Here is a 576716-nt window from a genome sequence, read left to right as displayed (position 1 = left end):
GCACTGCGGCCAACAAGATTGAGAAAGTGTGCAGCACGTGGTATGAATATGGCATACTTGTTCTGTTCTAAAAGCTTCTTCTGCATTCCTTGATAATGCCCTGACATGTTGGCAACGTTGTCATAAGATTGACCTCTGCACTTTGAGAAAGCTAATTTGCAAACTTGGCACAGATAATGTAGTACTTGATTTGCCATTTCTTCACCAGTGTGGCTTTTCAAATTGAGGATATTATAAATCGTTCAACTGGTTTTCCATCTGTGGGAGACACATATCTTAGTACAATACTCAGTTGATCAATATGTGAAAGATCAGGTGTAGCGTTGACAGATAAACTGAAGTACCAAGCAGTACTTATTTCATTCACAATAGCTGAACGAACTTTGTCACTCATTAGACCAATGAGTTCATCACATATTGTCTTGGATAAGTATGATGGGTTACCTTTGCCAGCATTCCCATATTTTGAGATATGGCCTGCTAAAAATGGGTCAAACTGAGCCACAAGCTCCAACAACCCCAAGAAATTTCCATTCTGCAATGATCCAAATGTGTCATTTGATCCCTGGAAAAGCAGACCATGTTCAGCAGATGTTTGAATAACAGCTATAACACACTGCAAGACATGTTGCCAGTATTCACGCTCCCCTTTTAATTTGTTCTTCCAATTTTTGTGTCAATCCAAAGCCCTGTCTTCGATTTAAATATGTCAACACTGAATCTCTGTGAGTAGTGCTATTTTCATGTTGTTCAATTAAAACAGTATTCCAACAGTCACTAAATCCATCTGCAGCAAATCAGGATGTTGAAGGTTTATATGCAAAAAGTTTGCATATACGCAAACCCTGTTGATGGTGAATACAATAGCCATTCTCGAGTGTATTTCTTACCATTCCCTTTCATGCTGAAAAATATTTTTTGTGGACAATATCTTGTTTGTTTGCCATTGGTAAAAGTCTGACATGATTTCTCAAATGGCCCAGTGTGGTGCTGACAGTCATTTGGTTCACAATGTATCCGGTAAGCTACGTCATCAGTACTGAAATCAACCCACATACCAGGATCTTTTCTCCTATTATTTACAGCATGAGCAGGTTCAGTCTCTGACACATCCACACCTTCTAGAACAATGTCTGTTTAACCACCAGGAGTAGGATGATCAGTTACAGTCTCTGACACATCCACATGTTCTGGAATGGTGTTTGTTTCACCAATAGAAGAAGGGTCAGTCTCTGAAACACCTACAGGTTTTGGAACGATGTCTGTGCTACTGATAGAAGATGTTGCTTCTGAGGGATTCGCTTTGAAAAATGATGTCAGCTTTGGAAGATTTTGGAAAATTTCACTAGTCTTTTATTTCTTTTCTTCTGCCAGTTTACGTTTCTGTGCTCCACTTAGTTGGTTACGTTTCATCCTGCCCCTTATCTCAGTTATCTGAACTTAAAAAAAAAAACAAATTACACAACGTACACTATTTTATGTATATATATATATAAGAAAAAAATGAATCAAGTACGTATAACTCAGAAGAATATATCAATAATAAAATATATATTTATTGCAATACATGACAGGATCTGATTTCCTCGCATTATTTCAATCTATGTTAGTAGGACGCCCACCTTGTTTAGGTGGGGATAAGTAATAAAAAGAGAACAGAAAAATGGGGGAAGAGTGTGCAGTGGAGTGTAAGGAAGTCTGACAAAGATCTTCGATGCTTTTTTTGAAATGTCAAATATCAATTTTTTTTTAAAAAAAAAATCTCATCTTTTTTGGTGCCCCCTGCTTTGCTGGTGCCCTAAGCACGTGCTTAGTCTGCCTATTGGGTAATCCATCCCTGCTTGTAACCCTGATTCAGCAAAACATTTACCACTTACTGAAGTTCTGCTACTCACAATTAAATGAGTAAGCAGATGATTAAGTATTTTGGTAGGTTGGGGCACTAAACATGTGGAGCTTGGGGGTGATGTAGCTGCTCAGTACATCTGAAGATCAGGTCACTTATTTAGAGTGTAAGGATTTAGGTATCTAACTTTAGAAACCTAACCTTGAACACTTTGGCTCAAAGCCCTTTCCTCTCTGCATAGATAGTAACAATCCAGTAGCACTTCTCATAGGAGTAGGGATGGGAATAGTGTAATGAGATTCAGCTGTAGGGGGGCAGGGAATTCAAACTAATACATCTGTGAAAAATTACCTCAAATATTGGGAATGTAAAAATTGCTGGACTGGAGCAGACCTAACATCCATCTCATCCAGTGTCCTGTCTCAGACAATGGTTGGTACCAGATGCCTCAGAAGAAGGTATAAGAATCCGACATGGGCTGATGTGGGATAATCTACTTATCACAGAAGTCTCTTCTTGGCCTCTAATAGAGATTGATCTTAAGCCATGAAATCTAATGTTTCATATTTCTTCCAAGTTTTGTTGTCATATTCAAGTATTATATTTGGGGGGAGTTACTTGGAAATCAGTAATGCAAATAGAAACTTAGTGGTGATAATGGATGTGAAATGGCTCTTGGACTGTGATATAGCAGGGAAAAAGATATCATTTGGTACAGTACCTTTAAAGTCACTATATCGTATGACAGGGAATTGATAGTCCTGCTTCTAGTGATGAGACTGAAGTTAGTAGACGGAGTTCCATTCTAGGCATCTCAGTAATACCAAAAAGATGTCAAAGAGGAAGAAATTCAGCCCTAACATCATTTTTGTTTCTCTTTTATGAACAGACTGATGTGGAACAAGTAAAATAACTCAATATGTGTCACTTGGCAATTATGTTCCCCATAGATATTATTTAGCCATCGGCAAAGATTTGCAGGGTTTGAACGCTGGAGAAGAAGGTCATTCAGGGTTGTGCAAGGGCTAGAGTTAGGAATAATACAATGGAACTGAGCAAACAAAAATGTAGATAGATCTCCTGGTAAAGCAGTCTTTCCTGTTAGTCAATCAGATCATGAAGTATTCCCCTACGGGAAGGGGTAAAAGTCCCACATCTTGAGTTATTTAAAACTATTCTAGGAAAAGCACTCAAGAACATACTGTAGGACACAGCTGTAATGACAGTGGGTGGACTAGATGACCTATAGGTCTTTTCGATGTCCACATTCTAGGATTTTATGAAGTGATCTTTTCTATGAAGTTGGACTCCTGCCTCTCTCAGATACTGTAGCACTCAGTGTGATACATTGATCCCCTGCATTCAGTAGCATTCACTTCGGCACTGCCAAACGCAATGCTCTGATGAAGCCTTTTCAGAGCTGAGTCATACCTCACAATAAGCTTATTCCGTTCAGTGATGAGGTGTCTTGTCGTCTGCTTTTACCCTGAAATGGGATGTGTCACTTTGTAATTGTCCAGCTTCTGTTTCTCTCTCACAGTCCTGCTGGCATCAGTAGGAAGATGTAATGAACTGTTGGCACATACATACGCAGACACTATTGGGTGACAGCCATCTGTATACATGCAGATTCAGGAATAGAACTAGTGACCTTCAGCTCCGAGAGATAGGTCTTTTCCTGATAAGCTAAAGAATTAGCTCAATTAGCTAGCACAGTACACATAAGCAAGTTTGACGGAGGGAAAAATTTGCTGGCATAAAATAAAGTAGCTATTCCTGCACCAACTGTACACCTCTAAACTGGCATAGATAATGGGACAGAGCTTATTGGGAGTGAGGCAAAGTGTCTATACTAACGCCCATTCACAACTGATGTATGGTGTCTGTGGGACCGTAGCTAGACGAAGTTAGTTAGAGCAGCCCCTAAAATCTAACTTATACCAGTGCACTGGATCTGGCACAAATGCGCCCTGAGAAGCAGGGAGGTATCAATTACTGCCTTCCCTGCTCCAGCCCCTGTGCTGAGCAGATCATGGCACAGAAGAGAAGCCAGGCCATTGGTTTTACTTTTTATTCTCTAAATCAGTTTCTGAACCAAACCCTTAAATGCAAAGGAAGGGAGAAGATAAAATGAGAAGGAATGGAGAAGGAGACAGAGTTAACTCTAAACTAAGCTAATCTCTGTCTGGGTGAGATTTGTTGAGCATGTCTACTTTTCACACTTTTGCAAGAAGCTGTTTTTATCATTTTTTGTGTGCACAATGCCCAAGAGCACCCTTATCCAGTCAACTGGATTCTCTTGACAAAACAGCAGCATAAACAAGTCAATAGAATTCAAGTGGTTTGTCAAGCCACTGTAATGCAATAATAAATGGGGAAGGAGGGAAGAAAACCCTGCCAGGACTCAGTCCGCTCCACGGGGACAGCAGCTAATGCATAAGCTGTGTCCTCGTTCATCTGTCTGCAGGCAAGAGCAGCGATTTTCCAAGAGTCATTCAACAGCATATTGGCCACTGTCAGGATACTGGGCTAGAGGGACCTTTGATCTGACCCAGTATGGCCGTTCCTATGTTCTTAGTGCTGGCTCCAAAAATGAAGTTTGTATGGTTGTGCTTTGTGAAAGAATTCAAACCTGTCTTCTAATAGATGTAGGAATAAATCCTGGGTGAAGGGTTATTTGTTAATTCATTACTCCCACCCTGGGAAGCACAATGCAGCATGGTAGTGTGGGGAGTGGCTTCTTAGCTGCACAAAAGGCTGGGACCATGGAAGCCCAAAATAGGGAGAAGAGTTCATGTAAATGACCTCCCTCCACCAGCCTTCAACAGACTCTGGCCTTCTCTCTGTCCAGGCAGCCATTGGGGCTGCAGTAACCCACCTGGAGCAGTCTGTGACAGGAGACGGGCTGGAGATCAGTGGGCACAGTCAGTGCCCCAGTAAACAATGATTGTAAGAGGGGAAGGTTGGTGCCGCATAATATGCACCCAGAGAGCACTGAAACCTCTAAAGAGCACTCATTGCGATTACAACATGTGCCTATGGCTTTGGTATATCTCCATGGAGGTTTTCATGCTCCCTTCAGAGAATTTAGGACGTGGTTTTCTGAGGAGCTTCAACTTAGGCCCCAATTTTGCACGTGCAACTTTGGGCCCACATTTAGAACTGCAGGTGCATTTTGTAGCATTTATACCTCCAAGTAAGTAATTCACAGAGCTAGCTTGGGGGAAGGGCCTGTGCAGAGAAGGGTAGTTAGAACTTGCTTGATGTTGAACAGAATACCTGAAAAGCTTTCCCATTTCCTGGTGTCTTCTCATGATTTTTATGAATGTTGTGAGCTTAATTTTGTATTGCACCTAAAGAGCATTGTTAGGTGTGAATGGAAATAAACTATTAGCAAGTAAAAAGTTCTGGCAGGTGCAAAATTGGAAGACACTTCTGAAAACTGGACCCCAGTATTCCCAAAAACACAAATGAAATAAACCTGGAATTAGTGGAGGGAAAAGAGAGCTTTGGAAAAAATGAGTTTCCCACTGCTGCAAAGTCCAGGTCAGCTGTTTTACTTTTCAGCAGCCAGCTTGGATAAGTGCAATATTGATTCATTGTCTTGGGGCTTTTGTTTTTTGGTATTACATATTCACCATACTATCTTATCATTAATGAATTAAGGAGCTGAACAAGCAATACGGGCAAATGGACTTCAAAACCCAGGGAACTGATTCCATACAGTGTAGACTGATTTATGGCAATTATGTGATGGCGGCATTGCAGAGGCCCATTAAGACCTGCACCGGGCTGTAACTTGCACATTCCTTTGTTTCAAAGACTAGCTTAATATTAGCCATCATGGCACTGGCATGAACTCTTCCTCATGATGGAAGGCAAGATGTAAAATAATATGGGATGGATTAAAGAAAAGTTAACAGACTGTGCAATAAAAATTGTTCCGAACTTTAAGCCAGGACATTGTTTCAAATACACTTCTCTTTGGCCTTCTTTCAAGGTTACTGGGAAAGGATTATAAACAAATATCAGAGCCATTAAGGTCACTGTGCATCTCATCATCTAGCTACTTTCTATTATACGAAGAGCGGTTGACTGATTGTTCAGCTATTCTTTCCAATTTTTGTATTTTATTGCTTAATATAGATATGTGGTGTGGTTATATATATTGGAGTGATCTTTGTATTAGTAAGACAGCTGCATGTCAGTAACTAAGAAAGGAAATTCAATACCATTGGACAGGGTTTCTCACAAGAAATTTTTTGGTGGCCTTAGAGTGCGGCCACCAACTCTTGCTTGTGGTCATGCTGACAATTTTTCCTACAATACTTAACTAACTTTAGGAAAAACAAATAAATATGCACATGTCCAAATCATTGTAATTTATATATGTAGGGTTTTTTTGCAGATGCAGTAATAAAAATAAGGTAGAGTTGTCTCTACTGTTTACTGGACCTAAACAGAATAGAAACAAAATAAGGTGCTGTGCACATGTCTTTTTTGTGGTTTCTTTTGGGTTTTTGGCCTTTTTTTTAGACTTGCTGGCTAGTAAGCATGCTGCTGTGAAAACCGATATTCGTATGTATCACTCTTCACAGCAGACTTACTAGCTGGGTGGAAGGCAGTGAAAAGTGATATTAACAAACATACAAATATCGCTTTTCACAGCAGACTTATGCAGCCCTGGCAAGCCAGGGGACAAATTAAGCCATGGATGGACAGGTGGGTAGGGAGGCAGGGGTGATGAGGAGGGGGTGAGCCTGGGACTGGAGCCAAAGCCCCCCAGCTCGGGGCTAGAGCCTGAAGCCCTGTGGTTGGAACCTGGCACCCACCACCCCAGGGCTCAAGCCAGAAGCTCGAGCCCTACCACCCCTGGGAAGGTGGGGAACTCACACCAGCTGCCTGCTCCTCTGGCATTTGTGGCTCCAGAGGAGGGCAGGGACCAAATCCCGCTGGCAGCCCCAGGGGAGGAGCCACTGCGCCCACCCGGCACATCACGGCCCAGGAGGCTGTGGCCGCAAGAAAAGCCTCTGATGGCCGCATTTGAGAAACACTGCAACACATGAACTGCTACAGTGTTCCAACAGAACTGGAACCACAGTTGAACCTGAGATATAAGATCTGAAAAAGTTCACTTTCTCCCTTGTGTCATGAGCCTGACATACTTCCTGTTTGTACCTGGGATGGAAAGTGAAAGTACTGAAATACCCCAAAGACTGTTCTTGCAGTAGCCATGGCCTGGTCTTAAGGAAGAAAAACTGGAAATCTCATGCAAAATCCAGATTTGGTAAGATTTCCAAACCAAATCATTCGACTAAGCTTCCAAAGGCATATTCGGCCCTGGTATCTTCAATGCAAATAATCTTCAAGCTGTTAAAATTTACTCAGTCCTCAATTTTTCATGGCCCCAGTAACATTTACCAGGAAAAAAGCAAAATGTCAATGTATTGTATTAAATGTAAACATTACCATGAACTCTGTTTCCAGTTTTTAACTGCAGCTCAATACATCATACTAGTTGTAGAGCATGTTGAATGGGATTCTCTAGAGTTTCCTCTACTCCAGAGGTGGGCGAACTACGGCCCGTGGGACCGTCCTGCCCAGCCTTTGAGCTCCAGGCCAGGGAGGCTCGTCCCCAGCCCCTCCCATGCAGCCTCAGCTCATCTGCCGTCAGTGCTCTGGGCGGCGGGGCTGCAAGAGCCGCCAGGTGTAGTGTATTAAAACTGCTCCCCGTAGGAATGTGCTGCTTAGGGAGCACCAGGACTGGCAGCCATAAGTAGTACCCTGTAAGTAGCACATTCCTATGGGGAGCAATTTAATACACTACACCTGCCCTCCATACAGTTTCAGAACCCTGAGGTGGCCCTCGGGCCAAAAGGTTTGCCCACCCCTGCTCTACTCTAAACAGGTACTGAAACGCTTTCATTATTTAGCATGAGATATAGAAATCTGTGCCTTCCTTTCTGGACTATTAGCCCATTCCTAGGGACATATGATCCTGCCCCAAAGATGAAAGGACATGACTGAAAGGCAAAATCAAAATACTTTTTGTTATTGTCCAGAGTGAGGAGATATACCGTTGATGTACGGGAAAGGAGAAGCTGGGAGTACATATCTCTGGGGCATGAGACAGGAATGGGCTCTAGGGTACATATACCTACTGGATGGTAAGAAATGGCCTCAGGACAAATGACAATGAGGATGAGAGGGTAATGGTTTGAGGTCACACACACATCTTTGGGCATACGTCATTGGTGGGAAAAGAATGGACAGGGATACACTTCATTGGGGCTGGGAGAGGGTTTGCATTCATGACATGTGTGAGGCATATGTCACTGACTAGGAGTGATCATTACTCTCCATCCTACCTTGCATCTCTTGTCCTGCCACCTCCCCTAGATGACTTTTCTCCAGGTTCTCAGACTTTCCAGTATCCCTTAATGGCCTCCCAAGACACTTTTTGGATATATGCCCATAATTTAATGGAGTGGGAACACTGAACTTCTGAAAATACTCCAACTGGTACAAAACACTGCAACCCATCTTCTTAGCCATACAGGTCTCTGCCCGCACACCTCAATTCTCTTCTCTCTGCACTGGCTCCCCTGAAGAATACAGAGTCTAGTTCAAGGCACTGGCCATGGCTACTTCAATGAGAGCTCCTTCTGTGAGACTGCCTCTTGCTCTATGCCCACAACCTTTCACAACAGCTGAAACCAAGCAACTGTCAACAACAGGGGCAGACTTGTGAGTGCAGGAGACAGAGCTTTCACAGGAGATGGAATTAGGCTATATAGCAAGCAGGACCAGCCCTAGGCACCAGCAAAGCAAGCAAGTGCTTGGGACAGCATATTTCCAGAGGCGGCACTGCAGCCATCCCTTTTTTGGGGGCAGTTGCGCTCTCAGAGCTGCGCCACTTAGATGGGGCAAGGGTGCCGTGCCCCCGGCCGCAGCAGGAAGGGGAAGCCCCAGCCCTGGGATGCTGAGCTGCCAGGGCCCAGCCGCTACCTGGGGAGGAGAGGGCGAGTCCTGCCGGGGAGCCAGGGCTGCAGCACCTCATCTGCGCACTGGCTGCTGTGCTGCCTTGTGCCACCCCTAATATCGGAGCTTCTCCTGCGAGCCCCAGCCCCACCTGAGCTTGGGGCAGAAAATTTTTTGCTTCAGGCGGCAAAAAACCTAGAGCCGGCCCTGCTGGCATGTCATAGTTCAGGGCAACTGCACCTGTATTTCCCCCTTGTAGTCCAGCAAGGGCACTCTAGGCTCCTGACTCCTCAGCCATCACCTCTTGGGCAGAGATGCATGTCTCTCTTCCAACTCGCTAGGATTTCTCCAGGCTGAAAAGTTCCTTGCTTATACTGTGAGTTCTCCAGCATGCCAGCCTTCCTAAGCAGCACAGTTGCTCACAGTTAAGTTACCACACAGCTCATGTTAAGCAAGCACATTTATTCTTAAGGTGAAAGTGTAACAGAGAAAACATATTAAGAGAACCTACATGCATGCTAATAAGCTTACTAGAGATCATCCCAACTCCATCAAGGGCTCTGGCAGGAGAACAGTCCTTCAAACCCCCACAAGGTAGTGTTCTGTGGTCACAAGGTCTTAAAAGCTGTTAGCTCAGAACAAACACCCCCATGAACCTGAATCACTCCTGTATACAGTGTGGGTCTTTGATCTGCAGAGACCATGAATAGTTAATCAACCAGTCAGTGGTCTGCTCCTCAGGACGAAGCTTCAGAAGGTTGGGTCTTTGCATAACTGGAGATGGTAATTTGCATTTACCTCCTCCCAGGTATTTCCTAGGAACCCCACTTGGTCTGGCATATTGTTAAAAATAGTCCTTTGATACTCATAACACTTCCCGAGGTTTACACTGGCCATATCTCCCCCCTAGAGAAGTTACAGAGAACTCCACAATAGTACATAAACTAGGCAGTTTTAATACAATGGATTCCAAAGATACTTAAACTTAATTCAGTAAAGTCTGTCCAGGATACTGCCAGATCTGTTACAGAGCACACTACCCAAAAGGGTGATCACAGGCCTCTCTGCATTCAGAGCTAAAGGTGAACCTTACCCTTCACATACTCACACCAAAAAACCCAAACAACATATCAAGCTATTTCTCCTGCAGATTAATAAGGAGGAAAGAGACATACAACTCTAAAAGTTAACGGTAGCTTAGGTACAAGTGATCATGACTTGATCAAATCTATAATGTGCATACAGAATAAAGTCCAAACCAAGTAATATATATACTTGGTGCTTTAATAGGACCAATTTCACAAAACTGTAAACTATTATGAGCCATCTCAGTTGGGAGGCAGAATTTAATCAGAAAAATGGGAATGATCATTGGGAACCAGTTCAGAACACCTTACTCGATGTCCAAAAAGCCACAATCCTAAAACTGAGGAAGAAGGCTATGCTGGTTAACAAAACAACATGGTTTAGAAGGGAAGTTAAGACAGCTGTAATAAATAAATAAATAAAAATATACAATAAAGGGGAAGTTGATAGTAATGAATATAAATCAGAAGTTAAAAACTGTAGGAAACTGATAAGGACTGCCAAGATACACAAGGAAAAATCTATGGCAAGCAGAGTTAAGGACAATAAAGAGGTTTTTAAAAAATATATTAGGAACAAAAAAAGAATCTTTATAATGATATTGGTCCATTTTTAGATGGAAACGGTAGAATGATCAATAATGCAGAAAAGACAAAAGTGTTAAATAAATATTACTGTTCTAGATTTGGGGGAAAACATGATGCATTCTCAACATATCATAATGATACTCTTTCCATTCCACTTGAATCTCTGGAGGATGTTAAAAATAAGTTACTAAAGTCAGACATTTTTAAATCAGCAGGTTGAGATTATTTGCATCCACGAGTTTTAAAAGAGCTGGCTGAGGAGCTCACTGGACTATTAATGTTGATTTTCAGTAAGTATTGGAGGACGGGGGAAGTTCTAAAAGACTGGAAAAAAGCTAAAGTTCTGCCAGTTTTTTTAAATGGAAAATGGGACAAGCCTGACATCAATCTCGGGTAAGGTAATGGAACAGCTGATACAGGACTCAATTAATAATGACCTGAAGTTAGATAATGTAATTAATGCAAATCAACCTGGGTTTGTGGAAAATAAGTCCTGTCGAACTAACTTGCTATCTTTTTTTATGTAATACAAGTTTGGTTGATAAAGGTAATAGTGTCAATGTAATATACTTAGACTTCTGTAAGGCATTTTACTTGATGCCACATGACATTTTGATTAAAAAAATAGAATGATATACAATTAACATGGCGTACATTAAATACTGGCTAACTGATAGGTCTCAAAATGCAAACAGGGAATTGTGTTCAAGCATATCTGTTTCCACAGGGATTGGTTCTTGGCCCTACTCTATTTAACATCTTTATCAATGACCTGGAAGAAAACATAAAATCACTACTGATAAAGTTTGCTGATGATCCAGAAATTAGGGGAGTGGTAAATAATGAAGAGGACAGGTGATTGTTTCAGAGTGATCTAGACTGCTTGGTAAACTGGGATCAAGCAAATAATATGCATTTTACTACAACTAAATTTAAATGCATACATCTGGGAACAATAATGTAGGCCATACTTACAGGATGGTGGTCTCTATCCTGGAAAGCAGTGACTATGAAAAAAGATTTGAGGATGGTGGTGGATAATCAGCTGAACATAAACTCCCGTATGACCAAAAGAGCTAATGAAATCCTGGGATGCAGAAACAGGGGAATCTCAAGTAGGAGTAGAGAGGTTATTTGATCTCTGTATTTGGTATAGTTGTGACTGCTTCTAGAATACTGTGTCCATTTCTGGTGTCCACAATTCAAGAAGTATGTTGATAAACTGGAGAGGGTTCAGAGACGAGCCACAAGAATGATCAAAGGATTAGAAAACGTGTCTTACAGTGATAGACTCTAGGAGCTCAATCTATTTAGCTTAACAAAAAGAAGGGGTGACTTGATTACAGTCTGTAAGTACATACATGGGGAACAAATATTTAATAATAAGGTCTACAGTCTAGCAGAGAAAGGTATAACACTATCTAGTGGCTAGAAGTTGAAACTAGACTAATTCAGACTGGAAATAACATGTAAATTTTTAATAGTAAGAGTAATTAACCATTGGAACAATTTACCAACGGTCGGGAGGATTCTCCATGACGGCTAATTTTTAAATCAAAATTGGATGTTTTTCTAAAAGATACGTTCTAGGATTATTTTGGGGTAGTCCTATGGCCTGTATTATACAGGAGGTCAGACTAGACGATCACAATGGTCCCTTCTGGCCTTAGAATATATTTTATTGCTATTTCTAGTATGAAATACTTGGGAGATGCTCAAATATATTACAGTGATGGAGACTGTGTAAGTACTGAGAGAGAGAGAGAGAGAGAGAGAGAGAGAGAACAGTGATATGAGCTTCCTGGCATCAAGAATTCATTTCAAGTTTTCTTTGATTGCTGAGTAGAAGTCCAATCAAGATTCAGCACAGCACAATTTATTTGATATTTCACCAACTTAATATTGATTGCTTATTTTGTCTGACCAGTGGAACCAAAATGTTCCTATTTCTCAGCTGTACAGGGTACAACGAAAGCCTTGATCTACATTTTCATTGCTTAGGTGTCTTGATGAACTACCATGCTGAATAGTGCAAGGTTGTTGTTTTAGCCAGGCCTGTTTAGGGTAAGTGAATCATTTTAGCATATTGTTTATAGCAGAGGCTGATACAGTATATGATGTGAAGAGATCAACTGTAATATAAATGATGTTCTGTATTAGATTGCTGTTTTTTTCTTTTTTTTTTTTGATTCTGTGGTATTAGACCATTGTTGCAAAATAGATGATTCTATCTTAGGAGGGGGTTTTTCTTGAATGCCCTCCAGGATATTTGAAAAAAATTCCTTTATTTGGGGATGACTTCTGCCTAAGAATTCTATTTAGCATTAGATGGAATTTTAATGCAGCCAAACTTTTTTTTGAAAAGGATTAATGTTGATCATTATATCCCACTTGATCACTACCCCAATATCTTGGTAACAGACTAAATCTTTATCTTGCAATGTGGCTCAGTCATATTATAATTGACTGAAACTGACACTTCTATGAGCTATGACAGGCTTTCCCCTCATCTGGGTAGCACTCAGAAACGTGTATAATACTTCCCTACCTTTGAAAACATCCAAAAAATTACTTCCATTCTGACCTCTGCAAGTGAATGGCCCATACCTAAGAACAGGGAAAAACAAACCATCATCCATAGGAAATGGTTTTTGGAAATTCAGTTTTGATCCATGCACACTCAGTGCTGATCCCTAAATCCCATGGTGCTCACCTAACCTGAAAGACTATATTTACCATATGGTTTTTCATGTCCCATGGGGAACTGAGTAGTTAACATTTTGGTGGGAAATTTCCATACAAAGCAAAATTCTTCTCTCTAATCTGTAGCATGGATCCCTCCTGCACTTGGAGTAGAATATTTGTCAGGCGGATCAGAGCAAACTTTAACTAAAATCTGCCACCTACTCACCACACACAATTCCTACTGAAGTCCATGAAGAGTTGGTCCATGGGTTTATCGGAGACACATGGACCCTGCCATGCATTTTGACCTTGATCCTATAACACACTTTACATTCTCAGCTTTAAACACATGAGGATTCCTACTGAATTCAATGCAGCTCATGTGTGTAAAATTAAGCCTGAGCACATGTTTGAGTGCTTTGCTGGACTCACACCTGAGAGCTTCTGTGAGTCTCGGACTTTTATATGGAAAGTGAAAGTTCTGGGCACATATTTATATTCACCATTGTAAACCCCTTTAAACTCAAGGTTTATGAAGGACATACCCAGAACCCTTGCTCTGCAAGTGGGCACCTCTGTCCTCTTTATTTAATAGGAGCATGTTTTTCCCTGTCTCATTTGACATATTAATGAGCACATTTTACTTTCAAACGGTTTACGAAAGCTGCTGCTGCAAAAGTGGAAAGATCTTTGGAGGTACAGTTGAAAGGTTAGCAGTGTTCATTGATGTAGTAATTTTCACATTCTTTCTTGACAGATTATCTTCCCAGAGACAGTAGCAGAGGCAGTGCCTACAAGTGCAGCAGAGTATCTCCAATACACTGCTCAAGCATGGGGTGGGGTGGGAAAATAAAATAAATTACTCTGATTCTGACCTAGTAAGCCCCTAGTATCAGGGCTGGATTAATTTTCGGTGGGCCTCAGAGCCCAGACTGTGGCCCCGCCCCTGCTTGGCCTCTTTCCCTCCGCCCCCCAAGGCCCTTCCCACCACTCGCATGGGAGGTGGGTCGGGGGCAGAGAGGAACAAGCAGGAGGTGTGAGGGGGCGGAGAGGAGCAAGTAGCAGGCGGGGCCTAGGAGGGAAAAGGCCAAGTGGGGGCAGAGCCTTGAGGCGGGTGCTGGGGACCCTTCTGAGTGTGCACCATTACCATTACAGCACCATTGTAAACCCAGTACGGCCTAGTGTAGACTAGAAGATAGAGTGGTACATTTTCTGCAGGGAATGCTTCTAAGCATACAGCTTACATTGACCCTTCACCATAGGGTCATGCAACACTTTATATTGTGTTTGCTTATCCACGATCTATGCATACAGCAGATACATACTGATTACATTTCAGCTCCTGTGTTTGAGAACCATAAGGAATTGTGTGTACCTTTCGAGTCACAGGAACATGTAATTTTTATTGAGACTGGAGAAGGGGGTTATGGAAATTAAAGTGCATTTGACCTGGACAATTGCTAGTATAAGATCCCTGAGAACACACCGTGAAGATTGTTCTGCTTTGGACAGAGAGGGCCCACTAAAGGGTGGGGGGCTTTTACTCTACAAAAGTTGCCAGATCTCCTAAAACTGTTTTCTAATTCCTTCTTGTTCCAAACCTTTGATTATTTTTAGAGCATTAGAAAGAGGCAGTGACCCTAAGAGCCCTCCATATTCCCTTTCAATTCCTCCCTCCATCATAAGAATCCCTTTGCTGGAGGAAAGCTGGATAGATATACCTCTGGTGAAATTGACAATAGTTCCTTGAGATGGCAGAAGCAGCACCACTGAATGATCTGAAATACTTCTTCCCTGGACACCCAACAATGGACTGATGACAATGGGTTTGATCCTGTTGCCACTGAAATCAATGACAAAAATTCCATTGATTTCAAGTATGCCACATAAAACCCAGTAATTTCACTGTACTTCTAGCCCCTGCCAGTCTGGGATCTTCAATTAATAATAGGGTTACCATACGTCCGGGTTTTCCCAGACTTTGCCTCTTTTTTAAGACTCCGTCCTCTATCCAGACGGATTTTTCAAATAACAGGAAATGTCCAGGATTTTTGCAGAGAAGACACTGCAGCTCAGAAAGAGCCCCAATTGGTCCACTTCCCGATTAGTCCTTCCCCTGCATCCGCAGCTGATTGGTCCATTTCCCTGCAGCCACAGCTGCCAATTCTGGCCTACTCAGGCTCCAGCTTCTGGCTCTGGGCATGGGGCCCAGAGGGAGGCTCTGACTGATGGCTGTCGCTGTGTCCTGGGCTTGTGCCAGCCACCCTGCCATCGTGACAGGGAGTGACACTGCTCACCCCCTCTAATTCCCCCACCTCTCTGGCAGTGTCCTCTTTTTGGGAACCTGAACTATGGTAACCCTAAATAATAATAATAATTAATACCTAGTCTTATGTAGCACTTTTCATCCGTACCTCAAAGTGCTTTATAAAAGAGGTCAGTATAGATATCTCTCCCTCCCCACCTATATGGCAGAGCATTGCTTAAAATTAATTCTATTTAGGATCTACCCCGATTGCGCTTTGGACTCAGGGGCAGGGCCAATTCCCTTGTTCCCCTCCAAAACACTGTCTCTGATTGGCATGTTGAGATCTTTAATGGACTGTTAATTGCTCTGATTACAGCTCAAGACCAAAAAGGAATTGTTGGAACTACAAGCTCTCTAGCAGAAGAGAAAATACCAGTGGAACACATCCAGTGAATAATTCAACAGGCAGAAATGGGAAATGAGTAAGTTTTCTTTCAAGTAAAGTGAAATTTTAAAAAGAAGCAGAAGGAGTCTATGATAGCAAAGCAGATCTTCTGTTCTTGGGTTTCTGTTTTCAGAATGTAAATGCAGTCGCGCTTTGTATGACCAGAGAAATAGAACGTAGCTCAGAACCCTTTGTTTGCACACAACACTCTTCACTATGAAATACTTATTTAAAAACAAAAACAAAAAACCCTATGGGGTAACTACAGCTACTGAGTACTGAATGAAGGCTTTTTTCACACATGATGTCAGAATTTCATCTGGCATAAATCAAAGAAGCTTTGTTGACATCTATTGGGTTCAATGCAACTACACCAATTTATACCGGCTGAGAACCTGGGCTTTTTTTTCAACCCTATTTGTATCTAGAGGCTGGGCCACAAGGGGATTTTTTTGCACCAATGTATGTAGCTGAAAAAGTAGATACATAGCTCCAGTGTTTAAAAAAAAAAAGACTCGTGCAGGTATGACTATCCTGGTCTCTAAACCAAGGTAAGCTGCGCTAGTACAAGTCACTTGTTACGTAGGTGTGCATATCTACATTAGCGGTTTGCACTGATGCAGCTACATTAGTGTACTTATGCTGGTGCAAAAAATCCAATTGTAGACCAACCCTAGAGGTTCAATATCCCCTTTCTTTCCCATCCCAATTTAGTATTGCCCACCACGCTGAAGATACAAACAACTCTGTAATCTGTTCTCAATTGATTTTGGATAAAGCGGTTCAGACATATTAATCCATCAGTAGCACCAGTGCAAAATAATTCATTTTTTAAAGCTTTCTGCAAATATTTGCAAAAGAAAAGGAATCAAAGCGCTCATTTTAATGTCTCCCATCCTTTGCAAGATGAAAGCTATTAAGGATAGTCTTAGAAAGTGTCCACCGTCTGACTTCTGCTCTTAGAAATGCATCTCTTAAACCTTGAAAGAAGGAAAGGCTGTGTAAAGCATTGAAATGATGGGTGGTGTAGAAAGTAATGAATGGGAAGCAATCAGCAAGATTTGGATTCTTTATCAAAACAGATTGACTTATAAGGTAGCTTCATAAACTCCCTGTCCCCTTCTGAGGCTCCAATTATCTAAGACCATGGAACAGCTGATTGGTCAGACTGATGCAAAGCTACCATATGTGGGTGTAAGGGGTGGCCCTGGCCCTTACTTTCCCATTACAAGGGTCAGAATTCAGCCTAATAACTGCAACTGGTGTGCTCCTATTCAGATGGTTAGCAGAATTCTCTTCGAGCCTTTTGCTTGGCACCCCATTATTTTCTCTACTGCCTGAGGTGGACTGTTCAGACACTGTTCCTTTTAAATTTTGCTTCCTAATTCACAGCCAAATATAGATGTCAATGTACTTCTGAGGACCCATTGATGTGATCTCATTTTATTCCTGAAACCTTAATCCAGAATGTAGTCCTCAATCAAATGTTTAGTATTTTGTTTTCCTACCAGCAAGTAGCTCATGAAGGATGATCATTATCCACAAGTTAGTGCAGTTCTACATGCAACTTGAGTGGAATGGGAAATTCCTGCTGCATTAAAGCCCAGCGTTAGAGACGCTAAGGTGCTAACATGCAAGCTAACATGGAGAGTGGCTATACCGCTCCTAATCAGGATAAAGTTCTTTTTTTCAGCAGGGGGCTTATTATTTCAGCAAATTACAGTGTGGAATTCTTGCTTTCATGCTTCTGAATTTATATGTTGAAGAGTAGCCAAGTTCCTTAACAAAAATAAATGGACAGCTGCAGTATGGTGTGTTGCAGTAATTATTTCTGTTTAGCGGGGAAAGTTACACTGATATCTAAGCAGGAGTCTAGTAGCAATATGAAGTGTACACACACGCTGGTTAAAGGGAACAGTCCAGAGAAGGGAATGGCATACCATACATTGTATCAGGATTTTCTCCATCCACACTCCCCATCATGAGGTTGGTAATGAACATGCTGTTTGCTAGTATGGTTTTGGCCCAGTTTACCATCCATTCATAGCTATTTTTAAGAAGACTCTTTGAGCATGATTGATCTTGTAAATGTGTTTGTTGCTGATAGGGCCCATCTGTCTGACATTTAATGTGATCTGGTAAGCAATGGTAATGAAAGTGCTGGAGCCACTTCTCCAAAATTGTATTGTCACAAAGAACTGAACTCCCTTTAGGAAAGATGGAGATGATGCGAGATTCTTACACCGTTCCAGTTTCAAATACACAAGCCCAAACATTCTATTTGTTAGCTCCCTGGCACATCAAACATATACATGATCTATCAGGAATTCCCCATCATATCCCCTCTCACCCCCTACAGATTTATCAGCTGAGAAGCAGGTGTTTTTCACATCTAGGCCCTTATCCTGCAACCTGGGTCACACAAGTGGACCCTCATTAACTTCAATACATCTTCCTGTGAATTAAAAACTATTCACATGCATGTGTGTTTGCAGGACTGGGGCCCTAAATCAGATTCCCTCTTTTCATATCTTAGATGCTCTGGGTTTCGGGTATATATATATATATATATATATATTAATCAGAATGCTGATATTATGAGAGAAGAACATAAAGGAAAACTGGCAAAAAGCTGTAAGCAGATTCCAGTTCCTACCAGGCACTTGTTGAAATGTTTTTTTTTACATCACAGTGAAACACCCAAAGTTACCTTGGGCTCCACAATATTTCTCCTTTTGCAAAGTGCTATCTCCATATTTAAACAGAAACAGGAATTTATGAGTTGACAGGGCTACCAAGCCACCTGTTGATCCCTTTTACTAGAGATGGGACTGAACCAAAGCATCGGATTCTAACTTTGGGGAAGGCTGGAGCTGAACTTTGGCTGCGAATGGGTCCATCTCTACCTCTTAGTAAAATAAGGGGATGGGGAGTTGGAGGGTGAGCAGAAAATAAAATAATAAACATGAAAGAAAAGGATCTTATGAAGGATCTGCAACACCAGAGCCTTCGGGATGCAAATGAGCCTGCAAACATAGCCCATCTGCTCTGCTTCACTTCTTTCCTGACAGTTCGGTGCATCATTTCTTTGGTTAAATATTTTTCTGACCTTCCTCCAATCCTCCCTGCTCCAAAGAAACAAACTTGACCTTAGAACTGTGCAGAGAACACTTACAAGGAACCATTTCCAAAATAAGCTCTAAAAACAGTGCATTGAAATAATTAAAAAAAAAACATGACAAAATGTTAAGAGCTGAAAAATTCTCATGAGCAGTGTGAAGAGCTTTTCTGCTCTTGGGCATCTGTTCTTCCAGGTAATGCCAAAGATGGAAGGAAGAATTCAATAACAGTAGTAAATAATTCATAGTTCCAGGGGACTTCCCCTGATTCGCCAAGGTTTTTATGCACAAAATCAGCCCAGCCCCAGTGGACTCACTTTCTGTCTTAAGTTCCACTAAGTGCAGGATATCTGTTCCCTGCCCTGACGTAAAGGAAACATCAGAGCATCACATTCGCTCTTCCAGCCATAACCATGTCTGGCTTGCAATGATAAATACCTACTGTAGGCCGGGAACAGCTGAGCTATGCGTGCAAGTCTGGGGAAGGCAAGAGGCAGCATCCGTGCTTAGCGGGGTTTTTCCAAATGGAGGGGAGGAGAGACTAGCTGCTCAAGCAAAAATGGGCTAAGTTTTCAAATTCAAGAATGTAAAACCAAAACAAACAAACAAACAAAACCCCTCACAGCTGTTATTACTGATCTTTTGTGTGACTCAGAAAGTAGACTATACAGTATAAATGGAAATGTGTTACTTACAATTTGACTGATAATATGCCTTGGTTTTTGTAAGAAAAATGGCTTTTGAAGAAATACTATAGCAGGGTGGCAAGCTGTACCATATGTTCTTTTCCACAGCTGACTTTATAATGCATTTCAGTTACACTTTAAACTGTATAGCACTGATTGCATTATAGCTGCTATGTCCTTCACAGATAACCTTATGTAAATATACTTCATAATGCTGATGCTTCAGTGATGTCCCATTTCAATCAGCAGGCATCAGAAGAGCACCTGCTTCTGTAAACTTTCTCCCCTTGCTTGCCTGCACTCAGAAGATTCGGAGCAGCAAATTCTCACTTTCCTGATTAATAATGAGCATTAGTAAAGTAGGGTTTAAAGCAAACAAACAAATTCAGGCATGCTGCTGTTGTGCTTTTGTTACATTTATTAACCTAAATGGGCTGGGAGCTGGAAAGGGCCTTTTGCCCTGGCAGGGGTCAGAGTATGTTCTCCCTGCACAAGAACAATGATAGAATTAAACTTCCATGCATCTCTGTGTCTCTCTCACACATGTTCCTTAAAGATGAAGTAGATTAGGGGCTCTATACAAAGCAGTCATTACAAGCCTTGCCAGCTGAAGCGTTAACTCTTAAAGAAAAGGAGATACTTAGCTATGGCTTGTCTAATATTGCCATAGACAAACATTTGCCCGCTTAGCAACCTGCTACATCCCAACCTCTCACCATGGAAATATCAATGGTGATAAAACTTTGACATGACTAACAAGCCTATTAAAAATGAGAAGCCTGGGGATTTTTAGCTGGGAGGAAACCAAATTTAAGTATTTTCTGAGTCAGAAAAATGCCTTCTCCCTGGCATATCTTGAGCTATGAGTCTGCACATCCACAGCTTGCTACACTATACGCAGCTTGTTTTGGGGAGATATGCAGCTATGAAACTGGTTTTCCCTCTCCCCTCATGCAATGTCACTGAAGGCCTCCTAAGAGGAAGCTTTTTAAATTACAAGAGAGATGTTTGGAGGATAGGCCTGTGTGGAGCCAAGAAGCTAGGATACCTTTATTCTTTATGTGCCGCAGAGTACAGCGTCTGTGCAGGGAGAGCAGCCCTTCTGCTTGGAGACCTGCAGTAGCCTGTGCAAGGGAAATATACCCACTGAGCTCTCTCAGACAGCTAACTTTTGTTCTTTTTTGTGCTTCTTTCCCTTCATCTACAATAAGCCCCAAATATATGATTAGTCCTTGTTTATGGAACAACCCAGCATAATTCTACCCGGGGATAGAAACCGATCGGGAGTCTCCTGTTAATCTGGAAAAAGCCCTTCCTGCCATTGTAATTTGTTTATAGGGGCTTCCCCCCACCCCTTCTACTTCAGAAAAGTCACTTATCCATACTCTCAATCTATTCCCTTCCTGCAGCTTAATAGCACACAGCCTCCAAACAAAAAGTAAAAAACTAAACCATGACGCTCTCATACTTCAGTCTACCTCTTAAAACTTGGGTGAAATGTGCTTAGCTCCTTTTTAAGTCTCTCAGCTTAACTGGGTTCAGCTGTACCTGATTAGCTCAGTTGCAGAGAGGAAGGTGGTATTTTACCCTTTTACATCCACATCACTTTGTCTAAACTCCCCCCCGCACCTCCGATAGAAGGAAAAGGGCTTGGTCCCTTTTTATACATTCTGTGTTTAAATGAGAGCTCTCTTTCTTTATGCTCACATGATGTAAAGATGAGCTGCAAAGGGAACTTCCCTCCACTTGAGTTCCCTGAAAGGAAGGCTAAGGACTTATCTACATTAAGGATTCTTTGTAACCCCTCCCATAAATGTGTTGCCCTGATATAAAATGGAGCCCATCAGTGTGGTTTATCCTGGTTTGAAGCATTTACCAGGCTTTAAGCCAGGATGAGCCACACTGATGCAGGATGTGCAGTGGTGGCTACACAATGCAAAATAAATGTAGACAAGACCTAAGAAGGGCAATTGGCACATTAGTACCTAAAACCTTCCTTATTTCTTTTTCCATCATAGAACTCACAGCATCTAGCCCTCTGGAGTCACGGGCTTCTATCATAGAATATCAGGGTTGGAAGGGACCTCAGCAAGTCATCTAGTCCAACCCCCTGCTCAAAGCAGGACCAATTCCCAACTAAATCATCCCAGCCAGGGTTTTGTCAAGCCTGACCTTAAAAACTTCTAAGGAAGGAGATTCCACCACCTCCCTAGGTAACGCATTCCAGTGTTTCACCACCCTCATAGTGAAAAAGTTTTTCCTAATATCCAACCTAAACCTCCCCCACTGCAACTTGAGACCATTACTCCTCGTTCTGTCATCTGCTACCACTGAGAACAGTCTAGATCCATCCTCTTTGGAACCCCCTTTCAGATAGTTGAAAGCAGCTATCAAATCTTCCCTCATTCTTCTCTTCCGCAGACTAAACAATCCCAGTTCCCTCAGCCTCTCCTAATAAGTCATGTGTTCCAGTCCCCTAATCATTTTTGTTGCCCTCCGCTGGACATTTTCCAATTTTTCCACATCCTTCTTGTAGTGTGGGGCCCAAAACTGGACACAGTACTCCAGATGAGGCCTCACCAACATAGAATAGAGGGGAATGATCACATCCCTCGATCTGCTGGCAATGCCCCTACTTATACATCCCAAAATGCCATTGGCCTTCTTGGCAACAAGGGCACACTGTTGACTCATATCCAGCTTCTCGTTCACTGTAACCCTATGCCAAAGCGATGTCCCACGCTGTGCTAATGACCTTGTATCAGCAGGCAGAGTCCTGCTAAAGCCTGGAGCTATAGCTATCCTGCATGGGGTTAGCTACATGGTTGTTTGGTTCTTAGTCCAGTGCACATTTCTGCAAAGTTCTTTACTTTACTTTGTTACTTTTGAAGCAACGAAAATCGGACTTTCATGTCAGGGATCCTGCCTCCAGCCGCGGCCAGTACCGGATGGCTTAGAAATACCACTCTAAAGAAACCTCCAGAATGCATCTAGATATTATTGCTATCTGGTGATGGGGAAAAATCCTACCTGTTGGCACAATGTGCAGCCACCTGGAGGTTCTGAGTTAGAACCTGACCTTCATTATTCAATCTCTTGGCCTGCAGAGCCTGGAAATCCTGCAAAAGTAGTACACACCGGGATCTATTCCTTGTGGCCCTACAGTGCCTTCCCACTAACTATGCTGGTGCCAAGGAGTCATAGCACAGGGGTGAAGCCCTCCCAAAGAATAGCATCAGCACAGAGGGCCTATCAGACACAGAGCCACCACCATTGCCCACTCTGCACATCCCCTGCAGGAGCCCCTCCCTCTGGCGTGGCAGACATATTAAAATTGTTCCTGGCCGGGTCAGGGCTTGGCAGAGGATGGGAGGAATCATGACCAGGGTTTTCCTCTAGCAGAGCAATTGTCAACAGTCCTAATGAGTGCTATAGCAGCAGGGCATGCAAATTAGGGCAGCTGTTGAAACTATCCTAGCCTGCTCCGGGAGTTGCACTGACCCTGAGAAATGGTGAGCAGAGGAAGTACAAGATGCCTCTCCTCTGCTTGTCCTTGCACTAACCCTAATATTTGCACAGGGATGAAGTCCATACCTCAGTCATAGCTTCTTGTGAATGGATGGAGAACTTTGTGTCATACTGTTTCAAGCAACTCCCTCCTTGGACCCTCCCTCAGCCAATTCAGTCATAATTGTAACACCGCTGAATTTCCGGAATGCGCCTTTTTGAGTCTTCTGCAGTCAGGACAGGTTGACACATCTGTATGAACGTGTTTTGTAAGGCATCTAGTGTTCAAGACAGGCTGGGACCAACGGGAGGGCTGTGGAGAGAATCTGAGAAGACATCCCTCCCTTAAAAAATAGTTTCTGGAGTAGAACCTTTAAATCCAAAAATTCAGTTTGAATTAATTTTAGCTCAGTGTTTCTTAACCTTTTTGATACCAGGGACTAGCTTGCTGCCTTCCTAAACTGTGTCAGGGAAATCTCAGGGACTGGTGCCGGACCGTGGACCGGTCATTGAAAAATACTGTTTTAGCTGATACTTGAATCTCTGGAACCTGCTCTCTGGAAGTACAGACACGATGTGGAACAGCTCTGGCCTGGTCAACGCCCCCACAATTATTGCTGTATTAAAATTTGATATTGAAGAAGGTTGAAATCATCTGAAGTGCTGCAATGCTTTCTCCAGTCAATATCTTGCTGTGGTTTTTACTAAAGAGAATCTCGCATCACTCTGTCTGTTGGAAAACAAACTGGCAAGGCTTCTAGCTGCACTTGAAAGGCTATTTATTGACCAAGGCAGAGCATTTTAATGCTCCAACTAAGGGGCGCACCTTATCAAATCTTTTAAATAAAAAAACCAAAACATGCTCTCCCTTAAAAATTTTTATTTTCTCCTGTGTCACTTTGCTCCAGACCAGTGACTCAATTCACCACTGCCTTGCAGTTGTATGGTAATTTACAGCTGTACAAAGTGGTTGTCAACTCAGAATTCTACTTCTGTAGTACTTATATGACACCCATTATATAGTATCTGAGTCCCTCAGAATCTTTACCCATTTATCCTTATGACCCTCCCCCCCCCCCTGGAATATATTCTCATTTTATAGTTAGGGAACTGAGACACGGAGAAAAAAGACTGACCTAAGGTCACACAGAAAAGCTGTGGAAGAGCAGGGAACCAAAGCTGGTCTCCCACATCTGAGGCTAGTGCCCTAACTACTGGACTTCTCCACTCACTCAAAGCAGCAGTAACAGTTTGTGCCTGCTTTGCACATAAATGGCCACCCAGTATGCAAGGCAGTGGGAAGCCAGGCCCACCGTGTGCCAGGCAAGCCCAGCTGAATATCAGCGGAATAGCGGTCTCCTCTTCCACAGGAAGAACTGTAGCATCAAAGAGGACACAAGGAGGCCCACTGTGCTCTGAAGAAGGAAGAGTCCATTTCTGCAGATGATCAAAAACGGATTGTTGATAGCCAGAGGACGAGGAGAGTTACCAGTGTTAACAATGCTATTCTTAAATATAGCCAGCTAGGGGCCATGTCGAGGGCTGCAGCTGAACTGCACAGAGCACTGGTCAGGGCTGTGTGTCCACGAAGGTGGGTCTCCTGATTCTGGTGTAGCCTCTGTGCAGAGCCAGGCTCTCTGTGCTTACTAAGAGCAGCCTGAGGATTGTAGTCAACAGCAGCTGCAATCATCATAAAGGGCCAGAACCATAGCTGGGATCGGTATTGCACAGATGTGTCCCGGCCATGTCCCCTTTGCTGCAACCAAGCCATTTTTCCTTTCCACGCCACCAGCAGGGGGCAAGGAATTATAGATGAGCCCCTATGCTAGCTCAATGTCACTGGAGGATTGCTCTTACCTGAGGGTGATCCTCCCCGAGCTGGTTATGGTGCATTCAGGCCCAGATTCTTCTGATGGTTCATCAGTCAGAAGCTGCACCATACCAGAGAATCTGTTCTTCCTGTATTGTCCCTGAGCGAGGTCACCCTGAAAAGTTATCATTTAATCTATGCATTGATCACAGTTATTTCCCAGCATATCTGGCAAACAACTAACAAACAGGAAAATGTTGTGAAATTCAGTGCTGGAGATGATAGTGCAATACAGTGTCATAGGTCTCATTTGTAAATAGCAGCTGTAACACATAGTATCACAAAGTGCTTTATGGTAAGAGATAGGCTAAAGATTGAACAGAAGATTTAATGTGAGGTTTAAAGAATGACTCAGTGGCTTGCAGAGATCATTCCAGATATGGTCGATGGGGCAGCACAAGAGAGAGACTGACTCACAGCTATGGAGAACTGCAGGGAGGAGATTGAGAAGAGGCCAAAATTGGAGGAGATAGGGAACAAGGTGGCTATAAGGTCAGGCAGGCAGGCAGGATGGAGCAAGCCCATAGAAAGTTATGAAAGCCATAAGGACATTTTGGAAATGGACTCACAGGTAGGCAGGAAGCCACTGTAAATAGCAGAAAGAGGTGAGTGACATAGCATATAGTCAACAAGCCTCCTGAAGTTTAGAGAGCAAGAATTTAGGAAGATCAAGAAAACAAGAAAAAATTATCACAGTAATGTAATTAGCCACTCTCTTTGTTAAAAGCTCCCCCTTGTGGTTGAAGGGAAGAAAGCAGAGATGTCCCTGAAGCATGAGCAGGGCCTGATCTTGCAATGGGCTGAACACCACCTGTGAGGTGCTGAGTGCCCTTGCTCAGCACCTTGAGGGAAGTGCTCCATGTCTTGCAGAATGAGATCCTCTATTCAATACTGATACATCAGATGTGTGTGGATTAAGCAGCAGGGTGTTGTTCAGAGAGGTGGAGCAAGCTTGGTTTGATGATAATTTTATGCTCTGCTCAGTATTATATTTAAATGGAGCAACTTAAAGGTGAATATCTATCTGAGACTATTGCAAAGGGTTTGATTTGAATGACAGGGTGGAAATACTGGCTCCAGTGAAGTCAATTTCAAATCTTGTATTGACTGGGCCCAGGATAGTGTCTGCTATATTCCTATTTGTTAGGAGTGCCTGGGAACAGTCCAAAAGATATTGTAACTAATGCTCTAGTTATAATCTGGAGCTGTTTGAGAGAATAGTCTGGAATCTGGTAATGAAGAACTCTTTGCTGCCTTTAAGAAAATTAAAGCATCCCAAGTGGATGTGCCATGATTCTTCCCTACCCAGCCCTCAATAACTTCATTTCCCGCTCCTAGATAACCGCCTTGTTGAAAACAACCATTTCTGGCATCCATTGGGAATAACTGTATGAGATACTAAAAAGGTTTGTTAAAGACATCTGTGGCATAGCAGCCCCTTTCAGCTAGGGACTGAAGAAATCAATACAAAAAAAGCCGTGGCAGGTTGATTATAATGTAGAAACCGAGGCGCCACCTACTGAGGAAAAGAGAAAATTGAAAGATATGAGCTCATGGATATATGCAAATACCTTCTCAGATTGAAGCTCCTTGGGGCAGGGACTGTGACTTCTTGTCTAACTGCATGGCCAGCACCCAGCACATTGTGGAGGCTACCATAACACAAAAATAACAATAACTAGAAGCAAAATGAAATCTGATTTATTAGTATTTGTTAAGCACGGAGGATGGTTCAGTGCTTCACGAGACATGGATATGAAGATGGTTGTTGTTCCGCTCTTTGAGTTAACTGTGGCAAATTGTAATATTTTGGAAATAGCTTTAGTGTAGCAGGGGGAAGCTGTCTCAGTGAGTTAGCAAACTGCACTAAGAACACGAGACTGGAAGAAGGTAAGGCCCCAATCCCTAAACACATACTTAAGTGGTTTGCTAGATCAAGGCCTAAGGTAGGAATAACAATTTCAGCCAAGGTGAAAAGAAAGATGAACTCTAGCAATAGTCCAGAAATTATAATAGGATGTTTTACAAAGAAGGGAGATAAGGAAGAAACAAACTTCGGATCAAAATTACCTCCAAAGAGGACTTACCCAGGAAAACTTAAGTCTCCAAAGCCTTCTGTAGCCAGCAGCTGGGATATAAGTGGTAGCTGACAAAGCAAGACAACCAGATAAAGACAATCAGATTAAGATCCAGGGAGATATATAGTTCAGTGTCAACCATAAAGAAGCAATGGGTAAGATTGAAATTACTAAGGGAATGTCCCAGAAGGAAATAGGAGCTGGAGTTGTTGAAGAAGGCCAGGAATACAGCAGCCTTAAGGCACTCTCAGGAGGCAAGAAGAAAGAGTTAATGTAAAGCTTCCATTGGAAACTATAAAGGTAGCAGTTAGAGAAATAGGAGTGAATCAAAAGAGAAGATGAGAGCTCTCGGGATACTGGTCTCTTGCTTCAAGTGCTCAATAAAGAGAGATTGGAACTCATGCTAACAGCAGCTGAGCCCTTACTACACCTAGCAGTACTGAAAGCACAACTGATACCAAGTACGGTAAGGTGAGAAAAGAAAGGAACCCACAGCCACAGGAAAGCAGTGACTTCCCACTGCCTGGGAAGTATAACACCACCTTTGTAACTATGTAACTATTCAATGTGCGTTGTGAAGGGAAAAATACAAATATTTATTGCAGAATGTGAGTCTAAGCAATGAAAAGTCAGGCCTAACACTGAGAACAAGACATTTTAAGTAACTGTTTACTGTAAGGTTTCAGAGTAACAGCCGTGTTAGTCTGTATTCACAAAAAGAAAAGGAGTACTTGTGGCACCTTAGAGACTAACGAATTTATTTGAGCATAAACTTTCGTGAGCTAATGCATCCGATGAAGTGAGCTGTAGCTCACGAAAGCTTATGCTCAAATAAATTGGTTAGTCTCTAAGGTGCCCCAAGTACTCCTTTTCTTTTTGCGAATACAGACTAACACGGCTGTTACTCTGAAACCTGTCATTATGCAAGGCACTGCACTTATCCTGTCATATCCTGTGGGCCTCCTAGTGAGATTATGATCCACGATTCACTCTTGTGGATACTGTTGTACAGTAGCTGTAATGTGTAACCTTATTTGTACTTTGCCAGTAATTGATGTCCATTCTCCCCTTTTTGCAGCTAGGCACACACACATGTATCTGTATGACTACAAGGCTGAGCTACAGTTGTAAAAAATATGATATTTATATATCACCATTCATCCAATCATATCAAAGTACTTTATGTAGATGAGTATTTACATCCCAATCTCACTAATGGAAAAACTGAGGCACAGAGCTTGTAAATGATTTGCCTACAACAGGGAAGTGGTCAATCAGAAAAAGAATGTGAGACCAGAGATCTTGGTTCTCAGTCGCAAACACTCAAAGCTTGTGTTCTGTATAAAGGCTTGGGTGCGCCAGCTCTTCTGAGGTGAATGTTTATTAATATGTCAATTTCACAAAATAAAGATTTCTTACTAAATGTTTGTGCCAAGAGAAACTGCTCACTTGAATATTTCAGAAAAGCCAGTAGAAAAGGGTACAGATGCGGATGGGTCCAATCAGCAATCAGTTTTAGCAAACAGGCTGTCAGATATATTTCTCCCCACATACCCTTTGCACAGTTCTGCAGCTAGTACTCAGTTGGCAATTGTCTATATATAGCTAACACATCTTCTGGTGAATGCCCATGAAACTGCAGTGTTGGAAGAAATAGAAACCCAACTCAGAGGGGTCCGTTACACATGCCTATTAAATTCACCCCTTACAACCTTCTCCTGCCTTTTCCATGTGAATGATGCGAAACAGAGTGTTTGTCCCTCTGCTTTTCCAACATTAAGATGTCAGGGACAGCAAAGGCCCCAAAGACAGCAAAGAAAGATCTACAACACAGTTGCTGCTTCTTGCTTCTGACTAATTAAATAGCTCCTGCCTCCTTGACACAGCTCCAATGCAATGGAGCTTGACTAGTTAAACATTAGTGAGGCACTCTGGCCAGTCACTGTCACTAATATGTGGATTGTTTGATGGAAATAAGTTATAAAAATCTGTCAATGCTTTTTAATGGCTCTTTTGTGCACACTGTGTCTGGAGAATGGAGGAGAAAATGCATTCTCCCCATAGGATTGTCAGGGATAGGGAGGGAATCAATTGGTGTCCTCCATAAACCTGACTCTGATCTCACTTAACTTGGAATTAATTACTCCTGATTTAGAACATGAGTAGGTAGCATCAAAAGCAGACCCTAAATGGGCATGGGTGGGAATTTTTCATGTTATCACCCAATTGCTAAACTAAAGGAGGGGCTGACTTCTGTCCTTTCCAATCTCTAACATCAGCAGAACTCCCAACTCCTAACACTTCCCCTCACTTGAACAAGACTTCACCTCCACCACTACTCTATCGCCCTCCACCCAACAGCAAAACGGCTTCTATTCCCCAGAGGAGACCAAGAGCTTTACCCTCTTGAGCTGCCTCCCTTTAACCGCCAGCTCCCCTCCCTGCCTGGAGTCACTCTGGGCTCCATGCTAGTTCCTTTCCGATCACAGCATGACCACTCAGTGACTCGCACCTTCCCTTCCATTACTCCCCACTTGAGAGAGGAGTTAGAAATTGGCAGTGAGATAGCCTACGCCAGAGAAAGAGGTGGGTCCCCAGCAGGCAATCCAGGCAACAGCCCGAATACTTTCCTGATTCCCAGCAGCCATAACTCTGTATATAACTCAACCCTTTCCTAAATGGACATCTTTTACCCATGGTAACTTCCCCTCAGACTACAAAGGGCTACTCCATAATGCTTAGGCCAGTCCCCTAGTTATTAAATACCTAGCGATAGAGCTAATTGACTTGTTCATTGTGAATAACTTCTCCAACACACTTAGCTCCTTTTTTGTTCACAAATTAGCCACAATCAGGTCATAATTTCTACAGATTTGCTTGTTATCCTCAATTGTTTAGAGCCTAAGGTTTGTTAACAAACTGGCTGCTATTAGTATTCATGCCACACGATTGGTCACATGTTATTGTTTCTGTTCCCTGACTGGATACATTAAGCTTCATAAATGAGACAAATCCTTTTTTTTCTGTTTGCAAGTGATACATGAACATTTGTAGCTGTTTGAAAATTTCAGTGTGAATAATAAAAGACACTTTCAAAATGCCGGGAATGGAAATCCAGCGTGAATACTCCTGCATATACTTAATTGTGCTAGTGTTTGCAATGTTTTACTGTTTAATGGATTTATCTACGGTATTTATCAATCAATTATTATTGCTTTTGTTAATGAATTCAAATTTAACTAAGTAGTATCCAGAAAAAAAATCTATCAAAGCTAAAAGAAAACTTCCCTATAATATAAAAACTATTGGAAATAATTACAATTGGTTATAGCCATATGGTGTTTAGACTCTGCATAAATGGGTACTTTACAAATAACTTTGGAAGCAAGCAAGCCACTACAAAAGTGTCTTAAATATAATAATCAAATAGAAAACTGCCACCTCAGCAATTTGGTAATGCAGAGTAGGATGAAGAGAATAGTTGTTCTCCTTACCGGTAGTGGATGTACAATAAAGATGAAAAGAGGTTCAAAACACAAAATATGAAGTAGGGAGAAAAACAGAAATGTATAAGTAAAAAAAAGTCATAAGTATGAGACAGGCTTAGGTAGATATCATACATGTTTAGTTATTCAATAGTTTTGGGATTAGCAGTGTACAGTCTGGAAAGTCCTGACAGACCAGCACAAGACGAGCGCCATTCAGTAGGGGCGTAGCATCCTCAATTGCACCGCATTTGTTGTGTCCTCCCTTTACATGATAGGTTGCAGGGCAGCTACTAGCAGATCAGGCTTCTGTACGCATTTGATCTGGCTAGAGCACTTCCATCATGGAGAAAGATACAAGAGATGTGTTTTCTTTTTAAGATATTTTCATGCACTGCCAGCTCTGGCTAATACCAGCTGTCATAAATATAAAGGGAAGGGTAAACCCCTTTGAAATCCCTCCTGGCCAGGGGAAAGCTCCTCTCACCTGTAAAGGGTTAAGAAGCTAAAGGTAACCTCGCTGGCACCTGACCAAAATGACCAATGAGGAGACAAGATACTTTCAAAAGCTGGGAGGAGGGAGAGAAACAAAAGGGTCTGTCTGTCTGTCTGATACTGGTTTCTGCCGGGGATAGACCAGGAATGGAGTCTTAGAACTTTTAGTAAGTAATCTAGCTAGGTATGTGTTAGATTATGATTTCTTTAAATGGCTGAGAAAAGAATTGTGCTGAATAGAATAACTATTTCTGTCTGTGTATCTTTTTTGTAACTTAAGGTTTTGCCTAGAGGGGTTCTCTATGTTTTTGAATCTAATTACCCTGTAAGATATCTACCATCCTGATTTTACAGGGGGGATTTCTTTATTTCTATTTACTTCTATTTTTTTATTAAAAGTCTTCTTGTAAGAAAACTGAATGCTTTTTCATTGTTCTCAGATCCAAGGGTTTGGATCTGTGGTCACCTATGCAAATTGGTGAGGCTTTTTATCCAACATTTCCCAGGAAAGGGGGGGGTGCAAGTGTTGGGAGGATTGTTCATTGTTCTTAAGATCCAAGGGTCTGGGTCTGTAGTCACCTAGGCAAATTGGTGAGGCTTTTTACCAAACCTTGTCCAGGAAGTGGGGTGCAAGGTTTTGGGAAGTATTTTGGGGGGAAAGATGCGTCCAAACAGCTCTTCCCCAGTAACCAGTATTAGTTTGGTGGTGGTAGCGGCCAATCCAAGGACAACGGGTGGAAGATTTTGTACCTTGGGGAAGTTTTGACCTAAGCTGGTAAACATAAGCTTAGGAGGTTTTTCATGCAGGTCCCCACATCTGTACCCTAGAGTTCAGAGTGGGGGAGGAACCTTGACATGGTGGCATAGTGGTGGGATTAACCTGAAATCATTTTGAGATCCAGTTGAGATTTTTTTGAACTAGAAATACAGATTTTAAAAAGGAATTTTTTTTTCCTTTGGAAAGGAAGTCCAGAAAGCAGCTGAAACTGAAAGCAGCTTGTTTTTTCTCTGCTTTGTGGCCAAGCAGAGACAAAAGGGGATTATCTTTGTGAATTGCAGGTTTTCTTTGCCTGGAGGCAGGGTACTTAACTCCTGCAGGGAAATTCACAGTCTTCCAACCCAGAGTTTTTTTTTTTCTTTTCTTCCTAAAAGTAAATAGGGGGTGTGTGTTCTACCCATTTGCTTTTACTTTGGGCTGGGTAAGCAGGTTTCCAAGTAGTTGGAGGTTTTTTGCTTTAATTTGGGCCCAGAGCAGAGACAAAGGAATTGTCTTTTTCTGTAGGCTGACAATCACTATCAGAGAATAGGTATTCTATTCCAGCACAGCAAAATTTTACAGCCAAGTTTTGTTTGTTTATTTCTAAACCTCGGGTGTAAAGTTAATTAAAAACAGAGAGGTTAGAATGACAAAATCCGCAGCTCGACTACAGCTGGAATTAGCCAAATTTCAGGCTGAGGAAAAACAAAGGGAACATGAAAGACAGATAGAACTCATGCGGCTGGAGAAGGAGGTACAGGAGGCTGCCTACAAGAGGGAAATGGAAGCAAGGAAGCATGTGGAGGAGGAGAAGGAAAAAGAGAGGAAGCATGTGGAGGAGGTGGAGAGGATAAAGGCCCAGCAGAATATACCAACAAACCCTAGCAATCCTTCTCCAGGTACCACTTCCCATCCCAGAAAGTTCCCCACCTACAAGGCAGGTGATGATACTGAGGCCTTCTTAGAAAACTTCGAAAGGGCCTGCCTTGGGTACAACATCTCTAATGACCAATACATGGTAGAGCTGAGGCCGCAGCTCAGTGGACCCTTAGCTGAGGTGGCAGCTGAAATGCCTAAAGAACACATGAACAAGTATGAACTGTTTAAATCCAAGGCGAGAGTCAGAATGGGGATAACACCCGAGCAGTCTCGTCGGAGGTTCAGAGCCCTAAGGTGGAAACCAGACATGTCATTTACCCGACATGCCTACCACATTGTGAAACATTGGGATGCCTAGATATCAGGAGCAAGTGTTGAATCTCCAGTAAATTTGCCCTTCCTAATGCAAATGGAACAATTCTTAGAGGGTGTTCCTGAGGAAATAGAAAGATACATCCTAGATGGGAAACCCAAAACTGTAATCGAGGCAGGAGAGATTGGGTGGAGGTGGCAGAGAAGAAGAAAACTGGTCGCAGTTGGAGCAGAGACCAGAAGGGACCACCCCAGACCACACCCTATTACCGGGGGCTGCCCAAGGCCCCACCTACCTCCCAAAGAACCCTCCAGACCCCTTATCGTCCCACCACCCCGTTCTCCAGCAACCCACCTCGCCCCAGTGACCCGTCAGCTGGACAAAGTTTTAAATGTAACGAGCTGGGGCATGTAAAGGCCAACTGCCCCAAGAACCCCAACAGATTACAGTTCATTGCACCGGAATCACACCAGAGGTCCACAGGCCCAGATACCTCCCAGATACCCTTGGAGTGGAGGGAAACTGTGAGTGTGGGCGGGAAGAAGGTCACCGCGTGGAGGGACACCGGAGCACAAGTGTCAGCTATCCATGCTTCCTTAGTGGACCCCAATTTAATCAACCCAGAGATCCAAGTGACGATTCAGCCCTTCAAGTCCAACTCTTTCAATTTGCCTACAGCCAAGTTGCCTGTCCAGTACAAGGGCTGGTCAGGAATGTGGACTTTTGCAGTCTATGATGATTATCCCATCCCCATGCTGTTGGGGGAAGACTTGGCCAATCATGTGAAGCAGGCCAAGAGGGTGGGAATGGTCACCTGCAACCAGGCTAAACAAGCCGTGAGGCCTAGCTCTGTTCCGGAAACTTCTATCAGGACCCAGTCAGAGGTGATGGACCCGGACCCCAGGCCAATGTCTGCAACAGCAGTAGTGGATCCAGTCCCAGAGACCCAGACGGAACCAGTCCCAGAACCGGAACCAGCCGAACAACCAACACCAGACCCCGTGTCAGCACTGAATCCAGTACTTGCAACCTCAACACCAGAGGGCCCCACCGACCCTGAACTGGCAGCAGCCGATAACCCGACACAAGAGGCTCAGCCGGAGCCTGAATCCCAACATAGTGCACCAGCGGAGAGCGGTTCAGAGTCAACAGAAACAGCTCCATCCCCTATATCGCTTCCAGAGGGACCAAGCCTAGGTCCACAATCCAATGAGGGACTGATGTCTCCAGCATCAAGGGAACAGTTCCAGTCCGAACAGGAAGCAGATGAAAGCCTCCAGAGAGCTTGGACGGCGGCACGGAGCAACCCACTGCCTCTCAGCTCTTCTAATCGATCCAGGTTTGTTGTAGAAAGAGGACTTTTATACAAGGAAACTCTTTCTGGTGGACACCAGGAAGACTGGCATCCTCAGAGACAGTTGGTAGTTCCAACTAAATACCGGGCCAAGCTCTTGAGCTTAGCCCACGATCACCCTAGTGGCCATGCTGGGGTGAACAGGACCAAAGACCGTTTGGGGGGGTCATTCCACTGGGAGGGAATGGGCAAGGATGTTTCTACCTATGTCCAGTCTTGTGAGGTGTGCCAAAGAGTGGGAAAACCCCAAGACCAGGTCAAAGCCCCTCTCCAGCCACTCCCCATCATTGAAGTTCCATTTCAGCGAGTAGCTGTGGATATTCTGGGTCCTTTTCCGAAAAAGACAGCCAGAGGAAAGCAGTACATACTGACTTTCATGGATTTTGCCACCCGATGGCCGGAAGCAGTAGCTCTAAGCAACACCAGGGCTAAAAGTGTGTGCCAGGCACTAGCAGACATTTTTGCCAGGGTAGGTTGGCCCTCCGACATCCTCACAGATGCAGGGACTAATTTCCTGGCAGGAACTACAAAAAACCTTTGGGAAGCTCTTGGGGTAAATCACTTGGTTGCCACTCCTTACCACCATCAAACAAATGGCATGGAAGAAGTTTAATGGAACTTTGGAGAAGTTTAATGGAACTTTGGGGGCCATGACACGTAAATTCGTAAATGAGCACTCCAATGATTGGGACCTAGTGTTGCAGCAGTTGCTCTTTGCCTACAGAGCTGTACCACATCCCAGTTTAGGGTTTTCCCCATTTGAACTTGTATATGGCCGTGAGGTTAAGGGGCCATTGCAGTTGGTGAAGCAGCAATGGGAGGGATTTACACCTTCTCCAGGAACTAACATTCTGGACTTTGTAACCAACCTACAAAACACCCTCCGAACCTCTTTAGCCCCTGCTAGAGAAAACTTACAGGATGCTCAAAAAGAGCAAAAAGCCTGGTATGATAAACATGCCAGAGAGCGTTCCTTCAAAGTAGGAGACCAGGTCATGGTCTTAAAGGCGCTCCAGGCCCATAAAATGGAAGCATCGTGGGAAGGGCCATTCACGGTCCAGGAGCGCCTGGGAGCTGTTAATTATCTCATAGCATTCCCCACCTCCAACCGAAAGCCTAAGGTGTACCATATTAATTCTCTAAAGTCCTTTTATTCCAGAGAATTAAAGGTTTGTCAGTTTACAGCCCACGGAGGAGACGACACTGAGTGACCCGAAGGTGTCTACTACGAAGGGAAATGTGCTGGTGGTGTGGAAGAGGTGAACCTCTCCATGACCCTTGGGCGTATGCAGCGACAGCAGATCCAGGAGCTGTGCGCTAGCTACGCGCCAACGTTCTCAGCCACCCCAGGACTGACTGAACGGGCATACCACTCCATTGACACAGGTAATGCTCACCCAATTAGGGTCCACCCTTACCGGGTGTCTCCTCAAGCTAAAACTGCTATAGAACGGGAGATCCAGGATATGTTACAGATGGGTGTAATCCGCCCCTCTGAAAGTGCATGGGCATCTCCAGTGGTTCTAGTTCCCAAACCAGATGGGGAAATACGTTTTTGCGTGGACTACCATAAGCTAAATGCTGTAACTCGCCCAGACAACTATCCCATGCCACGCACAGATGAACTATTAGAGAAACTGGGACGGGCCCAGTTCATCTCTACCTTGGACTTAACCAAGGGGTACTGGCAGGTACCGCTAGATGAATCTGCCAAGGAAAGGTCAGCCTTCACCACACATCTCAGGCTGTATGAATTTAATGTACTCCCTTTCGGGCTGCAAAATGCACCTGCCACTTTCCAAAGACTTGTAGATGGTCTCCGAGCGGGATTAGGAGAATATGCAGTCGCCTACCTTGATGATGTGGCCATATTTTCGGATTCCTGGGCAGACCACCTGGAACATCTACACAAAGTCCTTGAGCGCATAAGGGAGGCAGGACTAACTGTTAAGGCTAAGAAGTGTCAAATAGGCCTAAACAGAGTGACTTACCTTGGACACCAGGTGGGTCAAGGAACTATCAGCCCCCTACAGGCCAAAGTGGATGCTATCCAAAAGTGGCCTGTCCCAAAGTCAAAGAAACAGGTTCAATCCTTCTTAGGCTTGGCCGGTTATTACAGACGATTTGTACCGCACTACAGCCAAATCGCTGCCCCACTGACAGACCTAACCAAAAAGAAACAGCCAAATGCTGTTCAGTGGACTGGAAAGTGTCAGAAGGCCTTTAACAAGCTTAAAGCGACACTCATGTCTGACCCTGTACTAAGGGCCCCAGACTTTGACAAACCGTTCCTAGTAACCACAGGTGCGTCCGAGCGTGGTGTGGGAGCAGTTTTAATGCAGAAAGGACCTGATCAAGAATTCCACCCTGTAGTGTTTCTCAGCAAAAAACTGTCTGAGAGGGAAAGCAACTGGTCAGTCACTGAAAAAGAATGTTATGCCATTGTCTACGCTCTGGAAAAGCTACGCCCATATGTTTGGGGACGGCGTTTCCACCTGCAAACCGACCATGCTGCACTGAAGTGGCTTCACACCGTCAAGGAAACTAACAAAAAACTTCTTCGGTGGAGTTTAGCTCTCCAAGATTTTGATTTTGACATCCAACACATCTCAGGAGCTTCTAACAAAGTGGCTGATGCACTTTCCCGTGAAAGTTTCCCAGAATCAACTGGTTAAAATCGTCCTTGAGATGTGGAAAATATTGTTAGTCTTTATGTACTTGGTAGTATATTTAGAGATGCATGTGTCTTATTAACTCTGTTTTTCCTAGAGCTCCAGGAAGAAATCCCAGCCAGTGTTTCACCCTAGCTGAGATTTGGGGGGCGTGTCATAAATATAAAGGGAAGGGTAAACCCCTTTGAAATCCCTCCTGGCCAGGGGAAAGCTCCTCTCACCTGTAAAGGGTTAAGAAGCTAAAGGTAACCTCGCTGGCACCTGACCAAAATGACCAATGAGGAGACAAGATACTTTCAAAAGCTGGGAGGAGGGAGAGAAACAAAAGGGTCTGTCTGTCTGTCTTATACTGGTTTCTGCCGGGGATAGACCAGGAATGGAGTCTTAGAACTTTTAGTAAGTAATCTAGCTAGGTATGTGTTAGATTATGATTTCTTTAAATGGCTGAGAAAATAATTGTGCTGAATAGAATAACTATTTCTGTCTGTGTATCTTTTTTGTAACTTAAGGTTTTGCCTAGAGGGGTTCCCTGTTTTTGAATCTAATTACCCTGTAAGATATCTACCATCCTGATTTTACAGGGAGGATTTCTTTATTTCTATTTACTTCTATTTTTTTATTAAAAGTCTTCTTGTAAGAAAACTGAATGCTTTTTCATTGTTCTCAGATCCAAGGGTTTGGGTCTGTGGTCACCTATGCAAATTGGTGAGGCTTTTTATCCAACATTTCCCAGGAAAGGGGAAGGTGCAAGTGTTGGGAGGATTGTTCATTGTTCTTAAGATCCAAGGGTCTGGGTCTGTAGTCACCTAGGCAAATTGGTGAGGCTTTTTACCAAACCTTGTCCACGAAGTGGGATGCAAGGTTTTGGGAAGTATTTTGGGGGGAAAGATGTGTCCAAACAGCTCTTCCCCAGTAACCAGTATTAGTTTGGTGGTGGTAGCGGCCAATCCAAGGACAACGGGTGGAATATTTTGTACCTTGGGGAAGTTTTGACGTAAGCTGGTAAAGATAAGCTTAGGAGGTTTTTCATGCAGGTCCCCACATCTGTACCCTAGAGTTCAGAGTGGGGGAGGAACCTTGACACCAGCTCAGGTAAAGTATGTTACACATGGTGCCACCTAGAACATTATAATATAGTTTTGGCATTCCATCACTTCTCACCGTTTGAGATTCACATTCCCACCGTTTACAAAATTTATACTATCTTTAAAGTTCAGTATGTATCAGTCTGTTAAGTGTCTCTGAATAGTTCTGGCTTTCTAATTACACAACCCAAATGTGTAACCAGTTGGTCATCTGGATGTCCATTAGTTGCAATGACTGGCTGTGGTCTGTTTGGAATCTTTCAGTCATCTTCTTCTTGTTCTGCATCCACCATCTGTGGAGTTTGCTGTATTGATTGTTCTTTCTGAAGAACAAACTGAAGATGTCAATGGTTTCTGTTGAACTCTCCACTTTTAGTCTCAATCACATAATCTGGGTGATGACAGCTGGAGTTCTCCATCCTTTTTGTCCATCGGTTTGACACAAACACGGTCACCAAGTTCTAGATCCAGCAATTCTCTAACAGAGTGACATCTGTTATAAAAGTGTCCATAAGTTCTTTTTGCCTTTTTATCTGATTGGCTATTCTCTTCATTTCTGCCCACTTTGGAGACAGATTCTTTTCCAAAGTTGGAACAGTAGTTCTGAGTTGTCTTCCCATCAGGAGTCGTGCTGGACTATGCCCATTAGTGGCTATCAGTGTTGATCTGTAGCTCAGAAGAGCAAGGAATGGACCTTCCTGCTGTAAGATTTTCTTGGCTGTCTGTACTGCTCTCTCAGCCTCTTCATTTGCTTGTGGGTAATGTGGGCTGCTAGTAATATGATCAAAATCATATTTTGTTTGGAATTACTTAAATTCTGTTGAGTGAATTGTGGCCCATTGTCCATCACTAGTTGTTCTGGAATACCAAAGTGAGAAAAAATGCTCTTCGGTTTCTTGACAACACTGCAATGTGTTATGTTGTTCAATTACGTTATTTCTGTATACCTGAAAAAACAGTCCACTATGACCAGGTAATGATATCCTCTGAATTCTCATAAATCCACAGCTAGTCTCTTCTGGTAAAAGTGTTGTTGTTAAAGGTTCTTTTTATTGTGTTGGTCTGTTAGTTTAACAATGTTAACACGCAGATATTTTATTCTTTATGTCTTTGTTGATGCGATGACTAGTTGGTCTGTTTAGGGTATTTATTTACTCTTTGATGTCCTTCATGGATGAGGTTTAGGATTTCTCCTCTCATTGCATTTGGAATTATGATGCAGTTGTCTTTAATAATGAGTCCATTTGACTCTCTTAATTGTCCATGTATCACAAAGTAGTCTCTTGTCCCTTCCTTAGTGCCCTTTAGATAATTGGGCCTGCTAATCTGTGAGCATGCATCCTTACCTCCAGGGCACCTCCTCCTGCCCAGGCATGACATAGCAGGGGACTTTGCCTCTCACACTTCTCTGGTCACCACTTTCTCAGCCATGATGACCAATCCCAGGCAGTCTCTTCCCCAGATTCTCTGACTAGGTCTTCTGTGCTCTATGGGTCAGCCCTCAGGCCAAGTCACACAATAGTTCAGTCCCCTTCTGGTGTTCAGTGCTAAACAGAAGGTCCCTTAGTCCTCCTGGGGCTTGACTTCAATTCCTCCCCTTCTTAGGGTATTGTCCTCCCAGACTTTTTCCCCGCTTGGAGTCCTAGTAACTTATGGGCTTCTATCTCATTCCCTGGCATGGGCAGCAGTTATCAAAGGCCAGGGGAGGCTAAGCCTCCCCTAACCCATGCTGTAGCCCCGCCCATGCTCTGCCCCAAGGCCCCCCACCTTCCCTGAAGCCAGCAGAGGCTCAGCTCTGGCTGGCGGCCCGGATCTGGGGCTCTGCCAGCGACCAGAGACGGCTTGGGCTGGCTGTTGGCCTGGGGCAGCGGACAGCTTGGGCCAGCCAGAGGCCCAGGGGTTGGGCTGGCCAGCAGAGCCCAGAGGTAGGGCTGGGGTTCCTCTGGCCGTGGGGGTGGGAGGCTCGGGGTTCTGGCGAGCAATGGTGGCCAGAAGGGGTGGGGCCTTGGGTGGAAGGGGTGGGGCCAGGGGGCTAGCCTCCCCAAAGGGGCATTTCATGTGGCTCCCATGTTCCCTGGTCCATGCAGACCCTAGCTAGGGCCCCACCACAGGAGTTAATTCTGTTCCTGTAGCTCTGCTTCCTGGCCACAGCCAGACCCAAACTACTGCATCTTCCTCCAGGTCCTTCCCAGGGAGAGAGATCTCTCCCTAGGCTCTTCTCTCCTGCATCTCTCCCCTCCCTGCTGAGTTCCCAGCTCTATTTAAGTAGTGCTCAGTTTGGTTCATCACAGCTAATGCTGTTTTCTAACAGAGCTCCATTACATCCAGCTGTGGTCACCAATTAATCCTTATATTGCCAGCTCAGCAGTGAGGCAAGTCATGGGCAAGGCTAAGCCCAGCTTGTCTCAAAGGACCAGCGAGCCCATGATCATGACCCTAACGTAACTTAGAAATTTTTAAAGTTGTGTGTTTGTCGAGGATGCTTGTTGTAGCTAGTTTAGTCTGACGCTGGTCTGTATGCTTCCACAGCAACCACTGGTATGCCTTTCTGTCATCTTTGAGCTCAGCAGAAGTTGAGTGTGATGCTGGACTCTGTGACAGAGTGTTTGCTACTAACAGATTTTTCCCAGGAACATATTTAGCAATTGGAATAAATCACATTAACATTATCAAAAAACCTTGGCATCTCAGCAGTGCTTGATCTAGGTATTTTCGATTGATGAAGGTTACAAGCGGTTTATGGTCTGTTATCAGTGTAAAAGAATCCAACCAGACAGAACTCTTTAAAAGTTCTCACTTACCTATATGCATGCCAGGCATTCCTTTTCAATCTATGCTTATTGTTTTTCTGCTTCTGTGAGTGTGCGAGAGCAAAACACAACTGGCTTCCTCTCGGATCCATGTTGTTGCAATAATATGTAACCCTTCTGCCTGTCAGAGCTGGCAGCAACAAGGGCCGGGTTCAGTATCTAGGGGTTCTGTTCCAATAACACAATGCAAAACTGGCTCGAGCCCCTACCCAGTGACCTGGGACAAATATATACCACCCCCCGGGTGCCTCTAAGAGGCAATACTTCCCCTCTTGCAAGAACAGAGTCTGAGTGTAGCAAAAGCTTTTTAATAACAGAGAGAAACAATGTGGCCTTATGTTGGGGAAACACCACCAACAGGATTCATAATACAAACCATGAGCAAAAACCCACCCCAACCAAATTAGGCCATATCCTTTCCCTTTGGTTCTTGAGTCCAGCAACCCAAAAGTCACCCAAAGTCTCAAAAGTTCAACAACCCCAAAGTCCAGCAACCCAAAAGTCTCTGTCTCTGTCCTTGGCGAGTCCAGAGTTCAAAAGTTCCGTTGCAGAGTTTGAACTCCCCCCAGCCTGTGTGGAAATGGGGGGGAGGGGGTAAATAGGCACCTTACATGCTCCAATGGCCGATTGCCCCACCTCTCCGTGAGTTTCTTCTGCAGCCTTCACTGCCAGCCGCTCCTCTCCAGTAGTTGTCCTGGAAACCGCTCCACCAGCTGCTCCTCCCTGGTAGCTGTCCTGCGAGCAACTCCGCCGCTGCTCCTCCCCAGTAGCTGTCCTGGGAGCCGATCACCAATATATCTTCAGGCCCCCTACCACAGTACTCAGTGATTTCAGCTCATAGTAGGGGAACCCCAGTGCTGGTACACCATTAGCCCAAAGTGAATTCAGGTCTGCAATCTGTAACCAGACTCCTAGTAGAATCAAAACTAGCTCTGCTATTACACAGCAGAGAGAGGAGGAGCTGCAGTTGGCATATAGGACCCTCAGAAGGGGCCCCTACCACAACATACAAATGCCTATCCCCAACCTCTCTCTCTTCACTGAGTTTTGGAACCCATGTCCCTTCCCTAGCAAGTGCTACTTAGCTGATGCTAAGTCCCTCCATCATACCAAAAAGCCAAGTACAGTTCCACTGTCCTTGATTCACATTATCAAGATAATAACACTTTATTCTTCCTGCCCCAATAACAGAGAAACTGGGGATCCCACAGCAGCCAAAGTGACCATCTAGGTGGGGTGGGTGTGCCTATGCAAATGAGATCAGATCCTGAAGTTCTTTTCCACAACCCACCACAACTCACCACCAGATGTCAGGGTAGAGCTCATTCTGACTGCTTACAAATATATCACCTAGCTGCTTCCATTTGCACTGACCAGTGTGTGTTTGTTTGCACCATAGTAGCCTGAGAACTAGACCTGTTGAGCTCATTTCTTTGACCTGTTGATTTGGCCCCTGTAGCCACAATGTGTTGGACTGTAACAGTTCATTCAGTGGTTTTGTCACTGAAGAAAGGTCTTTTAGGTATCGACCAAGGAAATTTACCATCCCCAGGACGCATTTCACTTCTGGTACATTTGTAGAGGTTTAGCATTCCAACGCAGCAGCTACACACAGGACTATGCTAAATCCCCAGATGGATTCATTTGCTGCACACCTCACCACCCCGCAGCTGACACGGGTGAGCTTGCACCAGCGATGGCGTTGTAGTGTGAAGCCAGGCAAGTTGTCATCAAGGCTGAGTGATGAGAAAGGAGTTTTTTACAGTGAGAGAAGCTCATTTCCATTCTGCTCGCCACAATGTGATAGCTTCTGCCATGGAGATGTTTGGTAACATAGTCCAGCATGGCCTCTTACTGATGAGTCCATGGCGAGGCACCTCCCATATAACTTTGAAAAGTGGCAGGTGTCTCCTGGATTTGTCAAGATGGTTCTTTGTGGCAATATAAAGCCTGATGTTAAGTGGTGGGATATTAGAAAGGACTGGTAGCCACTTAGTGTTTTGTGGTCTCATAGTCCCAGTTATTATTCTGATTGTTTGACTCAATTGCACATCAGTTGGCTTTGTGTGGGGTTTAACTACATAGGAGCACAGTGTTCTCCAACTGTGTATCAGAGAGTTAACTTGGGGAGCTAATGCGCAAACACTGCATAGTTTGGCATTGAGAGTACAAGCGAATTTAAGAGGCCATTTCTGCTCTTCATCTTCTGAGTTATCTTGGTGAGGGGTCCTTATAGGTACGTGTATGAGCTAGAGTTACTCCTATAGTTCTGGGACATGTGCCAGTCGTTCTCCCTTCAAGATGTTGAGTTCTTGTGAAGTGTTAGTGTGGCTGAGATGTGAGCATGACGACACTGTTTTTGACACATTGGGCTGAAGTCTCCACTTCTTGAAATAGCCATGGATGGCTACCATATCTTGGTTCAGGTTGTCTCAGTCTTTTTGAAGTCTCTTTCTGTTGAGGCTAGGCAGGTGTCATCTGCATAATTAAATGGCCTTGAGATTGTTGGAGGCAGATCATTCATAAATATGGAGTGGGTTCTGGCAGTAACTCCAAGAGAGAGTTCCTCCAAGCTTACGTAGCATCCCAAGGAGGAAAGGACAGGGAGGAGTAGGAATAGAGCTATGCTCCACTAAACCAATGTTCCACACGTGTATGGTGCTTTGAGGACCCATACACCAATAACTTATGTCAGAATTGGTGCAGGAATAGACCAACCCTCACAGCCAGAGAGCTGTAAACTTCCTTTCTTTTGCACCTTGTGGAGCTTGGCCACATAAGAGAACCTGTCCCTATATTATATACACAAAATCCTTAAGATATGTGAAGAGGTCATTTCCGGTCTCCTGTTACTACTTCATTGGAAGACAGAGGATCTAGACTACAAGAAAATGGTTACTTTCAGAGATGTTTGGGAAAAAAGACAAGTGGGCTGGGTTCTGATACATTCATGACATATATAGTAGCCATATTTTTATTAGCAGGATCCTAAAAGAGGAGCTCCCAGAGTACAGTGAACCAGTGCAACCTCCTCTCATCTGCCCCTTTCCCTCCAAGCTAAAGGTTTGATCCAGCTGCCATTGAAATCAGTTGAAAGACTCCCATCAACTGTCTTCAGTAAGAACTGAATCAGGCCCTAAGTTAAAGTGGTGAACTGCGGAAATCCCTGAGGGCCTATGAAAACTATGATAGAGCTTGAAGAAAGAAATAACTAGGACATCTTTGTGGCCTCATTTGGATGGGTGGGTAGGGAAGTGGAATTGGAGAAAGGGAACATCTCTCAATAACTTCCAAAATGGTTGGATTTCACTGAAATTAAACATGCTCAAATGCTGAAGAGTCACAGTCTTAATAATTGTTCACTTACCTGATAAAGATGGACACCTTCTCTCTCTTTCAAATTAGTATGTCTGATGTACATATTTTCTGAATATGTGGTACCAGTATGTATTTCTGTATGGAATAGTAATCATGGATTCCAGGACTGACTGATCTGCCTTAGCTGGTTCTGAAGCACCAAAATCCTCAAAGCAAAGCTGTTTCCTCTGGCTGTCTGTACATGAAGTTGATTTATGACCAGTTTTCTGTTCGAACCACTGTAATTTTATGAAATGATAGCAGTATTGATTCCAGAAAGAATTTCACTCCACTGAAACTACCAGGGCCGAGGAACTAAATGGAGCCTTGGAGTGAATAATCTAGCTTTGCACTTTATCAATTTCATCCCTTTTGCTCCCCACCTTTGCTTAACAACCTACATCTCGTCTTTTCCTCCTTCTTCTTCCTTTGTGGCTCTGATCTTTTGCTGTGGTTCACAGACAAACTACAGAGACTATTTGCTTACCTGTGAACTTTCAGCAGCAATTCAATTCATATACATGAGTTTAAGAATCAGAGCTGGGAATAGGCTGCCTGAGATCTCTGAGCTTTTTGTGCTTTTGTATCCTCTGGGGGATTGCTCTGAATCCAGATCTCGAGAAATGCTGATGCATGGAATTGATAGACTATTTCCTAGAGGATTATTAGAAGGAAAAATAATATGTCTGTTTTAGTTGATCTAAAAATGCCTATGAAAGAAAATGTTTATATATATAAGGAGTACATGATTATTCTTCTTCATGTGTGTTTCATGAAAAGAGGATCACAGCTAGCCTGGCTGTAAAGAAGAAGATAAGTACTCTTATCTGTACTAGTGTGAATTGAGAGTAACTTCACTGAAGTCAATGAAATTACAACAGTGTAAAACTGGTGTGAAATCAGAACTAGGTGCACTGAACAGACAGGCATGGCTGGGGAAGAATGGAATACAACATCATATATGTGAGCAGAAATTCAATGGGTTAGTCACATTTCTGGCTTGCTAGCCTTGACAGTGTCCTTTTAAAGAGTGATAATCATCAAAATAAATTAGATGCAAAACTTGCAGTAATATATGTTACATTTGCAAATCAGAATGAACACCTCCCTCTCCACAGGAAATGCAAAAGTTCAACTTCCAATGGCAATGTTAACTCAGCCCCATTGCACAGAGAATACATCAACTTACACCTTTAATAACTTAACCAGTTACCAAAATTATTTTATTACTGTATGGTTTTGTAGTTGATTCACCATCATGTGTGATTTTTTAATGAGCGACATTAAAAGGAAAATGGGGCCATATAGTATTGTACCACTGTAAGGTTGCACAATTGTGTTTTGTACAATTCCACAGATCCTAAACTGGATTGGTCTATAGTCACACAACAGAACTACAACTGAAGGACTATGGAATAAGTGACACCAGCAAAAATGTAACTAAAAGCCAAACAAAACATTTTCACTTAGCATAACAAAGCACTGTTTTTAATTATTTCAAAGTTCCTTATTTTAAAATCTTCTTCCAAACTCTCCAAGAGGCCATTCCTTGCTGAGGACTATGTAGCCACATTAGAAGTGTGCAGTTTTAGGACCCAGATTTTCAAAAACCAGCCTCTTTCCATGGGTACAACAATTTGGATAGGTAAATAGTACAAACAAATATAAGCACAGCCAATTGATTCCGAAAGCAAAGCCTACCATGTAGACAGCAAAGTACCCCATCGGCTTGTGCAATGAAGATTTCTGCTGGCAATTAAGTGTGGCCTCATAAAATGTAGGCATAATTACAGCAGACACAAATTGCACTCTTCACCCACCCACCCCAAAAAGGAGGAAAGTGTGACCCAGGGACCCTTTGGTGCCAGCTGGTGCATAGGGTTTTACAGGGATCATCTGGGTCAGATATCTACATAATAGTTCACAGAAGGGTGGCACGTGAGGTCCCTACTGAGCCAGTAGGCCACTGATCATCATAATCATATTATGTGTAGCTAATGTTTAAGGAGTTATGTATCTACATTGAAAATTATGCTTATAAGGTCTTGGAGTTAAGGCAAGTCGCCAGCATGTGTGTTTCATGAAAAGAGGATCACAGCCACCCTGCTGTAAAGAGCTGCAAGGATTTTGGGTGAGCAATACTCACCTAGGCATCTATCCTGTTAATTAAGTCTCAGTTCTAGAATGAGTGTTATGATTATATTTTGTGTGTAACCAACTGTTTCCAAACTTTCTACTTGCTGCTACTTGAACATCTATGTTTTGTTAAATAAACTTGTGTTTGATTTCACTATAAACAAATCTAAGTACTATGAGTTAAGTGGAGTGGTGATCTGATGAGGAACCGGTAAGCTGGGGTGTACTGTTTCTTTGGGAGCAGTGAATTGGTGAATACTGCAAGTTTCCAGTGGACCAGGGACTGCATGCTCCAGGGAGACTCTCAGAGGGCTCTAGGGCTGGAGTATACCTGTTGCTAACCTGCAGAGTGACAGTGGCCTGAGAGGCTAGAGGGGAGTGCTTATATTGCCAATGGCTGATGAGGTTGGGAAGCTGACCCATGGCAGGCACAGACAAGGCTTCTTCATGCAAAGGGCAGGTGGTCCCAAGGTGCCTTACAACCCTGGCTGCCCCCGGGAAGTGTCACAGAAAGATAGAGGTCCCTTTAAAAACCTGATTTTAAAGGTTCAACAGTTTTTCAGTTGTGTGCATTTTTGTTTGCTTGGGGGGAGGAGGAGGGGCATTAGGTCTTATGACTATTTTAATTTGAAAAAAAGTTTTGTTTGTTTTCTCCTGGTCATCTAACTCAAACGACAGAACACATTTCATTCAAACTTTCTTTACCACACAAATTGACCTTGTGGCTGAGACCAAGCATAGTGTAAAGTACTCCAGGAAGGGGAGAGATGGCACACTTCCTGTAAACTCTAGAACGAGTCTTTGGTTTCCGATGAGACACTTCCTGCTGGGGGCAGAAACAGAGAAGCCCAGGACAGGGCAATTACAGATTGTAGCTACATAGAGCAGCAGAAAATTGGTTACCTTATTCTGTCCATAGTCCCTATTCATAATAAAGGGCTCATCCTGACACCAGTCTGCTTGGCAGTAAAATGCTACAAGCATGGAAAGTTTCAACCCTAAAGGAGAATTTTAAGTAGGTAATTAACCTAATAAAACAGGAAGCAATAATGAAATTTGAGCTACAAATCTCAGCTATAGATTTTGCTACTGTGAAAGTTATAAGGGAGTATTCTGACTGTATGAATGGTTGAATGTGAATTTTTCCTAGCCTATTCAATGTTGAAGGTCATACCATTTGTCATTGCAAAGGTAATTTCCCCCTTGATTTGCATTAGGGCCTGAGGTTTGGCCTATAACTTATGGGTCAAGAAGTGTTAATGATATTCAGACATGGAAACCAAGAGCCCTGTAATACAAAGTGCTGAGTCTCTCAAATCCGATTGACTTTAATAGGAGCTGAGGGCACTCAGCACATCACAGGATGAGGCCCAAACATACATATATTTTTGTGCTACCATTGTATTAAATTTACAGTAATAAACTCAGCAGTAGCACCACATTTTAAACTAATTCTTTACACTGAATATATCGATTCCATGGATGAGTAGCTGCATTAGTGACAAGCAATGTGCTAAAATGCTGACGTGCAACTGCACTTGCCAGCACTCATCTTTCACAAACAGTGACGGGGGTGGGGAAGCGGGAAGTATTCATGGCTTCTCTTTTGCTTTTTTTGTGTCCACTAACTGCTGGGAAATTTAGGGACCCTCCCAATCGGAAAGCTGCTAGAGTCCCCTAGAACAGCTCCTTTCTCACAAGGCAGTTCCACTCTGAAGAGTGACTGTAAAAATGTGGCATGGCATTTCATGATTATTATCTCTCAATTATTATCTCTGAATCTCCCTGCAGGGACTGGAAAACTCAACATGCTTAGAGACTAGAGTCAAATAACGGCTCAAAACTTACCTGTATGGCGTTTTACCCTGGCCATGCACTCTTGTGTAGAATCTGTCATGACCAGGGCATGGGCAGTCACATCTAATGGCTAGAGCAGGAGTCAGACCTAGTGGGTGAAGCAGGAGTCAGAAACCAGAGTCAGGAGCAAGCAAGGAAGAAGAGCTGGAGCAGAACAGGAGCAAGGCAGACACAGGAATGATTGCACTTGCCCGCATCTAAAGGCCTCTCCCCCTGTCTAAGAGGAGGAGCCGCTGAGCCCAAGACTCAAGTAAAGTTGGGGGACAACAAATGATAAAACAGGGATAGAAGTGAGGGTTACAGGGTCAAAAGCATGGAGCCAGAGGGGGACACTGAGCATAGAACCCCAGACAGCACCAGCTGTTCCTCGAAGGCATCCAGGGAGCCCATGGACGCGGCCCAGAAGAACTCTGCCTGGAGACATGATTTCAAGGAGGAGCGGACATTGGCCCCAGAATCACAGAGCACCTCTCTGTCCAACATCCTCCTCCTGGTGTGTGGATGGCCACCATGACCAGCGCCAGGAGGAGGTTGACAAGGAGGTCTTGTGACTTCATGGGGCCTCGGACGGGGTGAGTGTAGATCAGGAGGTGTGGGGAAAAGTGCAGCCAGGACCTAAGGAGAGGAGGAGCTGGAGGAGGAGTTGCAACCTGGTGCACTCGATGTAAATGCGCGCCAGGGTTTCCCTCTCGCTGCAAAAGGGGCAAGTGTCAGGGGGGAGGGGTGAACTGCACCAAGCACACACCTGTGTTCACGTGAAGGCATCGCCAGTTAATATCCCCAGCAGGCTGTGGGACCAGGATGGAACACAGACTGACCCACCAGGGCAGGAGCAATTGCAACTGCAGATATACACATTGAGGAGTCAGCAACCTGCTGCTGCTGAGCTTAAACGCAGGCCTGCTGGCTCCCTTAAACAAATCAGGTGGTGCTACCACAACCCAGCTGAGCTTATTTATCTGCCTGGAGGCTGGGCTGGCTAGGCCCCAGGCTCAGCTGAAGGAGCTCACTTCTGGCACAACTGTGTTCAATGATCCAAAGCCCTAACACAGTGTAGCAGTCAGTATAGTGCAGGATGACCCCTTTGAACATGGTTGAACTAAGTGGGATTAAACCCTCATGCCACATGTTCAGCCATGGTAAGATTCCCGTGGATCTTGTGCCCTTAACTCCAGGGCACACTTTGGAAAATCTCACACTGATCATGGTATACCAGTCCTACAGAGCTCTTTAAAACCCAAGAAAAGGGGTTACTCTCCCAAACTGTAACAATCTGAATATTAATCAATGGGTGGCTGACAAAAAAATAAGTAAATTGCTATGCTTAGCTGTCTTAGCTTGAAAAGATCCTTCTCTGAACAAAGGGTCAGTAATAATACACAGAAGTTAAAACATTTATATTTTTTTTCATATGATTATTTCTTTTAATATTGAATTCCTCCAAGCTCTATCATCACATATTATAATCCTCTATAAAAGGGAAGCATGTTTGTCAGCCCAGTATCCTCATGAATAATACTTCCCTCACAAAAAGCACAGGTTTTGCTTCTTATCTGCAGACTCTGTGTGATCTACAATCAACAGCCCATTTAAGGCCCTACAGAAAAACAGTTTCTCTCTCTAGCCGTGCCAGGAACCTGAGCCATATATATATAGCTGGCCTGGGGCTTTAGAACACGTTCCCACGATTGTTCCCTGAACTTCACAGCTCTGTGGCAATCCAGAATTAGGGCCATTAGTGCTAACAATGATAGATCGTTCAGACTGCTGACCAGATTCAGCCTTAGGGTATGTCTACACTACGGAATAAGGTCGAATTTATAGAAGTCGGTTTTTTAGAAATCGGTTTTATATATTCGAGTGTGTGTGTCCCCACAGAAAATGCTCTAAGTGCATTAAGTGCATTAACTCGGCGGAGCGCTTCCACAGTACCGAGGCTAGAGTTGACTTCTGGAGCATTGCACTGTGGGTAGCTATCCCACAGTTCCCGCAGTCTCCGCTGCCCATTGGAATTCTGGGTTGAGATCCCAATGCCTGATGGGGCTAAAACATTGTCGCGGGTGGTTCTGGGTACATATCCTCAGGCCCCCGTTCCCTCCCTCCCTCCGTGAAAGCAAGGGCAGACAATCATTTCGCGCCTTTTTTCCTGAGTTACCTGTGCAGACGCCATACCACGGCAAGCATGGAGCCCGCTCAGGTAACCGTCACCCTATGTCTCCTGGGTGCTGGCAGACGCGGTACGGCATTGCTACACAGTAGCAGCAACCCCTTGCCTTGTGGCAGCAGACGGTACAGTACAACTGGTAGCCGTCATCGTCATGTCCGAGGTGCTCCTGGCCACGTCGGCTGGGAGCGCATGGGCAGACATGGGCGCAGGGACTAAATTTGGAGTGACTTGACCAGGTCATTCTCTTTAGTCCTGCAGTCAGTCCTATTGAACCGTCTTATGGTGAGCGGGCAGGCGATATGGACTGCTAGCAGTCGTACTGTACCATCTTGTGCCGAGCAGCCATGAGATGTGGATGGCATGCAGTCCTTCTGCACCCTCTGCTGCCAGCCAAAGATGTAAAAGATAGATGGAGTGGATCAAAACAAGAAATAGACCAGATTTGTTTTGTACTCATTTGCTTCCCCCCCTCCCCTGTCTAGGGGACTCATTCCTCTAGGTCACACTTCAGTCACTCACAGAGAAGGTGCAGCGAGGTAAATCTAGCCATGTATCAATCAGAGGCCAGGCTAACCCTCTTGTTCCAATAAGGACAATAACTTAGGTGCACCATTTCTTATTGGAACCCTCGGTGAAGTCCTGCCTGAAATACTCCTTGATGTAAAGCCACCCCCTTTGTTGATTTTAGCTCCCTGAAGCCAACCCTGTAAGCCGTGTCCTCAGTCGCCCCTCCCGGCGTCAGAGCAACGGCAAACAATTGGGCATCTGAGAGTGCTGTCCAGAGCAGTCACAATGGAGCACTCTGATGGGGCTAAAACATTGTCGCGGGTGGTTCTGGGTTCGTATCGTCAGGCCCCCGTTCCCTCCCTCCCTCCGTGAAAGCAAGGGCAGACAATCCTTTCGCGTCTTTTTTCCTGAGTTACCTGTGCAGACGCCATACCACGGCAAGCATGGAGCCCGCTCAGGTAACCGTCACCCTATGTCTCCTGGGTGCTGGCAGACGCGGTACGGCTTTGCTGCACAGTAGCAGCAACCCATTGCCTTCTGGCAGCAGACGGTGCAATACGACTGGTAGTCGTCCTCGTCGTGTCCGAGGTGCTCCTGGCCATGTCGGCTGGGAGCGCCTGGGCAGACATGGGCGCAGGAACTAAATTTGGAGTGACTTGACCAGGTCATTCTCTTTAGTCCTGCAGTCAGTCCTATTGAACCGTCTTATGGTGAGTGGGCAGGCGATACAGACTGCTAGCAGTCGTACTGTACCATCTTCTGCTAGGCAGGCAAGAGATGAGGATTGCTAGTAGTCGTATTGTACCATCTTCTGCCAGGCAGGCAAGAGATGAGGATGGCTAGCAGTCGTACTGTACCATCTTGTGCCGAGCAGCCATGAGATGTGGATGGCATGCAGTCCTTCTGCACCGTCTGCTGCCAGCCAAAGATGTAAAAGATAGATGGAGTGGATCAAAACAAGAAATAGACCAGATTTGTTTTGTACTCATTTGCTTCCCCCCCTCCCCTGTCTAGGGGACTCATTCCTCTAGGTCACACTGCAATCACTCACAGAGAAGGTGCAGCGAGGTAAATCTAGCCATGTATCAATCAGAGGCCAGGCTAACCTTCTTGTTCCAATAAGAACGATAACTTAGGTGCACCATTTCTTATTGGAACCCTCCATGAAGTCCTGATTGAAATACTCCTTGATGTACAGCCACCCCCTTTGTTGATTTTAGCTCCCTGAAGCCAACCCTGTAAGCTGTGTCGTCAGTTGCCCCTCCCTCCGTCAGAGCAACAGCAGACAATCGTTCCGCGCCTTTTTTCTGTGCGGACGCCATACCAAGGCAAGCATGGAGGCCGCTCAGCTCACTTTGGCAATTAGGAGCACATTAAACACCACACGCATTATCCAGCAGTATATGCAGCACCAGAACCTGGCAAAGCGATACCGGGCAAGGAGGCGATGTCAGCGTGGTCACGTGAGTGATCAGGACATGGACACAGATTTCTCTGAAAGCATGGGACCTGCCAATACATGCATCATGGTGCTAATGGGGCAGGTTCATGCTGTGGAACGCTGATTCTGGGCTCGGGAAACAAGCACAGACTGGTGGGACCGCATAGTGTTGCAGGTCTGGGACAATTCCCAGTGGCTGCGAAACTTTCACATGCGTAAGGGCACTTTCATGGAACTTTGTGACTTGCTTTCCCCTGCCCTGAGGCGCATGAATACCAAGATGAGAGCAGCCCTCACAGTTGAGAAGCGAGTGGTGATAGCCCTGTGGAAGCTTGCAACGCCAGACAGTTACCGGTCAGTTGGGAATCAATTTGGAGTGGGCAAATCTACTGTGGGGGCTGCTGTGATGCAAGTAGCCCACGCAATCAAAGATCTGCTGATATCAAGGGTAGTGACCCTGGGAAATGTGCAGGTCATAGTGGATGGCTTTGCTGCAATGGGATTCCCTAACTGTGGTGGGGCTATAGACGGAACCCATATCCCTATCTTGGCACTGGAGCACCAAGCCGGCGAGTACATAAACCGCAAGGGGTACTTTTCGATAGTGCTGCAAGCTCTGGTGGATCACAAGGGACGTTTCACCAACATCAACGTGGGATGGCCGGGAAAGGTGCATGATGCTCGCATCTTCAGGAACTCTGGTCTGTTTCAAAAGCTGCAGGAAGGGACTTTATTCCCAGACCAGAAAATAACTGTTGGGGATGTTGAAATGCCTATATGTATCCTTGGGGACCCAGCCTACCCCTTAATGCCATGGCTCATGAAGCCGTACACAGGCAGCCTGGACAGTAGTCAGGAGCTGTTCAACTACAGGCTGAGCAAGTGCAGAATGGTGGTAGAATGTGCATTTGGACGTTTAAAGGCGCGCTGGCGCAGTTTACTGACTCGCTTAGACCTCAGCGAAACCAATATTCCCACTGTTATTACTGCTTGCTGTGTGCTCCACAATATCTGTGAGAGTAAGGGGGAGACGTTTATGGCGGGGTGGAAGGTTGAGGCAAATCGCCTGGCTGCTGGTTACGCGCAGCCAGACACCAGGGCGGTTAGAAGAGCACAGGAGGGCGCGGTACGCATCAGAGAAGCTTTGAAAACCAGTTTCATGACTGGCCAGGCTACGGTGTGAAAGTTCTGTTTGTTTCTCCTTGATGAAACCCCCCGCACCTTGGTTCACCTTCCTTGGTTCTACTTCCCTGTAAGCTAACCACCCGCCCCTCCTCCCTTCAATCGCCGCTTGCAGAGGCAATAAAGTCATTGTTGCTTCACATTCATGCATTCTTTATTCATTCATCACACAAATAGGGGGACGACTACCAAGGTAGACCAGGAGGGGTGGTGGAGGAGGGAAGGAAAATGCCACACAGCACTTTAAGCACAGCACTTTAAAAGTTTACAACTTTAAAATTTATTCAGTGACAGCCTTCTTTTTTCTGGGCAATCCTCTGTGGTGGAGTGGCTGGTTGGCCGGAGACCCCCCCACCGCGTTCTTGGGCGTCTGGGTGTGGAGGCTATGGAACTTGGGGAGGAGGGCGGTTGGTTACAGAGGGGCAGCAGTGGCAGTCTGTGCTCCAGCTGCCTTTGCTGCAACTCAACCATACACTGGAGCATACTGGTTTGGTCCTGCAGCAGCCTCAGCATTGAATCCTGCCTCCTCTCATCACGCTGCCGCCACATTTGAGCTTCAGCCCTGTCTTCAGCCCGCCACTTACTCTCTTCAGCCCGCGACTTACTCTCTTCAGCCCGCCACTTACTCTCTTCAGCCCGCCACCTCTCCTCCCGGTCATTTTGTGCTTTCCTGCACTCTGACATTATTTGCCTCCACGCATTCGTCTGAGCTCTGTCAGTGTGGGAGGACAGCATGAGCTCGGAGAACATTTCATCGCGAGTGCATTTTTTTTTCTTTCTAAGTTTCACTAGCCTCTGGGAAGGAGAAGATCCTGTGATCATTGAAACACATGCAGCTGGTGGAGGAAAAAAAAGGGACAGCGGTATTTAAAAAGACACATTTTATAAAACAGTGGCTACACTCTTTCAGGGTAAACCTTGCTGTTAACATTACATACATAGCACATGTGCTTTCGTTACAAGGTCGCATTTTGCCTCCTCCCACCGCGTGACTACCCCTTCAACCTTCCCCCCTCCCTGTGGCTAACAGCGGGGAACATTTCTGTTTAGCCACAGGCAAACAGCCCAGCAGGAATGGGCTCCTCTGAGTGTCCCCTGAAGAAAAGCACTCTATTTCAACCAGGTGACCATGAATTATATCTCACTCTCCTGTGGATAACACAGAGAGATAAAGAACGGATGTTGTTTGAATGCCAGCAAATATACACTGCAATGCTTTGTTCTACAATGATTCCCGAGTACGTGTTACTGGCCTGGAGTGGTAAAGTGTCCTACCATGAAGGACGCAATAAGGCTGCCCTCCCCAGAAACCTTTTGCAAAGGCTTTAGGACTACATCTAGGAGAACCGCAAATGCCAGGGCAAAGTAATCCTTTCACATGCTTGCTTTTAAACCATGTATAGTATTTTAAAAGGTACACTCACCAGAGGTCCCTTCTCTGCCTGCTGGGTCCAGGAGGCAGCCTTGGGTGGGTTCGGGGGGTACTGGCTCCAGGTCTAGGGTGAGAAACAGTTCCTGGCTGTCGGGAAAACCGATTTCTCTGCTTGCTTGCTGTGAGCTATCTACAACCTCCTCCTCCTCCTCATCTTCTTCGTCCCCAAAACCTGCTTCCATATTGCCTCCATCTCCATTGAAGGAGTCAAACAACATGGCTGGGGTAGTGGTGGCTGAACCCCCTAAAATGGCATGCAGCTCATCATAGAAGCGGCATGTTTGGGGCTCTGACCCAGAGCGGCTGTTCGCCTCTCTGGTTTTCTGGTAGGCTTGCCTCAGCTCCTTCAGTTTCACGCGGCACTGCTTCGGGTCCCTGTTATGGCCTCTGTCCTTCATGCCCTGGGAGATTTTCACAAAGGTTTTGGCATTTCAAAAACTGGAACGGAGTTCTGATAGCACGGATTCCTCTCCCCAAACAGCGATCAGATCCCGTACCTCCCGTTCGGTCCATGCTGGAGCTCTTTTGCGATTCTGGGACTCCATCATGGTCACCTGTGCTGATGAGCTCTGCATGGTCACCTGCAGCTTGCCACGCTGGCCAAACAGGAAATGAGATTCAAAAGTTCGCGGTTCTTTTCCTGTCTACCTGGCCAGTGCATCTGAGTTGAGAGTGCTGTCCAGAGCGGTCATAATGGAGCACTCTGGGATAGCTCCCGGAGGCCAATACCATCGAATTGTGTCCACAGTACCCCAAATTCGAGCCGGCAACGTCGATTTAAGTGCTAATCCACTTGTCAGGGGTGGAGTAAGGAAATCGATTTTAAGAGCCCTTTAAGTCAAAATAAAGGGCTTCATTGTGTGGACGGGTGCAGGTTTACATCGATTTAACGCTGCTAAATTCGACCTAAAGTCCTAGTGTAGACCAGGGCTTAGTGTAACACCACTGAACTTAATGGAGTTACACCAAGGATAAATTTGGCTCATCATGCTCATCAAGAGATTGCAGGCTGTAATGCAAACAATTTCCCAATGGGAAGGGACGTGGTGTCTTTCAGTTATTACATTTGGGCTGGATTTGAACCAGTGAGTTAGATGCAAAAGACGATGTACCGTTATCAACACCACAGAGCCATTCAGTGTCCCACCTTAATCTGACCAGCACATTACGTTCCCATAGTGTCAGAGCAGCAGAGTCATTTTTGTTACTCTTCTTTGTGGACAAATGGCGAGCAGCTCTCCTAAAAATGTGTGTGTCTAAAGAAACCTTACAAAACAATGGGGAGAAGAGAAAAAAAAAGATACAAATGATGACAATTTCAGGTTAGAAATGATCATTTTAAGGAGTCAGGACCTCAAAGGCTATTGTCAGCAAAATAAGAGGAAAAAAGTATAAAATAAAAAGTATAAAATATAGAGCCGGTCAAAACAGAATTGTTTGTTTTGTTTTTAAGGAAAAAATGGCCTTTTTCCCAAAGCTAAAGCTTCTGTAAAAAGTTTTATTTCATTTGAAATTTCTATTTCTGAAAAACCAACATTTTGTACTTCCTTTCTCAATTTTTCATGGTAAATACTTACCATTTTCCCATAGTATGCACTATACATTCTTTGTGCTTCAGATGTAGGAATGGCAATCCGGCAGCTAGCCCCCAGCACATTGTTGGTGCTCATTATGGCAAGACAAATGCTATTTTTGTCCTTAATAGTGAATAGTCGAAGCAAAATAAAAGAGCAATGGCGTTTGATAAACAACCATGCCGTAATCTATTTGCCTGATGGCAAGTGAAAGTGAAGTGCCACATAGATGAAATGGTCCAATGTATATTGCCACTTGCTTATGTTATGATTCACACTGGATACACAGATACTGGGCTTCTATTCCATCGTACTGCAGCCAGATCAGGCAAATACCAGGAGGGTTTGCGTCCCCATGATTTTTTTTCTCAGATGGATTCTACAGAGTGAGGCAGTGATTGCTACCCTTACACTGGAACAAACGAGCCTATGTTCCCAGTTGGGGGAAATTACAATACATACATTACTTCGTCACAAGGGAAACAGCAAAGGGAAAATATACACAACTTTTGTGTGCAAGAAAAGAACTAGATAAAACTCCAATATTTTCTCCATTTCCAAATGCTTGTCCCTTGTAACCCATTTAAAGCTGGTCTGTGCCTACTCAAATTTTGTAACTATGTTCGCTAGGGCTGGTGCTCAATGGCATTACTTCTCAGTTCGTTGTAGCTTTTCTGTTACCAAATCCAATTTTGAGTTTGCTATCTCAGCCATATTAAGGTATGTGAAAAGCAACCATATACATATAGCACCATTTCCCTCAGCAGATCTGATGTTTTAGTGTGTTCAGAATCCTATTTGCTTACTTAAAGTGACAAATAAGTTTTTGGCATTTTACTCCTGTTTAGCCCTGCAGAGCTAACCTGGCTACAAGAGCAGGAGCTTGATTCAAGTCCCTTTTGTGCATTATCAATACAACTGTTAAGTTTCAATCACTTCCACCTGTGCACAACCACTGACAGCAACGGTATTGCAGGGATGTCACTGCAGACCTGCCCCCTCCCCAAAAATGTATAAAGTTTCGTGGCCAAGATTTACAAAAGTGACCGATGGTTTCAGATATTCAACCGGAGGCAAACCTTAAAGGCACCTAACCTCTAAAAAACTAAGCCCCTTAGAGGTGTCTAAAATGGGGCACCCCACAGCACATTTGGAAACCTCAGACAATACTTTTGGGTTCACTATGCTTACACTAAAGAAAAGGAGTGGCCACAAGTCCTCCTTTTCTTTTTGCGGATACAGACTAACAAGGCTGCTACTCTGAAACCTATGCTTGTACTGCATCTCTTCACACTGAAATCCTTTTCTTAACAGACTGCTTATGTCTGGTTTTTGAGCCTGCCTCCCCACACTTCTTCCCCACATCTTACTCAGAGAATTCAAAATTTCATGGATTCGCTTTGTTTTCTGAAAAACATGAAGGAAAAAGTCTCCGTGACTGTTGCAATGCTGATGACAGTAAAGCTTAACTAGGATGGGCTTCCCCACTGAAGCACTTAATCAACAAACCACTCTTGCCTTCAGCAGTCTGACTCCCATCTCAAAGTATCAAATGCCAACTGAGATCACATCATGAAATGTGCTAATCACTGACAAATGAGCCTGATGATGGCACAGTAGGAGCTGAACAGAAGCCTTCTCTAAATAAATGTGCTTGAGTTTCATAAGCTACTACAAGGACAATAGCTTCAAACGTTTCCTATGTTCGTCCAAAGGCATCTTTTAACACAATCCAGAGACTCCCTTCTCAAAATACCCTCAGATCAGTACCTCTGAATCTATTACAACTCAGGGCCAATTATCTGCTGGTGTAAGCAGGCACAATCCTATTGATGTATTAATACTTCGTTTATGATAGTGCCTACTATGTGCTAGATCCATCCCAAACATGCATGAAGGATGGTCTTTGCTCTGAGAGTTTTAGTCTGCAAACAGACAAGTAGACAGAGCTTAGGGGGATGGGGAACAATAACAGGCAGTTTCACTACTTCCCTGGAGTTGAGCCATTTTTTACTTACTTTTGCCATTGGTGAATTTGCCCTTTTAGCCATTGTGCCAACTTGCTCTTCTGGAAATTCAGTTGTTCTACAAAGTCATCAGCTTTTCAGGCTAGTGTCCTCTCTGAAACACTATAGAAAAGAACTCTTTTAGCAGGATTCAAATATATTTCAGTTGATTTCACCAACACAACTACCCTATTTTTCTCACAGTGTAGAGTTCACTTTAGTGAACACTACAGTGGTTGTGTATTTACCCTCCCAACTTCACTCCAGGCTGGATGATTACAGTCTCTCTCTCCTCTGGATAAATTGTCTTTAGTTGCTCAGCAACCTACACATCAGAATTAAATTAACTCTGATTACAATTACAGACAGCATAAATCTCAGGCCTGCACTGTCAGAAGAAAGCAGAGAGCATGCTGTTTTTCTGCAGGATTTTCTTCCTGAAGTGCTGCTGTGGAATAGGAGCCTCAGGGGAAATCACATCTCCCTAGGTGCAAATGAAACTCACCCTTTGTTTTCAGTAGTGAGTACAGATGCATTATGGTCTTGAATCATTTAAAGTGTGAGTGATTTGGGCACAAAAGAATGGATTTATTGTTCTAAAAATATCTCCACACACATGCAGCAAATGAAAATAGCAATCAGCTCAATCAGCTAGCCTAATAATATATGTTTATTAACACAAAATGAAACGAATCACTAGGGTTCAAGTGCCACTGGGAAAATCTGTAATTTTGCTGCTTTCCCAAAGTTACTCTAACATGACACAGAGAGAAGGTCCTAGTTGTGCTGACAGCACTGGTGTTGCACAAAAGTCCTGAATCCCACTGCACTGAAGTCGCATCATTTGTGGTTTGAGATACTTGCTTTAGGATCCTGAGGTCTCTCGGCTGATTCAACAAATTAACACAGGAATGCAATTGTTAGGCATAGTCTAACAGTTAATTAGAACAGATTGCCAACTCGGGGCCTGCTTCTGCTCCATGAAGCCACTCAGGGAGGGAGCAGGCTTTAGGGGACCCCCTGAAGAGATTAGACGTTAAGGGTGACTAGCACCACACTGGAGGTAGTCAAACCCTGAATAGGGGCTTTATTGAGCACAAACTAAGATGATTTAAATTTATCTAGTTGCTTTCATAATCTTACATGATTGTATTGGGTTTTCATTTGTCTTCCTAAGAACATATTCAGAGGGCCTATTCCGATACACTCATGTTGAGTGGTATGTTACTCTTTTGATTTCAGTGGGACTCCTTGAGCATAAAGCTCAATATGAGTAAAGACCATGGCCTTTATCTAGGATACTTTAGCTTACAAGGGCTAATGCCTTGTGGGGCCAGTTAGTTGAATTACCATTTGAGATTACTGAACTTTTTTTTTTAAGTTAAGAACAGTCATAAATATCACACATTTTCATATAACCACTGAATGGTGAGGTTGCGCCAACTGTCTTTTGTTGCTCATTGAAATTTTACTACCCTTTTTTCCTTCAACTCGACCCTCTTTTTTTCCCCTTGAGCTTTATTCCTTGATCTAGCTTGATCATCAAATAATTCGTGCTAAGTGTGAGGCTATTTCCCGGATTCACTGTTAGTGTATGGATCCTACCTCTAAAACCACTCCCAGCAAAAGATTCCAGATGGCTCAGTGATACCACTCTTCAGAGACTTTTGTTTGTTTAGGAACACACAAACAGACAAGGGATATTTGGGGTGGTTTGAATAAGCTCACTTACTGGACCCATTTTGTTCAGGGCAGGAGGTGAAACTCCACCCAGGGAACAGCATTTACTGCCAAGTAAAAACTGGGAATTGTATTTTAAAACAAGATCCTTTAAACGGCAGCTGGTTTTTCTAAGCCCCTTGTACAGCAATCAGAGCCACCGAATCCAGCTCCCAGCCCCACTGTCAGAAAAAAAAGAGGCATCATTTGCAACACCATAAATTAGCATGGGAGGAGACCAGTGTAAAGTGGTTTCTATCCTGCTAACTAACAAACAGGAGAATTCTGACATTTAATAATTAAAAGATAGAGGGGTTATATTATGGCTTGCACTAAGCACCTGCATAAATGGGTAGGAGGCGTTACCTACAACTTTAGGTCTCAGCATGCAGGAGGAAGGGGGACTATGGATTTGCTTAGTCTTTCTGGAACAAGTGGGTGGAGAGAGGCAGGCAACGGGTGGAGCTTTTGTTCCACCCTATTATTCGCTGGCGAGCACAGTCGAGTCGGCACACGAGTGGAGAAAAATAATTTTCTGTTGATATTGTCCAGCAGTAAATTATTATCCCCAGGAGCAAAGTGGGAGCAGGGAAGGTATTGTGTATAAAAATTTACTTGAATTACTGAGGACTTACATCAGCGTAACTGGTAATAGAATCTGTCTCTCTCCCTCACTCTCCTCCTAAAGATCTGATTGTACCAATCTGTAATACAAAGGTGCTCAGTGCCGCCTGTCTTTAAAGCTTATGCATGCATAGGCAACAGTGGACTTTCCAGAATATGTGGCAAAGAATTTTCCCCTGTGTCTAAGATTAGATTAAGGCCCTGTTGTGCTGAAAATTTTGAAGTTAAATAAGTGTTGCTAGATTTGCTGAACCAAGGTGGGTAGAAGGTGCTTAAAGTTGTCTGGACTTGTAAATGCTTCATTTTAAATTGCTGGTAAAAACCAACACAAAAGAGTCAAAGGAATCATGTGCTAAATCTGTTAGGTAGTTAAAGTACTGCGTGTTGGGTAACAACATGAGAGGACTCCATGCTTGTAAAACTAAACTGGCTGTTTATTAAGAGAACGATTGACTAAAAAGCTGCAACTGCAACTAGAATTCCAGTCATGCATACAGATGGACTTCCTGGTGCCTCCTCCAAAACCCTCCCTCCTGAACCTGTGCTCCTCCCTCCAAGTCCCATGCAGGTTGCTATATTAGGCTGACATTTGGTGGTGCAGTGATCTCCACAGACTCTTATAAGGTCACTGAAGTGAATGTGAAGCTGCTAGGTAATACTCTAAGAACAGCACTATGCAATAATTTTATGAATATTGGATGTGCCCTGGTCAGTGAGGTAAAGTTACTGTATAGCCAGTTTGGGTTATTAGACTATCCCATATGGATGCATTGGTCTAGATTAATAGGGCCTGTTGGCAAAACAAGCAGAAAAGGAATATAGTGGCTCTATATAAGCAACCTCCCAACAACACTTTGTTTTGGAATTGGCACCATAGCCTATGTCCAGGCTCTAGCCCAAAGTTATGCAGCTGTTCTGCAAGGCAAGGAGCCTAGAGCTATGGGGACACTAAGCAGTTAAAAGGACTCTGTAGAGAGTGGACTGGGGAGTTGTGAGTGTGCTACTGTTTCTGGAGAGAGAGACTGACATGGAAGACAGAGACACAGGTCCTGTGTAGCTTGAAGCAGATGGGGCCTCCTTAGCTTCCAGGAAGTGATAAGCTGCGGGGAAAAACAGGGAAGCATTTAGGCTACGTATTGTTTTTAGATCGGTTTCAGAGTAACAGCCGTGTTAGTCTGTATTCGCAAAAAGAAAAGGAGTACCTGTGGCACCTTAGAGACTAACCAATTTATTTGAGCATGAGCTGTCGTGAGCTACAGCTCACTTCATCGGATGCATACCGTGGAAACTGCAGCAGACTTTATATACACACAGAGATCATGAAACAATACCTCCTCCCACCCCACTGTCCTGCTGGTAATAGCTTATCTAAACTGATCATCAAGTTGGGCCATTTCCAGCACAAATCCAGATTTTCTCACCCTCCACCCCCCCACACACAAACTCACTCTCCTGCTGGTAATAGCCCATCCAAAGTGACAACTCTCTTCAAAATGTGTATGATAATCAAGGTGCGCCATTTCCTGCACAAATCCAGGTTCTCTCACCCCCTTACCCCCCTCCAAAAACCACACTCACAAACTCACTATCCTGCTAGTAATAGCTCATCCAAAGTGACCACTCTCCCTACAATGTGCATGATAATCAAGGTGGGCCATTTCCAGCACAAATCCAGGTTTTCTCACCCCCCCACCCCCATACACACACAAACTCACTCTCCTGCTGGTAATAGCTCATCCAAAGTGACCACTCTCCCTACAATGTGCATGGTAATCAAGGTGGGCCATGTCCAGCACAAATCCAGGCTTTCTCACTCTCCCCCCTTTTTTTTCCCGGGGACACACACACACACACTCACTCTCCTGCTGGCAATAGCTCATCCAAACTGACCACTCTCCAAGTTTAAATCCAAGTTTAACCAGAACGTCTGGGGGCGGGGTAGGAAAAAACAAGGGGAAATAGGCTACCTTGTATAATGACTTAGCCACTCCCAGTCTCTATTTAAGCCTAAATTAATAGTATCCAATTTGCAAATGAATTCCAATTCAGCAGTTTCTCGCTGGAGTCTGGATTTGAAGTTTTTTTGTTGTAAGATAGTGACCTTCATGTCGGTGATTGCGTGACCAGAGAGATTGAAGTGTTCTCCGACTGGTTTATGAATGTTATAATTCTTGACATCTGATTTGTGTCCATTTATTCTTTTACGTAGAGACTGTCCAGTTTGACCAATGTACATGGCAGAGGGGCATTGCTGGCACATGATGGCATATATCACATTGGTGGATGTGCAGGTGAACGAGCCTCTGATAGTGTGGCTGATGTTATTAGGCCCTGTGATGGTGTCCCCTGAATAGATATGTGGGCCCAGTTGGCAACGGGCTTTGTTGCAAGGATAAGTTCCTGGATTAGTGGTTCTGTTGTGTGGTATAGCCCGTTTGTTTCATCCCATTGCCAACTATCAGAGGCTCGTTCACCTGCACATCCACCAATGTGATATATGCCATCATGTGCCAGCAATGCCCCTCTGCCATGTACATTGGTCAAACTGGACAGTCTCTACGTAAAAGAATAAATGGACACAAATCAGATGTCAAGAATTATAACATTCATAAACCAGTCGGAGAACACTTCAATCTCTCTGGTCACGCAATCACCGACATGAAGGTCACTATCTTACAACAAAAAAACTTCAAATCCAGACTCCAGCGAGAAACTGCTGAATTGGAATTCATTTGCAAATTGGATACTATTAATTTAGGCTTAAATAGAGACTGGGAGTGGCTAAGTCATTATACAAGGTAGCCTATTTCCCCTTGTTTTTTCCTACCCCGCCCCCAGACGTTCTGGTTAAACTTGGATTTAAACTTGGAGAGTGGTCAGTTTGGATGAGCTATTGCCAGCAGGAGAGTGAGTTTGTGTGTGTGTGTGTGTGTCCCCGGGAAAAAAAAGGGGGGAGAGTGAGAAAGCCTGGATTTGTGCTGGACATGGCCCACCTTGATTACCATGCACATTGTAGGGAGAGTGGTCACTTTGGATGAGCTATTACCAGCAGGAGAGTGAGTTTGTGTGTGTATGGGGGTGGGGGGGTAAGAAAACCTGGATTTGTGCTGGAAATGGCCCACCTTGATTATCATGCACATTGTAGGGAGAGTGGTCACTTTGGATGAGCTATTACTAGCAGGATAGTGAGTTTGTGAGTGTGGTTTTTGGAGGGGGGTAAGGGGGTGAGAGAACCTGGATTTGTGCAGGAAATGGCGCACCTTGATTATCATACACATTTTGAAGAGAGTTGTCACTTTGGATGGGCTATTACCAGCAGGAGAGTGAGTTTGTGTGTGGGGGGGTGGAGGGTGAGAAAACCTGGATTTGTGCTGGAAATGGCCCAACTTGATGATCAGTTTAGATAAGCTATTACCAGCAGGACAGTGGGGTGGGAGGAGGTATTGTTTCATGATCTCTGTGTGTATATAAAGTCTGCTGCAGTTTCCATGGTATGCATCCGATGAAGTGAGCTGTAGCTCACGACAGCTCATGCGCAAATAAATTGGTTAGTCTCTAAGGTGCCACAAGTACTCCTTTTCTTTTTGTTTTTAGATCGGTTTTCTTGGAGACGATTTGGTTCTAAATAAAATAATATTTTGCTTAAAGATGGTTGTTTGGTCACCATATTAACCACTTGTTAATTGCTCCCCGAGGGAAAAGAACTGCTAATACTGATCTGTGTTAGGCATGTGGAGGTGATCATGCGTACAACAGGGAACTGCAGCCCAGGAGATTTCCTCTCCCTCCACCCTGAGGGAGGTAATGACTTGAGACCTGAGTTAGTGTGTAATCAAAGACACCAGGAAGGGCTAGAGGTGCAGTTAGATCAAGAAGTCATAAGTGCAGTTAGTCATGAGTTGACTGTCACAGTTATCGACAAAGGACTAAAAATGCCTTAAACAGGAAAGAAATTCCTGTTTTTGGAGCATCAGAAATGATGACAGTTGGACAAAGTGATCAGACAGCATAGGTACCAATCCCCTTCTAGATGTTTTAGAGAGAAAACCACAGGTGTATCTGGAAGGTTCTGGAGGCCATCAGAATGGGGGATCTCATCTAAGGGATCATCTCTGACAATTCTCTGATACATCCAGCACATAAACCAATAGGTGAGAAAGCCAGCTCTTTGCCATCAGATTGGTTGAATGCTAAGCATCTTCTAGGATTTAAGGATTGCTACTCCTACTTCTCTCTTCCTCATGGGTCACTTTATCACCATAAGGTCCTTCTTGTCCATCTGTTTGGCCTCCATCTGATTCCAAGCTTGGTTTCAAGAAGCTGAATTATTTCCATAGGCAAATTCATCACTCTCTTTTAAGCAGCCTTGCCTCAGCATACAGGAGAAACTGTGAAAGAAAACCAGAGCATGGATGATGTTTCAGACCACAGAAGTGAGCAAAAGTTCACACTGTTCATGACTGTCCAGTCAATGCCTGCAGCACATGAATGAAACTAGTGTGAAGGAAGCAAAAGTTTCCCCTTTTCCTTCTTTTTTGTGCATGTTGGTTACATTGGGAACAGTTTGTTACTGTTCCTAAACAGCAACTGTCTTGACAATATTAACAATTGAGCCAAAATCTAATAGTGCACTGACACATTTCCCTCCTAAAAGGCTTTTGGTACAAGCAAGAGGCTTTTTAACCAAAAATTTCCCCTTTGAAGGATTTACTGAAAATAAAAGAAAGCAAGCTTCAGTTTTTAATAAGGGTAATGAGGAGCTTAGGGCTAGTGGCAGGGTGGCTAATGGAAAAGAGGATATGGAAGTAGAAATTACCACATCCAAAGTGGACGTCAAACTCAAGCAGTTTAATGGGACCAAACTGGGGGGCCCAGATAATCTCCATCCAAGAATATTAAAGGAACTGACACATGAAATTGCAAGCCCAGTAGCAAGGATTTTTAATGACTCCATGCATGCAGGAGTAATACTCAATGACAGGAGAATTGCTAATATAGTACCTTTTTTAAGAAAGGGGGGAAAAAGTGATCTGGGAAACTAGAGGCCTGTTAGTTTGACCTCAATTGTATGCAAGGTCTTGGAACAAATTTTGAAAGAGAAAGTAGTTAAAGACATAGAGGTAAATGGTAATTGGGATAAAATACAGCATGGTTTTACAGAAGGTAGATCATGCCAAACCAACCAGACCTTTTTCTTTGAGAAGATAACTGATTTTTTTGACAAAGGAAATGGAGTAGATCTAATCGACCTGGATTTCAGTAAGACATTTGATACAGTTCCACATGGGGAATTATTAGTTAAACTGGAGAAGATGAGGATTAATATGAGAACTGAAAGATGGATAAGGAACCGGTTAAAGGGGAGACTACAATGGGTAATACTGAAGAGTGAACTGTCAGGCTGGAGGGAGGTTATTAGTGAAGTTCCTCAGGGATCAGTCTTGAAACCAGTCTTATTTAACATTTTCATTAATGACTTTGGCACAAAAAGTAGGAGTGTGCTAATAAAACTTTGCAGATGATGCAAAGTTTGGAGGTATTGCCAATACAGAGGAGGACTGGAATATCATACAAGAAGATCTGGAACACCTTGAAAGCTGGAGTAATAGAAATTGGATGAAATTTAATAATGCAATGTGCAATGTCATGCACATAGGGACTAACAACAAGATTTTTTTCTATAAGTTGTGGTCTTATCAGTTGGCAGTGACAGAGGAGAAGAAAGACCTGGGTTGATCATAGGATGACTAAAAGAGCTGCCAATGTGATGTGGCTGTGAAAAAGGCTAATGCAATCCTAATATGTATCAGGTGAGGTATTTCCGGTAGAGACAAGGAAGTGTCAGTACCATTATATAAGGCACTTGGGAGACCTCATCTGGAATACTTTGTGCAATTCTGGTCTTCCACATCTAAGGAAGATTAATTCAAACTGGAACAGGTGCACAGAAGAGCGCCTAGGGTGATCAGAGGAATGGAAAACCTGCCTTATGTAAGGAGACTGAAAGAGCTTGGGTTGTTTAGCCTAACCAAAAGGAGGCTGAGAGGCGATATGATTGCTCTTTATAAATACATCAGAGGGATAACTACCAGGGATGGGGAGGAGTTATTTATATTAAGCACCAGTGTTGACACAAGAACAAATGGATATAAACAGGCCATCATCAAGTTTAGGCTTGATATTTGATGAAGGTTTCTAACCATTAGAAGAATGAACTTCTGGAACAACCTTCCAAGGGGAGCAGTGGGGGGCAAAAAAAAACCTAACTGGCTTCAAGACTGAGCTTGATAAGTTTATGGAGAGGATGGTCTGATGAGACTGCCTACCATGGCATGAAGTTGATCGGCGGCTGCTAGCAGCAAATATCCCCAACAGCTGGTGATGGGACACTAGACGGGGGCTCTGAGTTACTACAGAGAATTCTTTCCCAGGTGTCTGACTTGTGGGTCTTGTCAAAATGCTCAGGGTCTAACTGATCGTCATATTTGGGAAGGAATTTTTCTTTGCGTTAGATTTGCAGAGACCCTTGGAGTTCTTTGCCTTCCTCTTCAGCATGGGGCACAAATCATTTGCAGGTTTCAACTAGAGTAAATGGTGGATTCTCTGTAACTTGAAGTCTTCAAATCATGATTTGAGGACCTCAGCCAGAGGTTATGGGTCTAGTACAGGAATGGGTGGGTGAGGTTCTGTGGTCTGCAATGTGCAGGAGGTCAGACTAGATGATCATGATGGTCCCATCTGGTCTTAAAGTCTATGAGTCTGTGAGTAAAGGAGAACCTTTCCAAAACGGATATCCAAATAGCTTTTCAATCCCAAATATTTTAATTTTCTTTTGTTTTTCTTGTTACGTGTTTAATAGATGTTTAAGAGGATTTGTACAGCATGATTGTTACAGTAAAAGCAAGCCAAAGTCCCTTTAAGCAAAGCCAATGAACTACAAATAGCTATCTAATTCTGTAAGAGTGAAAAGTAGGTTTTTTAGCATCTTAAAGGTGGCATGCAAATGATTTTTTAAAACTGACTTTTCTCTTTCTCTCTCTTTATGTAGAATGAAGGCCTGAAAGGAGTTCCTCTTCTGATTTTTTTTTTAAATCCTAAATTTCAGGAATCTCACTTCTGGTATTCTCTGGTTTTGTTGCAAGACTAACTTGTATATTGTGAGCACTCTCACTTTAAGTGAACGTATTGAATCTTTAACAAAGACTTCCTTTCTCTGTGATATTAATTAGCCATTGAAGTGTTAAACAAATTTAAAAAACCTAAACTAAAAATTAGGAGTTTTAAACACTCCAGTTACAAATGCCTTCCTTCTGTTAACTGTTCAACTTTCTCCCTCTTCGTGAAATTAAGTTCTCCAGTTATCACAGCATCTTCCAGAGCAAGCAAAACCTAAATTTCTAGTGTTAAAAACAGGGGAAAAAACATTAAAAACTTTCAAGTCTTCTTTATATATTAAAGGAAATAAATAAAAAAACAGCACAAGCCCAAATTCTTTTCCTCTTCCTGTCTCTCTTTATACTTTAACATCCAACACTTCCTCACCTCATCAGTCGTAGAATTTTTGTTATCAATCACAGCGTATGAATCTGTTCTTGCTGTCTGCAGCTATCTTCTAAGCAATCATCTTATTTTCCCTTTCTTTTCAGAAGTGTGTGTCCATGTCATGCTTTTTTTTCATGCACACAAATCCAACTTTCAGAATATGAAGGACTTTAGTTCCGTTTCAGTGTTTATTTGCTAACACAAAGGCTAGTGCCCCCATAATTTAATATTTCTCTGGAAGTAATTGGATAGAAGTCCTTTGGTTCTTTTCTTCCTGTCAGACTCCATTTGTTTAATTTGGCTGTTGTGACCTAGAGTGACAGATTCCATGCTGCTTTTTTACAGAGAGCAAAACTCTAGGATTCTTTTTATATATTGTTATAAATTTGCGTATTCTTCCCATTCACTCAGCTCACACTGATGTGTCAGATTACTGACTCCCCTAAAGAATTAATGCATTTTATTACAGCTGACCCAGAAACCTTTCAGAGGGGGAGATAGTATAGCTCCGAGAGCCAGCTGTATTTGCTGAAGCATAAAGAGGTATATGAGAGGGGTCCAAGGTATGCATTGACTCACAGCCATAGCTATTTCCTTTTATCCATGGATGTCAACACTCCTTGCTCTTCAAAATAGCCTAGTCTTGGGGCCCAATCATCTTTTCCCATGGGAATAGCGCTAGGGAATGGTTTGGGCAGTGGGGAGGGCGGGGAGGAAAATGTCATTAAGCTCCTTCGGCAGGGTTTCCCTTTGGATGGAATGGACAATGGAGTTGTCTCAGCTCTGGATCCCCCGGATCTAGAGGAAGATACACAGGAGGTCAGGTCAGTCTACATCTACATCAAGATCCTCTTCTACTTTGCTGGTTCTACAGCTCACAGCTGCCTGACAGCACAACTGCATCAAAACACAATTGCCAAGACCTTTTTAAAGGTCTTTCTGAGGACAGAGGGGTGCTACACAAACATTAATTCACCCTCAGGCTTCACAACCTTTTGTAAAAGTGCGATAGATAAATACGGCATTTTGAACTCTCCTGTAGACTGAAATATTCCTGCTCTAAAATTCTGTAGGCTGGAGTTATAAATGCCGTGGCACAACAGCACCATTACACCAGATGTTATCAGGTGAAGTCTTCCTCAAAAGGAGTTCAGTAATGCTGCACGGAAAGCACGTGAACAAGAAGCGCTGTCCCTGAGGTATATGCAGCCATACAGCTACACAAAGGGGCCTGAAATGGCCAGAGACAGTAGTAACGAAAGGAAAGACAGGCTGGTTACTCTAGAGGTGACCAGGACTGTTGCTGGTTGTTGTAACGCTCAGTCAGCAAAGGTCAAACAATCAGCAAGCCGGGTGACGTGGAAGCAACCCTTACGGACATATCAACAAGGTATTGAAATGGTAAACAAGGTCATTCCTTGTAGATAGTTATCAAAGCCATGTTAAATAGACTTGAATCTTTAAAATGTTTCCCTGCGTGGTTTGAGAATCAAGAGTGGATGCTACGTGTATTTGTCTGTGTTTACCTATTTCTTATTAGAAGTTTAACAGTGTAACCAGATTAGTTTGTAGATGCTCATTTCCTTTCATGTCTTAATGGCATTATATTATGCATGTGAATGGTTCAGCTAACCTTAAGATCAAAGATGTAAGATACTGTAGGAACTAATAATATTATTTACATTGTCTTCAGTTTATTTATCTATGCTATTATGAAATGGCTTGATGTTTGAATGGCTGATTTCCTTATGTGAATGAATGCAGCTAGTTATCCGTGTATGCATAGGAAACAGAAGATTAGCTTCAAAGCAACAATACACATTGCCTATTCTTCATCTGAGGAAGGGCCTGCTGTGACAATTGCTGTCGAGAGGCTTATGAGTTTGCTAAAAGCCTATAAGTAAAAAGTCCTGGGCCTGATCCTTTTTAATCTCAGGTCTGTTTAAACGTTGATTGGGAAGGGCTAAGCCACAAGGCGGAGGTCTCCAGGTTTACTCTAGATTTACCCAGGAATTCTCATGGAAGAATTTGAGCACACTCTGCACCTGAACTGCCTACTGGACTACAACCTTTTAAGTTGATTCCAGAAAGACTTTTACAAATCAGCAGCCTCACCATCTCTGCTGTGAAACTGACCTCAGGACCTTACACACATTTGTATGTATATTGATCTCTTAATCTTACATAACTCTTTTTTATTAATAAATCTTAGATGTAGTTAATAAGGATTGGCTGTAAGCCTGTATTTGGATGATATCTGAAATTTTAATTGACCTGGTGAGCAATGTGTCCAGTCCTTTGTGACTGGCAGAACTTTAAGTATGGTGAATAAGGTTTTCAATAATCCCTCACTATATTGGACTTGGCTGTCTAGATGGGAACCAATGGCTGGATTCCTTAAAGGGGACTATATTTGACTTCTGGTTAACCAGTGTGGCATTACAGAAGCTCTTTTGTTACTGGCTTGGTGAATCTAATTATAGAAGAAATCATCAATCTTGGGGATTATCTGCCCTAATTCTGCCCTGAGTTGGCATTCTCAGCATGGCCCATCCAGGCACCTGGTCACAGTGGTATTTAAAAGACATTACAAGGGTTATTACAAAGCCCAATTTGAGGGTTAATAATATGTCCATTATAATTTGCATCAGGATAAAACACAACATTCAGACCAGAGGAGGCCAACCTGAGCCTGAGAAGGAGCCAGAATTTACCAATGTACATTGCCAAAGAGCCACAGTAATAAGTCAGCAGCCCCACCATCAGCTCCCAGTGCCTCCCGCCCACCGGCAGCCCCGCTAATCTGCACACCCGCCCCCAGCCCTGATCAACCTTTTCCTGGCATGCAGGAGGCTGGGGGTGGGTGGGAGGAGTGAGAGCATGGCAGGCTTGGAAGGTGGGAAGGGGTGGAGTGGGAGCAAGGCCTGTGGCAGAGCCAAGGGTTGAGCAGGGAGCACCCCCAGCACATTGGAAAGTTGGCACTTGTAGCTCCAGCCCCAAAGTCGGTGCCTATACAAGGAGCCGAATATTAACTTCTGAAGAGCTGCATGTGGCTCCGGAGACCCAGGTTGGCCACCCCTGATTTAGACTGTAGGTCAGGTCAAACATTGTGTGTCAAAAAATGGCTTAATTCAGTTACCTTTATGTTATTAACATAAAGATTAAGAAATAGATGCCTCTGGGCTTTGGAAATGTGCTAGAATGGTGGCTCTGGGCACTGAAATCCTCTATATGTAATTTTAAGCACAGCACAAATCTTCCCACAATGCCATGCCAATTTGTCTCAGTCCTAACCTGGAGGCATCACTTCCTGGGGTGAGATGATAGCATAGTATTCTTGTCTATTCGGTCCTTGGCTTTTCAGTTGCCAACAAGGGTATCAAAGGTTATGGTATAATTTATTTTGTGGACATCTGTCTATTAGGACCTGAAGTGAGAGCACCAATTGGTTTGCCATAGGGTACTAAACAACCATCAGAAAAGAATGGCTTTTGATCACGTGCACCAACTAGAATCATATTTGAACCAAAGGGGTGACCAGGAGATGAAAGACTCAGTAGCTTATTATCAATCACCTGAGGAATCCAGCCTCCTAAACAGGCAAATTATCATAACCTTTTTTTTAAAAAAAAAAAAAAAAGCTACTATGCAGGTGTGCAATCTACTACCTACATGGCACAGAGTAAGTCTGCACTGCAATCAGGCGATGTGATTGCTGCTCGTGTAGACATACCTGATTGATCTAACTAGATCAAAGCTAGCTCAAGTAACAATAGCAGTGAAGCCATGGCGACTGCTCAAGTGCGTACTGCTGTATTAATTTAGATGGAATAAATGGGTCAAAGATATTAACATAACGCAATCACTGCTCAACATTAAACAGTGTTAAACAGGGTCTGGGGTTTGGTATACAGAGACCTCTGTCTGCTTAGTACCATGGCAAACACACCACTAAAAATCTTGTAACCCTTTTATTAAAAATAAAGAAAAGAAAGAAAAACAGTTAAAACATTTGAAATGTAAAGTATTAAGTAAGGTTTTCATTTTAACAACATTTTTTGGTCCCTTTTCCTTTAGCTGGAGAAAGTTTTAGAAGGAAAACCCTCCTTATTTGACACTCTCTTAAATGGTATCGAAGGTGGTAATAACCGTCTTTTGGGTAAAAGAGAAGACAGTTGAAATGAGCTGGAGCTATTGTTCCTAAAGTACAATCCTGTTCCATCTCAGCTGGTGCTTAGGGTTCAGCTGGAGCTTGTAGCGGTGGTGATGTCAAATGGAGCCCCCTCTCTGGCCTGGTCCTGTCAGGCCACCCCTTAGAATTAGGACAAAGAAGGTCCGGGGTCCAGGAGACAGTGGGATTGGCAGTCATGATGGTGAAGTTTGCTTCAGTAGCCTCCCTCTGTTCTTTCATTTCTACCCTACAGTCTCTTTCTTTGAGGACTCAAAAAGGGAGTAATGGGTGGAATAGCCTAATTATTTGTCCACTAGTTAGGCCTAATATCCAGTACAAACCAAATTTTGGTTAATTAATTTCCTGTTCCACATCTTCTGTTTTTACCAAGTATGGTTTCAACACAGTCCTTGAGTTATATCGGTAGGCCTTTTTGTTTAGACAAATGCAGCCTGTCTCCTTTTCATATCTTTTTCCATCAACACTTGTTATTATAGGTCATTGTGACATTTTATGAACTTCCACATACTTCTTACAGTTCAACTCACAATTAGAAATTTGTGAATTTGTAGGCCCAGATATTATGACAGTAGCCAGAGCCCTGGGTGGGTGGAGCTATAGCCCATGCATCTGCCCTGGCTGCCATGGGTTAACAGATTCCAAATAGCAAGGGTAAGATTGTGTATCATTTATATTCTAGGGGAAGTTGAACAGACTCATTGGGGTTGCCTGGCACTTATGCAAAAGTGGGATTTTCTGACTGAACTCCACTTTTCAATCTATTGCAAGATGTGTGCTATGGTTCAGGCTCATAGTCAGACACACTGGTGGCTCATGACTGCTAGTGTAGACTAAGTGCTCCAAAATAAATGTTTACTATTTTGTATTCCTGTTAGCACTGTTGAGCGAACACGGTGAGCAGAGCAAGCTGGGTTCTACTCCAGTTCACCATTCTTTAACTGAGTTCTTAATCAAGTTTCACTTGGAAAGCCAAATTCTGCCCTCAATCATATCACTGCAGCCCATTTGAAGACAATGGGAGTGCATTAGTGCAACAGAGAGAATTTGCCCTGCAGCATCTTTATTATTGGTGATGATGCACAAGCCGGGAAGGGAGAGGAGTTTGAACGTCAGATTTCAGGTTGAGTTTGCATGACTGGCAATAAGAAAAAACATCTTTTTGTGTGTAGATTGAGCACGTTTGCTCTGGAAGCCATCGAGAGGAAAGAAACATGATGTGGTTTGCACACTTTTCTAAGACGAATGGCACTTTGAAGGGTTATGGATGTCTGGATAATGTTGATCTTGCATATGAGTAATACAGAAAGATATGCTTTTTAGGAGATTACAAAACAGCCACTGTAAAATTTCTACAAATGCCTAATCATGCAGTGAAGTAGGCCGTTGAGGAAGATGTATTTCGGATGTTTTTCCTACACATGCACGTGAGTGTGCACATACAAAACACAGACAGTACACACACACACACACACACACACACACATGGTGCACACAATGCATGTGCGTGCACACAGACAGTGCGTTTAGATGGAAGGCACATTAAACAGTCTGGTTTCAAGGCTCGTGAATAGGTTAATCTGACATTGTAATTACATGTGCTTGAAAGATTATTTAATAATTATACTTGAAGCTACCAAGTGTTTCTATGATGAATTACCATGTAACTTACAGTTTTAGTTGAGAAAGAGATGGGGGAAGGTTAACAGGGGTCTAGTTTAGAAGACAAAAAGCACCAGATAATTATGCTGTGATTATACAGTAGCTGTCCTATAGTTACAACATACAGTTGCCATGAATTTGCAGCCTTGTTGCAATGTGGTTATTTATGCACTCTAAAACACAATTGTACCAAATTATTTCCACATCACGGCTTGGAATTTCCTGTTCATCTGAATTAGTTGTTTTCCATATTTGGTTGGGGGTGTGTGTGTGCACGCGTGCGTGCGCGGGGGGTGAGGAAGAAAGGGAGTGTGCCAACACGTGTCCAGAGTTTGAGCTAGTGAACACCTGCAGGTCCCCAGGGAAATCAACAGGTGTTCATCACCTGTGAAAATTCTCTCACTCTTGTTTAGGTGCCTTAGTATTTCTATGCCTACCCTTAGGTTCCCAAGTTTAAAATGATGGCCTTAGATTTCAGTTAAATAGCTATACCGAACTATTTTGAAATAAATACCCATTTTCAGAAATGAAAGCAGTCAATTCCTGAATAATGCAAATATAATGCAATGTAAAAGGCCATTGTTTGCCTGTAACAGGTAAATTATCTTTTATTCAATTAAAGAGAATCTGGGATGCGGGGGCTGGTGATTGACGTTGAGAAGTATATTTTTACATGTCAACAGCTTTGCAGCATACTTTAAAAAGAAATTTAATTTAATCCTTACAGAGCTAAATTCTGCCCTCGGCTTCACCCTGCTGTACCGCTGAAGTCTAGGATGTTGCAAAGGAGTGACTGAGGGCAGAATTTGGTTCCCCAGAGACTTCTTGCAACCTCATGGACTGGTTGACAAGGATCAACTGTACTATCAGTTTAATATTTGATATGTGCTCTATTAGAAGACTGTATCCTGCCCCTGTGTGGTTAACTCAATGATTTAGTAGGTCTTTACCATCTCTATCTTTTCTATATACTAATATTCAAGTGAGGACAGAAATCAAACTGATATAGAAAGAGCATGCTTACACACAGGCTGGGATTTTCAAAGAGGCCTAATGGAGTTAGGCACACAGTTCCCATTGAAATACAATGGCAGATGGGTTCCTGTCTTACTTAAGTATGTTTGAAAATAGCAACCATATTTAATGTCTTGCACATAAGAATCCTGCCAGTAAACGCTGAGAAACTGTGCAACTAAAAATGCATATTATTAAGAATAGTATTAGTCCACAATAGTGTGACTGTAAACAAACGTTGCTGAGTGCCACACTGTGCTGCAGAATAGCACCCTGTAACTCCATGTTCATCATTTGTATATGATTGTGATATTTCATACAAAGCAAGCCATGTAAAATAGCATAAAAAGGCCATAATCTGCTGAAGCACATTGTTCTGTCCAAATATGCTTATCGTTAGTGTGTATAAAGTTATGAGATTGTTGTATGGTTGTTACTGAAATATACTGTAAATTTGCTTTTGACATGCAAAGGCCCCCCACCGAAAAGGGTGCGCCACAACTATCAATCAGCAGGGCAGTTGTAATCAAGGGATTTATAATTCAATGACAGTTGCCCAAGTCCACACAATGAGGCTTTACTTGATCATTGTGACTCAGCAAAGCTCACTGGTTCATGTCTAGGCAACTGTCTCCCTGGCACATGGATTGCGGGTATAAAATAAGGAACAATTGCGACATGTCTTTGCCTTTCTCCTCCCACCTACGTTGGAACCAACTGGAAAACCAAGATGAGGAAGGTCATCTGAGAAGACTGGTCCAGGCTTAAGGGGAAGCCTGTGTGTTAAGAACTGTAACGTCTGTTGGGGTGAGAAAATTGCTGATCTAAATACTTCCTGGTGTAATACGATTTTAAGATTTAGATTGTGCATTTTTATTTTATTTTCATAGAATCATAGAATCATAGAATATCAGGGTTGGAAGGGACCTCAGGAGGTCATCTAGTCCAACCCCCTGCTCAAAAGCAGGACCAATCCCCAATTAAATCATCTCAGCCACGGCTTTGTCTAGCCTGACCTTAAAAACTTCTAAGGAAGGAGATTCCACCACCTCCCTAGGCAACGCATTCCAGTGTTTCACCACCCTCCTAGTGAAAAAGTTTTTCCTAATATCCAACCTAAACCTCCCCCACTGCAACTTGAGACCATTACTCCTTGTCCTGTCCTCTTCTACCACTGAGAATAGTCTAGAACCATCCTCTCTGGAACCACCTCTCAGGTAGTTGAAAGCAGCTATCAAATCCCCCCTCATTCTTCTCTTCTGCAGACTAAACAATCCCAGTTCCCTCAGCCTCTCCTCATAACTCATGTGTTCCAGACCCCTAATCATTTTTGTTGCCCTTCGCTGGACTCTTTCCAATTTATCCACATCCTTCTTGTAGTGTGGGGCCCAAAACTGGACACAGTACTCCAGATGAGGCCTCACCAATGTCGAATAGGGGGACGATCACGTCCCTCGATCTGCTCGCTATGCCCCTACTTATACATCCCAAAATGCCATTGGCCTTTTTGGCAGCAAGGGCACACTGCTGACTCATATCCAGCTTCTCATCCACTGTCACCCCTAGGTCCCTTTCCGCAGAACTGCTGCCTAGCCATTCGGTCCCTAGTCTGTAGCTGTGCATTGGGTTCTTCCGTCCTAAGTGCAGGACCCTGCACTTATCCTTATTGAACCTCATCAGATTTCTTTTGGCCCAATCCTCCAATTTGTCTAGGTCCCTCTGTATCCTATCCCTGCCCTCCAGCGTATCTACCACTCCTCCCAGTTTAGTATCATCCGCAAATTTGCTGAGAGTGCAATCCACACCATCCTCCAGATCATTTATGAAGATATTGAACAAACCGGCCCCAGGACTGACCCCTGGGGCACTCCACTTGACACCGGCTGCCAACTAGACATGGAGCCATTGAGCACTACCCATTGAGCCCGACAATCTAGCCAACTTTCTACCCACCTTATAGTGCATTCATCTAGCCTATACTTCTTTAACTTGCTGACAAGAATTTTCTTTGGGAACTTTCTCTAATCTTTTATACTTACCATGTATAATCACTTAAAATCTTTTTGTAGTTAATAAATCTGTTTTATATTTTACCTAAAACAGTGTGTTTTGCTTGAAGTGCTTGAGAAACCTCAGGTCAGGTACAAAAGCTGATGCATGTCCTCTCCACATTAAGGGAGGGGCAGACTGAGTAATAAACTTAACACTGGTCAGGCTTCTGACCAGGGCAAGATGGTACAGCCCTGGGGTGTAAGGTTGAGGAGCTGGGAGGAATTGGCTGGAGCCTCTCTATTGTTAGTTCATGAGTGGCTGGGAGAAGCATTTATGTAACTCAGTTGGGTGTGTCCCTGCCTGTGGATGTTTGTGTAAGTACAGGACCTGACAAAGGTTTGCAGCTTGTCACGGCACCACAGTGTGCGAGGGAGCCCAGGTTGGTGGGACAGAGGGCTCATCGGTACCCCAGTTCTAGGTTGCACCCTGGAGACCCTATCACACTGAGTAACAGTGTCAGGCAATCACATTACATGATAACTAAAGTCTATGATATAAAATGTCTTCTTCCTCAGAGAATGCATTTATCTTAGCCATAATGCACAAGCAAAACAGCTTGGGGATTCAGGGCTTGATCCAATACCCACTGAAGTCAATGAGAGTCGGTCCATTGAACTGCAATGGACTCAGGAGTAGACACTAAAAGAAGGATCCTACACCATTTATATCAATAGAATTTTTACCACTGACTTCAGTGTGTGCAGGATTGGGAAATAACTTGAAAAATAATTTAGCCCAGGTCACAGGCTTAGTGGTGGTGTATACACTCCAGGCAGGAAGCCTGAGTCTGACTCTGGCTCTGCTGTGGCGCCCTGTACTGGCAGAAATAATGCACTATGACCCTGGTGTAAGGATGGATGGAGGACTGTCTAGCTTTGCTCAACAACAAGCCTACTAGACCATTAAGGAATGATATTGGCAGGCTCCAAAAGCTGTCATCTCCAGTCCTGCTCACTATGTTATCCTTCGTGTGTGTGTGTGTGGTTGTGTGTGGGGATGGGTGGGTGGGTTGTGTTGAAGTCAGAATCTGGATGACTGCCTTCTCAGCACTCAGACAAGGAGGGGAAGGATAGCCTCATTCACAGAAAATAAAATATGGGGCCAGCCTGATCCCTGCTGCAACTCCAGGAATGTCAGCAGAGTTACACCAGGGACGACTTTCATCCTTAATGTCTAAATAGGGGAGAGGGGGATGCTGAGTGAAATCTCTGCAGCACTTAACTTTCCAAGTAAACATCTAATTAGAAAAACACTTGATTTTCAATAATAAATGAGCAAAAGATCAGGAGACAAAAGTCTAACTGGCAATGTACATCTATACCAAAGACTTTATGATGAGGGCATTTTTTGGCCTGCCGTCCTATTTAAGACCTTGGATTAAGTGGAAAGGCCTTGTATGCCACTATTAAGGGTAGGGCACGACTTCCTTCACAGTAGCGCTAACAATTTGGAGGCACCCATCGGCATAGCTACCCTCATCAATTCTGCATCTTCCTGAAAATGTACTTTTAAGCACCTTAATTGCATTTCAGAGATAACCCTGCAGGCAAAGTGACAGGAAGAGAAACCATATAGAGCAGTTTGGCGGTCAGGCTCTTTGTTTTAAATCAATCAAACATCTGCGGCTAATGCAGCTTTGGGCTGCTCCTCAGGAAGCATTAGCCCTATTAGTCTGGGCTGGCAGGAACACAAAATAATATATTTATGGACAGAGCACATGTGCATTATTCCAGAGAGCAAATAAGGAGGAGGAGAAGCAACTTTGGTCAGCACTTCTACTTTATTGGGAGGTCAGCTCCAACATTCAAAGAGCAGGTACAATAGGATCATCATGATTACCCTTGTCTGCAACCTGATGCATCACCCTCCTGGAAGATATTTCTTTCTCTACACCTGTTATCCCTAATCTGCGCTACATGAAAGAGAGAAAGGTAGCCACAAAAAACACCATGCTTTTTATTTTCTTAAGTAAAATGAAGTTAAACTGTCTACAGCCTGACACTTTGTCACTCATCACTGTTACCATTGTGAATGTGAGCTCAGAATAAACATAGCAGGGCGTGTCTCTGTGTTTGGGGGAAGAGTAGGGGCAAGGATTTCTGTAGTCACTGTCTGATGCAAGCAGAGCAATGTTGATTTAGACTGGTAAATATTGCACAGTAATTGTTCTAATTTGCTGAAAGAATGAACCAAGGAACATCTGATTAAAAATGGTGGAGTGCTAATGTACTGAAGTAAATGCTTCCCTTTCACTACTGAGAATCCAAAGAACAAGATCAGCTGCTCGTCAAACAATATTTCATATTTAATCTGGAAAGCCTTCAGTTTGTCAATCCCATTTTCCTCACCGCTTGGCTTTATACCTGTGCTAAGAGGCATATTGCAGATTCAAAGAGGAATTAAGAAATAGATCATGAAGTTGGTTAATTTGCACATGCACAATATGAACAAATGAGGGACACAAAAGATAGACTGCAGCTTGTCAGCATATCATTAATATATCCAAATTCAGGGCAATAGGTTCTGGTTACAAGGAACTGGAGGGGCAGATGGGGAGGGGGGAAGGAGCAGGAGGAATCTCTCAGCCTGCCATGGCTCAAATGTGGGACAAAAAAAATTATGAATTCAAGAAACTGAAAAAGCTGTGGCATTCCTCCTGGTATGGTAAACAACTCTTTCTGTAATGTCAGTTTTATTATTCATTATTTTTAATTCCAAAACAAAAAATATAGGAAGATGGAGGTAAGGTTGAGAGTATATATTAGTAATTTAGGGTAAAATACACTATAGGGGTGTTATTATCCTAAAACCAACCATTATAAACCAAGGAAATGCAGAATGAAGGTTAAACATAAAAAAATCTAAGAAGAATGAAAATCTACAGTTAGAGCACCCAAACAACCTTAACTCAGCCCTGTAGTGACACCTGCCACAATTATACGATTAAGGCATTGTGATTAATCTTGTGGTCCCAGATTAGATTAGTCTGGTTTTTAAAAAACAAATTAGATTATTTTCCTTTACCGACTTACCATGGTGTCACTACAGGGAAGAGATAAGGCTGCTTGGAAGTGCTAACTGTGGATTTCCATACAATTTTAAAGTTTAACCTTAACTCTGGATTTGCTGAATTTAAAATGCTTGGTTTTGAGATAATTGCAACATCTGAGTAATTACTGGCATCTGCTCTCCATCTTAATTTTTTTATTTGAAAAGTATTTTGTTTTTTTTCCCTCCCATTAAAAAACAAACAACAACAGTAAACAAGAAACTCAAAGAGACTGCTATCATATGATGTTTCTAATGATTTAAAGACAGGAATTATAAACTGAACATAATCACTTATTAAATATTAACTTTTATGGCCATATTCATCTGTACATTCTGGCTGCTGTATGCCACTTTGGAGCAGCACGAATCAGCCAGAGCTATGCTATGAAGTATACACCCCAGCTTCCCCCGCCTCTAATCCTGCAAATTCCCTCTGCCTCTTGTGCCTCCCTCCATTCCTGCCTCCTTAATCCCCCTCGTTCCTGCATCACACATTCATTCCACTGTGCCCGTGTGCACACACATATACCAGTTTCCCCCTCCTTCTTGCACCCCACAGTCCTCTGCGCACACCCGTCAGGTTTGCCGTCCCTCCACATACACATTCTTATTCCCCTCCTCATATCCTCTCTGTTGAGTTGAACAAGTACAATGGGTAGCTCTTGAAAAGACATTTTTATGATTAATGGTCATTTTTTGCCATTGTTTTCCACAATTGAAAGTCTGTCTGTCAGCAGAAGCTGGTGCATAAAAATCTCCTTCAGAGAAACTCACAAATAATTATACTTTTTCAAAATGGCTGCCATCTCCCATTGTTCTCAATGGTATTGAGGCTACAGCTGCCCTCAGTTACTGTGCTTTGTCTCAAAATGGCCACCACCCCCCTTTTTATTTTTTCCAGAAAGAGTTGGAGATTGGTGCCCTTCTCAAAATGGTCACCTAGCTGAGGGCAAATTCTTTCCTCAGCCCTACTGACGATAATGGGAGATGGCATTTGTTTTGAAACAGGGCAGTTTCATGTGGAATTTCTCTGTAGTACAACCTTATTTGTCAGCCCCTGTGGAAGAAGACACTTTCAGTCATGATGACTAAGTGGGGGAAAATGACCTATAATCCTAAAAAAATAAAAATAAAAAGACTTCAAATGTAGCCTAATCACAAGATTTCAGTGAGTTTAAACCATAAGGGAAGCTTGAAGCATCTGCGTTATTCCTTTATTAAAATAGTTTGGGAGAAAGAAATGTCTGACAATAGTTGCTAAATTTATTAAAGGACCCATTTTTAAATGCATTTTACTTCATAGTCGTTAACCAATTCGTTTGTGAAATTCTCAGAAAATTCATTCTGTACTCAAAGAGTAAGTGCTGTTATTTAGAGAAGAATACATTACATACGTAAGTGCTTGAACACTGCTACACTTCCATCAGGTAAATAAATAAAAATGAAGGGGACATCACATAGGTGTAGAACCAAGGTGACTTTAGGACCAAAATGAGGGACATTCAGGACAGTGGGACAGACAAGCAAGGGAGATTGTTCTCCACAGTGCATTCTAAATTTGTTTAATGGCCACTTGGGATGGCAGGAAGATGAAGCAAAGAGTGTGGGGTGGAAGGTGGGGATGGGGCACAGAGCTAAAAGGGTTTCTATTTTTAAAACTCATGCACATAATAGACTGAATTCTCACAGCTTTCAGCAAAGAATATTACTTATGAGTAACATTAGATGGCTCATTATATGGTAATCATCATGTATAAGAATGGGGAAAAAAATTCTTACTTTTTGACCTGTGCTCTGTAGAACTATTTTCTGGGCCTCTCATTAGCCATGAAAAATGATCTAGAAACATGGACATCAATCCCTTTTGGATCTCAAAGAGCTTGTGTGATCCAGGGAGGCAGATGCTATGAAAGTGGAATTATAAAGTTGTTCAACAGAACTGAGAGTCATATTTCAATAGTGTTCTACTGTGAACATACCTTTCAATCACTTGAGGCCAAGATATGGGACACAAAAATGTGACCAATGTCCAAAATGAAGGACACAAGAAAAATAATTGTGCAAGCAACATAAAATTATATGGATTTAGTTCTTTACTTTAAATATCATTGTCTTTAGCCACAGTGTCACGATTCCACATTCATGAGGCACTTGATTTACAATAAAAATAAGTGGGATGCCAGAAAAGGTGTATGGAATGTAGATAAATTTGAGACTATTGAAGAATTTCCCACATAGGGTCTGATTCAAATCCCACTGGGTGTCTTTCCTTTGATTCAATAAGTTTGGATCAGGCCAATTATGAGGGACAGCTGGAAGCATGATCATGGGCTGATGGGGAGCCCTGAGCAGAAAAGGACTGAGGTTCTTATCCAAAGCTCACTGAAGCTGATGGAAGTTTTTCCACTGACTTCAGTGCTCTTTGGATCAGGCCTTTATGATACCAGCATGATTTCCTCCTCCTCCCTCTTACCTAGGATGTCAGGTGTCCAGTTTTTGACCAAAAAGTCTGATCGAAATGGGGACCTGGCGGTGTCCGGTCAGGTCTACTGCCTGGACACCTGAAGTCTGGGTACTGCAGGCATGGGAAGCGGGAAGGCACCAAGTCATCACCCACGCAAGCCCCTTCTCAGCTGGGGTTGCCGCCTACCTGCACTGGGCAGCTCCCAGCTCTGGCTCTGACGTTGAGTCCCTCCCAACCCACTCAGGGCAGGGGGAAGAGGAGCAAATGGGGTGGGGCCTCAGGAGGAAGGGGCAGGGCAGGGGTGGGACCTGGGGAAAGGGGTGGGGCAGGGTCTCAGGGGGAAGAGGCGGGGCAGGAGAGGTTCTGGCACTCCTGCTGGAGTGTCCAGTTTTTATATATTACAAAGTTGGCAACCCTACTCTTACCCCCCCAATACCTTTAATTTTTCTCTACACTTCTAATGAAATAGGGCCAGCTCTGTGTGCAGCAGAGACACATCTAGGTACAGAATGCAGACTTTCTGTCCCATATAACGGGATAATTGGAGGTCTGGAAGGAGGAAGGTGGTTAGGAGAAGCCACGGTTCAATTATTTTGGAAACGTGATGAAACAAAATGAAGATGGAATTTTAAGTGGAAATAAAAGCCCCTGGTAACTATGGAGCCAAAGCTGAGTCAGCTTAATGAGGTAGGGATCTTTGTTTGTAGGTTTCAAGTTCACCTCACTACAGAAAAGCACCCTGTATAACTCGCAGCCTGCCTGGGGCAGAATACAAATGACAGTAAAGAGGCCACATGTCTCACAGCCTCCTACAGCAGTCAAACTACAGGGAAGAGAACTAACCCTTGTTGCCCAGGACATCGTTATGGTGGGTAATGACAGGGCATTTCATGAATGGGCAAGATTAATCCTATTCAAAAACTGAGCCGGGTTTGCTATTAGTGAGTATAACCACTTTCTGGGGGCAGAGGGTTAAAGTGGGGAGTCACGGGAGCTTTTCTTCTTGTTCCATAGATGTTGTTGCAATAAAGCATACAGTAGAATAGATGTAGCCAGTAATCCAGCAAGGCTTTCTCTGCATAACTTCCACCCCCACAACTCCAGGCAGGTATTGCAAGGGTGAGTGATCTCTCCTTACTGCAGTGTTTCCAACCTTGTCTGTGTAGCATGTACAGGCTAGCAGGATGGAGCTCCATTAATGTGACCTTTCTTTTCAGGATTTGTTTATATTACCATCAGGTTTAAATTCACAAAGCCTGCTGGAGGTCTTAGCTTGATCCTTCACTGCCCCGATGAATCAGCTACACAGAGTGCTGTGCAGCACTGAATGCTGTAGAAGCTATGTTTGTGGAATAGTGTGACACATACCAGATCATCTCTCAGCTATAACTAGGACTTCTCAGACTGTACTAGCTACACACCATGGGTGGGATTTTCAAATGAGTCTCTGGGAGTTAGGCACCCAATTCCCAATAAATGTCAATGGAAGTGGGTGCCCCATTCCGTTATGTTCTTTTGCTAATCCTGACCCAGGGCTCCATCCTGATGCCATCCCTATTTCCCCCGACCTTGAGCATACTATTTTAAAACAGATGAAGTTCTGAAACTGGGAAAGCTTTAAGGGGTGTGTGAGAGAATTTCTAGAAGCAAAAAGATTGAAAATAAAATGACGTTGTGGTGCCTGGTTTTTATGACAGACGCACATACAGACCTGCAACAGAAAGGGGCAGGCAGAGATTGTGACAAAGGGAATTTTGCTCCTGTGAACCCCAAACTTGGCTCATTATCCCTGGTTTGCATTTACCCAGTCAACTTTCCTATTCATTAGAATGTCCTTATGCCGATTTATAAAGCAGGCATTTGCTTTATACTTTACTTTATAATTTACTTTGCAAACAGGCACCATATAACCTTGCACAACCTAGCACTCCTTACTCTCCTGATCACCAGATACGGTCAACTGATAGAGCTGCATTTTCACCTCTAAAATATGTCACTTTGGGTGGTCACTCGTTGAGCTTTGTGAAACTCATTGTCTATCCACCGAATGAATGTCCCTAACTTTTCCTTTTTTTAAACATAAAAATTAAGTCACATTTATTTTCTATGGCTTTCAACAGATTTTCACTAATTATTAATGGTGTGGAATGGATTACCATTGAATGTGAATGTTATTGTAAAGCATGTTGGCATGATAAGGTTCTCTAAACAGTCCAGCCATGCTTGTTTGTTTCTTGGTGTTCTTGTAAGATAAGAAAGACAATAAACAATGAGAAGCCAATAATCCTCCTCTTTTTTTTTTCCTAACCATTAATTTGATTCATAGCACTTTGTTTGCAGTGCATGAGTAATGAGTTATTTCATCTTCACCCTAGATCTGTGCAGGAGTGGTAGATACATATCATCCAATGTATATGAGATAGAAATTTAACCCTTTGCCACTGCAGCACTGCTTCTGTGGAATATGTTGTTATAATCAGTGCATCATACACTGGTTTAACACAGTGATAAAGAGTTAAAGTAATTTTCAATAATATACCTTTGATTAGGGAAATATATTTCCCTGCCAGAAATGCAGCGATACATGGGTTCTCATCATCTAAACCAGTGGTACCCAAACTTTTCCTCACGTGCCCCCCCCCCCCTTACCAGTAATGGAATGTGTCCATGCACCCTCGGGCCAGAAGCAGAGTTGCAGCTGGGCTGGGGGCTGCAGCCAGGAGCAGAGCCGTGCCTGGGGAAGGGACTGAGAGCAGGGCCTGTGAGCAGGGGCCAAGCCACAGCTGGGAGTGGGGGCCAGGAGCATAGCTGGGGCTGCAGCTGCGTTCAGGGGCTGGGGCTGGGGGCAGGGCCAGAGGCAGGGCTGGGGACAGGGTGGGGCTGGGTGGCACTCCCTTCCCTCCCCCATTCTGTGGGGTCTGGCCTGGGTCCCACTGCATCTCCCCGCAGACATTCCTCCCTGACCCCCTAGGGGGTTGCGCCCTACAGTTTGGGGACCACTGATCTAAACCAACAGCTATGAGCAGCACAGTTCTCTCTCTAAAGGTTATTCCATTATATACATTTGCATAATCCGAGCATGGCATTAAAAGGGTAAAAAAGACAAGGAAAGGCTTGATTCCCTCTGCAGAGCAAAGATATTGAGCATTATTAATTTTAATACTTCCTCTTTGAAGGCATGGAAATTTTTGTTTGTTCATATTTAACCATACTTTGTATTCCCACTGACCAGACTGGGACATAAATGTCCAGACTAGATCAGACCAATGGCCCATCTAGTCCAGAGTCCAGTCTCTGACAATGTCCAGTACAAGAGCAGAAGTATAGCTTTGAACCATTTGGAATTGAGTAGCATAGGTTACCAAAACCTGCGAAAGCCTTTCCCAGCTGATGGGAAAAGTTCTATTTCCAGCTGAAGTAACAGCCCCTCCTCCACATCTGCAATCCACCACTTTCCTCATGCTCTCCTGAGTCACCAAAGACTGAGAATATGTGGGGTGAATAATAATGGCAGTAAAACAGTGACAGTCTTGAGATTCTCCATACTCCTGCATGCTTTTACTGATTCACAGGACAATGCTCAGCTGAGCCTGGGATGACAGAGGAATAGAAGGCAGAGGATGGAAAAAAAACTGCATCCCCATCAATTATCTGTTTTATGCACCATTTTCTCCTTCAGCCTGTTGGCGAAGAAGAATATTTGAACCCTGGTATTAAATGGGAAAGGACAGCTAATTTTAATTGACTGAAACTTCCTTAAAAGCCCAGAGTCTCACTACGCAATGTAAAATGCTCTAACTATATAAAAAAAAAAGACAGGAAATTATATTGGCAGTTTTTCTTGCCTTTAATTGGACAGTTTTTAGGCTGCCAAGCAACAAAATCAAAGTGGAATCCAGTTATGAGAGAGATTTTCCCTGAAATAGAAAATTATCCAAACCTCTCTCTTTTCCTTCCACTGCCCATAGCACCATGAGCTGATAAGCAGCTATATATAATAGCCCCAACTTCTTTCCACCAGGAAGAGAGTCTAGACATTTTAATTTGGTGAAACAATTCACAGGAAGAAAAAGTCAGCTTCTCTCAAAATTTAGGCTAGGAAAACACAGAAGGATGCTTATGGGAAATGAGCTGGCAGCCTCATTTCAATTCCTACTATATCAGTGTACATGTCACAAGTCACCAAGGGGGTGTATGTAGCTATGTATCTTGTTATGATTTTGTTTTCTACATAAAGCATCTTTAAATTTCTAGGAGTCTGCTGTCTACTGGAGGCAGCCACCATTTTGTTTCCAGTTAAAATGCAGATTTTTCCAGAGAAGAGGCACCGTACCCTCATTGGGATTTTACTTTTGTTCATTCTTGTTTTTTCCTCTACAATAAATCTTTAATAGAGCTTGTTGGAAATTTTCTGATAGAAAAATGCCAATTTGTTGAACCCCACATTCTGTCAGAAGGAAGTCAGTTTCGATGAAACTTTAGATGGAAGCCCAGCAGGAAGCACACCCACCTGGCTCTGCTACAGTTCACCAGCTGTGCTGCCAAGGAACCAGGGCTATCAGACCTTCAAGGCTTCACAGGTTGCCTGCCTCAATGGCAGGCTGCCAGAACGCCTCAGGCTCGTGGTTCTCTGATGAGACGGGCAGTCCAGGGAATAAGCCAAAAAAAATCCCTTTCTATTCTCCTAAAACAAAATTTTTTCAGTCTTTCGCTCTTGTGAAAATTTTCAATTTTTTAAAAACTTTTGTCCAGATGGGGATTGAAAATTTCTTTCAAAAATTTGAAATTTTTCACTGGAGGGAAAAACTGGTTTCCAGTCAGCTCTAATCATTGGGCTGAAAGTAGGAGTATACAGTTGTTCTATGTGTATAGAAAACATAACACTGACATAATTGCCATCTTTGTTGAAAGTTTTAGTGGTAAGGTCAAGGACTGAGTAGACATGGAAGCTGAATCACTCTCTTATTCCAAAATAGGTGGTCTGTCCAGAGCAGAGTTAAGCTGCAATGGTGAGGAAGCCCACCCTGCTACTGTCCATATCATACCTGTCAATACTTGAAGAACTTGGGTCTCCTGGGCTGGTGATCCACAAAGTCCCAAGACCTCCTCATCAACCTCCTCCTGGTACTGGCCAAGGTGCTCATCCATCAGTCCAGGAGGAGGAAGCTGTATGAAGCGGGGAAAGCGGATGTTCTCTGGGGTTGATGGGGCCTTTTCCCATTCCCTGGTCTGTTCACGCATCTGGGCAAAGTTCCTCTGGGTGTTGTCCGCTGATGGCTTGAACGCCTTCTTGGAGCTGTGGACATAGTCGAGGATTGTGTGTTTAGTGTCCACTTCTAGTTTCTTTGTTTTGACCAGTGACCTGCACCCCCACCACTCTTTGATCATTACTTCCCCCCTCCTCCCAGTATTTAGTTGATGTGGGGATTTTGGTGCCTTCCTACACCTGTGAGGATGTGTGCTTTGGAGAGCTCTGACCACCCATCTCAGGATTTAAATAGGCTGACAACTTCATGAACACTAAATGTACTTAATAAAAACTGTAAAAGAAACAGATGAGCTATTGGCTCCATTGCCTTGACATATCATTGAAATGACACAAAGGCTATGATTATTGGGCAGGCTGTTTGTTATTCTGTTTGTTATTTTATTTTGCTTTCCTGGGTATTTTTTGGTAGATATTTTTTCTCTGCAGTCGTCTCTCTCAGTAGATGTGGATATAAAAAGAAATACATCTGGGTGGTACTTAACATTTAAATGCGGGTTATACTAATGGCAGGAGCACCTCGCCAAGTTGCATATAGCTGAATTACAAATACAATTGTGGAGTTTTCGGAACCGTGAGATTGCCCTGCTGTGACCCAGGCAGCGGCCTGTGTGGGTGTCACCATTCTCCCCCCTGGCCTCTCCCTGGCATTCAGCAATATCCTAAAAGGGTGCTAGGATATGTATATGTATAATTTGTGCTGCTGGTAACATTGCATCCTCATCCGCAGTACTTGCTAGCCCACAAACCTCACCAGTTCACACTAGGCTTGTCCTGTGCGGATCAGTGAGATTCTGCTGTGAATTTGTTTGACAAAATATCCCTGGGTAATGTGGGTCTGTTGCGGGGCTGGGAAGAAGGTTTATTTGCTGGGTGGTTTGGGTTTTTTTTTGCATACTCACCAATCACAACATTCTACAATGGCTCCTCCACCAGGAGTATGGATTAAGGCTTGCAGCCTGCCCGTGAGTAGTGCATAATATAGTGCAGAAGGCTGTTATGAGCACGAGCCGAGGCTACCAGGGGATGCCAGTGAAGTTATACCTTACGCAGTCCTCTGCAGCTCCTCCTTTACTCTCAGACCTCGGTGTGCACGGTAAAAACAGGCTGGGGTGTGGGTGAAGAGTAGGTGTGCCAGGAAACATGGGTTTTAGTTTTCAGAGTAGCAGCCGTGTTAGTCTGTATTCGCAAAAAGAAAAGGAGGACTTGTGGCACCTTAGAGACTAACCAATTTATTTGAGCATGAGCTTTTGTGAGCGACAGCATCCAATGAAGTGAGCTGTAGCTCACGAAAGCTTATGCTCAGATAAATTGGTTAGTCTCTAAGGTGCCACAAGTACTGCTTTTCTTTATGGGTTTTAGTGTGATCCATATAATACTAATAAGGCAATTAGTGATGTGCCTTTGGTCTCATTCCTGCTCTTAGGCACACAGTAATACTCTCATTGATGCAGAATCAGCTTCCCCTCTGCTTCCTGTATCACTCATTGCCTTTTTTACTTGTGCTTCTACACACAAGTCAGCGTAAATGAGAATCTGGGCCACAAAGACCACTTTACTCCACTCTGATAGCATAAAGGGGCCTTCAAGAGGGAATAAGTGATATTTACTCCCAATGTAAGCTCTCTTTATTCAGCAAGAGTGGTGCAAAGTGGCCTGAGTGTAATTGGGAATCCTGCACCTGCATGGTATAGGGCTGGTCCTGCACTCTACAACCCCCTAAGAAGTTCTACTGCATGTATTGGTGTTAAGGTAAGATCAGCTTTATGTTTTATTGCAATTCATTTGTTAAAAGGGCAAATACATAATGTAAGTGGAAAAAACACTGGAATCCAGAGGATCAACAAACTAAACCTTGAGAAGCAGCCTGTCACTGGGACAGACAGATCCCTGGACTCAGAGCACCAGCTCAGTCACCCAGCGCTCTTGAAGGTGGGAAAAGGTATTTTTTTAGACTGTCTGCTACCCAGAAAGGGAGCAACTAGTTGAGAGGAACACAACGATGTGACGCACAGCCATTAACAGCGGCAGGTGCTACTGGATGGGCAGCCAGCACCAGCAAAGGTCTCCTCTTGTCTGAAGAGGCTTGTGGCAGCAGCGTTATTGTTCCGTTACCAGTGAGGCTGTTGCTATGGACATTTGGGTAGTACAACCAATCTATGAAGGATGAGGGCCAAAAAAAGAAGGAAGGACAAAAGAAAACCTGAAGATAACTCTGTTTTGAAATCCTGCCAAGAAGCTCTTGCTTTAAAAAAAAAATGCTTTAATAACTTGCTTGCTTTCTTCCCCCCACCCCCCTTCATCATTCCATTTAGCTTGAGTTTATACTGCAGCACTTTCATTAGAACATCCCAGAGACTTGCATCCTGACAGAATGACTTGCAGCTTTTTGTAGAATTGGCAAGCAGCCTCACTGCTGGTATATAGGAGTGATATTAACTCTCTACCTCTGTTCCTTTCTCCTTTTTTCTCTTTCAGTGTCTCGCCCTTTCTCTGCCTAATAAATAATTCTGCTAATTTATTTGGGTGGGAGTGATTGGAGACAATAAGGAGGAAATAAAATTAATGGCATTTACGTTAACTGCTGTGTGACTCAGGCTGACTGGACCAGAGCTCCATATTGACAGCATGAAGTCACAGAGAGCTACATCAGTTTGATGTCACCAGATAAAATCATTTGCACATGATTTCTAGAAAGCTAATTACTAAGCTATTTTTAACCATTTAGAAATGGGAAGAAAAGCTTTGTGATTTATATGTTACATAGCAGATATGGCAGAACCTTGAAAACTCCCAAGTTCTGGCACTTTTCAAAATTTTAATATTTTCTAGCAGTAGGTTAGAGTGCAGTCTAGTGGGGTTGTCTGGGGATCAGGTCTCCTGGATTCCATTCCTGGCTCTGACATTGACTTGCTGTGTGACCTTGTTCAAGAAGCTTAGAGGAAAATTTGAAAAAAAAAGTTGAGGCCGAGTCTCCCTTTTTCAGGTACAATTTGAACCTGCACTTTTGCACCTTCAAAATGAAAATCCAAATACCAGCAGGTCTATCTGATTTACACTTGCAATTTAAGTGCTGCTGCAAAAAGCTAAGGTGTGATGTCCACCCACAAAGCAGAGGCCACCCTTTTGACTTCAGCCCTTAAATGTTCTAGCCCAGATCAACAAAGGTGTGATCTGAGTGGACCAGAGCCAAAATACTTGTCTGGCTCTGGGCCTCAGTTTCTACATCAGTAAAATGGATAATATAATTTATCTAACTCACAGGGGTGTTGTGAAGTTTCATTAATTTAAGGCCTGATTAAGGCAATCCAGGACCCCAGCCACACCATGGCATGGAATCCCCTCCCATAGCTCTGCACCCATTCTCCCCACACACACCTTGTGGGTATACTCCCCACTGGGAGTGACAGTGTCATGGGCGACTCCTCTCCTTCCAGAAAGGGATAACAACAAGAGGCCCTCTTGTCCCCAACAGGAGCAGCAGCAAAGGTTCCCCCTAAGTGACATCAGGGTTCCCCCACTTCTTCCTGTGAAGAGGCAGGGGTGGTAGATGGGGGGCTCCAAGTACTTAGCTCAGCAAGCAGAGCGTGATGAGTTGGCTGTGTCTGTTGTATTCTCCTGCCACACCCAGCATCCTCTGCTGGGCTGGTGTTGGTGGGACTCTCCAGGGCAGGGTGAGGTGCTAACAACTCAATAAGTTGAGCATGGGGTGAGGTCACAGATCTTAGTGAAACGGGTTGGTGGGGCAGGGTACACAGTGTTCATAGGGAGCTATTATTGCTAATGTAAATTAGAGCAAACATCATAGGGGGAGCTCTAGTTTATTCCAGGGGACACATTGGTCAACTGTTGGCCCAAGGATAATAGGGATGGTGGAGGAAAAAAGATGGTATACACTAACTCTTCTCCATTCCCCACTCCCCCATAGCTGCACAGAACTCAGCTCAGGCACACCTGAGGATTTAGCCTGCTCTGCACGCTGCTTTCTCACTGCCACCAGGACTTGTAAACAGCATTTTTCAATGATGGCTGTCTGCATGTCATCTCACATGGCCCGCCAAATCACTGTAAAACTAGAATCATGGGGAAAGGGGAGAGTATTTTTTTAGTCTCCATCCTTAGAAATGCACCAGAACAAATGTGACATTCTACAGTGGAGGGCTGTGATCAGGGCACTGATTCCACATGTGAGTTCATAGAAAACAACGGGCTGTGTTCTTGGGTCTGCTCCCGCGTCACTGAAGTCAATGGTAGTCTTATCGTTGACTTCACTCACAGTGGGATTAGGCCCCTCTTGATTGCATCTGGAACCTTTTCTCTCTTTCTGCTCACCAGGCTCAAAAGTACCTGGGCCCATTTCTCCACTCCATACCAGCTCTCCCTCTCCTCCAAAATAGAGTTGTCTCACTTCTTCTACCTCTTTCTCTCATTTCTTTCCTCACGTCCTCTCTGACTGTACTCCTGGGCCTCACTGACATTGCTAACCATGCTTCTTCCTGACACTGACATATTCCAGTCCTGCACTGATACTGCTGATTTCCCCACTGCAAGGGGGAAGATGCACTCAGTGTGCTTATTACAGGGCAGGTGGCCAGTGCTCACGTCATTTCACTGTGTCATCTTGGACGATGGCTCATCATGAGCTTTTCAAAAGCTTCACCTGATTCCACAGAGTTTGATCTGGTTGGAAATTTCCCTAGGCACATTCTTCCGGCCCTACTTGGTAGATTATCCTGTAAATTATAATTACAGAGACTCATAGCTACTCCCCTGCAAGAGTCTAATAAGGAATACACACCATTAAGAAATGGAACAAATTACCTAAATGAGACAGACAAAAGAAACTCTGTAGTAGATGGTTTACTATTATTAATAAATCATTATGCTTCTCTTCTCTCTCTTTCCATCAGTATGATTTTAAGGAGGCTAGTGCATGTGGCAGTCATGGAGCTGGAGAAAAACGGCCTTTATACCAGGGAGGCTTTAAAATGAAGGAACAATCTATATTTTAATAAACCACTGCAGTACTTCAATGTGTTTCAAATAAATCTTCTTTCCAAACGGCATTTCCACACTCTGATGCGTCTAGTGTTAATGAACAGAGCAGTAAAGCTGGACACTTCCAGTAACCAGCATCACAAAACCTGCTGCATTCACAGAATGTCATTTGGATTCTTTGATGCAGCTGGGCACAACTGTGCTTTGCAGCCATCTCTGAACATGGCTGGACTAGCCTCTTCCTCCACTGGCTGTCTGCAGCTGCTTGTCTGCATATTAAAGATTCCCCATACTTTTCATTGCAAAAACTCTGAAATGGAAACAAAAATCTAGACCGAAGATTGACTGAGGCAGGCAGGGAGCAGGAGGCAGTGCTAACAAGTGAGTCTAGCAAGAGAAACAAATTGCACATCGGAAAGCCAAACACCACTGACATGACTGATTTTTTTTTTTTTTGGTCTTCAAAGTGTTTGACATTCTACCATGGTGAAACTAAACATTAACAGTGGTAACATTTCTAAGTATCCTCTACCCCTTACGGATTCCACCGATGTTCATTATTTACTGTAATAGCAGGAATTGAAATACAGTTATTTGTTACTTTTCAATACACTGTCAACAATCCAAACAAAAGAATCACTTGCTGTTGACTAGGAGTTAGAGCTAAAGAAGGAGGCCAAGTACATAATGAGAGCGCAGAGCTCAATCATTGGCAGGTAGGAGGAGATGGAGAAGCTTAGCGAAAGGGGGTTTCCCTTGTTGGCCAAGCTAGGGAGTGCTGGCTACCCTGACAACCACAAAAAGCCGATGGATACGCTATTATAGGTGATGACTAGAACAGGAGAAATAATTACAGTAATACAGTCCAAAAAAGTTGCTTGCTTCTTGTCTAACATTGTACGACCCAAAATCAATAAACTGCAATTTTTTTAAAAAAACATGTTATTTTAAAATAACTCCTACAGTTTTAAGGCAGTAGATTACTGGGAAATATATTTAAAATAGGATTGTAAAATATTTCTTGTACATATAAAATAGCAATCTGAACCAATATTTTTTTTGTTTTAGCAAAGGGATGGGCAAGAAATATAAACTATTACAACAGGCAATAATACAGAAAAATATCAAAAGCATGTGCACCAGATCTCTGGGACCACAAAGGTGTGCATCAGATTATGTTAATCTTTCACTGTACATATTGAGAAACCAAGATTATACATTTAAAAAATCCACGTGCCAAATTCAACCTGGTAACTATTGATGCCAGTGAAGTTGAAACCTCAAAGAAAAGTGTCCAGATTTTCCGCTGAGTCCAGTTTCCCCAGGGAGCCACGTATGACTCCCTGATTCCTGATGAGTTTATATCATACCAGCCAAGTTTAGAGCAGTCTGTGGGCTGCTTTCAGCTCTTCCAGCTAGTAAAATTCCCTAATGGAATGTGTCATCAACTGTGAATAGTTGAAGCACAGTACACATCAGCAATTCTGCCTCCCCACCTTTTTACCTGCTGTTCTAAGAGTGCTGGTGTGGGGAGGAAGAGCATATACCAACGATGCCAGCTCTTCACCTACTAGGAACTCATCTGCACTGGGGTCAATGCCCAACTGGACAGATACAGGTAGTTTCCGCTTCCTTTTTCACCACTCAAATTGCAAGCAGTGCTTATTGTCATATTAATCGTTATTTATTGAAAATGGTTCACATTCTTTTTTTCCTCCAGAATGCACAGTAGAAGGTTAGAGAAAATAAGAGGACTTTTCTTCTTGGAATCTTAACCCAGCATAGGTTTCCTGAGAAATCACCAAGTAAAATAATAGAATGGAATTTTAAGAGTTTTGGAAGACTTTGTGACTATTACAGACACCTATACTTAAGATAGCAAGTTAGTCCAAATGGATGACAAAAAAATTCCATTTTTTAGGGCTGATGCTGCTCTCTCAGAAGGCAAGGAGGGTACAGGAAGAATGTATTGGTCAAAGTCCAAAAATATATAGATTTTGTTTTTGATTGTTCATTACCTCTTTCAGCAGTTAGCCATTGCCCACATCAGACTACTCATGTCGCTGGATCCTGGGTTGCCTAGGATGTGGCAAATCCTACGGTCTACAGGAATACGATACTACATTCCACTTTGCTCCACTTCAAAGTACATGAATGAAAACTCACCTATGTTGTTCTGGATATTTTAGATTTATTGTTTCTGACTATGCACCTCCAGGGACAGATTAATTATTTCCCTGGACAATTTTTTCACATAAAAAAAAATAAGGGAAGAGAGGGGTGACAGAGTGCTGGGAGTGAGCCAGCACTCTGATCACTCAAACTAATTGGCTGGGGGGATGAAATGTATTTTAGCTAAGCAGGATAGCAAGTTGGGTGAGCTAACAGATTAATTAGCCCATCAGCTGAAGACTGATTTAAAAAAAAGACAGAGGAAGGAAATGGCGGGGGGAGGGCTAGGACTAGCTGAGTCCAGAGTCAGAGATCTCTTCACCTCCTGGGAAAATGACTGAGAAGATAGAAGGGGCACTAAATAGCATTGCTGCATGGGACTGTAAAGGTGTTGGTGGAGGGAACATAAACAAACAGTACAGTGTGGGCACCTAGTCAGTGCTGACTGAGCATATTTCTGTTGTGCAAGAAGGCAGGAGCAGACCATGCCCTGCTACAATAGGTTAAAACAGATTAGTTTGTTTTTATCAAGCTACCGTGGTGGTGGTGGGGGGGAATATGTAACCTAGCAAAGCTGATGCTTCTTGTAAGTTGAATTTAAATAAGAAACAAGATAAATGTCCCTGCTATTAGCAAGGCTACAGCTCAGCATCAAACTTTTTAAAAATAATCTCTTCTTTTTAATATCCTGTTGAGACAAACAGCCTTTGTGCTATGCAGACCTGCTGAACAGCAGAGAATACATAGCTGCTAGTCTACATGGCATGTCTATGAAGGCTCAAAGAAAGTGGCAAAAGGAGTTGCCAGTTTTCAGAACCAACCACTTCCCCAAGGAAAAACTGCCAGTGAAAGCAGACCCATCTGTAGTAAAGCAGCGCTACTCACTTCATGACCCAGTCCCAAAAGGGGAAGTGAAGCATATGGAATAAACCACTCAGCATTCAGCACTAATACAGAACATCACAGCAATCCACATCAGAAACCCACTATTTGCTGTGGAGAGCCTCCAGTAGAAGGTGATTATTCTCCAGCAGGACTGAAGTGTATGGGAAAGACTTGGCATATGGCCAGATAGCTTATGAGGGTCACCTAATATTACTCCAGACCCATGGGGCCAAATTCATCTCTGGCTATACTATGCTAATGCTAATCAATTTGACCTATGCTTTATACACAGTCTGTCTGCTGGATATTCAGTGGGCATTGCCCCTAGCACTAGCCAATGTGCTAAGACCTGGACTGGAACATGTTAAAATAAAATATCTAGAATGGAAGATGATATATACGCTGAAGTGGTGCAAGGACCCCAAAGCTATTTGAAAAGCAGCACATTAGATACTGGTGCAAGGAGGGTGGACTATATTACATACTCCAGAATTGTTCATGCTTGATCTTGGACAGTGACAATTATTTTATTGAGAGAAGGAGTGTTGGCCAAGATACCAGGCTTCTACTCCTTTCTTTATGAAAAGAGCCAGGGGATCTTTAGCTTCCACCTGGACACCAGCCAAAGACAAGCAGAAGAGAGCTCATTCTAACATTGTATCTAATGCAATAGTGTTATTAATCTCGGGATAGTGGTCTATGTACCACCATGTAATTGCTGAAGAACAGTAAGTAATGAGAGAGGGAAGTTCTCTTGCTTGTAGTGTCACCAGGGATGAGTAAATTATTCTCTTTGTGCATAGGGAGGTTAGCCTTGATAGCTCAGGTAAACTTCCCCTAAGTCCATGGCTTAGGACAGGGGTTCTCAACATTTCTCTTTCTGAGGCCTCCACAACATGCTATAAAAACTCCACGGTCCTCCTGTGCCACAACAACTGTTTTTCTGCATATAAAAGCCAGGGCTGGCATTGGGGGGTAAAGCAAACATGGCAACCGCCAGGGCCCCATGCCACAGGGGGCCCTGCGAAGCTAATTTGCTCAGGCTTCAGATTCAGCCCCAGGTGGCAAGGCTTAGAACCTTGGGCTTCAGCCCCAAGCAGTGGGCCTTCGGCTTTCTACCCTGGGCCCCAGCAAGTCTAATGCTGGCCCTGTATGGCGGACCCCCGAAACCTGCTCGCAGCCCCGCAGTGGGCCCTGGATCCTGGTTGAGAACTACTGGCCTACGAGGTGAGCCTGAAGCATGGTCAGCTTTCCTTTTATGATAAACTTTAAGAGGACTACAGCAATGTGTCAAGCTGGGAGAGGTTTTGATTGGTGGTGATTAAGTGTTATCTCAGTGCTCTATAAAGTGCATATTACTGTGGTATCAGAGTGCCTGGGTGATGACTGGAGGATAACTGGAATAGTGACTTGTTCTAGTAGGTCATTGTCATAAATATAAAGGGAAGGGTAAACCCCTTTGAAATCCCTCCTGGCCAGGGGAAAGCTCCTCTCACCTGTAAAGGGTTAAGAAGCTAAAGGTAACCTCGCTGGCACCTGACCAAAATGACCAATGAGGAGACAAGATACTTTCAAAAGCTGGGAGGAGGGAGAGAAACAAAGGGTCTGGGTCTGTCTGTATGTATCTGTATGCTGGGTCTTTGCCGGGGATAGACCAGGAATGGAGTCTTAGAACTTTTAGTAAGTAATCTAGCTAGGTATGTGTTAGATTATGATTTCTTTAAATGGCTGAGAAAAGAACTGTGCTGAATAGAATAACTATTTCTGTCTGTGTATCTTTTTTGTAACTTAAGGTTTTGCCTAGAGGGGTTCTCTATGTTTTTGAATCTAATTACCCTGTAAGATATCTACCATCCTGATTTTACAGGGGGGATTTCTTCATTTCTATTTACTTCTATTTTTATTAAAAGTCTTCTTGTAAGAAAACTGAATGCTTTTTCATTGTTCTCAGATCCAAGGGTTTGGGTCTGTGGTCACCTGTGCAAATTGGTGAGGCTTTTTATCCAACATTTCCCAGGAAAGGGGGGGTGCAAGTGTTGGGAGGATTGTTCATTGTTCTTAAGATCCAAGGGTCTGGGTCTGTAGTCACCTAGGCAAATTGGTGAGGCTTTTTACCAAACCTTGTCCAGGAAGTGGGGTGCAAGGTTTTGGGAAGTATTTTGGGGGGAAGGACGCGTCCAAACAGCTCTTCCCCAGTAACCAGTATTAGTTTGGTGGTGGTAGCGGCCAGTCCAAGGACAACGGGTGGAATATTTTGTACCTTGTGGAAGTTTTGACCTAAGCTGGTAAAGATAAGCTTAGGAGGTTTTTCATGCAGGTCCCCACATCTGTACCCTAGAGTTCAGAGTGGGGGAGGAACCTTGACAGTCATCGAATGGTGCAAAAGAATGAGACCATTTGAAATCACCTAAGCAATACGTCAATCTGGATTTAATAGCCATACAGCCTTTCTGGCTATGGCTCACTTGTCAAGAATGATGTTACCAATTACTTAAGGGATAGATATTTAGGAAGCAAAAACACTATTAATTGGCAGGCTATAAAGAATATGGCCACAAACAATACAACAAATTCCTTTTTGGGTGACAGAGGAATTTCAAAGTACTGAGTCACTAATCCAAGAAGCTAACAACTGACCCGTCTGCTGTGCTGATAATAAATAGACTGAAAGTGTACAATATCTTTGCACTATAGAGCAATAGGGTCTGTACAGTACATAAATTTGGAAACAAATTTCTTTAAAAATGTTCCTTCCATGGGACTGGAGTATTACATTAAAATAATATATTTAGAGTGTCTTGTCCTAAAATCCCCAAATACTTCACCAACTATAAATATACAGCACCACTCAAAAGCACCTACAAAACAGGCAGCAGAGTCAAAGAATAGGAGCCGAATACTTCAGTGGTACAGCAAGGATTAGAACACAGACTTGTGTAGGGATAGACAAATTACTTAACCTTTCTGGCCCAGATCATAGATCCTAAACTAAATTAAAGAAGTGCATATGCAGGTATTGCTACCAAAAGCACATGCATGCTAATCAGGGTACAGGAATGATACCATGTTACTTATCTGACCATACACAAGAGATCAGCATATTTTGACCAATGATACTGACATAAATGAATCGGAGGATATTGGTTGGAAATAATGCATAGAGTTAAAAAAGGCAAGCAAAAATATAATTGAATAGTTTCTTAATAATGACTAAATCTGAGGAAGTCCAGAGGCTCATTTATATTCTGCTGAATGAAAAAAATCAACATAAATCATTTGCTACAGGTTATTCACTCACTTCCACCTATTAGTGGCATAGCATTTTTACATAGATTTGAAATGCTGACAGAATCTGCAGGCAGAAATATTGAAGGCAAAATATTTGACCATTTGCAAAGTGGCTGGGAGTGGATCAGAGGTTTTGTTTCAAAAGACAACATCCTGTCTGTCATGTAATCAGTTTCATGTGTTCTGTGGTTTTAGTCTCAGGGACAAAACTAAAATCTTAAGGCATCCTCTCCAAGGGACACAGTTTTCTCAGCTCCTGCCAAACAGAAAGATAACAACTAACCCTCCATGCCATTTGTAGTTTACAACTTTTCACACACAAAGGCAAAGAGGATACATAAAGACATTCTAAGAAGGAGATTGCTATTCACACCCTTTGAAATGTGTTGTAATTCATGTGACTAGAGGAAGTAAATGGCTTAACATTTAACATTGCCACTGGCAGAAATGGGAGAAGTTTCCCTTGACAGTCATGAGATGCCTATAACCTGATGTCTAGTCAGTGTGATACGTGCCACTTGGCAGCAAACAGCTAAATTTGTGAGGCTGCAGCACAACACACATTTAACTATTAGTCTTCTGAATAAGTCACTGCTGCAATTCCCCCCCATGAATGAAACTGTCTGAAAAACCCATGGGAGGTTTTTGACACTCAGGACTAAGGCACAGTAAATAGATAAAATCACTCTGGCTCTTCTCCTCAAATTCAGACTGAACCTAAACTGAGCTTTCAGGGGTGGTTGTTAGTTTGTTTTTTGTTAAAAGTTAACTTTTTTTTATTATTAATTTTGTGCGTTTGCTAGGTTTCTGGTTTCATTTCCCAGCAGTAATGAAATACACAGCAACCAAGCTAGAGCAGTCGCAACAAATGGTTTCTTAGATACATATTTTTTATAACTTAATCTGAAGGGATTTCAGTTTCTAACCATTTGAACATGAGGCAGCCTGAAAGGAAATAGGAATCCTGAGTGTAGAAATGGGCAGGCATATTCCATAGTATCCTGGACTGATGTTCAAAGGTGCTAAGCATCTACATCTCCCATTGATAGTGATCAAAGAACCAGGGGACACAAGGGGTTGAAACTGTGGAGGATGAAGAGCTAGTGTGTTCTACCTAAAAACCAACTAATATAACTGGTTGAAAGTTTTCAGCTGAAATATTTCATCAGCAATTTTTCCACAGGAAGATGTCAATTTTTTAAATGGCAAAATTCAAGACAAAAGATTTCATTTAAATCAAAAATCAAAATATTTTGTTTCATCACTTCCAAATTAAAAAATGTTCAGAACTTTTTGTTCTGCAAAAATATTTGCTATGGTAACTCTGCTACCAGGTATTGTGAGCAGCAAGGAAAGGGATTCAGCATACAAACACAGTGACCCAGTCGGAAAGTTGTTTGAAAAATAAAATGTCAGAACTGCAGGAAATTCCAATATTGCAGTGTTTGTTTTAAGCCCTAAAGTGGGAATAAAAGTCATAATGATGTAAATCCTGAGCCTTGAAGCCCTAGAGAGCAGGGAGCTTGGGACTGACACCTGGTTAATGAAGAGCAGCCAAGAACTACTTGCGGGATTCCTAAATAACATTGACTTGAGGCCCCACCCAGAAATCTGGGAAACTATATATACTCCCTTGAGGGGCAATGTTTCCCCACCTGCAAGCACTGAGTCCAGGGGGTTTAAAACAAAGAACTTTTAGGGAAAGAGGAGGGGGGGTAACAGAATGAACTTGGGAAAGCCACCAATTAATACACTAACGATGTCTACCCACCCACCCACATTATCTTAACAGCCTGAGACCTCCTAATGCATTCTAGCCACTTCCCTCCTCCCCAGCTTCCTACTTACCGTTTGTTGTCTAGGGCTGGTAGAGTTCAAGGATTCTGCCAGGTCATTCTCCAACTCCTAAAGGAAGTTATGCCAAGGGCTCTATCACCTGCCCCAGCGGAAGTGATTTCAGCTTTAATTGCTGGGTAGGGAGGTCCACACCAGACTCCCTTAGGTAGGCTGCTGCCTAAATGCTATCACCTGCCTCAGTGCAGCTCCATCTACTGCCACCTCAAAGCCTCCTTAGATCAGTTCCATCCACCAGCTCCAAGCTGCCTTAGCTCAGCTCATTGCCTTCTACCCATGGACTATCTTGAAGTCATCCTGCGCTAAGTCTTCAGAAGAGTGGAGTCATGGTATCTAGGACCTTCAACACAATCCTTTCTACCACCAGAGAAACATTCCAAACTAAAGATATGAGCCTCTCTCACTGTTTTTAATTGTCCAGGCTTTTTTACCCAACTGCACCTGACTGCAATCACAGGCAGGGTAACCCGTCATGCTGGGCACATTTGGGGTCGACCTCTTGTCCCTTTATTTCCCAGCAGGGTCAATATTTTATTGCCCGCAAACTCAAAACTTAACTGGATTTTAACGAAAATGCCCCAAACTGTCACCTAACAAAAATGCAAATGAGGCCTGACCCTGTTATTGCTATTGTGCTCAATCTTACTATGTGGCTGGAGTTGTCCTGATTCCAACAGATGCTAACAAAGCGCTCTCTCCCCGATAAAGCCCCTGCCCATCCTGAGTTCTCAAGCAGCTCTGCACTACTCTTCTCTCTCTGTTCACCAACAGGTGTCAATAGTGAGCTCCGTGTTCTCTCGGGTGTCAGGCCAGGGGGTTAACATCATTAGGACTTTTCTTCCGATTTGGAGGATTAAAAACAGATGCTGAAATATTGGAATTTTCCATAGGAAAATTGGGGTCACTGTGTTTGTATGTTGAATCCCTTTCCCCCATCTATGCCTGTCTTTGTCTTTTTAGATTGTACACTCTTTGGAGCAGGAACTTCATATTCCCTTGTTTTTGGAAAACACATAATACAGACCAAGTAATACTGCATCTTTTTATTAATAGTGTTATAATAGTGTACAGCCGTCCAACCAAGATCACGGCCCTATTATGCTAGGCACTGTACAAATGCAGAGTAAGAGACAGTCCCCCTGCCCCAAGTTGATTACAATCTAAATAGACAGGACAGACAAAAGATGAGGGAAAAGTAGTATTATCTCAATTTTACAGAGACCTTTGTGCATGTCTTCCATATATTCTGCACTCATTTCACATGTGGAAGTTCTGTTGATGTCAGTGAGGGTTACACATGCTGATTCAACACACAATATATAATACAGATCCCCAAGGCAGATCTGAAAAGGGAGAATTTTGTCCAGTATGTGTACATGGTCATTAGCAGTCTTGATTCCAGATTCCACTGGACTAGTTTAATGAAGTCCCCACATTTCTTAAAACAGACTGACTGAATAATTTTACTAGTGACCACTGCGTACTACACTAATCATAACTGCTTCACTGTTACCTTGTGTTCCCCTCAGCTGTTTGCTGTATGCACCTGTTGTCTCCTGTCTCATATTTAAGATTGCAAGCTATTTGGGACAGGAACCATCTTCTCACTACATGTGAATACAGGCCCAGATCCTCAAAGGTATTTAGGCACCTAACTCCCATTGAAATGCCGCTTTTTCATATTGTTCTGTGGAATGAATAACTGTATTCAGCATTGCAGTGATGCCTTGTCATATGATCAGGCTGCTTCCTCCTTGTCATGCATCATCATTAAGGCCAAGATTTTGTCACTGATATTTTTAGTAAAAGTCACGCACAGGTCATGGGCAATAAAGAAAAAATCATGGAAAATATTAAAAATATCCATGACAAAATGGGAAGCTGCTGGGCAGCTGTGGGGCCCCCCACCACTCCTGGGGGCTTGGAGCTCCAGGGTTCCTCTCCATCCATGGCTTGGAGCTGCAGGGGTCCCCTGCCACCTGCAAGAGCCAGGGCGTGGAGATCCCTCTGCCACCTCTGGGGCACAGGGGCTGCGGGGGTCCCCCGCTGCCTGCAACAGCCAGCAGCTGCAGAGTACCCCTGCTGCCAAAGGTGGCTCGGAGCTTGGGGACCCCAGCACTGCCTCAGGCTCCGGGGGCACCCCGCAGCTCCCGGCCACTGCAGGAGGTGGCAGGACCCTGTAGCTCCCAGCTGCCGAAGTCACAGAGGTCTTTGGAAGTCACAGAATCTGTGACTTCCAAAGACCGCCATGACAAAATCGTAGCTTTAATGATAATTATTTACTGATGCAGAGTCATGACACAAGGACATGCTGTTACTACAACATGATGCTATGTCACAACTTCAAGGCTTAAATAAATGTGGGATTCTTTAATTTTCCTGTAGACTAAGCTTGCAAAGCTACAAGACTTTCCCTTGAATCCCAGGAGGGTGGCACTAGCAACCTTTTAAGGTAATGCAGTCAAATGATCTAATGAAAAGAGTTCACAATTGAAATATCATAAGAACGGCCATACTGGGTCAGACCAAAGATCCATCCAGCCCAGCATCCTGTCCTCCAACAGTGGCCAATGCCAGGTGCCCCCAGAGGGAACAAACAGAACAGGCAACCATCAAGTGACCCATCCCATGTCACCCACTCGCAGCCTCCCACCCCCAGAGGCCAGGGACACCATCCATGTCCATCCTGGTCAATAGCCACTGATTGGCCCATCCTCCACGAACTTATCCAGTCCTACCACAAACCTGCCATAGTCCTGGCCTTCACAACATCCTCCAGCAAGGAGCTCCACACGTTGACTGCGTGCCATGCAAAAAAATACCTCCTCTTCCTTGTTCCAAACCTGCTGCCCACTAACCTCACTCGGTGACCCCTAGCTCCTGTGCCATGAGAAGGAGCAAACACCACCTTCCCACCCTCTTCCTCCACATCAGTCACGATCCTATAGACCTCCATCACATCCCCCCCAGCCGTCTCCTCTCCAAGCTGAAAAGTCCCAGTCCCTTCAATCTTCCCTCACATGGCAGCTGCCCCATACCCCCAATCACCTCTGCTGCCCCCCTCTGAACCTCCTCCAACTCCTCCAATACATCTTCCCCGAGATAGGGTGACCACATCTGCACGCATTATCCAAGATGTGGGTGTACCATGGATTCACATAAAGGCAATATGATATTCTCTACCCTATTATCCACCCCCTTCCCAATGATTCCCAACATTCCATCCACCCTCCTGACTGCTGCTGCACACTGAGTGGATGTCTTCAGCGAACCATCCACAATGACTCCAAGATCTCTTTCTTGATCCTTATCTAGATAATTATTTATCTATCTTTCCAGGTGATTTAAGACTAGAACAAGGGAGGGAATGAGCTCCACATAGAGAACACCTGGTAAAACACTGAGCAAGTTCCAAATAGGTAGGAAAATATCACCCAAAAAATGAATATATTAAGGGAATGAAGAAAGAGGAAACTGTGTCATTTCAGTCAACAGAGATAATAAAACTAAATAGATGAGACTTAAATCCTCCCGAATCTCTCAAATGCCTTTTAGTTCCTCGTATATGTTACTCAAAATTATTCAATGAATTTTCTGTATAATTTTTATTTTAAACTCTGTGAAGTGAGTGTGTCCTATTCTTTTTGCTTGACTGTCAGTCTGGAAAATATCAGCATTCTAAGGATTAATAAAAATGTGCATTTCTGCCTATCTCTGGACAAATACCTGTGTGGGTTCATTCCAAATACTGTAAAATATGACCTTTAATTTCACCGCAGTGTTGCCTTTCTCTTGAGGGGTAAAGGTACCAGCAATGCTCAGTATATACTGTAACTTTTCCATGGAATAAAAGGCAGCTAGGACTGCCAGGTGCAAAGTAATGTGATCTTTTAAAATATCATTTTATATGTCAATGGGTTATTAAAAATTGGCATTTTTTCTAAAATTCAGTCTATACTTTACACCAGTCAAGCACCTTCAGAGCATCACCATGGGTAAGTATTAATAACTCAGTGCTTTTCCTTATCATGTACTTTTGACAGGTTTCCATACCCCTGCCACAATATTGCACCAATTAGAACACCATATTAGATTGTGTGACCTCCTCCTTTTGTCCTGTTCCTGTTTTATCTAATGAGCCAACTGTATGACTTAGGAAGACTCTTCTATCCTTTCCAGGGCTTGAGGTTTCACTTTTGGCTATGTGTATGTTTATGGCACCATTTGGCCATTTTGGAATTTTTTTGAAAAAAAAATCTATTTAATTTATCCCTACTGGGATCAGTAAAAACAAACAAACAAATAAATAAAGATCGTATGCCTTTTCCTTATTTTTCAGATGAAAATATGCTTTATACGCTACCATCTTAAATCTAATAAACTGAACTAAATAATTGCAGAAAACCACGAGTACAATTCTAACTAAACAATTGTACAAAGTCTTAGTGACACTGGAACAAATGAGATGTGTATGTGTTATCTATTATGCATTTTCCTCATTTTTCAAGAAAAATGTTCTTTTGTGCAGTTAGTTCAATTCTAAATAAATTAAATGCATGCAAATAGGCTTTGTAACAGAGGAATACAGAGGAAGAGTTAATGCAGATATATTTAATGAATTTTTCCTTCTCTTTCATGGGAAAATATTCTTTTATGCAATTAGTATAATTCTAAATAATTTAAATTAATTTAATGCCCAAAGTCTGCAAAGCATCAGTGATAGATAAAATATACCTAGAGTAACTTACATATGGGCAGGTTGTCTAAGAACGTTGTTTTTTTTTAAAGTATAATTAAGGAAATAAAAGGCAGAGAGAAGAGGAAAAGCAGCTAAACCTACCAAGTGTCATGGTTTAAAGAAACCCTAGTCCTGGGAACTTGGGAAAAACTTTGCCTCATTTGCTGAACCAGTCAGAAGAGATTATTTAATCCTGTGATCTTTTATAGAACTATACATCATAGACTATTAGAATATACCACATTTTCCTGAGCCAGTGGGAAGGTTTTCTTTAGCTCTATAGCCTTTTATGGAATTATACATCACAGCCTACTAAAATGCAAATTAAAGATAAAATACCAATCAAAAGGAGCTTGTTTTATTGGTCTTTTTTTTTTTTATAGAACCTATGTAAATTTATCAATTAGCCTTATTTGTTCTTTAATTCTGGACCAGGAATAAAATTTCCTCTTTCTACATAATCCTTTTTGCATCTGTGTTTAAAAACCGTTAGAGAATCCCTGCTCGTATTATGTGTTTAACCTTTATTCTATTTCTCTCTATTTCATTTACTCAAAGCAATGTTTTTCTTCATAACCTATTATATTTATTAGAAATTAGTGCCTATCAGCTTAAGGTGTATAAGACAACTGTAAATTTTAGCAAAGTTTTGTTTAAATGAATTACTACCTACACAAATTCTTATGTGGTTTTATAAGTTATTTCAGCAAAGGCAAAAATAAGACTTATGATATCCCACCACATAGATGCAAAGCTTATTATGCACCATCATGGATTACTACAGTAGACGCAGATCCACTGCAAAACACATGCGCCCACACACACACAAATGTGCACACACAGCCTAACAAAGAAAAACTAACTGCGTAAAAGTTGCTAATATACCTATGTGCAAGACAAAATTCGGGCCTAGTTTCAACTATTCTATGTAAAAGAGTTTAACACATATTGCTTTTCTTTCTACAAGCTATACCCATTTTTCTAAGCTTAACAGTAATTTTTCAGAACTTAAGGTTCTGGAAATTGTTCTAAAATCAAAAGGATTCACCCATCCCTCATTAAAATAATGTAATATTTAATTCTTTAGGGAGAATGAACTTTCCAGTTGTGAAACTGACCCAAATGATGCAGCATTGCCTCATTTGAGATGTGGAAGGTAGCCTGAGGCTAGGAGCGCCCGCGTTCTAATTTTGTCACTGACTCCACTCAGTAGAAGAGGGCAAGTCAGCCTCTTTGGGCTTCATCATCTTCATTTCTGAAGTGAGGTCAATGATAGTTGCTTGTTTACCTACCTCACAACTGTGAGGCAGTGCTTAGTTAATGTTAGTGCATTGGCTTGTAGAAAGAAAGTGCTATATTATTAAACACTTAGATGGGTGTATGCACTTAGATTGCTTTTAGTGCTATTGTGCTCAGTCTTACTGTGTGGATGGAGTAGTCCTGATTCCTGTTTCTACAATACGAAATGACTTTTCTTTTAAATGGTTCCCCCTTCTCCCCACTGTGAAACTGCAGAACACCTGATATTGTACAATGGCCAAAATGTTCACACTTGGGAGTCTAAAGCTAGCCCCCCCTAAATAAGCAGCCTGATGTTGACAGATGTTGAGCACACGCAAGTCCCATTGACTTTGACAGGAACTGTGTGTGTTCAGCCACTCCTAATAGCAGGCTATTTATTTAGGGGCTTACGTATGGGTTTAGGGGGCTTGCTGTAGTGCTTTTCCTTTTAGCTCTTTCCTCCTACTTGCGCAGCCTGTCATTCCTTCTCTGTAGCTGTGTGTCCACTAGGGAAAATTAAGGTAACATGCAGAGTGCAAACTATAAAGATTCTGTTCTTTGAAGGCACAGAATTCTTTATTACTTGAGATAGTACAAACAGCTGTAATGCAAAGCAGAGAGCGACTCAGGGGTCTGTATGAAACAGGGCTCCAATGAAAATGTCTCAAACACAGTTTAACATGACTGAACAAATGGATTCAATAGCATTGTGATGGGGCGTACTAGCCCCACTGGTGAACTAAGGGTTAAAGAACAGCTCTGGGCCCAGGACCTCCGTCCCAGCCACACCAGCTGGGCATGCTCATATTGGCGGCTGGGATAAAAAGGGAATGGCTCAGCTTAGTCTATGTGGGGAGTAGTTGTGTGCTGCAAACTCTTGCAGAGAAGCTGCTGTCACTCCCTGTGGTCCACATCAGGCCCTGCTGCCACAGGCCCTTCACCCCACAGAGGCTGGGAACGAAGGCCCTCTCGAGGGTGTGATCAGAGAGAACTCTGAGAGAATCCTGAAACAGACCTGAGGCACTGATGGAGACACTGAAGCTGAGGTAGGAAGTGGCCCAGGGAACAGGTGTAAGAGTGCTCGCCCCTAGGCCACGTATTTGAACTATTAGTCACAGGATCCTGGATTGGCACCCAGTGGAGCAGGGAGGGCCTGGGTTCACCTATCCCTGGCCCCTTAATCTCGCCACTTCAAACCCCTGACAAGCCTACCCCCCCCAAAATCCAGTGAGCCACATGGTCTAAGCTTTCCTGCTCCTTTACTGTACATAGTGTCTAACACAGAGAAAATCCACAAAGTGTCATTTCTTTCCTGTAACCACATATTCCTAGTACTTGGAATCATTTTATATTTAGGCAATAAATGTTTAGAATTCTTTAAAGCATAAACTTATAGTGCACGCCTGTGTTGCGGAGCGGAGAAACATTCAGGGACCTGTATGGAACAGGGCTCAAGCTAAAATGTCTTCCCCTCTACTACAACAGCCCCAGCCAGCAGTGGTAGGTAGAGTTTAGAAATCACAATCTCTGGGGAACACAGAGAGAAGGTGGTCCAAAAAGTTCAACCACTGTGAAAACTTTAGTTATCAATGTAAGATCATAGCACTCCCTTTTGTATATGCTTTGCGCTCACTGAATAATATACAAAGCTGTGCTGATCTAGTGATTGCCCATGACATTTACCTCTTCTTTGTGGAGTGTAGCACAGAATGAGAAGCATGTGTAAGAGTCTGAATGAAGGTTAAACTACACACTTTCTCTTCTGCCTGTTCCTGTGGCCCTATCTATGTGTGGGGAAACGTTTAAAGAATTGCTAACTCTGGTTCAATTCCATCAGTGTTAACAATGTTGGAAGCCCTAATGTATGCCATCAGTTGCCCTCACCATGGGAATCCCTCAACTGGCTCTCCCTCCTTGACCATATCAAGTTCAATCTTCTCGCCCTCACCTTCAAGGCACTTCACAATGCTGTCCCTCCCTACTTGTCTGATTTTGGTTGAGATTCAGAACTCTCAGCCCCAAGGAAGAAGGGACTAAGGCAGTTTTTAGCTAGCTTTGCACCTACTTGATCTTTGGATGTTCCACAGTATGCAGTGTAATTTAGATAGCTCTGGAGGGATTGTCCACGGCCGCAGTGTGGCCTGGAATCTGTGCAGTGCTGCATACAGGTTCCCCCACTCCTGACAGACCTTCTATACCCAATACAACCCCTATGCTTGCCTTCCCTGGAGGGGTGTGAGACTTTTAGTGCCCCTATACGAAGCTACTGTGTATGTATGTAAATCAGGTTCAGTAACACCTGTTCCAAAAGACAGGCAGGGTTGGTATGAGGGAGTAGCAAGCAATTGCTTGGGGCCACAGACGGCCTGGTGGGGCTTGGGGTTTGGCTTCAGCCTCACATGGCAGGGCTCGGGCTTCAGCTTCAAAAACACTGGAAAAATCTAATGCTTGAATAGCTAAGGGAGGCAGAGTGGGGGCCTACTCCTTAGTTTCTGCCCTGGAACCCAGTGAGTCTAACGCCATCCCTGAAGACAGGTTCAGTAAGACAGAGTCAGGTTCCTCCCCCACTCTGGGGCAAGGAGTCAAAAATGCAACATTAACCAAAAGATCAAATATGATACTTTTTCTAAGCCAGCACCTAATGCACTGGGGATTCTATCACAAATCAACTGCAGGCACAAGTGATAGGTATTTAAGTGCTAACTACTTGCTGTTGCTTGCATATCAAGTAGCTAATGTCTAAATAGTCTCGTCTGTGCCCACAATCAAATTATGGGAACAAAATTAGAAACCAGACTGGTGACTCTTTAAAAAAGTGGTCCTTAGTGATTAATTATATAGTAGTTATTTTTACCTATATCTCCATTTTCTATCAGTCTGGCTTTGGTCTGACACAATATAGGCGGGCTCATTTTTCTACTCCAGCCCCTCTTTTCCCATGTCTAGACTTTCTGCTTGAGCTCCATTCCTCTGCTAAAAGAAGAAATTAAAATAAATAAAACAAAGGTACAATATAATGTATTTGTGAACTTTATAGTATAAGACCGTGATCTCATTTCCCATCCCCACTTCCCTATATTTAAAAAAGTCAGTTCGAGTACATGAAACCCCAGCTTCGTCTTCCTCCTTGCTTTCTTTGTTGCCCAGCCCTGTTATTTTACCTATCAATATATTGTGCATGGAAAAAGGAATTGCAGTGCAGAGGTTTTATACAAGTACCATACAGAAGCTGCAATCAGAAACAGTAGCAATGTTTTAGAGGTTCTCCCTCTGGTGGACAGAGAAAGGAACTGAACTGAGAAGAAATTGAAAGCCTACAGGTCTAACTCACCACTTGGGGTTTTGATATGGTTTCATAGGTGCTGGAACTACGGGAACTAGGGGTGCTGCCACACCCCCTGGCTTGAAGCGGTTTCCATCATACACAGGGTTTACAGCTTGGTTCAATGGTTCTCAGCTCCCGCTCTATATAAACTGTTCCAGCGCCCCTGCATGGTTTACCATTTAAGGTACACATATTGTAGAATTACTGGACGGGAATGCACAGTCCCAATATTTGAGCTGGTTTGTATAATAGTGGGAAGCTTTTTAACTATTTAGCCTGCTTATTAAAGATTTGGTTTGATGGAAGTTAAGAATCATTCAGCTGGATGCATTTTCATTACTGTACCAGGATATTGCTTAAAAAAAGTCTTCTTGTAAAGCTCTGTGGCATTTAAACCAATTCCACAATAAGATCCTTTGAAAAGATATTATTACACTTATTCTAATAAATAAATAATCACCCCAAATACTGCAGTGTGAGTATTTGAAGTGTAGCTTTTGTCTAATTACTGTAAAATACTGTTGTTTTTTAAAAAGGAGTTAAATGGTTGATTTGCTGTTATAATTGAATAATAAAACATATTCTTGTGACCAATTGGAGAATGTCTACTTACAATTTATTAATTTTGATTGATTTTATGAACTTTATCTTTAACCCTCAGTGTGAATTGAATCAGCCATTTTGATTGCTATAGGCCTGGTCTGACATAAGTAACTTGCCTCATTTCTTAGTGGGCATGATTAGGAAAGAGAATGGAAGATTAAGTTGTCATAATAAGCTGTATGCTGGAGTTAGGATGGCTAGCTAAGATCAGCAGGAACATCCTGGAATTAGTACACAAGCTTAAATGAAAGGTAGAGATCAGATTATGCATGAACAGAGCATGCAGTACAGGGATTGGTTCCTATAAAGTAACCAAACCAATCCCGAACATGTGATGCAGTGTATAGTAAATGCAATATCATGTGTAAATATATATAAAGGAAGAGGTTTTCTGTGTAACTTTGGATGTGTGGTATGCCCTATAACCACTTGTTACACTTGAGCCTTATCAACTCAGTGTAGCTTTGCTGTATGCCAAATAAAGATAACCGAGTGACAATATCTAGAGTCAAACTGAGTACTTCAGAAACTGAGTGGAAAGAGGTATCAGAGGGAATCCCAAAAATTGCTTTTGAGTGGAGGAAGTACTTCTTCACACAATCGAGTCAACCTGTGGAACACATTGCCTGGGGAAGTTGTGAAGGCCAAAAGTGAGAGTTCAAAAAAGAATTAGCCCTGGTCTACACTAGGACTTGAGGTCGAATTTAGCAGCGTTAAATCGATGTAAACCTGCACCCGTCCACACGATGAAGCCCTTTATTTCGACTTAAAGGGCTCTTAAAATCGATTTCTGTACTCCACCCCTGTCAAGTGGATTAGCGCTTAAATCGGCCTTGCCGGGTCGAATTTGGGGTACTGTGGACACAATTCGACGGTATTGGCCTCCGGGAGCTATCCCAGAGTGCTCCATTGTGACCGCTCTGGACAGCACTCTCAACTCAAATGCACTGGCCAGGTAGACAGGAAAAGAACTGCGAACTTTTGAATCTCATTTCCTGTTTGGCCAGCGTGGCAAGCTGCAGGTGACCATGCAGAGCTCATCAGCAGAGGTGACCATGATGAAGTCCCAGAATTGCAAAAGAGCTCCAGCATGGACTGAACGGGAGGTACGGGATCTGATCGCGGTATGGGGAGAGGAATCCGTGCTATCAGAACTCCGTTCCAGTTTTTGAAATGCCAAAACCTTTGTCAAAATCTCCCAGGGCATGAAGGACAGACGCCATAACAGGGATCCGAAGCAGTGCCGCCTGAAACTTAAGAAGCTGAGGCAAGCCTACCAGAAAACCAGAGGGGCGAACGGCCGCTCCGGGTCAGAGCCCCAAACATGCCGCTTCTATGATGAGCTGCATGCCATTTTAGGGGGTTCAGCCACCATTACCCCAGCCGTGTTGTTTGACTCCTTCAATGGAGATGGAGGCAACACGGAAGCAGGTTTTGGGAACGAAGAAAATGATGATGATGATTAGGAGGTTGTAGATAGCTCACAGCAAGCAAGCGGAGAAACCGGTTTTCCCGACAGCCAGGAGCTGTTTCTCACCCTGGACCTGGAGCCAGTACCCCCCAAACCCACCAAAGGCTGCCTCCTGGACCCGGCAGGCGGAGAAGGGACCTCCGGTGAGTGTACCTTTTAAAATACTATGCATGGTTTAAAAGCAAGCATGTGAAAGGATTAATTTGCCCTGGCATTCGCGGCTCTCCTGGATGTACTCCCAAAGCCTTTGCAAAAGGTTTCTGGGGAGGGCAGCCTTATTGCGTCCTTCATGGTAGGACACTTTACCACTCCAGGCCAGTAACACGTACTCGGGAATTATTGTAGAACAAAGCATTGCAGTGTATGTTTGCTGACGTTCAAACAACATCCGTTCTTTATCTCTCTGTGTTATCCTTAGGAGAGTGAGATATCATTCATGGTCTCCTGGTTGAAATAGGGTGCTTTTCTTCAGGGGACATTCAGAGGAGCCCATTCCTGCTGAGCTGTTTGCCTGCAGCTGAACAGAAATGTTCCCCGCTGTTAGCCACGGGGAAGGGGGCAGGTTGAGGGGGTAGCCACACGATGGGGGGAGGCAAAATGCGACCTTGTAACGAAAGCACATGTGCTATGTATGTAATTTTAACAGCAAGGTTTACCCTGAAAGACTGTAGCCACTGTTTTATAAAATGTGTCTTTTTAAATACTGCTGTCCCTTTTTTTTCTCCACCAGCTGCATGTGTTTCAATGATCACAGGATCTTCTCCTTCCCAGAGGCTAGTGAAGATTAGAAAGAAAAAAAACGCACTCATGATGAAATGTTCTCTGAGCTCATGCTGTCCTCCCACACTGACATAGCACAGACGACTGCATGGATGCAGACAATGTCAGAGTGCAGGAAAGCACAAAATGACCGGGAGGAGAGGTGGCGGGCTGAAGAGAGTAAGTGGCGGGCTGAAGACAGGGCTGAAGCTGAAAGGTGGCGGCAGCGTGATGAGAGGAGGCAGGATTCAATGCTGAGGCTGCTGGAGGATCAAACCAGTATGCTCCAGTGTATGTTGAGCTTCAGCAAAGGCAGCTGGAGCACAGACTGCCACTGCTGCCCCTCTGTAACCGACCGCCCTCCTCCCCAAGTTCCACAGCCTCCACACCCAGACGCCCAAGAATGCAGTGGGGGGGCCACCGGCCAACCAGCCACTCCGCCACAGAGGATTGCCCCAAAAAAAGAAGGCTGGCATTCAATAAATTTTAAAGTTGTAAACTTTTAAAGTGCTGTGTGGCATTTTCCTTCCCTCCTCCACCACCCCTCCTGGGCTACCTTGGTAGTCGTCCCCCTATTTGTGTGATGAATGAATAAAGAATGCATGAATGTGAAGCAACAATGACTTTATTGCCCCTGCAAGCAATGATTAAAGGGAGGAGGGGAGGGTGGTTAGCTTGCAGGGAAGTAGAGTGAACCAGGGGGCGGGGGGGTTTCATCAAGGAGAAACAAAGAGAACTTTCACACCGTAGCCTGGACAGTCATGAAACTGGTTTTCAAAGCTTCTCTGATGCGTACCGCGCCCTCCTGTGCTCTTCTAACCGCCTTGGTGTCTGGCTGCGTGTAACCAGCAGCCAGGCGATTTGCCTCAACCTCCCACCTTGCCATAAACGTCTCCCCCTTACTCTCACAGATATTGTGGAGCACATAGCAAGCAGTAATAACAGTGGGAATATTGGTTTTGCTGATGTCTAAGCGAGTCAGTAAACTGCGCCAGTGTGCTTTTAAACATCCAAATGCACATTCTACCACCATTCTGCACTTGCTCAGCCTGTAGTTGAACAGCTCCTGACTACTGTCCAGGCTGCCTGTTTACGGCTTCATGAGCCATGGCATTAAGGGGTAGGCTGGATCCCCAAGGATAACTATAGGCATTTCAACATCCCCAACAGTTATTTTCTGGTCTGGGAATAAAGTCCCTTCCTGCAGCTTTTGAAACAGACCAGAGTTCCTGAAGATGCGAGCGTCATGTACCTTTCCCGGCCATCCCACGTTGATGTTGGTGAAACGTCCCTTGTGATCCACCAGAGCTTGCAGCACTATGGAAAAGTACCCCTTGCGGTTTATGTACTCGCCGGCTTGGTGCTCCGGTGCCAAGATAGGGATATGGGTTCCGTCTATGGCCCCACCACAGTTAGGCAATCCCATTGCAGCAAAACCATCCACTATGACCTGCACATTTCCCAGGGTCACTACCCTTGATATCAGCAGATCTTTGATTGCGTGGGCTACTTGCATCACAGCAGCCCCCACAGTAGATTTGCCCACTCCAAATTGATTCCCAACTGACCAGTAGCTGTCTGGCATTGCAAGCTTCCACAGGGCTATCGCCACTCGCTTCTCAACTGTGAGGGCTGCTCTCATCTTGGTATTCATGCGCTTCAGGGCAGGGGAAAGCAAGTCACAAAGTTCCATGAAAGTGCCCTTACGCATGCGAAAGTTTCGCAGCCACTGGGAATCGTCCCAGACCTGCAACACTATGCAGTCCCACCAGTCTGTGCTTGTTTCCCGAGCCCAGAATCGGCATTCCACAGCATGAACCTGCCCCATTAGCACCATGGTGCATGCATTGGCAGGGTCCATGCTTTCAGAGAAATCTGTGTCCATGTTCTGATCACTCACGTGACCGCGCTGATGTTGCCTCCTCGCCCGGTATCGCTCTGCCAGGTTCTGGTGCTGCATATACTGCTGGATAATGCGTGTGGTGTTTAATGTGCTCCTAATTGCCAAAGTGAGCTGAGCGGCCTCCATGCTTGCCTTGGTATGGCGTCCGCACAGAAAAAAGGTGCGGAACGATTGTCTGCCGTTGCTCTGACGGAGGGAGGGGCGACTGACGACATGGCTTACAGGGTTGGCTTCAGGGAGCTAAAATCAACAAAGGGGGTGGCTTTACATCAAGGAATATTTCAATCAGGACTTCACGGAGGGTTCCAATAAGAAATGGTGCACCTAAGTTATCGTTCTTATTGGAACAAGAAGGTTAGCCTGGCCTCTGATTGATACATGGCTAGATTTACCTCGCTGCACCTTCTCTGTGAGTGACTGCAGTGTGACCTAGAGGAATGAGTCCCCTAGACGGGGGAGGGGGGAAAGCAAATGAATACAAAACAAATCTGGTCTATTTCTTGTTTTGATCCACTCCATCTATCTTTTACATCTTTGGCTGGCAGCAGACGGTGCAGAAGGACTGCAAGCCATCCACATCTCATGGCTGCCCGGCAGAAGATGATGCAATAGGACTGCTAGCAATCCATATCACCAGCCTGCTCACCATAAGACGGTTCAATAGGACTGACTGCAGGACTAAAGAGAATGATCTGGTCAAGTCACTCCAAATTTAGTCCCTGCGCCCATGTCTGGCCAGGAGCACCTTGGACATGACAATGACGGCTACCAGTCATACTGTACCATCTGCTGCCACAAGGCAAGGGGTGGATGCTGCTGTGTAGCAATGCAGTACTACGTCTGCCAGCACCCAGGAGACATAGGGTGATGGTTACCTGAGCAGGCTCCATGCTTGCCATGGTATGGTGTCTGCACAGGTAACTCAGGAAAAAAGGCGCGAAACGATTGTCTGCCCTTGCTTTCTTGGAGGAAGGGAGGGAACGGGGGCCTGATGATATGTACCCAGAACCACCCGCGGCAATGTTTTAGCCCCATCAGGCATTGGGATCTCAACCCAGAATTCCAATGGGCAGCGGAGACTGCGGGAACTGTGGGATAGCTACCCACAGTGCAACACTCCGGAAGTCGACACTTGCCTCAGTACTGTGGAAGCACTCCGCTGAGTTAATGCACTTAGAGCATTTTCTGTGGGGACACACACACTCGAATATATAAAACCGATTTCTAAAAAAACGGCTTCTATAAATTCGACGTAATTCCATAGTGTAGACATACCCTTAGATAAGTTCTTGAAGGATAGGGTCATCAATGGCATTTAGCCAAAATGGTCCTGGATGCAACCCCATGCTGTCCATGTGCCTAAACCTGTCAGTGCCAGAAGCTAAGACTGGATGTCAGGGGATGGATCACTCGAAAATTGCCTGTTCTGTTCATTCCCTCTGAAGAATCTGGCACTGGCTGCTGTCAGAAGACAGGATACTGGGCAACATGGACCATTGATCTGACCCAGCACAGCCATTCTTGTTTTCTTATGAGCACTTCTGTAGGGGTTGCTTGCTGCTTGGCTCAGTAGGTTTAGCCCTGGTCTACACTATGAGTTTAGGTCGAATTTAGCAGCATTTGATCGATTTAACCCTGCTCCTGTCCACATGACGAAACCATTTTTGTCGACTTAAAAGGCTCTTAAAATCAATTTCAGTACTCCTCCCCGACGAGAGGAATAGCGCTGAAATCAACATCGCCGGGTCAAATTTGGGGTAGTGTGGACACAATTTGATGGTATTGTCCTTTGGGAGCTATCCCAGAGTGCTCCATTATGACTGCTCTGGACAGCACTTTCAACTCAGATGCACTAGCCAGGTACACAGGAAAAGCCCCAGGAACTTTTGAATTTCATTTCCTGTTTGGCCAGCGTGGCGAGCTCATCAGCACAGGTGACCATGCAGTCCCAGAATCACAAAAGAGCTCCAGCATGGACCGAACAGGAGGTACTAGATCTGATCACTGTATGGGGAGATGAATCCATGCTATCAGAACTCCGTTCCAAAAGACGAAATGCCAAAATATTTGCAAAAATCTCCAAGGGCATGATGGACAGAGGCTACAACAGGGACGCTCAGCAGTGCTGCGTGAAAATTAAGGAGCTCAGGCAAGCCTACCAAAGAGGCAAACAGCCGCTCCGGGTCAGAGCCCCAGACATGCCGCTTTTATGATGAGCTGCATGCAGTTCTGGGGAGGCCCCTACCACTACCTCACCCCTGTCCATGGACACCTGCAAGGAGGGAGTCTCATGCAAGAGGGATGAGGCTTTTGGGGATGATGAGGAGGAGGATAGCGCACAGCAGGCAAGCGGAGAAACCGTTCTCCCCGACAGCCAGGAACTGTTTATCACCCTGGAGCCAATACCCTCCCAACCCTCCCAAGGCAGGCTCCCAGACCATGAAGCCGGAGAAGGCACCTCTAGTGAGTGTACCTTTGTAAATATAATGCATGGTTTAAAAGCAAGCGTGTTTAATGATTAATTTGCCCTGAAGATTTGGGATGCATTCGTGGCCAGTACAGCTACTGGAAAAGTCTGTTAATATGTCTGGGGATGGAGTGGAAATCCTCTAGGGACATCTCCATGAAGCTCTCATGGATGTACTCCCAAAGCCTTTGCAAAAGGTTTCTGGGGACGGTAGCCTTATTCTGTCCTCCAAGGTAGGACACTTTACCATGCCAGGCCAGTAGCATGTAGTCTGGTGAACGAGAAGCTGGATATGAGTCAGCAGTGTGCCCTTGTTGCCAAGAAGGCCAATGGCATTTTGGGATGTATAAGTAGGGGCATAGCGAGCAGATCAAGGGACGTGATCGTTCCCCTCTATTCGACATTGGTGAGGCCTCATCTGGAGTACTGTGTCCAGTTTTGGGCCCCACACTTCAAGAAGGATGTGGATAAATTGGAGAGAGTCCAGTGAAGGGCAACAAAAATGATTAGGGGACTGGAACACATGAGTTATGAGGAGAGGCTGAGGGAGCTGGGATTGTTTAGCCTGCAGAAGAGAAGAATGAGGGGGGATTTGATAGCTGCTTTCAACTACCTGAAAGGGGGTTCCAAAGAGGATGGCTCTAGACTGTTCTCAATGGTAGCAGATGACAGAACGAGGAGTAATGGTCTCAAGTTGCAGTGGGGAAGGTTTAGATTGGATATTAGGAAAAACTTTTTCACTAAGAGGGTGGTGAAACACTGGAATGCGTTACCTAGGGAGGTGGTAGAATCTCCTTCCTTAGAGGTTTTTAAGGTCAGGCTTGACAAAGCCCTGGCTGGGATGATTTAACTGGGAATTGGTCCTGCTTTGAGCAGGGGGTTGGACTAGATGACCTTCTGGGGTCCCTTCCAACCCTGATATTCTATGATTCTATGATCATTGCATAACAAAGCATGGCAGCATATGGTCCCGGTGTTTGCTGGCATTCAAGCAACATCCGTTCTTTATCTTTCTGTTATCCTCAGGAGAGTGATGATCCCAGAGAACTGGCGGCGGGGGGGGAGCGGGGGGGGGGGAAGGGTTAGTTTGGTTTGTGCTGCACATTAACCCAAAAACCACAGCCCCTCTTTTTAAATGGCCAACCCAAAGGGCTTTGCTTGGTATGGGAAAAGAGGGTGCTGCTGTTTGAAACCATTCCCCCATGTTATGAAGGTTGAAGAAGCCTAAAGACTGTGGCTTACCATGGTTGCCTGCAAGCCGAATTCTGTTGCCCGGCCCTGCGTGTGTGATCGGCAGGCCCTCAATATAAGAGGCAAAATGCGACCTTGTACCGAAAGCACATGTGCTATGTAATGTTAACAGCTTAGTTCACTGTGAAAGAGTCTACCCATTGTTCTCTAAAATGTGTCTTTTTAAATACTACTCTCCTTTTTTTCCTCCCATAGCTGCAAATATATCAACACTCCCCCTATCATCTCCATCCCAGAGGCTAGCGCAGATAAGAAGGTGAAAAAAACACACTCACAATAAAATGTTCTCTGAGCTCATGCAGTCCTCCCGCACTGAAAGAGCTCAGCAGAATGCGTGGAGGCAAACAATGGCAGAGTCCAGGAAAGCAGAAAATGAATGCGAGGACAGGAGGGACGAGCGAGATGAGAGGTGGTGGGAGCAAGATGAGAGGTGGCAGCAGCGTGATGAGAGGAGGCAGGATGCAATGCTGAGGCTACTGGGGAATCAAACTGATGTGCTCCGGCGTCTGGTGGAGCTGCAGGAAAGGCAGCAGGAGCACAGACTGCCACTGCGGCCCCTGTGTAACTGCCTGCCCTCCTCCTCCCCAAGTTCCAAAGCCTCCTCACCCAGATGCCCAAGAACGCAGGGGAGCAAAGGGGCTCCGGGCACCCAACCACTCCGCCCCAGAGGACTGCCCAGCCAACAGAAGGCTGGCATTTAATAAGTTTTGAAGTGCAGTGTGGCCTTGTCCTTCCCTCCTCCACCACCCCATCCAGTGCTTCCCTCCTCTCACACCTCTCCCGGGCTACCTTGGCAGTTATCCCCCTATTTGTGTGATGAATTAATAAAGAATGCATGATTCTGAAACAACAATGACTTGATTGCCTCTCCAAGTGGTGATCAAAGGGGGGAAAGTGGTTGGCTTACAGAGCACTAGAGTGAACCAAGGGGGCAGGTTTTCATCAAGGAGAAACAAACAGAACTGTCACACCGTCGCCTGCCCAGTCATGAAACTGGTTTTCAAAGCTTCTCTGATGTGCAGCGTGCCCTGCTGTACTCTTCTAATCGCCCTGGTGTCTGGCTGCACGTAATCAGCGGCCAGGCAATTTGCCTCAACCTCCCACCCCACCATAAATGTCTCCCCCTTACTCTCACAAATATTATGGAGCACACAGCAAGCAGCAATTACAATTGGAATATTGGTTTTGCTGAGGTCTAACCAAGTCAGTAAACTGCGCCAGTGTGCTTTTAAACATCCAAATGCACATTCTACCACCATTCTGCACTTGCTCAGCCTGTAGTTGAACAGCTCCTGACTACTGTCCAGGCTGCCTGTGTACGGCTTCATGAGCCATGGTATTAAGGAGTAGGCTGGGTCCCCCAGGATAACTATAGGCATTTCAACATCCCCAACAGTTATTTTCTGGTCTGGGAAGTAAGTTCCTTCCTGCAGCTGTTCAAACAGACCAGAGTTCCTGAAGATGTGAGCGTCATGTACTTTTCTCGGCCATCCCACGTTGATGTTGGTGAAACATCCCTTGTGATCCACCAGTGCTTGCAGCACCATGGAAAAGTACCCCTTGCGGTTTATGTACTGGCTGCCAAGGTGGTCCGGTCCCAAGATAGGGATATGTGTTCCGTCTATCACCCCATCCAAAGGCAATCCCATTGCAGCAAAGCCATCCACTATGACCTGCACATTTCCCAGAGTCACTACCCTTGATAGCAGCAGCTCAGTGATTGCGTTGGCTGCTTGGATCACAGCAGCCCCCACAATAGATTTGCCCACTCCAAATTGATTCCTGACTGACCGGTAGCTGTCTGGTGTTGTAAGCATCCAGAGGGCTATTGCCAGTCGCTTGTGAACTGTGAGGGCTGCTCTCATCTTGGTATTCTTGCGCTTCAGGGCAGGAGAAAGCAAGTCACAAAGTTCCATGAAAGTGCCCTTACGGATGCAAAAGTTTCACAGCCACTAGGAATCACCCCAGACCTGCAACCCGCATAGTCCCACCAGTCTGTGCTTGTTTCCCAGGCCCAGAATTGGCGTTCCATGGCATGAGCCTGCCCCATTGCCACCAGGATGTCCAACTTGCAGGGGCCCGTGCTTTGAGAGAAGTCTGTGTCCATGTCCTCGTCACTCTCGTCACCATGTTGCTATTGCCTCCTCACCTACTTGTGCAGGTTCTGGTTCTGCACATACTGCAGGATAATGCGTGAGGTGTTTACAATGCTCATAACTGCCGTGGTGATCTGAGCGGGCTCCACGCTTGCTGTGGTATGGCGTCTGCAGGACAGCAGGAGAGCAGAGTTGCAGCAGAAAGAGTGGCTGACAACGGATGCCATGAGAATAGATATTTATAGAGAATGACAAGAGGACCTGCGAGGTGGATTCATGAGAGCAGGAGAGCAGAGTTGCAGCGGAAGCGGTGGAGGATGACGGTTAGCACCGTGCACATTTGCCGAGGAAGAACACACGTACCTGGGAGCCCATGACAGACAACATGGAGAAATTCACTATTGAGACAAGAGCAGCAGAGCAGAGTTGCAGCGGAAGTGGTGTATGACGACGGTTAGCAGTCCTACTGCACCGTCTGCTGCCAGCAACACCCAGGACACAACAGCAGTGGTGTCAGTGAGCTGAGCTGAGCTGAGCAGGCTGCACGCTTGCTGTAGTACGGTGTTTGCACAGAAAAAAGGTGCAAAACGATTGTTTGCTGTTGCTTTCACGGAGGGAGGGGCGATTGACAACATGTACCCAAAACCACTGGCGACAATGTTTTTGCCCCATCAGGCATTGGGAGCTTAACCCAGAATTCCAATGGGCGGCGGAGACTGCGGGAACAGTAGGATAGCTACCCACAGTGCACCGCACCATAAGTCGATGCTAGCCACGGTAGTAAGGACGCACTCCGCCGACTTAATGCGCTTAGGGTGGACATACGCAATCGACTGTATAAAATTGATTTCTAAAAATTGACTTCTATAAAATCGACCTAATTCCGTAGTGTAGACATACCCCTAGAAGCACACAGGATCCGGGGTTTGGATCCAAACACAGCAGCCGGGTGAGTATCTAGCAGGGGGAGTTTGAACAGCTCCGTGACAATACTAAAATTCAAAGAAGAGATTTTAAGGCAAAAGTGAGTGGTATTCTGTTCAGAGTAGGTTTGTCATATCAGGATGTGTGCGCCTGTATATTGTGACCTGCTTAATATCAGTTTTAGTTTTCCAACAGCAGCAACTGATGTACATGCTAAATGAAATCAACAAAGCAAAGGAATATTTTAAAGTTGAAAGCACGTTGATTTTAGAAAAGCATCTACATATCATGCCTCTACAAAGAAAGTTAGATCTTCACCGTTCTCCATGGGCAACTCCAGTTGTTCACACATGAGTTACATACATTGAAGGAGAGGGGTGCAGAAATATAACCCTTTATTGCAACACTGATTTTAGAAGTTTGTTTGGGGAATCTATCTACCAGGCATTGCGGTTATGGTAACATAGCCCTTACCTCACAGTTCTCACCCTCTCCCCACTTTCAATAAAAGCTAAAAGTCTGGTTACTCCATTGTACAGTAACTAGAGTTCTTTGAGATGTGTGATCACTATATGTATTCCACTCAAGGTGAGCATGAGCTCTATGTGCCTGAGACTGGAAGAATTTTCATTAGCCATGCCCATTGGTCCATGTATGACCCATTTTGCTTTTCATGTTCCAAACTGGGGCACAAAGACTGACCACATCTCCAGGTCCTGCTCTGCCATGAATAACCATAGGGTAGAGATCTAAAGCAGATGGGAAGGAGGGTGCATAATGGACTGCAGATAGGGTGGCGAGCCAAATAAAATGATCTGGTTGGCTGGATGTGGTCCCGGGCCACCAGTTGCCTTTTTTTTTTTTTAATCCAGTGGACTGGCTTCTATGCAAGTGCACTGAGTACACATTGGTTAATCCAGGCTCGGCTATCCACCCATAATTTTCAAAGTAGACTGTTAAAATGGAGTTAATTTGTGCGAAGCCAATCTGAATATTAAGTACTGGGGGGAGAGAGGTTGCGTTAACAGTGGTGAGCCCAAAGTACGTTGCAGCATGAAAAAGTTTGGGAATCGTTGGACTAAACTGAGGTCCCATAGTGGGGTAGGTTTCAGCACCGGAGGTAAGGTTCTGACAAGTCCCTTCAGAAACCTTATTATAGTTCAGAGGTGGGAAATCTACGGCCCGTGGGCCACATCCTGCCCGGCCTTTGAGCTCCCGGCCAGGGAGGTTCACCCCCAGCCAGTCCCACACAGCCTCTGCTCACCGTGCCGTCAGCGCTCTTGGCGGCAGAGCTGCGAGAGCTACTAGGTGTAATGTATTAAATTGCTCCCCATAGGAATGTGCTACTTACGGAGCACCAGGCTGGCAGCTGCAAGTAGTACACCATAAGTACTACTTATGTACGGGGAACAATTTAATACACTACACCCGTGTAGCAAAGCCTGTGCCTCTCCAAACAGCCTGGCCTCTGCCCCCTCCCACTTCCCTCTCTCTGACTGCCCCCTCAGACCCATCCAACCCCCCTTGCTCCTTGTCCCAACTGTCCCCTCCCAGGACCCCACCCTCTATCCAACCTCCCGTGTCCCCTGACTGCCCCGACCCCTATCCCCACTGCAATCCTGTGACAGGCTCCCCGGGACTCCCACGCCTATCCAACTGCCCCCTGCTCCCTGTCCCCTGACTGCCCCCCGGGACTCCCTACCACTTATCCAACTCCCCTGCTCCCCACCCCTTTACCATGCCGCTCAGAGCACCAGGACTGGCAGCTGTAAGTAGTACACTGTAAGTAGCTCCCTATGGGGAGCAATTTAATACACTACATTGGCCCTCCATACAGTTTTGAAACCCCGATATGCCCCTCAGGCCAAAAAGTTTGCCCACCCCGTTATAGTTGGATGGGTGAAGACTGAATGGTTGTTCCCTGGAGGATGAAAGGTAGTAATAGCTGCCAAATGCACTTGCAAGGAGCTAAGAGACAACTGTGATATTTTCAGAGAGAGGAGGTAGTCCAGAATTGTAGGGACCTCATAAGCCTTTGGGGAGTAGCCAACAATGCTGAAACTATAAAGAGAACATAATTATTTCTAGGTTCATTGTCCATCCAAATACCAAGCTACTAGACAGAAATACGTAGGGTTGGGATGGAGGATTGTGTTTCTGTCCTGATTCAATACATCTGGTAAGAGCTGAAGGTGGATGCACAGACATGAGGCCATCTGGAGAATACTGGTGAACCAGAACTGTCTTTGCTATATGGGAGCATGAGGATCACTGACACTTTGACTTGTTCAGTATTCCTCAGGACTTGTAGTAAGAGATCGACAGGTAAGAATGCTACAATAGCATTCCTACTAATGCATCCCCTCTGGAGTTGTGGCCCCCCTTTACTTGGTAGTAGCAGATCAAGTATTTCGTGTTCTCTTGAAATGCAAAGAGGTCCCAGAACAGGAATACCTATTGTTGAAATGTACCATAGAATCATGTAGTTCCCAGTCATGGTGTCTGGAGAAGTGTTTTCTGAGGCTGTCTGCTAACGTGTTGTGTACCACTGGAAAGTAAACAGGGTGATGGTGGAGGATGCACCAATTCCAGAAATTGGCAGCCTCTGTGCAAAGAAGGATGGATCTTGCCCCTCCCTGTTTGTTGATATACTAAACTGCTGTCACGTTGTCCAACATGACTTGAACATGCAGGGTCTGGATAAACGGCAGGAACCATTTGCAGGCTTCATGGACTGCACACAGTTCAAGTAGGTAACTTGGATTCCTGCTAGGTTCTACATGTTTGACCAGACGGGGTCCCCAACCTAGCAGAGAGGTGTCTGTAATCAATCTTTTCATGGATGGGCAAAGTGATGAAGGGAACCCTTATACACACTGTTTTCACATTTCCCCACCAGATTAGTGAAGTCAGAACTCTGGGGGAGTGAGACCAGCTTGTAAAGACTTTGCTTGCTTGGCACATAGACTGTCCACAACTAAGCATGTAGACATTGCATATGAAGTCTTGCAAAGGGCATCACATAAGTACGAGGCCTAGGTGGATGAGACAGGATCACACTGCCATCTGAGGGCTCAGTCAAAGCTGAGTGATTAGACCATTCATACCTTGGAATCTGTTCCAAACTAAGTATGTTTTGGCCATGATCGAATCCAAGGTCATGCCAATAAAGTCTATAAACTGTGTGAGAGCTAAACTGGACTTTTTCTGAGCTCACTTAGAGTCCTAATGATTGTAGTAGTTGGAATAAGGATAGGGTTGCACTTTTTGATTTTTTAATGAGCTGCCAGTCATCAAGATAGGGGAACACTGTTGTACCCTGACAGTGAAGGTGTATTGCAACCAGTGTTCCCTCTAATTTTTCCCACCCATGTGCGGAATGAATTTTATGTGCATCAATACGGAGGTGATGTGTGACACATCACCTTCATATAGTGCACATAACAAAAATGCATATGGTGGGGTTGGCGCCGAGGGGATCGGAGGGGGGGAGGGGGCTCAGGGCTAGGGCAGAGGGTTGGTTGCAGGGGTGTGAGGGCTCCGGCTGGGGGTGCGGCCTCTGGGATCAGGGCTGGGGCAGGGGAGTAGGTGCAAGGGGGAGGGCTCTGGCTGGGGTTGTGGGCTCTGGGGTGGGGCTAGGGATGAAGGGCTCAGGGCTGGGGCAGAGGGTTGGGTGCAGGGAGTGAGGGTGCAGGCTCTGGGGTGGGGCCAGGGATGAGGGGTTTAGGGTGCAGGAGGGTGCTCTGGGACTACAGCGGGGAGAGAGGACTCCTCGTGCTCTCTCCCCACAGCAGCACCTGGGCTTGGGGGCAGAGGTGCCTCTGCCCATCACAGGAGCTCTGGGCCTGGAGCTACAAGATAGGCACCCCATCCCTGTCCCCCTCTGGGCTGGGGGAGGGTTGCCCCGGCCACACCTGGGTCCGGGCTGGACCACCCTGGCTGCGCCTGGGTCCAGGTCGCTCCGGGGTCGGGCTGGGCCATGCCGCCCCAGCCACACCTGGAGCCGACCCGGGCCACACTGCCCAGGCCATACCTGGGTCTGGGTTGCTCTGGGGTTGAGCCGGGTCACACCTGGGGCCAGGTCACACCAGTCAGACCACCCCGGCTGGTCCAGACAGCAGGCTGAGTTGGGGCCAGGAGAGGGGTGCCCTGGTCGCGGCAGGTTGGGTGCTGGACTAGGTGGGGGCTGGGGGAGGGGCGCCTCTCCTCCAGGCGGGTTCCCTGAGCACCTGCATGACACTAAATAGGCTCCTGCGTGGCCACACAGCTGACAGGGAACTTGGATTGCAACTACTGATAAAACCTTTGCAAACCCTCTGTCAAGGCTCCTTCCCCACTCTGAACTCTAGGGTACAGATGTGGGGACTTGCATGAAAAACCCCCTAAGCTTATTTTTACCAGCTTAGGTTAAAACTTCCCCAAGGTACAAACTATTTTACCTTTTGTCCCTTTTATTGCTGCCACCACCAAGCGTCTAACAAATATAACAGGGAAAGAGCCCACTTGGAAACATCTTCCTCCCCCAAAATCCCCCCAAGCCCTCCACCCCCTTTCCTGGGGAAGGCTTGATAAAAATCCTCACCAATTTGCATAGGTGAACACAGACCCAAACCCTTGGATCTTAAGAACAATAAAAAAGCAATCCGGTTCTTAAAAGAAGAATTTTAATTAAAGAAAAAGTAAAAGAATCACAGGAGGGATTTAAAGGTGTTTACCCTTCCCTTTATATTTCTGACACCCTCTCAGTGCTGTCAAGAGGCCAAATGGGAGCACTCTGTATTTGTAATGGTCTAGGACAGTGGTTTTCGACCTATGGTCCATGAACCCCAGGGAACCACACACTATGTGTAAGGGGTCCATGAAAGGTGACTATGAAAAATAAAGTTTCGGATCCCAGAAAAGGCATTCCATTTTTCTGATCAATCAAAAGTATGGGAATACCCCCACCTACAGGTCAAAACCTAGAAGTGTTGTCATTATAGAAGCCCACAGTTTAGCGCCCTTTCTCACGCTGCATCAAATGCCGTGCTGAGCACATGTAGCATTTATAGTTGAATTCTGTTCAGTCAGTTTTCAGTCTAAGACTTTTATGGCAGGGGTCTGCTGACCACAGGTTGAATTTCCAAAGAGGTTTGTACCTCATTTGAAATTTTTTTAGGGGTCCGCAAATGAAAAAAGGTTGAAAACTACTGGTCCAGGCCTAAAGTTAACTGGAAGAACCTCCTATGTGCAGGGTGGAGATCTATATGGAAATTAGCATTCTTTAAATCTAGACTTGTAAACCTTTGTTATCAAGGGAATTATAGAAGGCAGGGTGATCTTTCTGAACCTCAGATGGCAGAGGAGGATGTTCATCTGTCGGAGATCTAGCATGGGCTCCAGCCTTCTTTCTTCTTTGGAATGAGGAAATATCTTGAGTAAAGACCTCTTCCCCTGTGCTGAGGTGGAGTGGGGAGTCTACTTCCTGACTGGGCATCCTCTTGTGAGAGGGATCCCTGAAAAGGGATGGGGAAAGGGGTTTTGGAGTAGGAGGAGGAACAGAACGCTTGCACAACTGGTGGTGATATCCATAATCCATCTGTCCATTTTATGGTGCCATGATGAGGGAAAGTGAGCTAAGCAGCTACCCAAGGGGTCGGGGAATCCAGTCTAGGTAGATTTGGAAGGAGGACTAGTTTGTAGCTCTCGAAGGTCCCATCAAAAGGATTTCTTGACAGGAGGCTGGGGGCGGGGGGCATTCTGCTTCCTGTGCTGCATTCTTTGGTGTTTTCTAGGAGGCTCATAAGACCCCTGATGGTAAGAGCATTGAGGAGCTGACCATTGCCTGTAAGACTGAAACGTAGAGTATTTTCTCCATGGTGCTAGGGCACAGACACTTGAAAGTGGAGTGTTGCTCTTGAGTCTTTGAGGGTATATAATTATTCATCTATTTTCTAACTGAATACGTTATTTTCCTCAAAAGGCAAATATTCCACAGCTGATTGGACGTCCTTGGGCTATCTGGAGGATTGAAGCCACGTCTCATGGGCTTCAATCCTCCAGATGTTGCCAATGAGTGGGAAGTTCTCTCTTACAAAGAGCTGTAGACATTTGGCCTCCTTATCCATGGGTGTAGATATGGGTTGGTGTTGCTTGTTCTTTTTGGTGATTGCCCTGCACTGCTACTGAGTTGGGAGTAGGGTGTGAGAATAAGTATTGCACCTTTTTAGACAGTACAAAATATTTTTTCTTCATTCTTTTCGCAATGGGAGCGCGGTGGCTGGAGTGTGCCAGACCATCTTGGCTGGTTTTAAGATACCTCATGGATTGGCAACATCACTTTACTAGGACACACGTTCTGGAGCATATCCAGTAATTTATCAGGGCCAGGGGTATCCTACACTTCTTCTAGGGGGATCTGGAGTGTATCTGCAATTCTTCTTGGAAGACTCTAGAATTGTCTATAGTCCTTAGGTGGTGACAGTGATGCTGGCATGACTACCTCATCTGGTAAGGCTGTTGATAAGCTGGTCTAGACTAGTGGTGCTGCCTGGTCAGGCTGTTTCTCTTCCTCAGAGTGTTCCTCTGTGGGTTCAGCTTCTTCCCCACATGGGGATACATGACTTGATTCCCATTTCTGTCTGTCTGGATTCAGGATGTCTCATGTATGGATCCCAGAGACCCCAGTAAGGTCATTGAGAGGATCAGAGGGGAGATGGGGTAGTCCCCATAGAGAAGGGTACCACTGGTCCTGAGCTGCATAGTTTCTCCTGTGGGAGTGGGAAGGTGCCCAAAAGATCTCAGAGCTTCTGTTGGGGATGATTTCCACCTTGATAAGGCTGGTGAAGTTCTCTCACTGAGCCTGGATTCATCAGAGTATGAGGCCTCTGTGTTGATAGACAGGCCATTGGCATAGGAAGTGGTCTTACACTGCCTCAGTTGGTAGACGGTACCAGTGAATGTCACACCGATGGTGTGGGGATCTCTCTGGCTAGGACCGGATTTGATACTATTGGTGATTCTGGGTCGGCATAGATAATAAGATCCTCCAGGATAATGTATTGACCCCCTGTTGCTGGTAGACAAACAGGGCTTCAGTCCCTTGGTGGCACTGGAAGTGCCAGCTTTGGAAGGACAGTGGTTCTCAGTACTGAGGACTCCTCCATGAGAGTCAATATCGACTTTTGTGGGTGCAGGAGGCATGCACTTGCTTCTCTCCCTTGTTGGTGCTGAGGGTGCAGTCCCACTCCTTTGGTGGATAATGGTCATGAGGCACTTTTGGATCTCAGAGCTGAGGAACTGGTACCATTCTCCCAATCAACTGCTGATTCACCTGTACTGGGGCATGGAGCCTCACCTGACTTAGAGTGAGTTGGAGAAGAAGTTTTCTTCTTAGATGAGGATTTAAGATTTCTCGTGTTTGTTCTTGTGACAGTGTTTACTCTTACCTTCCTCATGTCTGTTTGCTACAGTCCTTAACTCTGCTGCTACAGTCCCAGAGCTGGAGACAAAACTGTGCTCGAAAGGGCACTGCCTATCTGGGGGGTGCGGGTGGGGCCTGAGGGGCTGGGGTTGGAATGTGGTCTCATTGAATGATCCATCAGGAATCATTTAAGAAAAAGACTTGCAGATAGTATGTTAGGAGGGGATGTGAGTTTCCCCGAGGCAATACAGATAAGCGTCATGGTCGTCAATGACTGGGAAAGCCTAGGGGCAGACCATGCAGGTCTTGAATCCTGGGGGCTCTAGCATACTAGGAACCCTGTAAAGAGGGTAGGGGAGTCTGGGGTACCTCCAGATCCCTTGGTTCTAAAATTAACACTAATCTACAGCGGTGTGCACAAGTGGGGGGGGGCCAAGCAGGGGGGGGCCAAGCAGGGGCACAGAATTCCTCCAGCTCCATGGCCACAGCAGGGAGAGCGAGTGAGCTCCTCTGGCCCTGGGGCTGGGGCTGCGGTGGGGGCACAGTACATGCCCCTCCAAAAGTGGTCAAATTTAAATTCCTGCACACGTCCCTGCTAACCTATCAAACAAACATATCTAAGACCAGGTGAAACTACTTATAACTATTTACACTAGACAACAAAACTAAAGACGAAGAGGTTCCATCTCAGACCATGGGCAGTAGAAAGAAACTGGAGAGGTAGTTCTCTCACACTGCCCCTTATGCCTTCAGTTCAGAGCATGAGAAGAAGGGTGCAGGTGTGGACCAACAGATATTGCTTGCAAAAATCATCTGATCCTCAGGCATATGGACTGCATGCGCCTATTGAATGGAATACAGATAGGGACTATTACTTTGCTAGCATTCTTCTATAAGTAACAGTATAAAACATGTATGGAATGTTCTTAGTGTACACAAGCATACATAACATGCATAGATGTTAGTGCTTCAATCTTTTATATCTGATGCTTTCTGTTGTTTGTTACCATCACTTATGTGAAAGACAAACTACATTTTGGGCTAAAATATGTTTTTGCTATTGGTCTTTGGTTTAGTAACATTTTCATTAATTTTATTTATTTATTTAAGAAATTTCACTGAAAAGATGTCAGAGCACTGAAATGAAACTAATTCAGGCCAGGTCAGTACTATGAGGATAACCCTGAACTTGTCCGATCCGATCTAGTTCAGCACTCTTAGAATTAGTGGTGTTGGAGGGAATATGTAGAACAGGCTCTTTGTCCAAGGAAGGAAAAAAGCATCTTCCAAATTCAGGCGACCTAGTCCTCCTTTTGAGCGGAATAAGGGACATTTCCTGTGGCTGGATGGGGCAAATAGGTCCATCCTGTGGAAGTCCCCACTTCTGGATTATCCCATAAAGGATTTGAGAGTCCACGTTCCATTCAGAGTCCTGGGAGAAGAATATGATAAATAAGCATAATTGGCTGTGACATTCTGGACTCCAGGAAGGTAAACGGCTGAGATCTAAATCTAACGGGCTATCCGCCAGTTTCATAACTTTAGAGCTTGTGTGTGCAGAGAGGGGTATCTTGCTCTTCCCTGCTTGTTGTGTTATAGAACATGCAAGCCACATTGTCCATTATAATTCTGATGGATTTGCCGTTGATGAGTAGGAGGAACTGAAGGCAGGCGTTCCTGACTCCCTTGAGTTCCAACAAGTTGATGGCGACTATTACCTGGGGTTTTCAGAACCCCAAACAGGGGCAACTTAACTATTTCATTCCAGGTGGTGTTAGGAATAAATCAATAGGAACACAGCAATTCCATCTGATAAGATATATGCAAGTAAGCATGCTCTATCTAAAACTGCAGTTTATTAGATTTAAGCACACACAAACATAAACAATAGGTTTAGAACATCCCAGATATTTACTTAACCTCTGGAATGGTACTGCGTAATTAACATGTCTCAAGATGGCTTCAGAGGACTGCTCCCAAGTATACTATACTAGCTAATCTTTGATAACTAAGTTCTACAAAACTCATAGGCCATAATGACCCCTCCTGGATCACCCCTTTTTAAACTTTCAATAAACTTTTAATATCAGAGGCATCTAGACTCAAGGTTTTCCAACCACCAAGGTTTTTAGTCTCAATTGTTTACTCGTTTGTCCCCTCCTCCCATTCTGATTAGGAGAAACTGTCAGCTAGATATGACCTTCTGAAAGCCTATGTCCAAATTAACCCTTAACTATGTGATGTTCTATTTCATTACTTCACGGTGGCTGAATGCACATAGTATGGTTGCAATTAACTTGATCACATTCTAGGAGACACAGACCCCTCAATTCCAGGGCAAAAGAGATCAGTTTCTTGAGCTGACTATATGCCCTGAGTTGTGAGCGTGTTGAGGTGTGCTCCCCACCCTAACAGTGATGCATCCATTGTCAAAGCTAGTTTTGGAGCTGGGTGGATGAAAGGGATGCCAACACAGACACTGCATTGATCTTTCCCCAGGGAATTCTTCATCTGGAGGGGAACCGTAACCTGTTTGTCCATGCTGTCTTTGGTAGAGAAATAGCTCCTCCTGAACCAGCCCTGAAAGAAGCTGAAGTGTAATCTTGCATGCTCAGTCACAAAGGTGCAAACTGCCATATGACCCAAGAGCTACAAACAGTTCCTTACTGTAGTATGGGGGCTTCCTTGAAATTGTTCTGACCAGATTCAACAAAGTTATGAATCTGCCTGTGGGAAGGAAGGCCCTGGCTGCCAACAAATCCAAACATGCCCTATGAATTGTATTCTCTGTACAGGGGCTAACTTTGACTTCAGTACATTTAGCTAAAGACCCAATTCCTAAAAAAGAGGGAGAGCGTTGTCTCGGTGGAAGTTAATGTGGCTTTGTAAGATCTGCCCTTGAGTAGCCAGTTGTTGAGATACAGGAAGACTAAAATTGCTTCTTGATGAAGGTAAGCAGCCACTACTGCTAAAACGTTCCAGAACACCCTTGCGGCTGAAGAAAGGTCAAAGGGAAGTACTCAGTATTGAAAGTGATCCTGGCCCATGGTGAAGCACAGGTATCTCCTGTGCATGGGATGTATTGCTATACGGAAATTGATTTTTGGCCCTAGATGCCTATATCCTGCCTCTAGAAAAGGGATTACAGCTGCCAAAGTCACCATCTGGAACTTTTGAGACTTTCCAAATTTGTTCAGCTGTCTTAAATCTAAAATCAGTCTCCACCCTACATCCTTCTTCAGCATGAGAAAATACTTTGAGTAACATCCTTTCCCCCCTGTGAGAGGATGGAACCAGTTCTATTGCTCCTAAATAAACAACTGAATGTACTTCTTGACTCAGTATAGTCTCACAAGAGGGCCAGGGAATGGGGAGAGGGATGTGAAGTGGATGGTGTAGTCTGATGTTATAACCTCCAAGACCCATTTGTCTGTTGTAATATGCCTTAAGGCCTGCAGGAAATGGGACAGGTGGTCTCCAAAAATTTGCAGCTTGCAAACTTAGAGGTGAGGGAGGAGTTGGGCTTTCGACCAACCTGTCAAAACAGCAATTTTGACAATGATTGGGTACTACTAGCTAAAGGAGGGTGGGAAGAGAAAGTTACTCACTTTGCAGTAACTGAAGTTCTTCGAGTTGTGTGTCCCTGTCGGTGCTCCACTCTAGGTATCGGTGCGTTCCGGCGCCGTTGATCAGAGATTTTCGGTAGCCGTGCCTGGTCGGGACGCACGTGCTCAGTTGGTATCTCCCGTCTTGTTGGAATCTTCCTGAGCACGTGCGTCCCGCACCCTCCTCAGTTCCTTCTCTACCGTGGAGAAATCATACTAGCACTCCAAAGTAGAGGGGAGCAGGGCGGGGAGTGGAGCACCCACAGGGACACACATCTTGAAGAACTTCAGTTACTGCAAGGTGAGTAACTTTCTCTTCTTCTTCGAGTGCTGTCCCTGTGGGTGCTCCACTCTAGGTGAATGTGTAGCAATACTCACTATGGTTGGTGGGACTTTGGAGATGCGGCAGTGAGTACTGTATGGCCTACTATGGTGTCTGCCATGGTATCTTGCGTGATAGCATAGTGTGTTCAGCTGACCATGTAGCCACTCTATATGTCAGGAATGGGTCGTTATGTAAGAAGGCAATGGATGTCAACATAGCTTGAGTGGAATGAATTCTAATGCCTTCGGGCAGTTGAATATTGTGAGTGCGGTAACAGGAGCTGATGCACTCAGAGATCCACTTGGACAGACGTCGTTTAGAGATAGCTGTACCTTTCGATCTTTTGGTAATGGAGACAAAGAGTCGTGGGGACTTACAAAATGGCTTAGTCCTGTCTAAATAAAAGGCGATTGCTCGCCTGACGTCAAGAGTATGCAGGGTTACCTCGTGCAGGGTCTTGTGAGATTTGGGATAGAAAGTAGGTAAGTATATTGGTTGGTTAAGGTGGAAGGTGGATATGACCTTAGGGAGAAATTTAGGATGTGGTCTCAGAGTGACTTGTCTTTGGAGAAGATTGTGTAGGGAGGATAGGCCATCAGTGTGCTTATTTCTCCTACTCTCCTTGCTGATGTTATTGCTACTAGGAAAGCTACCTTCATTGACATATGAAGAAGCGATGAGGTAGCCAAGGGCTCAAATGGAGGTTTCATGAGACCATGAAGAACGAGGTTAAGATTCCATGTAGCTGCCGTTGGGTAAATTTCAGGGTAGAGATTTTGCAGGCCATGAGAAATCTTTTTATGGTGGGGTAGGTAAAGAGTGAGTAACCTTCTAACAAGTCATGGAAGGTAGTAAGTGCCGGGTGTACTTTGATGGAGTTGAGCAAGAGTCCATCCTGTTTTAATTGCAGAAGGTAGTCCAGGACGTTAGGGAGGGTCACCATATTGGGTGTTAAGTGATTACGTGAGCACCAGAGGGCGAAATGCTTTCACTTCTGAAGGTAAGTTTTATGAGTGGAGTCTTTTCTACTATGCAGGAGGACGTATTGGACTTGCTTTGAACAGGCTAGTTCATGGGTTTGGAACCATGAAGGAACCAGGCTGTCAGGTAGAGCTTTTGGAGCTGGAGGTGAAGGACCAGTCCATTGTCCTGGGAAAGGAGATCTGGCCTGCTGGGGAGAGCTTGTGGATGACGGGAGGACAGGCGCAGCAGGTAAGGATACCGTGTCTGTCTCAGCCAAGCCGGGGCAATAAGTATGACCCGGGCCTTGTTGTCTATGATCTTCCAAAGAACCCTGTGTAGCAGAGGGATTGGTCGGAAGGCGTACAGGAGAGTGGTGTTCCACGGAATGAGGAATGCGTCTCCTAGGGATTCAGTCCTGAGTCCTGCTCTGGAGCAAAACAGGCGACGTTTTCGATTCTGGGTTGTGGCAAAGAGGTCTATTGACGGGGTGCCCCAGAGGGAGAAGAGCTGAAGTATTGCAGGGTGCAGTTCCCATTCATGTTCTGTCGAGAAGTGCGTCAGCAGTAGTGTTGTGGCAGCCTGGTAGGTAGGAAGGCATGATTTGTATGTGATGTTGTATGCACCAATTCCATAGCGGGATGGCTTCCATGCATAGGGAATGTGATCGGGCTCCCCCTTGTCTGTTGATGTAGAACATAACAGACAACATAGCATGTAAGACCCGAATAGATTTGTTCTTTATGAGGGGAGAAAGTGAAGGCAAGCTCGTCTCACTGCTCGGAGCTCTAAGAGATTTATGTGTAGGCGCGTCTCTGATGCGGACCACTGACCTTGTGCCCTGTGTCCCCCTAGATGCGCTCCCCAGCCGATTAGGGAAGTGTCCGTGGTGAGCATGAGCATTGGGGATCGTTGCTGGAAGGGTATGCCCGTGCAGAGGTTTTCTGGTCTCGTCCACCATTGTAGGGAAGCTAGAATATTGGGAGGAGGAGTTAGCAGCATCCCTAAGGTGTGTCTGTTGGGGTTGAAGTTGGAGTTGAGCCAGCCCTGAAGACATCTCATGTGTAGCCTGGCGTGCTGGACCATGAAGATGGTGGCTGCCATGTGACCAAGGAGCTGTAGACGGATACTTGCTTGTGTCCTGGGACGAATAGAGAGCATGCGTATAAGCTGTGTGATAGCAAAGAATCTGTGATTTGGGAACAAGGCTCTGCTTTGGATTGAGTCCAGATGAGCTCCAATGAACTCCATCTGTTGTGTAGGTGTCAGGGTGGATTTTGGGAAGTTTATCTGGAGGCCTAGGCCGTGAAAGAGGGAGATGGCGAAATGGGTAGCTTGAAGTGTCTCGCCATAGGAGTTGCCCTTGATGGGGCACTTGTCCAGGTAGGGGAAAAGTGTGACCCCATGTCTGTGGAAGTGAGCCATGACCACAGCTAGAGTCTTGGAAAAGACTCTTGGCGCTGTGGAGAGTCCGAAAGGAAGAACTCTGTATTAAAAATGGTTGTGACCGATTGTGAATCGTAGGAAGTGTCTGTAAGCTGGCTGAATTGATATATGAAAACAAGCATCCTGTAGGTCTAGGGCTGTGAAACAGTTCCCTTGATCCAGTGCACGAATTATTGTGCCCAGTGTGACCATCTTGAATTTTTGTATCCTCACGAATTTGTTCAGTCGGTGTAGGTCTAGTATAGGCCTCCATCCCCCGGTCTTTTTCTGGGTCAGAAAGTAACGGGAGAAGAACCCTTTCCCTCAATGTTGTGCTGGCACAAGTTCCACTGCGCCTAGTTGTAGAAGGTGCGCCACTTCTCCGTGAAGTAAGTAAGTGTTCGTGAGAGGGGTCCCTGAAGAGGGATGAGGAATGGGGAAAGGTAGGATATAAATGGGATAGAGTAACCAAACTGAACTATTTAGAGGACCCAGTGGTCCTGAATAATCCACTGCCAGGCATGTTGGAAACTCTGGAGGCAGTGGCCAAATGGCAAGTCAGTGGTGGAATCAAGGGGTGGTCATGCAGACCCTTGTCCAATGTTTCAAAATTGTTTATTCCCCGATGGGTGGGAGGTGGTTGCTTGAGCTTGATTTTGTCTGCGCTTAGGGGGTCTAGCGCGATTACTAGTTATGTCGTATAGTTTGGGTTGAGGCCGATAATACTGTTGTGTGCGTGGTCTTTGGTAGGGTTGGTATCGTTGTCTCCTGGGAAGAGATGGGTGAATGCCCAGAATGTGCAGTGTCGCTCTAGAATTTTTCATGGTGTGAAGGAGTTCATCGGTTTTTGTGGATGTTTATCAAAGTTTATCAAAGGGGAGGCCCTTCACTTTGATCTGCAGATCTTTAGGGATGCCATATGCACAGAGCCATGAAGATCTGCGCATAACCACAGCAGTTGCAGTAGCACGGGCTGCTGCGTCCGCCGTGTCTAGAGATTCTTATAGGGCCGTTGTGGAAATCAGTTGGCCCTCAATCAGGATTGATTTGAAGTCTGCTCTCCTATCCTCTGGAATGTAGGAGGCAAATTCAAAAAGTTTATTGTAATTATTGAAGTCCTAGCTGGCGAGGAGGGCAGAATAGTTCGCAATTCTGAATTGTACAGTGGAGGATGAATAAACCTTGCGACCCAAGAAGTCAAGGCGTTTAAGGTCCTTGTCTTGCGGGGTGGGCCGATATTGTGGCTGTTTCATCCTTTGTGTGACTGCATCCATTACAAGAGAGTTCGGTTGTGGATGAGAAAATAGGATGTCAGCATCCTTAGCAGGAACATAGTATTTACGTTCGGCCTTTTTGCAAGTTGGTAATAAAGAAGCTGGAGTTTGCCAGAGAGCGTCAGCTGATTCCAGTAGTGCTTCGTTTATGGGGCGCGCGATCTTTGAGGGCGCAGATGGTTGAAGGATTCTGAGGAGTCTGTGTGGTGTCTCCTGAACCTCTTCTAAGGGGATGTCTTGACTAAGTGTCACCTTCCTAAAAACTTCTTGAAATTGTTTACAGTCGTCCACGTTCTGTGGAGGCGGAGAGAAAGAGGGCTCCATCTGGAGCTGATGGAGAGTCTGGGGTCAGTGAGGCAGGATATGGTGCGTAGCTCACGTTCTCAGGAGGGGGTTCAGGTACTCTAGAAGTGGACGGAGCTGGAGATTGAGGCACAGGAGGCAGTGGTTTGGTAGAAGAGGTCTGAGGATGAGTGGTAGGAGGATGTGGCCAAGGGCACCACTGAGGCCAAGGCATAGGGTAGGAGAACCCAGTGCCACCCACGGGGGGAGGTGAAGTAGGGAAACTGAGGCTGGTGGCTGTGAGCCGTGACCTGATGTGGAAGAGGTTCTGGTGGAGGAGGAGAGGCAGGTGGGGAGAATTCTGCCTGCTGCTGTATATCGAGTTTGCTGTCAGTAAAGGTAGCCAGTTCAGGTTGGGAGAGCGGCTGTTCAAAAAAGTGAGCCCTGTGTATCCAGGAGCGGGGAGTTAGGCTCAGGTGGCACTGAGAGGTCACATGGAGTGAGAAACTGTTGCTCCTGCTCCCTGGGCTGTGCTGAGCCTGCTCTGTGCTCTAGTGTGTTATCAAGTGAAAGTGTCAGCGGTGCCGCGGAGAGCTTGGAGGTGCTTGGAGCGCTTGCAGGGGGTCTGCTGCTGGTGCCGGGGTGGGAAGCAGGCTTGGTGACGACGTTGTTCTCGGCACCGGGGTAGAGAACGCTGTTGGCACCGTGTCTATTTTCGGTGCCGAGGGGACTAGTGGTGCGGAAACCTTCCCAGCACGGGAGGTCAGGTCCCTGCTTCTGTGCGAGCCGCGGCTCAGGCGTTAGAAAAGACTGAGGCGCCTGCCTTTGGCACTGTCAGCACAGAGGGTAAGGATCTCGCGGGAGCCCCTTTACCCTTGTTAAAGTCTCTCCTTTGAGACTGTTGTGCTTCTTGCCTCTGCTCCAGAGAGGGTGAAGCCACGCTCCCAACTGGTTCGGATCTGGCTGGGGCGTGTGTGGGACTAGGTTTAACTTTCCCCGGCTCCGAAAGTGGCTGCAGAAATTTTTCTATTAGAAGCATTTTAAGCTGCAGGTCCCTGTCGCGCCGAGCTCTTGACTTGAGGCTCGTAAAGTGGAGGCACTTTACAGGGACGTGAGTTTCCCCAAGGCACTTCACACAACGTGAGTGCCCATCCGGCCGTAGCATGGAGTCTTGACAGGAAACTAAATAACTAAAATTAACTAAAGGAAAGGAAACAACTGGGATGTAACTAACTATTTCTATGTTCTTTGTTACTGTTTCCTACAGAGACTAGGGAAGAAAAGTAGCACTGCCCCGAGTCCCATCTTCAGCTGAGGACAGCCGAGAAGGAACTGAGGAGGGTGCGGGACGCACGTGCTCAGGAAGATTCCAACAAGATGGGAGATCCCAGCTGAGCACGTGCATCCCGACCAGGCACTGCTACCGAAAATCTCTGATCAATGGCACTGCGATGCACCGACACCTAGAGTGGAGCACCCACAGGGACAGCACTCAAAGAAGTTCTTTTTCTCTGGAATCTGTATTTTTCTAATGGGTTTGGTGATTCTGTGAAACCCGGAGAAGTGAGCTGGGTCCAATTTCTGGGTAGTTTGAGACCTGCTAACTCTCCTCTTGTTTGTAGGGGCATATATACCCAGAGACCTCAGTATGGCCATGGAATATTTCAGTGTGGGCAGGGACTTGACTGTAGCTCCCAAGAAGAGCTTCTAACCATCAAACAGGAGGTCCTCAACAGTATTCTGAACCTCTTTTGGGAATCCCAACAACTGGAGCCATGACACCCTGTGCATGACAACTGCTGTGGAGATGGATCTAGCAGCAGTGTCCATGGCATGCAAGGATGCTTGGAGAGAGGTTCTGGCTAATAACTGAACCTCCTTATTGATGGCCTGGAAGTGTTTGCTGTGCTCTTGTGGAAGATGTTCAATAAAGGATGCAAACTTTTAATTCATATAGTCATACTTGGCCATGATCGCCTGATAGTTTGCAATCTGAAATTGGAGGGTTGCAGATGAGTAGGCCTTCTGCCCCAAAAGGTCTAACCTTTTCTGGTCCTTGTCATAAGGAGAAGATCTGGAGTAATGCCATCTACCCTGTTTGTTTATGGCATCCACCACCAAGGAAGTGGAGGAGGGGGAAAAAATTCTGAGGCCCTTGGAGGAACATAATATTCTTATCAGCCTGTTTACAAGTTGGCAGTATAATGGCAGGAATTTGCTGCACAGTGTTTGCTGGATCCAGGAGAGCTTCATTAATGAGTAGCGCAACCCAGGTGAGTGTTGCTGACAGCAAGATGTCCAGGACCTTGTGATGTGAGTCTTTAACCTCCTCAAGAGACTTCTGGCAGGACTCCACCACCCTCCTCACAAGATCCTGGAATTGATGAAAATAATTGGCCATTGATGTGGTGGAGGCATGACTGCCTTGTATGGAGACAAAGATGAATTAGGGGTTTGAAGGGTAGGCTCCTGTTCCTCAAAGCCCTCCTCATGTTGGAGAAGATTGTGTAACCCTAGTTTCCTGGTGCAGCTGAGCCATTGGTCTGCCAATTTTTTCCTATATACCTCACAAGGATCCCAGTGTGGCTATTGAGGAGGGCCTATATAGAAGAGGGGTGGTACCCAGGACTGATCCCACCATCCCTGATGTGGTTGAGGGTCTTTGTCAAAGTACGGGTTCCTGTAATGATGCAAAGGAAACCGTGCACGGATAAGGAGGAGATGTTTGAATGTCTCCCTCAATGTACTACATTGGGGAGCCCCAACAGAAAACGGTGGAGAATCCCATGGTACCGGGAAGCACTGGTAATCAGGAGACTAGGGTGTCAGTACCAAGAATCCTTTGGCACCCAATAAGCAGTGGGGCCTCTGGCTCATCTAACACTGACGAGTCCCTGAACTAATGGAATTCCTGCAGTACTGAGTGGGTCGATACCAATGAGGCAGTTGACTTAGGCTGGACCATTGGTTTGGAGCACACAGGCACCATGACCAAACATGGGTGCTTCGATTTTGATGGAGCTGAGTGGGAAGATACTACTGCTAAGTGCTGATCTGGAGGTGGATGGTACTGGGGCTCTGCCGTGGCCGTGTTTCTCCTAAGTGGTCTGGGATCTCCCTCTTCCATTGGTACCAGAGGAAGTGTCTTTTGCCTCCATGGTACCAAGCTGAGAGGTCGAGGCCTACATCATCACAGACCTAGCAGAAGATTGGGACTTCTTGGGAGGTGGCTCTTTGTGGTGGGAGATCAAGCTCCTCTTCTTCCGAAACTTCCCTGAGTCCTCTGATATTTTCCCTTTCTTAGATGAGATCTAAGCTGAAGTCAGATGTACAGCAGGGTCTCCTGACTCAGAAGCAGGTTGAAGCAAGCGTTCAGTAGCAGCAGTTTAGTCTTCAGATTCTTCCAAATTCTAGATTTTAGAGCCAGACAAAAGCTACACTTTTGGGAAACAGAGTACTGTCCCAAGCAACGGATACACTTCAGAGTGAACATCGCTGATTGGAGTAGCCTTCAGACAAGAGAGGCAGAGTTTGAAACCTGGCAAGCCAGGCACACCCAGCCAGGCCAAATAAGCTCCCCAGAAAAAATGGGGGAGAAAAAAGGGAGTAAGGAAAAACTGAAACCTCTCCCAACTAACACTAAACTAACTAAACAACAATTACAAAACACAGAGGCATGCATGAGGTGGACATGCTAGAGCACTGTCTCAGTCAGAGGCAGCAGAGAAGGACCTAAGGGAGGTTTGCCCGCGCAGCTCTATGTACTCTTGGAGTATGGCATGGGGGTTGTACATAGAGCATAGGCCAAATGGACACTAATGGAAAATCTCTGATCAAAGGCTCGAGAGGCACATGCGCACTTGAAGTGGAGCATCCATAGGGCCCCTAGTTGAAGAATTATTAGTGCCTCCTCAGAATACCGATCCACTCCATCCAGTGTCCCATCTCCAGTTGTGGCCAATCTCTGATGCTTTAGTGAGAGATAAAAAAAAGGCAGGTGTGTGTAAATTCCTTCCTGACCCCTACTGAAGCCCCACAGCATGAGATTTTAGGAACATAAATCTTGAACCAGAAGGGACCCTCAAGGCTATTGTGCCTAGCCCCCACATCAGTGCCGGCAATCCTATCATACAATCCCATATATTCATCAAGTTCTCTCTTAAAACTAATTAGTTGTTTACCCCCAAAATACTAATCTGATACAAGTCTTTTTAGTTTGTGAAACCTGACATGCACGAGACAAGAGTGGGCATGCCAAATTTTCACACTGCTTTGTATATAGAACTAATATCGCAACTGGTAGTTTTTATATTGTGTAGTTTTTCCCCATCCACGTTCCAATGGTTAATTACCCTCACTGTCAAAAATTTACACCTTATTTCCATTCTGAATTTATCTAGCTTCACCTTCCAGCCATTGGATTATGTTATACCTTTCTCTGCTAGATTTAGACTGAAGCCTAAACTGCCAGATTAAATAGAGCCTATTTGTTCCACATGTAGATACTTATAGACTGTAATGAAGTTACCCCTTAACTTTCTCTTTAAGCTAAATAGACTGAGCTGTTTGAATCTATCACTATAAGACATGTTTTCCAATCCTTTAATCATTCCTGTGGCTCTTCTCTCCAATTTATTAACATCCTTCTTGAATTGTGGGCACCAGAACTGGACACAATATTGCAGCAGCAGTCGCACCAGTGCCAAATAGAGGTAAAATAACCTCTATTCCTGCTTGAGATTCTATTTGTGCATCCCTGCCTCAGCCAAGTCTGAACCAGTTCTTGAAGCTAACAATGTTTTTTTCTGTTCCCATTTGCTTCTCTCTCATCTCTAGTTCCTGTTATGCCTTATTTCTATATTCTCCTTCCCTTTATTTCTCTCTGCTCTTCTCACCCATCCATCCAGTTCCTTGCTTGTGAAACTGTAGTAAAGCCTCACCCACTTTTTATTTATAGCCACTATCCCAAAAAGTAGTAGCAGAGCACTACTCTAGTCTGTTCTGACCTCACTATACCCACTAATATCTTGGGTCGTGGATAACTCTCTCCACTTAGCTTTACAGAAGTTGTAGTGTGAGCCCAGTTTCACCTACAGCAGTGATTCTTAAACCTTCATAGCATGGGCCATTGAACATCAATCCATTCATAGATCAAAAGTGGTCCACAGGATAGAAACTTTGTGGCAATTTATGTGCAGGACTACATGAAAAATATTAGTATAGACTAAAGAAAAACTGAAAATAAACTCACTAATGTAGCTCATGTGGCTCCAGAGGTTAGTAAAAATGTCTGTCACGACTATATATTATGGTGCAGTCTCATTCAATAGCCACTGTTGAAGCTGCGTACATACAAAGACTTTAATTAATTGGTATTTGGGTCAGAAGCTTATGTATAGTTCTCTCTACTTCCCTGTGGAAAATCAGTTTAGTTCTTGGTCCTGTAATCTTGCTCCATGGCTAGTCTATTCTTTCTCCAACTGACTGAGAAGTGATTCTGACTCCAAAAGAAGGACTGGTCACAACTTTTGAACGAATCCAGGGGGGAAAGATGTGAATCTGAGATAGCACAGATTACCATCCAACACATTGTAATTCATACATGTTTAATAAAGGTACTCATACTAAAAGACGACTGTTCTATAAATCTAATTTGATAAGTGAATACGCCATTGTAGGGTCTAATCTCTTTTAGTACACTCAGGAAAAATGTATTTAACAGCTAACTATGAAGCTAAACAACACTAGCCTCTCACTTCTGGAGGTTCAAATTTTGATTGGTACAAGTGAAATAGACTTTTTGTACATTTATTTGCCCATACTGTAAATCCAGACAAGTTTCATACTCTTCAATTTAACTTGTACTTGAAAAGTCAGTTACACTTTTTTGGCAGGAGACAGCAGTGAGTGCTTCAGTCTGGGAGACCATCACATGACATTTCAGTTTATGTACCTTAGTTATAACCATTCACTCTAACCTTGTAAAACAGAGTTTATAATACAAATGTTGGCATAGTTCTAACTACAGTGGAACAAGGAGTTTTAATCTAATTTAATCTATTTGGATCCATTTCTATGCTCAGTACATACCAAGTCACATACTTATGTTCCATTTCATGATCAGAAACAAGCTGCTGCTTTACTGTAATTTTTGTAAGTTGTCCATACTATGCAGTGTTATAGAAAAATAAATTACTTCTCCAAAATATCACACTTGGGGTTCAAGATTAAGTAGATGTGCTTCAATAAGCAAGAAAAATGAAGTAGATCATGCAAACAAAACATTAGTAAGTTACTGTAATAAAATATATCATGTCAATCTTTGAAGGTAGAAAGTGTTCTGGAGATTGTCTCTAAATCTTAGTTTTATCAGATTAATACTTTGGATTACTTTTGTTACTATATAACCTGGCATCTATAAGCAGTCTGTGTTAATTTTGATGCTATTACAGGAGAAAAGTCTGTGTTTGTCCCTGTGGTGCCTGTGCTACTTTAAAGCACTTATAAAAATAGCATAATCACAGCACAGTACAGTATCCACACACAGCATACTTAAAGATACTGCAAAACATCTACTCAAGATATTGAAGCAAAGTCTATTTTTGAAGGAGGTGAGCTTCACACTTTGTAAGGGGACTATAGAGTAACTCATTACAAGTGTTTTAGCTCCTAATCATCCAAAATATGAGCTATTCATAATCTAAACAGCCTTTCTTTAAGGTTCATATTACAGTACTTTAATAGATTATGTTGTACTGTCTCAATGTGTGATAAGTTATTATCAGAATAGGAGGACTTGTGGCACCTTAGAGACTAACCAATTTATTTGAGCATAAGCTTTTGTGAGCTACAGCTCACTTCATCGGATGCATACTGTGGAAAGTGTAGAAGATCTTTTTATACACACAAAGCATGAAAAAATACCTCCCTCCACCCCACTCTCCTGCTGGTAATAGCTTATCTAAAGTGACCACTCTCCTTACAATGTGTATGATAATCAAGGTGGGCCATTTCCAGCACAAATCCAGAGTTTAACAAGAACCTCTGGGGGGGGGAGAAGGGGGTTGGAAAATAAGGGGAAATAGGTTACCTTGCATAATGACTTAGCCATTTCCACACAACCTATCCTGAAGGATGACCCAACACTCTCACAAATCTTGGGACACAGGCCAGTCCCTGCCTACAGACAGCCCCCCAACCTGAAGCAAATACTCACCAGCAACCACATACCACACAACAGAACCACTAACCCAGGAACCTATCCTTGCAACAAAGCCCGTTGCCAACTGGGCCCACATATCTATTCAGTGGACACCATCACAGGGCCTAACAACATCAGCCACACTATCAGAGGCTCGTTCACCTGCACATCCACCAATGTGATATATGCCATCATGTGCCAGCAATGCCCCTCTGCCATGTACATTGGTCAAACTGGACAGTCTCTACGTAAAAGAATAAATGGACACAAATCAGATGTCAAGAATTATAACATTCATAAACCAGTCGGAGAACACTTCAGTCTCTCTGGTCACACGATTACAGACATGAAAGTTGCAATATTACAACAGAACAACTTCAAATCCAGACTCCAGTGAGAAACTGCTGATTTGGAATTCATTTGCAAATTGGATACAATTAACTTAGGCTTGAATAGAGACTGGGAGTTAATTGTATCCAATTTGCAAATGAATTCCAATTCAGCAGTCTGTCGCTGGAGTCTGGATTTGAAGTTTTTCTGTTGTAATATTGCAACTTTCATGTCTGTAATCGCGTGACCAGAGAGACTGAAGTGTTCTCCGACTGGTTTATGAATGTTATAATTCTTGACATCTGATTTGTGTCCATTTATTCTTTTACGTAGAGACTGTCCAGTTTGACATGTACATGGCAGAGGGGCATTGCTGGCACATGATGGCATATATCACATTGATGGATGTGCAGGTGAACGAGCCTCTGATAGTGTGGCTGATGTTATTAGGCCCTGTGATGGTGTCCCCTGAATAGATATGTGGGCCCAGTTGGCAACGGGCTTTGTTGCAAGGATAGGTTCCTGGGTTAGTGGTTCTGTTGTGTGGTATGTGGTTGCTGGTGAGTATTTGCGTCAGGTTGGGGGGCTGTCTGTAGGCAAGGACTGGCCTGTGTCCCAAGATTTGTGAGAGTGTTGGGTCATCCTTCAGGATAGGTTGTGTGGGAATGGCTAAGTCATTATGCAAGGTAACCTATTTCCCCTTGTTTTCCACACACACACACCCCCACACTCCTTCCTCAGACGTTCTTGTTAAATCCTGGATTTGTGCTGGAAATGGCCCACCTTGATTATCATACACATTGTAAGGAGAGTGGTCACTTTAGATAAGCTATTACCAGCAGGAGAGTGGGGTGGGGGAAGATATGTTTTCATGCTTTGTGTGTATAAAAAGATCTTCTACACTTTCCACAGTATTCATCCGATGAAGTGAGCTGTAGCTCACGAAAGCTTATGCTCAAATAAATTGGTTAGTCTCTAAGGTGCCACAAGTACTCCTTTTCTTTTTGCAAATACAGACTAACACGGCTGTTACTCTGAAACATATCATCAGAATATGATTACATTCAAAACTGCAGTATTAACCTTCAGGAGGAGGAGGAGAGCTAACATTTCCTTTCATTTAACAAACAACACACACAAACAAAAACTTTTTCTTTGTATGCATAGCCAAAGTTCTGGAACCTTTCAGTTACCTGTTAACCTATACTCAAGTCTCCAGTTCAGCACAAAGTAATGCTAAGAAGTTTGAGACGTGTAAAAAATTAACACATCCTATACATTTCCTCTTTACACATTTTTGGATGGCTTAGCTCAATTTCTGTAATTAACCTCTGGAAATCAAAAGTAGTCACACAAGTATCTTTAGAAAAGCAACTGCCAATAGAAATATTCTTAGCAGAAAACACACACAAGCATTTAATGCAATTTTTTTTTAATAGTGCAAAACTTACATAAACAGTGATTTTTACTAGCACAGTGAGTTGGAAAAACAAGAGCTATTTAGAGAAATTTTCATGTTTGGCATAGAACTTTTCTCCCTTTCCTTACATCCTTAGATGTGACGAACTGGAGCTCCCTACATTAATGCTATCTGAAAGTATTAACAATGTAAAAAGAAAAGGAGTACTTGTGGCACCTTAGAGACTAACCAATTTATTTGAGCATAAGCTTTTGTGAGCTACAGCTCACTTCATCGGATGCATACTGTGGAAACTGCAGAAGACATTATATACACAGAGACCATGAAACAATACCTCCTCCCATCCCACTCTCCTGCTGGTAATAGCTTATCTAAAGTGATCACTCTCCTTACAATGTGTATGATAATCAAGTTGGGCCATTTCCAGCATAAATCCAAGTTTAACCAGAACGTCGGGGGGGGGGTAGGAAAAAACAAGGGGAAACAGGCTACCTTGCATAATGATTTAGCCACTCCCAGTCTCTATTTAAGCCTAAATTAATAGTATTCAATTTGAAAATGAATTCCAATTCAGCAGTTTCTCACTGGAGTCTGGATTTGAAGTTTTTTTGTTGTAAGATAGTGACCTTCATGTCGGTGATTGCGTGACCAGAGAGATTGAAGTGTTCTCCGACTGGTTTATGAATGTTATAATTCTTGACATCTGATTTGTGTCCATTTATTCTTTTACGTAGAGACTGTCCAGTTTGACCAATGTACATGGCAGAGGGGCATTGCTGGCACATGATGGCATATATCACATTGGTGGATGTGCAGGTGAACGAGCCTCTGATAGTGTGGCTGATGTTATTAGGCCCTGTGATGGTGTCCCCTAAATAGATATGTGGGCCCAGTTGGCAACGGGCTTTGTTGCAAGGATAGGTTCCTGGGTTAGTGGTTCTGTTGTGTGGTATGTGGTTGCTGGTGAGTATTTGCTTCAGGTTGGGGGGTTGTCTGTAGGCAAGGACTGGCCTGTGTCCCAAGATTTGTGAGTGTTGGGTCATCCTTCAGGATAGGTTGTAGATCCTTGATAATGCGTTGGAGGGGTTTTAGTTGGGGGCTGAAGGTGACGGCTAGTGGCGTTCTGTTATTTTCTTTGTTAGGCCTGTCCTGTAGTAGGTGACTTCTGGGAACTCTTCTGGCTCTATCAATGTTTCTTCACTTCTGCAGGTGGGTATTGTAGTTGTAAGAATGCTTGATAGAGATCTTGTAGGTATTTGTCTCTGTCTGAGGGGTTGGAGCAAATGCAGTTGTATCGCAGAGCTTGGCTGTAGACGATGGATCGTGTGGTGTGGTCAGGGTGAAAGCTGGAGGCATGTAGGTAGGAATAGCGGTCAGTAGGTTTCCGGTATAGGGTGGTGTTTATGTGACCATTGTTTATTAGCACTGTAGTGTCCAGGAAGTGGATCTCTTGTGTGGACTGGACCAGGCTGAGGTTGATGGTGGGATGGAAATTATTGAAATCATGGTGGAATTCCTCAAGGGCTTCTTTTCCATGGGTCCAGATGATGAAGATGTCATCAATATAGCGCAAGTAGAGTAGGAGCGTTAGGGGACGAGAGCTGAGGAAGCATTGTTCTAATTCAGCCATAAAAATGTTGGCATACTGTGGGGCCATGCGGGTACCCATAGCAGTGCCACTGATCTGAAGGTATACATTGTCCCCAAATGTAAAATAGTTATGGGTAAGGACAAAGTCACAAAGTTCAGCCACCAGGTTAGCCGTGACATTATCGGGGATAGTGTTCTTGACGGCTTATAGTCCATCTTTGTGTGGAATGTTGGTGTAGAGGGCTTCTACATCCATAGTGGCCAGGATGGTGTTATCAGGAAGATCACCGATGGATTGTAGTTTCCTCAGGAAGTCAGTGGTGTCTCGAAGGTAGCTGAGAGTGCTGGTAGCGTAGGGCCTGAGGAGGGAGTCTACATAGCCAGACAATCCTGCTGTCAGGAAATAGCCCACCTTGATTATCATACACATTGTAAGGAGAGTGATCACTTTAGATAAGCTATTACCAGCAGGAGAGTGGGATGGGAGGAGGTATTGTTTCATGGTCTCTGTGTATATAATGTCTTCTGCAGTTTCCACAGTATGCATCCGATGAAGTGAGCTGTAGCTCACGAAAGCTTATGCTCAAATAAATTGGTTAGTCTCTAAGGTGCCCTAAGTACTCCTTTTCTTTTTGCGAATACAGACTAACACGGCTGTTACTCTGAAACCTATTAACAATGTGTTCCACCTTTTACTGGTTAGAAAAGAGACACCATACATTTTGGTGTCACTTTCTGTATGTAATTCAAAATGTTCAGCTGAGTTCAGTTTATCAATGCAAATTAGACTGATAATTATGGAAAAAAACTATTCACCAACAAGGCATTCATTAACCAATCAGTCATGCTGCCAATTTATGACCTATGTACAAAAATGTATGTGATGTTCTGTATCTCCATTTTGAACATCGAATTTTAGAAAATATTGTTCTGTTTTATATAAATCTGGATTTGGTAATTAAAGATGCAATTTAATTTACTAATTCATTGCAATTAAATAATTTAGATGTATAATAAGTACCACCAGTCAAGGCAATCACAAGGACTGCTTGATGTTTTCATAGCACCATGTAAGTAAAATAAGAAGAAAGACTGTGCTCTACTGGAATACAATCTATGAGAAAATTTGTTACATGTAATCATAATATGGAAAGCAAAGATATCCAGAAATTCTTTTTAAACCTTTAGAAGGTGATAACATTAAATATTTTATATAAAGGAGCAAGATACTTTCAGTAGTTATTCCAACAATCAAATGGAAACGTAAACTTGCTTTTTTTAAAAAATAAAACCACCACATAATTTGGCTTTAAAGTGTCAAAGTACTTTGTTCAATGTATTTTACTAAGCACCTGAAAACTAATGTCAAACTACACTTTTGTAAAGATCCAGAGAATAGATTTGCTCCAATTGTGAAATACTGAATTGGTCAAACACTTAAGAAGGAATTCCCAAAACAAGCTACTCTTTATTTCATTGATACTATTTATTCCAGTAATATCCATTCCTATAAGGATGCCACTAAGATCCAATATTCTGTTGCATTTCCAATTAGACTAGTTTCAGTATTCTAAAAATTTGTATTTGTGAGAAAATGGCAGGCTTAATATCAAAAGCAAAAGATCAGGATTAATCTCATTAGTCAGACAGTTATTTCCTGGCATTAATCAAAATGGGCAATTCTAAAACCAATAGATTTGGGCTGGCAACAGACCTTACGATAATTGTATCAACATAAAAATAGGTTGTGCAACTAGCAGGCAACTTCTGTATTTTAAGTCATTAAATTCAAACATATTTTATCTGTAATGGAAGCATGAGTGTCAGCAACACCATTGTCTCTTAAAACTGAAGCTTCCTAGGAGATTAGACACATGGAAGAATGTCTTGTGAAGTATATAATAGAATCCAATAGGCAAAAAAGTACTGTAAGCTTCAATGCACCTTATTTCCAATGACAAGCTGTGCTAATTATTTTGGCCCTGACACTCTCCAGACACCTGCTTCATAATCTGTCATCATGCCAAAATAAAACGTTAAAATATTGTACATAAAGTCTTGGGATCGAAAGAGAAGAAATATATTAATTTCACATTCTTACTATGAATGCATTGGCCTACCAAGTATGAATGTTTATAAAGTGACCAAGTCATATCTTTATACAGTATATTATTTATATAGTGGCTTAGTATAGACATTCTTATGGTAGATTTAGAATGCAACATAATTTAAAGTGTTCAAAATTTTGCAAATTTCAATCAATTCAATTTTTCCCCAGTTTAAAAACTATTAGTTATTTCTATTTTCACTATATCAGACAGGCAAACAACATCTCTAAATATTTAAAGACAAGTCTTAAAGTAAACTGTACAAGGTTTCCATTTAAAATATACCCTACTCAAAAGGCACTAAGTAGTTTAAGTGTGCAGGTGACTTCTTGGAAGAAACTGTGTGCAAACAGAGCCTGCTCCACTAGCTCTGCATTCTTTAAATTTTTGTAATGTTCTACAAAGTATTGCTAGTAAACTGTATGTATGATCAGACTTTATAAAGAGCTGAATTCAGTCAGTCCACAGAATCACATATCTCTTTTACTTTCTGATTGAAGTCTTCAGGTTGATCAGCATACACATAATGACCAGCACCAAGGATAGCCTGGGAGGAGGAAGTAGAAAAAAGAGAAGTCAGAATAACAAGAACATCAACAAATCCTGAAACACTAGGACATAGGAAAAACATACATTAGGAAAAATAAAAATAAATACATATCCAAACCTTCACACATAATCATGTGTCTGTTATTACATAGTGAGAAGGACATACTCTCCCCCATGTCTGGTCATACTGCAAGTTCCTTTGGTCACCCTGAACAAAAACACCATGCCAGGATTTCCAAACAGGCTTTTACACCTAAATCAGAAACCTGATTTTTAAAAGGACTGCGATCAATGAGAGCTGGTAGGTGCTCATTACTTTGGAAAATTTCTAACACTTACTTAAGACATCTAAATGTGGATGTAGAAGCTTATAAAACTTTAGGTTCCTTTATTTTAAATCTTGGCGCCAGCTCCTGTACATTACATTACAAGTGCTAATATTAAAACCAGACAAATCTAACAAGTGTTAGAATGTGCATTAGATGAGAACATTGATTAAAAAACTGACAACTGTGACAGACCCAGACCAGTGGGGTACAGGAGTCTGGTCGAAGGCAAATATACTGGCCATTGGATAAACAGTTTTCTGTTCCTTGAGTGACCAGAGCACGGGCTGCCCTAGAGCAATCAGGAACCTGCTAGAACCAATTAAGACAGGCAAGCTAATTAAGACACCTGGAGCCAATTAAGAACTTTCTAGAATCAATTATGGCAGGCAGGCTAATCTGGACACCTGGTTTAAAAAGGACCTCCCATCAGTTAGTAGGGGGGGGTGCACAAGGAGTGAGAATGTTTGCTGCTGGAGGACTGAAGAGTTCAAGCGTGATCAGGCTTCAGGAGGAAGATCCTGCAGTGAGGATAAAGAAGGTACTGGGAGAAGGCCATGGGGAAGTAGCCCAGGTAGTTGTAGCTGGGACTCAGCTGATACAGGGAACATTGTAGACAGCTCTATCCACAAGGCCCTGGGCTGGAACCTGGGATAGAGGGTGGGCCCGGGTTCTCCCCCATCCCCGCCAACTCCTGATTGGACACAGGAGGAGTTGACCTGGTCTGTGAGAAACACCAGAAGGGAAGGTCTAAATTGGAAAGGGATCTGGCCTGGCCCCGACCCACTAGGTGGGACAGTTCTCTGTTCCCCCATGTGGCCAGTGATGAGGTTAGCTGAGTGGATGGCAGGTTTGAGCCACTAGCAAAAGTGGCCAAACTGAGGGCTGCAGTGAATCTCTGAGGCAAACAAATCCGCCAATAAGCACAGGACCCACCAAGGCAGAGGAAGAACTTTCTCACACAGCCTATTGCACTCAATCCATATTGATTCAGCTGTGAGACTGGCTTCCAGCATGAGGAGGTAACAAGCAACTGCAAAGGAGGTGCAAACTTTCTTCCTATTTCACCCTCAGTTTATTCTTTCTATTGAGGAACCATTATTACATAGGAATAAACAAAAGGAAAAAAGAGAGTAAAACTACTGTTTATTCAATAACTTGCTTTAATGCCAAAAACGTTTAAGTGGAAGTGAGCCTCTGCAAACCAACTTGAAATTGTGCTTTACATGTTAAGCTTTCTACCAAAATGCAGCTCCAACTCTCCCAAAAAAATCTGGACAATGGTTCTTTGGCTCCTTCCCATCTAAACACAGAATGTCTGAATGTTTTTCATCTCATATGAAATGTATGCTCTGGGAAAGACTGAAAGAGCACGACCATAGATGATTAAGAACTGACTGAGGGCTTTAATTGCTGAGGATTTTCTAGACTGTGGCAGCAGCTTGTTTGTCATTTCAACTCTCTAAATTAACTTCTATGATAATCAGGGAAAAAAGTAAAGTCAGATGCTGAAAATCACATCTGCTGGCACCCTCCTGAATAGAGAATTTTACTAAAAAGATATAACTAAGGGCCACTGCAACTACACCTGATACTTCTGTAATTTAGTTCTCTCCATGCCCAGACTGGTAAAGCAGGCCATTTTACAGTACTCTATGGGAAAGGCACCTGAACAATTTGTACTTAATTTTATACCGAGGCATTATCCCCTTTTGAGCTCGCCTTCCCTGAAATTACAATTCACTTGCACTTCGGAGGGACAATTACTGTTTTGGATTACTAACTCTCTAGGAATTGAGAAAAGTTATCTTAAGAGAAGAGAAATACTAGGAAGCTAAGAAACAGTCACAAAATAAAATGTAATTAGAAATAACAAGATCTAGTTAGATATTAGAATAAACATTGCTGGGGAGACACTTTACTACCTAAAGGGAGACATTGGAAGAAGCCTCTCTGTCACCCTAAAGGATGCCTTTCAGTGTCCCCATTTTTCTTTCCGTGTTGCATTTGCCTTTTATAACCCACATCTTGGCTGACAAAATGTTAAGCTGAATTAGAATAGGACATTAAATTAGCCCTCCTGTCCCTCAGACCAGATTGGTTATACCTGTTTGCATGACTCACGCATGTCCTACCCTTCTACTCCCCACTCCCTAACAGTAACTTCTGTTATAGGAAGTCTGCTTGTTAAGCCATAACAGATCACTTTTGATAAATATATTTTTATTCGCAAACATGTCACTACTTCAGGAAGAGCAGAAGTGCTCTTTAGAAGGATCTGACTTTCCCTAATCCTCCTATACTGTATTGGGCGGTATTTATGAGTGAATTATAGAATCAGGAAATTAAGAGAAAAATCTCATCTTGTCCACACTCCCTTCTTTGTATACCTACTTCTGATACACGTGCATAGTCATTACAATCTTTTGTTCAACTTCATGACCTACAATATATTATGTCTAGAACATGTTTGGGCAAGTTACTGGTCAGTCACATCCGGAAGACCACACAACAGTAATACGATATCCAGCATATTCTAAGATCTGACCAACTCATAAAAGTAACTCGTACATCCATATTCAACAGTCACAGCTGTCTAGTATGATTCTGAATATCAATGATAATAGTAAATTTCATTTAGTTCATTAGAAAAGTGGCCTCTCTGTGTGTGTAAATATTAATCTAGGATGTAAGCACACACATCTGAAAGAGTAGCTCTCCTCACATATATAAGTAAAGCCACATTGGCTGGAATGATAAAATTCAATATTTCTGCAATGATTCAGATGAGGGCACTTCCAAAACTTCAGAAGAAAACAGTTACCACTTATAAAAAACGTTCGCACTACACAAAATTATTGGAACAATTTATCACACTGAAGATTCCTTGATTAAGTAGTATGTAAATTTAGACTGTAGGTATTTTTTCTTTACAAAACACATTTCATTAGAACACTGTAGAGTTCATGCTTTTTAGAGAGGAAAAATGACCCTATGGTTAAGTACCTGGATTGGAAATTAGGAAGAAATGTGGCTCAGTTCTGAATGCCACAACCAAACTTCCTTTTGACTTGAGCCCAAGTTCCCCCACATGAAAAAAATGGAGATGAAGAGTTATTGACCTTTCTGTAACTGTCTGTGTTGCACATATCCATTCAAATGTAGGTGTGTGCGCGCCCCAAGCACAGTTACTGGAAATTTTTCCCTTAGTGGTATCCGTTGGGTTGGCTCTAACACCCTCTGGTATCCGGTGCTCAAAGTGCTGGTAATAAGGGGCCCTGCCCTCCTTCAGTTTTTTCTTGCCAACTGCCTCTTAAGAGGGGAGTGAGGGTGGGTTTTGGAATGGACATGTGCAACAGATCTTGAAAAACAAGTTAGTTACAGGAAGGTTAGGAACAGTTTTTTCATCTTTGAGTGCTTTCACATGTCCGTTCCAATGTAGGTGACACACAAACAGTTGTCCTGTAGGGGGGTTTGGAAATCAAGGGCAGGCTGACTGTAACACAGCCCAGCCAAAACTGGCATTGCCTCAAGCCTGTTGTGTAATGACACAGTACATTGTGAAGGTATGAACCGATGACCAGGTTGCCGCCTTGCAGATGTCCTGAATTGGAATGTGCTAAAAAAAGCAGCAGAAGAGGCTTGCAAACTTGTAGAGTGAGCTATTAAGTTAGCTGGGGGCGAAATGTTCGTGAGGGTGTAACATGCCTTGATACACAAAGTGATCCACGATAAGATTTGCTGTGCAGAAATGGGGAGACCTTTCATCCTTTCTGCTATTGCTATGAACAGCTGAATGTATCTGCAGAATGGTTTGGTACTTTGTATTGTAGAAGGCCAGAGCACACACAACATCTAATGAGTGGAGGTGCTGTTCCTCCCTGCTCTCATGTGGTTTAGGGTAAAACACTGGCAGGAAAACTGTTTGACTCCAATGAAACTGTGATACAACTTTCAGAACGAACGATGGGTGCTGTCGCAGATGGGTTGTGTCCTTAAAAAAGACTGTATGGGGGCTCTGAAGTGAGAGCTCATTTTTAGGAAACCTATCTGACTGAAGCAATGGCCACCAGGAAGGCTACTTTCCAAAAGAGGCATAACAGCGAGAATGTTGCCAGTGGTTCCAATGGGGGTCCCATGAGTTTTGACAGGACTTGGTTTAGGTCCCACGGGGGGTGGGATATCTAACTTGGAGGAATACCATCTCCAGGCCTTTGAGGAACCAGACTACTATGTCATGTGAAAAGATAGAACAGTTGTCGATCTTGGGATGGAAGGCAGAGATGGCCGCTAGATGAAACTTTACTGAGGAAAAGGCTAGCCCTTGCTGTCTTAGCGACAGCAGGTAGTCTAGAATGAGATGCAGAGAAAACTGCAGAGGCAGTTGTGAACACTAGCTGGAGAACCTCTTCCATTTGGACAGGTAGATAGCTCTGGTGGAAGGCTTTCTACCGCTCATTAGGACCTTGCGGACTTGCTCCGAGCAAACTTGCTCTTCTGGATTCAGCCATGGAGCTTCCAGTCATCCAGGTGCAGCGACATGAGGGTTTGAGTGCAACAGTCGACCATGATCCTGGGATATTATGCCTGTGTGCGACAGGGGTTGCAGGGTTGTCTCCATGGACATACCTAGTAGGATAAATAACCAGTGCTGCCAGGGCCATGAGGATAACCCACGCTCCGTCCCACTTGATCTTCATCAGAAACTAGTGGATCAACTGGATAGGAGGGACAGCACAGTACAGGTGCCTTGTCATGGTAACAGGAATGCATCTCTGAGAGACCCCAGGTTGTGGCCCCTCAGGAAACAGAACTGATGGCATTACCTGTTGGATCAGGTGGCAAACAGGTCTATAAGGGGAGTCCCCCGCCATCAGAAGATGTCCCTTACAATGTCTGGATGGAGAAACCATTCATGGTGAGAGGAGAGAGACTAGCTGAGGTGATCTGCTAGCTGGTTCTGAGTCCCAGGAAGATAGGATGCTTCTAGAGTGATGTCGTGATCGATGCAGAGTACCCACAGGCAGAATGCTTCCTGGTACAGGGGGGAAGAACATGCATCACTCTATCTGTTTATGTAGATCATAGCCATTGTATTGTCCGTGAGCACTGAAAGAGATTTGCCTGTCAAGTTAGGTAGAAATGCCTGGCATGCTAGACATACTGCCCTGAATTCCCTGACATTGATCTGCAAGGAGAGCTCTTCTTGGGCCCAAAGGCTTTGGGTTCTGATGGGTCTTAAGTGGGCTGCCCAATGGAGGGCTGATGTGTCACATTCTAGGGACATGGATGGGTGAGGTCTTGAGAAGGGTATCCTTGCGCATACCATGGGGCTGTCCAGTCACCATTGTCCAGTCACAAGATGAGGCTGGGACCGTGAGAACTGAGTCCAGGTGATGGCGAGAGAGGGAGTAGACCAGGGCTAGCCAGGCTTGCAGGGGTCTGAGTTTTAGCCTTACATGTTGCATTACATATGTACACGATGCCATGTGGCCCAGGAGACTCAAGCACTTTTGTGCAATCATGATTGGATGGCTTCGGAAAGATCGTATCAGGAATGCAATGGTGAGGAATCGGTCGTTTGGAAGCAGAGCCCTCGCTTGCACTGAGTCGAGTTTTGCCCCTATGTACTTGATCTTTTGGACTGGGATCAGGAAAGTTCAGCAGAAGGCCTAATACACAGGAAGTTAATTGAAGGAGATGGATGTCGGGCTCTACTTGAGTTCTGGACCAGCCCTTGATCAGCCAGTCGTCCAGGTATGGAAATACGTAGACTCTCTTTTTCCTTAGGAAGGCCACTACTACTGCCAGACATTTTGTGAAAACTTGCAGGGTGGCCAAAAGGGAGCACCATGAACTGGAAGGGACTTTGGTTCACTACAAATATTAAGAAATGTCTGAACAGAGAAGATCGAAATGTGAAGTAAGCATCCTTTAGATCGAGGGTGAAATACTAATTCCTGGGATCCAATGAAGAGATGAAGGAGACCATGTGGAACTTCAGGTTCTTTAGAAATCAGTGGAGACTGGGCAGGTCTAAAATGGGTCTGAAACACCCCCCATGGTTTCAGAATTAGGAAATAGTGGGAATAGAACCCCTTTCCTCTCAGGTGATGGGTTGCAGAGGATTGCAAGGGAGAATAGGAATCAAGAGGACTCGCAGCCAGAGGGAACAGGGGATAGACTGGAGAATCGCACTATCACCAGGAAAAAAGCAGGTCTACATGATTGGGGACTCCTTACTGAGAAAAATAGACAGGCCTGTAACCAGAGCTGATCCAGAGAACAGAAGGATGTGCTGTCTGCCGGGTGCTAAGATACGGGATGTGGACCTGAGGCTGAAGAGGATCTTAACGGGAGCAGGAAAGAATCCACTGATAGTCCTTCATGTGGGAACAAATGATACGGCTAGATTCTCACTGAAACGTATGAAGGGAGACTATGCCAGGCTGGGGAAGACGCTTAAGGAAATCGAGGCTCAGGTGATCTTCAGTGGGATTCTGCCTGTTCCTAGAGAATGGCAACAAAGGTGTGACAAGATTATGATGATCAGCAGATGGCTCAGGCAGTGGTGCTATAAGGAGGGCTTTGGGATGTATGGCCACTGGGAGGCATTCATGGACAGAGGACTATTCTCTCGGGATAGACTTCACCTGAGCAGGGAGGGAAATAGACTTCTAGGATTGAGGCTGGCACAACTCATTGAGAGAGCTTTAAACTAGGAATTTGGGAGATGTCCAGGTAATCTCTATGCCAGATTTTAACACAGAGGGAAGAAAATGAAGAAAGGATACAGTCGTGGGTAGGAGAACGGACATAAGGAGGAAGGGCAGTGTGGATACCAGTCTAATAGGTCATACTGGCTGTAGAATGTCTCTGCCTAATCGGGTAAAGAATATGAGCGAGGCCAAACAGCAAAAATTAAGATGTTTGTACACCAATGCGAGGAGCCTAGGTAACAAAATGGAGGAACTAAGTTACTGGTGCAGGAAGTGAAACCAGATATTATAGGGATAACAGAAACATGGCGGAATAGTAGTCATGACTGGAGTACAGGTATTGAAGGGTATGTGCTGTTTAGAAAAGACAGAAATAAAGGCAAAGGTGGTAGAGTAGCATTGTATATCAATGATGAGGTAGACTGTAAAGAAATAAGAAGTGATGGAATGGATAAGAGTCTGTCTGGGCAAAAATCACATCAGGGAAGAACGCTACTAGAGCCTCCCCTGGGATAGTGCTTGGGGTGTGCTATAGACCACCAGGATCCAATTTGGATATGGATAGAGCCCTCTTTAATGTGTTCAATGAACTAAATACTAATTGGAATTGTGTGATCATGGAAAACTAAACTTCCCAGATATAGACTGGAGGACAAGTGCTAGTAATAATAATAGGGCTCAGATTTTCCTGGATGTGAAAGCTGATGGATTCCTTCACCAAGTAGTTGCTGAATCAACAAGAGGGGATGCCATTTTAGATTTGCTTTTGGTGAGTAGTGAAGAACTCATAGAAGAAATGGTTGTAGGGGACAACCTTGGTTCGAGCGATCATGAGCTAATTCAGTTCAAACTAAATGGAAGGATAAACAAAAACAGATCTGTGACTAGGGTTTTTATTTCAAAAGAGCTAACTTTAAAAAATTAAGGAAATTAGTTAAGGAAGTGGATTGGACTGAGGAACTTGCGGATCTAAAGGCGGAGGAGGCCTGGAATTACTTCAAAGTTGCAGAAACTATCGGAAGCCTGCATCTCAAGAAAGGGAAAAAAAAATTCATAGGCAGGAGTTGTGGACCAAGCTGGATGAGCAAGCATCTCAGAGAGGTGATTAAGAAAAAGCAAAAAGCAGACAGGGAGTGGAAGATGGGAGGGATCAGCAAGGAAAGCTACCTTATTGAGGTCAGAACATGTAGGGATAAAGTAAGAAAGGCCAAAAGCCATGTAGAGTTGGACCTTGCAAAGGGAATTAAAACCAATAGTAAAAGGTTCTATAGCCATATAAAGAAGAAGAAAACAAAGAAAGAAGGGGGACCGCTAAGCACTGAGCATGGAGTGGAGGTTAAGGATAATCTAGGCATGGCCCAATATCTAAACAAATACTTTGCCTCAGTCTTTAATAAGGCTAAAGAGGATCTTGGGGATAATGGTAGCATGACAAATGGGAATGAGGATATGGAGGTAGATATTACCACATCCGAGGTAGAAGCGAAACTCGAAGAGCTTAATGGGACTAAATCAGGGGGCCCAGATAATCTTCATCCAAGAATATTAAAGGAACTGGCACATGAAATTGCAAGCTCATTAGCAAGAATGTTTAATGAATCTGTAAACTCAGGGGCTGTACCGTATGACTGGAGAATTGCTAACGTTGTTCCTATCTTTAAGAAAAGAGGGGAAAAAAGTCATCCGGGTAACTACAGGCCTGTTAGTTTGACATCTGTAGTATGTAAGGTCTTGGACAAAGTTTTGAAGGAGAAAGTAGTTAAGGACATTGAGGTCAATGGTAATTGGGACAAAATACAAAATGGTTTTACAAAAGGTAGATCATGCCAAAACAACCTGATCGCCTTCTTTGAGAAGGTAACAGATTTTTTTAGACAAAGGAAACACAGTGGATCTAATTTACCTTTATTTCAGTAAGGCATTTGATATGGTTCCGCATGGGAAATTATTAGTTAAATTAGAAAAGATGGGGATCAATATGAAAATTGAAAGGTGGATAAGGAACTGGTTAAAAGGGAGACCACAAAGGGTTATAATGAAAGATGAACTGTCAGGCAGGAGGGAGGTTACTAGTGGAGTTCCTCAGGGATCGGTTTTGGGACCAATCTTATTTAATCTTTTATTATTGACCTTGGCACAAAAAGTGGGAGTGTGCTAATAAAGTTTGCGGATGACACAAAGCTGGGAGGTATTGCCAATACAGAGAAGGACCAGTATATCATACAGGAAGATCTGGATGACCTTGTAAACTGGAGTAATCTTAACAGGATGAAATTTAATAGTGAAGAGTGCAAGGTCATGCATTTAGCGATTAATAATAAGAATTTGTGTTATAAGCTGTGGACTCATCTAGGAGTAACAGAGGAGGAGAAGGACCTCTGAGTATTGGTAGACCACAGGATGAGTATGAGCCACCAATGTGATATGGCCGTGAAAAAACCTAATGCAGTCTTGGGATGCATCAGGCGAAGTATTTCCAGTAGAGATAAGGAGGTGTTAGTACTGTTATACAAGGCACTAGTGAGACCTCATCTGGAATATTGTGTGCGGTTCTAGTCTCCCATGTTTAAGGAGGATGAATTCAAACTGGAACAGGTACAGAGAAGGGCTACTAGGAAATGGAAAACCTGTCTTATGAAAGGAGACTCAAAGAGCTTGGCTTGTTTAGCCTAACCAAAAGAAGGCTGAGGAAAGATATGATTGCTCTCTATAAATATATCAGAGGGATAAATACCAGGGAGAGAGACTAATTATTTAAGCTTAGTACCAATGTGGACACGAGAACAAATGGATATAAACTGGCCATTGGGAAGTTTAGATTTGAAATTAGATGAAGGTTTCTAACCATCAGAGGAGTGAAGTCCTGGAACAGCCTTCCAAGGGGAGCAGTGGGGGCAAAAGACGTATCTGGCTTCAAGACTAAGCTTGATAAGTTTACGGAGGGGATGGTATGATGGGATAGCCTAATTTTGGCAATTAACTGATCTTTGACTATTAGTGGTAAATATGCCCAATGGCCTGTGATGGGATGTTAGATGGGGTGGGATCCAAGTTACTACAGAGAATTCTTTCCTGGGTGTCTGGCTGGTGAGTCTTGCACACATGCTCAGGGTTTAGCTGATCGCCATATTTGGGGTTGGGAAGGAATTTTACTCCAGGGCAGATTGCAGAGGAAGGTGAAAAAACCCCAGGGCCTCTGCCAGTGTGGGGCATGGGTCACTTGCTGGAGGATTCTCTGCACCTTGAAGTCTTTAATCCATGATTTGAGGACTTCAATAGCTCAGACATAGGTTAGGGAGTTATTACAGAAGTGGGTGGGTGAGATTCTGTGCCCTGCGTTGTGCAGGAGGTCAGACTAGACTATCATAATGGTCCCTTCTGACCTTAAAGTCTATGACTCTAACGTGTTCCACAGCTCCCACCCAAAGGAGGGACTGGACTTCTCGTTCCAACAGGAGCTCATGAGAAGGGTCCCTAAAGAGAGACAGAGGACCGGTGAGAAGGTGGGGTGGACAAGAATTGGATGGTGTAACCCAGTTTTATGGTGTATCCCAGGCTGTCTGAAGTTATCTGGGTCCAGGCATCCAAGAAATGGGAAAGGTGGTTGGATATGGTTGGGGGTAGAGGGGGTAACCTGGATCCTGTGTAGAAGGTATTGTGATGTCAACCTCAATCGTCTTATCAAAAAGAATGCTTTGATGACCCGGGGTGCCTGGGAGCCAACTGAACAGGGTCTGTCGAGGATGACTGCGGATGGGGCCTTCACCTAAACCCTCTGTTCCTTCTCTTCTGTTGGCCCTGACAGGTTGTTTGAGGGAAGTAACAGCTTGGCTGCTGTGGCCTGTGGTCCTTGCACCTGCTGGTACATAGTCCTGGGGATTTCAAGGTCATCTGGGAGTCCTTGAGGCCATGCAGTCTAGCATCCATCTGCTCTGAGCAGAGCGACAATCCTCCAAATGGGAAGTCCTGGATGTACCTCCTGAAGGAGGCCTGAGGATTGCAACCAGGAGCTCCTATGCATCGTCACCACAGTCACTCTCCATCTGGCCATGGAGTCAGCGGCATCCAGGGCTGCTTGCAGGGAACCTTGAGCTACAGTTTTCCCTTCCCCAATTACGGAGGAAAATGCCTGTCTGGGGGAGAAGATCCTTGAATTTAATCAAGGATTCCCACATGTTGAAGCTGTAGTGCCCCAGCAGGGCCTGCTGGTTTGCTATACAAAGTTGCAGGCCCTCTGATGGGTAAGCCTTACACTCAGAGGTCTAGCTTTTTAGGGTCCTTTGCCTTTGGCACAGAGCTCTGCTGTCCCTGGTGGTCTTGCTCATTGGGTGCCACAACCACCAATGATCCCGGGAGGGATGGGGGTGGAGAAGAGGAACTCACACCCCTTGGCCAGAACAAAGTATTTACGCTCTGAGCATTTTGCCATCAGTGGAAGGGAGGCAGGAGTTTGCCACAGGGCTTTAATAGGGTCCATGATGGCATCGTGTAGCAGCAGAGACACTCTGGATGGGCCTGCTTGTGACAGACTATCCAGGAGGCCGTGTGTAACCTCCTTAACTACCTCTGTTTGGACCCCTAGGCTTGAGACTACCTGTTTAGTAGGTCCTGATACCCCTTATGGCCATCTGGAGGTGGAGAGATCCCAGGTGCCACTGCGGCCTCACCTGGAGTGGAGGAGGAGGCGGCGGCGGCGGCTAAAGCTTGTTGGGGAGCCTCAATTGCTGCTTCTGCTGTTTGCAGGAGCTTGCAGGGCTTCTTCTTAGGGTTTGGTGCAGTGTTTGGTACCGGAGTATCTTTGCACAGTATCAGGATGCTCTAGCCTCCGAGATGACCGAATAAGAGCGTCTTGACAGGGTAGCTTGAGGTGGGTGAAACCCCCAATGATTCCAAAAAGGCCACTGCATGGTAGTGGGGCCCCCTGGGTATGGTGGCCATGCACCCGGAGGCCCCTATGAACTCAGTGCCATGATGGAGTTGGAATGGCCTGGGGAGCAGAAGGGTTGGCTGCTTTGGCGGGGCAGTACACTTCCGCCTCTGAGTCTGCTGAGGACTAAGAGGTGCGCTGCAGAGGCCAAGGCAGCGCCATGCCCCTGGGTGTCGGAGAAGGCTGCTCAAGGGCCCTTGAGGCTCTCAGCAAGGGTTCCCCCTTGGACATCTGACACAGTTCTGGTTGAGGTGCTGGTGTCAATTCCCTGCTGCTTGGGGTCACTGATGGAGCAGAGTCTTGACCCTCCAGGGAGCCTAGTACTGGCAGGGTTAGAAGATCCCTTTCAGCTGCAAAGGCTTTGGGGTCGACGGGACTGTAAAATACCCAGTACTGTGGTCCTGAGTGGGTGACGTAGGACGCTCTGATACCGGGACTGTGGGCACCTGGCAGTGTGGCACCAGGGATGAAGAGAGGCCCAGTACAGGTCTCTCCCTCTCCCGGTCTCCTCTGTCCTTTTGCACCAGAGACCGGCTCTTCTCCTGGCACCGGTGAAGATGATTGGTGCTGGGTGACTTGTGTTGATGGAGGAACACGCTGCACTGAGGCAGAGGTGCTCGGTGCTGACTCTGAGCGCAGCTCTGAATCTGTTCTTAAGCTGTCTCCATAAGGAGGACCTTTGAAAGAGCAGTCCTTCTCGGTCCGGGGCTTGAACTCTTTACAAATTTGGCAACTGTCCTTCCTATGAGCTACCCCATAACACTTGAGACAGCTTGAGTGCGGGTTGCTCAAAGGCACAGACCTCCTGCATGACGCACAAGGCTTAAACCCCAGTGACCGAGGCACGCCTCGGCACTGGGACAAAGGACAACTCTGTTATTTAAGAGCAGAGACGTCCAATCTATGTAAAAACTAACTACTAAAAAGTGAGAATTATTTACACTAAAAGGTTAGGAAAACCACTATAAGGAGATTGTCTAAGCAATGAGAGGTTTCAGCAACCATCACAGGTGGTAAGAAGGAAATGAAACAGGGCAGGGCCCCTTATACTGGCGATATGAGTGCACCACACCAGAGGGCGCTAGAGCCGACCCAACAGATACCAGTAAGGGAAACATTTCTGGCAACTGTGCTCTGGACATGCACATACCTACATTGGAATGAACATGTGTAAGCACTCAAAGAGGAATATTTATTTTCTCCCACCCTTTTTCTGTTATAGAAATCAAATCAGATATCCTATCCAGAGTTTTAAACTGTAAGACTACCATTCCAGGGCTGGCACTAAATAGGGCAAAGAATGGACACAATTTACACAAACCCATAAAAAGGAAAAAACAAGGGCTAGAAAAATTCACTTACTACTGTCTTTACGTATGAATTTGGTCGCAGAGACTGGATGGTACTACCAGAATTGCCATCTATACAAGAACGTGCTCCGTAAATCACAGTGATAGGAATATCTTGATGCATGTGAGCGATCCGCTGTAACATTGGCCTTTTTGCCCATCCATAAGGAACAGTCATGTTCTTGAAAGCAGTTTCACCACTTAAAATGTCAAATGAAATAAGTGCAAAGTAACACACATTAGAAACAATAAACTCAACTATACATACAAAATTATGGAGTCTAAATTAGCTGTTACCACTGAAGAAAGATCTCAAGTCATCATAGAGTTCTCTGAAAGTCATCTGCTCAATGTGAAGTAGCAGTGAAAAAACTTAACAGAATGTTAGCAACAATCAGGAAAGGGATATATAATAGATCATAAAATATCCTTAATTATATAAATATATAAATAAATATATAAATCTGTGGCACACCCACACTTGGAATACTGCATGCAGTTCTGGTAGTCTTACCTGAAAAAAGATAATAGAATCGGAAAAGGTACAAGACAAGGGCAACAAAATGATTAGGACATGGAACAGCTTCCATACGAGGAGAAATTAAAGAGTGGGACTGTTCCACTTTAAAGAGAAATGACTGGAGGAGGGAAGAGATATGATAGAGATCTATAAAATCATGAGTGGTGTGGAGAAAGTGAATAGGGAAGTGTTATTTACCCCTTTACATAACACAACAACCAGGGGTCTCCAAATGAAATTAATAGGCAGCAGGTTTAAAACAAACATAAGGAAGTCCTTCACTCATGCACACTGAACCTGTCCAACTCATTGCTAGGGGATGTTGTGAAGGCCAAAAGTATAACCAGTGTTGTTGCCAACTTAGCTACTTTGTCACTAGATTTAGTGACTCTTTGGTTTCCCTAGCGAGAAAATAAGTTTCAAAGTGACCGGTGACAAATCTAGTGACTTTCACTGCCAATTACAGTGACATTCAGAGAAAGAAGTCACCAATATGTATAGTCACAAAATCATTCACAAGCAGCTCAGTGTTAATAAAATCCATTCCATGCTCTTATTTTTTATTTTTCTTACAGATTTAAAATTTTTATTAAAGCTAATATTAAAATTATGTAATACATAATAAGACTGTCTGTGCATCTGCGTAGAATGCTTATATTAACCGAAGTACAAATGTTGGTTTAAAAGTAACACAATATATGTAAAAAGAAAAGGAGTACTTGTGGCACCTTAGAGACTAACCAATTTATTAGAGCATAAGCTTTCGTGAGCTACAGCTCACTTCATCAGATGCATATCGTGGAAACTGCAGCAGACTTTATATATACACAGAGAATATGAACCAATACCTCCTATACCAATAATAGCTATTACCAGCAGGACAGTGGGGTGGGAGGAGGTATTGGTTCATATTCTCTGTGTATATATAAAGTCTGCTGCAGTTTCCACGATATGCATCTGATGAAGTGAGCTGTAGCTCACGAAAGCTTATGCTCTAATAAATTGGTTAGTCTCTAAGGTGCCACAAGTACTCCTTTTCTTTTTGCGAATACAGACTAACACGGCTGTTACTCTGAAACCAAACAATATATGTAGTACATAATCAGCAATAACCCAAATAAGATTAATAAATTTTAATTACTACATTCTGTTGCACACCAAGTCAATGTCATTATGTCTCAATTGAGCATGTCCTTGGAAGGAATTGCATTCCAGGGAGTTTGTGGAGGCTAATTAAATACTTTGCTAAGCCAGGCACACTTTGAAGAGAGCAGCATATTAGTCAGGACTTGTTTTTACCCAAATGTGTTCTTTCTCGCTGCTCCGTAGTAGACAGCACATCCCAGGTCAGCTGGGATTGATTAATTTCAGCTAAGCCTCCCTTTCTTGCCAGCCTGGATTTGAGCTGACAGGTTAGTGAAAGGGAGAGCCCAGAGCCAGGGGGAAGAGGGCATTCACCTGACCTGAACTCGATGCTGCAGGGAGCCAAGAGGGTAGATTTAATCCCAATCCCACTGCTTCCAGGGTCTGATATTTTGAAAACAGCTGGGCTGCTAACCCCAGGCCAAGTCAGGGAAGGAGTAAAGGGGAACTGAAATCAAGCTAGCTCCTCCTATGATCCTGTGGTAAGGCCTTCATCCCTTGAAGCACGGTCCCCCCGCCCCATTAGGGCACATGGCTCTGTCTCATCCCACCACACCTTCCATCCGTGCGGCTCGCCTTGCCGGCTAACCTGCCTCCCCCGCCCTGCTCGCTTCATTAGTGATCTTCCCCTGCATCACAGATTACACTACCTACTACAGAACAGCGAGAAAGAACACCTTTGGATAAAAACAAGCCTTGGCTAATGTGCTGCTCTCTCCAAAATGTGCCTGGCTTTAGCAAAATATTTAATTATCCTCCATAAACTTCTTTTCCTCGCCTGCAGATTAGTGATCTCAGCCCAAGCAGCCCTGGAATGCGATTCCTTCCGAGGACATGCTCAATTAAAACATAATGACATTGACTTTAGTAATGTCAGAATGTAGTAAGAAGAACATGGAATAGATTTTATTAACACTATTGAGCTGCTTGTGAATGATTTTGTGAATGTACTTGCCTGGGTGAGTGTGTATACACACACACACAATCAGTTCTCTAGAAATTTTATTTTGTGACATTTTTGACTCTTGATTGCTTAAACAGCTACATCTAGCGACTTTTCGGGGTCTGTCTGGTGACTTCCTGCTATGTGAAGTTGGCAATACAAGATTCTGGGTTCAAAAAGAATTAGGTAAGTTCATGGAGAACAGGTCCATGAATAGCTATTAGCCAAGATGGTCACAGATGCAACCCCATCTCTGGATGTCCCTAAACTGCTAGAAGGTGGGCCTATACGACAGGAGATGGTTCAAAATTGCCCTGTTCTGTTCATTATCCCTGAAGTATCTGATGCTGGTCACTGTTGGAAGATGGGATACTAGGCTAGATAGACCATTGGTATGACCCAGTGGGGCATTCTTATAAGAACATCCTTTTGATTGAAACTTAGCTCCCAAGTGCTCATCCAAAGTTTAAAAGAAAAAAAAAAGGCAACAAAATCAAACTTGGTAGACCTAAAATTAGGATTGCAAATAGATAAATGAACAAGCAAAGTTCAATAATGTTTTGCTTTTAAAATTAACACATTAAATGCTAGTAGCCTAACAACCCTACAATAAAAAGCCAGTGCGCATGCATTACTGGGAGCGCTGAGGGAGGAGGAGAAGGGTGGCTGTTGAATTAGGAAACAGATTAATTTCAAAAATATTTTGGCAAATTTATGCTCACCTGGGTGACTGTACATTGCAGTGGTAGATGTATTCAGTAACAGTGTTATCATCAAACATAGAGGAATATTTTCGCTTGAAGTCTGGTCTTAAACGCTGTACAAGGCTTAACCCTGTAAAAAAAAATAGAAGTTTAAAAAATAATCATCAGGAGCTGGTAGTGACCCCCTTTATTTAGGTTGACTAACATTTTCCCATTATAAAAAGGTCCTGAGGTTGTGGCTGAGATAACTTTGGACAAGTCACTATCTCCCCTTCCATCATTTGCGTTCCTTAGAAAAATTCTGGCACCATGCATGATATCAAAACAAATGGACACAAACATTCCAAAAAGAATGGGCACCAAACTGCATCAGAGCAGCAGCCGCATCCCCCCAACCCCCACAGGGGTCAAGATAGAGGAACTGGGCTGCGCCAGGCTCCACTAAGCCTATTCTCCAGAACCAGCACATGGCTCCAACAAACCATTCCCCACCCTGAGGACTCTACATGGGATACGAGCATCCCAACTCCTTGAAGGGAGGATGTGCTGGAGGAGATAGCCAGGCCAGGTTCCTTCCTGCAACTCCTGGACCTTGCATATGGCCTCAGTGGCTCATAACCTCCTCTTGGAGGAACAGCCTTCTCCTGTTGCCAGCTAATTTATTTAGTCCCACAGCTCAAGAGGTAGATGTCTGGGCTGGAGGTTTGCTGGCTGACCCCTATGGATGATGTGGGAACCACAGTAATTGAATTTAAGGGTTTTTTTAAAACTTTTTTCTTAAAAAAACATTCTCTAGGAAATGACATACAAAAACTACATTATAAGAACAACATTATTTTGGGTGCAAAACCAAGCACTTGAGAATTAGGAAATGTCAGAATTAAAGTTGTCCATGCAATCCTCATTTTGTCCTTTTGTACACATTCATTAAGATATTGTTCTTAGCTTTCTTTTCATTTTCAACTGGTTGACTTTGCAACCTTAAAAGGACGTTATTTTAACATATTTTGTGTATGTAATCATACAGCTCAGCATTGGCCTAACTCTACTCTCAATGAATTCAACAACAGTTTTACCATTGGCTTGAATGATAGCAGAGTTAGGGCACTGCTGAGTTCTTTTGAAAATCCTACCCATAATCCATTATTAAATGCCTTATCCAGTATCTGGGGCATGAATGAGGGATTGCTGGCTGAAGGTCAACCCAGATAAGACAGAATTGGTGCTAGTAAAAGGGGGTAGCAAACTGAAGACATGTCAAAGACTATAGTTCCATCTTTAATTGAAGATGTGACCTCACCATTTATGACTTGGGTTTATAATCTGGAGGTAAGGGTTAATCCTTAAATGCTGGTAAACAGTCACAGCAACTGCAGTGATCATAATGCTGCTTCCCCTACCTGTTTCAGGCCAAAAGGTTATGACCATTTATGTAGAACTTGTCACCGTGATCCATGTTGTTATAACCTTGAGATCAGACTATTGCAATATACTTTATGTAGGGTTACACTTTAAATCAGTTCAGAAACTGAATCTAATACAATAGGTTGCAGCTCACTTATTAAATGGAGGTTTTAGTCATGAGCATGACACCAATGCTCAGTTATTTGTACTGGCTGTACGTAGTATTCTACATAGAGTTTAAAGTGCTGTTTTAGATTTACAACCCCAAAACTGGCTTTGGACCTTGTATTTGAGAGACTGCTTATTTCTGTGTACCATCCTGCTTCAAATGAAGTGCCTGCACTTCAATAAAGTGGAGACTACCAGCAGGGCATTTTCCGTGGGTAGCCCAATTTTGGAATGTACTTTCCACTTGGTCATAAGTCCAAGTTTATTGATCTTAAGTCCACATTCCAGGAAAAAGAGATTTGGCAATGTAGGGTGAGAGAAGGAAGCTGCGATATATTGGTGTGTGCTGAGATCAGTGGTTGGAGTGTGAGGGTCATCTCCCTTTTCAGTTTTAAGAAGATGGCTGCATTTGCTTTTGTTGATCAAACTGGTTTGTATTTTTAATGTTTATCAAGACAACTTGAACCTTTGGATAGTTTTTTTGTGCATGTTGTCTAAATAATTTAAAAAATAAATACTCCACATTAAATCAAGTAACTGAGTTTCTATCTTATAAATGGATTTAACATTCTCACCCCCTCACCAGAAAGAATCTCACCCCCTCATCAGAAAGTCAGAATGTACAGTTAATCCACTATATAATAGGAAGAAAGGAAACCCATTCCTTATGCAAAAAAATTGAACAGATGTTCATGAAGATTTACAACAGAAGCTAGGATTGTTGGGGTTTTTTACGTCTAAGACAGACAAACTGGTTGCATTTTAGAGAATTTTCTTTGGCACAGCAATCTATTTTTAAATTAGAATTTCTGCTTTCCCCAAAAAGAGTGGAATACTGTTAAGAATAACTAAACTGAATTTTTAAGTTAGAGGCATCATTTGTTAGCTTTATTTCTGGGCAACTACTTGCTAATCGAATAGTCCTATTTAGTAAATTAGAAAAGCTTCTACTTCAAAGAATAATCTTGTTTGCAAAGTAACAAATTAATATGTCCAAAAGGCTAATTACCTTAGTCAAGCTTTTAAAACATACAAAAGCCTCTTTCTGGTTTGCATATTAAATTATATATATATATATATATATATATATATATATATATATATATATATTTTTTTAAAGAATACAGGTAGTTCAAATGTAAACAAAGGCTAGAAATTCCACTTTTTTTTTTTAAACTCATGATAGACGGTTGATGTAGCTCCAGATGCTTTATGAAATAAATGATGGGCCAAAAACTATTTATAAGAAGGAAATTAGCAATTATAAGAAGACAACCTCTTAATGAAATATTTGCTTTGTATTCATATTTAAAATAAATAGAAATAGTACTTTAACAAATATTAATTAGCACTCACCAAAGGGTCCTGCTAACCTAAGCCCAGCTAATGGATTAAATGGACTCAGCATAGCTCCTAGTGCTTTAATCCAGATTGGAATTGGTCGTTCTTGTTCAGCATTGTCAGGCCTCTCTGGAAAACCCCATGGCTCCACTAAAATGAGGTGCTTCACCCTGTTGGCAAAAAAGTTTTGTGAGGTTTAGTGTGTATAAAATGGTTTGAAGTCTCTCAATTTATTGTGGAACAAGAAAGATTAAAACTAGCTATCGGCAGATTAAATAATCTACATTATTCACCATCACGGTCATATCCTATGATCTAATTTCTGATCCCTCATTAGCATAAGAAAGTAAAATCGAAGAGAAGATTCAACACAAAACCAGCTGCTAGGCACTGTATTCTGTGAGTTAGAAAGATGAGATTTGTGTCCTTGTAAATCAGGTAGTGGGTATAGCAGAAGGGGTAATCACTAGCAGCCAGCATGGAATAACAAGAACAAATCATGCCAAACCAGCTTGATTTCCTTCTGTGACACGCTATCTGGCTTGGTAGATGGGGTAAATGCAGTGGACATAATATATCTGGACTTCAGCAAGGCTTTTGACACAGTCCCACATGACATTCTGGTAAATACGCTGGAGAAATGCATGCTTAGCAGAACTACCATTAAGTAGATACACAACTGGTTTAAACAATCACAAAGAGTAACTGTTAATGAAATGTCAGACTGGAGGTCTCAAGTGGGGTTCCAAAGGGATCTGTGCTGGGTCTGGTGTTCTTTAACAAACTTTATTAACAACCTGAAAGTAGGAACAGAGAGCATATTGATCAAATTTGCAGATGACACAAAACTGGCGGCGGGGGGGAGGGGTTGCCAACACTTTGGAGGACAGAGCTAAAATTCAGCGGGATCTTGATAAACTGGAGAAATGGGTTAAAGACAACAAAATGAAATTCAACAAAGACAAATGTAAGCTGCTACACATGGCGAAGAAAAACCAAAATGTACAAATACAGAACAGGGGATAAGTAGCTTGGCAGCAGCACTACTGAAAAGGATCTGGGAGTTGTGGTGGATCACAGCCTAAACATGAGTCAGCAGTGCAATGCTTTTGCAAAAAAAGCAAATGCAATTTTAGGTTGCATTAACAAAGGTATAGCATGCAAGTCATACAAGGTGACAGTACTACTCTATTCAGCGCTGGTTAGGCCGTTGCTAGAGTACTGTGTCCAATTTTGGTCACCAATGTATAGAAAGAAGTAAAGAAACTGGAAAGGATTCAGACATGAGCGACAAAGATGATCTAAGTGATGGAATGCATGTAAACAAAGGCTGAAGGAACTAGGTATGTTTAGTTTGGAAAAGAGGAGACTAAGGAGGGACATGATAGTGGTCTTCAAATATTTGAAAGGCTGCCATAAAAAATTTCTCTTGCCAGAGAAGAGGTAATGGGTTCAAACTACAGAATAGCAGATTTGGATTAAATTTCAGGAAAAGCTTCCTAACTGTACGATTTGAAACAGATTGTCTAGGGAGGCTGTGAAGCTCTTTCACTGCAAGCTTTCAAAGGGAGGCTGGATAGCCATTTGTCTTGGATGGTTTAGCCACAACAAATCCTGCACTTTGGCATTCACTTCTAACCCTATGACTCTGTGGTGTTTAAGTGGTTTGATAACACAATATCTTGCCTATTTTTAAATAAGTCACTTGACAAACTCAGGAGAGACCAGAGATGTTAGAGAATAACCACAAAAAAGCTCCACTCCGAACATTAATTTAAGGAATACTTCAGAAACACTCCCCCCGGCCCCCAAACATTAACAAATGCTACTGAAATTATTCCAAAGCTGCAGGGTTTTTGTTTTTTTGTTTTTTTTTTGGGAAGTACAGGTTTCCGCAGCACTAGACATACATTAGAGCAGTGGCTCTCAATCTTTCTATTTTACCCCTTTCAGAAGTCTGATTTTTGTGTATTCTCAAGTTTCATCTCACTTAAACTACTTGCTTACAAAATCAGAAATAAAAATACAAAAGTGTCACTGCACACTATTACTGAAAAATTGTTACTTTCTTATTTTTACCATATAATTATAAAATAAATCAAACTGAATATAAATATTGTACTTACATTTCAGTGTATAGTTTATAGAACAGTATAAACAATTAATTATCTGTATGAAATCTTAATTTGTACCGACTTTGCTAGTGCTTTTTATGTAGCCTGCTGTAAAACTAGGCAAATATCTAGATGAGCTGAAGTACCCTCTGGAAGACCTCTGCATACCCCCAGGGGTATGTGTATCATTGGTTGAGAATGACTGCATTAGACTGTGGGCTCTGTCTTCCTAGATGCATTCCTACTAAGATTCCCCCTTATAAGAGATTCACGCATTGGAAGGGGTAAAACAACATACTGTATTTTCATTTAAATACACAGATTTAACAAGTAATTATTTTTAGTTTAAACCAAGCAAACATTTATCTCCTACTGGCTAAGAATCTCTGATTTCTAATAAGTTGGAGAGAGCCATCCTTATACCTTAATGTTAACTTACCAGGGTGGGGAGAGGGAAAAATACTAAAACAGAAATGTAGGTTACTTTTCAAAGGGCACACAGTATTCAAATATAAAACTTGTTTGACTGTAATGTCACAGTCTGATTAAAAACAGAAAAAAAGAGACACACGATACCCTTATTTATACAAGGATTGGGGAACAGGAGACAGTAATGGACTCCTAAAATTAGAAAAATCACCTAGAGGTCATTAATTTGTTGGTTCATCCTGCCTACTATGGGAGTTATGTTATTAATGTTTTTATTATGCAAATAAATCTGCAGCTTGTGATGTCTGAACAATTTGTAAATGTATACTTTAAAAGTTATATTAATGCAGATTATTAATAGTACAATATTTAACTAACTATACATGCTTCAGGATGGCAGTTTTGCTTTTAGATTCTCATGAAGTAACTGATTTTTCTGTTCAGGTTCAGAGTACTGCAAGAGGACGTTTACCAAAAATGATTGATGGTTAGAACGTAAACAAAGAATTTCTGCTCATACTGTATTCATATTTTTCTACACAGAACAAAAACAATTTGCATTTTGGGTCTAAACTAGATGATAGTGTCTCTTTAAATCAAGTCTTGACCCAATTTTCACAACTAAACCTAATTCAGAAAGAACTTGGTTTTATATACTGCTGCATGTCAAATGAATACAGATGTGTAGTACTAACATTAGTAAGAGACAGCAAAGATTTCCTTTTTCCCTTTATTTTCACATACCTTGATGGGTATTTCAGTGAGTAAGCCGCAGCCAGGAATCCACCCAGATTATGGCCAAGTAAAATCATTCTGTCCAGCCCTACCTCCTGTCTCCATTCTTCTACAGCTTCTATAAACTGATTTTCTGCTCCTTCTGCATCAGTGTCAAACTGTGGTCTACTACTACGCCCAAATCCCAAGAGGTCAAATGCATAAACAGTCCTATTTTCGCAAAGGTCTTCAAAATTGAGAGCCCAAAGTCCAACACCTCCTCCAAACCCATGGAGGAGAACAAGTGGAGTTTTATATGAGAGGTCCTGAGAGAATGTTAGCGTCCATATTTTATTTCCATTGGATATGAAGACATATTGTTTACTGTACGTGCTTGTGATACCTGAAGGGAAAAAAAACATAGTTCAGATACTTTTTATTTTTTAGTCATATCTAGCAGTCTGTTCAGTGGAAGCTCAGGGCAGGAATATCAGGTATCTTTCAGAGCAGGGTCAAAGGTCCTAAACAAGGGAACACTGAGAATCTATATTACAGTCATGTTTGCTTCATTGCAATGCATTAAAAATAGCAATAATTGTTTCTGAAGAAAAATTACATGAGATCTGAGTATATTCCATATGTGTAAAAAAAAATACTTACACTTCAGTATTTTCTCTTCAGCTTCTTTAAGATGTGGCAGTGACGTGGGGCACCATGCAGGAAGCCAACTAGATAGCCACCCTGACCTACAGTAGCAGTAAACACAAAATAAACAGATTTATAAATAAATTGTAATATATATAAACAAGCTACCTACATTCTGCATTAGCTGCAGCTTTAGAGATCTTCAAGTATTGCCTCAAATAGAGCACACAAGTACCCCAGACCATTCTGTACAAGGACCACAATGAGCATGAGATGGAGTTTCAGCCTTTACTTTCTCCTGCCTTATTAGTTTGTGTCATAAGCTTAAGCAGTAACACAACAGGGAAAGTCTGACGAGTGTGCTCGGTGAAGCTGCAGATAGCACAGATCAGATACACACAGAGCAGGTGATTATAGCAGAAAGACAGTCAATCAGGATTCAGCATCTGACAATCTGTATCCATTGCCATTCAATAATATTTAGTTACCTTTACAACAGTCACTCTGAATTATGACCTTTCTGTGTAAAAAAGTGATTTGCTTTAACCATCAGAATTTAGGAGCTGTGTTTCAATTTCTCAATAAACACATTTAAAAACAAATAGTACTTTATCCTCTCAGGTGCTCAGCTCAATCAGTGAACTGAAAGCACTCAGCATCTTGCAGGAGCAGGCTCTTAAGAACATTAAAAAAAGTGTTAAACAAAAGTAAAACATGCATCCAACATCCCAAGTTTCATATTGTGGAAGTTCTGAAAAGCAGCATAGGCAATGGCATAAGTTTCTAGATTCAGGAAGACTGCACTGCATTGCTTTAACTACAATCTTTGTTTGGAAGAGTCTCTTTACACCCATAAAAGTTAGAAACTTCCAGGGTTTCAATTAATTAATTTAACTGATTTTAAAGTAAGTTCAAAGTCTGCAGAAAGTGATGGCACCCTCCTGGGAAAATTTCCAAACTTCCTATGGCAAGTGGACTTTTCAAATTCTACATCTTAAGCTAAGTCAGCTCATTAGGCATTGGCATCCAAACACACAGGCACCAACTTTCCAATGTGCTGAAGGATGCTCAACCCCTGACTCTGCCCCAGGCCCTGCCCCCACTCCACACCCTTCCCCCCAGACTCCACTCCCACCCCCTTCCCACAGCGTATCGCACCCTCGCTCCTCCCCCTGCCCCAGCCTCCTGCACGCTGTGAAACAGCTGATCACGGTGGGCGGGAGGCACTGATCTGCGGGGTCCACTGGTGGGCGGGAGGCTCTGGAGGGTAGGGGTGGAGTTGATATAGGGGCTGCGGCTCAGCATCCATTATTTTTTTCCCCATGGGTGCTCCAGCCCTGGAGCACCCATGGAATTTGTGCCTATGTCCAAACATGTCTGCCATACATTCTCATGTTGATTTTTTAAAATACTAACAGTTGAGGAAGACACTCACAACATAAGACAGCTAAATTAGAATGTCAAATCAAACTAAAGGTTACACATTTTCAAGAACCTTTTTCTCTTAGAATCTCAGTTAAAACTCTTCTGCATTTAAGGGGGTTTTTTTACATCCTTTTCCCCCCTTTATGTTTCCACTTTTTTGTTTGCCCAGCCTCTTGGCATTTGTGAAAGAAACTAAAGCAATTAAATATTTGCTTCTACCAGTGCTAAAGATTGCAGAACACTGCACCCAAGGATCACCTTAATGCTATATAAGGGACCAGTCCAATTCCCTTTAAAGGCGTCAATGGAAAGATTCTCATTTTAAGTCACGGGAGTTGCATCTGACCCCATGGTTCTCTTTCAAAGGCCACTGAAGTCAATGGAAGTCTTTACACGGATTTTAATGGGATCTGAATCAAGCCCCACAAGTATTTGAATACAGTTTGTTTCCAAGCTGATGGACAAGACTAGCTATCTAAAATTTAGATTTTTATAAAAAAGTAAATTTGGCATCAACACAAAGCAATTTGGCCAACTATCAACCATCAACTTGTACCATGAAATTTAAAACAGTTTAATGAAAATTATCAATTGATATAATCAACTTAGTTTTAATTAATTACGGTCTTAAAAACTGATTATAACAATACCTTGGTATCAGCTGGGCCACCATATTAAGTCATATGTCTCTTCCAGTGATATTCTAAGCTGAAGAATATTACCACATGATCCTGAGATCAGCAGTTTAACACCCACTCGCTTCTCTTCCCATCCCCTCAGCCCAATACTGTATAAATTCCTAAGACATATCTTGATTAAAAAAAACCCTTAAAATTTCTTTAAGGGGAAAAACATTCTTAGCAATAAAGAAATTTCTCTACTGTTAAAGACAGCTGTAACAAACATGTCAAAATGGTAGCAGTGCAGGTCTGTTGATCATCCGCAGTGTTGTCCAGGTCCACAGTTCCCACTGCTTGAGAGTCGCAGTCACCTCTTACAGGAACCTGCAGCACATGTCCTTCCCCCTCCTCAGCCAGCACAGACTGAGCTGGGCTGCCTCCTTTTATCTGTCCCTTCCACCTGAAACATGCACAGCAGGGGCAAAAGGGTGTGGTCTCCTGTCCCATCCGATGGATTTCAGTGTTAGTTCCCTGATTGGTCAGGCCCCGGTGCCCAGTGCTGTGTTAGTACACCCATCACACTGTTATTTGTATCTGTTCTTTGGGATAAGCAAACTTCAGTATTCTGAAGACAAGTATTTAGTTTCCTCTATCTATGATAAATCTGTCATATTTAAATGACTAAAAGTAGCTTTATTTTTGTATTGCCTATTTTAATTTCTGTTAAATAAATTTGAACCCTATAACAGGTGGATGAATTATTAAAGGAAATTCAAGGTTTAGAGTTCTCAGAACTAAGCGAGTATATATCTTTGTATTTATCTGAATTAAAGGTTTTTCATATTTTTCATTCCAGATTCTTAGTTTCGTGCCTTTTTTAAAAAAAAAGACAAGATTTTTGAAGAGCGAATAAGTCTTTGATATGACAAACAGAGCAGTAAAAGGTGATCCAGATCAGGCAGGAAAATGGCCAGGGTACCTCTATCATCTACATAAAAAGGTTACACACTGCTGGGGTTGAGAAGCAATGCACACAAGGCCTTTGACATGTGGAGTATGTAATCCTGACTGTGATAGGCAGATGGCAACAGTTAGCATGTATTAAAAGGATACAGTCAATTTGAAATCTAGTCAAAGCTTAAAGTAGTTTCAGGTCCTACACTTTCCACAGAATCTTCCTGTCAATTTATATAGTTTTACAATCATATTTTCTTTTCTTTTTTTAAAAAGTGGTTTCATTCCTCAGTTGCTGTGTGGAGTTACCAAACAAAAAAAATCAACTAATATTGACTATACAAAGAGAAACAGACACTCACTATACAAAATGTTATCAAATACACTAAGTAAACAAAAAGGAAAAATAGAGAAAATAACCTCTCTAATCTTTGTCGAACTCATTTTTGATTACCCTTGTAACACCAATAGGCAAAAAATTTCAATGAAGTATTTTTTTTTGAAGTAGACAATGTCCTTTTAATGACATATTTGACTTGATACAACACTGATATGGTTCCATGTAGGACAGAAACTACAGTTCACACAATCTCCAAGCAAGTGCAGGTTTACCAGCAACCACCTTAAAATAACCTGAAGAAGTCCCTAAGGGCTTGAAAGGCATGGGAGCTTTCAAACCTATGTTCAGAGCACGAGTCAGAGGAAACTTAACTAGGTTGCCGCAAAGTGCATGGGGACCCCATTAACCACAGCACAAGTAGGCCTCATTCAAGAGAGTACAAACTTGAACCCAGAGGAAGCTCAAACAGCTCCCTTATCTAGCTCATCTCTAAGAAAAGTTAATTGCCAATCCAATCCTTGGTTTAATGTCTTCCATGACATCAAAGCCAAAAAGTTCTTCATACCATCTAATAAACCACAGAGGTGGAACCACCTAAGAATGGAGCAGTGGGGAAAAAAATCACTATCTGAGAAACCCTCCCAAATTAGGTGGAATTAGGTGCAAATTAGGTACAATATTTATGCTGTAAGATAAAGGTGAGCTTCGTAGTTTGAACCACTTGAAACAGGAAATACCATCCTTAGGTTAGGGAAAAGAGGATTTTACAACAGCTACAAATTTGGAATATCAAGGGACAGGATAATCTCGCACTACCAAGGTTCCTTTAGCTATTTCCGTGGGTATTTTCTTATTTTTACTATCAAGAGTAGATGCATATGGGGAGGTCAGCAGGAATATGTAGTCTTGTCAAAGTCACATGTTTGAGAGTGTTTATACTCCCAATGCAAAGGGTCCCAGAATTAGCTATGTAACAGCAGTCCCACTTTGCATTCTGTATGTTCAGTGATGCTTGTTGGAAGAGAATCTGAAACATAAACTAGCTGAGCTCCAACACACCTTTCTGAAGTACACTATGGCTGAGCTGGCCATACAGGTCAAGATATCCACAATATGGATCATTTGTACAGCAATTAGATTTGATGCTTTCCAATGAAGTACCGTCCCTACCTCTTCTGTCATTACTCAACAGCCTGGGTGACTGTTTATATACATAGAATTATAGAAATGTAGAAATGGAAGGGACCTTGTCAGGTCAAGTCCAGTCCCCTGTGCTGAGGCAGGGCCAAGTAAACCTAGACCTCTCCGAGTTTGTCCAACCTATTCTTAAAAACTGGAAAAGGATTTCACAACCTCCCTTGTTAGTCTCTAAGATGCCACAAGTACTCCTTTTCTTTTTACAACCTCCCTTGGAATCCTATTTCAGAGCTTAACCATCCTTATAATTAGAAAGCTTTTCCTAATATTTAACTTAAGTCTCCCTTGCTGCAGATTAAGTCCGTTACTTCTTGTCCTACCTTCAGTGGAGATGGAGAACAATTGATCCTCATCTTCTTCATAACAGCCCTTAACATATCTCAACACGTACTAGGTCCCCCACCCAATCTTGTTTTCCGAAACACGGCCAGTTTTTTTAACCTTTTCTCACACATCAGGCTTTTTTAAACCTTTTATCACGTTTGTTGCTCTCCCCAGACCTCTCCAATTTGTCACATCTCTCCTAAAGTGTGGTGTCAGGACTGAACGCAGCATTCCAGCTGAGGCTCGCCAGTGCTGAGTAAGTGGGACAATTACCTCCTGTGTCTTTCATTCAACACTCCTGTTTATATTAGCTTTTTTATAACTGCATCAAATTGTTGACTCAAATTCAATTTGTGATCAGCTATGACCCCCACATCCTTTTCAGCAGTACTACCTCCAAGCCAGTTATCCCCAATTTTTGTTTGTGCATTTGACTTTTCCTTCCTAGGTGTAGTACTTTGCACTTTATTGAATTTCATCTTGTTGATTTCAGACAAATTCTCCAATTTATCAAGGTCATTTTGAATTCTAATTCTGTCCTCCAAAGTGCTTGGAACCCCTCCCAGCTTTGTGTCATCTACAAATTTTAGAAGCATACTCTCCACTACCTTATCAAGTCATTAATAAAAATATTGACTAGTACCGGGCCCAGGACTGACTCCTGTGGGACCCCAGAATCTCCCAGTTGGATTCCGAACCACTGATTTACTCTTTCAGTATAGTCTTCTAACCAGTTTTCCACCTAATTTATAGTAATTTCATCTACATTACATTTCCCTAGTTTGCTTATGAGACTATTATTAAGGGCTGTAACAAAAGTCTCACTAAAAATCAAGAGACATCTCCTGATTCCTCCCATCCACTAGGCCAGAAACCCTTCCAAAGGTTGGTCTGGCATGATTTGTTTTTGACAAATTCATGCGGGCTATTCTTTATAACTCTATTGTCCTCTAGGTGATTACAAACTGATTGTTTAATAATTTGTTCCAGTATCTTTCCAGGTATCAAAGTTAGGCTGACCAATCTATAATTTCCTTGTTTCCTCCTTTTCCCCTTTTTAAAGATGGGAATTATGTTTGCCCTTCTCTAGTCCTCTGTGACCTCATCCATTCCCCATGAGTTTTCACAGAAAATTGCTAACGGTTCCAACATTGCTTTAGCTAGTTCCTTAAGTATCCTAGGATGAACTTCATCAGGCCCTGCTCTCTTAAACATATTTAATTAATCTAAATATTCTGTAGCAGCTTAATAGTGGTAGCATTGTTTTATTTGGATCCCTAACAGGATCTACCATCAGGAGGAGTAGTATGTGAGTATATCATACCATTCTAGCCTTCTTCTGGGAATATGTAAGGCCTTACATGTCACATGGTTCCAGAAACAGATACAGCAACCTTAATAAGTGTCTTTGTTTATTGGGATTCAGGAGTGGGGCTCTAAATGTATCCCTTCATGAAATTAGCTTCCACCAGTCACCAATCAAGAGAGGCTAGTACTTCTGAGGTTATAGTGAAGAAGACATAGTTCTGTGACTGAGAGGACCAGTGAGAAAGGAAAAGACTGTAGAAGACTTATTTGGAAGAGTACCCAGGAACTATATTTAGGCAGTCCACCTTGGAGGCTGGAACCTGAAAGCACTGCTATGCTGAAAGCTGAGACTACAAATACTAGATATAAATAAAACTTTCTTTTGTTACTCTCTGGCCTGAAGGAATGTCTTCTCGAATAGATCAAATCAAAACGGACTCAAATATACTAATGTCTGAGAAAAAGTTAGGGTTCCTAGCTGGGAAGCAGGCTGCTGTCCTTAGCTTCTCTCCTGAAGACCCAAGAATACAGACATTTTAGAAAGTAGTGTGATTAAGATGACATTATGCTAACAATACCATATATCTGAACAGCCTAGCAAGCACCTCTGCGGAAACAAAGGACAAAAACTGAGCTGCAGCCAGCATACCCTTTTACAGGGTACCTACCATCACAACTCTACTTCTAGTTTGACTGATCATATCCACTTGTCTGGGATGGCATGAGACAGTTATTCACAATGTCTGGAAAGGCTGTCAAGCACAGCTTTAACAGAGAAAATAACTATATTGAGGACAAAAGTGAAAATTAGTATTGCATGGATTTATTAATGCAGCTGTTACAACAAGGTTTATAAATATTACTAAAAATCAACATTTGAGCATAATATACACAGATGTTATAAAAATTTAGAAGAGAAAAACAAGCTAAAAGCATAAAGCAACATACTTATGTTTGCATCCTTGTCCTGATTTCAATTATTGTACTAATTTTAAAATGTTCTGCTCATTTCATTGTTCTTGTATTTATTGAAAAATTAAAAACAAACCATGCTATAGATCTAGGCAACACAATAGAATCATTAACTTTTCTATGATGTCCCAGATTACAATATTCTAATCTGTTTACAGCAAACCCAGATTTAGCCGCAGAATGACCTCAAAAATGTGAGAAGCAAAATTTATATGTTTTTAATTGCCAGTATTACCACAACTGGGTTAGTGGTATGGGGGGTATTCATATACATGTAGTTAGTTAATTCAGGAGTTTCTTTCCAGGTCACTTGTAAATCTCATATATGGTTGGCTTCAATCAACATGGAGAATCTAGTGCTTTACTGCATATAAGATTATGATACTTATTGCTCTGGACAATCGTAGCTGGGGAGGTCTATCAAAGAACCAAGAAAAAGTGGTTTATAAGGGAATATGATAAATAACCTTCTCAACCTAGTTATTGTGATTATTCGCCACATTTCTAAAGTAGTAGAAATTTTGTTTTGTTTCTTTTGAAGGTCAGTCTCAATTATTCATGCAGTGTACCAAACCTTAAATTGGTTAGTGCTACTTTGTAGGAAAATGTACAGAATATCTGAGTGTCAGATAAATGCCAACGGACAATAAAGCCTGTTAAAACTCATCAACCCTTCTCAGCCTTAAGGTCAGGTCAGAATACTGACACTTACACAACTCTAACTTTGTATTTGAAAAGAGTATACAATTAAATTGATAACCTGACTATTGCACTGAATTTCCTGTTTAAATCCAAATGTTTTTTGGTTTTACAACTTAAACAATAACCTTTCCCCTCACCAGACTTCCAATTTGTGCTGGATGTCTACAGAGTAGCTGCACTACTGGATTATCATGGAAAGGGTAAAGAACCTATTGTAGTTTGCTGCCTAAACACTGAGATGAACAGAGGTGGTTGTTTTCAGACCTAATGAATTAATGAGATGGCCTCTGTGGATTTCAGTTGGATTGCACTAGTACAAAACTGAGACACATTAACAGTGGAGCAGATACAGAAGTACAAACCAATATCAAAAGGGAACTACAGATGCCTTCCTCTGCTGCCTTCTGCAGGCAGTGTGTTTAAAAAAAAACAACCCCTCTCTTTTGCTAGCAAGAGAATTCAGAATTGTAGGTACTTTGCAATTTAGATATGAAAAATACTATAAGGCTCAATCCAGCAAGGTTCTGAGCACAATGGCTACAATCCAGAAAAAACATTTAAACGTTTGACTTAACTGAGACTACTCTGTGTTTACATGCTTTACTCCATCAGGGCCAGAGTGCTCATCACTTTCCTGGATCAAGTCCTAAAGAGCTACATAAATAATAACAAACAAACTTGAGAAAAGGAAAAGCAAATGGGAGAGCTGGGCAACTACTGTCCTAGAGAAGTCAGGTTAAAAAATTACATTAAAAAAATCTTTAAATTAAAACACTATTATATCATTTTGAACTGGAGTGGAAAGCAACTACCTGAAAAGGGAGTGGATTTTAGTCAATATATATGACTACTTTCTAACCTGCATAGAGTCGTGAAAACAATGAAGATTAAGCAAGGACAATTTCACAGAGGAAGCATCAATAGCCATCAAGAGGCTGATACATGAGTTAAAGATAAGTGATGAGATACACCACTTTTTTGAACTTTGGGGAGGAATGGCCAATAAGTTACTCTGTTCCACTGAATTTACACATGTTCAGTTTTGAGCATTTTCTTCAGCATCACTGAGTTCATGTGCCTTCATGCTATAAAAGCAAAGAAAACTTACTACAGCAATAAAGCATCCACTTTTCTGTTCCAGGGAGCTTTTTCAAATTAAAAAAGGCTCTTAAGGGCAATTCTACTCTGAAAAATGACGTGGCATCGTGTAATCCCACGTTTGTGTCTAAACTACTCCATATCAAAATTTATTCCATTTACAAGATGTTTATTCTGTCAACTCTTTAAACTCAACCTAGGATCTGAGACTCAGGCTGTGGGGGTTTTTTTTAACCTTATGCATCACAACCAGTAATAGAGTTTGCAGTACAAATTCTACTTCAGTTACTAAATTTTGAGTTCCTTTTAAGGTTGTGACCTTAGGACAAACGGAGAGAAACTGTCAAGGATGACACAAGCAGTTAGTATGGAATAAGAGGGCAGACAGCAACCACAGGTTTACACCAGGCTAATTTAGAGAAAAGTTCTTATTAGCATCTCATTTCCCACTTTGATAGTTTAGTTATTTGAGACAACCTGAAAACTGAACATAGCTTACATGGGCGCTCACAGCAAGATGTTACCATACCAACCTATTTGCTAGCCACCTATTAAAAAGGACACCATCAATTTAAAAAAAACAAAGAAACAGAAACCCACACACACACAACAACAAAGCACACTTCTCTGAACATTTTTATTGACTACTATTACTACTACTACTATAATTGAAATGTGTCACAGAGTATTTCTCTTTTCAGTTTATTTACTTTGTGCATTGACAGTATTTTGTATCTTCAAGTTTCACTGTTTGTCTTATTAAAACATTTAGTCACTTTCCCTTGACTATATGGATCTTTCATACAGCGTCAGAGGAGAAAAATACTTTTAAAAGAATATGAGCACATGATTGTAAAACTACAAGAAATTGGAAAGAAGACATGGACAGGTACAGTACCAGAAAGTACTTTAAATTTTTTTTTTAAAAAATCAAGTTAAATGATTTTAAGTTGTTAACTCCTTGAATCAAATCTAATACCATTTTGCTATTTGGTTACATAGTACTGAAAGACCAAATTGGGACAGGCCTTTAAAATACAATAGACTCAAAATGAAGCACAATCCTAAAAAACAGGATGGAGTTTTAACAGACGAGAGTTTAATTTCACTAATATGTCTGGGTTCTGTTTCTTCCTCCTACACACAAGATTTTCAATAAGCCAGCAGAGCTAATAGACTAATCAGAACACTGGACCTCAAAACAGGAGACATTTTAAAGCAAAGTAAATTTACATATTATTTGGGATAGTATTTCAGGCAAAGCTGAAATCTTGCTGTGAAAGGGAAAAAAGCTTGTGGGGGTGCAGAGGGTTTTCATGTAGGAAAATGCAGGAAATAATTACAGAGGACCAAGATGAATGCATGATGAAACCATCTCCTTTTACATTTGGAGTGAGAAACCTGTATGTATAATGTAGTTAAATTGTGAGACTCATTTTTACAATAAGTGAGATGAAGAGGTTTGAAATATACTACATTTGGATCTAAAATGAGTGACTTACATTGTCAGATTTGAAAGTTGACCGATTTCATAAGTAACATATTTAATAATAAATAAAAAAAGAGTTTGTTTGTAATATGTAAGGAACATGCCCTGCATGAAAACTGGTGACAAGGAACTGCAGACAAATTCACAATAGGTTGAAAGAGTTGCCAAATTAAACAGGCTAGTCTTCAAAGTTAGACAAGTCAAGAAAATCGTTTTTTATGTGAGGAAAGTAAATGGGTCCACAAGGGTCCATTTGCACTATACTGTGAATCTTTTCCATTTTGAATTTCATCTACAAGACTGATTCCAAGAAGGCTGAAGGAAACAAGTCAGCTATTCAGAAACACCACATCTACAGATCTCTAACCTGGTCCGTTAGGAAGAGGGCTCCTGAGTTGGAATAGAGCAGGGTGTCCCAGTGTAAGACCAGTCCTCAGTCTGATGGGGACTGGCTGAAATGATTACAAATGTCTAGCGGCAGAATCCATTCCCATGCTTGCAGAGCTTTCCAACACAAGAGGCATAACCTGATTCCTCCCTCATTGTTTCTATAAACATGGCAGTTCAACTTCGTTTGAATCAAAGCGACCTTTTGGGATATCAGCTCTCTAAAGATGAGGAGTACATTTAAGATCACATGAGTCCAGATGCTTTATGAGTAGTAGTTATTTCTGAAGAGACCAAGCTGTGTGAGTGAAGAGTTTCTTCATGTGGATTGGAAGTTAGATGTAGTGACCACAGATGCAATTTGCATGGGAGATTCCAAGGACAGGAGATAAGCTCCAGAAGTGGCACATGAATGTTAATAGAATGGAATACAGCTCATGTTCTACCCACCATCACTACCCTCAGAGATTACAAATCTTCAAGAGCGTGGGGCCTTGGAGAATATACTAGAAAGCCTAAAACACAAAGTGAGAACCCTGGTGGATGGTATCCCTTGCAAATACCAGTTTGGCATTTTCCATAAGATCCAACAGTTTTATGGAGCTGCTTCATGGTTAACTTTGAAGCCAATTTTTCCCTCTTCCAACTGGATTATCACCCTATTTATAAAGCTCTTTAGAAGAATTTCAAGCCAAAATGTTCTGTGACTACTTGAGTGTTACTGAATTATCCAACTGTTTTGCAACATTTAAAATACTGCGTATGATTTTGAAAACTACAGCACAATATTTCTAGGAAGTGTCCTGTACATCATACCTCCTGATTTCAACAAGAGGCTCTTGGTAGCTTATTACAGAATATTGCTACATTAGGTCAGAGGTAAAAACGCCTTCCTTGTATATTTATTGTATCTTGAACTTGGTATTTAGAACAGTCAGCACCTACTTTATCAATGTTAAATTATTTAGAAACATTGCATTTTGCCACTTGAAGTTTCCTGTACATATAAACAGCATGTTACATTGGCCCCTGACTTCCCAAATACTAACAAGAGATTGTAAACAAGGTAAGTCATACACAATTAATCTCTTCTGATTAGTATAGTGATATTCTAGTACACCATGACATTAGGAATAGTTGGAACAAGCTGCAAATTCAGGCAGGAGAGAAGATCAACATTACACTGGTATTCAGCATTACACTGGTACTCAAATTTGGTACAGCTCCCCTACCTGAAATGCAGCAGATGGGTACTAGCTCACTCCTCGTACTATCATGTTCCTATCCCTCTTCTCTTCTGTATCCCAGCAATTCCTCACATCCTTTTCTGCCCCTTGTGTATTTTTTGTTTTCTAATTTTTGTTTCATTTTGATGCCTCCTTTTGCCATTTCCCCTCCCCACATTCCAGGGTGTTGAGAGGGCATTCACTGATGCAGTGGGGTCAAGCATTATGTGCTCTTGCAGCTGAGATGAGTACTACAAGGGCAAAGTTTAAATGATCAGACTGCTGCCTGAGCCTGCATCCCAGTACACCCACGCTGCTTGCACAACTGGCTGTACAGTACTACAGGCTGCCACAAGAGAACAGGAGGTCACTAAGCACATTTGCAGTTGTGAGAGGCATATCTGTAGGGCCTTACCAAATTCATGGTCCATTTTGGTAAATTTCATGATTTTTAAAATCCTGTGACCATAAATTTCATGATTTCAGCTATTTTAAATCTCAAATTTCACGGTGGTGTAATTGTAGGGGGAGCTGAGGGGGAGGGGTGTTGCAAGATTATTGTTACGGGGGTTGAGGTACTGCCACCCTTACTTCTGCTCTGCTGCTGGCAGCAGTGCTGCAGCTGGAGAGCAGTGGCTGCTAGTCAGGAGCCCAACTCCAAAGACAGAGCCCCGCCAGCAGCAGTGCAGGAGTAAGGGTGGCATGGTATGGTATTGCCACCCATACTTTTGTGGTGGTGCTGGCGGGGCACTGCCTTCAGAGCTGGGCACCCGGCTAACAGCTGCTGCCCTGCAGCCACCCAGCTATGAAGGCAGTGCAGAAGTAAGGGTGGCAATACTGCAACCCTCCTCAAATAACATTGCGACCCCCCCCCACAACTCCCTTTTGGATTAGAACCCCCAATTTGAGAAACACTGGTCTACCCCGTGAAATCTGTACAGTATAGGATAAAAGTACACAAAACACCAGATTTCACAGACCGTGACATGTTTTTCATGGCTGTGAATTTGGTAGGGCCCTACATAGGTGGGATCATTCAGCTTTTCCTGACCACCACCACCACTCTCCTCTGCCTGTGCTCCAAATCCCCAGACAAGCTTGGTATCCCTTTTCTCCCTACCCCCAAAGCTTGTGAAACACTGCCCTATTGCCTCACATTTCATCTAAAAGACATGTCAAACTACTACAAAGACAGGAGGATAATTAATGCTAACAGGTCAGGAAACCAGTCCTTTCGTGCTCTGATTTCATCAACTCTGGAGGAGCAGAAACATTCAAAGTTCAAGATCAGACACTTCCCCTTTAAAAAAAAATAATTTACAAAGCAGTCACAGCACCAGCAGTAAAGAAATAAAGACTTTGTGTTTTCTTCCCATTCTTGTCTAATAAAACATTTTACACTTGTATTTGATACTGAAATTCAAACAAACCTAACCAAGAACATTAACAAAAATGTTATACTAGCAAATAAGAGAAAGTACTTATTATATAGGACTGAACTTTACCCTTCCTTCACTTCTGTAGCCTCTTGCTCTCCAGATTTTCCTACCACTAACCACCTGCTTCTCCTGCCCCCACACTGTCAATCACTCAGGACTTTGTATTTAAATCCCTCCTCTTTTCCCTCTAACTTTAGCCCAGTGTGACCTCATCCCTTTACACAGCTTCAGTGACTCAGACATCTACCTCTCTTCCCCTGACTTCTCTCCTGTTATCAAAATCTCTCATCTGGAGCTCTCACTGCCTGCTCAACCTCAACCTGGCAAAAACTGAGCTATCTACCTTTCCTCCCCCTCTTCTCCCTTGCTGTCAATACCAATGACACCCCAAAAAGCTATGCTAAAGGAAGGTCAAATTTGCAAAGTCAAGTGCTCAAAAGTTAAGACATGCCAAAAATAAGATTACAAATGTAACCATAGTGAATAATCAGAAGAGACTACAGATTTTTTTTTTTTTTTAAATGGGAAGGTTCTTCATTTGTGTTTTCAGTTTTCCACCCTTTAGTTCTCCCACCAAAGGCCCTGTATTGTGGTGACCCTCTTGGGCTCACAGTACCTAGATCGGGGTCAGCAACCTTTCAGAAGTGGTGTGCCGAGTCTTCATTTATTCACTCTAATTTAAGGTTTTTAGAAGGTCTCTTTCTAGAAGTCTGTAATATATAACTAAACTATTGTTGTATGTAAAGTAAATAAGGTTTTTAAAATGTTTAAGAAACTTCATTTAAAATTAAATTAAAATGCATAGCCCCCCGGACCTGTGGCCAGTACCCAGGCAGCGTGAGTGCCACTGAAAATCAGCTCGCGTGCAGCCTTCGGCACACATGCCATAGGTTGCCTACCCGTGGCCAAGATGCTGTTCCTCCCAGTGCAACAGGGAGTTGGACCAGTCTGCAAGAGTGAATATACTGCATCACGAAAAGGACCTAAGGCACAATTCCTCCTAGTGCAGCTCCTTACTGCATAAATGACCCTACTGAGCACAGAATGAATTGTGAATTTAGTACTAGTGAAAGGTTTGTGCTAGGCCGATAGCCCTGAGGACAGAAGTCTTCATTTTATCTACAGTATGGGCAGCAGTAGTAGATTTCCGAACACTACTTCCCAGATATCTATTACCCCTGTTACTCAAGATTTTAAATATGATTCAAGAGTTAACAGATGACTATCATCTTCCTCGCCCCACCCTGACACTTTATTGAGAGGGAAGGGACTAGAGCCCAGATGATTGACTGGCCAAGCAAGCTGGTGGAGGATTTCTGCCCCAACTCAGCAGGGACTCAGCCAACTAGCCACGGAGAACAGGATCCTCCACCTGAGGTAATGGGTAGGACTTTAAAAGTGTGCAATCCCTGTAATCTCACCCTGAATTTATAGCCCTGTGCATGCACGTACCATGCTGGCACGGAGCACTGAGTGGGGTATGTTTGATTATTAAAGACATATTCGACTTGGATTTTTTTTTTTTTTTACTTGAAAATTTTTTGAAAGTATGTCAATATTTTCTTTTTACCATTGCACTCACTAGAGAATTACTGAAGGGTGGGGAAAGAAGGGCAGTCTACTCTTTATGCCTTCTGCAACCTTGTGGGGGAGCCTGGAGGCTGCCCTTCTGTCCACTAAGCCCATGTTTGGGCTTGAGAAGGGAGGGAGGAGAAAACCTCTAGCTCGGCAGTGTCTACCTTGCAGTACTTGAGGGAGACTTAAGAATAAAATATTTGATTACAAATTCAAAGTGTGCCATGCCCTGCAATTTTTAAACTGGGTGTTCAAATTAAACTCATCGCTACAAGGAGGAGGAATGAAGTACTGCCTCCCACTGTTTCACCTACAGCCCAAGGAGGAGCTGTGATGTGAGCCCAGAATGATCTTAGCAGCTGCTGTCCCTTCCCTCCGGTAACTGTTGAGCAATTCAGCTGCTTTGTTGACTGTTTCTCTTCAAGCCTGAAGGAGAGCAGGATACAAGAAGTTTGACTGGCTCTGCCTGAGCCTAGAGGAACGATGGCTCAGTTCCCCTTCACCACATTGCCATTAAGGGCAGCTCAGGAGAGGGGAAAAGAGAAACCAAGAATGAACTACTCCTTATGGATCCCAGGTTCTCTGCCTCAACCCCTGCATAGGCTAAAGCAGCCGAGGGAGTCCCCCCAAAAAAGGAGAATCTCTATAAGGTGACCAAATGTCCCAATTTTATAGGGACAGTCCCAATTTTGGGGTCTTTTTCTTATATAAGCTCCTATTATCCCCCACCTCGTCCCGCTTTTTCACGCTTGCTGTCTGGTCACCCTAAATCTCTAGCACTGGCCTAAGTGGTACAAGGAGAGCAGAACAGAGAGAATCCATCTCCAATACTGACTGCAGCAAATAATCTGTTCACCCCTCAGACTGAGAAGGCTGGATATCACTGTTCTAGTCCCTATTGCCGTTAAACATTCCTCCCAGGGAAGTTTCTAGATGGGAGGCCTCCATCTGCAGGGATGGGAAATACACTAGCAGCAGGCCAGGGGTGAGGAGACAGCCTCCTAACTGTGTCTCCATTGTGGCTCCACCCAGAAGAGAGGGGAGAAAAGACACCTTCCCAATGAAAGCCACAGTGCTCCCCTTCCCAAATCTATGCAGGGGCAGGGAAACTGCATAAATACACTTTCTAGAGTGGCTAAAATAAAACTTGCTCTTGAGCTTTGAGGACAGTACATGAATGTGATGCAAGTGCATGAGACCAGAGAGTGAAAGCGATGATAGACATAGAAAGGCATCTGCCTATACACAAACTCCTATCAATGCAAAAAGCCAACCTGGAAAAGGGGTGGCAAATTTCCTTTAGTCTGTGTGTAACACTGGGCACTGGGGTAAAAGTGTACATCCCAGTGCACCTGTTTTTGCCCATGTTCCCTTTAAAACTGGAAGCCTCTGCTAGTCATGTGACTTACAAGAAACTACATAAGTCTTGTAGACTTTTAGGGAGAGGAGCAGACAGGAGAGACCCTGGGTCATGGAGGAACATAGAGCGCTTTACTATCAGGTAGAAGGCCTGAGAGGAAGACCATTCAATCCTTGAGGGGGCCATTTAGGGAATCTGGGTCAAAAATTGGGGATTGGTCCTGCTTTGAGCAGGGGGATGGACTAGATGACCTCCTGAGGTCCCTTCCAACTCTGATATTCTGTGTGATATCCAAACTGTCTACCTTTTAAGGGAGCAAGAGTTGGCTGGGAGGGAGGAAGTCCCAGCTGATGATGAGAGACAAGGACTAAGACAAGATCCTGCGGGCAGTGACACTGTTTTGAGTGGATTTGTTTTGAATCTTCATTTCTAAGTTAAAGAAAAACTGAGCAAAAGAATGATAACTGTGCAGATATTTGGAGCATGATTTCATTACCCTACCTGCTTATGCTTTGTTTTAAATTTTAAGGTGCGACAGCCAGACAAATCTGCAGTTGACAGTGTCTCTTTAAAGAGCAAGTAAATGATTATGAATGTTATGCAGTATAGTACCCTGAGTGTCTTACTGGAAGTGCTTCATGAGTTCAAACCTACTGAATTCATCACTGCAGATTTTAAAACTACATTCACTCTGAGACTGTAAAAAGTCTAACATCTCTAACAACATGCCTCACAAGTAAAAACCCAAACTAAGAAAAGTCTCAAAGGATAATGGAAAAACAGTTATGAATATTGGAATTGCAATGATTCCTGCAACATAGTTCTATATATTATTCCAAAGCACTCTTAGTTTTAACTAGTTGCTGCAAGCCATACCATCTAAATTCACCAAAAAAATCCACCCAAAGTTATTTTTAAAGAAAGTTACCACTTATCTTAAAGACAACAGTTTTAATCCTTGAAACTTTTCCCCACATTTATGCAAACTGAGCAGTAATTAGTGATTTTATACGGAACGCTGACAAACTATTTCTAGATACTTTATTCCACATTGAAGATCCAAATATATTTAGTTTTATCTTCAGATTAGACTGTGTATTACATCTGTATGATGTTGCATGTTTTGATTAATATATTTTATAGTGATTTTACTATGCTATCACCACTATGCTCCCACAGAACACTCACGTTGCCAGATTTCAACTAGTTGAACTTGCTGCGTAACTAGGTGAATTACTATCTGATGTATTTGTTTTTAAAAAGATTAAATTTCAGATTTTTCCTTTATATACACCCAGTATGTCACCTGTCATTGAGATATGTATCCAATCTGCAATTTTAATAGCATGTAGGTATTTCTCTACCAAACCAAACAATTTTAAATCTGAAAGTAATTGTATGAATTAGTGAAATACACTAATTTAAATTTTCTCTAGCTGTAACCAGGCTTGTTCACCTTGAAAGGATGACCATGCTTTAAGACTAGCCAATATTAAGAAGCAGTAATGCAAATACTCTGTGCTAACTGTTCAAAGCACTAGCATTTCACCACTGCCAATGCACTTTTTGATGTGCAAAGAGGAGACTTAAACTTTCGTTTTCAAAAGTGACTAGTGATTTTGGGTGCGCAATCTGAAAGACCTTAAAAGGGCTTGATTTTCAGAGGGTGGATGCTGAGCACTTTCTAAAAATCACACCCCTTTTAAAATATGTCATGTTGGACACCCATAATCAGTAAACCCTTATGAAAATGTAGACCATTTTTTCCTACCCCAAGGACTTTATATTCTAAGAACAAAATTCTGAAAAGTGCTGTGTGAAGGTAAGAAGTTGGGAGCACGCAGCACTACCCAAGAAGCACTTAACTCCCCAAAGGATCAAGTTAGGCAACTAATGCAGTTTAGAGCCAATGCACTGAATGAGTCTGAGAATATGAAGCAGAGATATTTTAAGACTCACTTGGTAAATCATCAACAGGAGGCTTTATAGACTGTGTATTTTAAGAAGAATGTTGTAGGGTGTTATAGCTGTGTTGGTCCTAGGGAATCGGAGAGACAAGGTGGGTGAGGTAATATCTTTTATTCAGTCAAAACCTCTCCAGCAGAAGTTAGTCCACCAAAAGATTACCTCGCCTTCCTTGTCTCTCTCTAAAGGAGAGGGAGGTTTGTTTGGCACACAAACTACAGTGGAGGGGAAGATAGTTTCAAACACAAGGTGCAGCATTGTAGAAAATGTGAAGACAACGATTAAGTCATTCTGAATGGGCTGCTTGGGAAGAGAAGGAATAGTAGCAGAAACGTGGGTCAGGCCAATTTGCACAGCGGTTTAAAGGGGACTTGTGTTTCTCAGTTGATGCTGAAGGGAAGTGGAAGTCAATGGAGAGATGGAGCGACACAGACAAAAGAGGAAAATTACTGTTTGGCAACAGCAGTTTGTACGGGGTGGAGGAGACGAGAGATGTGAGTAGATCCCGGGGGGGCGGGTTGCTGTAGCTGAAGCAACTAAGACATCAGTGGTTTTGCAGTAAGAACATGGAGGAAGTGAGACAGAAAAAAACCTGCAGCACCTGGGATGTGAGGGTCCGCTGCTGAGCGGTGTGCGGGGGGCCGGGAGGGGGAATCTGGGGGTTCGCAGGTGTACATAGGCCGGAGGAGGTCCCCCCCAACTGCTGCCCCCGCCTGTGGCGCCGTCTCCCCGCCCGCCGGCCCGCGCTCACCCTTCGCTCGAGGCCTCCAAGTGCCCGTCCTCGGCCATGGCGGGAGCTCGGCGGCCGCGAGCTGGTGCCGGGGAGGCGGCAGCGAGTGACAACGCCAGGGCGACACCGCCAGCCATCACGGGACCCGCCCGCCGCGTCACCCCAGCCGGCCCGGCCCACCACAGAGCGTGCGGCTAGAGCGTCTCGGGGACCCGCCTCTCCTTAGGCCGGGCCGGCCAGGGCAATGGGCTGCGCACGGCTGCGCGGGAGGTCGCGCGCGCTGTCAGCCGAAGGCCCCGCGAGCGCCCTCCAGTGCTCGGTTCTGCCCTGGGGAGCTCTTTGTGGGGGCCGGAAGGGGCCAATTCTTGGAGGGGGAGGGGAGGGCGCGTTCTAAGGGAGGGTTCGCTGTAGTCTCATTTTTTGTGTCATGCGCAAACAGGGCCCCCAGCAACGCTTTCTTCCCTGCCTGGGGCCTGAGCCAGGTCATTGAATTCAGTGCACAGGGCACGTTTGAGAAAGATTCCTGGAGGGTTGTGGTTTTTTTTTTTTTTTAATGTCACATCCAAATGGTCTGATGACCTATTTTCAGGACAAAAGAAGACAGGCGCCCTGTTGATGCTGTCAACAAATTCTATTAATCCGTGTCAGAAGTAGAGTGCTCAAATGTCCTAAGTGGCAGCATGCTTAAACACATCCTAAAAGGAAATTAAGAGCGGCCATGCTGGGTCAGACCAGTGGTCCCTCTAATCTAGTATCCTGTCTTCTGACCAGCGCCAGATGCTTCAGAGGGAATGAACACAAGAATGCGAGTGATCCATCCCTTGTCATCCATTCCTAGTTTCTGGCAGTCAGCAGTAGAGTGGCTCTCAATCTTTGCAGACTACACTGCTGTACCCTTTTCAGGGGTCTGATTTGTCTTGCATACTCCAAGTACCTCACTTAAGCTACTTGCTTACAAAATCAGACATAAAATACAGAAGTGTCATAGCACGCTACTACTGAAAATCAGACATAAAATACAGAAGTGTCATAGCATGCTACTACTGAAAATTGATTCCTTTCTCATTTTTACCATGTAATTATAAATTAGAATATAAATATTATACCTACATTTCAGTGTATGGTAGATAAAGCAATATAAACAAGTCATATGAAATTTTAGTTTGTACTGACTTACCTAGTGCTTTTTATGTAGCCTATTTTTAAATTAGGCAGATGAGTTGATGTACCCCCTGGAAGACCTCTGCATATCCCCCGGGAGTATGTGTGCCCCTATTTGAAAACCACTGCTTTAGCAATAACTGGTTCTATGCTAGCAGATTAATTTTTGATAATCTAGCAGCCTCTAATACAGAAACAGGCAAAGGAAATCTCATTGAGGAGTACTACTAAATCTTCTGCCAACCCTGTGGATGTTATAGCATTTTTCTGGTTTGGTTTTGTTAAGAACCACCATCCCTATTCTTCTGCTTCCATTTAGGACCATTAGAAGAAAATGGATGAGGATTAGTGCCTCATTAAATTAGGGGGGAAATGTCTAAAATGATATTCAGGAAAAAGTATTTAAAAGGATTGGTTGCACAAAATGCTGTGGCAATAGTTATGCCTACATACACACTACACAATGCGTGTGTATAAATATGACACACACTCACATGCACCACAGATGTGCAAATATAAAATATGCATATTTATTTAGATTTAAATAATAAAAATATGTCTATTATAAGGCTCTAGGCAGCCTAACATAACTGATTAGAACTAGCAGCATTAAAATAATTTAAACTGAAATTATGCCAACCAGCCACCTGTAGGAATGCTCCCTTCCACCACCTTCATCTTTCTGGGAAGCATACTCTCAGCCCTCTCCATAAACCCTACCAAACAGATGTCTTTTGCAGGCAGCATGCCTAGATGGTCTCCAAATCTGGGGTACTTTTGACCAATATGGAGGACCAAGAGTGCAGTGCAGAAAATGGAGCAGCCTGCATGGAATGAAGGGTTAAATGCTGACTGGGTGCCTATAAACCAGCCACCAGTTTCTAGTACTTAGAAGATGAGTAGGAAGTGAGCAGGTAGAAGGATTGCAACATAAAAGGCCCCAGGAATTGTGGGATGGCATTGGAGGTCTAGCTAGGACAATCTAAACAAAACTCAGCTACACATACTTAAGTTGCATCTTTATTGCAAAAAGGTCAGGTAGGAGCATGCCTTAAAGTGAGACATACCTTAACCCATACTTCCAGTCATGCATGCAAACACAGAATCGACACTTATATAAGCATCTGTTTAAGGATTTTGTGCATGGATGATCGGGATTTGGGGCTAAAAAAGCCACACACACAAAAGCACAGAGTTCAGCCTGCAGTGTAGATATACCCACAGAAAACACCCTGTAAGCACCAACCTCTATTATAATGAGTGGGATCCAGCTCAAATACCTCTGCTTATCACAGCTGTGGTGGTATACCACAAGAGTGAGGGAATCTCTCAGGAGGATAGGTCACAAGCCATTTAGGGATTTATAGGTCAGAGCATACACCCTTAAGTGTTTACCCATATGCTCAGCTCAGTAAGAAAGCTGCTGCTTTTAGCACCAGCTTGTTTCCAAATGGTTTTCATATGTAGCCACATGTAGAACATGTTGCAGCAGTAGCAACAGTCTAATTTTGAGACAGCAAAGGCATGAGTAACACAGTGAAAATTATATCTTAAAAAGAAGGGTTATGGCATCCTAGCCAGACACAGATGGTAAAAACCCAGCTGGGTTACTGTTTGAATATGATCAGCACCAACAGGGGGTCTAGAATTACCATTAAACTGTGGTGGATGTATCCCATCAATATGCATACATATATGTATATAATATTTTCACTTGGCTATTAGTTATATTACTCAAATAACAAAGAGGCAAAAGCTTATGGAACAGGAAATATCTGTGAAAAGCTAATGAGCCCCCTTGCACACACATAGCCCAAAGGTGATTCCAGGGGAGGCAGCAGCACCAGACTGAGGAATTGATTCCCTCACAAGAAAAAGCATTCTCCAGCATGTTTACTAGAGGCCAGAGAGGCAACAGCAACCTAGCAGCTTTGAATTAGATTTTTGGGCTGGTTTTGGTTTTTAAAGTAAACCCTGACAATTATTACATGTGTAATTGGAGCAGTATTGAACTCTGACCATAATAATGATTAACTAGCATTTATATTGTGCTTTGCATTTGCAAAGTGCCACACAAGCATTCATTTAATCCAACATATGTATATTAAGTTTCACCTCCCTCATGTGGAGGGGAGTAATTAGGGGGAGGGAGAGGCTTATATTAGGCATTACACACCCATAAAAGCAGAACGACAGTCTTAATGTTAAACCTAATTATTATTAAACTTATATAAACATTATAACTGAAGTCAGGCAGCATGATTCAGTGTGTGGGAAGCAGGGTTCAGAAGTCTTAGCTTCTATTTTCAGCTAATATGGTATGGGGCAGTACTTTACTTGTGTCAAGGTTCCACCCCCACTCTGAACTCTAGGGTACAGATGTGGGGACCTGCATGAAAAACCTCCTAAGCTTATCTTTACCAGCTTAGGTCAAAACTTCCCCAAGGTACAAAATATTCCACCCGTTGTCCTTGGACTGGCCGCTACCACCACCAAACTAATACTGGTTACTGGGGAAGAGCTGTTTGGACGCGTCCTTCCCCCCAAAGTACTTCCCAAAACCTTGCACCCCACTTCCTGGACAAGGTTTGGTAAAAAGCCTCACCAATTTGCATAGGTGACCACAGACCCAGACCCTTGGATCTTAAGAACAATGAACAATCCTCCCAACACTTGCACCCCCCCTTTCCTGGGAAATGTTGGATAAAAAGCCTCACCAATTTGCATAGGTGACCACAGACCCAAACCCTTGGATCTGAGAACAATGAAAAAGCATTCAGTTTTTTACAAGAAGACTTTTAATCAAAAATAGAAGTAAATAGAAATAAAGAAATCCCCCCTGTAAAATCAGGATGGTAGATATCTTACAGGGTAATTAGATTCAAAAAACATAGAGAACGCCTCTAGGCAAAACCTTAAGTTACAAAAAAGATACACAGACAGAAATAGTTATTCTATTCAGCACAATTCTTTTCTCAGCCATTTAAAGAAATCATAATCTAACACATACCTAGCTAGATTACTTACTAAAAGTTCTAAGACTCCATTCCTGGTCTATCCCCGGCAAAGACCCAGCATACAGATACATACAGACAGACCCAGACCCTTTGTTTCTCTCCCTCCTCCCAGCTTTTGAAAGTATCTTGTCTCCTCATTGGTCATTTTGGTCAGGTGCCAGCGAGGTTACCTTTAGCTTCTTAACCCTTTACAGGTGAGAGGAGCTTTCCCCTGGCCAGGAGGGATTTCAAAGGGGTTTACCCTTCCCTTTATATTTATGACAACTTGGTATTGGTAACAGGTAATATCTGACCAGGTTATAATAAAGCACTCTGAAATTATTGGATGAAAGCAGCTATACAGCACAACTGTATAGTATGTACTTGGTAACAAATGCAGTAGTCAAGGTCACAGAATAGTTTCGGTCTAGGTTTTAATTGGGGTACCTTACAATGGCAAACTAGTACTTTTCTTTTGAGGATACCTGCTTGTGCTATGGAAACTTTTATTTAAATAAAAAATTAAGTATCTAGACTTTACAATTCTGAAGATATGTGAACAGAGTATAAATGGATATAGTGAACTCTGCCTGCATCTGCAGACAACCTGAAATGATAGCTCTGTGTGCTGTGAGTTGTTCCTCATCATTCAAATGGTAAATTAAGTCTAAAGCCTAGTTACGATGATTTAGGTCCTGATCTTGCAACACGTGTAATCTCATTGACTTCAATAAGCCCCCTGCATGCACACAGAGGAACTTCAGTGGAATGACTCATGCTTAAAGTCTAACATGTGTGTAAGTGTTTGCTGGTTTGGAGCCTTTGTTAACATTAACCATTTCATTGCTCTCTAGATAGCCCCCTTGCTATAGTGTCTGAGTGCCTTCCATGTGTTAGTCTCTCCCAAGATCTAGGAGAAATAGCTTGATTACGTTATTAGTTAGGCTTGGCAGAATTCAGTTTTTATTTTTTATAATTTTGACTGATATTTGTTTATTTTGGGGCATTTTTATTTTAAATTTCCATAGTTGCAGGAAATTATGGTGTGGGGGAGTTGAGACAGTGGGGGAGGGAATCAGGCAACTATTTAATTATTTAATGACAGTAGATGTTAAGATTCAAAATGTTGAAGCTTTATAACCATTAACAAATTTTCAACATCACATGTCAAAATACACAAAGTAAATATTCTTAAATCAAGCTCTAAAGTTCTCAAGAAGCATTTATTACTTTGCTTAGCTGTGAATTTTGATGCTCAATGGAAATATTTTTGTCAGTTTGCATGGGTGCAGTGAAATCCATGTTGATTGACTTTTACTGATAAAAATCTAATCCTTACAAACCTACTTATAGTTTTGGTTGTTTATCTGCTTGTTTGTATCTTTATGGATTGTTGAGTGGATGTGACCCTAACAGCATCCGAATGTAAGAGGGCAAGGGGCTCACTGGTATCTGGTAGTAACTTTCAGCTGGTCTGACCAGTTCAGCGTACCCAGTTCATTGATGTCATAAACTGTATCTGATATGTGTCATGAAAGGTATCATTGGAAAACTAATAACACACTGATGATTAATATTCTTGTGTCATGTATGTGCAGTAAACACCCAAGGGAACATAAAAATATGAAAGAAATGTGGAACTAAAATGTGCTTACCAGATAAGTCTGGGGAGCAGGTAAACAGGTTTCTCTCAGACAAAGGACAAGGCCATGCCTCCAGCCAGGTGTCATCAGAATCCATTAGCAATCACATGTCAAGAGGCCATTCATTTGCATTGAAGGGACAGGAACAAACCAATTTGCATTTTAGCAAACACCATTGGGGAAGAAACCAGCATGGAACTGCCTTCACCACCATACTCCATGTCTCCTTCCTCACAACTTGAATGAACTTTATTTTGGGGGGTAACCTTCAGAAGAATCCATTTCAAAGGTTCACTGGACTATAAATGAGAGGGGCAAAGAACCCCAAGTTAACTTTCTCCTAGAAAGACAAGAAGGAATCAACATCCTGTGCTTCTGTGGAAGGTCCTGACTGAGAGGCAGTCAGCCATGCTGGACAAAGTACGATTGCTAAGAGAAACCATTTTAAACAAAGACTGTACCTTCTATTGTTTCATCTGTCACTTAAAAAGGAGGAATTTAACTGCTGCTTCAGTTAGCCTGAATGGAAGGTGCTATCATGTCCACCAGTTTCATTGAGATCTGTGATGACCCATAGATCAAATACACACCCTCATGGAGGTGCCCAACCTCTAGCATAACATTGTGTATATATTTGTTTAAAATACACATTATGGGGCTCTTATCTGACGTCTTATCTTTCCTTTCTGATTGGATGCCTACATTATGCTGTGAATGGGGAAAGCTGCTCCACCTGAAGAGGTGGCAGCAACCCTAAGAAGTTCTATAACTAAAACAAATATCTAGACATACATGGGCAGTTGAAGATTCAACAAGTAAGAATTAGTTGACATACTATCTCAGTAGAGGGATTAGATATTGCCTAGTTCCTGCACTCTGGACAGAAGCATTACTCAGTCTTAACAAGGTTGGGGCTCAGCCAGCTAGTCCTCATTAACTCCTCCTCTCTTCCACACAGTGAATAAGTCGTTCAAGTGCACTAACTTGATCCAATGAATCAAATATAGAACTGGGTGGCATGTATGTCCTGTGGCACGTAATAGTTCAGTCTCCTTAGCATTCTAATACTTTGGTCTCATTTCAGTTGTCGGGTTTAATATGCAGGTGCTGGGTGGTGTTGGTGACCTATGATTACATGAAAGCAGACTCAATGCTTTAGTGGTCCCTTTTGGCCTTAAAATCTATGATTTTAACACAATCCACACTTCTTCACACAGGATATGTCTACACTACGAAATTAGGTCGATTTTGTAGAAGTTGATTTTTAGAAATCGATTTTATACAGTCGATTGCATATGTCCACACTAAGTGCATTAAGTCGGCGGAGTGCATCCACACTACTGTGGCTAGCATCGACTTACGGAGCGGTGCACTGTGGGTAGCTATCCCACAGTTCCCGCAGTCTCCGCCGCACACTGGAATTCTGGGTTAAGCTCCCAATACCTGATGGGGCAAAAACATTATCGCGGGTGGTTTTGGGTACATGTCGTCAGTCACCCCTACCTCCGTGAAAGCAACGTCAGACAATTGTTTCGGTCCTTTTTTCCATGCAGATGTCATACCACGGCAAGCATGGAGCCCGCTCAGCTCAGCTCACCGTCACCACTACTGTTGTGTCCTGGGTGCTGCTGTCAGCAGACGGTGCAGTAGGACTGCTAACCATTGTCATACACCGCTTCCGCTGCAACTCTGCTCTCCTGCTCCCAAGCGATGAGCTCGGGGGATCTGTGCTGGTCCTCCTGGGTGCTGTACGACTGCTCACCATCATCATTCACCGCTTCCGCTGCAACTCTGCTCTCCTGCAGACGCCATACCACGGCAAGCATGGAGCCCACTCAGCTCACCATCACCGCTGCTGTTGTGAGCATTGTAAACACCTCGCGCATTATCCTGGAGTATATGCAAAACCGGGCTAAGAGACGCCAGCACGAGAAGGATTTTGAAGAGGACATGGACACAGACGTTCCTGAAAGAACGGGCTGTGGCAATTGGGACATCATGGTGGCAGTGAGGCTGGTTGATACAGTGGAACGCCGATTCTGGGCCCGGCAAACAAGCACAGACTGGTGGGACCACATAGTGTTTCAGGTATAGGATGATTCCCAGTGGCTACCAAACTTTTGCATGCATAAGGCCCCTTTCCTGGAACTCTGTGAGTTGCTTTCCCCCACCCTGAAGCACAGGAATACCAAGATGACAGCTGCCCTGACAGTTGAGAAGTAAGTGGCGATAGCCCTGTGGAAGCTTGCAACGCCTGACTGCTACCGGTCAGTCAGGAATCAATTTGGAGTGTGCAAGTCTACTGTAGGGGCTGCTGTGATCCAAGTAGCCAATGCAATTATTGACATTCTGTTATCAAGGGTAGTGCCTCTGCGAAATGTGCAGGTCATAGTGGATGGCTTTGCTGCAATGGGTTTCCCTAACTGTGGTGGAGCGATAGGCAGAACACATATCCCCATCTTGGCACTGGACCACCTTGCCAATCAGTACATAAACCGCAAGGGGTACTTCTCAATGGTGCTGCAAGCACTGGTGGATCACAAGGGACGTTTCACCAACATCAACGTGGGATGGCTGGGAAAGGTGTATGACGCTTGCATATTTAGAAACTCCGGGCTGTTCGAGCAGCTGCAAGAAGGGACTTACTTCCCAGACCAGAAAATAACTGTTAGGGATGTTGAAATGCCAATAGTTGTCCTTGAGGACCCAGCCTACCCCTTGCTCCCATGGCTCATGGAGCCTAACACAGGCACCCTGGACAGTAGTAAGGAGCAGTTCAACTATAGGCTGAGCAAATGCAGAATGGTGGTAGAATGTGCCTTTGGATGTTTAAAAGCTCGCTGCTTGCTGTGTGCTCCATAATATCTGTGAGAGTAAGGGGGAGATGTTTATGGCAGGGTGGGAGGTTGAGGCAAATAGCCTGGCATCCGATTTTGAGCAGCCAGACACCAGGGTGATTAGAAGAGCACAGCAAGGCGCGCTGCGCATCAGAGAAGCTTTGAAAACCAGTTTCATGACTGGCCAGGCTTCGGTGTGACAGTTGTGTGTGTTTCTCCTTGATGTAAATCCACCCCCTTTGTTGATTTTAAGTCCCTGTAAGCCAACCACTCTCCCCCCTTCAAAGTAAAGTCACTATTGTTTTCAAACCATGCATTCTTTCTTTACTAATTAAAAAAAAATGAGATAGCGGACAAGGTAGCCTGGGTGGGGTGGGCGAGGAGGGAAGAACAAGGCCACATTGTTTATTGTAGCCACACTACAAAAATCAAACTGTTTGAATGACAGCCTTTTGTTGTTTGGAGTGGAGTGGCTGGGTGCCCAGAGGGGGGCTCCCCTGCATTTTTGGGCGTCTGCGTGAGGAGACTATGGAACATGGGGAGGAGGGTAGGCGGTTATACAGTGGATGCAGCGGGGGTCTGTGCTCTTGTTGGCTTTCCTGCAACTCCAACAAACACTTCATCATGTCCATTTGCTCCTCCAACAGATGCTTCATCATTTCTGTTTGCTCCCCCATTAGCCTCAGCATCGCGTCCTGCCTCCGCTCTTCACGCTCACTTAATTATTTCCTGGCCTCTGCCACTGAATGCCTCCATGCATTAAGCTGTGCCCTATCAGTGCGGGAGGACTGCATGAACCGAAATTCTCGGAAAACATGTCATTGCGAGTGCGTTTTTTTTCCGCCTTCTAATCTGCGATAACCTCAGGGACGGAGATGATAGGGGGAGCGTAGAAACATTTGCACCTGGGGGGAGATAAAAAGGGAGAGTAAAATTGGGTTGGCTTCTTACGCCTTCATAACATGTGGGAATGTTTTCAAATTGCAGCACCCCCCCAGAGCAAGCAATGGGTTGGGTTTCACATTTAAAAGGAGGGGCTGCAGTATTCGGGTAGATGTTCAGCCCACACCTACCCCCACCGCACCGCATGGCTATTCTCTGGGATGATCCCTTTTAGCCAAGCAGAAACAGCCGAGCATGAATGGGGTCCTTTTACTGTTCCCTTACAAAAATTCCCCTATTTCAACCAGGTGATCATGAACACTATTGCTTTTAAACCCCCTACTGTAGTTACAAATGTGCACTCACCAGAGGTGCCTTCTCTGGCTTCAGGGTCAGGGAGCCAGCCTTGGGAGGGTATTGGATCCAGGGTGATGAAAAGGTCCTAGCTGCCGGGGAGAACGGATTCACTGCTTGCTTGCTGCACATTCTCCTCCTCTTCATCCTCCTCCTCTTCCTCATCCACAAAATCCTCCTCCATGTGGCTTGAGACTCTCCCCTTGCAGGTGTCCACGGACAGAGGTGGGATAGTAGTAGGGTCCCCCCCTAGAATGGCATGCAGCTGTTCAGCATGAACATGAAGCGGCATGTATGGGGCTCTGACCCGGAGCGACCGTTTGCCTCCTTTGTCTTTTGGTAGGCTTGCCTGAGCTCCTTAACTTTCACGTGGCACTGCTGTGTGTCCCTGGTGTAGCCTCTGTCCAACATGCCCTGTGAGATTGTGGCAAATATATTTGCATTTCTTCTTTTGGATCGGAGTTCTGCCTGCACAGATTCTTCTCCCCATACAGCAATCAGATCCAGTGTCGCCCTTTCGGTCCATGCTGGAACTCGTTTGCAATTCTGGAATTGCATGGTCACCTGTGCTGCTGAGCTCGCCATGCTGACCAAACAGGAAATGAAATTCAAAAGTTCCTGGGGCTCTTCCTGTGTACCTGGCTAGTGCATCGGAGTGGAAAGTGCTGTCCAGAGCGGTCACAATGGAACAGTCTGGGATAGCTCCTGGAGGCCAATACCGTCTATTTGCATCTTGACTGCCCCAAATTTGAGCCAGCAAGGTCGATTTTAGCGCTACTCCCCTCGTCAGGGAGGAGTACAGAAGTCAATTTTAAGAGCCTTTTCAGTCAACGGAACAGGGTTGGTTGTGTGGATGCGGTCATTTTTAAATCAACCTGAAGCGGCTAAATTCGACCTAACTCTGTAGTGTAGACCAGGCCTAAGGGCACGATACAACACCATTGATGTGGATGGTAGGTTTGTCACTGATGGTAGTGGGAGCAGGAGCAGGCATAGGCACAAATTCTCCAAAGGTATTTAGGTGCCTCACTACCACTGGTTTTAGTTAGAAGCTGTCAAGGTTCCTTCCCCACTCTGAACTCTAGGGTACAGATGTGGGGACCTACATGCAAACCTCCTAAGCTTACTTTTACCAGCTTAGGTTAAAACTTCCCCAAGGTACAAACTATTTTACCTTTTGCCCTTGGACTTTATCACCGCCACCACCAAACGTCTAACTGGTATATTACTGGGAAAGAGTCCCTTTGGAATAGTCTTTCCCCCCAAAATCCTCCCAACCCTTATACCGCCTTTCCTGGGGAAGGTTTGATAAAAATCCTCACCAATTTGCATAGGTGAACACAGACCCAAAACCTTGGATCTTAAGAGCAATGAAAAAGCAATCAGATTCTTAAAAGAAGAATTTTAATAGAAAAAAAAGTAAAAAGAATCACCTCTGTAAAATCAGGATGGTAAATACCTTACAGGGTAATTAGATTCAAAACATAGAGAATCCCTCTAGGCAAAACCTTGTTACAAAAAGACACAAAAACAGAAATCTACATTCCATTCAGCACAGCTTATTTTCTCAGTCATTTAAAGGAATCAGAATCTAATGCATATCTAGCTAGATTACTTACTAAGTTCTAAGACTCCATTCCTGTTCCATCCCTGGCAAAAGCATCACCCAGACAGAGAGAGAGAGGATTTGTTTCTCCCTCCCCACAGCTTTTGAAAGTATCTTGTCTCCTCATTGGTCATTTTGGTCAGGTGCCAGCGAGGTTATCCTAGCTTCTTAACCCTTTACAGGTGAAAGGGTTTTTCCTCTGGCCAGGAGGGATTTTAAAGGTGTTTACATTTCCCTTTATATTTATGACAGAAGCCTAAAAGCTTTTGAAGATCTGGACCTAAACCAAGGCTCAGGGAAGTCAGAAGGAGGCTTTCCATTGGTTTTGGATCAAGCCCTTACCACCTCATGGCCTCATTCATATTGGGTAAAATTCATTCCACTCACATGAAACTCAAGTTCTCAGTGTAACCATATATGTATATAAAAAAACCCCATAAGAATGAACATACAGTACTCCTGAGGGAATTGTGTGCCATTGGACACGCACAGAATTCATGTCTGCTGCAGATTTTTTTGCTTCCCTGAAGAAAAATGAATTCTGACAGGGAAGCAAAAGGAAGCTGCAAGAGTGGTCACATGCCCCTCCCAGGCAGGGCGGGCACGTCAGTTTGGGCATCTGGAGCAGATAGGGGAGACGTAAATCATCACCGGAGGGGTGGGGTGGGGCATAGCGTGTGAGTGAGTGAGAGAGACTCTGGCCCTCTCACTTGATATCACAGTGCACCCTGCCTTGAGGGGCAGGGCTTTGGAGCGTTTCTAAGGAGGTAGGCATGGAGAAAGCTCTGTTTCCTCAGGCAGAGCAGAATGTAGCAGCCTGCCTGCTTAGTGAATTGTTCACATTGTTCTTAATGAGTATAAAACATGTGTAAAAGTTTTAAGGCTCCTTTACATTGTCAGAGTGATGTAAAGCAGTCTTATTGTAAATGACAGTATGGCCTTATAAATGCTTATGGTGCTTAAGTGATTAAAACTGGTCTAAATTTTTGGACTGGAAAATTTTCCTATCAAAATGTGCTCCATGAACTGTTTGCTACTGATCTTTCTGGAGACGGTTAGTAACCAATATAAATTGTGAGTTTGATTCCCCAGCCCTCACTTGCTCTTCAGTTGTCTATGATGTAGTACTGAGCATATGGCTATATTTGTTGACTAATAACTAGAAATAAAGGGTCAAATTTAGCTACATTACTGTTAGACAAAGGGGATTTGTGGATTTCCTCCAGTGCTTCCCCACTCCCATTCTACATGCAGCTCAGCAGTTCACCTGAATCCCTGCCTGTGTTATTTCTTCCTCCAAAAGGGTGTCAGTCATCTGCTGCAGGCAGATTTTTTTGAACCCACTTACACTGTTGGCCTTCACAGTATCCCTGACAATGAGTTCCACAGGTTCACTGTGCACTGTGTGAAGAAATACTTCCTTTTGTTTGTTTTAAACCTGCTGCCTATTAATTTCATTGAGTAACGCCTGGTTCTTGTGTTAGGCAAGTGTTATTTACCCCTTTACATATTCATTTTCTCCACATTGTTCATGATTTTATAGACCTCTAACATATTTCCCTTCTCCTTAGTCATCTCTTTTCTAAGATGAACAGGCTCAGTCTTTTTAATCTCTCCTTGTATGGAAGCTGTTCCATACTCCTTTGTTGCCCTTCTCTGTACTTCTTCCAATTCTAAGAAATGTTTTTTGTAGGGTGACCAGATGTCCCGATTTTATAGGGACAGTCCCGATTTTTGGGTCTTTTTTTTATATCGGCTCCTATTACCCCCCAACCACGTCTCGAATTTTCACACTTGCTGTCTGGTCACCCTAGTTTTTTGAGATGTGGGGGGGACCAGAACTACACACAGTATTCAAGGTGTGGGCATCACATGCATTTATATAGTCACATTATGATATTTTCTGTCTCATTATCTATCCCTTTCCTAATGGTTCCTAACTTTGTTAGCTTTTTTGACTGAATTTCATCTGCCTTTTTGTTGCTCAGTCATCCAGTTTAGTGAGATCCCTTTGTAACTCTTCACAGTCTGATTTGGACTTGAGTAATATTTTATCATCTGTAAACTTTGTCCTCTTACTGTTTGTCCTCTTTTCCAGATCATTTATGAAAATGTTAAACAACACAGGTCCCAGTACAGATCCTTGGGGGACCCCATAGGTGCTGGAACTAGGGGTGCTGAGGGTGCTATGATTCCTCCTGGCTTGAAGTGGTTTCCATTATATACAGGGTTTACAGTTTGGAATAAAAGCTCTTCAAACTCAGTTTGAAACATTTTTGTATAAATTATGCTCTGTTTCAAATAAGATTTTAGAATAACACTACAGCTGTAGAAGACAAAGTCAATGAACTTGATGACAAGACTAAAGATTTTGCTGTACAGATAGTACTAATGTTCTAAGTGGACCACTTAGCAGTATGAAAGATAAATTAGAATTTATGGAAAATGTAATTAAATCTACAAATATGTGGTCTTTAGTATTTCTGAATTGATGGCTATTGAAGATCTATCAGTTAAAATTTCAATTTTTCTTTTATTCTTTGCAGCTTATCTTCCTTTGGTCACACACAGCACATAATAGACCCTTGAAAAAAATCCTTTATTTTGAAAAATAATTCTACACTAACTAGAACTACTATAGTCATTTTTTGCAATAGTAACAAAAATAAGATAATGAGAAAGAAAGTCTGGAAAGCAAAATGTTCATGTGCTGTGTGGTAGAAAATAAAATTTCTGTTTTTTCTTTGATAACTCTAAAATATAAATGATAATTGGTACAGAAAGTTTTATAACTTTTATATAAATACTAGCTAAAAGTTGCCCATTATTTTATCTACACTTAACCATTTTGATGTGCTCATTTCTGTGAGATTTTCCTCAAGATTTGATATAGTTTTTAAAAAGTCTACTCTAGAAGAATAAAATAAAGGAACCTTTACCAAACCATCTCCTTTCACCAGTAAAATTTATCACAATCAGTGACAATTACAGTTTGGGGAATTCTGGATGTAAGTCAGTATGAATGGCCAGACTATAATATACTATCTTTTTGGGTCCAATCCTGCGACATAGAGTCCCACCCAAGAGGTACAGAGTATCCTCAACTTCATTGAACTCAGAGAGAAAGCACAGAACCTTCTAGGAGGTACTCACCTTTTTGCAGAATTAGGCACTTCATGCTTTGTTGCCCATTAAAGGCCATTAGATGTTGCCCATTAGAGGCCAATTTACAGAGAGGATAAGGAATCTATTAGGATTTAAATGGTAAAGGCTTTCATATTTTTTTTGTATAGGTGGAAAATAAGAGATCTAGTCACAGCTCACCACTGGGGGTTATTTATATAATAATTATCTTTCGATTGCAGTATATGTGTTTGTTACAATATTTCAACTCCTGGTATAGCCCTCTACTATACACCCCTTGTCCTTAAGAGTAGAAGGGTATGTTATATCTACACTGCAATTAGACACCTATAGTTGGCCCATGCCAGCTGACTCAAGCTCGTGGGGCTCAGCCAAAGAGGCTGTTTGATTGTGGTGTAGATGTTTGACTCAGGCTGCTGCCCACGCTTTGGCACCCTCCCACCTTGCAGAGTCCTAGAGCCCCGGCTCCAGCCTGAGTCTGAACATCTACACCACAATTAAACAGCTCCTTAGCCTGATCCAGGGGGTTTTAATTGCAGTGTAGACATGCCCAAAGAGGCCATTTGCTTTTCCCTTCTAAGAAACTCTCTGCCCCACCACAGGACCACTGGGTTAAAGGCACACCTCAAGTTGTCAATCTATAGACTACATAGTGCCTCCATCTAGTGGTCAGGTGAATACATGCTTATATATAACCCCTCTGATACCTAGGACATTAACAATATATTTAATAGGAATCAAGAACCAAAAAGTTGTAGGAAAACCCCTCCCAACATTTAAGAGAAAGGGTTTTGGTTACATAAAAAGAAGAGGGGATAAGTAGGAACCATGGGTAAAAGGAAAGGTCAGGGAAATCAAGGGGAAGAGAGATACCAAAGTGTTAACTCCACAACAATAATCAAACACCCCTCCTCAAATAATCACATCTTTTGCAATAATTAAATACAATCTGAATTCTACAAACAGAATATAAAAGAAAAGAGGGTCCAATCGTAAAGTCTACCCACAGATCTCAGCTGGTCAGTATGTACATACTGTCACTTGTGTTAGAGCTCTTTAGGATTGATTAAAGAAAAGTAAACTTGCCGTTGTTTTTATGTCAGAGCCCTGACCATCATTTGGGTGCTGACACTATCCTTCAACTCTCTGTAATCCTTCGCCTGTCTTTACACTGAAATTAATTGAGTCTCTTAGACAAGATCTTGAATGACCTCTGGGTATTTCCTAAGAGTAAGTGAAAATACTCACCTGGTATATCTACACTGGAGCTGAAGGTGTAAATTCCAGCTTGAGTAGATGTACCTGTCTGATGGAGCTACCATGCTAAAAATAGAATGTAGCTGCAGCTGCATGATGGGCTAGCCATTCCAAGTATGTACCCATCCAAGTACATGTCCTCAAAGTCAAAGTGGAATTTACACCTCCAGCCCAAAGTGTAGACACACCCAGTATAGGTACAGTAACATACTGTGAGACAGATTGCTCTCTGGACTGGAGGGCAGGTCTCTGTGTTGCTCAAATACTAATCCTCCCTTGACTTTCTGTGCTAGGGAGGCCTAGTAGGTGAGGCTGGCCTTCTATCTGTTCCTTCTGGATAGTAATCTGAGAGCTGCTTCCCTCCTCTTCGCTTTGTCCACACCTAGGCAGGTTGGCCTCCTCTCTTTCTGCTGGTTCTATATTGTGGCTGGTGATTGCTTGAGTGGAGGGACGGGCTTTTCTTTGTCCAATGCCTGCTATAGCCAAGCTGTTTTGGCAATAGCTGACTGAGTGGTGAAACTGGGTGCTGTGAATGAGCTGGGCTCCTTTCACTAGCAGATAAAAGGGATTTACCTCTCTTCTACCGTGTAGAGAGCAACCGAACAACTTCACCTGTCTCTACTTCTGAAAGTAAACTCCCCTATTTCCCCCACAAACAATGTTTGGGCTGGATGCACATAACTGGGAGTCCCAGCCACATGCAGACATTGTTGGGTGCAGTTGGTTGACCAGGAGTGTCAGTCACTCTTCTCTCTCAGCAACTTCCCCTCTTCTCTGGCCAAACACCCCCTGTCAGGGTCTCATGCACAACGAATGGGTAGCCACTTTCCATTTCCCAGCCTCTGTCTCTGTGCTGCAGTCTGTCTGTGGAAGCTGCTTCTTGCAAACCCCTATAATATAAAGGAAAATACAACTGCTAGCATGTGAAAATTGGGCTACATATCACTGGAAAAGTAATTTCCTCTACAGTTGTAATAAAATTCAGATTTGACCTAATGGTCTCTATGCTGTGATAATGAATGTAGATTATATCCCCTGCTCTTCTACAGGCTTGCTGTATGACTTTGGGGAAGTCACTACACCTATTTGTGCCTCAGTTTCCTCATCAGTAGAATGAAGATAGTAATAGTGTTTACCTTCTTTTGTAAATATACAGATAAAAAGTACTTATATAAGACTCAGCACACTGGTGTCCACTTAGAGACTGGGACCAGAACAAGTTTTGATAAGCTAAACCTTTCCTCTCACAGCAGGACCTGTAGATCAATGGCTCTTGTAATGTTTATCACCTTGTAGCAACAGGGGAGAACCAAATCCTCTTTGTAAAACTATTTAACTGTGTCTCTCATGTTTGAGATGTCTTAAACATTATTGTTGTTATCCTTAGCTACTGGCAACAATTCCTGCTTGTATGAAGTGACTCTTGCCAATTCAGCCTTTATATTAAATTTTCTTTAAATCCACCTTTTACTAGGACTCAAGGAAAAAATTAGTAATTTTGATGTATCAGCAGAATTACGTACTTAATGACTGATTCTTTCTCATATGCACAGAGTTAAACTGAATGCCAAATTTGGGGTTTGGAAAGAGGTTTCTCTGTGCAAGGACCTTGCAATTTTTTTTATTTCTGTAACATTAATTGGTACTCATCTGTTAAGATCAAACGGATGTATATATATATATATATATATATATATATATATATATATATATATATATATATAAAATCAAATGGGATTATATATATATAATCTCAATTAATTTCCTGAGGATTTGGGGGAGAGAAAGGAGTGACAATTCCTTTTTTAATTTTTTTGAGGTCTGATACTGGAAATATTAGAAAATTTAGGACTATTCTGTACAGTTCTCTTTAGGTGGTTGTACAAACAGAAATGTGCTCTCTAGATTGCAGGAAATTATACAACAGGTAAATAAAATGGATTTAGCATTTACTACTGTGAATAATCCCACTGAAATCAATGGGTTGTAAGTACGTACTACACCCTGTAATACAGGTTTGCCTGGGTAGTCCCTAAATTAAGACTAGAACAAACAGGAGACAACAAAGCAAGGAGAGGTAGGGTAAGGGAGTGGAAAATAAGATCTTGTGGGCCAGTGGGAGGCTCATGTATGTATTAGGAAGTAGCTTGTTTTCTTTAACTTCTTATTGCACAATGGATAATACTGAAAGTACAGGAGGCCAGAATAGCTACTGCTGCTGGAAGCCATGAGCTCTGAGGAGTTACAGGGTGAAAAGCAGGATATGATGGATGGCAGGGAGCAGCAAGACAGAAGGGGTGCATGTGGTCATGGGAGATGGGCACACATGACTATGTAGAGTCCTAATGCCTGTGTGGGGAGCAGGGGCGTTTTATAGAGTGCAGATACTGAAAGCCATTGAACAAAACTGTAAACTGTGCATCTCAGGAAAACCACTTCTGGCCAAAGGCTGCTGCCAGACTCCTAGCACCCTGGTGGGGAGGATCCTGACCTTGCTTTCCCCACACTCCAGAGGCTAAAGAGCAACATGCAGCAGGTCTACGGCATAGGTCTACGGCATATGTACACTGCACCCCCCCCCCCCCCCCCGACCCCAGTACGGGTACAACTAGCAGTGAGGGACAGCGAGGCACTGCCTAGGCGCGCACAGACGCCTAGGGGTGTGTGTACCATACATGGCTCTCTACGCCCCCATGCAAAGCCTTTGCTGCCATTTTTAGCAGCAGCTACACGGCTGCCAGACGCTTGAAGGGGCTATGCACGAGTCCCGTCGGGGCCAACCGCCGGCCAACCGCTCTTGAGAAAGGGGGAGGGCGGAGTAACTCTCAGGCAACGTTTTAGCCCCGCCCTTTGGCTCGCGCAGTCCGCTCTCCCCCTCCGTCTTCTCCTCCGAGTGCGCGCGCAAGCGCTCTCCTAGCCCCGCCTCCTGGCGCGCGCGCGCGCGCGGCTCCCGCGGTCTTCCCCGAGCGCGTCTCCTTCCCTAAGCCCCGCCTCGCGTCCCTCTTGGGCCCGCCCTGTGGGCGCGAGCAGCCGCGCCCCTAACACCGGCGCACGCTCCCTGTTGTTACGGCGGGTCTAACGCCCCCTCCCATCACCCGCAGCCGCTCTGCTCCCTCCCTCGCCTGCGGACGTGGAATAAAGCGGCGGAGGGTGAGTGTGAGCCCCCTGCTCTCCGCTAGTCCCTGCCGTGTCTGCGCCGCCGGGAGAGGAGGAGCCTCCCTCGCCCATCCCTGAGTGGCCCGGGGTCCGCTCACGGCTGGCACCCCAGAGAAGCCGGGCACTGGGGAGGGCCTAAGGCGTCAGGGGTGCAGGAGTACTGGGGCGTTGGTAGCGGGCAAGACTGCGCGTACGCTTACTCTTCTCTAGGACCCTGCCGAGTTGCTCCAACTTTGCCCTCTCCTCCACCCCTCTCCGAGCTGTGGTCGGGGTGGGGCTGGACTGCCCGGATTGCATTTTGCAGATTTGCAAAGGAAGTAGATCACCCGTTGCTACCTACGTGTAATAACCATCAAATTGTCTTCCATTCGAAGAAGGTCCCGTGGTTTTTCACATCATAGAATTGGTTTCTGCTAACTGGGATTTGAACGTGAGCAAGTGAATTAGACTGATTTTAGGATTAGCTGGAATTTGTGATAACCAGAGCCAGGGTGGTCTTAACGCTTTTCCCCTCCGTGCCTGAATCACTCACAGGTGTGTTGAAGTGTGAAAGATATGTTTTGATGCACTTCACAGCTGCCTTTTATCTGGACAGTGCTATCTTCTGAATTACAATACAATATTTAGATCATTGCTTCTTCTTGGAGCAAAAGTTATGTCTCCTTGTTTGAAAACTGAGCATACTGATGGCACTTTATGAATAAAAACATGAAGTAGATAATGTGAACACAATTCAGTTACTGGAGAATAAACAAGTTTTTTGTCTGAAAACCTTTGTATTAAATTTATTCAATAAAATGTATTACATTAATGAAATTAATATTCTATATTTTCTTCAATTCCAAAGTATCATGAAACAGTTGATTTATAACAAGGTCAGCATACTTTCTGTTTGCTAACAGTAACAGCTAAACAGTAATTGCATTTCTTCTTCTGTTACCCGTAGAGTGCTGGCGTTTGTGACACATCTAAGTGGATGTGGCATGCCTTTCTGGGGCATGTCAACTGCACTCCATGCTACCTTCTAGATGTACCCCTTGGACCATCAAGCAGTAGATGTAGGAAGGGTGTTTATTATTTGTACTGAGACTAGGGTGCCAATTGCTGTACACACACCTAAGTAAACTGAGTGCAATTCTTCTTGGAAGGATGGATATAAAATGGCATAAGGGAATTCTATGTTTGTGTGTCCCTAGTTTCTTGATCAAATACGATCGTTTTTTTCTTATGTTGTGTATCATCACAAATAGTAAAGATTCTACGGGCCAGGTTATAGTCTGTTACATCTGTGTAACCCTGTCAGGGCTGGCTCCAGGCACCAGCTTTCCAAGCACGTGCTTGGGGCTGCATTTAGAATCGGGCGCCAGTCCGTGTCATGCGGCGGCAGTTTGACTGCAGCTCCGCCCCGAACCCTTTTGCCTCCAGATAACATCGTTGGTGACACTTGTGCAATCTCAAACAGGAGCAACAAGATGGAATAGAACAGGGGTCGGCAACCTTTCAGAAGTGGTGTGCTGAATCTTCATTTATTCATTTTAATGTAAGGTTTCGCGTGCCAGTAATATATTTTAACGTTTTTTAGAAAGTCTGTCTCTATAGGTCTATGTATTATATAACTAAACTATTGTCGTATGTAACGTAAACAAGGCTTTCAAAATGTTTAAGAAGCGTCATTTAAAATTAAATTAAAATGCTGATTTTACACCGCTGGCTTGCTCAGCCCGCTGCCAGCCTGGGGTTCCGTTCACCTAGGCTGGCAGCAGGCTGAGCAGGACCTGCGGCCGGGACACCGGCTGGCAAGGGGCCGGCAGCCAGAACCCCAGACTGGCAGCAGGCTGAGCGGCTCAGCCTGCTGCCACTCAGCCCGCTGTTGGTCTGGGGTTCCGTCCGTTGGCGGCTGCTGGCTCCGCTCAGCCCGCTGCCAGTCTGGGATCCCAGCCCTGCCCACATAGAGTGGGTACCTACCATCTCCCTGGTTCTAGCCCATTCTCTTCCTCTCTGCACTGAGCTGAGTGTGGGAGTGCACTGAGCACAGGGCTGGGGGTGAAGGAGCAGGTTGGGGTGTAGGGTCTGGCCAGGAGCTAGAAGGAGGGAGGGGGCTCAGGGTTGGGGCAGGAGGTTTGGGTGTGGAGTGCGTACCTGGGGAGCTCCCATTTGGTGTGAGGGCACAGGTGGGAATGGGGGTGTGTGCAGGAGCTCTCGTTTGGTGCTCAGGGTGGGGGTGGGAATGTGGGGGGTGCAAGAGTCAGGGCATGGGGGGGGCTGGGAGTATGTGAGGAGGGTGCAGGGGTCAGGGCAGAGGGCTGGGGGTGTGGGCTAGGGTTGTGGGGGTGCTCCCAGCCCCCTGCCCAGAGTGGCTCATGGCAGGGAGCTGGAGGGGATATGCCCTGATTCCACCCCCCTTCTCCACCTCCTCCCTGGAGCAGGGAGTGCACTGCTGCTCCGCTTCTCCCCCTCCCGCGCAAGGGCCATCAGCTGATCGGCAGCAGGGAGGGAGAGGAGGAGGGGCAGGAACCCAACACGCTTGGGGAAGAGGCCGGGGAGCGGGGACCTTGCCTGCTTTGCAGCAGCAGCTGGCATGACCAAGCTTCTTCACCCTGCTCCCGGGGGGGGGGTGGAGAAGAGCAGGCCAGGGCAGGAAGGATTTTTAATGGCACGCTGCTGCCTGCTGGGGTCCTGGCCTCCGGCCCTGTTCAGCCTGCTGCCGGCCTGGGTTCGACAGCGGTCTGAGTGGGGCCGGCGGCTGGGACCTGGCAGGCAGCAGGGTGCCATTAAAAATTGGCTCACGTGCCATCTTTGGCACATGTGCCATAGGTTGCCGACCCCTGGAATAGAATCTTCACCACTTGCGCAGTTCTGTAGTGCTAACAGGAGTAAGAAATCTTTTTTGTGACTAAAATGAGAAAATATGATGCTGAATACGTAAAAGGAGAAGATCATTTTGAATAAGAAGCTGCCATTTTTTCTGCAGGACACTTTCAGAGCAGAACAATACTTCAATAAAAGGTTTCAGAGTAGCAGCCGTGTTAGTCTGTATCCGTAAAAAGAAAAGGAGGACTTGCGGCACCTTAGAGACTAACAAATTTATTTAAGCACGAAAGCTTATGCTCAAATAAATTTGTTAGTCTCTAAGGTGCCACAAGTACTCCTTTTCTACTTCAATAAATACTGTCAGCTAATAGAACTTACCATTTATCCAGTGCTAATCATATTGAAAGCTTTTTACAAACATTGACTAATTTTCACAACATCCCTTGGTGACAGGAAAGTATTACCCCCATTTTAAAAATAGGAAAACTAAGGCAGAGAGTTGAAGTAGCTTGTATAAAACAACACTGAGTTAGTCTCGGAACCAAGATTAAAATTCCGGATTTCCAGTTCTATTCTCATTCTTCTAGATCATTCTGTCCGTACAGATTTACATCTAAAATGTAGATTTACATTTTTATGAACCTAGTAGCATTCATAATATATTAACTTAAAATGTACACATTTTATTTCAGCATTGTGAACACCAAATGCAACAGGATTGTGCTATGTATGAGAACTAGCAAGTGAAACTGACCAGGCTAATAAATGATAAATTAGCTTTTTAAACATGATTTCAGTTTTAATATTTTAAAAAGATAGGGAAGAAATTATTGTTTAAATTGAGCTGTGTGTTGACTGTATCTCTGTAATTTGTAGCCTTACCTATACTGGAAATACCCTTTCCTGTATGCTTCATGGAGAAATCCAGAGAAGCTGTTGTGAAAAATGGACATTCTGCATAGGATAGATATAATCTTGTTGACTTTGAATAAGAGAGAGAGAAAAAGTACTTACAGTCAAAGACAATGGATGAAATTCTGACCCCATTCAAGTCAGTAGCAAAACAAAATTTCCTCCAATGAGGTTATATCTAGTCTGTTGTTCTCATGTACTGAACAGGCAGATGACCAATTTTTCTTTTGACAGTGACTCCTAAGTTGCTCTGTGAAGCATACAGAAAAAAGATAGGTTTCAGAGTAGCAGCTGTGTTAGTCTATATCCACAAAAAGAAAAGGAGTACTTGTGGCACCTTAGAGACTAACAAATTTATTAGAGCATGAACTTCCGTGAGCTGCAGCCCACTTCATCGGATGCCTAGAATGGAACATATAGTAAGAAGATAGATATAGATATATTTATTCTTGCAGCACATTTTATCCAAGTGTTTAAGGAATAATGTCAACATAAAACTTCAGTTCAAGTCAGTGAGACTACTCGTGTAAAGCTATGCACATGCTTAATTCTTTGCAACCTAGCTTTAGGTTCCTGTCTGTGCCACTAACTTGCTGTGTGATATTAAGCAAGTCCCTTAATTACTGTGTCTTACTTTACCCATCTGTAAAATGGGAATACTATTTACCTACTTACCTAACAGAGGTGCTGTGAAGTTTCAATTAGTGTTTGTAAAGAAGGCTTGCAAAATTTTCATGAAAACTTATCACCTCAGGCTCATAGTCTGTTTACCCACCCTTATCGAGATAATTAAAAACCAAACAATGTTATTCATCACCTGTCTGTCAAAATTTGTTTTCTCAACTGGGTAAAGGCAAAATATATTGTATTACAGAATAAATACATTAGTATTCTTTTTATTAACATTTTTAATTCTCTGATAAATGTGCAAAATTAACATTTTCAGGCTCTTATAATGTCTCTTAATTTAGTAACAGTTGTCACTGATTTTACTCTGTTGGGAAAAGTGAGATGGCCTCAGTGTCCTCCCTTATTTTTCTCTTCCATTTATTTATTTATATTTTTTTGCTTCCTCACTACCGCTGCCACCACCAATGTGCTATACATGGTGGCAACAGTCATCCTAGATAAAGAGAATGGGATATAGCTTCAGCCAAAGTCAGGCAACGTTATGTTGAGTGACGCCCAGTGAAGTTTATTCAAGTGCTGCATAGCACTTCCCTCCAGCAGGCACTGAGCATGCTACCCACAGTATGCCTCCGTTCACATGCTAACTACAAACAAGTAGTTTGTAGCAAAGTTTCTTTTTCTGCAGACTGTATCCTGTAGTATTTTTAACATTGCATGTTTGTTGTCTTTTAGCATTTCGCAAATTGTCAAAGGATGAAAGAAAGCTGGTCTGCATTCGACACGTTTGAGCCTCATTTCAGGCCTCTGGTAGTTATTGAGCTTGCAAAAAACACCAAAGAGGAAACCAAAGAATGGCTCACTCAAAGAATTGTGGACAAAAAGAAAAATGGAGGTAAATACAATGGTTCCTTTTCAGAGATTTTGAAATTGTATTGGTGATGTAGTCTATTGTAAATAAATGTCTTGATGCTATGGTAAAGTTAAATTCATAGTGACTTGTTGAGAAACAAGTTTAGCTAGTTTGATTTGCAGCAAAGGAAGAATATATATATATATATATATATTTAGTGCTTGCCCCTTTGTATATTCCACTCTAGGTGTGCATGTGCCTAGATCAGAGGCTTTTTGGTAAGCAGTGTCTGTTTGGTCTGTGCATGTTCTCTAACTATCCCTGTGTCCCATATCCAAGGTAGAAAAGGTATTGTGGGACCAACTGCTAATTCAGTTCCTTCTTTTCACTTTTGGCCTGAGCTGGAGTGCTTTAGTGTCAGCAGCTTTACTTTAGCATCTCATTCTTGTGTATGGTACAGTTTAGATTAATTAGTAATTTATGTTTTGTTTGTGTAGCTGTCCGTTGGTTATAGTTATGGGACTAAGGGGGAATTTATTTTTCCTCAGTATTCTGCTTACAACCTTGTTTGTTTGATTAGTGTCTGCCATATGATTATGCATAAGTGCCCCAGTTTTAAATATTGTATAGCTTGTGAGTTTTCCCAATTAATGGAGATCACACTGGTTACCTCTAATTTTTAGGGGAATTGTACAGCCCCTTCAAAGTGAGCATTATGTAGGTGGTTCTTCAGGAGAATAAGGAATTCTAGGGAGACTAAACATTTTCCTTCTGAATCGTTCTGTGAGGGCTGCTTCAGCTTCTGTTCCCTCTGATGCTTGTACAACATCCAGAAAAACCAAAGAGTGACCCATCAAGCCCTGAATTAGTTAGCTCCAGGGTGCGTGCAATTAAGCCTTCATTGAAAGAATCCTGTAAGAAGAGCCATGAAAAAGTGTTTAAAGGAAAATTTAATCATCCTCCCAAGGAAAAGAGGGATGCATCTCCCCATAAATCCTCTTTAAAAAATAGGTCAAAATTGCCTTTCTTCTCCAAGTCAAGCAAGACTTCACATCTTGGTACAGATGTTGCATTGAAGGAGCAGGGTACTGGCTTGATGTCAAAGGGCTCTGTGATTGTGCCTGGCACTGAGTCTTTTGGTATGGAGCTCCCCTTGGCACCCTCCCAGTGTGCACTGATTGCTTCCTCATCATTGGCACTGACTGTTTCTGCAGTATAGGACAGGTTGGTACAGAGCACTACATTGATGGTGTCAAGTATGCCCCATGGTTATAATGCTCTCCAACCTTCAGTACTGATTTGAGGGTTTCTAATGAACCCAAATACCCCTTATTATCTGGAGGCTTAAATTTGCCTCTGGTACTAGAATCAATGCCTCCCTTGGCATCATTTTCCTTTCTGGTACTGACTGTAAGACAGGCTCAGCCTCATACTACTCCTATCCCTGCTGCTGCTTCTCTGGAGTCTGATATATCATATCCATCACTTGACTCTAAGCATAGCATGAGTGACTCACCCACATACTCTCCTAGAGCTCATTCTCCAACTTTAAGCTCAGATAGAGGGTCTAGGTTGTCCTGTCATCTAGAGACAGAGTTCCCATATGGCCCGGGAGCCTTCTCTGCACCCATACAATGTCCCTCAGGGGCCATACTGGGGTTCCTGTTAAAGCATCCTTCCCGGGTACCCTTCCAGACAGTAAAGGAGAGAGACATCAACCTGGTCCGATGAGTCTCCTGAGCAGATCTAACAAGAGGAAGAGCCCTCAGAAGAACAAGATCAACCCTGTTGAGAGAGTTCAGTTTTCATAATCCTCTGTGATGCTATCCGATTAAAGTATAACCATACAGATCATTGTTGCAATCTCTGTTATATATTTGCAACAAATCTTGTACAAAATGTGGCATGTAAGATGTCTATGAAAAGGTTATGATTTGCTGAATATGATTATGCTATATGTATGTATGTAGTTTTGTACTTGAAGTTATGAGTATTGGCTCTATTCCTGTATTTCAAATGTTTGCTCCTGGGGTAATGCCTGCAAGGGAGTTAGCCAGCACATCTTGGAGAGACCATTCAAATTAAGTGGCTCATCAAGAAACACTTGACTTGACAATGGACCATGGGAGACTCCCATCTACATGGAATGAGCTGTCCTGCAAATGTGCTGTTTGAGGTAATGGCTTTACTGTGTCTAAACCTTCATCCCTGGACATGGGACTTGCCCATGTGACTCCAAACACTATCTTGTCCCCTGTAATTTTCTACTAGCTGTGCTGAGGTTTTTGTTTAAAACAATAGGTTTCTCTCCACATGGCAGAAAATATAAAAGGCCCCGGAAACCCCTCCATTTTGCCTCTATCCTGCTCCAGCGTCTTTTTACTGCCCAAGCCTCTGTACTATGAACTTATACTAATAGGAGCATTCTAACTAATGGACTGAGGACCTTCCAATGATTTGGAAACAGCCAGAGACTTGGCTTAAGCCAGCAGTTTATTCCATCACTGCTACTAGCCTGAACCAAGAACTTTGCAATTACTATATGTATTTAATTCCTTTAACCTTTTTCTTTCTTTCTTTCTTTCTTTCTTTCTTTCTTTCTTTCTTTCTTTCTTTCTTTCTTTCTTTCTTTCTTTCTTTCTTTCTTTCTAATACACATTTAGATTTTAGATACTAAAGGATTGGCAACAGCGTGATTTTTGGGGTAAGATCTAAGTTGTATATTGACCTGGGTGTGTGGTTGGTCCTTTGGGATCAAAAGAACCTTTTATTTGGTGAGATTAGTTTTAAGGAACCGCTCATCTCTAAGTCTAGTGTTTTTGGTGGTAATACAAGGACTGGAATGCCTAAGGAAACTGCTTTTATGACTTCTTGTTAGCCAGTATGGTGAAACAGAAGTTTTACTTTTTGGCTGGTTTGGTATATCCTATGGGGAATTAGCCACCGGTCTTGGGTTGTATCTGCCCTATTTCTCAGCAGTTTGTCCTGAATTAGGTATCCTCATTTGTGACCCACAGAGGCACGGTTACATCCTCTCTCCTCTTCTCCTGATGAAGCAATGACACCGGTTTCACTTTCATGATCTGATGACTTTAAAAACTTTCAGGGGATAATGAAAAAAGTAGCAACTTCACTTCAGATCCCTTTAGAGGAGGTTCAAGAGACTCCTAAATTATTGTATGTCCTTCACAACACTATGCCTGGGAGGATTGCTGTTCCTATTAATGAGGCTCTTTTGGACAAAAACTATGACAGACTCCTGCAACTGTTGCTCGGACTTCAAAAAAGACTGAAAAGAAATATGTTTCTGTTAAGGGAGCCAGGTACTTCTACTCACACCCTGTACCTTGTGGTAGCTGCAGTTAATGAGAGGTGTTAGAGTGGTACTGTTTATTCAACCCCCTATGCTACTGATTCAAAATGTTTAGTCCTATTCAGATGAAAAAAATATTCTGCAAGTTTGCAGTTCCATATATCTAATAACCAAGTTCTTATGGCAAATGATGATGATCTCAATTATAATAAATTCATGGATTTTATTGACAAGTTGTTGCAGGAGCATAGGAAACAATTTCAATTACTAACAATGTAAAGATTGTTAATGGCAAGATCCTCCTTACAAGCATCATTAGACCCTGCAGATACAGCTTCATGCTCTGTGGCAACTTCCACTGTAATGAGTTGTTTGTCCTGTCTCCAATCCTTGGGCATTCCAAGAGAAGTCCAGGCCAAAGTGGACGACCTTCCATATGAGGGCCTTAACCTTTTCAGTGAGAGAATGGAAGTCTCTCTCCACACTTTTAAAGACTTCTAGGCCACTTGATGTTCTCTAAGTATTTACAGCCCTGCAATGAAAAGAATATGCAGAGAGCCTCAATCTTACCCAAGACAGAGGTTAACTCCATCCTCTTTTTATCACCATCTACTTGCACAGCATCCTAGGAAATGTCAAAGGACGCAAAAGAGAAGACCACCTGATGCTTCTACTTTCTTATCATAGTTAGCGGTCGCCAGCAAGCATCCCTTTTGATGGGATTGTCAAGAGCTACAGAATGAACATCCCTCCAGATTTTACTCCCCCGTTCTTCCCGGATTTCCTTCGTAAATTTTCTTTCCCATTTTCAGAGAGCTTGGAATGCTGTTTCATCAGACAAATGGGTATTAGCAATTATTACTACTGGCTATGTAATTCAGTTTCACAGTGTATCCATCCTCACCCACCTTCCTTGTCCCTTTTCAAGGATCTCTCTCATGAGAAGCTTCTCCTCCAGGACATGGATTCTCTCCTTCAACTGGGCACAATAGAACCTCTTCTGCCTCAATATGGAGGGAAAGGTTTTTATCCCCAATATATTTCCTCATAGCCAAGGAAAAAAAGGAGATGGGAACTGATCCTGGATTTCAGAATGCTCAACACCTTCATTTGCCATTTGAGATGCAGGATGGTTACCCTGGCCTTTACTATACCGTTGCTATATCTGGGAGATAGGTTTGTTGTTCTTGACCTCAAGGATGTTTATTTCCACATTGACATTCATCCTACACATAAGAGATTCCTATGATTAGTGATCAGCCCAAATCACTATCAATACAGGATTCTTCCCTTTGGTCTGTCAGTGGCACCAAGGGTATTTATGACATTGTAAGCAGTGGTAGCGATATGCCTATGACAAATTATAGTGGTCTATCCTTTGACTAGCCAGTGGACCAGATATAGAATGTCCTAGCAAGATGCTTAAAATTCCATGAGAATGGTTCAACTCTTCCAGATGCTTGATCATAGGTTTAAGTTGTTAAAAGTTTGATACTAATACTGTATACAGAGTTTTATTGGAGAAAAACTGAATTCCTGGACTGCTAAAGTGTACTTACCTCAAGACATGTTCCAGGCTATGTCTAGTCTGATAGGTTAGCTTAAAGCGAGCTGTTGAATAACAGTAAGATCTTGTCTCTGTCTGCTGGGTCACATGGCCTCTTGCACTTTTGTGATGCAGCATGCCAAACTACATCTCTATTGTATGCAAGTTGGGTTGAAGACGGCATACACCCTGACCTTACAAAGTCTGGACATACTTGTGTAAGTTCCACAGAATATCCTCTGCATCCTTGACTGGTGGAAAGACCTCTCTCTCTCTTCCAGTAGGAACAATAGTGATAGATGCATCCTTACTGGGTTGGGAAGTTCATCTAGGTGGTCATTTAGCTCAGGGAAAATGGACTCCAGAAGAATCTTGGTTACAGATCTGTGTCCTGGAGCTGAGAGCCATGTAAAATGCATTTCTTGCTGATGATTCATGAGTCTGTTCAGATTATGTCAAGGGAACACAACTGCAGATATTTACATAAACAAGCAGGGTGGAGTGAGATCATTCCTTGTGTTGTGCAGAGGCAGTAAAATTATGGAACTGGTGCAAACTAAATTGCAGCAGTCTGTCAGCGGTTCTCCAGAACACATTAGCGGGCAATCTCAACATGCACTTCTCCACGAATGGGAAATCCACAAATTGGTGATTTGGTTCATTTTCCACCAGAAGGGCCAGCCAGAAGAGGCATGTTTAGAATAGATAAGAACAAGAGATGTCAGATATTTTGTGCCAGAGGAGGTCAAAGCTCCAAAGGATTAGGCATATGTGAATACGCATTCCTAATCATGTATTCACATATGCCTAATCCTCCAATTCCATTGCTTCTGAGGGTGTTAAGGAAAATCAGACAAGACAAGGCAAAGATTATAAACTTCTGTGTGGCTGAGGCAATACTGTTCCCCACAGCTTTTTCACTTATCCATTTGCCCTCCAATCTGATTGCTTCTCATGCTGGATCTTGTGACTCGGAGTGAGGGAATGACGCATCATTCTGATCTGTCCTCCCGCCATTTAACTGCTTGGTTTTTGGATAGATGTCAGAGCTAGAAAAATCATGTTCTTCAGAGGTGCAAACCATCCTGAGCAGCAGTGGAAAAGATTCTACAAGAAAAGTGTACTGTGCAAAGTAAAACAGATTTGCCATCTGGTGTGATCAATGTAAACTGGCACCTCCAGAGTCTCATATACCTGACATTGTAGACCATATCTTTTAGCAGAAGACCTCAAGTCTCTCACTCAGCTCTCTGAGGGTACATCTAGCAGCTATTAGTGCCTTACCCCTTGTCAAGGTTCCTTCCCCACTCTGAACGCTAGGGTACAGATGTGGGGACCTGCATGAAAAACCTCCTAAGCTTATCTTTACCAGCTTAGGTCAAAACTTCCCCAAGGTACAAAATATTCCACCCTTTGACCTTGGATTGGCCGCTACCACCACCAAACAAATACTGGTTACTGGGGAAGAGCTGTTTGGAAACGTCTTTCCCCCCCCAAATACTTCCCAAAACCTTGCACCCCACTTCCTGGACAAGGTTTGGTAAAAAGCCTCACCAATTTGCCTAGGTGACTACAGACCCAGACCCTTGGATCTTAAGAACAATGAACAATCCTCCCAACACTTGCACCCTCCCCTTTCCTGGGAAATGTTGGATAAAAAGCCTCACCAATTTGCATAGGTGACCACAGACCCAAACCCTTGGATCTGAGAACAATGAAAAAGCATTCAGTTTTCTTACAAGAAGACTTTTAATAGAAACAGAAGTAAATAGAAATAAAGAAATCCCCCCTGTAAAATCAGGATGGTGGATACCTTACAGGGTAATTAGATTCAAAACATAGAGAACCCCTCTAGGCAAAACCTTAAGTTACAAAAAAGATACACAGACAGAAATAGTTATTCTATTCAGCACAGCTCTTTTCTCAGCCATTTAAAGAAATCATAATCTAACACATACCTAGCTAGATTACTTACTAAAAGTTCTAAGACTCCATTCCTGGTCTATCCCCAGCAAAGACCCAGCATACAGACAGACCCAGACCCTTTGTTTCTCTCCCTCCTCCCAGCTTTTGAAAGTATCTTGTCTCCTCATTGGTCATTTTGGTCAGGTGCCAGCGAGGTTACCTTTAGCTTCTTAACCCTTTACAGGTGAGAGGAGCTTTCCCCTGGCCAGGAGGGATTTCAAAGGGGTTTACCCTTCCCTTTATATTTATGACACCCCTCACCTTGGGTAGCTCTCCAGTATTTTTCCACCCTTCCACATCTGGGTTCCTGAGAGGTTTAATGAAAGTATTTCGACCTGTAGTAGAACCTACCCTAATAAGGGACCTTAATGTTGTTTTGACAGGTCTGTACGAACCCTTGGCTTCATGGTTTTTTCTGTATCTGTCTGTGGAAACCTTCTTTTTTGTAGCAATAACATCTGTAAGAACATCTGGGAGAGTTAGGGTCTCTCGTGGCTGATCTCCTCCACCTCCAATACCACAGTCTTTTACTGGGGCAAAGTTTCTCTTAGTGCACAAAATAATGTCCAAATTCTACCTGAATTGGATGATATATTTTACTGGTATTTTTTCCAAACCCTCCCCCCCCCATTCATTTTTGATGAAGTCAAGTTATATACTTTAGATGGGCACTAGCCTACTTCCAGAGAATGAAATCATTCTCTAGGTCCCCAAGATTATTCATTTTGTTTGCTGAAAGAATGAAGAGAGTTCAGATATCCACACAGAATCGGCAAAGTGGATTTTGGGTTGCATTACTCTGTGCTATGAATTAGCTAAATTAGTTCTTGTAACCAATATTAATGCTCATTCAACAAGGGCTCAAATGACTGCGATGACCTCTCTGAAAAGTGTTGTCTGTAAGGCTGCCACATGGAGTTCAATACATGCCTTTACAATACACTATGCTTTGATGTAGGCATCTTCATCAAACATCACTTTTGGTGGAGTAGTTGTTCATTTTGTCTTAAACAGGACTCCAAACACCCACCACCATAGTTAGATGGCTGCTTGAGAATCACACAAGGACAAGCACTCAGAAGAAGACAGGAGAGTTACTTGTCTGTACAGTAGCTGAAGTTCATTGAGATGTGTTGTCCCGGTGTGTATTCCATGGCCTGCTTCCCTTACTCTCTCCTTTGGATTCCTGCTATACTCTCTGTGATCTTCAGTAGAGAAGGAACTGGAGTGGTGGTTGGTCCTGTACTGCCCTTTATACCTTCAGTAAAGGGCACAAGGATAGTTAGGGTACATGCCTGGACCAAACAGACACTGCTAGCAAAAAATCTCTGATTTGGGCCCATGTGCACCTGTAAGTGGAATACACACAGGGATAACGCATCTTGAAAAACTCCAGTGATTGTATTTCCCTTTTTTTAAGAAAGCCCAAGCCAACGAGGAACTTTTTAAATCAAAAATAAATGTACCTTTGGAGAGGGATCCCTTCCTCCCTTTTTTTTTGGTGATAACCCTACAAGTCAGGTGGACCCTCTGCCTTTCATGAGGTCTTGAAGTGTTTATGATGTGCCATCATATTGATTTATTAACATATCACATAGGTTGGGGACATGGCTGACCACAGAATCCCCCAAACACTTGATTTTAGACTGCAAAACTTCACTGTAGGGCTAAGACAGATAACATGGTTGTTGGTAGCATAGTGGGTCATTGAAGAGAGAGGTTAGGGAACTGTAAGAATCTGAAGAAGGATGAGACATGAAGGAAGAAAGTTTTAGAATGTTAGGTAAGGTTTGCAACTTGATTCTCTAATACAAATAACCAAGTACTAAGATAATGCCCTGACAATAAACCAATATTTTGATGTAACAATTCCTTGTAGTCAAAATTAATAGTGTAGATAGCATGTCACTTTAAAAATTGAGGATGCAAATATTATTCCCAGAGTTCATCATTTAAGTCTGTTGTTGTTCCTTTCCCCATATTAGGAAAACTGGTGTTGGTTATTATAAACACGTATAGGGAAGGCAACAGAATCATTAGGATTTTAGAAATGAATGGAAATTTTAGTAAACTTCTTAAAATTAGAACATTTCTTTCCCTGAAACATTTTCTAAGCAATGGATAAAAGTGATGTATTTTGCAAATAAAAATTAGCGAAGTAATGTGGGACTAAGTAATTTGCACTTAGCATCATTTTTGTAACTATTATTAAAGCAAGATTTAAGCTAGAGCTTCTGGATGATGCTCTAATTATTTCAATATCTTTTTTGGATCATAAACTTTTCAACTTTAAAACAGATTTATCAGTAGCATAGTAATAGCTCTTTCATACAGTTATGAGTTGAAAGAATATGTATTCACAGGATTTTAGATATGGTATGAAATATTTATCTTCTGTATTGCTAGAAAAGGTGACGTACATTTGACTTTCCCAAGTTACCTATTGACCCATGACCCACTGTGACTATTTGCTCTGCTATATATAAATATAACTTTAAACCATTTTGTGTGCAATTGGATTTCTATTAAATGTATATGGTATGGGGAAAAAGGTTGGAAATAGGAAACAGGGACTTTATTTTGGTTTTGACACAGGTAGAAAATCAGTTGATCATTAAGAGTTGAGTTGATATTGGATTGTGGCCACAAACTAGTTTCTAGGCCTGTCACAAGTAGGTAGATGATGAGTGTGTCAAAAGGCCTGATCCTGGAAGCCTTACAGTTATGAGTAGCCTGTTGAAGTCAGTGGAACTATTTGCATAAATAAGGATTACTTATGTTGTAAGTATGTGTTTTATAAGAGTAGACTGACTAACTGTCCTCCATGTGCCAGGCTGTCAATTGCAGTGTTTATTCTCTTGCTAGTCCCACTTGATGAGGTGTTTACAGAAAATAAATTAAATCAGGACCCAATCCTGAAAAGTGGTTAACACCTCTTATGAGTTGCTATGGCTCTTGAGCCTCCACTGGCTATACTGAGAATTGTATGTAGTAGTGTTCTAGCTATGTAAGATGGAATTTTCTACCTGGGTAAAAAAGCAAAATAAAGTCCCTGTTTCCAACCCCTTTCCCTTGTACCATATCCATTTAGTAGAAATCCAATTGCATAAAAATAGTTTGAAGTTATATTTATGTATAGCAGAGCAAATAGTTGCATTGGGCTATGGGTCAAAAGTAGCTTGGAAAAATCAAATGTCCATGCCACCTTTTTCTAGCTGGAAAGCTTGTCTCTCTCTCACCAACAGAAGTTGGTCCAATGAAAGATACTGCCTCACCTACCTTGTCTCTATTATGAGAACTGTGGGTTCTCAGCACTTCACAGAATTGCGTCTTATTGGGTGATATGTGTTACAATCATAATGTTTAATTATGTGCCTTTTATATGTTCCTTACTTTATGTTGCCTTTCATTAAAGGTGCCCAGCTGTTGGTTAAACCTTTGGTAAAAGAAGATGGAGGAAAAATAGATGGAAATCAAAATTTATATCTTGTTGGAGCCTCTCACTTAAGGCTGTTGCTGGGAGCTGAAACTGTGGGATTGGTAAAAGAATGTAATGATAACTCAATGAGAACCTTTACATACAGCAGTAGAAACACCTTCAAAGATTTTGCAGGTAAAGTGCCTTTAGCATTTTAAGACAATTCCTGAATCATTAAAAAGATGTGGTCAAAGATTATAGGTGCATAAGCACACAGTTTAACTAGTCAAATATTTTATTGTCTTTCTGTTTTTTGGAATAGTAAAAGCTAACAGATGTAGGTGGAATAAGCCACTGTCTATGTAATCCTTTTGACCTTTGAACATTCAGACTTCATTGTGGAATTAATCTGTATTTCCTGTCTCTGGATTAGTCACAATCTTGTAATGTGCCTGTGCTTTTAGTTCATACTTTTTCATCTGATGTATCTGTATATTCATTTATTGATATGACAGTTTATAATAAAGTTAACAAGGACCTTAAATTTGTTAGTAATATGTACCTGATTAACACTATCTAAAGTATTAGTTAATATTGCCTCCTTTTCTGATTTAAAAAAAAAACTGTGAAAAGCAAAATTTTGGGGTTAACTGCATCTCAATTAGCTGGAAAAATGGGAGTATTTTGATCCATTATGTTTGTACATCAAGCAATTGGTCACTAGCATGGGAATGATAGATTTCATGTTTGTATTTTTTAGATTGGGAGTTAATTGGGGAAAGGTCCATTCCTTCCTTTGTGTTTGAATATTGTGGGCATTACCAAGAATAATAATGCATTGCTTTAAGGATACCACATGCAATGATTCTTTCTTAGGGGTCTTAGCTCTGTAGTGCGAGATTGGCAGAACTCTTGCTTTCCAAGGAAGTACCAGAGTTTCATCTTAAATTAGCCTATTGTCTTATCAGCATTTTTTTTACCTTTCCATTTCAATGAGGCCCTTCTCCGTATTTTCTGTGTCAAAAGGCTCTTGGGGTTCTGTTTGGCATCACTGAAACCCTTAAACATTGATTACATTTTTTGCATGTTTTGACATCATTTTGCTGGACAATGCTATTACCAAAATGACCATGTCCAAATAGTTGTTACAGTGCATTTCTTTTTGTGGTCTGGCTGTCCTGAAATTGGAAGACCATGCCAAGGCTCACTTGATCAGAGGCAAGGTAACCACTCCTGCTTTTCTTGTAGATGTATATATTTATTTAGATTTATAAAGGTGCTAAAAAGGGTGCCTGTCTGTATGTTCTTGGTGTCTTAAGATGTCTTTTTTTAAGTTACATCAAAGTGCAGCAATTCCCCACCCTTGCAGTTCTCCCCACCCCTTATTTTCAAATGCCTCTGAAAAAGATGATCATTGTGACATGCCCTGAAGATCATCCAATTTAAGTAATTACATACCAAGGCAGGGAGTGCATTTCAGAGCTGCTGGGCTTTCACAAGGAGTGCTCTGCCAGCAGTGTGCTTTCATTTATACTATCAGGGCTGTAGCTTAAGTACTTTTGCTGATCTCAACTGTGGTGTATGGAATGGGGAGAAAGGACCTACCTACCTGAGGGAGAGCATAATTTGGAACTTTAAAATAAAAAATGCACCTTTAATTTCGGATGGAAATTCACGGCCAGCCAGCACAGATTGTGAAACATAGATTTCATGTGCTTGTGGCAAGATGCTGCATTTATTAGTTAGGCTGCTGTTGCCTGCCAAAGCTGCAGTATCTGGATGGGTTTAAGGAGTAGCCCCACATAGAGTTCATTGCAGTAGTCTAATCTTGAGGTGACAAAAGGATGGGCAACAGTCGTGAGATCCTTATCCAAAAGGAATGATATAATTTATTTACAGCCAGGAGGTTAATAAGAAACTGAGCTGGTTGTTGTTGCTATTTAATCTTCTAGTAGCAGCTGGGAGTCCAACTAGACCTCTAGATTGCAACCCTGACCAACAAATGGTGGATGCAAACCCTCAATCAAAAAGGTAGACCTCTTTCACCATATCCTCCAGTTGCTTCCCTCAAATATCACCTCAGTCTTGTCTGGATTAAGCCTCAACCAATTATTCATGCCCCAGTCTCACCAAGATATGGAGTAAGATCATTGACTGTTTTGGTTGGATCACATCAAATGAAAACATAAAGCCGTGTGTCATCAGTATATAGAAATTTATGGCTCATATGTTCTTACTAAGCCTTCTATTTATAAAGTCCTGTTCTCACTTCTGGCATTAGTCTTGTTAAGTTGTCTCATTGCAACTTTACTTAGTATTCTGTTAGGACATCCTTCTAGGTTTTTAGGGCTTGTCTACATAGTCTGGACTATGGAGCTGTGAATTGTAGAGCACTTTAAAGTGCTGTGCTTCAGTTGCCCGGTGTAGCATGAATTAAAAGGTACCTACTTTGCATTAACATAAATTAAAAATGCAGTTGGATGGTATCTTCAGAGAAGGGAAAGTTATTTGTAGTTCTGCTTATCTGAAGATATAGTAGCAACAGGATTCCCACTAAACCCCCTTAGAGTTTGGGATTTTTTTTTTTAAGGTATCTCCTTACTTAGATCATGATTAATTATTTTGAATTGGTTCACCATTCTGTTACATTCACCTGCTGTGCAACAGAAGATAGTATATATATCCAGCAGGGTTGGTGTGAAATAGTTGCTAGGGGGCCTTTTTTGTGCACTGACATACTACTGCTGCCCTCAGAGGTCACAATTCTGTAAGAGCTGAGACGTCCTGCCTGTCTTTCATTATGGTGCTAAAACCTGGGAGTGAGACATTGTCAGAATTATATCTTCAGAGAAACATAATTGCAAGTGGGTATTATTCTTCCTTTTGATGTTCTCAAGTCATATAGGTAGACTAAATATAAAGTAGCTGAAATGTGCTTATCATTGAAGGCTTTTAGGAGGCAGGAGTTTTCTCTCAAAAATGTGTGATCGAATAATATTGGTGTACAGTATTTCTTTTCTGAACTTGTTGGTCTTTAGTACCTATTTTTGTCCCCAGCGTCTTAAGCAATTATCTCCATTAGATTTTTTTGGTATGCTAAGGAAAGGGCATTATGAATCATTTTCTTTCTGATTTAGAGGACAATCACGATTTCCTTACAATGGCAGAGTGTCAGTACATCATCAAGCACGAACTTGAAAATTTGAGAGCCAAAGATGAAAGAATGATTCCTGGGTACCCTCAGGCAAAGCTGTATCCAGGAAAATCAATTTGTAAGTGATTTAGTTTGATATTCTTAATTGATTGCTCTGAATAATATTTGAAACATATTGCTCATCGTGAATATGTAAGGTAACGGGGATGTTCACAACTTCCTGTAGCCATGAGTAATCCCTCAAAAGTTAAAAGGACTCCAGAACTACTCCACTGTATCTTTTTATTTTTCTTCATCTTTAAGAACTGGAGTAGTGTAAAGAAACGAAGGGTTTTGTGTGTTTTTTTTTTTTTTTATAAACTTCAACTAGTGGTCTTCTGAAAAGATAAATGGATGTATAAATGTATAAATAAATGGATGAATAAATGCTGTATGATAGTTGGGAAGCAAATTTTTAATTATTCACATTTCTAATCAACTTAGTGATTAGATTCTTCAATCTTTTTAGTTTAATGTGCAAACCTTCTTATTACCATGAAAAATTTGAGTGTTACAATAAATAGACTTTAAAAGCATGTTGAAGATCTATATGTAGTGAGACAAATTCTTGCCTTTTGAGGATCTGCATGCAGAAATGTTAGATTTTCACAAATGTCTGCAAAGCATAATGGATTTGTAACCTCTTGCAAGCGCCCCCTTCTGGTCGGGTGTGTCTGCAGTCTCTTCAGTTTATGGTGACCCCGTCAGTGATTTCTCAGGTGGCTTTTGGCTGAGTCACACACATTGTGTGTGAAACAGAACCACCCCCCTCTGAGATGTACAGTCTTTAACTTATCCTGGCTCTAGTATGGGGCCAGACCCCCATGGCATCCTCCCTAGAAACACTGTCTTCTTGTGGTCCTCCCTCAGCCTGGTCCTTACTTAGTCCCAGCAGCCAGCCAGGAGCTCCTTTCCTTCTCTGGTTCCCAATCACACTGAGGTGTCCATGGTCCTGCTGCTCTTTCAGACAACCAGGAACTCAGGCTTATCTCCTCCAGCTCCAGGCAGCAACTGACTACTGCTCTGTTCTGCACCTCCTTTTATATGGCCCTGCTGGGCCCTGGTTGGCTGCTCTCTGCAGCCTCTCTCATTGGCTGCTTCTCTGCAACCAGTCTAGGCCACTTGGAGGACTTCTCATTACAACAGAGAATTCTCATTACAACAGAGACTCACCCTGCCTATGAGTAAAGACAAAATATTGTTTCATATAACAGAGAGTCAGAAAAGGCACTCTGTATCCTTTCACTGAGGAGATGTCTAGGGTAGCAGGGATGTTCTCAGAAAAAATTGGATCCTGGTTCTTATGAAGCCAGCCAGCTCTGCCACATACTGAACTCTGGGGGGAAACCTACTTTATTAAGTAGAAATGCAACTAGTAATAAGTGTAGACCCATGTTCAAGTTTTATGTTTTGGTTTTGTATTATAACCATTTGTTTCCACCACACTTTCTAGTTAGGTTTATTCAAGAAAGAATGGAGAGCTATGTTTGTTTTATTATAAGTGCTCACAAGTGCTGTGTGATTTTACAGGAGCAGTGATTTAAGGTAAAACTGCTTATTGGGGTACACTGGTCCTTTGGGGGCAGAGGATCAGGGATTTCTCTGAGTACCAGTGTCAGGGGTAGGATATCACAGAGGAGCAATTCAAAGAGATTCAGGGATGGGGGGTGCACGTATTGTTAACCTGCAAGGCAAAGATAGGGCTGCCATAGCCCAAAGGAGAATTCTTGCGTGGCTGAAAGGCTGCTAGTATCAGGGAGCTAACACCCAGCCACTACGGCATGTTTTGGTCTTGGGTGCCACAAGAACCATCACAAAGCACACTAGTGGGAAAGACAGCAGGTGCAGATTGAAATAGGTGCAGAGCATCTATTTACATTCATTAATTTACTCACCATTTATGAAAAAATACTCATGCTCTGTGGGTAGAAAATGACAACCTGTAATTTTCTGTTTCTGTTAGCAAATTGCAGACAATGTGAACTATATTAATTTTCCAAGGAATAGATGTTACATGTTGTTGCTTTGGAAGGATTGTGTGATAAAGTATCTTATTTGATGTGGTTCACTTTAGATAATGATGTGTTTGGATTGTCTCCTTATGAAAGTATCAGAAAAAGTAATAGTTTTTACAGAGCCACTAGTATTACATTACTGAGAAAGGAAGTTTGGTTTCATTTGCAACTCTTTAAATCATCCTTGGTAGATCATTTTTCCTCTGACTCGAGAGCTCTTCTATTTCATGGGGGAAGGGAGCAATAAGAGAGTACTATTTTTAGGAAAGCTGGAACTAGACCATTGGCACATAAGTTGTTTTCTAAAGAAATGTACCATATCTTTAATATCTGTGGATCATTAGAGTTTGTTTTTATATTTCAATGTTAATGTCTACAGAATAGAAAGATTTGTGTCTTCTAATAGCTCAACAAATGTGTATAGAAGATTAGTTGTAAATGTCAGAGGTGAGATTGAGGGTATGTTTATACCACAGCGGCACAGCTGTGATGTTTCAGCTGTGATGCTATAGTGCTATAGTTTAGACACTTCCTCCATTGACAGAATGAGTTTTTCCATCAGTGTAGGTAATCTACCTCTCAGAGAGGCAGTAGCTAGGTCGATGGAAGAATTATTTGCCTTTTAATCCATTTTTCCAGGCTCATTCTCAAATTCCAACCCCCTGAGTACCTTATATTGATGTGCACATAACATAAATAGTACTTGCTTTCTATAATAAAAATTCAATACAAATTTATGATATCATAATATAGGATTTTTTTCTATAATGAAGAGAGCATTCGGATTTGGCTACTTTGCAATTTAAGAAGAAATTTCCCACAAGAAATGGAATAATATTAAAAAAGCAACAGCTATTTCTTTAGTTTGGTTTTATAGGCTTAATTTTTTAAAAAATATTAATAATTTTTGGTGCTCATGAAAATAACAATAGGTTCATCAGCTAGAGCCAGGCACAGTGGCAGGTGCTGTTAAAGCTTCCCCACCTGGGTATATGACTGCATTTCAGTTCTGACCTGCTACACCACCTGCTGTTCAAGACACAGAAACTACCAGCCTGTGGAGTAGTTTGTATGATGAGATGGATATCAAGTTTCTCTTGGAGATAACATTTAAGCCCAGGTCTTTGTTGGGGCGTTAACCAATTAGCCACCTCCTATATTCTATAATGTTATATTAATATATAAGAATTTTTAAATGCACATATTATGTGTATTATAAGGATTTAAATATCAAGTTAGTTGTTTTTTTCAAACATTTTTTAGGCTTGCTAGTTATAATGTAACCCAGTGCAAGCATGCTATCTGTACTAAGACTTTACAGGAGCAATGTAAGCATAGCTTTCCCCATTTTCTTTCAGTGAGAAGATTGTTGACCAGTGGTATCCTACTTCAGATTTTCCCACTTCATGATACAGAAGAATTGAAGAAACTCCGGTACACCTGGTATGGCCAGGTCAAAATTAGTTATCAACCTTTAGGTATGTTAGCACTTATTTCACTGAAAAAAATAAAATGTCTTGAAACCAGAAGTGGCTCCAGTGGTGGTGAGCTTTTGAGAAGCTAGCTGCCCTTTTTTAATCAAGAGAGCTGTCTCTGAGTACAGACTTCCGATCCTGCTGTCTCATTTTATCTAAACTATCTCCCTGAAACTTTTGGATGATTGGCAGTTGCCTGGTAGCAGGTTTAGAGAAGTTATAAAAGTCTGATTTGTTTTGGGTTAATGAACTTCCAAAGTCCATTTGCCAATGCTTTGGAGATTGAACCCTGCGATAGAAGGTCTTCTGGTTTGTATCCCTCTTTAACAACAACCCAACAACAACAACAACAAAAAAAACCTGGAAAATTAAATGTAGGAAAGAATACATTTAATGCAGTGTTAAAGTTTCACAGTTAAACACTCAAAAGTAAGGAAATGCCATAGTTAATTATAGTTCAGTTTGAGCAATAACAGTTCAACCATCTTTGAATATGAGGAGAATGTTGGGGGAAAAACATTTTCCTCATCGTAAAAAGGAATTCTTACAAGTGTATTTTTAACAGCTCTAGTGCCAATGTAGCTGAGGAGAGAAAGTTAAAATCTGTTTTTGATTGCTGTTCTGTTCTGATTTTTAAATCATACCCATCACAATGGTATATGAGCACCCAGTTATGAATTAGCAGAGTTATGAGGGTTTGAAAATTGTACTTCAGGCATACATAGTACTTTCAATACATTTTTTTTTTTTAGCATTTCTTACCAATCTTTTAAGTGATGGATGCATAATACTATTTATACATACATGGAAATGTAACTATGTATTGTACTGAGAAGGAGAAGAATGCTCTTTCAGTTGGATACTATAGTTATAAAGTGTGACTTGTATGAGGCAAAGCTTTGTCATGGACTTTGTTTTTCTGGCACACGCAGAATAGTACAAAATAGAAGATGCTACACTTTGATATAAGATTGTAGAAAAAATGTTTGATATTTGAGAAATTACATCCTATTGTAATAAATTATATGCTATTGTAATGTATACATGCAAATGCATGGGGTCATGGAAGATCGGATATCCATTCTTAAATTCAGCATTTTTATTGTATCTTTGAGTAGTTAACTGTGTGTAAGCTTAACGTTTAAGATCTTTCAGTAACTGAAGAAACTTAAATGATAGAAATTCTCATGATTGCTTCAGAACATTTAATCTCTCAGCTGAAGTAAAAAAAATCCACATAGTTAGAACAAGTCTTTGCCCAGGCTAAAGAACATCTTTTGGGCTGGGTGGTTCTCCATGATCTTTCCACATTAAGCTCAGTCCTTCATAGCTGCAGCAGGCCTCTGCTTAGGCTAAGCTTTTTCCAGTCTTTTGCAGGGCTGGAGCAAATCTTTCCAGCTGGGCAGGCTTCTAGGGTAACCTCAGTCCAAGGCTAACAGGCTCTTTCAAAGCTGAGGCAAGCTTTGTAGATTCCAAGTCTTGCTCCTCACTAAACTCCAGCAAACTCTCCTCCCCCCCACCCCCGTCGTATTAGACTCTGATCAGCAGTCACTCTGTGACAGACCACTCTGTCACAATGCCATTTCATAAAGACAATATTTTAATACATGTAAGCAGAGGCTCTGCAAAAATTCTGTGTTAGCCTTAATTTTGGCATTTCTTTACTTTTGAATGCCTAACTCTGCAATCTTAACTTTGCAATAACACAGTGTTTTGCAATCAGTAATTCTTTAATTGATGTTAGCATTTTGTTTCTACTAGATATTTAATGCTATAGTTGTAGCTGCTAAAATAAGCTGTAGTTACAGCTTTCCTACTAATGTGTTTTTTTTTTTTTCAAATATACCTTCTGGTAGTTTTGGAGGTGTGGTAAGAATTACAGAGAAGTAATGATACTTGTTTTCTCTGTTTAGGAAACTGAAATTTGGGCCATTGTCTTAATCTGAAACTTAATTTCATATTACACTGAGAACTATGTTGGGAATTATTTAACATAGTCATTATCTACACTACCGCGTGGGGTCGATATAAAATACGCAACTTCAGCTACATGAGTTGCATAGCTGAAGTGGACATACTTACTGCGGTGTCTTCACTGTGGTAAGTCGACAGCTGACGCTCTCCTGTTGATTCTGCTTGCGCTTCCCATTTTGGTGGAGTACTGGAGTCAACGGGAGAGCACTCAGCGGTTGATTTATCACGTCTATACTAGATGCAATAAATCGACCCCCAATGGATCGATCTCTGCCCACTTATCAGGCGGGTAGTGTAAACAAGGCCTCTGATGGTTTGGTGAAATGGATAAGTTGTTTACTTAGTGGTAATATCTGAAAGGAAATCTTGTCTTCAATGCAACCAGTATGACATAGGAACCTAATGTTCACTCCTTCTTTTAGTGTGCCAGTCAGGTAACTCTTTTGTGTCTTTAGAAGATAGTACAGTTCCTATTGAAGATTTTAGTACTTCTGTCGCAGAATATTTTAAAAGCTTTGTGTGCTTTGAAAAATACGTTCTTTTGGTGTTTTCCCCCTTGCCTTGGCTTAGTTTTTTTTTCTCTCTCCACAGATGAAATCCGTTGCTATTTTGGTGAAACGATTGCTCTGTATTTTGGCTTCTTGGAATACTTCACATTTGCTTTGGTTCCTATGGCTCTCATTGGGATTCCTTACTATGTGTTTGCATGGGAAGACTATGACAAGTATGTGATGTTTGCCTCATTCAATCTGCTTTGGTCTACCGTGATCCTTGAAGTTTGGAAGCGCTGCTGTGCTATTATGACTTACAGATGGGGGACACTGTTGATGAAGCGGCAGTTTGAGGAACCGAGGCCAGGATTTCATGGGGTTTTGGGAATCAATGCTGTCACTGGCAAGGAGGAGCCGGTATACTCAAGTATTAAAAGACAGATACGAATTTATCTGGTGTCTTTGCCATTTGTGTGCCTTTGCCTCTATTTTTCACTGTATGTCATGATGATTTACTTTGAGTTGGAGACTTGGGCTCTGAATTTTCATGAGGAGAATGAGTCGTCTTATAGCAACTTAATGCTATTTGTGCCCAGCATCATTTATGCTATTGTGATTGAAATGATGAACCGCGTCTACCGATATGCTGCAGAATTCCTAACATCATGGGGTAAGACTTGGTTTTTTTTCTTTCTACTTTTCTTTTATGTGAGAAAGTAAGAAGCCCAAATAATTAAAATAAATGTATATAAACACATTTCCGAGCGAGGAAGGCATTTCCTAAACTTACTGCTGTGTACATAAAGAAAACTGTCTGGACAAATCCATGGTTTAGTTGCGCAGGAGCATCCACCCCACACTGGCAGAGAAGGGGTTAAAAGCAGCCTAGGGAGCCTGTAAAGGGAGCAGCCAATCAGGGCCCAGCAGGCCTATATAAAAAGAGCTGCAGGGCCAGAGGCGGTGAGGTGTTGCAGGAAGCCCAAGGGGGGCTAGCACCTTGGACAGGGTAGCTGCTAGCAGAGACCAGGGGAGCTAGGGAGAGAGCTTCTGGCTGGCTGCTGGGACTTGCAGGCTCGAGACCCTGAGAAGAGGGCAAAGAAAGTACTGGGGCCGTGGGAAAGTGGCCCAGGGAATTGAAGCAGCACCGGTGAGATGTTAAGGAGGGCTGCTAGCTACAGGGTTCCTGGGCTGGGATCACTTGCTGCTGGGAAGTGGCTGGACTGTTGGACAGCGATACCTTCCCCCCCGAAAAGAGGAAGCACAGACAATGACCTAGTCGAAGGGCTGAGTCAAGAAGAAGACGCTGCGGTTTGGGGAGCTGAGAGAGGAGCCATAGGCAGGAGCAGAGAACGAGTGTTGGTGTGCAGACCGTGGATGTGGGTGTTGGCCTTGAGCTTATCTCCAGCATGACCAGGAGGAGGCACCAGTCTGGTGATGGGGGCTGCACCCCATGACAAAGATATGTTATCAGGACTTCTTCTTTGAGTGCTTGATCATATATATAAATTTTCATTCCAGTCTTAGCGTGCATTTGCCCCACACACTCGAGATTAAAGACTTTTGGCCATAAGTGTCCATTGGATCCACTCATGTTCTCTGAGTTCCCTTGTGGTCCTGTACCAATGGTATAAAGGACAGTGCAGGACCTGTTGCCACTTGGTTCCTTCTCACCACCTGTGTGGCTTCAGATGGACCTCCCAATGTCTGCACTGACTCTCCCTTTGTTAATGATTTTTGGAATCAATTATATATTAGTGTTTGTTGTTTGGTTGGTTAGTTGACCATTGGCACCTCCCCATTTTTTGATAAATTATAGTTAGTTTTCGGGAAATCTTGTTAGTTCTTCCTTCCCTTGTATATGTTCCCCACCAGACTTTCTCTGGTACTTTAGGAAGTCACATCGAAAGTCACTTGGATTCAAATACTACCCCTCTTGTGAGGCAACAGTTCCAGTTCTTGATGGGCACATGAGGTGTCATAGAATCATAGGACTGGAAGGGACTTTGAGAGATCTTCTAGTCCAGTCCCCTACTCTCATGGTAGGAGTAAGTATTATCTAGACCATCCATAATAGGTGTTTGTCTAACCTGCTCTTAAAAACCTACAGTGAAAGAGATTCCACAAATCTCTACGCAATTTATTCCAGTACTTAACTACCCTGACAGGAATTTTTCCCTAATGTTCAACCTAAACCTCCCTTGCTGAAATTTAAGCCCATTGATTCTTATCCTATCCTCAGAGGTTAACAAGAATTTTTTTTCTCCCTCCTCCTTGTAACAACTTTTTATGTACTTAAAAGCTGTTATCATGTCCCCCCTCAGTCTTCTCCTCTCCAGACTAAACAAGCCAATTTTTTCAGTCTTCTCTCATAGGTCATGTTTTCTAGACCTTTTGTTGTTCTCCTCTGGACTTTTCTCCATTTGTCCACATCTTTCCTGAAATGTGACACCCAGAACTGGACACTTGAGGCCATATCAGTGCAGAATAGAGTGGAAGAATTGCTTGTTTTGTCTTGCTTACAACACTGCTGGAAATACATCCAAGAATGATGTTTCCTTTTTTTGCAACAGTGTTACACTGTTGTCTCATTTGTAACTTGTGATCCACTATGACCCCCAGATCTTTCTGCAGTGTTCCTTCCAAGGAAGTAATTTCCAATCTTCTGTCTGTGCAATTGATTGTTCCTTCCTAAGTCGAGTACTTTGCATTTGTCTTTATTGAATTTCATCCTGTTTTCTTCAGACCAAACCATTTCTACAGTCTGTCTAGATCATTATGAATTTTAATCTTATCCTCCAAAGCACTTGTGACCCCTCCCAGCTTAGTATTGTCCTGAGACTTTATAAGTGTACTCTCTCGGCCATTATCTAAATCATTGATGAAGATATTGAACAGAACTGGACCCAAGATCAATCCCTGCGGGACCCCACCCTTCTATCTTGACTGTGAACCACTGATAACTACTCTCTGGGAATGGTTTTCCAACCAATTATGCACCTTACAGTCGCTCCATCTAGGTTGTATTTCCCTAGTTTGTTTATGAGAAGGTCATGCAAGACTATCAAAAGCCTTACTAAAGTCAAGATATACCACATCTACCGCTTCCCCCTCTATCCACAAGCCTTGTTATCCTGTCAAAGAAAGCTATTGGGTAGGTAGGTTTGACATAATTTATTCTTAACAAATCCATGCTGTTACTTATCACCTTATGATCTTCTAGGTGTTCGCAAAATGATTGCTTAATTTTTTTGCTCCATTATCTTTTCAGGCACTGAAGTTAAACTGGCTGGCCTGTAATTCCTCGGGTTGTCCTTATCCTCTTTTTATAGATTTGCACTATATTTGCCCTTTTTCAGTCCTTTGGAATTTCTCCCATGTTCCATAACTTTTTGAAGATAATCTCCAGTGGCTCAGATATCTCCTCTGTCAGCTTCTTGAATATTCTAGAATGTATTTCATTAGGCCCTGGCGACTTGAAGATATCTAAGTTGTTTAAATATTTTTTTAACTTGTTTCGTCCCTATTTTAGCCTCAGATCCGACCTCATTTTCACTAGTGTTCTTTATGTTAGACGTCCAATTACTACTAAACTTTTTGGTGAAAAGTGAAAAAGAAAGTCATTTAGCACTTCTGCCATTTTCACATTTTCTGTTATTGTTTTTCCCCTCTCTTTGAGTAATGGGCCTAACCTGTCCTTTGTCTTCCTCTTGCTTCTAATGTAGTTATAGAATGTTTTCTTGTTACCCTTTATGTGTCTAGCTAGTTTAATCTTGTTTTGTGCCTTGGCCTTTGTAATTTTAGTCCTACATGCTTACGTTTTTTGTTTATATTCATCCTTTGTAATTTGACCTATTTTCCACTTTTTCTGGAGTCTTTTGAGTTTCAGATAATTGAAGATCTCCTGGTTAAGCTAGGGTCGTCTCTTGCCATACTTCCTATCTTTCCTACACAGTGGGATAGTTTTGCTCTTGTGCCCCTAATAATATCTCCTTAAAAACCAGGCAACTCTCTTGAATTGTTTTTCCTTTCCTCTTTTCTCTTGAACTTGCTTCCAATGGGATCTTACCTACCAACTCCCTGAGTTTGCTAAAGTCTGTCTTCTTGAAATCCATTATCTTTATTGTGCTGTTTTCACTCCTACCATTCCTTAGAATTATGAACTCTACCATTTCATGATCACTTTCACCAAAGCTGCTTTCCACTTTCAAATTCTCAACCAGTTACTCCCTATTTGTCAAAATCAAATCTAGAACAGCCTTTCTCCTAGTAGTTTTCTCCTTCTTCTGAAATAAAAAAATTGTCTCCAATACATTCCAAGAACCTGTTGGATAATCTGTGCCCTGCTGTGTTGTTTTCCCAACTGATATCTGGGTAACTGAAGTCCCCTATCAGCACCAAGTCCTGTGCTTTGGATGAATTTGTTCGTTGTTTAAAAAAAGCCTCATCCACCTCTTCTTCCTGGTTAGGCGGTCTATAGTAGACCCCTACCATGACATCACCCTTGTTTTTTACCCCTTTTATCCTTACACAGAGACTTTCAACAAGCCTATCTCCTATTTCCATCTCAACTTCAGTCCAAGTGTATACATCTTTTTTCCCTGCTTGTCCTTCCTGAGCAAGCTGTATCCTTCTGTACCAATATTCCAATCATGTATAATCCCACCATGTCGCTGTGATGTCAACTATGTCATAGTTGTGTTTATTAACTAGTATTTCTAATTCTTCCTGCTTATTCCCCATACTTCTCACATTTGTATATGGAAATCTAAGATACTGATTTGATTTTCCCTCTGTTCTTTCTTGTCTCCCTTATCCCTGCTCATGGCTCATAATGGCTCATGTTCCTCCCGGATTCTGACCCTCTCCCAGGTTTCCATGTTTTTGACTTACCTGTGGGCTTTTGTCTCCTGTCCTCATCTAACCTAGTTTAAAGCCCTCCTCACTAGGTTAGCCCATCTGTGTCCAAATATGCTCTTCCCCTTCCTCGATAGATGGACCCCATTTCTGCTCAGTGTCCTTCTTCCCGGAACAGCATCCTGTGGTCAAGTGTCTCTTTTGTTTGGGGGAATATCCTCAGTAAATGAACTGTGTGGAAATCCTTTTAGAAAAGAACTTAAAAAGTCAGGGAAGCCAAGCTTAAAATGTCTTTTTTTTCACCATTCCATGCAGTCTGCCTCAGGCCTTGGTTCCTCTGATCTCCCTGGACAGCTGCCTGTGTTGTTGAGATGTGCTCCTGTCAGCTCAGTATCTGTTAGCTCCAGGACTCAATTGGTTAAGTGTTTGACTTCTAGGGATACTAGTAGGGCTGTCCCTGCTCAGTCTGATGATGGAAAGGAGCATTGCTCTTCCTCTAAGAATAGAGGCAGATCTCCTCAAAATGCCTCTGTAAACCAGAGGTAAAAATTGCCCCTTGTGATCTAAGGAGACTCCACGACCTGAGCTAGATACCAGAGGAGCTCCTAGGGAGCATGGTACTGCCCCCTGAGGGTACCTTTTCAATGTTCAGTACCAAAACTGCCAGCCACTGAATGTCTCTGGTATTGCATGTATTGGCACTGGTTGCGACCACTTCAATGGACCAGAGCATGTTTGTACCCACTCCGGCAGCTGCTTTGGGCTATAGTTAATTTCAGAGGTTCACAGCAACATCTGCCTCTGTACCGATGAGATGTATGATAAAGGACCTCCAGATTATGGAGGAACCTGGGTACCCGTTGCAACAAGTAGGGTTCCTCATTCTACTGTTCTTTGAGTGCTTGCTCATGTCCATTCCACATTAGGGGTGTGTGCTTGCCACATGTACCGGTGCTGGAAGCTTTTCCCTCAGCAGTATCCATAAGGGTGTGGCTCTGGCACCCTCTGGAGTGGCGCCCGCATGGCGTGGTATAAGGGGTGCCGCCGGCTTCCCCCGCCCTCAGTTCCTTCTTGCCACCAGTGACGGCGCACGGAACATTCGCTGCTCTTACTAGCATTGCTTAGGCTTCGTTCAGACAAACTAGAGTTCTTGTAAAGTTAGTGTACCTAGTTAGTAGTTGAGTTAGTTAGCCCTTAGCAGTAGTTAGAGTTTTGTTAGTCCTGTTGAAGACTTAGCCGGGTGATGGGGTATGCTCCAGTCCCCAGGCTTTAAGCCCTGCAATTGCTGCAAACGGCCCCTACCCAGGAGCGATCCGCATAGCACCTGTCTCAGGAGCCGTGGTGAAGGGTACATAAGTGATAAGTGTTGACTCTGCAAGTCCTTTAAACCTAGGACTAAGAAAGAGCATGAGATCAGACTCAAAGCGCTCCTGATGGAGTCCGCGCTCACTCCGGCCCCGGAGCAAAGGTCTGACTCGGCATCCAACACTGAGGCATTGGTGTGTACCTACTGTTGATGAGCCGGCACTGATCCATGGCCAAGAAGTCAAAGAAGGCCGGTAGGGGACGGTCTCCTACTCCCTGTAAGGGGAAGGACAGGGCTAGAGGCAAGCTAAGACTCGCGCCAGGTGACTCATCTTCCCCATAGGGAAGTCGGTCCTCAGCTCATGTCGAGCGATGCAGCCCATCCCATTCCTTGCCTGGAAGCCCGGACACAGAAGCAGGCCTTCATCAGATTCAGGTGCTGTTGACGCCTGGAGTACTACAGGCTGCACAGGAGATCCTGACGCTCCTGATGCCGCTCACACCAGCCCTGGCGGTGCCCAGATGTTGGGGTAAGCCCGCTTTGGGATCTTTCCATCTGCTTTCGCCCCAACGGTACCGCTCCCCATCATGGGAGATGTCCCGCCACCATTCACCCAAAGCCATCAGGCCTCGGAGTTAGTGAGGTAGACGTGTTGGTCACCAGACTTTGGTCACCAGCAGTGGGATTTGAGGCTGACCTCGCCAGTTACTTTGCGCAGACCCATGGAGGCATGCACTCCCCGGCATCAGCCCTTCACGTCATCAGAACGCTGTTACAGATCCTGGGAATGATCAGAGGACCAGAGCCGCGGGCCCTGCCGACGATCCCCGAGACGGGTGTCACCATATTTGGGGAGATCCCACCTGGCGCCCGGCCCACGATACCTCCAGGTCCCACTCCTTGTCCCGTTACTGATCTCAAAGTGTGAGGCATGGATTGCAGGTCTCCTGTTGCAGATCCTTCGAGCGCCACTGGTCACTGATGTCCCCGTGGAGGCGCAAATCTTGCTTGGAGTGGTCCTCCTCTAGAGGTGACCGCAATTACCGCCTGGCACTGAGTCGCCACTCCATTACATCGGAGTCACTGGGTAGCAATTGCTCCAGATATGGCTCCTGTACAGCACAAGATTCCACATTGTCAGGGCAGCCTCCCAGACCCTTGGTGCCGCCTGCTTTGTCGATACCGAAACCTGCTCCATGGCACCCCTGGAGGTTCACCCAGCCCTCCTAGCCTGCCTACTCGGTGTTGGGAGCCTCGGACAGGCTGGTGGCCTTGACGACCCAGCTCCCTCCGGTGCTTGAGGCACCAGGAGCTAAGACCCCACAAGTCCATGTGGACCAAGAGGAACAGCCTGTTGGACCACCAAAGGGGTGCTATGGAACCAACAGTAGCAGCTTCCTCCTTGTTGTCACTGGATGAGGCCATCATGGAGCCCCCTCACCTGGTTCTTCAGGATGACACTAAGGCGCAACAGGAGCTGTTGAAGAGGGTCACATCCAACCTTGGCCTGCAGGTGGAGGAGCAAGCGGAGTCCCTATTTGACGTCCTCTGTTCCACAGCCCCTGCTAGGGTGGCCCTTCCTCTTCACGAAGGGATATTGAAGATATCCAGTGCCTCGTGGCAAACCCCCTCCTCTCTGCCCCCCATTTCTAAATGGGCAGAGCATAAGTACTTTGTCCCAACTAAGCAGTATGAATACTTTTACTACCATTCTGCCCCAAATTCCCTGGTGGTCAAGGCAGTTAAGTACAGAGGAGGCCAGGGGCAACCAGGAGCTACCCCCAAAAATAAAGACTCTAGGAGACTGGACTTGTTCTGACGGAAAATTTATTCCTCGTCTAGCTTACAGTTGAGTGTGGCCAACCACGAGGCTCTCCTTAGCTGCTACGACTTTAATATGTGGCAGACCGTGGCCAAGTTCAAGAATGCCCTCCTGGAAGGTTCAAGTAAAGAATTCTGGGCGATCTTTGATGAGGGCATGGCTGCTGCCTGGGTGGCCCTTCAAATGGCATCTGATGTGGCAGACTCTGCCGCCCACACGATGGCATCTGCCATCTCCATGCAGCGAGCATCCTGTCTGCTCCTCTCTGGGTTGTCCTCCGAAGCTCAGCAGTCTATTTAGGACCTCCCCTTCAATGGCCAGGCCCTGTTTACGGAGCAGACGGACAACAAATTACATGGGCTGAAGGACTCCCGAACCACCCTAAAACCCTGGGGCCTACGTTCCGGGCCCGGCATGTAAGCAGTTCAAACCACAACTTCCTCAGGGGCAAGGGAGCCATCCCGGCAGGACCTGCCACGCAAAAAGCCCAAGGGCTATAGATGGTGCACGAGCCACCTGTCCCCACTCTCTGCCCAGTTGGGCTTAACCTGCTCCAAGCAAGGAGCTAAAAAGTCCTTTTGAGGGTAAGCCCAAGGGCGACCTACCAGTCTATTTCCTGGATCCAGTTTTTCCCAACCACCTTTCCTCCTGGCACGGTCGGCGATAACTTTGGACTGCTGGGTCCTCAGTACGGTGGCGCACGGCTACACCCTCCGATTTATTTCCACCCCACCCTCCCCGTCCCTATTCAGGGACCCTTCTCACAAGAATCTTCTCGAGCAGGAGGTTCAGGAGCTCTTACAGCTGGGGGCAATGAAGGAGGTCCTGCCTCCTTACAGGAACAAGGGTTTCTATTCCTGGATCCCAAAGGCCAAGGGTGGTTTTCGTCCCATCTTGGACCTGCAAAACCTCAACAGATACCTAAAAAAGCTAAAGTTTTGTATGGTCTTCCTGGCGTCCATTATCCCCTCCCTGGATCTGGGAGACTGGTATGCTGCCCTCAACCTGGAAGATGCATGCTTTCATGTAGCGATCTTCCCCAGGACACAGATGCTTTCTCCATTTTACAGTTGGTTCGGCCCACTGTCAGTTTGCGGTCCTTCTGTTTGGCCTGGCTACAGCACCAAGGGTGTTTACTAAGTGCATGGCAGTAGTCGTGGACTACCTCAGGCATGGGGATATCCGGATTTACCTGTACCTCAACGACTGGCAGGTCAAAGGCAACTCCAAGGCTCAGGTCCAATGTGACATCACTGTACTACAAGCCATGTGCTGCTCCTTGGGACTACTGGTCAACCACAAAAAGTCCACGTTAGTTCCCGTTCAAAGGATAGAATTCATCAAGGTCATGCTCAACTCGACCCAGGTGAGAGCGTTCCTGTCTTTAGACAGGTTTCAGGTCCTGATGGACCTCATCGCGGAAGTTTCCTCGTTTCCCCTGACAACAGCCAGGGTGCCTGCACCTGCTAGGCCATATGGCAGCTTGCACATATGTCATCCGCCATGCCAGGCTCCGCATGCAGCCCCTGCAGCAATGGCTGGCGTCGATCTATTCCCAATCTAGGGAATAGGTCTCTGCAGCCCATCGCTTCCCGCAGTACCCATTGGCTGGGAACGGCAAACCGCGGCCCCTGTGTGGGGCAGTGCCTGTGGACGGTCAATGTCAGCAAAATGTCTCGTGGTCCGCAATCAGATTACCCTGATAGGCCGCAGGTTGCCCACCACTGCCCTAGCAGATCACTTCAGCAGGGACTTCTCCTCTCACCACGAGTGGTTGCTCCACCCAGAGGTGGCTTGCATGATCTTCCAGAGGTGGGGAACTCCGCAAGCTGATCTGTTTGCCACCAGGCAAAACAGAAAGTGCCATCAGTTTTCCTCCCGGCAGAGCCTGAGCAAGGGTTCCTTCTCCAATGCCTTCCTCCTGTCGTGGGCCGAGGGTCTGATGTACACATTCTCTCTGATCCCTCTGGTCAGCCGGGTCCTAGTAAAGATCAAGAGGGACAAAGGCACAAGTTATCGTGATCACCCGTCCGTGGCTTCTCCAGCACTGGTTCGGCATGCTCATGAATATGGCAGTGGCCCTTCCCTGGCCCCTTCCCTACTGTCTGGACCTGCTGTCACAGGATCACGGTCGGCTCCTATATCCCAACCTCAAGTCTCTACACCTCTCGGCGGGGATGCTCTATGGTTGAACCCGGAGAAGCGTACGTGGTCGGAGGAGGTCCAGCAGGTCCTCCTGGGAAGTAGGAAGCCATCCACGAGACTAACTTACCTGGCCGAGTGGACGAGGTTTTCCTGCTGGGCGTCGGAGCGCAGCATTTCTCCCTCGCGTTCTTCAGTGCAGTCCATCTTGGGCTACTTACTGCAGCCAGAAACTCAGAAACCAGGGTCTGGCACATTCTTCCATCAGAGTGCACCTTGCGGCCATCTCTGCGTTCCACCAGGCCAATCCAAGGTCAGACAGTCTTTTCTCATGACATGACTGTCAGGTTTCTGAGGAGCCTTGAGAGGCTTTACCCGCAGGTACGGGCCCCTGACCCGCAGTGGGACCTTAACCTGGTCCTTTCCAGGTTCATCAGCCTGCCTTTTGAGCCTCTGGGCTCCCGCTCCCTTTCTTTCTTGTCCTGGAAGTTTGCTTTCCTGGTGGTGGTGATGTCAGCGAGACGAGTCTCAGAGATTAAGGCCTTGATCTTGGAACTGCCTTACACAGTGTTTTATAAGGACAAGGTCCAGCTGCAGCCCCACCCAGCCTTGCTGCCGAAGGTGGTATCTTCCTTCCTCATGAGCCAGGACGTATTCCTGCCACTTTTCTGTCTCAAGTCACACAAGACTGCTGAGGAGAGGTGTCTGCACGTGCTGGATGTCCGGAGGGCCTTGGCTTTTTACTTTGGAGCATACCAAGCCTTTCCATAAATCGACCCAGCTCCTCATCGCTACGGCGGATAGGATGAAGGGCCTTCCAGTTTCTTCGCAGAGGATTTCCAACTTGATCACTTCTCGCATTAAGACCTGTTACAAGCTAGCAAAGGTCCCGCTGCCACCAATCGTTAGGGCCCATTCGACTAGAGTGCAGGTGTCTTCAGCGGCCTTCCTGGCGCACATCCAGGTCCAGGACATTTGTAGAGCTGCAATGTGGTCCTCGGTCTACATGTTCATGTCTCATTATGCCATCACTCAGCAGGCCAGAGACAACACTGGGTTCGGCAAAGCAGTATTACAATCTGTGCAGCCGTGAACTCTTACCCACCTCCACGGGAACTGCTGGGAGCCACCTAATGTGGAGTGGACCAGAGCAAGCACTTGAAGAAAAGACAGTTACTGTTCCGTAAGTGGTGTTCTTTGAGATGAGTTGCTCGTGTCCATTCCACGATCCACCCTCCTTCCCCATTGTTGGAGTTTCTGGCAAGAAGGAACTGAGGGCGGGGGGAGCCAGCGACACCCCTTATACCATGCCATGTGGGTGCCACTCCCTGAGGGCACCCAGAGCCGCTCCCGTATGGATACTGCTGAGGGAAAAACTTCCGGCACCGGTGCATGTGGTGAGCGCACGCATCTAATGTGGAATGGACATGAGCAGCACATCTCAAAGAACACCAGTTACAGAACAGGTAACAGTCTTTTATATTGCCCCACTGCCTAGCAGTACCCTATATTGTCTCTGGTACTGAGTGCATCTGCAGTGCCTCTTCCAGAATTGAAATTATTTTATTCCTCTTCTGACTCCCACTAAACTGGGGAGGGATCTACCACCTACTCCTCTTGGGCCCCTTTTTCCTAGTTCTGTGGGTCAGACAGAGAGAACTGTGGTTTCCCACAGATGTAAGCACCATAGGAGATATGAGGGTAGCCATATGTCTTGGTTCCCTTATCTTTGGGCACTATTCTGTTTTCTTATAATGTTCCTACATGGTCATGTTGGAGATCCTGAGGTCCTTATTGGGATCATACCTCACATGCACCTTCTCAAAAGAGAGCTACATAGGAGGTATGTCTGCATGACAGCTGGGAGGTGTAATTCCCAGCTTGGTGGACATACATATGCTAGCTGTGCTTGAGCTAAGCTACTAAGAGTAGGAATGTGGCGGTGGCGACTTGAGGTAGCCACCTGATTACATACCTTGTATCTTGGATGAGATTGTACTCAGGCGGCTAGCTTGAGCCACCGGCTGTGTCACCACAGCCACACTACTATTTTTAGCGCATTAGGTCAAGCAGAGCTCGCACTTATATGTCTACTTGAGCTGAGAGTTACACCTCCCAGCTTCAATGTAGATTTAGACAGAGACAGAGAACAATGCAGCCTCAGTCATGTCCTCAAGATGTACTCAGCATATGGAGGCACCATCTGAGGAAGAACATAATTCAGGAATCAGTGCACATCTCCTCATTTCCAGATGAACCTGTAATCTATTCTGCACTGTCTTATCTAGATGATTATAAAAACTTCCAGGATTCAATGAGGAGAATGGCTGAATTGCTCCAGATTCTGCTTGAGGAGGTATAGAGGCCCCTCATAAGCTGCTGAATATTTTGCGCAGGTGCTTGCTGCGAAGAGTTGCTCTTCCAATTAATAAAGTTCTATTGGAACCTGCCAAGAATATCTGGCAGACACCAGCCACTGTCGCCAGAACATCAGAGAAGGTGGCAAATGAGATATTATGTATCCTCTTGGAGAGTGGAATATCTTTATTCTCATCTGGTTCTGGGCTCTCTATTTGTGGCTGCTGCAAATAAGAAAAACAGCACCTATCTAAAATGACCCCAGCTGAAAAGGAATGAATTGTTTCAATCTGTTTGGTCATAAGAATTATTGTCTGTGAGATTGTACTTTGAAATTCCAAACTGTCAAGTCATGCTTGCTTTGTGATTTCCTTAATTATAATTAAGTTTTCAGCCTTTATTAAAAAAATTTACCACAGGCGCATAGAGAGCAGTTCAGGTCCCTAATTACTGAAGTGCAGTTGGTGGCAAGAACATCCCTGCAGGTGGCGCTGGGTGCTGCATATATCCCCTTATGATGGCAACATCAGTGGTAATGAGGTGCTCTACTTGGCTCTAAAGTTCTGGGATCTCGAAAGAAGTACACTCTACCGTGGAGGATCTTCTGTTTGAGGGATGGAATTAATCTGGTGCAGAAAATGTTGCCCTTCATTCCTTGAAGGATTCCCATATCACGTGGTCTCTGGGAGTGTACATGCCAGCAAACAAAGAAAACACAGAACCCACACTTAGTCAAGGTAGAGAAGTACTTCATGCACTTTCAACTTTGAAAGGCCTGCAGAACTGCCTAGAAATTAATAACTCCAAAAGAGAAAGTCCTTCTTAGCACCTATCGTGGCCTCTCAGTCAGCATCTTCTAGCAAACAGTCCTTTTGATGGGATCATCAAGAGGTGGATACTGACTGTTTACTTGGTGAGAAGGTACAGAATTCCATCCAAATTATTCTTCAGTTATTCATGTTGCTTGGCCTAAAGGTCAACTGAGAAAAGTCTGTTTTGTTATCAATCCGGTGGATAGATTTATAGGGGTCATTCTAAACTTCAGGATGACTAGAACATAGTTTCTTTAGGACAGGTTTGAGACTGCTCATCTCCCAGCTTCAGACAAAACCTTGAACAACAATATGAACTGGTCCCATCTGCTGGGTCATATGGCATCCTGAACTTTTGTTATGCCAGAAGGCACTTATGCTGCATGCAAGGCTGGCTGAAATCTCTACATTCTAGCAAGGATAACTTAGATATGCCTCTGATGGTTTCAGAGGATGTTGTTCCCTCCTGCCTGAGTTGGTGGAAAGACCATCACCAAGGCATCCAGGGGAGCAACTTTCTCTCCACCCCTTCCAACCAAGATGATAGTGATGAATGCTTTACTATTGGCTATGATCACCTACAGGTACAGGGCAAATGGACTCCTAAGGGGAGACACTTGCACACAATGTTCTGTAACTCAGAGCAGTTCGCAAAGTCTTACCTCTAGTACAAGAACACTCCATTCACCTAATGAAAGACCAGACAACTGCCATGTTTTACATAAGCAGACTGGGGGAAGGGAAGGTTGGTCATCTCCTTTGTGCAGGGACATGGTTTAGTTATGGAATTGGTGCAACCAACATCTGATAATGCTCAGAGCAGTTCACCTTCCAGGTCTGCATATCACTCTGCAGACAGTCTGAGTAGGCACTTTTCATCAGAACATGATGTCAGTGATTCAGTTGATCTTCAGGAAATGGGGTCATCCATCAGTAGACTTTTATTTGTGATGTATGTGAACAAGAAATGTCACACTTTCTGTTCCAGAGTAGGACAGAATCCAGGATCCCTATTGGATATGTTCCTCATTCCTTGGTCTTGTGCACTGTTTTATGCTTATTCACTGATTCTTTTGCTCCTGAGTATACCCGGAGAGATCAGAAAAAATGCAGCCAGAGTTGTTCTGATGTCTCTCACCTGGCCGAGGCAATTCTGGTATTTGGATCTGATGTGCTTGTTGAGCTGTCCTCCGATACTTCTTCCACTATCCTCAGACCTGCGTCCCAGAATGAAGAAGTCACTGAACAGGTTGATTTCTGAATGGATGTCAGAGATAGAGAGGTTATGTTCAGTTGCTAAACAGAGCATTCTAAATAGCAGCAGAAAAACTTCACCAGAAAAAAATCTGCTAAGTGGAGAACATTTTTGACTTGGTATGAATACCATGAACTTCAGTCTCTTGAGATGCCAATCCTAGCACTTTTGTCTATTTGCATTAAAGAATTTTGAGAGTTTCAATTAGTTCTGCCAGGGTGCACTTCACAGTTATTAGCATTTATCACCAACCTTTATGAGGTATAACATCTTTTCTTATCCCACTATGTCCAGATTCCTTAGTGGTTAGTTGAAAATGTTTCTGTCTTTAAGGGAACCAACCCTCACTTCTTTTGGCAGGTCTCATGGATCCCCCATTTGAGCCCATGGCATCATGTTCTTTCTTTCTTATCTCTCTGAAAACCTCCTTTCTTGTGGGAATCACATCAGCTAGGAGGGTGGGAATCATGGGGCTCTTATGGAGACATTCTGTCTACTGTTTTCCATTTTGACAAGGTATTTCTTTAGCCACCCCCACAAATTTCTATCAAAAGTAGTGTCAGATTTCTATTTAAATGATGTCCTACATTTTACCTACATTGTTTTCTCCTCAAGCCCTATTTTAATGATCTAAGCTATGTACCCTTGATGTGCATAGGACTGTAGCCTTTTACTATTAGCAAATGAAACCTTTTTGCTATTGCTTAGGTTATTCTTGTCCTTTGCCGGGAGGTTGAAAGACTACCCCATTTGTACTCAAACATTACCTAAGTGGGTTTCAGGGCATATTAGATTCTGTTATGAGCTAGTCAAATTAGATCCACCAAACAATACTAAAGCTCATTCCACTAGGGCGCAGGCAACCTCAGCTGTTTTTTTCTGAGAATCATGCCCATAATTGACATCTATAAAGTTGCCACCTGGCGATATACTTTTTCAGTAGACATTATGCTTTAATAGAAGCATCCAGAGCAGAGACTTCCTTTGTCAGAGCTGTTTTACAGTACAGAAGAAATGTTGAGCATCCACCACCTTATTTAGGTCACTGCTTGGGAGTCTCCAAGAGTGGAATATATACGTATGTATGGACAAACAGTTGAAGAAAAAGTTTAGGAAATTAATATATGCTTTTTTGTTTTACTATACAATTGGTAAAAGTCTACTTCAGAAAAATCTCTTAAATACTTATACATGCACTGTATGCTTATTTCACTGAACAAGAAAAGTTACCTATACAGCAGCCAAAGTTCTGGGAAAGTTGAGATGTTGTCATGTATATATATGTGTGTGTGTGTGTGTGTGTGTGAGATATATATATATATATATATATATATATAATCACACACACACACACACACAGACACACACACACACACACACCACTCCTGGTGCATGAGCACCCTACGCACTCAAGATCAGTCATTTGTACAGCTGCATCTGCTGAGTCTGCGCATGCACTCCAAGTGCCCTCATGCTCCTGTTCCAAGAGTATAAATGGTGGCACAGAGCCAACCACAACTCAGTTATTTTTCCACCACAGAATCCAGCTGTACAATAGGACTCTGAAGCAGAGGGGAAGAAGGGTGGGTTGTGGAACACATATATATGGACTACATCTCAAATGACACCATCAATAAAAAAAATTCTTAAGTAACTTTTTCTTCAAGTGTTTGTCTATACATATGTATATATTCCACTCTTGGTGACTCCCAAGTAGTGCCTAAATAAGGTGGTGGGTTCTCAACAGAATCTTACACAGGGCTATTTGGTCCAGACCAAGATTCCACTTGTCTATCAGGAGATTCTCTAGTGGGCTGCCTCCCAGAATGCTGCTGATTTGTTAGAAATGTCAGATGCCAAGAAATGTTTAGTGTCCTGCTCTAGAGCCTTCAAGGGATTGGAAGTTACGGAAATCTTTAAAGGAGTCAAAATATTATAGCAGCAGTGCTAGAGAAGGAAAAGAATTCTAGTAGATTACTATGGTTTGGTGGAAGGGTTGCACCGAGAACAGAGAAAACTGAATGATTTTTTGAGAGGGCTTACACTGAATTAAGGGTGATTTAGAGAGCCTGAGAAGAGGGGTATTGTAGAGGATGAAGTTTGTGTTTAGGTGATTATTTTAATAAATGGACCTGATGTTCTGTAATCAATACTGCTATTAAGTAAAATGTTTTGTATTTTGTTTTTCTGACCCTTCTCTTCATGCTCCAGAATTAAGTAATGTATACACTATATTTATGCAGATTTAATTAAACACATGCAAGACTGCATGTTCTGGGCATCAGGGACCCTTGCAATCAGTTAAAAGTACAAAAATAAATACAGAACCAAAATAGCAACACATTTGCCCCACATACATAGTCACTAGGCATCAAAAATATTACAAACCAAATAAAATCTCCCCATTCCTCAAAGGAGCTCTTTCCTTAGCCATCTGAGCCCTCACAAAATGCCTGCCCAAAAGAATAAAAATATTAGAGTTGTGACCTTTCTGTAGAGAATATCCATTTTATTGCCCTTACTAAAAACCACAATTGAGCCTGCATAATTAAAAAAACAAAAATGATAGCTTCAGATTTAGAAAAAACCTTCAGATGATCCATGCATAGCCACTCTTTAATTTTAAAGTGAATGTCTACTCTGAAAAGTGAGTATGTACAAATACATCACCTTATTCAATTATTGCTTAGGCTGGGACAATGAGCATAAAGGGAAGGGGCTTGTAAAGTGGTTAAAAAAAACAAAGCAAAAAGTATCCAGAGAGTTTAGGCCTATTGTAATTCTGAAGCCTGAATCTTTAAAGGTCCTAATTCTGTAGTGACTGTGTATATACAGAACTTCATGCATCATAAGAAGTGACATTTGAGATCTAACAGTCAAATCCAAAGCCCTGTGGAAGTCGACGAGGGTCTTTTCATTGACTTCTATGGGCATCAGATTAGTTCCCAGTCATTAGAATCCATTTCTCCTTCACATTGCATTTCAGTTAGTTTTGTATTTGATTTCAATGGGAGCAGGATCAGAGCCTCAATCATGCTTAACACTTAGTGCAATTTTCCTCCTATTTTTCTATTATAAAATAGTTCTCATAAAAGAGAGAGAGATTCAGAAGTATTTTTGTAATAGGAAAAAATACTAATATGCTTGTTATGCATCAGGATACTTAAAGATGGGCTAAACACTGAGGTGGGTATGGCACAGCCCAAACTTTTCACCACAGGCTCTTGCTTAAATATTTCTCTAACTAGAGGAAAAATGCTTGTTTGTCTTTATTACACAGTTGTGTCTAATATGTGTTCTTTGCTTTGTATTGTATCTCAATTGATTGTTTTTAATATTTTAGAGAATCATAGACTGGAATCATCACATCAGAATCATCTAATTCTGAAGGTCTTAGTGGTAGGTATGTTTAGTGTAATATTTTATTTGAGGAGGCAATATATAATGTGTTAGATGCTTGTTTCCACAATGGTCAGCTTTCAATTTTCCCATACTGAATTTCTTCCTTTCAAGATTCTAGATGTGTGGATTTTTCTTTTTTCTTTAAATGATCCTTGCTGCACCTGGAAACTATTGCTTTCATTCTTTAAAAGATAAGTTCAGATTTATGTATCAAGAAGCTCTTGTTTTCACTGATTCATTCATCCAAGAATATTACCAAATGCTTGATGTAGACGCTGATTGTGTAAACACTTTTCAAATACATTAATGTACTTGCACAAGCAGTCATAGGAGTGTAGTTATTCACGAGCATAAGGACACATCTACACTGGCAAAGTTACAGCGCTGCTGAGAGAGCGCTGAAGGGAAACTGCTGTTGTGTGTTCTCACTGTTAGCTGCCTGCACAATAGCGTGTTCACACTTGCGGTGGTATTCGGAGTGGTGCACTCTGAGCAGCCATCCTGCAGAGCACCTCTTTCTCTTCTGCCGCTGAGACTTGTGGGAAGGCGGAGGGAGTTGTGGGGCATCCTGGGTCCTGTCCCAATGACCCATGATACATTGCTTCGCATCCCAGAAATCCCTGTGCTTCCGTCTGCATTTGGCACCGTCTTTCAACAGTTTGTGTACTACGTGCACGGCCTCTTCGGGTTGCAGGAATAGATCCTGAACTGTTGACCAGTATGCTACTCTCTCTGAGTAACACTTCATGAGTGGCAGTGGAGTTATTCCTTAAACTACAAAGGCAAGAGGAGTGCGACATTGATCTCGCCATGCGTAGTAGCTGCGACACAAAATTGCTTGTTGCATTCACAGAAGTGCTGACCACAGTGGAACGCTGTTTTTGGGCTCGGGAAACAAGCACTGAGTGGTGGGATCACATCGTCATGCACATCTGGGATGACGAGCAGTGTCTGCAGGACTTTCGGATGAGGAAAGCCACATTCATGGGACTGTGTGATGAGTTCACCCAAGCCCTGCAGCGCAAGGACATGAGAATGAGAGCTGCCCTGTCATTGGAGAAGCGTGTGGCGATTGCTCTGTGGAAGCTGGCTACTCCAGAGTGCCACTGATCAGTCGCTAATGAGTTTGGAGTGGGAAAGTCAACCATTGGACTTGTTTTGATGGAAGTGTGCAGGGCCATTAATCACATCCTGCTCCGAAAGACCGTGACTCTGGGCAATGTGCGTGACATTGTGGATGGCTTTGCACAAATGGCTTTGCTTCCCTAACTGTGGAGGGGCGATAGATGGCATGCATATTCCAATTCTGGCACCAGACCACTTAGCCACCGAGTACATTAATCGCAAGGGGTATTTCTCAATGGTTCTCCAGGTGCTTGTGGTTCACTGTGGGCATTTCATAGACATTAACGCGGGCTGGTCTGGAAACGTGCATGATGCACGCATCTTTCGGAACACTGGCCTGTTCAGGAAGCTGCAAGCAGGGGCTTTGTTCCCGGACCAGAAAATCACCGTAGGGGAAGTCGAAATGCCCATTGTGATCCTGGGAGACCCTGCCTACCCCTTAATGCCGTGGCTTATGAAGCCATACACGGGGCAACTTGACAGCAGCAAGGAACAGTTCAACAACAGGCTGAGCAAATGGAGAATGACTGTCGAGTGTGGTTTCGGCCGTTTAAAAGCCCGCTGGCGCTACCTCTATGGGAAGCTGATGACAGGATTCCTATGCTTATAGCTGCGTGCTGTATGCTCCATAATATTTGTGAAAGGAAGGGTGAAAGCTTCATTCAGGGCTGCACTGCAGAGGCTCAGTGCCTGGAGGCTGAGTTTGAACAGCCAGAGATCAGGGCTATTAGAGGTGCACAGCACAGTGCCATAAGGATTAGGCATGCCTTGAAGCAGCAATTTTAAGCCAAAAGCCTCTAATATTTGTTGCTATGCTTGGGATTGCAGCGCTTGCAATGCTAGGAGGTGATTGGTGCACATGATGCAATAAGGGGGTTTAACATAATTGTATGTTGCTTTGCAGTGCTCTTTTTGCTTTCAATTGATAAAATAAAGATTGCTTTCAAACCAACACAATTCTTTTATTCAAAGACAACATCTGGAGGAGATAGTCAAACAAAAAAAAACATCAGCGGGGTGGAAGGAGGGAATGTGCGAGGGGGAGGTCCCAGGAGGAGGAGGGGTCCTGGGACAGCTCAAGATTTGTGTATGTCCAGGGATCATATCCAACCTTCTCATTTGGATGCAGCGGGTACTGTACTTTAGTAGGGCCAAACTGCAGAGAGATGGTGTTAAGTGCAGTGGGTAGTGGGAGTCTGCAGTGCTGGACTGTGAGGTGGGAGGAGTGGAATGCTGCAGGTGTAGACTGGAGCCAGGAGTTTGATAAAAGTGTGTTGGTGGTGTCTGGCGGGCGCACGGGAAAGAGTTTTGTGACAGCGGCTGCAGGGGAGGGCAGGCGCGGAGCTCCTCCGTTTGAAGAGCTAGTATCGCCTGAAGCGTGTCTGTTTAGTGCTCCATAACCTTTAAGAGTTGCTCCGTGGCTTCATTCTGGCTTGCCGTGTTCTCCTTTCGGTCCCTCTTCTCGCTGTCCTGCTACTCCTTCAATTCCTGTTTCTTGGTGGCGGAGTGCATCATAATATCACGCAGAAAGTCCTCCTTAGTTCTTCTTGGCTGCTTTCTAATTCTGCGCAGCTATTCAGCTGCCGATAACAAAGAGGGAGGCTGGGCTCCCAAGGTCATCTCTGTGAAGTTTAAACACAATATTTTACAGAAGCAGTATTGTTTGCAACACAGACAACACTGATTCAGTGATTTACCCTGCCCTTGCAGCTACTTACCATTTTGGGGGTCTTGTGGCTCATGTGTGCTTGCCTAGGATCAGCCAGTACTCTCACACCTCTCACTAACTGGCTGACCATAGGCAAGCACACATGAGCCACAAGACCCCCAAAATGGTGAGTAGCTGCAGGGGCAGTATAAATCACTCTTCCTGGACCCTGCTGTGCACTGGGCATGTGGGTCTTGGGGAGAGCCAGCACTGTAGGGGAGGCCTGATGGTCATTCCTGTTCCCACACTTTCCACAGGATGTGATCATTATGGAAGATACCTCGCTGCTGAGGGTGAGCAGGGAATCAAGGGAGGGTCTTCTCCAAGCCTGCAGCTTCCACCGTGGCCCCTATGCGGCTCGCCTTTCCCCCCCCCCCCCCCCCCGCGTGACGGCACAGTGGCAAGAGAAAGTTACCATTAATGGGGCAAGAAACAAAGCAGCTCTGCTGAAGAACCTGCGGCAGCAGATTGCCCAGTATCTCCAAGAGAGTTTCCTGGAGACCTCTGAAGGAGATTCCAGTAAAGTGAGGGAGCAATCAACAGCCTGTTTGACCACTTGGACTAGGCATGTGGTGGGAGACAAGCCTGCTTTCTGCAACCTTCCTGCCCTCAACAACTCGCTTCAGCTATTCCCAAAATCAGATACACTTACCAGGGGCCTCCTCTCCTGTTTGCACTTAGCCAACCTCCGACAGCTGTGACTGGCTAGCCTCCTCTGGGGTAGACAAGTGCTTTTGGCTGCATGCATCTCTGGCCTCCAAGTCATCCTCTGCCTCTGGGCTTCCACCTTCCCCCCCCCCCGCACATCCTCGTCCAAGATTTCTTCCTCCTCCTGGCTCGGTTTTCTCTCAACTGGAATGCGAGCCATGGAAGTGTCCACAGTGATCTCCTCAGTGGAGGTGGGGTCGCCACCGAGTATCGCGTCCAGCTCTTTGTAGAACCAGCAGCTTGTGGGTGCAGCACTGGAGCAGGGGTTTGCCTCCCGCGCCTTGTGGTAGCCATTCCACAGCTCCTTCATTTTTACCTTGCACTGCAGTGTGTCCTGGTCATGGCACCTTTCTATCATGCATCGTGAAATCTGTCTGTAGGTGTCATAAATATAAAGGGAAGGGTAAACCCCTTTAAAATCCCTCCTGGCCAGAGGAAAAATCCTCTCACCTGTAAAGGATTAAGAAGCTAAAGGTAACCTCGCTGGCACCTGACCAAAATGACCAATGAGGAGACAAGATACTTTCAAAAGCTGGGAGGAGGGAGAAAAACAAAGGGTCTGTGTCTGTCTGTATGCTGCTTTTGCCGGGGACAGAACAGGAATGGAGTCTTAGAACTTTTAGTAAGTAATCTAGCTAGGTATGTGTTAGATTATGATTTCTTTAAATGGCTGAGAAAAGAGCTGTGCTGAATAGAATGACTATTCCTGTCTGTGTGTCTTTTATGTAACTTAAGGTTTTGCCTAGAGGGATTCTCAATGTTTTGAATCTAATTACCCTGTAAGGTATCTACCATCCTGATTTTACAGAGGTGATTCCTTTACTTCTATTAAAAGTCTTCTTGTAAAAAACCTGAATGCTTTTTCATTGTTCTCAGATCCAAGGGTTTGGGTCTGTGGTCACCTATGCAAATTGGTGAGGATTTTTACCAAACCTTCCCCAGGAAATGGGGTGCAAGGGTTGGGAGGATTTTGGGGGGAAAGATGTGTCCAAACTACGTTTCCCAGTAAACCCAGATAAAGTTTGGTGGTGGCAGTGGAAATCCAAGGGCAAAGGGTAAAATTAATTTGTACCTTGGGGAAGTTTTAACCTAAGCTGGTAAAAGTAAGCTTAGGAGGTTTTCATGCAGGTCCTCACATCTGTACCCTAGAGTTCAGAGTGGGGAAGGAACCTTGACAGTAGGTATAATAATTCCTACATCTGGAGCGCAGCTGGGACTGGACAGCCTCCTCTCCCCAAATGCTGATGAGGTCCAGCAGCTCGGCATTGCTCCAAGCAGGGGATTGCCTGGTGAATGGAGCAGGCATGGCCACCTGGAAAGATGCACTGAGACAACTGCAAGTCACTGAGCAAACAGGATGGGGACTTTCAAATTTCCAAAGGAATTTACGGGGTGGGGATGATGGTTGGTCACCTGAGGGCAGGGCAGTAAAGTTGAAACCGATGACCAGAGAGGTGAGAACAGGCATTTTGGGACACCTCCCGGAGGTCAGTCACAGCGGTGTAATCGCCATGGTGTCTGCACTGGCTCTGCAGTGCTGTAGCCCCGGCGCAGAAAGCTCTATGCCTCTCGTTGGGGTGGTTTTTTTGGAGCGCTTCAACTGTGCAGTTTCTGCGCACTAAGTGTGTACACCTCAGGAGTTACAGCACAGAAAGCTGCTTTACTACACAGAAACTTGCCAGTGTAGACAGGGCCTTTAAGTGTTTGCTGCTTCAAGGCCTTGCTGTGCAACTTACTATAGGTGCTGATCTGTTTTTCTATGTGAGTCACAATAAGATGTGTATGTATTTTTAGTTGCTTTTTTAAAGTATACATCTTGTAGCACAAACGGTAATGGAATATACTACATGTGGAAATGGCAGAAGTGCTAAATGACTTTTGTTTTAGTTTTCACCAAAAAGGTTAGTAGTGATTGGATGTTTAACATACTGAATGCCAATGAAAATGAGGTAGGATGAGAGACTAAAATAGGGACAGAACAAGTGAAAAATTACTTAGACAAGTTGAATGTCTTCAGGTGACCAGGGTCTGATAAAATACGTCCTAGAATGTTCAAGGAGCTGACTGAGGAGATATCTGAGCCATTAGCAATTATCTTTGAAAAGTCCTGGAAGACAGGATTGATTGTAGAGGACTGGAAAAGGGCAAATATAGTGCCCATCTATAAAAAGGGAATAAAGAACAACCTGGGAAATTAGACCAGTTTGCTTGTTTGTTTGTTTATATGTGGCTTACCATTGAGTGTTCATTTTGAAAAGAGCACATTAACACTCACTTTGAACTTCCTGGCTGTTGTTGTTTTCATTGGTTTCCTAAATCTTGCTTCATGGACTTTTTGGGGGGAAGTATTATTTACAAAACATTCTGGTTGCTCCGGTTTTTGCTGTCGTAAGTGCTATATTACAGTTGCACGTGATCTTTCAGTAATCTTTGTTTTCACGAACAAATTTCTCAAAAAATATTCTTTTAGGCTGAAACTTTCCATACCTCTTCTCAGCCCAAAGGTGAATTGTCATTCAAGAGTGGACGTTAAGTCCAGTCAGCCATATTTTGTTTATATTTACAAGAATAATAGCACCCCATTCTGTTTTTCCCAGAAACTTTGTGCAAAATAACTTAAACATCTGAATTTTAAATTTGCAGCCTAAGGCCCTGATCCTACTATTGCAGGGATGGGCAAACTTTTTGGCCCGAGGGCCACATCAGCTTTGTGAAAATTTATGGAGGGCCAGGTAGGGAAGGCTGTGCCTCCCCAAACAGCCTGGCTCCTGCCCCCTATCTGCCCCCTCCCACTTCCTGCCCCCTGACTGCCCCCCTCAGATCCCCTGACCCATCCAACGCTCCTTGTCCCCTGACCACCCCCTCCTGGGACCCCCGCCCCTAACCACCGCCCCGACCCCTATCCACACCCCGACCCGCAGACATGGCCCCCGGGACTGCCCCCCATCCACCCCACCCCCCCGCTGCCTGTCACCTGACTGCCCAGACCCCTATCCACACCCCCACCCTCTGACAGCCCCCCAGGGATTCCTACGCCTATCCCACGTCCCCTGTTTCCCGTCCCCTGACAGCCCCCTCCCCCAAACCTCCGCCCCATCCAACTGCTCCCTGTCCCCTGACTGCCCCCCGGGACTCCCTGCCCCTTATCCAACCCCCCCCCCACACCTCCTTATGATGCTGCTCAGAGCAGCAGGAGCTCGCAACCCTGCCGCCTGGCCTGAGCCAGCCACGCCACTGTCCTGCCCGGCAGGAGTGGTGGGCCAGAGCGCTGGCGGGGCGGTGCGGTGCGCTGAGGCTGCAGAGGAGGGGGAACAGTGGGGGAGGGGCTGGGGGCTAGCCTCCCCTCCTGGGAGCTCAGGGGCCAGATAGGACGGTCCCACGGGCCATAGTTTGCCCACCTCTGTTCTATTGCCTCTGCATGGCTGAACCCCTATTTCACAGATCATAGTGGGCATTCCCTGCCAGTGTAATGAGAGGAATCTCAGCCTCTGTGCTTTGGATCCCCTGGGGTGTGTGAAACTTCTAGAGCCCCTATCGGTTGCAGCATTGGTTCCTTGTGTGGCCTCCTGGGCACATTTCCTGGGCACTGGCTCTGTCTGTTACACCTCTGGGAAGTGGGGCTGCTCTGCTTACCTGCCCTAGGCCCCCAGGACCAGCACAGACCCCCAAGATACTCCAATTAGTTAAACACACCACTCACCCATAATTCCACTCCAAAGCTTCAGCAAGTCCCTCCGGCAGGCAGCAGTTGTGAAGCAGTCAACACATGTTATACTTTGTACAGACTAACACTTTTATGCTCCTTTATACTTACTCATATAAAGCACAGGAGAGTACGGATCATACAAAACAGTAAACACCAAACACAGGTCCCTATCTCACCTTCCTCACCACTCCAGGACATTCTTTGGGCTGGGGTCTGAGTCCCTTGTGTTGTCCAGGGTCCTTGTGCCATCTTAGTTCAGGAAAGCAGACTGGCCCCCCTTGCCCCATGAAGCTGCTACATTCTGGATGACCTCACCCTTCTGGAGCCCCTCACCCAGTTTTTGTGACCTTATTCTCCCTTGTCCTAGGCTTTGGCTTCCTGTCTGCTCATGCTTTTGTGAGGTTTTCTTATTTAAACTCCTTCTGTCACCTGGCCTCTTTTGTTGTCCTCCTGAAAACTTTCTGCTGCTTCTTCATCCCCCTTCCCTCCAGCAGGGGTTCTCAAACTTCATTGCACCGTGACCACCTTCTGACAACAAAAATTACTACATGATCCCAGGATGGGGGGACTGAATCCTGAGCCCGCCCCAGCCCCACCATCCTTGGGGGGGCCCAAAACTGAAGCACGAGCAATGCCACCCCTGGCGGGGGGGGGGACCCTAAAGCTGAAGCCTGAGCCCTGCTGCCCAGGGTGGTGGGGCTCAGGCTTCAGCTTCGGCCCTAAGCCACAGCAAGTGTAACACCAGCCCTGGTGACCCCATTAAAATGGGGTTGCAACTCACATTGAGGTCCTGACCCACAGTTTGAGAACCACTAAGGAATCGGCTACTGTGTTTTCCAAAGGTTCAGCTATTTTTTGCATAACCTTTGTGAGGTCTAAATACTGTCATTAACCTTAAGTATTTCCCTTTGTACGTGTCTGAGGTATACATACAGGCCCTGTCAGCAGGGTGGCTCTACATACATATAGGCACTCCATATACAGCAATTTTTCATAATACTGTAAAGTTGTATCCATCAGAAATAATAAGTTATGCAGATATAGCCCCACTTCACACCCTACAACTCCATAGATTAGAGCATTGCTGAAGTCAGCTGGTCTATGCACAGACGCAGGGGTCTGTCTGCGTGCATCACAGTGCAGGATCAGGGCTAAAGCCCTCATTGAGGAATAATTACTTATGTTTGAGAAAGGGCAAATAAGTTATAAATCATTGAACATTTTTTGTGCATGGCTATGAAAAATATTAGTGGTTTTTAGTTGTTATAATATACAATTGCATAGTATTGCAGCTAGGTTTTGTGTGTGTGTGTGTGTGTGTGTGTGTGTGTGTGTAAATACCTGAGAACTGTAGCTTCCATTCTGTGGAGTTGCATTAAAAAATTGTTCAATTCAGTAATGCTGTATCTTAAAGATTTTTTTGTTTCATCTTACAAAATTGAATGTTCCTTAAGCAACATTAAATTGTCCAGATTGCTCATATCCAGACTGATCCAAAGCCCACTGAAGTCTTTCTACTGAATGCATTGAGTTTAAGATTAGGCCCATGTTGTATTATTAGGATACTATTTAGATTATTAAATTATGCAACTTTAATATTAAAGTATGTACAACATGGGCAAGGTAACTCTTGCCATGGAACCTTTAATATCTTCTATTTCTTGTGTGTTCACATATATGCAGTGTTAACTTTGAATTTAATGTATTAAATACTATATCCTACTTTTTGAAAAGTGGTTCTCACAGCAGAGCAGAGTAAGGCTGACTCCCAGAGTCAAGGATTGGCGTGACATAGCAGATCACTGGTTCAGATAACACCAGGGGAAAGTCACAGTGGGTTGTGGGGTGGTTTTTTTTTTTTTTTTTTTTAAATTTGCTAATTTTGTAGGAGTTCTTTATTTTTCTGGTGAATCACTGCTGTAGCCTAAAATACAACTCTGGTATTTTTGATGGAGGTCACTCTTGTGTTGTTACATTATGCAGCTAGAGATGGCTAGTTTTCGTTGCTTAATGAAAGACTTACCAAAAAGGTATTATCCAAAACCATTGTCTGCCTCATTGTTCATAGGAATCTCATTTATGCAGATATAGTTTTGCTTCTACAGCTGTTTGTCAGAAAATGGGAATGTTAGCTATTTTGTGTAATGTAGTGTGCACGAAATAAAATAAATATTGCATATTTTATATTTGTGTGTCCATATATCTAGTTTATATAATAATGTACAATCATATACCTATATGGAACCCTCAGCAGGTTCATTCTCCTATCTTGCAAAATTTACAGATCATAAATGTTATGGCAGATTGGTACTTACAAATTGCAGAAGGAAGAGAACCTAGGGGGCTCCAGAAGAGGGGTGGAATAAACAGACCGCTCCCTTTGTACCCAAACTCTGCCAGCACTGATGGCAAATAGGATACATGTTTGGCAGGTGGGCAATCTGCTGGGCAATCCATTGGGAGTTGTATATATATCCAGAAAATGTATCCTCCTTGCCACATATATCCTTTCATTTAAGCAAGGTTCCAAATTCATACGTACAGTTGTCACCCTTTAAAATTCATTCTTATTTTAGAGACAGTACCAATACCAGTGGTATTTCCCGTTTTAAATATGTGGAATATCTGTCAAACTCATGTAATCTTTTAAAACTGATTGAACCTAAAAATGCAACTGCTGTATATCTCATGTACATACACCCACTTCTCAATAAAAGGAGTACTTGTGGCACCTTAGAGACTAACAAATTTATATGAGCATAAGCTTTCGTGAGCTACAGCTCACTTCATCGGATGTCCGATGAAGTGAGCTGTAGCTCACGAAAGCTTATGCTCAAATAAATTTGTTAGTCTCTAAGGTGCCACAAGTACTCTTTTTTTCTTTTTGCGAATACAGACTAACACGGCTGCTACTCTGAAACCACTTCTCAATGAATCATCCAGCAGATATATATTTATAATGGATTTCCAACACTGTGACATAACTTAAAGAAACATTGTCATCTTAGTTTAGAACCAAAATTTGTCCTTCAGATCTCTCCTCAAGACCTGCTATTATTGTTGTGCCTATGTGAAACTCCCAACTGATTAAAGCTATGTAGATGGCTGTAGGGATTTCTAATGTTTATCTGCTATATTTGTTTACTTACATTTTATAAGTTTAATAGAGATGTGCATATATGCCATGAATCAGGAAAGCATGTAAGCTTTTCTGAATAGGAATGCTTCCCTGAAAAGCTTTAAAAAAAAAAAAAGCCAAAAGCTGGCATTTATAACAACATGCTCTTATTCTTGTTTCTTCTTCTTTTCCCTTCACTTCTCCTTTTGAGTTTTTATTATTCTCCTTTGTTGTGTCTGGGACAGAAGCTACCTTCTTAATCTGTGTTTGTACATCGCCATAACTGACTGGAGCTTCTAGGAATTAGCACATTGAGAACAGGCTCAGATTTTCAAGGTAGCCTAAAGTGAAACTGAGCCATCTAGTTTCACTGAGGAAAATGCAAAAGTAAATGCCATAGGCATTGAAAAGTAGGTTAGAAAATCTAAGCTGTTAGTAATACAGGTACTGAACTTTGTAAATGAAGAATTTTTATCTGAACAATAATTCTTTAATTGAATTAGCTGTTATGTTGGGTGCTATTTTTTGATCATAGTCTACATTTGCTCTCCTGAGCTTACTTTTCAATAATACTGTTTACATTTTTTCTTTGCAGTTCAACTTTTTAAACTGCTTTGCCTCCCTCTTCTACATTGCTTTTGTCCTTTTTGATATGAAACTTCTGCGACAGGTGAGTTCTGGAAACTGTAAGATATCTAAGAAATACAGGGTTAGTTGAAATAGGAATTCAGAGGAATTATTGCTTTTTTAATATAGGATATGTGTTCACCCTCTGTTAATAATTTCTGGCAAATCCAGTTATCTGTATTTCAGTGCCTCTAATATATTTGCAAAGTCATAACAATATTAAAGAGGCACGAATAAAACCTACAAATAAGAAAATATTTTCAAACAATTTGACCTACAAAGGAGAAAAAGGTGGGTGGGAGGTTAATATCTTTTTGATATATAAACAAGGCCTGAAACCTTTTTTCTCTTGCCTTTTTTTTTTTGTTATGCATTAGACTTTTCAAATCTTGTCTGCATTATTTTTCCTGAGGGACTCTGTTGACGACTGGAGAACAGTAGGATTACAACTACCATAAAAACCAAGCATAAGGAAAGAATTGAGGGGAAAATCATTTTTAGTCACATTTTAAAACTCACTCTGTTTTTATTGATATCCATCTAACTTAAATGCATGAAAAATAGGAAGAAAAGATGTTTTTGTTTAAAAATTTAAAAATCTTCGATTTAAGCTGATAACCCTTGAACATGAGTTCTCTGGTCCTCCAAGGAGACCTCCAGAAAAACCAGGAAAGACAAGACTTGATATTGCTGATATTTTAATTTAAAAAGCAACTGGAAAAGAAATTAAACAAAACAAAAATAAATCCAAACAAACTTTCAGGTTTTCTTTATACATCATAAAGAACCACAAACATTTTTTTTTGTCTTTGCGGGTAATTTTTTAAATAAGTAAATTAAGCAACAGTTTAAACGTACAAATTAGAAAATGTCTACAGACAGCTTAAAAGCAGAAAGTGAAGAAACAAAGGCCAGTTTTAAAAACTGTTGGTTATAAATACCAGCCTTTGCAGTTGAGGAGCTCCTCCTCACCCAGGTAATGGGAGATTGGACATGGAATGCTAGTCTCATGAATTACAGTGTCACTTAAGATTTTCTTGTGTTTGATATTGTCCTTTGTTTTTCCTGATGTGGTGATTTCTGAGCTGCTTGTCCTTGGAGGTACAAGAATTCCTCCATTTCCCTCTTTTTATTTTCCCAAACTCTAGTTATAGTGACCCTTTGTCTGAAAAGGCCGCAATTTGGCTTGCTTTGGAGCCCATTTAGCTCCGTTATTAGTTTTGTCAGTGGGGTTGTTACACATTGGGAAAGTATTCATTTTCCCCACAAGGGACTGAGTGTACAGCGTGCTCAGCACTTAGTCCCTACCAGCCCCTGGCAAAGACTGGGAATTAGATCTACCTCGTATGTGTTGTGGTATTGCTAGACCACTAGACTGGCCTGAGATTTGCTTTTATTGTGATTATAAATAACCATTGACAATGTAATCTAAATGCACAAAATAATAAATAATTTAAAATATATCACAGTTTTGTTAAATAAATATTGTTTTGTTTAATTTTCTTAAGAGCTTGGCTACTCTGCTGATAACTTCACAGATCCTTAATCAATTTGTAGAAGCTTTACTTCCTTACTGGCTCCAAAAGAGACATAATACGAAAGTGAAGAAAAGGGTGTACTCCGTAAAAGTGGATACTGACCTTTCATTATTTGAGCAAGTCAACCTGGAAAAAGAAATGGGCACCTATCTTGTAAGTTGAATATATGCTACTTTGGTAAAACTTTTGAAATTTACTGCTGACAAAAAGGGGCCATATGTTAATTTTAGATGACTGTAATGTAGTGGCTTGTGAAGAGAAAGAACTGTTTTATTTTAGAAGGGAATGTGAAGATGTGGTGTAAACATTTTGGGTATTGTGCATTAGTCATGATGTGTCCCATACAACACAGAACCCAGAGAAAACTAAATTGCTAACGTAACAACTGCTTCAGTCTGTTCTGTTCATCATAAAGTAGGATAGTAAGTTGCTGCATCAGAAATATTTGTTCACTTTTTACCAGCAGAAGGTAAAATAGCTTATTAGTCTAAGATGTTTTGTGCGAATAGATACTGTAAAAATCATGTTGCAATTTTAAATAAACAAGGAATGATACGAGAATACATTATACTCAATTCTATTAGTGCCTTTGGTACACAATATACTTGTGTCCCATCTAGGGATATGAATGTTCTAATCATTACCCCTTCATAATTTCCACTGTTAAAAATCAAAGGATATGTCTAGAGCAGGGGTTCTCAAACTTCATTGCACCGCGACCCCCTTCTGACAACAAAAATTACTACACGATCCCAGGATGGGGGACCGAAGTCTGAACCCTGCTGCCCTTGAAGGTGGGGGTGGAGGGTGGTGGAAGCGGGGCGGCCGAAGCCCGAGCTCCACCACCCCGGGCAGAGGGGACCAACGCCAAAGCCCCAGGGCATTAGCCCCTGGCCGGGGGCCTGTAACCTGAGTCGTGACACCCAGGGCTGAAGCCATTGGCTTCAGCTTCAGACCCGGGTGGTGGGGCTTTTGGGCTTCAGCTTTGGCCCTGGGCCCTAGCAAGTATAAGCCAGCCCTGGCGGACCCATTAAAATGGGGTCGCAATCCACTTTGGGGTCCTTATCCACATTTTGAGAATGCTGGTCTAGAAGATGTAACCTATCTCATAATCTAAAACTTCTTTACTTTCTAGTTATTTCAATCTTTTTCTTGTTCTATGTCCCTGGTTATGCTTACTAAAGATGCATTCATCCCTGCCACCAGCGCAGTGATATTCTCCAAAAATACCTGTGCCAGTGATTTCCTGCTCATGAGTCTTTTGCTTCTAACAAAAGCCTATGAAGGAACTCCCATAGTTCACATGTTCTGAGCTATCAAGGCACTTCACGCACCCTTTTCCTAAAGTCAGTTCCTTTCTAATTGCCTTTGGTAGAGCTACTACTGTGACTTATCAGTACTTTGGCAATTGGTCTGGCTCACAGCATCTCTCAAAATTTGCAGCATTTCTGGGTCTTCCATATCCTTGTTGGTAAGATTCTTAATTAAAGAAAAAAACTTTCTCGAATTCTGGTCCCTATGTGTATTCCACTTTGGGGTATGCATGCACACCATGTGCCTGAGACTGGAGGGCTTTTTCAGCAGGGTCTGTCTGTTGGTGTGTGCCAATGCCATTTGCCTCTTTGTGCTCCAATCTGAGGGCATAAGGGGCAGTTCAGACTAAATGCCTCTCCAGTTCCTTCTCTACCATTGCATGATCTGAGACAGAACTTCTCCAGTGTTCTCTGACCTTTTTTCTCTTTGAACCAGTAAGTATTGTAAATATTTCATTTTAGGTCATTTAAACAGTTTTTGTTAATTTAGTATAGTATTAGAGTTATATCGTTAGTTAGTATAGTCTGTGGCGGAGGGTCTTCCCCTCATCTTCCATACTAGGTTTATTGTGTCCCAAATCCTGACTTTAAGAACTGTCTCTCCTACTCTTGGGTGTTCCTAGTTTCAGATGACCAGCCGCTGTGTCTATATTGCCTCAGAGAAGCCCTGGTCATTTCCAAGTGCAACTGCCACTCTTGTCCCAGCTGAACCAAACAGGCAAAGGCAGACAGACTCAAGAAACACCTTATGGAGCATGCTGTGAGTCTGCAGTCTGACCCAGCCTAGACAGCCCCCTCCTTTTACAGTGGCTAGAAGTGCCAAGAAACACACGACCAAGTTCGTATTGGATGTGGAGGCAGGCAAGAGTAGAGATAAGTACTCCCATAAATCTACATATGAGAGTAGAAAACTCTTATGAGTTGGGGAGACGCCCCTGAATTGAGATTATCCCCCTGAGAGGAGAGCCTTTTCTCTAACACCATCTCAGTCAAGAGATGCTCGTGGATCTTTGAAGAGCTGTAAGGAGGTCTCAGCAGATCTGCAGGCTCCAAAAGAGAAGATGGTACCAGAGGGCTCAATGCTACCACTGGAACCGAATGAACATAAGCACTGGGACCACCAGACCAAGCAATCAGTGGAACTGTGCAAAGACAATCATACGTTGTTGGCTCTGCCACACTCCAGCAAGGGAAATAACATACTAAAACCACCTGGTACTCTTCTCCTGATGATGCAAAAAGAGAGAAGCCCTCATCTTTCTGAAACTAAGGAAAGTTTCACATCACTGGAGGGCTTTATTATACTTCCTGATCCGGAGTCTCCTATTATTTCAACTTAGTACTCATCAGGGAAATTTTGACTCCATTGGTTCTGAGTTGGAGTGACAGGAGCCATTTTCTGATCCATTCTACCAAGTGGGATCCATCATCATTAGTGTCCCAGTGGCATGACTGATACAGGCGGATCCCATGTTTTTGTCTTTGGGAAAGTCAGTTGCAGGTGAAGAACCTGCCTCCCACACTCAGAAACAAGGCTTTAGCCTGAATAGAGGATCCAAAACCTCAGGAATCCTTCTCATCCACGTACAGTGACATACTGAACCCAGAATAGTAATACCCCATGCCTTGGGGTCCTCTGCAACCTGTGTATAAGCCAGAACTCTGGCCATACTGGGGTCCAGGGATTTGTATGCATGGTACCATGAACTGATTCATGGTATGATGAGATAACTGGTTCTGTGGATGAAGGGAAAGCAGTGAACTTGTTATTCCTCGACTTTAGCAAAGCTTTTGACACAGTCTCCCACAGTATTCTTGTCAGCAAGTTAAAGTAATATGGGCTGGATGGATGCACTACAAGGTGGGTAGAAAGTTGGCTAGATTGTCGGGCTCAACGGGTAGTGATCAATGGCTCCATGTCTAGTTGGCAGCCGGTATCTAGCAGAGTGCCCCAAGAGTTGGTCCTGGGGCCGGTTTTGTTCAATATCTTCATTAGAAGAATTAGTGGGGGAAGCAAAAGTGGATGGGAATCTGGGAGGCAGTGACCATGAGTTGGTTGAGTTCAGGATCCTGACACAGGGAAGAAAGGTAAGCAGCAGGATACGGACCCTGGACTTCAGGAAAGCAGACTGCGACTCCCTCAGGGAACAGATGGGTAGGATCCCCTGGGGGACTAACATGAAGGGGAAAGGAGTCCAGGAGAGCTGGCTGTATTTCAAGGAATCCCTGTTGAGGTTACAGGGACAAACCATCCCGATGTGTCGAAAGAATAGTAAATATGGCAGGCGACCAGCTTGGCTTAACGGTGAAATCCTAGCGGATCTTAAACATAAAAAAGAAGCTTACAAGAAGTGGAAGGTTGGACATATGACCAGGGAAGAGTGTAAAAATATTGCTCGGGCATGTAGAAATGAAATCAGGAGGGCCAAATTGCACCTGGAGCTGCAGCTAGCGAGAGATGTCAAGAGTAACAAGAAGGGTTTCTTCAGGTATGTTGGCAACAAGAAGAAAGCCAAGGAAAGTGTGGGCCCCTTAATGAATGAGGGAGGCAACCTAGTGACAGAGGATGTGGAAAAAGCTAATGTACTCAATGCTTTTTTTGCCTCTGTCTTCACGAACAAGGTCAGCTCCCAGACTGCTGTGCTGGGCATCACAACATGGGGAATAGATGGCCAGCCCTCTGTGGAGAAAGAGGTGGTTAGGGACTATTTAGAAAAGCTGGACGTGCACAAGTCCATGGGGCCGGACGAGTTGCATCCGAGAGTGCTAAAGGAATTGGTGGCTGTGATTGCAGAGCCATTGGCCATTATCTTTGAAAACTCGTGGCGAACGGGGGAAGTCCCAGATGACTGGAAAAAGGCTAATGTAGTGCCAATCTTTAAAAAAGGGAAGAAGGAGGATCCTGGGAACTACAGGCTAGTCAGCCTCACCTCAGTCCCCGGAAAAATCATGGAGCAGGTCCTCAAAGAATCAATCCTGAAGCACTTACATGAGAGGAAAGTGATCAGGAACAGTCAGCATGGATTCACCAAGGGAAGGTCATGCCTGACAAATCTAATCACCTTCTATGATGAGATTACTGGTTCTGTGGATGAAGGGAAAGCAGTGGATGTATTGTTTCTTGACTTTAGCAAAGCTTTTGACATGGTCTCCCACAGTATTCTTGTCAGCAAGTTAAAGAAGTATGGGCTGGATGAATGCACTATAAGGTGGGTAGAAAGTTGGCTAGATTGTCTGGCTCAACGGGTAGTGATCAATGGCTCCATGTCTAGTTGGCAGCCGGTGTCAAGTGGAGTGCCCCAGGGGTCGGTCCTGGGGCCGATTTTATTCAATATCTTCATAAATGATCTGGAGGATGGTGTGGATTGCACTCTCAGCAAATTTGCGGATGATACTAAACTGGGAGGAGTGGTAGATACGCTGGAGGGCAGGGATAGGATACAGAGGAACCTAGACAAATTGGAGGATTGGGCCAAAAGAAATCTGATGAGGTTCAATAAGGATAAGTGCAGCTTATCACAGCTACAGACTAGGGACCGAATGGCTAGGCAGCAGTTCTGCAGAGAAGGACCTAGGGGTGACAGTGGACGAGAAGCTGGATATGAGTCAACAGTGTGCCCTTGTTGCCAAGAAGGCCAATGGCATTTTGGGATGTATAAGTAGGGGCATTGCCAGCAGAGCGAGGGACGTGATCGTTCCCCTCTATTCGACATTGGTGAGGCCTCATCTGGAGTACTGTGTCCAGTTTTGTGCCCCACACTACAAGAAGGATATGGATAAATTGGAGAGAGTCCAGTGAAGGGCAACAAAAATGATTAGGGGTCTGGAACACATGACTTATGAGGAGAGGCTGAGGGAACTGGGATTGTTTAGTCTGCGGAAGAGAAGAATGAGGGGGGATTTGATAGCTGCTTTTAACTACCTGAAAGGTGGATCCAAAGAGGATGGATCTAGACTATTCTCAGTGATAACAGATGACAGGACAAGGAGTAATGGTCTCAATTTGCAGTGGGGGAGGTTTAGGTTGGATATTAGGAAAAACTTTTTCACTAGGAGGGTGGTGAAACACTGGAATGCGTTACCTAGGGAGGTGGTGGAATCCCCTTCCTTAGAAGTTTTTAAGGTCAGGCTTGACAAAGCCCTGGCTGGGATGATTTAGTTGGGATTGGTCCTGCTCTGGGCAGGGGGTTGGACTCGATGGCCTCCAGAGGTCCTTTCCAACTCTGTTATTCTATGATTCGCTCACAGGGTGAATCATGCCAGCCATTTCCACCAAGGGAGGAACCAGTCCTCTTGCAATTACCATCTGAGGAGGAAGAACAACTAGTAGAGATGGATCTGAATGTACCACTAGCACTGACAGTGTTTTCATAGTCTCTAGATGAAGCCATGGCACTGGCTTCACCATCTCCACCTGATGATTTCACGTCGTTTCTAAATGTCTTGAGGAGAGTGGCTGACACTCTGCAGGTACGATTTGGGAGTTCAAGTAACTCCTCATAAACTTTTTGGTATCCTGAAAGTGAAGGATCAAGCAGTGTCGTTCTTCCAGTCCATGAAGCCATTATGGAGCTAGCTAAACTTATCTGGCACATGCTGGCAACCTGGGCTCCTACCTCTAAAAGAAATGAGAAAAATATTAAGTGCCATCAAGAGACGAGAGTTTTTGTATACCCACCTGACCCCCAAACTGCCCAGTTCAGGCCCAGATGGAAAGGAGCAGACAGCACCAGGCCAGATCTCCTCCCTCAAATAGAGGGATATACCTGTTGGGCAGGAAGATCTTTACATCAACCAGCCTGCAATTTAGAATAGCTGAGACACAAGCTATACTTTCAAAATAATACTTTATTAATTGTTCTAAATTCCAAGGATTTGCAGACAGGAACACAAAGTGCAGTTCCAGGCATTGATTGAGGCAGGAAAGCTGATAGCCAGATCAACCCTGCAGTCTTCTGTAGATGCAGCTGGCAGCATCATGAGTCATGGCTTCAGCAATAGTTATGTGCAGAGAGCCATGGCTTCACTCTTTGGATTTCCTTGCAATTTACAAGCCACAAAGGGAGGATCTGCTCTTTGAAGGGAATAATCTCTTCAATGACAAGACAGACAAGTCTTTGCACTCACTAAAAGACTCAAGGGCAACCCTGTGTGCATTAGAAATTGACAGCCAAGGCCTGAAGAGAGAGAACCACATCCTGCAGACCTCATACAGTGCTCCAAGTCCTTCTTCTGTCAATAGGCTTAGGAGCTTCTGACAAAGAATCAGAATATACAGCGCAGTAAACAAATGGCTCCTCCAACATGCCTTTCCAGTGTCAACTGCAGATGCCATTCACACACCCAAGTCTGCTCTTTTATATCAAGTACCCATTTGTCTGTTGTGATGGCCCATTTTTTCCATACTTGGAAGGCCATCATAACAGACAAATGGGAACTTGATATAATACATTCAGGCTACATCACTGGGTTCTTCTGTCTTCCCCCTCCAAAAGTCCCCTTTCTCTTCCCTCTTCAAGGATCCCTCTCACAACAGGATGCTCTCCCAAGAAGCAGTCTCCCTCCTTATTCGAGAAGCCATAGAACCAGTACCTCTACAACACTGGTGGAAGGTGTTCCACTCAAATTACTTCCCCATACCAAAGAAGAAAGGGGACTGGAGATCCATTTTAGACCGAAGACAACTCAATATCTTTATTTGCAAGATGAAATTTAGAATGGTTACTTTTGGTATCTATCATCCCCTCGTTGTCCAGAAGGGATTGGTTCATGGTTGACAGTATGAAGGATGCCTATTTTTCCATATACATCCACCCCTCTCGCAGATGGTTCCTGAGATTCATCATAGAGAATGAACATTTCCAATACAATTTGCTTCCCTTTGGTCTTCCAACAGCACCAAGGGTAAATTTACCAAAGTTCTCTTGGTCATAGCAGCTCGCTTCCATTGTCATGGGTCATCAGTCTTCCCCAGATTAAACAACTGGCTACTGACAGGGAAATCTTACCAGGAGATGCTTTCAGCAGCCAAGCAACTGATCAACCTCCAGCAGTCTGCGCATACACTTAGAAAATTCCACTTTGGTGCCAACCCCAGTCCATAGAATTATAGGAACAACCCTGGACTTGATTCCAGCCAAAGCATTTCTCCTGCAGGACAGGTTCCAGGCTATCAAACATCTTGCTGTGCAACTCAGGCTGAGCCCACAAATGCAAATCTGCTCCTGTCTCATCCTTCTGGGTCATATACTTGTACTTACATAACCCCATTTGTGAAGTTATGTGTTTGCTATCTACAGGCCAAGTTTTGCTCAGTTTAATTACTAGCCAGAGACGTTATGAACCAACGACTCTCCCTCCCTCAAGAGGTTAGGGCCTCCCTGAGTTGGTAGGAGAATGAGAATCATGTGTGCGAGAGTCCCATTCTCTCCAACCTGATTACAGAAGACTGTCATCACAGATGCCTCCATGTTTGGCTGGGTTGTTCACGGCACATGGTCAGCAAAAGAAAACAGAATGGACATAAACAGTCTTGAATTGAGAGCAGTTTGTGAGGCTTTCAAGCATTTTTTTTTCATGTTCGTATAGTCTTGCCACATTCTAATGATGCTGGACATTATTACCACTGTGTTGCATATAAACAAATGGGGAGCCATGAGATCCACCTCACTATAATGCTGTAAAACTATGGAAATGGTGAATTCAACATCAGCAGTGCTGCTACCAGAAATAAACACCACCTGGCTGGACAGCCTCAGCAGGTGCTTCTCTCAGGACCATGAGTGGGAACTTCATGACTCAGTAATACAGACAATATTCCATCTGTGGGGGTCCCCCTCCTGTGACTTCTTCGCTGCCTGCAAGAAGAAAAAGTGCCTGAAATATTGCTCGGGGCGAAGGGGTGTGGAGAGGCTTGGGTCAGAACTCCATGGGAGATGTTCTTCTGGTTCACTGGTCAGGACAACTAATGTACGTCCTTCCTCCATCTCCTCAGGACTTGAGGTAACAAGAAGAATCCAGCAGGGCAAGGTGTGGTCAGCATGACGCCACTCCTAAGTGGCCCAGGGCAATTCTGGTTTCCTAGCCTTCTTCAGTTGTTAGCTCATCTACCTGTCAACATTCCAGACCTTCCCAGACCTTTTGACACAACACAAAGGCAGAATCAAGCATTCCAATCCAGACTCACTGCACTGCCAACCTGGTGTTTGCATGAGCATTGAGCTTAGAGAATAAATGCTTGAGAGATATCCAGAAATGTCCAGGCTATTCTCAACAGTAGTAGAAAGGAGTCTACTAAAATACAGTTATTACTATTACTCTATTACCTATTACTCTCTGCTTCCTGAAATGCTTGCTTCAGACCATTCCACCTGTAAACAAACCACCTCCAATGTGGGACCTTAATCTTGTCCTATCAACGATCATGAAAACTCCATTTAGCATCCAGCTTGCTATAGCATCTCTCTATGAAAGTAGCCTTTTTAATAGCCACCACCTCTGTGAGATGGGTGGGAGAGCTAGGAGCCCTTATGGCAGATAAACTATACACAGTTTTACACAAGAATAAGATCATATTGAGACTGCCAACTAAGTTTACTCCCAGGGTGATTTCGGACTTTCACCTCAAACTACTAACTTACATACCTTCTTTCAGAACCATATGCTTCTAATGAAGACGAATGTCTACATTCCCTGGATAGTCTCAAAGCAGTGATTTTCTATCTGCAGAGGACAAAACTGTTCAGAAAGAAACCTAGGTTATTGTTTTGTTTAGCAGAATAGATGAGAAGTAAAGCTGTAATATCCCAAAGGCTCTCTGAATGGATATCTGGATGCAACTTGCTGTGTTATGAGTTAGCCAACACAAGCTCACCACAAGATGTGAGAGTTCACTCTTCCAGAGCCCAGGCAGCTTCAGTATCTTGTTGAAAGATGTTCACATTGATAAAACTGGCAAAGCTGCCACGTGGAGCTTGATACATACCTTTTCCAGACACTTAAGCTATAGTTCAGGCCTCGGCAACTGAAGCTTCCCTGGATATTGTTATGCTCATGTTGGCTGTTTTCCCTCTGTCGCATGCACCTCAGTAATAGATACTGCTCCTTGATAACCCACACTGGAATACAAATAGGGATCAGCATTTGAAGAAGAAAGTAAAGTTACTTACCTGTTCTGTAACTAGAGTTCTTCAAGATGTGTGGCCCCTATCTGTATTCCAGTACCTGCCCCCGCTTCCCCTCTGCTTCAGGGCATGACTTGATTTTTGGTAGCGAAGGAACTGGAAAGGCAGTTAGTCCTCACTGCCCATTGTTTCCTTGGATCAGTGCACAAAGAGGTGAATGGCATAGGTGTGGATCAACGGATGCTGCTGGAAAAAAATTTCAACCTCAGGTGTATGGTATGTATCTGTACCCATAGTGGAATACAGATAGGACCACACCTCTCTAAGAACTCTAGTTATAGAACAAGAAAGTATCCTCCCTTTATTGCTGTTGTCACTGTCCAGGGCATTGCTTTCTTGTCCTGCTGGCAGTTATATCCATTACACTTTTTCAACCTTATAAACCACCTTCAAACTTTTCTACTCTCCTTGGGTTGGGGAGTTCACGGGGAGAAAGTTCATCTCTGGAGAAAATAAAATTACTTAGCAGTAATTATTTTTCTCTGAAGATATATATGAAATCTCCCAGTAGATGGCTATTTCCCCACCCTCTTCTCCTCATTGTTTAGAGTGTTCCATAATTTTTTGCATAATTTTTTAAACTGTATTTTAATTGACTTTATTTTTGGAAATTACCTCTTCCTGTTTTTTGGTTTTTTTTTAAGGAACTGACAAGAGAGCATAAGGCATTGACCCCAGAACTTTGTGAGTTGCCCCTAAGGGTTCCCCAGAGGCTTAGAACTTTTACCCATAGGAATTCCTGCCTGGTCAGATACTGGAAGCACAGAGCCAAAAATATTAATGCATTATAATATATAGTTTCAGAGAATAAGTATTACAGTTAAGTAATTTATCTCTAGTAGGCAGTAGTTCATGACACAATTTGGAATTTGCCTAGAACAACAGGTCAAACGCTCCTCTTGTTGCATAAAATGCTGCAGAATTTAGAAGCATGAGGAGAATATTTGAATAGTGTTTTTACATCTTAAAAGTTGTATAAGTATTAATCCTCACAACACCCTTGGCAGAAAGGTAAATATTACCCACATTTTACATATGCAGAAACTAAGATTCAGAGGGATTAAGTAATTTGCCCAAATGCACACAGGCCCAATCTCAGTTCACTAGATTACGTGTATTTAAGGGCTCAGTTTTATTTCCCATCTGAAAACTAACAATAGCTCTGCATTGTAATAGTGAAAGTGCCGTATTATACCAGTGGTTTTCAAACAGTGAACTATTGGTGGTCAACAGAGTATTTCTAGAATTACAACTTTCACAAGGGAGAAACATCTGTCTGTCTTTAAATGCTGATATTTCCAGGAGTATAGCATAGAATCATTGTAGGATTTCCAGTGACTTTCGGCCAACTACACTTCTAATAAGCAGAGTAGTCCTCAATCCCAATCTCTTAGTCCTGTCAGATTGCTTCATACTTATCTTTGTTGGATATTTTGGGGCATAAATTTCATCATGCAGATCCAAAATTGGAAGGGTACCAAACAAACAAGGCAGATCCAAACTGCAACATGGAGAGAGTAAAACCGTTGAGTGCTGTTGGGATAAGAGGAGACTTAAATACTAATAGTGTAGGGCTTTATTTTAGGTAGAAGATATAAAAATGGGAGGGGAGGGGAAGATGGTCCTACTCAAACTGCTACACCCATTGCACTAAAGTGCATCTTGTCTCTTTAATACTTTCCTCATTTTACTACCTTATATAGCTGATTATTGTAATTTTCACAAGGAAGTTGTGGAAATAAGACTCGGAGGTTGGGAATGGAGCTATCCCTGAGAGGATCTCTATTTTAAGTACTAGTGTACAGTGTGAAGACTTCTGAAAATCCATCGTCTTATGCTTAAACATAGCTGCTCAGGGCTAGGAAGTAGTAGTGGTGGCCACCTGTTCCTCCCCTCTGTGCTGCACTGAGAGTCTTAAAAGAGCATGTCTATATGTACAGCGCTACAGCTGCACCGCTGCAGCGCATCTGGTGAAGATGCTCTATGCCGACAGGAGAGAGCTCTCCCATTGGCATAATAAAACCGCCTCAGCGAGCGGCAGAAGCTATGCTGGCAGAAAAGCTCTCCCGCTGACATAGTGCTGTCCACACTGGCACTTATGTTGGTGTAACGTATGCCCTGAGTGACACAAGTTATGCCTACATAAACTGTCTTGTAGACATAGCCACAATGTGGATGGGGTGAGGGAGCAGCTCCAGGAGTAGCCTGCAGTAATCAAGGGGAGGAGCTGAAAGGAAAACTTTGCTCACTGCCTGCAGCACTGTTTGGGTGATTGTGACAACAGGGGCAAATGTGTTACTGTCACTCTAGTTGAGTGACACTTGACACTTAAACAAGCGGGAAGTAAAATTCAGAGTTTATGTAAAATATTTCTGTGGGTATATCTCAGGGTTTTTAAAGGTTAGCTCCCCTGGGGTCTAATCTGTAAATTAAATAGCTTATCAGACACAGCTATGCTATGCTGCTTAACAGTGATCTTGACTGGGGAATGTAGCTGAAGTGGCCCCTTCTCCCATATCCATGAGCTGATTTTGAGCTTGTAGGCTTCTACTGCCTCTTTGTGTTTTGCTGGTGAAAGTACATTAGATACTAGAGAGACTAGCCAGCTTGACAGCTCAGCTTCCAGCAGACTGACTGAAAAGAGGCATGCTACTGATACAGAGCCAAAAATGGCTTGCTTTCTTTTTTCATGATCCTCACTAATTATTTAAAATATTCTCTAATCTTTATTTTTTCCCCTCTCAAAATGAAATATGCTAAACGTGTCTCTCTTTGAGGGAACACTGCATAGCAAAAAATAGTTAAAATGGAAGAATCCATTTGATGGCTTTTCATGGTCAGAAAGGAAACATAACTGTTCTCTTACGCAATGGACACTTTTTCTTAAAAGGTATTATAGTATTTTGTAATGTTAGATGATTTTTTCTTAAATAGGAATTAAAAATATTTTATAAAAGCATTTTATTAATTGACTATGAAATTTGTCACAATAAAAGGGTTGATTAGCTATCCAAAGTGTTGGTTTAAAGGTTAGATGATAGGTATTTTGCAGATGTGCTCAGGACACACTTTTTGCATGCATTTGGTATTCTGTTCAGTTGCCAGAACTGCTGCTGCCTTGCCATGCTATTGTTTCAGTGTCCTCTCAAGCAGGCCGCAGGCTACTAACTTTGCCTTTTGATTTTAATATGGCGTAGCTCAGAAGAACAAGAAAAAGTTTACATGTACATCAGCCTACAGTTGCTTTTGTTTATCATTCACGCTGGCAGTCTGAAATGATAACACTTTTCTTAGAAGGACAAGGTTGGTAAGGTAATATTTCTTATTGGACCAACTTCTGGTGGGGAAAGATACAAGCTTTTGAACTTACATAGAGGTCTTCTTTTCTCTTTTACTAGCAGAAGTTGGTCCAGTAAAAGACATTACGTAACCCACCTTTGTCTCTCTAATATCCTGGGATCAACACTGTTACAACAACAATACAAACAGCTTGTTGCACAGCTCTTTGAAGGTTGTCATCTTAGTTTAAAGTCATGGCAACATCTTACCTACACTGTGGTTTGTCTGTAGTTACTCCCTCACTGAGATACTGCAAAGATTGAATATCTAAACCTGTTTGTAGGATTAGTTCATGTTTTTTAATGTTTTATACCAATAATAAAGGTATTTATTGGTAATATTGTAGAAAGTCCTTTTGACTAAAAGAACACTCTTGCCCCCATCGTAAACAGGATTGGAATAATTAACTCCAGATTAGACCAAAGTTAAGTAATTTAGAGGATGAGTGCTTTGGGGTCCCCTGCCACTCCTTCCTAAACAATTGAGTGGGGCTGGGAGGAAAACATGTGGTTACCATATTGTTGATTCTGCTTTTCATCATATATTTAGAAAGGATAAAATGTGCTTATTTTGTCTCTGTTTTTCAGGGCACCTTTGATGATTACTTGGAGTTGTTCTTACAGTTTGGCTACGTGAGTCTTTTCTCATGTGTGTATCCTTTAGCAGCTGTCTTCGCAGTGCTAAACAACATCACAGAGATGTATTCTGATGCCTTAAAAATGTGCAGGGTCTTCAAACGTCCATTTTCACAACCCACAGCAAATATTGGAGTTTGGCAGGTAACCTGGTTTTCACTTTTCTCTGTTTGCCCTTGTATGTTACCATAAACTTAGGCTGCTTGTTGCTCCATCAATTGATGTTAGAGTGTACTTGAGACACCTCTCCTCTTCAATGCCTTAGGACATTACCCATTTCTAGCAGGATTGTAGGGTTTTCAACTATCTGCCATTCTGAGTTGTCTTCCTTAATCCCATCTTCCTTTGGGTTTTTTGGACTGCATATATTGCTTTCATATTGCAGTTGCAAGAGACAGCAGCTTCTTTTTAAGACTGCAGTATCCCATGCAAGTAATAAGATGTTAGTGAGTGTGAAATAGATTGCGGGTGGTGTCAAGTGGGTTGTCTGTGTTAGACCCAGTTTTATTTAACATCTTTATATGGAAGGGGGGACAAAGAGCACAACAATTAAATTAGTATATTATTTTAAATTGGGAGGTGTTGATAATATTGTGAGGGGGGAAATACAAAATGACAGAAATTAGATAGACGAATAGGAAACAACAAAGGAGATTAATCTTGAAAAAATACACAAATCATTTTGAGAAAAAATCATTAGAAATGCACACAGATATTCACTGGGATGGAGTTATATTTGAAGCACTATATTGCTAGATAACACTAAGCGTGATGCTGGACAGCAACTGCACATGGTATACATTTACAGAATGCCTTTTGGGCTGACCACAAAGAAGTAGCCACAACCAGCTAATATTTTAAAACCTTATTGTCTCTGTATGTACTAGGTGTTTAGTGGTCTTTGAAAATGTTTATATTAACTAACATGTTTTAATTTACTTTAAATCACAGTTCCTTTCTGCAGTGTAGATGATCTCTTAGAGAAGTCTTATTGAATTTAATAGTTTTTTTTTACACTCTTTTTATATTATTCTTTTCAGTGAATTGTGGGAATGTGTTTAGTTTTATGAATATAGGAAAGTAAATTCAGGGCTTTTAGTATTTAATTTTGTATATGAGGTGCAGTAGTAAGGTGTTAGATTAGATAGAGGGTATTCTATGTAAAGAACCATTTGAATTATTGTATTGGCCAAGCTGAGTCAATGATTTATTGTCATAGTGAATGTTGTTTCTGCTGATTCATCATGGCAGACACTACATTTTGCCAGTCTCCTTTACTCATAGGAAAATTTCTCATTTATAGGTCAGATTTTCAAAGGTATGCACAATATTGCAGTTATATTATCATGCACCTATTTTATGCATGCTTTTTAGATTATGAGCTCCTCAGTGCAGGATTCATCTTTCTTGAAAGTGTAGAAAGTTCCTAGCACATGTATGCTACTGTAAATAAAAAATAACATTCACATCCATTTATGTCCGTGTAAATCAGCTGCCTGTGAACATGCACCTAACAAGTCAGTCACCTTGCTGGCGTGCACATGTAAATGCTTGATGTACAGATGAAAGCATAAAATTCTGTGTATTTACGTTTGAAAACATGGCTCATTTTATTCCAACAAGTTTTGGCTGGCAGAACGAGTTGTTTAAAAATCTTATTCTGAATTTCCCTGGAGTTTTCATATACTTAATATTCCAATACTTAATATTGAAGATGCAGTCAAAACCTCAGCACAGGACACCAGAAAATTTCTTTTTAAAGTCAGATTTAAATGCTAAAGTACCCCTGATGAAAACTTCGCTCTTTGACACTGATTACGTCGGAGGTGGCTTTCCCTTAGGAACACACTGTACACCAGTCAGTCGGGCGGCTGGTCTGTAGGAGTATGTGCCACTGTTTCCATGCTCATGTTCTGGGTTAGATGGAAGTACTAAAGATAGGGATGCCATTTGAGTTAATTCTGATTTTCAGGGAGATGATTTCATATCCTGCAAATCTAGCTTGTGAGATGTAAATGGTCCCAAAACAACTTTCAGGGCCTATGAAATGTTCATCATATTGTGACGAACAGTGCTTGAATTTTCCCCAGCAAACACAAAGAAGAGCCAACCATAGCTGTAGAGCAGTGGTTCTTAACCTTTTACTGCAGCCTGCACCCCTTTGGTTCTCAAAATATGTTCTCACACCCCTTATCAAAAATCAAAATATGTTCTCGCACCCCTTATCAAAAATCATTGAAGTAGGTCAGTTCTTTAAAACTTGATATATTTTTTTGTTTGTGTATTACAGTAATTGTTAAAAAATGTATAATGTTAATAAATACATAGGTTTGATGAAACAAAGTAGTTGTATTTACGTGCCTGTGCTTAATTTGTGTTTTCGATGATTTACCTTCTAAACAAATCTGGCATGTCTCGCACCCCCAGAAAGGGCATCTTGCACTCCCAGGGCGTGTGTGCACCCCAGGTTAAGAACCACTGCTGTAGAGGTACGGTTTGGAGGGTGCTAATGATGGGTTTTGTGATGGTGTAAGCCTTGTTGTGGACCCTGCTTATGCATTTAAGAGGAGATGTTGACAGGTTCCTGATAGAATCTGTTCAACTTTTCATCCGGTAGAAGTGTAATGCAAAAGAAAAAGGAGGGTAAAAATGTTGGGTGTGTCAGAACTTGTACATGTGGGAGAAACCTTGTCCCAAGAGGAGCAAGAGGACTGGAGGAAGTAGACATATTGATACTAATTATATTCTATTTTTGTTTTATTTCAGTTGGCTTTTGAAACTATGAGTGTTATATCAGTAGTTACTAACTGTGCACTGATTGGACTGTCTCCACAAGTAAATGCACTTTTTCCAGATTCAAAAACGGATCTTATTTTGATTGTGGTATTGGCGGAGGTAAGTATGAGATTTAAATATCTACATGTTTTTTAGTAGCAAATGGCATTTACATCACTTGGAATTTCTAATATCTCATTTGTCATATCTTTTTCTTTCATTTACCAGGAAATGGAAATTCTAGCATCAGAATGGGTTTTTCATTGTTTTACTCTTAGATTAAATTTTTATTCTTGGCGCTTTCATCTACTATGGATGTTGCACCTATGCTCTGCCACATAGTCTGAAATATTATGTGTATGTTGCATTATATATTTCAAGAAGGATTTAATAGTACTAACACAAGAATAAACTTAGTGTAGACATACCCTAATTGAGCTATATTAGGTCAACTTGCAGCCACCTCAGTAATTACTGATGTGGTGCATGTTCACACTACCCTCCTTGGGTCGGTGGACTGTGTCCTCACCAGGAACGCTTGCACTGACCTAAAAGGGGCAGTGTGGGGAGCTGACAGCCTGGTTTCTCAGCTCCGCTGGCAGCTCCCTGCCAGGAGTCTGGCTTCCGCACAGGCCCCTGGGCTCTCGCCAGGCTGCCTCCCCCATCCTCTCCCCATTCCCCGCCGAGAGTGGAGGGAAGCCACCTGGGGCTTCTCGCCCCCTGCCCCTGTTCCCTGCGTGGAGCAGCGGAAAGCCTTGCAGCCTTGTCAAATTCACTGCTCACTGAGCTGTGAAATTGACAAGGCTGCCCTGCTTGGTGGGAGGTTGGGGAGAAAGGGCTGCCTCGGGCTTCTCACCCCAGCTGGAAGCTGGGTCCGAAGCCGCCCAGCTCTCCAGAGGAGTGGGGGCAGCAGGGCTCTAACTGTCCAGCTTTCTTGTCACTTTCATGGCTCCTGCCATGAAAGTGACAAGGCAGCTGATGTAAGGGATGCATAGCCTGAACTACATGGACATAAGCCTTGCGCTTCTTGTGGAGGTGCAGTTGTTATGTTGGTGAAGTAGGGCATTACATCGGCAGGAGGAAGGCTGTCGTGTAGTCACTGACATAATTAGGTCAACATAACTGCTTTACGTAGATGTAACTGTGTAGTGTAGACCAGCCCTTAGTGTATTTTATTCCTTGGGGTCAGATGCTCTCATACTGGGGTTTGTGGCCTCAACAGATCAATAAAGACTTTTTATGGGGTCTACAGATTGTGTAAATCCATTTTTATTGAGGAAAATCCAGACAAATTATCCAAAAATGTTATAAAAGATGTAAATCAGGTATATAATGTATATAAGATGTAAATTATGACAGAGGGTGAGAAAAATTAAAAGGAGTAAGTGAAAGGGAAAGATTTGAAAAGAAATGGTCACTTGATATTGAGGCTGGAGAGAGAGAGAGGAATGTTCCATATAGCAAAAGACTGGAGAGGAAAAGTGTCCCACCCTAGAATTGGCCAGATTGTGTAAAAGGCAAGAGTGCAGGCTGATGTTGGATGAGCAAATAGTGGGAAGGGGAGTAGGAAGACACTGAGGGCTGGTCTACACTACTGCTTAAGTTGTTGTAAATTACATCTCTCAGGGGTGTGAAGAACAGACATCCTCCTGAGCAAAGCAAGTTATATCGACCAAAGCGCTATCCACGCTGGTGCTATTTGATGGGAGATGCTCTCCAGCTGACATAACTTCCACTTCTCGTGGAGGTGGAGTAATTATGCTAATGGGAGAGCGCTGTTGTAGCGTTGTAGTGTAGACTTGCCCTAAGATTGGAAAGTTTATTCCCAGAGGGAAGAAAGCCATTCAGGAAAGGACAGATCAACTGTTTTAAGAGAAAATGTTATTTCTTCTTGCTTTTCATATACAAATGTAAATTTTGGTTCTGTGCTGTTAAGTTTATAATGGAGTAATTGTACTTGTAAATTGATTTTAGCGTTTGTTTGTTTTAGACTTAATTATTAATACAAACAAAGATGTTGGAATAATGCATGTAAATAAAATTATTACCATATAGTGCAATCTTTTTATACTTAATTAACATTGAAATCATTCTATAGAACTGGCTAGTCATGATTTGTTTCCCTGAACTGGCTAGCCATGATTAGACATGGTCACTTAGGATTTGAGAAGGTTAAAGTGTGCTTATTTTTTACTTTGTTGTGTAACATATAGCATTCTTTATCATTGTAAGACTATTGATTTATGTTCTCAATTTGTTACAAATTGAGAAAATAGGATCTTTGACTTTGATAACAGGGAATATCTAATTTTGAAAGTGCTTTTGGACATTGCGTGATTGTGGTTGGACCCTTACAAACAGAGGAGAATGAAAACCATTATACTTGTTTTTTGTTTTTTAGGATTTTTTAAAAATCAGGATGTACTATTTAAAAGCTTGTCAGAAACTGTATGTTTTTAAAATTAATGTTGAAAGTATCACTGCAAACTGGTTCCATGGTTCCCTTAGATTTACATTGCATTACTAGAAATTGTCTGAGAAATACAATAAGAAAATCACAAAATTAAAAACCTTTTTCAGAAGTTAAGAATGTACTTTTTCTTAAGTTTTAAACAAAGCATAGTAAACCAACTCATGATTGTTTATGTGGATTTTTGTTAGTTATGTCAACTCCAGCTCCCACCACAAAAGAACGAAAGGAAAAAAATGTTAAAAATGATGTTTAAAAACTTTTTTTAATGTTTCCAGTCTCCCAAAACACATTTTTTGGTAGTCCATTTTTTTTTGAAAAAACTTAAATTTTATATGTTTTGAACTCTACAGCCTTCTGAGTCCAAAGTTATCAATATCAATCAGGCAATGGTAGAGTGGACATAATCTTGCAAACTTTCTATAATACAAGTTATTGAGAAATGTTATATGAAGACAGTGGAGTTGAAAGAAAGCTTGTTCTCCAGCTGGTATAAAATATTTGTGGCACAAAGATGTGTATATTGGTAAATTAATTTTTTTAAAAATTGTATTGAAACAGACACACATCATGGGCTTACTTTTCATTTACATAAGACAATTTACACTGCTCTGGCAATGTAACTTTCTTCATAATTGAAAAGAAATGCACCAGACTGAACCGGTTGTAATTAGCAGTTATGTTGTGACATGTCTGCTCATTGACTGCAAGAGAGAGAGAAAGGGAGAGAGACTGACTGAGTCTTCTGCCAAATACTCCTGAACCCAGGGGAAAATTTCTTGGGCTGGGAATAAGGAGACTATGAGATCCTATCTCACCTTTGTTGTAAGTTTATATTCCCATATACCTTATCATCACTGTTCCCTCTAAGCTGTGTGCATGTGCGCGTGCACACAGATCCTAAACCCCGCGCACACAGCAAAACACCGCACGCACAAAAATTTGCACAGAAGCACAACAGTTTGCACAGAAGAAATTTTTTGCGCACACGACCTGTCGAAAATTTGCACAGAAGAAATTTTTTGCACACACAGCCTGTAAAAAATTAGAGGGAACATTGCTTATCATCCTTATTATTGACTAAATCCATGAACTCTTTCTAAAAAGCAGTCAAGGACTAGCACCCATCAAATTCACACTCTAGCAGAAAATCTTAATAGGGACCTCAGCAACATTAAGGCAGAAAAATGTCCCCAATGTGTCAGATGTGCCTATCTGTTGTTAAAAAAGAACCTGAGGTCATTGTGTTAAAGTTTTGCGCTAGAGTGATTGATAAAGTTGGAGTATATATTGCTCTTTCCATCTCCAACAGACGCTAAGTGAAAGCCTAATGGCATTTGGAGTGTTATTACCACTGCGGCGGGCAATATGAAAGGAGTGCAAGAGACTTCTCCCTTAATTTGTTATTTCTGTGCTTTTCAGATTTTGAGTTGTCCTGACTCAACCTTAACTGTCACTAAACAAAGTTTTTGTATATGTTGTAAATGAGAATCTGGCTAAACAGTTCTACCTTTCTTTGATAAAATCAAATTTAATTAAAAACTAAAGAAATTGTACTTTTTGGTTAGAGCCAAGCAACCAGAAAATACATCTTTCTTATTTTCCCCAAAAGGTGTTTTTATTTTAGTAGAATAACAAATATTCTTGAAATTGAACTCATTTGTTTATATAGTAACATCTGACAGTATTCAATACTAAAGGCAGAGTTGCATGACGCCATTGTAAGCATTCTGTACCAAACCCTTATATACTTATGAAAAGAAAAAGAGTGTTTTACATTAAAAACCACTAACTATGCCGCTTTCTGCTGTTTCTATGGGAACAAACATGGTATCAGCAAAATCAGAGTAAAGGAATTAAAATATCCAACGTTTCCAAAGTGTTGAAACTGTGATTTTAAAGCAGCTGACCCATTTTCATCAATCCAACATCTGCTTCCATGGCAACATGGTTTGAACTAGCAGTCAGCAGCAGAATTATTGAAAGTCTTTCTTTTCTTTCACTTGTGGATAGATGCTGAATGAGTGCTGCAAGTGCACTTTTCAAACAAATGATTAAAAGTAAATACCTTCAAGCAGGATAAAATCAGCCATCCCCTAACACATCTTTAAAACAGTTACTTGCCATAATAACTGTAGTTCTCTGGGCAAGGTGGGTGAGGTAATATCTTTTATTTAACCAACTTCTGTTGATGAAAGAGACAAGCTTTTGAGCTTACACAGAGCTCTTCTTCAGGTCTCCGAGTGTCACAGCTACATCCAAGGTGGAGTGCCCATATCACATATCCACACTCTTTGGGGAAATGTGCCCTGGGTGTGAAAGCCTGGAAATTTCTAGCCTGCAAATGCCCATTGGGTCCAAGTGCATAGCCATCTTCTCCTTTTGTGCAGAAACCCACAAATACAAAAGGGGACTGGACTCAAACTCCCTCTTGTTTCTTACATTAATGTGGTAATACCTGAGAAGTGACTCTGAAGAAGTTTGGTAAGTGGGTGGGGTTTGTGGATTCATAGGAACAATCATCTTGAAGAACTGTAGTTACTATGTTAGGTAACATTTGTCTTTCTTTGAAAATTGCCCATATGGATTTCCACTGTTGATCACTAGTCTAGGAGGTGTGAAGAGTGTTAGTTGAAAACTGATTGCAGTACTACTTCCCCCCCCCCAAGAAGGAGCCAAATGGAGGAATTATGGTTGCGTAAAGGTGTGTATACAACTCCAAGTAGCATCCTTGAATAATTCATTAATGAAGATGCTGTGAAGCCATGCTGTGAAGTCTACCTTAGACCGAAAGAAATGTGCCCTAATCTCTACAGACAGGTGAACATCTGCCAGGCTGAAGCAGACAAATGTTAGGAATCCATTTAGGCAGCTTTTGTGTGGAAGATGGACCCATCTTTGATCTTATCTCTGGATCACAAAAACTCCAGGGATTTGTGGATTGGATTAGCCATATTAGTAATAATGAATAGTATGACATCTATAAGTATGAAGCCTGACCTTCCAAGTTTATGAATGTGGTTTGGGAAAAAATGGAGACACCTAATGGTTTGTCTTAAGATGAACATTAGAGATCACCATAGATAGGAATTTGGGATGAGACTGCAGGACTATCTTACCATATCCTTATAGAATGTGGTATAAAGGATCAGGTATCAGGAACTAGATCTCACTAATTTCTAGGCTGACATAGTTATAAGGAATGCCATCTTCACATGGTATAATGGTGAGATGGTATAATACTAAGGGTCCAACCATAGCCCCAGTAAACTTCATAAAATCCACTTTAGATCTGTGATGAGGTGGGTCATACATTGGAAAATATATGAAGTTACCCTTTTAGACATTGTTTCTCTAGGGGAAACAAACTGAAAATCCATTGACCAGAGGTTGAAAAGCAGTAACGTTAGCTAGTTAATAAGGCTCAAAATTAACCTTTTAACTGTTTTAAATGCTGCAGATAATCAAAGGGATTGAGAACCATCTTAGATATACTCCTTTCTGAGTTTTCCAGATGGAGTCACTTCCATTTCATGCAGCAGATCTTCCTTATCAGAGGCCTCCTTAGTTTACAGTAAAGGCTTTGAACTTCTGCAGAACACAGCAGATCCAGTGCCCACAACAATCCAGAAGCAAAACTGTAAACCTGAGAGACTTTGGTGTAGGTGAAGAATCACAACCCAATTCTAACAATAGATGGTAGACTTTGAACTTGGAGTTGTGGTTTCCAGTATTGGTTCTAGTATGCTAGAGAACCAAGATTGATGAGTATATGGGGTTATCAGCAGGATCTTGACTACATCCTATTGCGCTTTCTGGATACCCCAATCAAAGAGATGTTGGGTCCTGTCAACCTCTAGGTAAAACAGTTTGAGGTAGCTTGATGCATAGTGACATCATCATCAAAATGTTTTTTCTTCATTTGCTGTTGAAAAAAAATGAATCCTTACAGATTTTGTGCCAAATTTCAGCTCCATGTGATTTTTAAATTACCAAGATATTAGCCCTTTAAAAACATGGGTTTATAAAGAAAGCCAGAGGTGGATCCATAAGTACAATGGTAATAATAATCCTTTAATTGCCTATATTGTAGGGAAATTCCAAGGGAGAAACAACTGTGTCCCTTACTGACATGACCAATCCTGGATGTTTCCTTCTGTGCCTTGTGGTCCACCTCAGTGGTCATAGTGGCATCCATGGGCTGCCTGTTGCCAGCAGTTCTCAAGACCCCCTATCTCCTGCTGAGGAGATCATTGAGGGAGATACTGTCCTGCTCCATCACTTCCTCCTCAACAGCCCCAACCTCAGTAGGAGTTTGTTGAGGAACATGAGACTAGAGTAGATAAGGAGATGACAACACAAACTAACATTTCATCATTGTCATGAGATAAGACTGTAATGCCTCCCCCATCTTCTATAACTGATGTTTTCAAGCAGTTTCAGGAGCTGATGAAATATATTGCTGATTCATTACAAATTCTGATAGAGGAGGTCCAGGATTTCAACATAAGCTTTTGGACATTCTACAGACTCTGTTTGAGTGACTGCCAGTGAATGAAGCCTGACTGGATTCTTTCAAGAACATATGGCAAACTCATTTCACTACACCGTCTACTTGCAAACAGGCTGATAAGAAGTAGTACGTCCTGATAAAAAAATCTGTATTTTTTGTTCTCCCACCCTCCATCAAATTCTTTAGTTTTGGAGGCTGTCAATGAGCATGGCAGACATCATCATATGTAGTCTACACCTTCCACTAAAGACCAAAAGTGACTGAACCTATTTGGTCATAAGAGCTACTCTTCAGCGACCCTGCAATTTTGGATCACAATAACCAAGCCCTAATTGCAAAGTATAACAACACAATTATGATAAATTCAACAATTGAACAGCTTTCTGTGGAACAGTGTGAGCAGTTCAAGGCCATCTTAACTGCAGGTCAGCTCTTAGCAAGAACTTTATTGTAAGCCTCCCAAGATGCAGCCAACACTGTGTCCCCCTTCCATCTGTACTGCTGTACTCCATCTGTACTGCATAAAGCTTCTTGGCTACAGCTGTTTGGCTTTCCTATGGAGGTCTAAAATGCCATAAAATACCTTCTTTTCTATGAATTTACTCTCTTCTCTTAGTCCGTGGACAAATTTCTCCATACCTTGAAAGATTCCAGGGCTGCACTCAGTCCCTTGACATATACATGCCTGCAAACAAAAGAAAATTTAGCAGGTCACAAATGGTGTAGAGATCCCACCTGGTTCAGTTCTCCAATTACCACAGGCCTTCTGACCTCCTAAAAGAGGCCGAGATATCACAAGAACAGACTGCCTATGGCAATTGCTATCATCCATCCATCCATCCATCCTCTTTGTCCAAATGTCAACTTTGACAATTTGGTTCAATGTCTGGAGCATCCCTTCTGCAGGAAGCTTCATCTGTACCATTCCACCCACTTCCCTCCCTTTGGACTCTCTCTCTCTCTCTTCCCCATTTTCAGCCTGCATGGGATCTGATTACATCTGATAAATGGGTTTTGGAGGCATAACATCGGATTACTCCATTCCTTTACCTCCATCCCTCCTCCCCACTGTTTTCAGGGATACACCTCATGAACACTTGCTGAGACAGAAAGTCATCTCTCTTGTATGTATGGGGGGGCCATAGAAACAGTTCCAGTCTAGCCCGGGGGAAGGGATTCCATTCCAAGTATTTTCTGGTCCCCAAAAAGGATGTGGGATGGGAACCGATATTAGATCTCAGATTCCTAAACACCTTTGTGAAATCATGGAAATTCAGGATGTGATTCTAGCAGCTATAATTTCATCATTGGCATCTGTGGATTGGTTTGCAGCCCTCTATCTTCAGGACACGTATTTTCATGTCTCAATTCACCCACACACCAGAGGTTTCTTCGTTTTACAGTCAGCCAGGATCACTTCTAGCATTGAGTGCTTCCCTTCAGCCTCTCCTCTGCCCCAGAGGATCATGCCTCAAAGATTATGCCAGTGGTAGCCACCAACCTACGTTGACATGGAGTAATCACTGACAGATAGACTTCATAGGAGCCCCTCTGGGTGCTATAACAGCCAGAGCTTACCTTCCTGTGGACAGATTTATGACTCTAACAGACCTCATTTCCACGGTTCAAATAAGCCCCCAGATGTTGGGAAAAAGTTGTCTTCAACTGCTAGGACATCTGGCGCCTTGTACTTTTGTAAGATAACATGCCAGGTTACATCTTTGCTGCTTCTAAGGATGGCTCAGAATAGTTTATATCCCAAACAAGCACAGTCTAGACAAGGCAGTGTCTGTCCCTTGCTGAGTACTAGAATTGGTAGAAAGACCCTTACAGAGTCTGCGCAGGAGTCCCTTTCACCCAACCTCCCCCTACCATTACTACAAATTGGCTATATCCTGCCTGGGATGGGGAGTGCATGTAGTGGGACACACCATTCAGGGCAGATGTTCTGTCCAAGAGTGCTTTATGCCCATCAACCTCCTGGAACTGAGAGCAGTTAGGAATGGCTACATCCACTTCCTTTAGTTAAGCAGGGTCAAATCCATCAAAGTCATGACAGACAATGTAGCTTGCTTATTATACATCAGTTGTTGGGTGGGGTGAGATCTCTCTCTCTTTGAGCCAAAGAAATGAATCTATGGAACTGGTGTAGCCAGTCACATCCTCATTTCAACCTCTTACCTTCCAGGCATACAAAACACCACAGTTGATGATCTCTGACCTGGGGGTTTCCAGAAGTGGACCACGTTGCCACCAGTTTTTTTTGAGAGGAAGACTGGGTCCTTCAGATTAAGGAACAGTGGAGAAATTACTTTGAAAGGTTTGTGAACGAAGATAATCCAGAAGAACCATGCCGTCTGAATAAAACCAAACGTGGGTCTGGTAGCACCTGTCTTAGAATAAGTTGTTGCAGAAGTATTGAGTAATATGAAAAATTAGAAAACTCTCAGCCTCTATGGCATACCAGCAGAGGAATGGAGGTGCTTGGCTTAATATATTGACACAACTATTTAATTTCATCATGAGGTCTGGGAAGATAACTGATGCCTTGAGAAAAAGCACATTAGTACCAATATTTAAGAGAAAAGGAGTCATACAAGACTATGGTAATTACCACAGCATTAAACTCATGACCAACATACTGAAGATATGGGAGAAAGTAATGAATAAAACTACAGAGAGAAGTAAAGGTCAGTAACCGTCAGTTTATATTTGTGTTAGCATCCATTGTTGACTTGCCTATCTTTGCTTGTGAAAAAAAAATAGAGAAAAGAGGAAACCCCTACACGTAGTATTTATCGATTTTGAGAAGGCATATAACCATTTTCTGAGAGAAGTCATTGGGTAGTGTATGAGAATGAAACTGATATTTGAAGACTACATCAGACTCATCCTGGACGTGTACTGGGGTGCTGTTACCACAGTTAGGAGGCCATGTGGAGAAATGGAACAGTTTCTAGTAGGAGTTGGAGCACACCAAGGCTTGGCACTAAAGCCCTTTTTGTTCACGTGGATTCTTGATGCACTCACAGAAGACATCCAGAAAGTGGCATCCTGGTGTATGTTTTTCGCATGTCATGTAGCGCTTGTGGGGGAGAGCAAAGAGAAAATGGAAGAAGATTTAGAGAGAGAGAGAGAGAGAGAGAGAGGGATATACATGAAAGAAATGGTATGAAATAAAACTAATCTGTAGATTTGATGGTGCTTTGCAGGAATACAAGCAGATTGTAAGTCTGAAGGGCCAGCTACTACTAAAGGTACAGAAGTTCAAATACCTAGGTTCGATAGTGCAGGATGATAGTGAGCTCAGTGATGAACATATAGGCAGAACAGGAAAGGCATGGGCTAAATGGAGAGAAGTGAGCAGAGTGATCTGCTGTAGGAGAATGCCTATTAAATTGAAAAGTAAGATCTACAAGATAGTAATTAGGTCTTTACTTTTGTATGGCTCTGAATGCTGGGCACTGAGAAAGAGACAGGAGCAGATCTTGAATACAATAGGAATGAAGATGTTAAGATGGACCATGTTCAGAACAAATGAATTAGGGGAAGTGTGAAGGTGGTTCCAATTATAGAAGAGACAGGGGGATCCAGGCTTAGATTGTTTGGGGATGTGAAAATAAGATCAGAAGAATATATAGGAAACAGGATGTTAAAGTTGGAAGTGGAGGGTAAGAGAAGGGTTGGAAGACCCAAAACTAGAGAGATGGATGTCATACAAAAGGATTTGATTAGCTGCAAAGTTTCTAAGGCACTACTTCAAGACAGACTGGAATGGAGAAGGAGGACTCAAAGAGCTGACCCCTACAGGTGGGCTAAAGCTAGAAGAGGACGAGATGGAGGACTGGCCTCTCCTCATTCTCTCTAGGACGGAGATGGAGGACTGGCCTCTCTGATGAAGGGCTTTCTCTGTGCATACCCTCTCACACCATTGACCCTGAGAGTGTTGAACAAGATAAAACAAGACAAAGTCAGAATCATTTTAGTTGTACCAAGCTGGCTGTGACAGGTCTGGTACCCTTATCTGTTCTGCCTTGCTTTCTGTCCAGTGTTGAGAATTCCTTCCATTCCCCATATGCTGTCTCAGGACTCCACTCAAACTCTTCATCCCAACCTGGGAATTCTTTGACTAAAGGGTTGGCTCTTTGATGTGTCTCAAGAATAGAAACTTCCTGTTTGGCATAAGTACAACAGGCATTGTTAAACAGCAAAACAGTATCTACATAAAATGCTTTCCTTCAAAAATGGAAGAGAATTCACCATTAGCGTAAATGGTAACAGTTTTTGCTTGTTCACTCTTCTCTTTCCACTGTTTTCAATTACCTGCTAGAATTTTTTTTTAAAAAGTTGGGTTTTTCTGTGAGTTCTATCAAGGTTTACACTTGGTGGCTATCACAGTTTTTCATTCATCTGTAGAGGGATTCTCAGTATTTGCCAACCAATGACAACAAGATTCATCAAGGGGTTGATGGTTCTGTTCTCATAGATTAGACAGCCTGCCCCTGTGTGGGTTTTAAGACTAATCTTTAACTGCTTTATGAAGCCTCTTTTTGAATCTGTTCTTTACTGCACTTCTCTATGAAGATGGCTTTCTTGGTGGCCATCATCTCTGCCTGAAGAGTCAGAGAAATGGTGACTTTAATGGTAGATCATCCCTTTACAGTATTTTTCAAGGGCAAAGTTTCATTACAACCACACCCTAAATTTCTACCTAAAGTATCTTCTGAATTTTATGCTATGTATTATAACCAGGTTATTCATCTTCTGTTTTTTTTTTCTCCCAAAGCCACACCAGAACAGGGAGGAAGCTGCCTTCCATATCTTGGATATCAGTCTTTGAACCAAACCATTTACAAAAGTCTCCCAGACTTTGTTTCATTTGTGGACATATCCTAAGGGTCCGCATCTCTACTCAAAGACTCTCAAGATGGATCTCAGGGTGTATTATCTCTTGTTATGAGGCTGCCTACATTCAATCCCTTTTAAGAGTACTAGCCCATTCTACTAGGTCCTAGTCTACTTCTGTGGCATTATTGAAAAATGTTCCGGTTTTTAAAATTTGCAGAGCTACAACCTGGGTGTCAATATACTTTTCCAAACACTATGCTGTGGTTCATGCTTCCAGGTTAGGTGCTGCGGTTGGCAATACAGTTCAGTCTTCAGTGTTAGATCTGACCCTGAAGCTCCCTCCTTCTTCTTGGGTTATTGCTTGGGAGTCATCTGAAGTGGACCAGCAAAATGGACACTTTTTGAAGAAGAAAAAGAGGTTACTTGCTTTGTGGAGTAACTAGAGTATGTCAAGCCGTGTGTCCCTATGGGCGCTCTAGTATCTGTCTTCCTTCCCCTCTGCTTCTCAGTTTTATCTCACAAGACTTCGCAGTAGAGAAGGAAGTGAGAGTGGATTGCCTGTGCGACTCTATATATCATCAGGATGAGGCACAAGGATGTCTATAGCATGTGCACAGGCCAAACGGGCACTGCTACTGAAAATCTCCAGTCACAGGCACATGGGACACATGTATACATGAAGTGGAGCACTAATAGGGGCTCTCATTTTGAGGAATTCCAGTTACTGCAGAAAGTGAGTAACCTCTCCTTTCTATCAAATGTACAAAGGAAAGAAACAGAAAAAACTGAGAACCATAGTAGGCCTTATTCAACACTACTTCAGTTTTACACCTGTGTAATTCCATTGATGTTAATGGTATTACACCAGTGCAAAACTGGAGTAACACAGAGCTGAATAAAGCCCTATATATAGACTATGTCTACACTACTGCGGGATCGACGCTGCTGTGATGGATGCACTGGGGGTCGATTTAGTGTGTCGAGTGTAGACCTGCTAAATTGATGGGAGAGCACTCTCTGGTCAACTCCAGTACTCCACCGGGAACGAGAGAAATAAGGTAAGTCAATGGGAGAGCGTTACCCATCGATCCAGCACTGTGCAGACACTGCAGTAAGTCAACCTAAGCTATGTCGACTCCAGCTACATTATTCACATAGCTGGAGTAGCGTAACTTAGGTTGACTTTCCGTGGTAGAGAAGACATAGCCTAAGTAGAAGCCAAGTTTTTCAGCTGTAAATGTGTATTAACAAGTTGCCACTGTCACTTTTCAGATACAAGAACAACGCTTGTAGCGTATAATTATGGAATTGTACCAGCTTCTTCCTCTCAATATCAGTACAAGTTCTTTCTGTATTATTGCTCTATCTGCTCCCTCATAATTGAGAATCATTGTGACCATTTCTGGAGGGAATTGGGGAGCACCATCCTTTTACAATTTCTTCCCCCAGCATTGGTATCTTAGTATTTGCTTTTCTTGCTGATCCCATTGTTTTCTGTGACATGGGGGGTGGGAGGTCAGTGTACATATTCTCACAATGCAAGGCTCTTGCTTGCCCCCTTCTATGAAGGACCTACTGCCACCCCATAGTTTCTTTTTCTGGTAGTTTCATTTTTCAAACATAGGCAACCCCCTTCCCCCCAACACACACAGTTCTTCAGCCCATCTGAGGCTATAGCTCCCAGGGGATTTTCCCCTTTGCCTCTCTCAACTCCTCCTGCTTTAGGGCCTATTGCAGGATTCTCCCATGCTCTGTTAATTGAGCTTTTTCCCCAGAAGGTTCCTACTGCCTTCCCTACCAGGGGATTCTGGCAGCCACTCCTAGGGAATTTCTCCTGCTTCCAGTTCCAAGGCCTCCTAGCTTCTGGCTATCAGTAAGGAGTAGGCAGAGAGAGCTCCATGTCTGCTTTCTCTGATACTCTTGTGACTGCCCAGGAGCCTTCTGGAGGTCAGCTGACCAGTTACAGGTGTCTCTTTCCTCTAAAGCTTCAGTGCCACCCTGTGACACTCAGGTTGTATGTTTGTTTATTTGTTTAAATGACATAAAAATGGTTTGGGACTGGGTTTAAATATCTGAAAATGACTTAATTTGTCAATTTTCTGACTTAAAAGTAGGAAAGAATTATATATCTGTGCAGTTTGCTGGTTAAATTTGTACCTCATTCTTATTTGTATTAAGCTTAGTTTTATTTGGATTTGACAAGTTAAATATGGAAAATGATCTAAAAGTAGCAGTTATGTGTTTCCACTGTTCATACTTAGTGAAGAAACAATTTTTAGGAAGTTAAAGGTTTGGCTCGTAGTATAGCAGGTATCTGAGTCAAGAAACATCTATGCTTGCAAATGTAATGAAAGTTTTAAAATTTAGGCAGGTAAATAGAAAAATGCAGTTTATGGAAATTGTACAATTATATGGTTCAGTGACATACATATGTAAAATAATTCTACAACATTACTAATTCTGAATGTTAAGGAAGGTTAATCAAAGCCACTGGTGATTTCAATTAACATATTGTTTCTATTTATGAGTTACTTGTAATTCAGTTGCAAATGTCATTTTCATAAGAAATCAAACTGCAAAGTCCTGTTTTAAAACATAAAATGTGCATGTTTTCAGATACTTTTTGTATGGAACAAAACAAAATATTTAAATGTTCATACCCTGTGCTGGAAAGCTAGACCACTGGTGTTCAGGGTTGTTGGTTTTCCACCCCAGTGGACAATTATGGGCAATAGAAAATATGTCTTACTGATACTAATATTTTCAAACTGAAATGTTGTTGAATACCACTGGCAAACCATGAGTGTTGTGAAATCCTTTGGGATATCTTGCTAACTGAAATACCTCAAAAATAATGTTTTATGAGAAGAATATTTTCCCCTTTATTTCAAATGCCAGTAAAGTAGAAATAAAACTCCTGTCAAGGATATAAGAAACGTGCTAATGTATATGACATTTCTACTTGAAAAGGCAAAAATAGATTTTCTTTACTTTAAAATGGATAAAAATAAATGTGGTATTTAGGGTTCTTTGTGTGTATGAGACCTACTAGCTTGTGTTTTTCATTTTTAATTCTTGAGTTAGTACGTACGGCTAGATCCTGTGCTCACAGAAGGCAGTGGCAAGGCTCTCATTAACTTTAATGATGCAGATCAGGGCCATAGCAAAGTTACAAGGCACCGCTAGCTAGGAGTAGGGAAGAAATCCCCCCCCCCCGTTTTTGATTATAGAGACAAATAGTAACTGTGAGGCTGAGGATGGAGGAAAGAACAGAGACCAAGCCGCCTGTGGGTAACATTAAAACTCGAGAAAATTGAACACAGGTAAAAGAAAAACAATCACTTTATATGGAGATTTTATGCAAGGTTGTAACATTGAAAGAGTGACCGTCACTCACTATGTATTTGTACATTGCATGGTTGAGTCTTCTAGATGCTAGTGCAATATAAAGATTTAATAATCATAATAATAATAACGAGGACTGTTTTTAAATTACTATTTTATAACATTGGGTGATTCAGTTAAAATAAAGCCGAAACAAGTGTGTGTGTGTGTGTGTGTGTAATGTATATAGGGTGCATGTACTATACTCAGAACATCCATTAAATCTTGGATTTAATATGAATTTATAGAAGTTAGATGATTTAACAATCTTTTTCATATAAGAGGAAGATAGATTGTTTTTTTTAAATGATCACCTGAAAAAGAAGTTTGGCCTCCTCAAATTTGGGGAAGATTTGTATAGGTGAGTCAAAATTAGCATCAGTTAATTTAATTTCATGAACAAGTTGTTGCCCATTGAAGCAAATTTCAGGGGCCATATCACCAAGGGCAAAAATGACAATCAAAATAATAATGCTGATTGTTCACTAGGATTATATTACATTTCTTTTGATAATAAATATATTCAAGGGTGTATCTTAGATCTTTTCACTGCCATCTAGTGTTCCTTTAGAGATATTCATGCCAATTTATTTTGGTCCTTTATTTATTTTGAGTTTAAATAGTAATGACTGAGGGCACAGGGTTGCCCAGATGAAAAGGGGATTCAGTATTAAAGAATGCAGGGATCTAAGCAGACCTTTTTACAGTTGGTAGTACTCTTATATGGCATGGGCAAGCTGAAATTCTGCTTTGTTCTTCAAGTGTAAAGGTTTTTCTCCCTCATCATCTAGCTTCTGCTTCTAAAGAGTCCAGTGGACATTAACAAAAGTCTCACAACTCATGAGACTTAAGTTTAAATTTGCGGCATCTGCTCTTCTTTCTTAATATTCTCTCCTCTGTGCTCTCCTTTTCTATTAAAGCTTCTCCATTTGGCATGATGGAAGTTGAAGAATAATCACTTGCAATACAAATATGATCGAGCCCTGCCAATTGAGCCATACCCACACACTGAAACCTATTAATCACTTAGATACAAAAGAGCTCTTTTTGTTTGAGAGAAAATGGAATGCTACTGCCTGTTTTTCAGCCACCAGAAACAGAAATGTGTGGGCATGGCACAAATGGTGGGATTTTTCCACCATTGTAATGACAAGAGAACTTCTAGAGGTATTTGTACTTAAAGAGTAACTGGAATGAAAACCTTTCCCTCTATTCTGAAAACCTGCTTCTATTGCTCTGAGGGTAAAAAGAGACTTTACCTCTTGCTGTAACAGTCTCTCATGAAAGAGGTCCCTGAAAAGGGCCACGGGGAAGGTGTCAAACCAGCTTTCTTGAGGTGGTTCTGATAGTCTTTGATATGGTAGATAGTAAGAAGAAGATGGTGTCTGTCTCAAATAGAGCTGGTGGTTTATCTGTTTCCTTCTGGACCGTTGGGTGTGTACTTCCAAGGACCTACGTATGGCCTGAGAGTCTTCTAATGAGTTCAGTGTGTCATTAGTTTTGCTGTTAAACAGATCATAGACTGTGAAAGGGAGATCTTCTGTCACAGTCAGTACTTCCCTGGTGATCCCCGAAGATTGAAGCCATGACACCCGCCTCGTACTCGCTGCTGTTGCAGTTGATCTTGCTGCAGCGTCAGAGGTGTCACTTGGAGCCTGCAGAGAGGTTAGTGCTACTAATTGTCCCTCAGAGATTAAGGATCTTAATACCTCTCTATTTTCCTGTGGTAACTTGTTGACAAAGTCTGAAACCTCATGCCAGCTGAGGTAGTTGTACTTAGCAAGATGTGCATAATAGTTTGGTGTTCTGAGCTAGGGGCTGACAGATGAGTAACCGTTCCTTCCAAAGAGATCCAAGTGCTTAGGCTCTTTCTCCTTAGGTGTGTTGGAGCTTTGTGGTTTTGTCTGCTTTTTGGCAGTAGTGACCATGGATTGAAATGTGTATGTGGGATGAGTATAAAAATATTCAAACCCTGAACAGAGTACTTAGTGCCTTCTATCTGCTTTCTTAGGAGTCATTGGAATGGATGCTAGTGTCTGCCACAGAAGCTGCAATGTCTCTCATAGTTTCTTGTTCACTGGCATAGCCAGTCACTCTGTCAATGAGGAGTGCAGGGTACCTAACAGTTGGTGTGATTTCTTCTTCTCTACCTTGACTGGTATCTCTGAAGTGCCTGCCATTCTCTGAAGGAGGTCCTGGAAGGACTTAGTCAATGGGATGAGATGGTGTACATGACACCGCACCCTCTTCAGGTGGTGATGATGAAATGTCAGCTGGGACAAGATTAATACAGTGGTGCTGTTCTTCATCAGAAGCTTACAACTGTGGACGTTCAACACAAGACACTGGGGATATTCTTGGACACTCACAGACTCTACCAAGAAAGATGATCTAGCCTTTGAAGACACAAAGGAGGAGGGCTTTCTGGCATGTTGTAGACTCCATGCTGCTCAGTATGTTCAGGAATGAGAATCATAAGTAAAGTGAACAGGGGAGCAGGACAGGGGACACCAGCTAGGTGTGTCTCTGTATAATTCCTGTGTCTAGTATGGTGACCTTGAGCTCTGGAATCCCTATCAAAAGCATAGGGTCATCTGAGTAAGCTCTTGGTCAATATGAGAGTTGCCAGTCCCCACTATGGTCTGGAGGAGAAGGAATACTCCTTTTCCAGTGGTGGAACAGAACTGGCAGGGGTCTCAAGGCATGATTTGGGGCAGTCCCTTGCTGGTACAGAAGATTTACCCAGTAGTAAGGAAATGAGGTTCTCAAACTGTGGGTTGTGACCCCATTTTAATGGGGTCCCCAGGACCAGCATTAGACTTGCTGGGACCCAGAGCTGAAGCTGAAGCTTGAGCTCCACCCTCACCCGGGGCAGCGGATGTAGTAACTTTGTAAGAAGGGCATCACAGTGCAATGAAGTTTGAGAACCTCTGTGGTAAATTATAAGTACTAAGGTGCTAATGGGCACTACAGAAGAGAGAAGTCATGACTGCGGGAGGGCACATACTATTAGAATCCCTGATACTGCAGATCTCGGTGCTGAGCACGTTGGTACCCTGAACAGTAGAGCAGTTGGCAATGGACTAGATTGCACCAGTGATGTCAGTACCAAAAGAGTTGGTGCCAATATGAAGAGCCCTGGAGATGGTACTGCAGTATCTGCATTGGAGACAGCATAAAAGTGATATTTAGTCAGTATCCAAATATGGAGACCTGGGGTCTTCCAGGGTGCTAAAGGAACCTAGGGCCTTTTGCTATCCTTAACTGAGGCAGAATGATGTGATCTCTGCTTCTTTTACTTACTGGGTCCCTCTGACAGTAATTTGTCTTTGTGCTCTTTAGAAAAGAGGTGCTGAGTCCAGTCCCTATCAGCAGATGATAAAGACTTGAGAGCAGGAACAGCTGAGGGGTGCTTTCAAGCAGCAGAAGCCTGGGAACTGGCTGCAGAGCTTGTGCTCAGTGAGGCTCTTCTGGAGGAGGATTGCTCCAAGGATCTTGTTTACCCTGATCAGCAGTAAGATTCATGGATTTGTCATGAAAAAAAAGTTTCAGGCGAGCCTCTCATACCTTTTGTGTTCCTTCAGAAAAGAAATGGCAAATCAAACATTTCTCCAGGATGTGCCCTCACAAAGGCAAAATAAACAGCTTGAGTGATTGACTGTAATTTTCCTTACCCTTGTCTTCTCTGAGTATATTATGAAGACTTCACAGAAGTCAGCCTAGAGAAACAGTATGAGATATAGTTGACACATTTGTTGCATAGGTTGCCAAGAGGACAAAACTTCAAAAAGGACAATCAAAAGAAAACAGACCTCCGGAGACAACTATAGGGCATTTTAAAAGACTTCCAAAAATCACATGGCAGATCTCTTAACCCCATTTTTCTTAACCCTGCCACAAAGAGGTGAGAATTGTGTATAAATATGGTATTTGCAGCTCATGCCTAATCCTGCCATTCTTCTTAGTGTATGTGCAATGTGCCTCAAGTGGCATGTCACCAGGATTTGGTCCGCTGGTTGGATCATTAGCTTCCCTTGCCCAGGCCAAGTACTGATGGGTGATGCAATGTGAACACTGATCCATGTCCTCCATCTTGCCATTGATCTGCATACTCAACTCCTGGTGACTTTGGTGGAAGGTTACTGTATGGAATAGAGGCAGAACTAGTATATAAGATTACTCATTGTCTGGCAGCCACTGAATAGAACACTGTTCAGAGTAGCAGCCATGTTAGTTGTATTCGCAAAAAGACGAGGAGGACTTGTGGCACCTTAGAGACTAACAAATTTATTTGAGCATAAGCTTTCGTGAGCTACAGCTCACTTCATCGGAATAGAACAGGAATGGAGTCTTAGAACTTAGTAAGTAATCTAGCTAGATATGCATTAGATTCTGATTCCTTTAAATGGCTGAGAAAATAAGCTGTGCTGAATGGAATGTAGATTACTGTTTTTGTGTCTTTTTGTAACTTAAGGTTTTGCCTAGAGGGATTCTCTGTGTTTTGAATCTAATTACCCTGTAAGGTATTTACCATCCTGATTTTACAGAGGTGATTCTTTTTACTTTTTTATCTATTAAAATTCTTTTTAAGAATCTGAATGCTTTTTTCATTGTTCTTAAGATCCAAGGGTTTGGGTCTGTGTTCACCTATGCAAATTGGTGAGGATTTTTATCAAACCTTCCCCAGGAAAGGGGGTGTAAGATTTGGGAGGATTTTGGGGGGAAAGACATTTCCAAACAGGCTCTTTCCCAATTATATCCCTGTTAGATGTTTGGTGGTGGCAGCGAAAGTCCAAGGGCAAAAGGTAAAATAGTTTGTACCTTGGGGAAGTTTTAACCTAAACTGGTAAAAATAAGTTTAGGAGGTTTTCATGCAGGTCCCCACATCTGTACCCTAGAGTTCAGAGTGGGGAAGGAACTGTTCAAGGTACTATGATGCAGGCTGAGCCCCCAAAGCCTCCTAGCTTAAAAGGTCCTTAAGGTTATTTTAGTATTTTATGTGTCTGAATTGATTGTCAGGTTTTATTGAATATTAGTTTATTCAATAACATTCTTACTCAGATAATTTTTCATAAAGTAAAAAAGGTTTTAAAACACACATGATACAGTACAACTTTATGTTGTCCCTAGCAGGACAGTTATTCTCAAGATTTTTGTTCAAGGTCACTGGTGGTGAAAAATCAGGCTGATTCAGGAGGATGCAATGTGAAAGGCATCAGCTACTTCTTTCACTGGAGCACCATTGGCCACCAGCGCAACCATCACATGTAGATGTGTGTGCATCTCATGCATCAGTGGTGGACAGTTTTCCCAAGCAACGCCTGGAGGGCTGGCCACACATCCATGCTGGCTTCCGTTGTGCTCTCAGGGTATAAAAGATGGAGCCTTCCCTGCCCTTCTTACCTTGATATTCTATGATATTCTTCCAACCTTGATATTCTATTATTCTTACCGTCTATGGTTGGAGCATATTACAGTGCTTTGATACAGTCCCTTGTTTCCCTATTAACGCAAAAATATTGTGTATAGTTAGAATTCTTAATTAGTATTAATGTTACTCGGTATTTGTCCATTTGGACATTTTTTATTTTTTTATTTTAATTCATTTGATCTTCTAGGTCTGTAGACTTGTCCAAACTTTGCTCGGGACTGGGGGCGCTTATGCTAAATGAGGCTTCATGGCTTTGAGCCTTGTCCTGGGTGTCTCAAGCCGATACCGGTAAATGACTCTCGCTCTTGCTGTTGGAAGTGCTTGGGTGAGGGTCACATTACCAGTTCACCATACTACCCTTTGGTCTATCGTCACCAGCACCAAGCATTTTCTCCAAGAGTGTGACAGTGATAGCTGCGTGTCTCCACCATTGGGTTGTCTAACATGTATCCGTACCTGCATAGTTGGTTGGTACAAGGTTGCTTCAGTCACCAGGTGGCAAGCAGTATCCATCAGATTCTTTATCTGTTCAATTACCTAGTTCTGAAAATAAACAAAAAAAATCAGTCTTATCACCACTCCAGTTAATAGAGTTCATTGGGGGCAGTCTTGGACTTGACCTCAGACTGGGCTTATCTGGCTATATGGAACCTTTGTGTGTCATTCAAAGATCAGCCATGAAACAGTGTGGAACTGTCTCAGGCTTTTAGGGCGTGTGGCTGCTTGTATATATGTGATTCCTCATACCAAGCTGCTTCTCCAGGGGATGCAAGCATGACTCAAGTTAGTCTCCCACCCTCAGATACACCATCTGGACAAGTTCGCATGCATCCCAGCCAGGGTGTGTCATACTGGATTGGTGGATGACTGTGTGTGAGGGAGTACCAGTCTCACAAACTCTTTGCTTTATGACCTTGGTGACAAATGCTTCCACCATGTGGTGGAGAGCTTATTTGGGCAATTTACAGGATGAGGGCTTATAATCCACTCATGAGGCCGGGTTACATACAAATGTTCTCAAGCTGCATGCAATATTCTGAGTGTGTCAACAGTTCCTGCCACATCTTCAGGGCCAAGTCATTCAGGTGCTCACCACAGTGGTGTTTTATGTAAACAAGTTAGGGGATGCCAGATCAGACAGCGAGGCATCACACGTGCCAGGAGTTCATTTAGGATATGATTTGCAGATCATTCAGCCTATGTCATGAATGGTTGCTCAACATGATAGTTCTACAATGAGTGTTTTTGAATGGGAGGAATTTCTACAGTGGATTTGTTCGCAACTTGACAGAACAGGAAATGACCCCAATTCTGTTCTGGAGTCTGGGATCCATCTCAGACACTTTTCTGTTTTCATGAGGAAAAAATCCCGCTGTATGTATACCCACCAATACGCCATATTCCCAGAGTCATAGGAAGCAAATATGAGGCAGAATGATCCTCCTAGCTCCATCCTGACAAAGGCTCCCACAGCACTGAGATGTGTGGAGATTGTCTACCAGGAAACCCTTATTTCTGCTACTAGTCAAGGACCTGATTTCCCAGTATCATAGGCAAGTATTGCACCCGAACCCACAGGTACTGTAGTTCATAGTAGTGTTCGTCAGTGGATAAATCTTGTGGTGGTGCACTCTTTAGCAGCAGTTCAGAATGTCCTTCTCAATAGCAGAATATCATGAGAGGTACTTCATGAGAATTCATGAGAGCTACTTAGTAAATGAAAGTGCTTCTCCATCTGGGCAGCTAGCCATGATGTGTCTTTTACAGTCTATAATTCAGAAGATTTTTGGACCGTCTTTTACATCTCAAAGAATCCGGTCTAATGGTCAGATCTATTAAGGTACATATGGGTAACATTTCAGCCTTTCATCCTTATGTTGCTGGAAGGACTGTTTTCAATAATCCTATGACAACCAGGTTCCTAAAGAGGATTAAATAAACTTGTTCCCCACTATTGGAGATCCAGCTTTACCTTGGGACTTGAATTTAGTTGTTAGCTCTTATGGAACCTCCATTTTAAGCCTTAGCCTCTTGCTCAATGTAAAGCCTCTCGGTTTTGGTTGCCATCGCCTCTCTGTGAGGAGAGTGAGGGAGCTACATGCCCTAGTAAGAGATCCTTCATATACAATATTCTATGAGGACAAGGAGTAGGCTAGGCTGCACCCTAAGATTTTTTTCCAAGATGGTGTCTGATTTTCATCTCAAAAGACTTACTGGTCTTTTTCCAAAGCCACATGCTCACAAAGATGAACAAAAACTGCACGCTTTAGATATGCACTGAACACTGACTCTTTTACCTGGGTAGAACAAAGCCCTTTTGGGTTTCTTCCCAGCTCTTCATTTCCTATGCAGAACGAATGAGGGACCACCCTGTTATGGCAAATGGCTCTTGAAATGGATTGCGATCTGCATTGTGTTACTCCTGGGGGAATTCAGCACCACTGTACATGTGCAGAATTCATGTGCTGTGCAGAATTTTTTTCCCACACAGAAAATACATTCTGCTGAAAAAGTTCTACAGTTAAGCCTTTTGCTCACCAAGGGCTGCTGTGGCGAAAGAGCAGAGAGCAGTGGCTCCCGGGCCAACCCCAGTTGCTGCCTTCCTCACAAGGCCCTGCCTGTGGGACAAGGTCAGGAGGCACAGCAAATGGGGGGATGGACGGTGTGGGGCACATGGAGTTGCGGGGGGGGGGGTCACAGACTGAGTTTCAGAAGGGCTAGTGCGGGGAACAGAGTGGGACAGGGGCTGAATGGGAGTGGGGGTACAGGACCACATGGGGATGGGGAAGGGGGTGTGGAGACACATGGGGACAGGGGGAGGAGGGTTCAGGGGGATTGGGGAAGGGGGGGAGGAGGGACACATGGGTATAGGCAAATGTACCTGACTGAATGAGAGAGGCTAGTTGTCAGCCAGGGTCTGCATGGTGGAGGCTCCCTAACAATCCCTCCCCAACCAAAAAAACCTATGTTCCATATGTCTCCCACCCACACCCAACAACCCTCGTTCACACCCAGGCTCCTTCCCAGCAATTACTTCCCTCTCCCTCAGCTCCTCTTTTATCCCTGACTCCCCCAAGCCTTTGCACTGCTTATGAGGAGTGCGGGAAATATGTTTTTATATTGTAGTTTAAAAGAATTATTACTCGGAGTTCTTTATTAATATGCCTAGTAGGGAATTTATTTGTCAAAAACATTTCCTGAATCTTTTTTTTTTTTGTAGTCTGTACTGTTACAGACATACTTGCTGACAGGTATTTTGAAATAAATTACCAAAATAATGGGAACTGACATACTTATATTGCTGTTTTGACAAATAAAATATGCAGAATTTTAAAATATTGTGTGTAGAATTTTTTATTTTTTGGTCCAGAATTCCCCCAGGAGTGCTATGCTGCTAAAAGTATCGCACCTCCTGAGAAGTTGTCAGCACATTCAACTAGGGTACATTCGGCCTCTGCTGCATTTGTGGGAAACATTTTTATTGTCAACATTTGTAGAGCATCAATGTGGTCCTCAGTTGACACATTTGCTTGACTTTATACAATTCCTATGGGTCCAGCCACAGGAGCCTTTTATACACCAGGAAATTTTATAATCAGTTCCAGTGGTGAACCAGTTGGAGCCCTAGTGTACATGACAAGACACCAATTTAGCAGAAGCAATTGTGGCACCATTAGTAATATTTTTGTAGAACTCCCTAGCGTAGACAGTAATTTATAGTTAAATTGACTAATTTTTTATCCAGGGCAACCAGATAGGTCCAGGAAACGTAACTTGAGTTCTCTCTTTCTTTCTCTTTTTACAATAAGTTGGTAAACAAATTAGAAGACTTTTTGACCACTAATCTACTACACTTTCAACTTTGGTTAAATTTTTTTTACCTCAGCTCCAGAATTTACAGTACAACATTTCTTTGTTTGCATGTTTTAAAGAGAGGGCCTAAAATAGAAAACTGTTGCAACTTCATCTGTGTGGTGGCATCTACCACTTTATAATTCAGTAGACTGTTACCGAAGTATAACCTCCTGGCATCTCTTTTGTTATTGCTGTTTATCATGCTGATCATATTGCATATATGCTAACTAGATATACTAAAAACATGAAAAATTTGTTGGAACTTACTGCATAACCTCTTATCAAAGTGAAACAAATGAACTTAATTGCTTTAATTTGATTTTCCCAATAAATCCCAAAGCACCAACTATATTATCAATGAATGGCCTGTGAAACTTCAGTTTAAAAAATAATCCCTTTTGATTTATTTAGGTGCCAAGAAGCCTATGAAATAATTTAAAAAATAAGACAGACCACCTTCTTGAGCTTTAAAACTGCTAAACCACTTTCTTTTTTTCAAATATAATTTTGTTAAACTGGGTTTTGGACCAAGAGAGTACAGTTCAGAGTGAATTTTCTAGAACTGATTTTATAACCTCTGTGAAAAGGGATTTATACAATAAAGCCTGATATAGCATCACAAGCGATGCTGTAAAGTGAATGTCAAAAGAAATAGGATATATTTCATTGTGTTTTCATTCGGTACTTGAAGGAAGTGTCAATCCAGAAAGTCACTTCCCTGATCAGAGGAAATTAGTGGAGTGATGTGCAATTCTCAAAGGCATTTTTCATTAACTGTGGCAGTGTGCAAGAAGCACAAGATATGCAGCTGCTTTAGGTCTGAATACAGTTAGCAGTCCTTTTGAAGTCACAGGAGATTCCTAATGCATGCATGTAATCAGCTGAATCTATATAGTGGATAATACAAAGCAGGCACAGTTAGAAATGACTGAGAATTCATATACTGTAATATGTTTGATCAAGGTTAATCTCAGTCAGAAATGATCACAAGATATAAAGTGTGTGTGTGTTTGGGGGATTGAAGATAAACCAATACTAAAACCTTTTATTAGATTTGGAACATTATTACAACACTTGTTAGCATTATTATAATTTAGGGTGTATCTACATCTTCATTAAATTGATTTTTCAGGATCTTCTAACTATGGTAAACTATTGTTGTGAACTGAAACTTTGTTTAAAGCCTTGATGGGGGCAAGTAAATACTGTAAATAATAAAAGAGAAATATGTTGACATTTTTAGTTACAGCACGGCAGACAAAACACCTGCTGAATTCAGATACTTTATTATGCTGCTCTAACTTTAAAAAGGCATCATTTTTTAAAAGATGAATTTATTAGTGTAGATAAACGGTAGTGGTGAGAAGCCCATTTTTCCGCATAGACTAGAGAGGCATAAGAGAGAGAGGTGTAGTTCATAACATAGATTAATGCATTTGCGCATCTTGAAGAATTGTAAATATTGGAAAGAGAGAATAAATAATTAATAAACATTTTAAATAGTAAAAATAGTTTAGTCACATTTTCTCTTTGTGGTGCTGTGAGAAATACTCAGACAAACAAAAAAACTTAATAATACAAACATTATGCTAAGGCCTTGTCTACACACAGTTTGTGTGTCAATTTAACTAGATCAGTAGAAAGTCAGTTTAGTTAAATTGGTACAAAGATTTTGTGTAGATAAGCCTTGAGGATTAGATCTTAAATGTGTCTAAGAGCCCACAACACAACTTGTAGCATAGAACTCACCTCCGCATGTGCATAATCTTGTGTACGCTATGTAGGGCCAGTCTTCAGCTGTAGTTAGAGCAGCCTAAGGACTGCTTTAACTTATATCGACTGCCAACAGCCTTTAAAAGCCAAAGCCACTGCAGATGATTGGTGCAGTTTAGTGTGTCATGGCCATGTCCTATTTCCTCCAGCCATTCACCCTGTCCAGCCAGCAAGGAAGAGGATGACACTGGAGCCATTTAGGCCTTCAGTAGATCCCTCTTAAACAAGGGTGATTCTGTTGTGTAGATAATCATAGAATTGAAGGACTGGAAGGGACCTTGAGAGGTCATCTAGTCCAGTCCACTGCATTCATTACAGGACTAATTATTGTCTAGACCAGTGGTTCCCAAACTTTAACAACCTGTGAATCCCTTTCATTAAAATGTCAAGTGTTCCTAAACATGAATATTTCTAGGGATTTTCTCCTTTACCTGAGTATAAATTATAAAAGTAGTGATCTTGGAAATATAAAATTTGTTTTTATGACATGCTTACCACACACTATTTATTATAATTATTTATTATTTATCATTACAATGTTTTTATTACATTATGAAAATGGCAACACTCTTCCAAGATCTCACTTTCGCAGCTTGTATCACTTTGAATAAGCCTGTTTTAAGACAAAGCTCCTATGTTTCATCAAGGCGTATCAGATGTGAAACAGCATGAAGGTATTTAAGAAGCCCACTCAAAGAGTTCCTCCTACACAAGCTTTGAGGTCTTGAGCAGTCCAGGCAAACAACACATGTTACAAAGCTTAAACTTATTCTTCATAATAATTTAAAAACAATACTAGCTGCCTATTTAATTTTAAACACAGCAAAAAATATCCACCTCCCTTTCCATTTCTTATAAGGAGTCTTGAAGTTTAAATCTCCTCAGTGTGATAGATATGCTTGCTTTGATCTGCTTAGATCTTGGAAGTCCAAGGGCTCCGGGCTGCTGGCCCCGTGCTGCATGGGGTCCATAGGGGACAGCTCTGTCTGCCATTAGGGAATTTTTTCCCAAGAACACCCTGTAACATTTCACGAACCCCAGTTTGGGAACCACTGATTGAGACCATCCCTGGCAGGTGTTTGTCTAACATGCTCTTAAAAATCTACAATGATGAAGATTCCACAGCCTTCCTAAGCAATTTATTCTAGTGCTTACTTGCCTTTCCAGGAAGATTTTCCTAATGTTGAACCTAAACTGCTGCAATTAAGTCTATTGCTTCTTGTTCTATCCTCATGCTGACATTCACAAAAGATTTCACCAGCCGTGTGGTAGAATTTGCCGCTGCACTGTTGGAGGATCTGGCTTAAGTGTTGCAGAACACAATAAGTATATAGGGGAAAAAATGGAGAAATAACTTTTTCTCTAATATTTCAGTTATAGTAATCTTAGTTGTTACTTGTGACTAACTATAAGATTGTACAGTTATGGTTGAAGTTGTCAGAAAAGCCTAACGAAGCCAGGTGCTCAAATCATACCAAATTTCAGTGGGATTTAGGAGCCTAGCTCCCTTAAATCCTGAAAATCTCATCCTATATATTTTAAACTTTTATTAAAACTTTGTATTATGAGAAAGTGTCTCGATGCTATCTTACTTATTTGTATTTTTCCCCTACCCTCTCTGTGTGTCGTTTTTTTTTTTTTTTAATGCAAGCTCTTCAGGCCAATGACTGTGCTGTCTTTTATATTTGGAAAGTATCTAGATTCTAGTGAACCTTACTGGACACAAATAACAGCAGGCAAAAACAAAAATCAGAAGTGTGATTTTTCAAATTAACAATGTTCCTTTTAAATACACTTGTGAAGCTGTTGTTCCCTTTTAGGGGAGCACAGAAGTGGTTTGAATTTGCCAGTCAGGAAGCACCACATTAACCATTTCAACCAGCTTAGAGGATTTGTCCACATCCTTTCTGTAGTGGGGGCCCCTAAACTAGATGCAATACTCCAGATGTGGCCTCACCAGTGCCGAATAGAGGGGAATAATCACTTCCCTCAGTCTGCTGGCAGTGCTCCTACTAATGCAGCCCAATATGCTGTTAGCCTTCTTGGCAACAAGGGCACACTGTTGACTCATATCCAGCTTCACATCCACTGTAATCCCCAGATCCTTTTCCGCAGAACTGCTGCTTAGCCAGTCTGTCCCAGCCTGTAGCAGTGCATGGATTCTTCCATCCTAAATGCAGGATTCTGCGCTTGTTCTTGTTGAACTTCATCAGATTTCTTTTGGCCCAATCCTCCAATTTGTCTAGGTCACTCTGGACCCTATCCCTACCCTCCAGCATATCTACCTCTCCCCGCAGCTTAGTGTCATCCATGAACTTGCAGAGGGTGCACTCCATCCCATCGTCCAGATCATTAATGAAGATGTTGAACAAACCCGACCCCAGGACCGACCCCTGGGGCACTCTGGTTGATATCAGCTGCCAACTAGACATCGAGCCATTGATCACTACCCATTGAGCCCAACGATCTAGCCAGCTTTCTGTCCACCTTATAGTCCGTTCATCAAATCCATACTACTTTAACTTGCTGGCAAGAGTACTGTGGGAGACCATATCAAAAGCTTTTCTAAAGTCAAGGTATATCATGTCCACCGCTTTCATATCCACAGAGCCAGTTAGCTCATCATAGAATGTAATCAGGTTGGTCAGGCATGACTTGCCCTTGGTGAATCCATGTTGACTCTTCCTGATCACCTTCCTCTCTTCCAAGTGCTTCAAAATGGATTCTTGAGGACCTGCTCCATGATTTTTCCGGGGACTGAGGTGAGGCTGACTGGTCTGTAGTTCTGCAGATTTGCCTTCTTCCCTTTTTTAAAGATGGGCATTATATTTGCCTTTTTCCAATTGTCCAGGACCTCCCCCCAATTGCCACGAGTTTTCAAAGATAATGTCAAATGGCTCTGCAATCACATCAGCCAACTCCCTGAGCACCCTCGGATGCATTGCATCCGGCCCCATGGACTTGTGCATGTCCAGATTTTCTAAATAGTCCTTAACCTGTTCTTTCATCACTGAGGGCTGCTCACCTCCTCCCCACACTGTGCTGACCAGTGCAGCATTCTGGTAGCTGACCTTGTCTGTGAACACCAAGGCAAAAAAAAAGCATTGAGTACTTCAGTTTTTTCCACATCATCTGTCACTAGGTTTCCTCCCCCATTCAGTAAGGGTCCCACACTTTCCCTGACCTCCTCCTTGTTGCTAACATACCTGTAGAAACCTTTATTGTTACCTTTCACATCCCTTGCTAGCTGCAACTCCAGTTGTGCTTTGGCCTTCCTGATTACTCCCCTGCATGCTCGAGCAATATTTTTATACTCCTCCCTAGTCATCTGTCCAAGTTTCCACTTCTTGTAAGCTTCCTTTTTGTGTTTAAACTCACCAAAGATTTCTCTGTTAAGCCAAGCGGGTCGCCTGCCATATTTGCTATTCTTTCTGCACATTGGGAGGTTTGTTCCTGCACCCTCAACAAGGCTTCTTTACAATACAGCCAGCTCTCCTGGACTCCTTTCCCCCTCATATTAGCCTCCAAGGGGATCCTGCCCATCAGTTCCCTGAGGGAGTCAAAGTCTGCTTTGCTGAAGTTCAGGGTCCAAAGTGGTAAGTGCTATTATGAAAATGAAACATGGTAAAGGATGAGGGGTAGATAATGTACTAGCAGAATTGCTAAAAGCAATTGGTCATGGTGATATTGATTTCATGTGGAAAATTTGCAATGATGACTAGAAACTGGCCAGACAACTGGACAAAGGAAATCTTTCTGCCCTTACTAAGGAAAGGGGATGTAACAGAGTGCAGTAACTATTTTACTAGCTCTCTAATATTGCATGTGAATAAAATGCTGCTCTGCATAATTCAGGATTGCATGAGGGCAATGATAGAAGCAGAATTATCACCACAAGAAGCTGTTTTCAGAGAAAAATGAGGCACACATGCTCAAATTGCAAATATCTATCATATCAGTGAGAAACACAAGGAGTATAATCACCTATTGATTGTGTTTCGTTGACTACTTCAGAAGGCACTTTAGTGTCACTTTGTTGCAGAATAATTACTGCGTTCACAAAGACAGAGCCAGTATTTGCTGATATTTAGGCCATTTTGCAAGTCCCATCTCTTTCTGAGGCTATTCTTGAGGGTGGGATGGATGATAATGGTGGTGGTTTACTTTTGTTATTGTCCACTTGTAAATAAATTTTGTTTAAATATATATGTTCTGAGACCTGTAACTGAACACATTTTTATAATTAAAATAACTTATTTAGGGTCACTGGGTGAAAGACCTCAGGAATTAATGCTATAGCTGCTGGAAATGTTTCCTCCAAACTAAAGTATAAAAGTATCTATGGCTACTTGACAATGTTTATCAAACTTCTAGTAGGGAAACATTAACAAAATTGCTATCAGTAAACCGTGTGTCTTAAATTCCAGCCTACTTTACACTGTCAATTTGTATTAATAATCATGGCTATTTCTAGCTTTACTCAGGCCCTCTCTGAGGGCATCTGAACTGTAGACACACATTATGGAAAATGACCTTAAAAGTCATTGAACAAGAACATGGATATTTCACTAGATCACACAAAGGTGGTGTGATTAAGATATGGAAGGGTAGATGTGGGCTTCTTTTTAAAGGTAAGGGAAAAATTCCCTGCGGCTTTCGGGTTTTACAGATTTTCAAACCAAGGTAAGCTGCCCTGGTACAAGTCATTTTTACACCAGTGCAATGCATCTATACTGGAGGTTTGCAGTGGTGCCTCTCTACTGATGTAGATATACCAGTGCAAAAAATGTAGACAAGGCATTAGCTATAGCTTGGATGTGTAGAGAGAGAGAAAGAAGAGTCAAAGGTGACCCACATTTGTGAAATGAGTTGCTGCCCATAGCAATGGAGAAAGGTAGAGGTTATAGATGTAGACGGTATTCCTTTTTAATGTACATTCTGTTCTTTTTTTATTCATTTCCTCACTTCCATGTCTGTACTCCTGTTTCCCTCATTTCTGCATAGACTGTATTGCAGTAGCACTCCAAGTTTTAAAGTTAGTTTATAAAGACCATTTTGATGCTGTGGCAGAATGGGTTCAGATTGAAACGGGGGGAGTAAGTAAGTGAAATAGAAAGTCATATTGGAATAATCAGACACAGGTCAACAATTTCACCATTTGCTTTTGCACTTGGAGAAAACCAGGGTGGTGGCATAGTGGCTATCATTTCTGAGGAAGAACTCTGCATTTCAAATCACAGCTGATTAAACCCTGAGCCTACTCCAACAACAAAATATAGGGATCTGCTCTCTGAAGTAATGGTGTTAGTTTAATACCCCATATCTACCTGTTCTGAGCAGAGGCCAAAATAGGAAACTATGGGGTGTTCCAAAGTTTTTTTGTTGAGGGTGTTGTGTATCTGTTCAGTATTTCCTCTTCCCTTATGACATTGTGCCAGGGTGGATTGATTTAAATCAAGTCTATTTAAATCATGATTTAAATCACCAAATGGAAAAATCTCGATTTAAATAAGCAATTTTTCTAAAATCAACTTTTCCATTTGTACTTCAGTTCCTTTCTAAAAATGAGTTCTTACTGGTTAATGTAACCATTAAACCATGTTCATTTACAACTAAATATACCAAATCTAGTGTAAAGGCTCTCTCTTTTTACTACCTAGGAGCTACTATATGCATTTATTTAAGCAATTATATAGCTTAATATTTTCAGATTCTTGATCATAATACATTTTTAGTTTGTTAGAAAATGGTAAATGATATCTTGCTTATTTACTAGATAATTAACTTTTTGCTTATGATTTGTCAAGCTGCATTAAGATGGTATCTGGAATTTAATTAAATACACAAAACAGCATAAAGATTTATTTTTATTAAATGAAACAACCTTAAATACTTTGCTTGATTCGAGAAGTTTATATATCCAGTGTTTTCATCTGTGGAGTTTTTCTGGAATTTGCTGGTTCTAATTACAAACTCATCAGTGGTTTGACTGGATGATGAAGAAGGTTTTTTGGTACAGGTAATTTGCTGTCTGACGTATATGTAGTTGCAGCACTGCTGGTGGTCCCAGCAGATGACTCTGAAGTTGTAGAAAGTGCAGGGACATTCAAAACCCCTTATGGCTAAGCTGGACTCTGAAATAAAATGGTAAAAGAAAGTCACTCACACTCATTGAGTAATACTCAGTTCACTGTTTTAAAAAAGTGAGATTGTAAATGAAAGATTCCTTCTACTGCAGCTGTTTTACCACAGTTTAAATGATATAATTTATTCTAAACCCAATTTTATAGGGGAAATACTAAATCACAAGGATTATCTACATCTATTTAAACTCTTATCTCTAGAAACATACCAAACAACTTGACAAAAATTTATTTAAATGTTAAAATTCATAAATGTTTATAAAACTTTACGTGTAACCAGGAAATCTTCACCTAGTATGTTTGATCATATTGATCAATAAAAAAATAATTGTAGGAGTTCATCAGTAACAGTAAAAATATAATTGATAAATACTCCCACAACAACTAACATACCAATTATATTTTGAAGAGACACATTTTGAAATTCATTGGTAATCCACCCAAAAAACATATATTGTTGTAATAAATTTGTGATCATTTACTAGCATAGTAAGACACAGTAGCCAGTCCATAAGAATGGTGCAAAAATAAGTTTACTAACCAGCTGATCATGGTCGTTCAGACATGTCCACATCATCATCTTCAAAGTCATTTCCTTCTGACAAGTGGTTTTTTCTTCTTCTTCTTCTTCCCCATTGTTGTTTTATTCTGACAACCAGGCCTTGCATCTCTTTGTGGCACTGTTTACATTTGGCACATGTTCCTTTTTTACCCAGAGGTACAGGAATTTCTTGAAAATATTCCCAAATAGGGTCTTTTTTGAAAGCTGCAGCAGTGGCAGTTTTTTTCTCCAGTTCCCAGGTGTTGAAGTCCACACTAGACTGCACCCTAAAGAATGTTGTCACTTCTTCCCACAGTGTCCTGCTTTGACATCAGTGTTTCTCCTTTGTTTGCACGCTCTGCTACTTGTCCCATGTTACATAACTCTCCCATCCCTACTCCCAGAAAAGCAAAAGAACCAACAACAATCCAAGACTTCTGCTTATGTGACAACGTGGCTTTCGCTCTACAATATTTTATTTAAGAGACAGAGGGAAGCAGTTGAGAAATTTAATGGATTTCTGTTTGTTCCTCTGCATACACATGCAACGAGACAGAGCAAGGCCATTTACTTGAAGTGCCCAGAGCCATCCAGAAGCCCGGGGTTGGTAGTTACTGGGCAGATCAGTGTTTTTCCATGAGCTGGAGAGTAAGTTTCCATGTGGGTGGATCGTAAGCATTCATAATGCGAGAACTGAGCCAATCAGAACTCAGGTAAGAACCACCTATAAAATAGAAGTTTGAGATCACCCAAGTGGGCTCAGTAGATGATCCTGATGAGGTACATGAAGGTGTCTCCTAGAGTTAGAGGCTGAGTCCTAATGCCTGTGATGATTTTGCCGGTCTCTTGCATAAGTAGTGTAGCCCCTGGCTCCCCCACTGGATCAAGCCTTTAACACAGTACATGATCTGTTGTGCCATATTTATAAAGCTTGACCTCAAAAGTTAATGTTTTTCCCTTGAATGTTTTCTTTAACTCAAAGTTTTTGATAGAGGCTCATGGATTCAGCATATTTCTTTTTTTATTTAAATGTTTGAAAAGACTATAAATTTAGGCCTTAACATATTTTTTATTACGTTCAGATTTATTTTTAAAAAGAAAAACTTATAATTCAAGTAACAAAATAAAAAGTCAGATTTTTTTGATGTTTTCAAGAAATCGATTTTTATCCACCCTACATTTGGGCTAATTTAATGTGACATTAATGCATATATTCCAAGATGGCACCCGCATGCTAGTGAAGTATTTGTCTGTCTAATGACTCTGTCAGAGTATAAAGAAAGGTCTGATATGGCCAAACATTGTGGGATGTTCTGTTTCCCAGGGACTGCTAAATATGTGCAAAACAGTCTTGTTTCAGGACAGTTGAACTGCGAAAACAAATTGTCATAAAGGCTGCTCCTGATTTAAAACATATTTTTGTTAGTCTTTTTTATGTATGTTCATCCTCTGTGTGCCACTGCTGATATAGTAAGAAGTTGCTTGGATACTAGCGTGAAGGGCAGGGTATAAATATGTAGAGGAAAGGATATTACTACATAGTCTAAAATATATTTATCCTGTCTTATTGTAGGTCACAAAGTGGTATGGGGATTTCATCCTAGTCATTCTGATTATGTCAGAAATAGCATAACGTTTGGAATATTTGATCATCTTGGCTCAGAGACCAGATCAGGAACAGCAGGGTGTGTTTCAGTCAGGTTTATGGTGTATTGCCAGTATTCTGTAGTAAAGTATGCACACTACTTGACCACACAAAAAACAGTGCTATTAGTGTCTCAATTTTTGAGCTTTCTGTTCGTGCACAACAGTTAAAAAATAAAAATGAAAGAAATACTCAATGGCTTATAGTAAAAGGAGCACATAAACATTAAGTTAAAATTTGGATATCTAAGTGTTTTTAGGTAGTCCGGGTAAGTACTTGAATATGGTTATATCTAAGTTTGGGCTTTCGCTTTCCAAATACTGTTCAAAATCATTGGAGGAGAGTTTGGTGACACAGTATTTCATGTCAAACTAGTTTTATACCTAATTTGATAATACTGTTTTTTCATAATTTTTCTCCACATTTTGGTTACTGGATTTAATGACTAAGCCATATAACTGTGGTTTCTTCTTTGAGTGCTTAGATTCATAGATACTAAGGTCAGAAGAGACCATTATGATCATCTAGTCTGACCTCCTGCACAATGCAGGCCACAGAATCTCACCCACCCACTCCTGCGATAAACCTCTCACCTATGTCTGAGCTATTGAAGTCCTCAAATCATGATTTAAAGACTTCAAGGAGCAGACTCCTCCAGCAAGTGACCCGTGCTCCATACTACAGAGGAAAGCAAAAAACCTCCAGAGCCTCTTCCAATCTGCCTTGGAAACAAATTCCTTCCCGACCCCATGTCCATTCAACTCAGGTGTGCGTGCTTGCCACTTTCACCCGTGCCAGAAGTTTTTCCCGCAGCAGTATCCATAAGGGACTGGCTCTGGTGCCCCCTGGAGTGGCGTACACATGCTGGGGTATATAGGCTGGTTCCCCCCACACTCAGTTCCTTCTTGCCACCAATGACGGTGCTGGAACTGTTGCTGCTTCAGCTAGTGCTGTTGCTGCTCATTCGTACAAACTAGTTATCCCTTGTATTATAGTGTATATAGTTTTCTGTTAGTGTTTATAAATCCCTTAGCTATAGTTAGAGGCTTCATAGGTCCTGAATGGGACTTTGCCTCAGGAGGGGGCATGCCCCGGTCCCCAGGCTTTAAGCCCTGTGATCACTGCAAGAGGCCCATGCCCGTTAGCGATCCACACAGCAGTTGTCTGCATTGCTTGGGTGAAGGGCACATTAGTGAAAATTGCAAAATTTGCAAGTCCTTCAAGCCAAGGACTAAGAAAGTGTGCAATATTTGTTTAACAGCACTGCTTATGGAGTCAGCCCTCACCCTGGCACCAGAGGAATACTCCGATTCGGCACTGAGAACCATGACCTCAGTATGCAGCGCCCCACCAGGACCATCCACTGGCCAGCACCGGTCCCCATCCGTGGCTCTGACCAAGAAGCCCAAGAAGGCGGTGTGAGGCCAGTCTCCAACCTCCTGTAAGGGAAAGGATAAGACTGGGTGTGAGCAAAGTCCCATGCCGGGCAACTCTTCACCCATGTCAGGACCTCGGGCCCAAGCTCTGGTGGAGCGATGTAGCCCAACCTGCTCCCTGCCAGCTACCCAGATAGCGGCAAAGAGCTCCATTAGCACAGGGTGCCATCCATGCCAGAGGCCCTGCAGGTGGCACAGGAGATCATGTCCCTCCCAGTGCCACCCATGCCGGCTCCTGTGGTTCCCTGCTCACAGGATAAACCCACATTCAGACCGCTTTGGTCCCCACCTCACCATTCCCATCACCGGGGACGTCCCGCCAGTGCTCGACCTCCCATAGTCGGCACACATCTGACCGCAAAAGGCAGATGCAGTGTAACCCCATTCAGTCACCGGACCTTGGGCCTGGGGAGAGAGGCTCGAGGAACAGCTCACTGGCTACCAGGCACAGACCTTTGGATACTCGCACCCCCCAGCAGGAGTACTGGTCCCAGCACCCGGTATCTCCGAGACTGTGATACCACTCCGGAGACCTGTTGAGGGATTGATGTTACCAGTCCTCGGACAATTGCCAATCCCCAAGGAGGGCATCACTGCATGCAGGTGCTTCCCGGCACTGGGCCTGTCCCGACTCCTGGTCCTGCTCCTCATCCTGGTACCGCTCATCAAGCATGAGACGTAGATCGCTGGCTCCAAACCATTGCGGATCTGTTGAGCGCCACCAGTCCCTGAGACCCCTCTTCAGATCAGATTTCAGGTGAAGTAACCAGCACTAGTCGGGACAGAGCCACAATTCCACTCCACCCTGGTCATCTGGGAGCGACCACCCAGGATCCAGCCCTAGTTCAGAGCGAGGTTCCCTGAAGTAGGCACAGTGATCGACACTGTGGTACCCATGGAACCCGTGGCAGTTCACTCAGGCCACCCGCTCGGTGTCCGGAGCCTTGGAGAGACCAGCTGCCTCTCTCTCCCACCATCCTTCGGTGCACGAAACCTTGGGTGCGAGGATACCACAGGTCCAAGAGGAAGCAGGGGAACAAGCCACTGGGCCACCAGTGGTTGTGGAGGACCCTATGGCACTGGCATCTTCCTTGTTGTCGCCAGACGATGCTATAATGGGGGCCCCCTCCCCCGGTTTCTGTGGATGATGCTAAAGCGCACCAGGAACTACTGATGTATGTTCATCCTCTGTGTGCCATTGCTGATATGGTAAGAAGTTGCTTGGATACTAGCGTGAAGGACAGGGTGTAAATATGTAGAGGAAAGGATATTACTACATAGTCTAAAATATATTTATCCTGTCTTACTGTAGGTCACAAAGTTGTATGGGGATTTCATCCTAGTCATTCTGATTATGTCAGAAATGTCAGAAATAGCACAAAGTTTGGAATATTTGATAATCTTGGTTCAGAGACCAGGTCAGGAACAGCAGGGTGGGTATACAGGTACTCGTGGCCTTTGGATGGCACAAAGTACTTGTGCTCAGCCCTGTTGGAGATGGGTGGCAGGGAGGAGGGAGTTTGCCAGAGCACATTAGTGGTGATCTTAGAGACCCCATCATGAAGGGGCAGAGCCACCCTGGCCGGTGCTGTGGAGTAGAGGACATCAAAGAAAGAGTCTGAGGGCTCCTCTAGCTCCTCCGCCAGGGGACCCAGGTTGTTATGAACTAGACAGACCTACCTTTCAAAGTGGATGAGGTTCTACCATTGGACAGCTGAACGGGGCATCTCCCCTTTGCATTCTTCGGTGCAGTCAATCTTAGACTACCTGCTTCATTTGAGGAACCAGGGCCTCTATCAGGATGCATCTGGTGGCTATTTCTGCCTTTCATCTGCCAATCCAGGGGCAGATGGTGTTCTCCCATGACATGATGGTCAGGTTCCTCAGAGGTCTTGAGAGACTTTTTCCAGAAGTTCAGTTCCCGGTCCCTCAGTGGGATCTCAGCTTGGTTCTGTCCAGGCTCATGGGCCCACCCTTTGAGTCTTTGGCCTCGTGCTCTCTGTCTCACTTATTGAGGATGGTAGCTTTCCTGGCGGTGGTGACAACGTTGGTGAGGCGAGTCTCCGAGCTGCGAGCCCTGACCTCAGAACCACTGTACACAGTCTTCTGTTAGGACAAGGTCCAGCTCTGATCCCACCCGGCCTTCCTTTCTAAGGTGGTGTCTACTTTCCACATGAAAGCCCTGGCTTTCTACCTAGATTGGAAAAAGCCTTTCCATAAATTGACTCAGCTTTTCATCTCTACAGATAGGATGATAGGATGAAGGGCCTCCCGGTGTCCATGCAGAGGATTTCTCACTGGATCTCTCACATTCGGACCTACTATGAGTGGGCAGGAATCCCTCTGTTGCCAATCGTCAGAGCCCACTCAACTGGAGCACAGGCATCTTCGGCGGCCTTCCTAGCACAATTCATGATCCAGGACATCTGTCGAGCCGTGACGTGGTCCTTGGTGCACATGTTCATGGCCCACTATGCCATCGCTCAGCAGGCCAGGGATGATGCTGGGTTCGGCAGAGAGGTGTTGCAATCTACACATCCATGAACTCCTACCCACCTCCACCTCCTTGGCTGCTTGGAAGTCACCTAAGTTGAATGGACATGAGCAAGCATTCAAAGAAGAAAAGACAGTTACCTTTTCCATAACTGGTGTTCTTCGAGATGTGTTGCTTATGTCCATTCCACAACCCGCCCTCCTTCCTTACTATCAGAGTTTCTGGCATGAAGGAACTGAGGGTGCAGGGAACTGGCGATGCTCTATATACCGCGGCATGTACGTGCCACTCCAGAGGGCGCCAGAGCTGGTCCCTTGCAGATACTGCTGAGGAAAAAACTTCTGGCACTGGTACATCTGGCGAGCACACACACCTAGATTGAATGGACATGAGCAACACATCTCGAAGAACACCAGTTATGGAAAAAGGTAACTGTCTTTTAAATCAACTGAAGTATAAGCTTGTCATCTTAGATGGATAGCTTTGAGGAGAGTTAAAAGTGTGGTGCTGGATGGCTGAGTTTCACTTCTTAGATAATATTAGAAAGCAACTTCAGTCTAGAGAGGAGGTGGATAGAAAGCCTGAGTGTAGTAACTTTAAAATAAGGTTACTCTGCCACTAGAGGGCACATGAATATTTAGTTTACTTGTATAACTCAGTGCATTGGAGAGGTTTTATTTTTACAGCCTTCTAATGATTCACAGGACCTGAGAAGAATGCCAGAGATGGAAATGAGATAGTAAAAACATTAGTATCAGTAAAGACAAAAATTCCCGTGTTAAGTATTTCATAAACTAGCAACCTCAAATCACTAGTTTTCTGAATTTTGGGAATAAAATTAGTTTGCTAGAACAATCTATAACGTGGCATAGAATCTTGTAAACAGTGAGGGAATATGGGAGAAAATACAAAAGAAAATATTTCATCAAATTATTTTTAAAATGTGTCATCTTTTTGCTCTAATGAGGGCAGTCTGATGCAGCATATTTTAAAAATATATGTATTTTTATCCCATGTTCAGGTATAAATTAGCATCAGGAAAAAATATTAGCCCCCCGGGATACTATTGTAGCTATGTAATTTCCATGTGTGCCACAACAGAAAGGATACATGCTGCTAGGAAACAAAAGCCAAGTTGCAAATGAAGGGGGTATTATGAACAAGCAGACCTTTTCATAAGTGACTTTCCTCTCTACCTTCCTGCATAATTCTGACCTAGGATGTAACGTATGTTAGAGAGCACAAGGCTTCAGATAAATTGTATTTTACAAGATGAAATAAATCCTCCTCAAACACTGAATTATAAAGCATATGTGAATCCTTTAAATGCAGAAACTTTCTCCAAAAAGTAGGATTGACACATCTCTTCAGCAAACACCAGGCATCCACTTTCTGACAAACTGCACTTATCTTTGCTTCCATCTCTCCCTTTTTATCAAAAAGTACACATTCATCCTGCTTAGTTGTAAATACTTTATGGAGCACTTTTTTGTGTGCCAGGACACTTTCCAATGAATGAGTTTTAGTAAGAAATCTGCCTTATTTACAGTGTTAATTAGAATTCCAGTGTAGGTTTCCTCTCCTTCCTGTTCCCAAAGTCTTAATAGTAATTGCGGGATATAAAATATTTTTTTGGCACTTTTTGATTGCATGTGTTTGTTTTTAAACTTTTTTTTTTTTTTTTTGGCAGTGCCCTGCTTTGTCAGTACAGATTGGATGGAGATAGGTTTCATGAAAATTGATAATAGCTTTAGGCTTTGTATTCATATGCATTTAAAATGAAATAAGTGGAGAGGTGAGGGAATTGTTCTTATTCATTGTATTTTTTCCCCTTTGAGGGTCTTGTAAATACCCTTTGGGCTGTGAATATCCTGAGGTTTTTCCTTAAAATTTCCTACCATTGCACTATGAGTGATGCATCTGCAGCAGTGATAACAACAATGGGAGTTCTAGTGTAGCTAAGGCACCAGTGTTTTTACTTCACTGTCATCTAGCTATGCTCAAAACAAGTGTATACAACATATTGACAAAAATGGTAGTGGCTCCACACTAGAGCATTTACTGTTATCATTGGTGTCAGTGGAATTGCTTGGAGTTCTAAGAAAAGGATTGATGCAAATATTATTTTATTTTGAAAGGCAGGTAGTGAGCGTACACAGCATTCTGGACAAAGGGAATGATCTGGGTCTGGTAGTCTCAGAAAATAAGATTACAAAAATAGCAAAAAGGGTCACACAGAACAGATGCCGGCCCTTCAAGGTAGAAGTGACTTCTTGAGTTTAATATAGTTCCAGAATGAGGACTGCTGAAGAGATCACAGTTATCTTTTCCCAGAAGACATGTGCTTAGTCTCTCCAAGACAGCAGTGTTCTTCACTTGAGTCCACTGGCTATTTTCTGGACCTCAGAATAAGGCTCTCATATATCTTGCTTCATTAATTAGCTTAGCAGTAAGTTTTTTATGCCATTTGGCTGAATTATCTTTCAGCCAACATTCTTAAAGCAAGATCTCTTGGATCTAGTGGTACTATCCTTCTGGCTATCTCTGTTGTTTGTTTTGTGCACCTCTTTTCTTCTGAGATGGAGGCAATTTTCCTTGTAGGGAGGCCTGTATATAGCTCTATCAGAAGCCCATGAAGGCCATTCTTTTGTTACAAAACAGGCAACAGCACATCTATTCCTTCTGCATCTGTTAAGGATTAAGCATGTTGCTGGTTCAGGAATCAAGAATCGAACTCAGATCTTAACTTTAGTCCCTTATGAGAACCATTAGAATGTTAGACTGGTCTTTTAATTTCTTGCCTTTGGCAGGAGTGGTGGGAAGCTTCTATGATGCTAAACATGTTAAAGTATTACATTATATATAACAATCTTATTTTTTGCATCTGACCAGTTGGAGCTATTAGTGTGGTTAGTTGTGATAGTGTTATTAATAATCTACTACTATGGGCGTAGACACGATGTCAAGAAAAGAACATTTTGTTGTGTTGGTTGTGACAGCCAACAGTGTGCTAACTCCTTTGTTTGTGTGTATGTGTGTAAAAACCCAAAATATACACCAATATTTGTATTTTTTGCAAAATAGTTTAAAGAAATATCTAGATTTTCTATTACCACTTTGTTCACTGATACTGCTTTTTCTAGTGGTAGATCTCCTGGTAAAGTTAATGGTCCAGACTGCTACATAATTGTAAATTTGCCAACAGTGCTTTAGTCACCGATGAGATATGTTTGAATTGCAATGCAGTGACAAAGCAAATGGTGGCATATATCTCTTTTCAGTGGTAACTTGGCTCCTGTTGTTGATGTAGATTATTTTTCCTTTTTCTTCATTGTAAATGTTTGCAAGTGCTGCAGACAACACTGAAGCCTCTCATTGAGTGCGCCTGACAGCTGCAGAACCCAGATGCCAAGATCTGGCTCCCAAACCTTGACCTCTTCTTTGACTTCTTGTCTGGTCTCTTAGCTGGCTCCACTGCTGGCTGCTGTGGCAGCTGCAGAATACTCTACAGAGGAGATACAAAGCTAGCTTGTTCAGAATCTGCTTTATTGTTGGCACATGGCTTTTTTTTGGCACTTACCTTAGAGAGAAGTATGCCACTTGTTTTTAACATATTCTGAGAGTAGTATTCTTTAAATACAAATCAATGTATAAAGGTCCCTTATTGCAAATGGAAAGTATTTTGCCTCCTATTTCTATTTGAAGTAAAAATATACAGTATTTGGGGTGTGTTTATTCCCCACCCCTAGACCTTTTTATGTTGCACTGGCTTTCTGTTTTTTAAAAAAAGTAGTCAACATCTCCATTTTTTAAAGTATTTCCCTCACTTAAATGTTTGTAAGAGGCAAGCTTGTCTGAGAATGTGGCTAAAGTACGTGAAAAGAACTGTGTGTTTGTAATATATGTTCCCTCTTCCTCAAACCACAGATTCAAACTTTTGAGGTCAGTAGCCACTAGTTGTGTGAGTCTTCTGATATGGACATAAGGTGGATTTATATGGGTGAAGGGACGAACAGAGACATGGGTACACAATGGTGAGCTGGATAAAGAGCCTCTGAACTCTGTTTAGTCCAACTGAAATCCGTACCAAGGAAGTATTCAAAAAGTATAACATTCTGTTTCAACAAAGAAAATATTGACCTCCAAAAACCCCATATTGTAATATATTTTTTATTATTAAAACCAAACTTAAACTTGTCAAATGAGCTCTAATGTGCAGAAAGGAAGGGGGTAGAGGAATATAACTGAGTAACTAAGGGAGTAGATTGTCATACCATGTTTGCTCCCAATCTAAGGCAATACAGGGAAGGTTTAAGATTGTCATCTTTAATTTAATTCCTGGCTTTTGTTGAATTAATGTCATAGCTTTGATATTTTAATAATAATATTGTGTTAATATTACTTCTAAAATAAGATAATTTTAAAATTACATCAAAACTGTTTTCTATGTCCTACACCATTGTTTTTATATTTTTTAATTTTCTTTTGAAAAAGACCAAATAGTACACAGCGGTAAAGATAAGCTGTGATATGATGGGCTTCCAAAGCCTGAAGCAGTTGTAAATTGGGAAGTGTAGGAATACTAGATCCACATTTTTGAAATTGTGAACCAGAGATGGTAGGAGTGGGTTGAGGGCTGCTTGGGCCTCATTTGGATTCCACAGGAAAGTCCTCGAAATTAGCAGTTTTCAGGCAACTAATTAATATTAAAGTGGAAAGGGAATAGTGTACAGATGCCAAGAGAAGATGAACTTGCTGAAGGGTTTTGAGTCTAACATGCATGGGAGAGCCACAGATCCTCCCCTTGAAAACATTATTTGAATTTTGTAACTATTGAAAAAAAATTACTTGTAAATGATGCAGTTTGAAATCCTTGGATATTGAAGACTGGATTCTGTACAGTAAAGGTACAAGCTTTCCTATGCTGTTCTGGAAAGGTTGTCTATAGAGTGTGAGAGGGTATCTCAGTCTTCAGACATATTAAGTCATTGGTACATTTATTAAAATTATCAGGGTGCCATTTAGACCCTATTACAGTGGTCCCCAAACTGTGGGGCATGCCCCCCTAAGGAGGTACAGAGGAACGTCTGGGTGTGTGTGGTGGACCTGGGCCAACGCCCCCGGGAGGTGGGAAGGGAGCACCACCCAGCCTTGGTCTGCCCCCAGTTCTGCCCCAGTCCTAGCCACCCTGACACTGTCTGGTTACCCACATTAACTGGCCTTCGCCACCGGGGGCAGGAAGAGCAGCGCTGCTGCTGGAGCCTGGAGGAGCACTCAGGGACTGCTCTGGTAAGAGAGGTTCCGGCAGCTCCCCTGCTGTGTCCCGAGCACAGCTGCCCCTCCCACATCCTACCTCACTCACCTCCCTATCCCCGGAGCACAGCTCCCGCTCCCCGTCCTGACCCACTCACCCCTCCACCCCCAGAGTGTGGCTCCCCATCCACTGTCTTCAGAGCCGTCCCTTGGGTACAGTGAATTGGGGCGACTGCCCCATGCTTCTATAAAATCGTGAGGAGATGGGCAGGGAGGGAAGGCGGGTGGGTGGGGTGAGGAGGCGAATGGGGAGTCTAGCGGCAGGCAGAGAGGAGCACCCCTACCAGAACCTCTCCCTCCCCCCAGTGCCTCCTGCCCGCTGGCGGGTCCTGCCAATCACCGCCTCCCCCTCCCTCTCACCACCTGCTGCAAATCAGATGTTTCGTGGCATCAGGAGGCGCTGGGGGAGGGGAGAGGAGCAAGGGCGCAGCGCGTTCTGGGGAGGGGGCAGAACTGGGTGGGGAAGAGGCAGAGCAGGAGCGGGGCCTGGGCAGAGGCGAGGCAGGGAGCACCTTCCCAGCAGATTAGAAACTCAGCGCCAATGTCCCAGGCCCTGCACCGCCCCTAGGGACAGCCCTGCCTGTCCTGCCCCACTCACCCTACCCCAGCTCCTAGGGATGCACAAACTGTGTAAGAGGGGGGCATGATTGAAAAAGTTTGGGGATGACTCCCCTATTATGATGATACCACCCGCTCATTTCACACAAAGCAATGAGTGGTCATCAAGTGATTTTATTGGTCATTACTTATCAGAGTCACATTAGAACTAGAAACCTAGAGGTGAAAGGGCTCAATATTAAATTACTAGTATCTCAAGCTATTAAGTCTCTTAGACTTGAAGCAATGTAACAAATGAAATAGTTATTTTACTTTGGCATTTTTTTCAGTTTTCTGAAGTTACACCAGATGGACCGGCCTGTCCCGTTCACTTGGGACGGATCTACACTTAAAATACTGCAGCAGCGCACCACCAGTGCAGCTGTGCCATTGTAGTGCTTCCATGAAGACACTGCTATGCCGAGTGGAGCGCTTCTCCTGTCGGCATAGTTTATTCACCAATATATGAGGTGGTAGCTATGTCAACGGGAGAAGCCCTCCCATCAACATAGGGCTGTCTACAGTGGGGGTTGGGTTGTATAACCGCATCACTCAGGGGTGTGGATTTTTCACACCCCTGCACGAGGTAGTTATACCGATGTAAGATGGCCACCAGTACCTTCTGATGTTTGGATCAGCTCTTGAGGCAGCACCTCTTGTTTCTGACAGGCATTTTGGGCACAGTGATTGTCATCTTTGTATTTTTTTCTTCTCTTTAACCTGTGCCCTCTCTGATTTCCTGTATTTTTTTTCTTTTTGTTTATTTTATCTTAACCTCTTCCCCTACTAATGCTTTGTTGACATCCTTCCTCTTCCACTTCCTTTTGCTTTACTTTCCTGATTTCCCACATACAACCTTCTTCCATCTCTCTGTCTTACTTTGTCCCCATATTAACTTTTGTTCTGTTGCCCATCTCCTTTACTTCACCCACCAAGTAGGCTACTTGCTGCTGGGGATGTGATTCCCAGTTTGAGAAGGCCTACGCCTGCTCACTCTCATTGAGCTAGTTCACTGAAATAGTAGTGTACTTGCAGTAACACAGGCAGTGGCAAGTGGCGGCATGACCTACCATCCCCCCCTGAGTACATACCCACCTGGTCTGGGCTGGTTTGTACTTGGGGCAGCTAGCACACAGTGCTGCTCGCTGCTGCTCCTGCTACTGCAGCTACATTACTATTTTAGCACAGTAGTCTCATGAGTAGTGCGAGTATGTGTGCTCGAGCTGGGTATCACAACCCCAGATCCAAGTGTAGACACAGCCATAAACTGGAGAAGGGGGGGAATTACTTCCCATCAGCTACACTGGCTGTTGAAATTGAAGGTGTATCTGTGATTCGTCTGATTGTATTCCCATTGAACAAAAAGGAAAAATTCTGTAGACTCGAGTAGGGGCAGGATAAAGGCCCTCAATTAAGATTATGGCTGCAAGAAGTTTTTTTTTTTTTTTAAAGATACTTCAGCAGATTATATGGAAGCATTTTAGAAAAGCTGTTGTAACTAGATAACCTCTGTCCATTTTTCAAACTGCCTATAGTTCCATTTCAAAGTGGATGAAACAGTCATAAATTTTGAGTCCCTTGTACTTACAATGTATTGGGATGTGAGTATTTCTCCTCCTACTCACCCAAATAATCAAGTGAAATAAACAACAGCAGCAAAAAAGAGACCCAAAATACAAGAAGCCCGTGCTCTATAAAACTTCTTGCCTTCTACTCATATCCCCAAAATTCATGTCTTTGCACCCCAGAGACAGGATAGGACCCTGTGGCTTAGTCTCTGATGCAGTCCCATCCCCCTCTTTCCTTTATACCGTATGCAGATTTGGCTTCAATTGTGTTGGTTTACAATGCTTAATTTACATAGCCAACAGAGAGACTGGTGAATCATAGTCCTTTATTTGACCCAAAATCTGTTTGTCCACACTTCCTGGGACAGATTTTAAAACATCTTTTCAGTACATATACACAACTCCTTAAATATTATCTGTACATACATCTCACAATGATTATGCAAATCAATATGACATAAGCTTTTATTAAGTACCTTCCATGATATTCTTTATGGATAAATATTATGAAAGCCCATATGCTAGGTGTAGGGAGTTTGTCAGGTCTGTTAGGAGTTGCTGACACGGAGTAGTGAACCCTTTGCCAGCTGGCACTGATGGGCCTCTGTGTCACTGTATATAAAATGCTAACCATCAAAACTGTAGTGTTTGGATTCTGAACAGCAGTTGGATTGGGCAGGTATGCAGCCATATAATGAGCAGGTTTCTGGTTTTTTTGTCTGTCTTCCATTTTGCTTCCAATTCTTGGGTCCTCACAGCTGCTGTGCAGCTGGTGACTGATGAGTCGTAAATCTTAAGTGGCATCAAATCCAAAACATAAAATCCCTGTAGGAAACTGCAATCAGCTGCTTTGGGAACAGAAAGTTCAGCATCCCTGGGTCTTGCTGCTGCCTCACGTGCCCAAGATTCTACCACCACTGCCTGGAAGGGGAGATTAACTCCTGAATATAGTAGCCCCACCTGAAAATGTTTTCTCATATACCTGCCTGAGAGGAGGCAAATAGTAGAATAGTGCCTTAGGCAGGTCTGGAGCAGGAAATGTGTAACAAGTAGAGGAGAATCTAACTGAGGATGTCTAAGCCCAGCTGTAGTCCGCAGCCCGCACAGGAAGAGCTGCTGACTGAATCAGCGCAGCCCAAAGGGGAAGTGGATTCACAGCTTGGTTTTTTTTTCATTCTGACCCGTGTTTTTGATATTCCTGTATAAAAATGCTTGCTCACTGAGAAAAGTCAAAAGAGTTCCATTTGTTTATTGGGATTTGTTTATTGTGTAGTCAACCTGAGCCAGTGGAAACAGATGAACCAAACTAGTACAGAATGTAAAACAAGTATGAGTCATGTTTAATACATGTGAGTTTTTTCCATAGACGGTATCCAGTCAGCTATGTACTGTATTATAAGTAGCAGAAAGGAAAGCTAAATCAGAGTGGGTGATCTCCTGGCATTTGGGTTGGAATGACTAAAACACACATCACTTACTCATTATTCCTTGTGCATTTGCTTTTTCATTCCAGTATTCTTACCCCCTGCTGCTTACCAGGAAGCACTTTACAACCCTTTCAAATTAGAAATTCTGAATGCATGCTTCTGTTATTTTAATACACCTCTTCTGCCGCTGCCTTTTTTCATCTGTGCTCATTCAAACCATGAGTAAGCTTGAAGCCATCCTGGCTCTGTGTTGATCTATTTTTATCTAATGATTGGTTTTCTCACTTAGGGATTCACACATTGTAAATGAAGATACTGATTGCCTTGTCCCTGCTGATATTTTTGTTTCCTGGTGAATTGCCATGTTGTATTTAAAATTGTCATGCTTTGGAATGTTAGCTGGAAATACTTGGGATGAACGGAAGAATAAACACAAAAGAAAACTGAGTTTAATATAGCACATCTTACATTTTGATATTATTTTCCCAGTGTGTGTCTTTTAATTAGAAGAATCAGTCCCAAGATGCTTTTGATTTTGTGTGTATACCACAGGGAAGTGCACAATATAAATAGATAATTGAATGTATATGTTTATATAAAATAATTAAATATGTGCTGTATATCTATAAAACTGATTTAAATCACCACTAAAATTTCATCACTTTTGGGGCGGACTATAGAACATATTTTTTACCAGAGTTCAGCATCAACTAACACATTTGCACATAGGAAGTGAGAGGAAATGTAGATAAGTACACATTTTGAAATTTGGCTATGTTACTAATGCTAACATTCTGTTCCTCTATTTTTGCATTGGAATGGGATCACTCATCACGAATGATCAAGACCTTGATTTTAGTTCACATCTATACACATTAGAAGTAAAGAGCTTCCTACCACCATGCTGGTACATTTTTGAGTTGTGATTTGGTGGGAAGAGTGCTATATAGTAAAACACAAACTGTACTAAACCATGTATATTCTAGCTGTACCTGGAAACTTTTTAACAAAATCTCAGTGTAAATGTCAATTTGAAAATGAGTAAAAAGAAATGTTTGAGTGTAATATTGGAAAATTGCTGTAAACAAAAGTTAGAACAGAATAAACCCAAAAGGTTTATATCAATGCATATTTATTATCATGTGATGAACTATGCAGATTCATTTGGATCACATTCAATAATCAGTTGCACAAATACAAAATGAGAAATGTCTGACTAGGAAGGAGTACAGTAGAAGAAGAATCTTGAGGTTATAGAGGATCGCAAACAATATGAATCAACAGTGTAATAGAGTCGCCAACAAAAGTGAACATCATTTTGAGATGTGTTAGCAGGAGTGTTGTGAACAAGACACAAGCAGTAATTTTTCCACTCTACTCAGCACTGATAAGGTCTCAGATGGAGTACTGTGTCCAGTTCTGGGCACCACTCTTTGGGGAAGATGTGGACAAACTGGAGAGAGTCCAGAGGAGCGCAACAAAAATGATTAAAGGTCTAGAAAATGACTCATGAGGAAAGATTGGGAAAAAAATTGGGTTTGTTTAGTCTGGAGAAGAGAATACTGATGGGGACATAAGTCATCACGTACCTAAATGGTTGTTATAAAGAGAAGAATAAATTGTTCTCCTTCACCACTGAGGACAGGACAAGATGTAATGGGCTTAAATTGCAGCCAGAGAGATTTAGGTTAGCCATTAGGAAAAACTTCCTAGCTGCAAGGGTAGTTAAGCACTGGAACACATTACCTAGGGAGCATGTGGAATCACCCTTGTTGGAGGTTTTGAAGAACAGGTTAGACAAACATCTGCCAGGGTTGGTCTCTAGATAATACTTAGTCCTGCCTCAATTTAGGGGACAGGATTAGATGACCTATCAAGGCCCTTCCAGTCCTACATTTCTATGATTTTATGTTCATGACCATAAAACATGATAAACAGAAGAAGCATAGAATATGGCTAGATAACATAATTATATCACTATTAGTTCCTAAGAATTAAAGTCCATTTTATTTGTCTTTGGATTTGCACTGAAACAATTTATTAAAGCTACAGTATGTGTTTTCTTAGACTAATTTCTCATTTTAAAACCTAGTTTAATTCAGATATTCTTTTGCAGGCTCTATAGAAATATATTTATCAGAGATGGTAGCTATGATGCTTATCTCTGTTTTTTTTTGCAGTTTGGTCATTTATGTTGAATTGTAATTGACTAACTCTCTCCTTACCTATCCACTACAGAATTAATTCTTGTAAACACTGAATTAGTCTGATATTCATGCTAAAACATGCTGCAGGTCTTGCATTAGAATTATACAAAATAACATGCCATCAGTAAACACATTTGTAAAAAATAATTCTGTACATGAAGAACAAAATTACAGATGTACTGAGCAAAACTTTAGAAACAAAGTCATACTATAGCAACAGTTTTCAACGTAACTTTTAGAAATGTATCACCTTTATCTCTAATTTTCCATTTTATTCAACCATCATAATTTTAAAGCTTTGGCTACCCAATTGAGAGAGAGCAGTAATTGATGTTACCTCATTGAGAGAGACTGTTTCTAGATTAGTATTTTTTTAAAAAAACATAAACAAATGTATCTGTAAGACAGATGCAGACACTGTTGAGCTGATGGTTAATTAGCCAAGGTTAATAAAATGTGGTGGTACTGTGTTTAAAGTCTGTTAGCAGGACTGGAAAATTTAGCAAGCAGGATTGAGGAGCTACTTTATGGGACAGAGCTAATTATGAGAATGGAGTCTATAATGCGAAAGATAATTTTACAGTCCATATGTTAGTTATATCCCTGCCTAAGATATAAGATGACAACATTTTTAATGCTGCATCATTGAATTGATTTTATTTTCTGATTCCATGGACTGTTTTTTACTTAATACTTTGAGTGGATAATGCAAATGTATTACTGTATTTAATGCTGCAACTTTAAAATAAAAGTGATTACTACGTCTCAGCCTACACAAAATAAATTCTCAGCCTCTGTTAAAGGAAAAAGAAGATGTTATTGCATCCAGGATGGCAACATGTTCTACTCTGGTGCTAAACAGGAATAATTCCAAGGAAACTGATTATTGAAAGAACCAGGCAATCATTTATCTTTCATAATTTATCATGATGTGAAAAAATATTCAGAGAAAGTGCAAGTTTGAAATGTTGCCCCACAATTTTAATAGTTAATGAGAACTTTACACTATATTTAATTGAATATATTTTCATCTCTAGCATTATATTATAACACTTTGAATTTCAACTGCATCTTGCAACCAACGAGCTCCAAGAGCTCTACAATTAAGTCTCATAACTCCGATGTGAAATAGATACTTATGAAATGGCAATCCTGTTTGTAGTTGGAGAAATCTGAGGCACAGTGAAGTGAAATTACTTGCTTTATGTCACACGTTTTGTTAGTGGTTCAGCCAGAAATAGAACCTGGTGGTCTTTACTCACACTATTGTGCTAGGATTGTCTATCATCATTATTCAGTATGCACACCCTGTCCTCCTTAGCAGTGGGTCGGGGTAATGATACCACCATAGTTACACTCTATCGGACTGTTCTTAGGCTGAAAGCAGCATGGCCTAGAGGCTGGAGTCAATACGGCAGCCCTCGGGTACAGAGCTGGGCGGCTTAGTGGCCAGAGTCCATATGGCTTCCCTTGGAGTCAGGGCTGTGTGGCCTAGTAGTAGCATAGGACATCGACAGCCCACTTCACCTCCAATGCCGCCTCCTCAATCGTTGAATAGTATGTCTCCTTGGGGAACAGCTTATGGCTTAGATATAAAATGGGGGTATTCTTCCCTGTTGAATTCCTGGGATAGGAGGGCCTCTAGCCCCACTTCTGAGGCATCTGTTTGCAGAGTGAAATCTTTTGAGAAGTCTGGATGTATGAGGACTTGTTCCTGCGCTAGCCATTTCTTCAGTGTTTGGAAAGCCTCCTCGCACTTACTAGACCGCCGCACTTGCCAGTGTTGGGAACTTTTGGTTAGGTCAGAGAGGGGGCCACTATTGTCGTGAAGCCAGGCATGAAATGCCAATAATATCCGGCCAATCGCAGGAATTGGCATACTTGGTTCTTCGTTGTTGGCGTTGGGGTATTAGATAGGGCTTGCACCTTATCGATCAGTGGTCGTAACTTGCCCTCTCCCACTATATATCCAAGGTTTGTCACCTGTCATCTCTTCCTGCCTGAGATGGCATTTGGCGGGGTTGGCTGTGAGGCCCACATCCCGAAGGGCCTTGAAAACACTGGCCAGGTGTCAAAGGTGGTCCTCCCAACTGCTGCTGTAAATCACAGTGTCATCTATATAAGCCATCACATATCAGTTGTGAGGCTGTAGCATCCTGTTCATCAACCACTGGAAGGTGGCGGCTACTCCATGAAGCCCGAAGGACATTGTTATGAACTAGAAAAGACCATATGGTATGAGAAAGGCAGTCATCCTGGAGTTTGGCATCAGGGGTATCTGCCAATACCCTTTTATTAAATCCAGCATTGACAAATATTTGGCTCCCCCAGCCATTCCAGGAGCTCTTTGATGCGTGGCATTGGGTATGCATCAAACTGGGAAATGACATTGACCTTTTGAAAATCAATGCAAAATCGGATGGCCCCGTCTGGTTTCGGAACCAATACGATCGGACTTCGCCATTCACTTGGAGATTCTTCCACCACTCCCATCTCAAGCATTAACTCCAATTTCTGGTGGATGGCATTCCAAATATTCCTGGGGAGGGGCCAGTTGTTGTCCCTCACCCTCTGTACCAGGATTGTTGCAATGTGGTGACTTATGATATCGGTCTGCCCTGGGTGTGTGACAAGACGTCCAGGAAGTCCTATATGAGACGTAACTATTCTCACTGTGCGGGGCAAAGGCCTTCTCCCATTACCACTAGTTTTGGATCCAGAGGTTCTCCCAATAGTGGTTCCGGTTCTGGGGGTGAAGGAGCAATGAACAAGGCCTCTCTGTCCTTCCAGGCTTTTAACAAGTTCACGTGATACATGCATACTTACGTCGCCCTAGCAACCTGATCTCATAATCTACTGGTCGCACCTGACAAGTCACCTCCAAGGGGCCTTGCCACTTGGCTAAGAGCTTCAATTCAGTGGAAGGCAATAATAGTAGAACCTGGTCTCTGGACTCAAAGCTGTGCACCTTAGTCCCTTTGTTATATTGTTGCTCCTAGGTTCTCTGGGCTTGTAACAGGTTCTCTCGAGCGAGGGCCCCCAAGGCCTGGAGATGCTCATGGAATTGTAACACCTAGTGGGTAGTCCACAGGACCTGGGTCTCTTGTGCTTTCCAGTCCTCTGTCAAAAGATCGAGGTTGCCCTGAGGTTGTCTCCCATACAGGAGTTCAAAGGAGAGAACCCGGTTGAGGCTTGGGGGACCTCCCACACAGCAAACAGTAGGCTGGCAATAAGTCCCAATGTCTGAGATCATCTTCTACAAACTTTTGCAACATTGACTTGAGAGTTCAGTTAAAGTGCTTGACTAACCCATCAGTTTGTGGCTGGTACACTGAGGTCCTGAGAGTTCGAATGTACAGAAGGTGATACAATTCAGCTACCAATTTGAAGGACACATTGGTGCCTTGATCAGTTAGGATTTCTTTGGGGATCCCAATCCAAGCGAAAATCTTCACTAACTCCATTGCAATGTTAGGGGCTGTGGCTGCGCACAAGGAGACTGCCTCGGGATAACGTGTTGCGTAATCAACAAGTATGAGGATAAAGTGGTTCCCTGTTTAGCTCTTCTCTAGCAGTCCCATGACAGCCATGCCAACTCATTCAAATGATGTACACAACATTTTGGCATGCTTCAAAAGTCTTTCTTCCTGTAACTTAAAACTCTCAGAACTTGTAAAATGAAATCTATAATGTGAGGTAAGGCAACTCAAGATAAAAAGTAGAATTTTTTGGGGAGCACTGTAGAGGTAACATACTTCATCTGTGGGAAAAGAGCAGTGCCTTAAGTAAACGGTATTGACAGGCTCTGAAGGGACTCTCATTAAGTACTCCTTAGCCAAAAAGATGGTGACTCTAATGCAGCTTTGGGAAAGTGGAAACTGCTACACAGAGACTTGTGCTCTGACAACTACAATAAAATCCCAGAGGAAGATCTTTCCAGTAAGGTAACTTAATAATGTGCTAGAGGAAGAAAGGTATTTTATTGTAGCTTCATAGGACACATTACAGATGCTTAAAAAAATATTCCACACAATTTTCTATGTAAACTGAACATTCCTTAGCCACTTATAGTTGCCACCTCACATATGAACAAAACCCAAATTAATTTCTCTTTTAGCCATTCCTATCAAAGCATTATATTAAATTATAATGCCTCTGACTCTGAGTTTCCTCCTTCTGGTCCTTCTATAGCTGTTGAGGTCTTCTCTCCTGCTTGAGGTGGACCTCTCCTCTTCTTTCCTCTCCCTGGCTGCTTGCCATATACCTTTCACATATCCTTTAGAGTTCTTAGCTGCTAGTTTTCCTGGCTCTTTCTCCATATACTTTTCTCACCCTCTACTCCCACTCCCATCCTTCATGTCTTACAGATTTTGAGCATCCTAATAGCCTTCTATCTGTGGTGAATCACTTCCTAGGCTGCTTTCTTACTGCCATCTTCTGCCTCTGATCAGCAGTTCACTGTAAATACACTAAACTCTTGCAATAAATCAAGTATTGGGAAGGGCTCAGAATCAATTATGATAGATAAGGATATCCTATCAGATCCTAAACTGCACGTTATGTTGTCCATTGTAAGCAGTACAATAGAGAGAGAGGTGATCATTTGTCCAGTTCTGAAGGGTGGCATTAACTTGTTACCACTTTACAGTACATTAAGTTCTCAGCTTTTAACATTTATACAGCTTTTAGCATCCTCTTTCTTACTTGCTTTCCAGGGTTAATGAAGTGGATCCTAATTAAGCAAGTCATATGAGTTTTGTTCATTTCTGTTATCTAAGGTGGTGTCTCAATATATTATAATTGTGATAGTTAATGTATATTGTTAGTTTGTCTTTTACACGCTTTCTGGGGTGGCCTGTTACATTTGAAAACCTAATCTTATTCCATGGATAATGGAGGAGGTGATTACAGTCTTCAAATGTGTTAAGGGTTGTTATAAGGTGGATGGTGATAAATTGTTCTCCATGTCCACTGAGAGTAGGACAAGAAGTAATGGGCTTAATCTGCAGAAAGGAAGATTTAGATTAGACACTAGGAAAATCTCTCCAACTATAAGAGTAGTTAAAATCTGGAATAGGTTTCCAAGGGAGGTTGTGGAATTCTGATCATTGGAGAATTTTAAAAACAGATTGGACAAACAGCTGTCAAGGATGCTCTAGGTTTATTTGGTACTACCTCTATGCAGCAACTGGACTTGATGACTTCTCAAGGTCCCTTCCAGACCTACATTTCTATGATTCTGTGAAATACTGTCAAATTGCTAAATACATTATGTGGATTTTTCAGTTTAGTTTATTTTGCCAAAACCATAATAAGACTTTGAGTCTGAATAATCACAAAATAAATTAAAATTTATTCACAGTATTAGAATGATCCTTATTTCTGGGCTTCATGCATAAATTCTGTTTTATTTTGATCATACAGAGACTTTTTTTTGTTTATGCGTCTATGTATCAATTAAAGTGGGAGTTCTTTAAGAAAAAAACGCATAGTAAAACTCTGGATAGTTAGCATTAGATCACTTAATTTAACATTCTTACCCAAGTATGCTGTGAGTACTTATTAAAAGTATAATTAAAACACAAAGGTTAAGCATGTAAGGAAACCTAATTTATGCTATATTAAGATCTGCATGGGTATTTTACAGCTAAAATATGATTGCTTCCTCCTTTTAAGAAGATACATTCTTTGCATGAAAGAAGATTATCTTCTGTTGCTAAATATATGAATAACATAAATTAAACTTCTGAAGAGGTAACATAAAGGTTGTTTGTGAAGCCTTATGTAAGTTTAGTTGATTTTAATTAAAAGTCAATAGAATCAAGTACATTTTTTGACTCTGAGCTTACTCCTTTACGGTACTAGTAATTTACAGATAGATAATGGTGCATTAGGAGAAGCTGGCTAATCTGGGGATGACAAGGACTTGCTTAATTTTTTTTATGGCTTGAGCTCTGGTTTTTTAGAACAGGATATGAGTGATCCTAGTATCCTTCAGAAGGTTTTGAGTATTTCTTTCATATGTACGTATGCTCAGTTGGTACCATTTTAAAAACTGGATCTTTCTTCTTTGAGTGGTGGTCCCTGTGTGTATTCCATACGTCAGGTACACATGCACATCATGAGATCGAGTCCAGAATTTCTTCAAAGAAGTGTCCGTTGACCCGCACATGTGCAGTAACTCTCCTTACCCTCCCAAATGAGGGTATAAGAGGCAGTGCAGGTCAGCGCCTCTCCAGTTCCTTCTACTGCTGCATGGCCTGAGTCAGAAGTGTGTCCTTCGCTGTTGCAGAACCTGTAAAATTTAATTGTAAATAGTTGTGATAGCATGTCAACCCTGCACTTGCCCTGAAGGGTTAATGGAGGCCAGATGGGCCAATTAACCTATTAAGCATCAAGTGAGGTAGATACAGACTGGTCCGAGAGCCTTAATTAGAAGGAAGTTCACCTTAGCCAAGGTGGGCTGAGCTAGGATAAATCTAGGAAGCTGGCAGCAGCGTGGTTGGCTGGAAGGAAGTTTGTGGTCACTCTCTGCTTAGTAGAGAGGGAAGAAGGGAACCCAGGGAAAGAATAGGACCCAGGGGAGGAGGCTGGCCCAGAGGCAGAGTGTACCTTGAAGAGAGCAGGGTGGAGAAGAGAGCCTGGGGAAAGTGGGGAGGAAGCAGCCCAGGGAGTTAGGAGCAAGGCTGGGGACTGAACAGACCTTAGTTGCATATTGTAGGGTCCCTGGGCTGGAACCTGGAGTAGAGGGTGTTGGCCTCATGGAGCTAATACCCAGAACTGCCAGGAGGGAGCACCCTGTCGCAATAGTTTATATCTTATCTTTGAAATTCTAGTTAGTATATAGTTTAGTGTAGACTAGCATACTCCACATGTGCGCACCCCCTTTCCCCCCCAAGTCAGGGGAAATCCTCCCTATGTCCAGGATTCAAGAACTGTGTCTCCTGCCCTTGTTCTTTCTCCATCAGCAACAAGCATCACCAGTGTCTGTACTGTCTGGGTGAGGCATATATATCTCTGCAAACTGCAGTATCTATAAATCTTTCTCTCCCAGAACTAGAGAGTCCCAAGAGCTCTGACTGAAAAAGTTCCTGATGGAAGAGATTGTGAGGGCCTGGGAGACCCCTCTCTACATTGGTCTCAGCCAGTCAGTATTGCCAATCCAACCACGAGCCTTGGAGTGGAGCCCTTAATATCGAAGCCCAAGGACTCATCACACAGGGCTTCTAATGAGAGGGTAAGAGACACTCAAATTGGCATAAGGACAGATTCCCCACAGTGAACTGTCCAAAAGAAACAAAGTTTCCTCCCTGAGCTGGTCCAGGTTGGTGAGACGCTGCATACAGACCCATGGAAACAGTTCTGCTGAAGACCCCCAGGCTGGAGGGTAAGGCTTGGAGAAAGAGGGTTCCGATGATGGCTGCAGTACTGGGTCGGAAAGATAGAGACTTGCCAGTCCCGTCTCCGAGTGCAGGTCCGGATTCTTTGTTGGTATTGCCTCAGCTATCCAAAGGGTGTCTGGGTGCATCAGGTGAATTGGGTCCTTCCGGCATCTTAACTGGAACTCCTGGGACTCTGGGTTGTACAGAGACCTTTGTAATGCCAGAAGATATCTTCCTCCCTTTCCTGCAGTCTCCACTCCTTTGAGGCCCTTCTCTCTTGAGACGTCCTTACCATGGAGGAGGAATCGTTACAGTTGTCTTAGGTGAGGTACATCCCCATCCATCAGGCAGGAGCACCTCAGTGCTAACAGTACCATCGTTACTGACAGAATCGTCCCTGGAATCAGAGGAGTCAGACGATATAGCTGCACCAGTATCTCTGCAAAGGCACAGGCACCTTGACACATCCGAAACATTATTATCCCTTCAGTTATGACATCCTCTCCAGGGGGAACCTGGTATTGATTGTGGGGACCATCATGACCAATGGAACCTTCCTTCTGACTTTATTAGGGTCTTCAGGACCCCTATGGCAGGCGAACGGACCTCTCTTAGGAGTCATACTGCTCCTCCCCCTCTCGTTAACCAATTCCATTGGTGTACAAGAAGGAAGAACCAGAACTGGTTCTGTCTGGGGCCTCCTCAGCTCCAGATGATGCCATCATTTTTTCATCACCCTCCCCACCGGATGACCACTGGCAATATTGGGAGTTGTTTTACAGGGTTACTAATTATCTACAGATCATACTAGATGAGGCCCAGGACTGCCAACATTGATTCCTGGACTTTTTAGAACTACCGGGACTGACCAGCATGACCCTTCCAGTCAATGAGGCCATATTAGAACTAGCCAGAGCAGTTGGGCACACACCAGCATCTTGTGTCCCTTTGCCAAAAAAAAAGCTGAAAAGATGCTATTTTATGCCAGCCAAGAGTGCTAACTTCTTGTTTTCCCATCCTGGCCGTAATTCGTTGGTGGTATAGGTGGCTATGGATAGAGTTTGGCTGCGCTACCAAAAATATACTCTGGAAGATAATGGGTCAAAGAGACGGATCTTCTGAATAGGAAGGTTTTCTCTTCCATAGGCCTCCAGTTTCTTATAGCTAATTACCAAGCTTTACTAGCAAAATATGATTTTAACACATACCTAAAGCTCGTGGAATTTAAAGAGCAAACTTCTGATGGAAGACCGAGCCCAGTTTCAATCCTCTCTATTCGAGAAGAAGTTGGTAGCAAAGGTGACTCAGACCAGCATCCAGATCTTTGGCCACAGGGTTGGTAATGTGACGGGATTGTGCCTCTAGTCATCAGGCTTCCATAAAGAGGTCCAAAATACTATCCAAGATCTCCCTTTTGATGAGTCTAACCTGTTCAGTCAAAAGACAGATGAATCTCTACACTCTCTAAAGGACTCAAGATCCACCCTGTGATCCTTGGGGATTTATACTCCAGCCCCCAGAAGGAAACACCAGAAACAGCCCTTTCAATCACGACTACCCCTTCACATGCCCCATACTACCAGTGTCCACCTGAACCTCCTTGTAAGCAACAAGGATTCAGAGATCCTGTTTCTCATCTCCCTCCGCTGCTATACCCTCCATCTCAACTGCAGGCCAAAGGCCATCTTTGACATGCACATCAAGACCCGCCTACCACCAACAATGTCATTTACTTATCCTCTTGTCATCTTTGGAGGCCATCTTACTTTCTTTGCCCACAGTTAGAACAAGATCAACATGGACAGTTGGGTTCTGGAGATTATCCATCAGGGATGCTCCATAGAGTTTGTGTCTTTCCCTCCTCACAAAACACCTTCTCAACCCTGCCTTCAGGGACCCCTCTCACCAATTGATTCTTCAACAGGAGGCGGAATTCCTGTTACACCAGGGAGCGATAGAGAGAGAGAGCCTCAGTACCAGGGCAGAGAATTTTACTCCCCATATTTTCTAATCCCACAAAATATTGAGGGTGGAGACCCATCTTGGACCTTCAGCAATTCAATATCTTTTATCCAAAAGCTGAAATTCAGGATGATTACATTGGCATCTATAATCTCCTCCCATCAGGAGGAAGTGTGTTTTGTGGCTCTCGACAAGAAGAATACATATTTTCATGTAGACAGTCAGCCATCACACAGGAAGTTCTTGAATTTCATGGTTGGCCAAGAGCACTACCAGTTTCACGTCCTCCCCTTTGGACTTGTGACGGTGCTTAGGGTGTTGATGAAAGTTTTTGCAGTGGTAGCAGCCCAGATGAGATATCAGGGATATACAATATTTCCATACCTGGATGACTGGCTTTTGGTAGGCCAATCTTGACAAGAAGTTATATTAGCAACAGAATTTCTTTGGCGCCTCCTTGCCTGCCACCTTGAATGTTTGCATAAACAAAGACTGGTCCGTTTTGTCAAACCCAAGGACAATTTATAGGAGAATGGCTGCGCTCAATTGATGCGAGAGCTTTCTATCCTGCAGACAGATTTTACATGTTGAACAACCTCATCTCTCTCATCAACCACAAACCTCAAACTACAGTACATCAGTGCCTCTCTCTGTCATGCTACATAGCCCCATGCACCTATGTGACACCTTTCGCCAGACTCTTCTTGCGGTGCCTCCAAGCTTGGCTCCACTCAACCTACCAGCCGAACAGGGATCGCATAAACTTCAAAGTCTTTGTTCCCTCTGTAGTTCTCACCTCCCTCACCTGGTGGTCCAGTCCAAACAGAGTTATGGTGGGGACTCCCTTGAGCCCTCCCATAGTGAAGGCTACCACCTTGCTAGATGCCTTCTTTACAGGATGGGGTGCTCACTTGGATTGCCATACTGCTCAGGGTATCTGGACCCCATGAAAGGCTAGGCAACATCTAAACTTACTGGAGCTGAGAGCAGTCATAACAAGCACAACTTCATACCGTCAGACTTTAAAAAGCCCACTGCTTATATGAAAGAATCATCCTAAACACAGGGAAGAAACAAGTATCTTTCTCCACTTGCATGTTGAATGTGGATCTTCCAGCTACATTCCTAATGAAACTCTTCTCTGCAACATAGAAGATGCTGCCATCAGAAATGAGAAGCCTATTTAAGGATCATTTAATGAAAGAGGTCCTGAGTACTTTGGCTTGCCACATCTTTCCTAGTTATTCACCCCCCACCTTTAATGCTGCACATTCCATTGCCACGATTTTCAAACCATCAAACTATTTTTTAAGTCTCATACCAATGAGTGTGTGTATTTGTAAGCTAATAAGATGGTTTATGCATTTTTTGAAATCTAAACAGTTTGGTTTCAAAAGTGGATTTTAAAAATTATTTTATGGGTCTTAAAAGCATCGTATACTCCTTAGTTCCTCTTTTTGAAATAAAATGGAAATAAGAACTCTACATTCAGCTAATTCTTTAATTATCTTGAATGGTATATGTAGATATTCCTGAACATTTTCTGCTCTTAGAATAAAAGAGAGCCCATGTGCAGCTAAAATAGAATTACAAACAAAAATTAATACATAAAAAATGTTAGCTATTGAATTATTGTGGAAAAACTGACATGGAAAAAAGGAACATGCCTGTTGGTCAGTTTTTACTTTATTATGGGCATCAGGTGGTGCATATCTCCCCCAGATCAGTTTTATAGGATGACATGTTATTAAGCAGTTTGAAAAAGGATCTGTTTTATATCCACTTGACTGTCTTACATAGATTGACAGTGAAAATTTGGTAAATTTCAGTTTAATTTTAGTATCTCTTTCACCTTAGTTGGACAGAAGAAACTGAACATTCATAGTTTTCTTGTTTTAATTCTTAATGAGTAAACTTCTGGTAAAACATAACCTTTCAAATATTACTTTCTTCTAGCTGTTACTAACTAAATTCGGTGATTAAGTGATACATAGCTGAAAGAGGAATACTTTACTGGATTTTTTTTTAATATCCATTGTGCTAGGGAAGTTGCCTCCTGCAATTATTCATTCTCCTCTTTGTTCAAAATTAGCTCTTTGCACTATTGGCAAATACTGTAATGCACTCTTTAGACAATATCTGTTTGGGTTAATAGTGTGAAATGGGGGTTACACATTGTCCAGGTTAACTTTTATTTTAAACTTTTTAAAAAATCAACTAAGGGTTGTTGCTCTTGGAACATCTTAATGAACGAAATTGCTGATAATTTTCAGTGTTCTAATGTTTATAATTTGGCACATCTGATTCAGAATTTTAAGAATTATGCAGACTCAAGAGATACAAGGGAAAAAATCCCACTGTACTAGTCACAAGAAAGAGAAAGGTTTCAGAGTAACAGCCGTGTTAGTCTGTATTCGCAAAAAGAAAAGGAGTACTTGTGGCACCTTAGAGACTAACCAATTTATTAGAGCATAAGCTTTCGTGAGCTACAGCTCACTTCATCAGATGCATATCGTGGAAACTGCAGCAGACTTTATATATACACAGAGAATATGAACCAATACCTCCTCCCACCCCACTGTCCTGCTGGTAATAGCTTATCTAAAGTGATCATCAGGTGGGCCATTTCCAGCACAAATCCAGGTTTTCTCACCCTCCACCCCCCCACACAAATTCACTCTCCTGCTGGTGATAGCCCATCCAAAGTGACAACTCTTTACACAGTGTGCATGACAATCAAGTTGGGCTATTTTCTGCACAAATCCAGGTTTTCTCACATCCCCCCCACCCCCATACACACACAAACTCACTCTCCTGCTGGTAATAGCTCATCCAAACTATTGTATGGGGGTGGGGGGATGTGAGAAAACCTGGATTTGTGCAGGAAATAGCCCAACTTGATTGTCATGCACATTGTGTAAAGAGTTGTCACTTTGGATGGGCTATCACCAGCAGGAGAGTGAATTTGTGTGGGGGGGTGGAGGGTGAGAAAACCTGGATTTGTGCTGGAAATGGCCCATCTGATGATCACTTTAGATAAGCTATTACCAGCAGGACAGTGGGGTGGGAGGAGGTATTGGTTCATATTCTCTGTGTATATATAAAGTCTGCTGCAGTTTCCACGATATGCATCTGATGAAGTGAGCTGTAGCTCACGAAAGCTTATGCTCTAATAAATTGGTTAGTCTCTAAGGTGCCACAAGTACTACTTTTCTTTTTAAGAAAGAGAAACAGATTTTAAATAATCATGTAAGTCTCTAACTGTATTCAAAACCTGCAACTCTGAACAAGATCTTTTACTAGACCCTTCTTACTGCAGGTCGGTCTTGCACCAGAACCTAACTCATACAGATCGACTTTTTTTCTGGTAACTCTTATTTTATGTTATGGAGAAGGTTCCCACATCTACAAACAGAGGAATGTATGACCTTATGTTTGGCGGTATTGAAAAGCCTATTGTTTGCTTGCGCCCAGTTTAGCAAGTGATCCCGATTTCTCTACATCAGTGATCTGTCTTCTCTATGGTTTACCACTCCTCCAATCTTTGTGTCATCTGCAAAGTGTGTCAGTAAAAAATTTTATATTTTCTTCCAGGTCATTCATTCAAAAATATGAAATGGTATAGGGCCAAGAACTAATCCTTGCAGGATCCTGGTATATATACATTTGCTTCATGATGATTCCCCATTTACAATTACATTTTGAGATCTATCAGTTAGTCATTTTTAAATCCATTTAACATGTACCATGTGAATTTTGTATCATTCTAATTTCCTAATTAAACTCGTGCACGGAACCTAGTCAAATGCCTTACAGAAGTCAAAGTATAGTACATCAACCCTAATATCTTTATCAACTAAATTTGTCATGTCATTAAAAAAATCTAGTTTCAGATTTATTTTCGATAAACCTGTGATGATTGGTATTAATTATGAATGTATTAATTGATAGTGTTCAAAACAGTAGTTTGTGTATAGCACAAGCAACAGCAGTGCAAGGTTCCTGCACTTCAGTCTATGTCCATGCCTCAACTCTTTCCTGGAATGACCACCTTGAGGGGTTAGAAAATAGTTTAATCTGCATACCCATTGAGTCCCTGGTCTTGCTGTTTAGCATGAAATGGTATAAAAAGCAAATTATTTACCCAAGAAACAAGAAGCCACCTGTCCCTTAATATTAAGATATTGGTTACTAGAAATATGTAACATTTTATAAAAAGCCACATTTAAAAGAATATAAATAAAACTCAGCTAAACAAAGACAGGGGTTCTACAGACAGTTATCTTAGAAAGAGAATATGGTCTTGCCCTTCATTTAGTATGTCAGTTCTGAGTTGGGGTGTGGGATTAGGGGCTTGATACTACAGACATGATTGCACATAGGGCATAGGACTTACTATAGGAGTAGTCATGGTAAGTTTACCCTGAGTACTAAGCACTACACCCAGTAAAAGTTGTAGGATTGGGTCAAAAGTTGTTTGTGTTAATTAGCTCTGATGCGGCAATTTTTGAATTGCTAAAACTCTTTTAACATGCCATTTTTATAGGTTCAGCCATATAAGGTTCAGCTACATCTTTATTTTTATAGATTTGCCTTTTGTGCCTATTAACTTTTTTTGACCAGATATAATTTTTGTAACTGCTTTAGAAAGGGGCTAAGACTTAGTCTACACTAGCATTAAAATAAGACTATTAGAAATTCAGTGAAACCACAGTACCAATTTAATGGTTGGAAACTGCAGGGCTAAAATTAGCCATCAGACAGAACCTATTCATTTTCACAAAGGCAATTGAAATGTTAACACTGGAAATAAAAACAGTGGTTGTTACAGAGTTAAAGTAAATTATCAAAATGTTCATAATATGAATGCTCCAAATTCTTGATAAGTTTCTGGCCAGAAACTATCCTTAAGCAAAATTTGTCCTCCAAAACTAACAACCCTCAAAAGGGGGGGAGAGAGAGAGTATGTGTGTGTGTGCATGTGTGTACATGTGTGTGTTCACATACACTGTATGCTCTCCTAACCTTTCATTGGGCTGGTAGTCTGAAAAATGCCAGCATCCCAAGGATATTATAGTATGTTTTGCCTTTTCAACAGAGTGTGGTGTATTGTAAATACATTCAGACAGTTTCTGAATATTTTTTTAACATAGTAGTTCATTTGCCACTGAGAGAAAATGTATGAAGAATTTTTAATATGGATACAGCCTTGCTCGGATTTGAACTCTCTAGCTTTAAAAAAGAAGGCAAATATTTTATCCAGTTAGGCTAGAGAAACTTTATTTAACCTCCATTGGAATTCAAAGGTGGTGGTTTGACCACTAGAGGGATCCTGTGCTGTTCCATTAATTTAATAGGAATAAAATGAAAATTATAAGAAGTTGTTAAAAAGAATATATGGAATTGAAAAATGTGATTTACATAATTTAAACAAGGTTTATATGTATACAAAAGCTTTATGAAACTCACAACAGATTGGCTGGCCTCAGCTATTAACATCACTATTTTGTAGAAGCAATGTAAAATTCTTGCCATAATTTTTCCTTAAGTATGGAATCTGTTGGGTTAACTGTGCAGATGGTATGTAATAGAATAATTAGATCTGTGCAACAGCATGTACATAATCAAATTCCAAAGCTTGGTGCTATTAAGGCCATGCCCCAGTTTCCCCATCAGTCTGGATATATAATAGAATTCTATTCAAATTCTTTGAGGATGTCAACAAGTATGTGGACAAGGATGATCCAGTGGATATAGTATACTTGGACTTGAGTTTCTTAAACAATTTTTACAGGATTAAAATGCATTTGTTTGTTTTTTCTGATCTCCTTGTTTCCTTCCTTTTTATTTTTACTTACGATTTTGAACACACTTCACTTAAATTCTATTGCACTGTAAAGATTCTTTTCTAAATGTAATCAAATATGAGCTTGCTAGTTGCTTATTCAACTCTTTTCTCTTATGTTGCTGCTAATCGTACTTGTTTGGTGGAAATTTCCCATTAGACACTGACGCAGGAAGCAAGCTGATAAAGTTAAAACACCTTATTTTGCCAGTGTGAAATTCCCTCATCTTAAATTCCCTCATCTTAAATAAAATCATAATAGCATTAATACAGTTCAGTGTGAAAAAAAATTAGAACCAAGTAAAAACCCATTAAGTAACTGCACACTTCTAAAATAGGTTCAGGTGGCTGACACTGTATACAAAATGAGTATCATAGGAACTTGGTGGATCATGTCCCTTAATGTTCCTTCTCTAAGCTGCTTCTCTTCCTTTCTCTCTTCTTTTAGCATTATAAACTTGTTTCAGAAAGAATCTGTTGTGTAAAACATGATGTTATGCACTAAAAGAGTATTCATTCTGTTTAACAATGTGCAGGTATTTAGATTTGCAAGGAAGAAGTATACTTTTGTGTCTTAAGTGCCCATTGAAAAGGTAAAAGTTAAAAAGTGATGTAATGTATTAAAGATAATCTTGGGCTAAGGGTAAAACTCCAGTGGAGTAGAATAATCTGCTGCTTTGTTCTGACTCCTTACCCTGAAGCTCAAATCCACTTTGAATAAACTCCTGCCTCCTCCATTTTATCCAGTGTGTAGCAACAGGATACATTGTAGTTTGTTGAATTCATCAGTGGATAAAAAATATAACTTCTATACTAATTACCAAATCAGGGTGCAAATGAAAAGACAGAGAGAGAGAGAGAGAGAGGTGTGTGTTTCTCTTCAAGTCTGTCGTGATTCTTTTGGCATGGATACAATTTTTTAATGAATGCTACCTTTATTAAATATTAAGGCTCTGATCCTCCAAGGTTAATATTTGGGTGGACAGCTGCTCACACATGCTATTAATTGCAGGATCAGGCCTAACTTATTAAACCTCCATAAACCACCTGAGACTGTAATGAAAGTGAGGAGATGTATATTTATAGCAACATGGTTAATACATTGTCTAGGACACATCTCTTTGAAGGCAATGTATGATATATTTGAAGCATTTAAAGGTTAAAATGAAAGATGAAAATACAGAGCCTAGAAAAGGCAAGAAATACAAATAAGGGAGAGGATATGAAACTAAACCGGGCATGTAATCTCATTTTGATATACTGATCTGCAGTTTACTTTTTGTATTCTAAAAATCTTAAAGCAAAGCAGCTAATTTAATATTGATTTCAGAAGTGCCCGACAGCAATTAGACTTTAGCTTGAATCACTTTGGCTGTTGCTGTGCTTTTTCTGTTAAATTTAGGAAGAATTTTGGAACTGCTGGACAATTCACTAACAGAACTGTTCACAACTCTTATACAGCTATGAAGTTTCTGCTTCCCATGACTCTCTCCAAACACACATCTGTTTCTGCTCATTCATATTCAGTGGGAGTTTCTAGGTCTTAGAAGTAACTCAGAGTCCTTTGGGCCAGCTACTGCAGATCACTCTTTGCAACACAACTGCAGTTAGTACAAGGGTCCAACTGAAGATTAATACAAAGAAACAGGGAGCAAGGACCTTATGACAGGGTGATTTTCCTTCTTACTAAAAACTATTTCTTTTTTCAAAAAGAAAAGGAGGACTTGTGGCACCTTAGAGACTAACCAATTTATTAGAGCATAAGCTTTCGTGAGCTACAGCTCACTTCCTCAGATGCATCTGAGGAAGTGAGCTGTAGCTCACGAAAGCTTATGCTCTAATAAATTGGTTAGTCTCTAAGGTGCCACAAGTCCTCCTTTTCTTTTTGCGAATACAGACTAACACGGCTGTTACTCTGAAACCTGTCATATTTCTTTTTTGTAATCTAAGATCTTGGGAGGCAGGGCTCTTGGGGAACTGTCAGGACAAATAGGGAGCTATCTTGCTATCCATTTATTTGTTTTTATTGTTGGGCTAATTAGGGTGACAAATGTGTGGTGAGCCTAGGGGAGACTAATGTTTGAATTGAATATAAGCTCAGACAGCGTGCTGTTAATTTAACCAACTCAATGAGTAACGGTTTCATCAGGTATTTATAAAAAACTGGACAAAATATATTTTTAAACTTACAGGGATATCATAAGAATTGCCATACTGAGTCACACCAATGGTCCATCTAGCCCAGGATTCTGTCTTCTGATGGTGGCCAGTGTCCAGTGTTTCAGTGGGAATGAACAGAACAGGCAATCAAGTGATCCATCCCCTGCTGTCCACTCCCAGTTTCTGGCAAACAGAGGCTAGGGTCACTCGGAGCATTGTGTTGCATCCCTGTCTATCCTGGCTAATAGCCATTGATGGACCTATCCTCCAGGAACTTATCTAGTTCTTTTTTGAGCCTTGTTATAGTTTTGGTCTTCACAACATCCCCTAGCAAGGAGTTTCACAGGTTGACTGTATTGTGTGAAGAAGTACTTGTTTTAAACCTGCTGCCTTGTTTTAAAGCTTGTTTTAAACCTGCTGCCTGTTAATGCCATTGGGTGACCCCTAGTTCTTGTGTTATGTGAAGGAGTAATTAATATTTCCTTATTCATACTCTCTACCCTGTTTATGATTTTATTGACCCCTTAGTCATCTCTACCAGGCTAAAAGTCCCAGTCTTTTTAATCTCTCCTCATACTGAAGCTGTTCCATATCCCTAATACTTTTTGTTGGCTTTCTCTATACCTTTTCCAATATATCTTTTTTGAGATGGGGCAACCACATTTTCATGCAGTATTCAAGATGTGGGCATACCATTGACTTATATAGAGGCATTATGATATTTTCTAGGTGTTATCTTTCCCTATCTGAGACAGACCCGAAAAAGGGACATTACTGGGATTTAGAGACTTATAATGACCTTAGAAATGTTGGCTTCTAGGCTCAATTTAAATCCACCCTATTCCCCAAGTGCATACAATGAAACAAAAAGCAAATAAAAAAAAATCAAATGGTACAGAATTTCTCATGTGGAGAGCTCCTTATCTCTGTCCACACCAACACTGATCTGTCTTACAAGCTGGTCATAGCATCCTGGTGTCCTGTCCTCTAGCTCTCTAGTGTGACCCTCCTCCTCTTGGGAAGTGTTGATAACACGAGCCCACTCACTGCCTGGTCATTCTGAGACCTACCTGGAAAATAGAAATAAATCTCAAGTGGGAAAAGAAACCGTCTGGAATGGGGCTGATTTACTCCAGGCCCCCCACCACAAGAGTGGGAAACGCTGAGCCTGGGTGAGGAAGAGGACTTGCCTTGCCACAGTGGCTAACTATAAAAAGTCAACCCCTATTTCCAGATAGAAATCATAACTCAACATCTAGTCCGAGGTTATGTCATAGAAAACTATTCTATACAGAGCTACCTTAATACTGTTGTATATTATTAAAGGAGTACAAGGCAGAAGATTTATTCTATCATAATATATAACAAATACTAATAATCCTAACATTCCTGGGTTGAAAAGCAGTACAACTTCAGAATGTTCTAATCATGGAATAAGAGTAGAAAAATAATTTATTCTTGTAAATACATTTTAAATCTTTTACATAGTCCAAAAAAAATTGGACCAAATAGGATGAATTATAATAATCTCAGGATTATTATATTATTAGGATATTATTATGATGTTATTTCAATAGTCTTGAGTTTCATAGCCAAAGTTTGAGATCAGCAAAAACTATTCTGTTGATTTATAACGTGGTAAACTATCCATTCTACTGCATTATCTGACACAATTATATAACAAATGAGTATTTAGTATGAAATATTAGTCAATTATGATTGATCAATGAAATCATAAATATAATGTAATTCAGAGTTACAAACCTGCACAATTTATTAGAGCTAATATTTCACACTCAGTCGCAAGCCTTACCGAGGATGAAATGGACCAAGTCAACCTGAGTGGACTAATCTTAATAGAATAAGTTTGTGATAGAAACCTTTGAAGGGGAGAGGGACATCCTCACAGCTCCCTTAGGGATTGCTGCTGTTATTATAGCATATAGGTGCCCCTGTCCAGGACCCCATTGTGTTAGGCTTTGTACAAATAAGAAAAAAAATCTTTGCCCCAGAGAGTTTACAATCTTAAGTATAAGACAAAAGACAATAGAAGGTTACAGGCAGATCAACAGGGGAGTACGAGGAAATGGTGAGAATACTGGACATCATGATAGGCTGTGGTCTCAGCACACCAGCAGCCTTAGCATTGTCAAGATTTTTGTAGGCATCACCGCAGAGGTGAGTTTTAAGGAAGGATTTGAAGGAAAACAAGGAAGTAGCTTTGTGGATGTCTATGGAAATAGTACCTCCTAAGTGTGAGGAGCGGAATGGGAGAAGGCACAAAGATGCAGGTTTGAAATTTTAACAAGTAGTCAATGAAGATTGACACAGGCTGATTGGAGGCAGGAGCTGACCTTTCAATACTGAATGAGAGATGGGTAACGTGGGGATAGCCTTGAAGGGCCTTGAAAGTGAATACAAACAGCTTATGTTTGCCACATGTGCAGGTGACTGGACTAGATGACCTCTTGAGGTCCCTCCCTTCCAGTTCTAAGACAGGATGGACGAGAGGGAGCCAGTAGAGGGATGTATAGAGAGGAGTTGTGGTAATCAAGACATGACACAAGAAGAGCCTGGATGAGAATTTTAGCTGAGTGGGTAGGTAGAAAAGGCCATATCTTAGAGGTATAATGCAGGAAGAATCTGCAAGACTTCAGTATAGCCTGAATGTGAGGACCTAGTGTGAGGTCCATGTTGAAGATGACATCCAGGTTACGGGCCTCAGTGATTGCCAGGATAAGGGTGTTGTCCAGAGTGATTGAGAAAGAAGGGAACAGGACAGGTGAAGGACAAACATGAACTCTGTTTTAGCCATGTTGAGCTTGAGCTGATAGCTAGACATCCATAAAAAGATGGCAATGAGACAGGTTGAGATTTTCGTTTGGATAGAAGGAAACAGGTCTAAAGTTGGAAGGAGATAGGTCTGAGTTGCCCATATAGAGATGGTAGTTGAATTTGTGTTTACAGATGAAATAACCCAAATAGAAGATGTAGAGTGGGAAGAATTGGGTACTTCTCCCACACCCTCAAAGGAATTAATTCCCCCAAAATTGATAAATTAAACAAATTTTGATGGAACAGAAACTAAAGGTGTGTCCATGGTTCAAGAAGGATGTTGATAAATTGGGTAGGGTTCAGGGATGGGCCATGAGAACGATTGAAGTATTGCAAAATATGCCTTATATAGTGATAGATAAAAGCAACTCAGTGTATTTGCTTATCAGAGAAGAATAAGAGGTGACTATCAAAATTTGTAAGTACATACATGGGGAACAGAATTTTGATAATGGGCTTTTCAATCTAGTAGACAAATGTATAAGTTAGATAAATTCTGAATGGAAATAATTGACTCTTATTGACTTCATTTGAAGTGCTCAGTGTCTCTGAAAAACAGGCCAAAGCCAGTTAAGGTGTGTAAATATGGACGTGGGTGCCTGAAGTTAGGCATCTAAATTGGAAATTTTCCATTTCTGTTTGTACTATTGTAGAGTACCTAGAAATATTCAGACACTCAGGACTAGACAAACACTATTAACGCTTTAGTTTTCTGCACATGGACACTCATTATCATTAGACATTCATGGTTAGATGCAAGAGTGATTTTTAAAAAAATAGAGTAAAATATAGAAATGTCTAATTTTAAGAGACTCGTAAAAAAATCTCAAAAATTGGGTTTAATAGAACCTAAGCACCTTCTTAAAATTAATCACATGCTTAAAGGACAGTCCTGCAGAGAGATGCTCTCCTGAATCAGGGTCAAAGTGAGCAGAAACAGTATTCTAATACTTTTGTGGTAACACCCTCAGTTTCTCCAAAATGTAAGCTTTAATTTAGAAAATTTATATTATATAATAAAATAAAAAGTCTGTAGGCCTTATTGTTGCAAAAGCCCCACCTCTCCAAAGTGAGCCAATGTAGTATGAAATATGAGGCATAGTTTCTTTTTGTAGATAATTCCAGCACTATTTCTAGTAAAAATTATTAGAAAACTGAGCCTGCAAGCTATTGACTACAGTAAGAGTACTCAGAAGCAAGGGCTGCAGATGCAGGCCCGTTGAATTTAAGCAACTCAGAGAAATGACCACATCTCCTCTGTGTTTCTGAATAGTACTGGGCACAATGTTAGCAAACTCAACAGTTTTATAATAAATACTAATGAATAGAGGTTCAGGAAACCTTTAGTCTGTACAAGAGACAATATTAAAAGAGGCTTGTGATATATCTTCAGGTATAGAAAATATTCAGACCAAAATAGAGATCAGAAAGAGTATTTTATGAAAGAAGACTTGATATATATTTTGATGTACTCAGTTTCAGTCATTTTAAAATTATATTCTGATTAGGTGTTAATGTAGTATCAGATGAGAGAAAATTATAATCTTTCATATTTTAAACTTCAGTAGAGGAAAAAGCCACACAAAGCTGCCTGTCTTCACTGATTCAAAACCCTCATTTCTATTGTAAAACAGGCAAAGAAATATCAGTTTTGAATTCATGTCAGTCACTCTACAAAATCCAAACTGCAACTTTTTTATTTTATTCTATTTTATTTTACACAGTAGAAATGCTAATTCCAGCCTTTGTAGGTGGTGACAGTCCCCAGATCAAAAATGTGATATGTCAGATTTTGGACTAATGTAGTCCATCGAAAGTGGTGAAAGCTCCATAGCATGAGTCATTAAAACTTGAATAAAGCATTGGACAGTATTATAATGGAAATAATTCTGTATTGACAGGTAGATGGAGAAAACTTAGTAAGCCACTCTTTTGAATGGAAGTACAGTCCATGATAACTAAGGACCAAGCAATGTATGGAGCCTACAGAAATACTGATAATCTGTAGTTCTTCTTTGAGTATTGGCCTTACGGATGCTCCACTCTAGGTGCGCTCGTGCCCCCTGCGCCTTTGGAGACCTCTCATAGCAGTGTCCATTCAGCCCATGCATGAGCGTTAGACAGTCTCTTGCCCTGTTGTGTTATATAGCACTACATGGTCGAACCACCCTCAGTTCCTTCTCAACTGCATTGAACTGAGACACATCTCTAGCAGTTGTCCTTTTGAGATCTCAACTCAAATTTCTCTTACTGTTAGTTAATTGTAGTGTTAGTTCTCGAATAGTCAATACTTCCCTTTATTCTAGCTTTTTTCCTTTCTTTTTTAAAAAAGGAATCTCTTTTCTATATCTATTTAGATAGTTTGTCATTTTCTGTCTCTAAGGTGATGTCTGATTCTGTTGGCTTCAAATGCTTTTTTTTGTGCCAGGAGGCCAACCTGGTCTGTGACAGACATTCACGTATCCGGGGAGTTGCATGTCACTCAAAAGTGCAACTTTTACCTGGTGTTAAAATCAAGAGACAGGTAAAACAAAAAAATAAAGCTTCATTTCCTTGTGATGGAGAGTTCTTAACACCTGGCCTCTGGTCCAGGCCAAGGGACCAATCCAGACTCCCTCCCAGTATGCCGGTCCCCAAGTAAGTCTGCTGCCTTAGAACCCCAGAGTTCCAGGGTGCCCAAGAGGAAGATACAGAACTCCTCAAACAAGCCCTCAAAGGAATGTGCCCTGGGTTCACCAGATAGAGATTCTACGTCTAAAAAGCTGAGGTCACCGGTTCTCTAGCTACCCCAGCACCACTGGCTCTCCAGTCATGTACTGATGAGGCTTCCGGTTTCTTTGGTATCCAGGACACAGCTAGACAGCATGGCGGCAAGGCTTCAGCCCCAGAGAGAAGCCTCGGTATCATTATCTGATTGAGACGGCAAGAAGAGCTCTTCTGCTCCCTCAGCCTCAAAGCAGCATGTTTGGACTCCAACTGCGTCTCCCTCAGAGTGCACAAAGCACTTGGCACCATCATCAAGGACTGCGACACTGTCAACAACCCAGCCACAACTACTTCGGCACACTCATCAGCCTTGGTACCAATGGTCCTTGCAGCACCACAAGAGTTCCATTTTCCTCTGGACCTGGCAGAATCTGAGACTCCTGATTCACCATTCCTTGGCTCTAATGGACTCTCGGTACCAAGGACATCCAGATCACCTGAGGTGTGCCTGGTACCAATTATTTCACCTCCAGTTTCTCTAGGTGCTCCATGGTTCCTGAGTGAACCAGAGAAAGGATTCTGATGAAGACCTTGCCTTGTTCTCTCAAGTGTTTGTCCAGGGCTCTCACCTTACTCCTCCAGAGGTCCCTTCCTGGAGGCTTCGACTGAAGCTCCGACTGTTCACGGCCCATGATTACCATCAACACCTCGCTGGTGCAAGCACTTTTGGGTGCCTCCACCTATGCCTTACGCTCCTCCTCGACCATATTGGGACCCTTGGGCTGCTTATCGCCAACAATTCTCCAGAGCATCCAGTGCTACTCACCAGAGACAGGAACAATCAATGTCACCTGTTCCCCCCAGGAGACCTGACCCTCGGGAGGAATTTTTTTGAGGAGCAGGAGGCTAGAGCTAAGGTTTTGCCTGCAGCCAACATCACCTCTTCATCCCCCGATGAAGCAGTCATGACTCCTTTCCCCATCCCTGGTGGGTAATTTTAAATACTTCCAGGATCTGATCAAGAGTTGCAAATTCCACTTGAGGAGGTTATGGAGCCTCATCATAAGCTGGTAGATATCCTTCATTCACCTTCAGCGGGCCCTGTAGCCTTACCTGTCAGTGAAGCTCTTTAGATCCAACAAAGCTGGCACACACCAGTTTCTTTTCTTCCTACATGTAAAAGAGTGGACAAGACATATTATGTCCCTGATAAGTACTCAGAGTTATTTTCCCATCCCTCTAACTAACTGTTTAGTAATGGATGCAGTGAATGAATGTGGCAGGCAGCACCATGATAAATTCATGCCTCATGATAAAGGCCACAAGCAACTGTATCTTCTCTGGAGAATGTTCTATTTCTGGGCATCCCTCCAGTTCAGAATTGCAAATTATCTGGTTTTGGTGGCAAAATATTACCATGTGAACTACATCAAACTCCCCTCCCTTGTAGATCACCTATCAGCAGATCACAGGGAGCAGTTTCAAGCAGTTGTGGTGGAGGGCCAGCTACTGGCCAGGGCAATCTGAAGCCTCCCTCGATGCTGTTGACACCTCCACCTATTTGATCACCAGGACTGTAGAAATGAGAAGAGCCTCCTACCTCTAGCTCTCTGGTTTCCCTAAGGAGGTCTCAGACCGCAGTTGAGGTTTCCTTTTGATGGATCTAAGTTGTTCACAAATATTATGGAAGAGTCATGTGACTATTGAAGGATTCTAGAGCAACTTTGTGTTCTCTTGGCATTTACACCCTTACATACAGGAGAAAACTAAGCAAGTCACAGAGCCCAGAGATCCCACCCTGTCCATTTCCTTCCCTCCCAGAGGGCATATGAGCCATACCAAAGAAGGCAGATAAGGTAACCTTATGCTTCTCAGCCTTCCACCTCACTCCCCTCCATCCCCAAGCAGCAATTTTGACATGTTGGTCATCCTGTCCTGCGGCACTGATTCATCAGTCTTCCTCCCTTCAGTGACAGCTTTCACCACTTCAGGCAAACCTGGGAGTTGATCACTACAGATAAGCAGGTTTTTACTGAACTTCCACCAATGACCCCCCACCCCCAAACCCATTCCTGTTCAGGGACCCTTTTCACAAGAGTGTGCTTTGTCAAGCAACAAACATTCTTATACTTGCGAGCTATAGAACTTGTCCCCATGCAGCACAGAGGGAAGGGGTTTTATTCAAGGTACTTCCTGGTACCAAAAAAGAGTGGAGATTGGAGAGTCATCCTAGACCTGATACAACTGAACACTTTTGTGAAGGCGCAGAAATTCAAAATGGTGACACTTGAAGCAATAATTCCCTCACTAAAGCAAGGGGATTTGGTTTTCAGCCCTTGACATTCAAGATGCGTATTTCCACATTGCTAACTAACCATCCATCCTACAAACGATTCCTCTGTTTCATTGTTGGCCAGGATCTTTTCCAGTATCAAGTGCTCTCCGTTGGCCTATCATGTGATCCGAGTGTCTTTTCGAAGATCGTGTCGGTGGTAGCAGCGCAACTCTGCAGGAAAAATATTTTAGTATTCCCTTATCTGAACAATTGGTTGCTAAAAGGCTGCTCCCTGGAGCTGATGTCTTGGGCAACTTCTTTCTTCAATTGAGCCTGCAACTGAATATACAAAAATCCACACTGACCCCAGAACAGAGTCTAGACTTCATAGGGGCACATCTCAATTCAGTGACAGAAAAAGCCTACCTTCCTTGGCACAGGTTTGTGGCTCTCTCCAATGGAGCAGACACGATTCAATGCAGTCCACAAACCATAGTCAGGAATTGCATTCAACTACTGGGCCACATGGCAGCCACCACCTTTGTGACCGGACATGCCAGACTTTGAATGTGTTGCCTCCAAGGATGATTCAGAACCATTTATTCACCCATCAGTCAACGTATGCTTCTTTCCAAATCTATCTTCGTGAAATAATCTCTTAATTGGTGGAAGAACCGACACAACATATGCACCGGAGTTCCGTTCATACGTCCTTCCCCAATGGTAGTCATAATGATGGATGCCTCTCTGCTAGGGTGGGGAGCACATCTAGACCATCACACAAGAGACAATGCTACAAAGCAATCTCCTGGAGCTCAGAGCAGTCAAATATGCCTGTCTCCTATTCCTACTGCTATTCAAAGGCAAACACAAAGATCATGATGGACAGTATTTCAAGCATGTTTTATATCTACTGACAGGGTGGAGCAAAATACCCCTCCCTTTACACCAAGGCTGTCAGACTTTGGAACTGGTGCATATGAAACCAGATTACTAGCACAGCAGCCTGTCTTCCTAGTATTCAGAACATGATTGCAGATGCACTCTGCAGACACTTCTTCCAAGACCATGACTGGGAAATAGATTCCAACATATTACTTCACATATTCTGCCAATGGGGTACCCCCCAGATAGATGTATTCAACAGGCAGGCAAACAAGAAATGCCCTCACTTCCACCTAAAAGGCAGATTAAACTTCCAGTCTTTAGGGAATGATTTTCACCTTTGGTGGTTGTCAACCGTACCGTGTGCATTCCTGCCGACTCCCCTAATAGACAAAGTTATGCTCAAAGTAAAGAAAGACAGAGCCATTCTAATAGCTCCCACCTGGCCCAGGCAAACATTGTTTCCTTACCTCCTACAGCTAGCTGTTTGCCTTCCAATCATTCTTTGCAACGCTCCCCATGTCCTCTCCCAGGAGTGTGAGAGGATTTTTCACCCCAGTGTTTCATCTCACGGGAGCAGAGACAGCCTGCTCAGAGGATGTAAAAAGCGTGCTACTACACAGCAGGAAACAATCTACTCACTGCATGTATTCTCAAAAATAGATGCGTTTTGTCAGTTGGTGTGACTGTAGACAACTTTCACCAATGACTGCATTGCTTCCAGATATACTAGACTACATCTTAACCCTGAAAACTTCAGGCTTATCGATGGGCTCAATAAGAGTACACCTGGCAGCCATCACAACCTTTCATCCCCCAATAGAGGGGGATTCTATATTTAGCCACCTGACCACAATGAGATTCCTCAGAGGGCTGGGGGAACCTCTATCCCCCAGTCCAATATCCCATTCCAATAGGAGACCTCAACCTGGTCCTTAAATGCCTCAGAAGATCGCCCTTTGAACCTCTGGCTACTTGCTCACTGCTCCGTTTGTCAGTGAAGATGGCATTCCTGGTAGCCATCATGTCAGCGCGGTGGGTTGGTGAACTAGGGTCCCTGATGGCATACCCACGCTTCGCAGTGTTTAAGGACAAAGTCACACTGTGTTGTCACCCCAAATTCTTACTTAAGATTTTGTTTGCATTCCATCTCCATCAGACCATTCACTTGCCTATCTTCTTATCCCAAACCACATCTGAATCCCCCATGGTGCACTGCTGCGTACCCTGGAAGTCAGGAGCGCTTTGGCCTTTTATCTAGGCAGAACAAAACCTTATTAGTCTTGATAGCATATTTGCTCACACTGATTTAAAGAGAGTTTTTCTAGTTAATTATTGGAGTATCTTGTCAACTTCAGTTATAACCATGAAAACGGACAGCCCAAATCTGCCTTTGGTGCACGCCTAAAACTCCTTTAAGTGTCTCAAAAGGAAAGCAGGATTGAAGTAAAAGGGGCTCCCAAGATTAGATGTTAAACTAATGGGAATTTTTTATATGTACAAGAAAGTCCATGTCACTGCATAGTTTCTTTCCTGATCTGAATGATCATGAATAATTTGTTTGCTGAATCTTTTACCATGTACTACACATAGTAATTCATAGATTTCAAGGCCAGACGGGGACTATTATGATTATCTAACTTGATCTCCTGTATAACACAGGCCAAAGAACTTCCCAAATGATTTCTAGAGCATCTCTTTTTGAAAAAATCGAATCTCGATTTTAAACATTGTCAGTGACGGACAATCCCCCCCAAACCTTGGTAAATTGTTCCAAAGGTTAATTTTTCATTTTAAAAATTTTTGCCTAATTTTTCCAATCTGAATTTCTCTAGCTGTAATTTCCAGCCATTGGATTACATTGTACCTTTCTCGGCTAGGCTAAATATTTGTTATTTAAATATTTGTTCCCTATATAGGTACTTATAAACTAATCAAGACACCCCTTAACCTTCTCTTTTCTAAACTAAATAGATTAAGCTCCTTGAGTCTATCACTGTAAGGCATGTCGTCTAATCCTTTAATCATCCTTGTGACTCTTCTCTGAACCCTCTGCGATGTATCTGCCTTTGTATTCTGTGTTGTAATTGAAATCAATATATTTGAAAATGTAGAAACCATCCAAAAATATTTAAATAAAGGTTATTCTCTTATTGTTTAACAGTGCGATTAATCGCAATTAATTTTTTTAATCGCTTGACAGCCCTACTTAATTTTATTACGTAATGGTGTCCAAGAATTCCAAATTAAGATAGATAACTTATTGCTTCTCGCTTCCTGTGAGATGGCATACTTTTGATTTCTTTCCCGTAATCTACTACTTAATAAAAGAACTCTCAGACCAGGCCATTACTACAGACAGTTCTTTCCGCACCCTGCAATCTGACCTCAGATTACACTCCACCTATCTTTTGGAAGAGTGGTTTGGTCTGAGTGTACTGAACTGAAACAGGAGGAAAGGGAATGGATAAAATGCACATAATTTCTTGAAGTGGGAGCATGGGTACAGGATATGCATGTGGTATAGACAGGGCACTGGACAGAGAATCTGGAGATCTGGGTTCCATTTCTGCCTCTGCCATTGACCAGGTGTTATCTAGTACAGATCATTATTCCTCTCTGCGCCTCTGCTCCCCCCCACAATGTTTCTTTGTCTTTTCTATTTAGATTTTAAACTCCTCAGGGCAGTGACTACATTTATACAGCACCTACCAAAAAATGGCTGCAGCTTCAAGATGCTAGTGTAATAATAATAATTACAAATTTAACTACATTTACCTAAAGTTTGTTTATAAAAATGGCATTCAAATTCTAATCCTTTCCCCAAAAGTTTCAGTTGTTCAAAAAGGAACAATTAATTCCTTCCTGACCCTTTAAAAAAAAAAACACAAAAAAAAACCACCAACAGGAAGGAAGACAGCAGCTTCCATGGAATAAGCTAAGGAATATTTAGGGCAGGGACACCAGATAAGAAGAGCAGGTGAAGGGCAGTGCCCCCCGCACACACAAGCTTGTTGCGCTTCATACCAGGCCAGAGAATGTAGTAGACAGAGCAAGAGAGGAGCCCCTCGTGCTGGGTGGAGCTGGATGCCTCACAGTGTGACAGGGGACTTGGATCCCTCCACACAACCTATGTCCTCAGGCTCTCCATGCTAATGTGTGTGTGTGTCAAACTGCAGCGCATGCACATTGGTGTCCTGAAGTCTGTTTGGCAGCTGCTGCCCTGAACCCAACAGATACTGCAGTGTGTGTGTGTGTGTGTGTGTATAGACCTATGGGGACTGTGGGGTGGAGTCATCTTGACCGCAAACTTTCTTTTCCATTTCTACCACCAATTACAAGCAGCAGTCCTAAATTACAATTACATCGCTTCCCCCCAGGGGAAGCGATTGAACTCACCACTGGTACCTCCTTGTGGTCAGGTGTGGCTTGGCAACTCTTGGCCTGTCAGGTACTTGTACCTTCTGCTAACAGCCACTCCAGCACTGTGGTAGTCTGTCTGTTCTTGTGACTTAGACCTCTGGCCAGATCACTTTAAAGTTTCTGGCTTTAAAGGGTAGTCAATAAACAGAAAGAAGGGGAATTAATACGAATCAATTGTCCAAAAGTTGGGTTATGGCTGTCTTCCTTCAGAGGGTGCTTGTTGGGCTGTGGCCCTAAACTGAGTCCACAGCTTACAGAGCAGAGTGGTTCCCTCTCAAAATGAATTAGCATCTGGCCCTTCCTTCCTTCAGGGAGGGTCCACTGGGCAGTGGTTGCCTGGGGAGCTCCTGCCTTCAATCAGCCCTCTCTCCAAGAGCTGAGGACCAAAAGTCTGCCATCAAGAGGTTTCTCCCTCTTAAGCTTCTTCCTCCACTCCAGACATTTTTTGCAAGCACAAAATAATCTTCACATCACCATGAAGTAGGTGGGAGAAAGTTTAAGTTTAGTTTTCCCCATTTTATTGCCAGAAAAAATAAGGTTACATTACCTGCCCAAGGATGTACAGCAAATCACAGGCAGAGTTGAGATTAAAATTCCAGAGTTTCTGGTTCCCCAGACTATTGTGTCTTTCTAAGTGTCCAAAGTATGTCATTAGCCTTGAATATTAGTTACAAAGATTTAAAAGTACTGGTACTGTACCCCTAGCTGAGAACCACTTTTTAAGCATTATTAGAGCATTTATAGGCATTCTTTAAAATGTCCCTGCAACACAGAGAGAACCTCACACTTTTCTGTAAGGAGTTTTTTATAGTTATTTTAAATTGTACAGGTTAATCAGCCAATAATATATTAAATGTATTCAGGTAAAGGAGGGTGTAATGGTCTCTCAGGATTTTCCCAACAACGAGAGAGATTAGTCCTTTCAATGCCCTTTGTTTTACTTAAAATTGCAGATCCCCCTAGGTCATTTTCATAGTCTGAGAGGGAGATTATGAAGATTAAAAAGCCCACTACACAACTGGATGGGAAATAAAAACTGTATTGCTATTCCATTTATTGTCAATAGAATTAAATGCTTTGAAGTCACCTTTAAAGGAGCCATATCAGATTTACACACTAAATTTAAAAAAAAATATCATTTGCATAAAAGGAATTTTATTTATTATTTAAAGATATTAGGGAAAGCCTTGCCGAAGCACTCTCACAACCCTCTTCTCCCCTTACTCTCCTTCACAAAAGCTGTAATACTGAATTTGTGACATGACATTTCCATGGCAATGCACTGAGGTAATAAACGCAGGATTAATTCACTGAAGGATCATTCATATAAAGAAGCTGGGTTGTGAAAGTCTATTCAAACCCAAATATCTGAAATAATAAGTAAAGAAATATAGGTGAGGAAAGGCCAAGAAAATTGTTTATTATAAATGTTCTTTTTGTTCAAGTTTGATACATCAGAAGTCACTTTTTAAATTATTCCTATAAGTACTTGCTTGTCTGAAAGCAGAGAAAGAAAATAAGTGTTGTCGAGTAGTCAAAGAAGAAGACTGAAAGTGAATGAGATTAAGGGTCTTGGATCAGCTCTGCAAGTCTCCTTACATGACTGTGGGCAAATAACCTCTCAACGCTCTGAGATCCATGGATTTAAGGAGTTATAATTGCAAAGAACGAGAGCGGCAGAGAGGTTTCAGGGACCAAATAATCCAAAGGAAAAAACCCTAAAAGTCTAGTTTATAAGATTACAACTAATTTTTTTTATTCTTTTAACAAAAACAGTAAGAACTGAATTGCTACATATATAAGTTTAATATTCTCATCACATGTGAGAGTGTATATATACATACATGCACAAATATATCAAAAATTCATTTAAAACATTTATTTAAGGTTGCAAAGGGCAAATACCCAACTCAGGAAATACCACAAGAAACTCAAAGTATATACATTTTCTCACCTCCTCCACACACCTACTCAGAGACACAAAATCCTTATATCACCTGTATAATAAACCAGTCACAACTGTTAGCCAATTTGCCAGTTTCTGCTCTCATACATAAAACTCCAGCTGTCTAGTATCCAAAGGAGATTGGACATTTTATAACTCTGGCATGTCTGAAAGGAAGAAGGTGGTGGTCAATAACTTGTGTATCTGAGACATTGCTTGAAGAAGAAGCTATCAGGGAGGAGAGGTGGAATTGTGAAAAGGTTTTGATTTACAATAGGAAGACTGATATTAGTCCTTTTTTGTTTTTGTTCCTTAAAATGAATAGCAAGTAATCTTTTTGAAACTGTGTTATTCCCAGCTAAGAGGAGAGTTTATAATGATTAATATTTATTGTAGAGGTTAGGACAAATAGAAAAAAGTATTTACTCATTAGAAGAGCATGATGAGTCACTGAGCTCATCCTGTCTCATAGGATTTCTATCACACTCAGATAAAGCTGAGGGACTTTGTCAAAGGCTTTCTGAAAATCTAAGTACACTATATCCACTGGATCATAGTCATAGTAAACAGCATTATAGCTTGAGATCTTATCACCTGAGGAAAGCATGCATGCTCTTCTGAGAGGTAACTCTGTGTGTGTATATATAGATTAGGAAGGGAGGGTGCAGCCATAGTGAGTAGCAGGATTTTAAAGTGATTTTGTACTTTGTGTCAACGTTTACCCTCAAATATATGGTTGACACTCTCGGTGTTTCCAACATAGCTGGCTCTCTCTTCCTCGTCCGGGTTTGCCTGTGATCCTGCCTGATAGTACAAGTACTGGAATCAAATCCCTCTGCGATCAACCTGTCTCAGAAATATGTTCTCTAAGATAGGTTTTCAACAAATTATGCTCTTTTTAAATACATCTTTCTTGTCACTAGAATGCTTGTTTCTAGAATTTTTTGAGGGGGTCAACAAGCATATGGACCAAGGGGATCCAGTGGATATAGTGTACTTAGATTTTCAGAAAGCCTTTGACAAAGTCCCTCACCAAAGGCTCTTAAGCAAAGTAAGCTGCCATGGGATAAGAGGGAAAGTGCTCTCATGGATTGGTAACTGGTTAAAAGATAGGAAACAAAGAGTAGGTCATTTTCCAGAATGGAGAGAGGTAAATAGTGGTGTTCCCCAGGGGTCTGTTATGGGACCAGTCCTATTCAACATATTCATAAATGATCTGGAAAAAGGGGTAAACAGTGAGGTGGCAAAATTTGCAGAGGATACAAAATTACTAAAGATAGTTAAGACCCAGGCAGACTGCGAACTACAAAAGGATCTCTCAAAACTGGGTGACTGGGCAACAAAATCGCAGATGAAATTTAATGCTGATAAATGCAAAGTATTGCACATTGGAAAGCATAATCCCAACTATATATATAAAATGATGGGGTATAAATTAGCTGTTACCACTCAAGAAAGAGATCTTGGAATCACTGTGGATATTTCTCTGAAAACATCCACTCAATGTGTAGCAGCAGTCAAAAAAACAAACAGAATGCTGGGAATAATTAAGAAAGGGATAGATAATAGGACAGAAAATATTGTGTTGCCTCTATATAAATGCATGGTATGCCCACATCTTGAATACTGTGTGCAGATGTGGTCACCCCATCTCAAAAAAGATATAATTGGCAACAAAAATGATTAGGGGTATGGAACGGTTTCCAAATGAGGAGAGATTAATAAGACTGGGACTTTTGAGCTTGGAAAAGAGACAGCTAAGGGGAGATGTGATTGAGATCTATAAAATCATAACTGGTGTAGAGAAAGTAGATAAGGAAGTGTTGTTTACTACTACTCATAACACAAGAACTAGGGGCCACAAAATGAAAATAGGCAGCAGGTTTAAAAACAAACAAAAGGAAGTATTTCTTCACGCAATGCACAGTCAACCTGTGGAACTCCTTGCCGGAGGACATTGTAAAGGCCAAGACCATAACAGGGTTAAAAAAAGAACTAGATAAATTCATGGAGGATGGATCCATCAATGGCTATTAGCCAGGATGGGCAGGAATGGCATCCCTAGCCTCTGTTTGCCAGAAGCTGGGAATGAGTAACAGGAAATAGATCACTTGATGATTACCTGTTCTGTTCATTCCCTCTGGGGCACCTGGCACTGGCCACTGTCAGAAGACAGGATACTGGGCTAGATGGACCTTTGGCGCTATTGGGTCAGACCATTCTTATGTTCCCTCATCATTTGAAGTATTAGTTACCACCATAGGACCCAGCCGCATCAGCCACACCATGAGGGGCTCATTCACCTGCACATCTACTAATATGATGCTATCATGTGCCAGCAATGCCCCTCTGCCTTATACGTTGGCCAAACCGGACAGTCTCTACGTAAAAGAATAAATGGACACAAATCAGACATCAGGAATGGTAACATACAAAAGCCAGGAGGAGAACACTTCAATCTCCCTGGACATTCAATAACAGATTTAAAAATAGCCATCCTTCAACAAAAAGAAAACAAAAATACAACTTCAGAAACAGGCTTCAAAGAGAAACTGCAGAGCTACAATTCATTTGCAAACTTAATACCATTAGTTTGGCCTTGAATAGGACTTGGGCGTGACTGGCTCACTACAAAAGCTATTTTCCCTCTCTTGGTATTGATACCTCCTCATCAGTTATTGGGAGTAGACCACATCCACTCTGACTGAATTGGCCTTGTCAGCAGTGGTTCTCCACTTTAAGGTAACTTCCTTCTCTTCATGTGCCAGTATATTTATGCCTGTATCTGTAATTTTCACTCCATGCATCTGAAGAAGTGGGTTTTTTACTCACAAAAGCTTATGCCCAAATAAAGCTGTTAGTCTAAGGTGACACCGGACTCCTCGTTGTTTTTGTGGATACAGACTAATACGGATACTCCTCTGATACTTGAGTCATCTGTGTCCTTTTTAAGTTTTCAAACCCCCACATCTGTATGTACAGGAGGATTGACCATATGTAGCACTCCAGTTATCTAGTGCAGATGTGTAGTTTTAACTTTTGACTACGCAGAAGTCTTTGGAAGTTGTTGAATGCATTTTTGCAGGCTGTATCCTTCTCTTGATTTCTTTATCTCATCTTATGTGTGATGTTATTAGACTCCCTAAACAGGGGAAAGTATTCACTTTTTTTATTACTTGACCATAAAGATATGGGTGTTTGTGTTTACTTATGGTCATAAATTAACTAAAATAAAATCTTCAGTACAAAAATCCATCTTTATCTACAGACATAATTTGCTGTTAAATAACAAAAACAAAACACAAGCCATGATCAATGCTGAGAGCAACTAAACAATCCCCTTATATATGTTTCTTTTAATTTACCAACAGCAATAACAATTTGAGCAGTTTTGATTCTTATTCACAATACTTTATCTACTGCAATGTGCTGCATTATGCTACTTGAGAAGTGTTTAAAATATTTCCAGTGCTAATAATGTGATATAGTAACTGCTTTCACTTGAAATGTTGTTGAAGTTGTCAGGATTTAAATACGGTACTGCTTATTTATAATCTCTTCAAACAGGCATTTTCCATTAGTTGAGCTTCTAATATAATGTTGAGAGAGAGAGAGCACACTTGCATGTAAGTAGATGTAACCGTCAGGTGGTAAAAAAAAAAAAATCAACAGGAGGAAAAATATACTAAAGACATCTTAGAGATCTTTGTTTATTAATGTTACCAAGAAACAGAACTCCAGCGGCACTTAGCATGTACTTTCTAGATACAGCAGGATGGTTCTACCAACTATTACACCGGCTTGCCCTTTAGAGTCATGTATGCTCATTAGATCTTTCAAAATCATACATGCATGCCATATAAAAAAGTCTACTGCATTTGCCTTGTACCATTAATTAAAGAGAATGTAACCCTTCAGTCCATCATGTTCTACAGGCTTTAAATTGATCATTTAAAAAAGCTGTAAACTTAATTAAGTTTCAGATATTTAGACTCAAGGGTATATTACAATTGATAGCCCAAAGGTTTTGTTATCTGATCGAATATGAATAGAAATTGTGAGGCGAAAATTATATTTTTCAATAGTTAAAAATCATAACAAGGAAGGCATGTGAGAAAAAATGGAGCAACTGCTAGGTTCCTCGATACTGCTACAAAGAAATTAGCTCAAACTGCATATAGTATAGTCAATTTACTAACACACACACCCACACCCAAAATCTAAATTTTATTTTCCCTCACCCCACACAATGTAATTGAAGGATGAATAATTTTCCAACTTCTGAAATTTATACTGAACCACTCATCCAATTTTAGACAATTCAGTCAATTTTTTGGTCAAAGAACCTTGTCTTTCTTGATCAAAACAAATTCTAGCAGTCTGTGGAGAATTCAGTAAAGTCTCCCCCAGTTCCTTTTCCAGGAGAATTGAGAATAGAAGGATTTTTCACAATACAATCCATCCCTATAAAGATTTTTACACTCTTTCCGATGAGCCATGAAGAGCTATACAAAACACTGTAAAATTTAATACAAGTTAGAACTATACACATATGGCTAGCAAGCAGTTCTCTGCTCTGGCCTTGTCTTCTCTGGAAAAAAAGGTGTGTTCTTCTTCGAGTGCTTGCCCATGTCAGTTTCATTCTAGATGTGTGTTCAGTGCACATGCACAGTCGTCAGCGATTTTTGCCTTAGCGGTGTCTGTAGGGTTAGCTGTGGTGCCCCCTTGAGTGCTGTGCTCATACCCTGGTATATTAGGCGCCGCTGACCCTACAGCCTCTCCGTTCCTTCTTAGCACCCGTGATGGTTGATCTGAGCATCGCTAGAGTATTAGCGGTTCTTACAAAGAAGACCGAACAATGGATTGTATTTAGTTGATAAGTACTTAGTTAGGGTATGTGTACACTACGAAATTAGGTCAAATTTATAGACGTCGGTTTTGTAGAAAGCATTTTTATACAGTTGATTGTGTGTGTCTCCACACAAATGCTCTAAGTGCATGTAGTTGGCGGAGTGTGTCCACAGTACCGAGGCAACCGTCGACTTCCGGAGCGTTGCACTGTGGGTGGCTATCCCACAGTTCCTGCAGTCTCCGCCGCCCATTTGAATTCTGGGTAGAAATCCCAGTGCCTGATGGGGCTAAAACATTGTCACGGGTGGTTCTGGGTACATATTGTCAGGACCCCGTTCCTCGCTCCCTCCCTCCGTGAAGGCAAGGGCAGATAATCATTTTGTGCCTTTTTTCTTGAGTTACCTGTGCAGACGCCATACCACAGCAAGCATGGAGCCCGCTTAGCTAACCGTCACCGTATGTCTCCTGGGTGCTGGCAGACGTGGTACTGCATTGCTACACAGCAGCAGTTTATTGCCTTTTGGCAGCAGACAGTGCAGTATGACTGGTAGCTGTCATCGACGTAGTCCTGGGTGCTCTTTTAACCGGGCGCCTGGGCAAACATGGGAGTGACTCAGCCAGGTCATTTCCCTTGTTTCGTCTCGTGGCAATTGAGTCCTACCGGCAGTGCACTGTCTTTTAACCTGCAGCTAGCAGAAGATGATGGCTAGTCATCATACTGCACCGTCTTCTGCCGAGCACTCATGGCTAGTGGTTGTACTGCACAATCTGCTGCCAGCAAGATGTATAAAGATAGATGAAGTCGCTCAAAACAAGAAATAGACCAGATTTTTTTTCTATTCATTTTCTCCTCCCTCCCTCCCTCTGTGAAATAAACGGCCTGCTAAACCCAGTTTTGAGTTCTATCCTTGAGGTTTTGAGTTCTGTCCTTGAGGGGGCCATTCAGTTTCTCGCAAAGCCACCCCCTTTGTTGATTTTAATTCCCCGTAAGCCATGTCATCAGTTACCCCTCCCTCCGTCAGGACAACGGCAGACAATCGTTCCGCGCCTTTTTTCTGTGCAGATGCCATACCACGGCAAGCATGGAGCCCACTCAGATCACTTTGGCAATTAGGAGCACATTAAACATCACATGCATTATTCAGCAGTATATGTAGCACCAGAACCTGGCAAAGCGATACCAGCGAGTAGGTGACATCAGCGTGGTGACATGAGTGATGAGGACATGGACACAGACTTCTCTCAAAGCATGGGTCCTGGCAATGTGGGCATCATGGTGCTAATGGGCAGGTTCATGCAGTGGAATGCCGATTCTGAGCTCGGTAAACAAGCACAGACTGGTGGGACCGCATAGTGTTGCAGGTCTGGGACGATTCCCAGTGGCTGCGAAACTTTCGCATGCATAAGGGCACTTTCATGGAACTTTGACTTGCTTACCCCTGCCCTGAGGTGCAAGAATACCAAGATGAGAGCAGCCCTCACAGTTGAGAATCGAGTGGCAATAGCTTTGTGGAAGCTTGCAACGCCAGACAGCTACCGGTCAGTCGGGAATCAATTTGGAGTGGGCAAATCTACTGTGGGGGCTGCTGTGATGCAAGTAGCCAACACAATCAAAGATATGCTGATATCAAGGGTAGTGACCCTGGGAAATGTGCAGGTCATAGTGGATGGCTTTGCTGCAATGGGATTCCCTAACTGTGGTGGGGCCATAGAGGGAACTCATATCCCTATCTTGGAACCGGAGCACCAAGTCAGCGAGTACATAAACCGCAAGGGGTACTTTTCAATAGTGCTGCAAGCACTGGTGGATCACAAGGGACATTTCACCAACATCAACGTGGGATGGCCGGGAAAGGTACATGAAGCTCGCATCTTCAGGACCTCTCTGGTCTGTTTCAAAAGCTGCAGGAAGGGACTTTACTCCCAGACCAGAAAATAACTGTTGGGGATGTTGAAATGCCTGTAATTATTCTTGGGGACCCAGCCTACCCCTTAATGCCATGGCTCATGAAGCCGTACACAGGCAGCCTGGACAGTAGTCAGGAGCTGTTCAACTACAGGCTGAGCAAGTGCAGAACGGTGGTAGAATGTGCATGTGGACATTTAAAAGCGCGCTGGCGCAGTTTACTGACTCGGTTAGACTTCAGCGAAACCAATATTCCCACTGTTATTACTGCTTGCTGTGCGCTCCACAATATCTGTGAGAGTAAGGGGGAGACGTTTATGGCGGGGTGGGAGGTTGAGGCAAATTGCCTGGCCGCTGTTTACACACAGCCAGACACCAGGGCAGTTAGAAGAGCATAGGAGGGCGCGGTGCACATCAGAGAAGCTTTGAAAACCAGTTTCATGACTGGCCAGGCTACGGTGTGAAAGTTCTGTTTCTTTCTCCTTGATGAAACCCCCTGCCTCTTGGTTGACTCTACTTCCCTGTAAGCTAACCACCCTCCCCTCCTCCCTTCGACCACCACTTGCAGAGGCAATAAAGTCATTGTTGCTTCACATTCATGCATTCTTTATTCATTCATCACACAAATAGGGGGATAACTACCAAGGTAGCCCAGGAGGGGTGGTGGAGGAGAGAAGCACCAGGAGGGGTGGTGGAGGAGAGAAGGACAAGGCCACACAGCACTTTAAAACTTATTGAATGCCAGCCTTCTGTTGCTTGGGCAATCCTCTGGAGTGGAGTGGATGGGTGGCTGGAGGCCCCCCCACCGCGTTCTTGGGCGTCTGGGTGAGGAGGCTATGGAACTTGGGGAGGAGGGCAGTTGGTTACACAGGGGCTGTAACGGCGGTCTGTGCTCCTGCTGCCTTTCCTGCAGCTCAACCATACGCTGGAGCATATTGGTTTGATCCTCCAGCAGCCTCAGCATTGAATCCTGCCTCCTCTCATCACACTGCCGCCACATTTGAGCTTCAGCCCTCTCTTCAGCCCGCCCCCTACTCTCTTCAGCCCGCCACCTCTCCTCCTGGTCATTTTGTGCTTTCCTGCCCTCTGACATTGTCTGCCTCCACGCATTTGTCTGTGCTCTGTCAGTGCGGGAGGACAGCATGGGCTCAGAGAACATTTCATCACGAGTGCGTGTTTTTCGCCTTCTAATCTTCATTAGCCTCTGGGAAGGAGAAGATCATGTGATCCTTGAAACACATGCAGCTGGTGGAGAAAAAAAAAGAGACAGTGGTATTTAAAAAGACATTTTCTAGAACAATGGGTACACTCTTTCACAGTAAACCTTGCTGTTAACATTACATACACAGCACATGTGCTTTTGTTCCAAGGTCGCATTTTGCCTTCCCCCCCATCATGTGGCTAGCCTCTCACCCCTCCCCGTGGCTAACAGCGGGGAACATTTCTGTTCAGCCATAGGCAAACAGCCCAGCAGGAACGGGCACCTCTGAATGTCCCCTTAAGAAAAGCACCCTATTTCAACCAGGTGACCATGAATGATATCACTCTCCTGAGGATAACACAGAGATAAAGAACGGATGTTGTTTGAATGCCAGCAAACATACACTGCAATGTTTTGTTCTACAATGATTCCCGAGTACGTGCTACTGGCCTGGTGTGGTAAAGTGTCCTATCATGGTGGACGGAATAAGGCTGCTCTCCCCAGAAATCTTTTGCAAAGGCTTTGGGAGTACATCCAGGAGAGCTGCAAATGCCAGGGAAAATTAATCATTAAACATGCTTGCTTTTAAACCATGTATAGTATTTTAAAAGGTACACTCACCAGGAGTCCCTTCTCCGCCTGGTGGATCTGGGAGGCAGCCTTGGGTGGGTTCAGGGGGTACTGGCTCCAGGTCCAGGGTGAGAAACAGTTCCTGGCTGTCGGGAAAACCGGTTTCTCCTCTTGCTTGCTGTGAGCTATCTTCCTCATCCCCAAAACCTGCTTCTGTGTTGCCTCCATCTCCATTGAAGGAGTCAAAGCACACAGCTGGGGTAGTGGTGGCTGAACCCCCTAAAATGGCATGCAGCTCATCATAGAAGCGGCATGTTTGGGGCTCTGACCCGGAGCGGCCGTTTGCCTCTCTGATTTTCTGATAGGCTTGCCTCAGCTCCTTAAGTTTCACGCGGCATTGCTTTGGGTCCCTGTTATGGCTTCTGTCCTTCATGCCCTGGGAGATTTTGACAAAGGTTTTGGCATTTCGAAAACTGGAACGGAGTTCTGATAGCACTGATTCCTCTCCCCATTCAGCGATCAGATCCCGTACCTCCCGTTTGGTCCATGCTGGAGCTCTTTTGCGATTCTGGGACTTCATCATGGTCACCTCTGCTGATGAGCTCTGGCCAGCGTGGCAAGCTGCAGGTGACCATGCAAACAGGAAGTTGAAATTCAAAAGTTTGCAGGCCTTTTCCTGTCTACGTGGCCAGTGCATCTGAGCTGAGAGTGCTGTCCAGAGCGGTCACAATAGAGCACTCTGGGTTAATGCCCGGAGGCCAATACCGTCTAATTGCATCCACAGTACCCCAAATTTGACCCTGCAAGGCCGATTTAAGCACTAATCCCCTTGTCGGGGGTGGAGTAAGGAAATCAATTTTAAGAGCCCTTTAAGTCGAAAAAGAGCTTTGTCGTGTGGACGGGTGCAGGGTTAAATCAATTTAACGCTGCTAAATTCGACATCAACTCCTAGCGTAGACCAGGGCCTGGACTATTAAGTGTTAGAGTAGTAGTTTAGGAGTTAGAGTCCCTCTGGGACTTTGCCTCAGAGCAGGGCATGCCCCATTCACCAGGCTTTATGCCATGCTCATCGTGCAGCTAGCCAATGCCCATTAGTGACCCCCATTATAGCTGTTTGAAGTGTTTGGGGAAATTTCATAGAAAGGAAAAGTGAAGGATCTACAAAAAATTTCCCCCTCAAACTCAAAAGAGCAGGATATCTGCTTGAGGGACCTCCACATGGAGACTGAACTTTGTACTGCCTCGGAGGTCTCTTGATTGGACTCCACGCCTGGCACTTCGGCATCTGTGTGCAGCACAGCACTGGCACTGAAATCTGCCCGGCACGGTTCCCCCTCGCCGGTGCCTAAGAAGCAGCAGAAGTTGAAGGGCTCACCAGCACCGCAGGAAAAGGGGGCTTCGGGCAAAGAACCTGTGTTAGGCCACATGCCCGCCCTGGAGTGACTTGGGGGTACTGCTGCGGTTGGAACTCCTAGCCCAGCCAGGGATCCACCTCCTACCCCCGGGAGCAGCAGGGAATCCTGTCCCCTCATAGGGCCATCTATTCCCAAAGTGGGCCCAGTGGCCAAAGAGCAAGTAGGCCAGCCGGTACCGCAGACACCAAGCCAGGCAATGGACCTGGCTAAGGCCCTGACTTCTAAGGGCAGGCCATTTATGGGACTGCCCTCTAAAGCAGCGGAGCATCCCTGGTCCCTTAACCTTAGGCGTCGATCCCCATCACTGCAGCTCTTTCCTTTATTAATTGTGTTAGTCTTCCACATGTTTCTTGTTTGCCATTCCCTTTAAGTAACTGCAGTTTATAAAGGAGAATTCACAATTTACTAATTTTCAGACTCTGGCCATCAAAACTGTCTGACTTTTTCAAAGTGTCACCAATGATAGTTGTAAAAAGCCTTCTTATCAGAAATAGAGTGAATGGAAGAATAGTGCTTTTAACAAGACTGGCTTAGATCTTGTAAAAGAATCTTGTAAAATGTTCCTCTTTTGTCACATACTGACTAATCTATTATGTGTGTGAGATTAGATCAGTAACAAACATAACATGGAAAAATTCACTAGACAACTAAAAAAACCAAACATATCAAGGGGCTCCACTGAAGGAGAAATATCTTTGTGGGATGGATTCACGTTTAAACATAGGGTTGGAGTTTTGAACTGATTTTAAAATAATAAAATTGAAACAGATCAGTAGCAGAAGTGACTGTACAAAAATGTCAAGCAAGAAGCAATAAGTACAAGGGTTTGCAATTTGTGATATTTCTTTGGTTTTCATCTGGAATTACTGCAGATTCTGAAAAGGCTTAAGGTGCTTTCAGTTTTTCCACTTCAAAATAGGAAACCATGTGTGCATCAGGCGGTGTAGCTGATTCTGCAGTGTGCACTATGTTATGCTAGGGACCCAATGGATATAGGGAGAAATTGTTCCTTTACCCACAACTGGATTGAGAACATTACAGATAGGTGCTGAAGGTGCAGGTTTAGTTTGCTGTTTTTGCATCTCATAGCAGCTTGTTGTAAAATTACGTTTTATAATCAATAAATTGTATTGCCTTACCAGTAACTGAGATAGTGTTATATCCACAATTGCTTTGAGACAGGGAGGATGATGGGGTTACATTATACAGTGAGAACATATATAACAAATATAAATGAAAATATAAAAATGAAATAGTAGATGAAAAACCTATAACCTGACTTCCACAACTCCACTACCTAATATAGTATTCAGAGTCATTGCTTCCAGCTTGAGAGTTAGGTTTCTATTATGCAAAAAAGGATTAAGACTAGAAATGGATTTTAAATTACTGTATACATAGCACAGTCATCTTGCCTAACCTAGACTAATCATTCCCTAAAAGCAAGGTAATATTCTTCTGGATTTAAAGTAAAAATGTTCACAACATTTTCCTTATAATATTTGTGTGTAATACTAAAGCAAGTCTTGCTTTTAAATGTTGTCCGAGTGGGGGGGGAAAAAGTCTGAGTGATCATTTTAGAAATAGCTCTGTCTGTATACCTTGGAAATATATTAGATAAGACCTAGGCAATAATGTTAAGTGGCAAAACCAACCTTTAAGTCCACTATCAACCATCAGTTTTATATTTCTAATGGCTTATGTAGAAATGACCCACATGAAGATCCACATGAATCACAAATCAGCAATATCAGTGGGAAACAATGTATAAAAGAATAGCACAAGCATGTGAGGACAAAATGAGAAAAGCTAATGCACATGCATTATGACTAGGGCTCTGTCTCTGTCACGGAGGTTGTAGAAGTCACGGATTCCAGGACTTTTGCAGCAGCCAGTGTGGCTGACCCCAGGGCCGCCCAAGCAGCTGGTTCCGGGACCCATTGCCCAGGTGGCCCCAGGGACAGTCATGCCTGCTGCTGCTGGAGCAACTCTGCTCGGGTTGCCCCAGGACTACCAAGCAGCAGTTCCTAGGGTGGCCAGAGCAGCCGATGCTCCAGTGGTCCCCAGGCGGCCAGAGCCTTGGGGTGCCCCCCCAGCAGCAGCCACCCCAGCAGTGGCCCCCCCAGGGCACCCCAGCAGCAGTGCCTCCCCTCAAGATTTAGTCAGGGGTATTTATGGTAGGTCATGGGGCTGTGAATATTTGTGTATTGTCCATGACTTTTACTAAAAATATCCAAGACTAATTTGTAGCCTTATTATGACTAGTAAGAGCCATAAAAGGCAATAAGAGGATAAGAGAAGGTTTTATATATAGATCAGAAGTAAGTGAAAGAAGGGAGTTGTAGGTCCAGTACTTAATGTGGAAGGAAAGCAAATAACATGTGACCCAGAGAAGGCTGAAGCGTTTAATGACCCTTTTTTGGGCATTAATTCTTCACTAAAAAGGTTAATTGTGACCAGATCCTTAACACAATCTTAACAAGGGGTAAGAATCTCAGACCAAAACAGGGAAAGAATAGATTAAAGATCATTAGATGTGTTAAAGTCATCAGGGAATGATGAAATTCAGCCTACTCTAGAGTATTTGATGAACCAGCCAAAGCACTTTCTGAACCAATAGCAATTATTTTTGAGAACTCATGGAGGATGCATGAGGTCCCAGAGGACTGAAGAAGTGCAAAAATAGTATCTGTCTTCAAAAAGGGGAAAAAGGAGATTCCAGGTAATTATAAACCAGCCAGCCTAACTTCATTACCCAGAAATAATGAATCATTTTGTTCCAGCCTAGAAGATAAAAAGGTGATAAGTAGTAACCAACATGGATTTCTCAAGAAAAAAAATCATGCCAAACCAATCTAATTTCCTTCTTTGATCAGCTAACTGGCCTTGTGAGTAAAGGGAAGGAGTAGACATATCTGATTTTAGTAAGGCTTTTGTTCCAGTTCCCCTTGATAGTCTCATAAGCAAAGTAGGGAAATATGGCTGTGACGGGGCTAGACTCACCGCTGTGGCACCTCCTGCTGGCTGTCCTGGGAATTAGCTTAGTTCACCCACACACCTCATCTGGTGATGTCTCACCACAATCACTTCTCCTCCAGGAAGCATGTTGTCCCCACAAACACAGCATCCTCTTCAGGACACAGCCCTCTGGCTGTGTCACACTCTGTTCTCCCCACTTCTAGGGGAACCATAGTCCACTGTCCAGCTATTTCCTCAGTGGCAAGTGAGGGGGACCCAAGTCCACCCACTCCTCCAGGTCCTGTAGATGGCAACCATATGCTGTGTCCCCTCCAACCCCACAGTCTACTTTCCCAGGCCACTTCCCCGGGCCGCTTCCCTGTAGCTCAAGTACCTTCTTTGCCCTTGTCTAAGGGCCCCAGCCTGTCAGCAGTCAGCTGGGAGCTTGCCGTTGCTCCCCTGATCCTTCCCAGCACTGCTGTGTCCCAGATGCTGTTTCTTTCTTTCTTTCTTTCTTTCTTTCTTTCTTTCTTTCTTTCTTTCTTTCTTTCTTTCTTTCTTTCTTTCTTTCTTTCTTTCTTTCTTTCTTTCTTTCTTTCTTTCAAGCAGACAGCCCCCCATCCTTGAGCTCCAGGGAGTGACTAAAGCTGCTCTGCCCAGCAGCCCTTCTTATATGGCACAGCCCGGTCCTGATTGGCTGCCCCTATAAGCCCTCTTCTGATTGGCTGCCTCCTGTGCTCCTATAAGCTCTCTCCTGATTGGCTGCCTCCTGCACAGCTTTCAAAGGGTTGCTTTAACCCCTTTATCGGACAGTTTGGGGCCGAGACATCCCATCACAATGGCCTAGCTGAAATTACTATAAATTACATACATAATTGATTGAAAGACCATTTTCAAAGATTAGTTATCAATGGTTCAGTGTCAAATTAGGAAGATACATCAAGTGGAGACCTGAAGGGTTATGTCCTAGGTCCAGTACTATTAAATATTTTCATTAATCTCTTGGATGATGATATGGAGGGCATGCTTATAAAATGTGATGATACCAAACTGGGATGGGATGCAAGCACTTTGGAGAACAGGATTAGAAATCAAAATTATCTCGATAATTTGTCTAAAATCAGTAAGATGAAATTCAATAACGATAGTGCAAAGCAATACATTTAGGAAGGAAAAATCAAATGTGTAACTACAAAATGGGGAATACCTGACTAGGCAGCAGTACTGCAGAAAAGAATCTGGAAGTTAGAATGGTTCACAAATTGAATGAGTCAACAGTGTGATGCTGTGAAAAAAGCAATGTCATTCTGGGATGTATTAACAGGAGTGTTATATGTAAGACAAGGGAGATAACTGTTCCACTGTGTTTAAATCATGTGAGACCTCTACTGGAGTACTGGATGCAGTTTTGGGCACCACACTTTAAGAAATAATATGAACAAATTGGAGAGCATCTAGAAGAGAACAAAACTGAGACATTTAGAAAACATGATATATGAAGAAATTATATGATATATAATGCATGAAAGAATTAGGCACGTTTAGTCTGGAGAAGAGAGCTGAGGGTGAACCTGATAAGTCTTCAAATATGTTAAAGTTTCTTATAAAGAAGACGGTAATCAGTTGTTCTCTATGTACACCAAGAACAGGACAAGCAGTAATCGGCTTAAGTTGCAGTAACAGAGTTTCAGGTTAGATATAAGGAAAAACTTTCTAACTATAAGGATACTTAAGCAGTGGAATGGGTTAGCTAGGAAGGTTGTAGAATCCTAGTCATCGGAAGTTTTAAAGAACAGGTTAGACAAACACTTGTCAGGGATAGTGTAGGAATACTTAATCCTGCCTCAGTGTGGGGAGATAGACTAGATGACCTCTTGAGGTCCCTTTTGGCTGTACATTTTTGTGATTCTATAATGTTCAATTTTCATATCAAAGACTATTTAAATCAGGATATTAAGTAGATAAAATGTTGGCTAAGAGATTATAGGAATTTCTCCTTTTCAGTAACAGCTACAAAGGAACTTGTAAGAGAGGGAAAAACATGTATCACAGAGATTAACAGTGTTTTCTTTAACAGAAAACTCCACTTATCATATGGCTCTTGCACTGTGCAATCTAATACGTCTTTAGTTAAGATTAATCTATTTATGTTCAGGAAGTCCATATTTGGATAGAAGATTTGAAAGGCTATGCTCCTCAATATATTTGACTTTTAGAAGCATGTTTTTTTCCTAAGATAAGAACTATTTGAATTTATCAGAAACTTTTTTTTAAAAAAACCCTATTTTTCTTCTTTGAATATGTATGTGCCAGTGTAGATCCTCCTGTAGGTGTGCATGTGCCTTATTTATGTGAAATTGGATTCTTTCAAATAGTAGTGTCTGGGGTTGTGTCTGTACCCCGTGGCTTTTTGAGTTCCCATGTGAGGGCATAGAGAGTAGAGTGGCTATGACCCTTGTTCAGTCCCTTCTTACTCCCTATGTCAGGAAGATGGAACCCAGTGAGTGTCCAAATCGCTACTTCTACAGAGCTTCAGACTAATCCTTTTCTCAGTTAATTGGTGAAGAACATATTTTCACCCTTCTCCCTTATTTTGGACGTTCCAAGAAAAATTAGTTAAAAAAATAAATATATAAAAATACAAGGTAAAATGAGATCCCTTGTACATTCCCCTGTACAACAGGTTGAGGCACTTAGTGCCAATGTGGTAGACTCCAAATTGTCTGGGTTCAAATCCTGCCTGTCCTATGATGATCAGATCCCCCTCACTGAAGAACACCACTGTTACCTTTTCAGTCCAGAGGAGAGCCATATCTCAGATAGGTGCTTCGTGTACTGGTCTTTTTTCCCTCCAAGACCTGCAACTATAGAAGACACTTGGCTCAAGTTACAGCTGCTTGAGGAATCCTTGTGGCTCACTTAAGGCCCAGAGGAAACCATAGCTACCAAAGTGGAGCTGAAAGAGTTGATGTTGGTCAGTGTTTCCTAGAATGGGTACAACACCCTGGGATCAAGCAGCAAAAAAAAAAAAAAAAAAAAAAAGCCAATGAAGAGGACACAGGCAAAAATAGTGCCATCAACTTTGGCATCAGTAATCCTAATGCAACAGCTTCAACATCAAAACTGACACCTATGCTCTGGTCACAAAAAGGTGACACCGAAAGACAACCCCACATTGAGCACAACGCAGCTCTAAGCAACACGTGATTGTCCCACAAGGAGGACATGACACATCCATCATCAAAGGAAAGAGCCTCCAAGTCCATCAAGGTGGTCGGCACAGGGTGGAGGAGCCCAAAGGGCTGTGAGCATTTTTACACCCACCCAAATGTAGGTTCCTTGGTGGTATGTGTAATCCAAAAGATATCCAAAAATGTATTCCTAATTACAAAGACCCAAAGAAATTACATATTTAGGCACACTTCAACTCTGGGTAGCAAACTACCAAGACTTGTTTGTGAAATATAGCTTCCTCACCTGGGAGAAGATCACTGCTTTCCTGTCAAAAAATCCTACAGGAGAACAGAGAGTAGTTGAAAGATCATGAAAGAAGGCCAAATGGTCACTAGAACATCATTGTAGGCAGCCAGGGATGCACCTGACATGGCCACTATGAAATGGGCTTCTTAGCTACTAGCATCCAGGATACCCAAAGAGATGCAAGCCACCCTCGAAGACCAGTCCTTTGGGGGATGGAACTCTAGTCAAATTACCAGTGAGGTGCTCTACTTCATGAGAGATTCTTTAAGGTCTTTAGGGATTTACATTCCAGCTGTGTACTGGAAACTATTTAACTATCAGTCCCAGCAAAGGCAAGGGATACCTGCATACTCTCAGTACTCAAAAATTACCTATTCTCTAGAGACACCCATCCTCTGTCACTCTCCCAGCACTGTCACAGTGGCAGCAGGTTTGATGGGAGTGTCAAAAGTCACACCAGAGCTAATCCAAAGCCAGTTGCTACCCTTGAGAGCCACCTTACCTCTTTCTACCAGGCTTAGTCTACTATCACATCAGAATAATAGGTATTTGACATAATTGCCCATGACTAACCTGTTCATTTCCACATCTTACCCCCCTTCTCTGTCTGTCCTCAAGGACGCTTCTCATGAGAGCCTATTACAAAAAGAAGGGATAATATTGTTTTGACTAGGAGGTTTAGAAGAGGTACTGCAGGAGTGCAAGGTTAGAGGCTTCTACTCCTGATATTTCCTAATCCCAAAGAAAAAGGGTTTTTTTGTACTATCCTAATCATGAGGAGACTGAACAAATACATAAGGCTCTTCAGATACAGGATGTTTGCCTTCCTTATTCCATCTCTGCAGGCTCAGGACTGATTCATGACTCTTGACTTGCAGGAATAGCCATCCACTCAGTCTACAGGAATTAACTGAGATTCACAGTGGGGCCAAGTGACTACCAGTACAAGGTACTGCTGTTTGGACTCTCAATAGCATCAAGAGTTTTCACAAAATGCCTAGTCCTGGTGGAACATCCACATCTACCTTTGCCTGGATGATTGACTGATCAAAGGCAGATTCCAGCAGATGATGATGACAAGCATAGACTGGCCCTTCTAGTGAGCTATAAAAAGATTGTGTCTTCACCCCGTCACATATGATACAGTTTGTAGGAGCTATAATGGACTCTAAGTCAGAGACAGTATGCTTACCCGAGGACAGGTTCCTGTTGTTGCAGTCACTGCTACTTGAGATAAAATCAAACCCGACTGTAATGGTACAGACTTGCATTGGGGTGTTAGGCCATATGTCGGTATACACAGACTTCACCTGAGGTTCCAATAGTTCTGGCACTGGTCTGTCTACTCTCTGGAGAGACTCCAGATGAACAGAAAGGTCTCAATACCTCCTAATGTGCTCAGAGAGTTAACGTGGTGGCTAGAACCCGAAAACATAAGAAGAGGATTACTTTTGTTCCCCTCCCTGATAAATAATTGAATCATGGACACACAAGGAAGAGGTTGGGGAGCCCACTGGGGCACATAGAGATGCCAGGGATCTGGTCTCCAAAACACATGGGACTTCATATAAACTTCCTGTAACTTGGGGCCATCAGGCTGTCCTGTGTAGCACACTGTCCTTTGAAATGTCACAGTGCAGATTCCGATGGATAATGTCTTCGTGATTCACTAGATAAATGAACAAGGGGGCTCCCTCTCAGCACCCCTCTGCTTTCAGGCCATCAACCTTGGATATTGTGCCACCGACACATGATAACTCCACTGGCTATTCACCAGTGGGAATCAGCAACGACCTATCAGACATTCTGAGCACGCAATCCATCACCAGTCTCAATTGGTCCCTGTGGAATTCCATTAGAGACTTGATACTCCAACATCGGTGGGTTCCTGTGATAGACCTGTTTGCCACCAAGGACAATGTCATGTGTCAGAATTTCTGTTCCAGAGGAGGCTTGAGCCTGGGCGCATTGCCCGATGGCTTCCTTCTGCAATGGAATCCTTCTCCTTTTCACTGATATCCCTGATCCCCAGGGTGAGTTCCAAATTCAAAAGAGACATAACTCTGATCATTCTCATAGCACCATACTGGCGGAGGCTGTTCTGTCTGACTAATTTATTACAGATGTCCATGCAGCTGTGGATTCAGCTCCTAGACTTCCCTCACCTGATCTCATAGCACCACAGCCAGGTACTCTGTCCAGACCCAAAGTCCCTTCACCTGACAGCTTGAATGTTGGCTTGCGAAGTATCACGGACAGGGGATGCTCTAGACACGCCCAGAAGATCTTAATACATAGTAGGAAGACATCCGTTAGAAGGACTTGTTTGTCACAATGAAAGTAGTTCTCAGTCTGTGCTTGCCAACAGGGCCTATACTGTTTACAGACTTCAGTACTACAGATTCTTGACTACTTGGTGGATCTGAAGTGCTCCAGCCTTTTTGTTCAGTTCCATTAAGGTCCACCTCACATCAATTTCAGCTTGCCATCTGTCTGTACAATTGAGCTCAGTTCTCTCTCATCTGACAGCATTAAGGTTCCTGAAGGGCCTAATACACACTTAGCCACAAGTTAGAGAGCTTATTCCTGCTTGGGGATCTCAACATCATTCTCTTGAGACTCATACGGCCTCCCTTTGAATCCCTTTTAGAATACTCCATACCTCATGTCACTGTGAAGACAGTCTTCCTACTTTTGGTCACTTTGACCAGGAGAGTGAGTGAACTCCAAACACTTATTACGCCACATATCAAAGAGGTAAGGTGGTGCTGAATTCACCCTAAGTTCATCCCCAAGGTGATTCGGAATTTTGTCTGAATCAGTCAATTAACCTGCATGTTTTCTTCTCAAAACCACATTCCTTATTGGGAGAGAAGTTGCACACTACTAGATGTTTCCAGAGCTTTACTACATTGACAGGACCAAACCATTTAGGCTGTCTTCCTGTTTGTTTCTGGCTATAGCTGGCCATTCCAAAGGCTAGACTGTCACATCATAAAGAATGATAATGTACTCAATGTATCTTGCTATGTTACAGGTTGGCTGGTGTACCATTTCCACTGAACCTCAAGGCTTAGGCCTGGTCTACACTAGAAAATTTGGTCTGCATAACTACTTGGCTCATGGGTGTGAAAAATCCACACCCCTGACTGGTGTAGTTAAGCCAAGATAAGACCCTGTGTGGATGGCTTCCTAGATCGGTGGAAGTAGAATTCTTCCATTGATTTAGCTACCGACTCTCGAGGAGATGGATTACCTATGCCAATGGGAGAATCCCGCCCATCAACGTAGGTAGTGCCTACGCTGAAGCACTAGAGCTGTTCAGCTGTGGTGTTTTAAGCATAGCCAAGTCCTTACTCTGTCAGAGTTTCAGGGACATCCTCTGCCTGCTTCAGAAGCAGAAAAATATCTGAGATCTGCAAGGCGGTGATGTGGACTAACCCACGGACTTTATCAAACATTTTATGCCTCAGATATAGCTGCCAGAACAGATACCAAGTTCAGGAAAGCAGAACTACAATCAATGTTCAACTAATGCTGTTGATATTCCTCATCCCATCATTTGAAGGAGTACTGTTTTTCAGTCATCTGCGTGGGATCCATGCTGACACATACATCAAAGAAAGAGTGGTTACTTCCCTACAGCAACATGGTTCTTTAAGGTGTTGTCAGTGATTTGGGGGTTTCTCTTTGTGTGTTTTTGTTTTCTTACAAAAGCCACTAAAACTGCACTAGAAGACATCTTTTGTTTACTACTTGCATCAGTTTCAAACCACTGAAATAGAGGTAAAGAGCTTCATAACTCATTTGCTAATCCCCTGAGTCATCCAGTAACATTACATTTCTGAAGCTGGACAAACTGAATTCCTTATATAGATAACTACAATGAAGTATACGGTAGTTTACCTCTACCTTTTATATATTTTTTCTTTTTGGAAGGCGTGTGGTTTGACGGAGAAGGAAGTGTAAATGTCATAGATTAATAGGCTACAATAAGCATTTTTTTTCTGATGTGGAGCATAGGGCATTTCAAAAATAAACAATACCTGTCAGGATAGGCTCCGATATGTAATGTTAGCAATCAGCTAAGAGGCACTTTGTGAGCTGTGGTATTAATCACAATGTCAAATTCAATTGCATGGGCATCTTTCTATCCACTTTTCACTTAGAATTTATTTCTGAGCATGATCAAAGCTTTACTCTTCTTTAGATTCAGCATTAGCTAATTTGGCTTTTGGCAACCCAGATCCTGGTTCCTATTAAACACCATCCATAAATTGAGATAAGGATTGTGCCAAAACATTTCAGGATTATAGAATGGTAATATACTGTTGGGTGCATTATGAAACTGTGTTATAGATTGCTGTGCTGCAAGATTTACTATTAACAAATACTGAGAAGCTTCAAGGATGAAAAATATACACCTACTGTGCTTTGTTTTTGTGTGTTTTAAATTGGCCATGCTCTGAAGCAAAGTGAAGAAAATAATATGGTCTTAAATATTGCTAGAGTTCTTGTGTGTATTTCATGTATTTTAGAGTGCTTGAGAGAACAGTTATTTAACAAATGTACTGTAGTATGGCATATTTTTAGCAATATAATGAATATGTTGAATTACAAAATAGTATTTTTAGATTTTGAGTGTATATACCTGTGAGTAACTTCATTGCCAGTTTGCAATTAATTATAAACCTGCATACCACAGATTGATATTGGGGTTCTTCTCTTGATAATTATTGCTTCTGCAGGTGTTTCCAGAACTTTGTTGAATGTCAGGTTTCTGTTGATAGATCCAAAGAGGGCAATCTGAGTGGGTGAAGAGATTGAGAGCAAATACTTCCTTTGTGTAATAAATTGCTATTTATAATCATGGAATTCACCTTCTTGTTAACTGCCATTTTTTATTTTGTTTCTTTGTTTCTATACAAAGTGAATCAAAGTTGGCTGTACCTGCTTTGGATGTTCCTGGTAACTGGATGTATAATATAAAAACATTCTGAGTCAGGAAATTCAGTTGTCACAACTATGACTTGGCTTCTTTAAGCATATATATAGTGTTTTGTATTACTGTACCATATAAGATGTTAACTTTCATGCCTTAACAGTTACCAGAATACTATGGCTGTAGAAAACACAACTTTCTGAATGTTTTGACTTCTGTGTGTGTAAAATTAAATCATGGTGTTCCACAAAGGTAGTCTATGGCATTTGATTTTTTAAAATGAAAGCACAAAGATGTCAAAAATTGGGTTGTGTTCCCTACAGTGTTTGAATTGATCACGTTATTGTTAAATAGCATATTCAAATAAACTTTGTAAGGAGGAATTAAGGCGAGGAATGATTGAGCGGCAGGATGCCCAGCAAGTCCACGGCAGTTAAGGATAACATAATTTCAAGAAAATAACACTGTTCCTATGTGTGGATCTTAAGCATTGCAGGCTGGTATGGTATTAAAAAAGCAGCAAAATACATTCTTTACAGTATGTGATTTTTCTAATACTTATTATTTCATTATTATTAAAACTTTTACAAATATGTCAGTTACTAGCGATTTTAAAAGCCACTTCTCAGTTATCAGAGCATGAAAAAAGGGATGGAGAAAAATACCTGGGCTGGTTAAAACAAAACAAAGAAGCAAACTGCCAACCTCCCAAACCCATCCTCTTCTCCACCACCAATCCTTTTTGTTTTGTTGCATATTCAGATACCTCAAAAATGCACCAAAGGAATTCCTCCAGAATCTTGAAAACATTTATTTTGATGCTGAAAATAAGCATGAAAAACTCCAGTGCAATGGAGAAGTAATTGTTCTGCTCTGTTTGGCACCGGTGAGGCTTCAGCTGGAGAATTGTGTCCCGTTTTGGGCACCACACTTTCAGAAAGGTGTGGACAAATTGGTGAGAGTCTAGAGAAGAGCAACAAAAGTGATAAAAGGTTTAGAAAACATGACCTATGAGGAACAGTTAAAAATAAGGCATGTTAATCTTGAGAAAAGAAGACTGAGGGGGGACCTGGTAAGAGCCTTCAAATATGTTAATGGCTGTTATAAAGGGGATGGTGATCAGTTGTTTTCCATGTCCCTCTGAAGGCAAGAAAAGAAATAATGGGTTTGATCTGCACGAAGGAAGATTTATGTTTCTAACTGTAAAGATAGCTAAATACAGGAATAAGTTACCAAAGAAGGTTGTGGAATCCTCGTCATTGGAGGTTTTTAAATAAATATCAGTTACAATGGTCCAAGTATACTTGGTCCTGCCTCAATGCAGGGAGATGAACTAGATGACCTCTTGTGGGCCCTTCCAGCCCTGCACATCTATGATTCTGTTTTTTAAAAAACAAATGTATAAATCCTGGAAAAATAGGATCTTACAGATTTTATGATGCATCAAAGGAAATCAGTGGCAAAATTCCCATGGACTTCAATGGTGGAAGATCAGACCAGATATAGGTAGTTTCTCAGTGATAGCTCTAGGAGAAAATCATAGATCACAGATGCTCACATAAATATTTTTAAAAATATTAATAAATCCATATTCTTGCTCTAATTCATGGATGATTGACTATAATGTACAATAACTTCAATTTAAACATTTGTCAATTGATTAAAAATACAAAGTATTGTAAATAATTAGAGTATGGGTTGTTTTTTGAAGATTCCATCCCAGTAACAGTATGCATGATGTAACATAAGAAAAAGCAATAATCTTTTTCACAACTGTATTGGTCAGATTATCCATGCTTTAGACTGTATTGACATGCATTTGGTGGAATGCATTTTCATTTAAATATAAATCACCAGATGGAGTCTGTTAAACCTTTATATGAACTAAATGTTTCTGAATTATTTCTAAATTTAGGACGAAGTTGCAGAAAAAGTGTTATCTTGTTTTGTTTCCTTTCTAATAGTCACTTTTAGAACTTTTTGATAACAGGAAGTGAGTGGAGAAATACACTCCCACGTACAGACAGAAGATCCTCTCTTTTATGAGGGTGATGTTGAAGTGTTTGTTTTTCATTTAAAAAAAATAACTTCTCTGTTTTTACAGTAACTTCCTGGAAATGTAAACCAGGAACGTAAACCAGTTCTTCTCAAAACTATTTTTATCTCATCACTCATGCACACTGGTTTGTTACGATGCAGTTACTCAAGAGTGCTGGGGTGGTACTGATTTAGTTGTACTAGTCATTGCTATTTAAAGTAAATTTAGTATTTGAAAAAATTACCAGATTGACAACCTTGGAGACAGAGTCCTGGTCAACACTTCAAAATGCTTGCCACTCTAGTTATGTCAGTACCAGCAAATCCTCCTCATGTAGACCACATCTTACGTTGGCCACCCAAAAAAATGCTTTTGCTGGTGTAGCTTATGCATAAAGACATAGGACTGGAAGGGACCATTTGGATCATAGAGTCCAGTCCATCGGCCATTCATAAACCTATTAAGATCCATCTTTAAACAAGTTGTTTGCCCCCACTACTCCTACTAGAAGGTTGTGACAGAACCTCACTCCTCTGATGGTTAGAAACCTTTCTCTAATTTCCAGCCTAAATTTATTCATGGACAGTTTATATCCATTTGTTCTTGTGCCAACATTGTCCTTCAGTTTAAATAGCTCTTCTCTTCCCTGATGTATTTAAATTTATACCAGATCCCCAAGCAAAATCAGCATTAATGGAAAAAAGGACTTTTATGTCCGTTTAACTGCATCTATACAAGGGCTTTAGCTGGTGTAGAAGTGTAGTAAAAAATAATAATGTGACCCTAACTTTCATTACTATATTGGCAAAGGTTCTAGTGTAGACCTGGCTTAACATCTCAGGTATAATACATGTTGTGGAAGTGAAAATGTCACTCTGTCCTTTCAGTGAACTGGGTGAATCATAGATTGTTTAGAACAAAATGACCATTGAATCATTTGGTATTAGTCCAAAATAATTCTTTAAGGTGAAGAATGTGGATGTGCAGAAAAATTCCATTATTTTAGAATAGAGATTTGTTGGAATTATTTTGATCTCCTGTTGCTACATTCCTGCTTTCTGTAAGCCTACTGGTGATTATTGAATCCTTGCATTATATCATTTTCCTTATGTCTCACAACCATATCTTATGCATGGTACCCGCAGCAGTGTTGGAATATTGCACAAGAGATTCTGCAGCATGTTGGCAATGAAAAGGTACATCCTATGATTTCTACATCTATTTACCAGTGTTTGAGAAATAGAAATGGTTGCCAAGTAGGAAGCTCTATCTGCTTCTGTAACACCAATATTTATTTCTTCACTGTGGAAGAGTAATTTTATTAGAGTTGGAAGGAAGGTCACCATGACCAAATGTGTTTGCCTTTTGACAATGGCACAATTATCTCCAGAAAGGTTTTGTGTGTGTGTGTGTGTGTGTGTAATTTAATCATCTGGCACAATCAAAATGTTAATTAACTGATAGATGGAGCATTCGCATAGCTAGAATCAAACAGCAGATCTGGAAAAACATTTGTGGTGCTTACACATCCCAGGACTCCTTATAGATCACACTGGAGAAGGTCAAGGAGTTGCGTCACAAGTTGATGGATATTTTACAACGTCATCTGCTCAAATTGCCCTTCCCATCAATGAGGCTTTGTTAGATTCCACAAAGACAAATTGGTATAACCCTACAAAAGTACTCACCTCTAAGAGGGCTGATAAAAATATTATGTCTCATCAAAGGACTTTGAGTCTTTGTTTTCCCATCCTTTTCCCAGTTCCCTCATTGTCAAGGTAGTAATTGAGTATGGAAAGCAGCACCACGCTAAAACAATGCCATACAAGAGGGAACAAAAATGTCTCAACCTAATAAGTCGTAAATCCTACTTATCTACAACTCTGCAATTCAGGATCTCCAACTGTCAGGCACTTGTGGCAAAGTGTATCTATCAGCGTCTCCAAGTTATTTCATTTTTTGAGCACTTTCCACCAAAACAGAGGGAACAATTTCAGGCAATCATATTGGAGGGCCAGCTTTTGGCCAGAATATCCTCCCATAACCTCTCTGGACATTACTGAGGCTGCTTATTGTTCCATCTTTATGGCAGTTGTCTTGCATAAGGCTTCTTGGCTTCAGCTTTTGTGGTTTTGAAGGGAGATACAGAATACAGCAGAGGACTTCCCTTTGACAATTCCAAGTTGTTCACCAAAAATATGGACAAGTCTCTACATACTTTAAAAGACTCTAGGACTGCTCTGCAGTCTCAGGGAATTTACACACCTGCAAATAAAAGGAGATATAGTGAGTCCCATACAGCTCAGAGATCTTGCCTTGTTCTATTTGCCAGATTTCAAAGCCCCAAAGAATCCCAAGAAAGAGAGAAATGTTCCAGAGGAAGAGAGTGACCACCACATCTGAATCGAACACACAACCTGATCATAATCTGAAAACTCATATTGTCAGGCTTGTTGAGGGTCCAAGTCATCTCCCACCTTTTGAGTTCTCAGCTACAAAAATTCACATGCCTTGGAGCAAACACTACAGACAAGTGGGTCTTGGGGATCTTAGCATCAGGATACTAGATCCATTTTACCTCCCTTCCCTCCATTCCAGCCCCTTCCCTATCCCTCTTCAGGGATCCCTCTCACAAGCACCTACTAAAACAGGAAATCAACTCCCTTCTGACCACGGGAACTATTGAACCAGTACACAGAGAGAAGTAGTTCTATTCAAGGTACTTCCTGGCTCCTCAATAAATTTGTGAAGGTACAGAAATTCAAAATGGTAACATTTGCAGCAATAATCCCTTCATGGGGCCAAGAGGATTGGTTCTTGGTACTTGACTGACAAGATACATATTTCCAAATAGTGATCGACCCTTCCCACAGGGAATTTTTGTTTTACATTTGTCAAGGTTCCTCCCCAACTCTGAACTCTAGGGTACAGATGTGGGGACCTGCATGAAAAACTTCCTAAGCTTATCTTTGCCAGCTTAGGTCAAAATAGTACAAGGTACAAAATATTCCACCCTTTGTCCTTGGATTGGCCGCTACCACCACCAGACTAATACTGGTTACTGGGGAAGAGCTGTTTGGACACGTCTTTCCCCCCAAAATACTTCCCAAAACCTTGCACCCCACTTCCTGGACAAGGTTTGGTAAAAAGCCTCACCAATTTGCATAGGTGACCACAGACCCAAACCCTTGGATCTGAGAACAATGAAAAAGCATTCAGTTTTCTTACAAGAAGACTTTTAATAAAAATAGAAGTAAATAGAAATAAAGAAATCCCCCCTGTAAAATCAGGATGGTAGATACCTTACAGGGTAATTAGATTCAAAACATAGAGAACCCCTCTAGGCAAAACCTTTAGTTACAAAAAAGATACACAGACAGAAATAGTTATTCTATTCAGCACAGTTCTTTTCTCAGCCATTTAAAGAAATCATAATCTAACACGTACCTAGCTAGATTACTTACTAAAAGTTCTAAGACTCCATTCCTGGTCTATCCCTGGTAAAGACAGAATATAGACAGACACACAGACCCTTTGTTTCTCTCCCTCCTCCCAGCTTTTGAAAGTATCTTGTCTCCTCATTGGTCATTTTGGTCAGGTGCCAGTGAGGTTACCTTTAGCTTCTTAACCCTTTACAGGTGAGAGGAGCTTTCCCCTGGCCAGGAGGGATTTCAAAGGGGTTTACCCTTCCCTTTATATTTATGACAACATTAGGAAAAGATAATTTTCTTTATCTAGCCTAACTGTTGTAATAGAATCATAGAACTGGAAGGGACCTTGAGAGGTCATCTAGTGCAGTACCATGCACTCATGGCATGACTAAGTATTATCTGGACTTATTATCTAATAATAACCAATGCATCTGTATGGGGATGAGGAGCTCACCTGGATACTCATATTGTTCAGGGTAGGTGGTCATCCCACAAGACCACCTTACACATCAACATACTGGAACTCGGAGCAGTCAGAAATCCCTGGCTCCGTTTTATGCCATTGAACAGAGGCAGGTGTATCAAGATCATGATGGACAATGTGGCTCGCATGTTTTATATCAATCAGTAAGGAGGAACGAGACCATCTTCCGTGTGTGACAAAGCTATAAAACTATGGAATTGGTGCATACGCAGTCATATTCACCTATCTTCAGTGTACCTTCCTGGCAATCAGAACATCATATCAGATGCTCTCAGCAGACGTTTCTCACAAGATTTCGAATGGGAGCTAGACCCTTGGATTCTCACTTGCATTTTTCAGATTTGGAGTCTTCCAAAGGTAGACCTCTTCATTACTGCCATAAACTGGAAGAGCACTCGGTTCTCTTCAAGAGGGAACCTCCTCTGGCTGCACGAAGCTCTGCACTCCTGCCCCACTTCCTGACCCAATCGCTTCCCAGAGGTGGGAGGAGGGGTCAATGTATAGGGAGTAGCTGTGGAGCTTCCTGCAGCCGGAGATGGGTCTGACCTGTCACTAGGAGAGGCCCCAGCAGGAGAAGAGGAAGTCCCAGCCTGACTGGGACTAGCTGCTGGAGCCCAGCACATGGTAGGAGCCCTCAGCTGGGTCGCCCCTAGCAAATGGTGCCAGAATCGGGAGGGCCAGGAGCCATGTCCCCTCACTTTTTAACATGGGCATAGTTTGGGGTGGCATGGGGTCAGCTCAGCTTCAGCCCCAAGCCCCAGAAAGTCTAATGCTAGCCCTGGCAACCCCATTAAAATGGAGTCACGACCCACTTTGGGGTCCCAACCCACAGTTTGAGAACCGCTGATCTAAAGTATTAGACTCAATTCCAACCCCCCTTCCCCCTAATGAGGGTTCTGCTCAGTAGTCACCTGAAGTGGAGCACCCCTAGGGTCACTGCTTGAAGAAGGAGGATAACTTACTCACTCTGTGCAATAACTAGCTCATTGAGATGTGTCCACCTATGGGTGTTTCTCTACCCGCCCTCCTTCCCTCTGCTTTAGAGTTTCCTTTATGGGACTTTGCAGTAGAGAAGGAACTGAGATTGGTATGCTCATGCAGCCCTGTATAGCTTTGGTGCAGGACACTAGCTGTATAGAGCAAATGCACAGGCCCTTCTACCAAAAATCTCTGATCAAAGGCGCCTGGCGCCCATGCACACCTGAAGTGGAGCACCATAGGGGAACACATCTCAAAGAACTACAGTTACTGCATTGGGCAAGTAACTTCTCCTGCATAAGCTGCAAGTTCTGAAAGGAGGAACATGCAGTTTTACCAAAGCAGATTCAGTTCACATTTTGTAAAAAGATTCTCTAATAATGTAAGGGGATGTGAGGTTTTAAAAGAAGCGTTTATCACTGAAGTGGAAGACGGTCCCCTATTATTAGAGTCCTTCAGCTGTGGTAATTCTACTCAATTAGCAAAACTCTTTAATTAATGTAGTTTAGTTTAAAAACAGGAAGAAAAGTTTAGTCATGCTTTCTTTTTACGCGTTACAAAAATGTTTTCTAATAGATTTCTTTTATTGCTGTCTACTCAAGCAATTAAATGTAATCCAGTTTCTGGCATTTGTAAGTTAAATCTTTGCTTGTATTGTACCTTTAACTGAATTTCCTTTTTTAAGCGCAAATACTTTTTTTATTATTTTAAACTTTTTACTAACATTTCAAAGTATCAGCCTTATCTAGTATAGTTAAGAGAACTTGGAGCCCAGTCATCAGATTTTTAAAGCCACAGAAAGAGATTAGGTTTCAGAGTAACAGCCGTGTTAGTCTGTATTCGCAAAAAGAAAAGGAGTACTTGTGGCACCTTAGAGACTAACCAATTTATTTGAGCATAAGCTTTCGTGAGCTACAGCTCACTTCATCGGAAGTGAGCTGTAGCTCACGAAAGCTTATGCTCAAATAAATTGGTTACTCTCTAAGGTGCCACAAGTACTCCTTAGAAAGAGATTAATTTATCTCTGATCTGTATCAGTTCTTAGCCCTGATTTTAGTTGAGTTTAACACAGCAACAGTAGGAGATCACATGACTTCCTTATATTTACCACATATTCTGCACTTTGACAGTAAAATGATCATATTCTGGTGCATTCATTAACACTCCCAAAGATGTTCTGTATACCGCAGTATTGAACATGCAGGGGAGAAATACCTTGAAGTCACCTAACCTTAGAGGGGGAATCTTGTGTAGGGTTCCCAGTTAATGAATAACCAATGAATGCCTTCTTCTATCACACATACTAGTTCTGCAGGTCTAGACTACTGGATTTCTGATTTTAATGGAATTTATTAATAAACAGGTACATTCTGGGACAAATGTTTGATGTAAAACTTCATTAAACTCTTTCCAGATTGGGATTTGTCATGTAATCTGTCTGTTTATCAGAAAAGGCTGCTTTTGCATATATTTCTTTGTTCAATGGTGGCTAGACTCTGATGGGAACACAGCATTACTGCAGTCATACCACTGTAGAAATCAAATTAGCTGTTTAAAATGCCAAGAATTCAGCCCTAATTTGCATTTTCCGTTTCAGAAGAAACAAGGTTGGGGATACACTGCTGCAAAACACAGCTGCCTTTGTAGCTTATGCCACTAGATTTTGTAGAATAGAACAGCTCCGTTAGCTCTCTGAGCACCTGGCACGAGACCACAAAGAGTTTGATAGTGCTGCAATTATCAAGGGTGAGAGACATATTGACATTTCTCTCCTCACCCGCTTGGCAGATTGCAGAGTAGGAGAGTACTTCACTGTTGGCACTAGGGAGCATACAGCTTGTGTTACTATTATCCTGTTTTTTTCATACAAAGACACACTCACCCTGTAATCATTTTGTGGGATATGTTTTTGAAAACAACTTATTTTAATAGTTTCATTTTAAAATAACAGTTTGGTTTTGTATTTTTTTTATTTGTAAACAATTTTGATTATAGGAAGCTACTTAAATAAATGCTTTAAAGAGGTTACTACAACTCTGCCTATTTCTGCAGCAGATTTTCATCAGAGTATACATTTTCTCTTTTTTTGTTTTGTTTCGTTATTTGTCATAGATTCAGATCCCTTATTTGTTTTAATTTTATCATTGTAAATTGCTTAGAAGGGTTTTGCTGTGTTATATCTGTGACCTATTAGCCTATTCTTGGGACAGTTTTTCTGACAGTGGATGTATTTGAGTCAGCTTTGTAAAATTATACTAGCTTTGTTTAAGGAATACTAAAATGAAGATGGACTATAAAATGAATACTGCATCCTATTTCTTTTTACTCTTCTGAAAATTTCTAGAACAGTTCTTTGGTCTTCCTGAGTCAACTGCAGCTGTATTCAAGGGTTAGATTTTGAAATTAGATACAATTTCTTTTAAAATGTTCTCTTGGCTCTAACCCACCCACATTGGTGGATTTTGATTAGATTTCTCAGATATTTTCCCATATTTTTTAATAATGTTGTTTCTGAATTGCATGTTAGGAAGTGGGGAGAATGCAGTAGGAGGAATAAGTAGGTTTAACAGTAACCAATGTGGATTCATTTTGGGAAAGGTGTTATAAGTGGAGCTGTGGCTCCTAAAATTGTTTTTGGTAGTCCTTAATGTTTTAAAACATTTTCACTAGGTTCTGTAGGGTGGAATGGCACTTCACTTTACCATCTTAAAGTCCAAGACATTTTAACTAAGCTCACAAACTTTTAAAGGACAGTAACCCACATGATAAATACCTCTCACTTAATTCTACACAGTTTACAAACAATAAAACTTCCTGTTTCTAAGAGGTCATGAATGGAGTAAGCATGGAGACTGAGCTCTTGATAAATTAGAGTTTTGTTTACAGGGGTTTTTTGGCTGGTACAAAAATCTAACTGTTCAAATGTTAAAAGTAAATAACAAAATTACTTAGTGGTTTTCAGAGCTGGGTTTAGAATTTTTGAGCAGGTCTGCAAACATTTTTTTTGCCCTCTTCCAATCTGTTCTCTCTACTCCCCCGCTCCCTAGAAAAACAAACAAACCCAAACCAAAATAAAAAAGGGGATCAGTGGAGACAAAAGCCCTAAGTGGCTTCAAGGCTGAATATGGTAAGTTTATGGAGAGGGTGGTATGATGGGACTCCCTATAACGGCATGTGGCCCACCAGCGACTGCCAGTAGCAAAAGTCCTCAATGGCTGGACACGGGACACTAGATGGGGAAGGCTCTGAGTTACTACAGAGAATTATTTCCTAGGTGTCTGGCTGGTGGGTCTTGCCCACATGCTCAGGGTCTAACTGAACTCCATATTTGGGGTCAAGAAGAAATTTCCCCCCTGGATCAAATTGGCAGAGACCCTAGGGGGTTTTCGCTTTCTTCTGCAGCATGGGACATGGGTCACTTTCAGGATTAAACTAGTGTAAATAGTGACTTCTCTGTAACTTGAAGTCTTTAAACTATGATTTGAGAACTTCAGTAACTCAGACAGAGGTTAGGGAGTAAGCGTGGAGTAGGTGGGTGAGGTTCTGTGACCTGCAATGTATAGGAGGTCAGACTAGATGATGGTCCCTTCTGACCTTAAAGTCTGAGTCTATAAAGCCCACTAATCAATTCCTATCCTCCCTCATCAAATCACTATGAGATTAGTCTTTGGCGACCCCTCAAACTTAATTTACATATTTACATAAAAAGTGAGCAGACTCTAAGAGAGGAAATTTAGGTTACGTCTCAGCTTCCTGCTGTGGAAGTGTAGTTAGCTGCTGGTGGTTTAGGTTTTCAAGGCTGTTTTCACAAGGAAATGGCTAGGAGTTTACAGCAATTGGATTCAGGCACCCAAAGGTTAGCCCTGCTGGTGCCCAAACTTTTTTACTGAAATTGTAATTCTTGCAAATAAATCCCCTGCCCGCATCCATCAATGTCCCCTAGCTCCATGAGTTCTTTTTCTGATAACCTTCTCTTTCTCTTTTTTTCTTGTTCACCCTTTTGCCTCCTAGGTTGCTCCCACTTTTCTGTCCCACGTCCCCCCGAAACCAAAACACATGAAAAACATGCATTTTAACACATCCAAATGTGAAGTCATACATCTAAGAGCAAAAAATATAAGTCACACTTATAAGATGGGGGACTGTCTCTTGGACAGCAGTGACTCTGAATAGGACTTAGGGCTCATGGTAAATAACCAGTTAATCATGAGCGCTCGGTGTTACGCAGTAGCTAAGAGGGTGAATATGGTCCTTGGATGTATAAGCAGGAGAATATTGAGTGGAAGTAGAGATTACCTGTGCATGTGGCATTAGTGAGCCCATTGCTGGAATATTGTGTCCTGTTCTGATGCTCACGCTTCAAAAAGGATGTTGACAAACTTGAAGTGGTTCAGAAAAGAGCCAAAAGAATTAGTCAAGTTTTGGAAAAATGCCTTATAGTGAAAGACTAATGAAGCCCAATCTATTTAGTTTATCCAGGAGAAGGTTAAGAGTTAACTTGATTATGGTCTATAAATACTTACCTAGAGAAGAAATTTCTGGTAGGAGCCGGTTCGTTGATCTAGCTGGAAAAGATGTTATCCAGTGACTGGAAGATGAAGCCAGACAAATTCAGACTAGAAATAAGGTACAATTTTTTAATAGTGAGGGTAATTGACAATTGGAACAACTTACATAGGGATGTGATGGAGTCTTCATCACTTAAAGTCTTTAAATCAAGATTGAATTTATTTTTAAAAGATATACTATAGCTCGAAGAGACATTATGGGTTTGATACAGAAATTACTGGTGAGGGGGTTTTGGCCTGTGTTATGCAGGATGTCTGATTAGATGTTTATAGACATCCTTTCTGTTCCTGAAGTCTGTGAATCTATGACTACTTGCTGCTCATGGTGTGGAACATCCTCTGGTAGTTTGGGCCTGGCTGCGTAAGTGCCATGAACCTGCAGCTGTACACGTAAATTGAAGGAACCTCCTGCTGCTTTATCTGTAGCTTTGGAAGCAGGTTGGTTAGACCATGTGTGGAGTGGTAGTGGCAGAAAATCCATGGCTGTGGAGCTTTTCGTCTTCCATTACTTTCCTCTACCCCAATCTCCTGCACCCTCAAAAAAAGTAGCCTTCCGGGGTGTCTCATTTCCTCAGGTTGGGAAACTGATATAATAATCTTATTCTCTGGACTGTCACTATTTTTGTTCGTTTGTTTGTTTTTAAGAGGAAATTCTACTAAATTACTACTAAATGCTACTAAATTCTGTGCCCTATGTTATACAGGAGATCAGACTAGATGATCTCAATGGTCATCCATGATCTATAAATGAAAAAAAGACACACTATCTAAACAGAAACTGCTATGCATACTGTCCTATCAAGTTCATATGTTTTATATTATATAATTTAAAATAGATAATACATTAGTTAGTAGTACTTAGTCTTCCAGTTTTGAGGAATAACCTTTTTCCTCAGGTATGAATTCTAAAGGTCCTTGTAAAAATGCATTTGTGAAATTTTTAGACTATAAACCCATTTACATTTATTAAAGGATTCATCTGCTGATACATTTTTTGTATTTAAAAATATGGTGGTCAAATTTAGGTATGATCTTTGTAACTTTGCACTCAATTTCTCCAGGTTACACCAGTATAACTGAGAACAAAATTTAGCCCAGTGCTGTTAGCTAATTGATTACATACAGTAAAAGCTTTTTTCCCAGCATGTTGGGGAAATGGGGGGTGCCGGTAAGTGAAAAATTCCGGTTAACTAAGAGGGAGGGAGTTTGGATGTGGGAGGGGGTGCAGGACGCGGGCTCTGGGAGGGAGTTAGGGTGTGGGAGGGGGCTTGAGCAGGGGGTTGGGGCACGGGAGGGGTTTTGGGTGCTGAATTCAGGGGGCCCTCACCTCCGGTGTCTCCCTGCAAACGGCGAACTGTCCCTGCTGCTCCTAGGCAGAGGCACAGCAGGCAGCTCTCTGCACTGCCCCGCCCGACCCCAAGCGCTGATTCTGCAGCTCGCATTGGCCAGGAACTGTGGCCAATGGAAGCTGCGGGGGGCAGCACCTTCAGGCGGAGGCAGCGCACAGAGTCACCTGCCACACCCCAAGCCCCTGCCCCGAGCCCCCTCCCACACCCAAAGTCCCTCCCAGAGCCTGTGCCCCACACCCCTGCCCGCACTCTGAACCCCTCCTGGTCGTTCCTCCACCTAGGAGTAGCAGGAACATGTCACTGCTTCTGGGGAGCCATGTGGAGTCAGATAAGGAGCCTTCCGGCCCCGTGCCAACTGCACTGTAAACCGGACTTTCTATGAAGATTAGAAATGCCCGTTTATAGAGCTTTCCGGTTGGTACAGGGCTGGATAACACAGCTTTTACTGTATTATGTTTGATTCCTGTTTTTTTTCAAGTGTGTTTCCTATTGCTGCTATTAAGATTTTAAGTCTGCATCTTCCTTGGTAACTCTCCTGTATCCAAAAAAATGGTTTTAGATATGAGTTGAATGTTCCCCATGTATCTCTTGTCACATCTGAGTACTGGGATGGATTTTATCCCGCTCTAGAGTATTGTCTCTCTTAATTCTTGTTCTAGCTGATCCTATCCTCCTTCAGTATTTCATCTTTCCATGGAAGGCATTGTCCCTCATTCTTCTTTGTAAACTTGTTAGGGGAAAAAAATGATATTTTTAGCAATATGTACCTCCTCTGTCAGCAGACCTATGTGTTTACTTAGGCTTTCTCAGGAATAGATTCTGCCATGTTGAGTGGGAAAAGGGGAAAATTTTGTGCCTTTAGGGAGTGTTTCAGTGTTGACATGATGTCAAAGTAGAATTTTTTTGTAATGTGGTATTAAGGATTGAATTGCTTGTGTTTACTGTCAAGGATAATGGGATTGCACAAGTCGAAATAAATAAATATTTTCTTTGCCATGTCTTAGCTGATGTTCTGACTCCTTCTTTAATCTCTAACTTTGTATGTACAGTTTTTAATAAATGTTGTATTTACATTAAATTCTATTTCAGCCTTTCTTTATCCTCTTTGGATTAATTATTATTTCTTAGACTGTAAGTTTCATTCCCTAAATGTATTCACTCTTTTTCTGTATTTGATTTTGTATAATTTGTATGTGGCTCATTTTTAACTTTTGGTATTGTCTTAATCATTACCATTACCTCTTCTTTTTTCTATCAGTATTCGCCTGTTTATAGTTAAAGTATGTTTATTGCTGCATAGTCCACATGACCATTGTGTGGGTTTGTATTTCTTTCCATTTCTCCACTGTCCTTTACCTCCATTGCATTATACCAGGTGATTTATTTCTAGCTCTTCCCATCCCACATCTTTACTCTTGATGCTTAGCGTTTTGTGTTGTGCAGCCAACTGCATCAAGATGGAACATTTAATTCTTGGACTTGTATTCTCAGAAAAATGAGTCAGTGCTCTTTTCCATTTTATGACAGTTAGAGCACTGATTCAGGAAAAAAGTTGGGCATACATGTATATAAATACCATATAAAGCATGCGTATAAGTACCATTGATGTCAGTGGGACTTAAGCATGTGTTTAAAGTTAAGTTTCCCTGTATAGAGATGCTTTTCTGAATCAAGGCTAAGTTGCTGCCATCAGACTCATGGCAAGTTGCCAGTCCAGTCCTCAGTAGGGTAAATTTTGAGGGGCTGTAGCTTAGATGCTCGTGCAAACATCTGTGTGCCCCCCCCCCAAAAAAATAAACATCTGTCTTGAAAACTTGGGACTTGTTTTGAACAAGCGTTAATGGGTGTGCTGCATCTTTAGGTCAAATATAAAGAGTGATGAACAAGGATTAAGTTTAACTTTGAATTTTCTGGTCTTTGTTGGGTTAAATGTTTCTATAATCCTTTGCTATATAATTATGGCTAATTTGGCCTATTCCTTCCACTCCTTATATTTAGAATATCCTCTCAATTAATGTTGGCCAGTTCACCGCTTCTGTGTATCATTCCAGCTGTAAAATCCAGACCCCTGTTGTGTTGTATTGTTTTGTAGTCCACCCACAAGGACTTTTAGATTATACTCTTTCTGGGACAGGAACTCTGTTACTTATTTTTGTTTGGCACATTTTACCATTGTATTATGTCATGTAAATCTATTGTGACATATACATCTTATGCTTTCACTATGTACTACAGTTCTTATCCTAGATTCAAATTCCAACAAGGTCAGTATCAACCTGAATAGTTTGATTTTTATCAGGAATCACAAATGTATAAATAAAGAAGAATTATACAGTACGTAGTGAAAATATAAGATTATAATAAAAACAAACCTAATAGAAATATGTGTTTATTTGCAAAGTATAAATAATTGTTGAGCTGGAAAAGTCAGGAGTAATCGTGGCATAGTATGTCATCACTATTTCTCACATAATTAACAATAAATAATTTTTAGGCATCCTGGAATTAAAATTTGCAGAATGCTTTTGTATTATTCTTCTTTACTTGCCATGAACTATATAATAGAGTATTGAATTTGTTTTTTCCCCCAGCATATTCTACTGGCATTGAAGTTTGTCATGGCGTTTGTGATTCCTGATAAACCACGGGATATCCAGATAAAACTGGCCAGGTTGGAATTTGAATCTCTAGAAGCTCTCAAACAGCAGGTATGGGCAACTGACTTGGGGAAACAAATGTACTAGTTTGGGGGACCAAAAGCAAAGATAAATTATGGAAATGGAAATTGTCAGTACTATCCTCTATTTCAGTTGCATGGCATTCGATATTAGCATCTTTAAGGGACATACATAGTATCAATCTAAAATGTAAAATAATTTAAAAATTGTTTTTAAAAAACCCTATTATTGATGCAAAAGCTTTCAGTGATTTAGTCATTGATCATTCCAATTAAATAATTTTTGTTTGGAGTTTAACTATCCTTCTGTATTGTTTGCAACCAAAATAAAGCAGTGTTTAACAGAAACAGATGAAAATGCCTATCAATAAATATGAAAGTGATTAGTATATTTTAATTGTTCACATTGATTGGAAAGCAAAAAGTAAACAGCATTAATGCTGAAAAGTAAATTAAATTTTAAAAAGTACTTTAAATTCTAATAATTTCAGTTATTGTTTAGTAACACAGAGATCAACATTTTTAACCTGACAGTATCTCATGAATTTGTGTTGAATTTGCCAGATTGGGTCAGGTATCTTTCATTTAAAAAAAACCCACTCTCTTATTTATGATGATACTTACTTTCCTTTGTAAAGAGCTTTGAAATCTATGGATGAAAAGCTCTCTATAAGAAATGGTGTTCACTGTACTGGCATCACGTGTAAATTGTAGTTGGCCACTGTATGGAGGAATATTGTTACTGTAAGCACTCTTGGCATGGATTTTTTTAAATAATCATTTCAATCGTTTTGGGGGAAGGTTACCAAAGAATTATATGGACATTATGTGAAAAAGGTAAACTAGATTACATTTTATTACCACAGTTTTAGCATTATTATTTTTATATATATATGTATAATTTACATTTCAGCTGTATGTATCATAGAATCATAGAATATTAGGGTTGAAAGGGACCTCAGGAGATCATCTAGTCCAACCCCCTGCTCAAAGTCCAATCCCCAACTAAATCATCCCAGCCAGGGCTTTGTCAAGCCTGACCTTAAAAACTTCTAAGGAAGGAGATTCCACCACCTCCCTAGGTAACGCATTCCAGTGTTTCACCACCCTCCTAGTGAAAAAGTTTTTCCTAATATCCAACCTAAACCTCCCCCACTGCAAGTAACATGTATCCTTTAGGAAAACAATGAGCTAGATTTTTCTACTGCAGAATCTATAGAGGCAAATGCATACAAGGAGACAGTAGTGGAAGCCATAACTGAAAGTAACTAGTATGTGGTAACCTCAAGCGGTGGGAAGAGATCTCTCAGGTAGAACATGCCTGTATGGCTACCCTCTACAAAGAAAATAAATCATAAGGGAAAATCCGTGACCTAGTGGAAAGAAGAATAGCTATGTGGGGGAGGAACTGGGTGGACCTCTGTAGGTTCTGAAAAATATTTGACTTTGAGGATATTTAGCTGAATGATCCAGTTACAGAAAGCAGAATTCCAGGTAAAGATTAGCAAATAATGTAATTTTGTAATATTGTAAGCTAAAATGTGAAGTATATGCAGTAGCTGATTACAATAAGCATTATGCATATAGCTGTCTGTCTACACTGAATTAAACTAATGTTGCATGAAATCATTTATGAAAATAACCCTTTTTTGATTTCTTTGCTTTATTTATGAACATGAGGATTTCCATCTTAACCTTCATAATCGCCAATACGTAAAAAAGTATTTCAAAGGCCAATTATCCATAAAAATAGGTATTTGGGACCGCTGTGTCCTCAGTCACCAGAAAGTTGCATATGAATTATGATGAATTTTAGGTTTTTCATGTGAGTATTTTAATTGTGGTGGTGGGCTTTCATTTGTTAGTTTTTGGCTCGTCTTAGAAATCTTGGGTGAAATCATGGCCCATTAAAGTCAAATGAGAGTTTTACCATTGACTTACTGGGTCCAGGATTTCATTCCTCATCTTCTGTCAGACTAAGAGTAGGATTTTAATAAAACTAAGTGAGACAAACAAAACCCCCACTTAACCCTGTGTTGTCTGTCCCATATATTGGACTGTGATTGTGCATGAATGTGATAATTTTTCACAGAAACAAGCACAAAACAAGCATAAACTTTGCAAAAATATACCCAAACCCAATGTTGGGAAAACCCCCAAAGTTTCAGAGTTGAAGTCCCATTCACCCATAGTTCTTAACACATTCACACACTCTCATCTTTCTTCCCTGCCACTTCAAAGTCCTTAGATGGTATTTTATACAGTGGAAATGAACCGGAGTGTACTGGGGAAGCAGCATCGAATGTTCATATCAACACAACATTAGTGTTCACATTGTCCCAATGGTCACTACTGATTTGCAGAGGCAATATACTTAGAGTACATCAGTTATAGGTGAGTAATCGTCCATACTCTGTGATCTTCAAGTGAAGTTGGAGAATACACCTTAACAAAAAAAAATCTTCTGTGATATCTGGCAAAATGTTATATTCATTTCAGCCAAACTGACCCCTGAAATATTACATTGCCATCACTATTAAAAACACATGGTCTTATATGATGTGTGTCCCTATCCAGGTCAAGATAGTCTTCCACAATAAAAGCATAAAAAATAAAATCTAAATTAAAATGGAATCTAAAGCTCTACAATTTAGTTTTGTAGTTCTCTAATGGGTTCACTGAAGTTACCAGGCGTTGACAGTGGTCTTACATATCCTCTACTTAACATTTTAAAGAGCAGGACTGCTGCTCTATTTTAGTTGCTCCTTTTCTCTATTTTCATTTTGTAGACAGGCAAAACTAGTTCATCCACTGAAACCTTAAGCACAAATGAATAAAACCACCTTTGATTAGAATATGCTGGTTGAAATCTACTGAGTGTGGTTCAATATGAATATATTGTCAGCTGTTAAGACTTAAACTTTCACCCTCACATCTATGCATGAATTACCATAATATGTGCCTGAGCCCCAAGTCTTCAGGGTTTGTTTTATTAATCCTACTGAGAGATGGGCATTCTGCATTTCAGTGGGAACTAAAACCCTCCAATTCTTTTCATTCTCCATCTTCTTACAGGATAGAGAAGTCCTTTTTAGTTTTAGGATACCATATAATTATATGCAGATAACCACCTATAATTATATACAGATAACCACGATCATCTTTTCAGATTTTCCTTGACTGATTCCATGTTATGTCTTTCATAGTTTGAACATGTCATGTATTAAGTAGTGTACTGAAATGGAATGATCTCATGTGGAGACTTGCTTTTATTCTTTAATGTCACATTAAAACAGCTTTGGTTTTCTGGATGTCAGCTGGCAAAATATCTGCACTTCAAAATAATTCACTGATAACTGAGGCATTTATTTTTAAAGCATATTTTCAAGTTCTTTCAGCCTCAGATAGTCAAGATAATCATAAGTAAACCTTCTGGCAATAAACATCATCTTTGTAATGTAACCCATTTTCGTTTTGATATTTGAAATTGATTTCTCTAAAAAAACAATTTTTTTAAAAGCAAAAAAAAAATGAAATGTGTTAGACTTATATGTCACATGGAAGCTTCCTCCTCCCCACTCTTGTGATAAGTGCATACCAAATTCGTCTTCTGACTGCTGTCACAATTCCCTGTCCCCCGTTTATTTTAATACATGAGAGATGCTAAAAGAAGGGTCTGCTTTTCCATGTTTGCAGAAGATCCTGATTGAGAATAGCTTTAGGACTTCTATTCTCTAGAGACAATAGATACTAGGTGTACATCACTCCGAAGTATATTGCTTGTTGTCTGGGTCTGGAGGAGGATTCCAGCTCTTCTGTATTCAGACCCATCTGCTGGCTGATTACCTCTTTAACAATGATTTTACACAATCAGTGTGCCATGTTCCTTCCTGAAAATAGTATTCCAAAGGTATCCAGCAATGAGGAAGAGGGACGTGAGGTGGTGTGCTCTATTTTGTTATGTGGCCATAATCTCAACCTATTATCTTAAAAAAGGATAAAACTGCAAGAAAGTATGGATTGGGGAAAAATCAGTAAAAACAGCTTCCTTGTTGAATTGTTTCTCCTTTTGAAGACTCCTCATTAGATAACAGGGAAACACAGAAGTGCCTTTAATAATAAATGTATTGAAAGGATAATAGAAACACTCCTGCCTCTATGACACTGGGACTAAACAGAATCATGAAATAGTCTGTGCTCTATTCCGTTGAAATCAACAGAATATCAGAGTATGTCAGGTATGTCCATTAGCACAGGAGGTGTGTGTTTACTGGACATATGTATGTAACTGGCACATTCAACAACAATGCTGCAGTTAACACACTGCGCTGCCTGCTTATACTATGTACAGATAGTAAGTAGAGGGTTGTTGATGGTGGGAAGAATGTGAAAGACAGTGGAGGAAAGGATAGGGAGAGGGCAGAATTGCTCATTGGTTTGTTTCTCTTTCATTTGTTTTGCTGTGCAAACTGAGCACCTGATATTGGTATCTATTATATTTTCTTAACCTAGAAAACTGCCATGTTGTTTTGCAGCCAAATTATTTATCAATCTAACAATCGCTCAAAACTGTCATCTGAGCTCAGTATATTACCGGTACCAACTCTCATGTTAGTTGATGTAGATAAAATTTGCATACATTAGTAAGGGTGGGGGGATGTTGCGTCTCAGTGAGCATTTCCTTATGGTGAATTATTATCTTAGATGCTGAAAAGATTCACGCTGATATTGGAGTACTCTGCCAAAAATCTAGTTTCCTGATATAGGCAAATGTTGATTATGTAATTAAAGCACAAACTCACACATGGTGTTCAAATAAAATGGTTATTAATCATTTTTATCTGTCAGATTTTTTAAAGAAAGAGCCCAAACCTGTTTAAATTTAATTTGAAAAGACAATTTCTCCCTAGTGAGTAATCTGTTGCCCCGGACATTCTTTAATATAAGGTTTGTGTGTGTGTTTGTTAGCAGAAGGGATAGACTATTAATAAACTATATTAGATTTTCATAACATAATTTCTTTTTATATATATTTTTAATACATGTTATCACTCATGGAAGTGAGAGATTTGTAACCAGTCATAGCAGAAACAAGCAGTGTTCAAACTTGCTCACATAGTTCTGCCAATATACTTTAATCCAAAGATGGACCCTTCTTGAGAGCATCCCTCTGAACCTGTCAATGTAAAAGTGTTGGAGGAACCACCCTAAAAGTAGAAATGGTGGAAAGGGGGTGGGACGAGAGCCCAAAATGAATTGTGGGGTTAACTTCATTAGCCTTTATAGCATTTTCTGTAATGTCAATTTCATGATTCTCTATTTCTGATAACAACTGAAAAAGTGAGATGACACACAGTCTGTGTGGTATGGAGGTAAATTTACATTTGTAATGTGGGAATGGTTGCATAAGCATACAATTACAAATATGTATGAATGTTATGTGATTGTGATTAATTACATGCTGTTAACTGGGGTGGGAGGGAAGACTTGCTGGAAAATTTAGTTTTGTTTTTTAAACAACCCATTGCTTCTTTTTCTCATTGTAACCAAAGTTAAATTTGTTCTTAATGTCACATATTGACAGCAGCGAACCATTCTTGCAAAGAAACCTCAGTCTTACCCTTTTCAGCCTCTGACCTAGATCCAAGGAATGGAATTCAACAAAAGTCAAGCCTATCTCCTCTGCATCCCCCAAACATCGCAGAGCACTGGTAATATATCTACAAGGAAATGTGGAGTAAAATGAGTAAGGCTAGGTTAAAATTATGCTTAAACCTAAGCACTCTGCAGTTACAGCAGACTTCGTAGGTTCAGAATCCACAGGGCTGCCCAATTATATTCTGACTGTCTTGAATACAGTGGGGGTAAACTCTTCCATTTCACATAAAAATGGGCGTAAAGTGCACCAAGAATTCTGATTTCAAGTGACTGTTGTCACCCAACTATTAATAGGCATTTAATTTGAGTGAGCCTGGATTTTTATCAAAATTTCAGTATTGTCCTGACTTTTTCCAAAATGTCCTGTCTTCCCTGTTTTGTGTGCTGCTTCCCTGGCTTCCATTCTCCCGGCAGATCACTCTTCAGAAACGGCAGGAGGACGAGCAGCAGGAAGCCTCAGGATTCCTGGAAAAAGAGACATGCTATAAAGAGTGGGAATAACATTAGCACAGCGGAGTTCAAACTTCTCATCCCGCTATGTAAACTACCTCTGCTAATCCCTGGTGTCATGGCATTGTTTTCTGATCCTGTCATGGTAGGAGAGCTAAGGTGGAGGGCCAGGAAGATCATAGTTACATTAGTGCTGACACTTGTATAATGACTGAGTCCATGCATGTGTTGAAGAAGCAGAGTACACTGCCCAACTATTGTGATGCCAAGAACTAGTATCCAGATGATGCAAAAGCAGTCACCATAATTTTAACCGTTTTAAATGTAGAAACTGGTTTTGCCCACTGACACTATTTGAATATGTATAATTTTTGTTGTATAAGAGGGAGCACTCTGAGATTTGTGCTTTCGTTTCAGTGATGTTATAACTGCCAATACAACAAGAATGGGATATATTTCAGTCGGTATCTTTGCTCTGAAGTTGTATGCAATTCCATTGCCAAGTAACACAAAAAATAAAAAGTGGCAATGTATTGTGTATATAACAGCGTAATGTTTACTCTCAGTGTGCATGTATTGCTTTATGCACAGGACCTAGAGTTTGTGTAGCACATTAGATTTGTTTTCAGTTGTCAGTAGAAGAAATATTAGCAAATTGTTCAGTTGAATTGAGGATCACATTCCCTATACAAATGTTTCTCAAACTCTCATTGCAGATCACTTCTTAATGGTGGAATCCTCTTCTGGACCATCTCTCTTCCCACTCTCCAATATCCAGTTCCTTACCTTCTGTGCAATATCTATAGAGTTTGGTTACTTGAAAACAGTAATGTTAGGACAACATTAAGAAAAGATAAAAATAAGCTCACTTTGGATATGGCTGGTTACATTACTTCCATACTATACTCCCTATTTTTTTTTAATTTGTGCTGTTTATTTCGTCTCTCTGGGGGTAGGACTAGACATTTATTAATACAAATTCTCCACTCTTTTCCTGCATCCACACTGAAGGAACCTGTTCAGAATCACTTGGCAGCTTACTATATGTGTTCATTTTCATAAAGGTATCTTTTTACTCACAGCAGGCAGTTTTTTAAAGGCTCAACTGATTATTAGCAGCTACTTTTCCCTGGGGTAGGTATATTTAAAAGTGTGTCTATCTACTGGCGTACTGTAAGTTTAATGTTTTTCAGAAAACAGTTATCATACTGGATAGTTTTGATGGCAAAACTTTTGCACTAAGATAAATATTTCGGAGACTCTGGTTTGAAGCTCAAAGGTTCTTAGCTTTTTAGGTCAAAATATCTCATATCCTCTGACCATGTTTGCATGCATGTTATAACGAAAATGTTTTTTAGTTCAGATGCTGTGTTGCTTTTTTGTTGCCACGGTTAAAGAGAAAATATCTAGTAGTTAAAGCCCAAGGTTTGGACATAATCATAAGACACTTAGAATCTGATAGTGAAATTCCTCCAGATTTTACTTTTCTTATACTTGATCACTGACATCTTAAAAAAATACTACTTTTGTTAGACTCATAACAAGAGTGCAGTTTATACTCTTTCAACTGTATTGACATCAATATAATGATGCTAGTGCAAAAATGAAAAATGCTTTGGTACAATGAAGTAAGATAGACATTCAAGTGTTTGTTAAATAAAGAAATATTTCAGTTCCTGTAGACATGGCATGTGTGAGAAATCAGTTTCCTGAAAAGGTATTCTTTATGAATGAGTAGGGAAATAAAAGCTATTTTTAAGATTCAAAGGAATTATTATAATGGGAAAATGGTTTTAAAATAAGCATTATATACTATACAGTTATTTTACAGTCACTCTTTAAAAGCAAATCATTTATTTTATTTTTTTGCTAAAAGTAATGAACCTGGCTGATATCCCTGCAGAACACGAAAAGCATTAACTGAATTAAAAAGATGTATTTCCTCAAAGATATTTTCCAAATGTGTTCCTTAATTGTTGAAAATATTAGTTACAAACAAAGGAATTCCCCACACACACTTAGCAAATATTTATCATCCACTTAGCTAACTATTGTATTGTTAAAAAATGAGGGGAAGAAACATTTGTGAAAAATAGGGATTTCTGCTAATGCTAGCAAATGGCTGTGCTATGATAAGAGCTCCTGCACACACAGCCAGCAACCACATATGTTTCCACCTGGTTAGTCTGTTATCAGAATCCATCTCTGATTCCAGGCTGATGAGAGGCTGAATTTGTAAACCTAGGTGTACTGGCAGATGAGAAGAAGTGCAAGTGCACAGATATCTAGACAATGGAAAACTTGTCAACATTCTGCCATTAGCAAGTGTGTCACCATTAGTGTACTGATGCCACATAATCCATGGAGCTGTTTTTTACATCTCATATCCCTGAGTTATAGTGGAGGCGGGGGAGGGGGAAAAAGGAGGTGCATTCTGATGGTCAAAAATCCTGGAGATCATTTCGCTGGCACAATATGTGAAGGTTATGTAATGTGTATATTACATAAGTGCACTCCAGTGCTAAAATCCACTAGCTATTATTTTAAAACTAATTACAGTTAGAGTATTAAAGAATATTAGAAAAAATTACTGAAAAAATATGATCCTAAATTATGTCTACAGCAGTAGTAGCAGCAGCGGTTTTGAATGAGTGATCATTCTTATGAATATATTAAAAGTAATGGGATGGTTTGTAATAAAGAACAAAGTTGAATGCACATCAATAATTTAAAAAGTTCATTTAGACTAAAAGTGAATTTGAGTTTAAAAAGGGCATATAACAGGGTAAAGCTCACAGTACACCACAATATTTTTATTTTACTGCTGTGTTTTTTCAGTATTTCAAATGGTGTTATGTTGGAGTCGCTGGAAGGAGGAAGTCATTTTTTATTTACAATCTGATTCAGTATCCCTTTCCCCTTAATTTGGAATCGGGAGAGCTGCAGTTGAGTTTATATAGCCTTGTCTGACATCACTATTAAAGTCCTCCAAAGATCAGGCCAAAAGTTCTCCAATAACATCAATAACAACTCCCTCCCCTACCCTTGTAGAAAGGATCCAAGGGCTCCCTGGCAGTTCAGAAATAATAGACCCCCTAATGGAGGAGATGTACTCTTTTTCATTTTTCCATCTTTATGTAACAGGGAATCATCTCTTGCTAACCTCCTTTCTTCTTCATAGGTATCACATGGGGCTTTAGGGAGGGACTCAAGAGATTTTTCTTTAAGCAGAAAGGGCATGAGTGTCACAATGTACAAGCCGCCTTCGTATCCTCCTCCAAGATCCATTTGTCCAGTATTCAGATGGCTATTAATCATGGCCCTACTGGGAACCCTCAGGTATGCTATCCTATTCCCACAAGCCAGCATTCACTGTTGCTCCTTATAGGATTAGTTCTTCTTGTTTAAGTGGTGGTATAGACCTTCCCAATCAGGTCAGTTGCTGCAGTCACAGATCCTAGAGAAACAGGAGGAGGAGAGTGATAAGGATCAGCATGCCCACACAGAGGAACTATTGATCCCACCTATAATTTCATCCTTCTTCCCTGATGAGGCAGCAAATTCCTCCATTCCTTGTCTCATGGACAACTTTAAGGCATTCCAAGATTTGATGAAACACATGGCTGAAACCACTGGAGGTAGTTTGTAAGAGAAGTAGAACAAGCCACTACACTTCCTGTACCTTTCATGCCTGGTAGGATTGCCATGTCCATTAAGGAGAGATTGTTAGACCCTGCAAAGGAATTGTGACAAATTCCAGCATCAATATCTACCACATTCAAAAGATGATGCATGTACCTGGTGCCAGGATTACTTACTGTAGATCCTGCTCAAGGGCATCGGATTTCCTGAACTTCTCTACAGACTGCTTTGGATGTGTCTAAGCCCACTGCCTGCACTATGGCCACTTCTGGGGCAATGTGAAGAAGATCCTTCCAGCTCTAGTCATCGGGGATTCCCAGGGGAGTTCAAACATTTATAGAGGATCTGCCTTTTGAGAGCTGTGACCTCTTCAATTCCAAGATTGTCAAGGATCTCCATTTATCAAGATTCTAGGGTTAACTTGCACTCTCTGGGCTTGTGCACCCCAGTCCCAAGGAGAAAAAAAACAGATCTCAAAGCTCTTTCAGGCAATGTCCCTCTGCCCTATGCTGCTGTTCCAACACTTCCCACTCCCCACCTCCGGCCTGTGCTGGACACAGGTGCTGGTAGATGTCCTAAGGTAGTGAGCCTTGCACCTGTTTCTCTTTGGATTGGGCACTGGCCCCCTTTGCTTAAGTGGGTCCAGAAGCCTCTGACACCAAAACCCAATCACACCCACGTGAGTCAAGGGAAGGGGTGACCAATGGGCTGTAATAAGGAGGGGAAATTTAAGGGAATTCAACAACAGTGAAACAATAGCACAGTTTCTTCCCCTACCTGAGGAGGTGCCAAAAATCTTTACACCCTCACCTGAGGCCTCTGATCCCAGTGGTGGTGGAATGAGCTGAGATGCGCTAGCCTGGTGAGATGAGGCTCCTCTGGTGTCTGCTCAGTCTGGACCTCAGGCCTGATGAGATATGTTACTCCTCAACTACTCAGTCATCATCTTCTCTCAGAACATGCGTGAGCCTAAATCAAGAGTGCTCACAACAAGTCCCAAGCTAGAAGTGTCCCTCACAGGTCCTTTTCCCAGGCTCATGCACATCTACACCAGAGAAAGTGTCTTTCTTCTTCGAGTGATTTTCACATACATATTCCACAGCAAGTGTATGTGCACTCAGTGCACTCTAGTCAGAGACTTTTGCCACCAGTAGCACTAGGCGACGCTATCAGGCAAAGGCATAAAAGGAGGAAAAAATGGTTACTTACCTATACAGTAACTGTCATTCTTTGAATGTGTAGCGCACATATACATTCTATGACCTTCCCACCTTTATATACAGTGGTGCAAAGGAACAGGGAGGGAGGCAGTGACCAAGCTCCTTTTTTGCCCTCACCTGAGTGCATGAGGCGAGCAGAGGCACATGAGTCGCCTACTGATACTCTTGGCAGAAGTTTCCAAGTGAAGTACACTGGGCATGCATACACCTGCAGTGAAATGTGTATGTGCATAACACATCTCGAAGAACAACAGTTACTGTATAGGTAAATAACTGTTTTTCTTCCTTTCACGGAGGCCCCCCTCCCCACATGCTACAGTCAAGATGTCAACCCCTGCTCTCCAACTCTTCCCAACTGTCACGGAATCCTCCGGCTTCTAGCTTGCCCCTCTAGGCCATTGATCCTCCAGGCCTTGGCTGCTCACATTTAGCTGCCATCGGCTGTCTTATTACAGTATTATAATCCACGCAGGGCATCAGAACCACCAAGGAAGAAGAGGTTCCACTACTGATGACCCTCTGCTACTTCCTCAGCTACTGTGCACTCCATATCTGTTTCTTGGCAACAGGTTTGATGCGTAGTCAAGAACCTGGCAGAACCTACAGAGGATCTCTACCCATTTCCCCACTATTTTTTGACAACTGTTTTGCCTTTTTTCAGGAGGCCTCGGCTGGCATCATCAAGGACCAGTTTAGAGTTCATCAGCAAATGATACTGCATACAGATTCATGCTCTTGACCCTTGTTCCCCATTCCTCCCCATAGGAGATGGACTCTCTTGTGCACTTGGAACAGTGGAGAAAGTGCCCTTTAGGTTCAGAGGCAAGGGATTCTACTCCCATTATTTTCTTAATCCCAGAGAAGAAAGAGGGTTGGTGCCCTATCCTGGACCTTTGACATTTCAACAAGTTTGTCCATCATTTCAAGATCAGGATGGTGACTGCGGCCTCCATAATCTCCTTATTAGAGCATCAAGATTGGTTTGTATCTCTTAACTTGTAGGATACTTATGTCCATCTGCCCACACACTCAGGACATTGGGAAATACCTCAGATACCGGGTAGGGAATGCTCACTACCAATAGAGGGTCCTGCACTTTGGTCTTTCCACAGCACTGAGGGCTGTCATGGGAGCTTACTTGAGATGGCAAGGTATCCAGGTCTGTCTGTATCTTGACAGTTGGCTCATCTGAGGGAAATCACCCCAGCAGGTGACCAGCTCAATCTATGTAATCCAAAGGCTCTTTGCTACTCTAGGCCTCAAAAAAAATAGAGAAAAATTCACCTTTGATCTAACTCAAAGTCTAGAGCTCATAGGAGCCATGTTAGAAACAAGGTCAGTGAGGGCTTATTGCCAATAAGAAAGATTCCAAACTATCCTGGACCTTATCAATCACCTCCAGCCTGGTCGAAAGATGTTAATGAGACTGTGCCTTACACTTCTAAGTCATATGGCTTCCTGCACCTACGTGACTCAATTTTCCAAGCTTCACCTAAACATCACATGGACATATAGGGAACAGTCCCACAAGAATAACTTTTGTTAAAGTCGTGAAAAGACCCATGTTAGGTTTGCAAAGAAGTAATTGACAAATGCAATCTTGGCTTGCCCATATCCATTTAGGTAAAGATCATTTTCCTATTCTGTCGCTTTGACCATGTCACCCCTCTCTTTCTATCTCTAACACTGGATCCTCTGGATCCTTGTTTTCTACTGCATCAAACATAAGCTGCTTGTTTTCACTTTCAAAGCGCTTCACAGTCAATCCCCACTGAAACTATCATCTCTTTCACTATTGAGCTGTCAATGCATACGTCCAATTGGCTCAAAAGAATGGCCATACTGGGTCAGTCCAAAGATCCATCTAGCCCAGTATCCTGTCTTCCTACAGTGACCAATGTCAGATGCCCCAGAGGGAATGAACAGAACAGGTAATCATCAAGTGCTCCATCCCCTGTCACTCATTCCTATCTTCTGGCAAACCAAGGTTAGGGACACCATCTCTGCCCATCCTGGTCAATAGCCATTGATGGATCTATCCTCCATGAATTGATATAGTTCTTTTTTTAACCTGTTAAGAGTCTTAGACTTCACAACATCCTCTGGCAAAGAGTTCCACAGGTTGACTGTGCATTGTGTGAAGAAATACTTCCTTTGGTTTGTTTTTTGCTCATGACAGGGAGAGCATGGTCATGGCCACTCAGTCCAAGGCACACTGGGTTTGGTATATTTGTCATCAGATTACGCTTTGGCTCTGTACCTGCCAGGCACTCAGAATTCTAGCAGATCAGACATCTTCCTCATCTCTTGGATACCAGGATTGATGTACACATTCCCCTCAATCCTACTGATATCAAAAATCCTGAGAAAAATTAACTAGGACAGAGGCTTGATGATCATGATCAATCTAGGATGGGCCAGACAGTTCTGGTTCTCTGATCTCATCAATCTGTCATACAGCCTCTGATTGCGTTACCTACTTTGCCAAGCATAGTCTATCAGACTACACAGACTATCTGCACCCAGATTCAGCATTTGTTGCATCTGATAGGCTGTCTGTTGAGTGCCATAGGACTGCCACAGAAAGGAGTGATTCAGCTAACATTCAGATCATTGTGGTCCATAGCAACAAAAAACAAAACAAAACAAAAAAACCCGCAAACCACCACACTCAGCTAGACTGGCTTTCAAAGTGAAGGGGAAAGATATTTTGTTTGGGAATCCTAACATCACCTGCCTCCCTTGAAAATTCTATTTCTGCTGTTTTGTTCTATTGGCCAGCCCTAAAACAATCAGGAATTTCCATCAACTCCATAAGGGTACATTTAGCAGCAATTTCTGCACATCACCCTCTTACTCAGAGCCTTATTCCATATTTTCTTTCCCTCTAGTTACTAGATTCCTCAAAGGCCTCTTACATATATTTCCCCTGTGGGCCCCTAGTGATCTGTTCTTATATCTTGTGTCCATGAAATACATAGTACCAAAACTTCAGCTCAGAGGGTAGGGGAGAATTCAGGGTCTCAGGCTAGTTCAACTTACACAGAGATTCATAAAGATAAGATGACTTTGATACCTCCCCCCAATTTCTGACCAATATTGTTTCAGAATTTCATTTGGATCAGTTTACTCACCTCCCAGTGTTCTTTTCCAAGCCCCATTCAAATTAAGTCTTATTATCTTGATAGGACAAGGCCCTTCAGGAACTCCCTTAGATTGTTTGTGACTTTGCAGACAGAGTTAAGAGTCAGGCCATATCCACTCTAAGAGTGTCTAAATGCGTATCTAACTGTATAAGATCCTGCTATCAGTTAGCTAGGTTAGATCCACCTATGCATATTGCAGCCCACCAGGGCTCAGGCAGACTCTACTACTTCGCAGAAGCATCCCTATCTCAGAAACTTGCAGGGTGGCTATATAGGGATCAGTCCACATGTTCATCTAGCCCTGCTCCTTAGTTGAGGCTTCCAGATGAGGTGCCCACTTTGGTAGAGCTGTCCTGCAATCCTTATTTAAATGGGACACCTAGCACCCTCCTCCAAGCCAAGAGGTAACTGCTTGCTAGTCACCATCTATGTAGACAATTACTTGAAGGAGAAAGAACAATTACTTACAATACAGTAACTGGTTCTTGAGATTTGTTGTCCACATGGATCCCATGACTCACCCTGCTTTTACAGTCCTGTAGCTCTGGGATTCTGTATTGACAAAGGAATTGAAGGGCACTTGGGTCTGTTCCACCTTTTGGTGTCCCCCATCTGAGGATGTAGAGCATCCAGTTTGCAGGTGTGGCTGCAATGAACACTGCTATCCAAAAGAATCCATTCTTGTGCTTATGGGGACAATGTGAAGAATACCTTTGGAAGAACCCCAGTTACTGTAAGGTAAGTAACAATTCTTTCATATGAAGCTTTTAGGTTAACAAGAGGCAGGGAATTAGCTTGATATTTAGCCCTGTATATCACTAATACTGGACAGTTTTCTTTGATTGAAGATAAAAACAAAGCTGATGACAAGAGAGTAAATTTATCCCCAAGGGATTGTTTTTGGAAGAATTCCCATTAGTTAACCATAGTAATTAACTATCTATTTGTCCATCTTTTTAGGGGGTTGTACTTGCAACCTTTTGTTTTTATTACATTTTGTTACTAATTTGTTTGGTTTTTGCTCTCTTCTTTTTGGTGTATTTGACGCTTGTAAATAACTTCTTACTAAATCAAATCTTTTCAATTCTGTGTTCCTTCATTCTTGCTTGTTTTCTTAAATCCAAATATTTATGACTTCCATAGCAGAGATAGTTAGGTCATATGCAGCCAATTTTATAAATCTAATTTAGTAAATGTAGTGTTTGTCTGATTGCAGTTTACCCTGAACTCTAAACAGCTGTTAGGCATTTTAAAATGGCCCTGTATTGTGAATATTTTGAAAACATCAGTTTACTTGCCATTATAATGTTTTACAGCTCTAAATACAGTGACAATGGAATTTATCCAGGAAGAGAAGCAGTCTTAAAAAGTCATTTAAGTACTCATGCCAACCTTGTCACACTAGGCAGTTCATTTACGTTGATTTTATTAGAACCCAAACAAAAAGCTAAAGAAGGACTGAGTCTGTTCTGAATTGTGCTGTGCCCTCATCACAATATTCTCTGTTTGAACACAATCTCCTAGTCCCCCAGATAGATTAAATTATATATAATTTACCCTCATTATACCCACATTTCAGTATAGCATTCAAAAGGCTTGATTCTCAAGAATTGTAGTACAGTGAGAACAGACTGTGCGGTTTTGGAGGAAAGCCTAATGCAAACAAAACTGAATGCTGAAAGCTTCTGAAAACGAAAGCTGAGAAAGGTGGAGGAGTGAAGCTAGAGGTTATTGCATATGGCGTCATCATAAGATATGCTTTGGCTTGATTCTTAATGTTGCTAAATTTTGGATTGATATTGAATTCATGCAGTACTGACACCTTTTCAGTTTAAAAAACAAACAAACAACCTCTGCTTATACTAATTAAGCAGTTAAAATATAAGGAGAATGCAGACCCACTCCTCTGCTGGAAACTATATCTGCTGTTTAAAGTACATCTTTATTTTTTACTTTACAAAACATACTTGGGTGTTGGTGTGTAATATTTTATGCCCTTTTTAACTACTGTTTCTTTGGTGCTACTGAATCAGTTTGCAGGTTGAACTAGTGACGATTTGGTGGTAATTGTGATGTTAAATCATTACCAATAAATCATTTAGCAGCTGTCAGTAGATATTCATAAAGGAAGGGTAACCTAAGTTGTCTGGAGTTTTATCAGGATCTCTAAACATCTGTAGAAAGAGAGGGCTGGTGTGGACTTTGCTTTGTAGTTATATGCATTTTATCGTGTTACTTAGGCCATGTCTACACTACCACTTACATCAGTAAAACACACCCCAAGTGACAAAAGTAATGCCAGCATAAGTGATAGTGTGCACAGCACTATGTTGGTGACAGAGCGTCTCCTGCCTACATAGTTACCACCTTTATTTGGGGTGGTTTAATTATGTCAATGGGAGAGCTCTCTTCTGTGCGCATAGAGCGGCTTCACGAGAGATCTTACAGCAGGGCAGTCGCATTGGTACAGAAATGTCGCTCTAAGCTCTCTAGTGTAGACAAAGCCTAAATATTATGTGCAAGTGTTGATTGTGCTGAATTCTTATAGGTGTCAAATACTTTGTGGGAATTCCAGTGGTATTGCTGTGTTTTCTTACTTTGTTGACATAGTAACACTACAGTTCATTTACAGAATGAATGTCCTAATTTGAAAGTTTAGCTGAACCCATCTCAATTTGACAAGGTGGGTGAGGTAATATCTTTTATTGGATCAACTTCTCTTGGTGAGAGAAACAACCTTTCAAGCCACATAGTGGTCTTCTTCAGTTTTGTGGAAGGTACTCCCAGCATCACAGCAAAAAGCAAGGTGGAACTGATTATTTAGCATAAGCCATCCTCAAACCACTCACCACTCAGAGGGCCAGCTTCCTCCAGGACACAGCAGACTTTCTCCACAAATTCTGCAACATAAACAACCTCCCTCAGAACACCATCCTCGCCACCATGGATGTCACTTTCCTGTACACCAACATCCCTAACAATGATGGCATAGCTGCCTGCCTCATATATTTACAAAACAATGGACAACCTTCAGATATCTGCCCTAAATACATCATCAAACTCATCCATTTCATCCTCACCCATAACAATTTTACATTCAGCAACAAACCATGGGAACAGCCCTGGGTACTAGAATGGCTCCCCAATATGCCAACCTCTTCCTGGGTCACCCAGAAGAAGAATTTCTGGACAAATGCACCATGAACCCAATGATATACCTGAGATACATTGATGATATTTTCATCCTCTGGACAGATGGATTAAACTGCCTCATAGATTTCCACCACTACTTCAACAACCACCACCTGTCCATTAAACTCTCTCTGGAACACTCCCACAGTAGCATCAACTTCCATACCACAATCAGCTTCAGCAATGGAACCCTACAGACAACCATATATAAGAAACCCACGGATCACCACACCTAACTTCATAGATTCAGTAACCACCCCAAACACATCAAGACATCTGTTATCTACAGCCAGGCACTCAGATACCACAGAATATGCTCCGAGGAGAAAGTCCGGGATACACCTTAACACACTTAAACTGCCTTCACCAAACATGGACACTCCACCAGAGAGGGAGATCGCATCATGGAACAGGCAACCTAAATACCTCAAGAGAACTTGCTTCAAAACAGAAATAGAACCACTCTTACTGCACACCCCTAATCGTAACCTAGCACCCCACACTGGAACCACATAGGGTATCATCAAACAACTAGCAACCATACTCAATAGGGACCCCATCCTGAAAAAAATCTTTCCTGAACCCCCACTTCTGGCCTTCAAACAATCCCCAAACTTCTCCAAGCTCATCATCAGAAGTAAGCTCCCCACAGACCAGAACACAGCAACTCAAAGCGGCACCAGACCCTGCCAGAACAACAGATGCAAAACCTGCAGATATATCTCCACTGCTTCCTTGATCCATACCCCTACTATTTACCTTTCAAGATCCATGGATTCTACACATGCCTATCACAACATGTGGTATACCTCATCCAGTGCACAAAATGCTCCAATAACAAGTATGTGGGTGAAACCAAATAATCACCTTGTTCTCAAATGAACTCACATATAGTGTGTTTTTGTCTTTTATCATTTTCCTGTCAGCTACAGGTGAACGCTTTTCAAAAAGTAATCACTCTATATCTGACTTATCAGTCCTCATCCTCAAAGGAAACCTTCACAACACTTTCAAAAGACAAGCCCGGGAGCATAAATTCATTACTCTGCTAGACACTAAAAATCATGGCACTGGCTTTATGAGACACTGGATTTATGGCTTATTACAACAATCTATAACCCAATAACCCCCTCTTTTTGTCCTATGACTGCAGCTGTGTTAATTGGCCACTGTACCTTGAATGGTCCCTTACAATATCTTCTAACTACTTACACTAAACAGTCTGTTCCATCTTGAATTTTATTGTGATGCTGGGAGTATCTCTTCCAGACCAGAAGACGAGCTCTATGTGACTTGAAAGCTTGTCTCTCTGACCAGCAGAAGTTGATCCAATAAAATATATTACCTCCCCCACCTTGTCTTGGTAATATCCTGGGACCGGCACAGCTACAACTGCAACCATCTAGATTTGTTAGTTGTTTTAAATTATGCAGTGAAGCAGCATACAGTCATATAGGTGATGATATTCTTCAGTGGGCTTAGGAAAGCCTTTATTATTGGATAGATGATCACCAAATTACAAAGCAGCTAGATAAATAATACAACTAACCATGCAATTAAAAATAATGCTCTGGGAAAACTGATTTTGAGTTAGACTCATCAAGGATGAGTCTAACTTGTTGCCTGTTTTTAAATGGAGTTATCCAATCATTTAAAGAAGGCACTTGCAGTTTATAAAAGGTGTTCAATTTTCAGACCCTTCTTTTTTTTTTTTTTTAAACTTCCTAATAGCAATGCTGTTCCCTACCATAGGATCCATATGGGTAACCCAATGGAGTAATACAAACATTAATGAAGAGCAGCACAATATACCTGGAGAAGTTTTTGTAGAATAGTTTCTGGCATTGTATCTTAAATCAGTTAAATATACAAAATGGAAGGTTTCCTTTTATATTAAATTGAATGAGGTTACCCAGAGATAGGATGGAGAGAGAGAGAGAGAGAGAGAAGAGGTGTAGATGTCTCCCTGGGCCTAATTTTAAAGCCCAGCCCACCCCAGCCCTGGACCCAACCCTGGCACAGCTGACCCAAACCTGACCCAAGTTGATCGAATCCTTTTCTGACCTGACCCGAACCTGGCATTTCCTTCATAACCTGTATCAGCACTGCCACCTCGTCCTTGGGGCTTGGCCTGGTGGGAGCTTCTTGCTCCCCACACTGCATGGCCACAATACTTCTCCAGCCACCTCCTGCCTGTGGGGTCAGCTCAGCACCGGGTGCATGCTCCACTCCTGCCATCCACAGGTGCCTTGCTGCACTGTGTGTGCTGCAAAGTGAAAGGCGCTGTGATACGTCAGCACGCTCTCAGTGCGAAGTGGTATGAGCAGGCCATACAGCTGCTGCCGCACCAACCCCATGGGCAGGAGGTGATCAGAGCCTGCCCGAGAAGGTCAGGTTGTTTTCTGACCTGACCAAATGTAAGGTTTGGGTTGGGCTGCAAGGCTCTTAGGAGGGGGTTAGGGTCAGAGCCCTGGGGGGATCCCAGAGACAGCTGGAATTGAGGAGTGATGTATCATCCTAACACTGTGAAGGAGCAATTGGAGAGGAAGGAGAAAGACGGTCACAAAAAATGAGGAAATAATGCAATGATAATAAAATAATGGAGTAATATATTACTATTTAACAGCATTATTACACTGTGAAAATAATATTAAAAGGAAGCATTTTAGGAGTACTTACAGTTTCAGGCCTTTTGGTTTTTTTTCTTCTCAGAGCACTGGTAAAAGTAAAAAAGCACAAGCAGTGTAATTGCTCTGCTTAAAAATTAAAAAACCCTCAAACTTACAAATATGAACATTAATTGCTCGTTTTATGTAGGCTACTTTATGTAGTTTTATGTAGGCTACTTTTTGTGTTTTCATATTTTTTTCCAGTTTTTAAAAAAGTACTCATAATTGTTGCTTTCATGTGCATGTACAAGTAAGGCTTTGGTAATGCTAACACTTATGCACATGCATAATCTTACCACATGAGTAGTCCCACTGGTTTCAGAGTACAGATTTACATAAGCATGTAAGTCTTGGAAGGGTGGTGGGGCCTTAAATTCTAATCTTGAGGTTTGATCCAGGTGGGAGGCCCCTGTAACATCCATCTGAAGTATCATTGAAATTAGTGGGGCTCCACAAAATTTCAGGGAGTCTCTCTGCATGGATCAGCTTGCAGGATCAAGGTGCTCAATAACACAAAAGTATAACAAAGCACCATAAGACTCCTGACATGGTAGAGTTAAAAAGCCAGATCCTCAGCTGGTATAAATTGGCATAGTTAAACTGAATACAATGTAGCTACACCAGGTCACACCAGCTGACGATCTGACCCATAACATAAATCTGTTCCTCTACCAAAATGAATGTATTTATATTTTGAGCAAATAAGGGACAGAATTAGCTCTGGCATAATTGGCTTGTTTGTGAATAACTTGTGCCGTCTGAATTTGATCTAAGTATTTACAAAAGATGTTAGCATTAGCTGTATCTAAATACTTTCCATTTAAAATAAGCAGAACTAAAAGTGTGAAGGGACACTCATAATTTGAATGGTTTGTAAATGATTTTTAAAAATTCAGTTTTCTGGTAGAGTACCCTTTTAAAATAGTGTGTTCTAATATTTTAACATTCTGTTAAATATGTGTGTGTGTATCAATGCGTTACCCCCTCCCCCCCACACACACATACATATAAAAACATGGGTATTTCGGTTTCCCTGGTGATTTTATGTAAGTCTTTTGCCCAGGATTAAAAACCTCACCACCTCTGTCAAGGTTCCTCCCCCACTCTGAACTCTAGGGTACAGATGTGGGGACCTGCATGAAAAACCTCCTAAGCTTATCTTTACCAGCTTAGGTCAAAACTTCCCCAAGGTACAAAATATTACACCCGTTATCCTTGGACTGGCCGCTACCACCACCAAACTAATACTGGTTACTGGGGAAGAGCTGTTTGGATGCGTCCTTCCCCCCAAAATACTTCCCCAAAACCTTGCACCCCACTTCCTGGACAAGGTTTGGTAAAAAGCCTCACCAATTTGCCTAGGTGACTACAGACCCAGACCCTTGGATCTTAAGAACAATGAACAATCCTCCCAACACTTGCACCCCCCTTTCCTGGGAAATGTTGGATAAAAAGCCTCACCAATTTGCATAGGTGACCACAGACCCAAACCCTTGGATCTGAGAACAATGAAAAAGCATTCAGTGTTTTACAAGAAGACTTTTAATAAAAAATAGAAGTAAATAGAAATAAAGAAATCCCCCCTGTAAAATCAGGATGGTAGATATCTTACAGGGTAATTAGATTAAAAAACATAGAGAACCCCTCTAGGCAAAACCTTAAGTTACAAAAAAGATACACAGACAGAAATAGTTATTCTATTCAGCACAATTCTTTTCTCAGCCATTTAAAGAAATCATAATCTAACACATACCTAGCTAGATTACTTACTAAAAGTTCTAAGACTCCATTCCTGGTCTATCCCCGGCCAAGACGACTACAGACAGACACAGACCCTTTGTTTCTCTCCCTCCTCCCAGCTTTTGAAAGTATCTTGTCTCCTCATTGGTCATTTTGGTCAGGTGCCAGCGCGGTTACCTTTAGCTTCTTAACCCTTTACAGGTGAGAGGAGCTTTCCCCTGGCCAGGAGGGATTTCAAAGGGATTTACCCTTCCCTTTATATTTATGACAACCTCATATGATTGGACCCAGCCCTTCTCCCTAGCACCTATTGATGCCAATTGACAGAAGGTACAGAGGGGATGCATGGGGTTTTACAGGGATCTCCTGGGTCAGGTACATGCATAATAATTCACCAAAGGGTGGCATGTAAGGTATCTGCCAAGAACCCAGTAGCTTAATGGTCACCACAAGTAATATTTAAGAAGTTATGTATTTATACTGGAAATTAAGTTCTTAAAGCCTTGAAGTTAAAAGCAGGTCATGTGGAGGTGACAGACCCTGGACAGATTCTGTTCAGGCAAAAAGTAGGAGATGCTTATTTCTTGCTATCAGGTCAAGCGTGTATTGTACATTGTATGTATCACAGTGGAGGCCTGTTTGCTTTATTGAGCCTGATGCTAATCAAAAAAGTGTGAAACTACAAGGAGAGGAAAGCTTCCGGAAAAAACTGAAAACACCAGAAACACCTTGTTTATGAATAAAGATGCAGGATTTTTGGGTTATAACTGGGGATACTGAGGGATTCCCAGGATCCTTCACTGAGGAGATGAACTGTGTCAGCGTGTTCTGCCTTATGAAAGAAGGTCATAGCCAACCTGACTGGAAAATGCTGCAAAGACCTTAGACAGAAAAATATCTTATTAATTATGTCTGCTCTCTAGAATGCGTGGTGTTATTTTACTTTACATATAACCATTTGTTTCCAGTACTTCTACTTGCTACTTCTCAAATCTCTATATTTTTGTTAAATAAACGTTTACTTGCTTTTGTTATAAACATACCTAAGTGCTATGTGTTAAGCGGAGCTGTGATCTAAAGTGCAACCAGTAAGCTGGAGGGTTCTGTTCCTTTGGGAGCAGTGGATCTGTAAGTTCTGTGTCCAGCAGAGCAGGGGCTGGACACTCCAGGGAGATGCTCAGAGGGCTCAGGAGTTGGAACACGCCTATTGGTTACCCTCAGAGGGACAGCAGAGCCTGCATAGGCTAAGAGGGGAGTGCTTGTGTGTTGTCCATGGTTGGGGGAGTCAGGGAGCTGACACCCCACAGGTACAGACAAGGCTTCCTCACGCTAAGGGCAGTTAGTAACAAGGTGCCTCACAGCCCTGAATACACCTGAGAAGCATCACACGCCCTTTTTTTCCTCTGTGCATACATATGCCTGCTACCTCTTCGTCTTGACTTTCAGTTTCAGATATGTTGCCTTTGGTACCATAACCAGAGGAAAGAGTGTACATGGAGCACCGCGCACAGCAGTGTATGAGTGATGCAATTGACCGTTAACAGAGAAGTGAAACTAATTATATACTCATTGTCAAATGCACACAGTAAACAAACTGGAAAAATAGAGACAAATATTTTTCCCTCTAATATCTTTCTGGTCTATTAATCTGAAGTGTTATTTGTAGCTGTAATGAATACAGAACCTTCAGCTGGAATTGTGATTTTCAAGTTGACCATGTCCCTTTAACTTAGCTTTACAAGGTAATGTTGAGCAGCCTCTGTTAGCATGGCAACAATCAGCTATTATGTTAAGAACATGGAGAGTGTCTAAATGGCAAGATTGCCTTCAGAGAATGTGTTACTATATTTAACATTTAGGGCCATTAAAAAATATCTGGAGCTACAAAACTTTTACAGCACAGACAGTCTGCTGTTCTGCAGTGAATCTTCAGTCAAACAAATATGAGTGAGAAATCACTCCTAAGAAATACAGCCCAAAAATACATCTCTGCAAAAATATAAAGATCTTTTCCAGCTTCTATACTTCCACTTTATTATAATGATTATGGCAATTCAAGTAGTGATGACTATAGTTAAGGATGTCCAACACTTCCAATTATAGACCCTTTTCCATTATATCTAAAAGACAAGATATAACAGGTGGTCATGTGGAGTATGGGGTAACAAAAATAATTAGATGTTTTAGTACAGAGTAGCTGTATGCACAACTCATAGCCCACAAGTAACAGTAACTGCCACTCACCACCTGCCTAACTGTGATTATATGTTGGTTTTCTGTATGCATTACAGCAGAGGTGAGTTTTGAGGAGGGACTTGGAAGATGTTGACTGTATGGATTTGAGCTTTGGGCACACATGAGGGGCAACTTGGGAGAAAGAACAAAGATTCTTGTGAGAGAAACAAATGAGCAGGAAATTAGGGTTGCCAACTTTCTATTCCCACAAAACTGAACACTTCTGCTCTGCCCCTTCTCCGAGGCCCCACCCTTGCCTGCTTCATCCCCCTTCCCTCCGTTGCTTGGTCTCCCCCACCCTCATTCACTTTCACTGGGCTGGGGCTGGGACTTTGGGTGCTGGAGGGGGTGAGGGCTCTGGCTAGAGGTGCAGGCTCTAGGGTGGGGCCGGGGATAAGGGGTTTGGGGTGTGGGAGAGGACTCTGGGATGGGTCAGGGAGTTGGGGTGTGTGGGGGGGGCTCCAGGATGTTGCAGGGGTTGGGTGGGAGTGGGGTCCTGGCAGGGCTTACCGCAGCTCCCAGGAAGCGGCCGCCAGGACCGTGCAGCCTTCTAGGAGCATAAGACCAATGGGAGCTGCTGAGCCGGAACTAGGGGTGGGGGCAGTGTGTGGAGCCTCTCTGACCGTCCATGAGCCATGGAAAAGAAGCCAATAGAGGGACTTAAGGAGTGGGATAATGGACAAGCCACAGTGACAAGCTAGGAAGAAGATGTTAGCGGCAGCATTTTATCATGGACTAGAGAGGGAAAACGTTGCAGGCATCAAGGCTGCACAGAAGATTTCAGTAATCTAGGTGCAAAATGATTTAGAGTTGAATCAAGGTTCACATTTACAAACAATTCCTTGCTTTATAGTTGCACATTTTAATTTGACAACATGCACTGATTAAACCTTTTAACACATGTTGGAGATTTGTCTATCTTACTTTTAAAGATAGCAGTACATTTTGGAGATAATGATCCTGAGATGGTGGTGTAGAGAGAGAATTTACTAAATAATGTAAGTACTTGTGCCAGTCCTTAGTGACCAAATTCTCGAATTACTGTTTCTCATTTCCTGAAGGTATACCACCTTGAAAATTGTAATCCATTTAATTATCTTCATTCTACAGAGAGGAGATTGATGGGGTATTTTGTAAGCAGCAAAAAATACCTCTCTGCTTGGCATCTCAATAATTTTGAAAGCCTCAGTATTTTTCTACAATATGAGGACTAAAACTAAATGCAGTTTTCTCATTGAGATCCAAGTGATGAATTATACAAAGGTATTCCACTTTATTATTTTTTCGAAGAATCCAGAAACTCAGAAGTCTAGATCTTCAGCTGTAGTAAATCAGTTTAGCTCCATTAGATTCAATGGTGCTCTGCTGATTTACACCAAGAGGATCTGGCCTACAGTGTAATTTACGCCTCATGTATGCAATCCCACACTATCAATATCTAACATTTTGAAGGACTTTATAAGCTTTAAATGGCACTAACTTATTTTCAATTAAAAAAAAGTCTATATTATAAGAATGCTAAGGTTGCAAAGTGAAGCATTCAAAAGTGAGGAAATAACAAAGTTAAGGTTATTGCCAAACCTTAATTCTGCTCCTTTGTGTTTATGCATTATGATGCAGTCTTTAATTGACTGAGGTCATGCTATTATTTCTTCAGGACCGCACTTTAGTCAATGCGCAAGCTCGATGATGCACAGTGAATGAGGCTGCTGAGTGAGCTCTGCTTTTATTTATCCTAAGTGTTCAATGGCCAAACCCATACCTATTTTTTTGCGCACATTCTAAACTTTGCACTAAATGACAGATCTTCTGAGCCCCTGCTTTGTTTGCCACACACACTGTCTTATTCAGAATACACTGTCCATCTTGTGCAGTGAGGATCCAAATCTGCACTTAAACCAGTCTTAAATTCAGACTAGGTCCACTGTGGCACTTGCAAATAGAATTTGTCTCAGCATGAGCCATGGATCCACAAGACCTCTGTTTCATTCAGTACCTATCTGCTTTATTCACTGCTGTCATTTATGCTGTACAATGAATGAGGAAAGGATTCTGCAGAAACAATAATATGTCATCAAGTAATCCAACACTTTGGATGGGATTTTCAAAAGTGCCTAAGTGAGTTAGGCATCCTAACTTGCATTGAAAGTCAATCCAAGTTAAAAAACATCTCATTTTGGCTCTTCTGAGAATCCCACCCTCTATCATAATGCATATACAAAAGAACAATATTAGGGTTATTTTGGCATTTACTGATTTTGAGTGCTTTGCAATCTTTATTCTTTTACTATACTTCTTTGTCTGGAATTTTTAAATTTTTAAAAGAAAAATAATAAAACAGGCATTCTATAATGTGAAAGTGTTTGCTACAGAAATAGAATCCTGGCTCCTGGTCTTAGACAAGGGCTCAATACTAGTGCAGCAAGTGTAGTTTAAGATTGCTGTGATCCAGCTGCCAAATACAGACTCCATAGATAATCTTCGACCTCATTTTACACAGAAAATCAATGCTAATTGAGATTGTGTTTAGCCTGGTTAGCTATTTCTCCTTGATTACACTTTGTGTGGTCCAGGTACCACGCGGATGATTGCCATCTACTAGAAATCTACTATCTAATTGAATACAATTGATCTAATTGAATACAACAATGAATACGGCAGTTCTCGAATGCAGCTAGTTTGGGAAAACACAAAGCCAGACTACATCATAAACTAGATATAAGCAAATCTGATGCTCATCCCAGGACTAGTATACTGCCTATTTCCGTACTATATACAATCCTCCTCAGATGAGTGTAATCACAGAATCAGAGGAGTACAAGAGAGATAAAATCTGTTTGGTCAAGAGACAGAGTAGATTACCTATGTGCAATTGTTCCCCATAATACATTTTTAGTGTTTTGTCCTGTTTAGCTTAAATGTCTCAAGCAATGGGCATTCTGTCTCTTTCCTTGAGAAACCTTCTCACACCCTCACTATCAGGAAATTACTCCTAATATTCTGCCTAAACTTTCCATTGTTCATTTCATCCCATTGCTCCTTGTATACATCACATTGTGCATATGCCATATAATCCTTCTGAATACATGATGCTTACATCCTTGAGATATTTATGTGCTCTTATTCTGTAGATCTCATATTGTTGTGTTTAATCAAGATCTTTTACTAAGTCTATCCTTTAAATTCCATAATGCTTTTCTTGTTCTTCCCTGAGCTCCATATAATTTATTACTGTCTTCTTTTAATGAGGAATCCAGAACTTTGTTCAGTATTTCAGATGTGGTTTGACCAGAATCATGTAGAGAATTACTACCTTCTTAGTCCGTGTTTTGCATATATGGCCTAAGCTTTCAATAGCCCAATCTACTACCATATTGCTTTGCAAACTCATGTCTAATTTTCTATCCACTATTACCCTTAGTTCATTCTACTGCTTTCTCCCTCTCATTGAATATTTGTATTTTGGTTTATTTTTTTCCTAGAAGCTTATGAATTTATAGGTTGAATTTTATTGTTCGTTTTTTTTTCCTGCTCTTTTTATAATTTCCTTAGGTCTCTTTGTATATTGTATCTTACCTCACTTGTGTTTACATTAATGTGCTGTTATTCCCAATAGTAAGCATTTATATAGTGTTTTCATCTTTAATTCATTGGGTAGTGTTTATAAAGAGCTTTGTTTTTCATAACTTTTTTGAGATAGGGAAGTATTATTACCCCCACTGATGGGAACATAAAAAAGCAGAGTGGTGTAGACTTGCCCAAGGCCACAGAGCTAGTCGGTATCAGAGTTGGCTTTGGAAGTCATGAGTTCAGGCTTCCTATGCTGTGCTCTGCTTTAGTGGTCTCAGAAGAGCCAGAATGCATCCCTTTTGCATTCATATAAGCAGCTGACTAGCTCCTTCATGCTTTACTAACTTGTAGATGTTTCTGTACCTATAAATCTTGTCTCATAACAAGTTTATTTCACTTTGGATATTTATTGCACAGTGTAATCAGTCACAGTATAAGGAGACATAAATAAAATAATCCCATAGTGAATTTACTTTTTCATGGAAGATTAGGCTCTATAGGTGATTTAGATTCTGGTGAAGCAGTAAGATGCCTAATATACTCATCTAACACAGTTTTTAAAGATTACACCTGTCTTTAAAGTGAGTTATATGGTGCTTGCTGGAAGTAGTCTTTACTGAAAAGGGTGTTTTGACTGTTGTGAGTAGGGACATTTAATTATTGATAGAAGTACTTTAGTATCACTTGAAACTGATTAGATCTGTGCAAATTACTTTTATAAAAGAGAATATTTGTATATTGCTAACAATTTATCATAATTGTTAAGTGCTAATGCTTTTGAGGTATATCTATCTGTTTTTACACTATATCATAATATCTGAGTGTCTAATTATTTATGGCTCTTATCTCAGAAATGTCAAAGTTAGATAGCAAAATGGTTTACAATGGCTTCTAAATATAAAAAAGTTTAAAAATAAACCCCACAAAACTGCTCTGGTCTGTTTAACAAAATATCCTAGATAGTGAATAAAGAGGGTGAAAATAGTGTGGCACGTCGTGTGTGTTTAATCTGTTTCACATAAATTTGCTGTGAAAGTTCTATTTCAATATAGATAATGTGCAATCTGTTCTAAACATCCAGTAGTACTATAAGTGTAATTTGTGGGAGACGGTTATGGATCTTAAGAGCTTTTTCATCATTCTGTGTATGGAATTAATCTTCTCCTAAATGCTCATTCAGAAAATGCCAGAAGACTGCTCTGGTTGGTTGCCATGGCAGATATTGTTCTTCTGGCTCCTCTGAGAGCTACATTTCTAGAAACTGTGAATGTTTTCAAGTTTATCACAGCAGCAAGCTATGGTTATCCTTCTTTTTACACTGATAGTTTTCTTCTATAGTACGATCACCTAATTTTTTCCTCTCTTCTTTTCATGAAGCACTCTTTAGAATAGTTTAAACTTTCCTTATCTGGCTGTGCTCTAAGCAAATTAGAACAGTATCTTTTTCATTATGGGGACAAAAAGGGAGCGAAAGTATTTCAAGCATAATGTCCCACATCGGTGAATATAAGTAAAATTACTGCATATATGCATAAAGAGTCTAATGGAAATGACAGAATTTCCTGATAAATGCATACATTAAAAGTGGAAAATCTACAAAGAGTTCTTTTCTCAAATCCCTGTATGCTGGTAGGTCATTGCAGGTAGATATTGCAAAGAAGATTCTGCTGGTTTCAGCAAGGTAGTAGGAAACTTTCCTGTTTGCATGTATTTATATTTTTAAAATCCACAGTATATTAAGAAATATCTTTCTTTGATATCCATTTAACTTAAATATGAATGTGATATAGCCATATGTAACATTTGGAAATCCAATTCTGAATCAGTTCCATGGTATTTAGTTTTCTTCTGGACCAAAACTCTGGGGCCAATACAGGTTTGGATCATCTTTGTTCCCATTTTCATTTCTAGGAAGTTGTGCAGTTGGAGTCCCAAATGAGAACAAGAAACTTGGAAAGTAAAAAGCACTTCATATTCCTGTACTCATAACTCTGACTGCAAAACAAAACATGAGTAAGCTGGTGTCAGGAATCGTTTGATTTTATGGGTGGGAATTTCATAAGTGTTCAATGTACGCCTAATTCTCATTGACTTCAGAGGAAGCAGAGTTAGGCAAATGCTGGATGCTTTTGAAAATCCCACGATAAATCTTTTATAGTTCTAGTAGTTGTCAACATATAGGAATATTTCTCAGGCTTGGTTTTCTGTAAGATGGTGTTTATTTGGCTTACCACTAATTTTGTCAAATATTGTAAAAATCTCATGTTAGTTTTATTGTTAATGTCAATATAATGGTTTTCCCCAGTAGAGTTTACAGTGTTACAGTCTCTACCAGCAGTACACTCTAACAATAATAATTTTTATTCTGGGTTTCAATAAGAATAAATACCACGAGCTGGTGAAGTCGGAGTATAGGCACTAATTTGGGTTCTTCTTCAAATAGTGTTCCTATGGGTGTTCCCTCTAGGTGCACATGTGGCTCATGTACCTCAGATCAGATATTTTAGGTAGCAGCGTCCGTCTGGCTCATGTAAGCCCACCATGCAGCCTTTTGCCCTGTACCATTGGCCATATAGAGTTACGCAGGCAAACCACCCTCAGTTTCTTCTCAACTGCCCTAGCCTGAGATGGAGCCTCAGCAGCGTCCTAGTTGAACTTACCTCAACTGTATTTTTTTCTCGTATCTTACTAGTTAGTCAGTGTTCATTCTTAGTGTTAGTTCTAGTGCCACTCTGCATTCTCTGGGAATTTACATCCCTTCACAAAAAAGAGAGTTCAGTAAGTCCCAGATGGTGCAGGGGTCTCGTGTCCCCATTTCTCCCTCCCCCTAGTTTCCTGCCTCCCAGAGACATTATGAACCACAATGTAAGAGACAACAGTTTCAGAAGACAAGACCATCTACTTCTCAGGCATCCACTTCATAAGCCACAACTTCAAAACAACAATTTTGACAGGGTGATTGCAGTGCTGAGTTACCGTCCCCACTCATATCTGCTGCATCAATCAGCATGTGTCCCTTGCATCGGTGACTGCATTTCTTATTTCAGCTGGGACTGGGATCATGTCACTAAGGGCAAGTGGGTGTTGGAGATCATTTCAACAGGATACTCCATCTAATTTACCTCCCTCCCACCCTCTTACCCCATCCCCCATCAAAAATCCCTCTCACAAGCACCTTCTACAACAGGAAATAGGTCTTCTTCTGAACTTGGGTACTATAGAACCAGTTTCTACACAACACAGAGGAAAGGGATTTTATTCCAGGTTCTTCCTGCTTCCCAAAAAGAACATTGGTGGAGACCCATTCTAGAGCTAAGATTACTCAACAGATTTGTAAAGATGTAGAAGTTCAAAATGGTAACTCTTGCAGCAATAATTCCATCATTGCACCAAGGGGATTGGTTCTTGGCCTTCGACCTACAAAATGCTTATTTCCATATAGTGATTCACCCCTCCCACAGAAGGTTCCTATGCTTCACTCTGGGTCAAGAGCATTTTCAATACAGGAGGCTCCCATTCAGTCTCTCCTTGGTACCCAGAATTTCTCAAAAGTTCTCTCAGTGGTAGCTGTTCACCTTATAGACAAGGAATTCTGATATTCCCATGCCTCGACAATTGCCTGCTCAAGGGATCCTCCTACAGCAAAGCCTTGACAGATCATGACGGACAACTTGTCATGCATGTTTTTTATCAACTGTCAAGGTTGACAACTGTCAACCTTCTCTCTGTGCCAAAGCAGTGAGGCTCTGGAATTGGTGCATACGAAACCAGATCAACATCTTAGCAGTTTACCCTCTGGGCATACAAAACATCACAGGAGATGTTCTCAGCAGGTGCATCTCACAAGACCACAAATAGGAGATAGACCCCATTACACTACACCGCATATTTCAGTGATGGGGCATCCTTCAGATAAACCTTTTCGCCAGAGCGAAGAACAAGAAGTACTCTCAGTTTTGCTCATGGGGCAGACTGGGTCACCACTTCCTGGGTGATACCTTTCACCTTTGTTGTATGCATTTCCCCCAACTCCCTTGATATCCCAGGTGCTGTTCAAGATAATGAAATACAAGGTCAAGGTTATTCTAGTAGTTCTGACATGGCTACAACAAACATGGTTCCCTTACCTCACCCAGCTCACTGTTTGTCAGCTGATCACCCTCCAGACCATCCTCCATCTTCTCTTTCAGGATGCTGGTCAAAGGTTTTACCTCACCGCATTCTATGGTAGCATTTGCAGTTTAGCAATCCTAAAGGTTTTTTGTCCATTTTTGTAACATTTCCACCTTTTTAAATACTTACTTATCATCACTGATAGTTGTTGAGGTTGACAGCTATCAACTATTATAGGTATTATACTTTGTATGCCCAGGGCAATGAGGCCATGACCTGCATAAGGCCTGAAGGTACTACTGTAAAGTAATATTCCTCCTTGGCTAAGCCCCAATGTTTCTCGTGCCTCCCACTCCTACACTTCTTACCCTACTTTCTCCTGGAGAGATTCATCCTTCTCTGACGTCTTCTTGTAAAGTCCCATTTTTATCTTTCCCCATTCCAAGCTTTCCCCAAACTCTTCCCTACCTGTTCAGCCTAGCTCACCACTGCCTTGTACCACAATGTATCCATCCCTACTATGCCCTCTTAGTTACTGGTTACATTTAGCTTCTAAATGTTTGTGTACCAAAGTTGAAAAGCTGAATCTAATAGGGATGGAGAGTGGGGATGTAGTGAGGAAGAACATGTTGAGCAAGGCCATAGGGAGATGGGAACATTATTCAGGTGTCATAAGGCCTGTGAGGTGGGGCATAGTGTGTGCAGGGTTTGAGAACATGAGGAAAGTCTTTGTGGGCGCATGAGACATGCACATGCCAGCTGAAGCCCCAGGCCCCCCTCATACATCTTTTATCTCATATTTCTCTCATACCTACCTATTCCCTCTTCCACCACAAATCCCCATATACCTCATGTCACCATGCCTAAAGTGGGTCACAGATGAGAATGCCAACTCAGGACTGACTGCTGAGAAACCAGGCAGACGCACCCCAAACTGGTAGTTATTCTATCATTAGATTTCACCAAGCCAGTAACAAAAGTGAGCTCCTGTATCATTACTGTATTTTCCACAGTATGCATCTGATGAAGTGAGCTATAGCTCATGAAAGCTTATGCTCACATAAATTGGTTAATCTCTAAGGTGCCACAAGTACTCCTTTTCTTTTTGTATCATTACACTTGTTCACAGAGAGCCACACAACATTCCCCCAGGCACTCCAGCCCATGGTTACCAGCCAGACAGCTGGACTTTATGATGAGAGGTTACTGAAAACCAGATTCATCATTTTTAAAGTTCTTCCAATCCCAAAGGACCAGCCACTTCACCAGGTCAATATCTTACTCAGGTCTTACCCAAAAATCCCACTGATAGCCAATCCTTTAGTAACTAAAAACTAAAGGTTTATTAATATAAAAAAGAAAATAAGAGAATTATCAAATGGTTAAGGAATCATATACATTACAATTGATTTTTAGAGTTTGCAGGTCAGGATCATAGCAGTGATGTTAAATCTGCTAGTTTGTAAAAAGTCTTTCTGGTTTTACCCAAGCAGCTTGGGGGTCATTCAGTTCCTTGTTTAAAGCTTCTTTGTTAGAAATCCAGTCCAGAGATGTGAAGCAGGAAATGAAGACAAAGGAGTGATGTCAGAGTCTTCTTTTTATACCTTCAGCCCAGGTGCATAGAAAATTACTGTCAAAAGATGGAGTCTTAGTGAAAATGCTGGCAGTAACCGTTGCACCGGTGATATGTTCTACAACAGAAGTGTTATATTGGTAAAGCTAACAATCTATCTAGTTACAGTGGGGCAAACCCCTAATAAAGACTAATTTAAACCAGTTTAAATTGAACATATCCTCATCACATGTCCTTACATGCCACGATGAGTCACTGGGCAGCCTCAGTGCTTTCTGAAATGTCTCCAGGAAAAGCCCATTGGGTGTGTTTAATCTCTTCAACGGCCCATGGTCAGAGTTGGGAGTCTTTAATGGGCCATCAGCACATAGCTGGAGGGTCTGTCTGGGGGGTGTCACCAAGAAACACAACACATGTTTGAGATACAAATACACAGCCAATATTCATAACTTCAGATGATACATGCATATAAGCAGGATTATTTTACTTAGCCCTGGTCTACACTAGGACTTTAGGTCGAATTTAGCAGCATTAAATCGATGTAAACCTGCACCCGTCCACATGATGAAGCCCTTTATTTCGACTTAAAGGGCTCTTAAAATCGATTTCCTTACTCCACCCCTGACAAGTGGATTAGCGCTTAAATCAGCCTTGCCGGCTCGAATTTGGGGTACTGTGGACACAATTCGACGGTATTGGCCTCCGGGAGCTATCCCAGAGTGCTCCATTGTGACCACTCTGGACAGCACTCTCAACTCAGATGCACTGGCCAGGTAGACAGGAAAAGAACCGCGAACTTTTGAATCTCGTTTCCTGTTTGGCCAGCGTGGCAAGCTGCAGGTGACCATGGAGAGCTCATCAGCAGAGGTGACCATGATGGAGTCCCAGAATCGCAAAAGAGCTCCAGCATGGACCGAACGGAAGGTACGGGATCTGATCATAGAATCATAGAATCATAGAATATCAGGGTTGGAAGGGACCCCAGAAGGTCATCTAGTCCAACCCCCTGCTCAAAGCAGGACCAATTCCCAGTTAAATCATCCCAGCCAGGGCTTTGTCAAGCCTGACCTTAAAAACCTCTAAGGAAGGAGATTCTACCACCTCCCTAGGTAACGCATTCCAGTGTTTCACTACCCTCTTAGTGAAAAAGTTTTTCCTAATATTCAATCTAAACCTCCCCCACTGCAACTTGAGAGTTGCACTGTTTGGGGAGAGGAATCCGTGCTATCAGAACTCCGTTCCAGTTTTCGAAATGCCAAAACCTTTGTCAAAATCTCCCAGGGCATGAAGGACAGAGGCCATAACAGGGACCCGAGGCAGTGCCGCGTGAAACTGAAGGAGCTGAGGCAAGCCTACCAGAAAAACAGAGGGGCGAACGGCCACTCTGGGTCAGAGCCCCAAACATGCCGCTTCTATGATGAGCTGCATGCCATTTTAGGGGGTTCAGCCACCACTACCCCAGCCGTGTTGTTTGACTCCTTCAATGGAGATGGAGGCAATACGGAAGCAGGTTTTGGGGACGAAGAAGATGATGATGAGGAGGAGGAGGTTGTAGATAGCTCACAGCAAGCAAGCGGAGAAACCGGTTTTCCCGACAGCCATGAGCTGTTTCTCACCCTGGACCTGGAGCCAGTACCCCCTGAACCCACCCAAGGCTGCCTCCTGGACCCGGCAGGCGGAGAAGGGACCTCTGGTGAGTGTACCTTTTAAAATACTATACATGGTTTAAAAGCAAGCATGTGAAAGGATTACTTTGCCCTGGCATTCGCGGTTCTCCTAGATGTACTCCCAAAGCCTTTGCAAAAGGTTTCTGGGGAGGGCAGCCTTATTGCGTCCTTCATGGTAGGACACTTTACCACTCCAGGCCAGTAACACATACTCAGGAATCATTGTAGAACAAAGCATTGCAGTGTATGTTTGCTGGCATTCAAACAACATCCGTTCTTTATCTCTCTGTGTTATCCTCAGGAGAGTGAGATATAATTCATGGTCACCTGGTTGAAATAGAGTGCTTTTCTTCAGGGGACACTCAGAGGAGCCTATTCCTGCTGGGCTGTTTGCCTGTGGCTAAACAGAAATGTTCCCCGCTGTTAGCCACTGGGAGAGGGGAAGGTTGAGGGGGTAGCCACGCGGTGGGGGGAGGCAAAATGCGACCTTGCAACGAAAGCACATGTGCTATGTATGTAATGTTAACAGCAAGGTTTACCCTGAAAGAGTGTAGCGACTGTTTTATAAAATGTGTCTTTTTAAATACCGCTGTCCCTTTTTTTTTCTCCACCAGCTGCATGTGTTTCAATGATCACAGGATCTTCTCCTTCCCAGAGGCTAGTGAAACTTAGAAAGAAAAAAAAACGCACTCGCGATGAAATGTTCTCCGAGCTCATGCTGTCCTCCCACACTGACAGAGCACAGACGAATGCGTGGAGGCAAATAATGTCAGAGTGCAAGAAAGCACAAAATGACCGGGAGGAGAGGTGGCGGGCTGAAGAGAGTAAGTGGCGGGCTGAAGAGAGTAAGTGGTGGGCTGAAGACAGGGCTGAAGCTCAAATGTGGCGGCAGCGTGATGAGAGGAGGCAGGATTCATTGCTGAGGCTGCTGGAGGACCAAACCAGTATGCTCCAGTGTATGGTTGAGCTGCAGCAAAGGCAGCTGGAGCACAGACTGCCACTACAGCCCCTGTGTAACCAACCGCCCTCCTCCCCAAGTTCCATAGCCTCCACACCCAGACGCCCAAGAACGCGGTGGGGGGGGCCTCTGGCCAACCAGCCACTCCACCACAGAGGATTGCCCAAAAAAAAGAAGACTGTCATTCAATAAATTTTAAAGTTGTAAACTTTTAAAGTGCTGTGTTTAAAGTGCTGTGTGGCATTTTCCTTCCCTCCTCCACCACCCCTCCTGGGCTGCCTTGGTAGTCATCCCCCTATTTGTGTGATGAATGAATAAAGAATGCATGAATGTGAAGCAACAATGACTTTATTGCCTCTGCAAGCGGTGATTGAAGGGAGGAGGGGCGGGTGGTTAGCTTACAGGGAAGTAGAGTGAACCAAGGGTCAGGGGGTTTCATCAAGGAGAAACAAACAGAACTTTCACACCGTAGCCTGGCCAGTCATGAAACTGGTTTTCAAAGTTTCTCTGATGCGTACTGCGCCCTCCTGTGCTCTTCTAACCGCCCTGGTGTCTGCCTGCGCATAACCAGCAGGCAGGCGATTTGCCTCAACCTCCCACCCCGCCATAAACATCTCTCCCTTACTCTCACAGATATTGTGGAGCACACAGCAAGCAGTAATAACAGTGGGAATATTGGTTTCGCTGAGGTCTAAGCGAGTCAGTAAACTGCGCCAGCGCGCCTTTAAACGTCCAAATGCACATTCTACCACCATTCTGCACTTGCTCAGCCTGTAGTTGAACAGCTCCTGACTACTGTCCAGGCTGCCTGTGTACGGCTTCATGAGCCATGGCATTAAGGGGTAGGCTGGGTCCCCAGGGATACCTATAGGCATTTCAACATCCCCAACAGTTATTTTCTGGTCTGGGAATAAAGTCCCTTCCTGCAGCTTTTGAAACAGACCAGAGTTCCTGAAGATGCGAGCGTCATGTACCTTTCCCGGCCATCCCACGTTGATGTTGGTGAAACGTCCCTTGTGATCCACCAGAGCTTGCAGCACTATCAAAAAGTACCCCTTGCGGTTTATGTACTCGGCGGCTTGGTGCTCCGGTGCCAGGATAGGGATATGGGTTCCGTCTATGGCCCCACCACAGTTAGGGAATCCCATTGCAGCAAAGCCATCCACTATGACCTGCACATTTCCCAGGGTCACTACCCTTGATATCAGCAGATCTTTGATTGCGTGGGCTACGTGCATCACAGCAGCCCCCACAGTAGATTTGCCCACTCCAAATTGATTCCCAACTGACCGGAAGCTGTCTGGCGTTGCAAGCTTCCACAGGGCTATCGCCACTCGCTTCTCAACTGTGAGGGCTGCTCTCATCTTGGTATTCATGCGCCTCAGGGCAGGGGAAAGCAAGTCACAAAGTTCCATGAAAGTGCCCTTACGCATGCGAAAGTTTCGCAGCCACTGGGAATCGTCCCAGACCTGCAACACTATGTGGTCCCACCAGTCTGTGCTTGTTTCCCGAGCCCAGAATCGGTGTTCCACAGCATGAACCTGCCCCATTAGCACCATGATGCATGCACTGGCAGGGCCCATGCTTTCAGAGAAATCTGTGTCCATGTTCTGATCACTCACGTGACCGCACTGACGTCGCCTCCTCGCCCGCTATCGCTTTGCCAGGTTCTGGTGCTGCATATACTGCTGGATAATGCGTGTGGTGTTTAATGTGCTCCTAATTGCCAAAGTGAGCTGAGCGGCCTCCATGCTTGCCTTGGTATGGCGTCTGCACAGAAAAAAGGCGCAGAACGATTGTCTGCCGTTGCTCTGACGGAGGGAGGGGCGACTGACGACATGGCTTACAGGGTTGGCTTCAGGGAGCTAAAATCAACAAAGGGGGTGTCTTTACATCAAGGAGTATTTCACGCAGGACTTCATGGAGGGTTCCAATAAGAAATGGTGCACCTAAGTTATTGTTCTTATTGGAACAAGGAGGTTAGCCTGGCCTCTGATTGATACATGGCTAGATTTACCTCGTTACACCTTCTCTGTGAGTGACTGCAGTGTGACCTAGAAGAATGAGTCCCCTAGACAGGGGAGGGGGGGAAGCAAATGAATACAGAACAGATCTGGTCTATTTCTTGTTTTGATCCACTCCTTCTATCTTTTACATCTTTGGCTGGCAGCAGACAGTGCAGAAGGACTGCATGCCATCCACATCTCATGGCTGCTCGGCAGAAGATGGTACAATACGACTGCTAGCCATCCTCATCTCTTGCCTGCCCGGCAGAAGATGGTACAGTACGACTGCTAGCAATCCGTATCGCCTGCCTGCTCACCATAAGACGGTTCAATAGGACTGACTGCAGGACTAAAGAGAATGACCTGGTCAAGTCACTCCAAATTTAGTCCCTGCGCCCATGTCTGTCCAGGCGCTCCCAGCCAACGTGGCCAGGAGCACCTCGGACATGACGATGACGACTACCAGTCGTACTGTACCGTCTGCTGCCACAAGGCAAGGGGTTGCTGCTACTGTGTAGCAATGCCGTACCGCGTCTGCCAGCACCCAGGTGACATAGGGTGACGGTTACCTGAGTGGGCTCCATGCTTGCCGTGGTATGGCATCTGCACAGGTAACTCAGGAAAAAAGGCGCGAAACGATTGTCTGCCCTTGCTTTCACGGAGGGAGGGAGGGAACGGGGGCCTGACGATATGTACCCAGAACCACCCGCGACAATGTTTTAGCCCCATCAGGCATTGGGATCTCAACCCAAAATTCCAATGGGCAGCGGAGACTGGAGGAACTGTGGGATAGCTATCCACAGTGCAATGCTCCGGAAGTCGACTCTAGCCTCGGTACTGTTGAAGCACTCTGCCGAGTTAATGCACTTAATGTACTTAGAGCATTTTCTGTGGGGACACACACACTCGAATATATAAAACCGATTTCTAAAAAACCGACTTCTATAAATTCGACCTTATTCCGTAGTGTAGACATACCCTTAGCAAATCATAACTTTTCCATTGATACCTTACATGACATATTTTGTATTAGATTTATTGCAACTTTAGAACAATGGTGAGTGTATTAGGGTAACTAGTCATCTTTCTTTTTATATAGCATCACACCTCATCCCCCACCAAAGATTTTCCACATACCTACCTTCCCACTTTGCTGTTCATCTCCACATGGATCCACAGCACAACCAATTCCGTGTCTTCCTCTGTGCAGAAAGCCACTGAAGAGCTCTGCTTCAACAACATGTGGGGATTTGTGGAGTCTGCCAGGGTAGCCTCAAGACTGTTCTTTCTCTCCCCCATCTGGTGCAAGTTAAGCATGGCGTTTTTGCTGCACTGTAGGTTTTGCATGCTTGCATGGAAGAGAAGCAACAATTGTCACTTTTAGCACAAAACCTGTTGCATTTCCAAAGAAACGTAAAGTGAAATGGGGGGACCAATGGACACAACAGTCTTTATTTAAGCACACAATTTCATTTTCAATATGCCTTGGGAACATTTGAAAAAAGGATACTTATTACTTGCTGTACTTAAATGTACTATAGGGCATACCATAAATACAGCAGGAAGGATAAATTTGGAAGGCTGCAAATGGTCATTTTTAATCACACCTGAAGTGGGAATGCAAATTGTACTCTTAATCTGAAGCAATTTTTTTCTATCTTTGGCAAATTATGAAGTATTAAAATGCATTCCACGCTTTAGTCCTATTTAGGAAGTAGTCAGGGGAGTTGTTCCCTTAACATTCCCTTTCTGAAGAAGGTATTTAACCAGAATACTTGACATTGATTTTTGTCTAGTGACATTAGTATTGTTCTGAAGTGTTCGTGAAATCACTTGTTAGACACACTGTAATTCTCCATAGATAGGTATATATCCATCACTGCTATTGGCAGTAGGCATGTTATGTTTGTGCACTGTGGCAAGCTCATATTGCTGCTCTGTTCTGTATTTATAAATAAAGATTTTCAGTCTCCAGATAGGTTTTAGAGTGGTAGCCATGTTAGTCTGTATCAGCAAAAATAACGAGGAGTCTTTGTGGCACCTTAGAGACTAACAAATTTATTTGGGCATAAGCTTTCGTGGGTTAGAACCCACTTCATCAGCTGCATGTAGTGAAAATACAGGAGCAGGTATAAATACGTGAAAGAAGAGGGTTGCTTTACCAAGTGTGAGGTCAGTTTAATGAGATAAATCAATTAACAGCAGAATACCAAGGGAGGAAAAATAACTTTTGAAGTGGTAAGCGAGTGGCCCATTACAGACAGTTGACAAGAAGGTGTGAGTAACAGTAGGGAGAAATTAGTATTGGGGAAATTAAGTTTAGGTTTTGTAATGACCCAAACACTCCCAGTCTCTATTCAGGCCTAATCTGATGGTATCCAGTTTCCAAATTAATTCCAGTTCTGCAGCAATGTGAACCTGATACTCTTTTGTGATTTGCTAGATTGTTCAGCCAATAATAAATGCTGCAATGTGCATTGATCGTGGCTATATTTTCTATTAAATTCATTGGAGAAAGAAAGGATTTTCTTTTCTAACTGGTTTTTTGGATAACATGTTATCTTAGTTGCTCTAGTTTTTCTCATGTACAGGATTTTCTTCCTTTTTTTTGGATATGTATTGCTTAATTCCTTGAGCCTTTCTCAAAACTGCAAGCCAAGTCCAGGAATTCTTTTCATACAAGTCTTTTCTTTTTCTGGAACTCCTTTTTTGTTTTCCATCGACAGTAGTTAATAATGCTGGGGTTCTTCATATCCCAGTCATATTCAGTATGCTTGGCTGCCTCATTTGCTGTCCAAAATACACAGTGAATCATAGAAATCAGAGACGTGTAGGACTGGAAGGGAGTTTGATAGGTCATTGAGACAGAACTAAGTATTATCGAGAGACCATCACTGAGAGGTGTTTGTCTAACTAGTTCTTAAAAACATTCAGTGACAGAGATTCCGTAACCTCCCTAGCTAGGGGAAAAGGCAAGAACTGAAACAGTGGAACCAAAAAAAAAGAAAGCCGATTTTCTTATTAATTATCTGGGAAAGAAAAGGTGAGATCAACTTCTCATTGTTTCAGCTCTATAATTAGCCCCCGTAAATCACATGACATAAACACAAATATGGTACAAAAAATTCAAATACTAGATCTGCCCACAACTCTAAAATAGCTTTTAATTTAATCTAAAGCCATTGTCTGTCTCTTTATTCAATTGTTTTCTTTGCAGACTAGACTGCAAGCTTTAGTTCTTTTCTGACCAGGTGTGACATACAGTACAATATCTTATGATAGAATAGCATGGATTGAGGTAAACTGCATATTTCATAACACTGTGGGCTATAGCTTGGAAAGGAATGTTATCACCGTATTCAAGGAGAGCTAAATAGGAAGAGAGCTGATTAGATGCATGTATGTTGTATTTGGGAAACCAAACTAAAGAAAAGCTGATACCTACAACTTAGTGCTAATTATCAGAAAAATAAGTTTGGTGCCTGATGACGCTACTTTGCCAGATCATTTTTATAATATTATAAGGTAAGTCAAGATAAACATGTCACTGTTGTAGATCACAAGCAGATTGTCATTACTGGTATCAATAACATTCCTAGTGAACTCTTCACAGTATTTTAAAACCACCACAGAGGTGGCTCAGTTGACCGAAACAGTAAGTATGCTTGACCAAATTCAGTTTTTATTTTTTTATCATTTTGACAGATATCAATGTTTAAGCATTTTCTCTTTTTTTTTTAATTTAAATTCTCACTCTTGTAGAAAATTATGAGTTTTAAGTATTTTTAAAAAGTTATCAATTTAAATGTTCAGAGTTGCAGGAAATTATGAGTTGGCCACACAATAATTATTTAATGACAATAGATGTTGAGATTCAAAAAGCTTAAGTTTATAACCATTAAAGCACAAATTGTGAACATCCCATGTCAAAATATACAAAGTAAATATCCTTAAATCAAATTCTAATTAAAGTTCTCAAGCAGTATTTTTCTTACTTTACTTATATGTAAATTTCAGTTATTGATGGGTATAGTGTTTTGTTGGTTTGTGTGTGTATGGTGAAATTGATGTTTCCTGACATTTACTGATACAAACCTAATCCCTCCAACTCTAACTATAACTATTGAAGGGTACTGTAGACAGGAGCTGCCTAAGAAAGCTGATCTCATATTTGATAATACTATGCTTATCTCCATTTAGTTTTTTAATCCTTTTACTTTCAACTGCACAGCTTCTCTCCTCATCCATCACTAATGGGTAATATCTCCAACCTGTGGAATTGGGAGGCAGTCAGATGAAGTGGTGGAGTCTGTGGGACTAAGCCCACCCTTCAGCTCATGCCAACAGATTTTTTTTCTGCCAGTGGCAGCAGAACAAGTTGGCAGTTCAGTGACTCCTGACCATTTTGTTTTATCACTTTGAAATGAAGTCACTACTGTATGAAAACAACTTCTAGCTCTGCTCTCCTACTCCTGAGTTGAGGAATTACCAGAGTATTGAGGCTCTGACCCGCTGGTGTCTATGGGACAGTATTTATTGAGTGGGCTCCCTCTGCCCCCCATCACAGCAGCAGAGAAGCCCTGGAAGCATCAGGATAAATCCAAAAGGTTCTACAGGCATCTTTGCGGAACTTCAAAGAGCGAGTTATGCCTTGCAGACATGAGTTGACAACCCTCATGCTGCCATGGTATGGGGATGAGAGGCTGAGCTAATCTCTGCAGCCACAAGCCGCTAACTCACACTCTGCTAGGGTATGGACTTGAGAGGGTGAGCTGCAGCCAGAAACAGCCAACCCTCACTATGTCAGGGCATGGGCTTTGAGTCAGATAGGCATGTAGAGACTCAAATGCTGCCTGAAGCTGTTACTCCATCATGGGAGGCTTGACTAGGTACATAAGGATTCCCTCAAAATACTCTAGGTCCCAAAAAGACTGTCCACTTCCTAAGGCAACAGTTAGTGTTATTAATGAGCAACTCGGTAAAATCAGGGTTTGAACCTTTTCTTCTTTGTCTTTCCCCCTGGAGGGAGTGTTTGCTGGGGCTTCTTCACAGAGGCTCTGTATCAGGCTCACTGCCCCTGCCCCACCTTGCAGCATGTCTAGGTAAGCAGAGAAGTCTGTTATTCTTCTGAAGCCCTGCCTCAGACTGCAGCATAATGGAAATGGTACCTGTGTGGCTTTCAGCCCTGAAACCTCACAGGGAAAGGGGCTCAGTCGGAAAGGCAAGAAGCAGTCTCTCTCTCCACCCTTTCACCTCTCCGTAGGCTGTAACCACATGTAAAACATAAGGAGCACTTCATGCAGTCTGTGGCTGGAACAGAGGCATCTGAGGACTCCATTCCTCACGCAGTTGCACCATTGTGTGATTACAAAGAGGTAAATAAGAAATCCCCTCTCTTGTTCAAAACGACTCCTGTTTTACTGAGTAAAGCCCTGAATGGTAGCGGGTCTCCCCAAGTACTATTACGCCTTTTGACCCGAGTGGTTAACTAAAATTTGGAGTCTTGTGGGTTGTTTTCATTAGGAGGATAAATTGATGATGGAATGAGGTATTTCTTTGGTGAAAATCTTGTTATTTACAGTCATAAATATAAAGGGAAGGGTAAACCCCTTTGAAATCCCTCCTGGCCAGGGGAAAGCTCCTCTCACCTGTAAAGGGTTAAGAAGCTAAAGATAACCTCGCTGGCACCTGACCAAAATGACCAATGAGGAGACAAGATACTTTCAAAAGTTGGGAGGAGGGAGAGAAACAAAGGGTCTGTGTGTCTGTCTATATGCTGGTTTCTGCCGGGGATAGACCAGGAATGGAGTCTTAGAACTTTTAGTAAGTAATCTAGCTAGGTATGTGTTAGATTATGATTTCTTTAAATGGCTGAGAAAAGAATTGTGCTGAATAGAATAACTATTTCTGTCTGTGTATCTTTTTTGTAACTTAAGATTTTGCCTAGAGGGGTTCTCTATGTTTTTGAATCTAATTACCCTGTAAGATATCTACCATCCTGATTTTACAGGGGGAATTTCTTTATTTCTATTTACTTCTATTTTTATTAAAAGTCTTCTTGTAAGAAAACTGAATGCTTTTTCATTGTTCTCAGATCCAAGGGTTTGGGTCTGTGGTCACCTATGCAAATTGGTGAGGCTTTTTATCCAACATTTCCCAGGAAAGGGGGGGTGCAAGTGTTGGGAGGATTGTTCATTGTTCTTAAGATCCAAGGGTCTGGGTCTGTAGTCACCTAGGCAAATTGGTGAGGCTTTTTACCAAACCTTGTCCAGGAAGTGGGGTGCAAGGTTTTGGGAAGTATTTTGGGGGGAAAGACATGTCCAAACAGCTCTTCCCCAGTAACCAGTATTAGTTTGGTGGTGGTAGCGGCCAATCCAAGGACAAAGGGTGGAATATTTTGTACCTTGGGGAAGTTTTGACCTAAGCTAGTAAAGATAAGCTTAGGAGGTTTTTCATGCAGGTCCCCACATCTGTACCCTAGAGTTCAGAGTGGGGGAGGAACCTTGACATTTACAAATGATGTACTCAAAGTCCTGTTTCCTGAACACATTAGGACTCAAACAACATGAAATCATTTGCTTGCCCAAGTCTCTTTTTCCCACCAGCACTCTGCCCAAACAACTCTCTTGGTTTTCTCTCAGAGTCAGGCTACAAGTGGTTCTCTGGCTATCCTTGGCTTTTGGCTGCCTTCTTGTTTGCTTCTGTGGTATTTGTCTACAGCTGCACTCTCTCACACTCAGTACCACCAGAACAACAACCAACCCACTGAATTTGTGTCGAGTCCCCAGTGAAATCCCTCTGCCCACAAGACTTAGCTCCTGCTTGGCCATTCATGTGGCCTGTGTTTTGGGTGGTGAGTTATCTTATTCCAAAAAGGAGGTTAAAGGCTTCTGACATTTATTCTGAACGAAAGGTGACTATAAAACCCACCAGCTTCCACAAGGTTTAATCCAGCCGCAGTATGATAGTTCTTATATGGGTGCTAACCAGCCTGTGGGAGCAGGCAGGGTCCTTCCATGCTCCTGGGGCTATCTAGTTGGCTATTCCCACAACTGAGGTATACCTAGTAGCACTACTCCTGGTTGACCCCAGACCAGGATGAACAGCGGGCTACTTCCTACAAACCGCTAGGGGAAGTGACACACACACCATCCCAAATAAACAAAAACAAGAAAACAAACCCACACCTCCCACAAACAAAAAACAAATGCTAAATTAAAATGTTATATAAGACATAAAGAAATGTCATAAATTTTGAAACCTAAGGTTGCAGCAGCAGTAGCTCAACCAGTGAAAAATATAGTCACAGCTTCAGAAGGGGACTCCCTTCCAAAAGATCGCATAGACCATAAGAGTGAGGACACTGCACAGTAGTTTCAAAGCCTCAGCTATAGCCATTTAGACCAAATGTTTTTCTTGTGCTTACACAGGAAAACCTACTAGGTGCAAGCAAGTGGTTCAACATCTAAATACAAGTTCCTTGCTTGCTCTTTAAAGGCAAGGAACTTTTACTTAGATCATTAAGTTCTGATGTGACTTTGGGCAAGAGCAATGACACCTAAATCAGTGGTTACAAAATAGCTACGTTGCATTCATGAGCAGCAACAAGTTTTCCTAAACATATTCCTTGTGCATTCCAATTTTACAGGTGAGGAGCTATATGGACATTATAGAAATTAGTTGCTGAGTTTGCAGAAGGGTCTCAACCCTCCCTATCAGAGCCACTATAACATTCTGTTGGTCACTACCAACACCAAGGGTATTAAAAGAGGGGCTGTTCTCCAAGCAGAGGAGAAAATCTGGAGCAGAAACTCCCAACAAAGCTTATATATATTTTCTTCCCAAACCAACAAAATTCTTCTGAAATCCAAATCTTCTTTTATCTTTGTCTATCAGAGTTTACAGTTCCTGTAAAAGGCTCTTATTTGTGATTCGCCCTCTGCACCAAGAGTCCTAAGAAATGGCTTTTAGTAGTGACAGCAAGGCTTAGGTTGCAAGTCACGCATCAATACCCATTCATGGATAACATTCCAATCATTGTCCTTTGCCCAAACCCACTTGCCACCTCCTTTTAAATCAAGAACCTTTTAAAATCACTGTAGAGAATTCCTTACTCAGGGGTCAGAATAGGCTTGGCTCTGGCCATAATTTTATAACCACAGTAAAGATTTTTAAAGATCCAAAACTTCACAGCATCAGACATTTTCTGGCACTAATCATCTGTAGCCGGTTACCTCCAACAGCCAAGATTATTGGTGCCACCCACTGTGTCAATCCCTGAATGGGATTTTTAACAATGCACCTCCAGAAATCCTTTGGAGAACATGGAACCCACTCACTGAACACAGTGGAAAATTAGGTGTCATTCCCGTATCACATCTAAATGTCCCTTTGTGGGCAGGTAAATACAAATAACATGCTGACAGCCAACACATTTTTTCCTCTGTAGACCCTTGCATACATACTATGGAAGCAAGCTTTGGAGCAGAGGGTGCATACCTATAAGACAAAGCTCAGAGTACATATCCTTTAAGTTCACTTCAATAGCTGTATCAGTGGTCTGAACAAAAACATAGACATGGCCACATAGGTTCAGAACAGTAGTCCATCAAGTACAGTGTTGTGTCTGTGACAATGGCCAGTACCAGCTACTTCAGAAGAAAGTGCAAGAAAACCTATAGTGAGCTGTTATGGTGCCCATAGAGAAAGCTTTCTCCTACCTCCCATTAGAAGAAAGCAAGAATTTTGCTTATGATAGATGCATGAATGTTGAAATCTCTTCCAAAACCAGGGAATAAGCAGAGGTCAGAGCTTATCTGTGGCAATAAAAAAAAAAAGTATTCATGTCCTAGGCAGATAAGAATATGCTGCATTTCAAGATAGTTCACATAAGGGAGGTAGAAAAGAGGAAAAGGAAGAGCGAAAGACTTTCTCTAGACTGCTACTGGCCCAGAAGGCCCTTTGGACTTGATAGATAATGAAGGAACTTCCATTACACCTACAGAAAACCCCAGACTTTGTAAGGAAGGAATCCTTTTCCATCTGGACCAGGACAACTTGTTGTTAACATTGCCGAGCATTGGAAGAGTAGTATAGTTCAGCAGGGTTTCTCCATTAGCCTCCTCAGTACTTTTTGATATTCTGACAGAATTCAACCAGGATATTTCATTTATTGATCTAGTAAAATTACATTTCTGGAGCAAGGACTGTCTTTCTAGTTGTACTGTGTTGTACTGTGATGAGGCTCTGGTCTCTTGATGTCACGATAGTAGAAATAATAATAACCACCACAAAGTTCTGGTGATCTCAACTACACTTGGTTTCTCCAGGATGATTGACTGGAGTCATACAACCAAGCAGTACAGAAAAGTAGGAATAGCCAGGTCTAGCTGGGTTCTTTAGGCAGGTACAACTGACTTCCCATTTGAGTATCATCATGTGTCAAGTTTAATCAGACTGACAGATTAGATAAGTCTGTGGCTGACCTTTCTAGCTGCCATTATGTCCAAAAGACAGTCTTTCCAATTAGTTCCGCGGTCCATACAAGAATCACGCTTTTTTTGTCATGAGGAACAGGTTATTCATGTAGATCAAGAAATCCTTGTGTTCAAATAAGTTCTTCTTTCCACAGTTACTGGAAATAGTTCTCACGTTGTTTTGTTCCAATTCTCAACACTCCTTTGGACACTTGTGGCATAAATAGACATGCCTAGAACTCTGAAGATATATCTCAAGCATGTGGAGTATATGCGCCAATTGTACCCTGTGCATCTTATTTTATCCAAAATGCCAGGTCCTTAGGGCCTCAGAGTTGCTGCTAACAAGATGTTAAAATCCTGCACCAATTGGCATGCTTGACCCTTGGGAAACTATTTACAAACAAGTCAAGGCTCTCTCTACGATGTCTCTTAGTGGCATTGTGGGGGAAAAGTGTATGAGCCTCAGGTGAGGAAGATTTGCAAAGCAAGTTTCCATTCCTCTGCAGAGGCATTCATTGGGAGGAATAAGATGCTGGGTTGGTTCCCAAAATAATTCCTTAAATTATAAGGCTCTTGCTCTATTTGGGGGGGAATTTCTATTTCTTCCTGTTACAAAACCTGTGTAGCAGAATGAGAAATTTCTTGCCAGATAATTTTCTTTCTGTTAGCAGCTTCTCTCCTCATTCAACTCTCTCTGGTAGTCTGGTAAATCACCGGACTACAATTTGAAACAAATTGAAATTTTTGTCCAAAGGGAGACTTGGACATATGATTTGCCTTAAGGTTATTTGTATGTTAAGTTGTCTTAATGTTAATTGTTGGTCGCTGAAGAATTTCTACAGCTTCAGAAGAACTCTTCTGTTGGACTGAGGTGACAGGCAGGGCTTAGTCCTTGAGCTTCCAGCAGCAACATTGGACCTCCTCCGAATTCCACAAATGAGATGTATTACCACATTAGTGATGAATGAGGAGGGAAGCTGCTAACAGAAAATGATCAGGTAAAGAATTTCTCATTCATAATGTTGAGAGTGGACCCCAAAATGCAAACAATAACAATAATATTGATCAGTTTACATATAACTGAAGTTCTGCCTCATTTATTCTTACATTCTTTACATGTGTCCTAGTTATTGTTTCATTTGTATGTGACTGTGACTGCATTTACCTGTTGGTATATTCTAAATCATCACCTATGACTCTCTCTTTAGTTTTGTACATTTTTTTTTAGTATTTGTACTTGCAGTGCTAATTGGTCACTCTCACTTCCTATTAATAAAGAAAATAATATTACATTCTTCCTTTATGTCTGAGAAGTGTTAAGCTTTGCTCAGATTACTGAGGAAGTACAGGCTACAGCTGTAAATTTCTGTTATTAGTAACTGGCACATTTTGAAGAGTTCCATTGGTTCTAAAACGGTACATGGAATTTTTATTCTTTCATTTATGATTGTTTCCAATATTCTTAAATAGTGCCAAAAGAGGAAGACTGTACATGTGATCATTGACGTATTAGCAGGCTCAAAGTGCGGAAAATAGATTTCCGCAGCTTGTGAAAATCTTGTAATTATTTGTCTTGTCCCAGATTGCTTATTTGATTTGCCCTGAAGAACCTGTGGAAATATTCATTCACCTGCCTTTTTATAACACCACATAAATTCACAATGAATTAGCTAAGTGATTCACTGGGTAATATAAATCCACTGTATTGATTCAAGTTCATGTGATATCTGAAACATTTATTTAAAGCCCTCTGACAGCAACCACTGGTATTTTTTTTTAATTTTAGCAGATGAAACCGCCTATATTAGATAGCATTTCCAACATAATTTACAGATAGAATCATAGAATCATAGAATCATAGAATCTCAGGGTTGGAAGGGACCCCAGAAGGTCATCTAGTCCAACCCCCTGCTCAAAGCAGGACCAATTCCCAGTTAAATCATCCCAGCCAGGGCTTTGTCAAGCCTGACCTTAAAAACCTCTAAGGAAGGAGATTCTACCACCTCCCTAGGTAACGCATTCCAGTGTTTCACCACCCTCTTAGTGAAAAAGTTTTTCCTAATATCCAATCTAAACCTCCCCCACTGCAACTTGAGACCATTACTCCTCGTTCTGTCATCTGCTACCATTGAGAACAGTCTAGAGCCATCCTCTTTGGAACCCCCTTTCAGGTAGTTGAAAGCAGCTATCAAATCCCCCCTCATTCTTCTCTTCTGCAGGCTAAACAATCCCAGCTCCCTCAGCCTCTCCTCATAACTCATGTGTTCCAGTCCCCTAATCATTTTTGTTGCCCTTCGCTGGACTCTCTCCAATTTATCCACATCCTTCTTGAAGTGTGGGGCCCAAAACTGGACACAGTACTCCAGATGAGGCCTCACCAATGTCGAATAGAGGGGAACGATCACGTCCCTCGATCTGCTCGCTATGCCCCTACTTATACATCCCAAAATGCCATTGGCCTTCTTGGCAACAAGGGCACACTGCTGACTCATATCCAGCTTCTCGTCCACTGTCACCCCTAGGTCCTTTTCTGCAGAACTGCTGCCTAGCCATTCGGTCCCTAGTCTGTAGCTGTGCATTGGGTTCTTCCGTCCTAAGTGCAGGACCCTGCACTTATCCTTATTGAACCTCATCAGCTTCCTTTTGGCCCAATCTTCCAATTGGTCTAGGTCCTTCTGTATCCTATCCCTCCCCTCCAGCGTATCTACCACTCCTCCCAGTTTAGTATCATCCGCAAATTTGCTGAGAGTGCAATCCACACCATCCTCCAGATCATTTATGAAGATATTGAATAAAACCGGCCCCAGGACCGACCCCTGGGGCACTCCACTTGATACCGGCTGCCAACTAGACATGGAGCCATTGATCACTACCTGTTGAGCCCGACAATTTAGCCAGCTTTCTACCCACCTTATGGTGCATTCATCCAGCCCATACTTCCTTAACTTGCTGACAAGAATACTATGGGAGACCGTGTCAAAAGCTTTGCTAAAGTCAAGAAACAATACATCCACTGCTTTCCCTTCATCCACAGAACCAGTAATCTCATCATAAAAGGCGATTAGATTAGTCAGGCATGACCTTCCCTTGGTGAATCCATGCTGGCTGTTCCTGATCACTTTCCTCTCATGCAAGTGCTTCAGGATTGATTCTTTGAGGACCTGCTCCATGATTTTTCCAGGGACTGAGGTGAGGCTGACTGGCCTGTAGTTCCCAGGATCTTCCTTCTTCCCTTTTTTAAAGATTGGCACTACATTAGCCTTTTTCCAGTCATCCGGGACTTCCCCGGTTTGCCACGAGTTTTCAAAGATAATGGCCAGTGGCTCTGCAATCACAGCCGCCAATTCCTTCAGCACTCTCGGATGCAACTCGTCCGGCCCCATGGACTTGTGCACGTCCAGCTTTTCTAAATAGTCCCTAAGATCAAGAGTTACATTTTCTAACACAAATTGTAATATACAGTCTCCTCTGTTTTCCTACATTATGTAATTCATAGAACAGTCATATAGTGGTAGGCTGATTAGATACAGTTTCAGATGTTTAGTGTTACCTGTTAGATATATATTTGTTACTATATTTAAGTTAAAGGTGATGAAAGGAAATGGCAGCAATGAAGTATCTGTAAGCCTAGGTCTGTACATAATGCCAGTGTTTTGTAGTCCATAAGAAATCTTTCAAACCTAAACTTCATGGTCTGGTAGCATTAAATTATTATGGCATTTGAACATGAATCTTAATACTTAATTCCTCAACCTAAGCTGTACCATTAGCTCTAATCCATACTAATGTAAATGAAGAAAGTCAGTCTAGAACACGTTGGATTGAGCCAGTAGGTCTGTATAACCTAACAGTTCTTTCTTGGCTCCAGTTTGCTACTTTCTTCTATATAGGTATCCTCAGGTACTCAAAGAGTAGAATAGCAAAAAGTGTTGGGTTGTTGATATTTGGGGGGGGGGGGATTTATTTGAGCAAATAAGCAGAGCAGTGAGAGGAGAAGGAAAAGTGCAACAGTTTTCACACTTTGAAGTGGAGTAGCACCTAGGCTTCAGGGAGAGGGTTGTTTGTGCTGTAATTGTTATAGTTGCTCAGCAGTGTACACCCACAATTCAAAAGCTGAAAGCATTCCAGCTTACTAGGCCTTGTAAGCACTGGGCCTGGTGGGTCATAGTAACCACTCAGACACTTGGCTCAAGTGAAAGGGTGTTTTACTAGGCCTGGCAAGAAAGGGAAGGTTGCAAACACTGTAGGGTACAGTGGCTTAACTAGTTACAGGTCAAAGGGATCAACAGCAGTTCTTGTATGGGCCCTCAAGGGCAGTCTACCTGAGGGTTAGAACTTTTTTAAGGCCTAGTTCCTGGAGTGCCCTCTCCAATCCAGGTTTTATTCAAAGCAAATAGGAACTTGCAGCTTTCCAGGCCAGGATCAGTTAGTGGGTTAGCTGTCATTGGGGTCCCTCTTCACTGGCTTCCTGTCCAGCCTCTGCTTCTCTCCATAAGTCCCACAGCACCCTGGTCCTGTCTGCATGTCTGACAGACACACCCTACTCTAGAGCAGTTCCCTGGCTTCGGCTGCAACCTGCTCTGTATGCAGTTCCCTCTGGGTTTCTCCCTGCATCTCTCTTCCCTGCAGCTTCTGACTAGCCATGTTGCTGCTGCTTCTAGGGTGACCAGATGTCCCGATTTTATAGGGACAGTCCCAATATTTGAGGCTTTTTCTTATATAAAAGCCTATTACCTCCCACCTCCTGTCCTGATTTTTCACACTTGCTGTCTGGTCACCCTAGCTGCTTCCCAAAAGTGCCTGGTCACTTCCTGGTTCAGTGTCTTTGTGGACTTTCTGCCCTCTGCCTGGCCAGGAGGAAGATATGTGCACTCGAGAGGAGGTTGGTAGGAATCATAAGTGTCCTGCTTAGCAGAGCGATCACAGTACTTTTCATGCCACTGAATTTGACCCTTCCCTACTACTGCAAGTGGATGCAGAGCAGAGCAGTTGGGAGGAAGCAGCAAGGGATTAGGAATAGAGTGCAACTAGAAGGGCAAGAAAGCAACCAGGAAATGGGCTGGGGAAGAAATCAGGAGGGAGCAGGAGAGGAAGTAAAAAAAACTTGAAAAAGAAGAGAGAGAAATGGGGGAAAGACGGAGAATATAAAATAGAGAAAGAATGGTAGGAAGAGGGAAAGGAGAGGAAAACAATTAAAAAGACAGCAAAAAAAGAGTCTGAGAAACATGGTGTCATTGTGTGTGTCAATGGATAGAGGTGAGTGAACAGTACGCACTGCGACAGGAGGCATAGACGGTTAATTTTTTTTAAAGGAAATTATTAATTATGGCATCTTGCATTTTTACAAGTGTTCTGGCTTTGCTTAGAAGTAGAAGCTGTAATATGTTTTAATTATTATAATTTTAATAATTATAAATGATCATTTAAAACTATAAATGATGAAATGTTACTACAATTAAATATCAATCTGTTAATTGCTTATTAATGTCTTAATTTGATAGTGATCATGTTTAATCTAAAATTCATGTCACTATATGTAAGAAAGGTGGGAAGACCTGATATAGTTAGTGTGGCTGTGGAATGCTGAAGTAATGGGTTTGGTGAGTGGTGTACACAGGAAGAAAAGCTTGAAAATAGAAAAGAAAACAGAGACTGTTGAAAAGAGTAATACTACTTATTTTCCAGTCCAGCCCTTGATCTAGATAGAATTTGTTCTCCTTCTGTCGTTGTTCATTTACACATTGTTTTAAAAAACCACCCTGTTTTTAAAAGCACTGAAGCCAACCTAAAAAATCAGAGTAAAGTATGCACACCAGCATTTTGCGTATGTCTCCATAAAAATGTTACTTTCTGCTGTGAGTCTTAAATGTTCAGCCTAGGGTTGCCAATTTTCTAACTGCAGAAAACTGATCACCTTTGCCCCGTCCCCTACCCTGCCCCGTCTCAGAGGCCCCACCCCCACTCACTCCATCCCCCCTCTCTCCGTCACTCCGTCTCCTGCACCCTCACTGACTTTCACCAGGCTGGGGCGGGGGTTGGGGTGCTCGAGGGGTGAGGGCTCTGGCTGGGGGTGCAAGCTCTGGGGTGGGGCCAGAAATGAGGGGTGTAGCGTGCAGGAGGGGGCTCCAGGCTGGGGCCAAGGGGTTTGGAGTGTGGGAAGGGGCTCAGGGCAGGGGGTTGAGGTGTGGGAGGGGGTGCGGGATACGGGCTCTGGGATGGACTTAGGGTGTGGAAGGGGGTTCTGACCTGGGGCAGGGGGTTGGGATGTGGGAGGGGGTTGGGGTGCGGGCTCCAGCCGGGCAGCGCTTACCTCAGGCGGCTCCCTGTAGCAGCCAGCATGTCAATGGGAACTGCAGAGCCGGCACTTGGGGTGGAGGCAGCATGCGGATCCCTTGGCTGCCCCTGCACCTACGAGCCAGACATGCTGGTTGCTTCCAGGAGCCGCGTGGAGCCAGGGTAGGCAGGGAGCCTGCCTTAGCCCCACTGCGCCACTGACTGGACTTTTGATGGCCCTGACAGTGGTGCTGACCTAAGCTGCCAGGGTCTGTTTTCAACCAGACGTTCCGGTTGAAAACCGGACTTCTGGCAACCCTAATTCAGCCTGTTCTTCATGTTACACAGTCACTTAAAAAATGCAGACCCGTTTGACATGGGACAGTATCTGTTAAAATCTTTAACTATCCATAACACTGTCTTCCCTAGAACATAATTTCACAAGATGCTAAAACTTTGCAGGATAGTTGCTAGTGCTAGACAGAGAGAGCCTGAAACTTCTCTGTGAGGGCTATAGTGGCAGTGCACTGAAAGAGACACATCAAGTAACAGTATTTGTATTTCGGGCATTCCATTGCTGCACTTTACCTTATTCAAGTAACTATCAAAAGTACTTTATAGTTCTAGAAAGATTCAGGCAGACAGGAGCTTTACAAATATAAACAAAACACTAAATCCTTTCACTTGCATAGCTTCCAAACAAAAGAAGCTAGCAGGCTATTGCAGAAGAGGTTTCCCTCACACCATTTTATTGGAAAACGTGCACAAAATGTTTTGTCCTACCATAGCCTTGTAAACAGGGTGAAATTCTGGCTGGATTGATGTCAATGGAAGTTTTGCCACTGACTTTAATGGGGCCAGGATTTCACCCTTAGACTGGTAATTTTAAATTATATTTAAAAATTGCATGCTATACATTTCATACATATTTATCACACTATATTTTAGAACCACGTAAGCATCCGTAATTTTTGCCATCTAAAAGAAACACAGAGTTTTAAACTACAAAGTTCACATATTTTACCTTTTTTAAAAAATTGCTCTGCAGGCCAATTCAAAGTTCGTTCTCTCTCATAAATGCTTTTTAGTCAATATGCTGTATTCCTCTAAGAATGCCATTCATATCTGACTGTATGCTTTAAATGAAAAGGGGAAGTTGGTAACTCGCAGATGTGCCCCTTGTGTATATGTAGACCACATCATAAAGACACCACAGCCAATTTGAATAAACTGACTATATCTGATTAGGACTGAGTACCACAGCATTTAGCTGAGAGACTAAATGACCTCTTATCTATTGAGGGAGTAGTCTTTCCAAGTTGAGGATTAGAATTCTCTTGGCAGTGTGGGAATTCACCTTGTAGAAACTGTCTTGAATGAATGGAGGAATGGTGTTTAATGTGCTATTTTTGGTTTGTGAACAGTTGCAGCCAAGCCCTGACTGTATTTTATAAATGTTAAGATAGGTTTCTTCAGAAAATTTGCAAAATATCTAAGAACTAGAAGTAGCCAAAGTTTTCCTGACTGAGAGCTATGAGATTGTTGAATAGTCCCCCAAAGGAAATAGTCCCTTTAGAGGCAAATAAAAATAGACTGCAGAAAGTTCTAGAAATTATGCTTTAGGGAAAATATAGTATGGGAAACAAGCTTGCACAGGGAAGGGGAAAGGACTGAATGACTTAATAGATCTTTTCCTTAGCTAATTTATGATTCCTTGCTTATTGTAACTTTTAGATGGATAGGATGCTATTTCTTGTTCACCAGATAATTTAAAACAAATGTTAGTAAAATACGTATCTTCTACTTTATTATGATAAAGCTGTATATTATAAATACTACGGTAATATAAATTTTAAATTAAAACCACTTTTAATCCTAACATGGCTTTTTTTAAATGCCAGGCTCTCAAAGGTAAAAGGAGAGTGTTAGGATGTTGTTTTTGTTATATATTTGCTTTGCACTGACAATATTAAATAATAATTTTTAAAAACAAATGTGCTCACCTATCTGAATGTCTCAGGCTAGGGGCAGGGGGTTGGGGCATGGGATGGGGTGAGGTGGGTTCTGGGTAGCGCTGACTTGGGGGGCTCCTTGGAAGTGGCTGCCTCCACCTGCAGGCACCGCCCCAGCAGCTCCCATTGGCCGTGCGGGAGCTGCGAAGTCAGCGCTCTGGACGGAGGCAGTGCACAGAGCTGCCTGGCCATGCCTCCGCCTAGCAGCTGAGCAAGGGGGATATTGCTGCTGTGTGGATAGGTGCGGAGCCAGATAGGGAGCCTTCCGGCTCCGCCAACCTCCCCCCCACAGCACCAGCAGTGGTCCCGGGCCACGCGCTGCCGCCCTTCCCCCCTGCAGCACCACCTGGGGTCCTGGGCTGTGCGCCTCCTCCCGCCATCACCCAGACCGCCCTCCCCCAACACCTGTGGCGCCCCCGGCAGCCCTGCCCCCCAAGTTTTAGTCACAGGTATTTTTAGTAAAAGTCATGGACAGGTCACAGGCCGTGAGTTTTTGTTTACTGCCTGTGACCTGTCCATGACTTTTACTAAAAATACCCGTGACTAAAATGTAAGCCTTAACCATGATCACTGGTCCCTAAGACCACCAACTTCCAGTCCAGTGATTAATTCATCTTTATCCATCATAATGAGGTCCAAAATAATTACTTGGTGTTGGATACAATACCTTTTGTGTTAGAAAATTATCATCCATAATTTTTAGAAACTCTAAAAGGGGTTACCAAGCCCTTAAACTCTGTTTTGGATCAGCTTTTGAAAAAGATGGTCAGACAGCTCACACAGTATGCACACTCTCGAAGACTATAAATAAAATGCATATTCTCCCAGAAGACTCTGTTAGCTGCATCTCCTGCCCTCCACGTGAGCGATTGGTGATTGAGGCAGAGATGGCTCGAGGGAAGACCAGCTGCTCTCACATTGCTTTGCCCAAGAATCCTAAGCACTGGTATTGAGATTTAGTCAAATGTTGGGTTCACCATTCCTCAGCTACAGCCCTCAAAGTCATGGAATACCCAGGGCTTCATCACCAAAGGTCTAGTTAAGCTCTGGAAGAAGGTCTCTGTCCTGGTTAAGTCTCTTCCTCAGGACAAGTGCCAAGAACTCGAGAAGCTTATGCCCACGGTAGGCCTATCAAGAACTAACTGCAGGAAGGGGGAAGAGAAAATGGAGCTGCTGGCAGGCACAGTGCAAACTCTCCTGCCATCTCCTTTCAATTTGTCAGCGACACATCTGGCAATGTCCCTTAGTTGCTGAAGTCCAAACTAGTAGTCAGTTTTATTCAAAGCTGATGAGAAAAACAGATTTATCATAATAACCAGTTGACCCCAATGTAAAATCACTAGAAGATCATTCATGTGATCATAGTTCATATATAAACTGCACCTTTAGATTGATGCACAAGTCTGTTTAGTTGAAACAGGTTCATGTCACTTTGAATATTTTTGTATCATTGCTGTCCCTGCTGGTCAATAATTTCTGGTTCCAGAATCTGTTGACTGGCTGCCTATTGGCTGAGACATAATCACATGACCTAAAAGAGAGACTCAGCCAACAGTAATTCTCATGCTGCAAGCATGCTTAAAGCATACAATCCTAATGAGGGAAAGCAGTGGATGTATTGTTTCTTGACTTTAGCAAAGCTTTTGACACGGTCTCCCATAGTATTCTTGTCAGCAAGTTAAGGAAGTATGGGCTGGATGAATGCACTATAAGGTGGGTAGAAAGCTGGCTAAATTGTCGGGCTCAACAGGTAGTGATCAATGGCTCCATGTCTAGTTGGCAGCCGGTATCAAGTGGAGTGCCCCAAGGGTCGGTCCTGGGGCCGGTTTTATTCAATATCTTCATAAATGATCTGGAGGATGGTGTGGATTGCACTCTCAGCAAATTTGCGGATGATACTAAACTGGGAGGAGTGGTAGATATGCTGGAGGGGAGGGATAGGATACAGAAGGACCTAGACCAATTGGAAGATTGGGCCAAAAGGAATCTGATGAGGTTCAATAAGGATAAGTGCAGGGTCCTGCACTTAGGACGGAAGAACCCAATGCACAGCTACAGACTAGGGACCGAATGGCTAGGCAGCAGTTCTGCAGAAAAGGACCTAGGGGTGACAGTGGACGAGAAGCTGGATATGAGTCAGCAGTGTGCCCTTGTTGCCAAGAAGGCCAATGGCATTTTGGGATGTATAAGTAGGGGCATAGCGAGCAGATCGAGGGACGTGATCGTTCCCCTCTATTCGACATTGGTGAGGCCTCATCTGGAGTACTGTGTCCAGTTTTGGGCCCCACACTTCAAGAAGGATGTGGATAAATTGGAGAGAGTCCAGCGAAGGGCAACAAAAATGATTAGGGGACTGGAACACATGAGTTATGAGGAGAGGCTGAGGGAGCTGGGATTGTTTAGCCTGCAGAAGAGAAGAATGAGGGGGGATTTGATAGCTGCTTTCAACTACCTGAAAGGGGGTTCCAAAGAGGATGGCTCTAGACTGTTCTCAATGGTAGCAGATGACAGAACGAGGAGTAATGGTCTCAAGTTGCAGTGGGGGAGGTTTAGATTGGATATTAGGAAAAACTTTTTCACTAAGAGGGTGGTGAAACACTGGAATGCGTTACCTAGGGAGGTGGTAGAATCTCCTTCCTTAGAGGTTTTTAAGGTCAGGCTTGACAAAGCCCTGGCTGGGATGATTTAACTGGGAATTGGTCCTGCTTTGAGCAGGGGGTTGGACTAGATGACCTTCTGGGGTCCCTTCCAACCCTGAGATTCTATGATTCTATGATTCTTCTTCTTCCTAGAAAATGTAATTATTTTTCCCCACCTGCAAAATAAGGTATCCTCCAATTACAGGATGCTTTTACTGTTGCCCCAAAACATTCGCTGAGCTTGTTAGTATAAGTGAGGATCTGCTTTGACACTACCTTCAGAGACAATAAAATTGCATAGGTGTAATTCTTGTTTTCTGAAAGTGCTTAGTCATGATAGGTACATGCTTACCATACACTTTCCCCACAGCATTGCGGGATAGCTACTGTTCCATTCAGATTTATTCTTAGACTTTTTATTGTTCATAAAACATATAGGGCAGTAGGAGTCTATCAAGTTTCATTCCAGGCGCAGGCATGCATTATCCTGCTATTGGCAGGCATGTAGATTTCGCTGATATTTCTCAGTTACCTGCAAAAGTCACAAGCCCTAGAATCTACCTCTACTGTTACTGTGCACCATCACATGAATGTCACATGAACATTTTCTTTCCCCTTCCATTTTCATATTGTAAATATGAAACAAATCAAGAAATAATTTAGCACGCAGTCCTATATAAAAATAAAAACAGTAAACTCAAATGAAGGAATTTTAGTTGGCTAGTAGAAGAAAAGCAAACGAAGAAGTGGCTGGTTAGAGGCATGTACTCTGTACTTACTTTAGTACATATTTCCGTATCTACTTATTTGTATATGTGGTTTTGTGCTGAAAAATATTTATTTGGTGCATCGATGAAGTCTAGTTTCAGCTCAGCAGTTTGATTTTCTTCTTTCTCGCTATTTCAGGTAATTTTATCTTCTTTTCCACATTTAGCTGCTGAACTGTTGTCTGAGGCCCCTTTTTCTCTGTTTAAATGTGTAAGATCCGGTAGCAATAACTGTAGGAGATCTGACTACAGTATAGATTATGAACATAAGAGCAAAAAGAAAATTGGAAAATGTAATGTTGCTATGAAGCATAACATAGCTATGGCATAGAGCTCAACAAATGCACAAGGGCAATATCATTATGTGTAAGTGGAAAAAACAGAGGTAATACATACAAAATGCATCCGAACATTCTGAAGAAAATGTCAACTGTGGTTTGTAAAACCACACAGAAACGTTGAGGATGGTTTATCAGAGCATACTAAGTGTGTGAAAAATATGTGATGTGAACATCGACAAATATAGAAGCCCATTATACAAAGGTCACAGATTTCCTGTATTTGTAATGCAGTTAGTCAAAGAATAGCACAAAGAGCTCTATAATGGTGGTCTAATGAGACTACAGATCCCATTGTATTCCATCTTGATCAAGATATGCTGCTTTACAGCAAGATAGGGAGTTTGCACATTGGGACCTGTTATTTCTAGGATCTGCACTTTGATATTAAAGATAAAGGTGGCTGCAATCCATTCATAACATGCAAATTAAGGGTAAGTTTCGATTGAAGCCTTTAGTGGGGAAAGTCTGGACACTACTGTAATAAAATGCCCTGCAGCTCCATTTTTTTTCTTTAATCCAGGTTTATAATGTGATTGTGCCTTTCTTTGTATTTGCTTATATCTGTAACTATCACCCTTTTGCCAACATACTGTATTGTTTTGAGTATTAAATTATACAATTTAAAAGCCCCTTATTTCAGGGTCAGCTATAATCAAATACAACTGGCACCTTTGCCTAAAAGCATCAAGATTTTTATGTTCATATGATGATGATTGCAAACAGATATTGGAAGTATGCTGATCTCCGCACTTTCACACTTTTTTGAGGGGGAAGGTGGTTCATTCAAATTCACAAGATTATTAGTGAGTCAATTAGTGATCCTGGAGGAGAAAAGATTTTTTTAGTACTAAAACAATCTTGCAAGCCAAGCACTTCCCCTCCCCCAAGCCTTTTCAGTTGGCCTAAAGAAAAAATGGATTCATGGCTAGAGGAAAATTAAACATTACAGCATTATTTAAAACACCAGGTAAAAAATTAACTCTGCGGACTCTTTTTGTACCGTGTCAGCATTTCTGTCTGTAATTTAATTAAATACAGTTTTTAAAGTTTTTGGATTTAGCCACAAAGTTCTTGGATCTTTGCTGAGTAGAGAAGGAAGGAAAAGATTACATAGCAGAGTATCACACCTTGAGCAATGATGATTCCATGGAGTGATAAACTTGGTCTATTTTTATGTTTTCCTTTAAAATATTCATGGAAATGTAATGCTTGAGAAATGTGCCAAATTTGCAGTCTCCCGGACTTAAATACTTTCTTTGTCCATACAACAGTTACAGTATAAGCTGAAGTATTGCAAACTTCCTCTCTCACCCTTCCTTGAAGGACTATGTCTATGGTTGAGAAGGGAGTTGGGCCTTCACACTGGTCTTTGGCTTCTCTGTTGAGACTGCCAACAAAGCTAAGAGAGAGAGACAAGGTAAATGAGCTAATATTTTTTATTGGGCCAACTTGAAAGTTGCTCCAATAAAAGATTTTGCCACACCTACCTTGACTTTCTCATATCCTGGAAGCAGCATGGCTGCAACACTGCAAACAACAAAGCTAAGATGAGCTGTGGTTTTGGGGCTGTAATCAAGTATCAGGAGCACAGAACTGAAACTGAGAACCATCAAGGTATTTCAGATAGTCCATTTAACAGCCATCAGATTAGCAGCTATTAACTATTTGAGCAGAGGTACATTTTAAAAGCTCACGATTTTTAAGTCATCAAGCGTGATGGCATCTTCTCAATGATAGGAATCTGCTGTTCAGTCAAACTTGGAACTGCTGGATTTTTCCATGTTTTCCAAGTCTCAGAAATGGGCAAGAAGTTCCTCCCCATTAACCCCCTGTGCAGTCTGCCTGCCTGCTTGCCTGTGCTCTCAGTGAACTTTATTGATATTGCTCCCCTGTCTTCTGTGGCCATGCTCAGAGGCAGAGGTTTCTTCACTAGCTCTCTGAGGGCTCTTTTCCTCTGGATTTTTTTCCATCTTCTGCATCTATTGCAGGTTGGTCTCCACCTGGCAGGGAGAGGGTGTTTGGGGAACACTTTGAGGAAATCCTGGATTAGACAAAAGGCTCCTTTTCTTGCATCCATCACCCTGCCTCCCCCAAGGAGCTTCCATAGTTTTGTTTGGGGGGGGTTATAATTAATAGATACCTGAATTAATTTTCCCCCAGCATAGTTCCTGCACTGTCTCAGTTCCTCTTCAGTAGCATGTCTCAGGTCAGTCAGCAGGGGAACAGATATGTGCAATGAAGGACCCCTGGCAAGCTACCACAGTGGCCAGTTTCTGGTGCCCACGGTGTTTCAGCGAGAGCTTGTTCCCTGCCTTGTTTCCCCAGCCAGTCAACATCAACTGAGAGGTCTCCCTGCCCAGGAAGATTCCTCTCAAGCCACAAATGATCCCCTACCCCAGTTCTCTGAGTCTGAGCTGGTAAAACACAACTCAACCCAAAATGACGTGAAGATCCTGGCTTTACCAGAACATCATTGAACTTCAGTGTGCCCTCAGCCATCTCCCTGTAAATCCATAGGAAGTATTGGAATTGAAGTTAAGCCTCCCTGATAGCTACGGAATATATAAAGAGGTGGTGGCAGAGGTGGTACTGTATCTTAGATCAGAAGAGCTGAAGTCCCCATTTTGAAATGAGTTTTCAGCTAAGTTTAGGATGTAGGTCCAGAACTGGATAAAGACTTCTGGATATTTTTTTTCATCAGAGAAACTAGAGTCAATAATGCTGAGAATTTAAGAAAATCACTCCAGTGTAAGTGAATTAGTTTTGAGTTTGGTGAGTCATGAATTGGGTGGAATTACTGTTCTCTGTATCTTTCTGATGCTTTTACATTAGAGATAGAAGTCACTTTAATTAAGTTGCCGTTAGTTTTAATGAGGCATTTATTTAAATAAATGAATCAGCAAGGATACAGAAAGGGATTCTCAATCCCATCATTCAGCTATGGTCTTTCTTCCACAGTTGCTAGGGGAAAACAAATAAATATTTGTACAGCAAACTAATTTTATTTTGCTTATAGGTTGGATGGAAATGCAGATAGCAATTTAAAAAATACATTTACTGTAGTTAGCTTATACCATGCTAAGCATATTTGGACTGCAGGCAGGCAAAGACAAGAGGCAAAGTTTGAATGTTCTTCTGTATTAAATAAATCCTGGCATCCCAATTTTGTTGGATAGAATGTGAACTAAAATTTCAGTGTCATAGAGTTTAAGGCCAGAAGGGACCACCAGATCATCTAATCTGACCTCCTGTATATCACAGGCTACTAAATACCACCAGCACAAAAGCGCTAAACTCATCAGCTGAAATTAGACCAAAGTATTACAGCCTTCTGGAGACTATTGTCTGCCACAGGCAGAGAGGGAGAGACTGAGATGTACCAATGCCTGAGGACCCTGCACTGGAGGCACTGATTTCATGAGATGTATCCAGATGATACTAGCAAGTGATCTATGCCCCATGTCATGAAAAGGAAGGTGGAAAAACCCCAAGATACCTGCCAATCTGACATGGGGGAAAATTCCTTCTGGATCCCAAATATGGTGATCATGATCAGTTAGATCCCAAGCACATGAGCAAGACACACCAGCCAAGCATCTGAGAAAGAGAATACTCAGTGCCACCTCATAGCACCAGGCCACCCTGTCCAGTGTCCCATCCCGCTGTGGCCATCTCTAAAGCTTCAGAGAAAGAAGACCAAAAAAAAAAATTCAGAACACCTCCGGGGTTCCCTTCCTGAACCCTACAGGTGATGGGCTGAAGCCCTGAAGCATGAGATTTTAGGAACATAAAACATGAACCAGAAAGAACTCCCAGGGCCAGCCCAGCCCTCTACCACTGTAGGAAAATCCATCATACCAGCGGTTCCCAAACTTGTTCCGCCGCTTGTGCAGGGAAAGCCCCTGCCAGGCTGGGCTGGTTTGTTTACCTGCCATGTCCGCAGGTTCGGCCAATCGCTGCTCCAGGCCAATGGGAGTTGCTGGAAGCGGCATGCGCCAAGGGACGTACTGGCCACCACATCTAGCAGCTCCCATTGGCCTGGAGCAGCGAACCGCGGCCACTGGGAGCTGCGATCGGCCGAACCTGCAGACACAGCAGGTAAACAAACCAGCCCGGCCCAGCAGGGGCTTTCCGTGCACAAGAGGCAGAACAAGTTTGGGAACAACTGCATCATACAATCCCTCATAAATTTATCAAGCTCTATTTTAAGATTAATTAAATCATTTCCATCCTACCCGTCATCACAATCAGTTGTTCTTGTGCCAGCATAGTTGTTTAGTTTAAATAGTAGTTCTTTCTCCATGGTATTTACCCCTCCTCCCACACCCTGTATGTGTTTATAGAGAGCAATCATATCTCCTCTCAGCCTTTGTTTTGCTAAGTTAAACAAACCAAGTTGTTTTAGTCTCCGCTGGTAATCAGGCTCTCCATTCCCCTGATCATCCTGCATGTGTTTCAGTTTAAATTTCTCTTTGCTGAACATGGATAACCAGAACTGTACACAATATTCCAAATTAGGTCTTATCAGTGCCTTGTACTGTGGGACTAGCATTTCCCTATCTCTACTGGGAATATATTGCTTTCTGCATCCTAGGATTGCATTTCCTTTTTCACAACCATATCACATTGGTGGCTCATAGTCATCTTGTCATCAACTAACACACCTAGGTCTCTCCTCTCCTCTTTCATTTTCAACTGACGAGTCCACAGCTTCGAGCAGAAATGTTTTCATTGTGCTTTTTATACACACATGCAATTTATTCATTTCCAATTTTTGTGATAGTACTGTTATACACTTAGTTATATGTTCTCCTGTCTTTATACCACTCTATACATATTTGATAAAATCAAACTTTTTTTATTTTAAATAGGAAAACAGCTTAAACTTTAGGACATTGGCATTTGCAAAACACTCACTCATTGAACGATTAGGCAAGTGCATGGCTAGGTAATCTGCATGGCTAGGTAATCTTTTAGAGATTGTGTAAAAGTTACTTTGTCATGGAATTGCTTTCTGTATTTTAATGTTCAGGTCTCTTTCTCTTTCCCTGTCTGTAGAATCATCTAGAATTAAGTCATGCTAAATTCAAGACTGTGAACTCTTGAATTCTAAAAATGCCACTCAATACAACTAGCTTCTCCCCTTTCCTCCCTCCTCACGTTTAGGTTCACCGCAATCTGTTCTCTTTGCTTTGACTATATCTTTCAATCCCCTTTCTCTCCAAAGAATAGCGAGTTATTTCTTACTTGTTTCAATGTATCTTTATGGCATTTATTCTCAATATTCACTGCCTTAGTATACGTGCACAAATTCTATTTTTTCTAATATTGTGAGACCTTTACCTGTTAACTGCAGGTGGTAGGTGAACAGTTCCTTTGGCTCAGCTTCATCCAGTCTCTTTCTGCTTCCACAGACTCTTGAATGATCATACAGTCTTCTTACTGAGAAGCTGCACATAATGACTTCAACTTCCCTCAGCAGATATTTTTGATGCCCAGCATCCTTGCTTCATGTTGAGCCCTCTCCGGTAATGGAGACAAAACCTTAACTGTAGCTTCAGGAATAACACACATCACCACCACTGCCCTCTTTCCAGATTTTATTTTTACCAGGGAGTAAATTAATCTATTTTAGCAGCAGATTGCCTGGCAAAGAAAAGGAACTGAATAAAATGAAGTTTAACACTCTCTTCCAAGGGACTTTGGGAGCCCCCCAACGATAGTGATGCATTGAGCAGTAGGGTCTCTCAAAAGCCTGACAGTAGAAATAAAAAATTAAAAAAAAATTAACTTCAATAATTTTACGAGAAAAACATACAATACAATATTCAAGACATTTCAGTACAGTAAAATTTATATTCAGTAGGGCTCGCTATTTCCTCTTTAACACCTGCAGGACTACCTGGTCAGAAGGCGGATGCTTAGTCTACAGGCAAATTCCATTCACATTTTTGAAATGGAGCATGTAATGACCAAGAATATGAATATGTCCAAGTAATTTAATTTTTCCATCCTATATAAAATTACTTTGTTACAATTCGTCTTCATGGTCACCATTTTACATACCTGAAAATATGGCCCAGGAAGAAGCATCACATAACTATCAAAACAAATGGAAAAGAAATAAGTTTTTGACCCTGTGATACCAAGGCTGCATGTTTGGGTTCCTAAATGTGGGAGATTTCTTCATGAATTATGTTCATCCAAAGCTACCCCTCTCGCTACACTCCTGATATCGGCATGCTCTCTGGCCTCTCATCACAGGATATGATGACTATGTGAACACAAACAATACAGTCATCAGCTTTAATGCACGCAGACAGAAGAAGAGGTAGAACTAAGGGACTTCTGATAACAGTGATAGGAATGCCAGATTACATAGGTTAGTTGTGTGCACATTTAGATTGTATCTGGTCATGCCATTAAAATATTCATATAAAATATAAATAACATATCTGTAATCTCTATTGGCCCTCTGGAGAACAAGGAGTTCAAAGGAGGATGGGGGGGTGGTTTTACGGGTTAGTTTAGGGAGGGAGGTTCCATGCGGTAGAGGTTACATGGGAGAAAGAAGAAAGACGTTTGTGGGAGAAGTGAACAAATAGGCAATCAAAGACAGCATGGAGTCAGGATGCAAGGGCCAGGCTTGCTCATGGGAGGAGGAGACCTAGGAGCACAGTTAGGTCTTGTTAGCAGCAGCCCTACTGGCAGCTTAGTGTGCATGTTCCCAGGGTTCTGAGCTATCAGCAGGCAGAGGTGCTAGCCTGGCAATTCCACGAAAATAGTAACTTTAATAAATTAAACTGACAAGCTTTCAAGCAACACAATCTCTTTACCATGCTACAGAAAACAGAACATGGATGAGTTGTACAATGGGCAACAAATGTTGAAATGTATGGTACACTTGCAGTGCCTAGTTACTGTGTCATTCCTCATTTTCACTATACAGAATGCCAGAAATACTACAGGTGAAGTAAATATTATGGTGTGGTACATAACAAGATTTTAACTATGTTTATTATAGATATGTGAGCAGGTTGAAACCTTGTTATTAAATATAGGAACACAGTAGATCTAAGACCTACTTTCCAAAAAAGTTAGGTGCAGTTGAGAGACAGCTTTTTAAAAAAAATTAATTAGTTTAATTGGAAAGAGGTTCTATTAGACAGCTTCACCACCTATTTTAATTTTTCAAAGAAAGGCCATAAAATGACACCCTAAAAGGCTAATGCATTCTCCAAGAATAAACACCTCTAAAATTAAAAAATATATAGTTTTATAGATGTGTGATTTACCAATACCTCCATGAAATATTTTTGATAGACTTTATAGCAAAGAGAAGTTAATCAATCTGAAATGCTAGTTCAAAACGTCAGTGAAATTATAAATGGCAGGTAAATATTAGAATTGTATTTAACTCCTCACATAGTCCTTTCGAAAACAAGGCCAGTTATTAAAAGAATAGATTTAATTTTATATACTCTTCCAGTGTTGCAACTTGCAGCCTTACTAATCTACATGCGGTACCTCTAGGGCTCAGTAACTCCATTTGAAGGAGTTTGCTTATGTCCATAGACCTGTATAAGTATTGTTCATCATGCAAGCAATTAACATATAATCTGAACTGTCAGTCTCTATGTCTTTTAGTGAGAAAGACAAGGTGGGTGAGGTAATATCTTTTATTGGACCAACTTTTCTTGGTAAGACAAGATACACTTTCAGCCTAACAGAGTGCTTCTTCAGATCTCGAAAGACAGGCAGTTACCAAATAAAAACTGTCTGTTCCTGTCTCTCGCTTGTAAAATTCAGGCATGCTGTAAGCTCAGTGTGTTTTCACTTTTTTTACAAAGGAATGTTTGAATTAATTTAAAATTATTTCTTGTCATTTTAAACATTATTTGATTAGATTCAAAGTGATACTTTTTTCAGTTCTACCTTTGGATTCCATTGTTTTGTTCACTTTATTTAAACTATGCTGCAACAAGTGTGTGATACCATTTTTTTTCCCTCACAGCAAATGAAACTTGCAGCTGAGTCATTGAAGGAGGAAACACATGGAGAAAAGAAGATGAACTGAGCATTAGCATGTGAACATGCTTTTAAAGTATTTACTGTATTTGCACTCTACAATGTATTACTCAATAGATAGTATCTATTATCTGTACTTGGTCATCAAGACTGATTACTTGACACAATGAAAAATGGTTTCCCTTTTCCTTTTCCTCTTCATTTCTTATCGAGTATTCAACAGTTGTCCAGTGAGACAGAATATAGAGCATCACTCCAGTTTATGCTAGGTCTGGTTGAAATATGTCATAACCAACTGTACATTATATCAAAATTATATTAAACAGATCTTTAAGAGTAGGTATCCTGATGCTAAATGTAGTCGGGATCTGCAGCTTGTCAAGAGAAGGTGTATTAGAACTTAATTTTTAGTGTACCATTCCTTATGCTTGTTAACCATTTTTGTCCTTGTAGTAGAATAGTTAATCATTTCCAAAGGCATATCTTTTTTCAAAGACAGCTTATTATACACTGTTCACAGCATTTACTAGGAAATTAATCTAAATTTTGTTTATTATATAGTGTGATGTCTGATTTTTTTCCATAGAACCAATCACAAAACTAGTTATTTGGAAATGTATACTATAAAATGAGATTACAATATGTTCATTTTATAAAGAATCTCAATTAAATTATTTTCAGAAGCTGTTAAGAAAGCATTTGGCATGAAACAGGGATTGTTGATTAGTAGTTTATGAAGATGAATGGTGATTGTGCATTCTTTTAATTCAACATTAACTCTGATTACCATTTGGTGGTTCTTCAGAACAATAGTCCTGTATTAATGGATCTTTTTTGTTAACTGAAATGATAGTAACAGAGCTATTAAAATGAACACTACATGATTGTATGTCTGATACTTTCACACATGTACTGAGATATTTGACTCTTTCTTGCATATCATGAAAATGTAATACTCCTATTTTTAAATTGTTTTCTGATGGTAATAAGCTCAAAATCTATATTTCTAGGTCATGTGGCCTCAAGTCAATTTGTTTTCTGTTGATATTCAACTTTCATCTCTGTCAGAGCGAACTTCCCTGGATGTGAAATACTTTTGTGTTAGCTATGCAATCCTATTTGGATAGATCTGATGAAGATAATTGCACTGACTTGGATATATTTCAAAATTCTACCACAAGAGAACCTGTCACCTGAATACTTCATTACACAGCAAACTTTTACATTTGTAAGTAAAGAGATACTTGTGACAAAGGGTACTCATCACAGAATAACACAGTTAAGCTAACATATAGTCTTCTGTATGGAGTTTAAAGTTTTGATTTTTGGATCTGTAAAGTGCTAAATGACCTGAGACAACTCTTCTCTCCCTCTGTTTTCCTGCCACAGCTGTGATCAGTGGAAGCTGGCATATAAGAGAGAGAACTGCTGGCAGGGTGTTCTCCATGAAGACCCTTCAGCTATGGAATTCATTCCCCACTTTGGTCTAAAATAGCCCAGATCTATTAAGGTTTTTGGTATGTGCAAAGCCAAGCTCTTTGAACGAACATTTGGGGGAGAGTTGAAGATCTAAGGGATAGATCTCTTTTGTGAATGTTAATAATGTGTAATTTTGTTTTGGAATATGTTCCTGTGAGTGGTGGTTTGTTGGCAATTTGTTGTTGACTTGAGGGATATGATAGAGGTATATAAAATTATGAGTGGTGTGGAGAAAGTGAATAACCCTTTCACATAACACAAGAACCTGGGGTCACCCTATGAAATTAATAGCAGGTTTAAAACCAACAAAGGAAACAACACAGTCAACCTGTGGAACTCATTCCCAGGGTAAGTTGTGAAGGCCAAAAGTAAAGTGGATTCACAAAAGAATTACATGTGTTCAATGAGGATAGATCTATCAGTGGCTACTACTCAAGATGGTCAGAGGTGCAATCATATTCTCTGCATGTCCCAAAGCTTCTGGCTGCCAGATGCTGGGCCTGGATGATGGGATGGATCACTTGATAATTCCCCCATTCTTTTCATTCCCTTTGAAGCATCTGGCATTGACCATTGTCGGAAAACAGGATACTGGGTTAGATGAATCATTGGTCTGACCAAGTATGGCCGTTCTTTTGTTCTTATTTATATTACCTTCATTGCATAGGGATTGCATTTTTCATTGATGACAAGGGTGCCTAAAGTGTGGCATAGGCATTTTTATGGTAGTTAAATGCATGCAGAGTGGAAAGAGATATAGTAAATACCATCAGAAACACATACTCTCCAGCCTGTGTTACCAAGAAACTAACCAAATGGAGACTAAGCTCCTGCATTGCTATTAGAGAAAGGGAGAAGAGGAATGGGGAAACTATGAGTATGAGGCTCTGACATGAAACATTAATGTACTTTTTTCATATAGCTTTTAAGTAGGAATTGGGTGAAGTACTGAGTGTCTTGGGAAATTATTGCAACAATAAAATTAGTGCCTTGATCAGAGGCTGGTGTACTCCATAGCACAATGGAACCAAATTCTGTAGCAAGAACCCTTAAATTCCATTACAGCGTTAACTACTTCTTCAAGTAGATGCAGACACGTATTCTACTTAGGTGTGTGCATGCCCAGCATGCTGGAGCTGGAGACTTTTGCCTAGCAGTATCCATAGAGGGGCGACACTCGCGCCTAATGGTTTTGGCCACTCCCCTGGCCCCGGCCCCCCCTCCATTCCTTTTCACCACCCATGGCTGGAGTCGGAGCTCTATGTGGTTATAGTCTCACAACCCTTGCATTTAGTCTCAGCCTAGTTCATTGTATATAATTAGTTAGTGTGTGTTAGTAGTCAGTAGATAGTGTTAGCTGCTAGATAGTGTTCCTGAGTGATGCCTTCACTGGGGTTTAAACATTGTCTGTCGTGTGAAGGAGCGATACTGAAGAGTGCTTGCTCTCTCTTGGTGAGGCCCACCTCAAAGAGCGTTGTTCAATCTGCAAATCATTCAGGAAGCAGACTCAGGTGATGTGGAACTTTCAACTCAAGCAGCACCTGCTTGAACAGGCCACATGGCCTGATCTGGTAATGAGGCTCTACTTGGGCCGAAGATCGCCCTTGGGCTCAGAGAGCTCTGCCACTTTTTGTTCCGGGGCAGGCACCTCTCTAAAGAGGCTAAGGACCCGTTCTCTGTCCTCGGGACCGAGGAAAAGGTCTCATAAGTCCAATCAGGAAGACTCCAGGACATAGGACGACTCCTCTTCCTCCCCCAGGAAAAGGGTGGGCCGGACTAGGACTGGTTCTGGAACATGGGATGGCACGTGCTCCCCTCTCTGTGGTGGGGAAGGAGACAGTACCGGAATCAGTATGAGGGACCTCGGCACCAAGACCTTCTTTGGCCCTGCTGTATTCAATGCTGCAGATGCTCCCATGGCAGCTTTCACCTCCCTCAATGTTGATGCACTTGGGTGCTCCAGTACCACTGTTTACACCGGGACCATCACTGCCTGCAGCACTGACATGCTTGATACTGATGGTACCAGCTTCATCGGGGCAATGGATGAATTGGGCCACGTATTGGCTCCCTAGGGCATCGCTCCGCCCATGTCTCTGAGATCCTGGGGCTTTTCTGAGTCAGGGTTGTCATCTTCCCACTCCATATCACCTGGTGAGCTCTGAGGGCCGCCAGTGGACCAGTATGGCTCCCAGGGTTGGCATGCACCTCATGGCTGGGACGGAGGTCTTTGCCCTGGCCCCTACTGGCCACCAATCTGCTACAAGTATCTGTGGCCTCCTTGGACTCAGTAGGATGCTCCATGCTTGTGGAGATCCCACTCCTCATCTCATTCAAAGCTGGAGTTACCCACCAGGTTGACAATGGTTACAGTGGGTCAGCTGCAAGCCCAGGCATAGGTGGTCTTCCTCCCTGCAGAGCCGCTGGTGTCCTCCCTTCCGGGTTCTTCATCCAGAGAGCAAGAGCCAGTTGTGGCTCAAATGAGAGCCTCACCCTCATCACCAGATAATGCCATGCTGCCTGGTTTGTCCTCTGCATCTATTCCAGAGGACTTTAAGGCATACCAGGACATTTTACACCATGTAGCCACATTTCTCTACATCCAGGAGAACACAAACTGGTAGACATTCTACAGCCCGCCATCCCTGGGAGAGTGGCCCTCCCAATTAATGATGTGTTCCTTGAGCTGGCGAGAGCCCCGTTAAGTACACCAGCCTCGGTACCACTGGTGACTAAGCGCATGGAAAAGTGGTACTTCATTCACATGAGGGATTTGAAGAGTTTATTCACATCCAGCCCCAAATTCCCTGTTGTAACGGTGGTGAATGACAGGCCCGGTAGGGTAGGTTGAAGTCTCTGTCCAAGGACAGAGACTTCAAGTGGTTGGATGTTCTGGGCAGAAAGAGCTATACCTCATCATCCCTACAGATAAGGATTGCGAATCAACAAGCTTTGCTGTCCAAGTATGATTTTCTGAATTGGTCAGCCATGTCTAAATTCGTGGACCAGTTGTCTGAGGCCTCGCATGAGGAGTTTTGGACATTTGTTGCAGAAGGCTGCTTGGAGGCCAAAACATCCCTGCAGTCCACCCTTGGCGTTGCGCATATCACGGCAAGGGTGATGGCCTCAGTGTTAATTATGAGGAGGGGTTCTTGGTCGCAAAACACTCGGATAGGTTTGGATATCCAGCAAGCCACTGAGGACTTGTCCTTTGATGGACGGATGTTGTTCTTGGACAAGACAGATGACATTTTGCCCTACTTTAAGGCTTCCAGAGCTACTTTAAGATCCTTGGGTGTGTACATGCCTCCACAGGAAGACACCACTATGGGGCTCAGCAGCAGCAATATCGCCCACAGCATTCCTTGCGCAGCCTTCTCCCCCGCCACCCCCACTTCCCAAAAGCAGTGGGACTACCCTAGAAAAAGGGATAGATCCCACAAGAGGAAGCAGTTGGGCTCAGGCTTTGGGTACCCTCCCCCGGCACCTGCTAAGCACCCATTTTGACTCCTTAGTTCAAAGCAGTGGTCCAGTCATTTCTCCACCATCTTTGTCCCCCTGTCCTTTTGGGGACAAGCTGCCCCATTTTTACAATGCTTGGGAATTAATTACCTCTGATAGCTGCGTCCTAGACATTGTCAGATCGGCCACACAATCCAGTTCCTTTCCATGCCTGCTCCCCACCTCTCCTCCCTGTCCCTTTTCAGGGACCGCTCTCACAAGATGCTGCTTATTGAGCAAATCAGGTCTCTGCTGACATGGGTAATGGATATCAGGAACGGCTGCAGCCACAGCTTCTACTCCCGGTACTTCCTGATACCAAAAATCAAGGGCGGGATAAGATCCATCCTCAACCTTTGTGGCATCAACGAGTTCATCAAATACACGAGGTTCTGCATGATCCACTTTTATTGGTTGTCCTCCCCATGCTGTCTCATAACGACTGGTTTGCTGCTCTGGACCTCCAGGCAATTCTACTAAGCCACAAGAAGTTACTTTGTTTTGTGGTAAAAGAACATCACTCAGTATATGCTTCTCCCATTCGGCCTCTCTTCTGCCCACCGAGTCTTCACCTAATGCGTGGCTGTGGTCCTGGCATATCTCAGGAGGAAAGGAATTCACAACTTCCTTGATGATTGGTTACTCGGGGGTGGCTCCACAAAGGAGGTTCTTGCCGACATCAACATCATGTTGTGTTTGCTTGACCATCCCAAAGTTTTTATCCAAAATGGTCTCTCAGTTTCATCTGACTCAGGCAATGTATTTACCTGTGTTTTCCCCTAAACCACACTCTTCCTCGGAAGAACAGTGCCTCCATCTAGCCAGGACTAAACCATTTTGTGCTTCACTTCGCTTGCTCGTGTCATTTGTGGACTGCATGAAGGGGCAAGTGATCTCTGCACAGACCATCTCTAGATGGATAACATCCTGAATCAAGACTGCATATGAGATAGCTTTGGCTACACCTTCTCAGCGAATACGGGCTCACCCCATGAGGGTACAAGCAACATTGATAGCATTCCTCAGTGACATTTCCATACTGGACATTTGCAGGCAGCCATGTGGTCATCCATACATATATTTACAGACCATTAAGCTATTACCGCATCTTGCAAAGCAGACACAGGTCTCGAAAGGGCAGTCCTGTGATTTCAGTAGACTCTAAGACCCGCCTCTGGATTGTCACCTAAGTAGAATACACATCTGCATCTACTCGAAGAGGAAGAAACAGTTACTTACTGTAACTGGTTCTTTAAGATGTTATGTAGACATATATTCCCCTCTGTACTGGTGTCTCATCTTACAGGCTTGCGATGTGAAGGAACCTGAGGGGGGTGGGTGGCAGCACCACCTCACATAACCAGGGGAGGGGCCACAGCCATGAGGTATGAGCACCGCCCCTCTATGGTAGTGGTTCTTAACCTTTCCACATTACTGTATCCCTTTCAGGAGTCTGATTGTCTTGTGTACCCCAAGTTTCACCTCACTTAAAAACTATTTGCTTACAAAATCAGACATAAAAATACAAGTGTCAGAGCACACTATTACTGAAAAATTGCTGACTTTCTCCTGTTTACCATATAATTATAAAATAAATCAACTGGAATATAAATATTGTAATTACATTTCTCTGTGATACTTGAGCCTGTTTTTCACTTAGCCTTGTCTGAAGCCCTACCACCAAGGGCTGAAGCATGTAGCTTAGCTTCACGGGCTGCCCCTGTAGTGTTGGGTTCTGGGCAATTGTCCCACTTGGCACCCTGTAACACCTGCCCTGAACTTGCGAACCTCCTACTTCCACTGGGTTTGAGTAGTGTAAACTAGTTAGGGAATGAGAGAGAAACCAGAAATCTGGGTGAGTGAAATGGGCTTCCAGGAGAACACTGGCTTGGATGATGAGCCACTGAAGCTGGCTACAAACTTCCTGATTTTCTAGCATACATGGGTGGGAAGGAGGTTCTGATCCTGACCACCTGGAGAACATAACAAAAATATTCATTGATGAATTTTATATCAAGGAGTATTTTTGACTATTGCTCACCTGTCATTCTGGTCTTTAAAATCCTCCTGCTTACTTTAGCCCACCAGGGGGAGGCGTAGTATGGATTTAAGTACATGTTGGAAATAAATCCTGAGGTTCTAACACGGATTCTCCCGTTGACCTTGGCAAATCCTGTCACTTCTGCTTCAGTTTTCCCATCTATAAATGGGGTTAATACCTATTTCTTGGTTTCTCAACCTGGGAGTCATGAGTAGGTGTCAAGGGGTTGTGACCTCCCTGCCCTTCCCTTATCAGAAAAACAGTAGGGAGGACCAAGTCTGGCAAAGCTTGAGAAACAATGACCTATCTCATAGGGATTATTATTATTATTTATATTAGAGGAGTGCAGAGGGTCCCCAGAGAGGCATCTAGGAGCCATACAAACATGGTAAAAAAAATTAAATTTAGTTGCTGTGCAGGATTAGTTACCCCATAAAATGCTAAGTAATATTTTGTTTGCAGTGTTCTTTTAGCCGTGTTGATCTCAGGCTATGAGGGAGACAAAGTAGGTGAAGTACTATGTTGTATTGGACCAACACAGACCTGTGTAGTTCAAAAGCTTGTCACTTTCACCAACAGAAGTTGGTCCAATAAAAGATAGTACCTCACGCACCTTGTCTCTCAAGTAGTATTTTGCCATAGACCTCTTTCCATTCCCTTCCTCTCGTCTCCTAGCAGTCTGCTGTCTCTTTTTATCCAGTCTCATACCCTTTGGTGTAGGAATTTTTCTCCATCTCGAACTCTGGAACTGTATCTTCTTTGCCTCATTGACTTCATCCATACCTCACCTGATGGAAAAAGAAATCTTTCTACCTATACATCTTCATCTCTCTCTTGTTCTGTTGTTTTTATTTCTCCCTTATAACAGTCTTGTGTAATTCTGTAAACAGTTTGGAAAGACAGTTTGTATGAAAATTCATAACAAAGTAAAGTTGTATTGCCAGCTAAAAATATTAGGATGAATATTTATTTTTTAATCCAAGGTATTAAGAGGGAAGATAGAAGAAGGTTACCATAGGATCATTGACAAGGGTTGCTAGGGAGACTTTGTCAAAAGACATGACAGGCTAGAGCACTAGAGTGGTAAATCCATTCAAAAAAATCCAATATAAATATGCATGGAGATAAAGGATGAAGATGAGTGCCGTGCTTGCAAAAGTAAAATCTAAGTAAACCACAGAGCCCAGTTGTAATCACACTTACGTCTATTTTTTTCTAAGTGTCCTAGAAGCTCACTTGGTAATTTCCCTGGGTATGGAGGACAGAGAAATGGAGGTTCTGGTTGTCACAATTGACAAAAAAGCAATGATCCATTTGATCTGATTTCAGACCCAGCATAATTCTGCCATGATATAAATAGGAACTAAGCTTGATTGATTGATTTATTTAGTAAAAATCACACTAGAACAGCCTTTTTGTTAGAGGACAGTAAGGTTATTGAAGATCCAATGAATATGTAGACTTTTGTGCTTTCTGTAAAGTGCCCCATGCAGTTGGTTCTTGCATTTTCCACATGGTATAGCTATTTTTTACCTCCCTCTGAAAAAATGAGCAGGAATAATCTTTTCCCATTGTAACAGATGGATTTTAATCTGTCAAATAACATAACTGATATAGAATAGAAATAATGGTGTGAGAAAACTACACAAAAAAGATAGATGGAGCTTGACTCAACCTAACACCTAAAAATGACATTTGAAATGCTAGGGCTTTGAGAAAGGAAATTTGGAAGTAGATCCACATGGCAGGATGTTAGATACAAGGGACAGTGGCCTCTGTACAGAGAATAGGCACTATTACACTTCTTCTCCCGGGTGGAACACCTGATCAAACTATTTACTGTGGAATATTTGATGTAATGCATTCTTTTACTTTTAACATCAAAAATAGTGATAGTCTGGGCTCTGAGACGGTGGGAGACCAAGACATCCAAAACCAAAGATGTGCCACTGGACAGCCAACCGCAGAAAAGGAGAACACGCCATATAGAAAGGTAAGGCTGTAACTTCAGTTAAACACATTGTGAATATATCTGGCTTAACTAGTAACATAGTGAGTAAAAGCAGTGTGATTCAGGCCATTTATTTTGCTTCAATCTGGTATTTCTTTAAATTAAATCTTGTTTAAAGATACTACTTGAGAGTCTTAAACGTCAGGAATTTCATGAAGACCCTTCCATGGAAGATGGAACCTACTGCATTGGGGAATCCTGACAAACAGGGCCTGAACTAAGGGACCCCCCTCCCATAAGATGTTACAGGGATTCTGTCTGAATGATGTCTAGTGCTCATGGAAAAGAATACAGCTTAAGGAGCTAAAGGTAACACATGAGAAGTTTCTTGTAGGAGCCTGAGGACAGACACTGTGGGGATTTGGTCCCTCCTAGACTACTTGGTTTTTTGTTTTGTTTTGTTTTAATTTAATTTAGTTAAGGTACTGTTTACAGGATCATTTTGCTAAAGTGCTATGTGTGTTGGCTCTTTAAATAAAAATGAATTGAAAAATGTAGCAGCAGCCAAATAATCACAAAGTTATGCCAGTAGGTCCAGTTCCAAATATTTGGTTGGAATAATGATGTGATAATACCATCTTTGACCAACTTCCTCCAAACATACAGCTGTTCTGTGAGCCACAGGGAAATCCCTCCCTCCCCAGGACATAAAGAACATCATCAGTACTCTGCAGAAGCTGTGCAGTAGAGATAGCATTGTACCATGAAAAATCCCTACCCTGTGTAGAACTTAGATTGGGGGCAGGGGAGGTGTATTTCATTCTGTGCTGCACACGTGAAGAGTTATTAGGCCAAATTCCTCCCTAGTGTAATTCAGTGTGATGATACAGTAGGAATAAATGTGACTTGCTGTCATTTAATAAGGATCACAAATACACTTGAAACAGCCATTTTTAACCTAAAGCAGATGTCCGGTAAATAAATGAGTTGGTAAATCACAACAATGCATGCAAGCCAACAGGGTATTTGATCTTGAATATTTAAGTTTTTCAATCATCCTCATGGTTCAGTGCTTGTTTACTGTGTTCTCAATCAGCTGTTCCTGAAGAGTCAATCTCCCACGTCAGGGACACTACACACTGCAGGTTGGGACCCAGCTTTGGGGATTACATGCACTGTGAAGAGGTGCCAGTAGTAAATTGAATCAATTAAACTTTTACAAAGATTTACCTTGTTAGTAAAAAGCCCCTGGCATCCTTCTGTTAGGTTAACAGTGGAAATCAAAGTATAGTGCACATTAGGTAAAAGATTAAATCAGTGATGAAATAAAGCACATATTTAATACGTGCTCTAAATTTGAAACTTTCTCATAACTGAAGCTTTAACAGAAAACAGTTAATGGGAAGAGACTCATACTTCAGGCTACTAAAGAAAAGATGTGTGACTGAATATAGGAACAGTTACAGGCCTCAGCCTCTTGTTAAACTTAAATTAGAAAAGTAAATCCAAGATTTAGGCTTCAGACATACAAATTGAGACACAGTTCTGTCAATCTAAATTACGGATTTATACATAGATAATTGCCTACATATCTTGAAATTGGTCATTAGGATTGACAGTACTGATGGGCTAATTTTACAGTGAAATGCTATACATTTCTATATATTGTGAAATACAGTGAAATGCTATATACATTTCAATGCCATATATATTTAAAATCCCTTGAAGGGTGGAAAAATTGGCTGATTCCTTCCACTTTTTGGAATCACATTTGGTCCCTCTTTTCTCCATCTTAGTTAGAATCTGTATTTATTTATAGATACATTTTAATTTTTTCTAGCATTATTTCAGAGTTCTGTTCTGCTCTTACTAACTGCTTCCTCTCAGGTAATTCTAAGTGTGCAAGCAGGAGGAAGTAACCAGGGGGACAGCCAGTCTTGATTCTGACTAACAGGGAGGAACTGGTTGCAAATGTGAAGGTTCAAGGAAGTTTGGATGAAAGTGATCATGAAATGATAGATTTCATGACTCTAAGGAAAGGAAGGAGAGCAGCAGAATAAGGACAATGGTCTTTAAAAAGGAGATTTAAGCAACTCAGAGGACTGGTAGGTAGGATCCCATGGGAAGAATATATAAGGGAAAAAGGAGTGCTGGCAGTAAGGTACAAGTGCAAACTATCTTAATGCGAAGGAAAGATAGGAAGTACAGTAAGACGTCAAAATGGCTGCACCAGGAACTCTTTAACTATTTGAAAATCAAAAAGGAATTCTACAAAAAGTGGAAACATGAACAGATTGTTAAGGATGAATACCAAAGAATAGGACAAGCACATAAGGACAAAATCAAAAAGGCTAAGGCACAAACTTAGTTACATTTAGCAAGGGACATAAACATAAGAAAAGATGCCATAAATACCTGGAGCAAGAGAAAGACTAAGGAAAGTGTAGGTCCACTACTTAGTAGGGAGGGAGAGCTAATAATGGAAGACATTAATGCAGTATAGCTGTTTAATGACTGTTTTGCTTCAGGCTTCATTTAAAGCCATATCTACACTATCACTTATGTCAGCAAACCTTTTGTCACTCAGGGATGTGGGGGGAAAAAACCACACCCCTGACAGACATAAGCTTTGGTGGCATAAGCACTCGTGAGCAGAGTGCTATGTCAGGGGGAGATGCCGTTTGCCGCTCATTGAGCTGATTTTATGATTTCAGGGGGAGAACAGCAGCATAGTTCTATCAGTACAGCTGTGCCACTGTAAGCTTGTAAGCGTAGACATGGCTCAAATGGGTAAGTGTGATCAGATGCTTAACATAATATTAACAATAAGGGGAAGGAACATAAGCTTAAAACCAGTATATAAAGAGTATTTAAACAAGTTAGAAGTATTCAAGTTGGCAGGACATGATGAAATTCATCCTAGGGTACTTAAGGAACTAGCTGAAACAATCTTGGAACCATTAGTTATTTTTTGGGGATTACATTCTCATAAGAAAACTAGGGAAATGTAGTCTGGATGAAATTCCTGTAAGATGGGTGCACAACTAGTTGAAAAAACACAGTAATTTTCTGTCAAACGGGGAGGGCATATCTAGTGGGGTCCTGCAGGTTTCTGTCCTAGGTCCAGTACTACTCAACATTTTCATTAATGACTTGGATAATGGAGTATAAAATCTGTGAATGACACCAAGGTGGGAGGGATTGTGCAAGCACTTTGGAGAGGACAGAATTAGAATTCAAAATGACCTTGACAAATAGGAGAATTGGTCTGAAATCAGTTAGATGAAATCAGTAAAGACAAGTGAAACGAACTACACTTAGGAAGGAAAAATCAAATGCACAAATACAAAATGGAGACTAACAGGCTAGATGGTAGTACTGCTGAAGAGGAGCTGAGGTTTATAGTGGATCACAAATTGAAGTTGGGCCAACAATGTGCAGTTGGCAACTAGGCAAAATAGTCTAAGATATATTAACAGGCGTGTTGTAGGTAAGATATTGGCAGTAATTTGGTAGTGGTGAGGCCTTAGCTGGAGTATTGTGTCCATTTTGGGGTGCCACACCTTAAAGATGCAGACACACACAAAGGTGACCAAAGGAGAAAAACAAAAATGATAAAAGCTTTAGAAAATTTGAGCTATAATGAAAGGTTCCCCCCCCCTCCAAAAAAAAAAAATCCTGGATATGTTTAGTCTTGAGAAAAGAAGACTGGCAAGAGATGCTGATACAATCTTCAAATACATTACAGGCTGTTACAAAGAGGACAGTGCATAGTGATCAATTGTTCTCCAAGTTCACTGGAGGAAGAAGAAGAATGAAATGGCTTAATCTGAGACCAACATTTATATGCTACATTCTTAAAGTTCAGATGTTTAAGAGTGAGGTGACACATTGAGGCTGAAGAGAAACCCTCCAGGAGCAAACAGCTAAAGTTACCTTTCAATTGTTAGACATACTTGCGGCAACATAGAGACTAACAAATTTATTTGAGCATAAGCTTTTGTGGGCTACAGGCCACTTCATCGGATGCATAGAATGGAACATTAGTAAAATTTTACACACGCATACACAGAGAGAGAACATGAAAAGGTGGAAGTAGCCATACCAACTGTAAGAGGCTAATTAATTAAGATGAGCTATTATCAGCAGGAGAAAAAAAACTTTTATAGTGATAATCAAGATGGCCCATTTAGACAGTTGACAAAGTATGAGGATACTTAACATGGGGAAATAGATTCCATATGTGTAATGACCCAGCCACTCCCAGTCTCTATTCAAACCCAAGTTAATGGTGTCTAGTTTGCATATTAATTCAAGCTCAGCAGTTTCTCATTGGAGTGTGTTTTTGGAGCTTTTCTGTTGCAAAATTGTCACCTTTAAGTCTGTTACTGAGTGGCCAGAGAGGTTGAAGTGTTCTCTGTTTGCCAGAAGCTGGGAATGAGTGACAGGGGATAGATCACTTGATGATTACCTGTTCATTTCCTCTGGGGCACCTGGCTCTGGCCACTGTTGGAAGACAAGATATTGGGCTGGATGGACCTTTCGTCTGACTCAGTAGGGCCATTCTTATGTTCCCTCATCATTCAGAAGTATTAGTTACCATCATAGGACTCAACCACATCAGCCACACCATCAGGGGCTCATTCATCTGCACATCTACTAATGTGATGCTATAATGTGCCAGCAATGCCCCTCTGCCACATACATTGGCCAAACCAGACAGTCTCTACGCAAAAGAATAAATGGACACAAATCTGACATCAGGAATCATAACATTCAAAAACCGGTAGGAGAACACTGCAATCTCTCTGGTCACTCAGGAACAGACTTAAAGGTGGCAATTTTGCAACTGAAAAGCTTCAAAAACAGACTCCAATGAGAAACTGCTGAGCTTGAATTAATATGCAAACTAGATATTATTAACTTGGGTGTGAATAGAGACTAGGAGTGGCTGGGTTATTACACATATGGAATCTATTTCCCCATGTTAAGTATCCTCATACTTTGTCAATTGTCAAAATGAGCCATCTTGATTATCACTACAAAAGTTTTTTTCTCCTGTTGATAATAGCTCATCTTAATTAATTAGCCTCTTACAGTTGGTATGGCTAATTCTACCTTTTCGTGTTCTCTGTATATATATCTTCTTACTATATGTTCCATTCTATGCATCCGATGAAGTGGGCTGTAGTCCACAAAAGCTTATGCTCAAATAAATTGGTTAGTCTCTAAGGTGCCACAAGTCCTCCCGTTCTTTTTGCAGATACGGACTAACACGGCTGTGACTCAAACATTTCCATTGTTGCCGGCCATAGACATTTTAAGCACAAAAAATAGTTGTGGTCTTGTCTAGACACCAAAATTGCACCAGTGTAACTAAACAAATGCAGCTGTGTGGGTGGACACTTAAAGTGAAAACATGGGACTTTCAACTAACCTCTTCTGTAGCCTTAACGCTGGTGTTCCATATTAAGGATGCACAAGTGCAATGTGTAACTCAAGTGCCCTGGTACCCACTGGAATTCACAGGTCCAAGATAAGCACCCAGACTCACCATGCATTGTGTGGGGAGAGATACAGAAGATCGGCAGCTCTCCCCTCAGCTTGTGAACACCTAAACTAGCCAGTAAAAAATGCCAAGGGGCAGGGCCTAACTCCAAATTGGAGGGAGATGCCTTCTCCTTTGCTCAGAATTCTGACATGAACCCTCAGCTGGAATTAGGCACCTAAAACAGCTTAGCTGCACAGGGGGTGGAGGGAGTAGAGAAGGAAAGCCTATCCCCTTTATAGCCCAGTGGTTAGGGTAGTCTCCTGCAACATGGAAGACCTGCTTTTAAATCCCTGCTCTGCCTGATTTGAAGCAGGGACTTGGACCCAGGTCTCCCACATCCCAGGAGTGCCCCAACCAGCTGGCTATTAGCTACTCTGCATCTCAGTCTCTTCCGAAGCTGTTCCACTTTGTAAAAATAAATATTTATTGGGCCAGAAAAAGAGAGAGATTGGTAGTCCGGTGGTTAGGGCACTTCGGCTATGGGAAGTGTGAGGTTCAAGTTCATGCTATAAATCAGGGCTTCAAACTTGGGTTTCCCTCATCCCAAGTACCCTAGCCACCAGCCAGACCCAAAAATTCCCAGTCTGCTTGGAGCCTGCTGTCTCTTGTGCAGGTTAAGCATGCACTGAGCACATCTACTGGGACAGACCCTGCTTAGATTGACAATCCTGTTAGGGCATAAGTATGAGCTTCACTGCTGAGCAGCTAGATGACATTGCGCATACCCAACCAGTGAAAATTTAGGCACCTAGAGGGATAGGGGACAGCTGAGTGATGGTTTTGTAAATGTCAGCAGTGCCAAACTACTACTTTAGGCACTTCCGTGAATCTAGCCTCATGTTGCAAAGACTTCCCCGTCTGTTTGAACCAGACACCACCACCACCACCGTTTCATATGTTCTGAAAAGTGATACTAGAGCAGAAGAGATTTTATTTCACCCCATAGTGTAGAATGAATAGTCTGATTTAGCAAATTGTATAAAGTTGACATGGAAAACAAAGTTTATGCACCAATCAAGATGTCATTTTTATTAACTGGATTTTCCATTTCTGACACACACCGTGAATGTTTACACAATGAAGAAAGCCAAACATTGCTGGAAGCAACCGACAAGATCAGCTGATATTTCTGTACCCTCTTAACACACACATTCTTTCTTGGTGAGAAGTTATTTAATTCTGTTCTATTTTATTTTTACTGCTACACTTAAAATTCTGTGTCAAGATTGTCACATCTTAAATACAGATAAAGTTTCTAAAGGTACATTTATATATACACACGGAGAAAAATACAAGACTAATTGTTTTTCCACAATATTTAATTTATATGCTACCATAACTATATGCAACTTTTAAAGACAGGTTAAGGGGTACAAGAAACTGTTTACTCGCTCTAAATAGTTTGGTCCAATATTATTTTAATGTAGTGGTTATTCTCTCCCTTCCTTTTACATGACAACATAATATAACATACAACACATGCACAATCATTCACCTATGAACAAATGGATAAAAGGATAACACTCAGACTAACTTTTGTACACCCAGAAGTTCAACCAACCATACACAACTAATAAGGCTATAATACAGCTATGCAGCATAAATGGTCAACACTGCTGTTCTAAAGTGAGCACCATATATACATCTGTATATAAAAACATTGGAAACAAAATACACCTGGGGTTAGTTAAAAGGTGCCATTCCAAGGCTGTACATAATATCAGGAAAGTATTTACAATACTTGGAAAAAAAAGCTGCAATAGTTTATTGCCAATGCCCTTTATAAACTTTTCTCTTACTTTTAATATAGATGTTATGCTCACTGTCTGTGAACCACACATCTTATTTCTGGCCCTTTATAAGATCCCTGCTCAAAAATATCAAGCAAATGTGTTCTATGGCTTCACCCACACATCTCTTCTTGTAGCTTTCAGTTTATAAATATCACACTGACTGAACTGCAACTGTAGCTTAAAACTGAAAAGTTCCATAAAGTAAAATGTTTATCACTTGTTTTGTTTAGGGAGCAGAATGTATAATCCCTAGCTAGGCTAGCCAGTAAAAGTACTCGGTGCAATATAGATTGTCCTAATAAAATGTATCATACTAATTAAGAAAAGCCAGTGTGAACTACAGAGATTATGACCAAATGTAATGCAGTTCTTTGGTGCTCTACTCACTCTACGGTGTCCATGAAATGCATTGTATTTGACCATTGTGTAAAAATGTTACAATATGCTAAACAGTGTAAACTCCTCGCAGACCATTCAATGTCTGGCTGGGGTGCTGCTACATAATACCACCAATTTTTACTAGCATTGCTTTGAAGACCCAGTGCACAGCATGAAAAAATAAAACATTCTTGCCCTTCCCAAAATTAGGAATCTGCAATATATTTTATTCTAGATAATAAAATTCCACAAAAAAGTTAGTTCATCTGGTCAAAAGTAACCTTTTGTACAGAAATATTCTAACACACGAATTTGCCATTATTTTAATGGCAATGGGGACACAAAATGGAAAAGCTAATAGCTTTAAAGAACGTGAAAGGGTATTTTCTTATGTGCCCAATTTTTAGTTTTTGTAAATATTGGACTTGATTTTAATAGAAAATGAGAGTACTGAGGGAAATTAACAAAACAGAATAAATACAGGAGACAACACAACATATTAAGTCCTGACAGGAGCCAAAAAGTCTAATGATGAGGAAAATTTTTATCGGACAATAATACTGATTAATTTAAATTTGCATCCAATTATTTAAACATTTTCCATTCTTTATTGCATTTTGAGATCTAAGGGTCACACTCAGAATAAGAAGTGCTAAAATATTTAAGGTAATTGTCATGATAGACTACTACTAACGGAAGTAATGTATACAAACTATTTATTTTCAGTTAGAATGTAAAAACTCAGAAGTAGACTTTATAATTTACCTTTGTTATATTAAAAAAGAAGATTGTCTGCTTGTAATATTAACACATTTCTATGGGAAAAAGCTGCCTTACAAATCTAGTTGCTTTTTAAAAAAATCTTGCCTATAGGAAAACAAGATCTTTTCAGTTTGATTTTGAGCCACAACTTTAACCATATAGCTTAAGACAAATAGGTGTGGGTTTAAAATCATAGTTTAAGATCACTAATTTTCAGTGCATCTTTGCTTTGTACAAGCCTTGGAACATCTGAAAGCTCCCTGAGGAGTTTTCAGCATCAAAACATTATTGCTTTGGTTCTGTTTCAGACACACAGAAGTATGCCACATATCACATATTTTAGATATCACAGAAGGTCAGAACAAGAATTAACATTTCACAAGCAAACAAAAGCTTCTCTCTCTCTCTCTCGTTTAAGTGCAGAATATGAAACTTCCAAGTGCTACATTTACACTAGGATCCAGATATACATTTTAATTTAATCCAGATCTTCCATAGTAAAATTATATGTGTAAAAATTACACAATAAAATAGTCTATTATGTTGGGAAAGAAAGATGTATTGGCTAGCAGCATGCACAAAGACCATGCATTGTCATACCATCAAGCAAACACAAAATTTAAATGTAATAAATAACTGCTCATAAAGCCCACTTTAAAATATTAAGACAAAAAAAGGGGGTTCATTGAAATAAGGTGTTCACAGCTCTGAACAGGAAGAATGGTGTTGTCAAGTAGATTGAGCTATTAAGTCAGGTCACTGTCAAATGACCTGACAACAACTAGTTTGACTGGAGGTACACAGCAGTCCCTCCTTGGGGTTCCGCTGAATATTCACAGATATAGTCTTTTCACAGAGAGGTAGTTGTAGCACATTATTTTTCAAGTTCTTACTCTTTATCCGTTCCAACGCATTTGCTGTGTCTGACATTTGGTCAGAAAAGAATTTTATGCTGCCCAAAGATGAGGCTGGATTTGCACTCCCAGTAGAACTTATGCACATTTTCCACATTGATTTCTCTTGCACTTTTACACTGGAAAAGGACAGATTGTTTTGAGGATCAATAATGTATTTAGTGCTGCCATGAATCTGCGAACCTAAGCAAAGGCTCATCAATTTTAGGCTTTCAACCAGGTCCCCTGCACTTCTAGACGATAACTGCATTGAGTTTCCAGATCCAGCACATTTACGAGTAGAACCTGAAGTGTTATTAGTGCTACCACTGGAGCCTGTGGAGGGACTTCCCCCACTTTTGGTGTTATCACTAGGGCTTGTTTTGTCTACGCCTCCATTTCCATTGCTTGGTTTGCTCTGTCCACCACCGTCTCCTTGATTCCCAGGTGGCCCTTCGCTACTATCCCGTCTATGCCAGGAGTATGTAAACCCACTATCTTTATCTAGCCGTCTCCTACTTTCTGAGTCATCATCACTAGTTTCTGAGCTACTGCAGCTAGACCCCCGACCCTGGCTTTTCCTTCTGTGGTAGCGCTTATGCACTGTGCTCGGTGAAGCAATATTCATTTTTAACCTGCTGAGCTTCGGGGGCAAGTTCTCATCCATGTCAAACTCATCATCTGACTCCCCTTCCTCGAATATTTGATTGAGGACTGGTGCACTCTTCCTGGAAGTGAGACGATTTGTAACTGAAGGCTTGCGGCGCAAAACAACTTGAGTTGAAAGAGAAATGGGTTTCTTATCTTCTTCATCTTCCTCTTCATCTTCTTCTACTCTAAACAAGCACTTCCGGCCACTAGTGGTGGGTTTTAAGCTCACTGAAGGAACCACTGAAAGTGCTGGCCCAGCTAATTCAGGGATATCCTCTTTCTTTGCTGAATCGCCAAGTGCCTTACTTCTGTGACCATTAAGAACATTTTCAGCAGTGCGAGCTGGAGACTGAGGAACAGTTGCATGGGAGAGAGGAGAAGCTGTAAGGTCATCCTCCAGATCCTGGGGTACATCGATTTTTGTTGGCCATGATTGCCTACGTAAGAGATTGTGAAGGGAAAAAAGAGTAAAATTAGATTTGACTGATAGCTTAAGAATACACAATATAAAATCGTCACAGTATACAGAGATCATAAAGGCCACAGCAATTATCCTACTTGGCAAGCCAGTACAATTTATAAATAGTAATTTTAAAGAAAACTTAAGAAAAATGATAAGTATAATTTAAATTGGTTGTTGCCAATTTAGAGATCTGCAAAATCCATGACAGCTCTCAGAAAACAAATTGAAAAAAACTTTCTTCAAACGTCACAGAAAACACTAAATCAAATGTTTGTGGGAGGTCTAGAATCAGTATGCACTTGGCAGGGAGGGTCCTGTTCCTGGAGCTTTTCAAACACAATCTAAGAATGACGGTATTGTAGACAAGGTTAATCTGGAGCTTTTTTATTCTTTCCAGTCTTCATTCAACAATATAAAAGCCATCAATTCAATGGCTTTGTATTTGCTCAGACATATTGCTAGTTTTCATCTTCTCATTCACATATTTTAAACCATTAATTCAGAAAAAAATGACATTTTCAGATGTCAGTGTCTTTTTTTCTGAACATATGGTCTAAGTTTGCTTTTACAAAATTGCCTTTACTTAAAGTACACGAATACAGCTGATAGAAATTTTTTACTTTAGAATTTAAACTGTAACACAGTTGATGTACTGCCACTGACTAAATCAATTTCTCCTAGTCATTTCAATATTCAACCAACAAGTCATATGAGTCCAGGCAACAAAAAAACATGATATTTTCCAAAGACATTTTATCTGTAATTGAGTGGAACTTTGAATGTAATATGACTGTGTATTCAGCACAAACCTCAAATCAAAGCAGCTATGAAAGAAATGACACTTTAAAAGGTTGCAGAAGAGTTTTTCAACTAAAGGTTGGGGGAAGCCAACAGGTGCAGAGGAGCACACGGTCAAGGCAGACACATCCATTAGAGGAGTACTTATTAAAGGGGTTACTCCAAATCACAGTAAAGAAGAGAGGATAGAAGTTGACAAAGTACAGGTAGGAACTGAATAGAAACAGTCAACAACAAAAAAGAGTCCCATTCAATTATGTCCCATGAGGGCAGATAAATATTAAGATGGGTGAACTTCAGTGTGTGGTATTAAATTAGGATATTGATATAATTGACATCACAGAAACTTGGTGGAGCAAAGATAATCAATGAGACACGGTAATACCAGGGTATAAAATATATAGGAATGAGAGTAGGTTACGCTGGTGGGGGAGTGTCACTATATCTGAAAGAGAACAAAGTGTCAAATATAGTAAAAATCTTAATTTAATTGAGCAGTACCATAGAACAGTCACAAGAGTAAAATACCTGCAAACTGCACAGAAACTTTAAAAAGAGGTTCAAACTAAATGCATACCCCAATTAAAGAAACAAAAAACACTAAGACCATCAAAAAATGCCACTATGCTAAACAAGAGTAAAAGAGGTGGTTAAGACAAAAAGGCATCTTGTAAAAATTGGAAGTCAAATCCTACTGAGGAAAATACAAAGGAGCATAAATTCTGGCAAGTCAAGTGTAAAAATAGAATTAGGCTGGCCAAAAAAGAATTTGAAGTGCAACTATAAGACGACACAAAAACTAACAGCAGGTTTTTTTAAGTACATCAGAAACAGGAAGCCTTCCAAACAATCAGTGGGGCCACTGAACGATCAAGCTGGTAAAGGAGCACTGAAGGAAGACAAGGCCATTGCAGAAAAGCTAAATGAATTCTCTGCATCGGTACTCACTGAAAAGGATCTGAGAGAGATTCCCACACCTGAGCTATTCATTTTAGGTGACAAAGCTGCGGAAATGTCTCAGATTGTGATATCAATAAAGGAGGTTTTGGAACAAACTGATCAATGAAACAGTAATAAGTCACCAGGTCCAGATGGTATTCATCAAAGAGTTCTGTAGGAACTCAAATACGAAACTGCAGAACTACTAACTGTGGAATGTAACCCATTGCTTAAATCAGCCTCTGTACCAGATGACTGGTGCATAGCTAATGTGACATTGATATTTAAAAAAAAGACGCCAGAGGTGAGCCTGGCAATTGCAGGCAATTAATCCTAACTTCAGTACCAGACAAATTGGCTGAAACTGTTGAGAACAGAATTAACAAACATAAATAAACACAACATGTCAGGGAAGAGTCAACAAGGTTTTTGTAAAAGGAAATCATGCCTCACCAATCTATGAGAATTCTTTGAGGGGTTCAGCAAGCACATGGACAAGGGTGATCCAGTGGACATAATAAACTTGGACTTTCAGAAAGCGTTTGACAAGGTCCCTCGCCAAAGGCTCTCAAGCAATGTAAGGAGTCATGGGATAAAAGGGAAGGTCCTCTCATGGATCATTAACAGACTAAAAGACAGAAGACAAAGGGTAGGAATAAAGGATCAGTTTTCACAGTGGAGAGAGGTAAATAGCAGTCCCCCACTCCCAATCATCCCCAAGGATCTGTACTGGGACTTGTGCTATTCAGCATACTCATAAATGATATAGAAAAAGGGGTAAACAGTGAGGTGTCAAAGTTTGCAGACTATACTAAATTACTCAAATAGCTAGGTCCAAAGCAGACTGCGAAGAGTTACCAAGTGATTTCACCAAACTGGGAGACTAGGCAATGAGATGACAGATGAAATTCAGTGTTGATAAGGGCAAAGTAATGCACATTAGAAAAAACAATCCCAACTATACATACAAAATGATGGGGTCTTAATTAGCCGTTACCACTCAAGAAAGATCTTGGAGTCGTCATACTTAGTTTTCAGTGTGCAGTGGCAATTCAAAAAGCTAACAGAATATTAGGAACCAGTAGGAAAGGGAAAGATAAGACGACAGAAAATATCATAATGCCATTCTATAAGTCTATTGTATACCCACACCTTTAATATACATGACGTTCTAGTCATCTCATCTCAAAAAAGATATATCAGAACTGGAAAAAGTACAAAGAAGGGCAACAAAAATGATTAGGGGCATGGAACAGTTTCCACATGAGGAGAAATTAAAAAGATTGGGGATTTTTCAGCTTGGAAAAGAGAAAACTGAGGGGAGATATAATAGAGGTCTATAAAATCACCAATGGTGTGGAGAAAGTGAATAAGAAAGTGTTATTTACCCCTTCACACAACACAAGAACCAGGAGTCACCCAAAGAAATTAATAAGCAGAAGATTTAAAATAAAGATAAGGAAGTATTTCTTCAGTCAACCTGTGGAATTCATTGCCAGGGGGTGTTGTGAAGGCCAAAAGTATAACCGGGTTCAAAAAAGAATTAGATAAATTCAGGGAGGCTAGGTCCATCAATGGCAATTAGCCAAGATGGTCAGGGATGGAACCACATGCACTGGGTGTCCCTAAACTCTTGACTGCTAGAAACCGGGACTGCATGACCAGGAGTGGATCACTCAATAAAGTACACTGTTCTATTCAATCCCTCTGAAGCATTTGGCACCAGCCACTGGTGAAAGACAGGCTAGATGGACCATTGGTCTGACCCAGTATGATTCTCAGTACATCAGAGCAGTGCTTGGTTCACCCGAGGATGGGTTACAAACACGGCTTTCTGACACAAACTGGGAGGTGGGGGAGGTAGTGGTATTCTTCTGTGCTCCACCTACATCAGACACTGCTCACAGTTGATTAGGCACATTTTCACACTATGATCATGTATGTATGCTCTCTGCGCTCAGCTCCACTTAGTGGGGTCTAGATGCATCCATGGGCTATGCTGGACTCGGCTTCCCCTCTGGGAGGCTCGAGTGTCCCACTGGGCCTTCGTGAGCTTGGCTTCCCCTTAGGAAGGGCACAGATGCTCCAATGAGCTCTACTAGACTCCTTGATTTGAGGACAGAAAAAGTGGTGATATCTTCCAAAGCCACTCACTGGGGGTGCCCCTGTGGAAATGTTCACAATAGACTCTTCTCCTTTCTGATGTGCTTTGGTGACTTGGACATTTAAAGTATGACTGGCAACTAAGTTAGCACCCAGTAAGATGAATGGGATAGTTCAGACCTCTCAGAGGTGTGGTTTCAGGCTCTGCAAACGTAGGAAAATGTCACAACACATCAATGGTATTTTCAAGAACAAGGTGGAAGTATGAAAGGGCCATTACATTGTAACAGTTGAATGTGAGCCCTGGTACGGCAGTCACAAAGCCCCTCTAAGTTGTGCCAGGTTGTAATAGCACACTGGGGAGCATGCTGCAGCCTACCTCCTCCCAACCCTTATGTTCGCTTCATGATATTTGGGAAGTTTCCCTTAACAGAGGACTATTGGAGCTGGCTGGGGATCTGGCCCTCTATATTTGTAATATTAGCATGTGTTATCAAGGTCTCCCTCTAACCAGTAACATGCCATTCATTCTGTTAGCAAGTAAGAACAAGCTAGAGTCCTGATATGTTGCATGCTTGGTATTTTAAAATGCTATTCTACAAACATCACTAGTTCACAAAATAGACCTTAAGAAATAAACTAGAGACACATAATACTTAGCTTAGAAAATGAATATCTAAAACATTTGCAAAAAGAGACAGTGATTTAAGAATGGACTGTGGTGTCAATGAAATAGGAGTTTTGAGACATTGTGTGTTGTCAGTGATAAAGATAAAAAGAAGAACAATGGGATCTTGATAGTATCATCATCATGACTAGGGAACATTTTATTCTCATTAATTACAACAGGGAAATAGCGACTGTATAATTTCTACAACAATTTTCTTATTTTCTGTGATTTCCAATAGGTTTGAGATGACAGAAAAGCTCCAACCTGTGAGTCAGTTAAAAATAAGTTTCCAAATATGTCTTAACTGCAAAATCAAAGTTATGCAGCAATCCGTCTTTTCCCTACAAGGCCTTTATTTTGGTAGATCTTTTGGATCAAGGACAATATCTACACAACAAATAACGCTCTCAAAACTACTTGGAGCTGTAAGAGCCAACTATCCATAAAAGTACGTAGCTCTGCTTGTCACATGGAGCAAAGGAATATTTGCAGGGCAGGCATTAAACAAACTACTCCATTCATTTCTACCAGCTCACCTCAGTCTTGATATAAAATAACTTACTTACTTCAGTTCTTGACATCTCCTAAGCAGACACTACCAGGTATAATGAAATATTTTTTTGGTCCACATTAATATTTCAACTCAGAATTCCAGCACTGCATACCTCCCCACATTTCAGGTCGGTAAAGCATGATGGGTCCTGCCTCTAATGGATGGGGAATTGAGTGCAGCCGCAGAAGGGGGAGGAGGGTTGAACTGCAAGTCTATCCTGCTCTCGCCCCACAGCTGTCCTGTTCCATGGGGCTGGCTGGGCTCAATTCCTCTCTCTGTTGGTTGGTCTGGCCCCACTGATAGAGGAGCGGGGGGAGAAAGGAATATGGCCAGGGCAAATCTGAGTGAGTGATACTGCAACCTCATGTGCCACGGCCAGGTTGTAACACCTGGAGCAGGGAACCAAACCCCACCAGCCCCAGAGGACAAGAGCCGCTTCAACTGGAACAGGAGTTTTGCAGGACAGCCCTGCAAAAACCAGGACTGCTGGGAGGTCTGAAAGTCAGTGCTATAAAACAATCTTTTAAAAACATCTGTCATTTCAAAGGCATATTCAGGGTTTTCAGTTTATGGTGCTTAGTTTTTTTTGACTGTTCTAACAGTAAACACTGAAAAATTTGAGTATTCTATTTGGATTTATTTTGAAAATGCACAGATTCTTTCATCTTATTTCATGTAAAATAAGAACAGGGTATCCTGGGAGTGTCAGAATGAAAGGCCATGGTACTACAGTAGAAGAGAAATAATCTCTTCAACAGCAAGATCAAAATGATTTAGGGGTTTATAGCTAAAAAATGAACACTTAATTGCACCCAGCAAATAAACTGTCAGCCAGTGCAGACCATGCAGTACAAATACGTTTCCTGCAGCAAAGACCACTAAGTGAGCTCAGTAAGTGAACTGAAGTTTTCAAATGGCCTTTGGAAGAAGCTGCATACAGTGTGTAAAGCCACCAAAGCTGTAAACCTAGATCAGAAACAGCAGGCAAACTCCTCAAGTCAAGGGAGCTGAACTAGTGTTAACTAGTTCTACAAATGTATCCCCCAGTCTACAGCAATTTCAGCCTTGTCTGGGTTCAGTCTCAGTTAATTAGCCCTCAGCTGCCCCAGCTGGCTTCAATGAAGTGGGGGTATAAAATGGAAAGATGTCACAACCCACATCTCCCCATTATTCTTCCTAATGACTCCCTATATATGTTGAATGGTAAGGATGACAAAATGGAATCCTGCTTGAGATAACCCTTGGAACAGAAGAGCAATTGCCCGATACCATTCTTGGATTCCAAGGATGGAGCCTCTCAGGAGTATCTTTATTTCCACCCCCTGGAGTCCAGACCTGGGTTAACCATTCTGAAGGCAGGCAAGAGATAAAAAAGAATCAGCACAGGCACCTGATTTTCATCCATCACTGAAAGGAAGTTAGCGACGACCACTCTGTACTATACCCAGGCCTAAAGACATAGCCACTGGAAGGGAGGGAATCAAAGATTTCAGAAATACAAATATTGATGGAACTACCTCAGCACAACCTCCATAATCTTTCCTAAAATGATAATCAAGACAGAGCAATAACTCAAAGATGATTCTCAGTGTCAACAGATCCTTGCTCAGGGAACCCCTAACAGCAGCAGGCTTGCTGCCTACATCTCAATCAACACATTAACGCCACCAAACAAAACTCAGAGTTTAGGGGGAGAGGGTACCTCTTCCCCCATGAATATTTTAAATATAGCAGAAACTTTCAATTTAGCATGTTCTCACTAAAATCCTCTCCGTTTCTTTCTTCAGCATAAATTTGAACCTAAATCTAAAAATGCAAAAGAATTAAAGGCTGGGTGAACACACCAATACCAACTACATACACAAAAGCAGCAGCAGATTTCTCCTATCTTTTCCACATGAGATGGAGCGACCACAGATTTCAGGAGCATTGCTGACAGTTATTACATCTTTTACTCCTGAGGGAATTCTGCGCCAAAAAAATTAAGTGTACATTTTTTTAAAATTCTGCAAAATTTTTCAAATTTTATTGGTCAATAAATAAATGTGACTCCAGCATGGCAGTGGGGAGCACAGGCCACTGGCTACATTGAGGTGGGAGATCAGCCTGAAGCCCTCACCTCCCCTGGTACAGGGACTCGGCAGTGAGGCTGCACCTGACCCTGACACAGTACAAGGGCTGGGCCTGCCCCAGAAACATCCCAGGGCCCTGTCCCTCTGTGCCAGGTGCACCAGGCGTGGCTGGGCAGGCTCAGCCAGCAGGATGCAAGTGTGGAGGGATCCTGGTGTGCAGTGAAGGTGTCTGTGTGTGGCAATCTGGGTGCTGGCAGCTCAGTGGGAGATCTGGATGCACAGGGGCTCATTGGGGGGTTCCTTGGGCAATGGGACTCCGCAGGTGATGGTAGTTGGGCTCAGTGGGGGGGTCCAGGTGCTGAAGTAGTGGGGCTTGATGGGGTGGGGGTCCAGGTGCAGCTGGTTAGGGCTCAGTGGGGTGGAGGGTCTGGGTGTGGGGAGCTTGTCCGAGGGGTCCAGGTGTAGGGCTTGTCAGGGTGAAGGTTCGATGGGCCTGCTTAACAAGGGAGCCCCAGCTGTTGTCGAGGAGATGCCGTATGCTGGGCTCCCGCTTCCCCCTTCGATTCCCCTATCCCCTTTTCTTCTCCATCCCCCTCCCCTCACTGCCACATTCCCCTCCCCCTGCCCTATTCCACCCCTCTTCCTTCCCCTCTCACCTCCCTTCCCTCATTTCCCCCCCAAGCCCCACCGCCGGCACTCACTGTTCCACAGAAAATAGGAAGGCTCCCAGCACACCGAAGGAGAGCCCAACTGGCACTAGGGACCTAGGAGGCTGTGTTCAGCTGTAGAGTCAGCGGAGCCCAAGACACAGCCTCCAAGCTGGGCAGCTCTGCATTTGCAGAAACGGGGGAGGGGGCAGTGGCACATAACCCCGTGTGCTCCCCCATGCCTTGCCAAAAAAACTGCACTCGGTCATGCCTCCATCCTTGCACGGCTTCCCCTTGCCCCCCTGCCATTTTCTGTAGGGAAAAGAAGGAAATCTGCATGGGGGGGGGGAGGGGATTGCTGGTGAGCAGTCCAGCAGAATCTTCCCAGGAGTAATTTTTAATAGGATTATACAGATCAGTGTTTCTCAACCTTTTTGATAGCAGGGACTGGCTTGCTGCCTTCCTAAACTGTGTCAGGGAAATTCCAGGGACCAGTACCCATCCACGGAACAGTCTTTGAGAGACACTGACAGATAAACGAAACTTACTTATGTTGAAAACGAAACTTACTTATGTTGAAAACGAAACTTACTTATGTTGAAAACATTTTTATTCCTAAAAATCAGTTTAGCTAAGAAATAAATCAAGTAGAGTGAAGACAGCCATTTCAACATGTTTCCTTAATCAATAAATACATCTAACTTGTTAAAAAAAATCTCAAAACGTATGTCCTTTTTCAGGGCTTCGTCCTGAGAAGTACTTGAATTAACCTAGATTTACTGAAACCCAGAACACGACCTGACAACTAAATCCTTATGTAAACTTCAGTTCAGCTTTTCCTTTATGATAGATCCCCATCAGCACCGGAGTGCAATTAGGGAATTACACCATCAGAATAGTTTTTACAAAGTGGAATTTAAACCAACAGAAGGAAATCATACCAAATAATTTCTCTATCAGACATAATACAGGTATGACACTTTGAACATGACCTCCCCATGGCAGATATAAAAATCTATTCTAAAGCTTGTTTATATTTCAGCTGCACTTCCCCCAAAACGTTTGGAACAAGCAATGAAATAATATTTTTCTGTTTTTAACGTTATCTTGGAATTTCAAAACATTCTGATTAAATTGACTAAAGCACTGAAGTGTCTAAATGCTCACCTGAACTGAGCTTTGATGTTGCTAGGGCTTGCAGATCTGGTTTGAATTTCTTTCTCCTGTTTCTCTCTCAGAATCCTCTCAGCTAGTAAGAAGTAAGTAGCAGTGATATGATTGTATTTGTTAGTTTCCAGGGCCCTAAGGGAAACAAAGAAAAATGGAACACATCACACACCAACGATTTTCTAGAACTGGACACATAGCTGACACAACTTAGAGTGCTTCACACAGAAAGTAAAGTTCCTGAAAATAAAAATTAATATTTTTGACATCTTGAAACATGGTTTTTGACTTATTAGAAATGGGGCAACCAAATATGGCAAATTCAATAATTAGCTTTGGATATATTTAGAAAAGCATCCAAAGGCTAAATAAGTTTTCCTCTGTTACACATATTTAAGCAATAACATTAATTGAATATGAGTTTGTGTTCCGAAAATGGCCTCTCCCACTTACAGACAAATGCTGAGGTGAAGTGGAAACATTTAGTTTTGAAGCAGCTTGAGCAAAATCTCACATTCCCCTCAGTGTTGTCGTAGCAAACTTGCAACAAAATTGAACTTTTAAGGTTACTAAAGGCGTTTCCTAGACACTATAATCTACCAGAAGATCTAAAATAATGGGTTTAATGGGGTTTTTCATGGCCCTTGAAAGTTTAAGAGACCTTTCCGAAGCTACTGCATATATATAAAATACTTTTAGAAATAAAACATTTAAAGCTTCTAAATCCTAAATGTGCTTTTTTTTAATTGTTTAAAAAGACTTCAGGTTACAGAGAATTCACCATTTACACCAGTTTAAACCTGTAAGTGACCTATGCCCCATACTGAAGAGGCAGGCAACCTCCACCCCAGGTTTCTGCCAATCTGACCTGGGGGAAAATTCCTTCCTGGCCCCAATATGGCGATCAATTAGACCCTGAGCATGTGGGTAAGACCCACCAGCCAGACACCTGGGAAATAATTCTCTGTAGTAACTTGGAACCCTCCCCATCTAGTGTCCTGTCTCTGGCCGTTGGGGATTTTTGCTACTGGCAGTCACCAATAGGCAACTTGCCATTCATTGTAGGAGATCTCACCATCCCATCCCCTCCATAAACTTATCAAGCTCAGTCTTGAATCCAGTTAGGTTTTCTGCCCCCCTCCCTGCACCCCTTGGAAGGCTATTAAACATTCATTGTTTTAAAAAAGTTTTACTGGTGCAAAGTTTTACTTGCTTTCCTACAATTTGACTGGATAACAAATTCTATTTTTATTACACAATAACTTTTGAAAAAAATTGAAAATTTAAATTTAAAATCATTAGATGAGTAATAGTTTTAGTAATATTGTATAACAAAGCAATGTTTACAAAAATTACTTGGAAGGAAAATCCCAAAATAAACTAGTTGCACAAAAACAGCCTCGCTTTTTAAGGTAACAGATGTAGCACAAATCAGAATAATCATTTTATATTTTAAAGAGATCTAAGAGTTACTTAAAACCACAGAAAGCTTTTAGAGTAATCCAACACCACTGAGACTGATTTTTTAAAATCTTTATTTTAAGTCTGTGTCTATAGTAGCCATTTTCTCTTTAAAATTTCCCATCATTGTAAATACTTGTTAAGCTCCACCAGTAACAGGGTGGATCTGATTTAAATCGCTAGTCAGGAAGACTCTATTTATTCATGGTTTTCTACATAAAAGTGCATTCTTGTTCGTTGTTATAACCTTAATACATACTCTTCACAACTCAGAGATAGATGTAGGTTTCATTTTTTAGAAGGTACACACTATACATTTTTAAACAGTGATTTATTTTGAAAACTTTTCAGGTTAGTTTTACAGCTATATCTGAAAATGAATGATTGTTTGGTTATTTCATTTACCAAAGGTAACTGAAGCAGATATTTATGAAGTCACTGGGAGGTGAACTATCTCCAGTTCAACAGGTTAATCACTGATATTTGGAGGATTTTCTTGCCATGCTGTATTAGGAGAACATCATCAGACAGACATTTAAATTGTTTTATTTAAGTAAAACAACAAACGTTAAGTATTCTGGATTTTTTTCTTCAACAGCAAACATATTTTAACAAAACAAGCATATGTCCCTCGCTTCTCACATTTATCTCCAGACTTCTTCTCCTTGTCCAGATCTATTCCGCCCCCAACAATCTTCTTCTATTCATTGAACTTTTTGAAACTTTGCACTTTTAGAGAGAGGTAAGGGATTGACTCTGTGTACACAAATTTGCAGAGGGACAATAGAGTTGAGGTCTGTTATTACTCACCTCTATAGATTATTTATTTATTTAAAAACATTTTTGGTGTTAACAAGCATGTTACCTCTGGAGACAAATCCACTGTTTGAGAACTGCAAAACTAAGCAACTCTGATGGTATCTTCTAGACCAGGGGTCTCAAATACGTGGCCTGCCGGATTCTTTCGTGTGGCCTGCCAAGCTCCGATGCGTCCCCCCGCCCCTCTGCCTACCCCGTGGCGCCATGAGCCCTGCGCCGCTCCCTGAAGTGGCCAGAACCATGTCCCTGTGAGCCTGCCCTGGCCCCGGTGTGCGCCGCTGCCGCGCTAGGTAAGCAGCGCCGGGCCAGAGCCTGCACCCCTCCTGTACCCCGCCCCCAACTCCCTGCCCACCCCTTGCCACATCCCACACCCCTCCTGCACCCCCTGGGTGCAGGGAGGGGGCAGAGTTGGGGTGGGGACTTCAGGGAAGGTGTTGGAATGGGGGCAGGGAAGGGGTGGGAAGATGCGGGGCAGGGGCGTCAATGATGCGGCTCTCAAGCCGCTGCACTAGTCCTTATGTGGCCCTCGTGGTCATTTGAGTTTGTGACCCCTGTTCTAGACTGAGCACTGAGTCCCATTGGGTAGGTAGAAAGATTAACCTAAATCCTCTGTACAGAAGCCTGTGGAACCCCATAAGATTGGGTCCCTAATCCATGAACTATTGGAACTCATTTACAAAATTTTTCTTAAACATTACATGAATATATTGTCATATATTGTTAGAATTTATAATCCCTATTCCATAATGAGATATCTTTGAGCTATAACATATCTTAATTAAAACTATCTTTAGATAGGTTTTTTCCTCCTCCAAAAGCATTTTATCAAAAAAATCTGATTTAAATAAAAAATCAGATTTTTTTTATTAAAAAAAAAAACATTAATTTTTATCCACCCTGACCAGTAATAATACCCATGGAAGTGTTAGCGTAGACAGGACTCTAGGCAGCCATCAGCACACCACGTGATTGAACACTACTCAGATCTAGATGAGAAGGTGTTTAAAACGCTGATCGCTTGTCTATATTAGCACTCCCCATGACCGTTAGCACCAACATAACTACTGACTCAGTTTGAACATTGAGAAATTACTAATTGTTATTTTTCCTCAACAAAATATGCCATGAGATGAGAGTGGGGAGTAAAAGAGGGATGGAATATATTTATCCATCCAACATTGAAATGGTGAGCACATTATACATTTAATATTGCTAATTATCCAAAATGTCAACAAACTGAACTAAACTGTTTTACAATTAGACATTAAGGTAAAAAGTAATATTTTATTAGTTTTACAACCAGAGAGTTAAAAATCCACAAAACGAATTATTTGCAGGGTGAACTCCAGAGATTAATGACGACAACAAAAAAGTCTTGTGAGGCAAGACTGCCATTTTGATAAAAATATTAGGATTTAGACAGAAACATTTCTGTAGAGATCCAGTATATAATTCCTGTGGTGTAACTAAGTTATACTTTATTTTGTTTTTGTGATCAAAATTTGAAATCGTAAAGTGGACTTTTTAAGTAGGATTTAAAATTATCTATAAAAGTTTTATAGCAGCATGTGTCACATAGCTTTAAAATTGAAAGATACTTTAAAACTGTAATACAGTATTAGAAATCTCTAATAAAACGTGTCTACCAAATTTACTCTATTTATCAGTTATATGCATAAATTTCACTTGTCAGAAACTTGTTCATAACACAGTATAATTTTAAAACTTGTCTACATTTGGCTGAAAAATGGAAGAAGAACAGATGGTCAGTGCTAGACTGAAGAAATACACCAGACTCCATCAGTTAAACTGTGGTTCTACTCCAAAAAAGTGACCCAATGGCTTCATCAATGCTTATCAAATCCTCTCTGATGGCAAGCAATTTTAACAATTGTATCTATTTAACAGCCCTGAAAATTTACTGTGTGCTCCAGCAGTTAAGTTGTGTTCTTCCTTTCTCACACATCATCATCATCATCAAAACATTCTAACAGCCAAATTTTCCCTTCAGTTAACCTTTGTGCAATCCGTGTTATCTTCAAAGGCTTTGGTTAATTTAACAGGAGTCTTGTCTTTCCATTAACTTGGAGTCAGTCTTTTCCATTGACTTCAGTGGGCATTGGATCAGGCTTTAAATGAGGCCTTTAGTTACCCTATACACCATCAGTCTTCACTGGGGTCTCAGAAATGTAAGAGGACATCCTTTGGCCTACAAAATATTTTACTGGCAATATGTGAGAGGGAAAGAAAAAACGGTTTCCTACCTTTTGTAACAGTTGTTCATGTCCATTCCAAGTAGGTGTGTTCATGCCACGTGCACAGTCAGAGGGTTTTTCCCCTAGCGGTACCCATCAGGTCACTGTGAGCCCCCTTGAGTCGCGCCTTCATGGCAGTATATATAGGTCCCTGCCAACCCGCCACTTCTTCAGTTCCTTCTTTCCAGATACTCTGACAGAGGGGAGGCGGCTGGGTATTGAAACGGATATGAGCAACACATCTCAAACAACAGTTACAAGAGGTAGGTAACCGTTTTTTCTTCGAGTGTTTGCTCATGTCTATTCCAAGCAGGTGACTCCCAAGCTTTATCTAGGAGATGGGGTCGGAGTTTATGGGATCGCTGATTATAGCACCGCTGTATCAAAAGCTGCATCATCACTGGCCTGCTGTGTAATGGCATAGTGCGATGTAAAGGTGTGGATCGTTGCCGCCCTGCAGATGTCCTGGATAGGAACTTGAGCCAAGAAAACCACTGAGGATGCCTGCGCCCTTGAGGAGTGTTCTGTCAGCATGGGGGCAGGTATCTTTGCCAAGTCATAGCACACCCGGATACAGGACGTGATCCAAGAAAGGGTCCTTTGGAACGAGACTGGAAGCCCCTTTGTACACTCCACAATTGCAATGAAGAGTTGCGTTGATTTTCGAAATGGCTTTGTTCTTTCAATGTAGAAGGCTAATGCTCATCTGACACCCAGGGAGTGTAGCATTCGTTCCCTGTTGCTAACATGGGGCGTAGAAAAGAACACAGGAAGAAAAATGTCCTGGTTTGCGTGGAATTGTGAAACTATCTTCGGGAGGAAGGCTGGGTGCGCTCACAGCTGCACCTTGTTTTCACAGAAGACCGTGTATGGGGGCTCCGAATTAAAGCCTTAAACTCGGACACCCTCCTGGCTGATGATATAGCTACCAAGAACACTATTTTTCAGGAGAGGTAGAGTAGGGAGAATGTTGCCAAGGGCTCGAAAGGAGGTCCTATCCGTCCAGAGAGCATAAGGTTGAGATCCCATGGAGGAGCTGGCTGTTTTACTTGAGGGTACAATCTGTCTAATCCCTTGAGGAAGCGGCTCATCATGGGGTTCACGAAAACCAACTGATTGGCTGCACTGGGGTGGAAAGCTGAAATAGCGGCCAGGTGCACTTTTATTGATGACACTGACAGACCTTGCTGTTTTAGATGCAGCAAAAAGTCTAGGATAAAGGAAATTGATGCCTGTAAGGGTGGAGTGTGCTTTTGTAATGCCACAATGGAGAATCTTTTCCACTTGGCCAGATAGGTGGCCCTCATGGATGGCTTCCTGCTGTTAAGAAGGACCTCTCTAACAGGGTCTAAGCATGTAAGCTCCAAGGGGTTCAGCCATGGAGTTTCCATGCCGTGAGATGGAACAACTATAGATTGGGATGCTGGAGGCAGTCGTGTTCCTGGGTGATCAAATCCGGGACAGAGGCAGAATTATTGGCGTGTCCGCCGACGGGTTTAGAAGCATGGTAAACCAGCATTGGCGAGGCCACACTGGTGCTATTAAGATCACTGATGCTCTCTCCCTTCTGATTTTTCAGCAATACCTTATGTACAAGTGGGAAGGGCAGGAAGCATATAGTAGGTGGTACTTCCAAGGGAAGAGAAAAGCATCTGCAAGCGAGCCCAGGCTGTGATTCAGGAAGGAGCAAAACTGGTGACACTTCCTGTTGTAGTTCTTTACAAGCAAATCTATTTGGGGAAACCCCCACCATTAAAAGATGTTGATAACAACATCTGGGCAGAGGGACCACTCATGATTGTAAAATGACCTGCTGAAATGATCGGCCAGCTCATTCTGGGAACCTGGAAGGTATGATGCCTCTAGATGTATCGAATGGGCAATGCAGAAGTCCCACAGCTGGAGGACTTCCCAGCACAGGGGAGAGGAGCGAGGACCACCCTGTCTGTTTATATAGAATGTCGCTGATGATGTGTTGCGTACTGCTATTGACCGACACACATCTGGCCTGCAGATGGGCCTGGAACGTCTGGCAAGCAAGGCGGACTGCTCGTATCTCCCTGACGTTGATTAGCAATGGAAGTTCTGCCTGGAACCAAAGGCCTTGAGTCCGCCTAAGTGTGCGCCCCCCCCCCAAAAAACCCTAACTAATACTAAGTTTTTAACTATACAGAAACACTAGAGACAGTCCACTAGGGGATCACTTGCCATAGCAAGAGAAGAGCTGCTCTAACAATCATCACTGGCAGTAAGAAGAAACTGAAGAGGTGGCAGGTCGGCAGGGACCTATATACGCTGCCATGAAGATGCAACTCCAGGGGGCTCCACAGCTGACCCAACAGGTACCGATAGGGGGAAAACCTTCTGACGACTGTGCACGTGGTGTGCACACACCTACCTGGAATCGACATGAACAAGCACTCGAAGAAGAATCCAATTTAACTGGTGCTCATGGTGAATTTGACACTTTTTATTCGTAAACTGAACGGATCTGATAAGGAGTAAGTGAGACATTAAAAATAAAATCCTGTCTTTGCAGAATTATTTTTCAGAGTAGAACTGCACTTAAAATTAATTCATCAGATTAAATCTACACTACTTCAAGTAAAGAACTCTATCACAGGCTCAATATCTCCTGTGGGGCTTTGTCTCAGCATTTAGGAAGAAGCAGAAAGTCATTTTTCTGTGATTGCATTCAATTTTTTAGTAATTCTCAAGTTAAATATAACGTTAAAATCATCAAATTGCATGTAGAAAATTGGTAACTTACTCTACTATTGTATCTCGATCTGCTATATCACCAAGGACCATGCGTTGTATTATACTATTGTGTTCTTCCTCAGAAAGGTTTTTGTATGAAACCAGAGGGATATTGTACTTTGTTGCAGGCGATGGGTCAACTCCTTGGAGCCATGGATGATTTTCAATCTCTTCCAAAGACGCTCTTCGCTTTGGGTCTCTCTGTAACATCCGTGTAATTAGACTAGGAACAAAAAATAAATCTATAAACAAAACGTACTAATATGTTCAGAAAGTAGCCATCAGAACAGGAACACTAGGAAGAGGACTGTTTTCCTTTTGTTACTATGAGCTCATATTAGCCTCTTTTCAGACCTTCCAGTAAAAATAATGCAAGTACAGTGTGACTGGAACCTGAATCTGCACTCACAAAAATACTCTAAATGACAATGCAAAACTGAAATGAATAAAGCAACTGAATCATAAAAACTGCAGACATAGCAAACACCACCATTTCCATTTGATTTACTTGAGCTCTTTCACCTCTACACTCTTCTGGACTTTCATTTTCTATTGGTTGGCACAGTACTTTTCAAGTCATGTCCCAAACTAGGTGGGCCTCTAGGTGCTACTCCAATATAAACGTTTTTTTAAAATTATTAATACATTTTTTGCTGTTGTCATCAAATGTAAGGCATTACAAAGAATGTAAGAAAGACAAGGTGGGAAAGGTAATATCTTGTATTGGGCCAACTTCTCTTGGTGAAAGAGACAAGCTATTGAGCTTACACAGAGGTCTTCTTCAGATCTGGGAAAGGTACTCAGTGTCACAACTAAATAGAAGGGTGGAAGAGATAAGGAGTTAACACATGTTGCAAGAGACCGTTCAAGGTGAAATGACCAATTAATACCTCTACAATCATAGGACAAAGCAGGATTAGTGGTTACAGATTGTTGTAATGAGCCATAAACCCAGTGTCTTCATTGAGTCCATGATTTTTGGTATCTAGCAAAGTTATGAATTTCAGTTCCCAGGCTTGTCTTTTGAAGGTGTTGAGCTGGTTTCCTTTGAGAACAAGGACTCAGAAGTCAGATATGGAGAGATTGTTTTGTGAAGAAAGCGTTTACCCACAAGCGATTGGGTGTTTTTATCTTTTTTATGTGAGAGTTCACCTGAGAGCATAGTGACTATTTCATGTCACCCACAGACCAGGACGTACCAATTCTAAGCCCCTCATAACAACAGATGCAAAACTTGCAGACCTATCGCCACTGCTACAATAATCAATACCTCCACAACAAACCCTTCAAGATGCCTGGGTCCTATATGTGCTTATCACACCATGTGGTGCACCTTATCGAGTGCTTTAAATGCCCCAACAACAACTGTGTGGATGAAACAAGAGAATCACTATGCTCTCAAATGAACGTGTCCTTTTCACAAACAGAAGTTTGGTCAAATAAAAGATACTACCTCACCCACCATGATGTCTCTAATATTCTGGGATCAACACAGCTACAACAAAACTGCAAACAAAGAAAAGTGTGTTTTATTTTAAAGTAGGAACCAGGCCCTAAGTTCTTAAGTATCAGCAAGAGGAAGGGGAGCTGTCGAGAGAAAGAGCTGAGGACTCTGCAATGACAAGCTTTTTCTTTGTGGGTAGATGCTAAATCAAGTGATATGTCTCCAACTGCGAGCAGGCAGAAGTGTAACCCAAGCACAAACTGTCACAGAATGTATAGAGAATGGATATTGTATGACTAGCATATTTCTACTTGCCTAATGTATGCAGAACTTCAGTTTAGGCCATGGCAAATGACAACATTTGCCCCAATTTATCTGCTTTGCACAGGACATGGAGCTGGTGATGGAGGATGTTTAGTGTTGATGCTCCATTGGAACTTTAGCACTTCAAAATGTAGCAGAAAAGGTAAGGGGCACAGCTATGAAGGAATGCTTGAACTCACGTACCAAGCATGCTAGGCAGGACAACAATCTAACTACACGTTATAATGCAATGTATTCCACAAGTTATTTTTTGTTAAATACGGGAATCATGATATGAGTAGAGAAAGGAGTTACAAAGGAAAGAGGAGGTCCTATATTGCCTGCACTGTTGACTCCTAAAAACTGCCATGAAAAAGGAGGGACATATACTGAATATCATTAGTCTATCTTTTTCCCTTGTAATTTTTAAATTTCAAAGAGGACGGCTGGGTGGGACACAAGAAAATAAAGGACAGCTTTCTTCTCCTTTGCCAATATGGTCTCTGTCTCCAAAAGATGTGTTATGTATAGATAGTAGGTTTCCAAAGTTTTCACTCTACCTCGTATTGCAAGTACAAAGGGGTGCAGAGCTTATCCATCAACTTTGCTATGCTTTCTAATGCATCACAAACATCCAAAGATGCTTTCACCCAAAGCAGGACCATCTCTATATCTTACTTACTGAGATTCTTAAAGTCTCTTCCCCAGGAGAAATGGTCAGAAGTGGTGGAGGGGAAAAAAAAAAAATCACAATCTTTACTGCACATTTAGAATTGAAACCCACCGACACAGGACCTGGTATTTCCTGATACAGATTATTGACCAGAGGCTAGTAGATGTGGCATACCAAATCCTATCTTTTGGGAGAAGACAGACAGGGGAGGGGAAGGGAGAGGGAGAGGCTGGTGCACAGAATGATCAGACCTACCAATTCTGGTTTTGGCAGTGACAATTTCACCTAATACATTCATTGGAAAAATAGTTATTGGTTTATGGGGTCTCAAGGAATTTCTTCTAGTAGTGTTCAGTTGATTAATTCTTTCTCGTATACCTCTCCTGGATTGTTAACTATTGATACTTCTAAAAGATGTGACAAGAACAGCTTTTCTGCATTACTGATTATGCTAAGTCAGCGGAATCAGCAGATCCAAATTCAATACTGAGAGCTAGAGCACAAAAAATAACTACAGCTCACTTATGACACTGAGTGCAGTACTAAAAAATGCACTAGACTCCACGTCATATATGAACGCAGGTATGGCTATTACAGCAAGCACCAGAAGGTGGAAAACATTCACCTGGTCCATGCAAAAGATCACGCTCTGCTTGAACTCCAGTGTTTGGCATAAGAGGAAACCTGAAATCTTATACATGCACTAGGACAATGGTCCCCAAAGTGGGAGACGCAGCAGGGCCCGGGCCCCACCCAGCCTTGCTCTGCCCCAATCCCAGGTCCCTTCCCAGCCCCTGTCCCCAGCTCCCACCTCTGCTCCTGGCCTGGAGTGGCGCGGACACATTACATTTCTGGTAAGGGGAGACACTAAAGCAAAAGTTTGGGCACCACTGCACCAGGATATTCAAGGCGTAGGAGTGGTAAAATATTCTGTCATTTACCGAGGACTCTAGCTATGCCTGAATAAAAATTCTAACTAGAAAGGGGGAATCTCACATCTTGGGGATCTACATTTAGGGGCTGAAGCCTACATGCATCAACCTGACTTCAACATATGGGGAGTACCGAACGATTCAAAATTGTCAAAGAGCTGCCGTGAACATTCCAGAATAAACATCTCAAAATGAGTCATGATTCCTAAGTGGCATGTGCTATTTACATAGATATTTTTTCCTTGACACCCGGTATGTTGATTTGGGGATTGCAATTTTAGTAGGAGATCAGCAAAAGACTGGTGCCGTATTCTTGAGCATAACAGCTAGTGACAATATCCTTGAACAACTATTCAGACAAATAATGGTTTACTTATCACCGCCCCAACCCAAAAATCTGTGACAACTTTGCCTAATACAAATGTGTGGAGAGTCTCAGGCTCAAAACATTTCAAAGGAACAAATTCAGTCAACTTTGATAAAGACTGAAAGAGGCAAAGAGATTAAAGATGTAAAGAAGCTATTTAACTGGTGCTAACAGAAGAATGAACAAGTAAAGGAAACTGCTGGTAACATAGCAGGGAATTTTAGCATTGGAAGCTCTGTTAAAAATAGTATCAATAAAAACTTCCTGGCACCTGAGGAACCAGATTATAGATAATTTGTTGGTAGTATACATATCTATGAATGCTACCAAATTACTTAATATTTTACTTACTCTTTACATTCTTTGGACACATGCGATGGCACTGTGTATTTGCAGTCCATGATCATAGTCAGTGTTTCACTGTCATTTGCTTCTTGGAATGGTGGTTGTCCACATACCAACATGAATAGGATAACACCCAGGCTCCATATATCTGTAAATTATAATACATGTTTTAAACTTATTGCCAGAGAGACAGAAAAAATACTGCCAATGTAAAGTGTTTGCTAAATTTCCATTAAGGTTTCTAACTAATTTAAGTATCATCATCAGATTGTCTTTATAGGCATTAACTGTGGAATTTACAATTCCTTTGTAATGAAGTACAAAATACAGTAGGTTCTACATTTTACTGACAGCTTTAAGATTTTGGATGGAAGGACCAAAATTTATGATTTAAAGCCATGCAGAAAAATATGGGAGTGTATTACAATCTTAAATACATATCTATTTCCTGACACCTCCATTTTTGCTGCATTTAATACTGAATTTCAATAAAAGTTGACCTTTTTCCATTGTTAAAGCTTTACGATTGCTCATGATTACAATTAATTGTGAATAAAACATCTGAATTTGTTAACAGAATCCTCTCTCATTTTGTGGCAAATATTTATTCAAAGTCAGACTATTTTGCTCATTCAAAACTAGAGAATGTATAGACTACCTTATAACTGGGTACATATTACTGAAAAGGTAAGGTTTATGGCTACTGTATCTGCCCCTTCTGGAGGACAAGAATAAACAATTCTCAGTATTTACATGTTACTGGATGAAGCACTGGAACAACCTTCATTTTTAAGATTTTGGGGATACCGATGAATTAGATTTTTTATTTTACTGGTAAATCCCAAATTACATTTCTCTATTCATTTTATTATAAATATTTTAATCTAGTTCACTGCTTGTAATTGGTATTATCTTCAGTTAGGTTTAAATTTTTCTAAATTATTTAGGAACAAGCATTTAATGCAGTTAACACATGGATTTCTTCCAATTACATCTTGTAGAAAAACAAAGCATTAATTTTCTTATTTCCTGATAAGGTGACGTACACCAAAAGATTAAAAGTAATCATAGTAGTACATCTGAGCAGTATGTCGCTTTTTTCTACAACATGCAAATACTTCAATCTATTCAGTCAATTTTAAAAAGTTAACTCTCAGAAGGAAGCACTACTAAAGAACTTCACAAGACAAAATGATAGTCAGCAAAGATCTGAAGTGTTGCAGATAACAGGAGATATGTATAGTACTGGCTAACGGATTATATATAGGAGTGAAGGCAATGCTATAAGATATTTTTTATTAAAAAAAGCTCCATTTTCTGTGGCTTAAATCAGGGTACGACAATACTGCAAACAAACCAAAAAAAACCCACACAGCAGCAGTGAATCTCAGAGCCCAGATCAACTGACGTGGGCTTGTGCTACAGGGCTAAACAAGCAGTGTAGACGTTCCCAGTCAGGGTGGAGCCTAGGCTCGAAGACCCTCCGCCTCACTGGATTTCAGAGCCCAGGCTCCTGCCCAAGCAAGAACATCTATACTACTATTTCTTGCCCCATAGCATGACCCCAAGTCAGTCGACCCAGGCTCTGAAACTCCCTGCCATGGAGGGTCATGGGAAGAGCGAGGGTTGCAATACAGATGTCCGAGTAGTTAACATACTCAAAGAGACAACTACATTTCACTTAATCGTGTGTAAATCATATGCATTTATTCATTTTTAGAACAATCACTCATGTTACTAGTTATAAACTATTTATTCTTTATATAGTTTAGCTGAAAAATAAATAGGAGCAATTCAACCTAATTTTCTTTAGAATTCTAATTTATGATCATATTAACCCAGAGAATCATTTGATTTCTGCTAATGATGGCTTGTGAGCTCTATGCTGCAGGCACTGAGCACTGTGGCCTCACTACAGCAATACATGTAAATTCAGTGGGACTATTCACACATTTAAAATGTGCTTCAATAATTTGCCAGAGTGGTACCAGAATGGTTCCAGACAGAGTACTTTTCAGGATCAACTCCTACAACATTAACTTCTCTAAAAGTTCTACAGGATGGGAGGTAATTTGTAGTGAATGCTTTCCTAGTGTAAGTCTAAACAAGTGATTTTCTTTCACTGTAAAGTTGAGTTGCAAGAAATTTGAAGAGGATGTCATGGAATATTCTTCCCCCCCAAATATAGACTGTAAGAGTCCATTCTCTTCATGCATAGAGTATGTTCCGTTCATGTGTTTCATTAACAGACAACTGCATCGTTTTCTTGAGAGTTCAGTGTACTATTGAAATATGTTTTAATTAACCTACTTTGCCTTAAAATCTTGTTTAAACACACTATCTACAATTTTTCTGTATTTCTATATTCTAATTGGCCTTTTAAGAGAGCTAAGCAAATAGTACATCTTCCTTCTCCCCACCCATCCCTTCCCACACACAATAAAATAGTTTGTCTGCTTTAAATTGCAAATGTTTAACTTTAAATTAGAAGATTTCACATCTTATCCATAACAGGACAGATAAGTATTACAAATTTACGTTTGGAATAATAAAATAATATTCATTAACTAGATTTAAAATACCACACATTTCTTTTGAGGAAATATATCTTTGAAGTGTTTTTACCCACAAATATTGCAAGATATTTACATGCCAGATGCGCTAAAGATTCGTATGTCCCTTGATGCTTCAACCACCATTCCAGAGGACATGCGTCCATGCTGATGATGGGTTCTGCTTGTTAATGATCCAAAGCAATGCAGACTGACGCATGTTTATATTCATCATCTCAGTCAGATGCCACCAGCAGAAGGTTGATTTTCTTTTTTGGTGGTTCGGGTTCCGTAGTTTCCGCATCTGACTGTTGCTCTTTTAAGATTTCTGAAAGCATGCTCCACACCTCATCCCTTTCAGATTTTGGAAGGCACTTCAGATTCTTAAATCTTGGGTCAAGTGCTGTAGCTATCTTTAGAAATTTCACATTGGTATCTTCTTTGCATTTTGTCAAATTTGCAGCAAAAGTGTTCTTAAAATGAACAACATGTGCTGAGTCATCATCAGAGGCTGATACAATGTGAAATATATGCAGGTATGCAGAATGCAGGTAAAACAGAGCAGGAGACATACAATTCTCCCCCAAGGAGTTCAGTCACAAATTTAATTAATGCACTATATTTTTAATGATCATCATCAGCATGGAAGCATGTCCTCTGGAACAATGGCCAAAGCATGAAGAGGCATATGAATCTTTAGCGCATCTGGCATATAAATATCTTGTAACCCCAGCTACAACAGTGCCATGCGAATACCTGTTCTCACTTTCAGGTGACATTGTAATTAAGAAGTGGACAGCATTAAACTCCCATAATGTAACAAACTTGTTTGTCTTAGCAATTGGCTGATCAAGAAGTAGAACTGAGTGGACTTGTAGGCTCTAAAGTTTTACATTGATTTGTTTTTGACTGCTGTTATGTAACAAAAAACCCTACATTTGTAAGTTGCACTTTCATGATAAAGAGATTGCACTACAGTACTTTTATGAGGTGAATTGAAAAAAAAATCTTTTGTTTCTCATTTTTACAGTGCAAATATTTGCAATAAAAAATCATATAGATTGAGCATTGTACACTTTGTATTCTGTGTTGTAATTGAAATGAATATATTTGAAAATGTACAAAAAATCCAAAATATTGAATAAATTTCCATTGGTATTCTACTGTTTAACAGTGCGATTAATCACGACTAATTTTTTTAATTGCAATTAATTTGTTTGAGTTAATCACATGAGTTAACTGCGATTAATCAACAGCCCTAATAAAAGCTGTTAGTAATTAAGTTGGAAAAGGTTGGTTTTTAATACCATCACATGAAAAAAACAAGACAAATTCTTGATCATAGTCAAACTTCAATGAAGTACTGAACTGCCTACGTAATATTTTAGAATTACATACTTTTATGTTACTAAAGAAGCCATCACTTTCACATATGTACAAAACAAAGAACAGGTTTAACAAAGATCCAAAAACAGGGCTTGAAGACTTTCTGCATTGCCTAGATACTTTAACACCTTCTCTGAACATGGTAGCTGCAATAATTCTGTGCTGTCAAAGTTCAGAACTATAAACTATTCCAAACTTAATTAACAGTGTTGTATTTTGAAATAGTCCAGGCAAATGTGATATTATTTCCTCATAACAATCTGTACTTTTTTACTCTGGAGTTTTGTAACACATTGTGTTCTAATACAACCGGGAAATCACTGCGGGTAGAAACAAAGGCGCAGTTTTCACTCCCACCCCTTCTCTATAGAAACTGTGGTTGAAGAGACAGAACTTTAAGCTCCTTGCTCTTCACATCAGAAGCTACAGGCAAAATGACTTAGCCGGGAGTCTCAGGGACACAAATTACTCGCTTGAATGGAACTTTAAGAGTTTTCTGAGAACTAGCAACAGTATCTAAGTGGAAATAATATATCTGAAAGGAAGCCTAAGCCTAACTCCTAAAAGGAAACAGACAATTAGAGAAGTTATGAGACCACTGGAAGACTTGGCACACTCCCCTCCTTTAATGGTACAGAGAACTGAATCCTGAACTCAGTTTACTGACAAGCAAGGCCTTTTGTCTAAAGCCTTTTGCAGAGAAAGCAATGCATCTAGTGAGGGAGCAGACCTTTACAGAATTATGGCATTAGAAGAATGCCTAAAATTCTTACTGGTCTACTGCAAGGACAAGAGGAGTTGGAAGAATTGATTTGTTACAAAAAAAATTAAAAATGCCTGAAGGGCATCCTTCCCACCCCAAGAGCCATGAGGTTGAAAGCCAGGACATTATTAGAAATCTCTCTTTAGTAGGGTAATTGTCAGTCACTGAATGAATTGTGGGCTGCATGGAGGGATGCAGCAAGAAACTGCACATCCGGCAAAATGGACTTCAATGCTTCCCTCTTAAGGTGGGCTAAATCTCTCCTAAGCACTCAGCTAGTGACCATGCCACAGAGAGAATGAAAAGAAGTAGCAAGCTGACCAACAAACAAATCCAGAAGACCTTTTCAGTGCCCAATCTGTTTTCTTTTCCAGGAGCCTTAGAGAGTGGCATATTTTTCAAGAAAAAGATACCAATTAGTAGTTGGGTTACCTTACTTATCTCCAAAAGAGAAGGACTGTTGCATAGAGTATACTTTGAGTGCTTTTAGTTTAGGGTTAAAATAACCATTGAGACTTCCACTACTCTTGCTAGACCATTCAACAGCAATAGACCTTACTGAACTTCTTCCTCTCTTGCCTCCAATTTAGTATATAGGGCTTCATCAGGAGTGGGGTTTTTTGGCAAAGGGAAATGGTGTGAGAGCACATCAAAAAATAAAAGTTAGGCAATATGAGTCTATAAAGTTTGAAGACTCCATTCAAATCAGGCTAAAACCATGTGTTACAGAAAACAGTTAAACAGATCAAATGTTGTATTTACTGCTCATACCAAACACTTTGTAGGAGACGATTAGCAGAATGCAAAAGGAAGTGGTAAAAAACTGAAGAAAAACAGGAAATGTTTAACAACTCTTCAGAGTAATTTCAGAGACAAAGACATTTTAAAATAGATAATGGAAGAGCCTGCATAGAATTGAGTTGATTTCAAACTATCACAACTAGTCAAAGAGCAATGAATGACCCCAACATCAAACAAGATCCTCTGGTTAAAACTGTATCTTTTCACCCACCCAGTCTAGAAAGATGTCTACACTTTTTTCTATATTATAAGAAATGTTGGACAAATTAGCACTTCTCGGCTGTTTTCAGCTAAGATCAAGTGTAGTTAATAGAGTAAAACTCAGTGCTGGTCTCTCAACGTTTAGAGATTTTAAGATCTGCTTGGTTTTTGTTTTCTTTTTCTTTCCTGTTTTTAACCATCTATAGCTTGAAAGAGGACACACCATTAAACACCTTTCCCAAAAAGAGTTGAAACAGATTTTTTCTTACTAGAACTCACAACCCAAAATATTTATAACAACACAGCTTGCCAGGATATCAAATTAGTCTTTTCTATGCCACGGACAAAATGCACTGCTACACATTTTTGGAATCTTCTTACACATGTCTACCATTCCATACAGCATATTAGTTTACCAAACAATCTTTATATATTTGTTTCTATCATCCTCAAGAGTGACAGTTCCTTATTGTACTGTTATCTGCCCTTATCTCCAGAATCCCAAAGTTCCTCAGCATCTAACTTGGGTTACCATCCTCCCACTCTCCATTACCTGACCACATCCGGGACCACAGGACCATTATGGGATTGGCATTTGTCTCGTGGTCAGGACAAGGGCTCTTGGCCTGGTGCCTACTGGCCATCAATGCCTTATCCATGCCAGTGGCCTCCACGAAATCCATGGGACACTCCTTGTCATGGAGGTCCCTCTCTTTGTCTCGCTCAAAGGTGTGACTACTGGCCAGGTGTGTGGTGGTGAACATTCATCTGCCACAAGCCAAGGCACCGGCAGACCACCTCTCTGCGGAGCCTCCAGAGCCATCCTACCATGGTCTATAAGCCCTAAAACAGGATGCCCTTCATCTCTGAACAATTCCATGCTACCTGGTTCATCCTTCCCTTTGGTAATGGAGATTTTAAACAGTACCAAGACCTTTTGCAGCGTGTAGCTGCTTCCCTCAGTACCAAGGCAGTTCTTGCAGGAGAATACCCATTTACTTCCCTCCAGCCCCAGATTCCCTAGTTGCAGTGAACGACAGAGCCCGATAGGGCAGGTTTAAGTCCACCCCTAAGGATAGGGTTTCTAAATGAACAGACCTGATGGGCAGGAAGATTTACACCTCCTCTTCCTTACAGATGTGAATTGCTAATGAGCAAGCCTTGCTGTCCAAATATGGTTTTGTTAACTGGACAGCTACATCAAAGTTCACAGACCAGCTGCCGAGGCCTCATGAGAGGCATGTGTCACCAAGGGTTGCTTGGTGGCTAAGATGTCCTTGCAGTCTCTGCTAGACATCACAGACGTCTCAGCCAGGGTGATAGCCTCTGCAGTTACCATGGGAGAGCTTCCTTACTGTGGAATTCAGGCACTGCCCCAATGTCCAGCAAGCCATTGAGGACTTGCCCTTTGACAGCCAACCACTGTTCTCAGACAAAACTGATGAGATGCCATACGCCTGCAAGGATTCCAGGGCTATCCTACAGTTCTGCGAGAGGGATGTACACACCAGTGGTGCAACTACAGCATTCAACAGCAATAGCAGCATCCGCAGCACGTTTCCCAGGCTTTCCCTCTTCCCGCACAAACGGGACTACCCCAGAAAGGGGAACAGATCTCACAGGAGGAAGCAGGTGGGCTCAGGGTTTGGCCAATCCACATGCCCTCCCTCCAGCACCTCCCAAAGTACCCATTTTGAATCCTTAGTCCAGAGCACTGTTCCAGTCGTCGCTCCTCCCTTCTCATCTCACTTTCACAATGCTGGGTCCTAAGTGTCATCAAATCAGATTATGCCATGCAGTTCCTTTCCACACATCCTCCCCAACCTTCCTCCCTGTCTGTCTTCAGGGATTTCTCTCACAAAATACCGCTCCTCAAGCAGGTCCATTCTACTGGCTTTGGGAGCAGTAGAGGAGGTTCCGCCAGAACCCCAGGGTTACGGCTTCTACACCCAGTACTTCCCTGCAGTGAAGCCAAAGGGAGGGGTAAGACCCATCCTCAACTTTTGCCACCTGAATAACTATATCAGGTACATGAGGTTCTGAATGGTCGCTCTCGACTTTTCTCCCTGCATTGTTTCAGAATGACTGGCTTGCTGCTCTGGACCTTCAGGACACATACTTCCATGTGTCGATTTTGCTGAGCCACAGACAATTCCTTTGATTACTTGGAGAGAGAGCCACTTTCAATACACAGTGTTTCCATTCAGCCTCTCTTCTGCTCCCCAGGTTTTTACCAAATGCATAGTCATTGTTAGGGAGTATTTCAGGAACAAGGGAATTCACATCTTCCCATATCTGGATGATTGATTATTGGAGAGGCAGATCCAGAGAGGAAGTTCTTGCTCATGTCAGCGTCACACTGTGCTTGCTCAACCATCTGAGTCTCATCCGAAACACAAGGAAGTCAAACTTGTCTCCTACTCAGAAAATAGAGTTCACTGTTAAATTCCAAGACATTGAAAGCATTTCTGCCAACTGTTTTCAGACAATTTGCCACTTTTGCCTCAGTCTGCAGTCTCAGCCTTCCATGATTGTTCAGATACATCTGAGACTCCTGAGCCACGTGTTTGCTTGCACGCAGGTGATCTAATTTTGCAAGGTTGTACCTTTGCTCCATTCAAATGTGACTCAGGATGGTTTACTGTCCTACTCTTCACCCTCTAAGACAGATTGGTTTGCCTTCCTCCACTGGTTCTGGACTCCTTGCAGTGTCTGCCAAGACATTCACTTTATCCAGAGCTTGCCAACCAGGTCGGTTTTTACCAGCACCTCCCTAATGGGTTGAGAGGGGCACCTCGGATCACTGGAAGTACTGGGGCTGTGGTCGGAGCAGGAGGCCTCACTCCATATTGACGTGCTAGAGTTTCAGGCCATTAAAAATGAATGTCATACTTTTCAGGACTGTATCAGAGACTCAGTGGTTCACATACTTACTGGCAATACCACAGCAATGCTGTGAACAAGCAAGAGGAAGCACACTCCATGTTTCTCTGCCTAGATGTGATCAGGCCATGGCAGTTTTGCATCGAGGAGAACGTTACTCCAATAGCTGTTCATTTGCCTGGGGTTCAGAATCATCTTGTGACCATCTCAGCAGGTATTTTTCTCTGAGTCACACATGGTCCCTGAAGACAAGTGTGAGTGATCTTCATAGCTTGGGTCATCCCAATAATTGACCTGTTTGATACAAGGTAATCTGTTCTGCTCTCAAGGGGCCCTCGGTCCACACTCCCTGTCCGACACTTTCCACCTCAGTTGACAGTCAGCTCTCCTGTACACATTTCCTGCAATCCAGATCATCCCTCAGGTTATCCTCAAGCTCAGGGCGGATCAGGCCAAGCTCATTCTCACTGCCCTGGCATGGCCAAGACAGTGCTGGTTTTCCAACCTTCTTGGACTGTCTGTTAAGACTCCCATACTGCTTTGTCCCCACCCCAACTTACTCAGAACCAAGGCCACACCTTGCATCTTGTGCTCAGCTCCCTGCATCTCAGAGCATGGCTGCTGCATGGCTGAATGAGGAGAAAGAGTTGTGTTTGGCAGCTGTCCAACAAGTCCTCCTTCAATAGAAAACCTTCCACCAAGATGGCCTATTTAGTGAAATGAAAGTGATTTTTGGTGTGGTCATTAGCCTGCAGAATCCAACCAACACTGATCTCTATCCAGGACATTTTGGAGTTTATGTTGCCCCTTCAGTCACTGGGGCCTGCAGTTAGTTCACTGAAAGTACATCTAGCAGTGATACTGGCATTTCATTCCCCCATTCAGGGAATATCAATCTTCTCCGATGCCATGGTAGCAAGATTCTTAAAAGAGCTCCTTCATCTACATCTTCCAGCCCAAGATCCACAAGATCTCCACAGCTACTGCCATGCCTATCAGGCATCTCCTCTCTTCACCTTGCAGCAGGTGTCTGTCTCCCAATACTTACCCATCTATCAGCTCCTCCAGTACCATCTCTGGCACCAATGCCTAGATCCCTCCTTTTGGACTCTGGCGATAACACCTCTGACTCCAAAATCCTGGTGTGGGGCTTTTCCTCAGCTTACTACCTGACACCTCAGGAGGTGTACCCTGATGAGGACTCAATGGAGTCTAAAAGATACCCCAGACTCTCAGTAACCCACAAGAGGGGAGACTCCAGTTCCTCCAACACAAACAGGTCCTTTTGTAACAGGAACCTTGAGAATGCCACAGGCCTGTGGTAATGGAAATGGCAAATAAGATGCCATTGAGGATGGTGCCAAAGTGATTGTCAAGGTGGTGTCTCTACACTCCAGGTGATATGATTCTCACAGTGACACCAGAGAGGAAGACAGTACCAGTGCCTTGGGCTTCCTTGAGTCTTTACATGTAGAGGGATCTCAATGCCTAGATGGCACCAGAGAAGATGACTCTCACCAGTGCTTATTAGCAGGCTTATCCTGAATTGTCTATTTAGACAATACCTAAGCCCCAGTGCCAGTGTCTGTTGAAGCCTCGGAGGTACCCATTCCAGGGCATAAGGTTCAGTTCTTAGCAGTGATCTCCCTCTTTTCCTGGAGGTTCTACAAGCGTTCTCAAACTTCATTCCACCATGACCCCCTTCTGACAATGAAAATTACTACACGACCCCAGGAGGGGAAGACCAAAACTGAGCCCACCACCGGGGGGGGGGGGAGGGGGAGAGGAAGGAGGGAGAAAGGGAGGAAGGAAGTCAAAGCCAAAGCCTGAGCCCCTCATCGCCCTGGGCAGGGGAACAAAGCAGTAGCCCAAGAGCTTCAGCCCCAGACAAAGAGTCTGTAACCTGAGCCCTGCCATGCCTGGCTGAAGCCTTTGGGTTTTCAGCTTCAGCCCTGGACTCCAGCAAATCTAAGCTAGCCCTGGTGACCCCATTAAAATGGGGTCAGGACCCACTCTGGGGTCCTGACCCACAGTTTGAGAACCGCTGTTCTACGAGGAGAAGGATGCTTTTGTTTCCTAGAGCGCTTCATCTCTGAAGCGGTCACTGAAGTACTGGGGGGACATGACTTGGACACTGCAGGCTTTAGAGCGCATTCCTTAAGGAGAAGCTTTACTCCTACCACCTATTCCTTGGGATATCTGCTCTTAAACCCAGTGCAAGCTTTGCGCTTCAACAGGATGTGGGAGTCTCTGAACACCGGAGACAGCTAGAGTGCTCGGCACTCTAGGGGAAAAAGTCTACTGCAGGTCTGGCAGGCTTTGAATCCTGGGGCTTTTGGCACACCCCACAGTAAGACCAGTTGAAAGGCCAAAGAATTAGTCACATACCAGGAAATCGATGGGGGAGAACCACCCCCCAAAACCCAGAGATTTCTGCAAACAAGGGCAGGGGGAATAAATACTCAAAAAATAAAAGAATAAACTAAAAAAAAAAAAAAAAAAAAAAGAAGAACTGGTAATGGCTACTAAGAAGCAGCAGACACTTTGCTTCATCTTGAGCTGCAGGCAGTTGAGAAGGAACTGAAGTAGCGGTGAGTCCACTCTTCCCTATATGCTCTCGCTCTGAGGGCACAATTCACCTACGATTCCCAACCCTCAGTTTAAGAACTTGTGATGTAATGTACTTAATAAAATTCTGCATTTAAAATATGAAAATTTAAAAATCTGCTATATACAAAAATAGTTAACATCTTAGTGACGAGCCAAAAGAAGGCTATACGATGAATAAATTTTTCATTTCAAAGTTAAAGCATCCATTTCTGAGGAGGGCAAATTAGCAAGAGATGAGGAGTTTGGTGGGGGGGGGGGGGGAGTACAGGGAGCAAATTGTGAAATTTAGGGTGCACCTTTTGATAATTACAGCACTAACACAGGGGCTACAAGACTGGAAATATACACTGATTTCAGAAAGGTAGACTGAAGCCATATCTATATTAATTCCTGTGAGGTGTACACACAGTCATCAAGATTTTCTAGTGAAAACCACAGTGCAGATTTCAGGGTCAGATTTGACCTTTAGAACCATGGACCACTGACCTACATATTCACTGCTGTAATTACTAACATAAATTAGAAGTGGTATTAATTACTAACCAATTAACAAAACCTGAAACACTTCACATACTTTTAATGATCTTTTAAAAGGTTGATCGGGAAAGGATTGTCCAAGAAAGATTCTCAGAACCTTAACAACCAGGGCAGTGTACGTTCAACTTCCTTACATAACACGAAGTCACTGCCATGGAAACCAAGCTACGTCACTGGCTGCCTCAGATCAAGTGAGCACCAGAGAGAAGCTGAGCACATCTGTTGTATTTAAGTGCTCAGAATGCATAAAGGGTATCCATTTTCATATTGCTTAAGAACAGAACTCTAGGATCTGATTAAAGTTAACTTAAACATTTATTCCATTCTGAGGGCATGATGTAGTCCTCACTATGACTCTCAGAAAGTGACAATTTATGATTTACAAAGGCTGTCTGTAGCTTCTATATCAAGAGCTTATCTGCTAGAATTTCTGCCACATTTCAAAAGTTATAGACCATCACACAATATTGGTACATTTGTGATTGCAGGTCTCCGAAAATGGGCATACGTTAGACAAAGCAGTCACATTATTCCCATTCAACCACATGAAATGAGTGAATCTGGAGTCTGTTTATTAAAGCAATTTATTCCAGACTCTTGTTGGAACAGGCAATGCTCTTTCAACACCTTAGATGTACAGCTGATCTAATCTTTCAGTTGGGTAAAACAAAGGCCAATGTATACTACTCAGTAACACTTGGAGTAGCGGTCAGAGTCTATAAAGTTCTCACCTATTACAGTACACATTCAAATTAATTTTAAGCAAGCAAATTACGTACCAGTTTTATTAATAACTATTCTTTATTAAAAACAAAAACAAAAAATTCATTTTACTTAATTAAACTCATGTGAGAAAAGGCAGACCAGAACTTGAGTTTACAAAAGTGATGTAAGATACCAAGGGTTGAATTTGGCACAGAGATCATAGAAATCCCATATTACAGAACTCTTTCCACAGACAAGAATCACGGCTATGTTTCTGCTCCTTCACAGAGCAGCAGTACTCAAGAGCAAAGTGAAACTACTCCTGCTGATAATATCCCACTTTAATTGAATGGTCTCATTAGAATTGGTAAGGCAACTCCCATCTTTTCATGTACTATGTATATATATCTTCCTACTGTATTTTCCACTCCATGCATCTGATGAAGTGGGTCTTAGCCCATGAAAGCTTATGTCCAAATAAATTTGTTAGTCTCTAAGGTGCCACAAGTACTCCTCGTTGTTTTTGCTGAATACCGTCAGTCAGTTTCACATACTGCTACTAGTAGACAACCAATCTGCAACACCAGCAATGGCACAAGTACTATTTTCCCCACTGTTCTTTTCTTTGAATGTGGACAAGAGACTATATTTTCCCCTTCAATCCACCTCCCCCCTTTCTCTTACAGTAGGCCTGCAGCAATGGAGGGCTGCTTTTATGTCAGTATTATTCCTGCATAGTGCTTTCCCAGTAAACTGGCTGGGACTGACTGCATCACTTCACCACTGTTATAACAGTGATGGCACAAGCATAGATGCAATCTTGAGGAAGCAGAGACCCAGAAAGGTAGAAGGAGGGGTTAAGACACACAGAAGAGATAGGAGAGTGGAAAGAACAAAAAAAGGTGTGAGGACATGAATGCACACTATTGAGACAATAGGAAGTAGAACTGTATAGCTAGTCCAATGATCGTTCAAATTAACTAAATTTCAATCCCTTCCTTCCAGGTTGAGAGGAATAAGAAACACTGTACAGAAAGCACTTTCTACCTTCAAGGCAGAGGGGAAAAGGCTAGAGGAAGAGAAGATCTGACATGAATCGCTCCAACAAGGATCTCTGGCTAACTGAAGGAGGACTATTGACTGAAAAAATGAAGAAGGCAGGCAATAGAAACAAGACAGCCTAACATTTTGAAAGGAAGTGGGAAGGGAAATAGAGGCTTCAGCAATAAAATGTAATTCCTCAACATTCTGGTCAAGTACATTGCATATCTATGTGTTGTATATTATACTTCCATTATATTACTTTACATACTTTGTTACTGCACTTAGAAATAGTGTAAAAAACGGGAACAAATATATTCACATTTTCTGGCCATTCCTATGGTGTTTAAGATTCTGAGACTGCAGTACGTTTATCACTTGAGGTATATGACCTTATTGGAAGTGGTATGCTGTAATAGGTGGTATGTCCCCTTTAACAGATAATGGGACTTGGGGCCAGCCAACCCCTGTTCCATTATATGGCCCCTTTAAAGAACAAGGTATTCAAGGGAACAGCAGACTAGCTGAGGAAGGTACCTCCTTAAGATAAAATCCAGCTGTTAGATGACTTCCAGGAAGATTAAAAAGGGACAGGGCAGACAGCCTGGAGGGCAGCATTGCAGGGAAGCATTAAGCCATGAGAGACACACCATGGTATGGAAATCAGAAGAGAGACTGGTGTGCTGGGAAAGGCTGCCTGAATCACAACCCAACCCCAAGAAGGAAAGATGTAGGGCCCCAGAAATCAAGAGGACAAAATGCGAGAGTCCAAGGACCAAGAGAGGATCCATGGAACAGGGCTGGAATCTGGATACTAATGAGCTGGGGAAGGCTTGATTCAAAGCACAGCTCCAGGAAAGAGCCATGTTGAATACCTTAACCAACAGAAAGGAATTGTGAGACCAAGACAGAAGGAGATGTGGGAAAGACTTTCCAGACAGGCCAGAGACTGCAGGGTGACTGCACACAGCTCCATGGTTCAGACGGAGCAGGAAGAGAACTGGGAACAAAGCTGAATTGGAATGGAAACTGTTCAATACCCAGGTAAAACTCCTCAATTCCAGACAAGGCTCTCCCACCTTTCTAACCCTCCCTCCACCCCGGACACAATCCCTGACCCTACCCTCTGTCTAACCTGGTTAGAGCCGGGCAGGAAACTCTTTTCCTGTCTTATTAAACTTCTCATAATTTCATTCCCAATGTGCATCAGGATGCAACTGAGACCTTTTGAAGTTTTTCACAACAAAAGAGCAACAGAACGAGAGATCCACCCACCCCATAATTGCCAGTAGTTTGGTTGTCAGGGCACTCATCTGAATAAGGCAGATCAAAGCCTTGAATTTGGATCTGCCCACATTCCAGGTGAGTGCCCTACTCATCAGGCTTTTCTGGCATGTCTCTCTCTACTTTGACCAAAAATTTCATCCTTCACCTGAAAAGAAACTTTCCCGATGAAAGTTTCATCAAAGCCAGTAGGTTTCTGCAAAATATTAGTTTAGGTAAGTCAGAATTTTCAAACAAAAATGTGTTTTATCAAAAGATCCCTGATCAGCTTTAAACCTCATGTCCTCTAGCCCTTGTACGTGGACTCCCCCAACCAAACCCACATCTAATTTCTTCCAAGTACATTTCCATAAGTCAAATTCAAATGCTTCTTTTACTATGAGTCTGTAAATATATAACAGCATTAAGGCATAAAATAAATGTACACAAAGAAATTTGAATGTGGTACTTCAAACGTCAGTTTTTTTTAATAAGGTGGTACATGAACCACTAAAGTTTGGGAATTGCTATTCTAAGCTATTTAGACCTTATAGTTTCAGCTGAAAGTTTTTATTCCTTATATAAATCTAAATCAGTTACTATACCAGGCCTGGGCCAATAAAAATAACCAGGAAGTTAGTGCTAGAAAGATCAGCCAGAATTGGACACAGGGGTTGGCAACAATGTTCCCTCTAATTTTTCCCATCCATGTGCAGAATGAATTTCATTATGTGCACCAATATGGAGGTGATGTGTGTTGGGTGTGAGGCCAAGGGGTTCAGAGTGTGGGAGGGGGCTCAGAGCTGGGGGCAGAGGATTGGAGCACAGGGTGTGAGGGCTCCGGCTGGGGGTGCAGGCTCTGGGGTGGGGCCGGGGGAGAGGAGCCTCTCCCCACCACAGCAGCTCCAGGGCTGGGGGAGTTAAGTGTATGGCCCTTTGTAACATACTGTACGGCCGCGCAGGCGCGCGCATCTTAGCACAGCTGTTGAAAACTTATAAGCATCTGTGGGGGCATGGCTGACCATATTTATAAGCCCTAGTCTACACCAGGAGTTGAGGTCGAATTTAGCAGCATTAAATCGATTTTACCCTGCTCCCGTCCACATGACGAAGCCCTTTTTTCCGACTTAAATGGCTCTTAAAATCGATTTCCTTACTCCACCCCCGACAAGGGGATTAGCACTGAAATCGGCCTTACGTGGTCGAATTTGGGGTACTGTAGACACAATTAGATGGTATTAGCCTCTGGGAGCTATCCCAGAGTGCTCCATTGTGACCGCTCTGGACAGCACTCTTAACTCAGATGCACTGGCCAGGTAGACAGGAAAAGAACTGCGAACTTTTGAATTTCATTTCCTGTTTGGCCAGCGTGGCAAGCTGCAGAGCTCATCAGCAGAGGTGACCATAATGGAGTCCCAGAAGCGCAAAAGAGCTCCAGCATAGACTGAACGGGAGGTACGGGATCTGATAGCTGTATGGGGTGAGGAATCTGTGCTATCAGAACTCCGTTCCAGTTTTTGAAATGCCAAAACATTTGTCAAAATCTCCCAAGGCATGAAGGACAAAGGCCATAACAGGGACCTGAAGCAGTGTCGCATGAAACTTAAGGAGCTGAGGCAAGCCTACCCGAAAACCAGAGGAGGCAAACGGCCGCTCCTGGTCAGAGCCCCAAACATGCCGCTTCTATGATGAGCTGCATGCCATTTTAGGGGGTTCAGCCACCATTACCCCAACCGTGTGGTTTGACTCCTTCAATGGAGAGGGAGGCAACACGGAAGCAGGTTTGGGGAACGAGGAAGATGATGATGAGGAGGAGGTTATCGGTAGCTCATAACAAGCAAGCGGAGAAACCGGTTTTCCCAACAGCCAGGAACTGTTTCTCACCCAGGACCTGGAGCCAGTACCCCCCGAACTCACCCAAGGCTGTTTCCCGGACCTACCAGGCAGAGAATGGACCCTCTGGTGAGTGTACCTTCTTAAATAGTATACATGGTTTAAAAGCAAGCATGTTTAATGATTAATTTGCCTTGGCATTCGCAGCAAGGACAGCTACTGGAAAAGTCTATTAACGTGTCTGAGGATGGAGTGGAAATCCTCCAGGGTCATCTCCATAAAGCTCTCCTGGATGTATTCCCAAAGCCTTTGCAAAAGGTTTCTGGGGAGGGCAGCCTTATTCCGTCCACCATGGTAGGACACTTTACCACGCCAGGCCAGTAGCACATAGTCGGCAATCACTGCAGAACAAAGCATTGCAGCGTATGTTTGCTGGCATTCAAACAACATCCATTCTTTAACCAGCGGCCAGGCAATTTGCCTCAACCTCCCACCCGCCATAAACGTCTCCCCCTTACTCTCACAGAGAATGTGGAGTGCACAGCAAGCAGTAATAACAGTGGAATATTGGTTTCGCTGAGATCTAACTGAGTCAGTAAACTGCGCCAGCGCGCTTTTAAATGTCCAAATGCACATTCTACCACCATTCTGCACTTGCTCAGCCTGTAGTTGAACAGCTCCTGACTACTGTCCAGGCTGCCTGTGTATGGCTTCATGAGCCATGGCATTAAGGGGTAGGCTGGATCCCCAAGGATAACTATAGGCATTTCAACATCCCCAACGGTTATTTTCTGGTCTGGAAATAAAGTCCCTTCCTGCAGCTTTTGAAACAGACCAGAGTTCCTGAAGTTGAGCGCGTCATGTACCTTTCCCGGCCATCCCACGTTGATGGTGGTGAAACGTCCCTTGTGATCCACCAGTGCTTGCAGCACTATTGAAAAGTACCCCTTGCGGTTTATGTACTCGCCAGCTTGGTGCTCCGGTGCCAAGATAGGGATATGGGTTCCGTCTATGGCCCCACCACAGTTAGGGAATCCCATTGCAGCAAAGCCATCCACTATGACCTGCACATTTCCCAGGGTCACTACCCTTGATATCAGCAGATCTTTGATTGCGTTGGCTACTTGCATCACAGCAGCCCCCACAGTAGATTTGCCCACTCCAAATTGATTCCCGACTGACTGGTAGCTGTCTGGCACTGCAAGCTTCCACAGGGCTATTGCCACTCGCTTCTCAACTGTGAGGGCTGCTCATCTTGGTATTCTTGCGTCTCAGGGCAGGGGAAAGCAAGTCACAAAGTTCCATGAAAGTGCCCTTACTCATGCGAAAGTTTCGCAGCCACTGGGAAACGTCCCAGACCTGCAACACTATGCGGTCCCACCAGTCTGTGCTTGTTTCCTGGGCCCAGAATCAGCGTTCCACAGCATGAACCTGCCCCATTAGCACCACGTTGCCAGGGCCCGTTCTTTGAGAGAAGTCTGTGTCCATGTCCTCATCACTCTCGTCACCGCGCTGACGTCGCCTACTCGCCCGGTTTCGCTTTGCCAGGTTCTGGTGCTGCATACACTGCTGGATAATGCATGTGGTGTTTAATGTGCTCCTAATTGCCAAAGTGATCTGAGAGGGCTCCATGTTTACAGAAAAAAAAGCGCGGACTGTTTGTCTGCCGTTGCTCTGACGGAGGGAGGGGCAACTGACAACATGGCTTACAGGGTGGGCTTACAGGGAATTAAAATCAACAAAGGGGGTGGCTTTACAGCAAGGAGAAACAAAAACAACTGTCACACAGAATGGCCCCCTCAAGGATTGAGCTCAAAACCCTGGGTTTAGAAGGCCAATGCTCAACCCAATGAGCTATCCCTCCCCCCGGTATTTCAGGCAGGACTGAATCTCCATTAAACTTTTCAAGGTGCCCCTGACAGACCTCACCAAAACAATTGTCAGCTGTTGATTTCACAGAGGGAGGGAGCAATGGAGGGGGGGAGCAAATGAATACAAAACAAATCTGGTGTATTTCTTGTTTTGATCCACTCCATCTAGCTTTTACATCTTTGGCTGGCAGCACATGGTGCAGTCGGACCACTAGCCATCCTCATCTCCTGCGGTACAACAGGACTGCCAGCAGGACTAAAGAGAATGACCTGGTCGAATCACTCCTATGTTAGTCCCTGAGCCCATGTCTTCCCAGGCACTCCTGACCAACCTTACCAAGGTGGCTAGAAGCACCCCGGACAAGACGACAATGGCTATCAGGCCTACTGCACCGTCTGCTGCCACAAGGCAATGGGCTGCTGCTGTGTAGCAATGCAGTATTGCGTCTGCCAGCACCCAGGAGATGTACCGTGACAGTGAGCTGAGTGGGCTCCATGCTTGCCGTGGTATGGAGTCTGCACAGGTAACTCAGGAAAAAAGGCGCAAAACCATTGTCTGCCGTTGCTTTCATCGAGGGAGGGAGGGCCTGACGACATGTACCCAGACATGTACCACCTGCGACAATTTTTTGCCCCATTAGGCATTGGGATCTCAACCCAGAATTCCAACTGGCGGAGACTGCAGGAACTGTGGGATAGCTACCCACAGTGCAATGCTCCGGAAATCGACACTAGCTTCGGTACTGTGGAAGCACTCTGCCGAGTTAATGCACTTACAGCATTTTGTGTGGGGACACACACAATCAACTATATAAAAGCAATTTCTAAAAAACTGACTTCTATAAATTAGACCTAATTTCGTAGCGTAGACATACCCTAGGAAGGGTAAACAGACAAATATTTTTCACACCGAGGGTTGCAAAAGAATGAAAAGAAAGGACAGATTTTGGTACACACTGAACTGCTCTTAAGGTGTCTGGTCAGCCAAAATTTCATGAGTTTTTTTCTTTGAAGGGGCAGGATTAGACTCTGGCATACCAATCAGTAGAAACTGAGAACTTTCTAACTGAAGAGAATATTTTTAAAAAAATACAGAAAATCTAATATGTGGACAAATGCTGATTAATTCTGAGAACTGAAATATACAAATACTGCTTGGTGTATGCTTTTTGTAAGTAACTTTATTCTTCAGAGTAAAATGAAAGCACATTTGCATCATGCTGTGTTCAAAGTTGTTCAAAACACATTCCTTTAAAAAAAAGTTGTATTCCTGGCAGGAAGTATCTGTTAGGCTTTTTGAACATCAGGACAACATACTGTAACCCTTTTGTTAACAGTAACAGTAATAACAACCATTGTATGTATTGGAAATGCCTCTTCTACTATAACGTACACACACAGAGATAGGATCTGTGACTACTCAGACTTCACATGTGCTGACTTATGAACTTTGGGAAGAAGACCATATTAGTTCAAATGTCTTGTTTAACATCACCATTTGAACAACTTCTAATACTGCTATTTTTACAAATACACAAATCTTTAGATGGCTGGAATTTTCTTCGTTTAAAAATGCTTCAGACACGCACACACCAAAACGTCAATATAATTCAGAGACAGTCTCATGTTTAACTCAGCTGTTTATTTTAGTCCCTGTAAAAAGGCAGGGGTTTAATTTTTTTTTCCAGCAGATGGAAAGAGTTAGGGATGTTCTTCACTCTAACACACACTTTCAAAAGGTTGCAGGGTTTTCTCCTTTTTTAAAAAGCTACTATTAATCACTAATAGTTGGATTAGTAGCCAAGAGAACTCAGATACAGTTCCTTTGAAAAAAAGCACTGAAGCTCACCAGATTAATATTTTTGGTGATTAGCTTCTCTGTAACCTAGCAAAATATTTTACTTATTGAAGCACATGACTGAAAATCCAGGTGATCAGTTCCATGTTTATACGCAGCTCCTGCTTTCAGTACAAACTGACAAACATTACTTGTCTTTGGTAAAAAACAACATTAAAATAGCCATCAAAGAGCCTATATCAAACTATTAGCTTAAAGACAAATGGAAATATAGTTCATGTTTTTACTCAGGCACTTTTGACTCATAATCCAATGACATCTATAGCTCACATTCCGTAAGAGGCATGTTTACAGAAGACTATCAACAAAAAGGACTTACTCAAGGGACTTGCCTGCCTTTTTTTTTTAAACCTCATTTAATTCCCAAACTGTTTGCATTGCAAGACTAAGGTGGGGTTATTTGTTTGTTTCTATTCATGATGTAGTTCTGCAGTTCAAGCTACACTGTTTTCATAAAAAGAAAAGGAGGACTTGTGGCACCTTTGAGACTAACAAATTTATTTGAGCATAAGCTTCCGTGAGCTACAGCTCATTTTCTCTAAGGTGATACAAATCCTCCTTTTCTTTTTGCGGATACAGACTAACACGGCTGCTACTCTGAAAACTGTTTTCATAGATTTCTATTGCCCAGGCACATAATGCTGAGTTTATTAATAATTAAATAATTTGAAAAAGTACAAATTTTCACCATGTATGACTTTCCAACTACTCTTATTATTCCAGTACACAAATTAATTTTTCTATTAATTTTTCAACTATATGTGGGAGCAGTTTTTCCTTGGAAAAGTATAGATCCCCAGATATATTGATCTGACATAACAAAAGATGTCATGTTACATGAAAAGCTTTGAGCAAACATTTCATTTTTGCTTTTTTTCTTAAGAAATAAACATATATAGCAGATGTTATTTATTTGAAAGATACAGATAAGCTTGTTCATAGCAATCATAAGGCATCTTGAAAATTTGTTTGACTTTGTGACAAATATGAAAAGTACTCTTTTCTAAAAATTTAGCATATGGGTATTCGAATTATAAGCAACTATAACACTACTATCAGACCTACACATGCAGTCTTACATAAATAATAATAACGTATGTTTGCAAGAGACAACTTCATCTGGTATTCTCAGTAAGGAACCACTGCCCCACAATAGCAAGAGGATGTATTGTACTCTTGGAAGAACTCCTTTTTAGTACAAGATAAGCAAGAGGAACGGACTGCCTTGGTGTACTGGCTAAATTTAACTTTGGTAATTAAACACAGCTCTGAAAAGTCTCCTCTGGCATTTCACTTGAATAAGTTATTCTTCACTTCCCCTGGAGATGATGGTTGAACTTAATGGTGCATGGACTGATCTCTATGTACATTTTTTAGTGATTTAAGTTGAGTAAAAGATACTATATACATCTAAGACACTATTATCTGTTACCTTAATGGCTCAAGCTGTTCAAGACTGTATAAAGAGCATTGTTAGATCAATAAAGAAGGTTCAGATAAGGCAGCATGAAAGAGGAGAGATTTCTGTATTAAGGTGAAATTTAGGTTCCCCCTTCACTCAGACCAACAATTCCATTACTTGTATATGTACTGAAACTGGCTAAACCTTGACTGTAAAAAAAAAAAAAAATTCTATACCAATACTGGACATGATTTTTCTTTTTTTAAACATAGTACATGTAAATTATTTCAAAGAATGTTTAAAAAGCGCATAACAGCCACTTTTTCAAACATAACAAAAATGCAAAATATTCAAATTATATTCTTATTTTTCATCTGATCATTTGTTACTATTCCTTCCCATCAGTTTTAGTCAAGCGCTGAAATTTACCTTATACTGATTAGTCAGCCTCTCAAAAAGTAAGCCTCCAAATGTATAGCAATAAAGGAGCTTTTAGAGAGAAAAAAAATCAGACTGGATTTTAAAGACATTTAACTGTCTAATTTTCCCAGCAAAGAATATCATCCATGATAGCTTTTATTTTAGCAAGGTGTCGTTTTAATGTCATTTTGAGTACATTAAAATCCAAAATGCTGGATGTTTCGTATTCAACACAGCACAGTTTACAAATATTCCATGAGTACATATTTTAAAATTGAATTTTAATAAAAGGTCTCTATAACTAGAAGAATAACTGCCATGTCAAGATGTATCCATTACTAATTTACAAGGGACTATCAACAGTACCCGTTATTCAGACTATGGGGCATATAACGGACACACAAGAGGTACTGTTAAAATACAAAAAGAACACGAATACTTGTGGCACCTTAGAGACTAACATTTATTTGAGCATAAGCTTTCGTGAGCTACAGCTCACTTCATCGGATGCATTCAGTGGAAAATACAGTGGGGAGATTTATATACATAGAGAACATGAAACAATGGGTGTTACCATACACACTGTAACGAGAGTGATCACTTAAGGTGAGCTATTACCAGTGGGGGGGGAGGGGAGGGGAGAACCTTTTGTAGTGATAATCAAGATGGGCCATTTCCAGCAGTTGACAAGAACGTCAGAAGAATGGGGGATGTGGGGGATGGGGGGGTAATAAACATGGGTAAATAGTTTTACTTTGTGTAATGACCCATCCGCTCCCAGTCTTTATTCAAGCCTAAGTTAATTGTATCCAGTTTGCAAATTAATTCCAATTCAGCAGTCTCTCCTTGGAGTCTATTTTTGAAGTTTTTTTGTTGAAGAATTGCCACTTTTAGGTCTGTAATCGAGTGACCAAAGAGATTGAAGTGTTCTCCGACTGGTTTTTGAACGTTATAATTCTTGACATCTGATTTGTGTTCATTTATTCTTTTACATAGAGACTGTCCGGTTTGACCAATGTACATGGCAGAGGGGCATTGCTGGCACATTATGGCATATATGTGATATATTACACAAAGTAAAACTATCACATATATGCCATCATGTGCCATTTGCGGTGATGTTTACAAAAATGTTTCTATTATTTATTTGTAATGCAGTAGCACCTAGAGGCCAGTATTCCATTAGGCTAGGAACCATAAAGACATAACAGAAAGACAATCCTTTCAGAGAGTGCAGAGAGCTAGCCATCTGAGTTTCAGATGAGAGAATTGAAAGATATGACAAGTTTCTATGTTGAAAACTTTACAGAACAACAGTTATAAAGCCAAATTTGTTTTCAGATATACTGTAGCAACAATGCACATGAGTATCATAGTTCCCATGGTCACTACAAGTTACTACAGTACATGCAGTGCTTAGCAATGACATATTTTTAACTTTGTTAAAAAAACCCCAAACTTAGCCATCAGTAAAAACTACCTAAAAATGGTTACTGACCTGTTCAGTAACTGTTGCCCTTAGAGATATGCTGGACGGTCCATTCCACTTCAGGTGTGTGCATGCCCACTGCTCTGAAGCCAGAGATCTTTTTCCCCACAGCAGTGTCCACTGGGGTGGCACATGCACCTTCTCCATGCTCCTCCTATCTTACCAGAGACCAATAAGTTAGACTCCAATATGGAGTGGAGGGAGGGAGGGTCATGGAATGGACATGTGCAACACATCTTGAAGAACAATAGTTACAGAGCAGGTTAACAACAATTTTTTCTTCAAGTGATTGCATGTGTCCAATCCACTTCAGGTGACTGGCAAGGAGGGTTTCAGAGTCTACCTGAACAAGGAATGCAACACAACTCACCCAAATCTGGCATCATCTCTTGATACTCGGAAATAGCATGTAGCCCTCACCCAAACACTTTAGACAACAAGAGTAAGGGTCATGACTGGCATTGGCTTGTTTAAAGCCTAGGGGATTAGTGTTAATGCCCAGTACTGAGGCATGCCTAAGTGCAAGTCCAAAATCAAACAAAAATAAAAGTAACAAGTGCCATTATCCAAACAAACACTAAACAACTAATTTAACTATTTATAAAGTTTTATGGATTTCACTCAGAGAAAAACAGGAAGATTTGTGCAAGGAAGCATATGTGCTTCAGCTACCAACCACAAGCAGTGAGAAGGAACTGAGGGAGTATCCGGGTGGTTCCAACCCCTTTATACCACCAGCTAACAGGATGAGCTTGCGGTGAGCACATGGGCCGCCGCAACAGGTACCACTGTGGGAAAAATCTCCGGCTTCAATGCACTGGGTGTAAACATGCCTGAAGTCGAACAGACACGTGCAATCACTCAAAGGAAAGCTTGAATTTTTTTAACTAAAGTTTAGCATTTGCATTGTGAGAGAAACGGTCTTAAACTTCATATACATCAGCAAAGAACTTTCCATGGTCACCTTTCCATGACTCAACAGCTGCACAGATTTTGCAAACATGAAAAACATGAAAAGTTTTCGCCCAAGAGAACTTTTCAGAAAGTTATGAGCAAGTAAAAATCCTGATGTAACCGTACAGAAGGTGTGACCAGTGCTTACTATTCTTCTAGCTATTTGCAACCTCAGACACCAAAGGGAACGTTATTGGATTCACAGAATCGATACCTTAACAACCTTTACTTGAAAAGATGTTGCTATCACTAGGGATCAGCGTATGTGCTTTAAAAAAAAAAGAAAAGAAAAAGAAAAGCTATTCCTTAAACTGAGTGTTTCAATTGTTAAGTTATTATAAAGTAGTGATCTGGAGATTATTCTCCACTAGACTAGTTAATTCAGTTTACTTATGCAAGCCCAAAATTACTTTTGCACTATTAAATATATAATAAACATTTTACGTAATGCACAGCTTATTTTACATACAAGGACAACCTCTTTCTACTCTCAAGAAAAACACTTTGTTCATGGCGGTGGGAAACTGCACCAAGTATATATATATATATTTTTTTTTATTTACTAATTAGTCCCAGCGTTGCTTATAGTCAAGTCCTTATATATTCTGCATCTAAGTATACATAAATTACTGCTAAATTTGACAGCAACTTCAGGTAAATTCAAAGAGGAAGGATTTATACTGAATGAAGTATGAAGACAAATATTATCCCCACTTCATTTTCTATTCTATTTTATTAACTTTACATTCATTTATACTGCACCCCAGTTTTACTGTAGATTCTGAAATGAGAACTCAGTCACACTGTATAAATTGAAGGAGTGGATGGAATTGAAAATTTTGGCAGCTAAGTAGGCAACAGTTTGAACTTCTGACATCCAGGAAGGCAAGAAATGAGGTTTGGATTTTCAGCACCAAGGAAACAGTTTAGGTTTTTGGCAATGGGGAAGTGGAGTGCAGTTCCTCTTGCAACCCCATCATGGACAGGCGCAGAGGTGACCTGAAATCCAAGGAGGGGGCTGAACTATTAGTACTCCACTGCCCTTAGTCACCACTGTATCCAACATTTGAACTTTCTGCTACACTGATTAACAGTGAAATAATTAGGTATTGATTGCCATTGCATGGGAGCAGTTCACACTTCTCTGCTATTGTTTCAGGCTATGTGCAGACTCAGGAAGAAAACACTGCTTTAGTTTACATTCAGTTCACATTTGGATGTTCTCTTTACACCTATAAAGGCTACAAGTTTTTGTTTTTTATAAAAATAATCTTTACCAATTCTGTGGTAAATTCTATGGTCGCCATACACAGGATGCTGGTCTCATGAAAGTTTATCACCTGCAAAGGTCAAGAAAGTTCTCCCCATTTTCTCTCTCTCTCTCTTACACACACACTACAGCATTGCACAATTAGCCAGTTGTATTTTGGGGGTTTACACCTTCCTTTGAAGCACAAGTAAATGGCCAGTGACAGAGGCAAAATAGTGGACTATGCAATCCAGAAATCAGTAGGGTAAAATCTACATTTCCTCTCAGGCAACCTAGACTCATTTGCCATACACGGAAGATTGATGACAGCACTCTTCATTGTAATTCACTATAAAATCTTTGTTAAAAATGATGAAAACTGGGACATGAACAGTTTTTAATTCAAAATTAGTAATCCTTCTGCAAGGTTAGGAAAAATCCTATTGTCCAGACAATTTAAATATAATTACTTATTTTCTGCCAAACTATTTGTTGACTTGCATTTAAAACTCCTTGGTCACAGACTGGCTGGCATATTAACCTGAGGCTAAAAAATGAGAACTAGTTTCCCGCTCAAGTTTTTCTGTGGACTTAGTTTTCTTCTGGCCACATCTTCTGCATGTCCTGCTCATTATTGTGTTGGGTACCTGCTCTGGGTCAGCTCAATCAGTTGCATATCATACTGCCCTTTAGGACTAGCGTGCATAGCTAATTATATAGGCACTTCTCTACCATGTACAAGTATAGGACTTAAGTGGTACAGTGGCATTTACAAGATATAAGGTGAGAGTCTATTTTCATCTGCAGGTGGTCATTCAATGCACCTAACATTTTTAAGTGCAGGTTGGATCAGACCACCAATATAAGAATTAAAATAAAACCCTGTATTTTAAAATTTCCATATTGTACTTCTTAGATGAGAAAAAAAAAGTCTCTTGCAAAACAACACTAGAACATATTTTCTTCTCTGACAATCAAGTTGGAGATACAGGTAGCTCATGGACTACCTTACAGAGAGCCTAAGCTGCCCTCCTGCATAAAGTTTTGAGCCAAGAACGTAAACATACTGATTTTACAATATCTGTTTCTAAAAGGGCAATGCCCAGAAATTTAAACCCAATCTAATCCCCTACTTATTCCATGATACTGATCTAGTCCAAAATATATTCCAATAACCCTGAGTCACTTTCTCCTGTTAAGTGAACTTTAAGACAGTCATTATGAACCACATTGAACCACCATTGAAAATTGTTTCTTCAATGCTGGTCACCACTTCTCTTCCAGTGCACTGTAAAAATGCAATAGGGCCTACAAAAGAACACTGATGGTAATGAAACATGAAAGCAATGTAGCATCTAGAAACTACCAATATGGTCAGAAAAGTGGCCATGTAAAAATAGCACCATGCACCCATCTTTTGATTCTATTCTCTTAGGGCTTTATCCTATTCAGATTGTCAAGCACCCCAAACTTCTCATGTTGATGTCACACTTGCACCCCCAACTTTGTCCTTCATCCCTTACCTTCTCCCCTTTACTCTTCTCCATTGTCTCTTTACAACTGTTTCCTTTCTCTCTGAATTTAAGCATGTTGTCATTTCTAAGTGCTCCTCATGTCTCTCATGCCATTTCTTTCCTCCACTTTATCTCCAAAACTTGAACAAGCTGTATTACCAGGGCCTCAGTTTTCTCTTCTTATAACTACCTCCTCAATCATCTGCAGTCTGGCTTCTGTTCTCTCCATTCCGTATAAGGAAAAAAAAAACAAAAACACTAGATTCAAATCAACTGTCCTGCAATGGACTTTACACAACAGATAAGTTTTTCCTCTATTGTCACAGGCTACTCTGACCACTTACTTGAAACCTGTATTTCAAGAAATTCAGATAATTAAAGAGGTGACTTATGCAAGAAAGGACTTAATTGGTCATCAACTCTTAGGTGTAACTACCAAAACTGCAAACAGGATTTGTAACTTGAATAACTGGGTCCCAGCTCTAGGATGGAAATCAATAACTACACTACCTTGAAGTCTGAATACGGATATGCTAAATAATCAATAAAATCAGTCCTAAGACCTATAACATTACTCTTCAGAAATGTCCCCACCACACTACAGCAATTGCCCCTTTACCTAGGATAATATTCAAGTTTTACTTATCAGAAAAAAATCAAAATACTTTTGAAAGCTAGCAATGAAGCAGCCTTCAACTTGTTGCTTACAAACATCACAAATTCACCCCTGAAAAAGGTAACTTTGATTATGCTTGGTTATGTATGGAGTTCTACAGTGTACTATGAAAAAAGTAAAGTAACGTATCAGGCATGTAAGGACAGGAGGTATTTAACTATGATTAAATATGTTTCAAAACACCCAAAATATACCAAACCTCCTTTTTCAGATGTTCTCAATTTCAGAATAACATGTCAAAAAAAAAAAAAAAAATGAGCAGCCAGTGTTCATGCCTTGTCTGGTGGACATGGATAGCCTATATCTGACCCCAGTGAACTATAGTGGATCTGCTCTTCCATGCTGTTATACAGCTGTAGAAGTTACTTATCTCCCAAAAAGGCCAAGCAAGTTCAGCACATTTAGTATCTACTCCTGGGGGAATTCTGCGTGACTGTGCACCTGCAGAACACCCCCTGCCCCTGCAGATTTCCTTCTTTTCCCTGCAGAAAATGGCAGGGAAGCAAAGGGAATCTGCACAGGTGCAGGGGGCGATCATGGGCACAGTTTTTGGGGGGGACTTCCCCCTTTCAAACAAGGCAAGGCATGGGGGGGGCACATGGGGTTACATGCTGCTGAGCTGCCCACCTGAAGGAGGCTGTGTCTGGGCTCCACTGACTCTGCAGCTGAACGCTGCCTCTTGGGTCCTAGTGCCAGTCATGTGCCCCTTCTGTGTGCTGGGAGCCTTCCTGTTTTCTATTCTGTGCAACAGTGAGTGCCTGCGGTGGGGCTGGGTAAGACATGGGTGGAGAAAATGAGGGAAGAGAAGGGAAGGTGAGGGGGTGGGGGGGGGAGAGGCAGTGGGGGAAGAAGAGGTGAAATAGGGCAGGGAGGGGAGAAGCAAGGGGGATGGAGAAAAAAGGGGATAGGGGAATCACGTGGGGGTGGTGGGGTGGAGAGCCGGAGCCTGGCATGCGGCATCCCCTCGACAGCAGCTGGGGCTCCCCCGTTATGCAGGCCCATCAAACCTTGACAAGCTCCACCACTCACACACCCCCAGACCCCACCCCACTGATCCCCAGCCAGCTGCACCTGGACCCCCATCCCATCAAGCTCCACTCCCCAAGCACCTAGACCCCCTCACTCACGCTCCTGCACCGAGCCCCATCTCCTCACACCCAGACCGTCCCCCGAGCCCAAACCACCTTCACCTAGATCCCCTGCACCCAGAACCCCCCAATGAGCCTCTGTGTATCCAGATCTCCCACTGAGCCGCCCATATCCAGACTGCCCCACACAGAAACCTCTCAGCCCACACCTGGATCCCACCAGTGCCTGTGCTCCCCATTGCCATGCTGGAGCCACATTTATTGACAAACATTTGCAGAATTTAGCAATATTGTGTGCATAATTTTTAGGCGCAGAATTCCCTCAGGAGTAATATCAGAAGTGAAGTAAGAGTTCTCTCACTCTTCTTAATATGTTAGCCCAGATAGCTAGCATGATCCCTCCCCCTTCCAGTAGGAGGAAACAAAAAAAACTAGAACTTCAAAGGCAATAACTATAATTATCATTTGACACCCTGGCAATCTCCAATTATTGCCATCTCCAGCAGGTAAGAGAAACTAGCCATCTCCAGAGTTTAATTCTTAGACATTAGTGCTCTCTCATTGTTATTTTATTTTTCTTTAGTTAATTGTGTCTGCTCTGCTACTTTTAAAGGTCAAGTCAGCATCTCATCCTTAAACTGCTGGTTCCCACTTCCCATTAGATCATTTGTCTGGGAGCATGTGTAATTTTGTGGGCAAGTTAATGATATAAAGGTAAGGGAGGGGTCATTTGATTCGTAAATATTTATAATTTCAATGGCATCACCCTCTGCAACATGGTGGGCAGGTGGACTTGCCCCCCTCATCCCTAGGTCCTCCAGTTGGTGAAAATGTTGATATTACAATGTCATTGGAAATGGGTCAAGTTGGATATCATTCGAAAGCCCATTCTCCCACAATGGTACCAAACAAGACAAACCTAGAACAATTTTGTAGATATATATTTGAGAAAATGTTTACATATCAACTTTTAATTATACTTTTACACAGGCATGTCAAATATGCAGCTTTCACAAAATTAAATTGTGGTTGTTGATTGACAGTACTGTGTTATCAATTAATGCTCAGAACGTGATCCATGAACTTTTTAATGTTACAGATTACTATAAATGGAATGTGTGCTTCAAGTGGATTTGCCATCATCAACAAAGAAGATGCAGTTCAGCGATATTGATTATCAGCTTTATGACGTAAAAAGAATTGTAATGAGTGATTAAGACATCAGTATCCAGGTAGAAATTACTGGAATCCATCTGTAAATGGCACACACAAGTTACATATCATACATTACATAACAATTAATTATGATTACCAAGTAATTTATTACAAAATCCTTGGTTTTTTTGGTCTTGATCATTTTTAGGCATCAGTGGGGAGATGAGCAGTACCAACTAGTTGCTGAATCCTTGAAGAATACCATCATGGAGGACTTGGTTAAACACAATACTTGGTGGCACCTTACACAATATAACAAGTACACCCATAAACTGCATTGGCAAGGTTGGAGAGAAAGTACATCAAGCATCAGGAAAGAGTTGAAAGTGCTAGGACAAGTGCCAACTGTGGTGAGACGCACCTTATAGTAGGTCCTATGGCGTGCATTTCAAGAAGAACCCTACCTTTCTGCTGTAACCCAGAAACCCAACATGTGAGACAGGTGAGAAACTGTATGAAGCAGTCACTCTTAGCAAGAACATTGCATGGAAAGTAAAATGCGTGTTAGTCTCTAAGGTGCCACAAGTACTCCTTTTCTTTGCTGCTACTCTGAAACCTGACTCCACAAACTTCTCCAATCTCACAATGAAGAAGCTACTGTTTTATATATCCACAAAGGAGGCGTTAACTAGCAGGAAAAATGCTCCAACATACAAAGAATTTCATCTTCACATGGCATAACGAAGCTTCTGCCTCGCAATGGTCAGTGGAGTTTCCTCATAGTTCCCATAAGGAGGCTCATGCTATCAATGCCACAGAGAATAGTGCAACTAAACTCCAGACTTTTTGCACAAGACAGATGTTCTAGTGCTCTCTCTGAGATGCTACCCAAGACTTCTGCAAGATTCTGTTTTTGTGCCTGCTGCTGAGGAACAGAATTTCTGTATATCCCTCAGAGATGTGTTCCTATCACTCAAACTGTTAAAAGCCACCGTACTGCCAGGTTTCCACATCTTTCAGCATGTGACACTACTGGAAAGTTGCCTGGAAAGACCAAATTTATCTTACTGAAAGGCATTTGATTCTGCCTCACTCTGAGGCTGCTTGGAACGGCTGAGACAGTCACTGATGAGGCCAAAAATGCACTGGAGGCATTCATATACCAAGTTTACCGTTTAAAAACCAACATTACGACACTGGCAGAGTTGGCGGATGTTTTCCAAGAAGCAGACAAAAGGAGAAAAATCAACAAGGACAAGGATGCGTTTATACCTGCTAATAAGAGAGAAATTTATCAAGCAACAGAATGGCTCCAGGATGATTGAGCGCATCCAAAACTACCTTCTGCTATCACACATGGATGGGTCTTGGAGGATGGACTAATCACACCAGCTATATGTGAAATACTATGCACTCCTGAATCAATCTTTCAGCAAATCAAACACTCATGTGCAAAGACCAGATGCTCACTATCTTGCAAAATGTTTGGCTGGCACCCTGTTTTGTATGGAGATGTGCGAGTGCGGCTTGAACAAGGATTAGTGACACAACATGTTTAGCAGTGGTGCCCCAGACAGATGTCACTGATGAATAAATGTTTTCAGTCCTACATGTCAAGGACAACTTCCCTAGGATTAGGCAAGATCAATGTCCTTTTAATGTAAGCAATGTATATCTGTGTTTAAGTAGAATTTTTAAAAAATTCGATTTGTAAACGTTTTCTCCAATATATATCTACGTAACTATTCTAGGTTTGTCATCTTTGGTACCACCGTGATCACTGGAAAAGGGGCTGAATGATACCCAACTCAACCCATTTCCAAAGACATTGCATTATCAAAAATTTCCACCAACAGGACGACCTACAGCTGGAAGCGAGTCCCTCCCCGCCACGCCACAGAGGACACCACGGAAACTATGATACATTAGTACGAATCCAATGACCATGATATCATTCATGGTCACCTGGTTGAACTAGGGTGCTTTTCTTAAGGGGACATTCAGAGGTGGCCATTCCTGCTGGGCTGTTTGCCTGTGGCTGAACAGAAATGTTCCCCACTGTTAGCCATGGGGAAGCGGGGGGGGGGGGTTAGCCACACGGTGGGGGGAAGCAAAATGCGACCTTGCAACAAAAGCACATGTGCTATGTATGTAGTGTTAACAGCAAGGTTTACCGTGAAAGAATGTACCCATTGTTCTATAAAATGTGTTTTTAAATACCACTGTCCCTTTTTTTTCCTCCACCAGCTGCATGTGTTTCAAGGATCACAGGATCTTCTCCTTCCCAGAGGCTAGCAAAGATTAGAAGGCAAAAAAGAACGCACTTACAATGAAATGTTCTCTGAGCTCATGCTGTCCTCCCACACTGACAGAGCACAGATGAATGTGCGGAGGAAGACAATGTCAGAGGGCAGGAAAGCACAAAGTGACCAGGAAGAGAGGTGGCAGGCTGAAGAGAGGGCTGAAGCTGAAAGGTGGCGGCAGCATGATGAGAGGAGGCAGGATTCAACGCGGAGGCTGCTGGAGGTTCAAACTAATATGGTCCAGCATACGATTGAGCTGCAGGAAAGGCAGGAGGAGCACAGATTGCAGCTACAGCCCCTGAGTAACCAACCACCTTCCTCCCCAAGTTCCATAGCCTCCTCACCCAGACGCCCAAGAACTTGGTGGCGGGGGGGGGGGCCTCTGGCTACCCAGCCACTCCACCCCAGAGGATTGCCCAAGCAACAGAAGGCTGGCATTCAGTAAGTTTTAAACTCTTCAAGTGCTGTGTGGCCTTGTCCTTCCCTCCTCCACCACCCCTGCCGGTGCTTCCGTCCTCAACCACCTCTCCCGGGCTACCTTGGCAGTTATCCCCCTATTTGTGTGATGAATTAATAAAGAATGCATGATTCTGAAGCAACAATGACTTTATTGCCTCTGAAAGCGGTGACCAAAGGGAGGAGGAGAGGGTGGTTACCTTACAGGGAAGTAGAGTGAACCAAGGAGGGTGGGGGTTTCATCAAGAAGAAACAAACAGAACTTTCACACCGTCGCCTGCCCAGTCATGAAACTGGTTTTCAAAGCTTCTCTGATGCGCACCGTGCCCTCCTGTGTTCTTCTAACCACCCTGGTGTCTGGCTACACCTAACCAGCGGCCAGGCGATTTGCCTTAACCTCCCACCCCGCCATAAACGTCTCCCCCTTACTCTCACAGAGAATGTGGAGCACACAGCAAGCAGTAATAGCAGGGGAATATCAGTTTTGCTAAGGTCTAACCGAGTCAGTAAACTGCACCAGCGCGCTTTTAAATGTCCAAATGCACATTCTACCACCATTCTGCACTTGCTCAGCTTGTAGTTGAACAGCTCCTGACTACTGTCCAGGCTGCCTGTGTATGGCTTCATGAGCCATGGCATTAAGGAGTAGGCTGGGTCCCCAAGGATAACTATAGGCATTTCAACATCCCCAACGGTTATTTTCTGGTCTGGGAATAAAGTCCCTTCCTGCAGCTTTTGAAACAGACCAGAGTTCCTGAAGATGAGCGCGTCATGTACCTTTCCCGGCCATCCCACGCTGATGTCGGTGAAACATCCCTTATGACCCACCAGTGCTTGCAGCACTATTGAAAAGTACCCCTTGTGGTTTATGTAGAGATAGGGATATGGGTTCAGTCTATAGCCCCACCACAGTTAGGGAATCCCATTGCAGCAAAGCCATCCACTATGACCTGCACATTTCCCAGGGTCACAACCCTTGATATCAGCAGATCTTTGATTGCGTTGGCTACTTGCATCACAGCAGCCCCCACAGTAGATTTGCCCACTCCAAATTGATTCCCAACTGACTGGTAGCCTTCTGGTACTGCAAGCTTCCACAGGGCTATTGCCACTCGATTCTCAGCTGTGAGGGCTGCTCATCTTGGTATTTTTGCGTCTCAGGGCAGGGGAAAGCAAGTCACAAAGTTCCATGAAAGTCCCCTTACTCATGCAAAAGTTTCGCAGCCACTGGGAATCGTCCCAGACCTGCAACACTATGTGGTCCCACCAGTCTGTGCTTGTTTCCTGGGCCCAGAATCGGCATTCCACAGCATGAACCTGCCCCATTAGCATCATGATGCCCACGTTGCCAGGGCCCGTTCTTTGAGAGAAGTCTGTGTCCATGTCCTCATCACTCTCGTCACTGCGCTGACGTCGCCTACTCGCCCGGTTTCGCTTTGCCAGGTTCTGGTGCTGCATACACTGCTGGACAATGCGCATGGTGTTTACTGTGCTCCAAATTGCCAAAGTGATCTGAGCAGGCTCCATGCTTACAGAAAAAAAAGCGCGGAATGATTGTCTGCCGTTGCTCTGATGGAGAGAGGGGCGACTGACAACATGGCTTACAGGGTTGGCTTACAGGGAATTAAAATCAACAAAGGGGGTAGCTTTACAGCAAGGAGAAACAAAAACAACTGTCACACAGAATAGCCCCTTCAAGGATTGAACTCAAAACCCTGGGTTTAGAAGGCCAATGCTCAACCCAATGAGCTATCCCTCCCCCCGGTATTTCAGGCAGGACTGAATCTCCATTAAACTTTTCAAGGTGCCCCAACAGACCTCACCGAACCAATTGTCAGCCGTTGATTTCACAGAGGGAGGGAGTGATGGAGGGGGGAGCAAATGCATACAAAACAAATCTGGTGTATTTCTTGTTTTGATCCACTCCATCTAGCTTTTACATCTTTGGCTAGCAGCACACAGTGCAGAAGGACTGCTAGCCATCCTCATCTCCTGCATGCTCGGCAGAAGACGGTGCAATAGGACTGCCAGCAGGACTAAAGAGAATGACCTGGTCGAGTTACTCCTATTTTAGTACCTGAGCCCATGTCTGCCCAGGCACTCCTGACCGACCCTACCAAGGCGGCCAGGAACACCTCTGACATGATGACGATGGTTATCAGGCCTATTGCACTGTCTGCTGCCACAAGGCAATGAGCTGCTGCTGTGCAGCAATGCAGTACCGTGTCTGCCAGCACCCAGGAGATGTAGGGTGATAGTTAGCTGAGCGGGCTCCATGCTTGCCGTGGTATGGCGTCTGCACAGATAACTCAGGGAAAAAGGCGCGAAACCATTGTGTGCCATTCCTTTCATGGAAGGATGGAGGGTCTGACGACATGTACACAGAACCGCCCATGACAATTTTTTTGCCCCATTAGGCATTGGGATCTCAACCCAGAATTACAATGGGCGGCGGAGACTGCGGGAACTGTGGGATAGCTACCCACAGTGCAACGGTCCAGAAGTCGACGCTAGCTTCGGTACTGTGGAAGCACTCCACTGAGTTAATGCACTTACAGTATTTTGTGTGGGGACACAATCAACTATATAAAACAATTTCTAAAAAAATGACTTTTATAAATTCGACCTAATCTCATGGTGTAAACATACCCTAAGGCACTAGTTTCATAACTGAACTGCCTCTTGGCACACAGGAGATGACCACAGCTCTTCCTTCCTGTTTATATAAAACATAGCAGTTATGCTGTCTGTCATGGTCTGAATGTACAGTCTTTGAATCAGAGGAAAGAAGTGTATGTACGCTTTGCAAACAACTCCGAGTTCCAATATAGTTGTGTGAATGAGTCTCCTCATGAGTCCACCTGTCTCATGCTTGATTGGTGTTCTAGGCGCACTCCCAAACCCAGATGTGAGGCATCTGTCATTACAGTTTTGGCTGGAAGAGTGGAGAGAAGGGAATTCCTTTGCACTCCTTGCTAGGGTCCATCCAACAGCTCAATAAGGAGAAAACATCTTACTGAATGTCTGAGGCATGTCCAAGTTGGGCCTGCTCAGAATGTAAACTGATTTTGTAAGGCCTGCATGTAGAATACAGGTTAGCCTGGCATGCTGTGAGGCAAAAGTGCAGGCCGCCATGTGATCCCAGCAGGCTCAGACAAATTCTTCTCTTGTTTGAGAATTTTTCTGAGGTTACATGATGTGCACGCACCGTTTCAAAACCTATCCTGGGGTAAATGAGCTCTTGCTGTCTTGGAGTCAAAACAATCCTTATAAAATCTGTTGCATTAGTGTCAAAATGGACTTTTCAGCTGAAGGACATGAAGCGCTGAAGAATTCACTGAATGGAGTTCTGCACATGATGCTGAGACTTCCCTCTGATAAGACAGTTGTGGATATCCTTAAGGAGCTAGGGGATAATAGCCTATGTCTACCCTGAAATTAGACACCAACAGCTGGCTTGTGCCAGCTGACTCAGGCTCACAGGGCTCAGGCTAAGGGGCTGTTTAATTGCATTGTAGACGTTTGGTCTCAGGCTGCAGCCAGAGTGCTGGGACCCTCCCACCTCACAGGGTCCTAGAGCCCAGGCTCCAGCCCAAGCCAGAATGTTCACACCACAATTAAACAGCCCCTTTGCCCAAGCCCCACAAGCCCGAGTCAGCAGGCATGGGCCAGCTGCAGATTTTTGATCAAATATAGACATACCCCATTGTGTGCAGCTCCTACCACTACACTCTGTTAAACACTTAAGTGCTACGAAGAGGCAAAAAGGTAGAACTCCGTACTGGAAGTGGTTATGACCTACCAAGAATCTTAAGTATTTCTTGTGTGCAAGATGTATGGCAATATGAAAGCAGGCACTATAGAGGGCGAGAGCCGCAAAATAATTTTCTGGATCTAGAGCTGGCATTACAGAGGCTGTGGTGACCATTCTAAACTTTTTCTGGCAGATGTAGGTATTGGGCACACTCAAATCCATAAATGGCTTCGATCACACTGTTTGGGTATGAGGAATTATAATAGAAACATTTCTCCTGCATTGTTACCAAGTTTCATAACACCTCCCCCCCCCAAAAAAAAAGAGGTAGTTTCCAAAAGGGAAGCAAAGAAGGAAAATCAAAAAAGTGATTAATTTGCATCTCTCCACAAGCCCATCAAAAGGATTGCTTACTTGCTGAAGCCAGCTGGGAGGCAGAAGTAGAATCTAAAAGATTTTCTCTTCTGAAGTCACTGACACTTTCAAGGAAGTTCTGAGGACCTTGGACAGTGCTTGGTGCTGTTTTTTGACTAGAGTAAGAATGGGATCTACTCTTTCCTCTTCACTGCAGCATGCAGATTCCTAAAGAACAAAGTATGGCACAGGAATCCTTCGAGATGTGAAGGGCATCATCCGTCTTTCTGCTGAACAAACTGGAGCCCATGAACAGAACATCCTCCACTGTATATTGTACTTCTCTTGAGAACCCAGAACTCTAGAGTCCAAGAAAAGTGTCTTGTCACTATAGGTGATGCCATGAACCAACTAGTGGTACCCACAGCATTCAGTGCTGCCTGCAGAGATGTTCTTGCATCTAACCGCCCCATAGCAATCAGGGACCTGAAGTCTTCTTTCTGTGACAGTTTGTCTCTGCAGACTAAACTTATTGTAATTAACATCAGAGGGCAAGAAGAGCCTGATAGTTTGAAATTCTACCTCTCAGACTTGCCCAGGTAACTCTTAAAATTGAACTAGATTCATTTCCATTTCAGATAGAGTCACTTTAGGTTGATGCAGCCTATGCTTTCAATTCACAGCAGCAGCAACTAAAAACCCTGGTAGCAGATGTGAAAAAATATTCTGTTCTTACCAACAGTACATACTATCTCTGACCTGCTTTTCTGAATTTGGGACAACAGTTGCTGGTGTCTGCCAGATATTTTTAGGAGATTCCAATACGGCTTTGTTAATGGCAAGAAGTGTGCAAAATGTTCAAAAACTTATGAGGGGCCTCCTGCACCTCTTCAAATGAAATATGGAGTGATTCAGTTACCCTTCTCACCAAATACTGGAAGCCTTTATAGACATCCAGATGAAAGGATTACTGACACATTTGGAAAGGAAGAGGAGATAGCCACGGGTGCCTGCATGTCCTAATCTTGTCTTGGGGCTGTTCTTCCTCTGCAGGCAGAGAGTCATCACGGGATGTCTGAGGTTACAATGTTCTCTGCCTCTAAGTAGCTCTTGCTCTGAGATGGTGCATAAGAGATAAACCAATATGGACCCCAAGGTTCCAGTATGGCCATGCAGGAACAGTACAGGGAAAAGGAGTATGGGCCAAAAGGGAAGGGTACAAGGGCATAAAGCTACCCTCATAATTCCTACAGATCTAAATATAGGAGACTCTAGACTCTTTCTGATCCACAGAACTTGGAAAAGGAGTCCTAGGGGAACAGTTGGAGAACTTGCCTCATTTTTTTGTGAGTCAGATGAGGAATACGAAAATTCCATCTCTAAAGGTGGGGCTGCTGAGGCAGCAGTAATAGGTTGTAACCCAGCAGCAGGTGGTGCTGAAGACAAGGTTGGTACCACTGCAGCAGCGGGCATGAGTACCGATGGAACGTTAAGCCCAAGAGACAATAAGAGAGACTTAGGTTCCTCCATAACGTAGAGCTTCTTCAGTAATGTGTACCTCATCAGTACCAGGATATATGGTGCTGCAAATCTCAAATCTAATGTGCAGCCCATAAGGGTAGCCACAGTCAATTCACTTGGTACTGATATTTTCATCAGTGCTGAAGAGGTAGCAACCAATAAAGACACACACAGTGCCGAAATAACGTAAATAACCATTGTCTTGGTACTACTCAAGAACACTGTATCCTGCAGTGTGCAGTATCAGTTAGCCAGTACCATGTTCCCTTGAATCTCCTCCAGTATTCAGTTCAAGCTGTGGAGACTCCTTAGATTGGGAGTCAAGAGGCTGTTTTGACCTCTTCTTTACACTAGAGATATGAGAACTGACTAATTTTAGAGGCGGAGCAATGCTCCTTACCCTCAGGAACATTAACAGGGACAGTCCTACCGAAATCTCTGAAATTGCAGCTTGCTTACTGGAGCCCTGCAGCTAACTGAAGCCAAGCTGACACGGGCACTTTTGGACACAACAGACTGATGACCAGGAATGGGTCAGACAGACCTGGATCTGAGGCAGGCTGCACGGAGTGGTTAAGTGGAACATTTTAAGCTTCGCTTCTCAAACTTCAAAGCCCTCTCGAAAAGGACTTGCACATGGTGCATTTAAGGGGAAATGTGACCCCCTCAAAACAATGAGATCTTGTATGCCCATCATTAATGGAAACGGCTGCTTCACAAGGGGGCCAAAATTTAATCCAGAAGACTTTGCCTGCAACATCTTTAAGCACTAGTACTGAAAGATCCCAGCTGGGAATATGTACAAATATTAAAGACTTCTCAGAACTAAGCAAAACCTATCAAAGAGGTGATGCCAACAGGCAACTAAACCAAACCAAATTTACTGTACTAATATATACACTAAATCCAAATTTTCCTTATTAAGAGAGAAAGTGATCGTGGACTCTGGGTGCACCGTCTCAAAGCCACAGGAGGTAAGAAGGAACTGAGTGGCAGTAGGGTCCCATGCTGCCCTTTATGCTCTTGGTATGGGAGCACAAGGGCCTTCAGGGTGCATGGGAGGACTCAACAGACACTGCTGGCCAAAAGACTCTGATTTCAAGCAAATGCTCACGAAGAATGGAATACACACGGAAAAGCACTCAAAAGAAGAATTGCTCATTTTCAAAGTTTACTTCTGTTTGTGAGGTAAGTGATTCTTGTGTGTTTAGATTTGGGGAGTTTTGTTTTGTTTTTAAATTTTACCTTTCTGTTCCCTATGAAAGGAGCTGGATTTTGTTTGAATCACTATATACCAGAAGGCATACTGCATACACCGTACTATTGATAGTTTATTTTAATCCAGTCCATATATTGCATGGGTTTCCATTTTTATGAGGTTTAAGATAAAAATAAAAGATTTAACAAGCAGTTTGAAAGTTCTTCTTAAATAGACTAAATAGTGTCTCCTTCAAATAAAGCTACTGTAACCTTGACTCAGTGATCCAATCTTTACTATAAGACTTCTTTTCTAAGGATGGCATTATTTTGGAAGGGAAGAAGTCTAACTGGTAAAATGCTGAGGTATATAAGTTAACATTACTGGTCAAATTTAAGAAGAGTGACTTACCCACTGCTGGTGCATCATACTCATCCCCAAGTAGAATTTCAGGAGCAGAATATGCTAGAGATCCGCAACTGGTAGTAAGCTTCTTTCCAGGCTGAAATTTGTTGCTGAAGCCAAAGTCAGTCAATTTCACAAGTCCTTGTTTTTCAAAGAAGACAACATTTTCTGGTTTTAAGTCTCTGTGAACTACATGTAGTTTATGGCAATAAGATATAGCATGAACTATCTGAGCAAAGTATTTCTTAGCCAGGTCCTCATTAAGTCCCTCTTCATGTTTCATGATGTAATCAAACATATCTCCTCCATCACCAAGCTCCAAGATAAGGTAAAGTTTGGTCTGGGTGTCAATCACTTCATACAGTCGAACAATATTAGGATGCTGCACTAGTTTCATGCATCTAACTTCTTGGAAAAGATGCCCAGTGGCTAGAGTGTCCAGTTTGGTCTTGTCAATTACTTTCACTGCTACTTTTTCACCTGTAAAGACATGCCGGGCAAGTTTGACCACAGCAAAGTGGCCTCTGCCCAAGGTTTTATCCAAATCATACAGTCCAGCAATTTTTCCATCATACCCTCGTTTGAAGCCTGCCATACTGTTCCTGAAGAAGGAATAATGTTTAAACTGTTTGGAATGGGGATCTTCTCATACAAGGATATTTTTTCCAAATAAGTAATCCATTTTCACTGCCAAACATATCTAAAACATAGAAAGAGAGACATGATTACATATATTCACTTCGTCCTTAGTGTAAGCCATTCAAAAATAATTACAATGTGGGCGTTATAGAATACTTCTGAAGTTATTCAGCAGATGAGTTCTTCAAAAAGAATATTTTGCCAACACCCTAACTAAAGCAATGTACTGCTGACCAGCACCGGTCAGAAAACCATGTTGTCCATGTGTTTGATGAAAGTGAGTTTCAAAGGCACAATGGGATGAAGAGTAATGGAATTTCAAGAGAAATTTACTCAAAGGGCATTAGAGGAATCTCATGATACCCAAAAACTTCTCTCAAAAACTGGATACCCTTGATGTGCCTTGGATTTGGAAAATACAATGTGTGATTAACACTTCAAGGAAGCTGTAGTTTGGATAAATTAGTTCTTCCACATGACTACAGTATAAAAATGGTCAATTATAGAAGCCCTTAAAAGCTGAAGTCTACATGTTCTTGTTAAAACAGGGGAGCTAATCATCAGAATTCAAAGTAATGCCAATAGAACTTTGAATCACAGAATAACTGTTATGTGCTGCAACGTAAGTGTTAAAATATGCCAAAAAATGAGGTGAAACATCCTCATTTCTTGGATCAATGTTCTACTGCAGTGACGTTAAAATATGTTGGGTAACAATTTCCCATTTACCACGGCTCAGAATGAGGTACTAGATTTCACTTTCTAACTCAAATTTAGTGATCGTTTATCAATGCATGAAAGTCCCTTTTGTATTTAAAAAGTTACTTAAAATTTCAACAAGTGTATTTGGCAATTTAAAAAAGCACTACAAAAACATAACCATGGAACTGTAAAAGAAACAGAACAAGTCTTAAAAGGGGACAAGGAGTCTTCTAACCCAGAAAGTTTCCACTCAATTCCAGACCCCAATACCTCCCACTTCAAAGAACAATTAGCCTACTTCTCAGAGAAGGTCATTCATTCACAACAACAGGAATCAAGCACAAGAAACACTCTATATCCAAATTCAGTCTATGCTCACAGACAAACAGGAAGCACTGCAAGAAAACGAAGCCATGAGGGAGGCTGCAACCCTAATCCATGCTCTTGTCAGCTAGTGGAAGTATTGAGAAAGTCTTTGCCCCCTAACTGAGCTCATTAATACCTCCTCTAAAAAGAGACCTAACAGTCTCCATGAATCACATCACAATCTGACCATTAGTTAAGAAATTACTATCTAGTATCTAGCCTTCTATTCTTGAGCAAGGTCACCTCCAACTCCACCTAGATTCTGCCAATATTCTGGGCCCCATCCAATTAAGCTTCAGGGCTGGACATGGAACAGAGATATGATGGCACTGATGAATGTGCTCTTCTTGACCAGTAAAAAGAAACATTTGTACTCCTATCAAAAATCCTACTCCCCATTTCATATGCAGGCATTGTTAGCAGCACTGGATCGGAGATGGTTTCAACTGGTCATCTCACATCAAACTAAGTTGTGATGGGCACATGCTCCTTCACCTCAATAGCCTTCAGATGTGGACAACAATTTATCCTCTCCCTTAACCTGTTCAACATCTATATGAAGACACTAAACAGCACAACCAGCAACTGGATGAAGAACATAAGAATGGCCATACTGGATCAGACCAAAGGTCCACCTAGCCCAGCATCCTGTCTTCTGACAGTGGACAATGCCAGGTGCTCCAGAGGGAATGAACAAAACAGGTAACCATCAAGTGATCCATCCCCTGTCGCCCATCCCCAGCTTCTGGCAAACAGAGGCTAAGGACACCATCTCTGCCCATCCTGGCTAATAGCCACTGATGGACCTATCCTCCATGATTTTATCTAGTTCTTTTTTGAACCCTACTATAGTCTTGGCCTTCACAGCATCCTCTGGCAAAGACTTCCACAGGTTGACTGTGCACTGTGTGAAGAAATACTTCCTTTTGTTTGTTTTAAACCTGCTACCTATTAATTTCATTTGGTGGCCCCTACTTCTTGTGTTAGAGCAGCTATTGGAAGATAAATCCTAGAAAGACTAAAGCTATGCTTACAAGAAGAATGAAGCATGTTAAAGAACTCACAACCACTGCTTCTCTGTACGCAAATAGCCTACAGCCATAAAAAAGTCATTTCTAAATACAGTTGACAAGAACTGTGTGCCTTCTATCTAATTTGAACTTACCCACAGTGAAATTTATACTCAAACTCCCTGCTCAGTTATTTTATTCCTTCATGTGTAGGACTGAAACTGATGATCTTAAATTAAAAGCTAAAACTGGTTCAGAACATAGTAGCCCAACTGCTCAGCAACACAGCCTGCCAAAGCATATTATCCCAGTGCTCCACTCTTTTTGCTGGCTTCCTATGAAATAGCAAAAGACCCAAGGTTTTAGTCATCCTCCCCCAAAGCCTCCATGCAACTGGCTCAAATCATCTGACCACCTCACTCAGTGATCACCACCTCAAGCTACATTCCACTAGTAATGTCAAATTCTGGAATGTGATTTATGTGCATGGGAAATACCTTTCTTAGTGATTGACCCATAAAACTAGATCTTGGTACTGCATGAGGTAAAGCTAACCTTGAGGTCAAAAATACAAAATCCATTTTGACCTAACTTTCCTCTAACATCAACAAGAAAAACCCAAAATAGTCCATTCTCTGAACACTGGAGGAAAAAGAGAAGCTTATATATACACACATTAAACACACACAAACTTTAATTGTGTGAACTGCTCAGACCACGATGGGGCACTGTAAAAAACCTAGACAGACCGTGAGATGAGACAAAAGTGAGATTTAAATCAACTATTACTACTGCATTTAAGATTACTATAACTAAAAGACTGGGAGAAAATAGGGAAACTGATCATATGCCAAGGTTCTGAAAATGTACAAAGCGAACAAATAGGAAGAGAGATTTTCCCCTATTCTCTGTGCATCTCACTAACAGCAACAGAGAAAGAAAAGAGAACGATTTCCAATACCACTAAAATGTTGGCAGGAGGGCTCAAGACCAAGCGTAGTACCTGCAACTATGCACTTATGTAAAATCTGATTAAAAGGTGACAGTTTGTCTTTAAACTTCAACCTGTCACAAAAAGCTTTTGATCAAAAGTCAGCTATGCATTAGCTATTGAGAAATTTTCAAACGACAGCACCTTCAATGGGACAAATATTCACAAAAAGGGAAGGAAAAAATAGGGTCAGAGCAAGGGGAAGATAACGAAGACTTTCCATATTAATGCTGCATTTTTGTTTCCCATTTTTACACAACAGGTGAGCTAGAATGAGTTGCAAATCCAGCAATAGAGTTCCCCAAAATTGTGAACTTAATCTAAAGTCATGGGTTCATAATTGATGGCAGTTTAAAAAGGTTAAGTCTTAGAAAATTGAAACACAGGACATCAACTGTAAACTTAACAAGGTTTGAGAGGAAAAGTAAAGTATTCATTAGTAGCCAACAGGCACATAATTATTTATAATAATACACAAATTTCATCATATGCGTGCACTACCAAAATTTCAAATATTCTAAGCTTGAAAAATTCAACTACTATTCTTTCATTAATGCTTTCAAGGGCACTGGAATGGGACTCAGGAGATCTCTGTTCTAATTCTCAGCTCTACCACTTGCCTACTAGATGACCCTTGGCCAAGTCACTTCACCACTGTATGCCTCAGTTTCCCCCATCTGTAAAATGGGGATAATGAGACTTAACTCCTTTGTAAAGTGCTTTGATACCTGCTAATGGAAAGCATTATCCATTTCCATTAAGTCTTATTTTCTGTACTTAACTGGGACACAAAAAAATATACTTGGTCAAAACATGGCTTTCAAGATAGCTCAAGAGAAAATATTACTCATGTGTATTTGGTTAAAGTGGTATAAAAGCAAAGCTAATGTTTTATTATGAGGGATTTTTGGCTGAACAAAACCCAGTTTTGACTGGAAATAGAGAGGACTGTCAAACATATCATCCAATAGACGTTCCTGATCGCAAGTCTGTTTGAAAAACTGGAGAACCATCCTGCAGGATGAACACTGTTGAGTCCTGTTATGTATTTAGTTTTTATTTCAATCTAAAAATAACAGCATTAGAAGGTATTTTTCAGGGGTAAAAGGGATGCATATAAAGGTATCTCTGGTATAGCAGGCTCAGGAAGACCACTACGTGTAGCCCAACATATATCAACAGGGCACAAAGATGGAAGATTAAACAGAGATTTGTAACCAATTGATTGAAACACACTTTCACCTTTGGCCATTGAAATGGCCCACTCCATCCCAAAAGTGATTTCTTACACCTGAGGGAAGTAAGAGGTGAAATTTGATTCAAAAGTCAACCATAGGGAACTAAATCAGATTAGATGTAACAAGGGAAGTGTCCAACTCTTCATGATCTCACTGATCACCAATATATTTTGAATAGCACATAGAATCAATAGAGGGAGGGGCACATCAGTTAATATCATTCCTACCCAGCCCTCTTTATACAAAGGGTTTGGGAAGAGAATTCCAAGTACCAAAGCTAGGCACGTGAAGTGCTGTAGTCTTATATTTAAACAGCAAAGAATGAAAATTTTGCAAGTCTCAGACTTGTTATGGTCTTTCCTAGACAAGCACCACCACTGTATTTCACTGGTCCCTCAATCTAGAAAATATTAAGGTTTGATATCTTATGAACCATCACAGCTAGAAAGAAATGTCATACCACCACTGGAAAGCTGGGAATCTCAACTTCCAGCAGTTTACATCCTTCATTTATAGCCCTTGTGTGTGGTAAGAAAGTTAACCAGAAAATACCCACAATTCTGATCATAATTTGTTCTCCAACCTCACTTCAATTTTGACAGATTTATCAGACTTTTATAGTGAAAGGCTGGAAAGCTTTCAAAAAAATAAAGCATTAATGGTGTAAACTGCTAACATCTAATACTACCTCTTAAGATAGTAATTGCAAAAGTAACAGAGCAGGGGAGAAAGCAAGATGGTAGCCAGGATGATATAATTATAAAGGTCCATTATTTTGTGAACAGCCAGACATAGAAATTCTTAGCTATAAAATTTCTTCAGTTATACCAAATCTTCATAATACTGAAATAAATCCATTTTGACAGTTCACATACCCAAACATTTTTTTTGCAGCATACCATAATATTCACTAGAGCAGCAAACAGCTTCTCCCCTAGCACAAACAACCCACCGTAGACCTCAGCTACCCATAATCCAACCAACAATTAATTGACTACAATTCATCCACAAAGAAAAAGCAAATCTAAGAAGCAGCCCAGAAACCAAGCATTTTGGTCAGTCTTTCCTGAATCTAGAAATAAAACCATATAATCTTCTCAGGCCAAGATTTGTTTTGAAGATTAATTGGCATTAACCAAGTATTTTTCCCTAAACTTCAGAATTATAAATCCCTCAACATCTTCCCTCTTCATCCTCCCGACCCATCATTTTAGAACAACTGTTTGGAAGCTTGAAATGATGTATTACTCTGATGAAAGTCTACCCTTCTACAACATGCATATACTTTATTATTGTAGGTCTGATCGTGAATAGCAGCGCTGGTTATTTTTTAAATGGGGAAAACACATTTATTTTGAGAAAGTTAATTGCAAACATTTTGTAAAAGAAGGAAAAGACTGATCAAATTTGGGTTCCACCAACCTTGACAGTGCCCCTTTCAGAGATATCATTTGGGTTTGTTCTTTGTTCATGAAGTCTCAGACTTTCTTCATCCTTTCCAAATGTCTAATGATGTTTCCATATCAAGTACTGATGCCAGTTTTGCATTCTTCTTTCCCTCGCTCCTAGGTAAGCAGAGAGTTAAAAAAAAAATTATTTCCCTCCACTGGAAGGCTAGTAAATATTTGTAGAATATACAAAGATAAGAGACACGAATACTTGGACTTCAAAACATTTCAACAGATGTTCAGCTGATTCTTCAATGGGGACACATTTAAAAAAAAAACAAATGAGATTAATCCATTATTGTAAGCATACTCAGACAAAAGGTAACATCAATAAACAAGCACAAATCAAGATTTTTTTTAATCCATGTGGACTGAGCTAGAAGTGTCAAATGCTGTCCCATGTCTGAATACTGAGACAAGTACATATAAAACCTATTGTAAGCCACACTCTCACCCTCTAAAGTAAGATTTCCACAGTATGCTTGTGAACTAAATCCTAGAGCATTACTGGTTTAATAAATGTCGGATACCATAAATGTTCAGAATACCAACTTAGCCTGGACACATATGCCTTTATAATACTGGAACCTTCCCACTGAGATCTGTAGCCACAAACTGCTCTTCCTTAAAGTTCAATAACATAGTTTTTCCCCACCCAGTTACTCAGCTTCTATACTACACCTTCATTAATAACATCTTAAGTTACTTAAGAATTGGCAAAAAAGTGAAATTTTTCGTTCCTTACTTACTATATATGAACTTTAGTCATGAAATCCTGAGCTGAGATCTTATATCTCAAGATAAGCTGGGTTATGCCTGGTCACTAATGGGGTGTGAGCCTGCTGAAGAAAACAGGATGATGCAGGAGTCATGTTGGTGAATCAATGAATAGAAACTCTTCCATACAACTTCATATAATGCCCCATCATGGTAGTAGCATTCACTGTGCAGTTGAGAGATGTAGTCTAAGATGAAAGAGAGATCTTGTCCATTAGTGATTAGTAAAGATTGCATACCACCTTCTTTTTGCAACAGGGTTCTTAACCCCATTGTCCTGGCCAGATTTCTGCGTGGGTGTCTACATACTGACTAGCTATACTCTCTCTGAAATTTCAACTGTATGCACAAATTTGCACATCCTTGAAATGCTGTGTACTATTGTCATGTGCTCTTAAAACAGCAGCTATTTTATACTACAGATGTGGTTGAATTTCAATGTCAATTACATTTCAGAAGTAATTTGTACTACCTCTTAAGTTGTTAACTTACCTGACAGTATTTATTTATTTGCCGCACACAGTAAGTTCAGCTCTGTATAGAACATACAGAAGGACAAGTCCCTGCTCCAAGGAACTTACCCTCTAAAATAACACAAACCACCTGATGATTGGATGCACAGCAGTGCAGCAAAAAAAGTTTTTAAATTAATTATAGTACTTCAGGGGATTTCTTGGAGTGGGGGACAGTTGGGGAGTATGACTGGTAAGTGTCATGAAAGTATGTTTTGAGGACGTATATGAAAGAGGAAAGAGAGGAATCTTGTTGCACACCACGACAGCAAGGATATACTAGGCGTAAGGGACAGCATAGAAAGAGAGACAAGAAAGCAAGAATGATAAAGAGGAAGTGGTCAGACACAAGGTATTGGCAGAGTACAGGGAGCAAGATTCAAATGAAGATGTAGACTGGAGAAGAGCTGTTTAAACCTGATTCAGAAGGCAGGAAGTAAGAGGGATTTGAAGAGAGGATGAGGTGGTCAGAGCAGTGTGTGAGAAAGATTCTCTTTGTAACATTATGAATAGACTGAAGGAGAGAAAGGTGAGGATTAGAGGTTTTAGTATAACAAATGCACATATCCAGTTTAAAAATGATGTACCAATATGTCTTCACATTGCATTCACTTCAGTTACCAGAATTTAAACTCTTTGACATACTGCACAATCAGATAAGAAAGAAAGCATTAAGTCACTTATATTAGGCACACTTAAAAAGTTTACTTCAGTTCTAACAGGATTTAAATATAGGGAATATCACTAAGAATGAAATGTAATTTATGTCATCCACCATACTAAGGGAATAAATTGGGTCTGTGCTTCCCCCCCCCCTTCTTCTTTATGTTATATAAAGAATACAGGAAGGGTGTGGGGGTTGTGTTTGTTTGTTTTAAGATTTCCGGCTTTTTATTACCTTAAATACATTTGAAATGTCAAATCTGGTCTTATCTGGCTTTGTTGGCAGCTCTGAGGAATCATATGAACTCATGTTACTGTATAGTATTTTAATGCTTGATCTGTTTCAAGTCCTACAAGAACTAACTGTCATTGCTACTCACTACAATCAATTGGCTCCTCAGTCCCAGTAGTTGACAATTGGAGCACATTACGTAAAACGAAAATTCAGCTGATTTCAACAATATTTCAGTACTAATCAATTCCTTGGTGGCACATTTCTTGCAAGATGAGCTTAACCCTTTTATAATCTATAAGTCAGTCTCAACCTATCTTTAAATTCCACTTTACTAAGATCCTTATTTTCTTCCTCCCCCTACACATGGAAAAAGTGCCTTTGGAGGTCTAAAAGCATTCCCCATAAAAATGCTCAAAAGCAAAAATGTAGCAGCCTACATAATAACTAAGTAGCATGTACACCAGAGAGGGAAGGCATAAACTCACATCATTTGGATGCAATTTATCCACACCAGTAGATGGCTATAAGTCTTAGATCACACCTCTATTGTTTCAAGAACTGCTCTGGTACCACTGAGGAAGTCACTTGTTTGCAATCCGAGTTCTAACAGGATGCATAGAGTAGGAGGACAGATGTAAAATTGTCCCGTAATGAGAAAACATTTTTATACCACAATTTAAACCTTTCTCCCTTCAGTAATCTTTGTGTGTGCAGAAAGCACCCCTCCACAGATGCTCTAGTTATCATATGTACCAGTAAAAAAATCCAGTTGGAGAAAAGTCAAGTTTGTCTCCAGCATCCCCCAGGTCACTACAGAGTTTTTCCCTTTATGTGAAGGGATAAACAACACTTCCCTATTCACTTCTCCACACCATTCATGATTTTATAGACCTCTATCATATCCCTCCCCCTTAGGCCATGTCTACACTAGCACTTATGTCAGCAAAACTTTTGTCGCTCAGTGGTGTGAAAAAAACAGCCCCCTGAGCTACGTAAGTTTTGCCGGTGTAAGTGCTCATGTGCACAGTGCTATGTTAGCAGAAGACACTCTTCTGCGGACACAGCTACAGCTGCTTGTTGATCTAGTTTTATTATGTCGACGGGAGAGCTCTCTCCTGTCGTCATAACATAACTGCACGAGTGATCTTACAGCTGTGCTTGTAATTGCAGACATGGCCTTAGTCATCTCTTTTCTAAGATGACCAGTCCATTTCTTTAATCTCTCCTCATACAGAAACTGTTCCATACCCATAATAATTTTTGTACAAGAGAAGGGCAACATTTTCCAATTCTAATACATCTTTTTGAGATGGGGCAATCAGAACTGCATACAATATTCAAGATAGCATGGATTTTACCTTAGTTACCCTAGGACTTCATGAATAACTAAAAACTATAAAACAGATTTTAAAAGATACATTTCATGGATGTAGTTAGTGGGGTGGCTTCTGGGTGTCAGAACCTAGCCACTAAGGTCCATAAAAGCCATTGTCCAGTACAGGGCTACTTGCCAAATTAATTTCGATAGTAACCTAGAAACAGCAGTTCAACGAAATAGTGTTAATGGCATGATTATACAACTGTTGCCAAAGGAAAAGAGACACCTAAAGTTTGTTTGTCTGTCTGTCTGTCAGAGGTACTCCCTCTAAGCAAAGAAAGAATGTCAGCTCACTCTGAACAAACCTGTTGGCTATGCCTCTGGCCTGAAAGAGTAAGAGGCAGTATAGTATCATCCCCCCCAAAATGTGGATAGGATTCTGGTTTAAGAATTTCTCTAGCTAGAAAGATTTCACCCTTTTAACACAAAGCATAGAACAGGCAAAGCACCATAGGTGTCCCTGCCCTCCACAGGGTGTGAGAGGTGAGGGTGAACTCCACCTCACTTTCTTCCCTCAGAGCCTGCTTGGCCCGTGTTTGGATTTTGATAGTACCACAAATCACACACACACGCGCGTGGGGGAAAGGGGGAGTCGTCATGTCACACACACGCGTGCGGGGGCGGTGGTCGTCGTGTCACACACACACACACGCACGGCGGGACGGGAGTCATCATGTCACACACACGCGTGCCCGGGGGCGTGGGGGTGGTCGTCGTGTCACACACACACGCGCGCGCGCGGCGGGACGGGACGGGGTCGTTGGGTCACACTCCCGCCTGCCCAGGCGCTTCCAGCCCCGCACCAACCCTCACCCGGCCGGCCTAAGCCGGGAGGAGGAGGAGACACAAGATGTGGCTCCCCCAGCCCGGGCAGCCCCGACCTTCAGGAGCAGGGAACTGCCCCGCCGCCGGGCCCCGCCGCCTCCCCGGGGCAAGGCCGCCATTGCCCGGCCGGCAGGGAGCCAGGGCCCCGGCGGGCAGGCCGGACCCGGGGAACGGTCCCTTACTTTTCCGCCATCCCCGCCGGGCCGGGAGCCCCGGGACACCGCTCCCCCGCGCCGCGCCAGTAACGTACCCCCGCAGCAGCGGCTCCTCCGGACGCCACCCCCCACATGGGCAGCGGCGCCGGCCCCTGTCACCGGCCGCTCCCCGCGCTGGGAGCTGGAGGCGCCCCCGGGAGAAGCGGGGCCCAGGCGGGACAGCGAAACAGCGGCGGGGAGCAGCTCGACCTGTGCCCGCGTCCGGCTCTGCGTGTCCCGCGCCCAGCGCCGCCGCCAGCTCTGGCCCCGGCTCCTGCCGCTGCGGCGACTCCGAGCGCGACGCACTGACAACAACGGCCGGCGGCTCCCGAGACCTGGGGGCGGGGCCAGGGAGGGGCAACCGGCACAGAGAAAGGGTCGCCGCTGCGCATGCGCCGGAGGGAGGTGCCACAGTCTTGCCGTCACGCCTCGGCTGAAGGAGCGTAGCGGGTTGGGGAGGGACAGGACGCGGGGGGGGAGATTGAAGGGGGGAAAGGATTGGTGAGGGGAGGGCTCGTGGGGGGTGAGTTTGAAGATGGGGGAGGATTTGGAGATTGGGTTTAAGGCAGGGGAGTGTTGGAGGAGGAGGGTTTGGAGGTGGGGTGGGGTTGAGGGGGAGGGATTGGGGTGGGTTGGAGGAGGAGGGTTTGGAGGTGGGGTGGGGTTGAGGGGGAGGGATTGGGGTGGGTTGGAGGAGGAGGGTTTAGGGGTGGGGTTGAGGGGGAGGGATTGGGGTGGGATGGAGGAGGAGGGTTTGGAGGTGGGGTGGGGTGGAAGAGGAGGGATTGGGGTGGGTTGGAGGAGGAGGGTTTGGAGGTGGGGTGGGGTTGAGGGGGAGGGATTGGGGTGGGTTGGAGGAGGAGGGTTTAGGGGTGGGGTTGAGGGGGAGGGATTGGGGTGGGATGGAGGAGGAGGGTTTGGAGGTGGGGTGGGGATGAAGAGAAGGGATTGGGGTGGGTTGGAGGAGGAGGGTTTGGGGGTGGGGTGGGGTTGAGGGGGAGGGATTGGGGCGGGTTGGAGGAGGAGGGTTTGGAGGTGGGGTGGGGTTGAAGAGGAGGGATTGGGGTGGGTTGGAGGAGGAGGGTTTGGAGGTAGGGGGAGAGCTTGAGAGGTTTTGTGAGGTGAGAAGGTGAGTGTAAGGGTTTGGGGACATGGGTGAGAAGAACTAGGTGGGGGATGAGAATGTGACAAAGATGGGTGAGGGAAGGTAGGAGGGGAGGACAGCAGCCAAATGGATCCGGCTTGTGGGTTGTAATTGAATCAGTGTTTCTTTCCTGGAAACTGCCATCTTGGGTTCTGTAATCTGATCTTTCAAAATATTAAGCACCTAGCCATGGAGATTGTGAAAAAATCCTTGAAACTATGACTGGAGCATAAAGTGATGCAGCTCTGTCTACCTGAAGCAATGTTGTGTTGGCTCTTAATAAACTCAGAAAAGAGAAAGGAAAAGGGAAATCTCACTTCAGCATCTCAGATGGATTGGGCTTGGTTTGTAGAAGAGCTTGGCAGAGTGCAATTCCACTCCCGGAATGAGGGGCTGAATGAGGTGACTGATGGATGAGAGAATTAGGCTGAAGTTGTGGGAGAAGATGAGGTTGAGGGTGGGTAAAAGATGTGAGGAGAAGGCATGAAGGGTGTTTGAGAGAGAAATAATGGTGCATCTAATATCATAGATGAGAGAGAGAAACTAAGAGAGATTTTCTACTGCACCATCCAAAGGCCTGATCTGCCTTCCATTGAAAACAGAAACAAAATTCTCCGTGATATCAGTGGGAGCAGTCAGGCTCCTAGATACTCAGGAGAGTGACAAAAACATGTTTAAACTATTAGAAATGATAAGACTTTCCCTCAAAAAGTAACAAAGGAAAGCTTCATAACCCTAAGAGAAAGCAGAGATAGTGGCAGATTGGATAGCACCTGGCCTCTCAGTTAGAAATGGCCAATCCGGACAAATGGTGAGAGAGGATAAAACCCCAACTACAGTGAAGACCACTTCCAGGCAGAAGCATGTATCTCTGAAGGAGACTCTGGCTTCTTGTCTCTTTTATGTTTTGACGAAACTGATACAGCATGTCATGCTAATAAAATACTGTAGATTTATGGATTTTTCTTTTTTAAGGCCAGAAGGCACCATTATGATCAGCTAATCTGACCTGGATAGTACAGGCCACTGAATTATCCAAAAGTTCCTGAATTGAGCCCAATAACGTGTGGTTAAACTAGAGTACAGCTTTCTGAAAGAGTTATTAAACTGAAATTCTGTAAGTGTGGAAGATAACAAAAAAGACTGTTTTTATTGTAATATAAATGTAATTACAGGACACAAAAAATAAATACTCCAGATTCATCATAAACCAGTCTTTGGTTATAGTAATCTTAATGTATCATACATTCCAGTCACTTATCCTCAGCAGAATTGGGAATTTCTCCCTTTACATCAGCATTTACTACAGATAATAGGCCCAATTTTCTGCTGTTTAGGGTGACCATATAGCAAGTGTGAGAAATTGAGGGACACTTTTTTTCAGGGGTGGGGGGTATAGTTGCGTATATAAGACAAAGCCTCTAATATCAGGATGGTCCTGATAATATCAGAACATCTGGTCACCCTACTGCTGTTACACCAGTTTTATACCATGGAGTTACACTATCATAAATCTGTTGTAACAGAGTGACCAGGCCCATTGCCTCTGGCTGCCTGGTCACCACTGGGCTCTCAATTTTAAGCTCACACTTGTATCAAGGCATTTCCCAGCATGCTTCACTCTGATAGTTGGTCCTAAGAAAGACAACCAGCTGGAGGCTAATGGTTGTTAGTATTGTTCTGTAGCAGATTGCTGTAGATCGTGCCTCTCGCCTTTCTAACTAATAAATATTTTGATTCCCTGTTCTGTTTTCTCTTGGGTTTCACTTCCTCTGATTCTTACAGAGGGTACACGTATATGACAATTGTAATAATTCAGCAACACAAAGAGACTAGAATTCTCCTTTTGCAAAAAACAAAAACAAAAAACAATTTGGCCTAAAGGAGAACTTTTGTAGCTTCTAGGGTAATAGTACCCTTATCCTTTCTATGGGCCAGCCATGAGAGAGTGGCAGGGCCAAATGCACATACCCATAAAACAACTACATTACAAATTGTGTGCACATGTATGTGTGTGTGGTGTGAGAAAGGAAGGGTAGGTGAAAGAGTGTATTTTTCTAACATTTTTGTATGCTACAGTAATTGCCCCCAAACATTGCAGTATTGCTATTACCGTATTTTGGGTCATTACTATGGACAAATAAGGTACGTTTACTTCATATGGTAAGATTGTGTGTGTAAAAGTATGTGTGAGACTTTTAGAAAGTAAGGTAGCTCAGGTAACTCTGAATTTTATAAAGGGTCCAGATGTAATCCTGGCAATTACAGACCGATAAGCCTAACTTCAGTATGAGGCAGATTGGTTGAAATTATACTAAAGAACAGAATTATCAGACACATAGATGAACACAATATGTTGGGGAAGAATCAGCATGGTTTTGTAAAAGGAAATCATGCCTCATCAATCTTTTAACATAGGAACGGCCATACTGTGTCAGACCAAAGCTCCATTTAGCCCAGTATTCTGTCTTCTGACAGTGGACAATGCCAGGTGCTCCAGAGGGAATGAACAGAACAGATGATCATCAAGTGATCCATCCCCTGTCGCCCATTCCCAGCTTCTGGCAAACAGAGGCTAGGGCAGGGGTGGGCAAACTACATCCTGGGGGCCAGATCCGGACCGCCAGCTGTTTTAATCTGCCCCTTGAGCTCCTGCTGGGGAGCGGAGTCTGGGGCTTGCTCCACTCCGGTGCTCCAGCCAGGGAGCAGGGTAGGGGGCCGCTCCACGCGGCTCCTGGAAGCAGCGGCATGGCCCCGCTCCAGCTTCTACGCGTAGGGGCAGCAGCCAGGAGGCTCCGCTCTACACTCTGCCCCCTCCCCAAGTGCTGCCCCCACAGTTCCCATTGGCCGTAGAAATAATCTTATATAGAGCCTTAATAATCTTATATTTATATAGGGCCTTTCATCCTGAAGGATCCCAAAGTGCTTTACAACTTTCTCTTGTATCCAAGATTTTAGCTAGAGATTTTGGGTTTCCAACTTGAGACATTTTAAAGGGTCCTGATATTCAGAAAGTGCTTCACATCCATTCTCTGAAAGTCAGGCCCCTTTAACATGTCTCAAGTTGGGAACCCAAACACTAATGTACCAAAAGCATTAGCTATTCTTAAAAAATCGTGGGTAGTATATATGGACGCCCACACATGCATAGTATTATATTCAATATTTGGGTGAGAATACATTTTTGGTCAAGTGTTGTTTTATTATAATCTTTTATTGTGTCAGATAGAAAGTGGCATATATACAGAAGGTATGGTCCATTGTACAGTCACAAGACAACACACTACAAGTGATCAACACATGATCACTTTAGGTTAGTTTCTAGGAATTTTCTAAACACTGGCTTTTTCACGCACCACTAGTGAGCTGCATCAGACCAATTCCAACAATAAGTTAAATTTTGAACAAAGAACTTCAGAAAAAAGAAAGGGGGAAGTTCACAGTAAAGGTCCTGTAACAAATATGAAGTTAGCCCTTAGCAGTTTATTTTGTCAAGGCATTCAGCAGGTTGTTAGTAATGGAAGCAGCATGTGGCAGTGGTTAGAGCTGTGGAGTGGGAGTCAGAAGAATCATAGAATCATAGAATATCAGGGTTGGAAGGGACCTCAGGAGGTCATCTAGTCCAACCCCCTGCTCAAAGCAGGACCGATCCCCAATTAAATCATCCCAGCCAGGGCTTTGTCAAGCCTGACCTTAAAAACTTCTAAGGAAGGAGATTCTACCACCTCCCTAAGTAACGCATTCCAGTGTTTCACCACCCTCCTAGTGAAAAAGTTTTTCCTAATATCCAATCTAAACCTCCCCCACTGCAACTTGAGACCATTACTCCTTGTTCTGTCATCTGGTACCACTGAGAACAGTCTAGAGCCATCCTCTTTGGAACCCCCTTTCAGGTAGTTGAAAGCAGCTATCAAATCCCCCCTCATTCTTCTCTTCCGTAGACTAAACATCCCCAGTTCCCTCAGCTTCTCCTCATAACTCATGTGTTCCAGTCCCCTAATAATTTTTGTTGCCCTCCACTGGACTCTTTCCAATTTTTCCACATCCTTCTTGTAGTGTGGGGCCCAAAACTGGACACAGTACTCCAGATGAGGCCTCACCAGTGTTGAATAGAGGGGAACGATCACGTCCCTCGATCTGCTGGCAATGCCCCTACTTATACATCCCAAAATGCCATTGGCCTTCTTGGCAACAAGGGCACACTGTTGACTCATATCCAGCTTCTCGTCCACTGTAACCCCTAGGTCCTTTTCTGCAGAACTGCTGCCGAGTCATTCGGTCCCTAGTCTATAGCGGTGCATTGGATTCTTCTGTCCTAAGTGCAGGACTCTACACTTGTCCTTGCTGAACTTCACCAGATTTCTTTTGGCCCAATCCTCCAATTTGTCTAGGTCCCTCTGTATCCTATCCCTATCCTCCAGCGAATTTACCTCTCCTCCCAGTTTAGTGTCATCTGCAAACTTGCTAAGGGCGCAATCCATACCATCCTCCAGATCATTTATGAAGATATTGAACAAAACCAGCCCCAGGACCGACCCTTGGGGCACTCCACTTGATACCAGCTGCCAACTAGACTAGACCTGTGGGAGATTCTGTGCTGCATGTCTAAGAGGAACAGCACAGAACACGCAGCTGAGAGGGAAGGGGACATGGTGTCTATAAACCACCTTTGCATCTTCCCAATCCTAGGCTGCTCTTGGGGCTGGAGATGCCCCCAGCATAATTTAGATAATCCCTGGACCTAAATTGTGGTAGCCTCCCTGGGCTATCCTATGGATAGCAGCACTGTGTATTGGGGCCCTACCCAGCATGCCCCCATGTCAGGGATTGCAAGCAGGTCCTTGGGAGGTCGCTTAAAAGGCTGTCTCCACAGTTCCTGTGCCAGGAGAATCCTACCCCAAATGGACATAGGGCTTTTAGGCACCTTCATGCCACTCCCTCTTTTACTTGGTAAAAAGGAGTTGGAGTCAGGGTGAGGTTTTCACCCCTAGCTTCTATTCTCAGCTTTGCCACTGATGCAGTGTATGTAAGTGTAAACCTTCTGCTAGGTCTTGTCAGCAGCAACAAGGCCAGGTTCAGTATTGGGGTTCTTAAAACTAGAAAAACAAAACTGTCTTGAACCCCCACCCAGAAACCTGGAAAAACTAAATACCTCTCTTGGGCTCCCCTAATAGGCAATACTTCCCCACTCACAAATACTGTATAATAAAAGAAAACTTTTTTTTCAGGGAGGAGGGAATGCAGCATTAATTTGGAAAAACACAGCAACAATGACCGAAGTACGCAAATAATAAGTAAAACACCCAACCATACAGTAGCTTTGAAAATGTCACAAGAACTACTAAGTCTCAGCATGTCAGGCTTTAATGGCATAGGAGGAACTGCAGTAAATATCCAAAGGAATCATACAATGCCCTTTTTTGGATGTATACTGAAAGTCTGCAAGACACAGAAGATATGAAGTAACACAATGGGAGTGGAAATTGGATGGCTCAGGAAACTGGCCACCTTTCACCTCAAAGTTTCTAGTCTGAATAACCACAAAAAGTCATTAATCTCTGACAGCCATTCAGTGATATATGTGAAATAAGCCTGTAGTCTCAGTCCAGTTGCTATCTGACAGGAGTTCATGTTACCAAAACCAGCATAAGATAGTACAAATTGTCATCTTGGTTGGTAGTCTCAGCAAATGGAATGCATAAAGAATGAACAATACCCTCACCCCAAAAGTAGATGTCATTATCCCTTTGGGCTGAGGCATTGAAGCATATGGTCTTCTAAGGGAAGATAGCAGAAGAGTGTCCACAGGCATGCCTTAAAGTGTTTGACGTGATAAACTAATTAAACATGGTAAAGTTAGGGATGGTTCTGTAGAGGTAATTTGCATTTATGATCCAGGGCTGAGCCCCAGTTATTTAAGAAGGATTCCCAATAACTCTCCTGGAAGTCAGACAAAGTAAAAGTGTGGAGCCCAGTTCTGGAAATGGAATTTCCCCAATATTGTTATATTGCCATATAATTGCCATGAGTGTGATTCTGAAGTACTGTCTTTCTTTTCCTGTTCTTGGAAAGTTTGAAAAGGCTTCTGATGGAGACAACACATTGCTGTTCAGTGATTCCTAATGTGCTCCACAGTTAGTTCTCCAGGGCCAGAAGAAAGATTAACAAAGCATAGACTTTGAAGGAAGGAGGCAATATAACATTAATAGAGGAAATGAAGGTGAATCCTCAGGGTTCTGAGGAGCAAATGCAGGAGCCATTAAAAATAAACTATAACAAAGACCAAGATTATTTATATTTATTTAGTACAATAATAGTTTTGACTAAACTAAACTAAACTGCAGGAAGTAACCAATAGTATGTTGGTTGCTCCAGCACAAACAATAGCAATTAATTTTTGTAAATCAGGCTTACTTCAGTGTCTTTCCTATAAGCAGGAAAGAAAGAAAATTAGAATTCTGATCATATGACAAATCACTTAACCCCAATGTGTGTTACTGAGGCATAAGTGCTACTGGCTAAGATATGACCTATATACAGTACAGTGCCACTTTGTAAATGAAGTATGATCAACATATCCTATTGAGGCAAATATTAAAAATCTTTTACAATATTATGAGTGTTATTTATTTTTAGGTATAAGGAAACACATGTATTAGTTAATGAAGTGGCCTCAGGATATTGTCCAACATGCACTGTTGCTTGAACAGCATCAGTTCTTTTTATGGACCTGTCAGAAACTTTAAGCAGATACAGTGCAGTGTAGAAAATGACAAGATGAAGCAGGAAGATGTGTGGCTGAATCCCTGTAATTCACGTCTCAACAAACAACATAATATCATGGATTTAAAAAGGAGCCATTTCTTAGAAAGAAAGCTTGATATGCTGGAACTGAGTCTTTGAGTGTAATTATAGTCATGGAGCAACAGTAATCATGTCTTACACAGGAAAAAGTGTTTCATGATATAGCTGATATTTACCATAAAGGGACAGCATCAGGTAATCAACAGGCTTAACAGTTAGATTTTGAAATATACAAAGAGGGAGGTTACAAAATTAATACAAACAGAAAGGTTTGCTTTGTTTTACATTTAATCAATTTTTTTAAAAAAGCTAAACATTCCCCTACAGCCTTGGAAATGTAACCAAAAGAGCTAGTCATGAGACTAGGTAGTGCTAGTGCATGAGAACCAGAAAGTGAAAGTGAAATTGTTTCATTCTCCAAACTGAATGAAATGCTGAAAACAAGTTAACGTATTCAGTTTCAATAATTTAAGGAGGCATGAGCTGCACTCTCTAAAAGGGTAGCAGAACTCCTGCTGTGGCCTGTGTTCCCTAGAAGCCCCGGAGGAACAGGATCCACCTCCACCCCACCTCACTCCCAAGCTGGGCTGTGTCTTAATTTAGCCCTTTAGTTAGTTTCATTTATTTCATTCTGTCTCTTTCTGTGACATGCCTTTAGATATGTGGGATATTAGAAGAATGCAGTTGGTCTACTCTGCAAGAGTCTCATTTACAAAGTTGCCAGCAGATATACACGTTTTCCCAATTCAGGCTGAAAAGGAAAAATTCAATTTTCTTAAAACAGCTGCAGTGACTTTGACCTTGACACGCTGAGTAGGCATTCAGTAAAGTGAAAAAGAAAAAAGGAAAGAACTGCAGGAAAGAAATATACTTTTTAAAAAAAGCAATGCAACTGCAGGGACTTTTAATTTACAAAATCCGACACATAGTGTAGCAAATGAAAATTCAAACAATGCAAAATAATTAACCTTATACAATACTTGCTTATTTGAACACCATAAAGAAAACAACAATTTTTTTATGTTTCAAATAATCTTTTACTCTTTAAAGCAACTTTTGTATATTCTTTAACATCCACATTCTACAAAGTGAAATAATATTGAAAGCTACAAATTTTCTCTTTTAAATCTCCAGGCAAGGCATCATTAATTCAAAATAAAAGGCAAAGCCAAAAGTAATTAATTAAATACAGAACTTTAAATTCAATTTCTACTTTAAAACAGTAACATCCTCTTGTCCAATCACAGGCATCTAGCATTTGTTGTCCATTTACAGCTATAATATAAAAAAAGAAACAGGATGTTTTGATTCATAACTGGGCTGTTCATTCATTTTAAGGGGTTGTCAAGCTTGAAGATAAATTTGTGGATTTCTTTGTTTTTCGGCATGACTGTTTTATATCTGAAATGCATGCATCACGGAAGTCTTGAAAGTGATGTTGACGCTACTTTGACGTCATACTGAGCCCTATGAGCTCTTTCCTCCACAACTACACAACTGTGAATCAAAAAGAAAAATTTCTTTGAGGGCTAAAATTGAGCAAGTTGTAGCATGAGACAATTCCTCTGCCTTTGATCCAGAGAAAGTCCATGACTAGTGTTAGCCAGCAAAATCTGAGCACCTCATTCTCCATTCTGTTATATCAGTTTTAAGGCAGTATAACAGAGTGGAAAAATCAGGCCCTCTATTTCTAGCCTTAATTTTTTATATATTGTGACAATGTTCCTCCTCTACCTTGGTGGGTCTTGCGCTTATTGGCGGATTTGCTTGCCTTGGAGCTTCACAGCATCCCTCAGTTTGGCCGTTTTCATGAACCCACAGTCCAGGTCAACTCCTCCTGTGTCTGACCAGGAGTTGGGAGGTTTTGGGGGGAACCCGGGCCCACCCTCTACTCCAGGTTCCAGCCCAGGGCCCTGTGGAATGCAGCTGTCTAGAGTGCTTCCTGGAACATCTGTGCAACAGCAACAACTCCCTGGGCTACTTCCCCATGGCCTCCTCCCAACACCTTCTTTATCCTCACCATAGGACCTTCCTCCTGGTGTCTGATAATGCTTGTACTCCTCAGTCCTCCAACAGTATGCGTTCTCACTCTCAGCTCCTAGCGCCTCTTGCTCCCAGCTCCTTACACACCACCACAAACTGAAGTGAGCTCCTTTTTAAAACCCAGGTGCCCTGATTAGCCTGCCTAAATTGATTCTAGCAGCTTCTTGATTGGCTGCAGGTGTTCTAATCAGCCTGTCTTAATTGTCTCCAGAAGGTTCCTGATTGTTCTGGAACCTTCCCTGTTACCTTACCCAGGGGAAAGGGACCTACTTAGCCTAGGGCTAATATATCTGCCTTCTATTACTCTCCTGTAGTCATCTGGCCCGACCCTGTCACAATATATATTTGTTAATGACCATCTGTTTAGCCATATTTGCCCCACAGGACTATGACAATATTCATTTTAGAAATGTTTTACAAGAATTTGTTTTTTAAACTTTGCTGTATTGCTTTTGATGGTGAAATTTCACATGAAGATCTATCTTCAGGGTCCATGTTGTTCTCACATCAGTAAAAACCCATTAATTTAAGTAAAAATCAGACTTTGGCAGACTATTTCAGCCTCTTCTTGTCCACTTCCCCTACAGTACAACATAACACGCACAATGTGCTATGCTGTAAAATGAAAAAAATCTAAGGACTTACTTTACATGATTTAGCAGCCTAATATATCTTGATGTAACATCAAAGATGCATTCCCTTGTAATAATCCATGCAATATTTGTAAAACTGTAGTAGATTGCCAGAAATGTATTTAACATCTTAATTCCAATTTACTAATATTCAAGCACTTCAAAACGAATTTTACACTCTTATCTGCAATAAATAAAATACTCTACTTGAGAAATAAGAATCACATTCCTTATATGTTGCTTGAACTAAGAAAGGGTGGGGATATTTCACAACCAATCACTCATGCAAAAAATTTCCATACAGAGTCATGCCTGATGATTTTACAGATAGTAGTTTATATTACTTCCCTGAAACACATCTTACAAGCAAACAAGAGAAAAAATATTTAAAGGATGTCTTTCTAAATGTTAATATCCTGTATGATGTTTCACATCATCTTATTCTCCTCATCAAATCGTAAACTATAATTACAACTTAACCTGGAAAAGATTTCTTGAAGTCCTAGTTCTCCCAACATTTGTTTTAAATTGCTTGTTGCGAACTCTTACTTTTAACTGCTTGTTTGAAGTGTACTGTATCATACAGTTTGCTTACATCATACGTCTCAAGGAAACACAAGCATGAACATGTAATAAAACTGTTATGGTACTTGTTCGTTCTCTTTGCTTACTAGCTGACGAGGCAAGCAATTATACTGATCTAGCTATTAAATGCATTTATTACTTGTATTTGATTTACTGGCACATCTGTTTCCAAGCAGGAACTATCTCGGAACAAGGTGTGGGAGTTTATGAGCAATAGTTCTCCGACTTCTCACTTCTATGACACCTTTGTAAAAGAGAGAGTCTCTCCTAGTCCACCTCCTCTCCTAACATCCCAAATTCCAACTGCTTGATTCTCAAAATGTTTCATACTGTGAACCGCCAAGAGGGACCCCAAGGACCACTGATGGCACTCAGGCCACTGTTTGAAAACTATTGAGGACAAGTTGTATTTACCCACTTCCTGGCCAGCAAGATATTTTCTTCCCCTTTGCACCCCATAGATGCATCAGGCACAATTACATTGTCTACAGTCTCCTAAACAAGCCCAAAAAGGACATGGATTTGAGCTGGCCAGCTACAGAAAGCAGAGCATATTACCCTTTGCCAGGGTGTGGTGCAATTGACACACTCCCGCTGGGTGTCAAGGGGCTCCAGGACATATGGTGTGACTTCTGTTGCTTCCAATGTGGTCTGTGCCTAAGTGGCAGAATTGTGCCCTATAATCTTTTTTTAGAGTTATTTAAGGTCCAAATCCCTTTTTGGATAAACTAGTGATCAGACTTTTATCCTTCTCAGTGGTTTCAGAAAGGATTTATGGACACTAATCTATCCAGCCTGCTTCCCTTGTAGGTTCTCTCAGAAATCTAAGGCTCTCCACATTTAATCCTACCAACCACACTTTTGAGTGGAATCACATACCTTCTAGCAATGATGTTCAGAGCTCAACTGACTAGCTGTCAGCTGTCCAGGCTTAAAAATGCTTGTCAGTGCGTCTCTTGTTTCCTAGGGAACTCCTCCTGCGTTCCCTTTGGATGTTCCAAGACACCCAGGAGATATTTCATTACAGTTACTTTTCATGTTTTTGTGCACCCCAAAGTAATCAGCACATCAAAAGTACATTTGCATTTCTTAGTCTTACAAATTTCTAAAACAGTAAAATGAATTACTGAACATAGAAAGCTGATTGTTTTTCTTTCTGTAACATTCCAGAGCCTTCCTCTGTAGGCCAGAAACCTCCTTAATCATACATAAGCTAATCCATTTACATTTCCAATATGGGCTCCAGACCCCTACTACCTGCTCCCACACTTATCCTGTTGACCTGCAGACCACCATTCAACCACCACATACCAGGTACAAGCAGCCTTTTTCCTATCCACCTGCCCATTATGGGCCAGAGATACCAACATCTTGTATCTTACTCTCCAAAGACCCAAATCCGTCACAACCCACACTCTTAATATGGTACAGCAATCACAGTCATTCCATAGAAAGCCCAGAGACAGTGCCTTTCCCATCCACTCTGAGACAGAGAACTCAACCTACCTTATCCATCCTCCTGTGTATATGCATTAGACCTGTTTGAAAAACGGAGGTTTTTTTTCTGCAGAAAATTTTTACCTCAAACACCAAAAAATTTGGGCTTTTGGCCAAAAAGTTTTTTGTTTTTTTAACTAAAACTCAAAATATTCTGCAGAAAATAGACACTTTTTGAGAAAAACTATGTTGTGATGGAAAAATTGTGATCAGTCCAAATACATAGTATTCACATATCTGTTGAGGCTCTGAGATCCCATCACACAGACATTTACTTGATGGGCACCTTCATGTTGTCAATTCTACACTTACTGGTCACAGATGTCTTAGTTCTACATTCGTCAAGACAGACTGAGGCTTTACTGATTCCACCTGAAGAAGAGATGGGAGCCAGGACATGTGTACAATGTATTTCCCAGTCATTTGCAATCTATGACATGAAAAGTGTTGGAAGTTGTTGTAATACATATGATATACTGCATCTGCATTAGATGGATAGGGATGGACAGAGATACTTGGTCAGAGACATGGCTTTGTTTGTAAAAAACTTCTTTCCTTAGGCTGACTCAGAAGTGTTCACTGTCATTTCTGTTTCATGTAATGAAACATAAGAACGGCCATATTGGATCAGACCAAAGGTCCATCTAGCCCAGTATCCTGTCTTCCTACAGTGGCCAATGCCAGATGCCCCAGAGGGAATGAACAGAGCAGGTAATCATCAAATGATCCATTCCCTGTCGCCCATTCCCAGCTTCTGGCAAACAGAGGCTAAGGACATCATCCCTGCCCATCCTGGCTAATAGAAATTGATGGACCTATCCTCCATGAATTTATCTAGTTCTTTTTTGAACCCTGTTATAGTCTTGGCCTTCACAACATCCTCTGGCAAGGAGTTCCACAGGTTGTGCATTGTGTGAAGAAATACTTCCTTTTGTTGGTTTAAAACTTGCTGCCTTTTAATTTCATTTGGCAACCGCTAGTTCTTGTGTTATGAGAAGGAGTAAATAACACTTCCTTATTTACTTTCTCCACACCCATCATGATTTTATAGACCTCTAGGCTCTATCCTATCCCCCCTTAGTCATTTCTTTTTCAAGATGAAAAGTCCCAGTCTTATTATTCTCTCCTCATATGGAAACTGTTCCATACCTCTAATAATTTTTGTTGCCCTTTTCTGACCCTTTTCCAATTCTGATATATCTTTTTTGAGATGGGGCGACCACAGTATTCAAGATGTGGGCATACCATGGATTTATGTAGAAGCAATATGATATTTTCTGTCTTATTATCTATCCTTTTCTTAATGGTTCCCAGTGTTGTCAGATTTTCTGACTGCTGCTGCACATTGAGTGTATGTTTTCAGAGAACTATCCACAATGACTCCAAGATGTCTTTCTTGAGTGATAACAGCTAATTTAGACCCCATCATTTTATATATATAGTTGGGATTATGTTTCCAATGTGCATTACTTCGCATTTATCAACATTGAATTTCATCTGCCACTATGTTGCCCAGTCACCCAGTTTTGTGAGATTCCTTTGTATCTCTTCGCAGTCTGCTTTGGACTTAACTATCTTGAGTAGTTTTGTATCATCTACAAATTTTGCTACCTCACTGTTTACCCCTTTTTCCAGATCATTTATGAATATGTTGAACATCCTGGCTTTTCTTTCGCTGGTTTTATTCCTTATTCTTATCATCCATATTTAATGTATCTCTACTCTCTATTTTGTAACCATTTAAAATCACATTTAGCCTTTTAACGATCTACCTTTATAGAGGCAAATAACTTCAATTGATTATAGTTTACAAGTCAATGATTCATTGTCTTTCAATGTTATTTGTGCTGACAGTGAACATCATTATTTTTCTGTCAGCTTTAATATTAGATAAAACATTTGTGCCTGAAGTTCATTAAAGCACAAAATATGCATTTAAGTAATGCTAAAAGTTGTAACACCATTCGGAAAAGAGAAGGAAATTCAAAGTTAAGGATGACGCTCTGTCCTTAGCTCACCCTGTTGTAACTTGGTATTGCAGCATATGGTATTTCTTAACACCTACGGTTTAGAGACTCATGCAACATCTAGACATAACCGAGTGATTCAAGGATATAGGCCAATATTTTCAAAATTGGAAGGCCTAAAGTTAGGCTACTAAATAGAAGATTTAGGAGTCTAAAGATGAATTTAGGAGGCTAACATTGGGCACTCAGGTTTTAAAATTGGGCCATAATTCCATGGCCATTGCAGATAAAAATAAAACTCTTAATTTCATTTTAACTGTTTCAGATTTACCCAGCGTGCCTGCTACACGGGGAAGCCCTAAGATTGTATTACACTAGGCATAGCATTTTAAGTGCAAACATTCCAACAGAAGCTTCAATGGATGCCATCAGGAAAGGAGTGTTTAAAGAAAAGAAATTCTCCTCTCTTCTCTCCAGGGGAAAATTGCTTCCTGACAGCTCTGTTTTGATCTTTGCTGTAGTTCACCTCCCCTGACAGACTTCGGGCTACTACAGTGTATGAGGTAAACAGACAATTGTAAAAAGTAATATTTAATAGCTATACTTCTTGCTTCTATAGCACCTTTTGTCTAAGGATCTTGTAACTCGTTACAGACATACATGAATTACTTTTCGTAACCCCCAGTGCCCATGCTAATATTGTTAGAGCTGTATTAAATATTTATTATTATCTGCAGCCTACAATGCCACTGATCATGGGGCACTGTTGAGTCTCCTGTGGACAGCAGCAGGAGCAAATAGGGTTGCTATCCAGGTTTTCCCACTCCTTCCTTGCTGAACATTCTCAGCGGAGGTTTTGGATGCTATCATGTGGAGCTCCATCTTGCCTCCCCTTTATTCAGTTCGTACACAGGGCTGTTAGGAGGATTTGCAGGAGTAAGTTGCAGCAGTGTTTCCAGTCTGTTGGCAACAACCAGCTCTACATTGCTAGCTCACATGACAAGGCCAGTGCTGTTGAACACCTAGCTGAATGTTTGCGGGAAAATGAGGCCTGGTCGAGAATTAGGTGGCTGAAGCTCAGCCAGATAAGAGTGAGGTGATGCTAGCAGGTTAGGGGAGGCAACCAGAAGATATGGCAAAGATTATATCTTCCTCTTAATACTGAGGATGTGTGCCTGCCATTTATTGGTTTGCAATCTGGGAGTTATTATTGAATTCCTATCTGCCATTACACGAAGAACAGCAATTTCTAGGAAGTCCTTTTCTCATCTTTGACTAGCCAGATGTCAGGGACCACAGGTCTTAAACCTGGGTCTACAGGACTTGTAGGAGTTAGTAAGCACCAACCTGTCACCCAGCAACCTGCCAACAGTTGCTAGGGCAGAAGCTGAAACCTGATAGAGGACTCCAATCCTGGAACCTGATTGGCAGGATACTGGGAGTCCTGATTGGTCCATAGCTCCTATTTAAACTCAGCACAGGACCAGGCCTGTTGTTCATAGAAATTGTCATGACCAGGATGTGGGTGGTCCGACCTAGTGATCAGACAGGAGTTAGGCTGGGTCAGATACCAGGAGTTCAGCATTGGTATCTGGTAGCTGAACCAGGCTCTGGTGGGACATCCTCTGGTTCATGGTTAATGCATTCAGATTTGCTGGTGATTCCAAGAATGTGATCTACATCGGTGGTCTCCAAAGTGGGGTGCGCAAGACCATCCATGGGGGTGCGCGGCAGGAGGGGCGCCGCCGAAGGAGCACCGCCGGCACCGTGGCAGCAGCGCTCCTGGACCTCTGATGCTTCGGTGGCACGCCGGCGGCAGCTCTTCTTTTTTTTTTTTTTACTTCCCCAGAGCTGGCCCTGGGGGCGTGCGATTCAAAAAGTTTGGAGACCCCTGATCTACATCACCTGCCACCTGAAGGTCATGGCAGCCACCCCAGTGCCAGATCCCTTGACCAAAGCCTTCTCCTTCAGCCAAGCTGGCAATGCCTGGATGCCAGTGAAAGGCCCCCAGGCCATCTGCAGCTGCTGCGAGAGCGGGAACTCAGCGGTGTCTGCAAGGTTCAACCCCAGGCGCCGGCCTCCGGAGCTGGGCTGGCAGGGGGCACAGCTGAGGAAGCCCATGTGGCTGCCAGGTCC

The 576716-nt window shown here is 42.3% G+C and overlaps 3 protein-coding genes across 12 annotated transcripts; 1 reads left to right on the top strand and 2 right to left on the bottom strand.

The window, feature by feature from the left end:
• Positions 1-148703: 148703 nt before the first annotated feature.
• ABHD5 (abhydrolase domain containing 5, lysophosphatidic acid acyltransferase) lies at positions 148704-193525 on the bottom strand. Of its 3 annotated transcripts, XR_012157494.1 has the most exons (8): positions 193295-193524; positions 174178-174263; positions 173548-173920; positions 170276-170430; positions 167366-167477; positions 164051-164237; positions 151979-152126; positions 150648-150714 (listed from the first exon to the last, which is right to left on the bottom strand). XR_012157494.1 is itself a non-coding variant. In XM_073333330.2 (7 exons), the coding sequence occupies exons 1-7, from the start codon at positions 193408-193410 to the stop codon at positions 150625-150627; spliced, it is 1119 nt and encodes a 372-aa protein (XP_073189431.1). In that variant the 5' UTR covers positions 193411-193523; the 3' UTR covers positions 148704-150624. The 3 variants fall into 3 exon arrangements, 2 of the variants coding, with proteins under 2 accessions (XP_073189431.1, XP_073189432.1); XM_073333330.2 differs by lacking the exon at positions 151979-152126 and having other exon boundaries at positions 148704-150714; positions 193295-193523; XM_073333331.2 differs by lacking the exons at positions 151979-152126; positions 164051-164237 and having other exon boundaries at positions 148704-150714; positions 193295-193525.
• An 18639-nt stretch (positions 193526-212164) lies between these two features.
• ANO10 (anoctamin 10) lies at positions 212165-469792 on the top strand. Of its 6 annotated transcripts, none has more exons than XM_073333325.1 (13): positions 212165-212303; positions 217395-217554; positions 227752-227949; positions 230892-231026; positions 234321-234440; positions 237003-237572; positions 254795-254850; positions 265814-265888; positions 267354-267536; positions 280806-280997; positions 283620-283748; positions 401454-401570; positions 468904-469792. In XM_073333325.1, exons 2-13 carry the CDS (start codon positions 217416-217418, stop codon positions 468964-468966), a joined length of 1977 nt encoding a protein of 658 aa, XP_073189426.1. In that variant the 5' UTR covers positions 212165-212303; positions 217395-217415; the 3' UTR covers positions 468967-469792. The 6 variants fall into 6 exon arrangements, with proteins under 6 accessions (XP_073189426.1, XP_073189428.1, XP_073189430.1 ...); XM_073333327.1 differs by lacking the exon at positions 468904-469792 and adding an exon at positions 408364-409168; XM_073333326.2 differs by lacking the exon at positions 212165-212303 and adding an exon at positions 213784-213849.
• Positions 469793-484442: 14650 nt separating this feature from the next.
• Positions 484443-560259, bottom strand: SNRK (SNF related kinase). Of its 3 annotated transcripts, XM_073333322.2 has the most exons (8): positions 559965-560259; positions 556074-556289; positions 555299-555441; positions 548937-549630; positions 508695-508836; positions 504635-504847; positions 497330-497464; positions 484443-488354 (listed from the first exon to the last, which is right to left on the bottom strand). In XM_073333322.2, exons 4-8 carry the CDS (start codon positions 549523-549525, stop codon positions 487136-487138), a joined length of 2298 nt encoding a protein of 765 aa, XP_073189423.1. In that variant the 5' UTR covers positions 549526-549630; positions 555299-555441; positions 556074-556289; positions 559965-560259; the 3' UTR covers positions 484443-487135. The 3 variants fall into 3 exon arrangements, with proteins under 3 accessions (XP_073189423.1, XP_073189425.1, XP_073189424.1); XM_073333324.2 differs by lacking the exon at positions 504635-504847; XM_073333323.2 differs by lacking the exon at positions 556074-556289.
• Positions 560260-576716: the final 16457 nt, after the last annotated feature.

This window comes from Lepidochelys kempii, chromosome 2 (genome assembly GCF_965140285.1).
Source record: "Lepidochelys kempii isolate rLepKem1 chromosome 2, rLepKem1.hap1, whole genome shotgun sequence".
NCBI classification, from domain to species: Eukaryota; Metazoa; Chordata; order Testudines; family Cheloniidae; genus Lepidochelys; species Lepidochelys kempii.
The sequence above is the reverse complement of the archived record's forward strand: the minus strand, read 5'-3'. Positions and strand labels throughout refer to the sequence as shown.

Coding starts and splice junctions, on each gene's coding strand:
- ABHD5 (XM_073333330.2), bottom strand. CDS start 193,410: ATGGCTGGCGGTGTCGCCCTGGCGTTGTCACTCGCTGCCGCCTCCCCG. Junction 170,431..173,547: donor TCACTGAAATACCCATCAAG/GTATGTGAAAAT, acceptor TTTTGCCAACAG/GGTGAAGCACCTCATTTTAG. Junction 167,478..170,275: donor TAGGTTAGCAGGACCCTTTG/GTGAGTGCTAAT, acceptor TTTTTTTTACAG/GGTTAAGCCTTGTACAGCGT.
- ANO10 (XM_073333325.1), top strand. CDS start 217,416: ATGAAAGAAAGCTGGTCTGCATTCGACACGTTTGAGCCTCATTTCAGG. Junction 231,027..234,320: donor GTATCCAGGAAAATCAATTT/GTAAGTGATTTA, acceptor ATTTTCTTTCAG/TGAGAAGATTGTTGACCAGT. Junction 237,573..254,794: donor AGAATTCCTAACATCATGGG/GTAAGACTTGGT, acceptor TTAATATTTTAG/AGAATCATAGACTGGAATCA.
- SNRK (XM_073333322.2), bottom strand. CDS start 549,525: ATGGCAGGCTTCAAACGAGGGTATGATGGAAAAATTGCTGGACTGTAT. Junction 508,837..548,936: donor GTATGATGCACCAGCAGTGG/GTAAGTCACTCT, acceptor TATAATTTACAG/ATATATGGAGCCTGGGTGTT. Junction 488,355..497,329: donor AACATCAAAGCTCAGTTCAG/GTGAGCATTTAG, acceptor TCTCTTACGTAG/GCAATCATGGCCAACAAAAA.